Here is a 576,716-nt window from a genome sequence, read left to right as displayed (position 1 = left end):
ATTGTTTTTTCAGGTTTCTCGCTGCTTATGTTGATTCTTCTGAGTTCCTGATATTGTCAGACACCGCCAAAGATTTCTGATTCCAGCTGTGCGGCGTGCGAGCGGACTTTACTGACACCACCTTCCTAAGGCGCATTGCAGTGTTTACTACACAGCCACATTTCACAGCCTTTCTTTCGCTGGCGTTTGTCAAATAATGTTACTTCGTATTCAACACGCACATAGTTACATCATACACACATGCATACAAAGACAAAGATCACCCGTATAGCCTTTACATACTGTTGAGGCAAGTGCTGCTAGCCAGCATCTATGACGGCCGGCACGGCACACGAAGGGGTGGGTGGCCAGCACCACGTCCCGACCGCCTTTGTCTCCCGAGTGGCGATGTTTACACACCGCACTAGGTACTCATTTGATGCTGAGTCGACCTAGGGGAGACCCAGAACCGGTCCAGATAATCGACACCGGTGTTGTCCGTGAGCGGGAATCTAACTCCGGTGGCCTGGTTCGTAGCGCAGCGCGGAAACCACCACATTACCGCTCCCCACATATAGTTACATAACGCATGCATACAGCCTTACATACATACATACACACACAGACGCACCCACATTCACACGATGCACCATGACTCGACGCCAGTTACTTAACCAATCACACACCCAGGGCAGCCCCACCGAGTGTCAATACATTGGGGGGACGTTTGGCCAATTCCACTCACGAGTTGGGAGGGGCACCGCAGGGCCCGGAGAAGATCCACAACGGGGTGGTGGAGGAGGAGGAGGAGCGACACTCCCAGCACCGCCGTCTCCTGGCACCGCGCAGCTCACGGCGCTAACGGCGCGAACGGAGCCACCACCACCACCAACAACCCCATCCGTTAGGTCACCGGTGGTTGTTGTTGTTGTTGTTTTTGCATCACCACCACAACGAGCTTCGAAACTGCCAGGGACGGATGGCGGGTGAAGCTTGATTCACTGCTTTAAAAATAATAAAGACATACTCTTTGGTTCTTTAGGTAAAGTTACGTAGGTATAAAATAAAATAAATTATACCTACGTGACTTTACCGAAAGAGCCATAGAGTATGGATTCCCGCAGTCACGAAAACTTAAAATCTAAATAATAATAAAAAAATCGACAGTTGTCGATGAGAACGTTTTACTCTGAGAGTCAACATTATTCATGAACATCTTTTCTTGTGGGCCGTCTGGAGGGGAATTGAGAAAGCGCGGGCCCCTTGCAAGACTTCGTCGTCATTGTGTTGACACGTTTTTTTCGTCCTTGTTTACGACCGAGTGCTTTCTAAATATGACCCGCACCAACATCTGGCCAGGCAAACAACGAAAAATGTTCGTGGCATCGATTTCAAAAAATATATTTAAAAATTAAGCCTAAAAGTTCTCAATCGCAAGCAGATTCCGTCTTGGTTTTTGCTCAGTTGTGGTTTGGTTTCTTTGATTTACTTCGCATTTATTTATTTCGGATTTTTTGGCGGGTGGTTAATGTCTCTGCTCTCAGTACTCCAAGGCGGTCTCTGTCTGGCACGCGGAGCAGGGAAGCAAACTACCACCACCAGCACCACCAGCACCACCACCACCACCAGCACCACCACCACCACCAGCACCACCACCAGCACCACCAGCAGCACCACCAGCACCACTACCAGCACCACCACCACTACCAGCACCACCACCACCACCAGCAGCACCACCACCACCAGCACTACCACCAGCACCACCACCACCACCAGCACCACCACCACCAGCACCACTACCAGCACCACCACCACCAGCACCACCACCAGCACCACTACCACCACCAGCACCACTACCACCACCAGCACCACTACCACCACCAGCACCACCACCAGCAGCACCACCACTACCAGCACCACCAGCACCACCAGCACCACCACCAGCAGCACCACCACCAGCACCACCACCAGCACCACTACCACTACCAACACCACCACCACCAGCACCACCACCAGCACCACCACCAGCAGCACCAGCACAACCACCAGCACCACCACCACCAGCACCACCACCACCAGCACCACCACCACCAGCACCACCACCACTACCAACACCAGCATCACCACCACCACCAGCACCACCACCAGCACCACCACCACCACTACCAACACCAGCACCACCACCACCAGCACCACCACCACCACCACCAGTACCACCACCACTACCAACACCAGCACCACCACCAGCACCAGCACCACCACCACCAGCACTACCACCAGCACCACCACCACCAGCACCACCACCACTACCAACACCAGCACCACCAGCACCACCACCAGCACCACCACCAGCACCACCACCACCAGCACTACCACCACAAGCAGCAGCAGCTCACTCGTCCCAAGTCTGTTGGCAGTCGTAGTCGCCTCATCGCCAACGCTGTTAACGCGCACTAACTAACACTAACTAACACTAACTAGTACTAACTAATACTAACTTACACTAACTAATACTAACTTACACTAACTAATACTAACTAACACTAACTAGTACTAACTAATACTAACTTACACTAACTAATACTAACTAATACTAACTAGTACTAACTAACACTAACTAGGACTAACTAGTACTAACTAATACTAACTAATACTAACTAATACTAATACTGACTAACTAACACCAACTAACACTAACTAATACTAACTAGTACTAACTAACACTAACTGGTACTAACTAGTACTAACTAACACTAACTAGTACTAACTAATACTAACTTACACTAACTAATACTAACTTACACTAACTAATACTAACTAACACTAACTAGTACTAACTAATACTAACTAACACTAACTAGTACTAACTAATACTAACTTACACTAACTAATACTAACTTACACTAACTAATACTAACTAACACTAACTAGTACTAACTAATACTAACTTACACTAACTAATACTAACTAATACTAACTAGTACTAACTAACACTAACTAGGACTACCTAGTACTAACTAATACTAACTAATACTAACTAATACTAATACTGACTAACTAACACCAACTAACACTAACTAATACTAACTAGTACTAACTAACACTAACTGGTACTAACTAGTACTAACTAATACTAACTAACACTAACTAACACTAACTAATACTAACTAACTAATACTAACTAACTAATACTAACTAACCATAACTAATACGCACTAACTAATACTAACTAATACGCACTAACTAATACTAACTAATACGTTGTTAACGCACACTAACTAATACTAACTAATACTAACTAACTAATACTAACTAATACTAATACTAACTAATACTAACTAATACTAATACTAACTAATACTAACTAATACGCTGTTAACGCGCACTAACTAATGCTAACTAATACTAACTAATACTAACTAATACTAATACTAACTAACTAATACTAACTAATACTAACTAATACGCACGAGCTAATACTAACTAAAACTAACTAATACTAACTAATACTAATACTAACTAATACTAATACTAACTAACTAATACTAACTACTACTAACTACTACTAACTGATACTAACTAACTAATACTAACTAACTAATACTAACTAATACGAAGTTGCACGCGTCCAATCGCAAGTATAAGAATTCATGCGATGGGTTTGTGTCACTTCGCCTGCCACTAGAGGTGGTAACTCTCACCAAAACGTCAAGACATCAAAGCTTGATGGTGAATCATTTCATCTGCAGATGCAAGAAAAATTAAACGTCTAAAAATGAAAGCACCAGGAATTATGTTGTCACATTCAGATCCCAGGTGAGCTCTACTCCACAGCTCCACTGTCAAGCCGATTGCTGGCATGATAATCCTCGAATCACCGATTCACGCCGGTCGCTTCCTCGTTGCTCTTTTATCGTGACTACCGTGGTCATCGATCCCTGGGACTGCCATGCCGCGCTCGTTCCGACCATTCGAAGGCCTCGCTCTACGAAAGTGACCGTTCCCTGTCGCCCGTGCTGTGGCCAGCCACAACAGCTAAACACGCCCCTCTCTACGTGTTCAGCCACAACAGTTAAACACGCCGCGTATCCCCTCTCTCTGTGTGTTCAGCCACAACAGTTAAATACGCCACTTCTCCTCTCTCTCTGTGTCCAGCCACACCAGTTAAACACGCCACTTCCCCCTCTCTACGTGTCCAGCCACAACAGTTAAACACGCCACGTCTCCTCTCTCTCCGTGTCCAGCCACAACAGTTAAACACGCCACGTCTCCTCTCTCTCCGTGTCCAGCCACAACAGTTAAACACGCCACGTCTCCTCTCTGTGTGTCCAGCCACAACAGTTAAACACGCCACGTCTCCCCTCTCTCTGTGTCAGCCACAACAGTTAAACACGCCACGTCTCCTCTCTCTCCGTGGCTGGCCACAACAGTTAAACACGCCACGTCTCCCCTCTCTCTGTGTCTGCCACAACAGTTAAACACGCCACGTCTCCCCTCTCTGTGTGTTAGCCACAACAGTTAAACACGCCACGTCTCCCCTCTCTCCGTGTCCAGCCACAACAGTTAAACACGCCACGTCTCTCCTCTCTGTGTGTCCAGCCACAACAGTTAAACACGCCACGTCTCCTCTCACTCTGTGTCCAGCCACAACAGTTAAACACGCCGCGTCTCCCCCCTCTCTGTGTGCCCAGCCACAACAGTTAAACACGCCACGTCTCCTCTCTCTGTGTCCAGCCACAACAGTTAAACACGGCACGTTTCCTCTCTCTCTCTGTGTCCAGCCACAACAGTTAAACACGCCATGTCTCCTCTCTCTACGTGTCCAGCCACAACAGTTAAACACGCCACGTCTCCTCTCTGTGTCCAGCCACAACAGTTAAACACGCCACGTCTCCCCTCTCTGTGTCCAGCCACAACAGTTAAACACGCCACGTGTCCCCTATCTCTGTGTCCAGCCACAACAGTTAAACACGCCACGTGTCCCCTCTCTGTGTCTAGCCACAACAGTTAAACACGCCACGTCTCCCCTCTCTCTGTGTCCAGCCACAACAGTTAAACACGCCACGCGTCCCATCTCTGTGTCCCATCTCTGTGTTCAGCCACAACAGTTAAACACGCCACGTCTCCCCTCTCTCTCTGTGTCCAGCCACAACAGTTAAACACGCCACGTGTCCCCTCTCTCTACTCGCACTGCTCCACTTTGGCAAGATACGACAGTCTTGCTGTATAATATAACATAAAATACAAACATATCATGGTCTTATCTTCCGTGCTATCAGTAGTGATCGATGTTGCTGCCTTTAGAACCCTCTCCCATCGTCCCTTGTTCCCGAGCTCCCACAACGTCGCTCAATAGAAGACACGTGTTGGGTCTTCTCTGCGTTATTATCATTCGCGATCTTGACCTCAACGAGTGCCTCTGGGCCTGATCTCATTAACTGCGAATTAAAAACAAGCGGCAATCCTGAGTGACCAATCACGAATTCCACAATAAATTGACCAATTAACAACACATTTAAAAGAAAAATAGTGTTAGTTTTTTTTAAAGCGAGAAACGTACTTAAACGTTTATAAAACAATGTAAACAACCCCGATCTGTGGAGGATTCCTCCGCTAATGAGTGAGCCCTTTGGCAGGGCTATGAGCGAGCAGCGTCTGACGTGAGCCAGGATTCTCAAGCACTCCTGCTCTGTCTCACCAAAAGGAGAAAGGCAAAGATCCCCCGTATAGCCTTAACATACTGTTGGGGCAAGTGCTCTTCGCGAGCACCTATCAAGGCCGGGTGGGTGGCCAACACCACGCCCGGCCGCCTTTGTCTCCCGAGTGGAGATGTTTACACTCCGCACCAGGTACTCGTTTGAGGCTGAGCCGACCTAGGGGAGGCCTAGGACCGGTTCAGATTATCGTCACTGGTGTTGGTGACCGTGAACGGGAATCGAACTGGGGTGACTCGTCTTGCCGCCACCACCAGCAGCAGCAGCAGATGTGTTATTCATAATTATGTAATCCTACAGCCCCTCTGTCAATGCACTGCTGGAAACGTTGTGAGGATATTTGAGACCAGCTGCAATTAAGCGATGCGCGTCGCGACATTTCCTCTAAACTCTCCTTGTCCGCTGCTTTCGCAGCTCCACAAATGTCACGACTTTGTCATTCTTTCCTCCGGCACTGTGTCGAGAGGACGTGCGACGGAGAGCACCCGCTCACCCCACGTGAGTTTCTAACCGATACACTGGACCGATGCTTTGTCCTCGGGGCAGAACGTCTAGAGAGGTCTTGCGGTCGATGATTCAAGGAGCCAAAATCACTGCTCCTTCAGATCCATTGCAGTCTCTTCCAAAGTTCGTGATTTCCACAACCTCTAATACACGCGCACATTCGTTTAAAAGCCCCAAGAGCTGGGGACTGCATCTGTTCACTGCCGAGTATGATTCGCACATGATTATACACGCTCACTTATTAATACATCTCTTTGATGTTTTCTTACTATTTACTAGAGAGATGATAATAAATCCCTTTGCTTAATCCCAACGTCTTGTTTTACACTTTTCCAGGGCTTAATTTCAGCCGGAGCTCTCCGAGGTTGAGCTCCAGAAATGTATTCCCTGTCCAGCTCCACCCCTCCTGCTGTTGGGGTGGAGGTGATAGACGGAGTCCGAATGCTCTCCTCGTGGTCAGAGAGGGATCGGTCACGTCCAGGTCATGCATCGACCTAGGCCTTCATCCCTCCTGTCTCTTCTCGACCGGTCTAGCACAGCACACGGACGGCACTCTCAACTTGAACGTCTCACGTCGATTCTCCGTCGCGGTCACCTGGTGTAAAGACAGAGAGCGGGAGCCCCGCTGGGCTTGCAGCATTCGCCCGTGCAGCATCAGCATCTGCAGCAGGAGCAGCAGGGGCAGCAGCAGCAGGAGGAGCAGCAGGAGCAGCAGGAGCAGCCGCAGCAGGAGCAGCAGGGGCAGGAGCAGCAGGGGCAGGAGCAGCAGGGGCAGGAGCAGCAGGGGCAGGAGCAGCGGGAGGAGCAGCAGCAGCAGAAGCAGCAGCAGCAAGAGCAGCAGGAGCAGGAGGAGCAGCAGGAGCAGCAGGGGCAGCAGCAGCAGGAGCAGCAGCAGCAGCAGGAGCAGCAGAAGGTGCAGCAGGAGCAGCAGAAGGTGCAGCATGAGTAGCAGGAGGAGCAGCAGGGGCAGCAGCAGCAGGAGGAGCAGCAGGAGCAGCAGGGGCAGCAGCAGCAGGAGGAGCAGCAGGAGGAGCAGCAAGAGCAGCAGCAGCAGGAGCAGCAGGAGCAGCAGGAGCAGCAGGAGCAGCAGGGGCAGTAGGAGCAGCAGGGGCAGTAGGAGCAGCAGCGTCCTCGTTATCGCTGCGCTGTGCTGCGTGGCGGGAATGGGGGACGCTGCGCTCACGCGCGAGCCAGGAGAGGCCTCAGCTGCTCGGTCTCCAACCCCAAGCCGGAGAAGGCACCGCCGACAGGGAGTCTAACCGGTTCCATCCCCGACAGGGAGTCGAACCGGTTCAATCGCCGACAGGGAGTCGAACCGGTTCAATCGGTTTTGGGTTCACCCAGGGATCGGCAATCAAAATGACAATACGAGACGTTTTTTTTAGAATTCATTAAAAAAAGAACTCCTTCAATATTTTAAGAGCCGCAATTCTCGTCGACACGAGAGGGTGGTGCTGAGGAGCTATGAATGAAGTCACGAGGCAGTCCTTGAAGCGTCAGCGGGTGGCCTCCCCCCCCGGTCACATGTTCTTGCGCGCCGGATTGCTTGAGCACAGTGCACAACCATTAATGCGCTAAGCGCACGCGTCATCATAACGCGGCCGTGCACACATTTAGAATTGGCTGACGTTTCGGGCAATGTTGCTTCTGCACAATCACTCCGAGGGGTGTTAATCCCTGGTGCCACTGGTAACCTTCCCGTTGCTGTGGCCAGGCTACGTAACGTCGGTCTGTCCATCCTGCGACGCACTTCACTCGCAAGGGCGCAAACATCACCGACACCAATGCACGCCTCTTCACAGCTATTGGACAATCTTGTTAACACAATCATTTCATGAATGCATCTTCAGGCTGCTGTTGTCTTCATCTTCAGGCTGCTGTTGTGGGCGCTTGCAAGACGGGCTTTGCCCGTCTTGCAAGCGCCCACATTTTTCCATGCAGTCAGATCCACCCAACCAAAACGGAGGCTCCTTTAACCGACTGTCTCGCCAGCTTGTTTTCATTTGTGCTCACGCACAGCTGGCAATGTTGGCCCCCTTAAAAAAAATACAACACAAAACGTGTCACCGGCTTAACTCATCGATTTCTGTGTACTACAGTTGGTGCAGAAAGCAGCAGACGCAGCAAAGTCCTGTGAGAACAAACATGCCCACAATGCGCTCCCGTGACCTGGGCACGCGGCCAGCCGGAGCGATCACCGACCGCCCCGTCACACAGAAAGAGACGAGGAAGGGGCCGGAAAACGATCGCCGCGCGCACAGATCCATCCTGGGATCCTCGGGATGCGTCCATCTGAACAAACATTCCACCGCAGCGGACAGCGAGCCCAGCTGTGGGCAGTTACTGCGCGGATACCGCCAACGCCAATACCGCTTTGGGTGGTTGCCTCGTGGCTGCCTCTCAACTGTTAGCTTTAATTAGGTTATTGTACAATCACGTAAGGGAATGCAGCAACGTACGTGAACGCAGGCTTCTCGCTTATATACGGACATTTAAATTTCGATTTAAAGCTTTCGTGACTGCAAAGGATTCATCATAAAGTGACTTTACCGAAAGAACCAAAGAAGATGAATCCGGACATTTAATTGCAATGAGCAGGGGCTTCAGGCACTGCGAAAGTTCAAAGTTTCTGACGAGCGAACGATTCCCCCAGTGGTGAGGTTACAGATATGATAAGACCCACCACCACCACCACCACCCCCAATTTCATCACAGACAACAAGAGGAGTTCCTCTGCGCTCGACTTGTGCCACATCTACACAACTACTGGCCTGCTCACTCGCCATCGAGCCGACCTCGTGCGCTGCTTTGTCGATGTGCGCGTGGTTTGCGTTGCTGGTGCACGAAACACGTAGAGCTCACGCGCACCTGCACCTCGCTTGACACTTGCACAGCTGTTTTTATTTTTGTACTGACCGGCGTTTCACTTGCCACCGTTAAACACCTCGTTTGACAGGTTGTGCAATATTCATGTCACCTTGGTGAACGGGAGAAACGCGCGTACTCCAAAAATACCAGCGTGACTGGATGAAGGCCTACCGTGTTGGTCATGAATGTTGTTTGACCATACTTCACCACGCCGGTCACTTTGGATGGTGAAGATGGGGCGCAGCACTTGTGCATATTGCCCCTTGCCGCTGGTGTTGTATGTACAAATGTTGAACTTCTTTCGCACCGTACGTAGCCAACCCGTGCTAATCGGAGGTGCCGAGGGATAGACAACAACCTAAACAATAAATGAATTTGTCAATCTAGATCATTTAAAAGTGCGTAGCTCCAGTGGCTTCCTCATATCGGGAAGGAAGAACGTTCCAGACGGCCACAGAAGCACGCCTGAAAGCGCCGCGCGATGCGGTGAGCGCCGTCTTTGTTCGATGACGACCAGAAGCCGCTGCGATCGAGAGCCGCGGTCGTTGCGCTTGCTCGGAGTGAAGCGGCTCCATCCGGTGATGCGCAGAGGAGGACACGGAGGTGGAGGACGGAGGGAGCTTGAACCAAACATCAACTCCGAGGTAGAGCCCTCAAGAGGATGGAGGAGGGGGTGACTTGGGAAGAGTGCAGGGTGATGTCTCACGCCGGCTCACCGTGGCGCGCGTGCCGCAGGGAGGCGACCGCAGGGCAGCAGCAGCAGCTGGCCACAACCCACGCCAGCGCGGCGTCGTCGTCTTCGCGCTCTGCTGGAAAGACATTCAAAGTGACGCCATCGCCAGAGCCAACGCTCGTCTAAAGTGACAATTCGAACACTTTCAATCTCTTCGTATTTTTTTTTAGTTTTGTTTCCAAACGTTCAATCTCGCGAATGCCGCTTCCACGAGGCGCGAGCCGGTTCGCCCGACGGGGCCCCTTTAGCAAGACGCAGCACACGCCGTGTTCACATCACTCGGGTCGCTACCCGTTACGTCGCGATAATAACCACTCGCGCACACGTGAGTCGTCCCACTCACGCGATTGTGAGATGGTATTCCTCTCCGTTGTAGCCCAGATGCGGCAACGCTGCCCACAAACAACTCACACTTTGTCGCGTCAACGTTTACCGTATCAATGCGTCATTGACGATGCGTCCCACCTGTGTTGTGTTATGGATCTCACATCTCACAAACCGGCCCAGGTACGGCTCACCCCCCCCTCCCCCCACCAACCCTAACCCTATGACCCAGGCTCGCTCCGTCTCTCACCGCACCTGCGCGTGCGCTTCATCTCCGTCGCCTCTAAATTCTTCCCAGCCACCGAGACCATACGCAAGGGGAAATTGCATCCACATTGCTAAGATTCTCGGCATGCTGCCGCTGCTGCTGCTACTGCTGCTGTGGTGTAAGGGTCAGCAGCACCCCGGACGTGCAACCCAAGAGGTCCCCGGCGTGACCTCTCGGCGCGGCAGCTGCAGCAAGGGGCTGTAGTTATTGACAACTCCCCGTCCACAGTCAGTCGATCGGCAGGCCTCACGTGGTGGGGTAGAGTGTGGGCACTCCCACGTGTACGTTATGGTATGTATGCGCTGAACTTCTTTCGCACCGTACGAAGCCAACCCGTGCTCGCGCCTTGAACGTCCCCGACGTTTGACCGGTGTGGAAGAGTAGCCCACAAATACTGACAAAGCGTGGAGCCGCCTCATCCAGCAGTGGACGGAACAAGGAGCGGACACTGCACCTACTCGCGCCTAGAAGTCCCCACCGCTACTTTCCAGTGAGACGGAGCCAGCACCTGGGGGCTGCCGTCGTTAGCCGGCTTCGTGCTCCCAGCGCCTTCAGGGCTCTGCCTCAATGTCCACATGTCCCGGGGGGGGGGGGGGGGTTCAGAAGTCAGAATCAGAAGATTGATTTGTGCTGGGGGAATCCGATAAGCTACGAAGCTCTTTTCTACAGATCTCCAGTAGAGTCTCCGTCAGCTGTCTCACAACTCACGCCCCCCCCCCCCCCCCCCACCACCACAACGGTGATTTCATGAATTGTCGTGATTTCATGAATTGTCGTGATTTGTTGAATTGTCGTGATTTGATGAATTGTCGTGATTTGATGAATTGTCGTGATTTGATGAATTGTCGTGATTTGATGAATTGTCGTGATTTGATGAATTGTCGTGATTTTATTAATTGTTGTGATTTCATGAATTGTCGTGATTTCATGAATTGTCGTGATTTGATGAACTGTCGTGATTTGATGAATTGTCTTGATTTGATGAATTGTCGTGATTTGATGAATTGTCGTGATTTGATTAATTGTCGTGATTTCATGAATTGTCGTGATTTGATGAATTGTCGTGATTTGCGAGGGTCACCGTTTCATTCTTGTTTCGTCTCATTCTTCACCTCTCATCTCTATTGTTTATCTCTCTCTTGTTATCTCGTTTGTAGAGTTGTGTTCACTACATTTGTCTAACATGTCCTTATACTATATATACATTTCTTTTGCTGCAAACCACAAACAATCAAATCTCACGTGCGCGATCTGACCCTTACATCCAGGGCAATAATAACAAGTTTTTTTACTTACTCGATGGAACGTCTAATTCTTTGCATTTGAACACTTAGAGGGTTGTTGTTATTATTGTTATTGTTGTTTAATCATTGGCAGATGTGATGAGAACCAAGCAGCTCCTCGGTGACAATGAGAGAGTCTCCTAGGTGATGATGAGAGAGTCTCCTAGGTGATGAGAGAGTCTCCAAGGTGATGATGAGAGAGTCTCCTAGGTGACGATGAGAGAGTCTCCAAGGTGATGATGAGAGAGTCTCCTAGGTGATGATGAGAGTCTCCTAGGTGATGATGAGAGAGTCTCCTAGGTGACGATGAGAGAGTCTCCTAGGTGACGATGAGAGAGTCTCCTAGGTGACGATGAGAGAGTCTCGTAGGTGATGATGAGAGAGTCTCCTAGGTGACGATGAGAGAGTCTCCTAGGTGATGATGAGAGAGTCTCCTAGGTGACGATGAGATAGTCTCCTAGGTGATGATGAGAGAATCTCCAAGGTGATCATGAGACAGTCTCCTAGGTGACGATGAGAGAGTCTCCAAGGTGATGATGAGACAGTCTCCTAGGTGACGATGAGAGAGTCTCCTAGGTGACGATGAGAGAGTCTCCTAGGTGACGATGAGAGAGTCTCCTAGGTGATGATGAGAGAGTCTCCTAGGTGACGATGAGAGAGTCTCCTAGGTGACGATGAGAGAGTCTCCTAGGTGACGATGAGAGCGTCTCCTAGGTGACGATGAGAGAGTCTCCTAGGTGATGATGAGAGAGTCTCCTAGGTGATGATGAGAGTCTCCTAGGTGATGATGAGAGTCTCCTAGGTGATGATGAGAGAGTCTCCTAGGTGACGATGAGAGAGTCTCCTAGGTGATGATGAGAGAGTCTCCTAGGTGACGATGAGAGTCTCCTAGGTGATGATGAGAGTCTCCTAGGTGACGATGAGAGAGTCTCCTAGGTGATGATGAGAGTCTCCTAGGTGATGATGAGAGTCTCCTAGGTGACGATGAGAGAGTCTCCTAGGTGATGATGAGAGAGTCTCCTAGGTGATGATGAGAGTCTCCTAGGTGATGATGAGAGTCTCCTAGGTGACGATGAGAGAGTCTCCTAGGTGATGATGAGAGAGTCTCCTAGGTGATGATGAGAGAGTCTCCTAGGTGACGATGAGAGAGTCTCCTAGGTGATGATGAGAGCGTCTCCTAGGTGACGATGAGTCTCCTAGGTGATGATGAGTCTCCTAGGTGACGATGAGAGAGTCTCCTAGGTGACGATGAGTCTCCTAGGTGATGATGAGTCTCCTAGGTGATGATGAGAGAGTCTCCTAGGTGATGATGAGAGAGTCTCCTAGGTGACGATGAGAGTCTCCTAGGTGACGATGAGTCTCCTAGGTGATGATGAGTCTCCTAGGTGATGATGAGAGAGTCTCCTAGGTGATGATGAGAGAGTCTCCTAGGTGACGATGAGAGTCTCCTAGGTGATGATGAGAGTCTCCTAGGTGATGATGAGAGAGTCTCCTAGGTGACGATGAGAGAGTCTCCTAGGTGATGATGAGAGAGTCTCCTAGGTGACGATGAGAGTCTCCTAGGTGATGATGAGAGTCTCCTAGGTGACGATGAGAGAGTCTCCTAGGTGATGATGAGAGTCTCCTAGGTGATGATGAGAGTCTCCTAGGTGACGATGAGAGAGTCTCCTAGGTGATGATGAGAGAGTCTCCTAGGTGATGATGAGAGTCTCCTAGGTGATGATGAGAGTCTCCTAGGTGACGATGAGAGAGTCTCCTAGGTGATGATGAGAGAGTCTCCTAGGTGATGATGAGAGAGTCTCCTAGGTGACGATGAGAGAGTCTCCTAGGTGACGATGAGAGAGTCTCCTAGGTGATGATGAGAGAGTCTCCTAGGTGACGATGAGTCTCCTAGGTGATGATGAGTCTCCTAGGTGACGATGAGAGAGTCTCCTAGGTGACGATGAGTCTCCTAGGTGATGATGAGTCTCCTAGGTGATGATGAGAGAGTCTCCTAGGTGATGATGAGAGAGTCTCCTAGGTGACGATGAGAGTCTCCTAGGTGATGATGAGAGACTTCTAGGTGACGATGAGAGTCTCCTAGGTGATGATGAGACGTGTGGCTGAGATTGTTCGCCTCCTCCGATTTTGCGCTCCTTCCGTTCGCCGCGAGTGGCTTCGCGTCGCTGGTGGAGCTCTTCACGGGAAAGAAAAAGAACACAAACACAAACAACCGAAACAAATCGATGGCCACCTGACAAAGATGGAGAATAGAGGGACCCAAGCGTTTTGTCAGCGTGTGGTCGCATTATAATATCCTGGTAGCAACTGCTCGGCAATAAGAATAATAATAATGACGATGATGATGATGATGACGACCTGTGTTTATCGAGGAGAGCCTCGTCCAGCCTCGTGACTCTCTTTCAAGAGAGTCCTGCATTGGAATGTTTAGCTAATTCATTGTGTAAGTGGGATTATTGGACAGGCACTGCAGGTAAATGGAGTGTTGCCTGGCCGATAGCCCACGAGGTATAAGAAGGCGCAACACTCGGGGCTCTGCACAGATGGATTCAATCCACTTTCTGTACCGCCTCTTATGGTCACTTTACCATCAATCGTCATCTCACAACGTGTGTTTGTACAATGCTAAATTCACAGCGCAGGTCTTCATGGAAATCACAATCTGGATTTATTTATTTAACGTCTAAATGCAACCACGTTTTAAGATGCTGCGCACAACCTGGATCAACACACTTGTAGCTGACGTAACTTACAAGAGAGAGAGGGAGAGAGGAATGCCTTGACTAGAAAACGGCTGAAAGTAAACACTGTAAATCTCATCAATGCCATAGAGCAAACCAGTGAAACGATCTCATAAACATTTAAACGCATTCAATAGAGACAACCCATGAACACGATTCTGTTGCATTTGAGACACTCTCCAAATGAGTTAATCCCTAGGGTATTGACCACAAAGCTGCAGACATAAACACACGATGAGCACCTCCTCTTGACATGAAGTTGGCAGAGTGAACGGAGTAGTGCAGTGAATTCAGACGCCAAACGACGTCCGTGTTGTGCTGTAGTTCTATTCAACGTTCAGACGTCCTGGCAATATCTCTCAGGTGTAGTCGTGTGTTTGTTGTACAAATGGCAAATGCAACTACGGACATGGATCTACGTGTGATTTAGTTTCTTTGGTGATGTTTGTATGTGTAGCGCCGTAGATGGAACGGTACCTCGTACCGTCAGGGGAGGGGCTGCAGCGCCAGGCAAGAGGGGAGGGGCTGCTGGGGGCTCAGGATCCCCAGACAGCTAAGCCCCTTGGCGCCCCCAACGGGGGGGGGGGCTGCGGAGGTTCTGGGATCCTACGCAGGCCCACCCCTCAATGGGCAAGGGGCATAAAAGGGGACCTCCCCCAGCCGATCTGGACCAGTTGAAGACCGAAGAGCAGCAGCTCGATAGGACCCTGAGACCCCCTAGCCCCGCTGCCCTTGTCAGGGCCGGGACTCTGTGCGGCTCAGCGGTGAGACCCTGGGAACCTCTGGCCCCGACGTCCTTGTAAGGGTCCAGTGGGTCAGGGGTCGCAACTCGCACCCTGGCTAGGGCGAGTTAGAATAGCCTCCCCCTAGGCACCCATAGCCGGAGGACCCTGAGTGTAGCCCTGTGTTAGGGCACGTTAGCCCGGAGGCAGTACCTCCCTAGACAGTGGTGTAGGAGGGCCTTGAGTATAGCCCTGTGTTAGGGCACGTTAGCCCAGAGGCAGTACCCTCCCTAGACAGTAGCTGTAGTAGTACTCTGAGTGTAGTTCTGTGTTATAGGGCACGTTAGCCCAGAGGCAGTACCTCCCTAGACAGTGGTGTAGGAGGACTCTGAGTGTAGCCCTGTGTTAGGGCACGTTAGCCTGGAGGCAGTACCTCCCTAGACAGTGGTGTAGGAGGACAGTAACCCTGAGTGTTCTGGGACTGTACTGCCGAGCGAGGTGTTTTAATAAATAGTGTTGCCTCCAAGAACCGTCTCCGACGTCTCCTGAATCCACAACACTACACATGTGTATGTGCGTGTATGTGTTTATGTGTGTTGAATTTATTTCGCACCGGACACAGTCAACCGTGCTCATCGGAGGTGCGTACGGAAGGACAGCAAACTAAACACAAAAACAGCTCTAAAGAAATGAAGTTTCAATCGAAATTTAAAAGTGCACAGTTCCAGTGGCTTCCTCATACCAGAAGGAAGAGCGTTCCAGACGGTCGCAGAAGCGCATCTGAACGCACGCGACCACCGCAATTTCTTCGATGGCGAGCCAGGAGCCGCTGAGAGATTTGACGGGCGAATTGAACAATCATAGGAGACTCAAGGAGATGGTCGGTCGGTTCAAGGGTCAGATCACGGAGCCCGCACTGCTGAGATACAAAGGATTGTAATCTAAATTGTAGCCACCTGTTATTAAACCGCATTCTCAGGTCAACACAAGCTGACCGTGTCAGCCCAGTCACGGATAACTCCAGAAAAAAAAGATCATTATGACATTTCATGTGTCACTCAGCCCTGCTGCCTATTGCAGGTTTTGAGGACTTGTGAAATAATACACCACCCACAGTGCCGATAAGAAGCTGTCATCTTGCAGAGGCTGTATTTTGTTTCACCGTTAACACGGCGTGATGTTACACTGCTCTCTCTCTGAGTTCCGATTGGAAATGTCTCTGTCGCACGAGACTGAAGTCAAGTCGACATCACGCAGGACGGAAAAGCGGCGGCTCCGTTTCGACTTCAAGTGATTTGTCGCCCTCCCTCCAGGCAGCCAAATCGTTGTTGTTGTTGTTGTTTTGCAATCTAGTTTAACTTAAACTGCGTGCGTGCGTGCGACTCAGCGGATGTTCGCGGTTCGGATCCGCAGCTCTCCAATGCGTTTGCGTAACGTACCAGGGCGGCGTTCGGCACGATGTCCGACGTTTCGCTCCGCGTTCTGGGAGCTACATCAGTAACATCATTGCACCCTATAGGGCGTGTATTGAATCAGTTGTTACGTGCCACAGTTGTTATGTACCACAGTTGTGTACCACAGTTGATGTTGTGCACCACAGTTGTTGTGTACCACAGTTGTTGTTGTGCACCACAGTTGTTGTGTACCACAGTTGTGTACCACAGTTGTTGTTGTGTACCACAGTTGTTGTTATGTACCACAGTTGTTGTGTACCATGGCTGTTGTGTCACAGTTGTTGTGCACCACAGTTATTGTGCACCACAGTTGTTATGTACCACAGTTGTGTACCACAGTTGTTGATGTGTACCACAGTTGTTATGTACCACAGTTGTTGTGTACCATGGCCGTTGTGTCACAGTTGTTATGTACCACAGTTGTTGTGTGTCACAGTTGTTGTGTACCACAGTTGTTGATGTGTACTACAGTTGTGTGTCACAGTTGTTGTGTACCACAGTTGTTGATGTGTACTACAGTTGTTGTTGTTGTTTACCACAGTTGTTGTGTACCACAGTTGTTGTGTGTCACAGTTGTTGTGTACCACAGTTGTTGTGTACCACAGTTGTTGTTGTGTACCACAGTTGTTGTGTGTCACAGTTGTTGTGTACCACAGTTGTTGTGTACCACAGTTGTTGTGTACCACAGTTGTTGTGTACCACAGTAGTTGTGTACCACAGTTGTTGTTGCGTACCACAGTTGTTGTGTGTCACAGTTGTTGTGTACCACAGTTGTTGTTGTGTACCACAGTTGTTGTGTACCACAGTTGTTGTGTGTCACAGTTGTTGTGTACCACAGTTGTTGTGTACCACAGTTGTTGTGTACCACAGTTGTTGTGTGTCACAGTTGTTGTTGTGTACCACAGTTGTTGTGTACCACAGTTGTTGTGTGTCACAGTTGTTGTGTACCACAGTTGTGTACCACAGTTGTTGATGTGTACCACAGTTGTTGTGTACCACGGCTGTTGTGTACCATGGCTGTTGTGTCACAGTTGTTATGTACCACAGTTGTTGTGTGTCACAGTTGTTGTTGTGTACCACAGTTGTTGTGTGTCACAGTTGTTGTTGTGTACCACAGTTGTTGTGTACCACAGTTGTTGTGTACCACAGTTGTTGTTGTGTACCACAGTTGTTGTGTACCACAGTTGTTGTGTACCACAGTTGTTGTTTACCACAGTTGTTGTTGTGTACCACAGTTGTTGTGTACCACAGTTGTTGTGTACCACAGTTGTTGTGTACCACAGTTGTTGTGTACCGCAGTTGTTGTGTGTCACAGTTGTTGTGCACCACAGTTATTGTGCACCACAGTTGTTGTGTACCACAGTTGTTGTTGTGCACCACAGTTGTTGTGTACCACAGTTGTTGTTGTGCACCACAGTTGTTGTTGTGTACCACAGTTATTGTGTACCACAGTTGTTTTTGTGCACCACAGTTGTTGTTGTGCACCACAGTTGTTGTTGTGTACCACAGTTGTTGTGTACCACAGTAGTTGTGTACCACAGTTGTTGTGTACCACAGTTATTGTGTACCACAGTTGTTGTTGTGCACCACAGTTGTTGTTGTGCACCACAGTTGTGTACCACAGTTGTTGTTGTGTACCACAGTTGTTGTGTACCACAGTTGTTGTTGTGTACCACAGCACAGACGTTGACAGTGAAGATTGCAGAATGTCAGGGCGAGGAGAGTTGGCACAGCACATCGGGGCTACAGCACGGCGAATCAGAGCATCAGAGGGGCTCTCAGGAGTAACAACAACAACAACCACAACAACGACAACAACAACCACAACAACGACCATAACAACAACCACAACAACAACCACCACAACGACAACAGCCACAACAACAACCACCACAACGACAACAACCACAACACCCGCAACAACAACAACCACAACAACGACCACAACAACGACCACAACAAGCACAACGACCAAAACAACAACAACAGCAACAACAACCACTACTTTCCAACATTTTCGTGCATTCATCTGCCCTGTCCACACTTTGCCTTGTCGACACGGGCGGCGTGGGTCGACCCCCACCCCCCACGAGTTCTTGGCACGGGTCATCTCCCACGCTGCGATGAAGTTTTTTGTGTAACTTTACCGAAAGACCCAAAGAGTTGTTGTTGTTGTTGTCCTGCTTCGAGTTGTTCCAATCAGTGTGTGGGGGGGGGGGGGGTGTGAACCGTCGAGACTGTGGGCTGATCCCCCCCCACTCTCTCTCTCGCTCCTCACGTGCACGCCACATTTCGCAGAGCGCGCAATAACACGCACACAGTAAAATAAAAAAAATGATTTTTAAAAAAGTTATTGGCCACATTCATTGTAAAATTAATTAACGTATAAAGTGATGTTTGTGACAAGGGTTTTGGCCGAATAGACACTTTGTCAGAATGTAATTATTCATATAAACCTTATCCTATGGTAGTTATGATTGTTTGTGTATCTGTGTGTTGGCGTGGGGAGCGGTAGTGTAGTGGTTAGCGCTACGCTGCGCTACGAACCCGGCGACCCGAGTTCGATTCCCGCTCACGGCTAGCACCAGTGACGATTATCTGAACCGGTACTGGACCTCCCCTAGGTCGACTCAGCCTCAAATGAGTACCTGGTGCGGTGTGTAAACATCGCCCACTAGGGAGACAAAGGCGGCCGGGCGTGGTGCTGGCCACCCACCCCCTCGTGTGCCACCGTGCTGGCGTTCATAGGTGCTCGCTAACAGCACTTGCCCCTAGAGTATGTTAAGGCTATACGGGGGATCTTTGTGTTTGTGTGTTGGTGTTCGCTGAGCCAGTGGAGCTCCAGAGGGAGGCTCGCTGAGCGTCATGGCCCCCAGGTCCGATTGGTGCCTTCTGACTGTCACTGTGAAAGCTGCCCACGGCGATGTGCCCTCCTCTAGCGATCGACAAACCAAAGGCTTCCTCTCCCCCTTAAAAGTTTTGCAATTGCAACTTCAACTTCCATTTCACTAATTCCCTCACTGGGGCCCTCTTAGTTTGTTGAGCTCCATGTTGTGACATTTAAGCCAGCGGTTGCAGATTATGATCAGTATCATTTTTTTTTGCTTTGCTGGAACCTAGAGACACACGCGTTGCGTTTTCGGGTCTTACTTTGTGTGTTGTTGTATTTTCCGTGTTTCTAACCGATGCATAATTTCGCCCGATGTGTTTTGGCCGCTTTTTTTAGCACAGCTTGGCCGTTACCATGAACAGAATGGAAAAAAAATGTCCCTGCCAAATTCTGGGGCATTTCTACCGCGCTCGCTTGTACCTCGTGTTGTTTCCCGTTCCCCGTCGGAAGAGAGACATCGTGTCTCGGCGACCTCTATGACCTAGGAATAAAAGAGGAACTTCACCCACTCCGCCGTCTCCCCTGCAGCAGTGACTGGTGGCACATTTCGCCTTTCACCACCCAGCGAGTCCATTGCCACCACTTGCAATCACAAGTATATTCTACTGTTTGTTTTTGTTTACTGCCCAGTTTCTACTCTTTGTCTGTAGTTTGTACTGCCTCCTTTGTATTGTCCGTCTCGTTTGTTGTCTCGTCCGTACTATCTCATTTGTATCGTCCCATTTGTATCGTCTCGTTGGTATTGTCTCGATTGTATTGTCTGTCTCGTTGCATTGTCTCGTTTCGTTTGTACCGTCTCGTTTGTATTGTTTATTTTGTTTTATATTGTCTCACTTGTATTGTCTGTCTCGTATGTATTGTCTGTTTCGTTTTATATTGTCTCGTTTGTATTGTGCGTCGCATGCGTTTCGTCTCATTCATTATCTGCACCATTTCGTTTGCTCCGTCTTATCTGCGCCATCAGCCGCATTGCTAATTTTCATTCAATTTGCATTGTTCGTCAATAATAATGGAGCCATGGACGTAAGAATACATTTTACTCGCTGGATTAATATCCAATGAATCACCGCGTGCCTGTTAAATGACACCTGGAGGCCCACGGGCACGGGCAGGCCTGAGCGCGCTTGGCGTTCTCGGTGTGCGACTCCTACCCGGCGTGCACCCGTGCCTGCTGTGAGCCCCTCACTTTGCTCAGACAGTTTGAATGTGCACATCTATTTATTTAGTTATTTATTTCTCCCCTCCACCCCCCCCCCCCAATAATTGCATGAATATTCCATAATGTTATGGGCATCATGTTGTCAAGGTATGAAAGAATGGAAATTTGAAGCTCGCATAGGAATCAGTGCAGCGTCACCCCGTGTTCGAGAAGAGCCGTGGAAGGTAACATCACTTCTGAGATGTTAGCAATTTCCTCATCTCCACGACGAGATGCTCCTTCTTAAAGGCCCCGCTATAGATGTGGTGGTTATTGAATTGTTTTTGTAATATATATAAATGTATCAAATCACATGAAACCAAAAGTCGCATCCATTTACAGCCCTGCGTCAATCCGCCGCGAGAGATCCCGGCCTTCAGCACACCACGAATAATTTTAAAGGGCAGTTCTGTGTCACTTGGGCCGGATGAAAGTGGGAGCGCGAGGGTGCGGCAGTGTGGGCGGGTGGGTCACGACAGCAGCGATCCGTCGCGTGTTCAATCTCTGGGCGAATAAATGCCGGGTTCCTGGGGTCAGCCGAGAGGCGCCACCCACTAATGAGGTGGAGGCTGCCCCGCGTGGCCCTCTTCGCTAACAATCCCTAGCCACGCCACGCTGCCCAGGTTTAATAACCGGGCCATTACCAATACGTTACCACAAACATCCCTACCCCCCCACCCCCGTATAGCCTTAACAGACTGTTGGGGCAAGTGTTGTTAGCGAGTAGTACCTATGAAGGCCGGCACGGTACACTAAGTGGTGGATGGCCAGCACCACGCCCGGCTGGCCTTTGTCTCCTTAGTGGCGATGTTTACACACCTCACCAGGTACTCATTTGAGGCTGAGTCAACCTCGATGAGGAGGCCCAGAACCGGTGCAGATAATCGTCACTAGCGTCGGCCGTGAGCAGGAATCGAACTCGGGTCGCCGGGTTCGTAGCGCGGCGCGCTATCGACCACGCACGTTACCCCCCCACACACACACAAGAACGTGATGCATGGACACACAATGGCAGGGCTGCACCTTTGCCACCGTAAACCCCCGCACGCGTCCCTCCCGTTAACGAAGCAGAGGCTGTGCATGTTAGCTCCGTATGGAACTCGCCAGACTCTGATTGCGTGCGTGCCTGTGCCTCGCCGGATTGATTCCCGGCGCTCACATCCTGGGTGCGCGACACGTGGATTCAACTGCGTGCGATCATTGCGGTGCGACCAGGAGCGTCACGAGCGTGGGACAGGAGGTGGCTTACCCCCCCCCCCCCCCCGAGACATGCTCTCAACAAAAGTATAAAAAACAACAAACAAAATCTTTTTTTTTTAAACGGAGCGCCTCTAAAGCGTTAAATGTTCGAGACCGTAAGCGTCATGATGTGATTAGTTGCGACCGTGTGAGACGCATCAAATATTGGGACCCAACCGGACCGATCGCCGCACCCACTGCACTGACAGCGGCGTCACGGCGCCGCTCGGGTTGTGACCTTGGGCACGTGGCGCTCTCCACACTTGCCAAGTCGCCTGCTGCGACAGCTGACTCAAATGACGCCTTGCTCCTTCGCTCTGTGTATTGTGCTCTGCGCCTGTGAAGGACGCGCTGATTGTGTGAGTGAAAGCAGGCGGAATCCCCGGACGTCGGCAAAGCTACGGGCTGCGTGTGTGCGCGCAGTGGAGCGTGCGAGCGCGCACTGCATTCGCCGCATTTTGTACCTCTCCCAGGAATTCCACGTTTAATGCGTAAATTACCAAAGGAGGCAAACACGAAAGCCCTCTCTATGAGAGCAGACAAGCATGTGCTGGGACTAGTGCACTCGTGGTACTCAAGCAAAGAGCCATTCTCTGAGTGCGGCGGTGATAATTGACGCGGGCTGTAAGCTGCTGCAGGACACAGACGTGGCCACTCCGATTGAGCAACGATGACATTTTAGTCCCGTGCTCAAACCAAGTATGGGCAATAACCACCGCATGTTGTATGTATGTTATATTGATGTTCTACGCATGTACGTTGAACTTATTGTGCACCGTACGTAGCCAACCGTCCTAATCGGACTAAACACAAAAAGCAGTCCTACAAAAAGCTGCTTTTAAGATCCATGCAAAAATACGTTGTATGAGATCCGTACAACAATAGGTTTGTGGAATAAATGTGCTACGCTCATCAAGAGCTAAGCTCTCGGTCTCTAATGTGAATCCACTCCATCGCCGTACTCTTCGGCTCGGATTCGTCACTGCTGGCTCTTAGGTGGCCGAGTGCTTCAGGAGCCAGTGCACTGAGCCAGCACAGCTGAGACCCTGAGTTCAACAGGCTTCCGCGATCATAACGGGTTCTCAAGTCTAATAATTTAGAGAAAGTTAAATGAAAATTTGCCCGTACTGCAAAGAAGACCTTTGCAGGAGGGCGCATGAGAAAGTGAAGTTCCCCTAGCGTGGATAAGATGGCACTTAGGAATGTTCTCGTGGGTAGTTCTGCAGTATCTCCTTCAATGGGCCGTTCCACAAGACTTGCGGCACCGCTCTGCCGGGTTATTTTCAAATTGTTGCCGTGTGATTCCGTTTCCACATTTGTATAAACGTTAAAAGAGCGATTTAAAAAAATGTGGTTTCGTTTACAAGCACGTGTCTCACGTGGTCACGGGAGGGTGCGCGTGCTTAGCAGTGCTCCGCTGGGGTTCCTCTTCACAAGGTGAGGCTGCTATGCACGGAGCACACGAGTATTGAGTGACTCTTTACTACTCAACGTTTACATCTGTGAAGGGACGGGGTGGGGTGTGGGTTGGCGAGGGGTGGGGGTACACGGCCCAAAATAAGTCACCTCCCTGCGAAGGAATGTGCACAACACAAACACGGAACACCCACCCACCTGCTGTTACTCTTTTATAATTTCATCGTGAAATAGAACACGTGTGTTTCATACGATCGTAGTGGCGTGCGCCTGTGACCCGGCGCTTTGGGGGGCGAGGGTTAGTGGATCACACGTAGATTTTACGAGACTGTTAAATCCTTTGGGCTGCGAAGTGACCAGGACATGGCACCACAGCATCAGATAAAACCTGTCTGTCCAGTGACTTGAGTGTTGTATCCTCGTATGCGTGGGGTTTCTCCAGTTACTCTGGTTTCCTGCCATCTGCCCATCACTTACTTAATGGAATTGGCCAAACGTCGTAAAACAGCACTCTCCTGAAAGTGTGTTGAGACTCGGCGAGGCATTCCTGGCTAAACAAACGGCGTTCTTGCGAAGACAGTTTCCGATTTGCACAACACTCATTAGTTTAATTGACTAAACATCTCAATGCAGGACCCTCTTGAAAACGTATTGAGGTTTCCCTGGGTAAACATATTACATTAACATTTCACATCAGCTACCACTTTACTACCGCATATAATGGACACTTTAACTGCCAATTACAAACCATACGGTAAATGACATAGAGTAAGTGTTTATTACCATAATGTAAAATGTACTTATACAGCAGTGCACCTTCAGATGAGATCATATGTTTTAAAATGTGTACTTATTTAAATTCAGGTCTCCCTGCTCTCAATGTACCGTCACATTTGGGGTGGTGCATGAGCACAGTGGTGAGTGCACCTCACTATGAACCCAGCAATCTGAGTTTTATTCCCATCAACGGCTAACATCAGTGTCGAGTGATGCATGAATCGGCCCTGGGCTCAGATATCACCAACCCGGACTGACCAGTGTGGTCAAATATGATTAAAACCCCATGACTGACACAGTGTTTGTGTGTATGGGAGCGGCAGTGTAGCGGGTAGCGCGCTGCACTACGAACCCAGCCACCTACGATTCCCGCTCATGGACTACACCAGTGACGATTATTTGAACCGGTCCTGGGCTTCCCCTGAGTCGACTCATCTTCAAAATTAGTACGTGGTGTGGTTTGTAAAATCATTGCCACTAGGGAGACAAAGGCGGTTGGCAACCCACTCCCTCGTTTACCGTGTTGGCCTTGACTGGAACTTTCTAACAGCACTTGCCCCAACAGTCTGTTAAGACTATGCAGGGGATATTTTTTCTTGTGTGTGACGGGTCTTCACCCAGCAGTGGATTGACAACGGCCGGACATTGTTTTCCTTCTTCGTCTTACTCTTGCACAAATCAAAAATTCAAATAAAATTCCTTTTAAAGACAGAATTCCTCTTAAACAATTCACGTCAGTTTCACAACATTGTCAAAACGCTTGCACTGCATTGTGACATCTGTGGATACACGTGCATTTGAACTCGACACAAATCCGAATTGTGCTATGCAATATAAATACATATGTGGTGTGCGTCTTGAAATGCAATATTGGACACATCAAAAGGCAGCCGATTTTTCGCATGAATGTCCTGCATCACGTGCGGCGAAGGGGCTGGTCACGACTCTGCTGTCAGAGGCTGATTGACGGCCTTGCCCGGGAGGGGGTGAGGTGGCCTCTCTGATGTGAGGCAGCACACTGCCTCCACTTGTCTCGCTGTTCAGTCTCCCCACGTTGCAGTGGCAATGATGCAAGGGGAGTGACTTCACAGTGGTAACTAAACTAAACGTTTTATTTTACCAGGTAAGGTCCACTGAGCTGAATTTATTTTTATTTTTTAAATGTTCTCAGACAATTAATGATGAGTGTTTGTAGGCATGCATTTTTAACTTCTGTCGCACCGCACGTAGTCAACCGTGCGAATCGGAGGTGTTTATACTTCAAGTGGGAGGAAACCGGCGCAGCCAGACAAACCCCATGCTTTACGTGAGGGGGTAACACTCTATTGCCATAAAAATGGAAGCAGATGATGAATAGTCCACTTGTTGTACTACCTTCTCCCGGCTAGCCATGCTAAGGCACGGTGACGCTCACGGAAAGGGAGTTTCACGGGCATTTGTGCCATCCACCAACCCTTGTTGCATCCCCAGCGATGGATTACAGGCCACTTGCATAGCCACCACGACCGGGGGAGTGGTGGCGCACGCCTGTTTTTAACACTTTCTGAACCTCGTGTTTACAGGCCACACTCTGCTGATGAAACTCATGAAGTTGAAACCGATCCAAACGTTGGCTGCTTAAACAAATGCTTCTGAAAGGACACGGGCCCATACGGCTCTTGTTGGATTTGCATTCGTGGAGACGTTATGGGCCCATCTAAAAAAATCTTAAGAAAGTTTGCCACCGGTCCAGCTTTTGATCTGGAGAGTACAGGAGTTTGCGTCTGTGTTTGGGGGGCGTGAACGTAATTGTATCGAGATCTGGCGGTATTGTGTTGCTTTTTGCTAAAGTGCACTACACAGTTTTAATCAACCTAGGCTGCCTGAGAAATGTGTCTGGGGTTGGTTGGTGGAAAGGGTGACAATGATAATCTCAAACTTCACTTCAAGCTGTTGCCAACGCCACGAGGTGCCTGCACGACTGGGAATGGTCTACAATGCTCACGCTAATGCCTCACGACAGGCCTGGTGGGACCCAGCATATGTTTCACATTTAATCGGTTCAACAATAAATAATATTCTGTTTGGGATTTTGCCGCTGGAAAACCTCCTAGGAGCTTTGACTGTGCGCAAGTTTAACACTTAAAGTAAGCACGTTTAGAATAGTGCACATGTTACCTGTCTAGTAAATACCTCAAAGCAGTAATAATACAAATAACGTAGTAATAATGTCCTGCACACTTTTGTAATCCAGGAGTGCCTGAGTCTCAAGACGTATTCAGGAGGAACCCATATTGGGATATTTTGCCAATTCCATTCATATACGTTTGGTTGCTCATGTCCGGTGACTGGAGAACCAGGTGGAATACATGTGTATGCCAGAGATTATGAATTAATGCTCAGCCATAATTATATTCTCGAATCATTTTCTGTGCTGCCATCTCCTGGCTACGACTCAGCCCAAGTCTACGACTAAACCTGTTACATTATTTCCAGGCAGCCTCTCGTCCAAGTACTAACCAGGGTCGAGGCTGCTTAGCTACCGAGATTTAGCGAGGCCAGGCACACTCAGGATGGTCGTAATTATCATTCCTGCTATCCGCAAATAATTCTTGACATTAACATGAGTTTAGCATCTCACTGTCTGTGGTTACATTTCAATCAAATATGTAAAGCACGAGAAAAGCCATCTTAATAGAAAACTAGTGCAGGAAGGTCATGAGTTTTAAACAAGACACAAACATTGCTAAACGACTCGCCGCCGTTCATGTATACTGCAAAAAATGCAGTATTGTTCAGGAAATTCTGGTGGTTTATTTTGCATAATGCACAACGGCTGTGTGCTTCGTGCACATTCTTGTGTCTTGATTGCAGCCATATTATCAGCGCACACCATGAATAAAGTGATTACTCGTGGAGCTATCACTTCGCAGAACATGAGTTAAAATCCGTGCTCTTGCCATTCCACTGCTGAATGAGGACCTCCCCACGCCGCGCTGGTGGTGAGGGTTATTTGGCCATACTTCACCACGAGTTATGGATTAGACGAGGCTTGAAGAAAACGAGTGCCCCTACCGTGTCGTCCACGATGCCGGGTCTGCTGCCTTTGTCTGGATCTGTGCCTCCATCTGCTGGTCAGAATTAGAACCGACAATGACGATTTCCATTATCGCAAAACAAGGGTTGGTGGATGGCCTGCCAAAGTGTTGTGGGGAAGGGCCCATTGCCCGAAACGTCTAATATTGGTATTTATTTATTTTTACGGCCACGGTCTTATTGCGGAATGTGTTGAGTTGATGTTTTTTGTAGTTAATTATGGTTGTATACCACTGCAGCTTAACGCGTAAGCTTCCACGACCAATACAATTATGTATATTATCAAATAATAAAGGTGTTTGGTGTTAGATCGCGTATATATCAATGTGTCGTTAAACCCGCCACCATCCGACACAGCCAATTAGTACGATTTGCCACGTAAACAAAAGGTGCCAATGAGTGAATTCTCCTTCTTCAGCACACCGCTGTGTTGGAGAGTTTCAACTCACGACGTTTTACAATTCCCGTGACGTTTCGCTGGTGAGCAGCAGCAGCAGAATCAGCGCGGGGTGTCGACTGGTGAATGCGGCGGGTCAAGTTGTCGACTGTGCACAACTCCACCACCGCTCCAGCAGGTTCATTTCAAGCGTCTCACTCAGTGGACAGCGTTCGCCAAGAGATTGAATTTACAAATGCAAAATAGAGCGGTTTTTGTGGGTGAGATGGATGATATTGGTCTCGGAAGTCTACGTGTTAAACCAAATGTTTACAAATGGTTTGACCTTAATGCGCAACGCAAAAACACGAGTACTGTACAGCGTTCACGTTCACCCATCACTTGAGCATGCTATGATTGTGCACAGGGTCCTGGTCAATCCACTGCTGGATGAATGTGTGTCGTCGATCACGTGGGCTGTTTGACCATACTTCACCGCACGGGTTCGTGCGGGTCGCTGGCGAAAGGGATTGGTTTCAGACTCACTCGCCATGGCCCGGAATCCCCACTCTCTTCTCTATTCTGAGATCCATTCGTCAACTCGACGTTGGGAGACCACGTTGGGAGACCGTGGTGGGTTTCACGGGAATTTTTGCACACAGCGTTGGTGTACGGTGCTTTTTCAGGAATATTTTGCTGTTTTTTTCCTGGATTTTCTGTTTGCGCAGTCACATAGTCACTTTAAGATGTTTTCTTGTTCATGTTTTTGTTTGTTGCTGTTGCACCCGATTCAAGGGCGGAATGGCTCACAGGGCTATACCTAATAAATGAAACTGAAACATGACCCGCAAGGAGCAACAGTCGCATGCGACAGGCATACTGGATGCGGTGTGCCGGGCGCGGATGTATTTTCCGGGCAAGAAACCCCTAACAGACTTGGCTCAATTTAAGATTTTAATCGTATTAATTTTTGCATAGTGGTAATAAGGGCGAATTGCACTGAAGGTGATTTGTACGCAAACGACCCATAGGCTACACCCTGCTGATGAGCTGCAAATAAATAAAAACCGTTGCGTTGTGTTTTTTTGTTGTTGTTGCTGCTTAAATGAGAAAAAGTTTCGCAGCTCGACGGATCTAAGTCTCATCTCATTCTGTAATCTGCGGGCGACGCGTACTGTACCGTAACACACCTGCCGCGTTTGTTTATTATTTGGTTCAACTTTTTTAAAGTTGAATGCGGGCGGGCACCCGTAGTGACGTCGTCTCGGCTATAAGAGCCGAAGGCGCTCGCCCATCGCGCCTCTCGATCTCGCAGCGCGCTCTTGCAGTCCAAAAGCCATCCAAAGCCATCTCTCGCCAGCCTTCTCACGTTTCACCCACGACTTCGATCATCGGCCTCGTCGTCATCTTTACAGCTTCGCTGCAAAACACATGTGTCTTGGCGGCGCGTTTTAAATAGCAAAGAATGCACACGGAACGCAGCGTGATGCGCGTCCACGCTTCCACCCAATGGCGTGGCCCACGCGCTCCACGTGCCCGGGCCCTACCCGATGGTCGAGACGGCGGGTGAGGCCTTGGCGGAACGCCACGGAACCGGCGTGAGCCGCCGGTAAGGAACCACTTCCGTTTAAGTAATACACAAAAAAAGCATTTATCATTTGTCAATATTACGGGAGTTTCGATTTAAAGCTTTCGTGACTGCAAGGATTCATCTTCTTTGGTTATTTCGGTGAAGTCACGTGGAATGAGAAAATAAAACAATAAAATTATCACGACGTTTCGGCCACAACACAAGTAGCCGTCCTCAACGTCGTGAGAATTTTATTATTTTATTCTCATTCTACGTGACTTTACCGAAAAAACCAAAGAAGGTGAATCCTTGCAGTCACGAAAGCTTTAAATCGAAATTTAACCGCCTCTACGTGGAGGGATTTCATACAACCTTAAAATCTTTCAACAGACTCCGGGACAAGACAGCTCAACTAATCGAGTCTCTCACCTTTCTGAAGAGATGCCGCGATTCGAAGCTTAAAAGACGCTGTCGAGCTTGACAGGGTTCACTCAAGCGCTGTCTTCTGGACAGTTCTGTTTCTTCACCTGAGGACGGCTACTTGTGTTGTGGCCGAAACGTCGTGAGAATTTTATTGTTTTATTTTATTATTTTATTCTCATTCTACGTGACTTTGCCGAAAGAACCAATGAAGATTGCGGGAGTTGTGAAGATGCTCAAACACCAGGTAGATGCATTTTGCAAGGAATCAAGCCCGCGTTAACCACGCATATGTGTGGCAAAACATGCAGACAAACATTTTCTGATATATCGATTGTCTTTTGAACTGATTGGCCTACACCAGAGACAGCCTTGTTCTTTATGGCTTCGTGTTAGACCAGAGAACAACGGCAAACCATACAAATGAAATGCATGTATCACGAGTATTCATAGCTCGGGTTGAGCAGTTGTATCTATAGGACCCTTTGTTACCGGCAAGATGGTCCCATGGATGTTAAGTAATACACAAGATTACTAATGCAAGTGTCTATTTAGCTGTGTCTCAAGACGCAGTGGGACAATGATGGGAACAAGAATGTGGGTGCGGTGTGTAATTAACCTACGAGCAACAGCTCATTTACAGTTGTCGACCATATGGAACTAAAAGCCACAGTAGTTATTCACTTTGCTGGATGTCTCTAAAGTACTACTATGCAAGGAACCATGTGATGGACATTTCACAAAATGTTGGCGTGACATTTGAAGCTCGGTCTGTTGTAACATTTTTTTAGAAATATCCCAGTTCAAGTAAACTGGCGTACATTACTAATTATAAATATCCACCTAATTGCGTATTTTATCTAAATATAAAGCTTTACGATAGATTAATTGTATTAGTTTTGCAAAGTGTAATTTGTATGGAAGCTTTCGGGTCTTAATTTTACGCTAATCTGTTCACAACTGCTTAAGACTGGTGACCCATCGACATTACTGTTAAAATATAACCAGCGATTGTTAAAATATAACCAGCAATTTCCAGGCAGTTTGAGCCCCACAAATGTATATTATAGATACATACCATATACAATGATCGAACTCGTTTAGAATGCAAACGTCAATTTTATCCGGCAGTATCTTGAGACACTAATATATTATAAGTTGTAATCGTTTCACAAGTCTCGTATACAATTAACGTTTTGTGTTTCCTATCTGAAGTGTGTGTTTGCTGTGGGCATTGGCCAGCAGAGTGGCTGAACGAAGCTGGTGTTCATGGTCCAACAAAGATTGTGGGAGCTGCACCAGGTTGGGAACTGGCCCAGTGAACGGAGGAGGAGGTGGTGCCTGGTGTGAAGAGAGGTTGTCTCTGATGCACCTGCCCAGGTAATAAAACTCGTGTGAGGTGGTGTGTGTGTCTAGGATCCGTGTGGTGGTCAGTGTCAGTCCGTTGCTGTGCCTATGATGATGTCCTGGCTCCCTCTACTGAGTTTGTTCATGAGGATGACTGCCATATCCGTTACCCATTTCCACTGAGGCACAGATTTTCATTTAAATGCAATTGCACCTCCAGACGCTGTAAAGAACAAAATGATGCATAGCAAGCGAGTCGTTGCAGACATCCTGAACGATTGTATTGATTTGAATTTAGAAATTGTTCATGCCTTGTGCAGACTTGATCATAATAATAACAATCGTATTGAATGCACGTGTATCATTTTTTTTAATATACACTATTTAATATACTGCAGCATAACAACTTGCGAATGGTGGTGACTCAGGATTAAAGAAGTGTATTTCGTACACACTTAAACATAACCAGCAATATCCAATTGGTTTGTAATAGGCCGCACATACATATCGTACATACGGTCTACATGTCACGTTTGTCATCGAATCGTGTAAGATGTAAACGTCAATTGCACCTGACAGTCTTTTGAGACTATCATTTGAGAGGTTCTAGTCCTTGAATAAGACTTAGGCAATTGTTGTTTTGTTTCCTAGCAGGTGTGTGGTTTTGCTGTGGGCATCGGCCAGCAGAGTGGCTGAACGAAGCTGGTGTTCATGGTCCAACAAAGATTGTGGGAGCTGCACCAGGTTGGGAACTGGCCCAGTGAACAGAGGAGGAGGTGGTGCCTGGTGTGAAGAGAGGTTGTCTCTGATGCACGTGCCCAGGTAATAAAACTCGTGTGAGGTGGTGTGTGTGTAGGATCCGTGTGGTGGTCAGTGTCAGTCCGTTGCTGTGCCTATGATGATGTCCTGGCTCCCTCTACTGAGTTTGTTCATGAGGACGACTGCCATATCCGTTACCCATTTCCACTGAGGCACAGATTTTCATCTAAATGCAATTGCACCTCCAGACGCTGTAAAGAACAAAATGATGAATAGCAAGCGAGTCGATGCAGACATCCTGAACGATTGTATCAATTTGATTTTATAAATTGTTCATGCCTTGTGCAGACTTGGTGATGATATTAAGAATCGTGGTATTGAATGCACGTGCATCATTTTTTTTAATATATACTAATATACTGCAGCATAACAGCTTGCGAATGGTGGTGACTCAGGATTAAAGAAGTGTATTTCATACACACTTAAACATAACCAGAAATATCCAATTGGTTTGTAATAGGCCGCACATACATATCGTACATCCGGTCTACACGTCACGATTGTCATCGAATCGTGTAAGATGTAAACGTCAATTGCACCTGACAGTCTTTTGAGACTATCATTTGAGAGGTTCTAGTCCTTGAATAAGACTTAGGCAATTGTTGTTTTGTTTCCTAGCAGGTGTGTGTTTTTGCTGTGGGCATCGGCCAGCAGAGTGGATGGATGAAGCCTGGTATTCCTGACCCAAAGAGCAGACGAGGTTGGGATCTGGGGCGACTGCTCTGTGTGCCCAGGTACAACTCTTGAGGTTTTGTGCAGGGGTCTATGTGGTGGCCAGGGTTGAGGTCCGTAGTTGTGCTGATGATGATTACCTGGCTCCCTCTACTGATATTCATGAGGAAAACTGCCATATCCGTTACCCAATTTTACTGAGGCACAGCTGTACGTTCATGACAATATTGTAACACATGGGCTTCGAAGAATACATCTGATATATCTGTGTGAAAATAACTTTTTACAAACGATACGTAGATTTCATGCAACGTTTTTTTGGATATATATTTGCACGAGGTGTAGATAATTTCTACATTGTTGGGGCATAGTGAACTTAAACATCTCTTTTAAGGAATGTATATAATGCTTACCTTATGCTTCCTGTAAAATGTTGCAAGTTGGTATAATTTAAATACAATTATTTGCGAACAATGACCTACTTAATTTAGTTTTCTTTAATTTTATTTTTACCTACGTGACTTTCCCGAAATAACAGTATGAATCCTTGCAGTCATGAAAACTTCAAATCTAGAATTAATGACCTACTTGCACGGTTATGCTGGTAAAAATGCATCTCTGTTTTAGCCCAATTGTTTTGGCTTGACAAGGTTGGGTTGGCCAAAATGTGTTTTTTAGTTCCATGTGGTGATACGTGTGTGCAGTATTTAATTTCTTGACCAATAGTACTTTGTTGTTTACAGAATGACCAGAAGAGTTTGTCGAGGTTTAAGCAGAGAAGAAAAGAGATCATCATGGCCGTTTGCTGAAAGTCAGAACTGAAGATTGGGCTGAAAAACAAGAACTTCACTATTCTTATTAACGGCATTGCCCATGGCAATAATTAACTGTTATAATATAATCATGGAGCATAATTTAATATTTTAAAATGTATTATTGCCTCCCCTGTTACACATTTTTTTATGTAACCAATAAAACACTTGCCAAGTTGTGAACACTGCCTTATAAAACAGTCTGCCTCGGCAGCAGACCATCCCACCTGATGATGGACGCTTGTGTTGTGCCCGAAACGTCGTGATTTATTTTCTACCTACGTGACTTTACCGAAAGAACCGAAGAGTATGGATTCCTGCAGTCACGAAAGCTTCAAATAAAGACTGCTTTATAACATTAAGCAGTGCATGAAATGGGCCGGTGTACGGCTGTATATACTTCTCGGAACACCAAATGTGTATACTGGCACACTTAACATTTTAACCTAACATCACCAATATTGGGAAATGGTCGTGGGCTGCAGGATCAACGTTTCGTACCGGCACTTCTGTATTTGCATTTAAACCACTGACCAGAAAAATAAGGGCTAATGAGGCAATGGCCCTTAAAGTATTGGAAAGGCAAAGAGTAACGTTTAATAGATTTACATTTTTGTTCATTGTGAAGCGATGTTACTGATGAATGGTTGAGTGTGTAACAGTCCCTCATTTTTAAATATATTTCGATATAGCATACTGTTATGCTTGGTAAACTTGCATCGTGCCAATGTTAGAACATTTTGGCATCCACACAATGTATATAATTTTTTATCCTTCGAGTCCAAGACACTTAATGCCACATGAGTTACAAATATATGAAATGCAAGTATGGATTGAAAGTTTTAATAAAAAAAATTCGTATTCCAACTTTTGTCTTCTACAGTTGTGTAATATTTCAGAAGCGTTGACTTTGGCATATTTCTGGTTTTTCTTTGCGAATGGAGAAACCAAAGCGGTGACTGCAGGGTCGACTTAGTCCAATAGGACTCGTGTATTTGGGAGTAATGGACGAATCAACACGTGGTTTTGACGCATGTAGCGAGTGTTACCCGCACCACGTTAGCGTTGTCGACCAAAGGACGTGATTGGCTCATAACCACCACCATCCCCCGTCATTTTAACCAATCGGCCTCAAAACGTAACATTCGTCAATGTGGCCTTCAGATAGGGTGGGGGAGTTGAAAAGGCGCTACGTTTTGGGCAGTGGCCCGAATTCTCGAGTGCTGAGATGGTGAAATGTTAACTACCTCGCCTGGTATACAAGAGGTCGTGGGTTCGATCTCCACCCTGATGCCTGCTGCTGCTGTATATTTGGAATTTTCATGTCTCGCTCCCCATGCTCGCATGGAGTTTTTTCCCTCCGGGTCCTCCGTTATGCCCCTTCGTATTTAGAATCAAGTTTTTGTCTGCTGCTATAAGTTCCCACACGACGATAAGCACTTGGTTGAGCTGTCATTTGTGGCCAGCTCGCTTCTGAAAAAAAGTTGTATAGCTCAGTATGCCTTACCGGGTAGAATAAAATAATAGTTTGGTAATGCAGTAGTGTGTATATTAAATTTCTTAACACATACTCTTTGGTTCTTTCGGTAAAATCACGTAGGTAGAAATAAAATACCGAAAGAACCAAAGTATGGATTTCTGCAGTCACGAAAGCTTCAAATCAAGATCCTTAGCACATGTTGACTTAACGGGAAGCCGCTTATCGGAAAGTTGGCAAGCCGGCTGGGTTCGCACTTTGTATTTCCCACTTGGGATACGCGCGGTCTGTGCCGCCTCGCCTTCTCATTGGGCTGCCTCAACGCGGTCGAGCCAATCGGGGGACGCGCTGCTGAGGAGCGCGTGCCCACCGACCAATCGGCCGTCTGAGGAGGGCGGTCAGGGACACACCAGCCCCCCCCCCCAACGCGTGCGGTCTGGGAAATGTAATCGCTTGGAGAACGCGTGGAGGTGGCGGTGAGTGGAGAGACACGGAGACACGGGGAGAGACAGAGACAAGGGGGAGACAGACAGAGACAGAGACATGGGGAGACAGGCACTGGGAGACACAGACACGGGGAGACACGGATACAAGGGGAGACAGACGGGGAGAGACAAGGGGAGAGAGACGGAGACAAGGGGACACAGGCACCGGGAGACACGGGGAGACACGGAGAGACACGTGGAGAGAGACAGAGACAAGGGGAGACAGAGACGGAGACACGGGGAGAGACATAGACACGGGGAGACAGACAGAGACACAGAGACACGGGGAGACAGGCACCGGGAGACACAGACACGGGGAGACACGGGGAGAAACAAGGGGAGAGAGACGGAGACAAGGGGACACAGGCACTGGGAGACACGGGGAGACACGGAGAGAGACGTGGAGAGAGACAGAGACAAGGGGAGACAGAGACGGAGACACGGGGAGAGACGTAGACACGGGGACAGACGGAAGCTCTGGGTGACAACGAAGCTCGCGGCACCATACCGCCACATCACTCCTCACACCACTCCACATCACTCCTCACACCACTCCACGTCACTCCTCACACCACTCCACATCACTCCTCACACCACTCCACATCACTCCTCACACCACTCCACATCACTCCTCACACCACTCCACATCACTCCTCACACCACTCCACATCACTCCTCACACCACTCCACATCACTCCTCACACCACTCCACATCACTCCTCACACCACTCCACGTCACTCCTCACACCACTCCACGTCACTCCTCACACCACTCCACGTCACTCCTCACACCACTCCACGTCACTCCTCACACCACTCCACGTCACTCCTCACACCACTCCACATCACTCTTCACACCACTCCACATCACTCCTCACACCACTCCACATCACTCCTCACACCACTCCACATCACTCCTCACACCACTCCACATCACTCCTCACACCACTCCACATCACACAGAAACGTCTCTCGCACCGCACTACATCACCGCATCAAATCACCATCGCATCAACAACCATCACGGACACAGCCCACCACCAACATCACCACCAACATCACCAAACTCCAAAACCCACTTGCGCACACACACACGACACGACATCATCACCAGTCGTACGGAATAACGGCACTGCCTCCCATCATCACCATCACGCCGTGTCCACCCCGTTACCACCACCACCACCACGCTACTACATTACTAAGGCACATCCTGCGCTATTTGCCACACGAAAGCGACTCTTTCTCGCCTCGGGGTAATGGGCACGCAGAGAGAGGATGGGGCAAAGAGATTGGAAAATCAGCGGGTGGGAATGGAACAAAAACACGCACAAAGCAGTTTGTCGACGAAGATCCACGTGGCTCCATGTGCGGCCCTAGGCTAGTAGACTTTGTGACTCTCTGAACAGTGCAGCGCCAACAGTTGCTAACTCACGATGCTGACCTTGCACGAGGTCAGACGTGCGTGGCGATGGCGTGGCGATGTGGCGCCTCGGGTTCCAAAGCTTCCGAGGCTGTTGTTACAACATCGCTACAGGCATGCGTGCGTGGCCGATGATGATGATGTTCCGTGTGGCTGTCTGACTGACAGCCTCGTTACGACACAATCACGGCCACCTCCCCCTCGTGTTCACTGGAGCATCTGGGGTTTGGGGGCACTTATTTCACATCGGCACCGGTGAGAACGAACAAGATACGGGGAACATTCTTTTCCCCACGTGTTTTCCTTGGCGGGCGGGAAATCGTGTGACCTCCAGGCAGGTGATGGTGATTACATTTTAAGAGTGGGTCTTAACGGACGTGTGTGAGACCGCGTAGCAGAGTGAAAGGCATAAAGTTGGATAATGGTGATGAGACTGCAGGAAATGCTGTACGATTGCAGGAGGGGTCTGGCACATGGAAGGAAGAGATGGCGAGCTGTGGTGGCATTTGTTGCGATTAAATTTTTCCACCCACAGTTGCTTCAATAAATTCACTGGGACAAAGTATTTTTGTTCACATTGTGCAATACATATTGTGTACTCATATTGTGTGGTGTCTTGCTATGGGTTGCATCGTATTGTTATAGTTCATGCCAACGATCCTGTGTTAAATGTATTTGTTTTCAGCTGCGGAACGCCGTGGTAGTTGAGAGAATGTGGCGGTGAAGGGACGAGACGAAGAATTTGCCGCGACCCAACTCAGAATGGGCACACCGCAGGTATGAAACCCACTTGACAGCCAGGAATGTTTCCATGTTGCGTTGCAATTAAGCAAACAGTGTTTGCATCCATAAACCGAACTGCTTCCTGTGTGTATCCATATACTATATATATAAAATGTACACACACGCAAAGGTCCATGGGGCTGTCAAGATCAGCATCGCCCAGCTGCATTTGTCTGCGCAAAGTCTGTGCTGGTTTCAACTTTCTGGGTCTCACGAGCGGTCGGACTTGCTAAACAAATGCTGCTGGGTGACCAGATGCAGTTTGGAAGCCAGGATAAACCAATTTCCTTCTCAAAGTTGAGCCACAACCCACCGTTGTCAGTGAGACGCTGCCTGTTCTGGTGTAACGTCTGTGGGTAGGGAATGATGGTGACGCGAGGGTGGTATGTGTGCGTGTGTGTGGGCAGAATGGGAGCGGTGGTGTGGCGGTAAGCACGCTGCACTACAAACCCGGAGACCCGAGTTCGATTCCCGTTCACGGCCAACACCAGTGACGAATATCTGAACCGGACCCGGGCCTCATCTAGGTTGACTCAGCCTCAATTGCCTACCTGATGTGATGTGTAAACAATTGAGTGCCTGGTGGTGTTGCCCACCCACCTACTCTCGTGCCGTGCCAGCCTTCACAGGTGCTCAAAAGTAGCACTTACCCCAACAGTCTGTTAAAGGCTATACGGGGGATCTTTGTCTTTGTTTGCAGGATGGGAAGCCCTACGGTAGCTCTCGTAGCCTCGTGCGCCGCATCGCGTCCCATCTTCCTCTCAAGCCGTGCGTGCGAGCCAACGTGCAGGTGAGGGAGAGCTCGTTCAACACTTGGGTCCTCCAGCCACAGTCATTCATGCAAGGGCAAGCGGTTTTCAGTACAGATCCATTTGTGTCTTCATGTTTCGTTTTTTTTTAAATAGCACAACACGTGTATATATATATTAGCACCGCAATTATATATTCTTACGCACGTACACCAATTCATGAAAGTGTACAGAGAGGCAGACGAAGGGTCCGTCGTGATTTTTATGGTTCAATGTTATTGCCCCAACTCAGAAAGCCAGTATCAACATTGGTACAGCTGTGTAAATCTACCTAGGTTCATATAAGTCTGTGCACATAGGTATCCAGTGAGACTTAAGGAGTATGATGGCTAACATTAGCGATGGACGGAACACTTTTTGATGCATTTTCAGTCACCTTTTAATTTTCTGTTACCCGGTAAATAGCGCAGGTGTGGGTGTCTGCGTGGGTCTGTGCATGCAGTTGGGTGCATGGCGGTTGGGTGAAGGAGCCAGGGAGCTGACTCTTGCTGACATCGTGTGGGTCGTAGACGATGAAGGGGAATCCTTCACCAGACTCCGGTAACTCTTTCCACAATGCAGTTTTTTGAGGGCAGGACCTGATCTGGAGAAATGGTTGTGTTCGCTCTCGAGCGACACTTATTAAAGAAAGATGAATTGCAATATTTCTAAAAAAAGAATCATATTCCGATGTATTTATTGAAATATATTTGTATGCTCCTCTGCTTTTAACTTGAGAAGCAGAAATATTACAACTGTGACCGTCCATGTACACGGTCACCTTCCTCTGCAGTGACGAAATGGTACTTTAATTTCGTACGTGCTGCACGTGCCTTATGATTGGTAAACTTGTCGCAGATTATGTAAAAGTTTGCCGATTCAAATTAGGATCCCTCTTTTTTTGAGTCCCTGGCGTAAAGACGTGAGCCGCTTCAATCAGGCTCATATCCAGCAAGCGCGGGATGAAAGCAGTGTTGCCATCCTTCAAACGTTGACCGCCGCTTAGTGCCGGGTCATAATATTCACTTTGCGTTTCCCCCCCCCCTCTCCTCTCAGGACAGAGGTGCGGCCGGAAGTCTGTGATCATAGTTCACTCGGCAGCCAACTTGCCGCGGCGGCGGCAATGATGCTGGTGGGGTGTGGGGGGAAAGAGTCGGGCTCTGCGGGGGTGCGCAAGCCACGGGGCGATGGGGGCGAGCGGGGTCTGGCCACCCTGCTGGAAGCGGCTGAGCCGGGAGAATGCGACTGTGGAGTTGAGGCTGCGTCGAGCGTGGCTGCATCGAACGAGGCTGCGTCGAGCGTGGTTGCATCGAACGAGGCTGCGTCGAACGAGGCTGCGTCGAACGAAGCTGCCCCGGACCCACCAGTGCCTAGCGATGAAGCCATGCGCAAGATATCCGCACTGGAGGAGGAGCTGGCTCGGCTGCGCAAACAGATTGCCATGATCGTTGCTGTGCACGAACAGCAGGCTTCTTGTGAGTTTCAAGCGGAATTGCTCCCAGCCAGTAGTTGTATAATATCACAGAATGAAATTTTGTGATACTTTTCACGCTTTACAAATATGCTTGAGGTGAAGCAATGTGAACACAATTTTAGTGTTAATGTGTATTAGAAAATTACCATAAAGCTTGGCGAAAAAAAAACCTAGCGATTAATAGAAAAGCCAATTTTCAGCCAAGATGATGATGTCACACTGTGTGCAGCTCGCCTCTTGGTGACGTCATAACGTCTGATGTCATCTCGTTGCGTGGCTTTGAAGATGACGTTATATCTTAGGTAAATATTTCTGAAAACGTGCATTTTGTAAACGTTACAAAATCCATATTCGCAATCCATGCATGATTTGTAGTCCTAGTTTCTTGTCTGTTATGCACGTAACAAGTCATCCTCCTGAAACAGTTAAGACTCAAATCAGTCTTTTCTGGGAAAATAGTAATTAATTATTCCTATTGTCCAAGCACCGTGCCCAACTGTCGCCACCTGTCTCCCTATGCGCCACCCTCATGTCACTGGCACCCCGCAGGCTCCACCTCTCCCGATGGCCCCGCTGCACCCCCTCCGCCGCCCCCAGGCCCCCCTCCACCACCCCCGCCCCTGCCCCCCACCGGGGCCGGTGAATCCTCCCGGGTGTCGACGCTCGCCCTCATCAAGCAGCGGCGTGCGGAGAAGGGAGGAGGGGAAGGGGGAGCGGAGAAAGCGGCGACCGCGTGCGTCCCCAACATGATGGACGTGCTTAAGGGCATCGACAAAGTGAAGCTGCGCACCGTGGACAGGTGAGGCTGTGACGACGCGTACCACCGCTGTCGCGACGCGTACCACCGCTGTGACGACGCGTACCACCGCTGTCGCGACGCGTACCATCGCTGTGGCGACGCGTACCACCGCTGTGACGACACGTACCACCGCTGTGACGACACGTACCATCGCTGTGACGACACGTACCACCGCTGTGACGACGCGTACCACCGCTGTGACGACACGTACCATCGCTGTGACGACACGTACCACCGCTGTGACGACACGTACCACCGCTGTGACGACACGTACCATCGCTGTGACGACACGTACCACCGCTGTGACGACGCGTACCACCGCTGTGACGACGCGTACCACCGCTGTGACGACGCGTACCACCGCTGTGACGACACGTACCACCGCTGTGACGACACGTACCACCGCTGTCGCGATGCGTTCTATCGCTATTACCATTGAGGGGTGTCTCATCGCCTCTTTTTCTATCATGTTTGTAAAGGAAGATGAGCATATAATTAGCATGATTGAATCCTATACATATTATAACATTACTTGTACCACATTATTATACCACCGGGTATTGATGTACCCTGTATGCACAGCTGCAGTGGCGAGACGTTGCCAAACTTGGCAAAAAAATCATTTGTTACAAGCTGCACGTGCCTTACAATTGATTGGTAAACCCGCCAATTTTAATCAATGAATCATCGCACGTACCTGTATTAATGCGTAATTTGTAGGATGTTAACAGAGGTGAGAGCCGTCGTGCGACTACTGTGTGCTTGGCGTGGCTCTGGGGATGCAGGTCACCGGGAGGAACGCCAGCCAAGGGGAAGCAGGGCGAGGTGGACGAGGATGACCCCGTGGCCATGATCGCGGCTGCGCTCAAACGCAAGTTCGCGCACCGCTACAACCGGGACGCGTCGCCAGAGAAGGAGAGAACCGGGCGTGGCCGACCACTGCCGCACACTGGCCCTGAGCAGCCCAAGGTGAGAAGGGTGCACGTGTGCATGCATCTGTGCGTATGAACGCAGTGGGGAGCGGTAATGTAGTGGTTATGCACTGTACTATAAATTCGGCGACCAGCTCACGACCAACACCAGTGACGAATATCTGCCTCAAATTAGTCCTTGGTATGGTGTGTAAACATCACCACTGGGGAGACAAAGGCAGCCAGGCGTGGTGTTGACCACTCACCATCTCGTGTGCTGTGCCGGCCTTCATAGGTGCTCATGAACAGCACTTGCCCTAATAGTCATGCAACGAGTAGGCATGCAATGATTCACCACTCCCCAGCGATAAAACAAATAGTCACGGTTAAAGTGAAGATCATGTTTTTTAAAATGTTTTATATATACCATCTCGTTTGTTCTTTTGTTCTTTCCGTGAGCCTAAATTAACATTTGCATATTTTATATTTACTATTTACGGTCCTTTATCAATCCACCGCTGGATAAGAGCCTCCCCATGCTGAATCGGTCATGGAGGGTTTTCTGACCATACTGACCATACACACCTCGCTGGACCTGTTCTGATGTCACTCATCACTCATATTAGCCACGGCCGGCAATTGAAATCAAGTTTTCAGGCTCTATGCACAGAGCAATAATCACTTCGCCATCACATATTACTACTATAATAGCCCAGAAATGTGTGTAACGCGTGTGATGTCACTCCACATGCCGCACCCACTCCCCCCGTGATTAATAATAAAATAATCATGAGCGGGTGGATTTTTACATTTACGCGGAAGAAGGTCGAGTGGAAAGATATATTTTTTCTCAAAGTCGCTTGAAATATGACGTTTCTTTACAGAAAGTGACGGTCAAAAATAAATCTACACAGCAGTGCTACATCCGTACGTGATGTCACTGCCAAAGAGGCCCCCCCCCCCGTCATACTATCATAAGCAAGTGAGTGTGCTTTTCAACAAGGGGAGCTGTTTCATTCACATTTGTCAGTGCCATGCTGATCACGCTTGTTGTGTTGAAACTCCACAGTTTGGGCAGCACATGCTGAGAGCCACTGGCAAGAGGAAGTCTGTTGAGAACGGTGCCCGCCAACTCCGACACTGAGAAACCAGCGTTGGAGAAAAACAACGCCTCGCATCGATGTACCGAGTTGCTTCTGCAGGTGCTATCACATTTAATTTTGGTACGCAAAAATGACCATGTCGTGCACACAACATGTGTATTGCCTTTATTTTAATTGCTGGACGAGTCGTGCAAAAGAGTGCCTTATCTTTAAAAAAAAATCCGCCACACTGTAAATTGCCTCTTTGTGGGATCATTGCCTCTACGGTAAGCAGTGTGCATATTCAGTCCACAAAGTAGCATTTTTCAACTGCCATAATATTTACGCACACTAAAACGTTGATATTTATATTTGTAGTAACTTTGTTTAACACTAAAACGGCTAAAATAATTGCAAGCATATCAAGACACTTTTGATAATTTGCATTACATTATAGGAGCTGAATAACAGTATTCATATTTATGACCAAAGATGCACATTTCACCAACAACTCTAAAGTACTTTATCATTTCAGTTTTCCACGTATGCTTACGTAGCACATTGATTGTTGAATGACACTATTCTTGCATTCCATTTCCACGTTTTAGCTCTTTGCTTTTAACTCATGTTGCCCAGGGATTGTACGGGAACAGTATTGTTTATGACATCCCTTGCGAAGTAACCATAATGGTATACAGAGGCACCGCAAGCAGTTTAATAAAACATGGCCTTGTCTCCTGGCCCAAGTCGGCACAGGGTGGTGATACTCCTCTCCTTTCGCAGCCCTGATCCAGTGGTGTAAACTCCACATTTCTATGGCAGGGATCAGTTAATTAATTTAGCAGGGGACCAATCTCACAAACACTGGTGATGTCCTACCAAGGTCAACTATTGTTATTCAATATATTGATCCTTCAAGGGTGATGGGCTGAGTAAACTCTCAACCTGCCTCTGAAGTTTGGCATTTATTTACCGGAGGTGTGAAAGTATTACTGCTTCCATAGAATTCGTGCTGATTTTATATCTGTTCAGCACAGAATGCCTCTCTGGGTAAACTAGTTCTGAAGGGTATGTGTGCGGCAAAGTTACATTTTAACTAGCATGCATTTTCCATTGCATTTGGATTTTATTTTACATACCTCTATATAAATGTTCAACACGCTTTATCATATCAGTCAAAACCAATTTCATGGAATCGTTAATTGCCAATGTAACCTTGTATTGCCTGAAATGCAAATATTGTAGAAATACCACACCATATGAAAACATGTAATGTCTGAGCTAATATATTGTGTAAAGTACTTGCCATTCACATTTTGTTCTGCTGATCTTGCCATTTGTATTTTGAATGGTTTTGCTGCCATAATGCGTTGGTCAGCCTGTGTTGATGATAATGCCATTTACTGACCAAGGAAAGCCTTGCCGAGTCTCAAGATTCATTTTCAGGAGGATAGTGCTGCTCCAGGATGTTTGGCCAATTCCATTACAATGTGCTTGGCGTATGGGAGGATTGCCTGGAGAAAACTCACGGAAGCGAGGGAGCAGTAACACGTTAAGTTTCACACAAATAGACTCAGAATTCATTCATTTTGTGTCCATAATACCAGCTTTGTCAGATCAATGACTATTTTTTCAAGATTCAAGAATCCGTGGCCATGTTGATATGTCTTGACCACCTCGCAGCCAAAGCCTACGGTAACCTGGTATTCTCAGGAACTTTCACGTCGAGGTTTCTGCATGACATTGTTCGTGACTCCATTGCTGTGTTTTGCGAGTGCAGGTGTGGTTATCTGCAGATCGTTTTTTTTTGCCAAGTACTCTCTAATGAAGCTGTTAATGTAATGGCGTAAGAGAAATACATCAGGAATTATTGCAAAGAGTAATGATTACCCCACGTTAACAGAATGCTGTGTGGGATATGATATCACAACTTAAGTGTCCTTTTAACCCCACTTGGTGTTGCATCTTCAACCATGCGCAGTCAAAGACTTTAAATATTGTATCAGAGCTGGAAATAATACACGTAAATGTATTGAAAGCAGATACACTAACATAGTAGCGGACATCACAAGTGTAAAACAAGTTCTGAATTGTTAAAGTTTTGTGGCATTTCATGCCTTCAAAGTTCCTTTTCACTCCTCACGTGACAAAAGTCAAGCAATGATGCAAGCCTTGTGTCAGGGTTTAAATGAACACTCATACTTCGCCGGTTAATAATGAGAATCTGCGATTCATTCCAGTGACTGAGCACTTGATCAATTAAACAATGAATGTCGCTTGCTAAAGAGTTGTCGGTGTAAGTTTTGACTAATGTGTCGGCAATGTCTTGAGCTTTTAAGCGAATTAAAAAACAACTTGAATGAACCGAGTGCTGTTATTCTGTTCACTTTTGCTAAAACAAGCTGGACTGCTGGCATTTGATTGGGGTGTGTCTTGTCGTTCCGCGTGTCTTTATGGGTTGTCTTGCAAGACGTTTGGTCGGCGGGGAATAGCACAGCACAATATCCTTGAGGAGTGGTTCTCAACATTTGTTTGGCTACTGTCACCCCCCTTTGTTGAATGTTGTTTCAAATGAGTACCCCCCCCCTTCCCCAGTTTCCTGACCCAACATGGTTGTGAGAAATAAAGTATGAATAATGACCATCAATATTTTAACCAATTGTCCATTTTGTGAGGTATATCCTAAACAGCTAAGTTACTGCAAGCGAATAAAAACTAGTTTAACACGTAGGCTTTCGCGACCAATATTACTCATAATAATAAAGTGTTTTGGGTTAGATCGCGTAAGTATGTGTCGTAACCCTCCACCACCCGACCCAGCCAGTAAGGTTTGCCACGTAAACAATGCGCCAAATAGTTGCGACTTCAGCCCACCGGTGTGTTGGAGAGTAAATCCACAAAGTTTACACGCAGCATCAGCGGGACATTGTCCAAATTGTAAATGTTGTGGATTTACTCTCCAACAAACACGTGGGGCTGAAGTAGTAACTAATTGGCGCGTTGTTTACGTGACAAACCTCACTGGCTGGGTCGGGTGGTGGGGAGGGTTACAACACATTTAGACTTACGCGATCTCACCCAAAAACCTTTATTACGAATAATAAAAACTAATCCAACAGACGCTCTCCATGCGCGGCGTAGTCAGCGCTCGCCCCATTTTCTCTTGGAAACCCGCGTTGTTCACGGTCAATGAGTTCAGAAAGGTATTTTATATCGTTACAGCTTCATCATATGGATTCATATTTTATCGCGGTTATTTCATATTGGCAGGTTCACACACAACATGATTATTCACCAATGACTCTCACGCGTGACATAATTTCACACGTTTATAAATCGCCTCACGTAACATCCCCCCCCCCTCGCCGGCTGTGAGGCCGCTTGCTCTCTCGAGCCCAGAGCGCCCTCCAGCTGCGGGGAAAACTTCTGCCGGCAGTTCGCGTGAGGAGGGAAGTTCCACGGCCTGCGCCTCTACCTTGCGCGTGCGTGACGTCGCCGCGCGCGTTTCGTAAATCTCAGTCGCGTTCGGCCTCCCCATCGCTTTCCGTACCCGCGCCCTCACCCCTTTTCTTTGCACATTTCTTGCTGCCCCGAGGGCAGATTCGGAACGAGGCGTGCCGGCTTCGCGGCGGCGGTGATCTGCCCCGGGGGCGTTTGTGAGTTTCACAGGCGAGAGCGGCCCGCGGCTCCACGCTCGCCGTGTAACCCACCGCGTCTGTGGGCCGTTGTCGCTTCGTGTCGGCGTCAATTTCGACTGAAGTCGCCTCCCCGAGTTTGCTTCGTCGGCGTTGTGAAGGAGGGGAGGGGGGGGGGGCAGAATTAGCGGCGCGCGCGTAGTAATACGTTCGTCGGTCGCAAGTAGACGAGGTGCGGGAACGCGACGCGGGAAGAGGCCGGCTTGATACGCGTAGGCCGGAGGAGCACGTGGCGCCGACATGGTGAGCGATGGTCGTGGTTTTGATGTCCTCGTGAGTCGGGCAACGGTGCCCGAGTGGCTACGTACCGAGCTACGAAGCCGTGACCCCGAGTTCGATTCCCGCTCAAGGCCGACATCGGTGGCTTTCTGTCGGAGCTGGTTCCTATTGGCCTCTTCGTAAAGTCGGCTCGGCCTTAGAAGCGAGTTGGCAACCCACCGGCCTCGTGTAACGTTCACGAGGCGGTGATGATGGGTAGGTGGTTGTAATGATGATGATGAATGGTGTGGTGGTGATGATGTTAAGGTGATTGTAATGATGAGGGTGGTGATGATGTTAAGGTGGTTGTAATGATGAGGGTGGTGATTTTGAATGGTGTGGTGTTGGGAAGGTGATTGTTATGATGGTGGAATTTTAGGATGATGGGGTGGTTGTGATGTGGTGATGATGATCGTGGTGATGATCATGGGAGGGTTCGGGTGATGGATATTCCAGTCATCGTGATGTGAATGCCGCTTTGCTGATATCCCTGTCATGGTCAAATTATGTAAATAGCGATGATACGTAATGCGATGGATGACATAAACGGTGTTTTTGGTGTTCGCCTTTTGCCGTTCTCTTGTCGAAAACTGGTTGACAGGCCCTAAAGAAGGCTGGTGTAGACCAATCAGTCTCAAAGACAGGGCATGTTTTTGTTTGCATGGTCACCACAAGCATGTGTGGTTAATGCAGACATGATTCCTTGCAGAAAGGTTTCTGTTTAATATTTGAACATCTCAACACTTGTTTATTGCCAGAAAGGGTAACACCTATTCTTATACTGGTGTCGTTGGTGATGTAACGGACCATCCTTGTGATATTTAACCGCCTAATTAAAAACCTCTGATGCCTGTAAACATAGTGGCTCACCAACGCGACATCTCTCTCTGTTGCCCTGTGCGCGCAGCCTCACAGGAAAACCAAGCCGTTCATCGACAAGCACAGCGCGGTCAAGTTCCACCTGGTACACCGCAGCCAGCACGACCCCCTGCTGACGGACGAGACAGCCCCCCAGCGCGTGCTGCTACCCGCGGTCAAGGTACCCCCCCTCCCTCCCCGTACAGCCGAGTTCTAATTTGTGAAGTTAAACCGCGTGAGAACTTCAAAGAGCAGGCCAGCAGGTCCGGTGTGTGTGGGGAAATTGCAAATGTGATCAGAGTAAAAACTATATATATATTTTTATTATTAAAACATTTTTTTTACTTCCAATGTATGTAGACTTGATTGATTATTTACGCTCTCAGTTGGCATCGAGTCCGATATTCGGCAGGCGCCCAAAGATTCTTCCTCACCAGCCAATGCGATGGCACGGCAATTTGGGGGCGCTCTGTGTTTACAAATGCCTGGGCCGATTTTTAGTCCCAGTCCGTTGTCACTGCAGGGCTCCTCTCATTTGCGAGAGTGACGTGTGTATTCTTAGCTCTTTCGGTAAATTCATGTTGAAGAATATGAATTACTGCAGTCATGAAAGCTTTAAATCAAAATTTAGTGACGTGTGTGTTAGAAGGATATGTCAGTCGCCACTGATGTTACAGTGAGGGAAAAAAAGTATTTGATCCCCTGCTGATTTTGTATGTTTGGCCACTGACAAAGAAATGATCAGTCTATAATTTTAATGGTAGGTTTATTTTAAAAGTGAGAGACAGAATAACAACAAAATATTTTTCAGAAAAACGCATGTCAAAAATGTTATAAATTGATTTGCATTTTAATGAGGGAAAAAAGTATTTGACCCCCTCTCAATCAGAAAGATTTCTGGCTCCCAGGTGCCTTTTATACAGGTAACGAGCTGAAATTAGGAGCATACTCTTAAAGGGGGTGCTCCTAATCTCAGCTTGTTACCTGTATAAAAGACACCTGTCCACAGAATTAATCAATCAATCAGATTCCAAACTCTCCACCATGGCCAAGACCAAAGAGCTCTCCAAGGATGTCAGGGACAAGATTGTAGACCTACATAAGGCTGGAATGGGCTACAAGACCATTGCCAAGCAGCTTGGTGAGAAGGTGACAACAGTTGGTGCGATTATTCGCAAATGGAAGAAACACAAAAGAACTATCAATCTCCCTCAGCCTAGGGCTCCATGCAAGATCTCACCTCGTGGGGTTGCAATGATCATAAGAACGGTGAGAAATCAGCCCAGAACTACACGGGAGGATCTTGTCAATGATCTCAAGGCAGCTGGGACCATAGTCGCCAATAAAACAATTGGTAACACACTACGCCGTGAAGGACTGAAATCCTGCAGCGCCCGCAAGGTCCCCCTGCTTAAGAAAGCACATTTACATGCCCGTCTGAAGTTTGCCAATGAAGATCTGAATGATTCAGAGGACAACTGGGTGAAAGTGTTGTGGTCAGATGAGACCAAAATGGAGCTCTTTGGCATCAACTCAACTCGGCATGTTTGGAGGAGGAGGAATGCTGCCAATGACCCCAAGAACACCATCCCCACCGTCAAATATGGAGGTGGAAACATTATGCTTTGGGGGTGTTTTTCTGCTAAGGGGACAGGACAACTTCACCACATCAAAGGGGACAATGGACGGGGCCATGTACCATCAAATATTGGGTGAGAACCTCCTTCCCTTAGCCAGGGCATTGAAAATGGGTCGTGGATGGGTATTCCAGCATGACAATGACCCAAAACACACGGCCAGGGCAACAAAGGAGTGGCTCAAGAAGAAGCACATTAAGGTCCTGGAGTGACCTAGCCAGTCTCCAGACCTTAATTCTATAGAAAATCTGTGGAGGGAGCTGAAGGTTCGAGTTGCCAAACGTCAGCCTCGAAACCTTAATGACTTGGAGAAGATCTGCAAAGAGAAGTGGGACAAAATCCCTCCTGAGATGTTTGCAAACCTGGTGGCCAACTACAAGAAACGTCTGACCGCTGTGATTGCCAACAAGGGTTTTGCCACCAAGCACTAAGTCATGTTTTGCAGAGTGGTCAAATACTTATTTCCCTCATTAAAATGCAAATCAATTTATAAAATTTTAGACATGCGTTTTTTCTGGATTTTTGTTGTTGTTATTCTTTCTCTCACTGTTCAAATAAACCTACCATTAAAATTATAGACTGATCATTTCTTTGTCAGTGGCCAAACGTACAAAATCAGCAGGGGATCAAATACTTGTTTCCCTCACTGTAGCTGTTGGACAGGAATCAAACGCAGCACAGAGTTGACAGCACGGTGTGCGAACCACTGCGCCACTGCTCTCCCCTTACTCCATATTAAGTTCGAGATATTTGTTATGCTTCTAATTGGAAGTGATCTGGGTATAGCACACAACACAGGGCTGAGTCTCACTGAGTTTCCATTGAGGATTTGCAGAAATTCAAATCTAAATTGGCCACGACTATAACTGCAGTCACTAACCCCGAACTTTAAAACCTAACCCTTAACCCTAACCCCTTAAATTCAAAGAAATCTAAACAAGTGGCATCCATATTTCGCAACCTAAACCCAGTGAACGTGATCGGACAAAAATATGGTCTGTGGATATATATCTGCGTGGATAGCACCAAGCCAGCACCACCGAGACCCAGGGTTCAAATTTAGGTCTCAGCCACCGGTTATTAAACATTGTTTTCAAGTGTGAGTTGATGGTTTCAGCTTCGTCACTGATGACTGCACAAAACAGCATCGCAGAGAATTTTATTTTCACTGAATTCAGCGAAGTCAATCTTAATTTTCTCTATTTAATTCTTAAGTAATCAATTAGGTAATTTTTTTGTAAGGACATGAACACATTTATCCTTCCCATTTGTATACGTCGAAACATCGTTATTGTCATCGCCTTTTCTTAATGCGCGTGCGCAGAACAGTGACCTTGAAAAGAGAAAAGAACAACAGCGCGACTTTGGTGTCTTCTTCGACGATGACTACAACTACCTGCAGCACCTGCAGGAGGCGTCGCGGCCGGCAGAGTTGGTGTCGGCGCCGCCGAAGCGAGCGCAGGATGCAGCCATCGAGATTGTGCACATCCCGGTAAGATGCCAACATCCAGAGCCGCTTGCTCTGCAGTCCTTGGTCCATGGCGTGCATTTCGTGGTGCGTAAAGTATATTGGGCACTGCTTAGATTAATCGATTTAAAGTTGGTTTGTATGTTCACGATACATACCTCCAAATTGTGCGACTTTGAAATGTGATGGTTATATTTAGGCCAATGGTGGAAATTAGAATGTACCGTAACGGTTCATTGGAGCACAGTTTGGGTGTTGGTGGTGTGTGTATGTTGAACATATTTCGCACCGTACGTAGCCAACTGTGCAAATCGGAGGTGCGGGGAAAGGACAACAATCTAAACACAAAAACAGTTCTAAAGAAATGAGTTTTTAATCTTATTGTGAGTTGTTGCATACAACATTTTGGTCACACGTGATTGTGTTTGGGGTCTGGAGTTGAAATGAATGTTTGGGTGTTGAGTCGCTCCGCTGTGCTGCATTCCAGGCTGCGAAGGTGCAGCTGCCCTCCTCGGTGTTTGCATCGGAGTTTGAGGAGAAGACCGGCTTGCTGAATCGCGCAGCTCCCGTTCCCGGTGATGTCCCCTCTTCCCCGTGGCCGTGCTCCTGGCTCGAGCCGGCATTTGTGGTTGTCCACATTCGTCGGTGTTCTTGCTGATTAAGGTTACGTTAGGCGAATGTTGCGTTTTGGTGGAAAAGTGCTGAGGTCTACATGTTACAAACGAATCGAGGAATTGCCGAGATGCAGCGTTGCGATTCCATTTGATCAAATTATATTTTACCTTCAGCTGCTGCAGGTATCGCAAACACCCATTTATTCTACAAAACATGCACAAAAAGAAAAATGAAAAGATCGAGTCTTAACGTACAACGCGTGCATCACAAGCTAAAAAATAGATTTTAATGGGTGAATTGCTGCGTCAAGTAGGTTCCCTCCCGTCCACCCGTTGCAATGTGGGTGTGCGTGGTGGTTGCGCTTTGCAGGACCCCGTCCGGACTGGGACCCCGACGTCGTCGCGGCTCTCGACGATGACTTCAACTTTGACGACCCAGATGCGGAACTCGATGACGATTTTGTGATGCAGGCGAACGCTGAAAGAGGCGACGCAGAGGGGTGAGTGGAGATGCTCTTCCACTGCGTGTCATTCTGTACCACTTGGCACCACTGCGGTGAAGTCAGCAGCAGTAGTCCTATGGATAGACTCTCCCCTGTCATATGAATGTGGAATTTACACCACATGGCTCAGGGCTGTACACGGGAGACAAGCACTGCCTCAATGTTCATTTCAGCAAGAAATCACTTTCACCTGCTCGACTTGACCATAGCCTGAACCGTTAGCGTATTGCATAAGACAGCCGTAATGAAGAGCCCTTTTTTATTTTGAAATGTGTTTTTATTAAAATTTTTTATAAATGAATGCCCCCAAGGGGTTTACGCGAGGTGCCAATAGGTGACGATTGATTAATGGCGCTGTCACTGTGCAGAGCGGGCGATGAAGCGGCGGGGGAGTGGGAGGACGTGGACGACTCGGACGACATGAGTTACGACTCGGACGGCCCCGGCACGGACGACGGTAGCCGCGGGAAGGAGTGCCTCTTCATGGACGAGGAGACAAAGACCAGGTTCACCGACTACTCGCTCACCTCGTCGGTGATGCGCAGGAACGACCAGCTCACGCTGCTGGACGACCGCTTTGAGAAGGTGTGACTTGCACCGCGGTGCACCTCGGCGTTGCCACAGAGATCGAGTCGTGCCCACGGTTAACATGGAATTAATACAAACGAGATGGTAAAAAAAGGAAAGAACGGATCGTCACCCAGAATCGCGACATTTCATTTGGCCCCACAGGGTTGTGCAAGATATGAATCGTGACATGGCCAAGTACCGTCTCGCACAGCCAAAGCAAGGCTGCTTTTCAAACGGTCCTGAGCTATCATTTCGCACCAGTGGTGCTGCTGATCGCGACGCGACCATTTACACGTTGTCGTCCTCAGTTCTTCGCGGCATACGAGGAGGACGAGATCGGAGCACTCGACCACTGCGAGGTGGAGGGCAGCATCCCCGCGGGCAGCACTCGCCTGCAGGCCGCGCTGGACGACTTCCACGCTCGCGAGCAGGCCGAGTGAGTGAGCGAACAGCCTGTTGTTTTGGGTCGCGTCTTCCAGTAACTGGGGGTTGGGGGGTTGGGGGATCTTACTAGTCTGAGTGGCGGTGAGTTTGTTGGAGTGCTTTGGGGTTAATACTGCAGGTGTGTTAAAGTTACAAATAGTGGATGTTAAAATTCACGCACGGTCATCCATTCGCAGGAGTCGGCCATTGTGTGCTGGCGTTATAGTCACACTTTGCCAAATTTGACAAATACCTGCAAATGTACTCAATTGGGATCACGCAAAGCAACATCGTGCTGTGAAACTACTGCAGATTGAAACACCACCCCTTGGTAATAACCTTACGCTGTAAGAATGCCGCAAATGCACTGAATCAGCTTTGGTCTTCGAGTAAACAAATTCTTTTCTTTTTTGTAAATATACATTGAAAGTTACTGACAAAAGGAATAATTAAGGTGTTTGAAGAGTACTTAAGTGTGAAGCCATGTTTATAAATTAAACTAAGAGTAATGTCCATGGAGAGGGGTATATGCAAATGTTTGTGTTTTTAAATACTCCACAAAAGGTTTCACCAGGAATCAAGCGAATTTCCTATGCGTTGTGACTCCTTCATGCTGATTTGCAAAACGTGGCTCGCAGTGTGCCTGCAACTGCGTGCCAAGTATGTGTCACTTTAGTTTGGATTTTTTTCAAATTTCGAAAACCATTTTCTCCAAAGGCACCAGAGGCCGGACGCGAACCAGGAGGAGCGTCACAAGCATGGTCCGAGGAACAAGGAGCAGGGCAAAGGGGAGAGCGAGGAGGAGGACGACGACGATATGGTGGAGGTGGCAATGGAGAAGCCGGCAGAGAAGTGGGACTGCGAATCTATTATCAGTGAGGATCTCTGCACCAACATTTGACAGCCTTAACAGTCACAGTGGGGCCCCTTTAACAATCATCTCCCCACTGCGCGATGACCTGTCACAGATCTGGGTGACGATATTATCCAATCAGAATATTTTCGTCCCAAGTTTACCGTTTTGTTTCTCATACGAGTCTCTTGTTTGCCAGTCTCTTGTTTGCCATTCGCATGATTACAGAATTAGCGTAAATTACAACTTTGTTTCTCCTATGCACATGATTCTACGTGTGAGAATAGGTATTAATTGATTCGCCCTTGCCTGGTGAAACCAGTCCGAGTCAAGCGCTTCGTGAATAATCGCCAGAGTGTAAATTAATCATAAAACCTTTGATTGAAACTCTATTTGAAGTGCCTGGCGAGGCATTGGTATCTGGGTAACTTGTTTTGCTCTCTTTCAGGCACGTATTCCACCCTCTACAACCACCCAAAGCTGATTGAAGAGCCATCAAAAGTGAGTAAATTTCCTTCAGTGCTTAAACAAATATGCAGTCATGTGAATGTGTGTTGTGTCAATAAGTTGTGTGAGTTAGTGTGCACTCTACTGAAATTGTCGTGTCTCGTGACAATGATTCTGAAAATCTGTGTCTTTTGGTTTGTTTTGTAATCAATTATTTTATTGTCTGCTGAAGGGCCATTCATTTTCACTACATGTTATTGACGAATGTGAGTTTAGTTAATTGTGCGCCACTGCCAACGTAGCAGCATCACCGAATAATTTGTTTAAAACAGTGTCGCGTTTAATCAGTGTACTTTTGATGCATAAGCAATTAGGAAATAACAGTCACTACCCAGGAAAAAAATAATGTGTTACACAGTGGAATTATCAAATTAAACGAAAACCAACTGTTATCAATCTTGACTTTAAGCTTTCGTGACTGCAGGAATTCATATTCTTGGGTCTTTCAGTAAAGTGACGTAGATAGGTTCAAAGAAAATAACACAAAACTACGACGTTTCGATCGTAACACAAGCAATCGTCATCCTAGTTTTTTGTTGATTTTCTTTGAACCTATCTATGTGACTTTACCGAAAGACCCAATAATACAAATGCTATAACTCGGGTTATTTGTGCAGGCACCTGTCTGCTACCGGTTAGCTCGCCACACTTGATAAGCCGGTTTAATTTTGGGCATGTGAAGCACAGTTGTGAATCCCAAGGATCTCGTCCTTGTAGGTTCAGGTGCTCTCAGTTGGCCATTCTGAACCCTCTGAATTACCTTAACCCACCTCAATTCAAGTTGCCTTTCAAAGCCACTGTACGTGTGTACAACAAAATCCACTTCCCACTAAGTGATGATCACATCACCACTGCTTTGTGCCACGCTAAGTGCATGCACTTGAGGCCACGTGAATAGTGGAAGGCTCGCTGCTGGCAGGGGGTTATGGGTGGGACTGGCCGAGATGGCTGGCAGATGCACCACCTGGCCTCCCTACTGCGCCACCATGCTGTGTTGCATCTGTACGGCACTCTGCTCATTGTTGCGAGCGTCGCTCCACTGCACGTACGCATACAAATAAAGACAAAGATCCCCTGTATAGCCTTAACAGACTGAGGCAAGTGCTGTTAGCGAGCACCTTTGAAGGCCGTCACGGCACACCACGGGGTGGGTGGCTGGCACCCCGCCTGGCCACCTTTGTCTCCCCAGTGAATGTCTCCACACCGCACGCATCCGGTACCTAGCGGATGCCCAGGACAGGTTCAGATAAGAAACGAACCCGGGTTGCTGGGTTCCTAGCACAGCACGCTAGCCGATATGCTACTGTGCCCCACACGGACGCGTTTACCGCGAAGTTGCTGTGGATGACCAAGGCGCGTGCCGCCCCTCCCCTACCCAGCCCATGCGCGTATCGCGCAAGACGGGCCTCCCGCTGGGCGTGCTGCCCCAACGCGGCCCCACGGCGCGCCAGGTGGAGCGCATGGGCACCGTGACGGCCGCCGACCTCCCCCGCGCCGCCGCCGTTCCCCGGGCGCCGGAGGAGACCCCGGAGCAGCGGCGCGCGCGCAAGCACGCCATCAAAGAGGAGCGCAAGGTGAGCACGCCGAGTCCCCCGCCCTGCGGCCAGTCCTGGTGGCGTTTTGTTCTCTCTCACGCGCAGCGCCCAACACACACCGTGATCGGCGACTCCCTACCGCCGCCACTCGGCGTCGATCTTACGTGGATATATAGTGGGCACCGCTGAACCGGATTGGCCCAGATACGTAATGTCCTCGTGGAGAGTGTCTGCAATTCACCACCTCTCAATACAATCGAATAGCTCTACCAAATTCAACTGAATCTGTGATGTTTACTCCACATAAAGGCAAAGAAAATAACGAAGCCAGTCTCTTAAAAACTATGGACGTATGGCTGCAAGCGTGACCACGAATGACGCGCGTGTCTGTGTGCGCAGGACCGGCGTCTGGAGAAGAAGGCCAACAGAATGGCGTTCAAGGAAGAGAAGGCCCGACAGGAGAAGGTCGTGCTGAACCTGAGGCAAAACCTGCAGGGCGTGCGTCTCACGTGAGCGTGCGTCTCACGTGAGCGTGCGTCTCACGTGAGCGTGCGTCTCACGTGAGCGTGCGTCTCACGTGAGCGTGCGTCTCACGTGAGCGTGCGTCTCACGTGAGCGTGCGTCTCACGTGAGCGTGCGTCTCACGTGAGCGTGCGTCTCACGTGAACGTGCGTCTCACGTGAGCGTGCGTCTCACGTGAGCGTGCGTCTCACGTGAGCGTGCGTCTCACGTGAGCGTGCTTCTCACGTGAGCGTGCGTCTCACGTGAGCGTGCGTCTCACGTGAACGTGCGTCTCACGTGAACGTGCAGCACCGGCTGGCAGGGGAGAGACGATCCGCGGTGGACCAGCAGCACAGCCGCTGAGGCCTTCGTCTGTCGGACATTCAGAACATTAGGACGGACACACACACACACACTACACGGATTCATAATAAAGTAGGCAATATGCACCCATATCTCAAGTTAATGATGTGCACATTGTGGGGGGTTGGTGGATTTGCATTTTAAGAGTTTGAAGAAGAGGGATTATTTTTTGGAGGGCAAAAGAGATGTGTGGAGAAGAGGGAAATGAGATGACACAGTATTGGGCCTTTGAGTCTGTGCAGAGCAAACTTAAAAAAATGTGAATTAAGATACAAGGACTGAAGCTCCCCGCCTTTTCAAGCTGGGGGCTTCAGTTCCTGGAGAAGCTGCCGCTACGGGGAGCTAAATGTTGGGTACGACCCGAAAACACGGAGCGATTTATTTTTACTTGATCCAACGTGCGCACCCCTGGAGTAAGGCTAGCGACGCCGAGTTGGGCGTCATTGTCTGCTCACCAGTTGTCGCCGTGCCGATTCGAGCGAGTTGGGCGGAACAGCAAGCCTCTGCGTGGCCACCCGAGTTACAGATCGTGCGTATGGAGCGAGTGTGTACACCGCGACCTCCCCTGCATGGCTATCCGAGTTGCCAAGCGAGTGTGTGCACAGAGACGACCCGCCACTTGGCCATCTGAGTCGTGTGCGGAGTGCGCCGGGCACGCGCCACGTGGAGCTGTCGATCTTTTCCGTTGCCCACCCTTTGCGTCGACTTGATTTCAATATTAAAGGGGGGAAAAAAATCCCAACCCCATCCTTGCTTGCATCTTGATATGTTAATAGTACATTTTATTAAAACGTCTGATCAAGTATAACAGGGGCATACACGCCCAACCGTTTTACTGGGTTAAAGGGCGTTATAGAAACATGTACATCTTTGTTTCTGGTTGGCACAGACTGCATGCGGGCTTTCTTAGCGTGAATAGAGGGCTCCGATAATGTCCATCTGAACAAAATCAAGTTCTCTGTGGTGCTTAATGGGTTTTTTGAAATATGAAAGAAACATTTGTACATTTCAAACAGATTTTAGCATTGTGATGGGGGGGGGGGTTGCTTTGTGCTTGCTTTTTTTGATCGATTTTGCGCTGCGACTAATTCGGAGATGACATTTACATACAAGGCAAATATCAAACCATCGCAAGATAAGGGGGCGAGCCATTTGCAATGTCTAAGCCGGGAGGGAGATAAGTTGATGTCGGGACGGTTTGCCATAGCCAAGCTATCTGTACCCTGCGCACAATTACCGATGCACGAGAAAATAATGAAACATGTTTTTCATTTGTAGTATAAACGGCTCAATTAAACGTGCGTCGCTTATATGATTAAGCTATAAATAACGAGTGAATAATCCCGCGCAGCAAGACTCCCCACTGCTCACCTTATTGCTGAAACGTGATGGATGGATGAGAAGACATCCGCGCCTGATGTGTCTGTATTCCATCGTGTGTATATACAATATATGCATAGCTGGTTTTAACACCGACATTCTTATTACCCAGCTGAAACATGCACTTCTACTGCGTTTTGGCAGCCCTGGAAGCCAGAAGTGTAAATTCCACATTCCCATGGCCATTTGTAGTTCTCAAATTAACGCAGGCCACCAAATGACAATCGGTGGCCTTGCATGGCCATTGTGTTGTGAGCGGGAAGCAGAGGCTGGCCACGGGGTGGTATAAAACTATTTAAAAACTAACACTTTTTACGAAATTTTACCAGGGAAGGCCCACTGAGCTACACAGCTCTTTTTCAGAAGCGACCTCTAGTTATCACAAATGAGAGCTCAACGAAGCGGCTTGTGTGGAAATGTATAGCAGCGAAATACTCTTAAACGCGTGAAGTTTCAAAATGCAGAAAAACCGGAGGACCCAGAGAAAAATCCACCCCACCACGGGGAGAGAAAAGGACATGCAAACTCCAAATATACAGGCATTAGGGGCGGGATCGAACCCACGACCCTCCTGTACACCAGGCGAGGTAGTAAACATCTTGCCACCGTGAACAGATGGCGAAGAGCAGGACTTGGAAGAGAGAAATGCAAGTCTATAGGGAACTGATCGTTGGGACCAGAGCAAGGAAGGAGTGGAATAATTTGATCCAGCCTCATCATCAGTTGCCATTTGATGATTGACAGAAGAGAATTAGAGGGGAGAGGTGGGTGGCCACGAGGCTTGCGTAGTTGCGTCGGGTGACCCAGCTGGTTCCGAGATTATTTCCTTGGATCACCTTCAGACTTGGTGGGGGTGAGGGTGGACAAGATACATGAGATCCTATGACCAACGAAACACGTGGCCGTTTGGACACCGTGGGCGGTCTGTGGCACACCGCCGCCACCGTTCTCTGCGGATTTGCAACGAGGGCCACTGGGGGTGGGGGGGGGGGAGTGTCATGGCAGCACTCGGAAATCACCGACAATACGCGGGGACCCTTGTGGTGATGAAGATGGCCGGTTACGGTGATGAATATTTAATGACGCTGAAATAAAATTGCTCTAAAATTTGAAATTTGCAATGAGTATCCCCCCCCCCCTTCATTCTCATGGCCATGACGTCATTGTATAAAAAACCGCTAACTTCAGAATTGTACAACTCAGGACATCGATTGATGTGCTTTAAAAGCAAGATTTAGTTGAAACTTGGGATCATTTAAAAGGAAACACGATTGGCCTAACACCCTTTAGCCTAGAAATCAGCCTCCCCTGGGCAATTACATATTACAAATGCTATAAATGCTGATAGACTGATATTTTAAGAAAGCCGAAATGAGCAGAGGCCAGGTAGTATAGTAGAGGGAAATCGCAATTGCCTTTTTACACAAATTTTTTCGGTGCAAAATTCGGCGCGCTTTCGACTTAAGGGAAAGAGAGGAGCTTCTGCTGCCACTCCTGTCGCGGTGGATTCCAGAGGAATGCGTTTCAAAGATGTTTCCCGGCAGCCGCAGCGGTCCCCATAGGAAGGCGTCAGGGTGAGGACCGTCGCTCCCGCGATGGCACCGAGAGCAATGGGGGGAAAGCGGGGGGAGGGGGGGTGGATGAAGATGACAGGAACGTCAACTCTCACTCCCCGGGTGCCAATTAGGGCTTCTGTTTTTTGCACATTTCACATTCCAATTCCCACTCGCCATCACGGATGCAATAATCTGTGACGCACCAGAGACGAACAGAAGAGGGGGCCAGACGCGTGCACTCTTGGCAGATACCGACACAATTAGATGGCAAGTGGTCTCGCAGGCAACACGTGCACAATACTTTAAATTTATCCGCTTGTGCGTTTTTCGTTTACGACATTTTCCCCCCTTCATATTCTAACCCGATCGTTTGCCTCCACTCAGCCCCTGTCGCTTTCACGGATGGTTTTTGGGGTCAGACCAACCTTGAATTTCTTTTCTCTCTCTCTCAACACTGGGTTGCTCCCAACTCGGGTAAAAATTAAAGCTTCAATTTTTTATGAGAGCAATGTAGCTCGGGGAACAATGTTCAGGGTCAGCGATTTCACTCTTCCAGACACGAGGTCCCACGAGCGTCTCCGCGCGGTTATTGTCGATCTTTGGCACGCGACGCGCCCCGGCGCACGAGCCGTGCACGGGAAGGCGGCGCGCTGCTGCTGCCTAGCAGCAGGCAGCTGCTGCTCTTTAGGAAAGAGCGAGTGCCGTAGAACAACGTTATTATGACGAATACTACGGACGGTATTGTAAATCACTGCAGTCTGCACACACTCCTTGAGATGGAGGAGGAACGGTTAGACCAAAGCACGAACCCTCTCCTGAAATCCTCTCGTCGTGGCTAGCGGACCTCGACATTGGAATAAAGCTCCAGAACAAATTTCAATTTACAAGAATATCACTATAACTCACTCTGCTAGTTTACCAAGGAAAGCGTCACTGGGAGCCTCACGGTGCTTTTTCAGAAGGGTCCCTGCCAAGTTTTGTGCAGTCGTAAGCGGTGATGAATAAACGGTATAATCCTAATGGATTATATCTTTGCAATTTGGAAAATGTGGACCATTAACCCAGATGATGACCTGAAAACGAATTAGTATGTCACAAACATTATTTAACATTTCACATTGTTTCCCTATATCCGAGTGGGGAAGTGGGTGGGTGAGTAGTTGGATGAGTGGGGGTGAGTGGGGGGGCGAGTGTGGGGGCAAGTGTGGGGGCGAGTGTGGAGGCGAGTGGGTGGGCGAGTGGGTGGGCCAGTGGGTTGGTGTTCCTACAATTAACCAATTATCGAATAAACTCTTCGAATGGTTAAATCACTTACAAATGAGTCGCTCTTCACTAGTAACACGGAATCGGCGTTGGGCCGCGTGCCACCTTGAATGCATCGCTGCGGTACCATAGCTCTGGCGGTGGAGGGCGCCGTCCTCCACATTCACATCCACGCCCAAGTTCTTGAGCTACACACACAAAAACACGTGCGTGGCACTGCAACTCCAAACGCACACGATAGATCACGGAGCACTAACAAACGATATTAACGACAGAGCAATTTAAATACAAAGCCTCGCAATGCTGCGTTTTGCAGTTATCAGGCCTGCCGCGGCGTCTCCTCGGAGGGTGGTGGATTGAGCGAAAGCTGGCATGGCACTGGCAGCACCACCCGGCGGCGCGTGGCACCGGCTGAGAATGAAAGAAGCCACGTGACCGGGGACCGCTCCTCATGCCAAGCCGTGATTATCGAGCAAAACATAATTATGCGTGATGGGCAAACTAATGATAAATTATCCCTATGTATCTCTACATTTTCAATATATCAGTTTGCCCCCCTAATGCCCTTCAATATTAATGTAAGAATGCACACAAACGCTCAACCGGTTTCAACATTTTGGGTCTCATCAGCAAGTCAGGCTTGCTAAACATGACACGGCACGGTGCATGTGGGAGTAGTTGTGTTTAGTAATGCCAGACTTCCTTTGCCTCCCCGGTATCGATGCTTACCCACCACACTACCAGATACTCATTAAAAAGGGCACAGCACTGGCTAAGATATCACTCGTTACTGATGTTAGCCGTGGCCAGGAATTGAACTTGAGCGACCACCGCTGGGCCTCCCCGCTTCTCTCTTCCGCTGCCCAGTGGCAGGTCCCCGTGCCTACGTCCTGCTACTTACATGGAGTGTGCAGTGCCAGCCCCTTTGGCACGTCACCCACCCCCTCCTCCTCGTGTGGAAGGCAGGCAGGCGGCAGGCGGGCACCAGACGCACGCACAGACACGGAGCCCACAACCCACGTGGATGATGAATCGCTACGAGACTGGGGAGAGGACAGGGGTAGGATTGGGCCAGGACTGAGACCAAGCTCACTCTGTAACCCCACAGGATTACAGCGCAAGGTTCACGGTTCGAATCCAGCGGCCGGCCTGGTTATTACCCTGGTGAGTGCATTTGTCTTAATACATAAAGCGCACCGTCTGCTTCGCAGTGAACGTGAGAGATAACGTGGCGACATTCCCAAGTGTGCTGGAGTCATGGTTCAAATTTGCCAAAATTTGGATATTTACCAAGAAAATGTTTAGTAGTTTAGCATCATTGCCCTCGTACGATGGAAACCTGGCAGTACCCTCCTGGAAAAAAAAAAGACTCAATGAGGTTTTTCATAGGCGAACAAGCGCAATAGAAACAAATTTAATAAAATTAATATGAACATTAAATATATTTATAGACCTTTGTCAATCAACTTCTTGATGAAGGCCTCCTCCCCATGCCGGTCATGGTGGTGGTATGCTCATATTTAGTCAGGGCCGGTTAGTGCGGCTCATTAAATAATGTGGCTTAACCTTGCTCTACGTTAAATAACGTGGCTTAATTTAGCTCTGACGATAACAAAGCAATGTTATCCGTATAATTGACACGGGACAAACACTCGTTCGAGGGCACATTGTTGGTGAGTGGAGAGTCATTTGGGTGCTCACACTGCTTGCGTGCTTTGATCCGGAGGAACGGATTCGCAGCATGGGACAGAGAACCCGATACAGCGATCACAACATGTGACATCGGCATCATTTGAGCTTGCAATACCGTATCAAGGTATCCGACACAGCAGGGGTTGGTGTTGTACAGCAGGGGTTGCAGTGTTCTTGTAATTCTGTTACCTCGAGTTAATTCTGTTACCAGGGAATATTTAAAACTTTCGTGCATGATTTAACCCAAAACACACACCTATGTTACAAGGCCGTAGTCAACATTGGGGGGGACCAAATCTAGCCTCCCTCCTGGAAAGTGGAATGTATACCACAAGCAGGGAGCCATGACTTGCGCTTTTATAATAGACTACAGCGCTTTGTCAATCCACTGCTGGATGAAGGCCTCCCACACACCATGTCGGCCATGAGGGTTGATTGACCATACATCACCATACTGATATTTACGTATACATTCTGTATCATCACCACCACCCTTGTCTATCCACTGCTAGATGAAGGCCTGCCTATGCTGTCGCCTTCCGTCATGGCCTCGCGGATGCCTTATCCCGTCTTGCTCTTGTACCTCAAGTTTTTTAAAGTTTTAATTTATTAGGTATAACCCTGTGAGCCATGCGGCTCTTGAGTCGGGTGCAACCGCAACAAACAAAACATGAACAGAGAACATCTTAAAGCGACGATGCGCAACAGAAACATCCTGGGATAAACCAGCAAATCTTCCAGAAAAAAAGACCACCGTGTTACAACAACGCTGTGTGCAAAAATCCCAGTGTGATGCAAGACAAACAATAACAACCATAAGACAATTTAGATTCAAGTTATCAGTCCAACTCCGCACTTCCGCAAAGAAACATGGCTTAACCATGTTTTAGAAATCACCAATATAAAGCTATAAAATACAATGTAACAACATTAATCATAGGAACTTTGATTCAAATTTAACAATAAACGATATACATAACATGTATGAACAAACTTGCAGCCATATCTGTCAGCATGACACTCCCCGTGTATGATGTGTGAGTGAGTCAATGGTAGTGAGTGTATGACGTGTGAGTCAGCGTATGATAAAGGGGTCAGTGTATGATGTGTGAGTCAGTGGTAGTGTGAGTGAGTGTATGATGTGTGAGTGAGTCAGCGTATGATGAGTGAGTCAGTGTATGATGTGTGAGTGAGTCAGTGTATGATGTGTGAGTGAGTCAGTGTAAGATGAGTGAGTGTATCACGGCCTCCTTCCCGCCATCGCGGCCTCCTCCCCGCCATCTCGGCCTCCTCCACACCATCACGACCTCCTCCGCGCCATCTCGGCCTCCTCCACACCATCACGACCTCCTCCGCGCCATCTCGGCCTCCTCCCCGCCATCTCGGCCTCCTCCACGCCATCTTGGCGTGGAGGAGGGCGCGCGCGCACTAACCATGCAGCACGGTCGTCACCCCCTTGGGCAGGTCCTTTCCTTTGGCTGGCATTCCGTCACGATTCTCATCCTGTCCCCTGTCGCCACTTCTTAGCCATCGCACCGTCCCTGCCCAAAGTCCAATGACTCTTCTGAAGTTGATACGAGAGGCCCGGTTCGCATTTAGTCCCGGCTCTGTGTTCTCATCCTGTCTCTCAGTGTAATTACTCGGTATGCAGGAACAACTTTTTTAAAAATAATTTTTAACTAAGGGGCAGCATTGGCAGCAGCGTCCAAACAAAACAGTAGAAGACAACTTCAGAATATCTCTGCTTTTATGAATGAAATTGTCCAAAACAGAAAGTCCAAATAAACGATTATGCATCTGGCAAGCTTATTTTGTTTGTGTAAATACATAACGGACCACGGTGTCCAAGATCACTAGAGCATCCTTCCTTTATGAAGCCAAAATCGATGGATGAGCCTCTGATAAAAAAAAGAACCAAACTAAAACCATGCAAAAGATGGTATAACACCCGGACGAGGAGTGTCATTCCACCTTAAGTTTAATCGTTAATTTAACTTGGTCACGGCGCGGTGTTTTGAAAGCCATCATTCTATTACCAAGCGAATAACGCTTCTAAAGTCATAAAAAAATATCTTGAGCACAATTGCGCGAGGCGCCCGCCCGCCCTCCCGTCGCCATCCTCCCATCACAACACAGAAGCCGCTACCCCCCCCCCCCCACACACACACAACCTCACACGCCGACAATGGATTGGTGAAAATTTACATTTTAATATCAGATTTGCGGTTTTGCATACACACGCCAGTCCTATTTTTTAAGGAGCGCAGATCTCGTTAATAATTCAACAGATAACTGGCGTCCACGAGAGGAGGAGATGGAACGGGGGGGGGGGGGGAAGACTCGGGGAAGGTAATCTTCGGTAGGTAAAGGCACGGGCGGCAGGCCATCATCAGCGGCAGGTCCCCTGACAGTCCTGCAGGTGTGCTAACCATTGTGTAATGAGATTTCTTGACAGCTGAAAGGCTTTGGAGCCTCGGCCGATATTATTATTATTAGGTGTGTTTAGGTTCTATAAGCGCCGGCCCACTCAGGACAAGCCGCCGACTGCTCGGGGTTAAGAAGAGGAAGGTTTTGAAGGAGGTTGGAGGAGGCGGAGGGGAGGGCTGAGGGGGAGCTTTCATCACATTAAAAATTTAGTCCCCCGGCCGACATTTCGCCACCAAATCTGCATTTAATAACTTGTGTCTCCCTTTTGAATGTACATCACACGCGAGAAGACTGCTTACGAAGAAGGCGCCTCGTCTCTCTCCGACACTGCAGCTCCGTTGCACAAACGCGCAATCGTTTGATTATTTTTTTCTCGCTTTTCATCTCCCGGGCCCCTCTTGCAGTGTGTCGGGGGGGGGATGTGGAAGAAAACGCCGCCGAATTTTTTTTTATCTCTCCCCCCTCCTCCTCCTCTCAGGCTGGCCACGCTTCAAACGCGAGCGTCTGGCATCTTTGACTGGGGCCCACTCGAGTGTTTTTTGTAAGCCCCGACAGCCGGAAGTCCCTCGGAATCGCACTTCACCGTGGCCTCCTGCTCCGCCGTGCAACGGGGCCGTGCACGCACAAAGACAAAGAATCCCCGTATAGCCTTAACAGACTGTTGGGGCAAGTGCTGTTAGCGAGCACCTGTGAAGGTCTGTACGGCACAAGAGGGGGTGGGTGGCCAACACCACGCCCGGCCACCTTTGTCTCCCTAGTGCCGATGTTTACACACCGCACCAGGTTCTCATTTGAGGGGAGGCCCAGGACTGGTACAGATAATCGTCAAACTCGGGTCACCAGGTTCGTAGCTCAGCGCGCTAACCGTTACACTACCACTCCCCACACGCATGCACGCACACACGCTCCCTGCCCCGTTCGACTCTTTTACATGTGGGCCCCGAACCTCACTCTCGATTTCGCAGTAAATCGTCGGGAGGGTTCTGTTTTTTTTTTTTGGCAAAACGATCTTTGCTTTCATAAACCCTGAGCGAGACGCCATGAGAGAGACTACGAGATGAGGGCGACTGCACCAGCGTACCTCGTCTGAATTAAACCAAGTGGTACGACTCCTTTATAGCTTGAGTCAAGCGCATTTCAACGCGCTCATTACCAAAACGAGAGCGACGAAAAAAAAACCCAACAAAATCACAGACATTGCGTAAAATTACCTTCGTGAAGGAGAAACTCATTTGACCGAATGCCATGCAAAGTTAGAAATAATAAATAAACCACTGTAATGGAATAAATTCCGAATCATTGCAATGAAATATCACAGTCGAAACCGCACAGCACAATAGCACGCACGTCTCGCCATTAGGGCGTAATTACAAGCAAAACATATTAGCCAACATTTAGATTCCATTTGCAAGGAAGGGGTGAGGTTAATGGGCGTTGCAGGCAGCCCGCCGTCAAAAGGGGCCCCAACAACAACAACTTAATGCACCAAACCCCACTTCAAACTCTCGCGCTGGAGAATACCAACGGTTTAAAATTTCATTTCACCACAACTCGTGAATAAACATTTCTCTCCGAACGTCTTAACATCCTTCGAGCGTCACGAGCTCTTGTTGGGCTCACGTGTTGGGGGAGGGGGGTGGGACGCGTGGTCAGGAGGGTGTCGGGCTGAAGGGAAGCTCATCATCGGTTCAATCGCCGACTTAGCAGCATCAAAAGTGGCAATAACCACCATCCGGAGTCAGAGCTCTCTGGAGAGGCTCGGCGAGATGTGTCCGGGCCGTTTGCGAGAGGGCGAGCCGGAGTGCGTTTACAGGTAAACGCCCACGAAATTGCATCGCATCGCTCAGCCTGTGTGGACTGCAGCTCCGGGTCTCGGAGCTGCATTTGAGGACGGTAGAGAAGATGTACGTTAAATCGAGCGGACCACAGCCTCTCTTATCCATCGCCTGGGATGATGATGATAACGACATCCTTTGTTTACCCTGCAAAGCCTCACCAAGACTCAAGGCAATTTTTAAGGACGGTGCTGCTTTGCGTTGGGAAGTTCCATCAATGATTGAGAGATGGCGGTAACTGGAGGTGGCTTCCATCCAGCAGTGGATTGATCATGGCCGACGATAACGATTAATGAGCGTTTAGCATGGGGCAGGAAGAATCCCCACGGGTACGAGGAGGTGACACTCGTCACTCAAATCTCCTCGGCAATGTTCAGCCTCTAGCCTACAACACCTGGCAAGCCCTAGTGGCCTTCCACCCGAGCAACTAACCAAAGCTCAACCCCCGATTATCTCTCGAGATCTGACAGAGATCCGCCGCATTCACCGTGATTTAGGTCACAATTAGAGACAGAGACGCGACGTGGGAGCAGTGAGATGAGAGGCTTCCATTCATGTCAGCTCAGCAGGCCCCCTTTTATCCACGACATTTGCAGGTGTTCGTGGCAGCTTGAGGAGGAAGGAGGAGGGAGGGAAGAAACTGGGCACTCGCAAGGAACCACTCCCTCCTGCGCTCCACGTCTTCCCGACCCACGAGAACAACGTGGCAATTGAAAAGGGCACTTCCCACGAATCATCAATGAGGGCGCGCGTCAATGTATCGGCTGAAGCATCATCGACCGGCCTCGGCGCTCACGGGGGGCCTCGCTCCGCTGCAGCACCCCCAAGGAGGGCAGGCGGTAGAGAGGACGGCACCGTGGGGGCGTGGGTCGGTGCACTCACATCACCGCGGGGAGTTGCATAATTTCTCATCAGCCATGTTCAATCGTCTGCTGGATGAAGGCAACCCAAAGCCGTTGGCATCTCTCACGGTTCTGCGATGCTACCAATCCAACCTTTGTGCAGCCATTCCAGTTTTTTTGGTTTTGCATCCCATTCCTTGAAGAAGCTCGCAGCACGTGGGGAGCGAAACGTCGGACACCGTGCCGAATGACACGCACTTCAAAAACCTAAAATTGCGGCGTCTCAAAACCGCCAGCATGACGAATGATTCTCATGTATGCGTGGTGAGCATGGCCATGGGGGGAGGGGGACAGGCTATCTCGGCACCAATAACCACCACCGAAGACAAAGATCCCCCAGTACAGCCTTAACAGACTGTTGGGGCAAGGCTGGTTAGCGAGTAGACCTATTGAATGCCGGCACGGCACACAAGGAGGTGGGCGGACAGCACCATGCCCGTCCGCCTCCACAGTGGCGATGTTTACATACCACACCAGGTACACATTTGAGGCCGAGTCGACCTAGGTGATTCCCAGGACCGGTTCAGATCATGGTGACTTGTGTTGGCTGTGAGTTGGGAATAGAACTCCGGTCGCCGAGTTCATAGTGCAGCGCGATAACCGCTACTATGCTACTGCTCCCCACATAACCACCGCCACCACTGCATCGCAAACTGCATTAGCGTCCATTGACACGAGGGATACTTCAGCTCTCAGCGCCCATCGGCAAGGGTCTGCGGTGCTCGCTCGGGGCCGACAAACCGGAGCGCTGCTTCTGCAGACGACGTGGTGTCGAGATGTTAACTACCTCGCCTTGTATACAAGAGGTCTTCGGTTCAATCCCAACCCTGACAGCTGTATATTTGGAGTTTGCATCTCTCTCTCTCCCTCTCTCTCCTGGTTCTCCAGTGTTTCCCTCCACATTTTGAACCAACGTGCGTTTATAGAGTGTTTGGCTGCTATAACATTCCACATAAGCCACTTCATTGGACTATCATTTGTTGCCAGGTTGCGTCTGAAAAAGCGCTGTATAGCTCAGTGGGCCTTACCTGGTAAAATAAATATTGTTCAGTTTAGATGCGATCGCGTCTCGTGCTCGCTTGCAGCCTCTCCGAGAGGGAGAGGTTTGATTACACTCTCAGTCGTTCTCTCACTCAAGTGAAGAACGCTTTTCTGCACCTGCGCACGCTCAGGCAATTTCAAATCAGCAGCCGAGTCGTGCCTGGGGTTGCCGCCTCCGAGATACAAACAGCCTTGACGTATGTCATGGGAAGAATATCACACAATACCGAACGAGGCTACACGTAACCGACAAGAACTGGGACTATTCTCGTGTCCTTCATCCAGCAGTGGATAGGTAATGGCTGATTATTATGATGATTTCAATCACGTCTATTGATACCATCTCATCAGGCAAATAAGATGCACATCGAAACTTTTTCAGAACCGCCTCCTAAAAATGACATCACAGAACTACTTCTGAGCTCCCTTTAAATGCCACTTTTCCACACTGGGGGCGCTGCACTTAGCCTGCTGTTAGAGGTGTGCATTGCATGCCAGTGAAACGGATAAATAAGTCAAGCACTTGGAGTTATACATGTTGTATAATGCAGGAAAAGCAAATACAATGTTTTTTTTTTTGTACAGTTATTGGTAATCAGGCTGAGACCATCAACTCGCTACACTTGAGAGCCCGGTTTAATCACAGGCAGTGGCTGAAACCCAGAGTGGAACCCCGCATCTCTGCGGTGCTGGCTCTGTATCAGTCACCCCCCACTCCTCCGGAGCCACCTCCACCACTGGTTTCTTGGGTAGCATTCCAAGAAATCTAAGTACACGCGGTCACATCGTGACATTCGTAGCACAGCAAGGCTATCAAGAAATACCCAATATAGCACGGCGACGGAACAGCCGTGGTGCCGAGAGTTATCGCAGATGTAGCCGGAGGCGTTGGTAGAAATCGCTAGACTGGCATTTGAATTCCCCGAGCTGCGTATGCATGGGGGAGGTGGGGAGGTGTTTTATTGACAAGCCGATGACGGCGACTGTGACTGGTGCTATACAGGGCCGCAGTGCTAAGGGCAAGGGGTCAGTCGCGCACTTGCAGGGGACGGCAAACGAGCAACAACTTGTCAAGCATGGGACACGTGCAGGGCTGCGAGTCGACACGAGAACGGCCCGAGCCATCCTAACGATGCCCTGCGCGAGGTACGGATGTGGCGGCGGTGCCGTCATGAAGTGGGCATTTTTATGGGACGGCACCGATTCAAAACGCTCTTCTTTAGGCAGATTGCAAGTGTCGCGTTCACCTTTACAAAAGCGCTCCAACTCACGCTCGTCCGCCTCTGTACAGAAAACAACACTTTGCTGACGTCATGTGTCCGCTTGCTGAGTCGCCGTTGAACAAAGGGCCATATACCCAGTGAACATGACCAACGTTGGGCCAACGTTGGACCATCGTTGGGAGCAAAAGTCCTTGTCTACTGGCTTAGCTCGATAGGCTTTAACTCAATGGGAAATAAGAAACATCAGATTCCGAATAATCCCGATCCCGGTAAACCTTCCGTGAACACACCACATTTACCGAGGGCGGTTGTTGAAGGTGCACACTGGGATCCCTGGATAGGGGATTGATGTGAGTTTTGGTCCGGAGTCTGTGCAGGTAGCTCGCCATGGGCGGGGGGGGGGGGGGGTAATGTCAGACTAGCAGATTGACTGTAGCCTCCTCCTTGCTGTACTGCAGTTGAGGCATCCCAACTTATTCTTGGGTAAAGTCACGTAGATAGGTTCAAAGAAAATAACAAAAAACACTACGACGTTTCGACCGCTTGTGTTGCGATCGAAACGTCGTAGATTTTTGTTATTTTAATTGAACCTATCTACGTGACTTTACCGAAAGACCCAAGTATATGAATTCCTGCAGTCACGAAAGCTTTAATTCAAAATGCATCCCAACTTGTTCATAAAAAAACGATGCTGCGCTGCAATTGCCTTGTATTTGTTTGTTCACAGCAATCGCACCCCCAAAGTCTTAATAGAATAAAAACGTATTCAAAACTAATAAAACCACGTCACGGGTGTAACCTGGTGGAAGCATTCCTGAGTAGCTTTGGCTGCGTGACGATGAAGGCAAGCCAAGGCCACTCAGGCGCGCGCACACACACACAGCGCTCTCTCTGATTGCTTTTTTTTTATTCCACTCGGGTTTCATTTACTTTGACTCCCTTTATCAAGTATCTCACTTCACAGTGTCACATTGGTTATATTTAGATGACACATTGCATCTATTAAGAACTTTCTCTCTGGGACCTCCAGATGACTATATTCTCGCATCTACGGTTGACCAGTGCTGGAAAATATATTTGTTTCAGCGCTCTGAGAATAATCACTCATTGATATTACCATTTAAATATCAACCGATGATGGTATTGTTACGTTGGAAATTGCGAGACATTGTGAGTGACATTGTTACCCATGCAGAAAAGCCTCAATGAGGCTCAATATGTGTTGCAGGAGGGTCCGGCCTTTGGGATGTTTGGCCAATTCATCGATGAGTGTTGGGCTTTTTGTGGAAGGAAACTGGAGGACTTGGAGAACAGCCACCGTGTGTTGTGGATACCACGCAGTTCCCATCAAGCTCTGGGCTTCACTCACATCAAGTATCTACAAGTCTAAAACCAGCTTAGCTTCCCAGTTCTGACGGGCACAGTTATATACCTACTCCTATGTGCACTGTGTAATAATATTAGAATATGTATTTAGACTGGAGGAATCCGATGAGCTATTAAGTTATTTTTAACGGATGTCCAGTATGGGAGGGTCAGCAAGTTACAACAACAAACACAATAAAAACGATAAGCAAATCACTAAATATAAATAAATTAAAGCATAAATTAAAAATTTAATATTTGGTCCATACAAATGTCGTGCCGTTATACACGGCAACATTCATCCTGAATAAATAATAATTTCACAATGCAGGAATATAAATTATGGAGGTGATTTAGTAATAAAACAACGTTTTCATTTTGTTTTTAATGGACAAACAGAACAAATACGCAGCAGCAGCATCGCATTTGTTCCGGCCATGTGTTACGTGCGCGTTACATTTTATTTGTGTAATTTACAACACGACTTCACGGAGGCTCGGGGCTGTGAGAGATAATTAATTAGTGTCCGAAAGGCAGCAGTAGCAGCGGGAGGGCCTTGCAATCCTCGAGCCAACCGCCGCCAAAACCACCGTCCACGCTCTCACCGTTTTCTGCGCTAATGAAATGCAAAATCGCAATATTTCCTCAGAAAAATTACACGCTAATTGGCAGCGGGGAAAAAAACCGCTCCCTAAAATGTGGCGCGCTCATTAATATTTATGGTTTAATGAGAACATTATTTTCAACGCGGCCCGGATTGCCTGGGGAACTTGCTGTTAGCGAGCGGCAGCAGCGAGCAGAGCGGAGCTGGGGGCGAACGAATGAGCGAGTGGATGAATGATCGAGCGATCGAGCGAGCGGACAGAGTCCCAAGCAGACAGAGACGGCGATTCCACCACCAAAATAAATCAACCAAACGTACAAACGCGAAAACAAATTAATCGCACAAGCGCTCGAGATTCTATGTAAAACTAACTGGGCTGAATTTTTGTCCCCGCAATCAAGGAGCAAATTGTCTGCGGTGGCTGTGGCCAATTAACCTGGCGCTTGGCACCTCGCGGCTCGCGGAGTATTCGGAGTGGATGAGGCGGGAGGCCAAGAAGCGGAGAGGAAAGAGGACGAGGGCCACTCCAAGCCACTCCACAGCCGACGACGGTGGTGGTGGTGGTGGTGCCGCGCTCCCACTCAGCCCTAGTGGAGCAGTCGAGTGCATTCCATCCCGCCCCCCTTAATCACAGGAATCGTTTAAATTGTGATACAAGCATGAACATTCGCGAGTCACAAAGCTCAAGTCACAGTGCTACAGATGGTCACAATGCTACAGATAGTCACAATACTTTTGAAAGTGATACAGATGGTCACAATGCTACAGATAGTTACAATACTAGTCACAGTGATATAGATGGTCACAATGCTGTCGGTATCTTTACAGAGGGGAAAAACAAAGTTAGCCGCTTGAAAAATCCAAGTTGGCAGATGTTTTTTTTTAAAGATGGCCACCAATTATTTTCTCTTCGGAATTCAAAGAGTCGTCCAGTTTGGATGATTTAAGTGCCCATTTCTGTGTTTATGAGCATGCAGCAACCGATTTTAGCAATGTTTACAACTTCTCAGATAATTAGCATGCATCACATCAGGCCTGTGTGATTGAGGATAGGCGAGGAGGAGTGAATATCAATGCACTGCCAGGGCGCACGGGAGACATCATCACCGCTCGTGGAACTCGGCACGAGCATCAGTGTCCGCCACTGTCGTTGCTACTCGGCGTGCAGTCGCGATATGTCGCCCCCAGACCCACATACACGCCGCCGAACAAGGCCCCGTGACTACCTGAATGGACAGACTGTGGCAGCGCGGGGCGAGCCGAGCATGACGAGACGGTGTGCGGATCGCACGGGACTAGCATGGCACTGCGTGAACCATCTCGGTCTCTCTCTCTACCCACGTGTCTCCATCGCTTCGCCGTGCCCATCGCTCTCTTTACATCTCTCGCTGTCAACACCTCTGTTTTTATCTCCCTCTATCTCGGTCTCTCTCTCTCTCTCTGTAGCTCTCTCCATATCGCCCTCTCGATCTCTGTATCTGCCCGTCTCTATATATCTCCGTGTCTGCATATTTGTTTCCCCGTGGCCATCTCCCGTTTTGTTTGTCCGTCCGTCTCCCTCTGTCTACACCCATCTCTCTCTCTGTATCTCTCCCCGTGTCTCTCTGTCTCCACCCATCTCTCTCTCTGTATCTCTCCCCGTGTCTGTCTCCACCCATCTCTCTCTGTATCTCTCCTCGTGTCTCTCTGGCTCTGTCTCTCTCTCTGTATCTCTCCCCGTCTCTCTGTCTCCACCCATCTCTCTCTGTATCTCTCCCCGTGTCTCTCTGTCTCCACTCGTCTCTCTCTGTATCTCTCCCAGTGTCTCTCTGTCTCCACCCATCTCTCTCTGTATCTCTCCCCGTGTCCCTCTGTCTCCACCCATCTCTCTTTGTATCTCTCCCCGTGTCTGTCTCCACCCATCTCTCTCTGTATCTCTCCCCGTGTCTCTCTGTCTCCACTCATCTCTCTGTATCTCTCCCCGTGTCCCTCTGTCTCCACCCATCTCTCTTTGTATCTCTCCCCGTGTCTGTCTCCACCCATCTCTCTCTGTATCTCTCCCCGTGTCTCTCTGTCTCCACCCATCTCTCTATCTGTATCTCTCCCCGTGTCTCTCTGTCTCCACCCATCTCTCTCTGTATCTCTCCCCGTGTCTCTCTGTCTCCACCCATCTCTCTGTCTGTATCTCTCCCCGTGTCTCTCTGTCTCCCGTAGACAAACGCTGCGGTGTCCTCCAGTGGAGGTTGGCACACTGCACGTTGCCATCGGCCGTGTGGCTCAGCCGAATATCGCCAGGGGTAAGAGACTTGTGCATTTCCTGCGGTGCCAGGGAGGATCTGCCCCACCAGTACTTACACTGCCAGCGGCTCAAACTAATTTTCCGCCTTTTGGGGGAAATCTTCAGGAAACTGGGGGTACTCTTCTACAACAGCAGCTTCGTATATGGGGTGCCTTACCTGTCTAACAAACGCCATGACCCCGCCAACTTCGCCTGTGCTCAGGCGAAGTTGGCGGTGTACAGAACGAGAAAAAAGATGCTGGAATGTGACACTGACGGCTGCTCTGTGCTGCTTCCAGTGTTCAGAGGCCTGCTTAAGGCGCGGCTCCGGCTGGAGCACGCCACGTACCACACACACGTGTCGGTGATGTGCACGTCTACTTCGAACGCTGGGGAGCCGGAAAAGCCCTCTGTACCAGCGTGGACGGCACCCCCCTCATGTTCACCTTCTGAAGCGCTCGCTCGTCAACGTGGCCTGCGCGAATGACCACCACAACCACGTGACTTTTCTTTCGTGTTGTGCGCTGTGCTTTTTAGCGCCACAGCGCGTGGATTTGTAGCGTTTATTTTCATTTGTTTGCTGGTGACTGTGTGTTTCATATCGAAATCGCCTCGAGTGCTTTTGCTGCTGGCGGCAATAAAAGTTGTTTAAAAGTCTGTCTCCACCCATCTCTCTCTCTGTATCTCTCCCCGTGTCTCTCTGTCTCCACCCATCTCTCTCTGTATCTCTCCCCGTGTCTCTCTGTCTCCACCCATCTCTCTCTGTATCTCTCCCCGTGTCTGTCTCCACCCATCTCTCTCTGTATCTCTCTCCGTGTCTCTCTGTCTCCACCCATCTCTCTCTGGTGGAGTCGTGACCTCTACTTAATCTCTTTCACTTGGCCAGGGTCTCTCTCCCCCATCGAACTCCCGTAACCCTCCCCCCCGCCAGCCCCTTCTCAAGTGCGCCTTTCACGAATCATTTTTGGGACAAAATCAAGAGGGCTGGATGTAAATGTCTTCTTGTCTTCGAAAAACCATGGCGCTACTCGGCGTCAAGATAACAGTTTGAAGGTTCATTTACGCTTTTTTTAAGATGCATTTCGCTTTTGACTAAAAGCTTTCGTGACTGCAGGAATTAATATTCTTTGGTTCTTTCGGTAAAGTCAGGTCGATAAGTTGAAAGCAAGTAGAAAGAAAATAACCGATCTACGTGAATAATCTAAATAACCTATCTACGTGACTTCACCGAAAGACCCAAACAATATGCATTTAGCTTGCAGACAATGAGGTGAGATATACGGCAATTGTATACGTAGAGGCTTTCACGACCAATGTTACGATTCGTAGAGTGTCTGTTGTTGGGTTAGATCGTGATTTAATCTACAAGAACTGCGCTACGTGACGAATGATGGCGAGTGGCCTGGTCATCGTCATCAACCATCGTTAACCACATGGTCTATCCACTGCTTTATTAATGCCTCCCCACGCCATCGCCACCCCTCACTGTGGGCCGTGGGGCTGTTCAGGTGCAGGCATTCGGTACAGGACAATGGCAAGCAGGGCCCTCCATGGCGGGAGGGGCGCTTGTGGGGCCTGGGACCCGCCAAAGATGATGGGGTCTCTGCACCAAGGCCGAAATCGAGATACCACTGGCCACCGATGTCAGTTGTAGCCGGGGAATCGAACTCCGATGGGCAGGTTGAAGAACGCAGTGCACGGACCTACTGACTCCACAACCTCCCCGTCGCATCCACAACTCCCAACAGCGTCGTCACCTTGCACCGGGTGGGTCGGGTGAGCCGAGCGATTCCTCGGAGCCGCAGACGCAGCAGGAAGGTGGTGGTGGTGGTGGCGATGGCGTCTCCCGGACGGTGCTGGGGGCGATGCTGCGGCCACCTCCGCCGTCCATCGCTTCGCCTGTGCCCCCCCGCCCCCACCCCTTTCCCCCCTTTCCTCCCGCCCCCACCCCTTCCCCCCCTTTCCCCCCGCCCCCACCCCCTTCCCCCCGCCCCCACCCTTTCCCCCCCTTCCCCCCGCCCCCACCCCCCCTTCCCCCCCGCTCCCCCCGCCCCCTTCCCCTCCCGCCCCCCTTCCCCCCGCCCCCTTCCTTACCCCCACCCCGCCCCCTTCACCCCACCCTTCCCCCGCCCCCTTCCTCCCCCCGCCCCTTTCTTCCCCCTCCCCGCCCGTCTTTATATTTCCCACTTTTTTTACCCCCCCCACTCCCGCCCCACGATCCCCCGAAGCAGCGCCCCCCCGCTGAGCCGGAATTAATGTGCAGGCTGCTGAATTCATCGGAGCGGAAAAACAAGAAAGCGCTTCCAATCCCATAACAATCACCGCGCACGTGTGTGTGTGTGTGGGTGTGTGTGGGTGTGTGTGTGGGTGTGCGCGTGTGTATGGGTGTGTGGGTGTGTGTGGGTGTGTGTGTGGGTGTGCGCGTGTGTATGGGTGTGTGGGTGTGTGTGGGTGTGTGTGTGCGCGTGTGTGCGCGTGTGTGCGGGTGTGTGTGTGCGCGTGTGTGTGGGCGTGTGTGTGGGTGTGTGTGTGGGTGTGTGTGTGGGTGTGTGTGTGGGTGTGTGTGTGTTTTTTTTAATCTTTGTTGTGGGGAGCGGTAGTGTAGTGGTTAGCGCTACGCTGCGCTATGAACCTGGCCACCCGGGTTCGATTCCCGCTTACGGCCAACACCAGTGACGATTATCTTAACCGGTCCCGGGCCTCCCCTAGGTCGACTCAGCCTCAAATGAGTACCTAGTGCGGTGTGTAAACATCGCCACTGGGGAGACAAAGGCGGTCGGGCGTGGTGCTGGCCACCCACCCCCTCGTGTACCGTTCCGGCGTTCATAGGTGCTCGTTAACAGCTCTTGCCCCTACAGTCTGTTAAGGCTATATGGAGGATCTTTGATCTTTGTTGTGGGGGTGTGTGGCGGTGTGTGCGCGTGTGTTGGTGTGTGCGCGTGTGTGTGTGGGGAGCGGTGACGCGCTGCACAACGAACCCGGCGACCTGAGTTCGATTCCCGCTCACGGCCAACACCAGTGACGATGATCTGAATTGATTCTGGGCCACCTCTTGACCGACTCAGCCTGAAATTGGTACCTGGTGCGGTGTGTAACAACATGGCCACGCTCGTGCGCCATTCCGGCCTTAATAGGTGCTCGCTGACCACACTTGCCCCGATAGTCTGTTAAAGCTATACGGGGGATATTTGTGAACTCGTAACAAATGGGCCTCTCCCGTGACCTCCCGCCAACAGCAAACCTTCGCCACCTTTCGTTGCCCGGTCTAAACGTGTACCTCGCCTGGCACTGGGCGATGAGAGACACCCGCTGAAAGTAGCGGCGGTTGCTGCTGCCTCTGTCAATGCAGAACGCCTCGCAGAGACACTCATGCGCACACTGAGTTATAGTTTCGGAGACAATTATATGTGCCACAGTAACGCTGCTGCCGCTGTCTAATTGTGTTTTGGGTGTTCATGCAGTCATGGTCATAATAATAATCGTGCTCTGTTCCCACAAAGCCTCATTGAGCTTCAATATTTTTTTTTCAGACGGGTCTTGGCCAATTCCATTCACCAGAACTGTTGCCTCATGCCGGAATCAGAATCTTTATTTAGTAGTCCGGAGAACCCGAAAAAAACCCCACCTTGCGTACGAAGGAGCAAACACTGAAAGCTCCGCACGGATGCATTCAAGAATCCACTGTGCTGCCATGCCCTCTAGCCCTTACGCTACTTGGAATTCCCAGGTCGTCCCCGATCTAAGTAGGAACCAAGTTAAGAGCTGCTTCGACTCTCGGGGTCTAGACAGAGAGGATGAGGATCAGGGAGGTCCGTGTACGCTTGCGGCACGCACGAACCTAGTGTCATTGCCGGGGCTTGAGGCCGTGGAGTGGTCTCGCGTGACGTTTAATTTGCGGTGCATCTCCCGCCACCCCCCACCCACCCAGCACTCATTCGTGACACCTCACTGAGTTGCACGTGCTTGGTAATCCCAACTCGTTCAGGTATCGCGTTACACTCTCCACTGGCTGGGCACATCACACCCGATCGCACGCTTTGAATCGAACAAAAAAAACCGACCACATTCGCGGCGCAAAATATTTTTCACACATCCGTATCAATGGAGTGTATTGCTCAACAGAGGAGTGCGTCAGTACGCATTGTGTATGTGTAATTGTGTACGTCTGGGTGTGCATATGTGTGTGTGTGTTTGTGAGCAGTATTGTAATGGTTAGCGCGCTGCGCTACGAACCTGGCGACGCGAGTTCGATTCCCGCTCACGGCCAACACTAGTGAGGATCATTTGAACCGGTCCCGGGCCTCCCCTAGGTCGACTCAGCCTCAAATGAATACCTGGTGCGGTGTGTAAACATCGCCACTGGGGAGACAAAGGCGGTCGGGCGTGGTACTGGCCACCCACTCCCTCGTGTGCCGTCCTGGCCTAGATAGGTGCTCGCTAGCAGCACTTGCCCCAATGATCTGTTCAGGCTATATTTTGTGTGTGTTTGTGAGGAGTGCGGAGCGATAGTGCACTGGTTAGTGCGCTACGCATCGAGCCCGGCGAACATTGCTTCCCGCGCACGGCCAACGCCAATTGACCATTATCTGAACCAGTCCTCAAATGTAGTAATATTTTACGGTTAAATCGCCCGCAGTAATAACCGGGGCAGCCGCTGCATTCAGACCGTGAACCTCTGCAACAAGCGGCGAATGCGCTACCTACCGCTGGTCGTGTCACTACCGAGATGGCTACGCAGCCCAAAACACAAATGGCTCGAGTCTGGTCGACGCGTAACTGGGATATTTGTCTCAGGCTGTTAATCTTCGTTAAATAAGAAAAGAAAGACGTTAGAGTCATACTCAGGCGCGTCGTCATCGTAAAACAAACGTTTATGTTTTTCTAGTCTTTGATTAAAGTCTGCCTGGTATGTGAACACCAGCCTGAATGGGTTTAATATTCCTGCCCAGAATGCACAGCAGCACGGGGTGAGGAGTGTTTGTGGGAGTAAGTCGGCAACCGTCACTCACTCGGCTCGCTAGCGGTAAAGTCCCCCCCACGTGTACCCGTGCAATGTCACCACAGTACACAAGCACAACACACCCTGCACGTGCTGTCACTGCACGTCCAGCTGTCGAGATGACCGGCTGTCCGTGAATCAAATCCTTCCCCGCAGACATGTAGCTAGACGATAAGAGCTGCTTGTGTCTTGGTTTAATAACGAACTTTGTGTTTTGTTTGTTGTCCTTAGCACGGTTTGCTATGTACGGTGCGAAAGAAGTTCAGTATACAGTACATACGTCTGTCGGGATTTATCCTGGTCGTTGCTCAAGGAAAGATGTCCGCACCCGGCACCACCACATCCAGGAACACATATCTCTATCGATGTGGCTACTAGGAGGCACGGTCCACCTTTTGCACCAGCAACCGGGGATATATTCACTGAGAAATGAAGCCCTGGTTATAGACCTGATTATGAGACAGTGTTTATAGCGAAACAATAGTTGAGAGGCGGTACAGACAGGGAATTGAGGACACATTACCCGGGTTGTTCTGACAGTATTTTTTTAAGCGGACAGCAGAAGAAGAAGGAGAATAACAACCCACCTATATATATATTTTTTATATACTCAAACATTCTGAGAGTCGCTTTTAATGAACAGCATCTCCAAAAAGTGCTTCCGCAGCAGAGTGGAGTTTGGCCACGGCTGCCTCAGCGATACAACAGCTCACACACCGCCCAGGAACGGACCGGGAGGGGACCTGGGCTACATCTCGGAAGGCCAGCACTGCCTCCCGCCATCACCTCCGGGGCGAACCCCGAAGTGAGCACCTGTCACCCAAACCAGCATCCTTTACTCCTGGGGTTCGTTCAACGCGCAAGTCACAAGGGTGGGACCTCAACTTCCAGAGCATGGCCCCCAGAACCTCGCCCCGGCACTTTGCCCTTTAAAAAAACACAACAACAACAACAAACATTGGGTATGAGCAACGAATTGTAAGCGAGGTTTAAAGAATGAAAAATTATATCCGCTGACAGCACGGAATGTTTGTCGGGCGTGGAAATGCAGAGGCAGACAGATTCTCTTGTCTGGAGGCCAATAAAAGAGAAGAGGTGATAGCGGCATCATGGCCACAGTGTACCCGGCTGGCTGTCGATGCCCTCCGTGAATTGGCCCTCCCTCGCGCCGTGCCACAAATTGCGCGGAGCCATTCAGAGAGACGATTTGCGCAATAAAAACAGCAAAAAGGTGGAGAACGGGTTTAAAGAAAAAATATCACCACGTTTGTAAATGCACGTTTGTGAATGTGTAAATGTGTTTTTTTTTGCTCCGTAATTTATTTCTACCTCGTCTGTCTTATACCGCGTTTATATTTTTTTCATTTGTGTTTAACGTTTCTTTCTCAGCGATAGCACAACATCCAATTAAAACGTCTCATCATCATCATCATCATCATCCTCAGCCACGCTCAATCCACTGCCGGATGATGAAGGCCTCTCAAGCTATCTCCGTCTCTCATGATCCCGAGATGAAATAATAAATCTGGCACCTAAACACGAACTGATTTCATCACTCCATCCGAGAATCTCACTCAGATCCGGAAGAACGCTGGCGAACAGAGTGGAACAACGCAGAGGTCCAGAATAAACTCCTCATTCGAGACCCAAACATCGCATTTCGTGGCTTTGACGTTCATTGAAAATGCTCGTGACCGCATCAGACCATCAACAGGCCGATGCGCACATCTCCTTAATGAATTGAAAATAAAAAAAATAAATCACAGCAATGCGGCCGTGGCCATGCAACCCAAACTACGAACCCACGTTCCTTCAACGGTCGGGGAAGAAGGAGAGAGTCAAACTGCACGAACTCTAACTCCCGAAGCCCTCTCGTCGTGGCCAGCAGATCTCGACATTGAGAATATTGCCACTCGCAAGAATAAAACACGTTTCTGTCTATAAAAAATAGACGTGTAATGTATTTTCAAGGTAATAAAGGATTTTATAAATTCACCAACGGCGCTTTGACTCATGTCCACGGTAGCCTTGTGCAAAGCGTTCAGCGTAACCGTCACTCAAGTTTATTAATTTCATAGAGGTTTCACTTTACAGAGCATGCAGAATCTAAACTAAGTAAAAATTTGACACTAAGTGACACAAAATGGCAAAGTGAAATGTAATGCCATGCTGTGTGATGGAATTGTGTTGTGTGCGCGCGCGATGTTGGGGTGGTGATGTGCACACTTTTGTGAGTGCAGATTCAACATGCTGGTGAATCCACACAAGACAAAGATCCCCCGTATAGCCTTTACATACTTTTTGTGCAAGTGCCGTTAGCGAGCACTTGTGAAGACTGCCACGACACACGATGGGGTGGATGGCCAGAACCCCGTCCGGCCGCTTTTGTCTCCCTCGTGGCAATGTTAACACACCGCACTGCACCAAATACTAATTTGAGCTGAGTCGACCTTGGGGATGCCCAAGAACAGGTTCAGATCATTGTTACTGGTGTTGACCGTGAGTGGGAATCGAACTCGACTTCCCGGGTTCGTAGGGCAGCACGCGAACCGCGACACTGCCACTCGGCACACTGCAGCGCCGCGTGTGTGTGTACACACGGTGTGTGTACACGGTGTGTGTGTGTACACAAGGTGTGTTTGTGTGTACACACGGTGTGTGTGTACACAAGGTGTGTGTGTGTATGTGTGTACACACGGTGTGTGTGTGAGTACACACAGACGGTGGTGCAGAGTGTGTGTGTGTACACACGGTGTGTGTGTGTGAATCCACACGGTGTGTGTGTGAGAGTGCACACACACACCAGCCAATCTGATCGCATTCATTATGTGAGTAAAACATCGATTATTCAGACAAACAAGGCCGGCACACATTATTTACACCGCCTTAAATGTGCATGTCTATAATTACACGTAGGACCTCTGAATGAGATTAACGGATCCTTATGCATCCGTTCTCCGAGTGGAGTCGTGCAAGTCAAACACACGAAGACGATTGGACGACAACTCCCCGATGGGCGAGCTTCGTGTTGAACAACGTGACGTCACCCTGGACTCCCTTGCTAACGAGATTTACATCTCAAGGGATTTTCCAGCGGAATATATTTTAATAAATTAAAATTAATTCATAATGATACAGTTATTAAACAATGCAGGACCCTCCAGACTAATAGTCTAACGACTCAATGAGGGTATTCTGTATGAATAAATGGCGTGATCATTATCATTTTGTAAACCCAACGAACACCATTTAATATTTGGATAATTCAATTCTTAAACCATTAGATATTAATATTATATATAAAAAGTGACGGTGTGAGTTTTAGATGAGTACTAAAAGACAATGTATATGTATAATTTCACGTTTTAAAGTTTACATGTGGTAAGAGTGGAACCATTAATTACCAAGTCTTCGGATGCTCCTCGTGATTCACGACCCACAACTCGATTCAAGAATGGATTGTGTTAACGCTCCGGTGAATGCTGGTTCACTCCAGTCGCTGCAGGGGTCACGTAGAACCTTCAGCAGGCGAAACGAACAGCGTTTTATCCGTGCATTCACGATTCCGCGCGCGCATCGTAAGCTTTGGGAAAGATTCTGATTGAAATCTCAGTGCGTCATTAACGCCCCGAATTTGGAGGCCTTATCCCGTGCACCAATGGTTTAAACCATTTAAACCATCGGCACCAATGGTTTAAACCATTGGTGCCGAGACTTAAAGAGTTCCTGTTAAAATGCTGGCAGCCTGCTCAGAGAAATGTGAAGGCAGGTGACGCATTCAGCAGTCGGACTGCCAGAGGTATGCGGTCTGCGTGGGTTTGCTTCAGCTCTGATTGGCCACATAAACCTCACATAGGAAATCACGATTATGAGTAATCTCACGGTCCCTTCACTACATTTCACGGACAAAATTCCGCAGGATGTTTTCATTGCAATGGAAAATGCTAAATGTTTTGGTCGAGTGGTCGATTATCATAATTTACATAATTTAATCATAATGCCCGTTATTTATCCATATTAGCCTCAAAACATCCCAAATTGTGCTACGTATTGCATTGAGTGAGTCTCAAAACTGTTTTCGGGAGGGTCCTGCAATTGGGACGTTTAACCAATCCCACTCACGAGCTCGCGTTTGACGTCGTCGGAGGAAACTGCGGTACCCCGGATAAATCACCATGACAACGAGGGCGAGTGGGGTGTCACGCAGATGGATTCAAGAATCATTTGCTCTACTCTACCGCAGTCTCTCGGTTACCCCGCAACCCAAGCGCGATAACAGCTGGCAACCTCAGGCAGTGATCCGAATATGAACCAGGCTCAAGCATGCTCAGCTGTAGAGATCAAGCGCACGCACTCATCATGGAGATTTGGGTCTTAGCTAAGTTGGTCTTCCCTTCTCAGCGATGAGCACGGCTGGTTGCGAAAGAAGTTCTACATACGCCGTGCGGGGTCCCACGAACAGCTGTGTGGCCGCACAGGTGGGTTCACAAACGCGCTTGCGAATGAGTGCTCAGCATATTTTGTTGCTGTTTAAGTTGGCGCCAGCAAGTGATCTCTGTGTTATATTTCCGCGATGTTTATATCGATCGTCACACAAGCAACAAATTCGACCAACGAAGCGCCTCTCAACTTTAGGGGCATTCAAACGCCGCGCGATATAAATGACCATTACTCAACCGCGGGGCTGGAGGCTCCCCCACCCTCCTCCGACCCTCCTCCCTCTCAAACACCTGCACGGGGATCCGTGTTTTTGATGAATGCCCTGTTGCGGAGAACGCGCGGTATTTATTGTGAAATAGGTGATATTGCAGAAACATCTTTGCTGGTGCTGCAAATTCGTGGCCCGAAAGCGGGCAGCATCTGTAAAGGCCGTCTCGCCGGGAGCCCGCTGGACTCGTCATCGTCGTGGTCTTGCGAGTGAGCCCTTCGCTGCGATACGCTGTAAATTAAAGTATGTAATTTCACCCCCTCCCCCCACCATCTCTGTTTTGTACACGTGTGCACATACCAGTATGAAATATGTACTCCATATATATACTATTATTCACTGTTATATTGCACCTCTGTTAGGTTTAAGAATTATTCCTTCCCACCCCAGTTTTTAATTTAAAATTGGACTCCTTGCCTCGGCCAGTATGCATGTAATTGCTTTTGAACTATACACTGATATTCCACTACTAAAATGTGTTTCTTGCTGGAAGTAATGTTACATAAAAAAATGTAATGCCTTTTTTATCATTATCATCATTGGCCAAGATTAGTCTACTGCTAGATGAAGCCCTCCGCAAGCCGTTGCCACCTCTCACGATCCCGTGGTGTCGTAATCCACCCAGCACCTGCCCGCGAGATGATTGCATCGCTCCATCTCCATGCTGGATGTCCTGTTGGACGTATCCCAGCACTACTCTTCTTATATATTGCTCATTGATGTTTCACGATCATTGCGCGATATTAGTATGAATGTCACGGTTAATGATGTCAGATGTTTGGACCACTTGTCGAGATGTTTACTCTATTATTTTGTGGCCCATTGTCTGTCTTGATGGTGGAAATTCCACATTACAATGGCAGGGACTAAAATCTTCACAACTAAAGTAGTGGTCGTGCGAAGGAGTGTTTATGCTTAACGATATCGTAACAATTATAAGCGTCTTGCACTGTAAAGACTAAATATAAGAATTTGTTTTTGAATCGGAAAGGAATGTAATTTATCTCAATGAAATAACTATGGAATAAATTAGTCATTGATTAATAATTTAACATCAATTATTAAGCTCTCGGTACGCGCATAGCATTACGCGTGTAAAAATAGCATCTGTTTTTTTAAAATCCTAAATGTTGTTTGCAGCCACTGGTGGTGATACTCTTCATGACAATGTTAATCAAAGACGCAATTCTGGAATAAAATAATGATCCTGAAATCCCAAATCAGAGAACTGTGATTGGGAAGTGGAGGAGGGGGGGGGTTACTCTCTCCGTTCCTAGCAGCAGCGCTGCACTCGCTCAGCACTGCACAGATCAACAGCACACGAAGCGTGCTGTGGCTTTTCACGATTTTATTTTTTATTTTATTTCCGAAAGCCAAACATGCAAAATGTTACATCAATTGCCTGTTTTACGGCCCACAATTGTCAACTTGTGCAGTCTAGACTGAATCCATCATGCTACTACAGACATGTTAATCCTCCAATTATTATCATTAAACAGCAGGGGGGGGGGGGGGCTGGTGATTTGGGAACTATTACCAGCAGGTGACTGCCGCCGCAAAGGGGAGAGAAAACGTTAACTCTTTCCCCGCCGTACCGCTCTCCTCTCCATCTCTCTCTCTCTCTCCCTCTGGCGCATGGCGATAGAGATAGAGAGAGGAGACAGGGGAGGTGGGGCGTTGGGATGACTGTGGCAGTGTGGAGGGGAGGAGGAGGACTTCCCGGACGGTGGGAATGTGAAATGCCAGGCGCGCCGTGGGGCCCGCGAACACCGCGCGCGCTACGCGACGGGGACGCGTGGTGCGCGCGTGCGCTGCCCCCTCTCCGCCAATCGGAATCCCCGACACCCAACGAGGGCCGGGGATGTTTTTAAAAAAAAAATCATCGTCGTCCGCACGCGCGACCTTCGGTGCTGTGAGTTGGACTTGTGAACCGGAGTTGCACACAAAATAGCAACAACAACAGCAAACATCCCATTCTGGTCCGCTTTGAAAATTAATGAAGAAAATATTTTCACAGTTGTTTTTTTGTATGGCCGACGCAGACTGTTGGGGCACGTGCTGTTGATGGCACAGCAGCACACCAAGAGACGCTGTCGCGACTCAGCGCCATGCCGTAGCTGCTGTTGTCTCCGTGGTGCTTATGTTTACAAAGCGCACGAGCTATTCTCGTTTGTTTTCACGGCTGAATCAATCGAGGGGAAACTCAGGACAAGTCCGGCCATCACTCACCACGGATGTTAACCGTGGCCTTGAAACAAACTCAAGCCGACATAGTAGCACAGTGCGCTAACCACAACGCCACCGCTCCTCATACGTATACACAGCACACACACACAATCATCTTCCCCCCACCCCCATTTCGGTTTCACAGCAGATGCCATAGCGATTTTGTAAAATTGTTCTTTTGAAGCTGTCAGCCCCGCTTCGTCTCCGCTAAGCAGGCATTCCAAATCGCAGAGAGGCGGACGAGGTCTCGGCGTCGGTGACATCGCGATCCGCGGCGCGCGCCTCCTCCCCAAAGATCTTCCCCATTCGTGCCGCTGGGGCTGATGTCCCCAGCGCCGCCTCCGTCACTGACACGCAGCCCTCGACGGCGCCGCGCGGAGATCGGCGGCGCTGCGCCTCGTGTCCACATCGTGGCACTCCGAGTCGAGCTGCGTGTCGAGCAGACCCGGCTCCTCTCAGGTTGGGGTGGGTGGTAGTGGGGATGTTGTGGGGCGGAAGGGGGGGGGCTCACCCTAACAATCTTCTTCTTTCGTACGGCTGCTGATGCAGATGCAGAGCAACGATTTACAATGTCACATTCAGGTGGTCAAGAGCAGATAACCGCGCCAGGAGCATGCAGCGGAGTGTGTCGCTGCGATGTCTCCGTCTTCGTATTTGTGGATCGGGCATTGCGTCGTTCTCCGCTGTACTACGGTCTGTTCTGGATGACCACAGCCGCACCCTACCAACGAAGTACCGCCTAGGAACAGAGTGCACTCACGTGGGGAGGCCCTAGGGAGATGCGGTGGTGCAAGGCCCACCCCAGCCCCACCCTCGGTCCTGGTGTTGAGCATTGGTTTCTCTCTGCAGCTTTCGCCCTGAACTACTGGCATGCGGTCAAGAGTTGAACTCGGGGGGGGGGGGGGGGTGGGGGGTTAAATTTCGTTCTAATTCAACTGCTGGCAATGTCCGCAAGTGGCGCGTGGCGAAATCTCGCGACAAGAAACGCCCGAGCGTGGCGGAGCACGGGCGGCAGCGGCGTCCGGCGCGCGGCTCTTTAAGGAGCTGGTCCGTGGCGTCATCTGCCAAGGACCACCACCGGTCTCGTATTCAACGCATTGCATCGCGGCTCTTGAAATACTGAGGTTTTGTTAAAAATATATATACCGAATCCGAAACAAAATGTGCTAGAGCGACAGTCGCACGCGTTTCGCTGCAGGTTGGTCCCATTATTATGATTATTTATCATGATTATTTTTACTTTTTTCTTTACACCAGATTCCAAAAAAGCATCAACAGCGCTGCTTATTATTAGAATAACAAGAACAATATAGCACACTGTTATTTGTGGAGGGGGGGGTAACCCGTAGCGGGACATGTATCAATACGCAGGCCTCCTCTCATTTCCCAGAGACGTTCCCCGGGGTGAGCTCCGTGAATCGTTCACACGAATGCCGTCAGCTCCCGTGCCAGACTTCCTGGAGCCGGCCCAGCCGACCCTCTTCCTTGAAAAAACAACAACTCTCCTCCCAACCCACCCCCCCCCCCTGTAAAACGACTTAAAACCCCCACTGTAAGTGTTGTCCCCCTACATGGGGTTTCGCTTGGTTCCTCTCCGCGTGCAGCCGTCCACGACTGTGATTCTCACGACGCCAGCCGGCCACCCACACTACAGAAGCCACGGCCGGTGCAATGATAATACAGAATGTACCTGGGAAAGTCTGAGTCTCAGGATTCATTTTCGGGAGGGTTCCTGCCTCAGTGGGATGTCTGGCAAAATCAATAAATGAGTTAATGGGAGAAGAAAATGCACGCGGATATAACCCATGCGTACATTGGAATAATATTTAGAGCTCTGCATAGATGGATTAAAGAATCAATTTCTGTATTACCATCTCCTAGCCATTTCGCATCTCACGCCTACATAGCCAGGTATTCCTTGGCAGTGTCTCCTACAAACACGACAGACCAGACTCTCTACACAGCCTGATCAGCTTCCAAACTGAGATTGGGCTCATCCTGGGTGATTCGGTCATGGCTAGGTTTGTCTCCCCGCGTGGACTCACAGAGTCCTCTGTGTATGCGAGACGTGCTGAGCAGTGAGAGACAAACAACTGCCGGGCGTTGGGAGCACAGTTCGTGGCCCAGAGTCTCACGATGTTGCCAAAAACGTTGAGAACGCACGGCACCGTGCCGGTGATTTAGCCCGTGGTTGGATATGGAGACAGTGGCACGTTCAAGTGAAGAGATATCTGACAAACGTGAACATTTGTCAAATTGACAATTCTGCCCCACGTACGAAAATGTAAGGGGTATGGGACACGGGAAGTAAGGGGGGGGAGGGGCTGTTTAATATGTCGAGGCGTCATGACATCATCAGATAGGGCATGCGGTGGGATTTGGTGATTATAGAGGGGATGGCATTGCATCAGCACCAACGGTGCCCGTATTAAATTCCGTACGCAACAAGGCCCCAAGATGTGTGATCAATGTGGTGGCGTCTGGGGAGGCACCGCTGTAACACGAAAACCGGGGGGAGGGAGGGGGGTGTTTTGCGGGGAGTGGTGGTGCTGGCTAGAGATGCCCCCAGCCTTTGCTTTCCCATGGATACAGCTCCGGGATTTTTTTTCCCCTTCTGATCACAATTTCGTCGGCTGCTGCTGCTGCTACTGCCACTGCTGCTGCGGCGGCGGCTGTAAGAATGACATCACCGAGTCGGCGGCGCGGCGGGTGTGACACGAGGCCCGGACGGCGGAGGGGAGGAGGGGTACACACGAATGTTTACGTTTGTGCGGCTCACGAACGAGCCCACCATTTTTTTTATTAACGACATCGAACCTGTCTCCCCGGGTTATTCTCCGAGCGTTTAAGTTTTGTTATTAAATTACAATCCGCCGTACACGTCTGCTTTATGGCACGCTGGCTCATTAACCCCCTGAATGTCCCGTGAAATGTCATCAATGTACAGGCGCTTCCTTCCAAACATCAGTTAAGGCAAAGCGCGGCTGTCCATCCAGAGACGCCCGGGGAGGGCTGCAGGGTTCTAGCCCGGCGCCGGCGATGAGAGCTTTAACAAAAAAAAGGAGACATTATGAGTGGTAATAACAGCAGCTGGTGTCCGCTTGAGCACCAACCCCCCCCCCCCCCCCCCCACCGAGACGGCTAGAGCTGCTTCACAGACCCATCCGATCGGGCTATCTCAGAGGGATAGATTGGACGGCTATGCCTATCTGACTGGGCAGTGATGAAGGGTTATCTCATCTTGCCGTCTCTCTCTCTCTCCGGGCTAGATTGGACACGCGTCTCAGTGGGCTAAGGTTGAATGCCATGTGCCCGGGCTGTCTCAGAGGGGGTATATTGGACAGATATCTCACCGGGCTGTAGTGACCAGTATGCCTGTCTGGGCTAAAGAAAGACGACTGTCACTCTCGCCGGACAGGAATGGCACGCGCCACCGTGACCAGGTTGATCTCACTGGGATCTCTCACCGCTCTGCAGGTTATCTGACAACCGGACGGGAGTTATTCCAAATCAGGACACGGCTCAGAGAGCTGGAACGTGTGATGCCAGACGCACCGAGCCACACGCGTGGAGGACCGCACGTTGTGAAGAACGCGTTGCTTGTCGTGAGACAATTACTATCGAAGGCTTCCCACTAGCGGAGCTCTAGAGAGCCGCTCAGATGTGTTGTAAGGGGTGGGGGTGTACCCATATTTTACTCCACCACCGCAATCGGGGCCTACCTTACGATTAGCACGGTTGGCTATGTACCGTGCGAAAGAAGTTCAACATACATACACGCATTAGGGCGGGCAGAGGCGGGATGGTTTAAGAAACTCGCATCACCAATCGAACAGGCGAGCTCTGGATTTGCAAGTCCAGTGCGCTGCCGACCATTACACGGCGGCAGCATTCCACGTGATGATGCATGTGAGCGTCATATGTAAATACGTGCGACCGGCCACGTGCGTTCGTTAACCGACTCCTCTGTCGGTGTATTTACACGTCAGAATGTTTACACGCACGATGGTTCTATGAGCTCCCCCTCCCCATGCCACGCGCGCTGATGTAAGACCCCCCCCCCCTCCCCCCGTATGATTTTTCCCCAGGGGGCTAAAACCTTGAGTTTAAATGCACGCCAAAATAATGTGTATTTAATTACATTATTAGGCACTTAACTGGCAAATGAGAACATTTCTGGACATAATTGAACACTGGGGATCTAGCCAAGCAGGAATGGGAGCAGTTTCTGAAAGCCGTAAAAATATGTTACTATATATTCATGGCTCATATTTTATATAAATATATATTTTAATTAACTCATTAAAAAGTTCGAAGCGTTGTTTTTAAATGGCTGAAAAAAAATCACGTAATTCGCCAGCGACGTTAATGTACCATGATATCGTCATCAGCCATGGTCAATCCACTGTTGGATATTGGATTCCCCATGCCACCCCATCTCCCACGATTCCGTGATGTAACAAGCCACCCAGGACCTGGACACAGACTAATTTCATCGCTCCATCTCCTCGATGTAGGGGCCTCTCGGACGCGATTCAATCCTCGGCTGCCGCTCCGTTATTATTCGAGAACGTCGTCCCTTCAAGGCGTGACGCAACCTTGTCTTAACAGTTCGAATAAAAAAGTTATTCGACTGCGTGTGGTCTGTAAGTCACGTGCTCCTCTTCTTGCGGTGTTATTCCAAGCGTGCACCTCTCTCTCTCTCCGTGTTTCTTTGCGCACTGTTCAGTTTTGGTTTCATGTTTTGTTTTAATGAATGACCACGGTGTTTATGGACTATATGCAATCGCAGGTAGTGGTACTCCTTATTGCTTGAAGTGGCAGGCAAACAGGTTTTAATACCAGCACTAATACTGTCACAGAATGTATACGTTACGGGCTAGATTCCAATGTTGGAGAGTCTTCCATTATTATCACGGTTGGCTACATACGGTGCAACTATATACATCATGGCTGAGTTTTGGTGGAACTGTTTGAAAACTCACTTTACATTGAAAACGAATATTCATTAGAGCTGCTTTTTGCGCTTAGTGTGTTGTCCTTCCCACGCACCTCCCATTAGAAGGGTGGGCTACGTACGGTGTGAAAGAAGTTCAACGTACAGTAACATCAATTGCCAGCGCTCTCCCAGCGCATGCCCAGGTGCCGCTCACCCGGTCATCCAAACCGGAACAAATAATAATTTGTCGATGCTGCCGCCGAATTGGCAGCGATGAACACAGCACAAACTAACCAACAGACAACTCGACACATCCATCAATAATAATGCGGCCTCAACAGGCGCAAACAAATCTACAACGATATTGCGACGTTTCGGGCAAAGGGCCTTCAACACTGCAGATAAATCAGAGCGCAAGCCGGTGTCAGCGTGCGTCTCTGCAGCTGCGCTACGCTCCACGTGGCTGAGGGAAGAGGAATCTCCGTTCGCCTTTTGGCGTTGTTCTCTGATCTGACACTGGTGAGACTAGGCCATCGTCAGCAAGGCTTTCTCTGGTGTAGGGAAATCACTTTCAAAGACATCGATTCCTTTGCTAAATGTATCTTTTGCAAGGTGTTTGAACATCTTAACACGTCGTGTTTCATTGCCAGACAGAGTACAAACTCTTCTTATTTTTCATTCTGTGATACTGGCAACAGCAGCAACAACAACAACAAAAGGCATCCCATGATACAGGAGGAGGCTCGCGGCTGCGCTGCGGCGACGGGGAGGAAGGCCACGGGGGGCCCTGGGGTCAGCAGCGGAGCGGCCGTTCCGCCTGTCGGCCCACAAGGGCCACTGCCACTGCTGCTGCCGTCTGCGAGGCCACGCGAGTCGCCCGCACCACCGAGGCTCTTCGGCGAAGCTGATTGAACGCGACTCGCCCGCAGGCGGCTGACTCCGCCAGGGCTGCCCGCGTGAGATTGGTGAGGAGGGCCCGCCCCGCCAAGCGGCGGTGGTGGGGAGGTTCAAAGAAGCATCGCTTATTTTTATTATTATTTCATATTATTATTTCTCTCCTGACATCGGTAGCGAGGCTCGGTTGTTGCTTTTTTTTCTCGCCCCCCCCCCTCACCACAAAAATTGAAATGGAAACTCAGCGATTGATTCTAACCGCGAAGGAGGCGGCCGTGAGTGAGGGTGGGTGCCGTGTCTGAGCTGATCCCGGGCGCCGTGTTTGTTGGTCGATGCGAGCTGGGATTGCTCCCAGCTCTGGACGGCTGCTGCTGCTGATGGTGGTAGAGGGGGAGTCAGAGTTCGTGGGGGGATGGGATGGGGCTGGGGGTGAGGCGAGAGAGAGAGAGGGCGCTGGTGCCAGTTGTCGGACAGATGTTCGTGCAGCGAGGAGCGGCGATTGGCGACCGCTCCGCGCCTCAATTACGCGTGGGCTCGTGTCCGCGTACCCCGAGCGGTGATGGGCATCGGATCAGCGGCCGCCAGACAGCTCCGTTCCCATGAATTATTGAAGGAGGATATTAGGGTGATGGGGCCAGGCGAGTTTGTGTGTATTACGGGAAGGGTCGCAGCGCCGTGCCCAGGCTCTGCGTCTTTGCCGGATCGGGGCACGCCGGCGAGGTGATGGCAGAGGCCGGGGGTAAGGGGGAGAAGGGGGAGGGGGTGGCTGCTAGGACGGGGCGGTGACAGCCCGGGCTGTATCTCACCGCTGTCACGGGGCCCCCGCCAACCCATCGCCTTTTTAAACCTCCACACCCCCCAGGGAGATGAGCTGCCATTCCAGGCTTTTCTCATTTCCACACTGTCCATTTGCAGCTGTAAGCGCGCGATATTTCCACCGAGCGCCATTCATCCAATGGAAATTAGAAGGGAGCGGCGTGATGAGATGTTGAGGGTTTATCCCGGGCAGTCTATTTTATTTCCCTAAAAAAAGAAGAATAAGAAGACAATATTACATTTGACCTTTCCTGATGTGGAATCTACTCCTGCGAAACGCGGCACCGCGGCCGGGCCAGGCGCGGGGCTCCAAAAAAAAAAAACACCTCTCCACGTTGGGGCCGCAACTCTTCACGGACGTGTGACGGATCGCAGGGCCGATAAGAGTAATGTGCTCGCTAAGTAGCACGAGATTGGTTTCTGTTTTGTGAAAGAAAAAACGTCACACGTTTGAGGGATTTCCAGGATTCATATTTAACGAGACTGAAGGCTTCCGTAATATCATCACTTTGCAGTTCGCGCGCCACTGCCGTGCTGGAGAACACGAGCCGCGAGAAGCGCCACCCGGCATCACGATCACGATACTAATCACGACAATGGTAGGAATAATAATTGATGGCCCTTTTTAGTTCAGTCGAACTTATTTGCTTAACCAGGTGTGAACTCAAGACGATCCAGGGATCGTCTGCCTCATTTGGCAAGATTGGCCGGCAATGATCCACGATCGATCAATGCACCGCTGGTTGAGCGCCTGATCAGTCTCACACTTCAACAGCGCTGGGTCAGTGCAGGTGGGTGACGGCAGAGGAACCTGTGACATCGCTCACCGCTGGTGTCTAGCCGTGGCCCGGAATCGAACTCGGGTATTTGTGTTCATAACAGGGTTTGCGTTTTCCACTTGCACCACAACTCCGCGCGTCGTGTCTACAGACGACGCGCGTTACTTTGATCCTGCACATCCTTCTCCCCACTCCACCCCCACAGACTTGCGCGCCCCACAAATTATTCTCAACCGACCACCACTGAAATGTGCATCCAACCAGCTCGAGGCAGAGACCAGTGCAACGTTTATAGACCAAGTGGAGGAAGCCTCTCAACGAGGTTGCATGCAACTGAATCGCTTACATGTGGACGTCTCTGCAACCAGTTGCGAGCAGTTGTGCCGCCGCTTGCTCGCAGTCGAGACAGATTCAACTCACAAGCATCGATCTGCTTCGGCGATTTGTAGCGACGCATTTCTTCACTCGGTGCACGTTTTTTTTTTTTAAATCAGATATTTTTGTTAATTTAGACTGGAGGAATCCGATGAGCTATAACGCGCTTTTTCACCTGATGCCCAGCAGGGGCGGGGCAGCACGTTACATGATCGTGACAGTGTCCCGATCGAGCTGTGTTCTCACGAGATTCACCGTCCGCGATAAGCATTCCACAAGCATTCAATCCCGTAGCGATTCGATGAACTGTCACGATTCAGGGTCGTTATTCGATTCCGTTGCCTCGTTTGTGTTTGTGCTCACTTGTTCTGTCTGTACAGTATGAAGCAATTGGCGGGACCCCGGGGTCCCATCACTGCCCCGCGGTGGGAATAACCGCGTAGCGACACGAGCCTCGCCTTACCGGCAACAAAACTAGTGGTCAATCTATTGGCCTCGCCGAGAGCTACTCGGAGCACTAAGTTTCGTAAAAAGTTGAAAAATTACATAAACACGTTAAATTCACTGCCTGGGGGGCGGCGGGCTCGCCTTGGCAAAGAAGCTGAGGATCGACGGCTGACGGGAGGGCGTCGTCGCCGCGCGCGACTGCGGCGGACGCCCCCCGGGGCTCGCGTTTGGCCGGTGGGGTGGCGCCCATCGTGTCGATCGCCGCCTGCTGGTGGCGCGAGTCTGGGCGGGCGGCGCGTTGCTGTCGGGATCACGAATGGGCGGACTGAAGAAAAATAATAATCATTGACATTATTTCTGCGGGACCCTGGGGCCCCGCAAAATGATTAAGTTGTGCACGCTCATTGCACCGAACGTAACACCAGCACGTCAATTGCAAACATTGTCAATACTGGATTCTCAGACGCACAGTGTAATATATGCGTCGAGAACAAAATATTTCATTTTAATCGATAAATCGATGCGTTTTATACGTATGTTATACAGGCATGTTCACTTTTATGTGTCCGTATGCACGCACGCCAGCGGATAGGTAGATTACGTTTGTTGGGGTAAAGTGTGGGTACTTCCCGGCCTTCCAAGACGTCTGGCCAGTGTGAGAGAGTTGGCCAGCACATTGTGTAGACTGTAGAGAGACCCTCTTGAGCCCGCTCGAGTGGAGACTCGTCCTCGCAGCAGGGCTGTTCCTGTGCGCACACCACCACCACGACTACACGCATCACGATAACTCAGGCCTTGTCTACTCCGAGTGGATCAATATTAAGCTACCTCGACACAAGCTCATGCTTTTCCGCACCAGACCACAGCTTTTACACAAACACATTGTGGGCAATCAGCAGCAGCAGCAAGCCTTGGTGCCGTCGAACCCCGGTACACACCGCAACCACCTGACCCCCCCCCCCTCCCCCAGGGCTTGTGTCAGCCTCTCTCACCCAGGGCCTGGACCCATGCCCTCAAAGCGTGCTGGTCTTAGTTTTAGTATCCCCGGACACGAGTGCCTCCCGCGAGCCTCTCGGCCGCCACTACACAGAACTACTTTGACGGAGGTACCAAGACGGATCCAGCTCCTTCGGATTCAACTCCCAACCTTCTCGTTCCGAGCCAAGCGCTGCATCGATCTATCAAAATAATAAATAACAACGTACACCGCTTTGGCAATGTATCATTCCGCTGCTTGATCAGAATAAGAATATTTTTTATATATACTGGAGAAATCCGATGAGCTATGAAGCTCTTTTTTCACAGATGTGCAGTAGTGAATGCCTCTCCATCGCCTCCTGGTTCGTGGAGATCATTCGAGCAGAACTCTGCCCACAGTGTGAGCTGGTAAAGTGGGGGGAGGTGCAGGGTGGAGTTACTCTCAGCGATGTGGCGTCAGCCATGGTCGAGAATCAAACTCATACTGAGGTCGCCAGGTTTAAATCACGGTGCGATAACCCCTGGTGCCAGCGCTCCCCCCCAATACAGCCACATCCGTTGCCCGAGCTGCTGTGTGGAGGCTGCATTTCGTGCCTTTCTCACGGATGTCATTTCATCACGAACCACACGGGCGCACGTTCTCCACGTCTCTCCCTAGCCCTGCTTGGCGAGGCTACGGAGGCGCGTGCGTGACGGTGGCGAGAGTGATGAATGGGACGTGTGACTTCACAGAGTGCCATCTCGACGACGACGCCACCGCCGAGCAAGACGCCGCGTGCCAATCCGCGGGGAGCAAACGACCCCCCGGACCGCCAGGGTTTTGTGGCCTCTTTTTGTTGGGCAGCACGGAGCAGCAGGGGGCAGCAGAAGGCAGCGAAAGTGCCGACGATCCATTACTGCGCAGGCGTGTAATTACTCCCCCTCCCCCCGGCATGCAAAGCAGGGAAGGGCCACCCTGCGTTGGTCGGCGTGAGCGCGGGCAGAAGCGCCACCGCTGCCCGGCGTGCCACCACACAGGGCGACGATTCGCCCACCGACCGCCCCCCGTACGCGGCAGGGCCACGCGGGAGTCTCCACCCGGCCACATCCGCGGGCCCCGCGGTGGAAGCGCGCACGGTCAAAGGGTGCACACACAATGTCTGTCTGTCTGTTGAACTTATCTCGCACCGTACATAGCCAACCGTGCTAAATGTAATCAACTTGTCTGACCGCGTCTTCGAAACAAATCGAGTCACGCGCGACTCGCCTTGTTTCATTGGGGGCCTCTTCTGCGGTATTGTTTCCATGTATTCATCGCGCGCCGACATCATTAACCCCGAAATTCACTCATTCTTCTTTCGTATGAAAGAAGGGCCCTAACTAACTGATGCTGTCAGAGACAGTCGAAGACTGGTGCAGTATCAACTGGGCGAATGTAAAGTGTCATCCCGAGCGAGCCCCTCCATCGCGGGTCCCCCCACCACCATCCCCAGCCATCAGGAGGCTCAGATGCCCCCCCCCCTTCCTGCAAGCCGTGGGCCACCGCAACATCGCACCCACGACCGCCACGGCAGCTGTACAATGAACGAATCGCTAAAATGTGACTGAGACAAAGCACAACAGTAAATCACATCGTGAGCTCATGTCCACTGTGAGTCTATGAGTCTCTGTGCGACTCTATGGGCCTCTGTGTGATTATATGGGTCTCTGTGCCTATGGGTCCCTGTGCCTATGGGTCTCTGTGTGAGTTCATGGATCTCTTTGTGAGTCCGTGGATCTCTTTGTGAGTATATGGGTCTTTGTATGAGTCCATGGGTCTTTATGTGAACTCATGTTCTATAGCGTTCTTCGAGGGTAGGGGCAGCTCACACTCGCTGTCCCGCTGAAGCCAGCAGCTGGATTTACAACTTAGACATCGAATTGTAGTTACTGCTCAATTTATATCCACACCGAAACGAGAAGAGGTCGTTCGACTAGCTCATCCAGAGCGGGAATAGCGGTCTTCGAGCTATATTGAAACTAAACTATGTTTCAGTTTACCAGTTGAGACCCCCTGAGCAATATAGCTGTTTCCCAGAAGCGACCTGGCCACAAATGATAGTTCAACGAAGTGGCTTATCATCGTGTGGACAATTATTGCAGCCAAATACTCTAAACGCGTGTTGATTCTAAATGTGGAAGGAAAATCGGAGGACCGGGATTAAAATTCCACGCGACCACCACAGAGAGAGAGAGACGCAAACTCGAAAAAAACAGCAGGCGTACCAGGCGAGGGAGGTAACATCTCCTAGCCACTGCGGCGCCGTGTCGGCGAAATTTTTAACCAAGTGTTGAGCTGTGTTGCGTGAGAGGCCACACGGAGTGAGGGCCCAAGCGCAGTCACCGCGGCCACGCGCCTCTCCGCACCACGCACGCGATCGGCGGCCACGCCGATCGCCTTGGGGATTTCCACCCCTCCTCCCCCTACCGCGCGCACCTCGCCACTAATTCAGCACGTTGTGAAAGTTCATTCTGCGCTGGGATCTCGCGTCGTTCGCCGTCACCGCCGACACGCGGAACTCTTCACGAGAGACGTTCCTGGGTGTGAGGGGGTGGGGCGGGCGGGGGCTTGGTGGGGGCAGGGCGGGGGGGCAGCTTCACAGAAGTGAACCCCAGGAGCTCGCGTTGGTTACTCGCTCCACGGTGGCGGCGGTGCCTCAATGAAGCTCGCTCCACGGGGGTCGCCGCCGCCTCCCTGCCGCTGCCGACCGCGACTGGAGGAGTTCCTCTCCCGCGACTCTCCGCACGGCCGAGACCTTCCTCCGTTCCCTTCCAGCATCAAGACCTGTCCCTTTTTCTTCTTCTTCTGCACCTCCCACTCTCTCTCTCTCTTCTATCTACAAACTGCTCTTATTCGTACCTTTGGAACACTTTGCTATATTTTTTCCCAAGTTCATGCAACCTTGTTCAACCCAAGTCGCGTACAAACAAACCCTTATCCATTACGCGTTCAATAGTGCCGTTTGTTGCCGGCCGCTCGGCACCTCTCCGTCTTTTCTCCGTCTTCTTTCTTCCCTGCCTGATCGCGTTCCAGACTCCAGTCCCATCAGATTGTCTCCACGTGCACATGAATGAATAAAATAAATATACTCCTTCGTGCACGCACACACACACAGCGTCTAATTAGTGGTCTACAAGCGATGCACCAGAACGTACTTGCGATTTCATATAAAGTTAGACAAAAGTCAATTTGAGCTCGTAGAAGGTGCAAATTGTGGACGATTTCATTTCACGAAAGGCTGAATGCAATTCGTAATTCTACGGCAATTAGAAATTGCGGAACTTAACAAGAACAACCATTCCACTGTGTTTCCCCACCAAATCAATATTTGGAATTTCGCGCATGGGGTTGCAAGCAAACACGGGGCCGCCACATTTTCCTCCTGTATATAATCCACATCCACCCATCCGAGTTTGCCCTTGCCCCCTTCAGAGACCCTTCCAATTGGAACTCTGCAACAACAAGAACAACAACACTAGCTCTGCTGCACCTTCCCGTGTCAGGCAGAGTCCCCGGAAGATGATGTCACACAACTACTTCTGAGGTCACGTCACGGGCATTCTTTACGCACTCTCGAGGCGCAACGAGCAACAGTCGCCCTGCAACTGTTGCACGTTGCGTGCCAGTTTTGTTTTTGTGATTCTCCCCCCCCCCCCCCGTGCTGGAAAATGCTAAATTAAGTGAACAAAAAAAACCCAAATGTAGACCACACAGCGCGGTTCAATGAGGGACGTGGCTGAAACCTGGGCTTGAACCCAGGTTTCTCAACAGTGCTGGTTCAGCGTTTTGATCCCTAAGCTACCTGGTCAACGAAACGAGAGATTTATTAAATAGTAATTCAATATATATTTATAGAAGAAAAAAACAAGGAATGGCTGGTATTATAGGACCGCTGATGGGACCCAACAAATCGATCGATTGATTTACAATTTTCAGTTCAACAAAAATACGTAAATTACTGCTCATATCCATTGACCTAAAATGTTCGCAAATGTTCCACTGTAGTTCAACGTCGCGTCATCATCGTTACATTACCGCTTGTGCTTCGTTTCCTCAGTGGGCTTTACCTGGTAATATACATTTTTTTAAAATTGTATTTGTATATTTTATAAGATTTGCTTACCTTTCCTCTACTTTGTATTGTGTGTTGTTGTAACGTTCTGACCCCGTGCCCTCACTGTACATATGTGAAAAAAGAGCTTTATAGCTCATCGGATTCCCCCTCCCAGTGCAAATAAATATTATGTTTCTCATTAACTCCGCAATTACCGAACTCAAGACGACGAGAGTGACGCATCATGGCAAGTAGAGTTGGGGGAGGGGGGGGGGGCAGCAGGATGAGGAGTGGCCGTGCGAGTGCGATCGTGGGGGTGTCGCTGATCCCAGACGCCGCGTCTCGCTCGGTGCGTCTCGTAGCGACATCGCCGCCTTAAGCGACCGCTCGACGGAGTCGCGTGTGCGCTTGTAAGGCGACTTCGCTTATTGGAGCCCATTTATTATTCCTCTGCACAGCAGGGCGCCTTGATTTGGTTCAACATGTGTTTCCAGTGCTCAGCCTTTCCGCGTAATTGCAGTAAGCATAACAACGCCGACTTGAAGTTCACAATCTATTTTTACGCAGCCAGAAATGCTTTGAAGAAGGGACCAGTGACTGAAATGTTAGACTGTATTATACCTTTCTGTTATGAGGCAGTGTTAACGTCGAACAGGTGAGCCGTTAGATGGAAGTCACAAGACTACGTATTGCTCCGCTTGGGGAAAAAATGGCATTTGTCTGCATGTCCATTCACTCACAGACGCCTTCTCACCATAGTCACAGAAACCCCGAAAACCAATTGTTACATGCTCACCTGACGGCTCACCAACACCAACGGACCAACTCTGTAAAGTCTTGGGGCAAGTTTGAAAAATAAACGCTTGGAGGAAGACAAAAATAAGTGATGTGAAGCACAAACGACGTCTGCGCTGCACGTGGGCACGCGTCGTGCGGCTGCTGGTTTATATGGAAAGCAGCGGCTACGATGTCACGTTCGGGTGGTCAAGCCAGCAGACAACAGCGTCAGGAGCAGCGGAGTAGCAGTGCATCGCTCCGACGTCTCCTTCTTTGCGTTTGTGGATCGGTGCACTGCGTCGTTACACGTTGCACTACGGTCCGTTCTGGATGACCACAGTCGCACACTGCTACTCGAAAGTTTATTTAATTTTCCATTTGTGCATCGGATGTCCGCATCTGCCGCGGTTTGTGCAGTGGATGCGGTTTAGGGTGGACCGCGTACTCTGCGCACGTTTCTTTGAAAGCTCGCATCCACCACCAACAAGACAGAGGCTCCCTTAATAGACCGGCCGGCCAGCTTGTATTTTAATTGTGATTCTGCACCATATCCAACGCAGTCTCATTAGGTTTAATAACAGCATTACATTAATAAGTACAGCTGATTAAAGAAGTAGCACTGACATAAGGAGTCCACGGGTAACCAATCTGCTTCACTTATTATAGTAATATCAACAGGGCCAATGTGTTAAATCCACTGAACCAGCGTTCTCAGCGACTGTCCATGCGCTCGCCACTCGCTGCGACCGAGAGTGTAAAATGCCTTCGAACCCTTTCTCTTGTAAATCCATCTTCGAGATCATCATCGCCGTTTCGATTATCACCATCATCATGGTCGTGTCTCCGTCTGTCGCTGTCCCTTGCTCCTCGTCACAAGGTCGCAATTCTTCTCGCATTGCGATCCAAACCATTCCTTTACGTTGTCCAGACACTACTCACTCCCCACCGTGTGTCTCTCTCTTTAGATTAATTACGCCCGATCGTTACCACGGTCGAGACGGCATTTAACGAGCGCGACTTCCCAGCTGTAAACTGGGGCCTCAAGTTGTGTGTGTGAGTAGAGATCATCGTCTCAACGCCATGACCAGTGACTGCACAAAGCAACTCACCTTCTAAAATGACATTTTCACTTAATTCGACTACATTTCAGCTTTGAGAACTGACACGAGTCAATGTTACACGCGATGAACACTCTTTGCAGGGCATATAAGAGGCGTGCCCCCTAGTGTGGATAAATATCTCGATTCAAGTGGACTCGGAAGAACAGGACTCCCTCTTTAATCTGGAGGGATACGTTCCGGTGATGCTCGTGGATAGCACATTTTGCTGATAATGATATTGGCCGACGAAAGTCCATCTTTTGTCTCTCATCACTTTGTCTCTCATCACTTTATCTAGTAACTTTATCTCTCATCACTTTATCTCTCATCTCTTTATCTCATCACTGTATGCAGCGTCCCAGGTGCGATTCGCGGACAGCCAAAATAGCGGAGAGCAAGTTCGCCTGTAGTTCTGTGACATCATCTTCCAGGGCCAGTCTCCAACATCAGGTGGTGCACTCTGCCCGCTGTGAGAGCCCTCAGCGGATATTCATCCGCCTGGCCTCACGCGATGGAGTAAAACCTGTGGGGAGGGAGAAAAAAAGCCCCCCCCCCCCCAACAAATCTGACTAAAATTAGCAGCGCTACTTCCTGGAAGGTGGGTGGGGGCATCCGGGTGCTTGCGTCTGTCCGTAGCCCTAGGGCTGCATGGATGGCGCTGTGCCCTGTGGAATATTTTGCCCAGCGAGTGAAACGCTCAAAACTCTCCCGTCAAAACCGTAAACATTTACGTTTTTATATATTTTTTAACATTTTATTTCACTTGAAGCAACCGACTTCGTTGCCTCTGTTTGAACGTGAACATGTATAAAATACGTCGGCAAATTATAGACGTTTGTTGTGATTGTGTTGACAATGCCCGCGTGTGTGTGTGGTGCCTACGTTATGTGTGTGGTGTCTGTGGGAGCGCCGGTGTCGCAGTTAGCGCGCTGCGCTGTGAACCCGGCGACCCGAGTTCGATTCCCGCTCACGGCAAACGCCTGTGACAATTATCTGCGCTGGTCGTGGGCCTCCTCTGGGTCGACTCAGCCTCGAATAAGAACCTGTCGCAGCGTGTAAACATCAGCACTGGGGAGACAAAGGTGACTGGGAGTAGAGCTGACCAAACGCCATCCCAGTGCGCACAGTGCCAATGTAACAGGTGCCCGCGTGGCAGCCAATGCATCCACAGCGTGCAAGGGCAAACGGGCATCTGGTGCTGTGTGCGCGCGCGCGTGCGTGTGTGTGAGAGAGTGAGGTGACCTGAGTGTGTGACCTACATTTGTGAGGAGTGGGGGGGGGGTGCGTGGGAGGGAGGGGGCCGTGCCACTGTGGGATTACCGCTGGAACGGGAGCACGATGCGGACCCGAGTGTGGACGTCTCTTGTTTTTCCATTTCCGGCGCGAAGTGTGAAGACCGTATCGTCATCATCATCATCGTCATCACGATAGTGCCAATGTTTTTATTTAAATGCGTTTGCTTGGCTGTCTATTATTCTGCCCATTACTGGAAAACCACCATTACTACAAGAGTAAACAATAAACCGAAAATCGGCGGGCACAAACGTCTAACTGAGAAGCCAAATAACGTGGCGAACACAGCCTCACTGGCATCTGCGAGTCGCAAAGTGAGCGGATACCAGACCGTGCGTGACGGTGCATGTTTGAACAAGGCAAAGCGAGAGAGAGAGAGTGGGGATCGCATGCCGTCCATAGTCCATTGTGGCGAACGTAGGGAAACAGCGGGAAGAGCCGTCGAGCCGTTAGTAGAGCAGGAGGTGGGAGCGCGCTCGGGATGAGTTCACAGCGCTCGATTCTCGTCAGCAGCCAGCGCCAGATTTTCCCGCAGTCGCGCGTTTTCATCTCCGCACTTCGCGTCGGGTCAATTCCCACCGATGCGGGAAGCGATGGAAAAAAAACATCGCACGCTGTTCAGCCCGATCCCCTTGGCAACAGCGGCCCCCGCGTTCGCCCGCGAGCTTTTCTCTCGCGACGGCTGCCCTCGCGCGCGGGCCCACGCTGGGCCCACGCTCGGCCCACGCTCGGCCCACGCTCGGCACCCCTGGCACTCCCCCCCCCCCCCGCACGCCGCACCCCGAGTGGCGTGAGCGGCGTGACGCGCGAGGGACCCCCCCCCCCATCCCTCCCGCCGTGCGCGCATCGGCCCGCGCGGAAGCGCCGCGCGCCCAGCGGAGACGCCTCGCGACGCGCGGGCGTCGCTACGCGCGAGCTTTGCGCAAGGCTCACGACTCGCGTGGAGGTCGCTCGCCCTGCGCAAGGCTCACGACTCGCACAGAGGTCGCTCGCCCTGCGGATATTGGAAACGGGATCCGGGCACGGCGCGCCGCACCCGCGCGACCGCCTGCCGGCGTCCACCGTCGCGTGTTTTTTTGCAGAGTTCCTTCCGCATCGGGGGCGGGGGGAGGGGGCCGGGCTGGTTTTAATGACCGCAAGGGCACGAGCGCGACTCTCTGAGCGAATTGCGTCAAGAGTTGGGAAGCGGAGCGGGGTTTGAGTCGGTCTGGTGTCGGGATTGGAGGCCGCCTGGGAATGCCTTTGCTGTACTCCCTTCTCGCACCTCCGATCAGCACGGTTGGCTACGTACGGCGCGAAAGAAGTTCAAAATGCATACACTTCCCGGCCAACCTTGCAGCCCAAACCCACAGCACCTGGCGTTCCCAGGCAATGGTCCGTCCAAGTGCTCACCAAGCTCATATGAATATAATAACAACAATGGCAAGTTCTATCGCAAGCCGTTCGCAAGGGCGCTGATCCATCATGGCTGATGGTGATGACAGCGAACCATTCTGAACAAGGCATGGACGTGTATCCGCGGATAAATGTTTTGGGCGCGTGGTTGTCTCAGTGAGGACTCGAAGGAAATCGGGGAAAGGATCCCGGCGATGTCATTTCCAAGTCAGTGGCTCTGTGCACGCACGCCCCCGGGCACACGCGGGGAAGCGCATCGGTGAGAATAGAGAGGGGAAGTAATTTATCATCGCGCTGTAACCGCTTATTACCAAGCAGATAGACGCGGGGGGGGGGGGGGGGTAGGTGGCAGCAGTAAATATTCACGCGCACAATTCTGCCCCCATTTTAAAAAGCGGCAGACGGTGCGGAATGCGCGCGGGAATGAGCACGTGGTGGAGGTGGGGGAGGAGGTGGAGGGGACGCCACCCATCGTCGGGGCGGGATTAGCGCGGCACGCGCCGATCGGGTGGGCCCGTTTTTGTGCCGAGGCGAGGCGACTTACGGCCAGGTAAACATTTTTTGCTCACATCTCGTGAAATAAGAGCCGTCTCTATGTTTGTTGGAAAGGGTTTTTAATTTATTATTGTTATTTATTTAAGAATTTGGCAGAAAATGTCACCGGAAAATCTCTGGCTTCCACACAAGGCCAGTTGCGAAAGTGAATTTAGATGCATTTAGCCGATGGCCAAATTCGCGCAGAAAGTGGCCGCACGCATCGGATCATCATCGGTGCTTCTATGCCATCACGGCTACGTTCTCCGCTTTCACCAACCCATGTTGAACCGGCGTGGTGAAGTATGGTCACATAAACCCCACAGTCCTTTTCCAACGGTGGATTTAAAAATGGCAGTACGTGGTAAATGTAAGGATTTCCATTAGATACCTCTTAGACACACACACACACACACTCTCCACTTTGCAGTTTAACTTCTGCTGCATCACCGATCACACGCACGCACGCGCATTTGCAATGTTGAACCCAAAATGCACGCGGTCCAAAAGACAACATCATCAACGCGCAAGACATCAGAGCGCCCGTGTGCAGCGCTGCATACACACAAGGGGTGTCGTAGGAAACAACAACAACACTCAGACAGACGCATTCCGCTGTCGTTCGAGATGCAACATGCTTCAGCGGATGACACGGGGGGGGGGGGGGGGGGGCAAGCGCGGCCAGGCGGCCGTCGTGGGAGGGCCAACGAATCGATAAGGTGAGGACTGACAGCCACGGCAGGGGCGAAGAAATAACGCATCAAGTAAATAAATAAATAGCCCGAATAACAATAACAACGGAGGCGCGCGGAGCGAGGCAGAGATGCGGACGCTGCGTCTCACAATCGAGGGCAGCAGATCGAGCCGAGAGGGAGGGCGGCTTTCCCGGGGTCACACAGAAAGCCAAGGACCCAACAACAAAAACCGTTTGAGAGCGGCAGCTGCCGTCGAAGTTGCTGCTGCCGGAGCTGCCGCGGGGGCGGTCAGACGGACACGGCGCGTCGATACGCAGCTCACGCAGCCCAAGCAGCTCACGCGGCACAAGCAGCACAAGCAGCTCACGCAGCTCACTCAGCCAAAGCAGCTCACGCAGCTCAAGCAGCTCACGCAGCACAAGCAGCTCACTCAGCCAAAGCAGCTCACGCAGCTCAAGCAGCTCACGCAGCACAAGCAGCTCACGCAGCACAAGCAGCTCACGCAGCTCAAGCAGCTCACGCAGCACAAGCAGCCCAATCAGCACAAGCAGCCCAAGCAGCCCAAGCAGCTCACGCAGCTCTCGCAGCCCAAGCAGCTCACGGCACGCGCGCGCTCACTCACGGGCACCACCGCGGGGCACCGCCGCGGGGCACGGCGAGGGCACGGCGAGGGCAACGCGCTGATGAGGGCAGGGGACGCGGCCGGAGGTGGGGAGGGGGTGGTGACCGCACCGAATGCTAACTCCACTCCTGTTCAGTTCTGTCAACTTGGCACGCGGTCTCAAGCGGCCGCCGATTGAGCTTCCGGTGAACTCTTCCGTCTCCTTCGTTCGTTCGCGCGCACGCACGCCCGGCGGGATGGAGGGATGGTGGGTGATCAGCGAATGATTTAAATGTGAATGTCTCGGCTGTCGAGCCACGCGACAGCGAGTTAGGACTGGACGAGGCGAGACTCGCGTGGGTGACCCACACGCTCGCTAGGAGACGTACACACACGCTGGCGCCGGCAACCCACGCGGTTGTCTGGCACCACGAGCCCGCACCCCCCCTTTCCATCTCTCCGCGCACTCCGCTACGGTTGCTCCGGTATTGACACGAGGACACGCCGCGCCGCCAATCTCGCGCGACCTTTGCGGTTAAAAATGCCTTCGGGTGGGATTTTTGAGCCCTTTTAGAGCTCTGCTTGGCGAAAGAAGAACAAATACGATTTTCGGAATCCAATTCCGATTTTGGGGGAGAACCTGATTTCCATTTAAATCCAATTCAAATTTTTTCGTTGGGCCTCCCAGCTGCACCTCCGCTCGGAGGGATCGGGAGGGGGTGGTGGGGGGGGGAGCTCCGTGAGGACCTCCGGGCTCTGGGGCAGCGGAGGGGTCGCGGGGTGGAGCCTGCCCTGGAGGAGGAGGGAGAGCGACACGCGAAGTCGCCCACCACCCCCACCCCCCCTCCTCCGTGCAGTTTCACAACAAGGGGGCCAGGTCCGAGTGGTTCGCATCACAAAACTCGGCGGTGTTCCACACACACACACGCCGGCACTCGATTTCTCGCGGAATATTTTCTGGGGCTCCGCTCAGGACCGGCTGTTGGTACCGCCACTCGCAGCAGGCACAGCCGTACCGAGACCTATCCCGAACGTGGTGCATCGGGTGTGTAAAAGTATTTCTCTGGGTGACTTGGAGGAGGCACGTGACTGACATTCACAGGCACAGCGACAAGTCGACTGGATGCGGTGTGCCGGGCGTGGAGCTATTGTCAGGGTCACCGACTCAGACAGACCCCGCTGGAGTGAGGTCGCTGTTCGTGCGGAGGGTAGCGATGACACACGCACCGTGTATCATTCTTGGTTCGGAGATTAAAGAGAAATGAAGCAACACACACGCAGACAAATCAGTCACGAAACGCCAGAAACCTTTAAGCAGTAGCCCTTGGGTTACGACACCGTAATTACCTCTTCAGGTTGCCTCTTACATTACGGTGAAGTCTGATTTAATTAGTCTGCCATCATTGCACATTTCATTGTCTTACTGTCAATTGCTCATGATAAGGCAGGAATGGATTCAGAGCTTTTGGAATAATTTGGAGCAAGTGGGGTTCAGGGTACAACGGAATAAGTGCTCAGTCAGTGCTCGCTTGGGAATCTCAAACGTGACCTCGCTGTTAGTAATTGTGTACGTGTCCAGCACCTTCGGCAATCAACTGCTGGATGAGGCTTCCCCACGGCGCGCGGACCCTTTGACTGGACTTCACCACGCTGCTCCATGCGTGTTGGCGAAGGCGAGAAGCCCGGATGTGGGGAGCGTAGAAGGGCAGTACAACAATCGACGTCGCTGCACTCTCCTCTCCCAGCGATCACGCCCGACGCGCCACTTCGCCCCCCTTTAGCATTCACGCGCGGTGCCACGCTCAGCCGCACACCGCAGACTAACGCGGCAGGGCACAGCGACCGACCTTGCCGCAACGCCGGCAACTCAATTTTTCAACTCCGCCGCGAAATGGCAAAGACCTTTCGTGTCCCAGGTACGGGGCGGTCAGCTCAGCTGTGCCCGCCGCGGGGTGGCTCACCGTGAGATGCCGATTCGGCGCACAGGGCGTCATGTATCATGATAAAGTATAAATATTGTTCTTGTTGTTGTGCTTGTTTACCACGGAAAGCCTCACCGAGCCTCATGCTCCTTTTACAAGGAGGTCCAGCCAAGATTTCGCAGTAGGGTTGGGAGCGATGAAGTTCGCCGCTCTGCACAAACCCAACTGAGTAAGTTGCGACTAAATATTCAAGATTTGGAAAGAATCGGACCATGACGCCGGAACACAATGGCCCACTCTTGCGAATGACGTCGCAGGATCTTTACCGTCTGCTATGAGGAAGACGTGAGCGTAGTAATTTTTTTACGGTTAAATACACCCGCAGTAATAACCAGGGCGGCCAATTGATTCAAACCGCGATCGCCACGGCTCGGCTACGTTACAGCCCATTCGAAACTGTTTTGTCCAGGACAGTCCCGGTGGTTGCAGGGAGGATGTCTTAATTGCCCACTGCACTTTTGGGACACTGGGTATAAAACGTTTCATTGTGTCGCCTTTAGACGCGACATAAATCCACAGTGTACCGTATCGTTTTGACTCAATGTTTAGTGCTCGCATAGACATACTTCTTATTAGAACTTCTAACGCGCCGCACGCTATTCGCTCACTCTCCAAGGCAGAACGACTCAGAGGCGCGAGGAACCACGGACGAAGTGGAAAGGCGCCAACAAATTCCCCAAGCTCTGCCGTCCTCTACACGTTAAGGTGTTATCGCCCAATTAATGAGAATTTACATCCACAGTTTATATGCCGCAGCAGGCAGGGGAACGACGAGCGACGCCCCGCGTCTGACAAATCAATCGCAAGTCCCCGTCGTCGACACTTTCAGAGCCATGGCTGTGAACGTTAATAACTGCGAAGGGGCCAGACGCTAAGTACCAAACTCCTTCAGAGACGCTGAGTGGATGCCGCGGGTACGCACTGCAAAAAAAAACGTGTTAGCGCATCGTTGTACAGAGAAAACCCATTACACAAACATGGAAGTGCATTAGTTGAATCGGTGGTACGACAGGAAGACACGTGGTTCGTCAAGGTTAGTTAGTGCGAGTGCACGCAAGGTGCATTTAAAGTGCGAGTATATGCTGGGTTTTTTTAAATCATTTAATTCCGCTTCTTTAACCGGTGAAGCCTCACGGGGTCCCGAGGCTGTTTTTTTTTTCTTTCTAGGAGGGTGCTGGTCAGGTTTACGCAGTACGTGGCGATGTTGCCGGCGTGTAGATCCCAAACGACGAACTTGTAGGTAATGTTCCAAAACCCGAGGTGTTTGGCCAATACCTGTTACATTGTATGCGTGTTCGTTTGTTTTAGCTGTGGGAGAAAACTGGAGGAGCCTCGAGGAGACTCGCGCAGAAGAGGCGATCAAAAAACAAACACTCACGCGCGAGAAAGACGCCCGGAGTCGGGAATCAACCCCAGCCTCTTCTCGCACTGAAGCACGCGCGTGAGCCATGAACTAGCGCGCACGCCGCGAAAAGCCTGGCACGGGGTGGCCGGGCAGTTCTTCAACCTCGTGGTGCGCAGCCAATGGTTACGGAGCGGGCGGCAGTGCCCCAAGACAGCCCCGGGACAGCCCCGGGACAGCCCACCCCCCCCCCCGTCGACTGCGGAGAATTCGCGGAGTGATGAACAGTACTCGGCTGCTTTTATATCACGGCCTTTTCATTCTGAGCGGCGCCCTGAGTTCAAGCGTCGCGGCAGCAATAAGTGTCACACGCCGCACATAGAGGAGCCGATATATACGGCCTCGTCCGACTGCGGCAGCCTGGACAAGGCTCTCTCTCCCCTTAGGCTCATTGTGGGAGATTCTTCTTTTTTTTGTTTAAAGGGTGCCCGTTGTTATGGGTCGGACCGGCAGTCCCTTCCGCGAGAACGCGACACAGTCTCGACACGCGACACGCCGATCAATGGGGCGTCTGGCCTCGGCTCTCCCCTCGTGGCTCCGCCGCGTGCTGTCGGGGTACTACGGCTGCGGAGCGAGCGGGGCTTGCCATGCAGAGGTCGCCTCCTCGGTTTCATTTTCCCGAAAGAGGTTTCTTAAATCACCCCCCCACCTCTCACCACCACCACCACCACCGTCTCTCTCCACACAGCAGTAAAAATGGCTGGCTATGTACGGTGCGCAAAAAGTTCAACGTACATAGGCATACACCACACCGGTGGGGTAAAGTGTGGGTACTCCGCCTCGTGGCACATTTGGTTGTCGTGGAATAAGTTGATCGCGTTCCACTCGGGACCTCGCTCGCCTGGGATGCCCTCCCGCCAGCAGTGCTCAGGACTCGGTGAGGGGCAACGTCAAGGGCACGAGATGGGGGGGGGGGCACGAGATGGGGGGGGCACGAGATGGGGGGGGGTCTCTCCACGGCCGCGTGCGAGAGCGACACGCGCGAGGGCTGCCACGCGTGCTAGGAGAGCGCACGGGGTGACCGCTATGCCTGGCCCTTAACAGAATTAGCGATGCCACCTGGGAGAATGTGGCCCCAGCCGGTTCACGACATTGCCTTGTTGATCCGGTTTGTATGCGTGATGTTATCGCCCTTGCCCGGTACGCAGGAGGTCGTGCATTCAATCGCACACCCTCACGATGCCTGCTGTATGTTTGGAGTCCGCGTGTTCTCTCTCTCCGTATTGGTCGCGTGGATTTTCCTCCGGTTTACCCTCCTCCACATTTAGAAACAACACGCGTGTAGATTGTGTGGCTGCGACTATAAATCCCCAGATGTGACGACATGAACCACTTCGATGAGCTATTAAGGCGTGGCCAGGTCGCCTCTGAATTAGAGCTAATAGCTATACCTGCTAAATGCAATGTCAGTAGAGTGTATCACACGCGGCTGTGAATAGAAACGGGGCGACCACAACAACAACCTCGTTGTGGAAGGGATGCGAGACCAGGAAGAGCGCTGGCGTCGATACAGATGAGCACACACACACGCGTAATAACGTCGCGTGAACGTTCGGTGTAAAGACTGCGACGAGGAGCGGTCGCCCGCTTATCAACCAAGCTCCAAGCAGAGCGCGCCTCTTATCGATACGCGGGTTGATTATTGATCGACGCGGTCCACGTGAAAATTGCGCAAATCCCACATCGTGCCCCGCCCCCCTCCTCCACCTCGGCTTGCGTTCGGTGCGAGGAGGAAACTTTGGGCCCCAAATGCACAAAAGCAGCGGCGATCAAAACGTCACCGGCCCTGATACAGGGAAGCGACGGAGTGACCTGGACGAAGCCGCGATATTTCTGAGGCGTGGTTCGCTTGAGGTGAAACGCACTCAGGTCCATCACCATCCTCGATATCTCAAGGCTCTCATCCCCACCCGGAAGAATTATTTCTTCGAAATGGACTCGCTCAAAGCTCATCCCGTTGAATGATCATCTTCATCGCTCGACGGCCACTTCTCTCGAAAGCGATTCTCTCGCTGTGGAGACTCGCTGAAAGCACTCGGAGCCAGGCAACGCGAGTATGGCATTATCTAAAGATTCATCTGGGAAACGTCCACCACGGAAATGGAGCGAATTCATCGTCTCGTCCGGAGCCGCGACACCGCATTGTTAAAACACGCCGGAAGCGCAACGGGTGCCGGCGGCAGTGGCTTGGTGCGACCTCACCCAGCGGTGGATTCATCGCAGCCGCCGCGGCGGACGATGGCAAATGACGGCGCAGGAACCGAACGGATCCACCACCGACATCCGAGCGGCGGTTGAAATGAGGACACGGCTCCGACTGACGGACGCGTTGCCCAATTGCGCATTGGCTTTCGAGCGGGGACACCGCGGGCGGCGCGGAGCGACGGGGCCCGGCCATGCGTGAGGGGGCTGGGGCGCGCGATCGGCCCCCTGGGGAAGGCGGGGGGGGGGAGGCACGCGCGTCCTCGGCGCCGCCGTCACCTCCGCCGCGTGGGCCGCGTCCTGTAGCGCCGCCGACCCCGGGTCGCCCACGTGGGCCGTGATGCGCGCGGCGCGGAGCGGTTCGCGCTCCCCGCCGCTGCGTCGACGATTCGGCCACCGCAGGGTCACGCGCGTTCGTTACGCCGCTCGAGCCACGCGACTCGCCAGACCTCTCCTGCCGCGGTGCCCATCCACCAGCGATTCCATTTGTGCCCCGCAGACTTTTGCAACGCAATCACACGCTCGCATACGCAGGGTGCTTCAAACATTTTGTTTTAAACACTTCTGAGAATTTGCAACAACACCGTAAGAAACGTGCTGCCTCCGGGCTCTGGAGACCACCTGAAGAAGATTCCAAGCACGCGTTGACAATGATGGCGAACAAGTGGAGACTCCTTGACTTTTTCAAGTTTTTAACATACATTTGTTATCGTGTCACAGTTCTTTTTCCATAAAAAAACGACAGTCCCAAATAAGTGTTAACATGTTTTGAAGCATCCTGTGCAGTACTCGCACACTTCAAGTACAAAGGACAACTATCCCCCCCATCCCGTGTAGCTTTAAGAGGCTGTTGGGGAAAGTGCTTTTCGCGAGCACCGATAAATGCCGGAACGGCACACGAGGGAGTGGGTGGCCAGCACCAGGCCTGGCTGCCTTGATCTCCCTAGTGGTGATGTGTACACATCGTACCAGGTACTCATTTGAGGCTGAGTCGATCTAGGGGAGGTCCAGGACCGCTTCAGACTGCGCGTGAGCGGGAATCGATCTCGGATCGCCGGGTCCTTAGCCACACACACGTGCACTTATGATTATGTACATTAACATCCTGCCAGGGACGTACACATAATCACATATAACAAATACACAAATAGTGTTTACTCAAACGCACGCACGAATAGACTTATAAAGACACGCACGTGCTAGAACATATACACAGCATGGATAGGCAGACTGATGGATGGATATATGATTGAAAATATATATAGATTACATGATTAAATTTGCAGTATAGGAGTCAAAATCAATGTGTCCCCTGGTTCATTTTAGCAGCATGCACCTCATCTCGGTAAGCGGTCGCCATTCCACATTCCTATGTCGGGTGAGCCGATATCACAGTAGGAGCAGCAGCAGCAACATAAATAAAATATCGAATATGTTCAAGAAGAGACGTAATCAGCTACAGTTACACTGGAGGAGGCGATTACGTGCTGAGCCAGGGGCTGCGATCCACATGTTAAAGGATGGGTTAAGGTGAAAGTGATTTGAGAGCAGAGGTGCGTGGCCCCAGGATGTCTTTAATGTGACTGTGGAGGAATGTGAAGGAGAAGCGACGACCACGATGATGATGATGATGTTGGCCTGAGCTCGGACCATTGACAGTGAAGAGGGCAATGCTCAGTGTGACATTTTGGTCAATCTGCCTGGAAGGCATGGCTCATCGTCTTTGACCCTAAAACACCGGGCACAAAGATACAGATCTCCCGTATAGCCTTGAACAGACTGTCGGGGCAAGTGCTGCAGTCACTTCCAATAGGGCTCGACGCTGGCGAGGAGATGTTAACTCCCTCGCCTGGTACGTAGGAGGTTGTGGGTTCGATTCTGACCCTGAAGCCTTCTGTATATTTGGAGTTTGCATGTTTTTCTCATGGTCGTGTGGATTTTATCTGGGTTCTCCGGTTTTTCCGTCTGCATTTAGAATTAACATTCACGCGTTTGGAGTATTCGGCTGCTATACATTTCCACACGATAATAAGCCACTTCGTTGAGCTATCATTTGTGGCCAGGTCGCTTCTGACAAAAAAAAAATCTATATAACTCAATAGGGCCTTCCATACCCGGTTAAAAAAACAATAGTTTAGTTTTAGTTGAAATAGTTTGGTTTATATTCTTAGTTTTTTCGGTAAAGTCACGTTGAAGAGAAACATTGTTTTATATATATTTTGTTATTTTGTTGTTTCTCTTCAACGTGACTTTACCGAAAAAACTAAGAATATGAATTACTGCAGTCACGAAAGCTTTAAATCAAAATATAGTTTGGTTTGTTAGCGAGCACCTATGAAGGCTGCCACGGCACACGAGGGGTTGGCCAGCAGGACGCCCGGCCGCCTTTGTGTCTCTCTTTGCGATGTTTATACATCACACCAGGTACTCATTGAATACAACGGGGTGGAGGGCCAGGACACGTTCAGATAATCGTCGCTGGTGTTGGCCGTGATCCGGAATCGAACTCGTGTGACCGTGCTCAGAGCGCAGTGCGCTAACCCACTACACTACCGCTCCCCATCCTACCAGGCACACACATAACAGACAATACAGTCGATACTTCTCGCATAGGTCCGCATACAACTGTGAATGAGAATAAGAAAAAAAATATCCCATTTTTCTGCCTGCTGCAACCATCAATTTACATGAATTGCCATTCACTGAAATAGAAAGCCCAGCCTCAACTGTCTCGCCACTCCTACCCCGCAGCAGCAGCAGCGACAGGTTTTGGAAACACCGCTAAAAATAGGCGCGCTCCCTCTCGCTGATTTGGAGTGCGGCTGACCGCGCCGCTCTCCCTCTTTCCTCCGTCGCCAGACAGAGGGCAACTTGTTTCCCGGCCGCTCTCGCAGCACAAGCCACACGCAGCACAAAGCGGGCCCTCTCCGCCCCTCCTCTCTCTCTCTCTGGTCCTTTCACACCCACAAAGGCCGTCTCTTACAGCAGACTCGTGCCAGGGCCGCGTCTCGCAACCACGGGGAGTGAGGCCCCCGTGGGTGGGGAGATGGGGTCGGGGATGGGTCGGGGTCCCGGGGTCGCGGTGATGGTTGGGGGGGGGGGAGGGGGGGTTACGAATGGGCGGATTGAGAATAAAAAAACCCGCAACAACCCATAAATATATAAAATAAAATAGAAATCGATCTCTGATCAAGGGGCCTTTGTTGCCGGCAGGCAACGCCTGCAGCTCATCCCGGCAGTCGCCTCCAATTTGGCGGCGTGCCTGTCAATCAAGGCGCAGAGGCGTCAAGTGAACCGTGTGTGTATGTGTATATTGCAATACACGCGGACACGTCCGATGGAGTTTATGACATGAAATGAATTCGTATGAAGTTAACATGCGGAGGTGAGGCGGGCACGGACGCCCGGTGCCTCCGTGTGCGTGCGGGCGCGGGGCGGGCGGGGGAACGCGGGCGGATTAATCGCTCGCTCCGAACTCGCGGCGTGGCCACCTTCTCTCACCCTCCCCCCCTCCCCGTGTTGGACGTTCGCCGCCTCTGTGCTCCGTGAGCGCTCCCGCGCGCCTTCCCTCTCGCACGCGGCGAGAGAGGAGAGAGAGGAGAGAGAGAGAGGAGACAGAGAGAGAGGAGAGAGAGAGGAGAGAGAAATCTCCGCCACCGTCGCGGGCCGGGCTTGAGCGTTCGGCGAGACGTCTGATTCAATTCTGGATGTGCGCGGTTTCTTCGGAATTAGGGGCTTGAACGCATGCGACGTTTGTTTATTTGTGTTTCACATGAGCAATCTAATCGAAGGCATTGTCGTTTAACACGTGGGTTTTCACGACAAATGTTATCCATAATATATCTATTTTTGGTTTAGATACGCGATCTAACCCCCCCCCCCAACAAACTTCTGTTATTGATGAAGTAATTGTAATCCACTTGTGTCTTTGTTTCCCTGTTTATTCAAATGTTGTTGAGAAATGTTTCAGATAATACTTTTTAATTGTATTCATATTTTTGTTTTAAATAGTACCTAACGTTATATGGTAGCTCTGTTTAATTTAACCTGTATTACATTGGCTTTGGTGATATTGATTTACTTTGCAAACCAACGCATTCCTTAAATGAGACATTTAGAATCAACAGGTCCTTAGTCATCATCAGCCATGGTCAATCCACTGCTGGATGAAGGCCTTCCCAAGCCACCGCCACCTCTCCCCAATGAAACGCCTCTTGGTTATAGAATCCATCTACTTACATCTCGATATAATTTCCTGAATTTAGTTGTTTACAGCAAACCAAACTGTATAATCCCGCAAAACAAACAAACCACCCCTTACAAAAATAATCACACGTGACTCTTTTTTTTTAACCGCCGGGTGATGTTTTCGGGGTTTGAAATAAGATATGATCCTCTTTCTGTCTGGTGAGTTTGCCTTCACCCCCCGTGAATCAGGCAGGCATGGCTTGTCCATAGGGGCTTCTGTCCACAGCAGGATCACCGTTAACCCCAGCAGCAGCAGCAGCCTATAGCGCAGCCACTGTCTCGCTTTGAGCACCAAGACAAAAATCCCCCGTATGGCCAAAACAGGCCTTTAGGGCAAGTGCTGTTAGCGAGCACCTCCGAAGGCCGGAACGGCACACGAGGGGGTGGGTGACCAGCACCACGCCCGTGAACGCTTCATCGAAACTCGGGTGGCCGAGTTCGCAGCGTAGCGCGCTAAGCGTTGCGCTACCGCTCTCCACGACTTTGCACGCACACGCACGCACACACACACACGTACGTACACACACACACGCACACACGTACGCACACACACACACGTACGTACACACACACGCGCACTCACACACACGCGCACGCACACGAAAGCACACACACACGCACTCACCAACACACACACGCACTCACCAACACACACGCACACACGCACTCACCAACACGCACAGGCACTCACACACACGCAGTGGAAGCGTTGCACAATCACCCGCAAGTGAGTGCAGCCGCCGTGCATGAAGGCGGAATGCGCGAATGTTATTTTCAAACCGTACGAATCATTAATTTGCACAAACCGGAAGCTTTTGGCTCGCACTTCCAAGACCTCTGCTTTTTAATTTATTTTCATTGGCAACAGCCATTCCCATAAGATGTTGGGGGGGGGGGGGGCGGGGGGGGTGGAATCTGATGATTGATATGGGAATTTTTCGGCGCTATTTCTTTGCTTATTCACGAATCTGTTACTGGACGCGGTGCTGGCGACACGTGCGCCGGCGACACGTGTGCCGGCGACACGTGTGCTGTGGATGGGGGAGATTCTCACCCCGCGCGGCTAAATTCCCACCGTCGAGCAGCAAGAGGCCCAAACACCGCCAGTTGAGGCCCTCTGCTCCCACACGCATCACTGAGACTCGGGCGACGTAACTCGAAGCCAACATCGGCGTCGTTGCGGAGAATGTAAGTAGCAAAAAAAAACAATACTAATAATAGATTAGCAGACAAATTTAACCTTCACATGTCTGCCACTCCACGGAAATAAATAAAATGATTGTTTACACAACCCATCGATCAATCATCACGCGTAGTTAGCAGAGAACTGCTGCGCGAATCGAGTGACCTCTTGCGACAGCATTCACACCCCATCGGCCTCCACGGCATTCTGGGAGTGAAGCACTTCAGCAGCGTTCATTCGGTACTAGCAAATAATGCACCGATTTTGGCATACGGTGTCTCATCAGCAGTCAGGCGTGCTTGAATCCGCGCTGGTGAAGTGCCAGATATAATAGTCAAGGACTCTCTCGCAACATTGGTAGACCCGGAGTAGCTCTTAGCCGCATCAGAGCATCAAGAGGCCGATACGCAACATCGCGTTCATAGACAAACCACAGTCGTGCGTCTGTGACGACGCCACCAAAACTATAGACCAAGACAACATTTTACACGTACCCTCTCCTGGAGCCCTCTTGGGGTGAGCAGACCTCAACATTGACATTTAGCTCCCGAGCATATTGGCACACGCAAGACGAGAATCTGAACTTGTGTCCTGTCACTCATTCGTCATTCTTGTTTATGACACTGAACTAATTATGTACATCAATCCCTGTCAGGTGATCTCCACTCTGGGTTTACCTGTCGCTAATTGTTTGCAGCTTTTTCCAATGCGCTTAAAAAGAAAATTCGGATGGTGTAGCATCTTAGCATGTTACCCGCAAAACGTATATAGGTCAAGGTCAATGTTATAAACGATGACCGTGTCACTGCACCTGATTTCGATGCTTCGTTCCTTTTTATAGGTACGACCTCAGTGCCACGAATGAATGAAAGTTAATCTACCAATCTATGGTATCATGGCTTAGCACACTGGACGGTTCCATCTTCCGGGCTCAACATTTTAAACAACGATCGGCAGGTCCCGTGTGGCGGAGTAAAGTGTGGGGCCCTCCCGACTCTCTAGCAAGACGTCTGGGCCAGCGTGGAAGAGTAGGCCAAATACCCTCTTCTAGATGGGGACTCTCTAGAGCTCCCTCTAGTGGGATCCCATTCCGCTAGCAGTGGAGAGAGCAGGCCCTTGCGGGACTGCGCCTTTACCTCCAATGACCAATTAACGTTCCTCGGCAGGGAGAGTTAAAGAGCCCTCGCGCCTCACGGTGCGAGCCCTTCACTGAGAACGCGGAGGGTGCAGGACGAACGACGCATGCCAGACAAACTGTCTTCATTCTGCAGTCGGCACGCGCCTCCGCTAATCCATCGTCATTATTATTGCTAGTGGTTTGCTGTTGTTGTTGTTAATTCTCCACGTTTTCAATATCAACAGAACTGTTGCGGGAGACGCCGAATCGCTTAACACACAAAACACGCGTTGCGAATGTCGTCTACACACGCACCGCGGAGCGCGTTTTAAATGTTTGCAAATTCTTACTAATGCGGGTGATATTCTTGGTTCTTTTGGTAAAGTCACGTAGAAGGGAAAGAACCAAGAATATGAATCCCTGCAGTCACGAAAGCTTTAAATACAAATGTAATGCGGGTGACATTATTTGTTTACAGAATACACCAGTAATTAAAATTAATTAGCCGCAATCAACATATGCAAATTGACTTAATTTATTTACAACCACCACCACCCCCCCCCCCCCAACGATTAAGATGTAATTCCTAACAACACAGGCGCTTGTCACAAGCGCTCACATTTCGTATGGCGCAGACGCGATGAGTCTCCATCGGAATAACCCCCCCCCCCCCCCCAAAAAAAAAAACCCCGCAGTGTAGACACGTGATCTATCCTAATCATTTTAACAGTCATTTGTCAATTCTAACTTCATGCAGAGTAGCGGCTCGTTAATTATTGTTGAGGACTGATCCATTTAATCCATCTTAACCTTATCTATGGAGGCGAGACGAGCGTGCTGGTTGGGCTGCGACTGTGCGTGTGCGCTCCGCGTGCTTGCCAACGGGTCCCCGCTGCTGCTAAGAAATTTGACGTCGAGGGACCTCGGGCCGCGATCCCCGCCGCTTCGCAGCCCAGAGCCGCGGGCCCCTCCCTGCCGGAATCAAAAGATCAAAATTCGTAACTTATCCTGGAGGAGGAAGCCGATGAGCTGTCAAGCTCGTCGGCAACAGAAGTCCAGTAGGGGCGGCGGCGGAGTCAGAACGTCACACCAACAAACGATACAAAAACAACGATGGGAGTACAAAGTATAGAGAAGGTAAACAAATTACAATAAAACAACGATATTTATTTTACCAGGTAAAGCCCATCGGACTATTCTCTGGCCACAAATGGCTATCTCAACGAAGTGGCTTATCACGTGAACATCTATAGCAGCCAAATAATAATAATCTAACTAATCTCCCATCCAGCCCGTGTCCCACTGTGCAGTTGCACCGCCTGCACACTCGATAGCTAGGACTCCACCGTTCCGCTGCGTCGCAAGTTCTCAGACCGCCTCGAACTCACGAGGGTCAACAGCCTCGGCCGCTCGTGGCCGTTCGAGTTAGCCACGCGTGGGAAGGACGTTTGATACGCCGACTCTCTCCCTCTCTCTCGGTGTCATCAAGTTGAGAGCCGTGGACTCCTCTCATGCTTGCACACGCGGTGAAGATGCCAAGTCCCTGCTCGTTGATGTATGTGTCAGTTTGGATGATGGCAATACGATAGCAATGGAAATGGGAAACTGGAACCGTGCGTTTAATGTCCACACGTCCTTCAATATGACACGCAATGTATGGAGACACAGGGATTAGTTAGCGCGCCGTGGCATGAATCCCCCGATCCTGAGTTTGATTCCTGGCTATGGATAACACCGGTGCGAAGTGGTGTCTCAACCTATCCAGGATATCCACGAGATAATGACCTCCTGTAGCGTGTAAACATCCAGCTTTAGGGTGACAAAGGCGGCCGGGAGTGGTACTGACCACACCCCTCCCGCGTGCGCCGTGCCGGCCTTAGGAGGTGTTTGAGTCCAACCCACAATCCTGCAATAAGATGGCTTATTGATCATCCATCTTCGGTTGATAAATCGAGCACCACTACGGGAACTAAACAGTGGTGGCCATATGGCTAAACTGGCCCCTGCCATAGGAATGTGCAATTTCCTCCACTTGGCACAGGACCACCAATAGCGATGAGCCCACGTGAGCATGGGGGACACGGTGACTTTGACATTTTAAGAAATAATGGAATTGTTTTACCTTCTGTGTTGGTATTAGGGAGCGATCTTTATCTGTGCGTGTGTCAGCATCGCTCAAGGCAAAGTCTCCGCCAGACGCACGGAGAAACCGCGGATGAATTCCACCTCCGTCACCGCAGAAGGCCAATTACACAACACGCCGGTCACGTTTTTCCTCGTCCGCACCTCGTGGCACAGTGGTTAAGAGCAACGCGCCGTGAACCCGGCAAGATCAGATCAGGGCTAACGTCAGTGGCGAGCGATATCTGAGCCGGTTACGGGCATCCCCATCTCCACATGCACCACCAACCCCCCCCCCCACCCACTCACCTTCAACCCACACTGATCAGGATGGTGAAGTATGGTTCAAGTAAGGGGGCCTTCATCCAGCAGTGGATTGATGACGGACACTGCACCTTACGCCTTTTTGGAATTGCAATGGTATGTGGTTCGGGTTCGCTGCCCGCGAGAAGGTGGGTGGCTGTAGTGGGGGGCTGCAGTGGGTGGGTGGCTGTAGTGGGTGGGTGGCTGTAGTGGGTGGGTGGCTGTAGTGGGGGGCTGTAGTGGGTGGGTGGCTGTAGTGGGGGGCTGTAGGGGGTGGGTGGCTATAGTGGGGGGCTGTAGTGGGTGGGTGGCTGTAGTGGGGGGCTGTAGTGGGTGGGTGGCTGTAGTTGGTGGGCGGCTGTAGTGGGGGGCTGTAATGGGCGGGTGGCTGTAGTGGGTGGGTGGCTGTAGTGGGTGGGGGGCTGTAGTGGGTGGGTGGCTGTAGTGGGGGGCTGTAGTGGGTGGGTGGCTGTAGTGGGTGGGTGGCTGTAGTGGGTGGGTGGCTGTTGTGGGTGGCTGTTCTGGGTGGCTGTTGTGGGTGGGTGTATGTAGTGGGTGGCTGTAGTGGGTGGGTGGCTGTAGTGGGTGGGTGGCTGTAGTGGGTGGGTGGCTGTTGTGGGTGGGTGGCTGCAGTGGGTGGGGGGCTGTAGTGGGTGGCTGTAGTGGATGGGTGGCTGTAGTGGATGGGTGGCTGTTGTGGGTGGGTGTATGTAGTGGGTGGCTGTAGTGGGTGGTTGGCTGTAGTGGTTGGGTGGCTGTAGTGGGTGGGTGGCTGTTGTGGGTGGGTGGCTGCAGTGGGTGGGTGGCTGTAGTGGGTGGGGGGCTGTAGTGGGTGGGTGGCTGCAGTGGGTGGGTGGCTGTAGTGGGTGGGGGGCTGTAGTGGGTGGGTGGCTGTAGTGGACCGACTCTGTCGACTTCGCTGTCCGTCACTCTGTCTCGACAGCGCGAGGAATGTCTCCGCTGTGCAAAGACACCAGCGGCGGTCGTAACGAGTGAATCATCATCCGTTTCAAAGACAATGCATATCTTTGTCGAAGCATGTCTATTTTGCGAGTGTTTTGCCACGAGTACGTGTGGATAACGCAGACTATTTTCTGTTTGAACATCTCAACGCCTTTTTATTTTATTGTCAGGAAGGGTAAAAAGGTATTTTATTTTTTTCATACTTTGATACCGGTCCCATAAACAGTGAATAATAATAACAACAATGTAGCACTGCTCGGTATTCACAGCGCAGTGCGATCGCGAAGGGAGACGCCTCCTGCGTCCCACAGACGGACGCTGTCTGCCCGGCAGGGGACGATGTCGCGTTGTGAAATCCCAAGTGAGTCTCCTATTTTTGTCTTCTCCCCAATGTGGCAAATGTGGACCATGACCCCGGCACACGATGACCTGCTCGTTGCCAATCACGTCTCGGGATCTTGAACAGCCAATGACAGCGCGTCGTGCTGCGATCACGGTTGCTCCACCCGCGGCATTAACCGGGGCGGGCTGCCTGACTCGAAACGCGAACCTCTGCGACAAGCGTCGAAAGCGCAAACGCTGGGCCACGCCATCGCCCATATGGATGTACTTCACCTGCCATGGGAACTTGGAATTTTCATCGATATGAAGATAAGCGTGTCCAACAGGGGTCCAGTAATATGCACCCGTAAGCTCACGACATGCAGAGGATCGCGGAAGAATTGATTCATTTCGAAGCGTATCTGTTGTATATAATGCGGTCACGTGACTCCTGCGGCCACAGGAGGCGCTCCTTTTCACTGCAATCGCACAAAGAATCGAATCTTAACACAAAATCACGACGCTGAATCGCCACCCCTGAGGTTCAATGCCCCTCACAAAGCACGGGAATAATGCGTCTTTGATTTGTAAGCTGAACATTTCAATTGTTTTTGGCATTTTTTTTAGTTGAGAATCCTTATCCTGTGGTTTGTCGACATAGCCCAAGGCTAGCAGTGATCCTCGTCTCGCCGAAACCCTTTGCAGCCTCCATCTCCACCAGCGAGCAAGGATCATAACCAATAGCACGGGTAACCCCCTACTCTTTAGACAGCAGTACGCTCTCTGGAAATGCGCCAGTACCAAAGACAAAGATCCCCCGTGTAACCTTTAGCGGACTTGTGGGACAAGTTCTTTTCGCGAGCACCAACGAAGGCCAGCAGGGCACACGAGGTGGTGGGTGGCCAGCACCTCGCCCGCCTTTGTCTCCCTAGTGGAGATGTTTACACTCCGCACTCGGTATTAATTATAGGCTGAGTCGACCTTGAGGAGGCCCAGGACCGCTTCAATAATCGCCACCGGTGTTGGCCGTGAGCGGCAATCGGGTTCGTAGCGCAGCGCGCTAACCGCTACACCACCGTCCCACCCCCCCCCCCCCACACGGTATTATTTTCATTATTATTATCATAGAGCTTACACCGCTGGAGGATTGTGTCCGCGGCGTTTGTCCTGACGCCTCGAGGTGAACGCGGAGTGACGACAGCAGTGGCGGGCCGCGTGAATATTTTCTGCCCGAAACCACAGAAATCCTCGCGCGCGCGGTTTGCCGGCCCCCAAAGCGGAGCCGCCACGCTGCTTCGCCTTCCTTCACCCCTCTCCACGCGCCGCTCGAGACGAATCCGCGTGGGAACCATTCGGGTGGGTACCGGCGCCTGTGCGTGTGACTCACACACCGCAAGAGGAGCGGTGGTGCAGTAGTTAGCGCACTACGCTTAGACCCCCCCCACCCCCCCCTCCTCAACTCCCCACTCCGCCTCCACTCCCGGACACCGAAGGCAGATTTCCGCTCACAACCAACACCAGTGACGAATGTCTGAACCGGTGCTGGGCCTCCCCTAGGTCGACTCAGCCTAAAACGAGTACCTGGTGCTGTGTGTAAACATCGCCAGTGGGGAGACAAAGGCGGCCGGGCGTGGTACTGGCCACACCACCCCCTCGTGTGCCGTGCCGGCCTTAATAAGTTTGTCGCTAACATCACTTGCCCCAACAGTCTGTACGGCTATAGGGGGGATCTTTGTCTTTGTGACGCATATACCATACAGCTATGGCACAACAATGTGATTGTTCAATGGAGAGCATGGTCCCCACCACAAACATGTGGAATTTCCACCTCTGCATAAAGACTGCCAATAGATAGTAAGTGAACCAATGTTTATTCGAGTACATGAGCAACAGCATGCAGTGGTAGCAGCAATGTCCTGCAATTCAGGACACCCTCACCGTGTCTCAATACTCCTTCGGGAAGGTACTGCTACATTGTTTGGTCTATGAAATAGTGCTTGTAACGTGGGGGAATCAGAAGTGCCCAGACAATATTATAAACATACCAGGGGTGGGGGGGGGGGGGGTAACAGACTCTCACGTCCGCACAGATGGGTTCACGAACCCACGCGCAGTCCTGCCATCCCATGGCCACCACACAGGCACAGCGAAGGGGTCCAGAGAACCGCAATTTCCGAACGAACCTCCAAAGTGGTTGGCGGATCACCAACCACGCCTGTTTATAGTAGCGCAAGGTAACAGAGTAAACACAACATGCACGTAATTACACGTCTCACACACGCGACATCGCGTGCACACACACACACGCGTGTTTACATTACACAGCCACACCGTGCCATGTAAACGCACCACGGCAATCATCGCCCCGTACTGGCACACCCATGCCCGTTTTCAGACCCGGTTGCTGAGCCATCTTGCGCCCACGGGGCCAGCTGCTACTGGGGGGTGCCCTCTCCAATGAGACGTGGATGCGAAGCGCCGTCGTGTAGGAGGGTGGCTCTCATGAGCCACGAATTGTTCTCAGTTTGTGCCTCGAGGGCGCGACACCGTGCCAGGCTGCGCTGGTCGCATGAATTCGATCACAGCGCAGTCGACTGCGAGCCACGTGGCCCTCCAATCTGTCCTGTGCACCTCACCGCATCGCTCACCACTCAACGTGGCCCTGTCTGGCACGCTCCGGTCGTGGAGGCCACTCGACTCGTGCCGCGCTCTGGCGCGCCAGAGAGCGGTGAGTCGGTGTGGAGCGGCGCGAGGGCGGAATCCATAAGCGCAGGAGCAACTACTTTGGCATAATGCGCGCATCTACCATTACAAGGCACATCCACGTGTCCGCCCATGCGTCAGTCAGTCACAGCACTCACTTGAGGAAGTCTGATCGTACAGAGTCGAGTCGGGGCTTATTGTGACCACCCCAAGCGAGCAGGGACCTATGACACTGATGGTGAGCTATGTATGGCTTGTGACCTCTGACCTTGGCAAATACCCACACCACACAAAGTGATATTTTCACCGCTAATATCTCGTATGGTTTCAGAAATGTCTCAACTCCCTTCGCATTCCTTCGATGTTTTGTGTTGAGACTTGAGAATATAGGTGAAGAAAAGTCCACATAGATAGCCTCATCCAGAGAAGAGGCTGACGTCAGCCTGTTGTGCGGTAAGTAGCCAGGCAGGACCAAGGCAGACTGTTTGAATTTCGCACATTTGGGCCGTTTGTCAAATCCTCTCACCTTGGGGGTAAAATAAACCGCGGTGCGAGATTAAAGTTTCCGACGCCTCGCCACTAAAGTTTGCCCATAAAGCGGTCGCTTCGGTAGATTTCACTCGAATCAAATTAGCGACGTCCCGTTGCTGTTATTCGTTAAAATATTTCAGTTAAAACGCCGGGGGTTAATTAATATGTAGCGTCTCGTTTGTCTCCCGTGGAGTTTCCCTGTCGGCTGCTGCATCGTGGCGTGTCGTGCTGCTGCCGCCGCTACTGCTGCTGCTGCCGGAAGGGGTTTTTGCAGCATCGAGAGAGAGAGAGGGAGACAGAGAGAGACAGAGGGAGAGAGGGAGACAGAGGGAGACAGAGGGAGACAGAGAGAGACAGAGGGAGACAGAGGGAGATACAGAGAGACAGAGGGAGACATAGGGAGACAGAGGGAGACAGAGGGAGAGAGAGAGACAGGGAGACATAGGGAGACAGAGGGAGACAGAGGGAGACATAGGGAGACAGAGGGAGACAGAGAGAGAGACAGAGAGAGACATAGGGAGACATAGGGAGACAGAGGGAGACAGAGGGAGAGAGACAGAGGGAGACAGAAGGAGACAGAGGGAGACAGAGGGAGAGAGACAGAGAGAGACATTGGGATACATAGGGAGACAGAGGGAGAGAGACAGAGGGAGACATAGGGAGACAGAGGGAGACAGAGGGAGACAGAGGGAGAGAGACAGAGGGAGACATAGGGAGACAGAGGGAGACAGAGGGAGACAGAGGGAGAGAGACAGAGGGAGACATAGAGAGACATCGGGAGACATAGGCAGACAGAGGGGGAGAGAGAGACATAGGGAGACAGAGGGAGAGCGAGAGAGACGCCTGTAATTACGGAGGGGGGGGGGGGTGCGTTGACATGCCCCTACTTCACCCCTGATTTAAAGCGATCAAAGTGCGGCGGAGTGCACTCAGAGACAAACACGTGGAGGAGGCGCTAGGAGGAGCGGCGCGCGTCATTCGAGGAAGACAAAGGCGGTCGGGTCTTGAGCCAACTCAATTTTTAAAAAAAATATCTATCTATCCCACAAACACGCACCTACGCACATTGACAAGCCACCTTCAACAAAAGTTCGCCGAATATGACTAAAGTCGTTGGGCTCAATTGGATGCAATCGACGTTCTTGGAAAGAGAGAAAGCGAGTCGAGAAAGCGATGTTCTCCCGGATGTTTCTAAGGAGCCCGCTCCGTCAGTGCGGGGTGGGGGGCATCCTCCCGCGCCGCGGAAGTTTACTGGAAGATGCCGCTCGCCGTGCATGCAAAACATGTTGACGGATATGATCCTGCAGGGGCGAACGCGTACGTTCACGACCCTCTCGTCGCCTGATCTGAAATGTCACATCGTAGGTATCGACACCATCGGCAACATAATCGTGACGACGATCCGCCGTGAGAAATCCACTGCTGGATGAAGGCCTCCCCCGCAGGTCGTTGCATAATTATGGCCCGCGTCATCACTCTCACCCCGCCACGCGATTCAATGCCCCTTGTCGCGACGCGGGGTGGCGACGATTCAGCACGCACGGCCTCGTGAGTCTCACTAGTGGCGTCACATTCTGTGTTTTTTGCACCATTTGTATCGCGCGTGCGGCCTCGCTCGCTCCGTTAGACTCAACGCACGTCCCAACGCACGTCCCACCACACATCCCAACGTACGTCCCAACGAACATTCCAACGCACATCCCAATGCGCGTGTGAGGAGCGTAAAAATGCGTTTGAAACTCATTTTTTATTTCACCTATTTGTACAGGAGCGCCGCACTGAGTCGTATGACTCTCTTTTCCCATTCATTTCTCAGGAAGTTCCTGAATTGGGCGTTTTATTTGTAAGATGTCTTCAGCCAATTAATGATGAGTTGTGTTAATCGTAAACGTGGGAGGTAACCGGAGCTCACGGAGAGAACCGTTTCGCATTAGCGGGAAATACTCCCCGTACAGATGGAAACAGATGGCGATTAGTCCAATGTATGATTAAAGACAAAGATCCTCCCGTATAGACTTGAACAGATTGTTGGGGTAAGTGCTGTTAGCGAGCGTCTAATTGGTGCGGCGCGGCACACATAGGTGGTGGATGGACAACACAACGCCCAGCCGCCTTTGTCTCCCCAGTGCTGATGTGTGCACACCGTGCCAGCTACTTGTTTAAGGCTGAGTCGACCTAGCGGAGGGCCAGGACTGTTTCAGATATTCGACACTGAATATTGCTGAATCAAACTCGGGTGGTTGGGTTCGCAGCGCCACGCGCTAACCACGACACCGCCGCTCCACGTTTACGTTTAGAGCACACACACACACATAATCGCATTGCTTTCAAAACTAAACATGAACATTCGCCAACAAAAAAATACTGTGCGGGTATTTTCTCATTGTCAGCAATTGACCCGAGGTTAGTTGCTGAAGTAAGGAGATGATGGTGCTCAAGGAAGAGGCAAGAAATAAAAGATAAGCAAATAAAACTAACAGCGGAGAGAGAGATGGAGAGAAAGAATAAGATACAGGTGTCTGTGTGTGACACAGAGAGAGAGAGCGCGCGTTTGAAAAGGAGATAGAGTGGAAGGCGAAGGCGAGAGAGACACTGGCTTGCATTGAATTTCCATCCATCACGATCCAAAGCCAGCAGGCACAAAGCTGCACGGTTGCCGTGTGATCTGGCGAATGTGCGACGCACAGGAGGGGTGTTCTAATCTCGTGATTACAGACCCAGGCAATCAATAGCCATGCTCGCTCAAATCTCCCCCTTACCGACGGACACTCACACCGTGGCCACTCACCCCACCACGTCCACTCCCATCTCGCGCAGCAGCAGCAGCGCACATGCTGCAGGAATCCGTGCCGGGTTTAGAAATGTGTGTGTTTTTTTCCTCTGCAGGTGAGAATGATGAATTAACTGGGATCTTACGCGATCCCGAAAGCCCGACGATCGATAGTGCACGATCAGTGACAGCTGGAACGCGCGTGGCAAAGAGTGCTTTGCGATTATCGCCCGAGCGGGCACGGAAGAGCGCGCGCATTGCGCGGTGCCACGCGCGCGCATTGCGCGGTGCCACGCGCGCGCATTTGCGCGGTGCCACGCGCGCGCGTTGCCACATCCGAGAGGCAAGGCCGTTCTAACCTCAGCGGGGATGTCCCCTCTCGTCGGGTGGCAATAAAACCACACAAGCAACAAATAAGGCCGCGCGTCGAGTTGAAAAGTCATCAACATCACGCGCCAGAAATATGTATTGTTAATTAAATTTCGTTTTAAAAGTGCTTCTGTTTGTCGTCACGCGCGTGTGTGTGTTTGCGTTTAGGCGTGAGTTCAGTGGCGGTTACAGCAATTCGCGCGCAGTCTACAATCTCAACAGGACACAGGTTTGATTCCAGGTCATGGATAACACCAGAGGCAAAATTGCGTCTGAATCCGTCTTGGCAATCCCTGAGGTGGATTCAACCTTAAATTAAAATCTTCTGCTGTGTGCAAACATCGGCCCTGGGGTGACAAAGGCGGGGGTGTGATGCCGGCCACCCACCCCCTCGTGTGCGTGCCAGGCTTCATAGGTGCTCGCTAACAACCCTTGCCCCAACAGTCTGTTAAGGTTCACTGCATCGCGCGCTTTCAGAAGCGCTTTCAGCGGCCGTCTGGAACGCTCTTCCTTCCGATATATATTAAGAACCCACTGGAGCTACGCACTTTTAAATCGTCATCTAGATTTACAAACTAATTTATTTGGAACTGCTTTCTGTGTTCAACTTTTTGGTCCATCCCCCCGCACTTCCGATTAGCGAATACGGTGCGAAAGAAGTTCAACGTACAGTACGTGCAAACAGCCGTGCGTGCGGCGTAGATTGGCGGTGTTCCGCGTGTAGAGGAGCCCTGGGTGCGGTTGCGCATCCCGGGTCACGGCAAGTAATTGGCGCACCGCCGTGAAGCCCGCAATGGGCACTGGCCACCTGCACGTCGCTCGCACGACTGGAGGAGTCCACCCGCGTATGTCATCGACGAGAAAACTCAGCCGCAAAACAGAGAGAGTCACAACACACAGAGGCCATGAGCTCAAAAATAACTGCATGTTTGGCCATGTTGTCATCTTAGACTATCGACAAGGTCTCACGCATTTTAAAGAAAATATATACATGTTTAAAGTTGGTGGTCAAAAACGACAAATTGGTCACACGTGCAGTTTCTTTTAAGATGGTGGTCTGCGCAAGGCTACATGGGTTGTCAGCGAATGCCCCACTAATCCACTCACCAACTCACTCACCGCACTGCAAGTCACACTTCTCTCTCTGCTCGGCTTTGGAATCCCCTCCGATCGCCTCTCTCCCCGAGTTCTTAAAAAAATGTTGCTCAATTCGAGAAACGCGTTACGTCTTACTTCGTTGCAACTTTAACCGTGCCGACTGTCGCTGGCAAATCCTGCCTCTTGGGGCCTTTGGGCCTGTGCTCAGCCAGGCGTGCTAAGACGTCGGCAGTGAGCAGCGACACTTCTCAGCCCCTGCCTCCGAAGGGCCGCGAAGGCTTCCGACCCGGCACGCCTCGGGGCGCGCGTGCCGGGTGGACTGCATTGATGCCACGGCACGCGCTACGCACCACGTTGATTTAATCACTTCTTTGGAAGTCTTTTAAGGCACCTGGTGAGATAATTAATAATTGGTTTCATGAGGGTAATTACTTTTATTTTAACATTAATTCTCCCGGTTCTTGCAACAAAGTGGCGCTAAATTACCTCGGCAGTCAATAACGTAGGGAGCATATTTGGAGGGTGATTTTTTTCTCAACAAATTCGTGTAAAATTATCGCGACGCTTGATTTTATTAAAGCGACTGTTTGCGAATGTTCACAATAGAATCCAAGCGCGACGCTTGCGAGAAGTACAACAACAGCCGCCCAATTACCGCAATCTGGAATTGCACATTCGCGATCCGAGTTGCCGTCCGTCCGCTTCACGAGGAGTCAGGCCGGCAGGCCGCCGTTGCCCGCGAGTCCACGCGGCGCACTGCCACGCAGAGATGCCGGGCAGTGCCCTCCCTCCAGCGAGCACCCAAGCCTCAAGTTACATTTCCTTCGCCAAGTTGGCCAGAACGCTCGCGCGCAGTGGCCCAGACTTGCGAAGAGCATCACATCACCTTTCACCGACTGTCCCATCCAAAGGCGGATCGTTTACGCCCTCTGCCTTCGTGTCACGCCGCGTCCGAGAAGGCCGCGATGGGGGGCGACTTATACCAGTGAAGCCTCAAGGCTGCGTCGTTTCGACGACCAACTGGGGAGTGTGCTGGCCCGGATCGTAAACCGGACTCTAAACAGATTCGGACCAGGCCCGGACATATTTCTCAATAAGCCGAGGTCTATAATCAAAGCTGTGCAAGTACACTGTACGAAAGTTGAACACAAAACCAGGACCAGATCTCGGTAGATATCAATTCCTGCCACCCGAACCCAAATGCCATTCCTGTAACGGGACTGGTGGCAGCCCGAGTGGGCTGGTGAGTGAGTCGGTGGGTGAGTGAGCGAGTTGGCCAATGAATGAGTACATGGATGAGTGAGTTGGTGAGCAAGAGGGTGGGTGAATGTGTGAGCGATTGTGAAGGTTGCCACTGTTTTCCACAGCCTATCACAAATCTGAAATTTAGTGAGATGAAATCGACCACAATGGCCAGTGAAAGTTGGCAACCAAATTGCTGTGACGGTCCTACTGGGTCTGACTCGGCACCCAGTGGGCATAGTGAGACGCTTTGCTCGCTCCCGTTTGTGTCCACGAATTCGTGCAGTTGTCACCGTGTAGCAAGATTTATTTATATTAATAAAAAAGGATATTCTAATGTGCGGTTGTGCTAGGGTGTCGCCTTCGGAATCAGTTGTCATTAGAATCAGAATGTTTATCTACTGTATACTGGATCAATCCGATTATCTACAAAGCTATTTTTCACAAATGTCCAGTCGGGGCGGATCAGAACGTCACAACAACAACAACCAATATGAAAAAACGATAGGAGTGCAAAGTATAGGAAAGGTAAACACGTCAATTTAAGGATATACAAATAAAACTAAACTATTCATTTTTATATTACCAGGTGAAACCCACTGAGTTATTAACTCATTTTTTAGAAGCGACCTGGCCACAAATAATAGTTCAACGAACGGGCTTATCATGTGGAATACATATCAGCAAAACAATCTACATGCGTGGTGTTCATTCTAAATGTGGAGGGAAATACCAGAGGACCGGGATTTAAACAAATCCACGAGGTCACGGAATGCGTGGCAAGTGCCAAACCTTCGGTCAACTTGGGACGATTCCACTTTAGCTTGGCACAGCGTGATCATACTGCTTCCACCAGATCCTCACCCACAGACCCTCACCCACAGACCCTCACTCACAGACCCTCACTCACAGACCCTCACCCACAAACCCTCACCCACAAACCCTCACCCACAGACTCTCACTCACAGACCCTCACTCACAGACCCTCACCCACAGACCCTCACCCTGCAGACCCTCACCGACACACCCTCACCCACAAACCCTCACCCACAGACTCTCACTCACAGACCCTCTCCCACAGACCTTCACCCTACAGGCCCTCACCCACAGACTCTCAGTCACAGACCCTCACCCACAGACCTTCACCCACAGACCTTCACCCTACAGGCCCTCACCCACAGATTCTCACCCACAGACTCTCACTCACAGACCTTCACTCACAGACCCTCACCCACAGACCCTCTCCCACAGACCTTCACCCACAGACCCTCACCCACAGACCCTCTCCCACAGACCTTCACCCACAGACTCTCACCCACAGACTCTCACTCACAGACCTTCACCCTACAGACCCTCACCCACAGACCCTCTCCCACAGACCCTCACTCACAGACCTTCACCCTACAGACCCTCACCCACAGACTCTCACCCACAGACTCTCACCCACAGACCTTCACCCACAGACCCTCACCCACAGACCCTCACCCACAGACCCTCACCGACACACCCTCACCCACAAACCCTCACCCACAGACCTTCACCCACAGACCTTCACCCTACAGGCCCTCACTCCGAGCCGTGAAGGGCGGAGAAGAGGAGAAGGCGCGGGAGTGACGCTCTTCTCTGTCGCCAGTCCTGGACCAATGGTGGACATTCCACATTTCTATGGCAGGGAACAATCCACCACAAGCGTGACCACAACTGGCTTCCTACAAAGTGGGATCGATTGTATCGACCTGACATGGATGACAACAATGATGATAACGACGACGAAGGTGATGCTGCGAATGATGCCCATGCTGATTATGATAATACTGTACTGTAATCACAATGTATAGCGCACTCATTTTATTAAACACTAATTATCATCATCATCATCATACTACGATCCTCTTGGGTCTTTTTTATGCAAATGCGTTGCCAGTAATTATCACCGGCAGTACATTTGCAATGAGGAACGTGGGCGACTTGACACAACAATTGCAGGCATATAGTGGCAGCGGTCTGGCCGGCCAGCTGAGACAGATTTGTTGAAAATTGTGTTTGGTGAACGATGATTGGGCTAACGAGCATGCAACCTCGGGTAACAGTCATGTGCCCTCTGTCCATGAGCTGATTGGAAGTTGGCAACCCCAGTTGCCGAACAAGGGGAGCTGCGATCAGATTTGTTGACATTTGGGAAAATATCCCATAAATACGAACGCATATTGGCAAGTTCTGCGTATACTTTGTGCCGCACAGGGACAGCTGGCACTAGGGGTACCCTTGGCAAGCAAGACTGCAGCAAGGCATTGGAATGGTTGACAAGAGATGTGAGGTGCCGTCAGATGCCAAAGCATTTAAGCATCATAAAAGGGAAAATCCTTAAATCCTTACAGCCATTGCCATGGCAACTTCCCTACGTAGCACGGCCTTTATACTAACAGAACAATCGTGTGGATTATCACGTCTCCTACACATTATACAAACTGATATCTCAAAATACAGAAGAAGAATACAAAAAACACTTAAAAATTATAAATAAATTGTACTTCTCTTAACGTGGCTGAATGATTGTGTTAAAAACCAGCATTCGCCCCGTTCCTCGACACGTACCCGGCGTGCACAATAAACACAATGGGCCCTCCTCTGAGCCGCGTGAATCACTGAGCGAGTCCGAACTCGCGATGTTCAAAAATGCACCCTTCGCCCCCACCCCTCCCCCCTCTCTTTGGTGGCGAGCAAGGGGCTCAGCAAGTGTCCCCCCCCCCCTCGACTCAAGGGCCCTCTATCGTTTGACCCATTTGCTGTGTGCTCGAAATTCGACTGGCCGACTGTCGCAGCAACAACAACAACAAACAAAACATTCCAACGTTCGTCTTCGCGAGGCTGCTGGGGAAAGCGCTGCTCGTGAGCGCCTTAAGCATGCTGGCGAAATGCACGAGGAGGAGGAGGTCCGTGTCGTCATAAACACTCCCAACCCGCCTTTGTCTCCCCCTCCCTTACCCCAGTGATGATTTTGAAGCAGCACGCCTGGCTTAGGTCTAGATCTGAAAATTGTTGCTCTTCGCTGGCCATACAAAATCGTCACCGCATTAGTTACTCAATGACGTCTGAGTCGACCTCGACGAGGCCCAGGACCGGTTAAGATGTGTGCCACTGATGTTAGCCGGGAGCAGGAATCAAACTCACGCTCACCACCACCACCACCGTCATCACAGGCACGGCCTTCTTCTCTCCTCTCCTGGATCTCGACAGTGGGCGCTTGTAGTCCAGTGGCAGGTCCATCATTCACACCGTCACAACGGCGAGGCAGATTTACTCCTGAAATCAGACACTGAGCCGCTTGTTAAAGCCGCAGCCAAGCGGACGGGACCCTGCGAGCCTTCGGAGAGCCTCGGCTTGACGTTGAGAAAATGTTTCACTCGGGTGATGCATTGGAGTATTTTGCCAATTCCTTACTTCATGGATTTGTCCAAATGTCTCTGTGCGATCAACCTCCATGTGTGTCTGCCTATTCTATTCTGTCTCAATATGTAACTAACTCTCGGTCTGTCTCTGCATCTGAGTGCTGTGTGTGTGTCGGGAGTGTGTGTGTGTCGGGAGCGGTAGTGTAGTGGTTAACGCGCTGCGCTATCAACCCGGCGACCCGAGTTCGATTCCCGCTCACGGCCAACATTAGTGGCGATTACCTGAACTCGGTCCTGGGCCTCCCCTAGGTCGACTCAAACTCAAATGAGTACTCGGTGCGGTGTGTAAACATCTCCACTAGGGAGACAAAGGCGGTCGGGCGTGGTGCTGGCCACCCAACCCCCCCCCCCTCGTGTACCGTTCCGGCCTTCATAGGTGCTCGCTAACAGCACTTGCCCCAACAGTCTGTTCAGGCTATACGGAGGACCTTTGTCTTTGTTATGTGCGTCTCTCTCTCTTCCTCCGTGTGAATGTCGTTGACAGCCGTCGTGCATTCTCGGCTCCCCTCGTAGCGTTGCGTCCTGGGCAGCAGCTCTGATTGCCCACCCCTAAGGCCGGCCTCGATTTGAGTATTCGGGGAAATTGCAGTCTGGAGAGAGAGAAAAAAAATATCTGCACAGACAGGTCAACAGCATTCGGGCTCTACTGCCTGTAGCTACCGACACGGGGAACATCGCGAGTCATTGATAGCAAGAGGGAAAAATGACACAGCATGGAATTTGTACATTTTCAAAGATGACTTCTTTCACGTGAAGATTGCTGTTGAGAACGGGCGGCAGTGGCCGGAGCGGGGTCTCTCTCTGTCTACGTGCTCCTGCGCGAGAGGGCTGGTGCCAAATGATTGCGCTGCCTATTCACGGTCGCCCTCCAGGTCACGTGCTCATTGATTATGCTTCCTATTCATGGTGACGCGCCAGGCCCCGTTTACCGCGCTGTCTATTCTCCGGGTGAGATGGCCATTTATTGTGCCACCTATTCATGGCAAAACACTCCACGTGTGCGTGAGTAGGATGCTGCTACCTGCGTTATTTACGGGGCAGTTGCGCCGCAGCGAACACGCGAACAAAGAGAGAGTCATTGCAACGTCTGTTTTTATGTTGCTGCAGCTAATTATGCAAATATAAAAAAACAGTGTTTTAATTAGGTCATTATATAACACAAAAATTGCACACATTTTGTTATAATTGCGTTCATTATAATAAGGTTATACTATATTACCTACTTGACTCTAAAATGCAAATGCGTGAACTGTGCAACGCACCCTTGTGACAGAATAAACGACCCATGGCCTTGTTTTAGAACGGATCGCATTGCGCGTGTTGTGCCGGGATATATATAAATATATATTTGTGCAATCATTGAGTTTCTGGGACATTGCTGAATCGAACAGAGCATCGATAATCTAATAAACAAGCGGCTAAACAGACAGCCAGATAGACAGATATTAAAACACATCAGCGCTTAGCTTACATGGACGAAGCAACAACAAAAACCCCATAACACCCCGCACACCCTCATTATAACCGACCACAATTTTAAACGTTCCATTAATTTTACGGATGTTCTTAGGAGCATGCAAATGTAATTCCAACGCGGCGCTTGTGAGAGCCTTTTCATTTCACAGCGAACGTTCCCACTGCTGGGTCACGCTGCCCGCTCCGCGAGCCCCAACCACGCCGGGATGAGCAGGGAGGACATCACCGCACAGGACGCGGAATTAACCACAGCCGAGTCGAATTTTTGTTTTATTTTTTGTTTTATTCTGCCAGCCAGACTTGTGCAGAGAACCCGTGGTCTAATCCTGTTTGGGCCGACTACTATTTCTTAGTTACTGAGAAAACCTAATATTAGCCGCTGCTCTCGTTTTCCAAGAAAGCCCGCGGCTTCCAGGAACGGAGCAGTTGACGCGCGTGCCCAGCCTCGCACGCGGCCGCACCGAGCGCGGCCTCTCCCGAGGCGTCGCGACGCCGCCGGCTCCAGCGTCGCGTTCTGAGGCCCCGCCGGAGTCGGAGCGCGCGCGACTGGCCGAGACCCCCCCCCCCACCAGCCGGCTGTCGCCCCACTCTGCGCCCTCCCTCCCATTGACGGCTACGGTCACAGCAACGACGCTGGGACTCAAAGCCCGCCCCTCGATGGGCGACGACGATGACAATGATGACCCTCCGTCACCACCGCCCGTCCCACCCCCGAGCGTCCTCTATCCTCCCCCCTCCCAGACAGCCCCGCAGCGAAATCCGGCTCGGCCCGCAGGGAGCCGTCGCAGGGGGTCAGGGAGCCACCACGCGGAGCCGAGGCACGCCCCGTGGATTCAACTCCGTTGCGATGCGATTCGCAGCGAATTCGCAGCAGCAGCAGGGATCATGTTTCATTCAAATCATCGAGTGTTCGAAAAAGCCATGCTTTTTTTGCTTTCGGTGTGACCGATGTATCGATGGGGTTTGCCCGTGCCGAGGCATCTGGCTCCGTGCACCTTGGCTGCGTTTGTCCGTCGCTCGCAGAGAAGAGAGAAGCTCTGTGACTATTCAGGAGCTGTCACGGATGCTGTCCTCCAGATAAACACCCATATTTGCACGAGGGCCCCCGTCGTGTTAGATGGAGTGTTCCTGCCAATAATATTTGGTAACTCAGCAGCATAACAAACCCGATTTGCCGATGAGACCCAGTAGGTCAAAATCGGTCCAGGGTTTGCTTGCTTAAACAAATGCTGCTGCTGGATAGCATTGGTCTGGAGAGCCAATAAGGCGGATGGAAACCATTCGTGTCTTTGTTGTGTTAACGTGTATCGAGATGGAGCGGCGGTGCCCGTAGACTTTGCCTGTACTTTGTCGAGGAGGTGACTCCACTTTGGGTATAGTTTAAGGCCACGAGCGCGCCGCCGTGAGGCCCGAAGGAGTCCCATGTGGGAGACAGTGCGGCCTGCGCTGTGTTCCGCTAACCATTAGCGGCCTCACCAGGCATGGCTAATTGAGCCCAGGTGAAGCGGGAGTTTTTTTTTTTACACAGAAAATGTTCTTTTTTACTTCAATTAGTTACAGACTTTTTGTAGCTTTAATTAAAGCTGACTGGAACTGTTGCGGTTTCAGCAAACGTCGGGGGGTGGGAGAGCGGGGGGCGGGGGGGTTCGGTTGAGTTCTCTGCACCCCCCCCCCCCCCGTGTATTGAGGCAACGGCTCCTTGCCTCAACCAGTCTCAAGTCACCGGCCTGAGGTGGCCACCGGCGGTGTTTCTGGACATTGTCTGCCAGCGTGGCCCGTTGTCAATGACCCCGTTGACCCCGCTCTAGCCTCGTGGCCAATGGGCTGGAGCCAGCGGCCTAGAGCAGGGGGGTCGACAACCTGCGGCTCCTGAGCCGCACGCGGCTCTTTAAATCACTGCTTCGTGACGTCACACACCATAGGTCACACGTGTACATGTATAATAGGACAGCCGCTGTAAAAGTAGAGTAGAGGATACCTCGGAGGATTTCGCGGTTGTGCTGAGCGGCTCCATTGCGTTGTTCGTTCGTGCCGCGCGCTGTTCAGCCCCACGTCTCGTATTCACATTTTTTTTTTACCGAATTAAAAAAAAACATCTCTTCTTGTTATTTTGGTTGCCGATCCCTGGGCTAGAGCCAGTGGGCTAGAGGCCGTCAAGCCGAGGCCATCGCGCAGAGAGAACTGTGAAAGCCACAGCGTCGGCTGTCAGCGCAGATGTAAACCCGGTGGTCCTATTGGCTCGCCGGATAGCTCTTGTGTCGTACCGCGCAATGTCCGGCGTGACGTCCACATGTCGCTCCACGTGCTGGGCGCTTACCCGGGAACTGAAGTCTGACGGCGTTTCACTCGAAACGTCGTCAGACTTGGGGCTGAACAACGCGCGGCACGAACCGACAACGCATTGCGGAGCCGCTCAGCACAACCGCGAGATCCTCAGAGATATCCTTGTCTCTACTTTTACAGGGATTCTCCTATTGTATATTTACACGTGTAACCTACGATGCGCGTCCACGCATCGGTAATCACTATTGTTTGAGCTCGTACTGGGATTACGTGCGCAGGCTCGCGCGCAGCACGTAAGCGGCGCGTCTCTATTTGTGCGCACGCAACTCTCTTGACAGGTGTCCTCAGCAGTTCTGCGGTGGGAACGCGTGGCCGCGCGTGGACAAGCGCGACTTTCCGCCACGGAGAGGGGAAGGAGACGCAGATTCACACGTTACACGGCCAGCACTACACACAGCCACTCCGTGTCACCATGACATTCTGCGCTGTTGTTCTGGTTACGTACTCAACTCCTTGAGTGATGATGGGCTACGGATTTTAACTTGACGCCACCTCCCGACTGGGAGCGTTCCGACCGTGGGCCACGACTCGAGTCGGGCCTCGGCGCCCTCAGAAATGGACGAAGTCGCCTGCGGAGGGCCCAGAGAGGCCACGGAGTGGGAAACTGCAGCGAGCCGAGGAGCTCTCCCCGTGCCCGCTGTGAGTCGCGAGACACATCCACGTCTGAGCGATCAGATGTGAAACTTTACCGCACGCTCATATGTGAATACACACAGACGCTCACACAGTTGCATGCAACTGATCGCTCGGGTGTGGACTCGCCTGAAGTGCACACGCATTTCCAGCTTTCAGCTTGGGTTGTAACCTGTCATGACAAGACAATTAATTCACATGCAGTCCTCCCCCCTTGCGGTATTGTGAGATCTATTCCTTCTTCTTCTTCCCATAATGTGTCCAGGAATTGCGCACCTCAGAGGTGGCGACTCTCCTCTCGCTCCTTGCTTTCGTGACCTGTGGGAGCTGTGATGCAGCTGATGCTGCTGCTAGTTCATGGACGGACACAACAGCCGCACGGCCCCGCGGCAGCCGCTCAGGTAGCTCGGTCCGAGTTCAACCCCAGGATCGGGCCTCAGAGGCACCCTTGTCCCTAAACCGTGAGCGGCACGCTTTCACCTGGAGCTCACACCACCATAATAATAATTTACTTATTTATCCAGAAGAGCCACAATAAGTCCTATGACTCTTTTTTTGTAGGGTTCTGTCACCGCGACATTGGGTTTTTACTTTAAGATACGAGCGAGAGGAAACAGGAGCATCTGGAAAAACCCCACGCACGCGAGGGGGCAACGCGTGATCCCTGCATCGATGAAAATAGATTTTGATGAGCCCACTCGCTTTACTGCCTTCTCATGGCGAGAAATCGTTTGTTACCTCCTCGACACCCACAGGCAGTGAGTTCAGCGACTCTTGCGTTCGCGCTACGCGGCGGAAAATTACAAAGCCAGTAGAGTTTTACTTGCAAGTGTGTAACCTGACCCATCCCTGCGTTCAGCTTGTTCAAAATGTACCTCTTCTTTTTAAAGATCCCACATTCATGGCTAACCGCCAGCCGGGAGGAGGGGGCCCATCCCACACTGCCCCGAGGCCTGAGGTATGTGGAGATGAAGATCTGTGACTTGGTGCTGACCGTGGGCCAGACCCGGACTGATCCCGGGCCATACCTGGGCCGATCCCAGGCCAGACTTGGGCCAATGCTGGGCCAGACCTTGGCCGATCCCTGGCTAGCACCTCCGATCAAATTATTCTGAACGTGCTTGATCTCGTCAAAGCGTAGTTGAGAGTGACATGGTAGCGGCGACACAAACAACTGACTTGGTTCTCGCGCCTACTCTCTCAATGCCCCAACACCTGGAAGCCCATTGCTTCATACCAGTCCTTGGAACCTCTCCTCCATCTAAATAGAAATATCATGCCGAGCTGTGGATTATTTACAATAACTTCACTTGCAATTGTATTTTACATATATGTTTTGTCAGTTTATATGTTCGTACAATCGTCACCCGACACATGTTGAACGTTTCTGTGACTTTAATTGTGATTGTACTATGATCAGTCTAAAACTAATCCGCCAGAGTCAACTCACGCTCCAGGGAATGTATGATTTCACACTGAATTATGTTAGTGCGGAAGCTTTATTTATTTATTTATAATGTTATACAGTTGCGTGACTTCTGCGATCTCTGGCTTTCAAACACAAAAAAAAACAAACACTCATTAACTTTATCGGCCAAACATGCCAAAGCAAAAAAAAAGCCTTGAGACTCAGTGAGGCTTTCTTGGTTAAATAAATGACATTTTTTTTGTTAAACTACGATTCATTATTAAACACTGCACTATATCCGGAGCAATGCCGTAAGCCGGAGGAGGAGCAGAAGACAAAGTAAAAAACAACCGCAAGTTCCGCTGCGATGATGCATCGAGCGAAACAACGCATTGCGGTGCGGATGAACTTTGATTCTTGTTGTTGTTGTTTGCCTGCAGCCGAGTTGCGGTTCGCGCGGAGAGGGGACGGCGCGCCTCTCTGAGCGCGCGCCGCGTGCCAAGCACCGGGGCCGGTCACGCGCGCAGCGCACGGCGGCGACGCGCTGACGAGGCGCTCACTAAGCGCGACCGCGTTACGCGGTGACGAGGGAGCTGGTTGGTGATCAAGGAGAGAGGCAGGCGGGTGGTGGGGGAGTGGAGGATTTGTGCAATTCTCGTGCGACTGTCGTCATCCCACAGGACACGTGTCCATTGTGGAAGCCTCGCAGCTGCCGGTGCATCACCGTGTGCGGGACAATGAGGCCGGCAGAAGGCACAGACCTCCTCGGGAATGTCGCTTGAGGTGGTTATGTTTGTCCACAGCTCTGTGCCGCACGCGATTTAAGACGCCCAGCTTAAAAAAAAAACAGTCGTGTTCACCTCCACGTCAATGCAACTGGCACGTGTTACTTTCTCAGAGCTAGAAATGAGCCCTGATTCGGCCATTAACGGCAATTCAATAAGATTTCTGTCCGCGCGGTGTGTTGGCGACCGGGTTGAGACTGTCGACGAGCCGCACTCGAGAACCGGGACTTAATCACGGGCGGCTGCTGATCCCGCGATTTCAAGCCGGGACCTCAGGGCGTCGGCTCAGTGTCACCGACGCGCCGTGATCCCTCCTGAGCCGTCTGGCTGCCTCGAGAGGGATTTGTTTAGTGAAGAGGAGAGGCTATTGTAGGAGGCGGCGGTCGTGGACGCGTGAAGCGGGTTTGAGACGTGAACGCCTCGACGCCAGTTTCTGCCCGCTCACTCTGCCGTCCGGGTAGCGCTCACCTCCGGTGATGTTCCCGGCCTGAATGTTTGGGAAATTCCACATTCCTATGGTGGGCGTGAGTCCGCGACTCATCCCAAAAGACGGCTTTTTTACTAACTCCCCTAAAACGCGATGCTCGTGGTTTAGTTTATTGTCCTTCCCCCGCACCTGCGAATACCACGGTTGGCTTACGTATGGTGCGAAAGAAGTTCAACACACGTAAACATACACATACGTACAATTACATTGCCAGCTGAGGCGATGCCTTGCAACCTTTCTAAGCACAGCACGGATGAGCAAGGAGCGGTGGGGGACACCGGGTGGCGAGAAACGGCCACGGACAACGGAGACTTGAGCCGAATTATCGCAGCCTCGCGGCTCAGACCGGGGGCAGGGGTGAGGGGGGGGTATGAGAGGGGGGGGGGGCAGCCCCCGAGCCCTGTGCTGCCAGTGGCCCCACTCTGCACGCGGCCTCCCAGGGGCCTGCGTTCACAGTCGCGTCCGGCTCCAGTATCCAGCAAGCTGCCAAGCCAGGCCTTCAACTGAGCCTCCACTTCGCTCGGCACGCGAACTCACACTCCGCCGCGCACGTGTTCTCACTCAAGCCCACGAGAAGCACGCTGGTGCGCAGCTCAACGTTAGCTTTGTTTCGACGTGCAAGTGTTTTGTTACCAATATTGCCCCAAAACCGTGGACACACCGAGGGACACTACTGGTGTTGGTAAGCCGTGTGGTGATTTTAACAGAGATTGGCTCAATGGGGTTTAGCAGTTTTTGTTTGTTTTACCGGCATCAGGCGGATGGATGGACAAAATATTTCTCCAAGCGCACCAATAATCAGGCTTACCGGGATCTCCTTGGGTACTAAAAAGGACAAAAATCCGTCACCCTGCCGGTAATTCTTAGAAGAGTCCCGCGAATGAAAGGGCAGCGGGGGGAGTCCAGGCGCAACTCTCACGCACGTGGTTTTGTTGTTGCTGTTATTGCTGCTGTTGTTGTTGCTGTTGCATCAAGCGGTTAGGGCGCACCGACCTCCCCGCGCGCGATGCTATTAGCGGCGTTAGGTCCCTCGCCCTGGCTCGGCTCTTGTTTAACGCCGCAAATAAACACTGGGGGTGGGGGTAGGTGGTGGGGTGCTCACACAACAACGCGCGGCATCGTCGTGAGCCAGGCGATTGTGGAGCGAGGACAAGAAAGCGGGACGAAAAAAGCCGCACGGACACGGGCACGGGGCGGCTGAATTAAAACGGCTTCCAAGAATAACCCAGTGTGTGTAAAAGTAGGGTTCATGGAAATGTCACTTGTGTATAATATTAAATTAAATTCGGTGGTATAAACAAAGCGTGAACGTTTTTTCACCCCCCAATGCATTCCAGTACAAGTCAATGAGCACGCCTCCCTGCTAATGCTAACCACAGGCCGAGCACACTAATGTGCATTATTGCATGCAGCCACCTCGACTAAATTGAGAAATCTGCGGTCAGAGCCAGTTGCACTCTGCAACTGCTGTCGCGAGCTGCAGACTTCGCCATTGGCGCACGCGTACAAAAAAAAAACAAAGACAAAGATCCCCCGTATAGACTTAACAGACTGTAGGGGCAAGTGCTGTTAGCGAGCACCTATAAAGGCCGGCACGGCACACGAGGGGGTGGGTGGCCAACACCACGCCCGGCCGCCTTTGTCTCCCTAGTGACGATGTTTTACACGTCGCACCAGGTACTCATTTGAGGCTGAGTCGACCTAGGGGAGGCCCAGGACCGGTGCCAGATAATCGTCACTGGTGTCGGTGGCCGTGAGCGGGAATCGAACCCGGGTCGCCAGGTTCATAGCGCAGCGCGCGAACCGCTACACGATCGCGCACGGGTACACACAACAACAACCGCCATTCGCCACTAAGTGACGGTGACGTCACCACGACGCTTGTGTCAGGCTATGTGCACCTTGAGGCCACCTGAAGTGTCGAACGCCCGCTGGCAGGAGGTCACGGGGCAGATCCAGGTGCCACGGGTCGACTGACTGAGATGACTGAGATGACTGGCTGATGCACCACCTGTGCCCCCTACTGTGCCAACCTGCTGTGCTTTATCCACCCGGCGCTCCGCTCGTTGTTGCGAGCGTCGCTCCTCCGCCCTCCGTTGTTGTTGGAGGGCGACTGCCTCCAGCTGCCCAGTAGCGTCCTTCACGAGCCTCCTCCACAGAGGCCGATCTTGACACCGCTGGTACCAGTCATCGGCAAGTCCGCTCAGCTCCACTTCCTCCTGTACCACATCACTCCATCTCTTCTCTAGCCCGTGCCGCGCCCGTTTAGCCCCCTCAATCCGGCCGAACAAAAGCTGTTTCGGCATGCGGTGGCTGGGCATGCGGGCTACATGACCCAGCCAACGCAGCCTTGCCTGCCGGAGGAGCTCACCGATGGGACCGAGCCCAGATTTTTCAAGGATATGTGAGCTCCTCACACAATCCAGCCTGGTTAAACCCAGGATGGATCGAAGGCAGGCCAGCCTAAATGTTTCTAACCGGCGAAGATGTTCCATTAGGGGGTTCCACGTTTCGCAAGCGTAGAGAAGGGAGGGAATGACCGTGGCCGAGAAGACCTGAAGCTTAGTGCGGAGCGACAGACCAGGTAGCTTTCACACAGTGTTACGCAACCGATGAAAAGATATTGCCGCTCGACTGATTCGGAGTGAGACCTCTGCTGTTAAACTGGAGCCCGTCATAAGCACACTGCCCAGGTATGGGAAACTCTCCACTCTCTCCACAACTGCCCCATCACCGATTGGGAGTTGTGGGGGTGCAGTGTCCGATGGTACAAAATACCCAGGAAGGTGCTTAGTTTTGGTGGGGCTGATGGTAAGACCCCACCTCTTAGTGGCACGCTCCAGTCTCAGCAGCAGCGTCTCCAACTCCTCCTCTGAATGAGTGGCTATTACCAAATCATCGGCATACATAACGTGGTTGACCAATAGGGAGCCATCCCTTGACCGCACCCGGGCATCGATTAGCCTCCAATTATATCTGTACCATATGGAGATTCCCCCAGTACAGCTTTTGAAGGCGTCGCGAACTACGTGGTCAAAATAGATGTTAAATAATGTGGGAGCCAGAGGACATCCCTGTCGCACCCCAAGGTGTACAGGGAATGGCTCTGACTCCCGGCCACGTAGTTTTACCCAGGCCCGCTCACCATCATGAAGGTCCTTAATGATCGTGAGCAGAGGGTCAGGTACTCCAAAAGCACGAAGAACAACCCAGAGCCCAGGCCTACTGATGGTATCATAGGCCTTGACCAGGTCAATAAAGCAGAGATGTAGGTCTTGCTGGAATTCCCTATGCCTCTGCTGTAGCAGACCGACAAAAAATATGGCATCTGTGCAGGACCGCCCTTTCCTGAAACCGCATTGGGGCTCCGCAAGCCTCTCCTCAGCGTGCCTGGCAAGGCGATGTTGAATAATCCTTGCCAGGACCTTTCCCGGCACACTGAAGAGGGAGATGCCCCTGTAGTTGTTACAGTCTGTGCGGTCTCCCTTCTTAAAGAGGGGGACCACCAGGGCATCCTTCCAATTCTGCGGAACCCGTCCAGTGGTCCAGACTGTTGTTATGATGTCATATAGGACAGTCTGTGCACAAACGCCACCCTCCCTCAGTATTTCGCTTGGGAGATCATCTCTGCCCACTGCCTTTCCTGTTCTCAGACTTCGGATCGCCTTCAGTACTTCCTCAACAGATGGCACCTCAGCCAGCCACTCACAGGGGGTGACTTCTTCCAATATTTGAGGCACCGCAGCCTCAGCAGGGTCATCCTCACTTTGTGCCACGATGTTTTCCTGGCTGAGGGATTTTCCCTCCCCCAGGAGCTCACAGAAATGCTCAGCAAATCTGCAAACCTGTTCCTGGGGGTCGGAGATTGGATCACCGTTTTTTCCCCTAATGATGGTAATAGGTGTGGTGCTGCAGGTTACTTTTTTGATGGAGTTAAATAGAGATTTGTGATTGCGGGCCACTGAGGCAGACTCCATCTCCTCAGCAACCCGCGACCATCACTCATCCTTGCAGCGCCTCACGGCTCTCCGAACCTCCGAGCGAAGGCTGCGGTAAGCCTCCTCATTCTCTGATGTGGGATTCTGTAGCCGATGACAGTGGGCCTGTTGCTTTTTCTCAACCATCCTGAACACCTCCTCTGTCAGCCAGGGTCTCTGGGGAGGTCTGGACCGTGTACCCAAAGCAGCCATTGCAGCTGCATGAGTCACAGTCCTAAACCTCGCCCATTTGCCCTCGACATCAGGAGGAGTCGGGGACGATGCCAATCCCAGCCGCAAGAAATGATGAAATTCTTGCTTGCAACTTTCATCAGATAACTGAGACCAGGCCACTTTAGGTTGGAATGGGGTCCTGGGTGTACACCCACCACCGGAGTGGACGAATGGCAGGCGCATCTTACAGATGACTAGTCGATGGTCAGAGGGCAGATCAGCTCCACGGTAGGTCCTGGTGTCAAGGACATGGGCTCGCATCCGCTGGTCCATCACTATGTAGTTCAGCAGATGTTTTTTCTTGGACCCGGCATGCATCCATGATGTTGTGTGGTTGCGCCGATGCCAGAACAGCGTGTTGGTAATTACAAGCCCATGGGCTGCACAAAAATCTAACAGCCTCCTACCGTTGTTATTGAGCTGATCTGGCCCATGCCCTCCAATCACTCCAGACCAGGTACCAGCATCATGACCAACTCGGGCATTGAAGTCACCCAACATGATGACTCTATCCCGAGGTGCCACTTTAGCCAGCACCTGTGACAGGAGGTCATAGAAGGCATCTGACTCATCGGCTTTGCCTGCATCCCTCCACGGATGTTCGTCGTCGGTGGGGGCATAAGTAACCACGACCACCACTCCTCGCCTCCGGTTGATGGGAAGGCGAGCCCAAAGTAGCCTGGGGCTTACAGCTTCCCACACCTCACCGCCACGCCCCCACACCCCCTTTATTCTTTTGTTCAGAAGAAGAGCCATACCCTGTGGTTTGGCAGTCTGCTGCCCCGAGTAGAGGACTGTCCACCCCTCATGGTGGCAGGAGCCAGAACCGGTCCACCGGACCTCCTGAATGCCACAGAGATCCAGGCGGTACCAGTCCAGCTCCCGACAGAGGAGTGGCAGCCTCTCCTCCGTAGTGAGTGTTCGAACATTCCACGTGGCCATCCGTAGTGACTTTTCGTTGTTTCTGGAGGAGCCCCGAGGGTAGAGATTCAATCTCCTGGCTCCGCCAATTGGGGTTTGGCCAGGAGACGTCATAGACGCCTGTCCCCCCGGGGCCTCCGGCACAAGCTTATTAGTTACATATTTCAGTTTAACTCGTGGTTTAGTGGTAATTAATTGAAGGTGGAGGGGTTACCAGCCCCTCGCACCCGTCCAGAGCCTCCGTTTAGCCACTGTGGTGGACACAGACGCCATGAGGGGAGGAGCCAATCGGAATTTGCCCTCCCCCCACAGCACTGTCCACGACAGAGTTGCCCGTCCGGCACCGTGAGGAGGTAGGGGGTTGTTTTGCCAGACACACACACACACGCACACACACACACGTGCACGCACGTATGGTCTTTAACAGACTGGAGGGGGCAAGTACCGTGAGCGAGCGCATTTCACACACATCTATACTTACAGATAGTACACACATAAAGACACAAACACAAAGATCCCCGTATAACCTAAACCGACCTTTGAGGCAAGTGCTATTAGCGAGCACCTAGGAAGGCCGGAAAGGCACACGAGGGGGTGTGTGACCAGTACCATGCCCGGCCGCCTTTATCTCCCTAGTGGCGAAGTTTACACACCGTAGCATGCACTAATTTGAGGCTGAGCTGACCTAGGCAACGCCCAGGACCGGTTCAGAAAAGCGTCACTGGTGTTAGCCGTGAGTGGGCATTTTACTCGGGTCGCCGGTTTCGTAGCACAGCGCGCTAACCGCTGCACCACCGCTCCATCCAAGTGCAATTGGTGAGCACCTATCAAGGCCGGTGCATTCGATCCGATCCTATCGCTCCATCTCCGAGGCGGCTGTCCCCTCTCGGCTGCGATCCCTCCCCTGGCCGCCATCGCCTCGGTCCGTCGGTTCATCGTCCCATCGAGCTGTCGCGTTCTGCCCGAGCCCGATTACTTTTCATGAACCGCCACTCCGATGTCTCACGCTCGTGCGTGCGCGTGCGCTCTCCGCTCTAAGTCTTCCTCTCCCCGTCTCTCAACACGATTCGCCGCAGGCGTCGCTTCACGGTTCTCTGCGTACTTCTCAATTCCATTGTATTTGTCAATGTCCACGTTTCCAGTCCACGGGTCACAGCAGAGGCAATATTCACCAATTGAAAACATTCCCTCTTCCGCTTAACTGATACGTTGCCTTCCATCGTTCGCGGATGCTTTGCGCGTGTTTAGTTTGTTGTCCTTCCCGCGCACCTCCGATGAGCAAGTTTGACAACGTACGGTGCGAAAGAAGTTCAACATACACACAACAGGCTCAGACTCCACTGCCCACACGAAGTTCGATGAGAGGCGTTTGACTGTGAGTGGCGTGCGGCGCGCTGTGGGAGTCGGGCGGCGGTGATTAATCGCCGTGTGTGGGGAGCACATTTGCCGACGCACAGGCCACCACAGTGCAATCATCACTCATGCCACACAAACGAAAGGGTGCGTTCATAGAGCCGAGCACAGCCTGGTGCGTGTTTCACACGATGGACCATCAACATTCTCCAACGATCAGCACCAACACCAAACAATCAACACCATCAGCACTACCAAATCACAATAGCCGTCATCACCTCCAGCATCAATTCATTTGTAAGTCTATGAATCACATACGCGCACGTGAATCTATCTCTATGTAAGTATATGGGTCTCTGTGTAAATCTATGCCTCTCTATGGAGAAAGAGCATCTAAGCAGTTGGCCCTACGATGCAATAATGGAGCGGGAGGGGGGGGAGTGCTCCTGTCTCAGAAACACGACGATCAATATGATAAGATTGCTAAGACACACTTTCTTGGTCTTAGCGACAAGCCGCTCTGACAAAGATGTGAAGCGTTAGAGGCTGCTGCCTGCCACCGCAGCCTCCTTGCTTCTCCTGGAGGTTGAGCGAGGTGCCGGAGTTCACACGTCTGCCAGCGAAAGTGAGAACGCGAGCAAATTACATTCCCGTGGGCTTTTTTATTTTCTTTATTTCGTTGGTTGCTGTTGCTGCACGCGGTGATGCGCGGTGCGCTTCAATAACAAGCCCGAGTCCACGTCAAGTTGGCGTGACCCGCCCCGGGTTCAAATCAGCGCCGGTATCACTCATCTCCATTTGGGCTGTCCTGAGTTCATCATCATCATCATGATCATCATGATCATCATCATGATCACCACCATCATGATCGCCATCATCATGATCACCATCATGATCCTCATTTTCATCATCAGCCATGGTCACCACAATCTGCTTGTATTTTAGTTTGTTGTCCTTACCCCGCACCTCCGATTAGCACGGTCGGCGATGTACGATGCGAAGGAAATGTAATATACATACAGCACCACTCTCACGATCGTGAAACGGTGGTGGAAATTCCACATTCCTACGATGGGGTGGGGGAAGAAATTTCGATATTGCTTGAGCTATCGCAGACTGAAACAGTTACCCACGCAATACAATGTGAGTTTATAAACAGATCTTTTTGCGGCTTCATCTCAGGATGATCCGCACAATGTGGGAGCCGGGTACAACCAGAGACTGCGGAGCGATCAACCATCGCTTTAACGATTCCCGTGGCTGGAGCGGTACCGTCGTGTGTGCCCATGTGATACAACCGGTTCTCACTAACCCGCTCCCTTCCATACACCATGAGCGTGGGAATCGATGGCAAACGATGAATCGCTGCATCGCCGCATGCCTAAAAGGTGTACAATGGATAAGACAAACACGACGAATGAACAGATTGGGCCCTCACACGCGGTACGATTGCTGCATTGGCACAGTTTGGATGTAAAACCGAACTACAACAAAAACACAGAGCCCATTGTCAATCCCCTCCTGGGGATTGACAGTTTTGTGACCAGAAAAAAGGGGAAAAACCCTATTAGTATATTTTGGCACTGGCAAAGGAGGCCTCGTGATGTAGATGCTTAGCCCGAGCTCTCATTACTCTGATAGTGCGTTGTCTTTGAACTGTGCGCCTTTTGGCGTCATCTGGTCGAACACCGTATGAGACTAGGCTTTAAGAAAAGCTGTCTCTGGTGTGGACCAATCAGTTTCAAGGACAATGCATAAATTATGAGAGTATTGTTTTTTGTTTGCATTTGACTGCAAGTATTGTGGTTAATGTTATCATGATTCCTTGCAAAAGGTGTCAGTTTTGTTGCCAGAAAAAAGGGGAAAAACCCTATTAGTATATTTTGGTACTGGCAAAGGAGGCCTCATGATCTACACCATTGAGTTCGATGTATTTCCGAACATCACCACCTAGCCAGTGAACTGGAGCACGTACACCAAGCCCTGAAGACGAATAGATATTCAGACCACACAATCCATAAAGCTATCACCCCAACCGTTGGGAAAGAACCATCTGAGGACCCAATCAAAACCATCACCTTGCCATACATAGCAGGGGTCACCAAAAACATTTCCAAAATCATGAGCAAAACACAAGATCCAGGTTCGATTTAACACAGTACATAAAATTTGTGAACTGATCCCATCTGTGAAGGATGTGATCCCTGACATGCAATACCCCGGTGTCTCCAAACTAAGCTGTGTCTGCGGCTGTAGTTACATTGGGGAAACTAAGCGACATGTCTCGCCCGTGTTCGTGAACATAAGGCGGATCTGAAACACGGTAGGACCAATACCTCGGCCGTGGCTGATCATTGTTTTAATGTGGTGGGTTCACACGAAATTGATTTATCTAAGACGAAGGTACTTTGCAAACCCACTGGCTATCAACAAAGATTCGTTCATGAAGCCATCCCTATATACAGACATAGACACAACTTCAATAGAGAAGATGGGTACAAACTGAGAAATCACTGGAAGGACGTTATCAACCAGTTTAAGTCATAACTGGCTGTGATGTTTCAATTTTAGACCTGGCGGCCCTTAAATTGGTGGAAGCCCACCACCAACACCATCACTACCAACAACTACTATCACCTCTAGCAGCCCTTTAATTGGTGGAAGCCCACCACCAGTGCCATCGTGGCCCTCTACGAGTACCACCACTACATTAACATCAGCTGCCCCGCCCCACTCACATTAACATCAGCTGCCTCGCCCCACTACATTAACATCAGCTGCCCCGCCTCACCCACATTAACATCAGCTGCCCCGCCCTACAACATTAACATCAGCTGCCCCGCCCCACTACATTAACATCAGCTGCCCCGCCCTACCCACATCAACATCAGCTGCCCCACCACATTAACATCAGCTGCCCCGCCCCACTTACTTTAACATCAGCTGCCCCGCCCCACTTACATTAACATCAGCTGCCCCGCCCATGCTGATGACACTTTTGGGCTACGCCCATTTCAAACCTTTATAAACAGTTTGCCTTTAGAGGCTATAGTCCCCTTTTCCTGATGACGACCGCTCGTGTTGCGATCGAAACGTCGTAGTTTTTTGTAATTTTCGTTGAACCTATCTACGTGACTTTACCGAAAGACCCAAAGAATATTAACCGTACATCTCAAATCAAAACACTTCCCTCGCCCACTTTATCAGTTAATAAACACCCAAAACCAAAACATTCATACACACACACACCGGTTTACCAAACCGCGCATTAACGGCATCAACGCCCTGAACTGGATATGCAGATCGGCGTGTCCGCTTGGCGCACTCACACACACAAACGCACACACACACGCACTCACACACACACGCACTCACGTTGATGACAGCATTGGCAGCATCCTGCGTGGATAGCTCCTCCGCCTGAGCAGAGAGCCAACGTTCATGTGACCTGCACCCAGGGCTACTGGGGATACGCGGGAGGCTGTGTGTGGATATAGTAAGTGTCTGCCTCCGAACCCATCTGTTCACATTGGCACGCACGCACACACACGCACACACACACGCACTCGCACACACAAGCGCACACACACACGCACACACTACCTCGCCTGCTATGTAGAAGGTGGGTTCGATCCCGACCCTGACGCCTGCTGTCTATTTGAAGTGTGCATGTTCTCCCCGTGCTCGCGTGGAGATTTCTCCGGGTCCTTTGATTTCCCCCTCCACATTTATAACCACGCGTTTCGAGCATTTGCCTGCTAGACATTTGCACGTGACAAGCCAACTTGGTTGAGCTATCAGTTGTGGTCGGGTCGCTTCTGAGCAAGTCTACATAGCTCAGTGGGCCTTACCTGGTAAAATAAAAAAAATAGTTTACATGGTTTATAGTTCGTCGCAATGATCAAGTTTGGATTTACAATTACGGAATATTAACATACTGTTGTTGATAACTTGCATCCTTTTGTCAAGCCTCTGCTGGTTGAATGGCTGCCCAAGCCATATCGGTCACGAATGTTGTTTGACCATACTTCACCAAGCTGGTCACATGTGGGTGCGATCTAGACGGGTCACTCGCCACTGATGTTGGCCGTGGCTGGGAATGTAAATTGGGTCTCTGGGTTTACAGTGCAGTGTGCTGATCACTGCTTCCACCGCTCCACCCACATTAAATAATATAATTGTCTGAACGTGACCGTAACTAAAAACACTGCGCAACTGAGCAGATGCGTGGAAATAATGTGTTAGAAGGCTCCAGGGCAGTTAAGGGAAGGGTATAGTATGATAAATGTGCAAATGAAAGCAATTACTAGATAGTTTAGTGATGAAGAGTAGAGAGCGGTGAATTAATAGCAAGGACATCCACACGCAGAGATGGAGTGACAACATCATCTCGTGAGCGGGAGCTACGTATATATTTTAATTTGCAGGACCATGAGAGATGCCGAGGGCTTGGTGGGGGGGGGGGGGAACGTTCATCCAGCAGTGGATCGATCATGCATGTTGTCACTGTACACCAGAGGTACAGACCAGTCTTAAGTACAATGCGTTTACACCTTCGAATCTGTAACCATTCATCCTGGATATTCAAATAAATATATCTTACCCACATCACATGTAGTCTTATTACTTTACACTTGTTCATTCCAGTAAAGCCTCAAGACTATTTTTCGGGAGGGTCCTGCAAAGTGGACAATACCAGCCTCGTGTTATGGTTTGCTTTAGCTATGGGAGGAAACCGAAGAAGCCGGAGGAAACCCACGCAGAACAGGAGGAGAGAACCCTTAATAGAGCTTTGTTTTAGATCGCGTAAATAGATCGTGTAAAAAACAGGAGGAGAGAACAAATAAACTGCGAACAGAAAGGCAGACGAGTCGGGAATCGAACTAAGACGCTTCTTGCTGTGAGGCCTCGACTGGTATCGCTGTGCAATGCCGTCGCCCCTAATATTAAACGTCCCCATGCAGCATGAGGTTGATAGGAGTTGTCACTCTGCGAAGGTGTGGCTATAGTTTTGAGCTTTGCTCAAGGACGTAGCTGTATTTTTATTTAAAAAGGTGGGAGAGAGAGAGAAAACAACTCCATCAAACGCTGCACCAATCTTTTACCATCACCACGACGGTGTTTCCGCTGAGTCAGGCCACTTCACGGCTTATCTGTTTAGGGTTGCACTGGGTATGAAACGGGCTGGCTGGCTCCTTGACGGTCCCTCTCTGCAGAAGTCATTGCAGCCCTGGCAGGGTTACTCCTGAGGGCAGGTGTCCTTGAGGCCAGCACGGGACACACATTCCCATCTTGACGAATCGGTCGAAATGTGTCACCCTGGTGGCAGGCGAGGGGCCCATCGGGGGGGGGGGGGGGGTCTCGCCAGACGTTTTATTTGGCCCACTCCTCCCTTCTCTGTTTACAATCCTAGGGAGATGACAGGAGAGATAACGATCTCGAGAGATAAGAGCAGAGAGATGCAGAGGAGATAGAGACGAGTGAGATTAATTTACCTTTTAAGTTATTCAGCTTGTTATGTTTATTCGAATTTGAATTTAAGCTGATAATTTCTGCGCCCACAGAGTTTGCATGAATCCGTGGCCCCTTCGTCTGCTTGGGGCCCTGAACCTTTGCTTGGTTTGCTTGAGCTTAGCGCCACCAAATCACCGTGGCGATTCTGCCCACTGTTGATAATGGAGACATAGGTACTTTGTCTTGTTTTCAGAAATGTTTTTGTCAATTTGTGTCTCGAGGCACCGCTTGGAATTCCCGGGGAGCAGTGACTCACACCGCGCGTGAGAGAACAGCTCGGGGAAGCGGGCATCACGGAACTACTGTTCAGATCCATTCGAATGACCTTTCCTTATCCGCACACTAGGGGGCGCGTTTTTCTCCCCACACCCTTGCAAAGGGGATACATATTTACTGCGCGGCAGTCAACCCCATGTAATATATATATTTTGTTTAAATGCTCAGCGTTGCAATTTCGCCGAAGTAAGACGCACGGGCGAAAACCCGACGACTCCGGCGCAATATTTAGCAAACGACGCACGCATCACGCACGCCGCGGGGCGTACGCACGTGGAACTTCTTTTGCACCGTACGTAGCCAAACGTACTAATCGGAGGTGCGGGCGGGCGGGGGGGGAAGGACAACTAAACTAAACACAACAAATCAGTCCTTAAAAAATGAGTTTTCAATCTAGACTGATGTACAGCCCCCAACGTTGGAAGTGCGGCGAAACGATCTCGAAACGATCTCGGAAACGATCTCGAAACGATCTCGCCTGCAACGGCCACGTGCGACGCCAAGCCACGGATGTGCGTTAAGCATCGCCGCCCCCTTCGCCAGCAAGGACGAGGCGTCATCTGCCACCGTCAAAGACGAACAAACTCAGCGGGACGCGTCGCCCGAGACACGTTTGCTCGCTCTCCCTTGCACGCCGGTTTACACACCAGATCCGAATCAAAGTGAACCCGCGTGGTGTGATATTACACACATGCACACGCCTGGTGTTACGCCAAACCTGCACGGATGTGGGAAGTTGTGAAGACGGATGGCGGCGCAGCTGATTCCTCTCTGCTTGGGCGCGCGGCTCAGAGGGCCAGACGAGCGCTCGGCACACGAAGCCTCCTCCCTTCAAACATTCTCACGTCAACGTGCTCGGCGATCTGCGCAGCTGCAAGAGGAACGCCATCCTTTGTTTGTCGTTCACATTTCACCTGTAAATGTTGTTGGGTTTAGTCTCCAACGCGCCCGTGTGTTTTAAGCAGTAATTATTTGGCACGTTGTGTTTAAGTAGTAATTATTTGGCACGTTGTGTTTAAGTGACAAACATTTTGCTAATCGCCTGTGTCGTGTGGTGGCGGGTTTAACGACACATTTTGTATTTTCTACGCGATATAACCCGACAAAAAAACATTATCATCGATAGTATTGGTCGTGAAAGCATCCTACTACTACTTGTTAAATATCCTTTATTCAGCCTGAAAAGCCTCGAGGAGTCTCAAGACTCTTTTGAGGAGCGTCCTGCATCGCGGTGGTTCACCAATTCCATAAATGAGTGTTCGGTTTCACGTCGGAGTACTCGGAGAAAACTCGGGAACAACACTCAAAAGCTCTACACAGATGGATGTAATAATCCACTGCTCTACTGCCAGAGTGTGCGACTGAACGCTTGGCTGCTTTGGACGACCGGACTAAGAAGAGATCGACTCCGTGACATCCACGACACGAAGGGTTCCAACTCCACGGGCTGCCGTCGACTGGAAAGGCTCCTCGCGTGTCAAACGGCGACTGGAGCCCTCTCACAGTCACACCGCCACCCTCCTGGCTCAGGGCAAACTCGGAGTTCGCACACTAAGCAGGGCCATGGGGTCGAGCCTTCGGCGTTTCGGTGGTGACATCGCTCGCCGTCTTCACCGCCCGCCGGCTTCCTCATTCGCCGTGTTCTTCGCTCGCCATCCCGAAAGTTGCCACGGAAAGCGGCTGCCGCGCGCAGCGCCCACGCCACCCCCTCGTCAGGAGGGGTGCTGCAGGGTGGTGATGTTTGAAGCGCAATGGGAATGGGGTGGTTTGTTCCATTTGGGGTTCTTCTTCGAAATAAGCAAGAGAATGGCATTGCGAGCAGCGATGTTTGTTGTTGCCGGGAGTTGTTGTCGTTGTGTTTGTTTTGCCTAATAAGTGGGCACGGCGAGGCTGTAATCGTTGCCGTGTCACTGGGTGTAATGCGCACGTCTGTCAATGGAGCGCGATCCTGAAGTGTGCTCATGCACACAGACACACCCAAATATATACACGCACAAATGCATGCCTGCATATATACATACAGGCATAAATAAACACAATGGCACGTACACACAAACACAGACCATATTTACATGTACACATGTTATTGCATAAACACATTTAGTTTCTACACGTTGTACATTCTGTACTTTCACGCATACACGCTCGCACACACATTCCTGCACACAGGCGTGCAATTTATCAATCACCAAGTGAGAGCTCATCGGCACCGAGGTCTCTTTCGCAAGGGAGCCCTGGGCCGCAAGCAAAACAATGAGCAGGGTGGAAAAAAACCAAGCAACACTATCTAACGATGATTAAACAACAACAACAACAACACGTCAAGCAAACGTGATCAAGACCCTGCTTCTCCTCCTTCGCCTCCTTCTTCTCCACCCTCTCCCTCTCCTCCTCCCTCTCCTCTCTCTTCTCCTCCCTCTCTCTCTTTTTATTTGTCTCCTAAGAAGATGCTCGGTGTAGTCGGCACTTTGCTTCGTTCATCATTTCGGTTTTTTTATGCTTTGCTTTATCCTCTCTCTCCTCCCCCTCATCCCTCCTCTCTCTCCTCCACCCTCTCCCTCTTTCCTCCGCCATCCCCTCCATGTTCTGCTCCTCTTACCTCCATCTCCCCTCTCCATTCCCTTCTGCCCCCCTTCACTTTGATCTCCTCCATCGTCTCCCGTCCCCTCTCCTCTCTCTCCCCCCTCCATCCTCTTCAACAACAACAGCCGCCATTGGTCACTAAGTGGCGGTGACGTCACCACAGCACTTGTGCCAGGCTCGGTGCACGTTGAGGCCACGTGAATGATCGAATACTCGCTGCCGGCAAGGAGGTCACGGAACAGACTCGGGTGTTATGGTGTTGACTGACCGCAACGACTGGCAGATGCACCACCTGTGCCCCCATCCTCACCATCCTCTCTTCCCGCTCCTTCACCCTCTCCCGTTCCCTCTCCTCCCCCACCACTCCCCTCTCCTCCACCGATCCTCTCCCCTTCTCTCTCTCCCCATGCCCTCCCCCCGGCTGGCTGGCGCTCACACGGACACGCTCCGCTTGAGTCCAAGACTCCCTGCGAGAAGCCTCGTCATGGGTCGCCTCGCGGGCACGGCGAGGGAGGCTGCAGAGAACGCGGGGAGGGAAAGCGGGCCGCTGGAATTATAATCAACGTGTCAGCGCTCCTCGTATCGCTCGACAACGTTTGGGATATGTGGAAGAAATAGAAAAAAAACCTCCCACAAGGCGTGTAGCAAGGGGGATATATATTACCGTATTCTCCGGATTATACAACTCTCGGGAAAGTAATACCCACCCCACGCCTGTACGATGCAATTCAGCGATCTGCTCAAATGGCCACTGAGTGGGTGTCCGTCTGCTGGAACACAGCCCTGAGCCAGTGGCGGAGATCCCACGTTATCATGGCAGACGAAAGTCTATACTCAGAACGACCACTTCTGGATTTCCTCCAAAGTGGTACTCGTTTTATCGACCCATGAGGGATGATGGGTTGTGTCATCCCTCGACCAGGATTTAAACTCGGGCCGCTTGAGACGCTTCGGAAAGTCATAAGCACCACAAAATTGTGTGAAATGTTGATAGTTAAATCTGGTCTCACGCACGCACATGCTTAACGGATTATAAGACGCACCCCCAACTTTTGCTTTGATTTACGGGGTGGTGGGGGGGGGGCAAATCTGCATATTATTATCCGGAAGAATGAATCATCAACTGCATCAGGACGTCACCAGGCGCATTGTCCTTCCTTCACGAATGAGACATTAAAGGCACGAGTCACAGTGGTTGCGATTGTGGCCACGTAACCCAAACTGTGGCCCGCACAGTGACCCCCTTTGGCCTGCGCTCCCTCAGTGGAGGAGGGGAAGGAACAGCGAGACGACGCCGCCGCCGCCGGGAGCTCTCTTGCAGCCCCCTCCTCGTTGCGAGCAGCAGACCTCGACTTTGTCGATGGGTTCCGGATAATATTGCCATACGCACGAAATCGAACGAGGATACAAACTACATAGTCTATAGAATAATCGCTTTTTTGTAATAATCATCATGGATTTTTTTTTTTCAAATGGCATCGCGACCCCCAATCTTGACATACCAGCGTACATAGACATCACGTGGCATAGTCACCTTCGTCAATATCCCTGTCACGACTTAAACATCTCCAAACCAACAATAATGGGGGGTGTTTGTGTGATGTGTGTGTGGTGTGTGTGTGGTGTGTGTGTGGTGTGTGTGTGGTGTTTGTGTGGTACGTGTGTGGGGTGCGTGTGTGGTGTGTGTGTGGTGTGTGTGTGGTGTGTGTGTGGTGTTTGTGTTTGTGTGGTGTGTGTGTGTGGTGTTTGTGTGGTGTGTGTGTGGTGGGTGTGTGGTGTGTGTGTGGTGTGTGTGTGGTGTGTGTGTGGTGTTTGTGTGGTGTGTGTGGTGTGTGTGGTGTGTGTGTGGTGTGTGTGTGGTGTTTGTGTGGTACGTCTGTGTGGTGTGTGTGTGGTGTGTGTGTGGTGTGTGTGGTGTTTGTGTGGTGTGTGTGTGGTGTGTGTGTGTGGTGTGTGGTGTGTGTGTGGTATGTGTGTGGTGTGTGTGTGGTACGTGTGTGTGGGGTGTGTGTGTGGTGTTTGTGTGGTACATGTGTGTGGTGTGTGTAGTGTGTGTGTGGTGTGTGTGTGGTGTGTGTGTGGTGTTTGTGTGGTGTGTGTGTGGTGTGTGTGTGTGGTGTGTGGTGTGTGTGTGGTATGTGTGTGGTGTGTGTGTGGTATGTGTGTGGTGTGTGTGTGGTACGTGTGTGTGGTGTGTGTGTGGTGTTTGTGTGGTACATGTGTGTGGTGTGTGTGTGTGGTGTGTGTGTGGTACGTGTGTGTGGTGTGTGTGTGGTGTGTGTGTGGTTGTGTGCTCAAGCGTGTGTGGGTGTGTCTAAGTGACCAATAACACTTACGAACATTTGCACCAATCCCGGGCATCGCCTAGGTCAACTCAGCCTTAACGAGTGCGCCGTGTGGTGTGTAAAACATCAGCGCTGGCAAAACAAAGGCGTCCGCGTGTGGTTGCTGGCCACCCACCCACTCGTGTGCCGTGCCGGCCTTCCTAGGTGCTCGTTAACAGCACTTGCCCCAACAGCTACGGGGGATCTACAGTATGCCTCTGTGTGTGTGTGAATACACAACGTCTACACCGAAATGACCGCAGCCTCTGTGACTTGTGGCGGCTTTGGCATCGTCGAATGCAATCGCCGCATCGGTTCAGCCATGCAGCTACGAACGAGCACGCGGATGCACAAAGAGAGGGGGCGGGGGGGGGTGGTGCAAGGCGGCGTGGCGGCAGATGCCCGCTCCCCGTGAGAGCGAAGCCAGACGCTCGAGGTGCGCGACTCGGGCCGGCGTGGCTTGGGCCCCGTGTCCCTCACAGCCACACGAGACGCGCGTCATCCGTTACCGCTGACAGACCGGCGGCGCTCGGGGCCAAGAGCACGAGTGGGGGGAGTGGGGGGAGGGGGGGCAGGGATCTGGGGGAAGGGAAGGCAAAGGAGAAGAAACGATCCCCGCTTTAGTTGGAGAGGATTTTCACTGAATGCTGTTTTGTTATTGACTGTGCCTTTCTTGCAACGTTTCATTGCCACGTTGGGGTGTTCGTTCGGAAATCTCGCAGGGCGGTGCGCGTCACCGCGCGCTGCGGAATGCCCCTGTGGAAGGGAGTATCGCAGCGAGAGTTCTGAGACAATTGCAAGTGACCTCTGTGACCAGGTCGACCTTCTTAAAGAGCCCATGTCGACCCAAGTCGTTATCTGGTAAACTCCCTCACTCCGACTCTATTACCCAACCATGGTCTGCTCTGCTTTGCCACGCTCCACTATTTTGAGATCTTTGTCGTATGGCAGAGTTAAACCTAACTGTTTTCACTTTGTATTTGACAGAATGAAGTAAAAACGCCAAACACCATGTGAACAGCTGTTTTCTTTTTTTTTGTCCGGCTTTTGGTAGCCAGGCTCGGACCATCAGACTTGACAATCTGGCTTAATCATGCGCAACTGAAACCCAGGTTGGAACTCAGGCTCTCAGCCTTGGCGGCTCGGTGCTCTGACCCCCGAGCCACGTGACTACCCCCTGTGCTTTCTAAGAGGGGACGAGATGTGAGAGGAGGACAGACAGAACACAAACACACTCGAAGGTTATCAGACAGACCAATGACTTTTTATTCAGAGGCCAATGAAGACCACACAAGAGAGAGAGAGAGAGACAGATCTGTTTCATAAAAAAATACAGCACAAGAAACAGAAGATCATCGACATTGGTGCGATGCAAAAATACAACACGCGATTTGAATTTTAAATGCATCAGTACGGAGAGTACGCACACACGCAGAGCAGCACGGTTGTGGCATTAACGAGGCACGGAGTGACGCTGGGCGCTAATGAGCTGAACAGCTGTGCCACGTACAACGCATGGACCTCAGCGGTCGGACGAGTGAGACAGGAGCCAGGCGACAAGTCATCACTCGTTCGATGGCATCAGAGGGATCCCTTTAAGCTCACGATGACCAAGGAAAGAGTCACATCATATATATATCTATATATGAGACCACGGTGAGGGGAGGTACTGGGTTGCCAGATGTGTCATTGACATGGGATTGACTCGGTGCTACAGTGAGACAATTGTTCACAATTGTGTACGTGAGTAAATGTGTGTGGTGGCCGGGCGTGGTGATGGCCACCCACTCCGTCGTGTGCCGTCACGGCCTTCATAGGAGCTGCTACTCGCTAACAGCACTTGCCCCAAGTCTGTTAAGGCTGCACGGGGGATATTTGTCTTTATTCATTGGTTGACGCAGAACGTCACTATTCCATCGCTGACCTCGATTAATTTCTTAACATCAGGTGCAAGTTGCATCTGAACTTGTGCTGGACGTACCCTAGGTCAACTCAACATTAAATACAAGCACCCGATTTGGTGTGTATACTTGAGCACTGAGAAGACAAAGGCAGCCGGGCGTGGTGATGGTCACGCCACCACTTCCGTGGGCCACGGCGGCCTCAATGAGGGCTCAATAGGTTCACCAGCTCCCACAATGTCTGCGGATTCTACACCAGGATTCTACATCAGGCGTCATTCATTATGGAGTTGGTGGTGAGAGTAGGAGCTGGAGGGCGGCTGGGAGGGTATTTTTAATATACATTTATATAAGATCGTGAAAGAGAATTTGCCCTGGGGAAATCCGTAGTTTTTTAAAGTGGGCATTAGTGCAACAATATCAAACCTTCCCCCAAGTTTGTGTCTCTCGTGAGCTTTTAATGAAAGCGATGCTGGAGACGAGGGGGGGTCAGCGGGGGTCACGCTGCGTGGAGGGAGGGGACGACTCCCCGGCTCCCGTCCCGTCCGGTGCCAGACTTCATATTAAAGAAGAAACACACCGCCACCCCCAAGAGACGCTTCAATTATGCACGTGGCCGTCACTGGCCCGGCTATGGCGGACCCCCTGTGTCTGCGGCGGTCCGAGCGGGGAGAGCGCTTCGCAGGATTACCCCACCACCTCCTCCTCCTCCTCACTCCTCCTCATCATCACTCCTCCTCCACTCGCCGCGAGCGTCCGTCTCGCGCTCCCCGAGGTGTGGGGATGGAGAGCGCAACGGGAACGGAGGAGCGTCGCGGGCCTCAGCGAGCACAGATAACCACTCGTCTGCTTGTTTTTGTTGTTGTGAAGGAAGCCGCTTGGCTACATATTTCCCGCGATCTATGATGAAGTCTGTCCCTCCACTCGTCTGAGGACATTTCACGTGAAAACTACAAATCCCCCAAATCCTTGGCAGCGCAACCCATACCACGCAGCTCGTCCTAACCCTTAACCTTAACCCCATCTCTAGACAACCCGGCACAGCGCTCACCAGCACCAATGCCCTTCACCCGCTGTGGCTTCCGTGCAAGATTTGCAACGACCTCCATACAGTACCTCTAAACGCGAACGCGCGCTTAGCGTGTTTTGTTACGTCTGACTGAATGTCCACGTTCAGTCACAAAATTGGAGGCTCCATGAACAGAGCGGCTTACCAGCTTGTTTTGTGATGACCATGATGGTTGTTGTTGTACAGCAGAGTTCACTGCACACACCCCCACACGCACACGAGGCGCAGAGGCCGGCGACAATACCAGGGTGTTCCGTCTTCGTGGGTCGCCGGCCTTCGACGCCAATCTACACCGCGCAACGCATTGTATTCCGAAAAGGGCGTTTCTGTATATGCGTGGCTAGTTGTATTTTGTTCTTTTTTTTGCACGAAAACATGTTGACGTTTTCATATAAATTCTAGGAATAAAATCGCAGCGCGTGAACCCAGATTTAGCCCCGCCGAGTGCACTCGTGGGATTTTCCGCGAGGGACACGTAGAGTCGCGGTGCCTTGCTCAACCTATTGCCATCATCATCATCAGGAGCCATTGTCTATCCACTGCTAGATGAAGCCCCCGCTTCCCCTCCCCCCTCCCTCACATCGTCGCCATCCAACCCACTCCTGCACACGAACTGACCTCATCGCTCCATCTCCGCTGCGGTCGTCCTCTGGGGCCCGTTGATTTTATTGTAGAAATAAAAAAAAATGTTCGTGAAAGCCAATGCGCTTTTTGTTCGTTCACGCAATGCTCGAGATTTGCAACGAGAGAATGCACAAGCAACGATGCCTCAAGCAACCGAGCACGTGAAACATCACGACGGGACTGCGTCGGCAGCGGCGTGCGAGCACAACGACTCACTCACCCCGTTCTTCAACAAAACCACCTTATCCAAGAACGCTGTTTAATAGTACATAGGAGTACCAACGGTACCCAATATCTAGAGATTAGACTATGATGATGGACCTCATCACAAGAGAAACATCAGCGCAGGCCCTAAGACAAAAACACAAACACATTTTCTCTATTACTTGATGGTGATGGTAGACAAATTGACCGCAGTGCAGTTAAATTTCGATTTACAGCTTTCGTGACTGCAAGGATTCATCTTCTTTGGTTCTTTCGGTAAAGTCACGTAGAATGAGAATAAAATAATAAATTGATAAAATAAAATAACACAATAAGCGGCCTTCATCAGGTGATGTTGTGGCCGAAACGTCGTGAGAATATTATTGTGTTATTTTATTTTATCAATTTATTATTTTATTCTCATTCTACGTGACTTTACCGAAAGAACCAAAGAAGACGCAGTGCAGTTCTTCTGAACTGGTGGTTTGGGTAAACGTGGAAAAGCTCAGAGCGATTGCACATTCACGCACCTCTTTGCGCGTATCGTTAAATACAATCTCTGCAGAGACGTAAGAGAGATCGCCTTGTTATCATCGGTGTGTTGGAAAACAAGTCTTACAGTCTAAACTTCATACCGTGACCGGTATACTGTTCGAATGGTGACACTTTACCAGGGCGAGAACACGCGATTCGATTTCAGCCGACGTAGCACAGAGCGGTGGCGATCACCGAGCCTGCGGTGCGCATTGAAGTTCAACCCCCCGGGTTAGCGCCACCGGACTTGGCCGATGGTGAGCGCTGAATCTGGCTGCCTTCCCGCTCCTCCGTCAGGGGTCCCTCGACTCTGAAGCCATGGCGACTGCGCGGCGCGTGACTCGTTTGCAACTTCTTTACGAAGAGTCGAGAGGGAAAGAGAGGAGGGCACCAGGATATGTGACTCAGTGGAACAATGTGACCCCGTGGGATTGTCGACTGCCGCCCTCGTGTTTAAGTGAACGATTAACGGCGACGATTCGAGTGTTGGTGTGGTGTTGTGGTGGTGTTTGTGTGGTGGTGGTGGTGTGGTGGTGTGGTGGTGGTGTGGTGGTGGTGGTGTTGTGGTGGTGTTGGTGTGGTGGTGTTGGTGTGGTGGTGGTGTGGTGGTGTTGTGGTGGTGTTGGTGTGGTGGTGTTGGTGTGGTGGTGGAGTGGTGGTGGTGTTGTGGTGGTGTTGGTGTGGCCGATCGACTCTTGAGTACCTGCGAGGGTTCACGCGGACCGATCACAAACACCAGCGTCGTTCGTTCCCGTGATTGTCTGGAGGTCATTATCGACCTTTAAGCGATTCTCCTGCCAGATTTCTTTCCGGTTCACAAGACGGTCCTCAAATCATAAATAATCCATTCTCGCGAGCACGATTTGGTGCGCGCGTCATGAGCGTGAGAATTAATTTCGTGTCGCTGAATTGATTCATCGTTACGAGCCGAATAAATGAGCCATCATTCCACCCCATCCCGTGCTGCCACGGAGAGCTCTAACCCTAAAGTCGTTAATTCAGATTTTAAATTCAGGTCAGTTTATGTGTTTGGATGTGGCCGTCAGTCAGTGCCAAATCCTTGTGAATACACAAACTATTTGGCGATGCTGCGCTGGCAGTGATGCACAAGCACAGATAACAACAACAACAACAACATACAAACAACTCAACGCATTCATCAATAACACTGTGGCCTTAAAAGGGCAAAGTATATCATAGGTGACGTTTCAGGCAATGGCCCTTATTCACAGCACGCAGAGCGGCCGGTGAGTTATCGAGTACACTTGTCAATAAACGGGACTCAATTCCAGGAGCGAGCGGGTGACACCTTCCCCTGAAGGGTGGCAACTTCTCTTTCGGGGCTGTGCTTGACGCTTCAGTGCGGAAAAGACTTTCAGGAGCGTGCCTAGTGATGTAACTGCATTGACTGGCATCGCATGGAAAGGTGCGCAAATCATCACACTGGTGCGGCATCACAGGAGCTAAAAACATTGACCTGGGCAGTAAACCCCAGCAAGGTTTGCTTTTAAACAGTTACACTTCACAAATCTGGCTGTCGCCTGATGAAGCTAGTCGTAATTACTGGCGAAACGTCGTACTCAGATTGTAAATGTTGTGGCTTGGCTCTCCAACACACCGGTGGTCCTGTACTAGTGACGAATTGGCACGTTCTGTTTATGTGACAACCCCTTACTAGGTGGCCGTGTCGAGTGGTGGCGGGTTTTAACGACACAACATTTATATATTTCCACGATCTAACCCCAAAAAACCCCTCTGTTATGGATGATATTGGTCGCGACAACCTGCTACGTGTTAAACAAACCCCAAGAAGCTGGCGCGTGGACTCTCAGGATATAAGAGTCTAATGATTGGCCGCTGAAACGTCCGGAGATAACCGTTGTAGTAGCATCTTCTTTCTGATATTTTTCCTTACCTACGATTGCTTAGAGAGTACTTCACTTGTATCATGGCTTGGGCTTGAAGCATGACCGCATGGTTTCGATCGATGTGTCCATCTGCCCGTCTGTTTGGGAGGGAGCGGTGGTGCAGCGGTTAGCGTACTGTGCCACGAACCCAACCACCCGAGCTCGATTCCCGCTCACGACCAATAACAGTGGCACATATTTGAGCTGGACCTAGGACTCTCCGAGGTGGTGCTGGCCACCTACTCCCTTGTGTGCTATTCCGGCCTTAACAGATGCTCACTAACAGGAATGTCCCCAACAGTCTGTTCAAGGCCACAGAGGGGATATTTGTAATTATCTTTAAGTGGTGCTCACGATAACGCTTGGGACGTTGATCCAGGAGCAACATTTTTTTCCATGGGGGATACTGATGACTTGTGTCCTACAGCTCCGGACACACAGCCCCGCTAGGCGAGTATCATCTCTGGGAGGGGAGGGGGGATTTTGACGCCTGCCCTCGACCAAGTTCTAACTCGCACTTTCTCGCATAGCAGTTTGGGCACAAACACACGCGCACACATATAAACTAGAATTAGCATAGTTTTATTTAAACTAGTTTTATTTATATTCTTGGTTCTTTCGGTAAAGTCACGTAGAAGGGAAACAATAAAACAATAAAATATAAAACAATAAAATTCTCACGACGTTTCGACTGCAACACAAGCAATCATCATCTTGTGTTGCAGTCGAAACGTCGTGAGAATTTTATTGTTTTATTTTTTATTATTTTATTGTTTGCCTTCTACGTGACTTTACCGAAAGAACCAAGAATATGAATCCCTGCAGTCACGAAAGCTTTAAATCAAAATGTAGTTTTATTTAAACTACTATTATTTTAGCAGGTAAGGCCCACTGAGCTCTATAGCTCTTTTTCAGAAGTGACCTGGACACAAAGGATAGCTCATCAAAGTGGCTTATCACGTGGAAATGTATAGCAGCCAAATACTCCGAACGCGTGATGTTGATTCCAAATGTGGAGGGAAAAGCCGGAGGGCCTGGAGAAAAAAAACACACGCGACCACGTGGAGAGAGACACGCAAACTCCAAATATACAGGCATCAGTGTCGGAATCGAACCCACGACCTCCTGCACGCCAGGCGAGGGAGTTAACATCTCGCCACCGCGGCGACCCACACAGAGACGTTCACTCCGGCGCATCTCTCGTCAGCCTCCTCCGTCGTAGCGAGCGCGTCCATCGCCACAAGCGAAGCGAGGACACGGGGCGCACGTGGAGAGAGCGAGACGCTGGCACAGAGAGCCCCAATGCAGGCTACTCGGTGGCGATCGGCTTCACAGGAGCGTCTGCGGCTTTGGCGAAACCCGGGGTGGGGGGACCACCAGGCAAGGTGGTGAGGTCACGTCTCGAGACCAAACCCAAAAAAAGGGGCGCTCTCGTATTTTGGTAAACAATCCGGTCTCAGAGAGAGAGAGAGAAAGCTTAAAAAATTAGGTCAGTCGACCTCGCTTTGTTCCCACCGTTGTATTTACGCGATTATTTATTTATATCTCCCCTCCCCCCGCCGAAAACACACACCAAATACAACATAATTAATAAATACATTTAAACGGGCGACTATTATTTTTATTTTCCGTTTAAACGGCCGGCCGGCCCCCGTTGAGTCGGCGTGCCTGCACACACGCACACACACGCACGCACACACGCGCACACACACGCGCACACACACACGCAAACACACACACACACGCACACACACACACGCGCACACACACACGCACACACGCGCGCGCGCACACGCGCGCGCACACACACACAACAAAAACACTGCGCAGGGAGGAAGATAAAATGGCAGGAAGATGCAATGGCAGGAAAGGGGAAAGACGTGGCACCCGGGAGAAGACTTCGCTGCCGCGATGCAAAGGGCCCCCTTGGTGCCTCGGTGCACAGAGAGCTACTCTCGTAAAAAAAGCAAAAATCGGGCACCCGCTCCCTGCGAGCACCCTCATTAAGAGGCCTGGCCGGGGTCCGGCGGATCTTCCAGCGCCGCCTCGCTTTAAAAATAACAACAATACTGCTACTACTAACAATAATACTACTAACAATAATACTACTAGCAATAATACTACTACTAACAATAATAATGCTACTAACAATAATACTACTGCTAACACTACTACTACTAACAATAATACTACTACTAACAATAATACTACTGCTAATACTACTACTACTAACAATAATACTACTAACAATAATACTACTAACACTAATACTAGTAACAATAATACTACTACTAACACTATTACTACTAACACTAATACTACCACTACTACATATAGCGCGCAGCTCGGCGTAAGTACTACTCTCCGCGGAGTGGATTAGGGCTCCTTGCAGCTGGCGAAACTCTCAACGTCCCTAACACCCCCCCCTGCCCACCCAAACACACCAAATACAAAGATCCCCCATATAGCTTCAACAGACTGTTTGGGGCAAGTGCTGTTAGCGCGCACCTATGGAGGAGTGGGTGGTGTGATCAGCACTACGCCCGCCCGCTCGCCGTTGTCTGCTTAAAGGTGCTAATTTATTTCGGGTTGAGTAGACCTAGGGGGGAGGCCCATGACAGGGTTCAGATATTCGCCACTGTCATTGGTCAAAACCAGCACACTCAAACACACGTCGCCAGACCGTGCCGTGAGGTTCACTGATGTGTTGTTCACTGATGTGCCGTTCACTGATGTGCCGTTCACTGATGTGCTGTTCACTGCTGTGGTGTTCACTGATGTGTTGTTCACTGATGTGTTGTTCACTGATGTGCCGTTCACTGATGTGCCGTTCACTGATGTGTTGTTCACTGATGTGCTGTTCACTGATGTGCTGTTCACTGATGTGTTGTTCACTGATGTGTTGTTCACTGCTGTGCTGTTCACTGATGTGCTGTTCACTGATGTGTTGTTCACTGATGTGTTGTTCACTGCTGTGCTGTTCACTGATGTGCTGTTCACTGCTGTGCTGTTCACTGATGTGTTGTTCACTGATGTGCCGTTCACTGATGTGTTGTTCACTGCTGTGCTGTTCACTGATGTGCTGTTCACTGATGTGTTGTTCACTGATGTGTTGTTCACTGCTGTGCTGTTCACTGATGTGCTGTTCACTGCTGTGCTGTTCACTGATGTGTTGTTCACTGATGTGTTGTTCACTGATGTGTTGTTCACTGATGTGCTGTTCACTGATGTGTTGTTCACTGATGTGTTGTTCACTGATGTGCTGTTCACTGATGTGCTGTTCACTGATGTGTTGTTCACTGATGTGTTGTTCACTGATGTGTTGTTCACTGATGTGTTGTTCACTGATGTGTTGTTCACTGATGTGTTGTTCACTGATGTGCTGTTCACTGATGTGTTGTTCACTGCTGTGTTGTTCACTGATGTGTTGTTCACTGATGTGTTGTTCACTGATGTGCTGTTCACTGATGTGTTGTTCACTGATGTGTTGGTCACTGATGTGTTGTTCACTGATGTGCTGTTCACTGCTGTGCTGTTCACTGATGTGTTGTTCACTGATGTGCCGTTCACTGATGTGTTGTTCACTGCTGTGCTGTTCACTGATGTGCTGTTCACTGATGTGTTGTTCACTGATGTGTTGTTCACTGCTGTGCTGTTCACTGATGTGCTGTTCACTGCTGTGCTGTTCACTGATGTGTTGTTCACTGATGTGTTGTTCACTGATGTGTTGTTCACTGATGTGCTGTTCACTGATGTGTTGTTCACTGATGTGTTGTTCACTGATGTGCTGTTCACTGATGTGCTGTTCACTGATGTGTTGTTCACTGATGTGTTGTTCACTGATGTGTTGTTCACTGATGTGTTGTTCACTGATGTGTTGTTCACTGATGTGTTGTTCACTGATGTGCTGTTCACTGATGTGTTGTTCACTGCTGTGTTGTTCACTGATGTGTTGTTCACTGATGTGTTGTTCACTGATGTGCTGTTCACTGATGTGTTGTTCACTGATGTGTTGGTCACTGATGTGTTGTTCACTGCTGTGCTGTTCACTGATGTGCTGTTCACTGATGTGTTGTTCACTGATGTGCTGTTCACTGATGTGTTGTTCACTGATGTGTTGTTCACTGATGTGCTGTTCACTGATGTGCTGTTCACTGATGTGCTGTTCACTGATGTGCTGTTCACTGCTGTGTTGTTCACTGATGTGTTGTTCATGATGTGTTGTTCACTGATGTGTTGTTCACTGATGTGTTGTTCACTGATGTGTTGTTCACTGATGTGTTGTTCACTGATGTGTTGTTCACTGATGTGCTGTTCACTGATGTGTTGTTCACTGATGTGTTGTTCACTGATGTGTTGTTCACTGATGTGTTGTTCACTGATGTGCTGTTCACTGTTGTGTTGTTCTAAACATCAACTTATTGGCGAGGTGAACAGCTTGCTTCGCCTTCGCACCTAAACTACGGTAATAGCCCCGATCATTGCCATCGTCAACCGGCTTTAGACAAACATCATGGCAACAGAACTTCAGTTTCATGGATTCCCCAAGAAAATGTCGATTATTCGTATCTCAATTCCTGCTTGGGGGGTTCACTCTGCCCATAATCTATCCGTTGGTTGTCAACAGTGGTTGTCCTATGGAAATACTTGGTCCCGCCATTTGAACGCGGAATATCCAAAACTGGTTCAGGGCCGTGAACAGATGAGTACCACCTAAACAAAAAAAAAATAACTCATTTGAGTATGGAAATAATTGACTTTTGCCTGGAACTTCTCTACCGATTGATTCACCCAAGCACCGCAACATCTGCTTGCGGGCTGTGTGCCACGGACATGAGCGAACACGTGCGCCCGTGAGCCCGCACGGTGACCACATTGAAACGTCGCGTGCACGCGGCTCACGGGCAGACGTCCCACCGAGCGGGGGGTGCGCGCGTGCGGCGAGACGCAGCTGCCTGCCTCTCTGCTGCAGGGACGCCACCGCCTGCTCCGCTCCACTCCGCCGTGGTGTGAGGGTGACCCCGGTGACATCAAACACTGCACAGGGTGGCCCAAATGTCTCGTGAGCAAGCGTTTAAAAAAAAAAGTTTACTTAATATATAAAAATATTTAAATAAAAGGTTTTTATTCAAAACAGAAATGGACATGCAACGGGGAAACAAATGTTCGGGGTCAATTAATTGGGGGTCACGAGACATCTGGAAGCACGCCGTACAGTACTTGGTGGCGATGCTGCTGCTGTGTTGGCAGTGATGCAACAAGAACGATCCACACACCCATCAGCACCACTGTAACCTTGAGGAGAAATACAATCAGTAGCAACATTCATGGCAATTGTGCTCCTTTAGAGCACGCAAGTTGAGGACGGAGAGAAGAGAGTTAGAGACTGCGCTTAACACCATGGGGCCTGGTGAGAATAAAAATAAAAAAATCTTCCAATGACCAGTTTAAAATTTGTTCCTTGAATAGTTGACTAAAAGTAGCGTTTGAGTGACAGACAACCCCGTCAATAATCAAAAGTACTGCTCCTAAATAAATATATACATATATTTTTTTTAATTAATAGTCAAATGAGAATGTTGCTTGGCACAATGCATTGTGGGAAGGTTAGTTTGGGTCACGATGTTAGGGTCACTGGGCACGTGACGATCGAGGCGCTGAATCGATCATTTCGCGTTGAGCTTTTGCCGTCTCATCCCAACAGTCCGAAGGTAACACGCGCAGGCACGGAAATGTCACGGATAACCTTTTGAAGATGAGACTTGGGTGAAAAAATACAAACATTTGGCGAAAGCAGACGTAAAACAGTCGCTCTAGGACCGACGAAGTTGAATACAATTGGCACACCGAGCAAACACATTCCACGTGGAAACAAAACGTGTGCAGTATAGGTTAAATACAGACATGAATGAGCAAACACAGCAATAAATACTCTTTGTATATAGGCTGCAATAAAACATAAATAAATCTGCGTACTATATATGCAAAATATAAATAGAGTATAATAAAATAGATGCCTGCATACAATTTGCATACGTTGCGAGCCATAGATTCTCACACGCGTGATGCAATGGACGCATCACGAGCACAACAATTAATTGGAATCAATCATCGCGTCGTTCACACGACGACGAAGACTACGACACGATTCATGGAGGGTCGCCAAACCTCCGACGAGAGAATGAGCCGCTCAAACAGCCGCACAGGGCCTCTCCGTCTCCCACTTGAACAGGGCCGCGTGGCACGGGGCGCATGGCACAAGCGTGGCGACATCGTCTCTTGAACGTGCATTGTACAAGCCGGCAATCGGCCCCGTCAACATTGGAAGCCCTTGGCTCTGCTGACAACGGCGATCGTACCGGACATGCATTCCGCTTGTGACGGTGGTGGTGGTGGTGGTGACCGCTCTGTGTGTGCTCTGCCATTGACCTCGACCACGACAAATAAGTCCGTGAGTTTACGAAAAAAAGTAACCGCGAAGGGGCTCAGGGCGAGCGTTCTCCGCGCTTCGCGTTGCGACGGGCATGTTGACCGCAACACCAAAGCGGGGATCCGTCTGCCCACATTGGCTCAATGAATGAGAGGCTCGCGTGCACTATTAAACCGGTCGATTACGACAAAACAATACAAATTACAAACACACGGCGTTATTGTGGAGAAATGACGCCTCAAGTTGCTTCAGAGTTCGGCTCTGTCTGACCCACTCGGGAGATGGGTGAGAGTTCGCGAGCTGGACCAAAGTCTGCACAAACCTCTTCACAAAATCGATTTGAGTGGAGCGATAATTTTCCTTAAAATGTATTACCAACCGCAAAAGTTTCACAAGCGGGGTGAATGAAAGGACCTTAACTGTTGCGAGTGTACCGTTTCGTGTAAACTCAACCATTTTTGTAGAAGCAAGGTGGCAGCTAACCCACAATTAGGGCCCAATTCACGTCCTGGCAAAATGGCCGAAACACATCGCCTTGACGATTTAGCTCATTAACCTTTTACACGTGAATGGAAAATAAACCAATTTAGTGAAACCTATTTGGATAAACCATTCACGTACAATTTAAATAAAATATTTAATTTCCAATTAAATTCCAAAACAGGAAAGTAGTTTGTCATTTTAAAATAATATATTGGTCAAAATGAATGAGCTAACCGATGTATTTTCTTGTCTTTGTGAGTGAGTCACATTTTCACAAACACGAGCAATAGTTGCCAGCATGGGAATTGGTATCTATACTTTTGTGAATGTCACAAACATACACAGACACACACCCACTGCACGCACATGTTTCTCGTCAATTCAAATATTGTTGACAAAGATAGCCATTCCGAAGACTTGGGGTACTTAGTGCTCATTTAAATTGTATTCTAATGGTTGTCTGGTATTTTCGTTTCAGGTGTTAGGGGGTTGGTTACCAGCCCCTGCCGCCAGAACTGAGCCGGGTGATGTGAGCACCGAGAGGATAGCCGACTGACGACTGCTACACAACACGCCACAGTTGTTACTGTCGAGCGCCATGGGAAGGTACGGGTTGTTTTGTCAGACACAAATCAAACACGAAGACACGAGCAATCACACAAACACGACATAAGTGGCTTAACATTATGTAATACAAAGTGCGATTATGCCTAACGTGTGCCAGTGACGGTACACTCCTTGTTTGACTTTGTCGGCTGCTATTCACAATGCTCCCCGGAGTTTGCAATGTCTGTGCCTAACCTCGTGCTTGTTTTAATTTAATTAAGACGCACATCCTCACACCGTCAACCCCGGGACAGCCCAGGGAAGTGAGTGCGGACCCCCCCCCCACCCCGGCTCGCTCTGCAGCTCGTGTCAAGGTCGGGTGCTTGAACCTAGGCACGCTGGCGCACAGCCAAGCCACACACACAGCCACACACACAGCCACACACACAGCCACACACACAGCCACACACACAGCCACACACACAGCCACACACACAGCCACACACACAGCCACACACACAGCCACACAAAGATAGCCTTAACAGACTGTAGGGGCAAGTGCTGTTAGCGACCACCTATGAAGGCCGGAACGGTACATGAGGGGGTGGGTGGCCAGCACCACGCCCGACCGCCTTTGTCTCCCAAGTGGCAATGTTTACACACCGCACCAGGTACTCATTTGAGGCTGAGTCGACCTAGGGGAGGCCCGGGACCGGTTCAAATAATCGTCACTGGTGGTGTTGGCCGTGAGCGAGAATCGAACCCGGGTAGCCAGGTTCATAGCGCAGCGCGCTAACCGCTACACTATCGCTCCCCATAGCCACACACACACAACCACACAACCACACACACACAGGCACACACACAGACACACACAACCACACACACACAGACACACACAAACCATGCACACACACAGCCACAGCCACACACACACCATGCACACACACCATGCACATACACAGACACACATAACCACACACAGCCACCATGCACACAGACACACAGACACACAGCCACACACACACCATGCACAGACACGCACACACACACCATGCACACACACCATGCACACAGACACACAGCCACACACACAGCCACACACGCAGCCACACACAGCCACCATGCACACAGCCACACACACACACCATGCACACACACACACACCATGCACACAGACACCATGCACATACACCATGCACACATACACACACAGCCACACACACACACCATGCACACACAGCCACACACAGCCACACACAGCCACACACACACACACCATGCACACAGCCACACACACAGCCACACACAGCCACCATGCACACAGACACACAGCCACACACACACACCATGCACACACACACACAGCCACACACAGCCACCATGCACACAGACACCATGCACACAGACACACACAGCCACACACACACACACACAGCCACACACACACCATGCACACGTGTGTGAGTACTGTACCCGCAACCACACACGCAAAGAGATTTCGTGACCACCCCTTACAAAGACAAAGATCACCCGTTTAGCCTTTAGCAGACTGTAGGGGCAAGTGCTGTTAGCGTGTAGCACCTATGAAGGCCGGCACGGCACACGAGGGGATGGGTGGCCAGAACCACGTACGGCCACCTTTGTCTCCCCAGTGGCGATGTTTACACACCGCACCAGGTACTCATTTGAGGCCCAGGACCGGTTCAAATAATCGTCACTTGTTTGGCTGTGAGCGGGAATTGAACTCGGGTAACCAGGTTCGTAGCGAAGTGCGTTAAGCACTACGCTACCGCTCCCCCCATACATACAGAACCACAAACACATGCGCACACCCAACCACACAAAGATTCACATGCCAACACACCCGCACGAAAAGACGTCGCCACACACAGACTCACAAGCACAGGCATGTGTTCAAACAACCACAAGTACACACACGCACACATACACACGTGCACAACCCCACGCACACATACAAACCAAATGCACACTTGGATGCACATAAAACACAACAAACAAATGCACACACGTGCCTCACACATTCCAACACACGTGCACACGCATACACACATCCATGCGCGCGGATGCATCATCACCACGCACGTGCAAAGCGTCTCTCTCACGCACACGGACAGGCACACAAAACCACTTGCACAACAGGCACACACAACCACGTGCACACGGGCACACAACCACGTGCACACATGCACACAACCACGTGCACACATGCACACAACCACGTGCACACGGGCACACACAGCCACGTGTACACGGGCACACACAACCACGTGCACACAGGCACACACAACCACGTGAACACAGGCACACACAACCACGTGAACACAGGCACACACAACCACGTGAACACAGGCAAACGCAACCACGTGCACACAGGCACACACAACCACGTGCACACGGACACACAACCACGTGCACACAGGCACACACAACCACGTGCACACGGGCACACACAGCCACGTGCACATAGGCACATGCCCGTATAAGACCACTGGCACCACCACAACAGCACCCTCGCACTCGCACGAAGTGATAGACTGTGAGTTAAATATATTTGAGTGGTAACTGGAGACGTGAAGGGGCATTGCGAATTATATAATAGGATCCGTAACAGCATTCCTGGGTTCATGAGGCAGGGATATCAAGGCAGCGCATCTCGTAGGTAACGCTCATCTCCACGTGCCGAAAAGTATTTGTCCCAACAAAGATGTAGTCAAAGGTCCCCGTGTAGCCCACGCAATGTGTTGGGGCAAGTGCGGTTTATCGAGCACCCATAAGGCGCCGGCACGGCACACAACTGTGTGGTGTGGCCAGACCGCGCACGGTTGCCTTCATCTCCCCACTTCTGATCTTTACACACAGCGCACCAGCGGCAGTGCTCGTTTGAGGCCATCGACTGACAACAATCCCCCTACGCCTGCCGCAATCATCTGGCGCAGCAACCAGCTCGACTCAAGACGCAGACAGTCGTCGCTCTACGCCAACATGCGCCGTACGAAGAAGAAGTGATAGATGAAGTTTAGGGAGGTCCTGGGCAGTCGCGGTCGGCGTAACCCGAGCGAGGTCACCGGGTTCGTAGCGCAGTCGCATCAACCCCGGCGTGCGCGCAAGATCACGACGCGTGCGGACTCTGCTGGCTCTCTCCCTCCCGCCCGGCTCCCTCCCGCCCGGCTCCCTCCCGCGCGGCTCCCTCCCGCCCGGCTCCCTCCCGCCCGGCTCCCCCCCGCCCGGCTCCCTACCGCCCGGCTCCCGCCACCCGGCAGCTTCGTGCGGGAACGACGCTGGTGGAAGGCGCGCGCAGACACGCGACGCGCGGATTCCGCCCGTGCGGCACGCACCGCACTGCTGGACCGCTGCCAGGTTCCCGTGGCAACCAGACGCAGACACAACTACACCCAATCCTCCAGCACCCCCCCCCCCCAAACTCCCTCCGCAACAGCCGCCAGCTCTAACCCCCCACTGCTCAGCATGATGGGACAACTCTCAGCAAGCTTTGCAACAGCCGCATCCATCCCCGTCCCGTGCTGCAAGTGATGCCTGCCGCCCGGCGTGGCGCGCGCGTGGCATGAGCGAGGCGCGTGGTGTGTGGGTGAGGTGGGTGATGTGGGTGAGGCGTGTGGGGTGTGGGTGAGGTGGGTGGTAAGGGTGAGGTGGGTGGTGAGGGTGGGGGCATGAATCACGGAGCCCACGGTGCTCACGGCACCGTAGACGAACGTGACGGGCGTGCGCGCTTATCACGTCCGAGGCAAGTGTAATGCGCCGTGCTTACTTTTTAGTCATTGCCGGGGGTCCGCGGGGGGGGGGCGTGGTACGCGACGGCTGCTGTAGAGGCGCAAATCATCTCTGGCGGACAACCCAAGCAAAACCCAGCGGCATTTATACAAACACTGTCAAGGATTATGGCAGCAAAATCCACTTTTCTGCGAAAGTCTGAAACTTTACACCGAATGATTCCGCGTAAATCCTTTTTAGTCAATCCACCGCTGGATGAAGGATTCCACAAGTAGTGGTGGTGGTGTTGTTGGTCATGGGAGATGTTCGACCATACTTCACCACGCTGGTCAGCGCAGGTTGGTGAAGTTGGCACCGGGGAGATCGAGTCACTGGCCATTGATGTTGGCCCTGGCGGGCTATCGAACTCAGGCCTCTGACTTCATTGTGCAGTGCGCTAACCACAATACCAGCACTCTAATATGCCTTCGAAAGTAATTTATCATAATGCAATTTTGTTTTGTGTGGAAATTGCTTTTATTCTTCTTGTGATTTAGTCTAATAACAATGTTTTTTTATCTGCACAGCGCTTTTAATGGCATCATTTGCACGAAATAGTGCTATAGAAAAAAACTATTTGATTGATTAATTGATATCCATATTCTGTATATATACATAATTCAATATATAGCCGTACTATTAGGGTGTATATGTATACAAGCAACAGCATAACCAGCACGAGTAGAAATAGGTCAGCAAACATTAGGCGACGTCCCTTCTTTAGAATGTCTAAAAGAGGCGAAACGCAGCACATTGCAGAGTGGAATACAGGTGCTGCAACCCAGGGAACTCTCCTCAGGCCACAGTAAACCAGAAGCATCATCCTGCACACGTGCATGACGTGCACCTCAGCAATTATACTTCCCCTCTGGGCGAGTTTGAAAGGCGGCTCGCGATCGGCCAATCACACAGCTCCATTTACTCGATTTTGCCATGTCCTCTTTGACGGAGTGGCAGTGGATGCTGATGATTCCGTACAAGTCTGAAACCATTCAAGACTGACGCGTTCTGTCACTGCCAGAGCCATTTGAAGAGTTACACCTCCGGCTCTTTATAGATCGGGCAGTTGTGTGTATACTCTTTGGTTCTTTCGGGAAAGTCACGTAGGTGAAAATAATAATAATAATTAAATCACGACGTTTCGGGCGCAACACAAACGCCTGTCATAAGGTGGGACCACCACAGCTAGAAACAACTGCTGGAATGGGCAAGGAAATAACCAAAGAGTATGGATCCTTGCAGTCACGCAAACTTCAAATCCAGTTGTGTGTAGCCTGGTGGTCAAGGTCAAGAGGTCATCTTCAGCCGATACCGCTGGTGCCCCTGGACCTCCCCATCGCTCAATCACTTCCCCCCAGGCTTGTGAGCTATTGCAGATTTAATTCTGCATGGTGCCTGTGCGGTGTACATATTTGCAACCTCAGATTATATATTATGAACCCACGACGACTGCTATGTAGTTCTCTTTTCTTTCCTTTCTGAACCGAGTGCTCTTCGGCTCGACGTCCGACGTTTCACTCCACGCGCTGAGAGCTTCTTCCTCGTTAATTTCCCGAAGCCCCCGGCGCGTGGAACGAAACGTCGGACACCGTGCCGCCGAACAACACATAGGTACAGCCCGAATAAATACGACAGTGCTATCGCGTCATCAAAAAAAAACTTGGCTGGTTTTTTGCTTTACTCTCAACTCTCAGCCTGCGCATATTTTTTTCCTCTCTCTCTCTCCAGCTGAAGGGGATTCTCATCAGCTGCAAGAGGATGTTGGCTGCTTTAAAAGCGATGGAATCGACTTCGCTCGCAGCTGCCGGAAAGGCGGTTCCACCGCACAAAGCGGGCTCTGTTGTGATCGGCGCGGCGCTAAGGGATTGGCCGAGGGCACACCTGTACGATAATCCCCAGGTGTCTCGGCTTACCAACGTCGGCCACTCGCTCTTGGTATTCACAGGTGCCCCTGCGACCGAACATAAAACAATATATACATATAGAAGCTCGAGTGAAAAGGGACGCAGAGCCGAGTGGAGAGCGCAGAGCCAGCGCCAGCCGTGGTCAGCGAACCACATTCAGGAATCTCCAGCATCTCGTGCTCGGCGTGTGACTCAATGCTGCGGTCTCCAGGACCACTGGCTAGCGGGCTAACCAGTGGCCCATCCCTGGGCCATTGAGGCCGCTAGCCAGTGGCCCATCCCTGGGCCACTGAGGCTGCTAGCCAGTGGCCCTGGGCTGTTTCCGGCACGGCCTTGGGTCTCGGTTTCAACATTCGGTGGGCTCGGCTCTCATGCTCTGCCACTCCCCCCCTTCCCCCTTGCTGCTACTGTCCTCAGCTGCAGTGAATCAAATTACAATAACCTGCAGCTTTTACTTGTTTTGTACTTGTGAACCCAGGAAAGCCACACTGAGTCGTAGGACGCTTTTTCATGAGGGCCCTGCATTGAGTTGTTTTTTTAGATGTTTTCAGGCAATTAATAATGAGTTGTGTTTAGACTACAAGTAGAAATGAAACCGCCGCACCCAGACACCACCCATGCATTGCGCGAGGGGGTAACACGCTATTCCCATACAGATGGAAGCAGATTACGAATAATCCATTTGCTCTACCGCTTTCTCCTGGCCAGCCCGGGTACGCACCCCTTCGACGCCCCGCGCGAAATGAAGTTTCCCAACATATGTGCGTGGTCCGCAGGACAAATGTAAACGTGAACCTGCCCTCCGTCGTCACTAGAAATGGGCACCCGCACTGCAGACCTCTTTCGCCGCTCAAGCTCCGGCTGAAGACTGCCATCGTCGCCTGCGCCGCCTGTCACCACATCCACCCATTGCCTCGCGCCCTTAGTGCCATCGCCACGGTGCGCAACTCCATGCAGTCATCTTAACCCCCCCCTATTCCTTTCCCCCATGACCTCAGCCTTCACCTTCGTAAACAGAAACCCTATTATGCAATATCGCATAAAACGCACGTCTTTCTCATACACAGCGTCTTGAGGTCCGCTTGCATTTGGACACTTTATCAAGACAAATGTGCGTTCTACTGGAATGCTTTACGATCGGAAAATGTAGTCGGCTGTTTCGGGCACTGGCCATTCTTCAGGGCAGTCTGCTACTTGTTTAGTGGTCTGCAGGAGTTTGATATTGTCGCCTGCGCGGAGTATTCAAGAATGAAATACAACTCCGGCGTAGGGTGACGCGGGTTTGTGCTGCACGACTCCCCGATGTGTTGTCGAGTTGTGCCGCGCGTTGCTCGGGACCATGTCCGACGTTTCGCTCCACGTGCCGGGAGCTTCGTAAACAAGTGGACATCATTTCATTGAAGCAGGAACTGAATTGTTGCCTAGGGGCTTCTTCAGAGCAACACGGCAACGTCCGGTGCCAGCGACGGAATAACGAGATGCGTGCTTTTTCCGCTATCGCACGCCGAAACTAATTTATCATCATCATCACCAACAGCACCACCATCGCCGTAGTTGTCACGGTTTGCCCAACCACCTCGCAGCTCAACCAGGACACGTGCCGGGGAAGATCCTGCGGACCAAGTTCTCACGTGGGAACCAAAACCCTTCCACCACTTCCCTCGCTTCAGCAACGAATTGCTAACTGCGGCTCAAGCAGTGAATCATTTAATCAAATCACATGCATTTATATCCAGGTGGAGAATCAATGAGGGGGGGGGGGTCTTGTTTGCGAGAGATTCACGTGACAACTGCAGCCACTAGAGGCCGCTACATCAACAACAACGTGGAATAATCAATTCCTGAATTGCGAACCCGAATTTGTCGGATCACGAGCGGGCGAACTATTGCAGGTCGAACAGATGGATGACCTTTATGTAGCCTTATGAACCTGTATTGAACCTTGATTTCAACCCACGTGAGCATCCCGTCCATTGAGACTTGAGTGCTTCTTTTTCAGGCGGGGGGAGGGGTCACTAAAGCAAGGTAGACGGCATCGAAACGTTGCACATCATCAAATTAAGCGTAGCCATGCAAAAAATGAAATAAACGCAATTTTTACAATTTCAAAACCAGTAAGTTTTTTGTTGTTATATATCTTTACTAGTACAATAAATGGGACGCCTTGTTTATGTATTTACATGTTCACTCAAAACGACGCATGGGGCAAAATCAAGTGAGGTGGACGCGTGCGTGGTGCGGCGTGCGGACACTCCGGTGGTCGTGCCAGTTGCCTCGAGCCGAGCCAAGGGAGGACATCTCGCAGGCAGCAGCGGCGGCGGCGGCGGTAGCCACCGCCACAATCACTCCGCTTCATTATCGGGCCTCCTCCAGACTCGGGAAGGGCGCGGTGGGGTGGGCGGCAGTGGCGGTGTGGGGGTAGGGAGAGCAATCCGGTCAAGGCTCAACTGTCAAAAGGTCAATTCGTCAGCCTTAACCCCTTTTTCTTCCACAAATCGGCCCAACACAATGGCTGCCACAGCCGTGACCCTCTAGGGCTCGGGTCAAACGGAATTATCAACGTGGGAAAAAAAAATATAGGTCCCGGCAGTCTTTTTTTTCTCCCTTTCTCTTCTTCTGCCGTCTCGCCTCTTTAGGAGCTAATTCTCCGCCGGGAGGCGAGGAGGGCCGTGCTGTAATGGTGCCTCTCCCTCGCTCCCATTTGTTTAGAAAATAAACCGCTGCCCTAATATCCGGAATGGGAAAGTTTTGTGTGTGTGTGTGCAGTTATGGTGAGGAACACTTTCGAGCATGCGAGCGTTAAGAGCGATCGATGCTGGAACTGTGTTCAAAGTGGGGGGGGGACAGGCGCAGGGTTTTTGTCTTCGCGAGCGATGCTCAATGAGCGCTCGACGGGGCTGCGATCGGTCGAAATGAGCTCGGCTGTCGCGTGCAAAATAACGAATCGGTTTCATTGCCTCATTATGTAACCCGATGGCCGGTCTGTAGATTACCGCTCTTTTTTGTCAACGCAAACCCCAGTTTTACGATTTCGCAAGACCCAGCCTTCACCAAACTCATTACCTATCGGGGTACAGTGCATATACCATTGGCGGAGTGGGGCTCTCCTGCCGCAGCGAGGGCGCGAGCTCGTCGTGGAGCCGCGGCTAACAACCTCCTCCTCCTCGCCACTCCTCGGCACAGCAACGGCAACGCGGCCGCGTCCCCGCGGTCTTCGGCGGTCAAATCCACTCTGGTCAACAACAACAACAACACCGCTCGAAGAGGAAGGAAAACGGGGAGAGGGAGACGGGGAGGGAGGGAGACGGGGAGGGAGGGAGACGGGGAGGGAGACGGGGAGGGAGACGGGGAGGGAGACGGGGAGGGAGACGGGGAGGGAGGGAGACGGGGAGGGAGGAAGAAGGGGAAGGAGGGAGACGGGGAGGGAGGGAGACGGGGAGGAAGAAGGGGAAGGAGAGAGACGGGGAGGGAGGAAGACGGGGAGGGAGGGGGACGGGGAGGGAGGGAGACGGGGAGGGAGGGAGGGAGGTGGACGGGGAGCGAGGGAGACCGGGCTGACTCTGCTGATGAGACTCAAAAAGTCAAAATCGATCAAGAGTTTTCTTCATACCATTGGTCTTGAAGACTCGATAGTTGATGGCCTATCACAAATGATACACATGGATTAGACAATAGACACTGTATAAATATCAGCCACGATCTAACCACGACTGGATGAAAGCAACTCGAGCCACCGCGATCCTGTGACGTGACGACCTATCTAGCAACAAGTGAGCTTCCTTCATCACTCCATCTCCGCAATGGACATCCTCTCCACCTCTGCAGCACATTCACCCCTTTGGCTGCCACTCCATCGTTTGCCTTGCCCAGACGTAATCCCTTTCAGCGAGGTGTCCTGCCCATGCCCACTTATTTCGACTGGTCATACATATATACACAATACACGACAAGGTCACTATAAAGACACCTTAGGAGCGAGACCAGCTGTGCTCATATTCACAATAGTGTGCTTGTATCAGAAGTTGCCCGTTGCCCCAGCCCCTCCCCGCCAGTGCAATGTAAACATGTGTTTGCTTGTATCAGGACAATGCTTTGATGAGGTGTACCTCTATCCAGCTAATTACAATAATCTTGACTTGAAGCTTTCGTGACTGCAGGAATCCATACTCTTTGGTTCTTTCGGTAAAGTCACGTGGGTTTTTTATTATTTTATTTTGTACCTAAGTTATTTTACTCGGTGGGTAGGTGGGCTGGGTGGGGGGGTGATGTGTGTACCCACGGCAGCACGGTGGGTAGGTGGGATGGGTGGGGGGTGATGTGTGTACCCACGACAGCTCGGTGGGTAGGTGGGCTGGGTGGGGGGGTGATGTGTGTACCCACGAAAGCTCGGTGGGTAGGTGGGCTGGGTGGGGGGGTGATGTGTGTACCCACGACAGCTCGGTGGGTAGGTGGGCTGGGTGGGGGGGTGATGTGTGTACCCACGGCAGCTCGGTGGGCTGGGTGGGGGGATGTGTGTACCCACGACAGTGGTGAAAGGCGGCGCGGTCTCTGCGAGGAGTCAACAATGCGGGCGGCAGCGGCTCGGGCACAGGACGGCAGAAAAATCGCCGCGTTCGTGCGCGCGGCGATGTGACCCTGACGGCTTTGGGTTCTTCAAATGTCGCCCCCCCCCTCCCCTTTATTTTCACTTCTTCGTCCTCTTTGGCTCCCACAAAGCCAGAGTCGAGGTTTAAAATGGATCGGCGGATTTTGTTTGTTTGTTTTGTTATACCTAGAAAAAAACGTTTTCTGGGACTATAAAGTTATCAATCGCGCGACACGATTTATAATTGCCGCGCCGGACGTTTCACAGCATTTGTGTTCTCTCGCGATCAGCGGTCTCGTTCAAACGGATCGACTGGCACTTTCCATGGGAATGTGGAATTTACGTAAACGGCTCGGGATTATCGATGGCGACGAGCACCGCAAAATTTGCTCGTTTGAACGGACACTTTGCCCCCGCTGATTTTATTAGAGAAAGCATCACGAGTGTGTTTAGTTCGGTGTTATACAGAGGGATCCCGAACGTGAGATTGGTTTCGGGTCATCAACTGAGGTGTCCAGAATAAAGCAGTTGAGCAGTGGATTATTGAATCTATCTGTGCGGAGCTTTGATTGTGATTCCCTCACACCCTCACATGCACGGCTCATTCTCCAGGTAATCCAGTCGACTCCCGCGTAAAGCCAATCGCTCGTTCACGTGTCTGGCCAAACAGCCGCAGTGCAGGACCCTCGGTCTAAAAATAATAATTTGTCGTGAGACCCGGTGAGTATTTTTCTGAATAAAGAAATGGATCTGTTATTAAAACGTTTTCAAAAGGGTCGGGACAGCAGCGATAATTTTTTCCACTAAATGGTGACAATTCCCACCCGCGCCGCCGCTACATTCTTTACGTCTCTCGTTCCTTTAGTTTCATTAAGCTGCGCGATTTAACATCTCGTGCTCGCTAATCGCTGTTGGCACCTCTACGTGTAGTCGACAGCGCGGTGGAAGAGACGATAAATGGGGGGAGGGGGGGGTGGACCCGGGGGGGGGGGGCGAGTTGCGATTTTTCCGATCGGCTCCGTGCGAGCGGAACGGCGGGGCGCGGCGACCCGCGCGGGCACTCGCTCCGCTCTCTGCTCCGCCAGCCTCACGGGAGCGAGGTGAGAGGAAGAGCGAGAGAGAGATAGAGGCAGGGAGAGAGAGAGAGAGACACACAGCGAGAGAGCGATGACATCACCGGCTAGGCAGGCGTTGATGCGTCGAGCGGGTGATGTCATCGCGGCAGTGTCGATGCTGCGGTGAGCGCTCCGCGGGGCGGGCTGCGAGCGAGCGGCCGAGCGATTTCGCCCCCTTCACTCGCGCCGCTGTTTCGTGGTGCGCTCTTATTTTTTGTTTGGCCTAAATAACATTTGTTTTACTGGGGTAAAAAAAAAAGATAGCATTGAAAACAAATATTTATTTTGTGCGTAGTAGTGGCGTGTGTGTATATATATACATCCGATGCTATCTTTATCACTCACGGAAAATTGGCAAACGTTTTTGTTTTCTGACAGAGAGATATGATTTTCACACGAAGAATTGCATTTAGAGGTCTGTGAGCAAATGTCTGGATGAATGCACTTGGAAGGGCAGCTGGGAACGTGCGCATCTAACAAGTTTGAGCACACCCGCTCCCCATAGTCCCTTGATGGGTTCTGATTTTGTACGTTTGCCCACTTACAAATAAATTATCAGTCTATAATTTTAGTGGTAGGTTTATTTGAACAGTGAGAGACAGAATAACAACAACAAAATCCAGAAAAACGCATGTCAAAAATGTTATAAATTGATTTGCATTTTAATGAGGGAAATAAGTATTTGACCCCCTCTCAATCAGAAAGCTTTCTGGCTCCCAGGTGTCTTATATACAGGTAACGAGCTGAGATTAGGAGCACACTCTTAAAGGGATGGCTCCTAATCTCAGCTTGTTACCTGTATAAAAGACACCTGTCCACAGAAGCAATCAATCAATCAGATTCCAAACTCTCCACCATGGCCAAGACCAAAGAGCTCTCCAAGGATGTCAGGGAAAAGATTCTATACCTACACAAGGCTGGAATGGGCTACAAGACCATTGCCAAGCAGCTTGGTGAGAAGGTGACAACAGTTGGTGCGATTATTCGCAAATGGAAGAAACACAAAAGAACTGTCAATCTCCCTCGGCCTGGGGCTCCATGCAAGATCTCACCTCGTGGAGTTGCAATGATCATGAGAACGGTGAGGAATCAGCCCAGAACTACACGGGAGGATCTTCTCAATGATCTCAAGGCAGCTGGGACCATAGTCACCAAGAAAACAATTGGTAACACACTACGCCGTGAAGGACTGAAATCCTGCACCGCCCGCAAGGTCCCCCTGCTCAAGAAAGCACATATATATGCCCGTCTGAAGTTTGCCAATGAACATCTGAATGATTCAGGGGACAACTGGGTGAAAGTGTTGTGGTCAGATGAGACCAAAATGGAGCTCTTTGGCATCAACTCAACTCGCGGTGTTTGGAGGAGGAGGAATGCTGCCGATGACCCCAAGAACACCATCCCCACCGTTAAACATGGAGGTGGAAACATTATGCTTTGGGGGTGTTTTTCTGCTAAGGGGACAGGACAACTTCACCGCATCAAAGGGACGATGGACGGCGCCATGTACCGTCAAATCTTGGGTGAGAACCTCCTTCCCTCAGCCAGGGCATTGAAAATGGGTCGTGGATGGGTATTCCAGCATGACAATGACCCAAAACACACGGCCAAGGCAACAAAGGAGTGGCTCAAAAAGAAGCACATTAAGGTCCTGGAGTGACCTAGCCAGTCTCCAGACCTTAATCCCATAGAAAATCTGTGGAGGGAGCTGAAGGTTCGAGTTGCCAAACGTCAGCCTCGAAACCTTAATGACTTGGAGAAGATCTGCAAAGAGGAGTGGGACAAAATCCCTCCTGAGATGTGTGCAAACCTGGTGGCCAACTACAAGAAACGTCTGACCTCTGTGATTGCCAACAAGGGTTTTGCCACCAAGTACTAAGTCATGTTTGGCAGAGGGGTCAAATACTTATTTCCCTCATTAAAATGCAAATCAATTTATAACATTTTTGACATGCGTTTTTCTGTTTTTTTGTTGTTGTTATTCTGTCTCTCACTGTTCAAATAAACCTATCATTAAAATTATAGACTGATAATTTCTTTGTCAGTGGGCAAACGTACAAAATCAGCAGGGGATCAAATACTTTTTTCCCTCACTGTAAGCCTTTGTGACAAGTGGGGACATTCAGACTACAATCTCCTTAGTGCGGTCCAAATATTTCACTGATACAAATAAAATATTTATCTGTTCTTCCGTTTTTGCCATGTAGAATTATTGTTAATTATTGAACTGATTATGCGCGCGCTTTATCCTGTGATTACATTTTCATTGTGATGTCATAATCGCGTCACGAGATGACGAAGCTTCCATTCACAACTTCAGCAGCTCGCAGTGCAAAACCACGTGCCAGCTACTTCAGCAGTTGATGTTTCTGAACTGCTGCTCGGGTCCCTTCTTATCGAATAACTTATCCACACTTGTATTATGCCCCCAAAATAATGTCCATTGCATACTCTTTGGTTCTTTCTGTAAAGTCACGTAGATAGAAAATAATTAGATTACGACGTTTCGATCGCAAACGTCGTGATCTAATCATTTTCTATCATCGTGACTTTACCGAAAGAACCCAAGAGTATGGATTCCTGCAGTCACGAAAGCTTCAAATCAAGAATGTTAATTGCACATCAAAGCAACATGTTTAGGCCTCAAGGCTGCAGTGAATAAAATTAGGTGAAACAATGCAATGTAATGTGCACTCAGTAAGGATCAGGATTCACTTCAGAATCCAGTTGACTCACCGGTCGCTGTGACCCAGATTTAAACCCAAGATCTCAGCGCTGTCGACTCAGAGCTCTGGCCCAGGCCACTCAAGTCGCCTGGTTGTCGTGAGCTTTCTGAAATTGTCACCAGAAAAAATAAAAAGCCCGAAAACGCAAATTGCGTAGGCAATCGGCCGACATTGATTGTGCGCAGGGATTTCTAGGTGGTCGTTGAATGCGGACTCGTCGTGAAGAAAGTTCCGCTCACTTGGAACGCCACGGAAACTTTCGTGTCCCACACAGCAGGAGCAGCAGGAGCAGCAGCAGCAGCAGACAGTAGCAGCAGTAGCAGGAGCAGCAGCAGCAGAACACCGCATGTCGGCACTCGTTGCTGCGTGGTGGGAGGCAGCCATGAAGGCGCAGCCCTGCAACTCCGTGCTTGGTGAGAGAGGGGTGAGGAGGCGTGGGTGGGTCAAGTGAATGGAACCCGTGGGTCGTGGCCGGAACCAACGACCCCATCCCAACGCTGCTGCTGCTGGTGGTGGTGGCTAAGGTAAAGGCGCAGCCCTGCAATTGCTCGCTCGCGCCGCTGCTGGTGGAAGAGAGCCCCCGCCAAGCACGGGGGGAGCGCTCGAGGGTAAACCTTCTATCGTGGCTCTATTGTCGCCCACGCTTCCACGGTGGCCACGACGGCTTGGAAGAGTCAAGAGAACTCGCACTTTACCCTACCACGCGCGACTTGCCGATCGTCTAACTGTGGCGTGCCGATTTGTACTGCTGGGTGGACAGAGGCGGCGGTGGGGGGGTGGGTTAGTTTAAAAAAATCGCTCCGTCGTTTCAACTGCTGCGCCGGGACATGGATTAAACCCGGCGACCTCTGGACCGGAAGTCCAGTGCGCTGCTAACCATTACACCGCACCTCCTAATGGGCACGATTGGCTCCACGCGGTGTGAAAGAAGTTCACCGTGCCCACACCACCGTGGCGGCTGCCTCGTTGCCCTTCTCCCACGCGGTGAATATCCCACGCGCGCGTACAAAAAAACACCGCGCGGCCTCGCGAGGACACGAGGCCGCCGGCGTGCCGGGAGTATCGGGCCGATACACGATCGAGACTCAGCGCACTGCCAACCATCGCTCCGACAAAGCGGCAACAACGCCGTAGGGCGAGGACGCGGGCGAGAAATGCATTATAACCGCCGCAATAATAGCGCGTGGGTCGTTATTAATGAGAGTGCAATTACACCCGAAAAGAGATGCAAATGCTGCACACGCAGCTGTAGTCGGGGCCCAGCACCCCGTGGGGACTGGGGGGGGAGGGGTCACCTCGGCTGGCCCCAAACACCCCAAATTGGCCAATGATAAATGGGGGAGCCCTGAAGTCTGCAGAGAGCTATGGGATAAATGCGAGCCTAAATGTGTAACCATTCAAAATATATTAGTGCCATTACACTGTGCCAGAAATTATCAACCTGTGTACAATGTGCTGAGTGTACCTTGGGTGTTTTTCTTTATCCGTCCAGCATTTGTCAACGTGTCTGTGTTGTATACGTGTGTGTGTGCGCGTGAGTGCGTGTGTTAATTAATCATCTGTACAATCTGTATATCTGATTAATCGCATGTCAGGTTTTGACTCGTGGCACTTTTGTCAAGGTGGTGCCCTCTAAATTAACAAATGAGGGCTTCCTACGCCACCAAACACACGAAGAGGTGTTCTCATTATACGCTGCTCTTGTTACCGAGTAATTCCTGTCCGGTTGGTAATAGCGTGCAGAATGTTCAAGCAATTTATGTCAAATGGCCGTGAAAAACTTCACCGTGTCATCCGAGACTCTACAGCGGCTTGTGCGCCTTCGAGAACGGCCATGGCAAAGTGTGACCCTAGAAGATGCATCGATCGACGCTCTCACCGAGACGTCACTGGCTCGTGGTTGCCAGACGGATGCCCATCGCATCGTCGTCGTCAAGTGTGAAGTGACCCCGAGCCAAACCCCCGCACGGGCGCGATGTGGCGTGCGATCTCTCGTGTCCACGTCAGTGAACACGGACACGTTTGCCTGATTGAGATGTAGAAGTTGAGATTGTGGATTCTGGTTTTTTCCCCCCCCCACCCCCCCCCACCACTGCTCAAAGCGAAACTGCCTCCCTGCTGCGAGAAGCAGTCGGCACTCATCTCCACGCGCAGTCCTTGGTCGGGCGGTGGAAATTCCACATTCCTCTAGCAAGGGCGCCAGGATCTCCACGTTGATAACCGCGGTTGACTTCCCGCAAAGCGGCGCTCAAGTTACCGCGCGGGCTTTCGCGCTCGTGCTGCGGAGTTGTCCGCCGTGGGTTCGGGCATCACGCCGAACGACACGCGAGGAGGGTGGGGGTGGAGTTGGGGGGGGGGGGGAGATGAACTTGCGACCTCGCGACACGCGAGTCGTGCGTGCCACACAGCCTCGACCTCGCTCCGTCCGCATATCTCGAGTTCGCATTTGTTAATTTCGGTAGTTTAGATTGCTGGTCAGAACAGGCACTGTTCAGCGTCTTTATCCCTGCGTCCTTCCTCTCATTTTCTCTTAAGCTCGCTGTAACGGCACCAATGGGGGGGGGGGGGTGCGCTCGACAAAGGGGGGCCTTTCTTTCCCCGGGGGGCCCACCACTCGAGGCGGGGGCACCGTCGCCGCTTCCTCGCGGGTGGTCCAAATTAGGGCGAACGACGTCTCGCCCTCCCCCCCTCTCTGCGCGCCGGAGAATTTCAGCAGAGGCGTCGGCACCTTTGCAGTGGGGGGGGGGGGGGGGGGGGTCGGGGAGGCGGGATCCCTGTCGGGTAGCCAGAGGGCGGGACCCCTGTCGGTAGCCAGGGGGGACCCCTGTCAGGTAGCGAGGGGGGGGGGGGACCCCTGTCGGTAGCCAGGTTCGCTTGACGCGCAACGCCGGTCCGTGGCCAGAGCCGTGAGAGAAGAGGAAACGACTCATCGGCCTTGTGTTGTGGAGCTGTAAGAAAAACAGGCACTGCAGTTGTGTTTTTTTCTCTCTCCTCCTCCTCCTCCTCCTCCCACCACACCACCCCCTACCCCCTCCATGTTAAATGTGGTTTGAAAAATAAACCAGCTGTGAACCACGAAATGCTAAATGAAGGGGGCAGGATGGGGCAGGCGAGGCACATGCTGAGTCGGCGGCCTTCCAAAACAGCTATTTTTCTCTGGAGGGGCTCCTATTTAGTTCGCACTCACAGAGGGGGGGAGGGGGCACTCACAGCGAGAGGAAATAAATATATTAGTGCACGAGCGAGCGAACGAGTGGGGGGGGGGGGGGGAGAATAAGTATATAAGTAATAAATAAACAAATCGGGCCGGGGCGTCCGAGGGGGGCCCCCTCGATTGTCGCCGAGATGCGCGGCTGGCCGTGAACAGCTCTGCTTGGGACGCGCGGAGCCCTCCAGCATCCACCCCACCCCCCCAACCCCCTTGACGCCCCTCGTGCGTCTTTTCCGAGAGCCTCCTACACCGCCGCCTCCGCGTCTCTCGACTCGGGAGGGCCCACGGCAGAGGTCGTAAACAAGTTCGCGATTGCAGGGCAAAAGCACGCACACTGACGCACGCTGACACACGCGCGCGCGCGCAAATGAGCACAATACCCAGAGGTTCTTTAGCTAAATAGGAAATGCAATTCCTTTTGTACAAGATGGATGGGGGCACCTTGCCGCTGAGGCTGGACACAAGACCGACCGGCGGAGCGGAAATGGCGCTGCCCAAAATAAACCCAAGGAACGGTCGCCCCCCACCCCCACGCACCCACCACCACACAGCTCCCCGCCCCGACGCCACGGCCGTGTGCCACTCTTCGCCCTCCCGCAGTCTGCTGGCACAACCCTCGTCCACACAGCGCTGGGTGCGGCGGCGGCGGTGGTGGTGGTGGCAGTGCGCCTATAATCCACAGCTGTGGCAAGTTCTGTTAGCGAGCACCTATTTTACACGGTTGGCACGGCACCACATAGAGGTGATATGGCCAGCACCATGGCTGGCTGGCCGCCCGTGTCTTCCCACTGCTTGTTTTGACAACGGCATCCAGCGAGGAGAGGGCTCACATCACCGATATCCGTATGGCATAAAACGGAACTCAGATCGTTGATTTTGCAACGCATTGCGTAAGCTGCAGGGATACACGCCACTCCCCCGCAAGTGTGCGCACACGCGTGCAACACGCACATTGGTGTCCGCTGCCAGCGTAAAGACAAACAGGGGGCAATTGAACAATGCGGGCTGACACCGGAGAACAACTTTGAGTGATTGTTGAGACAGTTTGCGCTGGGCCGCTGTTTTGGCCGTCACTCGTTAATTTCTTCTGGCACGCATCGATATACGATGGGGCAAGTAACGGTTTCAGCGTCTGGGATTCGAGCAAAACGAGGGACAGCAGAGTTTGTTCGGCGACAGAAATAACGTAAAACGGTGTTTTGTTGTTTCTAAACAAACGATCTCTCTTCCGCAACAAGGGGATCTGTGAGGCTTTCATGGACCAATGCACGAAAAACTACAAATGTGGCGTGAGACTGCCTTGTGTTGTTTTTTTTGGATGCTGCTCACTCTGGGGATGTATCCAATTTATTTTTATTTGGGCTGCACATTGGCCATGCAAATGAAGGTTTTCACATATTCAGACGAGGGACATGGTACTCAGCAATCCGATTAATGGACTTACCATCAAACCAGCAACTGCGGCTTTGCTATTAAAACACTCAGAACATTCCAACCCAAGAAACAACAACAATACACATTCCTCCTGCATGAATTTAGACACAGAAGTCGGAGAAATGTTGCATCCTTTTTTGAGAGAACGAAATTTTATTTTGTCCGACAGGTGGACACACTAAGAGCAGGGCTGAGCAGGTATGAACCGCTTACAAAGTGATACGCAAGGCCACCATCCATAATCCAGCATCAAGTCCTCCCCCACCCCGTACGGCACTTGAAAACAAAACACAGACTTCACAAAAGCGGAACAATTCTCGAAGTCTCTGTGGCTGACAAGGCCACACGCGAGCATAAAGACATGAAGGCCAAGCATGACTGGGTCTCCAAGACAGCCGTTCACATAGCACACTTTCCGTACGGCGCGCTCACGTGTCCTTGCTTTTAATACCCGCGGTGACACATACTCCCGCGCGGTGTGCTTAGAAGCCCAGAAAAGGGGCAGAGGAATTGCTCCGGGCGTTTGCACGGGAGGCTTCTGGCTACGATAAGCCCTCGCACAGTAAGACGTTGGCTTTTGTTTTGCTTTCTTAGATGACCTCTCAATCACCGCTGCGGAGAAGCTGCACGCAGCTGTGAGCCGCGGGAAGGGACGCGCGTTGAAGCCGAGCTGCCGAGGACACGGCTCGCAAAAAGACCTCGCAGCTGAGGTGGACAGGTGGCTTGGTAGGTCAGAGTGCTGATCCGGCACCGCTGAGTTCCTGGTTTTGAATCTGGGGTTTCCATCGCCCGTTATTAAACTGGGTTCTCAAGGACAGTGAAGTCACCGTGTCAGCGCGGTCACCGGCACTGACATTTTTAAAATGTAAGGTAGTTAAAAATCTCATGGTAGAGTGTACAAGACGGTGTGACCCCTACTAGATAAAAGATGATTTGGCCACCTGATCGATTTCTTTTCTGGGAGTAGTCCAATGGAACGTCTCTAATCCAGCGTCACACGGCCCTGGAATATTTATGAAAAGCTTCTTCATCCCATGATACGATGCTGAATGCACAAATTGAAACAAATCGGCAACATGCCATTCCCACAATGAATGTATCGAATCATAATGAAATAATTGATTGTCTGTGTATAGGGTGAAAGTATTTAATTCACCTGAACACCGCAGCCACAGGAGGCGCTAAACGTACCAGAGTGACAAAACAATAATCAGTTCTCGAGTAGAATGAATCAATTTTTTTGTTTGTATGTTCACCACAAGTATGTGAGGTTAATGCAGACATGATTCCTTGCAAAGGTTTCAGTTTGGTGTTTTAACATCTTAACAGAACTGTTTTCTTATTAGAAAGGGGAAACCCCTATTGTCATTATTTAATACTGGCAAAGGAGGTCTCATGATAGAATGAATCAAATTCGTGGCAATTCATCAAACGGTTAGATGTTCAGTTGCATTGCAGTCCATCAAACATCACGATTCACCACGAATCATGCCAAAGCGTCTCACACCACAAGCAGCGCGAGTCGCTGCGGGCCCCACTGACACGCACGTGGCTCTCTCGGGCAAGAGGCAATCAAATAAATGGGCCTCAGCGGCTATAAACGTCCAAAGCATCTCCTCCGAACCCCGCGCACTCGGCGGGCCCTCCGGTCGGACGCCCGCTGAGCGTAGAGACAAAACTGTGGCTTGTTCCACCTTTTTCCCGAAGAAGTTTTTTTTTGGGGTCCTCGCTTATGCTCGCTCCACGGCGCCCGCTCCACTCCGCGGAACGCCCCGGCCACCTGCGACGCCGCCGACGCCGCACGCCTTCAGGATATTCCGCCTGACCTCGCCCCGACCCTGCCAACGTTGCCGCCCTTGTTCCATAACGCCGGCGAAAATTAATCTCGGGGCTAAAAGGGCACTCTGTTCTACGCGCCCAAGCCGGTCACGTTGACTTCTTCCGCACACCAACACTGTCGCAGTGTTTTATACCCACGCGCGCACGTGTGTTACGCCCTGCACGTGGCTACCGACCGAGCCCATGTCGTGCAGTACAGTATGTATGTTGAACTTCTTTCGCGCCGTACGTAGCCAACTTTGCTAACCGGAGGTGCGGGGGAAGGACAACAAACTATATTTTATTATTTTATTGTTTCCCTTCAACGTGACTTTACCGAAAGAACCAAGAATATGAATCACTGCAGTCACGAAAGCTTAAAATCAAAACAAAAAAGCGCTCCTAAAGAAATTAATTTCCAATGTCATTCTGAGCGCTGGTGGTATGCACCCCTGCGGTGGTAATCGCAGGGGTTGCGCTGCGTGGGTCTCCGACAGGCGCTGGGAGCTTCTCATTCGGCTCCCTAAGAAGCTCCCGGCGTGTGGGGCGAAACTTTGGGGCATCAATTCTGAACGGCACGCGGCGCGGACCAAAACACGCCGATGTTATAATTTAATGCACAAAGAAAACGAATGGAAGCATTTGTAAAAACAACAACAACAAGACGTGTTCACCTCCACGAGTTTCCTGGCTCCCCCTGATAAACTACGAATTGGGCACGATGTCACGTGTGCTTCTGACAGTGTCTTTGTTGCTGGTTATTGGGGAAAACGCCCCCCGATTCGGTGACCGCATCTGTTCGGACTTCACCTCTCCAAGACAAAATGTGCCTCTCTCAGCTCGCAACAGCAGTGGGCCGACACCCACCCAGGTGAGCGGCCAAAAGCCAGTGGTGTAAATTCCACATTCCCATTGCAGGGAGCCAGTCTCTTCACATGGCAACCACCTGGTACAACAAAGGCACTCATTTATCCATAATAGAGGTTTTCTTTGGGTTACAATTTGTACTAAAATTGTAAATGTTGTGGCTTTACTCTCCAACACACTGTTGTGCCGAAATAGTAACTAAATGGCAGGTTTTGTTTACGTGACAGACCTTACTAACTGGCTGTGTGGGGTGATGGCGGGTTAAGGACACTTATATTGAAGCGATCTAACCCCAAAAAACCCTATTATGGATAAATATTGGTGGTGAAAGCCGATTACCTGTTCAAGCACCCATTTGATGACCCTGCAAGGATGATGGGCCGAATTTACCCCTGACCACGATCCGAACTCAGAAACCTTCGGATAGCCATTCACGTGCTTTAAACCTCCGGAACACCCACATAGATGCACAATCATACGAAAGCAACTCCAATTGTGTCTTGGAGTTTCCTTTTATTCACATTGAGACCATTGATTTATGATTAATGTTGTTTGAAGATCATTGTGGTGACGAGTGGTGGTGTGGATGATGATGACCCGTGACTTTAGGTAATTTTGGCGATGATCGCGATCGTGGTAAGATGACGTTAATTTCAGTGTCGTCACCAAAGCGACTCCCAGCACCTGAGCGTTTTCCAGACTCCGCGACGATTCTTCGGGCACACCTGTGCTGTCTCCGTGTCTCTGCAACGTCAGCAGCAGCAATACAACTCTCAAAACACAGCACCTGCAACACATTCATCTCACAAAGCCACAGCAGGCATTTACTGCACCCTCAATATTTTACCATCATCATTATTAGTAAATTACGGATATTATTACGATCGTATTACTCATCCTAACTTATAGATAAATTATGTGTAACACCACACATTCATCAACTCTGAATAAATTAAACCCAATTTATGCACCGCATATCATGCTGGATTTAGGCCACTGGTCTTATCGCTGTAATTTATACGCCCGTTAGATTGTACTTTCATCCAATTACCATTACGTATGAAATCTTGCCGGACAAGTTTTGATTCATGACATTTTGATATCATCATTGCGGTAAGCAAATCTTCTCAATATTCAACAAAATCCCCGCGATTTGAGACGACTTCCAAATTGCGCTGCTAGATTACAGCGGTTCGGCGTGCAGCTTTGATCCAACGCGTTTCGTGAACATCGCCATGGTGCCGTCAAATGAAATTGCCTCCACAAATCACCAACAGCGCTCACTCCTCCTCGTTCCTACCCCAAGTTGCTCTGCATTTGGTGGCGAGCTCCACTGCGCCTCGAACCGCTCATGGAGGGGATGGATAAATGCATCCACGCACGCAAGCGTATGTGACTGTGCGTCAATTTAGCCCATGACCCCGTCACCCAGGTTGCGCCCAGTCTTGTCAGACCTAAGCAGATTTTAGCCTTGATAACGCCTTGGATGGGTGCTCAAAAGGCTGTAAGAGGCTGCGTTGTGGGTCGCAGAGGGCACTGCAGAAAAAAAAACATTTGTTGTTCTGCACTTCCTCTGCCACCTTTACTAAACCCGCAATGACCAGCGTGGTGAAGTATGGTCAATTATACCTCATGGCACGCAGGACATGGGGAGGCCCTCATCCAGCAGTGCATTGGCATAACGGAGCGGCACGCGTACCCGTACATGTTCGGGAACTTGAGTTGGCAAACTTAGCGTATGAGTAGGTAAGTGAAGGTCAATAGGTCGTCATTGCCGGTAGGTGATTCCAACACACCCATCCCATCGCAACTCGAAACAAGCTGGAAAGCCAGTCTCTTAAAGCAGCCTCCGTTTGGTGAATGCAAGAGATAAGCCGGCAATTGAATGGACTTTGCTCGTACTGAACGAATGCTTCTGAAATTATGCTTTTCCAGAAGACCGTGAAGCCAGTGGGTTGGGTACAACAACAACAATTGCGTGGAAACATATATGAATGAGGCATATTGTCTGCGTATCTATTTTAGTATTTATATTCTCGACGACGACGCTCGTCATTATTTTGCGTTTCCATTTTTTTGTCTGGAGATTTAACCGGGCGTAGAAATGTGCACGTGGAACAACGCAAATGACAACGAAAGCACGCGTTCCTCGCTGGGCACGTGCGCGCACCCACACGTACACAACTGATGCTCACGCCGCGATCGCACACGTACACAATGCACCGTTATTACAACAACAACAACAACAACCTTCTAGGAGATATGTCATTGCCAAGTTTTGCTAAAGATTGGCAATGCCCAAAGTCCATGCAAGACGGTTGCTGCATCATTTTCTCATTTGAAAGATTTAGCTGCCACATCTGGAACAACTCTGATTGCCGCTTACCCGTGTGGACAGCAACTGGGAGGGATGACGGCCAATCAGATCAAAGACGGAGATCACATGAATACCAGAGGTTACGTGCTCTGTGAACCAATCACTGCTCATGAAACATTATAATTGTCTCTAAAGTCGGGTGTTTTGGGTCAGACAGAATTCTGCCACTGTTGTGCTAAGTTGTCACAATTGCCGATGGGTCAATGCATTGCGTGTAGAGATTGCCTGCAATAATTGCCCTAACGGTGTGTATCAAGACGCAATATTGCATCGCTGTGAGTCGAGGGAGTGTGCCGCAAGGCGCACCTGTTCTCGGACAGGGCCACTCAGTTCCGTTGCCATACCAAGTTGCCATAGTTGCTAATGGAACATGCGTTGCCAGTGATGTCTGCAGGCAACAATTGCACTAAAATTGCCCGCAGTGTGTTATGGCATTAACTGCCAGAAGGGACAGGGAAAGCATCAGCAGTGACCATTCAGTGCAGAGCAGCACCATCTGACCTCGCTTGTACCTCCATGGGGTGTCTGCGCACGAAGCCACGAGGTGTCTAAAGCAAATCGAGCTCTGGCTCTGAGTTGACAACGCAGAAGCGTTTCGCCCCCCCCTCCCGTCTCTCCCTCCGCTCAACCATCCCCTGATTCCTCACCACAATAAATCCAGCTTAAGGCTGGAATATTAGACGTTGCACAAGCAGATTCTTTTTTTTCTTATTGGTGGCAAAACTGTCACGTGAAGTTCACCGAGGCCAGTCGAGGTGAACTCCTGGTAACAGACATAATGTTTAAATCGAGCAGCTGCATACGATGTTTCTGTGATTGTGTATTCTCTCTCTCTCTCGCTCAAGCTTAAGCTCGCATTAAAAAAGAAGCAAACTTGCAAATGTGCGACCTGCCAAGGTTAGATAGGGAAGGTTAGTAAGAGACGAGCGCGAGGGGGGCGGTTATTAAACATCCTTTTGAATGATTGCGCTTTGGCTTGGGAGGAACCGGCAAGAATGTCAGAACGGACGATCAAGGCGCAGCCATTCCGACACCGCTGGCCGTCATCAGATTACACGGCTGGTGCCGCGACTAAGAAAGTCGAAGACGAGGAAAATGTTTTAACTTCAAAAAGAAAAAAGACAAAAAAGGAGAGAACACACAAGCAGCGCTCAGCTGGCCAGCAAATTCATTCTCTTCATTTCTTCTTCTTTTTTTACCATTATGCAAATATTTAAAAAAAGGTTTTTTTTTCTCTCTCCCGACACCGTTTTAACTTTCATGTTGTTGTGTAAATAAAACGGCCCGTAGTCTCAGCGTGAGACGCGATGGAGGGGGCATCCAGAGTCAAGGTCATTGGCGGCTTTGAGCAGGGCACACGTGCGTGTTGTGTGTACGCGTTGTGTGTACGCGTTGTGAGTGTGTACGCGTTGTGAGTGTGTACGCGTTGTGTGTACGCGTTGTGAGTGTGTACGCGTTGTGAGTGTGTACGTGTTCTGTGTACGCGTGGTGAGTGTGTACGTGTTGTGTGTACGCGTTGTGAGTGTGTACGTGTTGTGTGTATGCGTTGTGTGTACGTGTTGTGTGTACGCGTGGTGAGTGTGTACGTGTTGTGAGTGTGTACGCGTTGTTGTGTGCACGTGTTGTGTGTACGCGTTGTTGTGTGCACGCGTTGTGAGTGTGTACGCGTTGTTGTGTGCACGTGTTGTGTGTACGCGTTGTTGTGTGCACGCGTTGTGCGTGTGTAGCTGGGAGGAGCGACATGAGACGCTTGGGTAGTAATCATTGTCACCAGAAGGGACGGCTCCTTTACCTTCTCCGGCGCGGGGGGACGCGTCTCAACCCCGGCAGTCCCCGAGCCAACGGAGGACGTAACTGAATTACACATTCTCTTGCTTGCGATCTTTGCTTATTAAAAAAACACGCTCTCCCGATTCGAGCGTATAATTCTTGGCGGTCGTGACAGCCAACAGCCCTGAGGTGTTTCTAAATTAAAGTATTACTGTATGATGAATGAACGGATGTATCCAATATCCATCAAAACAGCCCATTCCACCAACACGCGAGCGTGCCACGTCGCCAAGTATTTACATCGCCATTCATTGCGCGGTAACTGCGCTGCGCCGTTGACCACAGACGCGACCCCCGCCCCCCAACTCCCATCCACGGGCAATGTGACACGGGGAGCGACGGCGCAGACTCAGCCCGATCACCCCGGAGGCTCCCGCGAGGCACGTGCCTCACGTCCCGCCGCTGCCACGGCTAAAAACGACGCCAACAAAAAAAGGCGCCGTCTATTCGAGGGGGGCCGGGGGGGGCCGGGGGGGGCCGGGGGGGCGGGAGGTCGGCCGGTGGGTCGAGAGGCACCCGCAGGGGGAGGGGAGTAGTGCAGCCCAGGAGCCCAGCCACCCCCAGCACACACGGGGAATATCTCGCAGAGAAATCCGCCAACGACTTCTTTGCGGCCGTGTCGGCTCCCTCGACGGGGGGGCGGGGGGGGGGGGTCGTTGTGTAGACTCTGCAAAGGGGGTGGGGGTTGCGGGTGCGGGCAGACAGCAGCGCGGCCCGCAGGGGGCCCCACAGAGAGAAGACGCCACCGGAGCTCCAAAAACAAAATCACGGCTGCGCAATGCCAGCGTCGTTATGATTATGTTTTTTTTTTAAGCACCGCATGCAAAAAAGTAAATGGGACAGGCCTTTCTCTAGCCACTGCTGGATGAAAGCCTCCCCGTGCCGCGTCAGTCACGGGGGATGTTCGATCAGACTTCACCACGCCGGTCACTGCGCTTGCTGACGGGGTGGGAGCCCCAGAACTTGCCAGGATATCACTCCTCGTCGACGTCGGCCGTGGCCGGGAATCCAACCGAGACGGCGCGGGGTTTATAGCGCAGTTCACTCAGCACCCCTCGGGCACCGCACCGCCACGCGGCGTCGTAAGAGGCAACCGTGCTGGACAGGACGCCACAGGTTCTTCTCTCTCCTCTCTCCCCGCTCTGCCCGTGCTTGAAACGCTCGCCGAGAATCACAGGTGCCCGTTCTAGGGCGGCATTAATAACGATGACGTGCTGGTGGGGGGACACACAATCTCGACTCCACCCTCTCTCCATCCACACCCCTCCCCCCGCAAAAAATAAAAAAAACACAATCAGTCATTCCCCTGTGGGTTCTTTACACAGCAGCGCCGATTTCAGGTGCAGTGTGTGTGTGTGTTTTACTGCTCTAGAACGCGTCTGCTACCTCCCATCGCCACCTCGATTACGAAAATGGCAACTCCCCCCCCTTTGCCTCCCCCACCTCCTTGGCTTTGCGACTGCCGGCAAGGAAGACCATAAGCGGGCCCGGCCGCCGTTGTCTGGCGTGCGACGCGAGCGCTGACAGCCGTCTGCGGTGCACGGACGGAGCCGCCTCCGTCAGCGTCGTCAGCCCAACAAAAATCTCGCCGCCTGCGACCAGATCGGGCGGGCACGAACGCGCCCGCCGGATCTCGTCAGATCGCGGAAGCTGAGCGCGGTTCAGCCCCGGGGTAGTGCTCGGATGAGCCGACCACCGCCACCACCGCCACCACCGCCGCCGCCGCACGTGTAGGACCATGAACACTGGACAAGCACGGTGAAGTATGGTGATGGTGGAGTATGGTCAAATATTGTTTACAGCCTGGCAAGGTGTGCGGACGCCCTCATCCAGCGGCGGGTTGACGGAAAGCGGCCGTGGTAGACGCGGATTGCGAGAAGAGAGGCTGTCTCACGATACCGGCTGTTGTAGGCTTGGCGGCAGGGGGCAGTGGTAGCAACACCCCTTCCTTGTCGTGCCGTACTTCTATGCTCCCACACCCACGCTCCCCGCCTTCGCCATCCCGCACTGACCGCCATGGTTGCTGTCCGGTGAAAAAAATAAAACGCCACACGACCTCCAACGCTGCCGAGAGGCCCTCATCCAGCAGTGGACCGACCAAGGGAGGCTCGTGTGTGGACGGTGTCGGTCACGCACGCCGCCCGTGCTGTGCGGAGTCTTGGAGGTGCCCTTGGAGCTCGTTTTCGTTTCTCGGCAGTCCATTTTGGATCTCTCTCCTCACCATGCTGCATTAAATCGTGAATGTTATCCCTGAAGCCGCAGACGCTTTATACCACGGAGCGCGGGGACCCCCCCCCACCCCCATCTATTGTACTTTACTAATCCACTGGCGATTACACTGATACTTATTGCAAATTAACTCTCGCTCAAGTATCTTACAAAGCGATCGACCGGCAATTAGGCTCGCAACTAAGGAGTGGAAAGGAAATGAGAAATTGGTCAGAGGTTAGAGGTTGGACGGGAAAAACGTGGACAGAGTTCTGTTAACTTAGATCTCAGCTTAACAGCGTGGGTTAAAATTTATATTTCAACTGTATTCGGCTCGTGACTTCATAACAGGCCTTTGCTCAAGTAACCCTCCGTCAACGCACTATTTTCCCAGCTCGTAATTATCACCAAGTACCCCATTATGCCTGTACGTATGTATGTTGAACTTCTTTCGCACCGTACGTAGCCAACCGCGCTAATCTAAACACAACAAGCAGTTCTAAAGACATTCGTTTTCAATCGAGATTATTTAAAAGTGCATCGCTCCAGTGGCTTCCTAATATCGGAGGCAAGAGCGTTCCAGACGGCCCTGAGGACGCCTGAACGCAAATAAAAGGCACCTGAGACCAGACGAGGCTCGTGATGCCAGGCTGTTGCTGGTGCTATCATGGTGCGTGCTGTTGTTGATGCTGCTGTTAGAGAAACTATCGGGACCACAGCAAGCCGTTTGCACAGTCGCAATCGGCGAGTAACAACAGCTGTACTCGCGGGGGCATTTAACGTTCGCCGTGTTGTCACGTTTTTTTCCCCCTGCGAATCCGCTGTTTTGTCGTCGTGCTCTACAGAGGAGGATGCGGTTGACTTAAGCAGCGACTGGTGATGAATCCACGCAGCGCCCTCGCACCCGAATAAAGTTGACCTGCGGAGGTTCTGATACTACGCGCCACTGACGTTAGCCATGGCCAGGATTTGAAATGGAATGCGAAAACGACTGCGGAGACAAAGATCCCCCGTATGGCCTTCAACAGACTGTTGGGGAAAGTGCTGCTCGCGAGCACTAATTAATGACGGCACGGCAAACGAGGGGGTGGGTAGCCAGCAACACGTCCGGCCGCCTTTGTCTCCCAAGTTCTGATGTTTGCACATCGAACTATGTACTCATTTATGGCCCAGTCAACCTAGGGGAGAGCCAGGACCGGTTTAAAATATTCGTCACCGATGTTGGCTGTGAGTGGGAGTCGAACTAGTGTTGCAGGGGTTGTAAGTACGATACGCTCACCACTACACCACCACTCCCCCACCACACACACAATAATAAACACATACGTAAACGCCATATACTCATTCTCACAGCCACACCCACACGATGCAAATTAGATTAGTTGTAAGTAACCTTTTATGTAAAGTACGTTGCCTGAACATAAAATGTGAAAATTAGAAATGTTGAAAAATGTAAGGAAAGTGCAAGACTGCTCCGTAGGTATCGGCACTGCACAGTTGGCACGAGTTTATGCAGTACCTGCTCATTTATTTAAAACATTTCACAGCTAATGATAATTTAAGTGACATTTCTTGAATGCATACGAATTAATTTCCCTAGTCCGGCGCGCCCGCATTAACATGGGTGGCACGTATGATGAGCAGAGGCCCCGGCATTCTAAACACACACACACACGAACAAATTCACAAGGTAAACGAGCCTGTAATAAAAAATCCATTTCGGCGAATTACCACTGTGCTAAACAGAGGGCCGCTTATGAGAAGGCAGCTGAAAGAGGCGATTGTGTTACAACAAATTCTTGGAAAAAGGCAGGCGGTATGTAGCAAATGTTAATTAATTGTGTTTGTAACTCCTCCATGCACCTACTCACGCGTGTTGGGCCTGGGATAAATAACTTTTTTTGGAAGGACTCTGCGCCACTTATAAAAGACAAATTATACAGATGGTACAGTGAACAATTAGGTTAGCTTTAGAATGCTGGCATAAAGGGAGGGGGGGGGGTGTGGAAGGACTTTGTAAAGGAGGAGGCGGGTGGGGGGGGGTCTGGGCTCAGGTCAACATTCTTTTTGTAAAGCCCGGCCTTCCGCTCAAAGAGGGGGATCAGTGGACAGGTCACGTGGGTGTCTGCCTGGCTCACCAGATTCGCACCATTTGTTGTGGATGAAACAGCCACGCGCAAACGCGGCAAGAGTGGCGGCACCGAGTTGATGCAGCTGGCCCCAATTTCCAAAAGCAGCTCCACGAGCGAGAGTTTCTAAAGTCGTAAAGAGAGGGCTCTTTTGCGTAGCGCAAAGAGAAGAAGAAGAAGAAGAAAAAAAATTCAGCTAATTTTCAAGTGAAGATTGCTCGGTGCATAAAGCTCTGCGGGTTGTCGAGTCTGTTTTTATATTCAGAGGAGCGGAGTCTCATTCAGAGACGGCCAGAAAAAAAGGGACCCTGCTGAGGCCCACACCAAGTGCATGTCACCATCCGTGCCCACCGCAGGGCGGCCCGCTGCAGAGGCCTTCATTAACACGAGGAGCCGAAAGATGTGGGGCCACTCACCGGATTAGGAATCCATCTACTTGTCTGTGCGAGGCTTTTACGGCGACCCCATCGTGCGTACGTGTGGCGGGGTTTCCTCCGGGCACTTTGGTTTCCTCCGACAATAAAAAAAAAATTCACCACAGGAACTGGTCAAATATCCCAAAGCAGGACCATCGTGAAAAAGAGTTGAGACTCGGCGAGGTTTATGCACCTACCGAATATGCTCTGCCTATATATCGCTAATGGTGTTTCATGATCACGTATCATCAGGGGTGCCACGGTGGCGAGATAATAACTACCTCGCCTGGTATGCAGGAGTTCGTGGGTTCGATCCTTACTCTGAGGATGCTGTTAATTTTGACTTTGCATCTTCTCCCCGTGGTCGCGTGGATTTTTCTCCGGGTCCTCCGGTTTTCCCCTTCACATTGAGAAGCACGCGCTTAAGATGATTTGACTGCGATACATTTCCACACGATGATAAGTCACTTCGTTGAGCTATCATTTGTGGCCTGGTCGCGTATGAAAAATAGCTATATAGCTCAATGGACCTGAGCTGGTAAAATAAAAATAGTTTAGCCGTTTATAGTTATCCACCGCTGGATGAAGGACTCGCCAAGCCACCGTCACCTCTCATATACAGTATACTGTATAGCATGTCCAGCGTGCGTGCAATTAAGTTTAAAGTTGTCCCTGCAAACGCTCGCCGTTTATTTTTCCATCAGCCGCAACTAGAAAATATAATTTGCATCATCGCCCCCCCAACCACCCGCGCGTCTCTCAAAGCAAGTCGGGGCACGCGCGCGTTGCCAGCGTGCAATCACGGACGAGAGAGCGCGCGTCCGAGTTGTTAATTCCAGCCACATCTGAATTTCGCACATAAACCCCAATCCGTGGCACCGCCACACTCGCTCCTCCTCTCCCACCGCCACCACCATCATCACCGCCACCACCACCATCACTGCCACCACCATCACCGCCACCACCACCATCACCGCCACCACCACCATCACCGCCACCATCACCGCCACCGCCACCATCACCATCACCGCCACCACCACCATCACCGCCACCACCACCATCACCGCCACCACCACCATCACCGCCACCGCCACCATCACCGCCACCGCCACCATCACCATCACCGCCACCACCACCACCATCACCGCCACCACCACCGCCACCATCACCGCCACCATCACCACCAACGCCACCATCACCGCCACCACCACCATCACCACCACCATCACCGCCACCACCACCACCATCACCGCCACCACCACCGCCACCATCACCGCCACCATCACCACCACCGCCACCATCACCGCCACCACCACCATCACCACCACCATCACCGCCACCATCACCACCACCATCGCCACCACCATCACCGCCACCAACACCATCACCACCACCATCACCACCATCACCGCCACCATCACCACCACCATCACCGCCACCATCACCACCACCACCATCACCGCCACCATCACCACCACCATCACCACCACCATCACCGCCACCACCACCACCACCACCATCACCGCCACCATCACCGCCACCACCGCCCTCGCGAGCCGGCGAGCGCGGCGCCGAACTCGTCTCCGACACCGCGCAATCCCCACCCACTCCCGAGCTGTCACTCCTCCGTGTTCACGCCACTTTCATTTGCAGTGTCTCTCCGCTATCTGCAGCAGCAGCAGCAACGACGACGACAACAACAAAAACCCCTTCACTGAAAATAGCCGCGCCGAGGAAGCGTCGCGTGCGGGAAAGACGCGGGGCACGGCGCTGGGCAGCGCCCCAATTCCCAGGCAGCAGCTCTCGTGCGTGCGCGCGAGCCACGCCAGATGTCCCCCTGCCTTGTCAGGAAAATATATTACCACGTTCTTATTATTGCTGTTGTCGTCGTTGTTGTTGTTGTTATCGCTTTGGCCTGCCAACAGATCTCCCTGAAACGCGCCCCGATCGTGTCTGAATCTCGGGGAGCTAAGCTAAGCGAGGTTGAACTCTGGTGAGTAACCTGGATGGGTGAGCGAGTGATTGAGTGCCAACTCGGCTGGCCAGGAGTTGTGGGCGTGCGGCTGCGAGGTTGAACTCTGGTGAGTAACCTGGATGGATGGGTGGGTGAGTGTCAACTCGGCTGGCCAGGAGTTGTGGGCGTGCGGCTGCGAGGTTGCGCCAGTGGATGGCGGCCCTGACCGTTAACCCCCCCACCCCCAGTGCCGGATTAAGCTAGTGCGGGGCCTGTAGTATATGTTGTTCTAAAGGGGCCCTAAATAAAAAAAAACACGTAAATATTAAAACACAACATTTTTACTTGCATAGTAAAGTAATTGCATATTTTCACTTGCTACACAGCCAGATATTAGGACAAATCGTTAACCTTAAACACCCAGTCGTTCATAAAAGTTGAAGGCGGTCTAGTACTATAGTAATAGAGCAAGTGCAGAATCACTGAACCGGAATTGATAGCTTGAAAGCATTTAGCGCGGGGCCCTAGAAAGTGCGTGGCCCGTAGCTGCTGCTACACATGTAGCTGCTGCTACACATGTAGCTGCTGCTACGTGTAGCTGCTACACGTGTTGTAGCTGCTACACGTGTTGTAGCTGCTACACGTGTTGTAGCTGCTACACGTGTTGTAGCTGCTACACGTGTTGTAGCTGCTACACGTGTTGTAGCTGCTACACGTGTTGTAGCTGCTACACGTGTTGTAGCTGCTACACGTGTTGTAGCTACTACACGTGTTGTAGCTACTACACGTGTTGTAGCTACTACACGTGTTGTAGCTACTACACGTGTTGTAGCTACTACACGTGTAGATACTTTTGCTACTGGGATCATCCGGCACTGCCCCCCACGCCCGCACCACGCGCGGGTTTCTCTGCGTCCTTGGGTCTCCTCCCACACGCAACATGAAACAACATCGTCGCGGTTGTTATTATTTACACATGCCCGGTACACTGTTTACACAGACAACATCCTCTTCAAGGGGCTGTTTAAACTGTCGGGTTTCCTGTCACGAGCGGAGCACCTATGAGGTTTGCTTACGTGCGCAAAGTCCTCGTGTGACCTACACATCCTCAGGGCAGGCAGGTGCTGTTAGCGAGCACCTGTTGAGGCCCGGATGGCACACGTGAGAAAATGGGTAACACAACAACTGATGAGGCAACACCGTCCCTCCACGTGTCCACCCCTCCACACACAGAAACAAATATATCTGAGTATGTATTACACCATCGGCGACACGTCCTTCATGGAGTGCGCGATTCGTTTGATTTCGTGTTTTCGCTCGCTCTCTCGCTCTCTCCTCGTTTTGTTTCTCTTGCTTCCTGCAGTTTCGCCAGGTCTCTCATTGACATGCTAATTTCTTTATCCCCCCCCCCTCTCTCTCTGCCCCCTCTCTGTTTAAGGCCTCGACACAGAGGCGTTGTTTCTCTGTGTGCCTATGTATGTGTCTCTCTCTATGTGTCTCTGTGTTATCTCTCTCTGCTTATGTGTCTGTCTATGTGTCTCCGGTTCTGTGTTTTATCTCTCTCTTAAAAATTAGCAATCTTTGGAAGAACGTAATCAACCAGGTAGGGTGTTGACTGTTATGTTCGCCGACTATCTGTGTTGTATTGCATTATATTTCTAAGCTTACTAGGTTTGTTTTCATTTGTACCCGATGATGATTGCTTGCGTTGCAATGGAAACGTCGTATGGTATTATTTAATTGATTATGTTCTCTTTCTACGTGACTTTACCAAAAGAACCAAAGAGTAATTCCTGCAGTGACGAAAGCGCCAAATCTACTTCGACACGAGCTGGTTTGATATTCAGTGTCTCGTCGGCAGAGTCAGTGGGCTGCCACTATACACAAGGTCACTCTCTGTGAGACGTGATCGGCACCACACACAGCGGGCATGTTCTCCCCAGAACTGGTGTGTTGGTACAGTGTCACAAGGTACGCATCTTCTGGGTTGAGTTGATCCAGTCTGTGGAGAACAATTGTCACCTCTGATTGGTTGGCATGGGTGGTGCAGTCGGTCACACTCGTGCCTCAATGCAAGAAGGGCCTGGGTTCTATTCCTGACTCGGGTGCCTCTCTGTGTGTGAAGTTTGTGTGTGTGTGTGTGTCTCCCCGTGCTCTGCGTCGACTTCCTCCGGGTTCTGCAGTTTCATCCCGTAGCAAGTAAAAAAACACAAAAGTGACTGGTGCTGGTCAAACACCCACAACGCTGAAACATGGACAGTACCTGCAAATAACTCCATTGGGTTGATTCAGCAGTGGCAAAGTCGCCACCTCCCCCCACTACTACAAATAACTTGGCAGGACCCTCCTGAACAAGCGTCCTGAGACTCAGTAAGGCGAACGAGCATCGGTATAATATTATTATTATTATTAATACATGCAATGCTGTCTCGTTATAGATTGTGCTCTGGCAACTGGGACTGCAACGCAGTGCACATCACCCCACCGCTCCTCATATTATACACAAACATATGTACACACACACAAACATCAATTATTCACGTACACGCCACACACACGCACAGCGAAGACAAAGATCCCCCGTATAGCCTTAACAGACTTTTGGGACAGGTTCTCTTAAATATGACCAATGAAGGTGATATGGGTGGTCAGCACCACGCCCGGCCGCCTTTGTGTCCCTCGTGGCGATGTTTATGCACCGCACCAGGTACTCATCTGAGGCCGAGTCGACCTAGGGGAGGCACAGGACTGATTCAGATAATCGTCACTAGTCTTCAGCGTGAACTGGAATTGAACTCGGGTCGCTGAATGTGGAGCGTCGCACGCTAACCACACCTCCTGGTGCGCCGTGCCGGTCTTCACAGGTGCCCCCTAACAGCACTTGCCCCAAAAGCCTTTAGCAGGCTATACGGGGGACCTTTCTCTTTGTGTGTCTCTGGGCCTGCATATGTTACGGATATGGTCAAAGTGTCTCCATGCTGCAACGATCAATAGGCTGCAAGCATCCCCTCATTTCCATTGCCGTCACTGCGCCTGTGTAAACTCCACGTTATCACGACAGGGCAGAGTTTATCCTCAATTCCAGTCGATATATAATCTGCAGGCCTTTCAATCCACCGCCGAATGAAGGCCTCCCCGTGCGGGTCGAGGGGTTTGTTTGACCATACTTCACCACGCTGGTCAGTGCAGGTTTGGTAAAAGGGGGTGTCACACAGGACCCGTTCAGACATCACGGTGGCCGGGATAAGATCTGCGATCGGCGGCAGCACGCTGCGCCAACCACGGCGCCACTGCCCAACTGCCCCAACTAGCCTGGCCCCTGGAGAGAGCCCTACATTTCGTACTCCAGAGTCCAGCCACAAGCCTAACACGCACGCTTAATTGGTCACTTAACGGTCACTTAATTGGTCACGGCCGACGCGTTGCGGCTCATGGCCGTGAGTAGCGGCAGCCGATCAGAAGCGAGCGTCCCTGGGGGGGGGGTGGGGTGGGGGGATCCCCCAGCGCCACGGCACCATCGCTTGCTGTTCCCATCAACGCGAAAAAGGAGTGATCACTATAAATCAAATTTCGCATGACATAATAAATAATGACATCAATTACACATTCTTTCATTGCTGCTGCTGCTGCGTTATTTACCAAAGCAACAATTCCCACGGCAGAGGTCACCACGTGTGTGTGTCTCTCTCTCTCTTGGGCGAGGCGGTGTTTACGTTCACCAGACAAACTCTGGACCGCGTTGGGGCAGTGGGGACACATTGTTGCTTGGAGGCTGAGTGACAAATACGATTGCCACTGAGCGGGTTTCATCATCGTCGTCAACATCACCATGTTCATCACGAGTCAGGGTCTATCCACTGCCGGTACTGCGACGCCGCAATCCCTCGCGCTCCCACACGCGAGACAATCTCATCGCTCTCTCTCTCTCTCTATCCAGGTGTCACCTGAACCAACAATCAAGCCTGCTTGCCTTCCAGGATCTGATGAGATCGGGGCGCATTCGCAGCGATAATGATTTGGAACAAAGCGATGCATTTAGCAAACTTAGCCTACGAGAGGTATGCAACTGATGAAGTCCCCTCGGCCTGTGCGTTCGCCTAGGTGTATCTCACCCAGGTGTATTGTATCTCACCCAGGTGTATCTCACCCAGGTGTATCTCACCCAGGTGTAGTGTATCTCACCCAGGTGTGGTGTATCTCACCCAGGTGTATCTCACCCAGGTGTAGTGTATCTCACCCAAATGTATCTCATCCAGGTGTAGTGTATCTCACCCAGGTGTATCTCACCCAGGTGTATCTCACCCAGGTGTAGTGTATCTCATCCAGGTGTATCTCACCCAAGTATATCTCGCGCGCGCTCTCTCTCGTTCGCTAGAGAGCTCTGCGACGCATCTCCATGCCCTGCCCCCCCCCCCCCCCCCCGCCGCGTTAAATGAAGGAAAGCGATGTGGACGGAGCGGTTTGCCCCACTGCACCTGGGCCTGTGCGGTTATTGATCAGTGTTGATAAGCAATTGTGTGCAGTTTGCCCGACACGATTCATTCCACTCAACACCTTTCACCGTTCACTGTCATTCTGGGCGGGTGTGCACGCAGGGACGCCGGCGATGGAGTGGGCGGCCAAAGAAAGGGGACACGTGCACAGGTGAAGGTGACACGTGCACAGGCGAAGGGGACACGTGCACAGGCGAAGGGAACACGTGCACAGGCGAAGGGGACACGTGCACAGGCGAAGGGGACACGTGCACAGGCGAAGGGGACACGTGCACAGGCGAAGGGGACACGTGCACAGGCGAAGGGGACACGTGCACAGGTGAAGGTGACACGTGCACAGGCGAAGGGGACACGTGCACAGGTGAAGGTGACACGTGCACAGGTGAAGGTGACACGTGCACAGGTGAAGGGGACACGTACACAGGTGAAGGTGACACGTGCACAGGTGAAGGGGACACGTGCACAGGTGCTCGGTGGGTCGTCACGTTGCAGGACTGCGAGAGACTTCGACGGCGTTGGAACGCCTTCATGCAGCAGTGGATTGATCATGGTGGCTGAAGATGCGAGTTCACACACGCAAGCGGCTACGTCGTCACGCCACACGTGCCAGGTTATGTGCACATTGAGGTGACTGCCAAAAACCTCCTTCCCTCAGCCAGAGCATTGAAAATGGGTCGTGGATGGGTATTCCAGCATGGCAATGACCCAAAACACACGGCCAAGGCAACAAAGGAATGGCTCAAGAAGAAGCACATGAAGGTCTTGGAGTGGCCTAGCCAGCCTCCAGACCTTAATCCCATAGAAAATCTGTGGAGGGAGCTGAAGGTTCGAGTTGTCAAACGTCAGCCTCGAAACCTTAATGACTTGGAGAAGATCTGCAAAGAAGAGTGGGACAAAATCCCTCCTGAGATGTGTGCAAACCTGGTGGCCAACTACAAGAAACGTCTGACCTCCGTGATTTCCAACAAGGGTTTTGCCACCAAGTACTCAGTCATGTTTTGCAGAGGGGTCAAATACTTATTTCCCTCATTAGAATGCAAATAAATTTATAACATTTTTGACATGCGTTTTCCTGGATTTTGTTGTTGTTATTCTGTCTCTCACTGTTCAAATAAACCTACCATTAAAATTATAGACTGATCATTTCTTTGTCAGTGGGCAAACGTACAAAATCAGCAGGGGATCAAATACTTTTTCACTCACTGTATATGCATTTTCGATGAAACTGATTGGTCCACACCAGAAACAGCTTTCTTTAGATCATGGCACCTCCTTTGCCAGTTCCAAAATATGAGAATAGGTTTTCCCCTTTTTTCTGGCAACAAAATAGGTGTTGACATGTTAAAACACCAAACTGAAACCTTTTACAAGGAATCATGTCTGCATTAACCACAATGCTTGTGGTCAGAATGCAAACAAAAAACACACTGATAATATATGCATTGTCCCTGAAACTGATTGGTCGACACCAGAGACAGCTTTCTTTAGAGCCTAGCCTCAAACAGTGTTAGACCTGAGGACGCCAAAAGGCGAACAGCACAACGACAATGCCACTATCAGGACATTGAGAGCTCAGGGTGAGCAGCTACATCATTTCTCTTTGCAGATCGTCCTCTTACGTGTTACTCGCACGTGCGAGCGTTGAGAAAACCAAAAGTCTAAAAGTCAGCAGATGAGAAAGCCGTGAGTACACATTACACTGTGCTGCTGCTGCTGCGATGTAATGGCGAGCAGCGCACTGGACTTGCATTCCAGAGGTCACCGGTTCGATCCCAGCCTCCTCCACCACCGCCTCTGACCACCCAGCAGTGTCCACCGCAATTAAGTCGATCGGCAGGCCTCCAGTGTGGAAGAGGAGGCCAAAGTACCCTTTGGAGGGGCTCCCTCTTGTCCTGTCTCTTGGTGTTGCTCGTGGTGACGCCCGGTCGGCATGGGCCCTATGGTGGAGTGATATCTGCCAGCAGTGGTGTGAGCGGGCAAGTGCAGGGCAGCACCTTTACTTCGTCACAGTATGGCATTGTGGTGCAATGACTCCTATGGAATTTAGATTCCCCGTATGGGCTTAAAAAACTGTTGTGGAAAGTGCTGTTTGCGAGCCACCTATGAAGGCCGGCACGGCAGAGTGGCGATGTTGACACATCGTCACTGGTGTTGTCCGTGAGCGGGAATCGAACGCTCCGCGTACACACACACAAGGACGGATTCACGCTAACACACACACCCTGCAGCAGCCGAACCGAGTTCAACTGCTTGTTCACGCGGGCGTCCGTAATGCGAGGGGAAACACGGGCGCACAAACAGCCCGCTTGATCCCGGTGCCAAACTCTTAATTCCGTTACGGAGGCAGTTGGCCGGCCCTGCTGACACACTTTCCATCCATCGCAGCAAAAAATGTTTTTTTAAAGAAAATTCCTTGGGGGCTGCCAGCGAGCTAGCGGAGTTGCAGCAGTGATGGACGCGTGCCAGCCCGGTCCAGCCCAGATGCCAGCCAGCCCCTCCCCGTTACTCCAGCGAAATACATGGCACGCGGAGTCAGCCCATGCGATGGAATTGCGGCATTGAGTTTTTCTTTAATCCGGCACCTCAGTCGTTGGCTACCTCGCTATCAGTCGCACGTCTCTTGTTAACCGCGAAGTCCCTCCCTTTATATGTGAAGATACGGGGGGGGGGGGGGACTCCATTGATGATATCTGCGATGATGTATGTTGAGTATGTATGTTGAGCTTTTTTTGCACCAAAATAACTAATCCGCGCAGTTATCTACGGGTAAATGTGGATCATAGGATGAACTTGATGCCAATAATTGTGCTGTGAGAACCCCCCCCACCGCCCCCAGAAGAAAATAAACTCCCACCATGGGAATGTTGAATTCCCGGCACCGATTCAGCCGTGGAGGCGAGCACCACCACACTGCTCGTTTGCCGAGGGAGAGGCTGCGACTTTGATGTTTGTGGGTGGCAGAGATGACCACACCGACGCCGCCTTTCTCCACCCCGCGCTCCCCTCCTCCGTATGAGTCAACGAATTCTCAAAATTCATAGTCACGGTTTGAATCAACGATAAATTATTTACCTTGTGTTCTTTGTATCGTCTCGACTATCTTGTCAGCCTGATATGCCTAGTCCCGTTAATTCTGTCTCGTTCATTCCGTCAGTCTTAAGCTAGAATATCATTTGCACAATCCATAGTTTTTTTTACACTCGGAAGTCAAAGCACGTAGCATGAGCATAATAATATATTTTGTATCGATTAATCGGTGAATGCCTTTTGCCGTTACAATGGTGCATGCTCTACCCATGCACGGACCGATGCCCCCAAAGGAACGACACTGCTGTGCGTGTGTGTGTATCCACCTGTCGATTAATAATATATGTTTGGGTTGAGCCACGTAGATCCACGTACGGATCGAGCCAAATGTATGTCGTGATACCCTCCGCCACCCGATAAAGCCAAATTAAATTGTCACGTGATATACAGGCGTTTAACAATGCGCCCGTTATGATTGTTTCAGCTCAGCGGTCCGGCTAAGGTCGCATCTCGCAACCGCACAGAGCAATGGGACCACACTTGAAACTGCACCAAGCATCATCCAGAAGAAGCCCAAGAAGACAGAACAAAGTGTGCAGGAAGTCGGAATATCGATCGATCTTTGGCACCGCTCCTTTTACGCGGCTTACGCACGGCCGATCGAGCCGTTCACCGGAGCATCGATCAGCTAACCTATCTGATGAGTCCACCGATACATCATCCACCCACCGGATCGATGAATACCGACGGTCTCTCCATTACCGCGTCCGGCTCCCGCTCCGGGACTGCCGTCTGCGGCTCACCAATATTTCTCCGCAGGTGAACGTTTCCTTTCCAACCTTCGCACGGCTATTGCGTGAGCCCTGGGTGTTTACGTATCGATAGGCCTCGCGCGGGATCCATGGCCACAGAAGAAGAAGAAGAAAACAAAAACTCGTCAATAGCTTTCGATCGCGTTTGGCATTTTAAGGGAAATGAACGCAAAAGGCAAATATCGGAACGCTCCTTCCAAGAGTCCGCTTCAACTGTGCGACTCAATCTTCCGAAGGTCTGGCGGCGGGGGGGGGGATCATCCACGTGTGGGTTTATTAACAACTCTCGTGTTGCCGTGTAATTATAAACGGGATGCCCCTGTGGTGTAACGCTTATCTCACTGGACGTTCGATCCAGAACTCGCCTGTTCTATTCAATCTTCCGGCATGGCAGTTACAAAACAGGGACAATGGGTAGGTTTTTTTGTTAATCCACCCACTCCACCGCACCCTCCACCCGCCTCTGTCCACCCAGCAGTACAACATGTGTTCAGCACAGTCGGTGTGTTGGGGTAAAGTGTGGGTGCTCCCACCACTCCCAAGACACCTGGCCAGTGTGCAAGAGGAGGCCGAAGTACACATTTGGGAGCGGCTCCCAAGAGCTCTCTCATGTTGCCTTGCCCGGTCTCTCGGTCTTCTTCTCGACACCGCCCCCCAACCCACAGGACGCGCTTTACAATCTCTGGCCCTCACTGCACCTCGCGTGACCACGACACTCGTCTTGTCAGTTGCGTCGTGCGGTCCACCATGGTGGGGCCCTGGTGGGGCCCTGGTAGGGCCCTGCTGCAAGCAATGAAATGGGGACCCCTCTGCTCGCCTGCCTCTACTGCAGCCCGGCGTCTGGGCCCCTCCCGATGCAGTTGCACCGCCTGCGCTCCCAAGTCCTCCCCCACTTCCTCCACCTCGTCCCCGTTGCGCTCACTCCTCACCCTCTTCAGTCGCCTTCTCCTCACCCTTGCTTCGAGGAACTCGCGAAAAAAACATTTCTAGAAAACTCTTCCAGGCGGTTTATGTATTTATTTTAAAAACCCTGATAATAGAGCAGAGAACACGCACGCCATGAAGGAAATTGAACACAATTGTGATGCTACATGAAAAAAGCAACCTCACAACTCCACTTGTAAACAGCGTGCGCTGAGGATGCTGGGAGCGCTCCTGTCACAGAGGGACCGCCCGCTCGGTCTGGGCCGCAACGTTTCCTGGACGCACCGTCGGATACAAAACCCACGGCGGCACAGACTCTCGTCCGGTACGAACGGTGGCCGTGCCGCCGAAAAGCACCGGATGCATCAAGTTAAATAACGTCAATAGCGATCGGGATGACATTTATGTAAATACAATGATAATAATCGCCCTCGCCGCTGTGGACAATGTTGGTGCGGGGCGAGTGAGGGGTGAGCTGTGTGCGGGGCGTAATGTTTAACTGAAAACCCAACCGCTACTCGCTCGTGGGTGGTCCTGGGTAATGAAAAAAAAGTCCCCGTGTTGACCAGACGCAGCAATAACAACGCCTCGGTCATTTATTAACCCACGTTTTATTGAAGAACACTACACGGCGTGTTATACTTCACCCCGCTGTCCCCCCTCTACCAATGGGATGAATGATCAGGATTCATACGATGACCGCACAGGTTTTGCGGATTGTGCGGTCCAGTTGTAGCCCGGCCTCCCATGATGAGCCACGAATGATACGCGAAGTCATGACCTCAGGCACTCCATTGACACGTAATCTGTCTCCTAAAATCTGACAGGTGGCCTGGCCGACTCTGACCGGCAGTGCGGTTGGCACAGACCGTAGAACTTCTCTATGCGTTGTATTATTGCTCCCACAGTGAGACATCTGTTCACGCTAACTGCACGTAACAAGGAGCCATCGACGGCAAAGTAGAAAGACGAAACCGAGCGTGCGTTGCATGTCAAGATGACGTTCCGATTCTTGTACACAGCCTTGCCCAGAGTCACCAACTCGACATTACCGACGTCATCGTGGCAGGCAAAGCATTCTGGGATCCCTGTTAATGTTGTTTGGGAGCTGCCGTAGTGCATTGCTTAGCGCAGTGAACTGGGGTTCATCGGTTTAATTCCATCTCGCGATGCGGCAGTTCAAGCAACGGGCAGGTTTCTCACATCCATGCCTCTGTCCACCCAGCAGTGTCAATCGGTATTACACCACCGTTAGTCGATAACCGTGACTACAATGATTTTAATCCGTCAATTGTTAGTGGCCTGCACCACACCCGATTGTTTTTTGGCTATGGAATTGCCTTGAGAGAGAAAATATTCGAATTTGGTTGTTTGTGTTGTTATTGCGAGATTTAAAAAAAAAAAATCATAATGAGAATCATTATTGCCATATGCTGTCCTCGTTTTTTTCCCTCATTGTGTCCACCCCGCATGCAGGGTGGCTACAATGAGAGCAGGGCAGTGCGTGGGGCGGGACTAGGGTAAGTCCTTCCCCAGGTATAACTCGGTCTGTATAGGATTACACCACAGACTTTAATGCCTTGAGCCTATCCCGGGATTATGAACAGATGGAGTTTCATCGCAGACTTTTATAAACACCACTTATCCACCCGCCACTGCCTCGGTGAAATGGGTGCACACAGTCGGCATGTGACGATGCGATGATTCGCCGATTCATATATTAGTTCTTCGAGCTCACAATGTGCCGAATCGCATGTGTAACGACACGCGTGTGGAACGACACGCGTGTGTGTGCGATCTGTGCGTAAGTGTCCGGTTGGGTGGCTCAGCGGCAGGGAGAGGCAGCTCGCAACTGGAAGTTCACGAATTCAAACCCTGGTTGGGGGTTGAATCAGCCCATCATCTGTCTGGGTTGGATAAAATAGGTATCACTCTGTAGGGAAGCCAATATTGTCTGGTTGTCCTACAGGTAGCCTCGCCTCCGCTATAGGATTGAGGAATTTCCACCACTGACTCGGGGCTGTAATGGGAGGTGAGTGCTGCCTCGATGCTCATTTGAGCAGAAAATTACTCAGATTTTTTTTTTAAATGGGATCACGTGACCTCTCCAGCCACTAGAGGCAACTATATTCACATCAACGGAACGATACAGAGATGGCTCTTAACTCGGATCATGGCCCTGAATTGTGACAATTAATATAAACGCGAGGGGACGAAATGTTAAACCTACAATGCAGTTACCCAGCTGTTGGTCACCTGTGTCAGGCAATTAATCATAACCCCCCAATGCTCCCTTGCACCGGGGCCCATTCCAGTCACCAGGGCCCATCCCGCGCCCTGCCTCGTGGCCCCACACCTCGGCTATCCGGCCCGTACGCAGACTCCGGGGTACCACACTCGTCAGCCACACCTCTGGCTGCGTGTGTGCAGGTTATTCGTGCTGAGCGCCTCTCACGCAGGCAACGTTAAGAGCATCCATGGGTGGGGGTTTAGGGAGGAGAGGGAGATTCTTTGTGAAACGTCTCGGGGACATCTCTGGGCCGTGCGTAGCCGCAGGGCTGCTGGATGCGGGCTACACGGCACGATAATTCGGCTGTAATCTAAGCCACCACCCCCCCCCCCCCGGGGCACACCACATACAGTGGGAGGAGATGTTCGGCTAAAGTGACTCTCAGCCAGTGGCCTCAGCTATCGAGTGCGTCGGCGGTGCAACTGCATCGGGGCCCACGGGACGGAAGGGCCTAAGGTCCGGACTTGAAAGATGGGGGGAAGGCAGACGGGGGGTGGGGAAGCTATTTAATTCCCCTACCGATCCCCATCACCAAGTGTGACTCCGGACTGACCTCTGTTGGGTACCACCTTGAGGAAGTTGATTGGACACCAGTCTTTTTTTTTGGTTTGTTTTCCAAATCGTTCACGCATAGTCCTGAGTCATGTGCCAAGTCCACATTTCTATGGCGGGGTGGCGCGTCTCTTTAACAGGACGACCACCACTGACTTCTCCACGCTGGTCACTCATCGACCCCCCCCTCCCCCCCCAGAGGCCGAGTCAACTCCCCCCAACCCCAGACCCGGGTGTGAACTCGCAACCTTCCCACTGCGAGCCACTTTATCACCGGCAGAGCCACCACGGCCGAGTAATCATTAACGACGCGACAACGCTGTTATGCGACAGCCACCGCGTGGTTTAAAAAAAAATGACGTCGTTTGTTGCAAAAAAAAAATGTTGGCCGTGTTTGTGAAAGGAGATAATTTACGAGACAGATTAGGAGAATCAGACGTCTGTTAAACTGTAATCTGCTCGCGGAGTTAGGGTCTGGGAATGGCTTCGCAATGCACAGGAGTCGCCACCGTGTCCGTGGGACTTATAGGCCGCCCGAGTGCGGTAAACACCGGGTGCACGTGGAGTGACCCCCAGCTTGCGCGTGGGCGCTCACGTCACAATAGCCCCCCACCCCCACGTGCTGTGTTGGCTCCATCGCTGTACATTTCACCCTTCTGGTGTTTCGTTTTTTTTTTAAACCGACCGTGGATAATTCCGAGTTCGATTCTCGCTCACTGCCAACACCGATGACCATCATCTGAATCTGTCCTGGGACCTCCTCTAGGTCGACTCAGCACTAAACGAGTACCTGGTGCGGTGTGTAAACATCGTCACGAGGGAGACAAAGGCGGCCGGGCGTGGTTTTTGGCCAGGCACCCCCTCGTGGCGTCGTCCCGGCCTTCATAGGTGCTTCTCGCTAACAGCACTTACCCCAACAGCCTCTTAAGGCTATACGGGAGATCTTTGTCTTTCTATTCGTAGGGGAGGGGGACGTGGGGGTGGGAACAGAAGCTAATTGGTCAAAAGTGCGAGGAGGATGAGCGGCAACTTGCGGGGGGCACTCAGTGGTAGTGGTCCACAGTGGTCGTGGTCACCCAGTAGTCACTCAGTGGTAGTGGTCCCCAGTGGTAGTGGTCCACAGTGGTCGTGGTCACCCAGTGGTAGTGGTCACCCAGTAGTCACCCAGTAGTCACCCAGTGGTCACCCAGTGGTAGTGGTCCACAGTGGTAGTGGTCACCCAGTGGTCACCCAGTGGTCATGGTCACCCAGTAGTCACCCAGTGGTAGTGGTCACCCAGTAGTCACCCAGTAGTCACCCAGTCGTAGTGGTCACCCAGTGGTCACCCAGTGGTCACCCAGTGGTCGTGGTCACCCAGTGGTCACCCACTGGTCGTGGTCACCCAGTGGTCATGGTCACCCAGTAGTCACCCAGTGGTAGTGGTCACCCAGTAGTCACCCAGTAGTCACCCAGTCGTAGTGGTCACCCAGTGGTCACCCAGTGGTCACCCAGTGGTCGTGGTCACCCAGTGGTCATGGTCACCCAGTAGTCACCCAGTGGTAGTGGTCACCCAGTAGTCACCCAGTGGTCACCCAGTGGTCATGGTCACCCAGTAGTCACCCAGTGGTCACCCAGTGGTCGTGGTCACCCAGTAGTCACCCAGTAGTCACCCAGTGGTCATGGTCACCCAGTAGTCACCCAGTAGTCACCCAGTGGTCGTGGTCACCCAGTGGTCACCCAGTGGTCGTGGTCACCCAGTGGTCACCCAGTGGTAGTGGTCACCCAGTAGTCACCCAGTGGTCACCCAGTGGTCACCCAGTGGTCGTGGTCACCCAGTAGTCACCCAGTAGTCACCCAGTGGTCATGGTCACCCAGTAGTCACCCAGTAGTCACCCAGTGGTCGTGGTCACCCAGTGGTCACCCAGTGGTCGTGGTCACCCAGTGGTCACCCAGTGGTAGTGGTCACCCAGTAGTCACCCAGTGGTCACCCAGTGGTCACCCAGTGGTAGTGGTCACCCAGTGTTCGCCCTACAGTAACGCACAGAGCAGAGGCGCGCGCCATGACCTTCAGCGCAAGCGCGCGTTCCCACGGGGGTCGGGGAGCGACGCGTGGATCACCGCGCCGTCATCGTTGCGATTCGCTCTCGCACGAAACGTTCGCCGAGTCTCAGAGCCCCTTTTGCGGAAGGGTTCTGCCAGGTTTTTACATCGTGGGGGGTGGAGGGGGACGATGCTGCCGCCGCTGCTACTGTATGATCTCAATCGAGTCATTTTGCAGGTAATTTCAGTACGGGGGTGTTTGGGACAATGCCGGTTACATTGTGTGTGGTTTATTTAGCTATGGAAGGAAACTGAAACAAAAACATTGTAGAACAGGGAGGGGGGGTCATAAGAACTCCACAAAGGCGTCCAGGCCTGGGAATCTAACCCAGGTGCCTCTTGTTGTGAGTGAGACGTGTTTCACCACTGAACAACCTCACGCATTGACGTGTCCGATTCGTCCACGTGGTATATAGATGGCATCACGTGCACCTCTTCAGCCACTAGAGGCAGCTATAATCAGGAACATGTTAAAACTAGCCGAGTGATCCTTGCGTCGAATCGTGACCGCGAATCGTGACAATCCCCACACATTCCCACTCGGCGACTCAAGCGGCGGACTGCGGAGATCCCCCAGGACGCGAACAGCAACACAACCGGGCTCGGACTATCAACACGACCACAGGGAGCTTGAGAGGCGAGGGGAAGGGGAAGAAAGAGACACACACACGCACACAGAGACACACACAGACACGCACAGACACGCACACAGACACACACACAGACACGCACGCGCGCAACAGTTACGGTGACGAGAAAGAGCAGGGAGAGAGATGAGACGACAAGAATGGATATCTTCTCATTCAAAAAATCAAAAGTTTGCAAGGGCCGCCGCATTCTTTGCAGCCTCATCTTCCTGCGGCTCTTTCGCCGAAATGGTTCGCGCCTCTCCGTCGCGGCAGGAGCGGTGATGACAGCGGTTGTGGTGGCAGCAGCAGTGGTGGCGGCGGTGGTGGCGGTGGCGGCAGCAGCAGTGGTGGCGGTGGTGGTGGCGGCGGTGGTGGTGGCAGCAGCAGTGGTGGCGGCGGTGGTGGCGGTGGCGGCGGTGGCGGCGGTGGTGGCAGCAGCAGTGGTGGCGGTGGTGGTGGCGGTGGTGGCGGTGGTGGTGGCGGCGGTGGTGGTGGCAGCAGCAGTGGTGGCGGCGGTGGTGGCGGTGGCGGCGGTGGCGGCGGTGGTGGCAGCAGCAGTGGTGGCGGTGGTGGTGGCGGTGGCGGCGGTGGTGGCAGCAGCAGTGGTGGCGGTGGTGGTGGCGGTGGTGGTGGTGGCGGTGGCGGCGGTGGTGGTGGCGGTGGTAGCGGTGGTGGCGGCGGTGGTGGTGGCGGCAGCGCCGCTCGTGTCTCGCTCGAGGGCGGGCGAGCGGCGCAGACAGCGGCGCTCTCGTCTCGAGCCGGCGGCGTGCGAGACAGCCAGGTAAACAAAGCGGCGAGCGAGAGAGAGATCTCAGCACAGCATGTCACCATAAATCCAAATCTATTTTGTTTGGGTCATTTTTCCTAGAAATGCGGTGCGCGCGCGCGTACACACGCACGCGCGGTCGTCAGCCGACGTACGAAATCCTTCACAAAACACGGTTATTTCCTTGTCCAAAGAGTCTAAAGTTGTTTTTTTCTCTCTCTCTCTCTTTTCTCCCGCAGGCTTGTCGCCAAAGTGCCACTGGGAAAGGAAGGCAGGAGGCGCAGCCCAGCATGATCAGGCCACTTTAAAAGACACGGGGACATAGCCAGCAAAGCAGCAAATGCCACCTCAATGTCGTGCGAGCCAGCCACCCCACACAGAGCCAGGCCGAGAGAGAGAGAGCGCAGTGCCCAGCATCAGAATGTCTATTTTAGACGGCAGGATGAATCCGATGAGCTATGAAGCTCTTTTTTCCACAGACGTTCAGTATGGGCAGGTCAGCAAGGGCGGTGGGGTGGGAAGTAACTGTAAGGAGAACAGAAAAAAAACTGTGCCGAGCGTGGAACGAGCGCGGAAAAACAGAAAGCACCTCGCCGTGGCGGGCCGAGGAGCCCTGCGACCCAGCCCACAGGCAGCGCCAGTCACAACATCTCGGCAGCTGCCGCCGCCGGGGGGAGGGGTGGGGGAGCCCTGCGAGGAGGGGTCATGGCCAGGCATTGTTGCTTGCAATGGAGGAACCGGGGCGATGGGCCGGGTCGGTTGAGAGAGGGGGGGGGAGAGATGGGGGGTGAGAGAGGGAGGGGGTTGAGCGGGAGGGGGTTGATGGGGAGGGGGTTGAGGGGGAGGGGGTTGATGGGGAGGGGGTTGAGAGGAAGGGGGTGAGAGGGGGTTGAGGGGGGGGGGCAGGCGAGACGGTTGCGGAACGCAGCTAAAGGTTAAATGGTAACCGCATTTAGACCCCCCCCCCGAGTTTTTTTATTCTTCTCAAGCCTAGAAAGCAGACGAGCAGAGAGCTGGGGTGCCACGCTACGCAAAATGTCTGTCTCGAAATTCAACGCGAGGACGCGTTTCGCGGCTGTGTGCGTGCACGTGTGGCTACCCCCCCGCCTGCCCGCCCGCCCCCCCCGCCCGCCTCCTGCTTCTTCCATTTCAAAGCGGGCAAAGCTCCGCAGAACGAGTCCCGGGATTAATTCGCAGGGGCACGAGCCCGAGATGTCTGCCTCAGATGGTGGCGGTGGTGGTCGTCGTGACAAAGGCGGCGCGCTCACGCCCGCGCGCAGCGGCTCGGGACGCGCCGCGCCCGTGGCCGGTAGGGGGGGGCTCGGTGCTGGGGAAGGGCACGGAGTTGGGGTGGGGAGGGAGGGGGGGCGCAGTGATGGGGGCAGCTCGAGGGTGGTGGTGGTGGGGGGCTCGTTGCCAGTCGGGCTGCAGGAGCAGCAGCCGCAGCAGCTGTCCGCGCCGCTCTCGGCTGGAAACAGTGCAGCCAATGAGATCGCTGCCAGCCCGGGGCCCAGCGACCAATCGGTGACGAGCTGTGGAGGGGGGCTTCTGTAACTCCACGGGCGCCCCCCCCCCCACCGCCTCCCTCCCCCTCCCCCAACCTCCCGCAATCTCCACGGTCTCAGACTCGTCCCCTCAATCCTCGTTCTCTTCCCACTTACATCCCCCCCTCCTCCTCCTCCCGCCCCTCGCTTCCAGCTCCCTCCTCTCCCCTCCCCTCTCTCGCTGGCAGACCGACAAGGGGACACAAAACGGGGGGGGGGTGGGTGGATGGGGGGGCCTTTGCAGTGGTTGTGAATAATAATAATAATGATGATGATAAGCCATAGGGGCTTATGCACTTTCGCGTTTTTTACGTGCAAATGACGGGGCTATGCTGCATGACCCAAGCCTGTAATCATCGCGTTTGTGGGAAAGCCAGTGTGCAGGGTGAACATGCAGTTCTCTCCTATACGTCCCCCCCCCACCCCGTCCCGTCTTGTCCACAAACCCCCTTAACTTGTGAAATGGTAAAATTAACACGCTCACAGAGCCATCCACTCCACTCGCACGCGCGTTGTGTCTCTGTGTGTGTACGCTGTACAAAGATCAAAGATCCCCCGTGTAGCCTTAGACTGTAGGGGCAAGTGCTGTTAGCGAGCACCTGTGAAGGCCGGAACGGTACACGAGGGGGTGGGTGGCCAGCACCACGCCCGACCGCCTTTGTCTCCCCAGTGGCGATGTTTACACACCGCACCGGGTACTCATTTTAGGCTGAGTCGACCTAGGGTTGGCCCAGGACCGGTTCAGATAATCGTCACTGGTGTTGGCCGTGAGCGGGAATCGAACGCGGGTCGCCAGGTTCATAGCGCAGCGTAGTGCTAACCGCTACACCACCGCTTCCCGCTGTACACACGCGCATACACAACGCACGTGCAACTATTGACACTAGATAAAGATCACCCGGATAGCCGTTAGAGAGTAGCACCGATGAAGGCCGGTACGCAACACGAGGGGGGTGGGTGGCCAGCACCACGCCCGGCCACCTTTGTATCCCCAGTGGCGATGTATGCACATCGCAGGAGGTACTACTCATTTGAGGCCGAGCCGACTTAGGAGGAGCCCAGGCCCGATTCAAATATTCGCCTCCGTTATTGGTCGCGAACGGGAATCGAACTCTGGGATAGCCAGGTTAGCAGCTCAGTGCGCCAGCCACTGCGCCACCGCTCCCCGCTATGCGCGCAACACACATGTACAACACGCAACTCGATTAACACACACACACACATGTACAACACGCAACTCGATTAACACACACACATGTACAACACGCAACTCGATTAACACACACACACACATGTACAACACGCAACTCGATTAACACACACACACGTACAGCACGCAACTCGATTAACACACACACACGTGTACAACACGCAACTCGATTAACACACACGCAACCTTGTGTACACATACATGCGCGCACACAGAGGAGGGCTTCTTGAAATAACTTTTACTATTCGCCTCGCGGACTTTTAACGGCGCACAAAAAAGCAAACACAAAGGGCACGAGATTAACCCCCCCCTACCCCCCATGTGATGCCTTGTTCCATGGCAGCGGTGTCACAGTGGAATGTCAGCTGGGGCCCTCGCCACGCCAGCCAACCACCACGCGGCCCGACCTCCCGGCGCGCCACCTGGAGACAACGGGGGCGGAACTTTCCTCAATCCCAAACCCCCGCCTCCCTCTACTCGGCGGTGCAAACACACGCACTGTACACCGTCCGTCGCGGATGGTGAAGTGTTGTTACTGACACTTCGTTTCAAGACGCCTTGGCCAACGTGGCATGGAAGAAGAGCGTTGGCTCTCGAGAGCCCCCCCCCCCACTGTGGTTGGCGGGGGCTCCGTTCCGCCAGCATTGCCGCGAGCGTGCAATTGCAGCGCTGCGCCTTCACCTTAGCCACCACCACCAGCAGCAGCGTTGAGTTGGGGGGGGGGGGGGTCGTTGGTTACGGCCAGGACCCACGGGTTCCATTCACTTGACCCACTCACGCCTCCTCACCTCTCTCTCACCAACGTTCTCACCGCAGCGCGCAGTCTAAAGCAGCTACAGCAGCAGCAGCATTTAGAACGGCTCATTATGTGCACGTCAATTAATACCACGGAACCGTGAGAATGTGAATGAGGCGCAGTACTTTGTAAATGATTTAGCGCATTGTCCGGTTAATTTTGAATCGTTAATGCGCGCGGCGAGCTACATCTCGCCCGTTCGAGCGGTGAACCCCACCACCGCGACACTCGTCAATAACACCGTGGCCTTAAAATGAGACGTACATACCAGGCGACGTTCCGGGCAATGGCCCTTCATACTACGACTACGAGGTGATCGTTTGAGTGGCGGCGGTGTCGTCGTGCGCCACTGAGATCAAAGACCAGGAGTGGACGCTCGCAGAGCTTCCCGTTCGGGTCCGGGTCCACTGCTCTGCCCGGGCGAGCGGCGGGGGTCACGGTTCTCGTGCCCATTGGCGGCTCCGAGGCCGTGGCGGAGATCAGTCATTGGAGAGGGACCACTCAGGCTGGCCACAACGTGTTACCTAATTTAGCCTTCGGAAGTATGATGGGCCTCATGATTGGGAGTTAAGCGCCCTCGAATGCAGCAACCACGTGGTCAGATAATCTTTATTACATTGTCTTTGAATAATCATTGTGATAGCAACTTTCATTCGGAGTCTCAAGATGCCTTTTCAAGAGGGTCTCGCCTTGGGACGATTGGTCACTTCTATTATTCTATTTGTGGTGGGGGCAAAAAACCTACACGCATGAGCGCGTAGCACCCAAAGCCCGCCACAGATGGATTCAAGAATCCGTTACTGGACTGCCTTTCTGGTCACACCGCATCCACAACCCACAGCACCGAGTATTCCCAAACGGGCTGTAGTCCAAATGCTTACACCAGGCCCATGGCTACTTAGCTTCTGAGGTTTTACACGTTCAGGGCGATTTGGTAATAGGCTGTATAACACTTGCGATGGTGTTCGCAGTGCCCAGGAGGTGCGAGACACTGAACATCTCACACCGAGCAAGCGACGTCCTTCATAAGCACTCTGTCACACAGTGAGCACCCGCTCCCAATTACATCTGCCAGGTTAAGTAAAGGGCACTGACGTTAATTCATTAATTTATCTATAAAAAGTGAAGCCTTTCTTAATGCACAGGCTTATCAGCTTGTATTCGATGAGGACGTCAGCCGAGTATTTCACCAAAGGGATCCACCTTCGCAAATTCCAAGTGCCAGCACTGGAATAGGAATTATTGAGTCGCACTTCTCGGTGCTGGGTTAATGCCTCGTCCGGCCTGTCTACAGAGTAACACGTGTCGCTTGATACAAATCACGCCCGAGGTAGGTTAATTAATCGGCTGTTTACGAGACAGAAGTCTTCACCTCATCAATCAACTTTGATTCACTCGTAATTAAGTCGGGCCCGTGCGCTGTTTATTGTTTAGCGATGCTTAGCAGATCATTCCCCCGCTCGGCACGTGTTGTTGTTGTTGTTGTTCGGAGGAGAGAGCGAGTCGAGCGGAGCGGATCCGTGATCGCTCTCTCTCGTCCCACGCTGCCAGACATCCGCCGCTTCGCTCCGTAACGAATTCTGCTTTGGAACTCGGGGCCCTTGGATAAACACGCGACGCGGCACCCACAGACAGAACCTGCTCGGCCACATTCAACCCTGCAGTGGAACGTCGCGTCACATCATACACACACGAGTGTGTGTGTGTCCTTGCATTCACAAACACGTGTGTGTGTGTCCTTGCATTCACACACACGTGTATATCCCTGGATTCGACATATATCCTTGTCTGTTTACACATTAGTACAATAGTCACCCCCTACACCTGTTTAATGTTTCAGTAGGTTAATCGTAATTGTATACGATGGCCAGTCTAAAAATAAAATGCCCCAGCCGGCTTAGGCTACAGGGAATGTATTGATCCGTGTTTGGGTTGGGCTACGTGGTTGGAGTTTTATGCCAAAATTCACGTCATTAACCCTCCACTACCCCGACAAGATCGTTACGCTTACGAATACGTGATTTAAATTGTATTGTTCAAAATGTATTAATTAAATTGTATATTATGTTTGTAAGCGTTATCATCGTGTCGGGGTGGTGGAAGGTTAACGTCAAACATTTTTTTCATAAAACTCCCACCACGTGGCCCGACCCAAACACAAACACGGACTATTACAATAGGTGTTACCCTCTCTGGCAATAATAACACAGTTGTGGTAAGATGTTAAAACACCAAACAGAAACCTTTTGCAAGCAATAATGCCTGCATCAACCACATACATGCTCGTAGTATATGTTAGACCAACACTGTTTGAGACTAGGCTCTAAAGAAAGCCATCTCTGGTGTGGACCAATCCGTTTCAAAGAATGCATTATCATATACGACCAGAGTATGTTGTTGTTTGCATGTTCACCACAAGTATATGTGGTTGATGCAGACATGATTCCTTGCAAAGGTTTCTGTTTGGTGCTTTAACAGCTTCACACAACTGTTTTATTGCCAGAAAAAAGGGGAAAACTTATTCCTATATTTTGATACTGGCAAGGGAGGTCCCATGATGTAGTTACTCACACGGATGGACCATCGCGTTGTCTAGACAACACACGTTTTAAAGGCATGTATTATTTAACATAGATTTATGTTCCTGAAATATTTCCATGTCCCACGTTCACACGGTTGTTTCTACTTGAATTGATATCTGCTTCTTTTTTGCCGTGCTTTAGTTAAATGTACAGCACTGCTTTTGTCGTTTTGGTGAACCCGGTCACTCTTTCAAATGAGACTCATCCTGGTCTCTTGAGTTCTCCCCACTCACCCCGGCTAAACAAATAAACTTGAACTTCATCCGCACTGCGCTCAGCTCCCACGGCGCAACACCAAGCACTTCGCTTGCTCCGTCCGTCCTTCCTTCCTTCCTCGCACAGCTTTGACGTTGCAGCTTCCTACGATCGTCGTTTCTTCCCGAGTCCCTGTAACTTCTCAATTCACGGGACGCGGTTGACCCTCGTCTGCGTGTTCTGCCTTCCGTGTCCTCACTTGCCGCCTTCGGAACTCCCTCCCATCGTCTGTTTTCCTCCCGACTTCATAGAACTTCGCTCCATTCAAGACACGTGGTGGTGATCACCCGAGAACACCACCATCGCTGCTCTACGTTGCTGGTCACTTTGCGTCATGGCGACATGTTAACTATCTCGCCTGGTGTACAGGAGGTCGTGGGTTTGATCCCGACCCTGACGCTTGGTGTATAACTGGAGTTTGCATCTCTCTCTCGCTCCCCCCGTGGTGGCGTGATATTTTCTCTGGGTCCTCCGGTTTTCCCCTCCACATTTCGAAACATGCGTTTAGGGACTGCTATACATGTCCACACCAAAAGCCACTTGGGTGAGCTAACATTTGTGGCTAGGTCGTTCATGAAAACGATCTGCAGAGCTCAGTGGGCCTTACCTGGTAAAATAACAAAAATGGTAAATAATATTCATAATAAAAGTTTTTGGGTTAGATCGAGTTATTTATAAATGTGTCGTAACCTTCCACCACCCGACACGGCCAAACAGTAAAAAAAGTGTCACGCGAATTGCCCGATGATGCTGGATGTAATTACCAGCGAAACGTCGTACTCAAATTTTAAATGTTGTTGATTCACTCTTCAACACACCGGTGGGCTAAAGTAGTGAACTATTTGTCCTTTGTAAACGTGACGCTTTTTTACTGTTTGGCCGTGTCGGGTGGTGGAGGGTTACGACACATTTATAAATAACGCGATCTAACCCAAAAGACTTTACTATGAATAATATTGGTCGCGAAAGCCTACGTGGTAAACTGGTAAATAATAGTTTCGTCATAGGCCTTTGGGCCTGTGGCTAAACAACCGCAATTAAAACAAAACGATGTTCATCTTGGATCTAAAACCCCACTTGGCCGATGTTATTATTCAGTGTGCGCGTGCGCGCCTGTTAGCCGGACTATCAACCGGCAGTCCGCTTCCGACACATTCTGCGGTAATGTTAAAAACCGCCGCTGTTTAAATTAAAACAAAAAATAATTCCACACCAGCTGACAAATTAAAACGCTGAAAAATGATTGCAATTTTTGGCGCAGAGATATACGAGTTTAATTTAAACCCGGTCACACACACGGAAAATCAAAACAAATATATATTTTGCGTTCGCATTGTTGATTGCAAGCGCAGCTTGTGTCTGACAATTCTCATTTTTAAATTAAAACAGTTGTGCTTGGGAATCACAATTAAGGAGAAATGTCACTCCAACAGAAAATTCATATTTAAGATGTTGCCGAGTTCAATCCCATCAAACCGTCAGCTGCTCCTTCATCAGTCTACGCCTCTCAGTAAAAAAATGAGATGACGCTTCGTTCTTCATAAACATAGACCTCGCTTCTCAAAAGCCGCGTTGGCTGCTCCGTCACGAGCTTAGCTTACGAGCTGTAGGTAAACAGAGGTGCCAGCTCAAGTCGACATTAAACTCGCGCTGAAGTTATTTTATCGCTGCGCGCACCTCAAAGCGCGAGGCTCCCAGGCGAAGTTAATTCGCTCACAGCCAAGGTAATCCGCAACTCCCGTGGGTGGCACAACTGCTGATGAACAGGCAATCGAGTGTATCGGGACACAACCCCTGACTGCTAAAAAAGTGAGCTTTAGAGAGTTCTCTAGGCACGGTCATATTGTGTAGGTGTAACGTACACCGCAAGGGTGGAGAGCTCACGAGACAGACGAGTGGCGACACACGCACATGACACCTACCACAGCCGCCAAACAAACATATTTAGTTGAATGGGCCCTGAAATTCGAAAACGTCTCGAGAATTAAGTTTCGGTTGGGAGTGGCATTCCTGCTTAACCCTCATTGTCCCACGGAGTGGTCACACTGGCCACACCTGGCTACATGACCACAATGATTGCCTACCAGGCCACATCGATTACCCACCAGGCCACACCTGGCTTTCTAGGCCACCCCGATTACCTACCAACATCCTTCTGGGGTCAGTCAAATGAGCATCACTTTGCGTTAAGTTAAGTGCTCGTTTTATGGATATACTCTGCCCTGCCACAGGAATGCGGAATTCCCACCGCTCGCAGAGGACCACCAGAGGAGATGAGCACCGGCCGGTCGCCGACTCTGGCTCGGACCTTTGTCGGTTTTTTCCGCACCGGTTTTTAGAACCAGTGCGATCGTCGTTGATCGGCTGTCCACACGCTCTCCCGTGAGCAATCTCAAACGGCGTTCCTGGCAGCAGCAGCAGCAGCAACAAAAACAGCCACAGCGCACGGCTGCTGAAATATTAAAACTCCAAACGAGCGGACACCACGAACACCGCACAGCACCGAGTCAACCTTGGCATTAGCGTTTTTGCGCTAAATTATGAAACACAGGCTGCCAAGTCCAACACGCGCGCAACAAGCACACTCCAGGGGTCAAACAACGGACGGTGTTGTCCTACCGGTCTCCCTCAGAAGCGTTTATGACGTAAAGTGCTGCTCATTTGTCAATCAACTCACTGTGCGATGGAAACGTCGGTTCTTTTGGCCATACTTCACCACGCGAACCACTGCGGGTTGGTGAAGGCCATGGCAACCCTAGACCAGGTTGGGGATGCGACTCCCCACCAAGTTGCGATGTTAGCCCAGGCCGGGAATTGAACTCGGGTGATTGGGTTCACGGGCGCGGTGAGCGCGGTAACCACCGTGTCACCGCTGCCCCTTCTTCAGAAGTGTTGAAATGCTCGTCAAGTTTAGTTTCGGTGTTTTTGTTGTTGTGGCAAATCGATGTAACAAAAATATATTCGGGTGCAACATTTTATAAAAACCGCGCATCCTGGATGCACAGCATGAAGGAAGCAGAGTCATTGATAAGCACGCTGCAGAAGCGAAATGAGGCCAACTTACAGGCCAAGCTCAACAAGAGTTGAACAAATTCATGTTAGACGTTTACCCTCACCCACCCACCCACCCACGTCGTTGCTTAACGACAGCTTCGCGTGCTCGGAGCGAGCTCACAACGATTTATCGCGGCGGCTCGCACTGAAAATGGGAAATCTCTAAAGTTGTGAAGTCTTCCACCTCGCCCGGCACCTCCAAGGCGCTCGCACGAAATCGGCCCTCAGCTGGCGAGCGGCCTGATAATGGGGGTCCCGTGACACGCAAGGGGGCGGCTGGGCCACGGACCCCACCGACCTCACCGTCTTTACAGTCATCACCGACCTCACCTTCCTCTCCTCACCAACCCCAACGACCCCACCCGTCGCTTCCAGCATCCCTCCATGGCCAAGCCTCGAAGTCAATTTCCCAAACCGTGGTCGTTCCACCACGGCCCCTCCACCGTGACCCGGCTCTGGGTGTGCCGCACGGAAGCGCAGAGGAGGTTTGCGATGGAAACAAAAATGGGTGAAGGCGCAGCCCTGCAACTGCCGCTGCACTCCTCTGCTGGGCTACTCTTCCACGTTGACCAGCCGTGTTGCGAGAGGTGGGCGCACCCCCACTTGACCCCACCACGCACACGTGACCTGCGGATCGACTAACTGTGGTGTAGAAGACGTTTGTACTGCTGCTGGGTGGATAGTTGCGGTGCGGCCGTGGGGGTGAGCGATTTGAGAAACTTGCACCATTTGTTAACAACTGGCGCGTCCCCGGGGGGGAGGGGTGGCATTGAATCAGTGCCCTCTTGGATTGAACATCCAGCACCGCCGAGCAATGTATGTGTGCTGAACCTCTTTCGCACCGTACGTAGCCAACCGTCCTTACATCGGAGGTGCGGGGGAGGGGGAAGTCCAACAAACTAAAACACAAAAGGCAGCTCCTCGCAGCACGGGCGCAGCAGCTCGCACGCCACCATCGTGTCTACACCGGGACCATTTAGACTGCGAGTCCGGGTGTTGAGGAACAACTGCGAACTCACTGCACGGTACCGCGAGCGTTCCTCCTCCTGCTGCTGCTGCTCCTGCTGCTGCTGCTCCTGCTGCTGCTCCTGCTGATCCTGCTGCTGCTCCTCCTGCTGCTGCTCCTCCTGCTGCTGCTCCTGCTGCTGTTCCTCCTACTGCTGCTCCTCCTGCTGCTGCTCCTGCTGCTGCTCCTCCTGCTGCTGCTCCTCCTGATCCTGCTCCTCCTCCTGCTGCTGCTCCTGCTGCTGCTGCTCCTGCTGCTGCTCCTCCTGCTGCTCCTCCTGCTCTTGCTGCTCCTGCTGCTGCTCCTGCTCATGCTGCTGCTCCTGCTGCTGCTCTTGCTGCTGCTCCTGCTGCTGCTGCTCCTCCTGCTGCTCCTGCTGCTCCTGCTGCTCCTCCTGCTGCTCCTCCTGCTGATGCTGCTTTGTTGCTGCTATGCTCGCGAGCCGCAGCCTGCAGGGAGCAGCACCGCTCCCAGGCGCGACGCGTGGGGGTGCCCCCCCCTCGCCCCCCTTCTACTGGGGGCTGTGCGGGGGTGCAGCAGCAGCAGCAGGAGGAGGAGGGGGCCGTGTCATTGGCTTGAGCCCTCCTCGCCTCCGACCCGCGAGCGGCTGCTGACTCTCCACAGGGACGATGCCGACGACGACGAACCAGACCGAGGTGGTGGTGGTGATGACGAGTCGTCGCGTTGCGGTGTTGATGAGAACGATTGATTTGTAAGTCGCCTTGGAAGTTTCGAATGGGGACCGATCATCCTGCTTCAAGGCTGTTTTTTTGTTGTTGCAACCGTTGAAAAATAAACAATCGAAACGGTACGGTGGGGGGGGGGGAGACAAATCTACATTCTGATCGCTTAGGAAGCCAAGTGTCTGCTTGAACACTCAATGGGTGGCGGTGGTAGAGTGGGGAAGACGCCCGCGGACCGGGTTCTCAAGTCCAGCGAGTTGATGATGGTCGACCCATCACCGCACACAACAGCCGTACAATTAAATAAAATGCTGTTGCTTGAATTACATCCACGCGAATTAAAATCGTCAATTTGACCGACAAGCGACGAACACCTCGTAGCGGTGGATGAAGGGGATAGCGAGGCCAGCGAGGCCGACTGAAGTCACGCGAGGCACGAGTGGGGGGGGGGGGGGTGCGGGGGGGGGGGGCGTTACGTCGCCCTCCGGGGCCTTCGTCTCCGACGCAAGGTGACGCGACAACGCCCTCCGTGAGAGTTTCCAACGGAAACGTCTCCCCCCCCCCCACCTGCCCCATGGCAAATAGCGGTCACAACACATCGATGAAATTATTAATTAAACTGAATCATGTATGGCCCTTTGTCAGGTCCGCTGCCGGATGATGGCATACCACCACGTGCCGAACTAGGGATGAGTTCGACCGTGCGTCACCAAGCCGGGCGGCGCGTGGCTCGGTGCAGGGGCAACCGAGAACCGGCGCAGACATCACTCGCCACTGACGGTCGCCACGTCCGCGAATCAAATGCAAGTCGGCCGGCTCGCGCGACAAGCCACCCACCACCGTGGCACACAACCCAGCCGGGATGTCATCGGAAACACGTGGACAGAAAGAGGCCCCGAGGCAGAGAGAGGAGCACGCGGTTGGATCCGACACGGGGAGCAGCGCAGAGCGGCGTGTCGCGGCTTAACCGGTGTAGTCAAGGCGTGCACGGCAGCGTGGGCGAGGCGAGGTAAACCCGGGCTCGCAACCCGTGAAGGCCTCGCCACGCAGCGGCGAGTCTCGCCAAATGTTACTCTCAGGGCGTCATCCTCCTGCCGCCACCACCGCCTCCGCATACCTGGGCGTTCAAGGACAGCTGATGGGAGCCGGCGCGTCACTAATAACGGCACGCGATGGCGTGTTGCGAGAATTGCTCATTGCTCACTGTGACCGCGACCCCCTGGCCCGCGGCCACAGCGCAACAGGTAGCGTGACGGCAGCGGTTTGGCAGCGCGTTCACGTGTTTATGTATCGAACATGTTTCTCCCGTGAACTATATAACACTCGCCCTGCGTTGGATAGCGTGGCCTGCAATTACCGTGATAAATGGAGCCGAACTGGACGCCACGTGTATGGGACCGTCTCTATCGCTCTCGCTCGCTCCCTCCTCAAGTCCTCTACTCAAAGGAAGGTCCGTGGCTCAAGTTCCCGAGTCCTCCAGAGCTCCCAGAGTCCCACCCGTCAGCAGGCTCCACACTTGGGTTCTTGAGCGATGAATAGTGAAGGACGGTTCAGGTGGCTCCGTCTCGCTTTTCCCAAGCGTGTGATTATCAGTGACACCATCGCACAGTTGCAGTTTGACATCACGCCCACAAAATAATCCCTGCCCTTAACTTCTCTGCAGCTCCTTGCCGTGCCACACAACGACACCGCGGCACTTGCTACGTGCCACGTGGTTAAGAGAATAAAAACAAAACAAAGCACGGGCGAGTTTCATATGAAACGGGTTCAACAAACCGATGGTTTCACGCGAAAATTCCTCCGCCGCAACGAGGAGACAGCCAAATCACCGCACCGACGGCTCTGCCACTTTTCCACAACGGAGTCACGAAGCCAGTTGCGCTCCAGGCGTCGGCGGGGCTTCAACACAACAAAGGTCACCCGTATAGCCCGTAACAGACCGTTGGGGCAAGTGCTGCTAGCGAGCACCTATGAAGGCCGGAACGGTACACGATGGGGTGGGTGGCCAGCACCAAACCCGGCGGCCTTTGCCTCCCCGAGTGTCGATGTATTACACATCGCACCAGGTACTCGTTTGGGGCAGAGTCGACCTAGGGGAGGCCCAGAACCGATTCAAATATTCTCCACTTAAAGGAATAGACTGGGGTCGGCGGGTTAGCAGCGCAGTGCGGTAACCACTGCGCCACCGCTCCCACATTACCCACGGTACCCTGACATTATGCTAATCAACGAATTTTTAAAGCGGCGGCAATTCGCGTTATTTGATATTTTTCTCCAGCGTAGGGGACGGGGCCAGCCCCAGCGTCCACAGCCACCCCCTCCCCCCTCCCCCCCTCCACTTCTCCAGCCAACTCCCCCCCCCCCCCGTAAGCCGAGCCGAGCCGCCCCACAGACCTCAGTGGTCACGGCCGGCGTGGGGCCACGGGGCGGTGCCCGGCAGAGGCGGCTGCGCTGCTGTCGCACGCGAGCCCCACGGGTGCGTTTTTTTTTTCAGCACACGCGGACACAAGGACGCTCCAGTGCCCTCTCTCCTTATTCACTTTCTCTCGTCTCTCTCCGGCAAACCCCAGCGCCCGAGACTCTCCAACAACGAGCGAGCACTCGCAAGAAATACGAGATGAACATCTAAGAAAAGGGGGTCCACACAGCAGCAGAGGCAGTGGGTAGAGAGCAATGCCCCGGGGCCATCGTTTATTTGGCCACTGGGAACTACTGTGGCCCAATTCTGGTCGAGGCACAGCGCCAGGGCCCGGGTCTGCGTGCCTGACGACCCACGAGGCTCCGTGGGTTCAGCCCCTTCCACTCCACTCCACGCCATCGATGCGCTTTCCTCCTCTCTACCGCCCGTGTCTGGAGTCGAGAAATTATCCTTGAAATTGTTCGGTTTTGACAGCTTTTAACGCGGGCTGGGGTTAAGCAAACATTGTTCCCAAACTCCCTTCCTTGTTGCCCACCCCTTGGTGCAGATTTACACGATTACCGATATTTTTCCATGTATAACGCAAATCAAGCTGCCACACTGCACGCACCTGATAGGTTGTTAACCACGCACAGCTGCACAGAGGGTAAACATGAGGACTTGGATTTTGAGAGCCCGGTTTAGAGGACCTTAAATTAGAATCCGTCGCTTTAGTCATTTCCCACCGTGTTGTTTTTGACGCAAGTAGCGGCACGGACGTTTGTGGACCGCGCGACTTCTTGGCGTGCGCTTCGCGCTTCCACACCCGTCATGACCGGTTCAGGGGTCGGCCCCGCACTAGAGGGGCATGGCATAGGTGGCTGGAATCGCGCAATCCGCACGCCAAAGATGTTAACCGCAGCAACATCGCTGCTCGCTGCCATCGTTCGCCGGCAGCGTTTCAGATATTCATCGGATGTGTTGCCCGAGTCTCTGGGCGTCTATGTGGGGAGCTCACGAACAGCACTTGCCCCTACAGTCTGTTAAGGCTATATGGGAGGTGGTGGTGTCTTTGTCTATTTGGGGAGCAGCAGAGTAGCGGTTAGCACGCTGTCCTATGAATCCACCGGTTCGTGGTGCCATCATTCACCGACGGCGTCTTGGATATTCACCAGGCTACTCCTGACCCTATCCACTGGCTCGCTCACCAATCTCGACATGAACGCGCACACACGCACACACGCATGCACACACGCACACACGCACACTGCTTGCCAACGACTCCCCCACATCACAAAAGAAGAATGCGAATCAACGAATCTTCAAAGTAAACGTCGGGTGCCGACGTTTACTTTGGGACCAGTTCAGCTGAGGATCAGTGTCACAGAAACATGGACTCACGAGTCCAGGTCAGTCGGACCTGTTCGCCAGCCCAGTTCTCGGTGGACAGGTGGGATTCGTGGCTCCACAGAGATCGCCCCGAGAGAGCCACACGGGGGGGGGGGGGGGGGGGGCTTTGGAAGGAGGAGGCTCCAGTTAGCACTGCAAAGGAGGTTGGACCGACCGAGGAGGGCACAACAAAGCCGTCGCCGCTTTATTCGCGAGCCCAGTCCGATGGTCTCTGTGGACCTGTTTGTACCACCACGGTTGATAATGATGGAGAGGTCCCTCTTAAGCGGTGCCAGGATGTGGGCACCCCACACATGATCACATTTCATTGATGCCCAAGTAGCAGACCCCCCCCCCCCCCACCCACAACGCCCACAAAGACAAAGATCCCCCGTGTAGTCTTTAACAGACTACTGGGACAAGTGTTCTTTGCGAGAACCTATGAAGGCCGCCACGGCACACCAGGGATTGAGTGACCAGCACCACGCCCGGCCGCCTGTCTCCCTTGTGGCAATATTTACACACAGCTCCAGGAACTCATTTGAGGCCGAGTCGGCCTAGAGGAAGCCCACGACCGGTTCAGATAATTGTCACTGGTATTGGCCATGAGCAGGAATCAATCTCAGGCGCTAACCACGACACCACCACGCACACACACACACACGAACACATCACAACCCCCGTACCTCCCACTTCGTCCTTTCAAATCGTGGCAATGCCACCTCCTCCTTCGTAGCAGCCCTGACAAGATGCGCAATGTTGATTCATCTGTAACAAAACAAAATCTGCAACCAATTTGCATCGTTTAGCAGATTTTTTTTCCGTGAGCACTCTCACTTCAGTGCTTCAAGCATTCATAATTATAGCAATTAATCCACTGTGTTGTTCATGCCAGTCCATTGCGGGAAGCACAAAAAATTGGTTTAGAATTTTACACGGATACACTGACTATAACGTAATCGCAGGGTTTTTTAAATACATATTTTTTTTACAATTTCACTTATTCTTTTTGGAATGGAATGCCGGGAGTAACCCTATAAAGCAAAAGCATCCACACTGTCAAGGCCTGGCAACATAATTTCCATATCACTTGGGTGGACCCTTTACTCGAGAGAGAGAGAGAGAAAAACCCAACACACAATTCCCTTGGCGCTTTGAGAAGACAGTGGCGGTCCCTCCGTAGCTGCGGCCCCTCGCGCCAGGCGCTCGCAACAACCCGGGGGCTCCGGGATCTCGGGCGCCTTCAACCCCGTCTGTGCTGCTCAGCGGGGGTCAAAGGTGAAGCGACACTCCTGCCTCGCTCGTAGGTTCACAGCCCGTGTGCGCATTCCAACCACCTCGTCGCCGTGAACCATGCGCCTGATAAACCGCGTGCGACTTGGGGGGCAGTCTACAGTCGTCAGCCTGGCGGGGGGAGCATGGCCGCTGCGGGGATGGGAATGTGGAATTTCCACCACTGGCTCATTGCCACCGATAGCGCAAATGAGCAACACCCCGACGTTCAAAATCACAATACAGTGAGGGAAAAAAGTATTTGATCCCCTGCTGATTTTGTACGTTTGCCCACAGACAAATAAATGATCGGTCTATAATTTTAATGGTAGGTTTATTTGAACAGTGAGAGACAGAATAACAACAAAAAATCCAGAAAAACGCATGTCAAAAACGTTATAAATTGATTTGCATTTTAATAAGGGAATGCTCCTAATCTCAGGTTGTCACCTATATAAAAGACACTTGTCCACAGAATCAATCAATCAGATTCCAAACTCTCCACCATGGCCAAGACCAAAGAGCTCTCCAAGGATGTCAGGGACAAGATTGTAGACCTACACAAGGCTGGAATGGGCTACAAGACCATTGCCAAGCAGCTTGGTGAGAAGGTGACAACAGTTGGTGCGATTATTTGCAAATGGAAGAAACACAAAATAACTGTCAATCTCCCTCGGCCTGGGGCTCCATGCAAGATCTCACCTCGTGGAGATGCAATGATCATGAGAACGGCGAGGAATCAGCCCAGAACTACACGGGAGGATCTTGTCAATAATCTCAAGGTAGCTGGGACCAGTTAACAATTAAACAATTGGTTACACACTACGCCGTGAATAACTGAAATCCTGCAGCGCCCGCAAGGTCCCCCTGCTCAAGAAAGCACGTATACATGCCCGTCTGAAGTTTGCCAATGAACATCTGAATGATTCAGAGGACAACTGGGTGAAAGTGTTGTGGTCAGATGAGACCAAAATGGAGCTCTTTGGCATCAACTCAACTCGCCGTGTTTGGAGGAGGAGGAATGCTGCCTATGACCCCAAGAACACCATCCCCACCGTCAAACATGGAGGTGGAAACATGCTTTGGGGGTGTTTTTCTGCTAAGGGGACAGGACAACTTCACCGCATCAAAGGGACGATGGACAGGGCCATGTACCGTCAAATCTTGGGTGAGAACCTCCTTCCCTCAGCCAGGGCATTGAAAATTGGTCGTGGATGGGTATTCCAGGATGACAATGACCCAAAACACACGGCCAAGGCAAAAAAGGAGTGGCTCAAGAAGAAGCACATTAAGGTCCTGGAGTGGCCTAGCCAGTCTCCAGACCTTAATCCCATAGAAAATCTGTGGAGGGAGCTGAAGGTTCGAGTTGCCAAACGTCAGCCTCGGAACCTTAATGACTTGGAGAAGATCTGCAAAGAGAAGTGGGACAAAATCCCTCCTGAGATGTGTGCAAACCTGGTGGCCAACTACAAGAAACGTCTGACCTCTGTAATTGCCAACAAGGGTTTTGCCACCAAGTACTAAGCCATGTTTTGCAGAGGGGTCAAATACTTATTTCCCTCATTAAAATGCAAATCAATTTATAACAATTTTGACATGCGTTTTTCTGGATTTTTTTCGTTGTTATTCTGTCTCTCACTGTTCAAATAAACCTACCATTAAAATTATAGACTGATAATTTCTTTGTCAGTGGGCAAACGTACAAAATCAGCAGGGGATCAAATACTTTTTTCCCTCACTGTATGTAGTTATACTGGGAGGAATCAAAGCTCATTTTTCACACATGTCCAGTAGTTTTTGTTGATGAAACCCGATTCAAGAGCTTCTTAGCTCCAAGGGTACTTCAAAATAAACTGAACTGAAGAGTTTCACAGATGTCCAGCTCAGTTCAGCGCAGCGTGACGACCCTCTCCTGTTCTCTGCCTCTCGACAGTCCTCGTTGCAGACGACCTCGTCGTCGACCTCGTCGTCGACCTCGTCGTCGACCTCGTCGTCGACCTCGTCGTCGACCTCGTCGTCGACCTCGTCGTCGACCTCGTCGTCTGATGAAGTCTCTCTGTGCCGCAACCCATTTAGCCCGAGCACAGCGCAGGGTAAATGTGCAGCCCTGCAAATCGCTGACGCACGCCACTGCTGCCAGAGGGGGTTGAACCGATGCTGTCGTGTTTCACGCTTCCCCCACCACTCCCCCCTTTTGCTGGAGGCACCGGCAACACCACAGCGGTGGATGGCCGGAGGGGCAAAAGATGCTGGGTTCGAGTGGAGGTATCGACTCCCCACTTGCAATACTGGGGCGGGGGGGGGGGGGGTGGCATCGAGACTTTCATTTCGCGTTACTACGAACTCCCAACTTTTCATTGTGAAAAATCTATCGCACTGTGAAGCTGTAATGACTTATAGAGAGCACGTGGGTGAAATTCAGTCGCTCGGTCGAGAGCCACCGTAGGCGAGGAGAGGGGGGGGGGGGGGGTTAAACAAAGCGTTCTCTCTTGCGTAGCCCGAGACGGGGATTGAACCGCGTGTTCGCCGTGTTAAAGGACGGAGCCGCCACACGCTGAGCCTAGGCACGTGGGACCTTTGGGAGGCACGGCCACTGCTGCCGCGAGTGCCACATCTCATCCTCCTTCTTCTGCCAGAGCAGATGGTTGTCCCATCGCCTCTCCGCGCACATCACCACCAGCGCAGGACGATCTCCCTCGGGAGTATCAGTACCAATAGCGATGGCAAATATATAGCCGATACCGGTCCACATATGGCTAATCTTCTTGTTTCGTGTGGCCGATGATGTCGATTCAGAGCAACAGCTACAATTTCACAGTCAGGTGGTCAAGCCAGACAGCCGCGTCAGAAGCAGCGGAGTGCATCGCCGTCACGTCTCCTTCGTATTTGAGGATCGGACATCGTGCCGTATGGTCTGTTGTGGATGACCACAGTCGCACACACGGCTAATAAAAGTGGATTACGTGATCTCCTCCTCCCGTACGGCGGGTGGCAGACGTAAGCCTCTGGTTGCTAGAGTGGTGACGCGCACTTTGCAAATGGATGTCTGGGCTCTTTAGCCATTCGCCCACGCTGGCTGCGAGCTGGTGAATGGCTCCGGTGCTGCCGTTCGATTCTCTTGAAGGGCAAGGCAGCGGCTGGCTCTGTCCGCTCCACTGTCCTGCTCCGCTGTCCCGCTCCGCAGGTGGAACTGTTGTTACACGGTCCAAGTAATCAACGGAAAACAAATCCACGACTTTTAGTGGCGATTCAGAGGGGTTGGCACAACTCAGGTGTTGCCGTCTTACGGTGGGGGCTACCAACGAGAGGGCATCCGTGGTCTCGGTCCTGCCGACCTCGTGTAGGAGGGGAGCGGCGGCAGCGGCGGTGGCGTCCGCGCACCGCCTCTCCCGCGCGGTGGAACGCGTCGGCAGCCCCATCGATTGCAGCGGGAAGAAACAATTAAAGAATAAAAAGTCTGAGCTGGTACAGAGAAAGCGAGGCCCATACGGTATTTGGCGCCAGCGTCCATGGAGGATTGCGCGGGCCTCGAGCGAAAATGAGAGCTCACCGTGCGCGGGGCTTTGCCGGCGACGCGACGGCGAGGTGACATCGGGAATACCGCGGCGTTCCTAATAAAGTCGCGGAGAGTTTCCCCAACACGAGTTTGTCGGGGGAACAAAGACGGCGTCGTTTACATAAATTTACACCTTCTCGGAAATTCACCGGGGTTGGGGCGCATTGCTGCGGCACTTTAGACGGACGGAGGTGGCGATTCTACGTGACGGAAGGCAGCCTAACAATTCGGGCATAGTTGACGCATAGCGGTTGTACAGAGAGTGACGTCGCAGGATCGTGAAGAGGTCGCAGGGGCGACTAGGGGAGGCCTTCGTCCAGCAGTGGATCGACCACGGCCAATGACAATTATGAACTTTGTGCCCACGGGTACCCACGTGCCGATTTCGGGTCAGAACAAAGACTTTTTTTTACGGCTTGTGGTACAGCTGCAGGTGGGGTCAATGTCACCGCGGTACACCCACGGGTCACGCGCTCGGAACCACCACCAAACAAAATGTGTTGGTTAATTGGCCATGCACGACACTTAGAGAAACAAAACAAAAAACATAGCATCCAAGCAAACACCGATGGTACTGGAAAAAGTATCTGTAGGGTCAGATCTGATCGGTTCGGGTCACGGGGTCGAGTCGGTCCGTGGGTCAGAGAGCTGCACCCGTGGTTCGACTCTCCTGGGCGCCCCTAGACAGTGGAAGCGATCTAAGCGCACGAAGAGCGTGCGAGTTCGGAGGGGGTGCGAACCGAGCGCCAGCGATCGCCTGTGGCCTACAGATCCGGTTCGAACCGTGCCCGCGATAGCCATGCACAACGCGCCTCCCTCGGTGCCCGAGCCATCGCTCGCGTGTCTGTGCGTGTCGCTCACCGGCTGCGCCTCTCTCTCTGCGCGTTACTTCTCCCAACGATCTGCGCATTTTAAAATTGTTGTTGCCATCGACGCTGCTGACCCAGGAGCGGACGCGCAAATGCCGTTTATTCAAATGAGGGCAACCAGTCCCCTGCGATCGCGTTCAGTTTTTCCAAAGCCGAGTAGAAAGGATGCTTACATGCTTATCCGACACCATGGGGGGGGGGGGGGGGGGACATCAGTGGCTCCCGACGCGACGGTCCCGGTTCGTCAGCAGCTCCTCTGATTAAGCACCGTGGGGCTGAGCGCCGCGCCGCCCGCGAATCGCGAACGCGCAAAATCCATCGCTCGCTTTTGAATCCCGCTGTTTACAAACATTCTTCATTTTCACTGAAATCCCGAGAACGCCATGAGAATACGTTACGAAATCCTGAACCGTCAGCCAAAGAAAACCGATATATTTAAAAAAATGCACCACAAATTTGTTTAATTTTCTTCCTTCATCCGCACAATTTGCACATTCTCATTCAGGAAATTAATCGAGATGACATTTTTTATTCAGAAGAGTTCAGAGGTTTTAAACGGCCAATTCAGGAAACTGGGGGACAATGGCAAAGTGCCAGCCTCGCCAGCCAATGTACGGCCGTGGCATCTGAAAGACGCAATCAGGCCTAGAAACCAGCAGCAGCAGCAGCAGCAGGATCAGCAGACGCAACGCACATTTAGTGGAAGCAGAATAGCGGCGTAAACAAAACAACTAATTCCGAGTGCATCTCGCAAGCGACAGCAACGCATTGCGCGAAAAAAAAAAACCGTGGATTATTCTACGCAGCTTGTCCAGCGATGCCGCTCCACCGTCGCGGTTGCTGTGACATCGTCAAGAGCGTCTCTCCCCGGCCCGCTTGGTCACGCCAGCGGCCTTTGAGCAACCGCTGCAAAAAAAAATAACCACGCCAGCTCTATTCGCGAAATATTTGTCATTTTCAATAATTTTTAATCGTGCCATATTTTAGGCGGATCGGATTTTTTTTAATAACCGCTGTTTAAATTTTCATAAACCTCTCCCATCGCATTGGCGTCCTGCGTGCCACCCCTCCCGTGTAATTACACGGATTAAGCAGCTGTCGGGTTCCTACCGATGTCTGTCGCCGCGCTACAATAACGCACGCGGCCGCTTCGAGCAAATTACGGCAAAGCCCCGGCTCTGACGAGGAGTCTCTTCTATGCGTGCCATCCTCGCAGCTGCCATCGCGACCCGCGAAATCAATCGGCGCTCGAACTCTGATCAGACTCGATTATTTCCTACGCGTGTTCAGCGATTTATTGGACGCTGCCAAAAAGAGGCGGCGGTGTAACGGTCAGCGCATCGAGAAGTTGCGATCCAGAGGCCACCGGTTCGATTCCGCCTCCAGGTCGCGGCAGCTGAAACAATGAGGGCGGATTCCTTAAAGCGCCAACGCTCTCCGCCCTGCAGTATCAAATGGGGTCACCAGAGTTGGTCGATGGGCAAGTCCACGTGGGTGGGGTAAAGTGTGGACGGCTCCCAACTCTTAAATCCCATCTGGTAAGCATGGAACAGTTAGGCCCATCTTCCACTGGATGGGGATCCCTCGCGTGGAGGCGCTTCCTCCAGCAGCGGCGTGAGCGAGCATTTGCAGGGCTGCGCCTTTATCTTCGTTTATTCAGCTATTAACGCCGTGTGCTGTGCCATGGTGTATATACTCTACACATCCCTACACTGTAGCCCGGGTCTCCGTCGACAGAGAGACCCCCGCTGGTGCTAGGGAGAGACCCGCTTTGCTAAAGGTTACAAACAAATGCGTCGGGTTTTTTTCTTCGCAGCACGATATTTTTCCTCTGGCGTCATTTTACGCAACATACACAATGCGTATCACGAGCAGCATCTGACTCGGCACGTCTTTCCAAGAAATTCTCTCGCTCTCTCGCTCTCTGTCCACAAAGCGGCATTCTCACCGCAGCACAATGCAGCGAACAGCCGACAAAAAAAAATTCATAGTAGATGGGTTTTTTGCAATGCGCATCTACAGATAACAAAATCAATATGGAGTTTCCATTCAAGAGAGCGAGTGGGGATGATGCCCGTCTCTCGCCTATAGCCCTGAGCCATTGGTGGAAATTCCACATTCCCGTGGCGGGGTTGGAGTCCATCCGCAGGACAATTACTTGACTTTCCACCAAATGGGTGCTTGTAATTTACCCTAAAAGGAGCGTGCTCACAAGAGTGCACCCTCTCTGCAAGGAAGCCTCGCCGAGTCTCACATCTCTTAGTTTTGTGCGGGTTCTGGCATGGAGAAGCTCGGCCAATTCCATCGATGAGTGCTTGGGGGCATGTGGGAAGAATCAGAGAGATCCCGGAGAAAACACACACACACACGGGGGGGGGGGGGGGGGTGACACTCTAAGCCCCGCACAGATGAATTACAGGATGAGTGAACCCCTCCAACCAGGAGTTCAGCTCACGCGAGTTAAATTGCAATGCACGTGGCTCCAACTCCTGCATGGCATTGCGCATCCGACCATGGACAACGTTTGCAGCGGCAGTCTTAAGAATAACAGTGATTCTTTTGGAATTGCTCCCCAAGTCAAAGGAGCGTTGGACAATGCTCACAGCAATTATTGATCCCAAGGCAAAAAAACCACAGTTACACATTACTGTGGTAGGGAACAGTCTATCCACGATAACCACTGTGGGCCTCTCACGAGGTAGTACAAGATACTTATTTTATTGACGTAAATAAAATAATGTACCCCAACCGACATATGTCACTCGACTTTTACGACTTAGTGATTTCTGTTTGCGCGACATTTTAGATTTCCCACGTGACGCAGTTGTGTTTTTTTATCCCATTTCTATTTGCTCCATTGCTGTACTCCATGTTATTCGCTTTGCCTTTGTGTCCTCTTAGCTAGCCAGGGCCACAGTCTTGAAAAGGACAGCGCCCTATCCTGGCTTGTGCAGACTGTTTGGCAAAGACTATGAAAGGTCGGACAGGAGACACGCAGAAGACGAGAAGACTCGGTTAAACTAAATATACTCGCACACTTGAAAGTGCATCGAAGGACTCATCTCAACACTCCACGCGGCCACGACCCAAACCCCACAAAGCAACGCCTCACAAACAACGGAGCAATTTCCGCCACCGCCTAATTTGAAATCTCCGCAACACCGATGGCGTATTCAGGGGCGTCCACACGCAGCGCGGACTCCAATCGTCAAACAGGAAGAGTTGCTTTTCACCCAACGCGCCCAATTTAAAAGAATGCTAGAGCAAGCTGCGGAGGAGTCGTAGCGGTGGTCTCGGGAAACCGCTTGGCAATCCAGCGGAGCCCCGCAATCCGTGGACGCCGTCTGAACGACGCTCGCAGCGCGACAGCGGCGAGCGGCTCTCCGCCGTGTAGGCGTCGGCGCTTCGTCCTCCGTTACCGCTAATGGTTCGGGTTGCGTGAATACGCTCCGCACAGTCTTCGGGCGGTTAAATCAATGTATTATTAACTGGCTGCGAAATAATACAAAATGTATTAATAAAGCTTCAGTGGAATACCAAAACAGTAACGCGGCTGAATAATTAATGCGACCCTAAAATAAGTGCGGCTCGCTCCATTGTGAATATTCACAGCTGCCCGTCGCGCATTCATATGCAAATATCCCGTATATATTACTAGCGTGTATATATAAGGCACACGACATACAAAGACGAGCATCATCCATATAGCCTCAACAGACTGTTGGGGCGAGTGCTGTTAGGGAGCACCTGTGAAGTCCGGCATGGCGCGCGAGGTGCTGGGTGGCCAGAACCACGCACGACCACCTTTGTTTCCCCAATACTGATGTGTGCACACCGCGCTAGATTCACGTTTTAGGCAGAGATGACCCTGGGGAGGCCCATGACCTGTTTATATATTTTTCCCTGATTATAGCTGGGTGGCTAGAAATGTGGTTGACAAACGGCTGGGTGGCTAGGTGGCTGGTTAATTGGCTCAGCTCGTTGTGTTGCTCAGTGGTCAAGTGGATGGCTGTTTGGCTCTTCAGCTGGGCGGCCGAGTGGATGGCTATTCTGCGTGGCTTGTGTGTGGCCGGCTGGCTATTGCGTGGCTGAGTGAATGATTAACCGTGTGGCTGGGTGAATCGGTGTGTGGCTGGTTAGATGGCTGGTTTGCGCGCTGAGCACTGGAGTAGCAGGTTTGGTTGGGTAACTGTTGGGCGGGTGTCTGGTTTATCAAGAGTCTGTGGCTGGGTGGTTACTCGGGCGGCCGAGTAAGATGGCTAGCCAGTTAGATATCTGATTGATTGGTTGCCTAGCTGATTGGATAACTAAATGACTGTTTGGTTGGGTAGCTGGCGGTTTGACTAAGTAAGCGCCTGTCTGACTGGGTAGGTGTCTGGCCGAATAGATAGCTGGCTGGGTAGATGTCTATCGGGCTGGCTGGATGGCTGCATGGGTAATTGAGTGGCTTTGTTAGTCGAGAATGTTTATGGGTGCTACGGGCAAACTGCCAAACCCAGCAGGGAAGTGGGCCAGGTTTCACCCACAACCACAAACGACCATCCGCTCCAAGCGCGCCGCACACAGCAACACGGGTGCCCAGGGCACTGGGTTAACCCTTCGAGTGCAACGCCCCGTGGTCCCAGGCACAGGGAACGCGGGACCCCGAGATCCGCAACTTCACGTGGACACAAAATGAGAGTTCGTCAGCGTTTGTTCGTAGACACGCGCGACGATTCGGGCCAGCATGCCACGTGGTGTGATGTGGCCAGTACCACGGCAGGCTCGCTAGTGCCGATGTTGACACACTCCTTGAGGCTCGGTGGACTTAAGAGAGGGCCCAGGACCCATGCAGCTATCCCTTGTAGTTGGTTGCTGGGTTTGTTACACAGCGCGCTAACCACTGCACCACTACTCTCCATACATAACGAGCACCACGGTCCGATGGGCAGCCAGGAGATTCTGTCACCCACAATGCCACCCACCCTCCACGAAGTTTACCTCCTGCACACAGCAACAGCAGCAACTAACGAGCAAACCCATCAACCCTCCAGGGCCGCGTCCATCTTCCTCCTCGCTACCTCCTCTGTGGCTTTCTCCACCGCGACGTCCCAGCAGCTCCCTCCTCCACTCTACGGTCTCTGGCCTCCTTCTTGCTCCCAGGATCCACCGCTCCACCATTGGTTGGCGCTCCTTTCACCCCCCCCCCCCATCCTATGGAACTCTCGCCCCAGGCAACTCCGCCTGCCGCCCCCCCCCCCCCCTCTCTCCCAAGTCTCTCCTCAGCGGCTTCCCCTTCACCCCGTTGCCGTCGCACGCCCCCCGCCCCCCGCACCGCTTCCTTTCTCTCCCTCCCTCGCTCTGTAACTCCACACTCCGAGACGTGCCTTACATTAATGGCGCGGTGAATGAAAGCAGCTGCTGCTGCTGTTGTTGTTGTTGAACTCCTCCGAGACAGAAATCGAACCCAGACGCCAGGAGGTGTCGCGAGTGAAGTAACGAGCGGCCTCGCGCCGGCCCTCGGCCACGGAGGGCGAGGATGAACCTCGAGAAGGAGGAGGAGGAGTTGGAGGAGTAAGCCTTGCAATGGGCTCCGTAACAAAACAACGAAAAATCTGTTGCATAACCCGACAGATAAGGAGCAGGAGGCTTTCGCGAGGTCACGCCCGAAAAAACACAAAAAAATAACAGATAAAAACAAAAGCTGGATAACAGCGGCGGCGCAACGTGGGTGGGTGGAGGAGCCCCCGGTGGAGCCAGAGGAGTTGTCTCGGTGCTGCCCTCGTTTCACGCGAAAACTAAAACACGGAAACTTAGTTTTATTTTATTTTGCCAGGTAAGGCGCACTGAGCTATGTAGCTCTTTTATCAGAAGCGACGTGGACATCACAATTGAGAGCTCAACAAAGTGGCTTATCACGTGGAAATGTATAGCAGCCAAATACTCTAAATGCACGTCGAGTCTAAAATGTATGAGGGAACAAGCGGAGGACCCGGAGCAAAATCCACGCCACCACGGGGAGAGCGAGAGATGCAAACTCCAACTACGCAACAGGCGTCAGGGTCGGGATAGAACCCACGGCCTCCTGTATACCCGGCGAGGTAGTTAACATCTCCTGAGAGTGCACGGAGCCGGCACGCGCGACTCGAACCAGCGCTGCCGGCATCCCCGGATCCAGAGCGCGGCTCTCCAGCGCCCGTGGTCGTTCCTGCGTTTGCGAGTGGAGCGAGTTGAGGATGGTCTCAGGCCGGTCACCAGTGACCCTTCGAGATGAACGCAAATCTATTTATTTATTTATATTTGCCGAGTAACATAATATCGCTAAATTCTAGCTCTGCGACTTTAAAGTTCCAGCATTACCGACACTCGACACGCGCGCCCTTTGGCGTTCGTGTCCGTGCCGTGCAGCTGACAGGCAGTGTCAGGTAGTAAAGGCGCAGCCCTGCAATGTCTCGCTCGCACCGCTGCTGTCGGAAGGCCCTCCCCGCTCAAGGGGGCTCTAGATAGCTCTAGAGAGCCCCCTTTGCCCAGCGGGTTGGGAGAATTGGGAGCATCCGCACACTTCACCCTAGCACACGTGACCTGACGGTCAACCAAACCTGCCGTGAACCCATTCACACCGCTGCACGGTGGAGAGAAGCGATGGAGAGAAGCGATGGAGTGCGCGTGGGGAGGCGTTTAAGAAACGCGCACCATCGTTTCAAATGCCGCGCCGGATCGTCGAGTCTCTGGATTGCACGTCCGGTGCGCTGACCGTCGACGCAGCACACGGCAGCCTCTCGCCAGTGTCATGGACGACAGAGTCCCAAAGAGCGTGGCGCTCGGTGGGCAGCGAGCGGGCGATCGTGCGCTTGCTTGATCAGAATCAGAGTCTTTACAGAGACCGGAGTGCGAATCCGATGATCCGTGAAACTCTTTAACACAGATGTCCAGTAAGCGGCGGGTCAGAAAGTTCCAACAACAAACAAAACAAAAACCCAGCTTCGCCGCAACGAGCATCAAACACGCACCCACAAGCAGCGGCGTGCTATACTCCACGCGGCACCCAGCACAAAGCCTACATTGCAGGCATCTTTAGTTATCATCGCACAGCAATTTCACCCCCTCCCCCGCCCCCAGGTGATTGTTTTTCGCACTCTCTCTCGCTGGGTAGTTCAATCCGAACAATCAACAAGCACGTGTCGGCTTTAGGACTAATGTGTCCAGAGAGAGAGCGCGCGCGAGAGATGTACAAAGCAGGGAAGGGATGCGGAGTAAAGTTACCGCAGCCTTGAGTGGGTCAAGACGAACGAACACAGCCGTGCTTTGCTTGGCTCTCCAGTGGGCGGTGGTCGACCCCGGGGTCAGAAAACGCATCACGCCTATGAACGGGCTTTGGCGATGGGCGCAGCTGTGGCTCTGCCACGTTCCTCTCCGCGTATCACGCCTAGGAGTGCGTCAGAGGAAATCCAACCCCACCTTTGATGGCGATCGTTTTGAAACAAAACAAAAAGACGGGGGGGGGGGGAGGGGGGGTAACTTCTGAAATATGAAAATTCCTCGGCGAGTAACGCCTCGCCGACACAGGGACGGAGAGGCGAGGCGTGAAGAAAACATATCGCGCGATTCAATATCGAGAGGATTTCCAGAGAGCGGTTCGGGCAAGGCCTTGGCCCCCGCGACACGCGACTCCTCGAGCTCGACAGAGAGACAGAGAGAGAGAGACAAACAAATAGAGACAGAGAGAGACAGAGAGAGAGACAGAGACAGAGAGAGACAGAGAGAGAGACAGAGAGAGACAGACAGAGAGAGACAGACAGAAAGAGAGACAGACAGAGACAGACACAGAGAGAGACAGAGAGACAAACAGAGAGACAAACAGAGAGAGAGACAGACAGAGAGACAGACAGAGACGGCGCAGGTTGCTTGGCTCTCGTTACTTCTCGTGGACGACTTCTGCCGAATTGCACGAGACTCTTGGAAGGATTTGGCAATTTCATGTATGAAGCCTCGAGGAAACTTATTTTTTTCGTTACATATAAAACGCTTTTTTTTAATTCCCCATCACACCCCACACCCAAGACCCCAATTATGTTGCAATTGCGATACCACTGTCACGTGACGCGATTACGACTTTCATAAACCTCCAGCTCGCAGTGCGTCACGCGTGTGTCTGCGGACGACCCCGGAAGGTGCCGTTACAAACCTACTTCTGAATGTATCTCAACAGGCCTCTTCAGCCATGTTGAGGGCACGCAATTTAATGCTCTGCAAAGTGGTTGCAAACTGAAATGTTTCCGTCTCAGGGTTAGAATGTAACCGAAGTATGTGAATAACCACCTTGAAATAACTTGCTTTGTATCGGCCGTCGTGGTTGCGCCGAGACCAACCAGGCTCCTCACGTGCCAAGCGCACCACTGCATCTCCTCAATGGACGTTCCACCATTCATTGTTTTTCTCGACCATCAAACATCCCCTCCCATGCAGGTGTCGTCTCTTGCCCAAGCCCTCTTCTCAACAGCCACTAATTCAGTGGACAACAGCCACCGTTGCGAACTATCGCATCATCCCATGCATGATGATCTGGCCAGAATACACATTTTGTCATCACCATCATCATCACGATGATTAATAAATGATGTCCATTAACAGTCATCATCATTATCATCGTTGTTGTCGTCTTCACCATCGTCGTGCATAACCAGACACCCAAGTGCAGCACGGCACAAATGCACGCGCCTCCCTCCCCCACTATTAACCTCGTTTAGAAAAAAAACTCTAAAATGTCTTTAATATCAGAATTTTATGAAATTATAATTGCCGGCCATTACCACGAGGTCCTTTCACGCGGCGCTCATGCATTTTTCTCAATAGATACATTTACATTTCTCAATAGATACAGCTCAATAGATACGTTTACCAGTCCAAGCAATTCATTAGACCGATTCTGATTCTCATTCATGAGGCACATTATCTCCATATCTATGACCCTGCAGTTCTAGGAAAGTGGGGGCGGGGGGGGGATGCAGGAAATTGAAAACACAAGTGGAGCGATTACATAAGCGTGTAATCGCTCGCTAAACAATCACCTTCTCTACAATCGCGTCGCTAAATCATACGATTTTTTTTTTTACCTTATAATTTGTTCAAGAACGCAACGCACGATTGACGACGTGGCAAGGGTGGAGTGGCGAGGAATTCAGGAGGCTGGGTAGCGCCGAGGGATCTTGCCGTGTCGCAGCACCGAGCGGCACTGCCCATGAGGGCCTGGGCTCGAGTCTGGGTTTCTGGCGGTAGTGATCGAACCGGGCTGTCCCCAGGGCAGCGAGTTTATGTCCTCAGCCTGGTCACCAATGGCTGGACCAACCCCCCCCCCCCACCACCACCATTACATTTGGATTATAGCACCACATTCCACCTCTGACATTTAAATATTTCGTTTGACATGAACACGCTTGGAAGGCTACAACCCCAAGGCGTGCCTCGAGTGCGGATAAAGAGGCCCGTGACCTGGGAAGTTGTTCCGAGACGTTATTTTCCGGTGCTCTTCTCTGCACACAAGGTGGTGCACTGCTCGCTGCGAGAGTTCCGAGGCTAAACCTCTTCGACACGTGTGCCAATTGTCAACCGCATCCCTACCAGTTTACGTCTGAACCAGCAATAAGTAGAGCGAGCCGATTCCATGGCTGGGTAACCCAGGTTAACACTTTGTGAGATGCTGCCAAGTGAATGGAATGCCACGCGACACTTGTACGCGAAGTCTGCGTTGGATAAAGAACAATCATATCAAGCCAGTCCATCAATTTGGGGGGGGGGGGGTGAATGACGCAGACACGTGTCCACACAAACACACGATGGTACGCACGCATTAGGCTCACAAGTATACCCGTGCATTTGTAGTATCGTGTGAGTGCACTAATTATCACCACCAGCCATGCTCAATCCACTGCTGGACGAAGCCCCCCCCCCACCCCAAAGCGCTATCCTGCGATGCAACGATCAGTATAACACAATTGTGTACAGACATATTTCTTGTTACGAACTGCGTTGTCCCAATTCAAACCATGCAAACGGGGTGGGCGGGGGGGGCATGGCGAGTCGTGCTCCTCGACGTTTTGTTGCAGGAAGTCGTCTCGCATTACCCCCCCTCCCCACCTTGACGGACGCACGCAAAGCTTTGCCGGGCAAAGCAGTAGGCCTGGAGCGCCCATGTGGTCGTTTAAAAACAACAACAACACCAAAATTAGGACATTAGAGCTTCCGCGTGTTCGGCTTGGCCGTTGTTAGCGCCAAGGCCGATCATGTGAGTGCGTGCAGACACGTCCCTCGTTGTCACGTTTGCTTCATAGCGGATGATGGAGGAGGGCTGCGACGTTGCCCTGCATTAAAACTAACACGGTCTTAATAAAACACATTGCGCAAAACCATAAATGAGACTGTCAGAATTAATAATAAAGGCGCACTAAATTATTTACCAATGTTGCCCGCACAAGAATTGCGTTTGGTTTTGCTGTTCGCCGTCATCCGCAGATTGAATAATTTCGCCTCGCTGGGAAGTAACGACGACTCACGGCCGCGTAGGAATCCATCTGAACGTAAAAAAAAACACTCGTTAAAAAAAAGGGCTGCTAGCTTAAAAGAATACACATGCTACAATTCCTCCAATGCATCCGTTACGCTACGTACCCGGTACTGATATCAGATCGCGTTTGCACGGGGACTCTCACGCGCACCCGAATGTGTGAACGCGAAGTGTGCTCGTTGCCGACGCAAACCCGGCGCGATGGCTCGCAACATTGCCGCCAGCTGACACCAAAGAGCGGCTGGGCAAGTCTGGCGCACGCCATCGTACAACCATCTTCACTATCACACACTCCAACACCCCTATAGATCCAACACACTCCAACACCGCCATAGCTCCAACACCCCCATAGCTCCAACACACCCCAACACCCCCATAGCTCCAACACCCCCATAGCTCCAACACACTCCAACACCCCCATAGCTCCAACACCCCCATAGCTCCAACACACTCCAACACCCCCATAGCTCCAACACCCCCATAGCTCCAACACACTCCAACACCCCCATAGCTCCAACACCCCCATCGCTCCCACACCCCCATAGCTCCAACACACTCCAACACCCCCATAGCTCCAACACCCCCATAGCTCCAACACGCCCATAGCTCCAACACCCCCATAGCTCCAACACACTCCAACACCCCCATAGCTCCAACACACTCCAACACCCCCATAGCTCCAACAACCCCATAGCTCCAACACCCCCATAGCTCCAACACCCCCATAGCTCCAACACCCCCATAGCTCCAACACCCCCATAGCTCCAACACACCCCAACACCCCCATAGCTCCAACACCCCTATAGCTCCAACACACTCCAACACCCCCATAGCTCCAACACACCCCAACACCCCCATAGCTCCAACACCCCCATCGCTCCCACACCCCCATAGCTCCAACACACTCCAACACCCCCATAGCTCCAACACCCCCATAGCTCCAACACACTCCAACACCCCCATAGCTCCAACACCCCCATAGCTCCAACACACTCCAACACCCCCATAGCTCCAACACCCCCATAGCTCCAACACACTCCAACACCCCCATAGCTCCAACACCCCCATAGCTCCAACACACTCCAACACCCCCATAGCTCCAACACCCCCATCGCTCCCACACCCCCATAGCTCCAACACACTCCAACACCCCCATAGCTCCAACACCCCCATAGCTCCAACACCCCCATAGCTCCAACACCCCCATAGCTCCAACACCCCAATAGCTCCAACACCCCCATAGCTCCAACACACTCCAACACCCCCATAGCTCCAACACACTCCAACACCCCCATAGCTCCAACACCCCCATAGCTCCAACACCCCCATAGCTCCAACACCCCCATAGCTCCAACACCCCCATAGCTCCAACACCCCCATAGCTCCAACACACTCCAACACCCCCATAGCTCCAACACCCCCATAGCTCCAACACCCCCATAGCTCCAACACCCCCATAGCTCCAACACACCCCAACACCCCCATAGCTCCAACACCCCTATAGCTCCAACACACTCCAACACCCCCATAGCTCCAACACCCCCATAGCTCCAACACTCTCCAACACCCCCATAGCTCCAACACCCCCATAGCTCCAACACACTCCAACACCCCCATAGCTCCAACACACTCCAACACCCCCATAGCTCCAACACCCCTATAGCTCCAACACACTCCAACACCCCCATAGCTCCAACACCCCCATAGCTCCACCACTCTCCAACACCCCCATAGCTCCAACACCCCCATAGCTCCAACACACTCCAACACCCCCATAGCTCCAACACACTCCAACACCCCCATAGCTCCAACACACTCCAACACCCCCATAGCTCCAACACACTCCAACACCCCAGTAGCTCCAACATCCCCATAGCTCCAACACCCCCATAGCTCCAACACCCCCATAGCTCCAACACCCCCATAGCTCCAACACCCCCATAGCTCCAACACACTCCAACACCCCCATAGCTCCAACACCCCCATAGCTCCAACACCCCCATAGCTCCAACACCCCCATAGCTCCAACACACCCCAACACCCCCATAGCTCCAACACCCCTATAGCTCCAACACACTCCAACACCCCCATAGCTCCAACACCCCCATAGCTCCAACACTCTCCAACACCCCCATAGCTCCAACACCCCCATAGCTCCAACACACTCCAACACCCCCATAGCTCCAACACACTCCAACACCCCCATAGCTCCAACACCCCTATAGCTCCAACACACTCCAACACCCCCATAGCTCCAACACCCCCATAGCTCCACCACTCTCCAACACCCCCATAGCTCCAACACCCCCATAGCTCCAACACACTCCAACACCCCCATAGCTCCAACACACTCCAACACCCCCATAGCTCCAACACACTCCAACACCCCCATAGCTCCAACACACTCCAACACCCCAGTAGCTCCAACATCCCCATAGCTCCAATACACTCCAACACCCCCATAGCTCCAATACACTCCAACACCCCTATAGCTCCAACACCCCCATAGCTCCAACACACTCCAACACCCCCATAGCTCCAACACACCCCAACACCTCCATAAGCCAACACCCCACCAACAACCCTCCCATTGCCCCAAGATCCCCCAGCAACACCCCCATAGCCCCAACACTCTCCAACAACCCTCACACCAAAAACCCCCAACAACACCCCCATAGCCTAAATTCCCTCCCCACAAAACCCCCATAGCCCCAATACACCCCAACAACACCCCCATAGCCCCAATACCCCCCCCAACAACCCTCCCATAGCCCCAATAACCCCCCCCAACAACACCCCCATAGCCCCAATACCCCCCCAACAACCCTCCCATAGCCCCAATACCCCTCCCCCCAACAACACCCCCATAGCCCCACTCCCCAACAACCCTCCCATAGCCCCAATACCCCCCCCCAACAACCCTCCCATAGCCCCAATACCCCTCAATAACACCCCCCTAGCCCCACTCCCCAACAACCCTCCCATAGCCCCAACACTCCCCAACAACACCCCCATAGACCCAATACCCCCCCAACAACCCTCCCATAGCCCCAACACTCCCCAACAACACCCCCATAGCCCCACTCCCCAACAACCCTCCCATAGCCCCAATACCCCCCCCCCCCAACAACACCCCCATAGCCCCAATACCCCCCCCCAACAACCCTCCCATAGCCCCAATACCCCCCCAACAGCACCCCCATAGCCCCAATACCCCCCCAACAACCCTCCCATAGTCCCAACACTCCCCAACAACACCCCCATAGCCCTAATACCTCCCTAACAACGACTCCATAGCCCCCAACAACACCACACAGCCCCCCGACAGCATCCAAAGACACCTCCCACAATCCCCCGATGTCGTATTGGCGACCCAGATCCCCCTCCTGCTCTCTGGAGCTCTCAGCTGGTGAAACAAACCAACGTCGACTGGACGAGAGACACGCAACGCCTCTAGCCACCGTGCGCCGTGACCCCGACCCCACAGCTCCCCTCGCGTTCACACAACACCGACGCGCTCCCTCGCCGCCGCACGAACAGCACCCAGCGGCGTGGCTGTCGAGGAGTTTGCAGGCGGCTGCACCGCGCCAGAGAGGTGCAGGCGGCCCGGGCATCCCCCAAGCCCATTGGATTCCCTGGCACGGGGGGGGGTGGTGGTGGTGGTGGGTGCGTGCCAGCCACCACGCCACGCGCCAACCCCACCCGACACCGAGCCGGGCTCAAGCGCAGAGAGCCACCCTCCTGCACTGCGCTGCTGCTGTCCCTGCCGGGGGGGGTAACGAGCGATCGCCGCCAGCTGTGGGGCTGTGGCGCCGTCTCCTCGACGCCGGAGGCACGCGGCAGGGGCTGGGTGGCGAGCGGGCCGAGCTCACGATTCATTCGCGCTGCTCCAGCGTGATCACCGCACGGGAAGAGGAGGCAGCGGCTACAGCAGCCATCGGCACCTCGATCGAGGGGATGAACGATCGAAGGGGATGAACAATCGAGAAGGGCAACCGATCGTGGTGGGGGGAGGAGGGGCGATCGAGGGGATGAACGATCGAGGGGATTAACGATCAAGGGAATGAACAATCGAGAAGGGCGACCGATGGGGGCGGGGGGGGGGCGGACGATCGAGGCAGGCCCGATACAAGGGCGTTTAAACTTCCCCGTCGTCGTCGACCCAATTTCACCATCTCGCTCCGCGGACGCCGCTCCAGTTTCTGCCCCGAGACGGCAACAATTCACGACGCCGACGCCGCGGAATGAATGGAAGCAGCAGCAACAGCCGCCTCATCACGCCTAGCAGGGGAACACACAAAGAGCGTGCGGGACGCCGCTCGCTTCTAACGCGCTCGCCTGCAAACCGGCGGGCACAGAATTGGCAAAGGCAGCGCCACGCTTTGTGGGGGTTGCAGGGGTTCAGCGCGGCAGGAGCCGAGCCCTGACAATTCCAACCCCCCCCCCTCCACGACCCGCGACCGACAGCAGCCCCGGCGCGCAGGCCCCGTGCATCCCCGTCGCTTCCAAACGCGCGAGGAGTGAGCGCCCAGCGGCTGCGGTGGAGATTCCGCACGGGGCGCCGGGTCCCTCTCCTCCGAGCCGGGGCGTCCGGGTTCGCGTGAGCCCATTAATTACCGAGGGCCCCCTATCAACCGCGTGCCCGTCAGAGGAGGGCACGCGGAACGACACACACTCTTTTTGCGGGTAGTGGGGCTTGGCGGGCTTTACTCAACAAGTGGGAAGCCAAACTTAAACAAGAAGAGTATGAAAGCCGAGTCGGAATGAGTAGCGGCGCGATGCGCTGTCGTCTGCCGTGAAATTCTGCCCCGGCTCTCGCCCAGTGCGTACGAGAAGATGCTGCGGCGTCCCATTGTTTAATTGTAAATATTTATTTTAAAAAAATATCAACAATTTATTGCCTATCTTGATTTGAAGCTTTCGTGACTGCAGGAATCCATACTCTTTGGTTCTTTCGGTAAAGTCACGTAGCTAGAAAATAAAATAAATCACGACGTTTCGGGCGCAACGCAAGCGTCCACCTGATGATAGACGCTTGTGTTGCGCCCGAAACGTCGTGATTTATTTTATTTTATACCTACGTGACTTTACCGAAAGAACCCAAGAGTGTAACTTATTGCCTCTAAGATTTAGCAGGGGGTGGTCGAGTCTTGAGCAGCGGGGGCTGGCACCCCCCCCCCCATTCCCCCCGTGGTTGTGCCGCCTGTGTTGTGTAGCGCGCTGGAGCGTCGTGGCGGTACCAACTGTGCCACTGGATCATTACGGAGATCGGCCGTGCCGCGTGCGGCGCGTTTTCATTGACAAGCCCGCCGCTTACCTGTTAATGCGACTCCTTATCGCTTCTCACTACCCACATCCGAGGCGATTAAGCCAGCCCTGCCCGCTCCCGTCCCAGACGGCCCAAGCTTTGTTTGCGTCACGTTGGCACGACTCGTGGAGGGAGAGGTGGTAATCTCTGTGGAGCCCGCACTGCCAAGGCACGCAGAGTCCTCCGTGGTGGAACAGCGTGTGAATGCGCGACTCTGTGGAGGAGGCTACACGCGCGCTGGGTGGGTGGGCAGGGTGACAGCTCGACGGGCCGGTTCTGGGCCCGTGCACCACAACAAGGCCACTAGCATTGCCAAAAGTCAGCAAGACGCTCATCGAATCTTACAGAAAATAATGATCGTGGGCAATACAATAATTCACAAAGTAATGATGTTAGTGGTCACCATCATCAGCCATGATCGATCCACTGCTGGATGAACCCCCCCCGCCCCCTCAAATCCGTAGCCATCTCCGATGGTCACGGCAAATAGTGACATATTTCAAATTCACTGTTATTTGGCCCACTAGATCATACGAAAAACAAGCAAAAAATCTGGATGAACTGGAATTGGCAAATAACCCATGGCCAACTCTTCCCAACTGCCGCCCGTCTTCGAGCGTGATGGGAAACAGCACCCGTGACACTAAACAATAATGTGAACGGCTTCAACCCAGGTCACCCGCAATGCACCCAGGCGAGACCTCTCAAGCAGAGTCGCATTGCGCTCGGGTCGGTACGTGGACGGAAGAGCGCCTTGGGATGTCCCCGAGGATCTCTCCAGGAGGTAACCAGGAGTGCAGGGTGCTGAGCACCAGCCCTTGTGACAGAGTGCGGGGTGGTTTTCTCGGGGTTTGCTAGTTTCCTCGCCGATGGAGTCCAACTTCTCGTTCAAAAGTAATTTGCCAAACATCGCAATAGCGCCCTTGTGCAATAAATAGATTCAAGTTCATATTTAGTGAGGCAGAAGACTGGAACAACACAACCATCAAGCTCGACGACAAGCGAGCTGACGGGGATTGGAACCAAACCCATCAGCAATCATGACCACCCAGGTCCTCACCTCCCTCCCCAATCGCTCTACACCACCAGGTCCTCCCCTCCCTCACCAATCGCTCTCTACACCACCAGGTGCTCACCATATTCCTCACCAATCGCTCTCTACACCACCAGGTGCTCACCACATTAATCACCAATCGCTCTCTACACCACCAGGGGCCCACCACCCTCACCAATCGCTTTACACCACCAGGTACTCACCTCCCTCACCAATCGCTCTCTACACCACCAGGTGCTCACCACATTCCTCACCAATCGCTCTCTACACCACCAGGAGCTCACCAAATCCCTCACCAATCGCTCTCTACACCACCAGGTGCTCACCAAATCCCTCACCAATCGCTCTCTACACCACTAGGTGCTCACCACATTAATCACCAATCGCTCTCTACACCACCAGGTGCTCACCACATTAATCACCAATCGCTCTCTACACCACCAGGTGCTCACCACATTAATCACCAATCGCTTGCGGCCTTCGCACTGGACGGCGCACGCCGGAGTGGTGCCACGGGGGGGGGGGGGGGAGGGGGGGGCGCGGGGTCCCAGAGACCGGGCAAGGAGCGCCGCGTGCCGCACGCCCGCGCCCACAAAGTGCCCCCCCCCCCGTATTCCTCGGAGATGAGTGCCTCCGCGCGCCGATTTGAGCAGCTGGAGGCGGCGGATTTGCGATGGACGCGCCCGCACAGGGGGAGTGCCGCTGAGAGAAGGGCACGGTGCGATTTGATCGTCAGTGGGGGAGCTCCTCAATCTGCACGAGAATCGACGCGAAGCGAGGGGGGGGGGGCGGCCGTGTGGTCCGGGCTTTGTCTCTGACAAAGACTGCACACCCGAGACGGGGGCGTCCCGCGTTCTCCGTCATTTACGTGCCCATTCATCCATCGGTAGAAAGCCCAGCCGGGTCTCGATAATGTTCTGGGAGGTTCCTGAATCTGTCAGATGTTTTGACCAGTCCCTTTAAAAATAAGACACTCCTTTGCACCGAGTGAAGAAATTGAAAAGGCGTATGACATCGTGGGAACGTGAGAGGTGGTGGTGGCTTGCGCAGGCTTTCATCTAGCAGTGGAGTGACCATGGCCGACGATCGTAATTAAGGTACGCGTCGATGCCGTCTCAACGCTTCCCGGGAAAGTGACGTTAAGACGCAGAACTTTAATGAACCAAAAAAATTCGGGATTTTACAAAAGCGCCGCTAAGCGTTTGCGAAATGCCCCACGCCATCGTCGCACAGTGGTGATGGGCGTAGGGGACAGCGAATGACGGGGGCCAACACAAATGAGTGATAACACCCGACAGGGAAAATAATCCTCGCCGAAAAAGCACCACGGCAATGCTGCCGCTGCTGCCGCGTGCTTTAGTCCAGAGTTCGCCGTCTCTTAGAATGACGTTTGCGTTCGTGACAGAAAAATCCTACACGGAATAAAAAATAAAACAACCTCACAACATTTCGGAAATGATTTATCAATATTATCAATCGATGTTTTATCAATGCTATTCATCAATGATGTGATTACGGTGCAAGCCGTGCGTGCTCTCCAGGGTAAATAACTTACGTTATTGGTATTTATGTATTATGGGTAAACAAAGGTATCTACATAAAAATTGTTTATGTATCATCGATATATACGGAGGCTTATGCACAATTGTCCCAGAATGCAAAGTAATACAAGACTGACAACATCGTAATTACTAGAAAGTTGATTTAAGACTAGCGAGCCCTTCACCAGTTAAGCAATTCAATGACATGGGACTGGACGATGATTTTAGAGCAGTGGGCGTTTGGTTCCTGATCACGGCTAACACCGGCGGTGAGTGGGCAACCCCCCCCCCCCCTCCTCCTTCAGCCAACTAGCATGGACCGGTGTGGTGAAGTATGGTCAAACAATCCCCATGGCTGAGGCCTCGGTCCATTCATTCAAAAAACCTGCCTAACATTTGTATTCAAATTAACAAATCAATCCACAATATCGCATTTAAATATGTTTTGGCTGCTGATGAACCTCATCCCAACTAATAATGAACGTGTCCCAGGAATAAATGCCGTATTTAATACGTTAAGTTATAACGGATGATGAGTGTAGTTGCGACGTGGTGGTTCGACGAACAGAGTTCGATTCCCGACCACGTGGAACTCACCAGCGGCAACTGAGAGCTGAACCGGTGCCGTGCAAGCACCTCCCCCCCCAACCACGACTTCATTCAGACAGTAATAACCAGCATGGTGAAGTGTGGTTACAAAAAAAACGTGACTGACAGGGGGTGGGGGGGGCTTCATCCAACAGCCGATAGACAAAGGGGTCTAAGTAATCTATCATCGTGATTAATGGGAGGTGTATAATACGGACTTTAATATATGTCCACCACGCGTAGTGCCAAGCAACCCACGACATTGTGCATGGGTAGACTTCTGGTTTCACCTCTTCCATTAGCCACCAATATTGAGTTGTGCTGTCACATGCTATGAGAAATGGTAGTCCTGGTGTGCAGCAATCCATAGCAAGTCATGTTGAGAAATGGCACAATTGGTTGACCAATCCACAAAGTTGGTGGAACAGATTGAATTGCTGTTCGCTCGGTGTTTCAGTCTCCAAAACGCGGAGAGAGGAGAAGGAAAAAAAAAACCCAAACCCACAAACCTCCAACAACGCCTTCGCTCCATTCGAATGTTGAGCATCGGCGAGAGGGGAGGAGGGTCACACGTGGTCCGTGGAAGCGTGCTGGACGTTCTAACAAGGGAAGCCAAGGGAAACACGGGGGCAGCCTAACATTCATTATGAAAATCTCCGCGCGCATGGGCCCGCGTGCGATCGACTTTTTTAAAATGAAACGTTAAAACAAAAAAAGTTCTCAGGGCAGCTCCACGAGGGCACGCGGGGACAGGGAGGCACCGCCTCATTCCGGAGCGTTCTCTCCAGAATGGGGGAATTGAAGGGCACCGCGGTGGCTTGGAGATGTTAACTACCTCGCCTGGTATACCGGAGGTCGTAGGTTTGATCCAGACCCCTGCCGCCTGTATATTTGGAGTTCGCCACCCGGGTTTGATTCCCTGCCACGGTTTGCACTCCAAATATATCCCTGTCGTCGTGTGGATTTTTCTTCAGGTCCTCCGGTTTTTTTCTCCATCCACATTTAGAATCAACGTGCATTTAAGGCATTTGGCTGTTATACATGTCCTCATGATGAGCCACGTCGGTGAGCTATCAATTATGGCCAGGTCGCTTCTGAAAAATAACTATAGCTCAGCGAGCCTTACCTGGTAAAAATTAAAATTGTTTAGATGTTTTCTTCTGATCGCACTCCATTGCATCAGATTCAAATCGCACAAAATTGCTAACCACCGCGCTGTCGCCACCCGGGTTTGATTCCCTGCCACGGTCCTGCATCGAGAGGTTCAGCCAATCCTATTGACGATACGTTTGGCTTCGTCGGGAAAGGACACCGTTGAGCCTGGAGAAAACTTAGGCGACATGCACACACGAGAGTGGCAGCACCCAGCACGACCGTCTAGTGCACACCACGCACCCACCCGTACATGTGGGAAGCCAAGCAGATTGGAGCCTGGTTAGCGTGAGATGCGAGACTGCCTGGCTTTTGCCACGAGCTCGTCAGGAGAGGGCAGTACAGCGGCGAATTCTTAAATCTATCCGTGACGAGCAATTATTTATCAAATCGTGCCCGCAAGAAACCAAACACTCGGGAATGGAATTGGCCAAACATTCCAATGCAAGATCCTCCTCAAGAACATAGTCTCGAGATTCTTAAATAACTATAAAAGGCTTAATGCAGTCTAGGTCTCGAAGCCGCAATTGGAAGAGAACTGATCGTAGGTTATTCGAGTTCGTAGCGGCCAGCAAGTGTTTGTGGCCCATCCTACAGAAAATATGAGCGATTCAACCCTGTGTTTGTCTCTCACGAGTGTGTGTGGGGGGGGGGCAATCTAATCCCCCCACGATCCTCTGGACCACGTTTAAACGAAGAGAACAAACACTGCGAGTCCATCTAGAATTCACAGAATTTTGCTTCGACGCGAAATCTTTCCCTCAACGAAGACCACCCATCGCGCGTTAGCTAAAGATTCAGGGAAAGATTTGAATGTCCGGCTATTTTAAAAAAAATTGTTTGAAACCCCCCTCCTCCCTCATCCCCAAAAAAACTACACGCACTTCAAATGAAAAGGATTGCATGCAGGAATTTAAATGCGTCGGGTTTAGAGAAAGAGACTGCAGAAAAGTAACGCAAACACAGCCTTCTTCAAACGCGCCTAATCCCTGCCCCAGCGAGAGAGCGCGCGAGGGAAGAGAGGGATGGGGAATAGAAATCTACCCCAGAGCTCTTCAAACGAATCCCACCTGGAGGGCAGCACGTCGGAGCGGCCCTCTTTGATTTGGAACCGATTTCTGAAAATGTCGGTCCCCGCGTAGCAGCAACCTCCGAACGTACGGCAGGGAGCCGCGAGAGCATTGAGACGGGGGCATTTTTTTCGGGGTTCCGGCAACAACAAATAAACAGCCCCCATGGTCAAATTTACAAACTCGTTGCTTCTGTGTGTAAAACTGGGACCAATTAGATGAGAGGGAGCGCTCTTGCCAACACACCCATCTGCTAATCCAGCAGTATACAACAAAAAACCTTATTCTGCCGATGACACACTAAATGCTGAAACCGGACAAGGATTGCTCGGATTAAGCCAATGCTGCTGAAAAGGTGCGGCCGATGGGATGTGTAAAAAAAACAAAACGCCACGTTTTTTTACGTCGAGAGATAAATGTGATAAGGAGAGACGTTACACGTCTGCCGATTTGTTTCGTTAATCATTTTCTCCAGCGACGCTCAGTGATTATGGTGTCACATTGTCGGCAGCTGCTAGGCTTTTATGACAATTTGACCAAACAAATAAACCGCGTGCCACAATTGCACTGTGAAGGTTGGGCAGGAACGCCGCCAAACGAAGACGCAGCCATGTCTGCGTACCAATAACATTGGTCGAGTCGGTCTGAAAATGAATCTCAACGCCAACTCAAAGGGAAACTCAAACTAGTGTCGAGCTCGTGTCAACCCTTCGAATGTTTTAGTTATAAATCCAACGCTGGATGACGTTTGCCCACTCCAACGTGAGGCATGGGAGTTGTTTGACCATACTTCACCACAGATTTGTAGAAGAGGGCACGGGACCTGTTCAGAGATTGCACGCCACTCGTGCTAGCCATGCCTGGGAATCAAACTCAGGTGGCCAGGTTCATCGCACAGTGCCCTAGTCACTGCACCAACGCTCCTCCTCCACTCCCATCTCCAGCAGCACCCAACACCAAATCATTTACTGGTGGTCGCCGAACTCCTTCTTGCTCCACACCTGGGAGCTGCCGTTGAGAACAACGCCCCGAACATGTGGCCTCATCGATCACCACTTGGACCCAGCGGTAGATGATGGACCTCGCAGCGCACCCACGGGGAGCACGAGATGGGAAATCTGGTGGTTTCATCGACAGCTGGAGAGCACCGACGACGCTGAATGATTAGGAGACGTAACGATTCCCCCTCCCCCCCCTCCGCGCGCAAGAGAGAGAGAGGGAGAGGAGTCTGTGGAATTCTCACGACTCGCAATCGGTGCTTCGTGGACTCGCTATTTTCCTTCTCGCGCCGCTACTTTCGGGTGCGTTATAACCCGATGGTGCCACGTGCGTAAAATCCGTAGCGGCGTTATCAGAAATAAAATGGTGAATTGTCGCTTGTGTTTTGTTGCTGTTGTTACCCCATCACGGCTCTGGGCGCGTATCGCATTGCGGAGCGTGAGAATCGATTCAACCGACGTGGCTAATGTGGCTTGCCGAGCCCGGTACCGTCACTGTAACTGCTACCCCCACCCCCAGCCTCCATCACCCCCCCCCCCCCCACCGCCACTCACTCGAAACTACGCGGTATGAACACATGAACGAAGGAGCGAATGAATCGGTCACCCATCTGCGCCCGAGCGGACGCCACCGAACCCTTTGCGACATCAACTTCACGGGGCACGAAGCCTCTGCGCACAGCCGTGCCTCGGTGCAGACGAAGCCCTTCCAGCACGCTCTGCCACGCTACCTAGACTTGTGTACATGTCACACGTGCGAATTGCATGCCCGTAGTGCCAAAGCAACCACGGACTGGCATCTCCACGAACGTGGATTGATGGATTTTTACAATCGCCATCTGTTCCCTCTCAATGGGTCTGCTGTGATAAACTGCAGTCGGAGGCAAGGAAATTTGAGTGCAAATGATTTTGATCGTCGTTATAAATCATCTCGTCTGAAACGTTGCATTTATTTCACGTTGCCTAATTTTTTTTTTGCACCACCGTCAATAGTTGTGATTTGTGACAATTTGAAGAGTTATGACAATCATTGGGGTGGAGAGGTCTTCATCCAGCAGCGGCTTGACACAAGCGGTTTGCATTCGTTATTATCATTGTCAAATTTATGACAATTTTTCCACTTAATTGTCTTGCAGTAGAATCGCTTGGTATCCTTGAGTTTGCGTCGGTAGCACAGGTCTCTCATGAGAGAGAGAGAGGTGTAATTTAAATGAGCTCTCGCACAGATTAAAATAAAGGATGTGACTGACTCGGTAGCAGTTGCTATCCCCCCCCCCTCCAAAATTTATATTCTATGCCACCTAAATTAAATATCCATCACGGACTCCCCATGGATAGTTGCTTCTACCACTCTCAATTCAAAATCGATCCAACACACCTGCTCATAGTCATCGCGAATTAGCGCCTGACGAGCGCTTTCATTTCATTTACGTAAAGTGAACGCAGTGCAAACCTCCTCGCTCACTGCCGCCGTGAGAGAGGAGCACATCACCCGCATCATTAAATACCTCCACTGGCCCCCCCAATCCAGTCCCGGCTCAACGACGAGATTGACCCAATCATCGTCAAGCTCCTCCATGGACTGCCCACCCTTGCATAGCTCTCCGCTAACCTCACTACTCCCCCTCCACGCACTCCGTTGCCTCTCCCCACTCATCTCCCTACTACTACTACTCACCTGCACGTTCCCTCTTCTCCACCAGATCATCTCCCAAAACCCCGTTCGACCGTGGCTTGTTCGCTGGGAGCTCATCCCCTTCCCCGGCCGTCCGTGCTGTCCTTGTCCCTTGTTCCAGTTAAAACCCGAGACGTTTCCGTTTCCCTTTGTTCCCGTGACGATCTCCCATGTGTCTACGCCAGTGGAAGTTATTAACCGTCACTGCAGCCTTGCACCCCCTTGGGTTCTCAATAATAAAAACATGGACACTGTTAATACACACTTAGAGTTTGATGAAACAAAGTAGTTGTAACTTACATGCCCGCGCTTAACTTGTGTTCCGATTATTTTCCTTAACAAATCTGCCCATGTCTCGCACCCACGGAAAGGGCATCTCGCACCCAAGGGGTGCGCGCGTGCACCCCAAGTTAAGAATACACTGATCTATGGAATGCCTCGAGTAGGCGGAGAGGTTTACAACTCCCTTGCTTGTCGCCGGTTCCATGCGACACCCATGTTGCGCTTTTGGCAGCGCGACTCGAGGACGCAGTTACAGTTAGACAGCCACATTAGCGCACGCGATGTCGTACTGCATCGGCCGCTTTGCGTCATTAGACCGCAATTATGCTTCGTGTCGAATCCGTTATCCTTCTCCCCGCGCCTCCAATCGACACGGTCGCCTGCGTGCCGTAAGCGAACAGAAGTTCGCCATACACACGCGGCACCCCTCCAAGCGGGACCTGGCTTTACCGCCTAATTCCGTGGCCTCTTCGCCAACTCGAGAGAACGTCGCCTCGTTGTTGCGACAGTTGCAGCCAAGGAACAGAAAGCGCGTTCGAGAAAAATCAACCATCCGACGAGGAAATGGCACGGACGGAATGAGTTCCATGTGCAGGTGCTCGAAGCATCATCATCATGATTACACTTTGCATGATCCTGAGATATTGTGACAAGTTTGGGGATGCCCCTCATCCAGCAGTGGATTGACCAGAGCCGATGATGTGGCTATGAACCTTGTTGGTATACGGGACGCGGTATTAGTCAAGCAGAGTCAACCACGTGTTGGCCGAAGAAAACCCATCCTTCGATTAATAATCGATTGTCGCGGTTCGCGCGTCTCGTCTCGCGTGTACAGAATCATTGGTTTCGAATCGTTCAGTTCGTACATCATCAGCCACTAGTGACCGCTAAATTTAGTCGAACGTCAACAATAAACAGAGACACTGATTCTTGTAGTTTCAACAACACGCAAACACGTGCACTCCGCGTACGAACAGCTCAGCGCTAAGCATTGTTATGCAAAACCAGAAGTTCCTGTAGCACTGCATTGTCGTGACCTCGTCTTAAGTCGCCATCGAACAATAGGAGCAATTGTGACTGACAGGCAGCAGGGAGACGAGCCGACTGTGGACAGAGTCGTCATTATTAGGACTCATCAGCACATTCACATGTTTCTGTTCTGATGGGGTTTCTTGTTGTTTACGAACAATAACAACTTCACGAAGTATTTCATTGTCATGCCGGCACTCAAGGTGGCCAGTTCACGGGCTCACACGGTGGTTCCCTCTGTTCGACAAAGCGTTGTCGTATGGATAGTCGATCATTCACGTACACATTGTACCGACGTCCTTCCGCAAAACCAGCCCCTACTCGGGAACATGGTTGATATGAACGCGTCCTGTCTATCGCGTCTAGTTAACACGTTTAGGACACAGCATAAGAGTATTCGGTCAAATTAAGCCACAGGTGACAGATTGTCCAATCAGAAACGCCGACAACAATCACGACACCGCAACAAACAGCACGACGCGTTAGCTACAGGCCACGACAGCGGCGGCATTTCGACTTCGTGAAGTGAACGAAAAGGCGCATATTGAACTCACCAGTGTTTGGTGAGACGATGGTAGCGATGATGCACATGAACGGTATAAACACACACACACACGCAGGGTGGCTACAGGGTAGGCATAATGGGGAAAAGCACACACACACACCTCGCCGTGATCCTCATGAAATCTCAACTTCGTTGTGCGGCCGGAACACGTGGCCAAACAAAGCGCTAGGCGTACGTAACAATCTTATTGTTCGAAAGGAATATGCGGCATCACGGCGGCCGACTCGACGTTTAGAAAAGCTAGGAGGCAGCATTATTAGTATTATTACACGCGTCGGATATTGTGAACAAGCGAGTTTTATATTGGACACCCGACCAGACCTCATGGGACATCTGGGTAATTCGGCGGGAGCGAGCAGGTGATGGTGGCGAGCACACAATACATGTTCGTTAAGCTTATCGCGCCATACGCAATAATACAACAAGTAGTAATACTTGTCATTCGTTTACGATTCCAAAACAACAATAATGTAATTGGTCACTTATTTGAGATTTAAAACGTGCGCAAGGCACGCCGCTCCCACGCAGTACGTAGCAACTCACATTCGTCACTGTCCTCACCTACAGTATATATACACACAGTGATAGGCGACGTTTCGTGCAATTACCTTCTCCATGGCGCACGAATTACGGATTTACTCTGGCGTGCGGTATATGCGTCATTTGCACGTTATGCTTCACTGGTGTCACAACAAGCAACAGCATTGCCATCGCCACAGCTCGGGGTAAGTACAGCGCCCTGCTAAGCTGTGTGAGTAGCTGTGCTTTGGATAATAGCATCGACTCAAAAGACAGCGAACCCGTTCCACAATAGGATAGCAGCAGCATAATCATCATCATCATCAGCAGCAGGATTTCATCAACATCACACCTAACATCGCACATCACGACCATCTCTCGGAAAATTAGCGCCTCCATGTCCTTAATCTTTCGTACCAATTTATCAATAAGAGCGACACTAGAAGTTACGGCTCGTAAACAGCAAGCGCAGACGCCCTCTCATTGTGACGCATCTCAATAACCCCGAACAAGTGCGCATACTCCGCACAACCTCCACCTCCTCCACCTCGTCCACCTCGTCGTCTTCTCCAAATAGCCATCAATTCGACTGTAACGCAAAACAAACTCCCGCATTGCTCGTACGCCACCCGCACGTCGTCCTTGCCCGCCTCTGCAGAACAATAACCCCTCGCGCGAAGCGCAACTCGGCGGGAAAGGCGGAGGAGGATCGTTGCCCGCAAACTTCCCTTCGCAGTGACTCCTCAGGCGGAGAGACACTCTGCAATGTCGCCCACAGCCGCTAAACTTGAACTTTCCGCCGTCTCAACAGTTGCCGAACTCTCTCGAAACGCAGCACGCACAACAGGGCCACACAAAACTCGACTCATCCCGCGAACCAAAAGGTAAATGACGACGACGATGCAAACACTCGCAACAAAAGCACCACCATCAACATCAACAACATCAACAACAACAACATGACAGCGCTCGACTGCTACTCACCGACACCCGCGCCCAGGACAAAGAGAGGGAGCGGTCGAGAACACCGCGGCGAGTGGCGCGCGTCACTCGCCGCACGCCTCGCCAAATCGTTACGCGATCTGGTGCCGAGCCCCGCACGGACAACCCCAAGTTCACTCGAAGAAAGCCACAAAGGGAGGGGAGGGTGGGGGATGGGCGAGGGGGGGGGAGATTGCTCACTCGGCCCTGCGGCTCGCCCACCACGCGACTCGCAGCAACATCGCCCGAGCGAGAGTTGGCGGTGCCTCGCTCGGCAAACTCACGCGCGCACTTTGCACAAAAGGAGAGACGTGGCCGATACGGGGCAACAGCGAGAGTCTCTCACTCTCTCACTCTCTCACTCATCCCCCGTATAGCCTTAACAGACTGCTGGGGCAAGTGCTGTTAGCGAGCACCTATAAAGGCCGGAACGGTACACGAGGGGGTGGGTGGCCAGCACCACGCCCGACCGCCTTAGTCTCCCCAGTGGCAATGTTTTTATCCACCGCACCAGGTACTCATTTTAGGCTAGGTCGACCTAGGGGAGGCTCAGGACCGGTTCAGATAATCGTCACTGGTGTTGGCCGTGAGCGGGAATCGAACGCGGGTCGCCAGGTTCATAGCGCAGCGCGCTAACTGCTACACTACCGCTCCCCACTCTCACACTCACTCACACTCACTCTCACACTCACTCTCTCTCACTCACATTCTCACACTCTCACTTACTCATCTCACACTCTCTCTCACCCTCTCACTCTCTCTCACCCTCTCACTCACTCACTCTCACACTCACTCACTCACTCTCACACTCACTCACTCTCACACTCTCTCACTTTCTCACCCTCTCACTCTCACTCACTCTCACACTCTCACTCACTCACACACTCAATCACTCTTTCACTCTCTCTCACTCACACTCTCACACTCACTCTCTCACACTCACTCTCTCACTCTCACTCACTCACATTCTCACACACTCACTCTCACTTTCTCACACTCTCACACTCACTCACTCTCTCACTCACTCACTCACTCTCACACTCTCACTCACACTCTCACTCTCACTCACTCTCACACTCACTCTCACACTCACTCTCACTCTCACTCACTCTTTCACTCTCTCACTCACTCTCACACTCACTCACACTCTCTCTCACTCTTTCACTCACTCTCACTCACTCACTCTCACACTCTCTCTCACTTTCTCACCCTCACACTCACTCTCTCTCTCTCACTCACTCTTTCACACTCTCACACTCACTCACTCACTCTTACACTCTTACACTCTCACTCACTCACTCTCTCACTCTCTCACACTATCTCACACTCTCTCACTCTCCACACTATCTCACACTCTCCACACTCTCCACACTCTCACACACTCTCACTCTCTCTCACGGGGCGTGAGTGGACGGACGGGGGGGAGTGGTGGGGGGTGGACGGGGGGGGGGGTGGATGAAGGGGGTGGACGTGGAGGGGGGGTGGTGGAGGGGGGGTGGACGGGGGGGGGTGGACGAGGGGGGTAGAATGGGGGGTGTCCGTGGGGTAAGGCGCGGCCACGTGAACGCGCGGCCCCCACCGCGTACAGCAGCGCGCACCAACATCCGGAACTGGGTCCGGAATTACTTTGGCACCCCCATTTCCATCTGCCCTAATTGTGTTCTCATCGTAGCCGATATTCCTATTACCCTGTTCATAGGATTTCAACAACATGTGGTGCATATTCTTGGTTCTTTCGGTAAAGTCACGTAGAAGGGAAACAATAACATAATAAAAATATAAAGCAATAAAATTCTCACGACGTTTCGATTGCAACACAAGCAATCATCATCAGGTGTCAAAACCACAGCAAGAATTTTTTTTTTAAAGTGGTGCAATAAAATAGGAATATTATTGATCGGTAGGCGTTCGTGTGTACTCTAGTGGTAGTTCCTTACGCCGAAGATGCCTACCCCAAGCCAGTGTTAGCAGCGTTCTGGAAACTTGGCGAGTGCGAAAGTGACCCTTGATGTGGATTCTACGAATTGCGAATGAGCTGTGTGCGTGGCTTGTAGCTTTGTGTTCCTCCATGCAGGGGTTACACAAACTCCACTCCATTCTCCAGGGCTGAACAAACAAATGACGTCGATACGCGCTGCACGCGCCCGATGATTTCTGCACGCGCCCCCACATGAAGTGGAGCGCGTTAATTTGTTTAGAGTCGTCGCTCTCCTATCTTACAGCACGCGGAACAGGTCCACACACAGTGCCTGTCTTTCATTACATTACAATCGGCGCTCGCTGTATCGCGTGACAGTTGTTTACCAATCACCGGGCGCGTGCGGCGTGCAGCGTGCAACGACTTAGTTTGTGTGTTGAGAAGATGTCATTGATGTTTATGAGACCTCCTTTGCCAGTAGCAAGATATAGTAATAGGTTTTTACCCTTTTATCTGGCACCAAAACTGACACCTTTGTACAAGGTATCATGTTTGCAATAACCACAACACAAGCAGTCAAAATGCAAACAAAAAGAGACAACTCTGATGATAATAATATTCACTGTCCTTGAATTTGATTGGTCCACACCCGAGACGGCTTTTCTTAGATACCTTTAGTCTCCACTGGTGTTGGACCAGATGACGCCAAAATGCGTACAACTCAAAAACAGCGCACTATCAGAGTATTGAGAGCTCGGGCTAAGCATTTACATTATGATACCTCCTTTGCCAGTGCTACTGGAGGTCTCATAATGTAAATGCTTACCCCGAGCTCTCAATACTCTGATAGTGCGCTGTTTTTGAGTTGTACGCCTTTTGGCGCCATCTGGTCCAACACCAGTGGAGACTAGGCTCTAAGAAAATCCGTCGCGGATGTGGACCAATCAATTTCAAGGACAATGCATATTATTATCAGAGTTGTCTCTTTTTGTTTGCATTTTGACTGCTTGTGTTGTGGTTATTGCAAACATGATCCCTTGTATAAAGGTGTCAGTTTTGGTGCCAGATAAAAGGGTAAAAACCTATTACTATACTCTTTGGTTGACTTTACCGAATAGAACCAAAGAGTATGGATCCTTGCAGTCACGAAAGCTTCAAATCTAGAACCTATTACTATGTCATTGATGCTGCAGCTGCGTTGGCAGTGGTGCACCAATAACAACAACGAAAACAACTCAACGCATTCAACAACAACAGCAACCTTCTCCATCATAGGGAAACTATATAATAGGCGACATTTCAAACAATGGCCCTTCGTGCGCTACGAAGGTCCATTGCCCGAAACGTCGCATATGATATGTGTTGCTTTTTTGTTTGTACACGTACGCGTGTGTGCTTTGATAACGCCACCCAACAGGGGTTTCCACGACTCCACTCCTCGCAAACCATCGCGCATCGCACGTCCATGCTCCGCACCAGGTATCACTCCGTTTGAATGAAGTCGGTGCTCGCCGCACGCGCCTGATGATTGGTAGAGACGCCTCACGTGCGTGACTCAGAAAGAGCCACGATGCGAGTTGATTGACATCGAGCGTGTGTGCACGTGTGTGCACGTGTGTGCACGTGTGTGCACGTGTGTGCACGTGTGTGCACGTGTGTGCACGTGTGTGCACGTGTGTGCACGTGTGTGCACGTGTGTGCACGTGTGTGCACGTGTGTGCACGTGTGTGCACGCGTGTGCACGTGTGTGCACGCGTGTGCACGTGTGTGCACGCGTGTGCACGCCTGTGCACGCGTGTGCACGTGTGTGCACGTGTGTGGGGAGTGGTAGCCGCAGTGGTTAGCGCACTGTTCTATGAACCCGGCGACCAGAGTTCGAGTCTCGGTAACGAGCGATATCGGTGACGAATATCTGAACCCGTCCTGGGCCTCCCCTAGGTCGACTCAGCCTTAAATTAGTACCTTGTGCGATGTGTAAAAATCTCCACTAGCGAGACAGAGGCGACCGGGCGTGGTGCTCGCCACCCAACAGCAACGTGTGTGCCTTGCCGGCGTTCATTGGTGCTCGCGAACAGCACTTGCCCCAAAAGTCTGTAAAGGCTATTCGGGGATCTTTGTCTTTGTGTATGTTCAGTGTTGCACCCAAGCGACTCTCGCGAGATTGTTCTGTGCTGTGCACCGGGTGTTCAATTCGCTTTCCCGTACTTTCCTGATTATTAGACGCACTTTATTACTCTGCGCTTTAAAGAAATAAGTTGCGGGTGCGTCTTATAATCCGGGAGGTGTATGTGTGCGTGCGTGTGACCCAGGTTTGTATTACCGTATTGACACGGGGAACACTTTCGGGGTGCGTCTTTCTTTCCGGAGCGCCTTATTGTAATCCGGAGAATACAGTAATTAAAAAAACCGTGCTCAGATGAAACCTGCAGTCTTAATTATTCAGTCAATTAGCAACGCAACGTCGACTCGCACGAGTCTCTTGTTGCGCAACTCTGTTAAACTGCTCCCTTGACACGTGTGGTGTGCCCTCGCCTGCGTGTCAGCAATAAGAACAAACTCGCAATCTCGACAGTCAAGAGAGCCCCGCGCGCACGCGCACTCACGCACGCGCACACGGGGACACGCGCACGCGCGCGTTTCAACTCCAACACCCGCGCGGCGCGCGATTAACTTCGCTTTGCGAAAGTAGTTTACGTCCAGCTCTCTGGTGTGTGTTTGAGGGTTGTTCGTTAGGCACAATGTCCGCAGCACGTCCAGCGGAACGTCGGACATCGTGCTGTGCGGCGAGTTTGGATATACCGATGTTTGGTGATCTGTGCGGCGAGTTTGAATATACCGATGTTTGGTGATCTGTGTGGCGAGTTGGGTATACTGATGTTTGGTGATCTGTGTGGCGAGTTGTGTATACTGATGTTTGGTGAGCTGTGTGGCAAGTTTAGTCGTGATTGGTGTAAGGGTTATGTGGTTTATTTCGTGAAAACATAGGAAGTGTCTTTGAACATTCGCTTGGCATAGCAATGAATGTACCGTTCAATCTGAGACATCCCATGCGTGCCGTCCCTTCATCTGAGTTGTGGCGCTTCAGTTTCCTTCCACGTGAAGCCAAACACTTGTCAACGGAAATGGCCAAATGTTCAAATACAGAACCCCCCCCCCCCCCCCCCCCGAAACACGGCGTCTCGAGATTCACCGAGGCTCTTCTGCAAAGCAACACGTCAGCACTGTGAGTACTTATGGTCACTATCACCTTGATATTACTCACTCTGAGGGCCGATGGCCGATGGTCAAGAATAGCCATGGGGTGGATGGCCGATGAACGGAACGCGTCCTGGAGCCCTCCCGATGATAAGAAGGCGCGAAGCGATCAGATCGGGAGACGCAGTGGTTCAAATGAGCCGGTTTCCAGGAGCATTGGGGATTATTCCATTGCAGATTCGCGGCGGCTTGGCGGAGGCCTTCATCCAGCAGTGGATTGATCGTGGCTGATGACGACGATGATGCGGAGGATGGGGAGGTTGTTGGTGCAGGCTCGTGAGCTCGCGAGGAATGTCAGGGCACGCGGGAGGGCCTGGGGAGACGAGGCGAGGCAGAGTGCGGCGAGGCTGACCGCAGAGCGACCGCGTTGCACTGTGCAAGGCGGCAGCAGGGGCGTCTCCTCCCACCGAGTATAATTGACGAGGGTGGCTGTGTCAGTTTTCTCGGTCACACTACAATTACATCGAACATGGAGTCCAATTGAGGGAGATCATCTTACGTATCGGGCTTTCCGGAACCACCGTCCTGGCGACCCACCCGCGATGCACAATTCCGCGTTCGCCAATCTTATCGTTCAACGGTGATATAATGTATTCGGTACATGCTGTCAGCGCCTGATGATTGGTAAACATGAGCCCCGCCGGGCATAGCAAGTGCTGATTCAAATTACGATCGGGGTCTTGTGTGCGTGCGTGCGCGTGTAGACGCTTGCGAACAGCACTCGTCTCAATACGCCTGTCAAGGCTATACGGGGGATCTTTGTATTGTGTGTCCGTGTGTGTCCTTTGTGACGTAGGGAGTGCTGATTTAAATTAAGATAGAGACGTGTGAGTGTGTGTGTGCGCGTGTTTGTGTGTACACGTGTGTGTGTGTGTGTGTTGCAGTGGTTAGCGCGCTGTGCTACGAACCTGGCGAACCGAGTTCGATTCCCGCTCAACACCAGTGGCGATTATCTGAACCAGTCTTGGGCCTCCTCTAGGTCGACTCAGCCTCAAATAAGTACTTGGTGCGGTGCGTCAACATCGCCACTCGGGAGATAAAGGCGGCCGGGCGTGGTTCTAGCCACCCACCCCCTCGTGTACCGGTCCAGCCTTCGTATGTGCTCACTAAAAGCACTTGTCCGAATAGCCTGTTTAAGGCTATACGGGGGATCTTTATCTGCGCGCAGCACGTGACGTGCAGAGCGCTCCGAATTCCACTCTGCGGTACCCACGTCACGTGGGACGTGTTCGGCAATTATGAATGTCATTTGTTGTTGATGGAGATTGGTGGACGTGTTGGCGTAGAGCCACCGAGGGCTGAAGCTTCTCTCTACACGCACACGCTCAAGTGGGGTTCGTGTCTGTATGTCTGTACAAGGTGAGCATCGCACATCAAATCACGCTTCTCTCGACAATGTAACGCTCTCTCAAGAGTGGAATTGGCCAAACATCCCAATGCAAGACAATCGTCAAAATGAGCCTTGAGACTCCGTGAAGATTTTCCGGGATACTAATAACAGTGTTATCGTCACTGCCATTATGACATGTGGACAATGTAAAATTAATATCGATTCAAATGTGCTTAACCGCACTATCGTGGTTACATTGATCAGCAGAGAGGAGTGCAGCAAAGTTCATTGTTGCACAAAACAAAGCTCAAATGTCCATGCTGCCCGCCTTCTCCAAACATCAGTGTCCAGACGCGACGAGGCATGGCCACATATATAACGCGCACCACGCAGGACGTGCGGAGGACGTTATCCAGTCGCAGAATGAAATAAATGAAGGCGCTGCGAATGCACCCTGCCCCAGCTGCCACACAAACCGTGATGTTGAACAGCCTGCGCGTAGCGAGTGGAGAGCTGGGTTGGTGTGTGGATAACATTGGCTCAAGGCAGATAGTCCCTTGGATGTGGATAACGTCAGACCTGACTCCCACATGGGGTGGGAGGCTCGTGCCCGTGCAGGATTGGCCTCTCTCTGGCTGGCTTTGCCCGGGTCCTGTGCGCTCTCAGGCGAGTGGCGTGCAACCGCGGAGTGCATCGTCAGCGGATATTTGCATTCATTATCTCGCGTTTCAAGGGATGCTGCTGTTGCCGTGGTGCAACGGTCCAGAGGTTGTCAGTTCGTTTGCTCTCCTTGTGCGGAAGTTCAAACAATGGTGCCCAGTCTCTTCACTTCCCCCGGGCTGCCTCTGCCCACCCAGCAGTGGAAATGGGCGTAGCACAGTCAATCCATTGGCAGGCGTATGGTGGGGGTGACGTGCGGGCTACTCCCATTTCTTCCCAGATGTCCAGCCAGCGTGGGAGAGTAGGCCGAAGTACACTTTAAAGGGCCTGCTCGCTTGAGCTCCTCTAGACCAACAGTGGCGTGAGGTGTGAGGTTTTACATTGGTGCTAGACCAAAGATACATCTCTATTTGGGTGGCTTTTTCTGCGTGAAGCAAACAGCTCCGTGCGTTTAATGCCTTTATTTGTCCACACTTTAGGCAAAATTACCAAGCATGTATTCCCCTTAAATCCTTAATGAGCCAGCACTCTTGCCATTCGCGGTCATCAATCAATCAAGCCCCTTAGTTAAAGCCTTGCGAGGTCCCGTTGAGATGCATTAGCTCTTCCTCAAGCGTGGCTCTGGCTTGGCCACGTGGGACGAAGCCTTGGCTATTTTGACAGGTCATCTCATTGTTATTTTGCAAGTGTTATTTTGACCGCTGCCGCGAACGCATCACACGACCACCGCCATCGTTAACACGATCTCGCCAAGGTGAAATTATGCAATTCTGATAACGGTCCGCGCAACGAGCGTTCTCTACAGCAAACTAAGTGGCTTCTACGAAACATAAAAGCGACTAGAACTGCATTGGCAGTGATGTATACGCACAAATTATTTAAAAAAATACCACGAATACTCTCTTAGAAAAATACACACGGGACCCAGGTGTCAGGAAATTGGCATTAAAGTGCAGTGTTAATGATGAATGTATTCAGTTTCAGCATAGGTGCATTTGCGTCCGAGAGTACGTTTCACCTAGGAAATGGAGCAATGGAATCAGTTCGTGTGCAGGTGCTGGGTGGATTGTTGCATTGCTGATCGGTAAGAGATGGCAACAGCTTGGGGAGAGGTCTTCATCCAGCAGTGAATTGATCGTGGCTGATGATAATTGACTCACACGCAGTAAGAGGCGTGCATCTCAAGGGTTGAAATGTGTTGGTGCCTGTGGTGATGTTTTACACCCCACAGTCCAAATAAAATCCGCATTGCATCATTACAATAATACAAATGTCTGATTTATAACGCTCAAAAAATCGTGCAGCGAGTTGCTAAGACAAGTTGGGCCACAACGTTCTAAGGATGATTATCTCAGGTGGACCTCTCAATCAGCTGATTCCCACTCAGCTTGCCTTCGCCGTCTTCTTATTTCGGAGTCAGACCTGCCGAAGATTCGCCAGTGGCTACGGCCAATCAGGAGCTGCGAGCCGCGCGACGTTGGCATCGTGACGTCATCACTTTTCCTTTTGCAAAACTCCACGGAGGGGGGGGGGGCATGGCAGAGCTAAAGTTGTGGTGGGCATCACAATGGCTCGGAAATTACAAACTCTTCAAGACGAGTGGTACATTATAGTCCGGTTCTACGAGACCTAAAAGGGCCACACATCAGCATTGATGTTATAATGATCATCGTTGCAAGTTGTATTCTTACCATTCTCTTCTCTGATTTGCTCCATCTCTCTATGTCTGTATCTGCTCTACCTGTGCCCCTCTCTCCTCTGTGTAAGCTTTCCTATATCCCATTCCCACCACTCTCTTCATCTTTCACAATAGTCTAATTGCCACTCTGCTACTCCACAGCACCATAATTCTCTTCCTATTTAGGCCAGCATGCATGCCAAGACCCTGGCACCCTGCACACGCGATCGCTGGCTACAACCTGGCACATATAAGCCCAGGTCATGTCATGACATTTGTTTTTGTCTTCATTGCGCAAAAGCAGGCACCCGGCCTAGTTTAAATGGACCTGTGCCAACATGTGAATGGCTCCCAAGGGCTCTCATTTGGTTATAAATAAAAAGTTGGTGTGTTTGTGAAATTACTTATGCATTTATGTATTCATCCATCACTTGGATTTTCAGGCTGATCGAGAGCAAGGTGGTGCACAGCTTACTGGGAGTCCTGAATAAAAAAAATATCAATTTATAGAGCTGATAGCACAACTGGAATAGCATTTCGACAAACAAGTATATATATTTTTTTAAGGTTCGAGATAGTTACAGTTTCAGTAGTATGCCAATGTAGTGACCATGGTATAATTTATGACTATTTACATAATCTACACCCCTTTACATATCCTTGACTGGATGAAGGTCTCTTCATGGTTTGTTGACACTGGTTGTTTGACCATACTTCATCACCCCGGTCAGTTGGGGTTGGTGCAGGAGGGGACCCAGGACGAGTTAAGGTATCACTCGCCACTGATGTCAGCTATGGCTGGAATTTAAACTCGGAACGCAGGGTTCATGGTACAATGCGTGAGCCATTCACTGCTCCACTCGCAATGATTACTAAATTACCTTAAGGTGCTGGGATTTATAACGTTTAAACAAATAAAACCTTACAACTGCTGCATGTACATGTGTGATGCAAGCTAAACGCCATAGCCCTATTTCTGTACATTTAGGCCAAGGAGGCGCTGGCTATTTTAGAGCTGGAAATGATGACGAAACTCAACCGTCATCACCCACCACTGATGACGCCACTCCATTTGGCAGAGCAGGTCGCTTTCCTTCCATCTGGCATGTCAAGCGTACGATGAAAAGTGTGAGCCAGAAACCTCCTTTTCCAAATGGCCGAATGTGATATCCCAGTTCCCAAGTATGTCATATTTCATGAATAGCGACTCTCGGTGCTAACATTCGTTGAAACTAAAGGTCAGTGTCTGTCCACTTAAAGGACAATGTAGCAGCACTCGTGTTCAATGTTGGCAACGAGATGGTGGAAATTACACATTACCACGGTGGAAGCCAGACCATCTAAATGCCAACCGGTTAAAATGTACTCATTTAATAAATCGTAGATGGCTCACAACATTTCCAATTGCCAGACAAATGCATTTACCGCAACAGAAGGCAAGAGATATCTGGAACCGACACAAAGGCACTTACACAAGTAGCTTGAACAGACTTCATTATTTATTCCAATATTTATTCACTTTACACAAAAAACGAGCGTACAGGCATGTCCAGAATATAGCACAACATAGGACTAATATTTAGGACACCCTTTCAGGGGGTAGAGACAAACATTATGCTTCAACCTTTTAACAAGGGGTGGGCAAACCTTGAGTTTTCGACCAGAGGTAGGGGGGCTCCCACTGTTTGAGGCCACAGACAGTACATTGATATTTTTTTTTTGTTAAAGTTAGGCAACTGCTTCCAGAACCATGAGACCACTTTACTTTCTGAATACAACTCCCGAAAAAGGCTATATAGGTGCAAGGACACTCACTCTCCCGTGTGGCTACGCAAGCACGTGCCGCCACCGTGATGATGGCCTGCTGGATGTGCTGTGTGCGCGCACGTGCCGTCACACGTAAGGCTGTAAACCAGGTTGTGGGACGACATCACAGCATATGACCGCGTGCACATGTGAGTGCTCAAAAAAGGCGACGCGATGCTAGAACTTGCCACGGACGGCATACGTAATATTCAAAGTAAGCTTCGGCACAACTTAGGCAACCGAGGCCTGAGACGCAAGAGAGATAGACAGACACCCGAATATAAATTCGCATGCAAAGGGTTGGTTTTTTTTAGAACCTACATCACACCACTGCCTATAGTAATTATTACAACTTGCGTCGTTACAAAAAAAATCCATCCATCGAACCAGAGACGTGCATTCGTCTTTGAGGACCGGATACAATCTACCACATTCAAAAAGTGGGTGGCAGGGCGAGTTGAGGCAAAACGTGGATCTGGAACGTGCCTGACCAGGACTCTGACCCAGTGTGACGGGGAGGCGAGCAGGCCAAGGCTACTTTAATAATTGCATAGCGCCCTGTCTACGTATTCAATGGTGAGAGGGGGTAGAAAGCCCCACTTTTGGACCAACCTAAAGCAGAACTCGTAACGTCATCTCGCCAAGCTAAGGGGCGCTCATATGCAAACATGCAGTTAAGAAAAAATAATGAACCCTCATAGACATGCGAGCAAAGTGAGGTCCAGCCGTTTTTTTTATTCGCTCAGAAATAAATTATCTACAAACGGAGCAGTCAGCCGACTGAGTTTGTGCATCGCAGGAACACACACACAACAACGAAAACCGAAATTGAAATTTTTTTGTAAAAAAATGTTTGTACAAGAGTGCTCGTCTAAGAAAGTACAATACAGTGTTAACATATTGCACAAAGTTGCGACTATAATGGTGAAGCGAGGAGCGCACACACACACACAATGGACTCGGCGCATTAAATACAGCGACACACGGACGGGAGACACCGATCATACAAAGCCGCGTTTTGTACAGTGGCGTTAAATCGTCATATTACAGTCCTTTACAAAACAAAACGACAAGTAATATAAAAACAAAAATCAGTACACGTTAAATAATCATTTCAGTAGGCAAAAATAGGAATTACATGTCTGTTGTAAGCTACTCCGTCCATTGATGGGGAGGCGACTGAAAATTTGCCATTTGATTCAGGGCATTTGACGGTTTCCCGTAACACGCAATTAAAAATCGCACACGCGGAGTAAGAAAACGATTTGTATCGATTAAAAACAAACCAAGTGACTACCACGGTCAGGAATGGCCAAAGCACTCGACTGTTGAGAGTTGTAAAGGCATCGTGTCTAGCCCTTACAGAATATGAAATACCAGAGTTATAGAGTTCTTTTTTAGATCATGGATTTTTGTAAAACTACCATAGTCACAAACGGCCAATGGTATAACATCCTTACAAAAAAGCCTACCACCCACCACTCCACCAGCTCTAACACGGTTATTTATACCTAGCCCAAAGACGACTACAAAAAAGCTAGTTAGTCGATGGGACAAACATCGACCTCTAAAAACAGTCCGCGATTTCTCAAAAGGTCCTGTTCATACGGCGAATGTGGTTGAGGTTTGGTCCTGAAATAGTTTAACTATATAGACGGCGCCTTGCTGGGATCTTGACTTATTATTATTATTATTCACTTGTAAAAACGGTCCCAGCGTTGGCTCCATCTAATGGCTCCTGAGAGTTAATGTTTCGGGGAAAAGGGGGGGGGCAGAAAGGGGGTTACTCATCAAGGGTCTGCAAATGGGGTGCTGAGCGGGGATGGATGGGATGGGAGGCTGGTGTATGCTTTGGGGGGTGGGGCAGTCCCTTCTCTGGAGGAGGAGGGCGAGTGAGAGGGGGGGAAGGAGACCTGGAGAGCGAAGGGGTTGAGGGTGTGGGGCGGGGGTAAGGGGTGACCCTGGGGAAGCTGCCGGCTCCTGGGAGAACCCACTGCCGCAACTCCCCAGCAGGCGGGACCCTGGCTGGCCAGCAGTAAGGCGAGAACACAGTTCTAGCGAGAGACGGGCATCGCTGCGAGGCATGGGCACAGAGCGCCTCCTCCTCCTCCACGCCGTACTCGAGTCCACGTGCAGTGCGGGGAGAGGCGCGCACTGCGCCAGCCTCATCCTCCTGCTCCAACCTCGCCCGCTCTGCTCCTCCAACTTATCATCTTCTACTCCACTATGTCACCAACCACCACCACCAATCTCCTCTGCTGGCTGCGCGCCTTGCTCGCTAGGGGTATGTTCACAGAGCTACCTTGCTTGCAGCTTGGCTCTCCATAGCTTCTGCTGCTGCTGGTGCTGCTGCTGGTACTGCTGATGATAAGAGCTGCTGCTGCTGATCCTTCCCCCACCCCCTTTCAGCAGGTGAACACGAGGTTGGCGATGCTCGATTCCATCCACTCCCCGGAGATCATCTCGCTCACCTCGGGCGTGCAGTAGTCTGGGAACTCGAAGTGGGAGCCCCCCCCGGAGCTGCCCGTGCTCAGCGCGTCCGCCTCGCGGTCGAGCGCGCCCAGGCTGCCCAGGATGAGATCCACGCTGGACGGGGAGGCGGGCGACGAGCCCAGCTCCAGCTCCAGGTCGAACATGTCGTCCTCGTCGCTGGAGCAAGACGAAGACGACACCGTGGAGGTGGACAAGGACCTCGACGACGACGACGACGTGGTGGATAAAGGCGGGGAGGTGACCCTCTTGATGATGGCTGAACTCAAGTTGCTGCTGCTGCCGCCGACGGTGGCGGCGGCAGCAGCAGCGGCGGGACCCTCTGGGACTCCACACTCCTCGTAGAAGCTGAGGCGATCCACAGCCTCGCCGGGGATGCTGAGGGTCGGGCTCGAGGGCACGGCGGCGCCGGCGGCGGCGTGAGACGAGGCGGAGGAGGCGGAGGCGCTCGCCTTGCCCCGCTCGCCCGCCGCGCCCTTGGGGCTCCGCTTGGCCACCCTCACTCTGCCTCCCGCCGCCTCCTTCAGCAGCGAGGAGCCCATCTTTGGCTGCTGCTGCTGCGCCTTCACCTTGCCGCTGCTCTTCTTGCTGCTGGAGCTCCTGCCCGCGGGGGTGCCCTTGGGGCTGCCCTGCTGCTGCTGCTGCTGGGCGAGCTTGGCTTTCTTGCGCGGCCGGTACTTGTAGTCCGGGTAGTCGGCCATGTGCTTGAGGCGCAAGCGCTCCGCCTCTCGGATGAAGGGCACCTTCTCGCTCTCCTTCAGCTGCTTCCAGCGGCGGCCCAGCCGCTTGGAGATCTCCGCGTTGTGCATGTCGGGCGACTGCTCCATGATCTTGCGCCGCTCGATCTGCGACCACACCATGAAGGCGTTCATTGGCCGCTTGATGTGCCCGCTCGCCGTCTTGCACCACCCGGGGCCCGGCGCGCCGCTCTCCGTCCCGAGGACCCCCACCAGCGGCCCCGGGGCCACGGAGCCGGGGTCCGAGCCCTCGGCTTCGGAGTCGGAGCGCGAAGCCGCCGCATGGTCGGGGCGATCCATGATGCTCCGGCCGCCCGCCTGCTGCACCATGGCCGTCCTGCGAGTTCCACGCTCCTCTCGCTCGTTATGTCGCCCCTGCGTTGTGACTCGCCGAGCGTCCCCCCCACCCCCTGCGTGGGTTGTGGCTGCCCGAGCGAGTTGCTGGAGATTTTCTAGTTGGGGGGGAGGGGTGGAGCCGGGCCGGACCGGTGTGGCCGGAGGTCGATGCTCGCGCGCGGAGGGCCGCCACTAGGGCAGTCCGGAGTGCGAGGCCGCGCTCCGCGGTTTGAATCCGCCTCCCTCCGGCCGCTCCCTTATATAGCGGCGGGCACCGCTCGACGTCGCGGCCACGGCCAATGGCAGCGAGGGGAGCGCGCGTGGACACGCCTGGCGCGGGCTCTGATTGGTTGTTGCTAAGGGAGCACGCGCCACGCCTACTTTGTTTTTTGAGGGGGGGGGGGCGGCGCGGTTAAAAAGGGGGGGGGGGGGGAGTGGCCGACCCAGAGACAGACAATCCAGCAGTGGAGTGGAGTACATCATATACACATCATATACACATCATAGGCGCGCGCGTGTGTGTATAGACGAACACACAACCGCCACTCGCCACGAATTAATGATGCCGTCACCATGAAGACTGTGCCAGGCTAGGTGCACTTTGTGTGTACGTACACGGCCAGGCAACAACACACGCACACTATGCATGCAAGACCATTACGTAGCACAGCCCAACACACGCACACTATGCATGCAAGACCATTACGTAGCACAGCCGTGAGAGATGACGACACCTCGAGGGATGCCTTCATCCAGCAGTAGATTGATCATGGTTTTGCTGATGATGCTGACACTATGGATACAGCACAAAGAAATATAAGTACACACAAGTAGCTCATGCACACACCACTTACCAACACAAACCTCGACACACTTCATTCACACACTTCGCTATACACACACACCGTACACTCAACTATACACACATCTCGTCCACACGGCACACACTGCACATATCACACCATGCACGGCGCTCCATACATCTCACTACATACACAATCCACACACACTCGCACTAAAGATCCCACACACCGCGTGTGCACGTGTAGCTTAGACACCCACACCAAACCTCTCGCCTACAGCCCATATGCACCTACAACATCCCTGTAGAACACAGCCGACACATCACACACATAGCCACACCATAGTCCTACGAAGCATCCTATACACATATACATGCCCCCTTTTCTCTCTCGCACACACACCAACAACAACAAAAAACCATTCCACACACAACACACACTTCACACCCACCGCAAATATATCCCGTACACACTCCCGAACACACACCCTTCACGCCACGCTTCACGACAACCACGCTCATCACAATTCACACCCCCACACACCCCCTTCAGCGCCCCCATCCATCCCCCCTCGTCTCCCCTTCACACCGGCCACATGCGGCAAGCCCCTAAGCTCCGCTAAACTAATACTCGAATCGCTGACTGAGAACGAGCGGGCTGATAAGAGCACGGTTGTTGTTGTTGTTGCTGCTGCTGCTGTGCGTACGGAGTTGCTGCTTACAGCACCTGTGGAACACGCCCGGTTACGAAGCACCGCACCAAATTAATGATTGCTCTGAATTCGGCAGAACGAGCGCCCGCCATCTCCCGCTTTAATAGCGATTAGCTTAATTGGCATTTAAATGAAGACTCGTTATCTACAGCACACCTTAATAACGCGCTGTAATCCACCTAAGTAAACCATTACATCCGTGGCGTTAATTTTCAACAACCCACAGCCTCGTACGCCAACGCACGCACGCGTGTGTGTGAATGTGTGTGTGGGTGTGTGTGTGAGTGTGTTTGTGAGTGTGTGTGAGTGTGTGAGAGTGTGAGAGTGTGAGTGTGTGAATGTGTGTGTGAGTGTGTGAGAGTGTGTGAGTGAGTGTGAGAGTGTGTGAATGTGTGTGAGAGTGTTGTGTGAGTGTGTGTGAATGTGTGAGTGTGTGTGTGAATGTGTGTGTGAGTGTGTGTGTGAATGTGTGTGTGAGAGTGTGTGTGAATGTGTGTGAGTGTGAATGTGTGTGTGTGTGAGTGTGTGTGTGTGAGTGTTAATGTGAGTGGGTGTGTGTGTGTGAATATGTGTGTGGGTGTGTGAGTGTGTGTGAGTGTGACGATTATCTGAACCGGTCACGGGCCTCCCCTAGGTCGACTCAGCCTCAAATGAGTACCTGGTGCGGTGTGTAAACATTGCAACTAGGGAGACAAAGGCGGTCGGGCGTGGTGCTGGCCACCCTCCCCCTCGTGTACCGTTCCGGCCTTCATAGGTGCTCGCCAACAGCACTTGCCCCTACAGTTTGTTAAGGCTATATGGGGGGTCTTTATCTTTGTGTGAGTGTGAGAGTGTGTGAGCGTGTTTGAGTGTGTGAGTGGAGAGTTTCCCACACCTGGGCAGTGTGCTTATGACCGGCTCCAGTTTAACAGCAGAGGTCTCACTCCGAATCAGTCGAGCAGCAATATCTTTTCATCGGTTGCGTAACGCTGTGTGGAAGCTACCTGGTCTGTCGCTCCGCACTAAGCTTCAGGTCTTCTCGGCCACGGTCATTCCCTCCCTTCTCTACGCTTGCGAAACGTGGACCCCCCTAATGGACCATCTTCGCCGGTTAGAAACATTTAGGCTGGCCTGCCTACGATCCATCCTGGGTTTAACCAGGCTGGATTGTGTGAGGAGCTTACAAATCCTTGATAGATCTGGGCAAGGTCCCATCGGTGAGCTCCTCCGGCGGGGAAGGCTGCGTTGGCTGGGTCATGTAGCCCGCATGCCCAGCCACCGCATGCCGAAACAGCTTTTGTTCGGCCGGATTGAGGGGGCTAAACGGGCGCGGCACGGGCTAGATAAGAGATGGAGTGATGTGGTACAGGAGGACGTGGAGCTGAGTGGACTTGCCGGTGACTGGTACCAGCGGTGTCAAGATCGGCCTCTGTGGAGGAGGCTCGTGAAGGACGCTTCTGGGCAGTTGGAGGCAGTCGCCCTCCAACAACAACGGAGGGCGGAGGAGCGACGCTCACAACAACGAGCGGAGCGCCGGGTGGCTAAAGCACAGCAGGTGGTGCATCAGCCAGTCATCTCAGTCATCTTAGTCAGCCGACCCGTGGCACTTGGGTCTGCCCCGTGACCTCCTGCCAGCGGGCGTTCGACACTTCACGTGGCCTCAAAGTGCACATAGCCTGGCACAAGCGTCGTGGTGACGTCACCGCCACTTAGTGGCGAATGGCGGTTGTTGTTGAGTGTGTGAGTGTGTGAGAGTGTGTGTGAGTGTGTATGAGTGTGAGAGTGTGTGTGTGAGTGTGTGTGTGAGAGTGTGAGTGTGAGAGTGTGTGTGTGGGGAGCGGTAGTGTAGCGGTCAGCGTGCTGCGCTATGAACCTGGCGACCCGGGTTCGATTCCCGCTCACGGCCAACACCAGTGACGATTATCTGAACCGGTCCCGGGCCTCCCCTAGGTCGACTCAGCCTCAAATGAGTACCTGGTGCGGTGTGTAAACATCGCCACTAGGGAGACAAAGGCGGCCGGGCGTGGTGTTGGCCACCCACCCCCTCGTGTATCGTGCCGGCCTTCATAGGTGCTCGCTAACAGCACTTGCCCCTACAGTCTGTTAAGGCTATATGAGGGATCTTTTTTTTGTGTGAGTGTGTGTGTGAGTGAGTGTGTGAGTGAGAGTGTGTGTGAGTGAGAGTGTGTGTGAGTGTGTGTGAGTGTGTGAGTGTGTGTGTGAGTGTGTGAGAGTGTGTGAGAGTGTGTGTGAGTGAGAATGTGTGTGAGTGTGTGTGAGTGAGTGTGAGTGAGTGTGTGAGTGTGTGTGTGAGTGTGTGAGAGTGTGTGTGAGAATGTGTGTGAGTGTGTGAGTGAGTGTGTGTGAGTGAGTGTGAGTGAGTGTGTGAGAGTGTGTGTGAGTGAGAATGTGTGTGAGTGTGTGAGTGAGTGTGAGTGAGTGTGAGTGAGTGAGTGTGTGAGTAACGCCGTCTGAATAATCGCGCAGCAGAGACTTTGGCCAAGGGAGCTCTCGAGCCACCGATTGGTCCGGCATCATCCAAATGTGGCGGTCGTGGGGACACGGCACCGCGAGCTCCGAGTGACACTGGCTGCTGCCGGGCACGGATGTCGAAAGGGGTGGGGGGCCCTGGCGTGCGTTTCATCAGCGGGTGGGACCACAGCGCCCGTCCGCCTCACCCACCCACCCCCCACTCCCTTACCCCACCACCAACACCACCGCTGGGCTCGTCCCCCGTCAACCTCCTCGCTCACCGCGCGATGCGTGGGAGGCTCCCGAGGCGGCGCCGTGGACTGTGCACAGAGCCGCGTGATGGTGGTGGTGGTGGCCTCTGTGCGATTCTGGAAAGCGTCTGGTTCAGAGAGAGCGAGAGAGAGAGAGCTCTGTCGCCTATAAATAGAAATCGCTCGCACAGACTGCTGCTGCCTCGGCTCTATCAATAACAACAAAACCACGACACTAAAAAAAGGCCAGTGTCTGCGATTCGTTCTATATATAAAATTATTTTTTCTTTAATTAGACTCAACGACAGACTCAGGTGCGGTGTCTCGTAACTGGATGTCTTGTCCTTTCCTTGTGTGGTGTGGCATGGAGTAGCATTGACCCGCAACCCTGACTCTGAGTTAGATTCCCATACCTGTCCGGATTCTGTATCCATCCCACACGAGTCTGGGATTGGATCCATATGCCGTGTATACACATTTATATTTTAAACGCCGCAAAAAGCTATCGGCTGGAACTAGTGCAGCGTTTGTACACGTCCAAATGAGCATCATACTGCATAGGATTCAATACTGTTTTGTGGAATGTAATATGACTATTTTATCCGAAGGCACGCGAAGGCTACAAAACGACTTTAAAGAACGCCCGGAGTGAGGGTTAGGCATGCATTATGAAATGTACTCATCGTTCACGTGAATTCTAAACACACACACAAATCGCTGTCGTTAAGAACCCTATAAAAGTAACTCATTGACACTTGGATGATGAGGGTCCTCTGGTAAACGCATGCATGTGGAGGGTTCAGACATAATGACACATTGCCGATGTCTGGAGTCTGGATATTTGAGACTGTCATCGTAGCAAACAATAACATCGGTCTTGACCGCTGACTTTGAGTCAAGCGCCATGAGTCAAGCCTCAGTTCCGCTGAGTTTACAGTGGGCCCACTTAGTGTGAAGTGTCAAGTTCGTCCACGGCAGAAGCGCAGGACCGCATTATCAACATCCTGTTTGGTTAGACATGGTCACGACTGAGGTTGCAGTAATCCATCGACGATTGAAATCAAATCTTCACACTCAGGATTAGGCACGAAGCAAAGCAACCCCCTGGAGGTTTGATTAAATGGACTGTTTCTCATTTTATTTTGGCTCATTTGTAATTGCTTTTCGTTCCATCAGCGTATATGGAAACTTGGCATATAATTTACTGAAATAGTAGATTCCTATGTCCACAGTTTGCAGCATGAATCGTGAGTGCAATAGCCGATTTTAATTCAATTGCATCACGATATGCTACTCATGATATACGCATCACATTGTTTCCGTATGAATCGATTATTTGCAGCTCGTATATGTGCCGCGTGACTGCTTCGTGAAACCCGGCAACAGCTAGACATTCCGCAAGCACTACAATGTCAAATAAATTATTGAATTGAATTGTAAACACACATCTGGACAATTCATCATATGCCCAGAGGGGGAGAATCATTATCACACCAGCTATGGCCATGAGCAAGTCTCCGAGACCCCGAGACTCCGATGTCAGTGACTGTGTTGTATTAAACAGCTTAGGCAAACCGATTTCCCCATGGTTCTCTTATAAATGACAAATTCAACTGAAATTCCACTGAGAGTGTTTTATGTAACCAACGAAAAGGAGTCGAGCAGTGACTGCATTTGGCTTATGGGGTAAAGGTGCAGCTATGCAATTGCTCGCTCACGCCACTGCTGACGGAAGGCCCTCCACTAGAGGGAGCGTTAGGGAGCCCCTCTACAGGGTATTTGGCCTACGCTTCCACTCTAGTTTGACCACTTTGAAGAAGCGGGAGGACCCACGCCTTTCGCCAACCCACGTGGCCAGTGCCGGATTATCCTCGTAGCAAAAGTAGCTACATATGTTGCTATGGGCCGCGCACTTTCAGGGGCCCCGCGCTAAATGCTTCCAAGCTATCAATTCCGGTTCAGTTATTCTGCACTTGCTCTATTACTATAGTACTATACTGCCTACAACTTTTATGAACGACTGGGTGTTTAAGGTTAGCGATTTGTCGTATTATCTTGCGAAATTGCAAATGAAAACATACCATTAATTTACTATGCAAGAAAAACATTTATGTGTTTTAAGATGTGTTTAATTATTATTATTATTTAGGGCCCCTTCATAACATATGCTACAGGCTAACTGTGATGCATCTATTTATACTGCTCGGTGGACAGAGCCGAGAAACTTGCCCTTTGTGAACAACTGGCGTGCCGGGAGGTCGAATCGGCGACCTCTGGGTTGCGAGTCCAGTGTGCTGGCCGCAGCATCCCCTATCTCAAGGGTCCGCAACCAAAATAACAAGAGACATTTGTTTTCGAATTTGGTAACAAAAAAAAAATCGATATTTCAAGATTCGCAATGCACGTGAATACGAGACGATGGTGCTTAGTAAGTAATGTCACCAAGCAGCTCTTAAAGAGCTGCATGCGGCTCCCCAGCCGCAAGTCGCCTACACCTGCCCGAGCTTATATGACGGTGTTTCAGTCAGTTAACAGACTTAAAATGCATCTCACTCCGCCGGTCAGTGACATCTCAGTAGCACTGCAAAGTGGATGGGACGTGACCGTTGATAGTCATGTCCAGATTTAGCTTTGCTCAAAATCTGATTGCAGCCATTGAATTTATTTGTAAATGTTGCGATGAACCACACGGCTGTCACCACGTATGTGTCCATTCCACTTGACTTCACACCCACAGGGGCCAAGACAACATTGGGGCACCACTCGCTGATCTTTCAATGTGCACCTGTGCAAGGATGTAACCATCTTTGGTTTCATGAAACTGATCCTCTGCCAGAGACAGCTATAAAATGTGTGTGGGGGGGGGGGGGGGGGGGTTGCACGTAAGTACCAGGTTCATATTCCACTCACTATGCCATAAAAAACTATCATTTTACAGAAAAAAATAACTTTATTGATAAAGTGTGGGTACTCCGACTACCTCGCAAGCGTGGAAGAGGAGGCCAAAATCGTTTTAAAAGGGGCTCTCTAGGGCTTCCTCTAGCGGGGGCCCTTCCGCCAGCGGGGGCCCTTCCGCCAGCAGTGGCGTGACCAAGGAATTGCAGGGCTTCGCCTTTACCCTCTACACGTTACTGTACTTATCGAAACACCGTCGCATATGCACAGCAAATGTATCCCGCGTGCGTTCACCGGCGACTTTGCGCGAAAGCGTTCGTGGTTTTTTTTGGAGTGTCCGTCGTGTTGCCCCTTCCACGTTGACGCAGCACGCTCCACGGGTGCGGAGCTCTCAGTCTGAACGAACCCCTCGCATCTGGGTGCTTGGCAGAGTGCGGCGAGGCGCGCGCGCGCGTGGACGCAGCTTGTCGGCGTGACGTCACCGGTCACGCACCCTGAAACACGAGCGGCGCCAATGATACAATAGGTCCCACGCTAAATCTTGACTTAAAGCTTTCGTGACTGCAGGAATTCATATTCGTACGTGACTTTACCGAAAGACCCAAAGAAAATGAGTCCCACGCTATTTCGACGTCGCTTTAATTATGACTTTTGTTTACTTTCGCCCAATGCTTTCCATGTGTACGCTAGTAAAAGCGCCGATTGTTGCCAAATCAACATCGCCCGCCTGCATCTACATCAATTCGCAGGCATTTGCACGCACATGCTTGTTTTTACTTCGGTGTATTCTCACGTCTCGATATTATTTCTTTCTGTACATCTGTCTATCCGTCTGCGCCTGTTTGCTAACGAGGCATGCTTGTTGTTCGAGGATTAGGTAGCAGGCATTAAGATTTTAAGGCCCTAAAGAGTTGCAAGTGAAATATTACAAACGAACAATCCCGCTCTCATAACGGGCCCCGCGCATATCACCCAAGGGGGCTTCACAATGGCTGAGGCATCGCGAAGGATTTCCTGAGATTTGGCAACACCTCCCCTTTGCTTGGCAAGTTCCTCACAAGGTTTGCCAGACAAACAGGGTTTACATTAAAGTTGGTTAAAACTGTTTTAACATTTCTATTTATATTCTTACGATTGCGTACCCATGAAAGCCTCATCGAGTCTCATGACGCTTTTTCAGGAGGGTTCCTGCCAAGATATCGCAACAACTGTTATGTAGATTCTAATAGCATAATTTGCGGGTATTTTTTATATTTGGCAAAGTTTGGACCTTGACGCCGGCACCCAATGGCCTCCTCTTGTAAACGACGTCACGGGATCATTAACGGTCCACTCTGAAGCAGACGGCGCGTAGTATGCATTGTCTCGTTAATTAACACACCGCAGTATTAACCAGGGTGGCCGCCGCATTCGAACCGTGAACCTCTTCAACAAGTGGCGAGCGCGCGACAACGACTACCATCAGGTGGGCCGGTGTGACCGCCGAAATCTGAGCGCAACGTCCCTGCATTGTTCAGAGAACGTCATGGGGGTCTACGGAAGAAAACGTTCACAAGCAGATCGGGAGGGCAGCGTTCGCTACATCACTGGGCCCCATCTTGCTCCAAACACTTCGATGCCCTCCCGCGTCGCCGGGTGTTCCTCTCTGGTCCATGGTTCCCTGCGCTTAGGGTTGTTCCCCACGAATGGAAGGTGGTGTTTACCAGACCCGTGAGCTTCGCTTATCTTGTTTCCTCGTTTGATAAGTTTCTCTTTGAAGGCATTTACCCTGTACTATTTACGAGGATTAAGACGTTCAAAGGTCCAGATACAATTTAATAATTAAACGCCAAATGGTCCCACCGATGGTATCATCTTTCCAGTCTCTTGTGAATACTGAACTTTATTTCCAAAGGAATGACTGCATTGTAAACTTTATTTGAACTGGAGAAATAAGCGCAATGCATATACACGGCCAAACTATTACCAACCTCCGATTTGCTCATGACATGGTCATTGCAAAATATGTACCAAACATCACTACATTTCAGTTGTCAGAATAAAACAGTTCCGCTGGTACAGACGTGAATGTCGCAGTTAAAGCAGCTTGCAAATCCAGCCCGCCGAATCTGGCCCAGTCATTTTCAGAGTCACTGTATTATGTTGAGCGAAGCATGGATTTTTGTCAATCAGAGAATCTGCCCGAAAGATAGTACCGTCCCCATCGGTCCATAATCAATGCCCTGAGCTGCACACCCACTCGCGCCAGCACTCCCTATGAAGTCGGGCACATGTCGCTAATTAGCTATGGATTTTACCATGTTGTGTAGGGGTGTTTTCTCATTGATCCCATCCAATTTACTGCGAGCAGCCTACATAGACGTGCCACTCTAGTTTGGGGTTACAATGCAGGACATCCGCATACGAGATGAGGACTTGTCCATGCCTAGTCAGCTATAGATTGGTTGATGTTGCATGATGTGCAGCTCTAATGACAGCAAATGTTCCCTGTCCTATACGCAATGGGCAGGAACTGCGAGATCTAAAGCCACTTCTGGGATTACAATTTTAAAATACACAAATAATGCGTGTAAACAAATCACCTCGAATGTGCCCATCTCATCAGAGCTCGCAAGCGAAGCAGGAATTTAGCCTGGCTAACATTCACACGGGAGACTGCTTGGGAATACCAGCTGTTGTCGGCTTGGTCTGCGAGGTGGATAGCAGATGGCAGTGCAGCGATGGGTTGAATCTCACCACGTGGCGTTTTGAGGGTAAGCCCCTGATGTGAATTTTGACCAGGTGGATGCTCCGTTTCTTTTTCTCTCACGTGCCACACGTTCAAACACAGAGTTTGTCAAACATCTCAATGCAGGACATCCCTGAAAATGTCTCGAGACTTATTGCGACGCCTCTCCTTGGTAAATAAAGGGCATTGTTATAATTACTACTACAGTAATTGTATTATTGCAATGCCTGCATGAGTTGGCTCTGGGCAAGCGGCTTATAAGGCCAGTAATCACGACTACCATCACAATCACCATCAGTGGTGTTTAGCAGAGGATCATCGTTTGGTGAATTCAGTGCTGATCACATTGCCTTGCCTTTAAAGTAAATAAAACAAGTTTTGAGTATGAATACAGCATATGGACGTGCTAGTTATTAACGAGGTACAATTCACCTGCCTCACAATTCAATGAATTGTCACAATTTATGGTGAGAATGCAATCCAAGAACGGTCGTCAGTTTGTCTCATTGCTTATGTCTCGTCCGTGTGGTCTACCTTATCCGTCTCGTTTTGTATAATTTTATCCATTTTCCTTAACTTTACATTTTCACATAACTTGCATTTCGTAAGATGCATTGTAAATATCAGATTCTTACCAGCCCAAATTGTAAATGCAAGAAGTGATTTAAAATGATGAATCAATCGTTCCGTGTCTCGTACTTAAGCCCCAATGCAGAGCTACGTTGACGCACTGTGTGTATGGATTTGACACGCTGCGATTGTGCCTCAGTGTCGCGTATGAACCGAACATGCCAACTCGGCTTCAGAGCGGCCAATTCTCCCACAGCATATTAACCGCGTTTAAGTGCGCTGCGTGCACATAATCACGTACACAAGTCCACGTGTCGGGATGCGTGGCGCGCGCCCGCGCGCGCGTGTGTGCGCAAGGCTCAGGAGCTGTCTGTCCACGTGTGATATTGTTATTGCAGTCTCTGAAAATGAAAGAGCTTTTTGTCTTACGAGGGATATACTTTACAAATAACACCGTAATTACACGCACGCTTCTCGTCGCTGCCGGGGACATGCGCGAGACTCGTGACGACGCGCGGAGGCACACGGGAGTCGCGTGTTGCCCGGAGTCTTGCGGCGGTGGTGGCGACGACGCGGGGAGGGACGCCGGGACACGGAGAGTCCCGGCGTGTTTGCAGGGCTCCTGCATTAAGTGGAATCGTGCAGTCACCATGGCACTAAGGCCCAAGGCCTCATCGCACACAATCCACGTGGATGTAAGAATGAGATTGCACCACACAGTCACGCAGGGAGTGGGGGGGGGGGGTGAGCAGTCATGCTGGGGGTCATGACATTTATTTGAAAGTGACTAGATATATATGTATTGCAGAGCAGCGAGCACTCACAAACTATAATCAGGAGTTTTCGCAAAATGGAATTGTTGAATGAGGCTGGTGGTGGCGATGGCGATATGGTGTAACAGCATGCAGAGAGAGAACGCGATCCGAAGGAGATTAACTCACTCTCAGTAGGTTTTATTTTGGCACAGGTAAAACCCACTTGACAATAAGTGCTAATTTTCGATGGGGACTTGGTTACGCCATATACACATAGTTACGTCATAGACATCTGGTTATGTCACAGACACCTGGTTAATACAGCAAAAACAAGAACACTGAGGGCAGCGTTGTGCTGTACATGGAGCCGTTTGACATGTTGCAATACAACAATCGCATCACTTACAAAAAATGCACGAATAATAATTATAATAACATCGATATTTCATTTCATTTGACATTCCACGTGTCTTTCTTTTTGAGTTTTGAATTCTGATGTAAATGTTATAATTTCCACGCTCTCATCGCGGCCTGCGGTCGTGCTGCTGCCATGCATGCATACGGTTTTTCTTCCCGGTGTCAACTTTATAATAACACTGCCAAAGAAGTTTCGTTGGGCCAAGTGTATGGTAACCCAGCTTGTGGAAGACATCCCCATTTACTTGTTGGCTTAGTCCAAACCTCGGTTTGAATATCGCAGAAGTGTTTATAGAAGCAGAATAGTTGAGTGCTAGAGTGGTTTACATCTAAGAAGACATTAGACGATGTCGTATAACACATTGATGAGATGTAGAGAAATAATATCAGGTATTCGTGTGAGCTAGTTTCTGATGGATAGACATGTGACATTTACAAGGTATTTGAAAGCAGACGTTTGCTATTGAAAGGTGACCCAAAACAGTGTGAATATAATGGCAATGATGGTCATTGTGATATTGTTAGTGGTGATGATAAGAAAGATAATGGTCAAGATAGTGATAATGATGATATCGGTAGTAGTGATGACGATGGTGGTGGTAATGATGGTGGTGGCAGTGTTGTTAACGCTCATTAATGGTGATGGTGCTGATCGTGATGATTATGGTATTGACAGCAATGATGAAAGCGGTGGAGGAGATGAATATGACGGTGTTAATGAAACTGCTGATGTTGGCAGTGTTGATAACGAAGGTAACATTCATGTTGGGCTGGTGGTGAAGACAGCCGTGGTGGTGGCGATTATGACGATGATCACGGTGGACACAATAATGGCAGTAATCGCGCTGATGGCGACAACAATGACGATGATTGCTGTGGCGTTGGTGAGCCTAGATAACCCTCATCACATACACGTGGCACAGTGTGCTCGGCAATTAAAGTTGGTCGCTTTGGCGCCAGCCCAGGTGCCGTTGGCCATACCAAAGAGTGGCCCGGCTGGCTGGCAACTGCAGCCACCACACTTCCCTACACCTGCCCCTGCTGGGAATGAAGATTAATTTTATTTTACTTTAATTGAAACACATGAGCGGCTTCGTTTCCGCGAGGACCCTTTCTCTCCGCTCTCTGCTCACCGCACCTGTAGGCAGTGCGGTCTGGGAGGGCGCCTTGAATCACGCGAACACACCTGTGGGCATTCACGCGGAGCGTGCGGAGCGTTATTTTATGTTGCACAAAGAAACCGGGGCGAGCACAATAAATTCACGATTACCGTCCTTCCCAAAACACGTGTAATTCTACACGAGGTCGACTGAAAAGAAAAGCGAGCCGAGCAACGGCGCTGGCTTCAGGCTGGAAGCTGCCTGCCTCCCCACCCACCCGCAGCGAGGCATTAATGATGCCGCACGTCAGTGATTAGCGCTGCGGGTGCCTACGTACGGTGAGTGGTGGTGGGGGGGACACGCGCGGACACTTCTGGAGAGTTGCGAACGCGCGCGGCGCCTCTCCCTCTGTCGCTGCTGCTGCTGCCCGCTCGTTGAGACGAGTCGCGTGGTTCTCAACGCTTCGCGCGCAGTTCTTGTTGAGCTGGTGGTGTGGATAAGGCCGAGGCGAGGGGTATTGTACACGCAATGCTGGCACATCTTTGCGTGTGTTTTTACAAAAAAAATATTTATGCACGTTTTTTGTTGTTCTTCTTGTCGTTGTTAAAAGAGCTCGGTGTGGTCACTGCTATTTTGATCTGTAGATTAATGTGATTAATTACTGTGATTGTGTTGTGAGAGTAAGGTGAGTTGTTGGTGTGGTGAGAGTAAGGTGAGTTGTTGGTGTGGTGAGAGTAAGGTGAGTTGTTGGTGTGGTGAGAGTAAGGTGAGTTGTTGGTGTGGTGAGAGTAAGGTGAGTTGCTGGTGTGGTGAGAGTAAGGTGAGTTGTTGGTGTGGTGAGAGTAAGGTGAGTTGTTGGTGTGGTGAGTAAGGTGAGTTGTTGGTGTGGTGAGAGTAAAGCGAGTTGTTGGTGTGGTGAGTAAGGCGAGTTGTTGGTGTGGTGAGAGTAAAGTGAGTTGTTGGTGTGGTGAGAGTAAAGCGAGTTGTTGGTGTGGTGAGAGTAAGGTGAGTTGCTGGTGTGGTGAGAGTAAGGTGAGTTGTTGGTGTTGTGAGAGTAAGGTGAGTTGTTGGTGTGGTGAGAGTAAGGTGAGCTTCTGGTGTGGTGAGAGTAAGGTGAGTTGTTGGTGTGGTGAGAGTAAGGTGAGTTACTGGTGTGGTGAGAGTAAGGTGAGTTGTTGGTGTGGTGAGAGTAAGGTGAGTTGTTGGTGTTGTGAGAGTAAGGTGAGTTGTTGGTGTGGTGAGAGTAAGGTGAGCTTCTGGTGTGGTGAGAGTAAGGTGAGTTGCTGGTGTGGTGAGAGTAAGGTGAGTTACTGGTATGGTGAGAGAAAGGTGAGTTGCTGGTGTGGTGAGAGTAAGGTGAGTTGTTGGTGTGGTGAGAGTAAGGTCAGTTGTTGGTGTGGTGAGAGTAAGGCGAGTTACTGGTGTGGTGAGAGTAAGGTGAGTTGTTGGTGTGGTGAGAGTAAAGTGAGTTGTTGGTGTGGTGAGAGTAAAGCGAGTTGTTGGTGTGGTGAGTGTAAGGTGAGTTGCTGGTGTGGTGAGATTAAGGGGATGGGTGGCTAGCACCACGCCCGGCCGCCTTTGTCTCCCCAGTGGCGATGTTTACACATCACACCGGGCTGGCTCGACCTGATAATCTTCACCGATGTTGGGAATCCAGCTCGGGTCATAGCCGGGTTCGTAGCGCAGCCGTGGCGCTGAGCGTCGCCTGCTGAATGGGAGCCACACGCCGCGTGGAGGGGCTGGCGGTGCTCGCGCCAAGCAACGCAGTCCCCTGTGGCTGGGTGGGTCGGGTTACAGGTGACACCCGGGGAAGCAGAGTTCTACTCTGCACTCGAGTTAGACCCCAGCCAGCTGCGACTGCTTGCTCGCTGGCATCTGACTCGGCACCGAGACGACTATTTGCCCCGCAGCACATGCGCATTTAGAAGGTTCCAATCAACGTTCGTGTCAACGTGCGTGGGAAAATGAAACGGTGGCACCGGACTTCCGTCAACAACATTCGCTCGAGTTTTCCAGTAAACACGCCTCAATGTTACGCGTCAGAGATCTGCGTCAGTCACCGTGGGTGCAGCGTAAACAGCGATCCCGTGGCTGTCGAGACTCAGCGAGGGCCGTGGGGAACTGAGCGCCTCCGGCCCTGTAGGATAACGTTGCCCGTGGCCACGTCAAACCGCACAGGACCAGGCGTAAGAGCGATCAAGCCTCGAAGTGACAAACCAACTGGAACGCTGTACACGATTCTGGACTTTAAATACAGGGGCATGCACGAGGTCGTGGTTCACTCCATGGCAAGTTGAGGTAAGCAACTTCCTTGTTGGGAACAGCATGTGCAGAGAACGTGTCTTAGACGTAAGCAGGAAAGGGAGGTTGTTGATTCATGCAGAACGGAAAGTTTGGAGACTGACATTGGAGTGGTCATCAAGATCTGGGAAGACCTAAAGCCAGTTGACGACGATGACGACTATGCAATAGCAGTGGTCCTGGGAAGACATGTCGAGTGTGCAACAAGGAAGAGACACAAAAGCCAGATAGATGGTGCTTCTGAAGAGACTCGAGCGGGCTGACCTTGGAGATCACGTGTCATATCCGTGCAACAGTTGTGGGGCCTGGCCCAGGGAAGGAAGCCGCGGGCAAGGGTGACACGCACGAGCGTCAACAGCGTTGACCGCGACGATGACCTCTTGACCTCGAATTTCTAGCGACCAAAACAAATCGACGAGCGGGAGCCAAAGGAACATCGCGCGCACGGCAGCAGCGGCGGCGCACGAAGCGTAGACACGCGGGCACTGTATTGGCGTTCGCCAGGGACGCGCCCGTCACGAACGGAGCGCGTAGCAACGCAAGACGGCGTCATTCGTCGCGTGAAGTTTTAGTCCGTTGCGGGGGTGTATTTAATGGCTCGGAAGGCCGCAAACGCTCATGAATAAATCTGACTGCCCGGGCGCCCCCGCCGAGAGAGACCGTCGCCATTTGCCGTCGGCGGTGACAGAAACGGGAGAACGCGGACGGACCCGTTGCCCGCGCCCCTGCAAAGATCCGTAATGGGCTACGCGGGCGTGAGGAGGGAGGGGTACAAGTTGCCACTTATGCTCGGGATGATTTTTTAAAGTAATGAGCCATCAAATGTGTGGCGCCGTGAAGCATCGTTAGGGTGATGTACGATCGGCATGCTCCTTCGGGAACCGGCGTCGCGGTGAGCAGCGCGGCGTGAGCCACTCTCTGGCAGGAGAGCGCGCGTGCCAAGCGGAGTCGACGTAACCTTGTTACGGAATTGAAGGAGGATAAGCTTATCGTTCAACGTGAACGATTTCCAATCCACGCGATTGTTCCCGTGTATGTAGATGAGCGGGCAAAGTGCGGCTACTCCTAAAACGTTCTTCATTGGTGCCGTAACTGCATAGTGAACCGAGTGTGATATAACTATTGGATTGGACGTGATGTGTAATGGGATTGAAAAAATAGGACCCTTCAATTACCTCTCCTGATGGAGGACAATTTTGACTTTTCTCCCAATTTTCTACGCCGATGTACAATCGATGCCATTCCACGACCGGCACAAAGCGTCCCTTGCAAACTCTCGCATCACGCCGGGTTAGACAACGGACCATGGAGCTGATATCGCGGAAATTATTCTGACATCCCTTCAAAGTGACCTCTGAACCAATGCAAGTTCCATTACAAGTTTGCTTGAACTGACTCAATGATGCTGATATTCGGCACTCCCAGAAGGCCATGGGGCCAGGCCAGGTTGTGTAAAATCACTTTTTTTACATGGCTAAACAAGTATATGAAAGGCCTACATTGTTTATCTATGTTGGTTCTTTCCACAACGACGCCAATGGTTATTTAATGTATTATCCACACACCGGGTGTGCTGCACTCGTCTGCATGCCCTGCTGTAGATTTGACGTGATTATATTGTGAAGCTGGGGGCCGAGGGGTGGAATTAAAGTATATAATGTTTGCGTCCGAGCAGATCATTTTTTTGGCTATCAACGGACGGGCTTAATGAAGTGCTGGGAGAAACGATCACGGTTCTTCAGCTGGTGAAGAGTCATCGCCGTGAGACGGCCACGTGACCCCTGGCCTCTGGACGAGACCCCAGGCCAGTGTGGAGGGACAGGGGAGCGCTTTGATGAAAATAAATATCGCGGCAAAGTGTGCCTGCAATCCTCAGCTGCCAGCGAGTGCCATCATTCCTGAGAACCTCCTCGCGCCTCCGAATGAAAATTGTGGTCCAGCTTTAGGAAATAAAAATGAAATGAAAACAAATCTTTATTTCGGTAGCACGGGGCTACTGTGGGCGCATTTAAATAACTGTACATCAGTTAACCACTCACCACGGAGCTGTTGTTTTGATTGAAAATGTGCCTCCAGGCTAACTGTGTATCTGGCACACACGCGGTGCTAAAAAAAACAATACAATCTGAGATGTCTGACCATCACCTTTAAACACACGTGGTGATGTATGCTCGGGTAAGAACACAACAACAAAGACCTCCGCAGTCATCTGAATATCATTTCAAGATAAACGCGTGCGGGCACGCCACGTAAGAACAGAACAACAATGGCGGTAATTATTATAAACCCATGCGTGCCGCAGCAGAGAAATAGGTTACGCCACAAACGCTATTGTTGGCAGAATGTTTTTTTTTATTATTCGGTGCTCGAGTTTTACGTTTGTGTTTGCAGCCACGGGCGCGCGCGCAGTGTCGCGCGCGCTCTTTTATAATCAACGCCGCCTGTGAAAACAACGGCTGATTGGCGACCCAGCGCCTCGCACAAGGGCCGCTGAATATATGCACGGGAACGAGGTGCGACAGGGGCGACATTTGATTGGGAAAATGCAGCCAGTGTTGCCGCGGACTAACCGTGCATTAGAGCGAGCCCACCTTGATTTCTGCGTGATTGTCAGAACCGGGCACCGTTAATCTAGAAAACTATTTGACAAAAACAAAAAAATCACACAGAATGGTACCGGCGGCTCTCGTGCGCACTTTGCATGCAAAGTTTAACTCGTCGCGCGATATGCGTCATTAAATGGCTATTGTCTTCACATCACTGTAAATAATGTGCATCCCGTTTTAATGAGACACTAACAGTCGCGTGAGAAACCACAGTGCAGTCACACACACCCACACAGACACACGCACACACGCACACAGTCACACACAGACACACGCACACAGTCACACACACAGACACACGCACACAGTCACACACACCCACACAGACACACGCACACAAAAACAGACACACGTACACAGTCACACACACCCACACAGACGCAAACAGTCACACACACCCACACATTCAGTTTCAGTTTATTTCAGCTTATTTATTTTGGTATAGCCCTGTGAGCCATTCGGCTCTTGAATCGGGTGCAACCACAACAAACAAAACAAAAACACGAACAAGAAAAACATATTAAAGTGACTATGTGACTGTGCAAACAGAAAATCCATGAAAAAACAGCAAAATATTCCTGAAAAAAGCACCGTACACCAACGCTGTGTGCAAAAAATCCCAGTGGGATGCAAGTCAAACAACAACAACAACCACAAGAAAACTTAGATTAAGGCCATCAGTCTAACTCCGTACTACAACAAAACAAACATGTCCAAACAAAAAAAACGTTTTCGAAATCACCAAAAAAATAAAGCCCTAATTGAAACGTAACAGTGATCACAGGGACTGTGACCGAATTTTTACAATAAACTACATAAATAACATGTAACACCAAATCCTAGAGCCATAGCTGGCTGCATGAGTTACTCCACAACAACAGAAGCATCAGTCGGAGTATCAATTTTTTCAATGCACCTTTAAGAACAACACTCTAAATCAAAATACAGATAATACTTTACAGTGTCATCCGGAGCGAAACATTTTATTTTATTTTACGCCAATGAATAGCAGTGGCAGCTAGGGGTGTACAACTCCTCTAGAGCAGTTGTGAGAGAAGATCTCATTGGTAGCGATTCAAGTTGCAGTTTATTGGGAATAGCATTCCAGACCCTGGGGGCATCAATAGCAAAGACCCTTCCTCCAGTTTTTGTACGGCAATAGGGAATGTGAAGCTGGTAAATGAGCGAAGACCTGAGGTCAAATTTGTCCTTTGAAACAGAGAGGAGATCCAGCAGGTAGTCTGCGGATTTTTTTGTAAGTACATCGTGAATAAATAAGATCTGGTGCACAAGCCGTCGAACATTAAGAGATGTTAAGTTTGTCCCAATGTAGAGATCACAGTGGTGAGTCCTATATGGGCAGTTCAATGTAAATCTTAAGGCCGAGTGAATCTTAAGGCCGAGTGATCTTAAGGCACAGTCACACAGTCACACACACCCACACACAGACACACTCACAGAGTAACACACACAGACACATGCAGTCACACACAGTCACACACACCCACACAGACACAGTCACACACACACATGCACACAGTCACACACACACACACATGCACACAGTCACACACAGTCACACACACCCAACAACAACAACAACCGCCATTCGCCACTAAGTGGCGGTGACGTCACCACGACGCTTGTGCCAGGCTATGTGCACCCTGAGGCCACACACACCCACACAGACACACACCCACACACACAGCACCCCCCGGGGGGGGGAGGGGGGGCAGCGTCTCCCAGTCAGCTGCTTGCAGACGCCGCTCAGCCCCGGGGCCACGCAACGCGACGATTCGTCGATGACGACCCGACCTCGTGCTCACGACGCCCGCGCGGAATTGCGCGATTGCTTCGTTGAGATGTTCGCATGCCACTCTGCAAGACACGGAGCTTATCTTGACACGCCAGAAACACAACCAATGAGGTGACGCGAAGGGCGAGAGAAAAAAAATTGACGTTGTTGAATCTGACCGCGATCCTAAATCGGTGAAGGGATACGTTGTTACGTGCCTGCTACAAAGCTTGTTTGTAGCAACTACAGCGCAAGCTTCTTTTTTTAAATACCCCCTCCTGCACCCTCTGCCCGATCAGCAGTACACGTGTTCACCACAGTTAGTCGATCGGCTGGTCACGTGTGGTGAGGTAAAGTGTGAGTACCCCCCTCACCCCATGTCGTACTACACATTTAGTCCACGTGGAAGAGGAGGCCAAAAACACCCTCTAAAGAGCTCCCTTGTAGTGGAGGCCATTCTCAACACCACCACCACCAGCAAGCAGCAGCAGCAAGCCGCATTAGCAGCATCATCAGCAAGCAGCAGTAAGCAGCAGCATCAGCAAGCAGCAGCATCAGCAGCAAGCCGCATTAGCAGCATCAGCAGCAAGCAGCAGCATCAGCAGCATCAGCAGTAAGCAGCAGCAGCATCAGCAAGCAGCAGCATCAGCAAGCAGCAGCATCAGCAGCAAGCCGCATTAGCAGCATCAGCAGCAAGCGCGCCGTGGGATTGGGGTTGTGCGTATTTCCAGATGGCAGCGCGCGGCTCCTCTAAGTTTGCAGCCGATGGCGCCAACCGGACTGCAACACAATGAGAACGAATGGCCGATGTCATCTCTTTTTATTGCCCAAACGTACTTGGGAGAACAAAAAAATATATTGTTAAATGTTTTTGGGGATTGTCCAACGTAAAAGATGTATTTTGTAAGTTGTCCATACATACACTTACAATGGATTCTCATCTTGGTGAATCATCCTCTCCATCCAGTGTTTCGTGAAATGCGCGAAATTATATTTCCATCAGCAGCAATAGGCAAAATGTACTCTCTTACTGATGACTGTTTATTGGGGGTGGGGGTAGGAGCGGTGCAATTGATGAGAGGACTGCCCTCTGAAATCACTGATCCCAGTTCGCCTCCCAGCCGTAGTCACCCATCAGTGGCGAGCGATGTCTGATGCGGTCATGGCCACCCCCTCATGAGTCCGCATGGAGCAGCGTGATTGAAGTATGACTGACACGGAGTGGGCAGGCCGTCGTCCAGCAGCAGTGATTGACGAAGGGGCTGTAACTGCTGGGAGTAGATCCAATGTGGCACCGCCATGCTCTCGCTCTGCCCGCTGGGGAAACGGGCGAGGCGTGCCCACAGCGCGCATCCCGACTCTGTGACTCGACGAGATTTTTTTCGCTCGCATCATTGGCCCGCTAATGTCGTCCCTCACCCCCCCCTCCCCCCCCCCCAATAGTTTAACTCTAATTCATTACGGGACCTTATCTCTACCGCTGCCAGCGGTGTCCGATTAACGAATGAAGTAAAAATAATGAATAGCGAGAGATGCACAATGCGCGTGATCGGTATTCTCGTTTGCTGGCGTGCGTTCTCCACAGCTGCCGTCTCGACAGCCCCGCGGAGACGACGCCGGCCGCGAACCGCCCCTCCCCCCCCCCACTCGGGAACTTCGCACCCCACTCCGGCGCTTCGGTGCGATGCCAGACTCACCGAAAATGAAGCCGCTTCAAACCTCGCGGAGCTGCGAAAGCAAACTACCGTTATGTGTGTTACGCGCGACAAAGATCCCCCGTGTAGCCTGTAACAGGCTGTAGGGGCAAGTGCTGTTAGAGAGCAGCACCTGTGAAGGCCGGCACGGCACACGAGGGGGTGCGTGGCCAGAACCACGCCCGGCCGCCTTTGTCTCCCGAGTGGCGATGTTTACACACCGCACCAGGTACTCGTTTGAGGCCGAGTCGACCTAGGTGAGGCCCAGCACCGGTACAGATCATAATAATGACATTTACAACGCGCCAGATTTTGCACACAAGCCAACGACTTGGAGGCGCTGGTGTTGGACGTTGAGCGGGAATCGAACGAGGGTCACCAAGCTCAGTAGCGCAGTGCGCTTCCCAATGCGCCACACACGTACAAAAAAAAATAGAAACCCCAGCATAGGCCTGAGCAAGGGTAAGGAAGTGGGCTGCGCGAGCAGGAAGCGTAGAGCACTCCAGGACGACTACACAACCTGCACAACCCTGGGCCGTGCCGCCCATCGCACTCAATTCGCTCGCGTGAGACCAGCCGACGCGGCGATCGCGTCCTCAAAAGTGGGGCGAATCGTAATCCTCAAGGTCACGACGCTTGTGTTAAGCACGTTCATATCGCGTCGTACGTTTTAAAAAAAAAAAAAAAGCCCGTTGTATGTAACGATGTTTCAGGCGATGGCCCTCCTTCAGCACAGCAGACGGAAAGTGCAAACCGCAGCACGTCCAATGGGCCCTCACCCAAATAAGGCTGCGATTTGAGTGCACGCGGCGTCGGCACGTGACCGCACTTCGAGTCGTTGCAGGAATGGGAGAATGCGAACCCATCTGGAGAGAGTGCGCGCACACGGTGAGAGGGTTTAACGTTAGGACAGGGAGCGAGGGATCGAATTTTACAGGCCAGACGGGGAACTGAGACTTAATGGTGGAAATGTGATTGAAGACTCTTTTGTAGAGAGAGAGAGACATCAGTCACAGGCAGAAGCGATGCGGAGAGTCTCGAGTCTGGACTTGAAAGTGGAAGGGCCTCCGCAGTGTAGGTGCCCAGAGATGAGGGATTCCAGACTGGTGGAGCAGCAGAGAAGAAGGAGCGACCTCCAATGATAACCGAGGGCTTCGGCAGAAGCTCTTGCTTGCTGGAGCTGAGAGCACATGAAGAGTAGAGTGAGATGAGAGTGGAGAGGTAGGAGAGTGCGTGGAGGGGAGTAGTGAGACAAGACAGAGTAGTTGGCAGGGGCAAGTCCATGGAGGAGTTTGAAGGCAGGGAGAACTATCTCGGTGTTCGACTCGGGATTGGACGGGCGCTGTAGAGGGGGCGGATTGAGGTGTTTATTTTGGAGCCAGGGCCCTGTGCTGCTGCTGCTGCTGCCGTGAGCCAGGCTGAGTGCTGCCGTCCGCGTGGTGCAGTCACAGCCCCTTGCGCTGCGTCCTCCTGGCAGGGCTGGCCACTGACTGATTTGACGCGCTATCAGCTCACCCATAATCTCACCAGTTATTGATGTAATTATCCGACTGCATAACAGATGTTCTGACATCGTAGCCACTGCTGGGCATTAATTGCATCATTTTTTTTACGTTGTGATTTCCATCCCCCCACCCAACCCCCCCCCCCCTTAAACAGAATCCATTAATACGAACATCAATCATTGTGCCAGGTTATTGGTTCGGCAGAGCAAGGGGCCGATAACAATTTCAAATGGATATTGCTCTGTGTTGTTAGGCATTGCACGCCGATGCTGGATGCGTGCGCGTGTACGTGTGCGTGTGCGTGTGCGTGTACGTGTGCGTGTGCGTGCGTGTACGTGTGCGTGCGTGTGCATGTACGTGCGCGTGTGCGTGCGTTCCCGCCACTCGAGCCTTAAACAGAACGCGAGGCGAGCGTGGACGAAATGAAACCTTTCACAAACTAAAACGTTGACGCGCATCAGAGGGACGTCCCGAGGAGGCGTACGCCGGCTTGGCCGTGACCACGATCCCAAGTTCGCTCCGAGAGGGATGCCAGCGACTCGGGCACCGGTTGAAACGAGGCGGCGACGCGCGCGGGTTCATCAGCGGGATTAGCGAGAGGCGCCTAATTCGTGCCTCGAGTTGACAAATGGAGCATTCATTTCTAATTTGGCGACGCTGGCCGTCGAGGCAGTTGACGCGCTGACTGCTCAATCTTTTGCCTGCGGCCGCCCGACCATTCCTCGAGGCAGTTACCGAAGCAGGTCGGCTTCTGTGAAGTGGACCGTGATAGTCCCCCATCGTCCGTGACGACATTGACGAGAGAAGGCGATGCCAGTGGCGGTTTCTTAACCCCTGACTCTCTGTTGTAAAACTACACGTAACTAATTTACGAAGCAGAATAATGTAGACAACTGTGATTATGTGCATATTATCAGCCGGACATCCTTTGCAAAGTATATCAAAATGAGTAGGCACCCGGGTCAAACGAGCCGTGTTTGAACCCGAGACACACAGTGCCCCGCGACGCAGAGCCACGGATAAAAGCTCCGATTCTGTTCACGAGAAGCTGCCTGGCCGGTCACGGTCGCACGCTCCGTGGCCTCGTTCTCGCTGGGGGAAAACAAAAAAACTAAAACAGAGAGAGGCTTCTGGTCTCGGGGGGGGGGGGGCTCTCCACCCGGTTCTTAACTCCTCAGGGAGCGCTATCCACGCCCGCGGTGCTCGCCGCTGGGATTTGACGCGGGATTTTCTTTCGGAAGGAAGGCAAAGAGTTAAGCCCGGACGCGCCGCTAACCTCCACGTGTCGGCCGCGTCGCTGTGATGAATGGGCCGAGCAATGACCATCGCCGGATTACCTGCGTATGCAAATGAGTCGCAATTAGGGCTCGTTATACGCATGAGGGGCCCGTGCTCTAATTAATATTTGATGGGGGGAGGGGGCTCCTGGGGGCCGGCGCCCGCGCGTCTGTGCGAGGCAGAACGAGCCGCCGGCGCTCGCCCGGCTCCCACACGCACCGCTGCCGACGACGATGACGACGATAACGACGACAACGATGACGACAACGATGACGATTATGACGACGACGATTATGACGACAACGATGACAACGATGACGACTATGACGACCATGACGAGGATGACGACGCACGCTCCGCCAAAGTGTTTGATCGCACTCCGTGATGCGCGCTAACGAGACGCTCATCACTCTGCGCGTCGCCGGTAATTTTCCCACAGAATGTCCTCACTTGCCCACCCACCCACAAACCTACCCACCCACCGACCCACAAACCCACCCACCCACCCACCAACCCACCCACCTACCCACCCACAAACAAACGCCCCCACCCATGCCTGCCTTCCTGGGAAACACAATTCAGGTGGGCCCAGGTTGCTCAGTCTCCCCTCTGGTGCACACATGTTCCGTATGAAGCAAAGGGTTGGAATCTAACCGCGCAGTTCGAAAGGAAAATTGTTGGCACTTGAAGGCGGGCGATGCTATGAGATTCGTGGCAAGGCAGGATAAGCAATGCGGAAGTCAGGCGAGTGTTGCGGGTACAATTCGGGATAAACGGCTGCACTGGGTGCAACGTCGCGTGTGGCGGCACGGACGAGGGCCAGTTGCCGAGACGGACATTGGAGTGGTCTCCACGAGTCCCGAGACCCCAGGAGGAGACCTAAGACCAGATGATGGGACTCAAAATGACAATCTGTATTTAGACTGGAAGAATTCGATGAGCTATACAGCTCCTTTACACAGATGTCCAGTAGATGCCAGGTCAGATCTTGAAGGATACGTGTCTGAAATATTAATGGGCTGTAAATATCGGGATGTATAATAGAGATTTTAGGGGATGTAATATCGCTTTCATTCAGTTTAGCAACTTAACAACTGTGAAAGGATGTCAATGTAGACATAATTATTCTGTAGAGGCATCTGAAACATCCACCCTCCGTTTCTGATCCACGCACGCACGCACACTTGACCTCGGATTGCTGATTAATCACAAAGTACAATGGAATCGGAGTGAATTGCAGCATCTCAAGCGTTTAAATAGTTATTTTAATGATTTTCTTCATGTTTTTAACGGTTTAATGACACGGGATATCTTAATTGTGTGGTTTTGCATTAAATATGACTGTGTTTATAAGCCAATAACTCATAATTAGGCATGCGTTGTGAGGAATGGCAGGTCATTAGGAAAGCCAATATGATATTTATCACGTCGTCTCTGGCTTGTGGGTACAAACCGAGGCATCATTGATTTCACACGGCCCGAGTAAACAATTTCTCCCTCTTTCGCAATTAATATTAAACACTTGTTTAAATATTACGGAGTTACAGCATGGGACGATTGCACCGCGCGGTGTGACGCACCCAGCCGAACACGTTCGTTGCAGCGATCGTGATTCACACCGAATGTCTCGACCCTTCTGTCCAAGGAGAGATGTCGCCAAGGAGATGTACGGAGGCGACGTCGCTCCAGCCGGAGGGGCGTCGCTCGGATCTCTCCTTGCCCGGAGCTGCTTGGATGTTGCGATGTCACCGTGCGGAAAACTCATGACACGTGCCATGATTCTAATCTACAAAACGGAGGATAATCATTTAAAAATAAAAAAATAAATCACACGAATGTGTTAGGCACAAGGATAACTCTGTCGAGTCAGAGCCACGTGACTGTTGGGCAATACTCGTTTCCACTGATGGCCCTCATTCGGTGATGGAAATTCCACCTTCCTACGGCAAGCTTCAGTCTCTCCACAGGACAACCGCTGATGACGTTCTGCCAATTGGTGCCCATGGCACTGGCCCAGAGGGATGATTAGATTGATCGAGCCCTCGCGGGGATTTGAACTTATGGCCTTAACACTGAGTCAGTCTTGGCACATCACCACCGAACCGGACAACCGTTAATAAATCTCATATCACGATCACACATAGAAGCGCTTCTGTTATTGACTTTGCATGGCTCTTGGATAAAGAGTCCTAGGGTCTGATTGATCTGCAAACAGCAATATCTGAAGGACTACTGCCAATCATATCTGGCAACCCAGGCGTAGATTTGCCTATCAAGTTTTACTCAGCTGATGAGACCCAGCAGGGTGAAGCGGCTCCAGGTTTCGCCTGCAGAATCGGACGCCGCCGGTTAACATCCACGCACAACAACCCACGAGCTATTAGTGTACAACAGAAGTGTGCGGTTGTTTATCTAACTACCCGTAATGGCCCACAACAGTGCATAATTACATACACATATCGTAACATTAATGAGCTCTATGACAGCATTAACAATAATCACTGCCGTGGCTCGTCACCGGGCTTGGCACGCGGCGGTGGCAGAGCGGCCGCGAGCTCAGCGAGGGGGCCCGGAGCAGAAGTCATTCCTGCGTGTGGCCACGCACGTTACACGCCGGACACGCCACATCACATCACAGTTGCGTGAAACAATAAGCGGATGCACCAATTACAATGACGTCATCGCCGCAATTAGAATTATGCTTTTTTATATGAATGTAAAAGGCTGCGAGCTCGAGTTGATAAATGGCTCACCCTCATGTTAGTGTATGAAGCTGGGAGCCCATGCTGTTACTTGCTTCGCCTTCTTGAGGCCGGGCACCACCGCCACCACCGCAGGTGGGAGAGCTCCCCGTGCCAGGATCGGTGCTCTCCGCCGGGGTCCATCGCTCTGCCAATCGCTGCATCTCCCAGCACCGAGTCGGCCCCTACTTTCAGAATCGAACGTCGCGCGTTTCGAAGTCTTTGGGACGCTGTAAATTTCCACATGATGAGAAGCCACTCGGTTGGGCTATCATTTGTGATGGCCAGGTCGCTCCTGAAAAAGAGCTACATAGCTCAGTGGGCCTTACCTGGTAAAATAAAACATTTAAGTTTTAGTTTCTAGGTCTGCCACAATACGAGAGGGGAGAAACTACATAAAGGTGAATGCACAAACTCGGACATTTAACATCCCCCCCCCCCCGGGGAAGACGCGAGGCTTTCCCCAGGACAGCGGCTCTGCCTCGTCAACAAGATGACGATGATCCTGGAGGGAATAAAAAAAAAACCCCGTGGAGGGTGGAGGACCCCCCCCCCCCCGGCCACTGCATTCCATTTCGCTCGTTACCGCCACCGCAGCAGCGGCGCCTCTCGGACAACCTTCCTGCGGCTCTGCAGTTCATTTACAGGCGATAAACTCCACCTGTCTGGGAGATAAGGGCACGGCGCACGCACGCACGCACGCTTTTAAATCAGCGGCACACAGCTCAATGTGGTTACCCCACTGGAAAAGGGAAGTAAGCAAGCTGGCAGGCCAGTCCATTAAGGGAGCCTCGATTTTGTTGGGGGGGGGGGGTTCTCCTCCGATGCCCCCAATGTCTGGAACTCTCAACCCCCGCCCCCCAGCCGACCGTGCTGTCGACTCCCAGCCCCTGTTCAAGTCCAGGCTCAAGACGTTCCATATTTCCTCTGACTCCGTTGTCGCACGGCACTGGGTATTAATATTTTAAGGCTGAGTTGACTTGGAGGATGCCCATAACAGGTTATGAGTCAGCACTTGCTCCTGACGTTATCTTTGGCTGGGAGTCGAACTCAGGCAACCGGTATTGTGGCGCAGAAGGAAAACCACTCCAGCACCGCTCCCCACATGCACCACACACACACACACGTGGGATGGATACAAAACAAGTCAGAGTGATTTCCTGCTCAAGTGAGCGCTGATGTATCGGTGCCCATCTCCCTTCACAGCCCCTGAGCCAGCGGTTGAAATTGCATATTCCTAGAGCGGAGGCGAGCCTATCCATAGAACAACCGCTGTTGATTTCCCCCCCAACGTGGTAATCACTTTATCGACCGAGATGGCATGATGGGCCGAGTCAACTCCCAGCTGGGATTTGAACTTCGCGTCTTTCCGATTGCGAGCCGATTTGGTCGTGTTCATGTTTCCGTCTCCTGCGCCAAAGGTTAGCGCGCAAACTTAAATACATTAATTTAAATTATCTTTAAATCAATAACACAGAATCGGAATTCTATCGTACAGATTTCTTCAAGACCACACGTGCACACACACGCACACACACGTGCACACACACGTGGACACGCGCGCGCACCGTTATCGAAAAAGTCGCAGATGATCAAGACCACGAAGGGGGGAAAAAATGATTGCGCAGACACTGGGGCAAGAGCATCTGAGCTGGATCTTGTCAAAATGCGCTGCAGATGTTCAAGCAGCGGTAAAGGAAGAGGCCAGACAGCTTCAAGACGCCGCGCGCACAGCACGCGCGGCGCCCTGCCTCCATCTGCCTTGTGAGATAAATCCTGAGAGACTTGGAGGGTCTGTCTCTGGGACCGCTGGCGATCAAGACTCCGCGAAGATCATGGTCTCATGGTCTCATCCCCCCCCCCCCCACACCCCGGTCACATAAAGAATGCAATTTAGAACAGGCGGCACTATATTTAACAGACATTAATGACAGTGTGTCTGGGACGCGGAGCCCAAGCTCAGCGTGGTTCGAAAGCCAGGGGAAAGAGGTGAGGCCTTAAGGAGGTGGTACTTTTAAAAAAAGAGGATGGGGCTTTTAAAAAAGGGGTGGGGCCTTTAAGTGTGGCTTTAAAATAAGTGCAGACTGAACGCTGCTGCAAATGCACAGCAGCAGTGGGACGGTGACGCCGATGACGACGCCGATGACGACAATGACGGTGATGATGATAACGATGACGCCGATGACGACAATGACGACGATGATGACGACGATGATGCCGATGACGATGGCCGCGTTCCAGACGGCGGGAGCTGCCACGGGGAAACGACGCCCGGCAGTGACCATGATCTCCTGCGCCTCGGTGTAGCGACGAGGAGGAAGAGTAGGGTTTGAGTCGTGAGGCTGCTGCTGCTGCTGCTGCGAGTTCCGCCGTGAGATGTGGTGCAGGGCGACCGGAGAGCAGAGAGAGACGCGGTGGGCGGCCGAGCGTAGAGGCGCGGTGGTGGCAAACGCAGGAGGCGACCTTGTAGCCTGGCGATGGTGGCGGAGGGAACGGAGGGAGCGGAGGGAACCTCTCCAGTTGATTCTATTCTCCATCGTGAGCACCTTGCCGGAGGGCCCGCTCTTACCCTCTTTTCTCCTCCTGTCCTCTCCCCTCCTCTTTTCTTGTCTCCAGCTCAGCTCTCCCCCGATGCTCCTACATCAAGGCGAGGGTGGGACGGCAGAAAGCGTCTTACGTGCGAGTTCACCCTCGTGTTTCTGTATTTTGCCGGTTCCGTTGTTCCTGAAGAGCTGGAATAAAACATTTGAAAAGGAGCGAGACCGAGAGACGTACCTCAAAGCCCCACCTTTAACGAGCACCCGCGTCTGCCGTTTTCACCGTCGCGCTCAGCGATACCGATCGCGGCACGCAATTCGGTTTGCGTCCGAGTCCAAGCACTTTCGGCGGCTCATCGCAAAGCCCATCGACCATGGGCCAGAATTTAACCGATAATTCTGAAGGCAAAAGCGGCGTTTTACACAGCAGACGCACACAACAAGAAGTCCCAGCATGCTCTGCATGCCAAGGTGACAGACCGTGCGCAAAAACGCATGCGGGGACGGTGCCGTCATCTTACATTGCAAAGAATGCTGGGACATCCCGTCGGGCTTTGCCGGTCGAAAACGCCTCAGTTTGTGCGAACTGTGATCACTGTGATCGGGGATAGACAAAGCGACGCGGAGAGCTCGGTGACAATGGACGCGCGCGGTCAGTCGCTCGACGCGCCGCCACGCGATCCTTCTGCACGCGCTGAGACTCGGCGCGCTTGGGAAACCTCGCTTGGCAACGCAGCCGCGAATCAACTTGCCTGAACGATGTGTGCGGTGACGGCGACGATGTGTGTCGCGTAGGGGAACAGCAATCATTTACTGCGTCGCCCGAGGTTTTGATATCCAGTCCGTAGTTTTGGGAGAAGTGTGGGGAGAATGTGGGAGATAGGAACGGGGCGTGAGTTCAGTAGACACAGTGGGTTCAGTGGGACTGAAAGAGATTTCTGCGCATACAAAGCAACCAAATAACTTCTGCTGAACTTCAGCTTTGCATACCGGCGAGTTTGATATTATAACGTAATCCCATCCCAAGACATCTGGCCGATGTATAAGGGGGCTCTCTAAACCTCTGTTTAGTGGAGACCCTTACGGCAGCAGTGACACGAGGAAACAATTGCAGGGGCTGTGCCTTTACCCTAACGGAAGAAAACACGTAGCTGTGACCAAGCCTTCCGCGAGTGCAGCAACATTTGAGTTAATCAGCAGTGAGGGCACTAAACAAGATTAGGGACTCACGTGCTCCCATTGCAGCCTTCCAGTTGAGAGGTTTTTGATTAGAAAACATAGAGAGTACGTATATACAGGTATTAGAATACCTCTTTTTGAGTTCACCGATTTTGTGAGGGTTGTTTGATGTAATCAATGCAATGCATCACGTGACTGTGTTGGCTTCGAGGCTTCATGGGGCGGTCGGTGTTTAAAGTAAAACACATTTTATATTTAACGTGAATTAAACATGGGGAACCTGACAGGTACATTAGCCTTGACATACATTATATATATGTGTAAAAACACATAATACTATCGGAGAAATTACAACTTAGGTCCCTGGTTCGTACATCTTCCGGACGCAAAATTAGATTTGTATTCATGAAATGCAATTCATGATGTAAATCTTGTTGTGTTTTGTACGGGTGTCATTAGGATCCGATGTGATTTCCTCGGAGCTCCATTCATCCGAGAGCTGTCGCCCCCCCCACACCACAGGCCCACCAACGGGCAAGATCTCAATATTCAACACGAGCCGCCCGTTAACTCCGCAAGACACCTGCCGATCCGTACGCGGATCCGCTATTAATGTAAGCGGCACACCAGCGAAGCCCGCCTATTACTCTGGCACTGTGGTTCATTTTTTTTTTTGGCCACAAATTAACCACAATACCTTGCTGATCTCGCCAAGCAACATAAACCATCACGCTTTTGGCTAGCCATCGAACGAAGACGGTCACTGCATCGCACGGCCGCACGGAACGCTCTCCTTTCCAATATTAGGAAGCCACTGGAGCTATGCACTTTTCAATCTAGACTGAAATACGAATTTCTTGAGAACTGCTTTTGGTGTTGAGTTTATTGTCCTTCCCCCGCACCTTCGATAAGCGCAGTTGGCTACGTACGGTGCGAAAGAAGTTCAACACACATACACACGTACTTACATCTCGCATTGATCGCATTCACGGCACACGTGGGCCACCTCGCCGGAATTGCCGTTAAAGGATATCGGGCGGCCACGTTCGACCAAACGAGAAATATGCCACGCGGCTGTGGCGCTCGTTAAGCTTCAGGTGGCGTTCGATACGAAGCACTCCGGGCGTAATGCAGTCGGGGGGACCAGTTCCTTATTTGGATTCCTCCGCTATTATTTGGCAGCTCGGTATCGGCGTGCCGCGGCCCATCGACGCGCAACTCAATCGGGTCAGGCAGGGGTCAGCTCCCGGTGCCGCCCGCCCCCAACCGGAGCATCCCGACGGTCAATGCCCACCCAATCAGGAACGTGCAAATTAGGGATCAATTAGCTCGGTGTGGGAGGCCTGGGACGATCCAAGGAAGACGGGAGGCCATTCCTCCTTCCCTCCGACGAATGGCCTCTCCTCCCTCCGCCACGTCCGGCGATCGATGAAACTGTGGGCTCCGGGATTGCCGTGAAGCCGCCGCGATTGAGCGTATGAGCGACCGGCGGCAGAGCCATCGGGAGCATCCGTCTTAGTTTGCGCAAGGCAATGCGGACGAAACGCACGTTAATTAATCATTGCTAAAAACAGGCGATATGTTTGAATATAAGTAGGACAAGCTCATATGCTGGACGCAATGTACATCATGACGCAGGCGACGGAGCACTGTGGTGTAATACACATTATATTTGAGTAATTTCAAACAATGTGACGTGGACATATATATATTTTTTTTATCGATACGCTCGTTTGTCTGTTGCAATTTCACGGAACTCATTTAAAATCGAAATCAATTCATGAACAACAAACAAAAAAATTCGTGCAATAAATCTGACAGTTTTGCGAACTGAACAACAAAAAAAAGACAAATTTGTGGACGAGTGCAATTACATTTTTAAATGTTTCATCTCTCACGAACATTCGCCTGGGCGTGCTGGAGCGTGCGGCTCGGGCGCAAGTACCCCGCGTCCGTCTTCGCTCCGGGACGGTAGCCGTGGGCGGGCAGAGCGATGAATTCGCCTCCGCGAATCTCCAAGCGAGCGAGCGTCGCCTCCGCGCGATGGCCCGGCACGCGCAAACGCACGCACGGGCACCGAGTCACTGGGCACACCGTGCCCGCCCGCCCGCCCCCGCTGACGAAGCAGGCACCGCCGCACGCGACCACCAGAATGCGCAAACCTGCGCCCGCTGGCACCGACGGCGCATGCGCATACTTTTCGGTGCCCGCATAAGACAACCTACTTCCCTGGCACGCGCGTGCGCACGCGTTCCTTGGGGCCGCGCGTGCGGCGGTTCGCGCCAGCCGCCGTGTCAGCTGACGTGAAGCGGGGGGGTCACCGCCGGCCGTTCAGACGCCTTCCCGCGTCGCCGCTCAAACCACCACAATTCTCTCCCTCGCGCTCCCTCTCCCCCTCTCTCTCCCTCTCGCGCGCTGGCTCGCTCGCTCGCTCGCTGCGTGCGCGCGCACGCACACGCACACGCAGACACAAAGGGATGGCTGCAGCCAGCGGGCGCTGCGGAACGACGCGCACGCCACTCCGCTTGCTCCGACGTTGCGCCGGAGGATTCTGTGCCGCCGCCGCCGCCGCCGCCGCCGTCTCCTGCGCGCGTCGTTGTGCCACCGGCCCCCGCCCCCCGGCCCCCGCCCCCCCCCCCCCCCCACCCTGGCTCCTCGCGGGCACCGCACGGCGGCATGAAGGAAGAGGCGGAACGAGACGACCGATACCAAGGAAGACAAAAAAAAAAGACGCCGGAACGGCTGGGCTGCGCGGGCATCGCCGGGGCGGGCGCAGCGCGACGCCGTACGTGCCACGCAGGGACGTGCCCCTGCCCGCGTGCGCGCAGACGCCGGCTTTTGGCAGCGATCGTCGCGACGAGCTCCCCACGTCCTCCCCGCACGGCGTCGGCAAAATCCCAGCAGAAGCGGCGGGCGGCCGTCGGAACGAGGCCAACCAACACGCGGTAGGTGAACGGCCTCACCCAGCCAACACGCACACACACGCAGGAGGAGCCGCCATCGTCAGCACGCCGGCTGGCAGCGAGGACGGCTCGTGCGTTAGCAGCGGGCGTACGTGGCGCGAGAGCGGGCACCGCTTCGACAAGTGCCGCGGGGCGACGGTAGCAAATAATCATCACCCCCCCCCCCCGGCCGCCTCCCCTAATGGAAGGCTGCAAAGCGCTTCACTCCGCGGTATGATTGAACGGCCCTCTACGTGGAGGGAGCCGCGCACCATCCGTTCCTGTTAGGGCAGTCGAGAGACCGGGGAGGTGATTCCGTAATAACGTGGCCCACCGCTTTTTAACGTCCTCGCAAAATCGCGCGCGCCGAGCCCGGCCGAGCGGCTCGCTCTCACCTCGTGGAAAAAAACGTTCCGTCGCTTTATCGCTAACGCGCCGATGAACAACACCGACACACACCGACACACACGCACACACCGACACACACACACCGACACACACACACCGACACACACACACACCGACACACACACACGCACCGACACACACACACCGACACACACACACCGACACACACACACACCGACACACACACACACACCGACACACACACACCGACACACACACACACCGACACACACACACACCGACACACACACACACACCGACACACACACACCGACACACACACACACCGACACACACACGCACACCGACACACACACACACACCGACACACACGCACGCGCGCGGCGGCGGCACGGCGTCCGGATTAGGCCGTCGTGCCGGTTATTAATAGCTCCGCCGGTTTCCCGGCGGTAACATTTGCGGGTGCCCGCCCGCACGTGCGTGCCTGCGCATGCACGTGCGCATCGCGCGCGCGTCGGTCTTGCCGCGGATTGGTCGAGCGCCGCGAGCGTCTCGAGGGGTGGGACCCGGGAGGGAAGGAAGAGAGGGAGAGGCAGCCAGACAAATCGGGGGGGGGGGGGGGGGTTCTACCAACCCCTGCCCTTGGCCACGACTCGCGCAGGGCCCCGACCCGCGGCTCCTCGCTCCGGAGCCTCACGACGGCGGGGCGCGGCGCTCGACGACGGAAAGTCACCGAGTGAGTGCCGAGTCGGAGGCTTCTTTACTCTTCCGATGACAGTCCCCGGCGCGGAGGAGTAGCGCCATGGCGACGTAACGTACGGCCCTGCCGATCTTCCGCTCGGCGGCATTAATATTACAACGCCCGCTCCGAATCGTCGCCCGGCACCTTCGCAGAATCGGGCTCCTGCGTGAAACCGTTCGTCGGCGACGGCTCCGGGTGTTTTTTAATATTGCGTAGCGCTCCGCCGATAGGTTTTCATTCCTTTCTCGAAAGGATCTTGCGCTCGCGTAGTCGATGCGGCAGCATGCACGCGCGTGTATCCTGTGTCCTGTATCCTGTATCCTGTGCGCGCGGTCGACATTACGAACGGCGGAGTGCAGCGTGATGCGCAGCGTCGCTTAAACCACAGACGCGATATCGACGCGCCGGTGCCATTATCGAGACAATGCGCCGGCACTGACGCGACGTTCTCGGCACGCGGGCGCGTCGCCGCGGTTCCGCCCGGGGGGGCCGGAGAGCAACGGCGGTGGCGGCGATGCGACGGCGTCGTGAATCAACCGCAGCAGCGCGGCGCACCGCGGCGCCCGCTCTGATTACGGCACCGCCGCGAACGCAAACAAAAGCCGGGGCGGCGGTTACCCCCACGCAATCGGCAAAAGCTGGCGAAACGCGGGAGAGGCGCGTGCGTGGCGTCTGCAACACACGCACGGCGGCGAGTGACGCAGGCGGAAAGGGCCATCGAGTCGCACCGCGGTCACCGCCGTCACCGCCGTCACCGCCGTCACCGCGACCGCTAGTTTCCCAGCTCGGCGTGGGATGCGAGGGCTTTCGCCTGCTGCACAGATAAGGCAGAGCGAACGCGTAGGAGCCACGCGCAACAACAACAAAAAAATCCCCGTTTAAAAAAAAAAAGCAACAAGAGTAGCAATTATAATAATAGTAATAATAAAAGCCTCGGCGAGTACCAGGGATTGCTTTTCAGGAGGGTCCTGCCACATTGGGTAGTTTGGCAAATGTCGTTGATGAGAGTTTGGTGGTTTCACGTGGGAAAAACCCGGAAAAGTCGGGGAAATCTGGCCACGCATGCGAGGGGGATAACTCTCAAAGATCCGCACAGAAAGATTTGAGAAGCCATCGTTGTACTACCATCTCCTAAATACCTCGCAGACCTATAACACCTGTTATTTTCCCAGACGGTCTCACATCTATACCAGAATCACACACTTGCTTTGCTTCTGAGTTCTAAGGAGATCAGGCACACTCGGCGTGATTGCCCCAAAAAGGAAAATATGCAAAGCATATATATATATTTTAAAATATTAAATTAATGTATTTATATTTCAGGGAATGAAAATGCTCCAGCTCAGGCCTTGCATCGCTCCTCCTATTAGCCTGACCACGTGGCCCAGGGGCAATCAGAAGGCCGCGAGTTCACATCGTGGAAGGGACGAGGGAACTCATCATCTCTTAGGGTTCGAAAAAATTAGCAACACTTTGTAGGGATTTGACCTATGAATGTTGAATTTCCACCGCTGGCTCAGGGCTGTAAAAAAGGATATGAGCACCAATGCCTCAATCCTCATTTAAGCAGGACATCACTTTGACCCGACTTGTGTTAACCACGCAGACTTTTGTGATCATCTCAACTGCAGAATTACCTAGTAACATGAAAATAAAAGGGCTCTTTGTACAACATTAACGCCACAGTGTTGTTTGTATACGAGCACCGTGGTGGAGAACAAACTGTAAAGGTGGAGCCCTGAAATGTGTCGCTCGTGCCACTGCTGACAGAAGGGCCCTCTGCACTCGAGAGAGCTCGAGAGAGAGTCCCCGAGAGAGTACTTTCGGGCAAACGTTTCAAAATCTGGGCAGGCGTCTTAGAAAATAAAAGAAACGGGAGTACCCCGCACTTAACCCCTTCGCGGGCGACCTGCCGACTTGACGAACCGCGGGCGTGTGCCCACCAACACGGCCCCGTGGACGGGGGCGGCGAGTGAAGAACCCTGCACCGTTGTTGCAACTTCACGGGAGGGCACGGGGAGAATGTGCGCTACTCGCGCAGATCGATGACGGCTTGACCGCCGCTACCGTCTCGTGAAAGAAACCGTCCAGAGTACAGAGCAAGCACTGCGGGCGGATCGCTCATCTCTCCGGGGGATGGAGGGGGAAAGAAAAAAGCCACCGTCACATTTTGACTGATCCATTCCCGCCGATGCCGTCCCCAAAGTTCCGTGCATCGGTACGGTCGCGGGCAATGAGGCGCCGCAATTCACGTGCGATGGCGTGTGTGCGCGCATGCGTGCGTGGCTCAGCACGGCGAGAGTAGAAGGCGGGAGTCATCGCGAGCTGCGCTCCCAACGCACCACCTCAACCACAAACTGTCCCTTCTCGACTGTGCTCAACCACCACCAACACTTCGGGACACAACAACACATTCACTCAACCACTCACACACATACACAACAACGACAAAGATCCCCCATATAGCTTTGACAGACTGTTGGGGCAAGTGCTGTTAGCGAGCACCTACGAAGGCTGGCACGGCACACGAGGGGATGGGTGGCCAGCATCACGCCCGGCCGCCTTTATCTTCCGAGTGAAGATGCTTACACACCGCATCAGGTACTCGTTTGAGGCCGAGTCGACCTAGGGGAGGCCCAAGACCAGTTCAAATAATCGTCACTTGTGTTGGCCGTGAGCGGGATTTGAACTCGGGTTGCCGAGTTTGTACAGCACACACCCACTCACCACACTGCAGGTCACAACAAATATCTCTGCTTGTTCCCTGCACTACTACCCGTGGGAATTCCCTCGTCCCATCATCGTCTCTTTTGCCAGGTTCTTAAGTATACTATGAAATTATTTCGCACCATTCGTAGCCAAACGTGCTAATCAGAGGTGAGTTTACAATTTAGATTTAAGAGTGCATAATAACCTCGTTCAATTCAAGAAGCGGATGATTAGCTCTCATCTTTTTTCAGCTTCAATCGCGCCGTCCTGTTGTTGGACGCTTGACATTTGGGGCCTGTGTTCGTCAACCGGGATGAATAAAAAATAAAATAAAAATAAACACTCATCCCTGAAGTGCAATGCTGCACGGCGCAGACACGAAACAACGACCGTGCGGTTCACTGAACATCACGGGAGGCCTCTGCCCAGACGCTGCTGCCATCACCATCCCCTCCCGCTTCACAAAGTCCCAGCATGCAATGGGAGCCCGAATGTGACAGCGCCAATTTCTTCCCCCCCCCCCAAAAAAAGCATCACCAACCGAGACCAAATTCCGCTTTGCGCAAACAACCGAACACTCGCGAAATTAATTGTCTGTGACGCGCGTCCGATTTCATAACCCTCACTTGCGGGCAGGATGACAGCCGGTTCTCGCAGCCATCTTCCGGGCAAGTGGCACCGCATCCCCCGTGCAAACGAGCGCTGCTAGTCGCTCCTCTCACAAACGATGACCTTTGCTTTGGACTGTTGAGGCTGACCATTGCAAACGCACACGCACATGCACGCAGGCACGCTCAAACGCGCGCGCCCGCACGAGAACCGACACGGCAGCCACGCCAGTGGGCCGTGCGCGGACGCCCGCTGGGGACGGCGGTGGCGTGGAAGCGCTGCGCTCACAGCCCAGGCCACCTCGTCGCGCGTCGCCCCGCACACATCGGAGTAATTGGACGTGCCGCGATCGGGTTACGGCGAGAGGGCCGCGGAGGGCGGGCGAGCGGGCGGGCGCGCTCGCAGGGGACGGCGGGCTGTCGTCTGCTGCTCTCGTTAAGCGAGGCCACTCCTCTCCTCGCCCACCCGCCCCCACAATTACCTCGTGCGGTCCCAGTAAATATAACGGCCGGGGACGGTTTCGCAACAGGGTCGTTGTTTTGATTTACTGCGCGATTGCGTGGACAAGGGCAGCGGTGCCTGCTGTGAAAACTTGTGATGCATCGCCCGCCTGACAGAGTCGGGGCTCCGCGGCCGTGAAGGTGAAAGGAGAGGGTCGGGTTTAGAGCCGCTCTCGTTTGCGCGACGCCTCACTTTTGGCGTTGCTGAGAAGAGGAGTACCGCTCGAAGAGGGAGAGAGACTCGGGATCGCGTGCAGCGGCCGCTTCGCGGTAGCAATGATCATGGGAAGTTCCTATGGCGTCCGCGTATCGGCGGTCATCTTGCCGCGGCAGCTCAGAGGGTGACTCCGTGCACACCAACGACGCGCGAACGGCAGGTCGAGCGCCGTCGCCTCGACCGCCACGCGGCGGGCGAACCGAGCTGGAACGTAAAACGACCCCGAGACGGTCCGCAAAAACCAGAGGGATTGTGGGGTGACAATTAGCACGGAAGTTGAAAGGGCCACGGGGACAGTTTCTTCGCGGTGTGTCCCACGACGGTTGGCCCACGACGCTCGTCCCAACAGCCATGGAAACATCTCGCGCTATTATGAGCAACGGGAAACCCACACCCAGGATCCATCGGCTTGTGAAATGCATTCGGTTGCCGAGGAAGCTCCCGGCACGCGGAGGGAAACGTCGGACATCGTGCCGGACTACGACAACAATGCGCGGAGCGCCCCGAACACGAGCGGTGGCGATCTATGCGGCACAGCACAACCACGACGACGCACGTAGGCGGTAAACGCTCCTCACGCAGCGTCCTCCTACAGCAGCGTCACGGATTGCCACTGCCGCGCCAGGATTGGCGAATGACTTTTGGAGGACTCTCGGAGGACTCCTGGAGGACTCGCGCAGGACTCGTCCCGCGCGCCACACCGGTCTGAGCGCGTCTCTCCCGGCGCTCCGCTCTCCTTAGCGTGGAGCCGCCTCCTCTAAAGTGATTCTCACAAAGCCCAGAGGGGCTCCGGTTGTGGTGTCCTTACGGCAAGCGGTGCGCTCCGCCGCCACCACCACCGCCGCCGTTGTTAAATATAACCGCATCGGACGAGGCAAGGTCAAGGCTCTCCCCGACGTCACCGCCGCCCGCCCCGCTCAACGGCAGCGCAGATGGGATAACGCGACCGGAGCTCGTTCATCCCTCGGGCTTCAATAATAAAATTGCTCGCTGGAAAAACCAGGTTCCTGGGTCGACCAGGACTTGATATGTTTACACGGTTGCTGGGCACAGGGCCCAGAAGCCCAAAACGTCAAGTGGTCAGCAATGACCGGCACTATCAAAGTTTGTAATAGGTAATAAGAATTGTGATGATCATAAGAGCTTTGGAAAAGAGACAATGGGTGGGAGGGAAGAAGCAGAGAGTGTAAAGCGTTGTATGTACAATGTGTGTTTGTATGTTGTGACCTGCGGGCGTGTGGTGGTTAAACACGCTGTGGCAGAGACGAAACAGGCCGCGCGTCTGGTAGACCGCGTCCTCGACACGGATGGAGCGGACGCAGGGCGTGCGTGTGCACACCACCACACCGCTACTTGAAGTTTGCCACCAACAGGTCGAGCCGGGCGTGAGATTCAACTGCTGCGGTTTATGATCTGCCGATGCCGCACGAGCGGAATGATCGCGATGAGAACCGCCAACAAGCTCTTCAATTATTAGATTTTCAGTCGTGCTATTTTTACGTCGTCAGTGTGAAACAAACAAGAAAACTAAAAAAATGTTGCAAACCCTGTGACTCACTGCGCAAGTCATCGGCGGCTGTGCCAGTGGCCGCAGAGAGCGGCGGTCAGGCACGTCCGTGGGAGTCGCCCAGATAGCCGTAATCAAAAGGCTGCGCTTTAGCCTCAGGCCCTTTGAGGCACACTGTCCTTCCTCCACTATGCATCCAGCGATAAAATGTCGGTAAGAATATACATATATATAAGTCACGAGATGCAGGCCGGGCAGTCGGGCGAGACTGACGCTAGCTTGCTCTGCGAGCTGTCCGTCTCATCACCATCAGCCACGGTTCAATCCACTGCTGGTCGAAGGCCTCCCACCAAAGCTGTCGCGCCATCTCAGCCGCTACAAAAACCAAAACGGAAACCAGCGCAGTCAGCACGCGCCACAGCTGACACCGAACCCACACACAGTGCCCAAGCGGAGTGCCCCAATCGGCAAACGGGGCCCAGGATTCATCACAAAAGGAAGGGTGCGTCAAGCATCAGCTCAATTCACATCCTAACAGACACAACGAGCTACCTGACACGAAAATCCGATTACATTCTCGTCACTATCTTGTCTGCATCTCCCTTCTCTCATCTCAATCTGCATCTCTGTTTTTGTCTACATTTTTCTTATCTCAATACGCCGAAATCTTCCATAACCTCACTCGGATTATACATTTAAAGAGGGGTGGGGTCTTGCAAAAAAAGGGGTCTGCTTAGAGCCCACCCCCCCACCTCACCCACCCTCACGCCTCCCCCCGTCTCCCCGCTGTCTGCCTCGAGACCACCGTCGCTAGTTCATCGCAGATCGCTCATCAGTCGCCGGTGCGCGTACGCGGTAGGAATGTGTTCGCTTGTCGAGCCGAGAGGGCCGGTGTGGGGGGGCGAGCGAGAGGGGGGGGCGTTGCTTTGGCAAATCCGCGTCTATCCGCGTGGCGACAGCAGAACGGCTCCACCACCGTGCGCGGCGACGTGGGCTGGAGGGTGGCAAAGAGGGCACCGGAGCCAGCCAGTCCTAGGCAGAGGCCGTCTGGAATGCTCTCCCTTCCGATATCGGGAAGCCGCTGGAGCGATGGACTTTTAAATCATCTCGACTGAAAACTCGTTTCTTCAGAACCGCTTTTTGTCTTTAGTTTGTTGTCCTTCCACCGCCCCCCCCCCCTCGATAAGCAAGGTTGGCTACGTACGGTGGGAAAGAAGTTCAACATACCACCACTGACCCTGAGCAATTGGTGGAAATTCCATACTTATATGATGGTGATAAGTCTATTCATACGGCAACCACAGGTGACTTTCTTCACCAAGTGGTGTGCATTTTATTGACCCACAGAGATGATGGGCTGAGAGACTCAACAGCACAGACAGCAAGAGCCTGGGAGTGAGTTCGACACATTGTTGATAGCAGCAGAGGAAATCCGAAGTGTGTAAGGAATGCGGTACTTCACCGCATTCCCATCGGCGCCCTATCAGGCTCACTTTGCAGCCCAATATTCAGGTATGAATTATTGATAATCATTCAGTGGAATGAGCTTGTTTTTTGCAACGGAGCCATTGTGCCGAGGCTGCAACACGTATTTTCCATTTGGCCTGCACTTTACACGCAACAACAACCGCCATTTGCCACTAAGTGGCGGTGACGTCACCACGACGCTTGTGCCAGGCTATGTGCACGTTGAGGACACGTGAAGTGTCGAACGCCCGCTGGCAGGAGGTCACGGGGCAGACCCAAGTGCCACGGGTCGACTGACTAAGATGACCGAGATGACTGGCTGATGCACCACCTGTGCCCCCTACTATGCCAACTTGCTGTGCTTTAGCCACCCGGCACTCAGCTCATTGTTGTGAGCGTCGCTCCTCCCCTCTCTGTTGTTGTTGGAGGGCGACTGCCTCCAACTGCCCAGTAGCGTCCTTCACGAGCCTCCTCCACAGAGGCCGATATTGACACCGCTGGTACCAGTCATCGGCAAGTCCACTCAGCTCCACATCCTCCTGTACCACATCACTCCATCTCTTCTCTAGCCCATGCCGCGCCAGTTTAGCTCCCTCGATCCGGCCGAACAAAAGTTGTTTGGGCATGCAGTGATTGGGCATGCGGGCTACATGAACCAGCGAACGCAGCCTTGCCTGCCGGAGGAGCTCACCGATGGGACTTTGTCCAGCTCTTTCAAGGATTTGTAAGCTCCTCACACAATCCAGCCTGGTTAAACCCAGGATGGATCGTAGGCAGGCCAGCCTAAATGTTTCTAACCGGCGAAGATGTTCCATTAGGGGGGTCCACTTTGCACGTGCACACACACGCACACAGCGACGTGTACTCGCACACACGCTCGCACACATGATGCACCGCGTGAGTGATGAGAGTCACGTTCTCTCCCTCCAGACGGGCGAAGCGCTACCGAAATGAGCGCCGGGATATCCGATTCTTTATTTCGCTCCTGCAGTTCAGCAAATTCGCCGCGCTTCACCAATTGACGATCATTCAATGCGCTGATAACGTCAACCTTGGCGTCGTCGCAGTCGCCGAAACTCGCAGCCGGTAAACGGCACTCACGCCGCGGTTGCCCGTTGTCGCCACGGGGTCGCGAGTTCGCCCGAGACGGCCGACGTGGCCCAAACGCGGCGCGGCAACCCCCGGGGGAATGCGCGTAATTGAGGTCACGGGCAACGAGCGGTGCGTGGGGAGACGGCGTGCCGAGGGGCCGTGCCCCGCTTTTGCCGCTTCGCACGGAATGAAACGTCGGGCGCACCATCGCACACGCGGAGGGAGCGCCGAGGCTCCGGGTAGGGCGAGTGAAACGTCGCGGCGTGGACCGCGTGCGTGCGTGCGTGTGTGGGTGCACCGCGTGCGTGCGTGCTTTCGACGATTTTAGATGGGGCGGTGCCACGTGCTCCGAGCGCCGGCGTGAACCGGGGGCAGGGCAGCTGGGAGGGGTGAGGCGTACAGTAGATGTAGGTGTCGTGACTATTTTACGAAATTCTGGGCACAAGTATACAGCAACAAACAGCACCATCGAAGGTGGAGCGGATACGAGTCGATGCCCGTGGGCACCCTCGCGAACTCTTGTCTGGAGCGGGCACGGAGCGGGGCGCGAGGCGCGCGTTGGCGAGGGCTCCGTTTCACCCCATGTGTTGCACAAACATTGCGCTTCGTGGTGATGTCGATCTGGGCCGTACGCAGGGCTTCGTTTCGGCCGGAAACGGTCCGGAACGCTGCTCCGGGCATTATTCTTGGCACCCAGCCGCATCCGTCGCGCCTCGACACTGGTGGCGGTGTGTGGCTAAGAGGGCACGGTAGCGTAGGATTTGTTACGCGGACAGGCGTACCTTGCATCGTAGTGGGAGTGCCTTACGCCGTTTAATCCGTATTCCAAGCCAGCCTACAGCACCGTTCCAGAAAAGAGCGAGCGAGACACTGAAGTCCAGCGTGCATGGCTACTGTAGGGCGACGCTGTTGGGAATGGTTCTCGTTCTGAGCGGAGGAGAGCTGAGAGGGCGAGGAGGAGAGCAAAGTGGTGGTGCTTAGTGGCACTCACGGTGGTGTTTTAGTCTGCTCCCAATCACCGAAGCCGCGTCTCTGTGTGTAATTATAAAACGTGCACACGTACACCCGCATGTGTACACGTGTACACACACGCCCGCCGACATGTGCACACAAGTGTTTGTTCTACCCCAATTATCGTGCCACAACACGGCGTCCGTGTCGAGGGCGTGCGCATACGAAATCCGAGCGCGGCCGTGGCTCCAATTAAACGCGACGTTACCCCCCACCCCCGCCACTCCCCCCGCTCCGTCGTCCCAAAGTCAAGTGCCGGGCGCTCGCCCACTGCGTGACTGCCGCTGGCTGCCGCGACCGCTCGGCCAGCCACCGGAGTCCACATCCACGAGAGCACGCACACCGCCCCCCACCTCGCCCAGCCACCCCCAACCTCCCACCCTTTCCTCAGCCACCCAGCCACACACCCCACCAGTGCCACAAATGAGCAGTGATAATGAGCACTTCAGGTAAGCAAAGCGGGGGGTATGGGGCGGAGGGGGCGCGTGGGGGAGGGGACGGGGGCGAGAGGTGATTAGTGGGGAGACGCGGCGCGGGAAGAGTGCCGCGCTGGGAGGAACCGCGAGTGAAGAGCGCGAGTGGGGTGGCTCAGTGGGGTGGCTCAGTGGGGTGGCTCAGTGGGGTGGCTCCATGGTGTGGGGTGGCTCAGTGGGGTGGCTCAGTGGGGTGGCTCAGTGGGGTGGCTCCATAGTGTGGGGTGGCTCCATAGTGTGGGGTGGCTCAGTGGGGTGGCTCAGTGGGGTGGCTCAGTGGGTTGGCTCAGTGGGGTGGCTCAGTGGGGTGCCTCCATGGTGTGGGGTGGCTCAGTGGGTTGGCTCCATGGTGTGGGGTGGTTCAGTGGGTTGGCTCAGTGGGTTGGCTCAGTGGGTTGGCTCAGTGGGTTGCCTCCTTGGTGTGGGTTGGCTCAGTGGGTTGGCTCAGTGGGTTGGCTCAGTGGGTTGGCTCAGTGGGGTGCCTCCATGGTGTGGGGTGGCTCAGTGGGTTGGCTCCATGGTGTGGGGTGGCTCAGTGGGTTGGCTCAGTGGGTTGGCTCAGTGGGTTGCCTCCTTGGTGTGGGTTGGCTCAGTCAGTTGGCTCAGTCGTTTGGCTCAGTGGGTTGGCTCAGTGGGGTGCCTCCATGGTGTGGGGTGGCTCAGTGGAGAGCGCTTGCCCACACCATCGACGTATTCCGTACAACAAAACCCACGCGGTTCGTCACTCGCGACGCCTCGCAACGGTGACACGAAATCAAATCGGCTAAAGTTATGGGCAATGCTCCTTATTCACAATAATGAGAGCAGAACGGTTTGACTTATCGTTAGGTATTGTGAAATATTAAATACAGTACGTAAATCTGAATGATTTCTCTCTGCTCCGAAGAAGTAGGCCGGACGTTTGAACATGTGAAATGTTCTTAAGCTGCTTAAGCTGCAGTGTTAACGACGAATTTGGAGAGGTTGTTATTTTATTTTAACTTGCACCTTGTGATCCCCACAGTGGTCTTAACTCACTGCCAGCATTCCATCAGACCCTCCAAACACAAAACTCTGACGACGCGTGCATGCGTGCGTACGAACCACTACTCAGAGCCCATCCTGCCCGATGGGCAGCGCCCACGGACACGTGAGCAGAGGCCAAGCACCGTCCACCAGCACCACCACCACTAGCCTCGGCGTCACACAAACCAACAATATCATCTCTTGCTTTAAAACATTCACCTTTGCTCCTCGATGCGGCCCAGGTCGTACGGATTCCTGCAAAGGTAAAGTTCACCCCTTGGTTTCCATTGCTTCGGCTGGGTTGCACTGCAATTCAAGAATCCATCATTTGATGTCTCGTGTTTATTTTCTTAAAACCGTTTCCCAGTTCCATTGTTTCACACGCGTGATATTATTCTGCACATGTTTGTCTGCTTCATTGGCCTGGCAATCGCAGATACACGAGAAAAGATAAAGCTGCAGCCATGCAATCGTCTCTGCCAGAAAGAGCTCTCGCTCTCTAAAAAGCCCCTCCATGTGGAATTTGGCCTACTTCTCCGAGATATTATTCACATATAATGTGCATGATCGCTGCACTTAATTTGCATATTACGTACAATTTTCATAAAGGAACCGACGCAAGCATTGCCAGTGGAATCGACTTTAACCGATGCCGCGTCCCAAGCCCCCATTTCCACCGTGGACAATCGGAGTACGGGCCCCGGGGAAGGCAGAGGTCCCCCCCACGTGAGAGAGAGACGGAGAGAGGGAGAGCGAGCGAGAGGGGGAGCGACAGAGACAGAGAGAGGGAGAGCGAGGGAGAGCGAGAGGGGGAGCGACAGAGAGGGAGAGACAGAGGGAGAGCGAGAGAGAGTGAAAGACAGAGGGAGAGTGAGAGAGAGGTCGCAGCACCACCACCACCGTCCTCCTTCTCGCACCTTGCACAGTGGATCTGATTGATCTGATTTAATCCGAGGTGGCGCAGGCTGGGTCCGCGTGCGTGCCGTCCGTCATGTCGCTACAAGCGCGGCTGACAGCTTGATTAGTGCGAGACGCGCGCTGCCCCAGGTGCAGCGGTGCGGGGCCCGTGGGGGCCCGTGGGGGCCCGTGGGGGGCCGTGGGGGCCCGTACGACGCCGCCGCCGCCTCACTAATGAGCGAGGAGCCAAGCAAACGCCTGCGACCAAAATAACCCCGGAACGTTCCCGATCGCCCGCCCGTGCAAGCCAAGCAGGGTTTGGGGGCCTGGTTATCGCTTGGATGGGTTGCCGCCCTCCTCCTCCTCCACCCGCCCCGCAGGGCTGGCCACGGCGTTAGGAGAACGATTCGTTGTTGGTAGAGCCGCCTTCCCGTAAGCCGAGGCATCTCGGAGAGCGCCGCGAGGCGTCACCTCTCATCTCAACACATTCAAAAGGGCACCCCCAATGGCAGCTGTCCCTGTGGGCACAATGTGACTCGGCACCTGGCCTGCAAATGGGCATCGTCTGACAGCTGGGGCAATAATCCCAACCGAGTAATTTGTGGGTAATGTTTTCTTTATTCGACAAAGCAGGCGCCTCCTGAAAAAGAGACTCGGCAAGGTTTTCTTTCGTAAACTATTGGCTTTTAAAAAAAAAAACCTTCGTGTGATCCGTGCCCTCGAAGTGAAAACGCCGTAATGTGTTGAACAATTAAATTAAATGCGGCGGTTGTCTTCAAGAAGGGCTGGCCCCCTGGGGTTGGTCGGTAGCTCAGGGAAGTTGCAACGGCCGCGTCGGAGCACTAAGACCATCGCCAACGAGACACAGGGGTCCGTGTGGAAATTCCTTCCTCTCTCGACGTCATGTCGCCAGCGACATTGCAACACAGTTGGAATAAAGCAAAAAAAAACCCAGATAAATAAAATTAAAGATGGAGGGAGTCTCCACTTCCACGGGCAATTTCAGTGCTGGTCTGGGCGCGACAATGGAAATGCACAATTTCCAGTGCCCGTTTGTAAGTGTGTATGAATATGTTGAACTTATTTCGCACCGCACGGAGCCAAGCGTGGTCATCGGAGGTTTCGGCACCGAGGCGGTGGCTGCGGGATGGAATCGTTCGCGGAAAACAAAATCCGTCGTCTGGACTGATCGCGGCCAAAGCTTCTTTTCTTTATATCTTTGAGCACAAACGGCAGATGAAAACTCAGACGGTACAGTGTAGACGGGTGGTCGGCTCCTATTGCCATGGCGATGTCTCCACCTGTGCGTTAAGAATTAATAAGTGCAGGCCGAGTGGTGTGCGGAGCAGCTGCATTCGTTAAGATTCGCGCCACCCCAGCTCCCGCTCGGGCGACATCGCGCGCGGAATTCAACGGATCCCGTCTGACGGCCGATACCCATTATCATTGCTCCGAGTGCAACTTTCCAAATCTAGGGTGTGAAGTGTCACACCTTTGGTGTGATCAGTCACACATTCCACCACCAGCTCCCCCCCCCCCCCCACTGCTGCCCCCCTCCCCGTCTGCCTCGCCTGGAGGTCTGGGAGTCCCCAGAGGTCACGCTTCAGAAGGGGGCCGCGACGGCGAGTTGGGGAGTTGTGAGAGAGAGAGAGAGTATGGATCGCCTCTGCCACTTCCATCGCCGTCTCTGTACTGAGCCTGCCACTGACACCCGCCTCCCTCCCTCCCTGCGCCCACGGCCGTATCCCCACTCGGCTAGCCAGGTGTTGGGCCCAGCGGTTGATGGGGTGGGGGGGCGGCGGACGGAGGGGGTGCAACCTCGGCGTACTTTCTAATTGAGTGGAACACCCGGCCCATCGACTGTCCCTTTATCTTTAGGAAGCAGACGGCCGGGGCGTGCCCCGACCCTCGGGGCTTGGCTACAGCTGCGGCCGCGATTCCCGAGCCCAGTGCCCGCGCTCCGAGCGGGCACTGGGCTCGGGAAACGCGTCGGGGGCGTCCTTGTCAATCGGCCTACGAAGGTTCCCCGCCGCGCCGTAATGAGCGTGACCGAGGAAGAGGGCAGAAGGCGAGGAGGAGGAGGAGAGGTGAAGGTCAGCGAGAGGGGCCAGTACTCGTGACTAGTTGAATTGAGTCAGGTGGTTGGACTCATGCGAGTCTTCGGCTGGCTCGGTGGTCAAGGTTAGGGGTTGGGGGTAGCTCACCAGCGGTAGGCTGGCGAGCTTGACCACAAAGCCGCCTGCCCCTTCTCCCCAACTCGTCGTCGCCTTTTTCAGCGTTTTGTGAACTTTTCCGCCCCCCTTTGCCGGTGCCCAAACGGTGGGCCCCCCGGGCCGCCCCGGGGCAGCAGGGCGGGGGTGGGCCCGGCGCTGACGGGCCGCTCGTAAACGATGGCCATTTCGTGTTAATCATCAAAAATAATGTCCCCTTCACCCCAGCGCGTTTTATATTCAATGGCTATTCCATTTGGCCATTACAAATTGTGCAAAGGGACAAGATTCGCGGCCTCCTGCCCTGCGCCGCTGCATACCTTGCAAAAGGACTATAAGAGGTGGAGTTTTACAGCGGGCAGAATTTACCGTACTCTAGAGATGTACAGCAGATGGGAGTACAGTACAGATTAAACGAGGTGGACATGAATAGTTCTGGGCCTGTTGCCAATACATAATTAAGAGTCGTACCAGGCCAAGAATATACACTGTACTGCATGTTACTCACTGAAAGCAACTGCTAGCGCAGCATATTTTTTTATTATTTTATTGTTTCCCTTCTACGTGACTTTACCAAAAGAACCAAGAATATGAATCCCTGCAGTCACGATTGTTACGTAAATGCAATGGTCGTGTACCGCTGTGGTATTCTGCGTTCATGGACCGAGTCTTTAGTCAACCGAAATTGGCACATTTAAATGCATACATATCAGTAGGCTATTACTTTATCAACAGATATTATTAATGCAGTTTCCAGGTTCACGAGAGACGGACAAATATGTGCCGAACCTTCTTGGAAAATTGCTGTATCACTAGAGTTTAAAAATAATCTGCAAATTCACAAGTTGGCGAACGGCACAGCCTTGTGTATGGGTCCGGTGGGGGGTCTCTCCATGGATGCGGTTACACTTGGGGCATCAGATCACAAGTCTGCTGTGAACCGAGATGACTTGCGCCCGACTCTCTCCTACCCACACTACCACCACCAATGACGACAGCTGCCATTCGCCACCGAGCAACGGTGGCGTCTCACACCCGGGGGGCTTGTACCAGGCTAGGTGCACTCCTGGGGACAAGTGAAGTGTCCAAGGCTCGTTGGCAGATCATGGGGCAGAGCCAGCCGTTGTGGGTTAACCTACAGAGATGGCTGGCAGATGCCCCACCTGTGCTGCACACTGTGCCACCTCGCTGAAGTTTTAGCTGCCCGGCACTCCGTTGTTTGGCCTAATCGGCTAAAGAGTCAAGGTCTAAATTTTGATTTAAAGCTTTCGTGACTACAGGGATTCATATTCTTGGTTCTTTCGGTACAGTCACATAGACTTTACCGAAAAAACTGTTATAATTCAGTAGGTTCACGTGACATTGACTTCTCCAAGACAGGTTCTTTGCAAGCTATCTGGCTACCATGAGAGATTCGTTCATGAAGCTATCCACATATACAAACACAGAGACAATTTCAACCGAGAAGATGGATTCTGGCTTAGCAATCATTGGAAGGATTTGATAAACCATTTCGGGTCTTAATTGATTGATCACGCTTAAGGTGGCTTTCAGACCGCATCCATTATTTTTCGTCTCCCCCCTCCTCTTTTCCGAACATAGATGGACTCGTCCATATGAACAAACTGTCAAATCGCTCTCCGTGGTGCTAACGTTAAAAAACCGCCACTTTTTCAAATTGTCTTGTAGTGGTTTTCACATCTGATGATGATTGCTTGCGTTGCAGTCGAAACGTCGTGAGAATTTTATTGTTTCATATTTTTATTATTTTATTGTTTCCCTTCTACGTGACTTTACCGAAAGAACCAAGAATATGAGGCAAGGTCTGTTCGTGAGCATCCCAATCTCAGTGAAGCCCATCACTCCTCCGAGTTGTATTCCTGTGTATCACTTTGGGAGGTGAACAGTGGTTCTCCTACGGATGGACTGGACCCTGGTATCGGAAGGTGGAATTTCTGACAATGGCTCAGGGCTGCCAATGTAGATGAGCGTCCACACGAATCCTCAGCAGAGTAAGGATTGTTTGTAACTTATTTTCTTAGGACACAGCATACATTGAAACAATCATCACCTCATACTCTGTGGTTCTTTGGGTAAAGTCACGTAGATAGAAAATTAAAGCCAGCACGCTGCCACATCATGCAGCTCCCTCCTGGTCTTACAATTAAAGGAGTTAATGATCAATTGATGGTGAAAATGCCTCGCTAAAGCATTTGTACATCAAACACCATTAGCCGGAAGACAGATCTTCACATGCTCGTGTGACAACCGCTGAGAAGCGTAAGCGAGAGATGGCCTGAGCAACAAGTGGGGCCAGTAAATAGGATTTCTGTCAGTATAACATGTCTGTCCATAACTATCAATTGCCGGTTTCATATCTCCATCTGAGGGATGCGGCTGGGAGACTCAGGGGGCCCATGCCTCGTTGGAGACACTGAACCAGCGCGTGCCGTCAAGGGTTCAAATCCAGGCTTTTCCGCCACCTGTAAATTAAACCTGGGGTAAGCAAACCACTGCTATTATATATGTTTGTGGGGAGACATATACGGGCAAGGAGGGGTATATACTGTCCGGTTATATTTATCTCGTAATTAAAAAAAACAGATCGAGTGGAGTGAGTTAGTGGTCCTGGCCGGCTGCCGATAGCAACACGAAAAACCAACCGTGTTCAACTTGAGGTTGTCACTCAACTTTCTTTTTTACAGCGCTGAGAATGAAAATATTGTTCGGTTTGATTGACATGCGATGAAAACTCTTTGCAGGGTATACACAATGCGTGCCCCTAGGGTGTGGACACAGTGGCCCGCTGACGTGGCTTCAGACGAAGTTGCATAACATCGTCCTCTGGGGCTTTTCTCTGCCACGGGGTGGTACACTGCTCACTACAAGCGATTAGAATGAACAAATCTTCATCGCATGACATGAAGCCAATAGGACAACTGAACCGCTGCTCATTGGCAGGGCGAGCGGCTCGCCATGGTAACGTTGTGGAGTTCATATCCCGCTTGCCCGTTGACTTGGCCAATCATCGCTCGGGGATCGATAAAGCCGCGTACCACTTGGTGGTTATTCTATGGATAGACCCGCCCCCACCACAGGAATGTGGAATTTCAACCACTGGCTCAGGCTTATGAGAGAGGAAACGAACACCACCTTGATTTCTCGTTAAAACAACAAATCACTTTGGCTTTCTTGATATCTGCGAGAGAGAGAGAGAGGGAGAGAGAGCTGCACACAGCAAATGTGTCTTGTCTACAAGAGAGGCCCGGGTGTTTTATGGAATACGTTCACAGCGGCGGCGAGCAGCGCGCGTCTTGTTTATGAAGACAGGATCTTAATTTTATTGAGTATCTCCTTTGAGGTGAGCTCCATTAAGCGGTGTACATCCCGCTCACGCCGAGCGATGTATGTCTACGGCGCTCTTTGATCAATGCAGAAACGAGGGTAATCGACTCGAATTGTTTTCTCCATAACGCTGCCCGTAAATTTGAATTCCAACACTTTTAGACTTCGACGCGAGGGTATAAATTTCACGTTAAACAAGCGCAATGTGCCGCGTCCACTCGTGAAGGCGGCAAGCGCAGCATGGCACGTTGTGCACCCCGTGTTAGTTGACGTCACTGCGTGATCACTAAACAGTCGACAAGTCGCAGCCCTCGCCTTGGAGATGATGTTAAAAGTGTTGCATTGTTACTAACGCGGTGGTAGCGCTCGCGCCTCGCAGCAAGAAGCACCTGGGTTCGACTCCCAACTCGGGCGCCTGTCCGCGTGCAGTCCGCGTGTTCTCCCCGTGTCCAGCGTGGGCTTCGTCTGGGTTTGCCGCTTTCCTCTCCGCAGCTGAACAATCGCACAGCGTCACCGGTATTGGCCAAACGTCCCAAAGCTGAATAAATTACCTTCAAATTACTCAATTGGGATTACACACAGCAGCGGCAGCAGCAGCAACATCGGCCTCCGACTGGGAAACCTTAACAGGACCCTCCTGAAGACGAGTGTCAGAGACTCAAAAAGGCTTTCCTGAGTAACGTTTAATGAACGCGAACGGCGGTCACAGAAACGCGCTTGGAGGTGGCCGGGTGGCTCACAGGTCGGAGCACTGAGCCAGCACCGATGATAAATCCTTGGTTCGAATCCAGTATTCACCCATCTATGATTAAACTGGCTTCTCAAGTGCCGTGGTCTTCATCCAGTCACCGATGCTCGCACGAAAACATTGAATTGGCCAAAATTCAAGCTCTCAAATTTAGTTTTCACATTGACTGCCTTGCAATGAACATCTCTTCAGTAGGGCCCATGGGATAGTAACACTACCTCCGAGCGCAGATAGGTCATTTGCAGGGATCTCAGCAGTAGTCCTGTGATATCACCTTCCACAGGCCATTTCTTAGTGCGGGGTAATTCACTGCCCTTTGAGAGTTTCAAATACATTTTCCGGCACTTGACATCGACAACTGATGGGTTAATTGGAATCGAATTGGGGGGTGGGGGAGAGAAAAAAATAAAGCGGTGACCTTGTGGGCAAATGAGGGCCCCGCCCCCCCAACTCAAGCGACTTATTTGTGTAGAGGTCGAGAATTTCATTTATAATGGCACATTCCTGCTTGCTTAAACGTCGCATTCCCGCTACAGGTAGTGGTTGTGTTTGAAGCGGTTAGAGAATGTCTCATCCCTCTAATGAGCCTCGGGGGTAGTTCTACGGTATCCGCGCCGCCCGTAAAATGCCAGAAATTCGCGCGAGGTTGATCCTAACGATGGCATGAAATGTACCGTCACCAACGAACGAGCGTATTTTTTGTTCCCCACGGAGATGACAACAAAACCATGTAGGTTTTTTTTTTTCCCCGGTCGCGCTGCACGGCCCTTCGATGTGTTCAAGGGTTTGCGCCTACCGCGAGTTTTGGTCGGCGCGATGTCCGACGTTTCGCTCGACGAGCTTCTGCAAGGAAGGCGACAAAGTGAGCTGCGCAAATTCCCCTTTCTGAAGAAGCCCCCCCAGAGCGTGGAGCGAAACGTGGGCACGTCCACGCCGAACGACGACACGCAACGTAGACATATACTGTACATATACCTGTAAGTAAATAGGGGAGTTATTTCATCAAATCAAGCCAAAGGTTATCCAAGCTCAAACGAGAGTTGGCTCTCACCGTTTATCTCCCCTGGCGGCCCGGAGCCGGTGGTGGAAAAGCCGCATTCCTGTGGAGGAAGCCGAAAACCGCAGAGCCACGATGGTCCTTCTGTCGATCCACTGCTGGATGGGGGCCTCCCCGTGCCGTGCGGCCCACGGGGGTCATTGGAACCCGCTTCACCGTACCGTGGAGGTGGGAAGCATAGACGTGGGAGCACAGAAGTACTGCACAGCAATGGGTTTTGCTCCACCACCCTGTTTGTGCGCGGTGGTCATGCATCCAAGCGGTGGTGACGCATTCAACCCCACTTAGCTTCCGAGAGAAGATGAGATTGGGCGCATTCCAGGTGATCTCATCATAGGTGGCGCTCCGATGATAAAACGGAGGACTGTCCCCCTATGTCGATGAATCAATGTCAATGACAGAGGACAGCAATCTGTGTTAACACGTGCAGGCACTGCGAGGAGGGCCCACAGGTTGTGGATTTGAAGACGTTTGCCGATTGGCGCCACGTTGCAAGTTCAACACAGTTTGTTGGAAAGGGTGAAAACGTGTGATTTTAAAAATTGGTCCTGATCGCTTGAGATATGATTTAAAGGGGTCATGTTCATCACATGCGCTAAATGTGAGACTTGCTCACATCATCTTATTTTCTTTCAGCTGTTTTGAGCTGGTGGTCTAGACAAGGATGAGAGCATTGAACATGCCACGTGGTGGCCACATGACATGCATGCAAGAGCACGATGGGAGTCCTGCTGTGTGTGAGCAACAGCAGGCGCAGCAGCACAACAGGCCCAGTAACACCGTCCCACAATGGAGTCACCACGCGCGCAGGCCAAGTGCAGTAATTGTCCAGCTGATTATAATCGAGATTTAAATTGGGCCAAATATGTAAGCTGTGGTCAGGAATCAATTTCGGGTATCTAAAGTTCGTAGGTCACTGCGCTAACCACTGCACTAGCGTTCCACTCCCAGCTGCGCCAGCCCACAATGACCCGCTCGCTAAAGTGTGTCCAAAGCGGCAAGTGGAAGCCTTCATCCAGCAGTGGATTGACAAGGTAGAGTAATGTATACGTGATGGTCTGGTGGCCTAGCCACACAGTACCAAAAAGACAAAAGCCACTTCAGATTTGTGCCCATCGGGTCAAGGCTGATCGCCAGAGTGCAACTCATTGTAATTAAAGATGTCACATTCATTGGGAAATCTTCCAAGACACTCCCATCGAGTTGACTCGATTGACTCCGTTTCGGAGCAAGTGCCTGCAGGCACATTTTGAAAAAAAGATTCATGGCAAAAACTAGAAAGAAAAATCACGCAAACCCCCCAATATTTTTTTTGCGTCTCACAAAGAAACCTCCGACATGATTTACTTTGAGCTAAAGAATATTATTGTAGGCTTTATTCTTATCCTCAAAGTTGCAACAATTTGACAAGTGAAAGGTCCCTCCTCGGGGTGAGAGTTGCATATTACAAAAGGCAGCTCCTCTAACAAGACACTCTGCAACTAAGATTAATGGCTATGTGCTCAGAGGTGACATATTACCGCGCTCCGAATTGGCTCATGCATGCAGACAAGTTTGAAACATTGGAAAGGTCAGACGGCATGCTCAAATGCACCTCCTCGTGTGCATTCATCAACGCAGCACTTAACCCTTCAGCCCACCAAATTATTTCATTTTGTCGGGCACATGATTCCCCCACCCCACGTGTGTTTTGGACAATTAGACCGAATGACCGAATTAAAGAGCGCACCTTTTTATTTTTAGCGGTGACCGTGCGATGCGCGTGGCCGTCACGTGGCGCGGCATTCGCGACGTCCGCGCGGAAAGCGGCTGCCGCTGCCGCCCGGCGGGGAGCGGCGGCGCAGCGGTCGGCGCGCTTGCGCGAGGAGCACGGCCACCCGAGTTCGAGTCACGCTCGCGGCCGACGTCGGTGACGATTACCCGAAGCGGCCCCGGGCCTCTCCTGGTTTGACCCGGCCTCAAGCGAGTGACTTTCGCGGTGCGTAAACATCGCCGCTGGGGAGGCAAAAGGCGGCCGGCCGTGGCGTTGGCCGCTCAGCCCCCTCGTGCGCCATGCCTGGCCCTTCAGCACTCACCCCAAAAGCCTGTAAAGGCTGTACGGGGGATCTTTGCCTTTGCGGCCGTCAAGCATCGCAGCCTGCGCGACGTCTCCCGTACCTCCGATTTCTTCCCCCGCACCTCCGATTAGCACGGTTGGCTACGTACGGTGCGAAATAAGTTTAACGTGCGCACGTGCGTGCGTACATACAAAGTGGTTGCCGCTGGAGCCTGGCACAGGGCGCCGCAAACTCTCTCGTCTCCCGACGGGGCGGCCGACGGGCAGCGCGGGCTTGTCTGCCGCGATGCACGGCTCAGACACGTGGCCAGTGACAAAACGCACCAGGCAAACGTGGAAAAGTGCGCAAAAAAAAGAGCGTGGGCAGACGCATCCTTGGGATTGCACGGAGAGACAGAAAGAAGAACGTAAAGATAGATAAATAACGTGCATGTGTGCGCGGGGGGGGGGGTATGACATCATCAACACCGTTAATAAAACTAAGCCGACTTGGGGCTTGGGGCAGGAGGCATCGCGAGAAGGGACGGTGGCCGTGGCCAAGACTGATAATGGAGCGGCAGCCGCAGAACGGAACGCGCCCGGGCAGGTCGCCCACCGTGGAGGTGGAGCGACGAGCTCGGTTTGCGGCGCTGGTTGCTCGCTGGATTATTAATTATTGCAACGCGGGGATCGTGAGAGGTGGCGACGGCTTTGGAAGGCCTTCGTCCAGCAGTGGATTGACCATGGCCGATGGTGGTGCCATAAAGGGTGTGGGTTGCCCGCCGGGGTCTGTGCGTGTCACTCGCAGTGCGTATCAGCAGGCCGAGACATCCGCTGTAAGCAGAGCAGCCGTGCTCAGGGCTGAGGCGGAGGAACGCACCTGTGGCTGAAAGGGTTTAGCATTTGTATTCAAGGTGGACAGGCAAGGAATAGAATGCGCGGCTCTCTGCGGAAAACCATCTCGACGCCCAGGTCACTCCGTGTTGTTGATTTACGTTGCCTCTGGCAAGGGACGATATTACTGAAGTCAGAGCAAATTGCATCCGGCCTGGTGGCTTCAGCGGTTTGGGGGTTGACTCGGCCAATCAACCCTCCCTCTGGGGTCAATAAAACGAGTACCCTTTTGTGGGGAAGTCATTTGGTCGGCTTATGGAGAGATTTGTCCCTACCATTCCCTACCATAGGAACTTGGAGTTTCCACCTCTGGCTCAGAGCTACCGTCTCAACGCTCATTTGAGCAAGAAACCATATGCGACTTGTATTTACCGTAGCACGGAGCCTGGCAATAAAAACAAAAATACTTCTCGAACTGTGCAATGTCACGGTGGCACAACGGTCTCCCGGCTGGTGCTTTATTGAAACTCTACACCGGTGCCATGCAGTGGGCCTCCGCTACAACCCTCGCGTGCATCCACGTGGAGCCACTGACAGACACCGTAGCCCACGAGGTAACGAGCCATAGGTCTCCCTAATAGCGGGGCTAAGCTCACCTTTCTTGGAAACTGCTGCTATGCGGAATCTGAAATGGAACGGCGTGGGATTTTCGTGAAATTCGCCGCTGGGCACATTAATCACCGGTAATGGTGGCTACGCGTGGCAGCGATGGTCAATTGTAGATAGGCAGAATCCTCGCCTCCGCAGGGGACCCGTTTGGGAAGAAGCAAAGCCCATTTGTTTTATGTTCCAAAAAGATATATAAGCCGTCACGTTTTTAAGTTTTCCCTGATTTTCGCACACACACGCTCACATCGGACATCGAGGTGGGGGGAGGGTCACGGGGGCAGCGGCATTGGCCGTGTTTATTGCTGTGGGAGGAAGAGGAGGGTTGCACGGTCACGGGTTGTTGTTTTGTTGTTGCCGGGTGCCTCAAAGGCGCCGAATGCGATACCCGGGCCGGGCAGCCGCAGATTGGAGCCCAGGCTAAAGCAGCAGCTGACGAAATCCATGCCAGGCTGTTGTACAAGAGCACTGGCATACGTGCCAGAGGGTGCATTCTCAGACCGTTGCGTACGTTTTTAAAAGTTTCCTGCCTGCATTTGCTGGAAAACAGCGCGATATCGAGCATACTTGTGGTCTGGCACACAATTGCAAAATTTCTGAAAATCAATGCGCTTTTTACATATTTCTTGGAAGAAGCCCGTTGATCCTTACACGATGCGGGGCCGTGTTTTCGCAAGTGGGCAGTGAATTGCAGCAAAAGGGGGTAGCTGGCACACGGCCGAGGCCACCGCATGTACCCAGCAAAAGTGAAGCTTTGCAAATTTAACCCGGGCCAGGGGTTTGTTTCTACCTTGAGGCCCCACCGAATGTCACGGTCTGGAAGGGAACAAAAAAAAACCCCATCCAAAGTCACTACAGATTAGACGGTGTGTTTTGTGACGACGCTGCCGCAGTTATCACACTTGGTTTCCAAGGTCGCCGGTTCAATCTCCCGGCACGGCAGTTCAAACAACGGTGCCGGTTTCTTAAATCCTCCCCCCGCCCATCCCCGCTCCGACTCTGTCCGCTGAGCAGCAGCAGGAACGCATTCACCGCCGTTCCTCGATGGGCAGGTCGCGCGTGCGGTGGGGTAAAGTGTGGGTTGCTTCCACCCCTTACGAGATGTAAGAGTCGGCCAAATACACTCCAGAGTCCGGAGGGAGCCGACTCTCTTCGAGCTCCCGCTAGCGGAGCACCCTTCCGCCGGCAGCGGCTTAAGCAGGCAACTGCAGTGCTGCGCCTTTACCTTTGTATATTGGCGCAAACCACCCCCCCCCCCCGCCGCCAACAACACGGGCGGGGCAGCGCCCACGTGATCCTCCGGGCGGTGTTCACGCTGTGTCCTTGCGCTGATGAGGTTTTTCTCACCGAGGTGGAGCGGCAATTTCACACAATCGCTCTGACCCACGGCGGGCTGCCAGACGCTCCGAGGTCGGGGGAAGAGAGAAGCTCGGCGCAGCTAACAACAAAGCACGGCGGCGACGATACACACTCGACCGCTGTGGACGTTGCCTTTAAAGGGTTTGCTGACGCAGCACTATCACAGTTGTTAATTGGAATGCCAGTGTTTTAAATAGCGAGTTGAAGGGAATTAGACAGAGTAAATGAGCGGATGGTTAATTTTAATCGTGAGATTTTTTTAAATTTTTATTTCCAAGCAGATTAAATGCTGGCTAACTGTTTTTCTGTAATAATCTTCATCAGCAGCAACCACGTTGAATCCACTGCTGGATGAAGGCCTTCCAAAGCCGCTGCCACCTCTCACGATCCTGCGTTGCTGGAATCCACCGAGCGCCTGCATGTGATGCCGATTTCACCGCTCCATCTCCACGCTGGAATTTTCTCTCTGACGCGTTCCACTCCCCGGCTTGCGACTGCACCACACAATTGGCCCATCGCCCCTTCCAATGTTAACGTCCATGTGTACTTAACAATATAATCACCACTGGCCATGAACTATCCACTGCTGGATGAACTTGACACAACTCATGAATACTAAAATAAAGCTACACTTTCTCATTGCAAGCATTTTCAACGGACATCTGTCAAACATTGTTTTGTGATTGTGCAGTGCGAGAGAAAGAGACGACAGCGTGGCTGGCCATGTGTTGACCGTTAAAACAGTGCTCACACTGTGCAGCGCGTGTGTGTATATGCGCGCACACACTTGCCCCTCTGTTAAACGTTCCCAATGTTTATCCCGGAATCTCAGAAAACTCCCGCTCACCATCTGCATATCGTGCCCCTAATGTGGTGCGTGAAAGGGGCGTAATTATCTAATTAATTTGGACCACAGATTCGGGGAAAGCCGGGGCACATCGGCGGGGAGTTCTGCATTCTCAGCTGCCCCTCTCCTCTCTCTCTCTCCTCGCCTCTCGCGGACAAAACTTCTTCTCCGCGTCGTCGCTCGGACCGCCCGTGCGGCAAGCAGCGAGTAAAACGCTGCGAGCCGATGTCAAGTGGCAAGCTAAGGCCCCCCCCCCCACCCGCCTTGCGTAGCTAACAGAGACAAGCGCTGTTAGCTAGCGAACAACGATCGCGCATTATAAGACGTGCTTCCACACCGCCAGCCCCCCACCCCACCTCTCTCTATACTTGAACCCAAAAGTTGCACTGTCCCGAGTTCGAAACCCGCCGTATACGATCAATAATCAGTGGTGAAAATTTGAACCGGCCCTTGGCCTCCCCTGAGTCGACGCAGCCTTAAATGAGTGCTTTGTGCGGTATGTGTAAACAGCAGGGAGACGAGAGGTGACCAGGCACGGTGCTGGCCACCCACCCCCTCGAGTGCGGTGCATCTCTTCGTCGGTGCTCGCTCACAATATTTTCAGCCTGTTCATGACCTGGATTTACAAAAACTATTCTCATCAGGATAATTCGCTATTTTAGGCCGGGATGACGCACGAGAAGGCAGTGTGACAGGCACCATGCCCAGCCACCTTCGTCTCCCCAGCGCTGCTGTTTACACGCCAGCGGAGGGCCAGGAACTGGTTCTGATATTGCCCACTGCTGCCTGAGAATTCAACTCAGGCGGTCGGGTTCGTCGCGCATTGTGCTACCCGATACACCACCGGCGCAAAACACTAACGGCAGCAGCAGCCAGCATTCGCCACTAAGTGGCTGCGACGTCGCCACGGCGCTCGTGCCAGGCTGGGTGCGCTTTGAGGCGCTGCACGCCCCCCCCCCCGTTGCTCAGCTCGCCCACGGACGCAGTCTTGCCCAAAGTGCGTCTCATTTCAAAGTCGGCATCGTCATTAGAGGCACGCAGCGACCACGCGCCGGACACTGGCTCCATGAACCCCGGGAGCCACCACCAGCGCGCCTTGATCCGTCTCTGTGAGCCTCGAGCGTTCACGCTGAAGCGTCAGATTACCCAACATGCCGTACACTGTTCGACCGCACAGCATTAATAACAGTCCTCTCTTTATAGCCTCGTTGAGTCTCACTAATATTTCCGGAGGGTACTGCAGTCGTGGGCAATGTTACCGCTCTGTTTGCAATTCCAGTTGAGTGCCTGCAGGTAATCCCTCTCAGCATTGGGATATTTTGGCCAACACCAATTCCATTGCACGTTTTGTTTGTTGTTGTAGCTACAGGAGGAAATCAGAGAACCTGGAGGAAACCCGCGCAGAACAGGAGGCGAACATACAAACTCCACACAGAAAGGCACCTCAGTCGGGACTCGAACCCAGGCCCCTTGTTGCCGTGAGGCACGAGTGGTACCGCTGCACTGCCACCCTGCTGCTTGCACTGTGAGTTCGTGCTCCTCAAACACAAGGTGAGTGTGCTTCAAGGTTGCGCTGCCTAGCAGCAAGCCACAGCAGGATTACATCATCCGGTGTCTGTGTGCATGGGGCCACTGCTGCACATGTTAGCTCACTCATGTGTATATTATGCTTTTTTAAAGTATTTACTTAAGGCCCCTTCAGTGGCATGACCAGGAATTACCAAAGAGAGGGGGAGTACAAAGCAGAGTGACTCTATTTCTGAATAGACCAATCACGCGGCGGCGTTATTTCTGAATTCGCCAATCACGCGGCGCCATCGACACGCAACCGCTCCTGTCCCCGGTGTCGGCAACAGCAGCAATCGCAGCCCATTCACGCGTCATCAGCGAAGGAGCACTCGTGGCATCAGCTATATTCAGTATCAACAAAACCCATGGGCAGTGCAAGGGTTAAGGCGCAGCCCTGCAATTACTCGCTCAGGCCACTGCTGGCGGAAAGCCCTCCACTCGAGGCAGCTATAGAGAGCCCTTATAGAGGGCGCCTGGCCATCTCTCCCACACTGGGCAGGCATTTTGGATAGAGGTGGGAGGTCACGCATGTTAACAACTTTCTATAAGTAGCCTTGGCACCGTTCTCATAGCTCAAGGCTATCAGGAAGGAAGTCTCCGCTGTCAATCACAGACAGTCTGTGATAGTTTAAGTCACGGTGGTGAGAAGATAAAATCCTTCGCCTGGTATACAGGAGGTCGTGGGTTCGATCCCGACCCCGACACCTGCTGTATATTTGGAGTTGGCATGTCTCTCTCCTCGTGGTCGTGTTGATTTTTATCCAGATGCTTGGGTTTTTCCCTCTACATTTTTTTACAGCAGGCACGCAATGGCCCACTCTTTTCGGACGACGCCCGGGGATCTTTATCGACCACGATGAAGCGGTTAGCCGCGTGTTCTATTTTGCATTCACCCGGGAGCTCGAACCGCAAACCTCTGCAACGAGCGGCACTACCGCTGGCCCAGGTCACCCATCCTCCCGCGGAGGTCACGCATTTGTCCGTTCATTCACGGTCAATCACCGCGAATCGTGGGCAGGCAGCCCGCGGGCGTCCGCTATGCATCTCGTCAATTGTTTCCACTTTCCTCCGTATTGTGCCAATACGCTTGAGCAGCAGCACACATCTTGCTGGCACCAGTCTCTCGTGTCGTCGTCTAGCCACGATTCACGGCGCTTCATCCTAACAACTCGAAGAACTTCCCAATCGACTGCAGTTGTCCACGGTTGGGCACGGTCTCCCCATCAACAAACAACCCAGGCGCCTCGTCCGTCGCTGCTGCTCCCTGGGTCTCTCCATCTCTCTCTCTCTCTCCACAGCCTCCGCACATTCTTTCAGAGTGTGCACAGAGCGGGCCAAGTGGCCAGGAGGCTGAGCAAACAACGGCGCTGATAAGTGCTGGGCTTTTTGCAACCAGGCGCCTCGTGAAGAGCGCTTCACTTTATCCTCGCTGCTGACCGAGGCTCAACAAGTAAACGGGTTCCAGGGCGGTAAGAGGCAGCTGCCGTTGGCCACAGCCACGCTGGGGATAGCCGCTCGCTTTTGTTTAATCACCGTCCCGCATGATTTATGGTTGCCGATAAATTCACTTGATAACGCAAACTTAACGAGCGCTTCGCAATCTGCGCCAATTCTTTTGAACAAATGCCCCGGACTGGTCCTCGTATTTTATAGCATCGGAACGCTGCGTGTATTAAAAAAAAACGTGATTAATTTTGCGCAGCAATATTTACTGTAAAGAAATTACCCACTAATGGGAGAAATACATTTAGATATATACACATACATAGGGAAGTTTCTTCTGAGAATGTACACAACTCCAGCAGAGAAATATTTTAATTTAAAACATTACACAGCAAAGGCTGTCATAAATCATAATCGGCCCACCAGCTTGAGAAAGTACCTGTCACACACCAGATACTCATTCAGGGCCGAGTGAACTCAGAGGTGGCCCAGGACAGGGTCAGACATGTAGAATAGCAGCAACAACAACCACTACGTGCTTGTGACAGGCTAGGTGCTGTTTCAGGCCACGTTAAGGAGTGAAATACCCACTTGCATATCTAATGGACAAGTTCCAGATATTGCAACTTACCCGGGAACATTTCTGCATACATATCTGCATATATAAGAAAAACAAAATAAATCAGTTGAACCCGTAGGCTCAGCTTAAATAGATCACTCACAGATACTCTCAGTGCAGCAATGAACGAAGTCCTCCCCATGACGTGTCGGTCGCGGGGGTTTTTTTAACCATACTTCACCACTTTGGCCAGCACAGCAGCTCGGTGAAGGGGTGGGAGGGCAGCAGTGGGTTTTGACATCGCTCACCACTGATGTGAGCTGTGGCCAGGAATCGAACTTGGGCCCAACCGGGTTCGTAGCGTAGCACGCCGAGGGTTGTACCGCCGTACACACGTACAGGACATAACGTGAGACGGTACTGTATTCAAAACTAAAAACCCAACGTTGTTCCAAGAATCTGGAATGTCACTTAAGGAGGACTCAATGCATTCTCACGGCGACACCTGCATCACGCTCGTCGCCTTCCGCTGCAACAGCGGTGAACACCACGCGATCACCGCTTTGCCAAGGCCTCGCTGGGCGCCGGCATGGAGAAGCTGGAAATCCACTTCTGCGGGGCGGATCTCGTGCACATAAACGTTATTGCTCCCCCATGCTCAGCATCGGCAGGCAAGGAAGAGGCCTCTCCTCGCAAACCGTCTTCCGGAATTTTGTTATTTCATTACTTTGCGCCGTGCATCGAGCCTGTGTCAAATCCATGGAAACATTCATTATTTTTCTGGCCGAGCCGGCGATGGGCAACGCATGTCTGGGGATATTTGGGCTCATAAAGAATTCCATTATTCTGAAGATGTTGTACGGTCCGCACGGTGTGTAAATACACCTCTGTATTCATTAAAACCCACTCCTCTTTGCTGGCGGTGCGCACCCATTTGATGCCTTTCGGAATACACGTCAAAAAACAAAACCCATGAATAATTCCCGGACCCTTTGGGCCATCGAGAACGCGGCCTTTTTCTGGGAATGTTTCAATGGCGACGATCATTGAAAGTTGTGCTGCGGCAAAGGCTCGGGGATGACGGTTGGCTCGGGCGGAGGTAAAGAAGGTGAGGTCGATCGTTAGCAGCGGCCACTTCACGTCACGCTGCGGCGCGGGTAATTATTTTTAACGCAGTCAATAAAAAATGCAAATCGGCCATCTGCGACACTCGGGTCGGGCGAAGCAAAAATCTGGATTAAGAACGGTCATCAAACGAGGCTTTGCGTTTGCTCACGTCAACAGACTAACAGATGCGTACCGTTCGGACCGCTCGCGTGCGCTCCGTGACTTAACAAAGACCCTGGGCAAATTTCCATCATCGGCCAGGGGCTTCCCAAATGACCCGCGATGGTCCACTTTCCACACCGATCAGCCTTCTCCGCTCAAATACAAACCAAGTCAATTACACACTCGGCGCGCCTGATGATCGGCAACGTCGCCCCACGCGGTGTGCGGAGAGCGCTGGCTCATACGCAGATCGTCGTTTTTAATTGGAATCGGCACTGTGCGCGTCACGTGGGACACGCACGCACAAGATCTGCATTTTAATCTGCATCGGCGCCGTGTCATTTGGGGAAAAGACAAAAGGTCTCGCGTATCGCCTGCATTGCCTGTCGAGGCAAATATTGTTCTCAAGAATCTCTTCAAGGCAAAATGCCGCCCGTGAGGGCGCGGTGTGGCAAGGACCACGCTGGGGCATGCTCAGGTGCTACCAGGTGCTCACTGAATGCCGACCTGACCCGGAGGACAGGCTCGGGACCAGTCGTCGAGCCGTGGACGAGAACACACTTCCGGTCGCTGGGCTATTAGCGCAGTGCACTAACCACTGCGCCACCACTCCCCGTAAGGGACACACACACAAAGACTAAACCTCTTTCTTCATTAGAATCAGTGCTCTCGACGTCACGTGGGACACGCTGCATGCATCAGGTGCATGCAGCGCATTTCACGACCGAGGAATACTGAAGGGGAGAGAGCGGTAGCCATGGAGTGGTGCGCCGAGGTGCGTGGAGTGGCGCTGGGAGACGCCGCCACAAACCACTGGCAGTGGCCTTGGCAGAAAGAATGTGCACGCGTGTGTGTGTACGTGTGTGTACGTGTGCGTGTGTACGTGTGTGTGTACGTGTGCGTGTACGTGTGTGTGTACGTGTGTGTGTACGTGCATGTGTACGTGTGTGCGTGTGTGTGTACGTGTGTGAGTACGTGTGTGTGTACGTACGTGTGTGAGTACGTGTGTGTGTACGTGTGTGTACGTGTGTGTGTGCGTGTGTGTGCGCGTGTGCGTGTACGTATGCGTGTGCGTGTGGGTGTGCGTGTACGTGTGCGTGTACGTGTGTGTGTACGTGTGCGTGTGTGTGTACGTGTGCGTGTGCGTGTACGTGTGTGTGTACGTGTGTGTGTGCGTGGGGAGCGGCAGAGCAGTGGTTAGCGCACTGCGCCACGGGCCCTAGAAAACCCGAGTTTCGATTCCTGCCGACGGCCAACATCAGTGATGAATATCTGAACTGATCCTGGGCGTCTCCTAGGTTGACTCAGCCTTAAATGAGTACCCGGTGCGGTTTGAAAACGTCAGCATTTGGGAGACAAAGGCGGCTGGGCGCGATGCTGGAAACACACCCTCTTCCGTGTTCCGTGCCGGCCTTAATAGGTGCTCACTCACAGCACTGGTCCCCAGAGCTTGTTGAAGGCTATACGGGGGAATCTTTTTCCTTTTTGTCCTTTTTCGTTTGCGCGAGCGCTGCTGTGGGCGCACGGGGCCCGGGGATCGCTGGGCCGGTGAAGCGCCCAGCCAGGCTGCTGGCCACCTGCTCACGCGACGGCGACTCATCGGCGGCGTTCATTATTACCCCGAGAGAGCCGGTAACCGGAGCCGGGGACCTGGGCCCTCACTCGCAATGGGGAGCTCCGTCCCCCCTACCCACCTTCTCAGTCACCACCTCTTGTTTCTCCTCCCCTTTTAAAATAAATAAATGAACTACGACGGCCACTTTGATCTTTGCGCCATTCTTAGAAGCTGGTCGTGTGGCTCAGCAGCGAAGCCTGACTCTGCCTCCGCTTGCAGCGGTGGGGGGCACAAGAGCTGGAGTGGGGGGGGGCACAGTGACAGTGATGCCAAAGGGACATTTAAACTATAAAACTATTTTTATTTTAGCAGGTAAGGCCAACCAAGCCACACCACTCTTTTTAAGAAGCGACCTGGCCACAAATGATAGCCCAACGAAGTGGCTTATCGCGTGGAAATTTATAGCAGCCAAAAACTCGCGTGATCTTGATTGTAAATGTGGAGGGAAAAAGCGGAGGACCCGGAGAAAAATCCACACGACCACGGGGAGAGAGACACGCAAACTCCAAATATACAGCAGCAGCAGGCGTCAGGGTTGGGATGGAACCCACGGCCTCCTGTGTACCAGGTGAGGTCGTTGAGATCTCCTAGCCACCGCGGTACCCTTTCTCGTAGTGGTGCACGGCGCACCCAGCGGCTCCCTGCCACCGACCCAGCCTCGAGGCTCACCACTGAGGCATCGTCATCATCACGATTATTATTTGTTTTTATATTATAAAGACACGCATTGCCAATATAAAGAATCGCATTGCCAACAGAGCCGACGTGAGCATCACAAGCTCGGCACAAGCAGCAGGATCATTGCACCGCCGTGGTGAGTGGCCGGGCGTTCAGTTCCAGTAAAGGCAGCCTCTGGTCTCCAGCACGCACAGGAAAACGATCATTTATAAGAAATAGTGTTTGACGTCATATAAACGCAGGGGGAGGTTGAAATTTGCATAACCAAATCGTGAAATCCAACCGGTTTCTAGTCGCGGGTGCACTTGTAACCCCATGCAGCCTGCGCGCATTTCTCCTCCGTCAAACCACGAGGCTGACCGTGAGGTCTGAACGAAATGATTCGTGTTACTCTCTAAACCACGTGACGCCTTTAGGCGGAGCAGTGGACGTGTCCTCCTCCCCCGCGGCGGTGGCGAGGCTGACGGACCGGTAGCTGCAGATCTGCTCCCAGTGACGCCGAGAGGCCAAGGGAGGCCGGGGCACTTCCCCGGTCACGGCGACACCGGGGCGGTGACCCGGGGTCACGGCCGACGCGTGAACCCCCCGGCCAGAATGGCCAGGTCCACTCGGTGTGAGCGTAGAGCCACCGCCATCGCCACCACGACGAGGACGGTCACGTACAATCACACGAACTGCACATGGCAATGTCTCATTGCCTTCAATCGTCACTACCATCCGTCGTTGTCATCATCGTCAGCAGCAGCCATGTGCTATCCACTGCTGGACGAAGGCCTCCCCCCCCCCCCCCCCGTCATCACCCACGGTCTTGCAATGCAAAAGTGGAAGTCAAAAAAAATTGGTTGCTGCATTGCGTGGAGTCAGCAAATGTACACACCGGCCCTTGTCATAGAAATGTGGAATTTCCGCAACTGACAGAGGGTCACCGACAGAGACGCTCACTTACGTGGTGAATCACCGACTTGAACAGCAGCACCCCCGAACTATACAGTTCGACCCCATAAAAACACGCGCCTGCTGCATAGTTCTATCTGATTGGGGGTAAATGAAGAGAAACAATGTACGCCGGCTTCAGTGAACTCTACATGAGAGCATAATTAAGCCCGTAACTAATGTGTTGCCACAGCTCATTAGTGACTCACTTAATTGCACCCAGGTGTGTGGCGGCGCGAGCCCGTTGCCGTTCCAATCAGGGGGTGAGCGCTCGCTGCCGCCACCGCCGCCACAACTCGGCGGCGTTCGGGAGCGGCGCGGTGGACAGCGCCCCCCCCCCCCCGCTCGCGCCCCACGGCCCCCGCTCGTGCCCCACGCCCTCCCCGCCTGCTGCTCGCGACTTCGACCGCAGCCGCTGGCGGGGCCTCGCGGGGACGCCGCCCGGGGAGCCGCGGGGGCCGGAGAGACCAAGCCATGCCCCCACCCCGCGCGCCCCGGCGGTGAGAGCCGCGCTGGCACCGGAGAGAGCCGTCGCCGTTGAAGCGGCCAAGCGCGGCAACGAGTGGCCGTGACACCGCCGGGTCAACGTGTCCGCGAGACGCGGAGACGCGGAGCCAAATCCCCGGCCGCGTTCGCGTTAGGGATTTGGTCTCGTCTCACGGCTGCGTGAGAATCGGCCACGAAACCCACCCACCCCCCCCCCCCCCACGCGCGCCCAGAGACAGACCGCGGCATTTGAACGGGCACGGGGAACTCCACCGACAGATTATTTACCGACAGGATCCATTACCGGCACAGGTGCTGCCCTCGCGTTACAGCTCCGCATCCTGGATACGCGAACGAGAACTCCCAATCCAACATTCCCTTTTAAGGCGAGAGCACGACAAGCAATCCATTGCTGCAGCTTCAAATAAAAACATCGGACCTGCCAGATTTACGGGCAATTGTGTGTCAAGCTCAAGGAATAATGTGCCCACGACAATAGCCATGAAAGGAGGGGACATGACAGATGTTTTCAGAACAGAAGTTATCTGTTCCCTGGCCATGTCACAAGAGCAGCCCTGCCAGAAAAAACACCAGCCCAGAGAACATGTTGTAAGTGCAGGGAGTACGCCGACACACGCCAACACAAGTCAACGCACGCCAACACACGCCTATATTTAGAGAGAAATATAATTGAGAACATCTTATTTCTTGGGATGAATAACATGTTTATGGGAAATATGCACGTATGACATTATAGGGCACCGATTTTTTTTTTATTTTGCACAATATTTTTCAGAGTTATAGTTCATCTGGATGAAAGTGTGTCTGCACTTACCCACATCTATAACAAGTTTTGCATTGATTATACAGCACCCAAGATCTGTGCAGTAACGATACCAATAATACTGACATTTACTTATCCAGGTAAGACACCACTTTTCCAGTTTCCAGACTTTTTTTTTCACAGGAGGGTCATGTATCGCAATGTTTTATCAATGCCACAAAACTTTTCCAGTGAACCCCGAATGATGTTTAACCTCAGTGGATGTTACCCGGAGCTCAAACGAGCCCTGCCGCTCAGTGACAGCGGTTCACAAAGCCCCTCACTTCATCGATGTTGCCAGCAGCCTCGCTCTCAGTGTGAACTCTGACCCCACAGCGTCTGCATGTATGTTGAACTTCTTTCGCACCGTACGTAGGCAACCGTCAACAAATTGGAGGTGCGGGGGAAGGGCAAACAACAAAAAAGCAGTTCTAAAGAAATGAGTTTTCAATCTAAATTATTTTAAAGTGCATTGCTCCAGTGGCTTCCTAATATCGGAAGACCATTCCAGACGGCCGCAGAAGCGCGTCTGAAGGCACACGACACAGTGCCCGTCGTTGTTCGATGGTCAACCAGAAGCCGCTGCTGCGAGGATGACGGAAGCTCGTGCGATGGTTTATGCTTCTTGACGGGATCAGCAAGGTATTGTGGTTCACTTTGTGTGTGCAAGGAGTGCGACCTTATTTTGAGACTCCAAAAAGCATTCCACTCGTGAAGTGTTTGTCTCGATGCAGATCGATGAGAACGGCAGGGAGGAAGATTCCGGACATGCAATGAGAGAATAGACCTGGCAAAGGTGCAGCCCTGCAATATCTTTGCTCAAACCACTGCCAGCAGAAGGGAGGCAAAGAGCTCCTCTGGAGGGTATTTGGCATCCTCTTCCACACCGGTCAATCGTCTTGAGAGAGGTGGAAGCAACCCCACTTTACCCCACCGATCAACGAGGTGCGGTGAAGGCGTTTACACTGCCGGGAGATCTGATCGCACCGGCAAGTCCAGTGCACTGGCCGTTAGACTAACGGCGGGACAGCAGCACGACAAATATAAAATTTGACTCAGGTCACCCATTGCATCCTCGATGGGCTCTCGCCCCCGCGAAAATATTCCAGTTGTGCTCTCGGCGTCGCGTGGCGAGCTTGAGAAATATCCATTTTGGAGCTCTCGCAGTGAGCAGTTGATCACCCTGTGGGCAGAGGCTCAATAGCCAGCGATGTTGTCACTTCACTCGAGTTTTTTTGGGATTATCCAAATTCAGGACACCCATCGCTTCAATAGTCCATGGCTATTTGTGGGATGTTAACGAAACCAACAAATTGCGATTCTCAGAGCTGGGAAGGACACTAATTGAATGTCACTTACACGGGTGGAGTCACTTGGGAAGAGTCTCAGGCCATCACCCACCACGCACGTGAAAACCCAGGGTTCGAGCCCAGGTTCTCAGCGGCGCTGGCTCAGTGCTAGCACCGAGGATCCCCTGTACAGTTTTCGCTTCATTTAACATTTCACTTTTTGCTCGACTTTATTTTATCTGTTTTTTTATCTTTCATCATTTTGGTGACGCAGGTAATTCTAGCAAATTACACTATCCTGGTTCTCACCTGGTGAAACAAATTAACTTGATTTTCAAAATCCTTTTTTAGAACATCGGCAGCATTTGCAAAGCCGGGGCTCAAAAAAGACTCTTGATGCTTTAATTTGCGACTTGACAAATCCGATGTGATTATCGAGGTCTTTTCCCATGTATTTTTGAGCTGTGGGGCAAAGTGTCCGCGAATTAAGTGGCTGTGCCCACTGCCTACGGCGTGCGGTTCGTGAACACGGCCGACCAAAAACGAGAACAAAAAGGGAAGAGTGTGCGGAGGAAGAAGCGTGGAGAGACGCACGCTTGGAATTTAAAGCGCGAGACGGAAACGAGGATGTGTGTGAAAAAATCTTCAAGGCTCATCAGATTCCTGCAGTATCAATAAAGATTCTGATTCTGACTGAAGAACACCGCGGGCAAACGACGTTCATTCCAACTGTTCAGAAGAGTAAGCGGGGCCCAGGCAGGACACGTCACCTGAAGGGACGATGGCCGCTGATCGAGAATAACGACGGAGTGGCAGGACACGTCGTCCGAGGAGAGGCTCCCCGTAGAGACGGAGCAGTGACATCAGCTCGGATGCGCGGGCGCTGGGTGGATTGTTACATCACAGGGTCGTGAGAGATGGCGACAGCTTGGGGAGGCCTTCATCATCCAGCAGTGGATACATCTTGGCTGATCATGATGGTGGTGGTGAACAAATGCATGACATGCAGGCACGATGCAAACTGGTTTTCTCGATTCTCTGCAAGGTCTTTCATTTGGCCGGCAGTTTATTTATTTATTAACGTCGTGATTTCTGCCATTTATTTACGTATTATTTATTACTTGGAACGTGAACTCTCTCGTCCTCGGTTCCTCCGGCTTTACAAGAGGGCATTTTTGTTCCACAGTCGGGACGGGGGTCTGGGACAGGGAAGCGAATTGGAACTCAATGGAAGCGCACAAACCTACAGGAAATGTGTTCATTAGCACGCACAATCGCAAGGCCACGCTGCCAAGAGAAATGTATTACTTTTTTTAAAAGACACGCATTCAACACGCGGTGGATTCATAGTATAAAGGGCTGCGTGGAAAAGCATTGCTCTATTTTGCACACGAAAATAGTGTGTGCATTTGTGATGCTTATTCAAGTGCAGTCAATGGCACTTTACCTTCAAGGCCTCATATCAGATCTGCAAAGAAAGGTCTCTGTGCCCAGGAGTCCTGGATATTTGTTTCCCTGGATGTCAGACAAGAGACCGAACACTTCTTCGGAGTAATTTTCCTGCATCCTCGTTAATTGTTTGGCGGACATAAGCGCGCCATTTATTTATTTATTTTGCAATGATTTGTAGCGCGGAGGTACTTGGCATTGACATTCCAATCTGCACGAATGACATGCCCATTTAAATGCGTGGGTAGAATGAATGTGATAATAATTTATAATAAAACACACACACGAGGAGCTGGGCACAACACAACCCGAATAATATTCCCATTTTAAATGTGTGTGCCCCTGCTATCAGGCGCAAATGTAAAGGGCCGCGGTTGAAAAAGAACCCCGCATTCCCAACAAATATTTCGCTTCACTCCTTGCTCGCACACGCACGCACGCACACGCACGCACACACGCTCCTAATTAATGCAGCCGGAGCCATTGACTGCCCGCCGTACAAACCTGCATGAAGTAATGTCCCACTGGGTGTATTGATTGAGGTCATACAGGCATACTTAAGGAGCGAGGCTGCGGGGTGGATTGTAAAAAAAAAAAAGGCGCATACACCAGGAGCCGAACACAAAAATTCGGCTCGGCACAATGACAGCTCCCTCTGATCTACGGCAATGGCCCACACTATGCATAGCACAAAAAAATTACCTCTGGGATGAAGGGAAATGCGCTGCATGTAAGGGACAATGCTTTGCGCAGGCTGCGCGATACGTGTACGGGATTTATTTATGTACGTTTAGAATATTCTGGCGAGACGCCCGCCCGCCCGCCCGCCCGCCCGCCCGGGCAGCATCTCTCGGTCACGGCGATTTCCGTGTCAGCGCGCGGTCACGGATTGGAACGGACGGGCGGGAAAGAATATTCAAGATTTATTGGATTAAAAAAAAGCGAGACTTTGCGTTGTCAATAACGCATGCCAGGACGGACGACTCGTTCAGCGTGCGGGCGACCGTGGGGCGGATGCCGCCCCCCGACGGTGGCGGCTGCCCCCCCCCCCACCGTTCCCGGTTAAACCGCCGTGAAGGTGACTGCGAGCGCCGTCACGCGCCGTTCGGTAGCGGCAACCCAGCGGCGGCGGCGGCGGCGTCCACGCGCGAGAAGAAAAATAATAATTCCTTACCGCATCGCCCTTCACACACCGGAGTTATTCTTTTTCATTGCTCGGCTAAAACACTTTTCAGTTCAAAATAAACCGGAAGAACTTCCGCATTCTGGACCGTTGTCAATTCGCTGCGAAGTAAAGGGATACCCATTGAATTTTGTCCGTGGGGGTTGCAGGACCGTATTTTCACCATGTTGGGCCACGCGGATCAGCGAAAGAAGAGCCCAGGACCTGTGCCGATATCACTCACCATGGCCCAAAATGCAAGCTCAGGACACCACGTTCATGGCGAAGTGCAAAAACCACTGCCGACAGTAAATTAACAAATAAAGCCACGCAGTCATCCATTTAAGCACCGAGATTAAAAAATACCCATGTAATTAATCGACTACCGGTTCCTCCTTCCTGACCACCATTTCGCGGTAACGACGACGCGGCGGTGACGACGGCGCGGCAGCTCTGGCGGCGCGTGCGCGGGCGGCGGGGGTCACCTCCGGTGTAAAGCGCCGCAATTAAACCCTCGCCATCTGTTCGTCGGCACCTCGCTAATTGACGTTAAGACAATTAGCTCCTGCAGCGCCGGCTCTGGAGTGGCTGCCGAGTGCTCGCACTCTGCCCCCCACCCCCACCCCCCGTCAAAGCGCCGAGTGAGCACAGCCGAGATCTTTCGCTTCTGGATCTCAGGCCCCCCGCGCTCGACGCGAGAGAGTGGAGGAGTTCACGGACTCGGCGAATTCACGGCGTCGAGCGCTCCCCATCGTTCGTTCAAAGAGTTCCACCGGCCCGTCCTCGGGCGACGAGTTCCATTTTGAGCCGAATTCAACGGAGCCCACGTCGGAGGGCTCAGCAGCGCTTTTGGACGCTCGTCGGTACGTCGGCGCGAAGCCGCCCCACGCGGGAGCACTCACCGTGCCCGCGGTCGTGGCGGGAGAGGCCGCCCGAGGAGGCGCCGCAATGAGCTCCACCTCGAGCCGCCGCTTCCGTAGCGAAGCGTTCCACGGAACGCAGGGTGTGGAGCGAGCGTGGCGGATGCGGCGGGCCGAGTCCTCGGCCACGGCTTATACCGGCGACATCCTGGGTGCTCTCGACCCCTTCGGCGATGCTCGCTCAACAGCCCGGTGAAGTATGGCCAAACGAGGCCTTACTACACCCGCAATTATAACCGGGGTGGCCCTCTGGATTTAAACCGCGAACGCGCGACCGTCCAGCCGCGTCACCGCCCCTGAGAGTTGCACCATAATAAATTGCCGGGCGTACGCCCGACGCTCCGTGTCGTGCGTACGCTTATCGTTTCGTGACAATATAATGACACGGAATCAGCAGCCAGGAAATGTGCATCCCACGCCTCCCGTCATTTTTTGACGATAACAAACGTCGGCGGTTTGCGCGGTCGGCGGGAACGCCGCGCCCGCAGAATGTCGCGATGAGGGATGCCGCGACATCTCCGTGGCGACGAGGCCCGGCGGTAGCACGTCCGTGGCTTAAATCCAGCGGGCCACCCTGGTCATAATTACGGGTGTAATAAGGCCTTCACTGACCATACTTCACCACGTTGGTGAGTGCGGATTGGTGAAGGGATCAAGGGCACCCGGGTACACGCAGCTGCCGTGGCATCGCCGTCGTCGCGCGACGCGCCGGACTCCGCCGCGCACGTCCAACGCACCGCTTTCACTTAACCCCGCTCTTTAACCCCCCCGACACTCACGCGAACCACTAATTGATGAAATTCCCCGTGACAAGAGAATGCGGGGGGGGGGGGAGGCTGGTGGGGGGCAAAGCGCCTGCGTTGCCGCGCAGGGTGACGTGTAAATTCCCGGCCGCGCTCAAGCGCGCGAGCACGTGAGCACGCGAGCACGCGAGCACGCACGTCCGCTACGCCGCGATGAGAGGCGTCGTGCCGCCTCTCGCTCCACAACGCCGGGGGGGACGCGAGAGCGGCACGCGACGGACACGGCGCAGAAGTTACGTTCCAATTAAGCGCGCCAGATATTCGCAATTTAACATTAGCCAGAACTCGCAACGAAATCACGTGCCCCGTCTGCTTGGGCGTACTGTTCCATTGATTGTACGTCTACCGCGGTTCTTATCAAATTTAATTATTTTTAGTTTGGAACACAATGTCCTCAAAAAGCAAAGTAAGTGCCGTAAATCGGCTCTGATGGGATTGTTAATATTGTAGTGTCTGGGGTTGGTGAAAGGCAGGGGAAATATAAATCTACTGCGCAGTTTTTTGCAGTTGTGGCTGTGTAGCTCTCCGATGCGTTTCCCGTCTGTAACCGCGTCTTGTTCGGCACGATGTCCGACGTTTTGCTCGACGTGCTAGAAGCTTGTTCAGGAAATGAAGAACCTTACGTGCCGGAAATGCTCCTTCAGTACTTCAATTCCTGAAGAAACTCCTAGGACATGGAGGGAAACGTCGGACAACATGCCGAACAACACGCGGTACAACCCAAAAAAAAACACATCGGAGGGAACATATTAAATGATCATAACACGCCTAAGAGCTGCTCACAGTTCGATAAGTAAATAAACACAGGTGAACGCGGTTCAGGGTGAACCGGGTGCTTTGGAGATCCGATGCCAAGATGCTGAGGGCCTCATCCAACTCCCACAGGGTTCGTGGTTTGAGCGGATTAGCGCTCACGACAACAGGATTCTCACGCGCCACAAGTGCGCTGAGCTCATCGCGCACGGCCCACGTCGCGAACAACCTTGATGTTCCCAACGCACGCCACCGCATTCGCTTTCCTCTCCTGGGCCACCTCAATTATTCCCATTTCGGCGGCCAAATGCCGCACCTCCGATGAGCACGGCTGGCTACGTGCGGTGCGGAAAGAAGTTGAGCGTACGTACGCAGGCACACGCGCACACGCACTGTAATGGCCATGCGGGTTACCTTCCTGCAGAATTGAGATGAATCGCAGTCGAGGTGGATTTAAAAGGGCTCTCGTAATGGGACACCACGGCGCTTTAAAAACAGCTGTTAGAAGAGCTCGTTACAACCCACGTCACACGACGCGAGAGTCTCACGGTGGCTGGGAAATTGTCGAGCACAACACGCAAGCTACAAAGCGGCTGCTATGTGCAACTTTAAATTACTTGGGGGGGCAGCGGGGGGGGGGGGGCGCAGTGAAGGGAGAGGGCGGTCCACCACTCAGTGACCTGACAGCAATTCTGTTGCACAAGCCAAACTAGGCCGCGGACTAATCTTCTGCCACCAATTACGGGATTTATCCAGTCTGCTGAACGGCGCTTCGTTTACGTCTCTCGGCAAAGGCTGCTTTGGCCGCCAGTTACTGCCAATGCCGAATGTGACTTGGGGATTCCGACCAGCGCGCCGGTGCACCCAAGCGCTCGTGAGCGCAGCAGCGGCTGTGGTAAGAGTTGCCGCGTGGACGAGCACAAACGCTCTCCTCCCAGTCCGTTTTGCAACTCGTTCCCGAGTTGACCGTTCTCATCCCACTTTGTCCCTTGCCCTTCCTGGTCTCCGTCTCTTCTTTCCCGTCTCCCCTGTCCTCCTGCTCGCTCTCCTACTGTTCCCCAGGTCATGACGAAGGCCACCTTATTGTGACGCTTCTACCGGTTGCTAGTTTGGCGTCTACCCGCTCCTGTTGTTGCCGCTGTTGTTGATGATTAAGTAAAATAAAAAGTCGACCACTGCTTTCTCACCGTCGGCGATGGCCACGCAGGGCATTGCGAGGACAGCACAGAGGGAAGCGTGGGTTCAGACCGCTGCAATCGCAATGGTCGCTCCACCACAGAAGTAGATGTCATAGAACTACTTCCGAGACCTATTTAAGGAACATTATTATTCATTATTCGCAACCTAAAAAGGTGCACCATTGCACAATTTCCCTGCTATGTCCATCGCAAGGCAGACAAACCAACCATCCTTATTTTCAGAGATGGCAAATCGAGCGAGAATCCCAACACAGCAAGACAAGTTCTTTGTGCGGTCACCGACGACGGATATGACACCATCAGCTCCCTGGACCTGAAAATCCGGCGGGGTTTAATCACGAGCGGCTGAGAGCCAATCTCAAGCCCAGAATCCCAGTGCTTGCCAGCTCCGTGTGTGCTCTGAGTCTTGATCCGCCCCGGTTGCCCCGTTTTCCACCGTTAAGTGTACGTCACTTCTGAAGGCTCCGTGGGCTGCGGGCTGTGTCTACAGGTAGCGAGCGCTACGCCACCCCTGAGCGATGCCACTCGGCAAACGCGGCCGAGGTGCTTCACGCTCGGTAAGGCATTCAATTAACCTTCGATTAAAAATAAAACTCCGGTATGAATGTCTAAGTTCTTTTTAAAACAAACAAATAGGCACATTAAGGCTACGATGCAAAATGAAATTGGAACGAGGGTGCCTTTCTCAGCTGCTGGTGGGCATTAGAATCCCATTCCCTCGCCGTAATCACCACTCCGCGCGCGGAGAAGGCGAGATATTCGCATTACGAGCCGCAATTTGGAGGCAATTACAATTATAATTGTCATAAAATATGCAACACGTCGATTAAACATTGAAGGGATATTAAGTAAAATACAGGCGACAAATAAAGGCGACCGCCCGTCCCGCGACGTCGTTACAATAACGACGTCGCTAACGGCGCGAGAGCGACGCCCGGGGACGAGAGCCACGGTGGAGCCACGGCGACACTCCCGCTCCGGCGAGTCGCCCGGGCGCTGGCGCTCGCCGCCTCCCATTTACAGCCCCGAGCCAGTCGCAGGAATTACAATATTGCTACGGCTGCGGGGGATTGGGGGGGAGGGGAGGCCCGAGTCTATCCGCGGGACGACCACCAGCATTGAGAGCTCGCAAAGCTTCCGACCGCGAGCCGCCCGCTCTGCCGCCGGGCCGCCCCGGAATTTACGCAACGTGACGTCGGACCGATTTGGCCGTAAAATGTCTCACGATCGACCAGTAAAAAAAAAAAGGACAAAATATTGGGGGTGCTGCTACGCCGCGTCCATCGCTTTATTGACGAAGATTGATTCTTGAGCTCGCGACACGTGTACCAAGCCTGCGCACGTAAGGATCAATCATTTTCGATTTGTATACCTCGTATATAATGGGTTCACATAACCCCCACTGCCCACGGAGAACGCTCCTTCGCATCCAATAAATGACAGGCGCCGAGGGCGGCGTTTGATCCACGCGCCGATGACGAGGAAGACAGCGAAGGTGGCGGAGGGAACGGACGGTGAGCGCGGCGACGAGGTGACCGACGACGACGCTGCCGCTGGCGACAATAAAGTTTTGACACTCCCCTCCATGATTGACATCACTGCTCAATTTCAGCAGCTTGAGGAGCTGGCCTTCTCGCTTCACCGTGCCGCAACACCACCTCGGAATCGAAGATGCGTCGACGGTTTTGTAATAGCCCGTCAGGTCAAAGCCCCTCGGGTCAAAGTGCTCAAACGATCGTGCGCCAGCGTTCATCCCCAGGGTTCGAACAAAGCCAGCGGTGGAAATTCCACGGTCCTACGGCCCATGGCACGGGCCAGTCACTCTATTAAACCACAGCAATGACGCAATAGGCTTGGACTTGTGCTCCAACGGAGAGAGCTTACGTGGCGCTGGGCCTGTTGGGAAGTTGGCTCAACAACACGCTCACCTTGTACTAATCACGGCGCTACGATACGCTCACACTCGCTGGGCAACTGTTGCCCAGCGAGTGTGAGCGTAACGAAAATAAATTATTAAATTTGGAAGCTGGGTTAACCGCAAGCGTGGAAAACAACGTCACGCACTTCCTGCCCCGAGACCACCGGCGCTCGATGCGGGTCTCGTGTTTCCAGATGACACACGCGGGTTAGAGCGAGCACGCCAACACGCGCGTAACTCGCGCGAGTTATCCGCGTTCAGAAACTCACTGCGAGGTGTGTGCCCTTTTAAGTCGCGTGTCGCCCCGCGCTGAATTATTTTGGCCAATTAGTTTAACGGGGGAAGAAATGGCGAGGATGCCACAGCAAAGCGAGCGGGGGAAAAGGTAATTAACACCGCGAAAACAAGCCCGGCCATTATGGATCCCTTCAGGAAGCTGCGCTGAAACTCCATTAATAATTTAGGAATCGTGTGAACGTGCGGGGGCGGGCACCGAGAAATACATTTGGTGACCCGGTGCCAATTCCCACGTCGAGCGAGGTACGGAGAAGAGGTTGCGCACCTGTCCGTGCCTCACGATTGAGAACGCCGTCCAGGACAACTCGGCAGGCAAGAGGCGATCTCAAAACGGTCAATGCCACCTGCGAGGGTCTGGCGGGTAACGACGTTCGCAGCAAGCGGAGCCGTGTCCTTGCCCGCAGTCCGTCTGTACGGCGGCACGGGCGGCGCGTCACCATCCTGCAAGACCAAGCGTCTCCCTGCTCATCCGTGCCGTGGGTCTCGGGCAAACCGAAGTAAGCAAATGAATAAATAAACTACGAGGAGACTGCGCCGCTGGTGGTGCAAGACAGACACTGGCCGTGGCTAGCGCTACGGAACAACAGAAACGTACATAAAACTATCGGTAACCGTGCAAGGACTTGTCTCACCAAGTCATTTTGTTTTTTTATTCCATCAGCTTATGGACCATCTGGACCAGTGTTATCTAGCAACATTTGTTTAAGCAAATGAGTAATTTGTTTAAGCAGCCGAACGCTGGGCTGGTTTCAACATTTTGAGTCTCATCAGAAGAATGTGGCCGGCCTGTTTTAAGAAACCGCAAAGCCTGCACAAGGCAGCACATCGATACTCCCACGCGCGTCTTCTCGGTTGTGCTGCTGCGGTGGCGAGAAGTTCACTACCTCGACCGGTATGCAGGCGGGTTGTGGGTTCGATCCCAACCGTGATGCCTGTATATTTGGAGTTTGCGTGTTCTCCGTGTGGTCGAGTGGATTTTTCTCCAGGTTCTCCGGTTTTTCCCATCACATTTAGACTCAACATCACGAGTATGTGGCTGCTATAAATGTCCACATGATAAGTATTTTAGAATACTACCTGTGGTCAGGTGGTATTCTAAAAAAGAGCGAAAGAGCTCAGTGGGCCTTACCTGGTAAAATAAACAATAGTTTAGTCTCGCGTGGCCCTCTGACGTCCGACGTTTCATTCCACACGCTGGGAGCTTGTTCAGGAGCCGAATCCATCTTTACACATCGATCCGAACACCCGGTACAAGCCAAAACGACACGGCTCAACATTGTACCAAAATCATTACAAAAAGTGATTACTTTATCATATGGGTAGCAAATGTTTTGGCCCATGGCCCTCAATGTGTTTCTATTATAATGATGAAGTTAGTGCTCTTGACGTGTGTAAGCTTGGGGAGCTTGTGAGCAAAACATGCTCAGGTTAGCCTCGGTAGCTGTGAAGCATTTTAAATGTTTCATTAGCCAACAGCAATGATTCATTGGTGTCGAGGTTGACTTACGAGCCATGGACATTACGCCAACAAACTTGTTGTGATTAATAACGCTAATACTATTGAGTAAGCAGGGCCATTTATTTTATCGCCGGTTCATTGAAAAAAAAAATATCTCCTGGGAATTGCAGCCGCAGTGGTGCCACAGCCGAGCACCGTCAATGGCAACGAGCAGTCAGTCACCGCTGCGCAGAAAAAGCTGCGGATAAGCACACCTCGCATAAGCACAGCTCTGACGTAAGCAACACGTTCTTGCATTACACTGGTGGAGGGAAGGCGAGGGCGACTTCACACAAAAGCACAGCTGCCCTTTTTCCAGTGGCGTGTGCTCATATCTAGAGTTTACTGGACAAATTCGTTCAAACTTCCTTAGATGTAATAAAGTCGTCGCCACACATGCCCCCGTGTCCCATGCGTCTGCATGCCCACGTGGTAGTAATACACAGCTGAGGCATTGCTTTCATTACGAAATTACAGAGAGGATTTATCACCGCGCTACAGCATTGCGACTCAACCGTTATAAGGCTACGAGTGTGTTTATATTTATGCCCTCGCGTCCACGAGCCCGTGTATCCCTGGGCCCACGTCTTCACGCATCTGTGTGCTCCTGTGCCCCTTCTTGTGCTCTTGTATGCCCCTTGTGCCCACGCGCCCGCGTGCCCCTCGCGTCGTGGCGATGGCGCGCGGTGGCAGCGGAATCAGCGTGGGGACGGCTCGCCGTGACTCATGCCGCCGCCGCCGCGAGCGACGATTAGCTTCTTGCGTTGCTCTGCAACAAGCGTCGCCGCGTGGGCCCGTGTCCGTGGGCTCACGGAAATAACAATAATTATAATCGTCGTTTCTCATATTTTTAACGTGACCTGCCAAACTGTGATAGCGTTGCATTTCATTAGTGTGCGTATGTGTAAGCGTGTGAACGTATGTGTTCATGGGGGAAGTGGTAGTGTAGCGGTTAGCACGCCGCGCCACGAAGCCGGCGACCCGAGTTCGATTGTCGCTCACGGCCAACACCAGTGACGAATATCTCACCCATCTGAGGAGGATGATGATGCTTGTTGATTGAAAAAAAAGCGGTGAAAACAAATTTGAATACAAAAAATAGGAGCGCACCTGATACAAACAGGGATTCACTTGAACCACCGCAGTGAATAAATTAGCACGGGGACTGTGTTTAAATTGTAGCGTGAGATATCACCGCGATGGTGATGATGATGTCAGGGAGGGCATTTCAGACGCCTGCACTGAGCAACAGAAGACGCTGCCTCGTGCACTTACTCATGTCCTGGGCACTATACAACACGCATTATCATAAAATATTTTATTATGTGAACGTAAAACAGGAGATCCAAAATAAGCATATCATTAAGTCCGCACAACACATTTCAGTGTCTCGTCTTGGAAAGCCTTTCGCCTGCCCCCTCGTAAACTCCACAAATTACCTGGGCCAGCGCGGACCCTGGTGCGTTTCTCGCCGCTATCGATTTAAGCAACAATGCAACCGAATTTTCCGTCTCCGTTGCGGTTCCCATAAAGAGGCAGCGCCCGTTTGCCGATTTATGGACTTGGCGAGAGAAAAAATTTTCATCTCGCTCCGCACGAAGCAAGGGGGGGGGGGGGGAGGCCCGCACGTTCACGAACGAGCTGGCGGCGGCTCGGCCGGGCGACGGCTCGGCCGGACGCCGGGGGGCCGTGCGGCGCGGGGGAACGGAGGCGGCGCGTGGTGGGGTCCCCTCGCGCGCTATCAATCACCGGCACGAGGCCTTGAGCTCGCCGGGACCCCACGCGGCGGCAGAGAGACGGCAGAGTCTTCCAGCATGTTACTAATTGCCCCGTCAGGACACTAAAGAACCTCGGTGAGAATCTCACACCGGAGCGGTCGGGGAAAAAAAGGCCACAAATGTGTATTGTGCGACCGAACGACGTAACTACGGGAGCGGTTGTGACCGTGCGCGAGTGACTACTTACCGCACGCTGTCGGTACTTGTCGGTACTTGCGAGCGAGCCGTCTGCCCTCTTCACGCCTCAAAAACTATAGCTCCGCTACGTCCCACTGACCATGCCAAAACAAACGTACAGGGAAACGTCACGTATCCGACCGTCGCATTGCCGCCCTAATTAATTAATTACCTGCCCACACCGAGTGGCAGGGGATGGTTGTATTATATATAATTTTAAATTATAATAGGAACGTGTTCCTAAGCCCACGCGCGTCCGCTCACTTCTAAAGCACAGGCCGGCATTTCCCCGCGTCTGGTAACCTATCCGTGTTCTGAAGAAGCGCCCGCTGCTCGAAACGTCGCCCATTGTAAATGTACTTTATTTTTAAGGCCACAGTGTTATTGACGAACGTGTTCAAGTGTTCGCTATCTGTGTGTGGTAAATCATTGTCTATTCTATACACGCTCCACGAATCTGACCTTTCCGCTTTTCCGCCTATACCTTGGTCCCCAGCTCAGACACAAACCTACGTTTGTGCTCTCATGCACTGCCCGTCACATGCTACATTAGCACAGTTGGCTACATACGGTGCGAAAGAAGTTCAACATACATACACACGTACAGCCCTACTTGTGCACAGATGTGTGGTCTGGAAATACTTTTGGGGCGAGTTCTGTGCACAACAAGCACCCATAAAGGTGGCGGGGGAGCGGAGGCACAGCGGTTAGCATGGCGCGTGATAAACTCGGTGACCCGAGTTCGATTCCCAGACACGGCGAACATCAGTGGCGAACGAAATTAGAACCCATCCTGCCCTCCACATTCCTCTTCACCACACCGCACCGTCCGGCGTGGAGAAGTATGGTCAGAGCCTCCCCCGCCCCTCCCATGAAAGGCGTGGCTTGAGGAGGCCTTCATCCAATGGGGTGGACTGAGAGTGGCTGTATAAATGAGTATAAATGAGTAACTAAGAGTTAATTGTGGCGGGGGAGGAGTGGGGGATGGTGCCACACCCGGCCAACCTCGTCCCTCCTGTTGGTGGTGATGCAATTCACCATAGCGTGGTTATCTTAGGCTGAGTTAACCTGGGTGAGACCCAGGACAGGGTCAGACATAAAATATTGATAGCCACTGATGTGCATGGACAGCAGCTCAAGCACAAAGCTACCGACTCTGATTACATTATTATCCCCAGTGCACGCGCACACTCACAAATACACGTACACACACCGCACCCGCGCACTCGGACAGACGCAAAGAGACGCACACACGTACACGCACTCGCTCACAGGCAAGTATATGCTCAGATACTCATGCATTCACACAGACACACACTCAAAATACAAACATCCCCTGGATGGCCTTTAAAAGAATCGTAGCAGGGGCTGTGAGTGAGCCACCTGTAAAGGCCCTTCATTGCACACGATGCGGTCGATTGGCTAGTACCACACCCAGCCACCTTTGTCTCCCTAGTGCTAATATTTATGCACATAGCCAGGTAATAATATGAGGCTGAGTCCACCTAGGGGAGGCCAAGGACTGGTTTCAGACATACATCAACTCCAAGATTGCGGTGTTCATTCATTTACAAATGCGATTATCCTTGGTGCACAATACATCCACCATTATCCATGCTCTATGTGGTCAGAATTGGCCTATTCTATCTGTGATAGCATGGATAATCAATTATCAGGTCATCTCATCGCGTATCCGGCATGTAACCCACTGGGTTATCAATGCTAATAAAATAGCAATCGGAAACGATTTTTTTTTATCGACAGCACAACTTCTGTAGCGTACTCGTCATTACCATCGTCAGCAGGCGTGGTCGATCCACTGCTGGATGAAGGCTTCTCAAAGCCACGGCAACTCTCTCTTGGTAATGCGGCAAGCGGATTCGCGAACGCGTCTGCGCGGCGCTTCGAGTGATATCCCCCGCCATATGTTTAGAGTTTCTCCTGGCATAGAAATGTTCTACCCTTCGTAAGAATCCAACGCAGAGACCCTCTCAGAAACGCGCCTCGAGGCTCTCCGAAGGTTTTAATGGACAAATCATTGCAAATGTTCCATTGTTATGAGTAATTCTATTCACTAATTTTTTAGGGTGTTAACAATTACAAGTGTGGAATAGCAATGAATGAATCACAGGCCGACTGTGTAAAATTAAAGGTGTAAATGGCACACGGATTACCATTTAAAAACCAACCACAATTGATTCCAAGACCTTCTCATGAAAGGGAATATATCCTAATTCTTATTACGGAAAATAAATCAAACAAATAAATAAATCAGACAATGTGCGTTCTTCCAATATTTGTCCCTAAAATAATATTTGTACCCAACCCCATGTGCCGAATAGATGCTGCTGAAATGATGCACTCCCAGAAGGCCGTGTGGCTAATGGGCTTTGTACAAAACACATTCATAGTTTTTTTCTTTCCACGTGCAGGGCCATATTCTCTGCGTATTAATTTTGTGCATGTATTACGCCGACGGAGCCATGAGTTTATTACTTCACGAGAGGAATCGAAGATTATTCGACACATCGTTGGGCTGCGATGGAACACGCAGGGATATCTAGAACTGCTTCGTAGGTTTTCACAGCTGCTACATTTTGTTCTGTTTTTTGGTTTCAGTCCCGAAAAGGCTCCCAGCACCTGGAGCGCGAACGTCGGACACCATGGTGAACAGCACTCGGCACAACCCCCAAACGCCTCGGAGAGCCACGGAAAGTTGCACTCAGCTGGTAAATGATTCCCCTTTTTGCGTGATAACGTTGACAGCACAGACACAACACGACGACACATGCACCCAAACACGCGCTGGGCGACACGACATGCCATTGTCTGTCATTTGGGGGACGGATGACCACGGACACACAAATCTCGCCAGCTGCCACTGTGGTCAGTCAGAGCATTCGACTCACAATCGCAACGCTGCCAGGTCAAATTCTGGAAGGTGTTGGACACAGCCCATGATCCCTCGGAAGGTGTATAAACTTAGTACCACTTTTTGGGAACCCTATTATGCATATGCCCTGTACTGTATCTAACATATAGGGGGTGGCCAAACGGTGGCTCGTGAGCCACGTGCAGTTCCCGGACAGTTCAAGCATGGCTCGACAGAGACACAACCATTCTTTTTACTTTTCAACACGACGTTATTTGAAACTGAAAATTTTTCTGCGGGCGCCCACGGAAGCAGTGGCCCCGGGGTGCTCCCGCAGATTTTTTTTATTTATTCAAAACTCCACAGCCAAGCGGCACGAGCTGACCCTGCCACGTGACCAGCGTGTGCATATTGCGTCTCGTATGAAGATATTGGTATGTGGTTCGTGATGTCAGGAGGTTTGGCGGGACTGGTCATATGGTGGAGACCGGTGCCGGTGTCCACTCACCGAACACCGGCTCGGCACCGCAAGAGGAGACGAACGCCGCCCCAGCGCTCGTTTAACCGCGGGGCCACTTTTGGCCAGAGTCACATCGCAACGAAACACGCTGACACGCGTGACCTCGGCGACCTGTTCCACCGCTCTGGTGACAGAGGTACAAGCAGCATCTTTGCAGCAACACCAACAACAGAAAAGGGAAATTCTCGAGGAAGACGAGTCGCGCCCCTTGACACAGACGACACACGGACAGCCAGGCATCCAAACTGCTCAGCGCTCACAGTTTGCTGAAACAGATCCAGAGAAGCGTCACTCCGCGTACGTTTCCGCGGCTGTGCCCTGCGGCTCACCGGTGCGTGGCTCGGAGCGACGCCCTCCTCCCCTTTCCGCCCCGAGTGTCGGGGAGCTTTCGTCTTTTTCTCCCCGGCGGCGCGCTGCCAGCGAAACGTCGGGAGAGACGACGTCAGAGCCGAAAACGACGCGCCCGTACGAAAACCCGACGACGCATCGACGCGCCGGAAAAAAAACGTCGAACCACCGCAGCCCCCCCCGCCGCCGGCTCAGCAGCCCCGCAGCCCTCTCCCACCTCGACCCCACCTGCCGCCCGTGAGCAAGTCAAGCGCCGCGCGCCAATCGATGCGAGACCAGCGGCCAGCATTTAATTACTCGGGGCCACACCCGGCCCGCAAGCCCCCAAATCGATCCGCATTTAAGCCCAATTAGGCAAGCACCCTCTTTCATTAACTCCGCAGACCTCGCAAGCCCCAGGAACCTTTTGGCACGTGTTTGTGAAGTAGGCGGCAAGGGAGGAGACGGGGTGAGGGAGGAGAGGAGGAGGGGGTTGGCTGCAGTGTCGGGGGGGGGGAGATTGGGGAGAAGCGGTGTGGGGGTAAGGAGCGAACCGGCTTGTAATTCACACCCGAGACAGGTCTCTCACAACATGCGCTGGAATTCTCGGCCGGAACGTGTGCGCGCGGCAAGAGAAAACCCGGTTATATAAAGACTGTAAACAAACGCGACTCCTGTGGCCGTGGATGTGATTAACGCGAGCGCCGTGCGCCTCTCCATTTGAAGGCCTTTTGCCCGAGCCAAAAAACGATTTCTCGATTTTTCGCTCGAGTTACCGATTTCTAAATGTTCACTCACCGTGCAGATTTTTTTTTTTTAAACGTAAGGGACAAGCGCGTTGGCGGCCAGTGCCAGCGCGACCGCCCACGGCGGGCACCCACGGGCACCCACAGGCACCCACGGGCCACTTCTGATGCTGCCCAGTGCCACCAAATTGTTGCGGTCTCGTGCAAAATGAACATCGCAGATCTCGGGAGCTCACCTGCACTGCTAGGCCGTTATGTACCGGCACCGTTGTTTACACTTCAAATGTGAAAATTTCCACCAGTCAAAATAAACGCAGAGGCTAGGCTCGTCTCCCTTATAAACGTTCACCAGTCGCGCTCTGCCCTTTGCCTAAGTAAATAAAGTCCAATCGTGAGGCGAGGGCTGTGCGAACGGTGATCTCCTAAGGTAGAAGGAGGTCGCTCCTTGTCTGGACTTCCCTCCCCATGTTCACGTGCAGCCTCAAGAGCCTTCAGCCTCTCCTCCCCCTCCGGTCGACTCTCTCCCAGTGAAGTGCCTTCATTTACACCTTTACCTTATCATCGTATCATTTCCCTCTAGAGCTTCCAGCAAGCCACCCTCTCCAATAAAATCCATTCTCTTTAAATTATTTCGAATGCATGCCATGCGGTCACATGTAACCGATTTTTTTTTTATATACACACATGTACGTATGCTTCAGGCTTTTTTCAATCCACTGCTGGATGGTGATGGCCTGCTCATATGATTCCGGCCATGGTTGTTGCTTGACCGTACTTCACCGCGCTGGGCAATGTGGGTTTCTGAAGAGAGGGCGCGTCCCAGGGCCGGTTGGGATATGACTCGCAACCGATGTCCGCCGAGGACGGGAATCGAACCCGGATAGCCGGGTTTCGTGACACGGCGCACTATCCGCTGCACCCCGTTAGCTCGCCGTCACGTGCGGCTCAAATCCAGCAAAGGTCACCGAGCTGCTTATGAGCCAACTCCACCCGGACACTGCACGCACAGCAGAGTACGTCCGAACCGCCCGTGCGGCACCGCCTCCTGTCGGCAGCGAGAGCTCCGCCGGTGCCGCTGCGCCAGCTTCATCGCACGCACGTGTGGCCGGGTCGGGTGGCGCCGTCTGCAAGGCCCCCACCCCCCACCCCGCCATGCCCGCTGACCGGCTGCCACCCTGGTGCGGGCTCGCGTGCTGCTGTGGCCGGGCGAGACCCGCGGGCTCCGCTAATTCAGCCCTTCGACGACGTTTGCCAAACTACCGCGAGGCACTCTTGGTTCTCGCCGCCGCTGTGGTTCTAGCGAAGGCTCTGGTCCGAGCGGGTCGCAAATTTAAAGCGGCGCTCACCGCCGGTCGAGAGCGGGCGCCGTGGAACGTCTCCGCTCGGCGAAACTCGTTCCGCCGTCGCGCGTGCGTGCCACGTCAAGGAGCGCCACTCTCGTGGCCGCTGTCGTCTGAGCCGTCGCAATTATCCACCATTATCACACGCCAGCGCCTTCGCGAGAGTGGTTACAATTATCATTTTGGCTTTAAAACATCGCCGCAAACGGCCACCACGTTCGGTGCCGCCGCCGCCGCCACCGCCGGCAACTTGAACCCGCCTCGCCGTCGGCTCTCGAGCGCACAGCGCTCGTGGCTTGCATTGTCGGTCGGCTTTTGATTTTTTTTTCTTTCAAAAAGCAATGGGGCCATGAAAGCATGTATTTTTGTGTAATACATTCAGCCGGCATGCATGCATTTTCTTAATAATAGGTGGACTCTCAGCAGGCTGGCTTTTCCCCCGTGTGAAGAACACTTTGATCTATGGCCAAATCCATTCGGGTTATGTAAGTAACCAGCTGTCGGGGCGGCCTCCCCCACGTGAATTAATGATGGCGATAGCGCTGTGGAACCGCGGTGCATTGCAACGAAGCCATTTCAACGCGGGGAGACGATCCCGGAGTGTCGGCACTCGTAGCCCGGCCAAGTGGCTTCGGGGACGGAGCGCAACGACGAGGAACGAAGGGGTGGGCGCGCACGACTCTAAATACACATCGGGCATTAGCAGCGCGGCGCGCTCGAGGCACCGTGGGCCATTCATGCTGCTCATTTTGTTTTACCCCCCCCCCCCACCTGGAAATATTCGTGCGGGAGCGACAGCGCGGACTCCGTTCGGCTCCAACCACGGTGCGAGTTTCCCACGCTCTATAAAGCAATGCGGCGCCTCGCCAGTCGGCTACGACGTTGGCTAATCGAGAGCTTCGGCGGGGTCGTCGCTGGCGGCCGACGTGCGCTCACGTGTCCACAAACAACGCGGAGGGAGAGAGAGGAGCAGACTGCAGCCTCGCGCAGGTTTGGTGCGGTACGAGACGGGCTGTACCACTGCAAAGTGTGTCACCAGACGGGATGTACCACCACGTGTCTCGTGGGCGGGGGGGGGGCGAGCAGGGTCGCGAAACGAATCTTGCTCTAAATCGTGCGGCAATTTATACTTTTATCATTATTATTGGGGTTTTTTTTGTATGTATACATAACGTTTTGTGATACGCGCGCCGTTAACTCACCGCTATCTCCTCGTTTAATAATGATGATGATGATGATTTTGATTGAAAGCTTTCGTGACTGCAGGGATTCATATTCTTGGTTCTTTAGGTAAAGTCACGGAGAAGGGAAACAATAAAAAAACAATATTGTTTCCCTTCTACGTGACTTTACGGAAAGAACCAAGAATGTGAATAATAATGATGATGATGTTGTTACGACGGAACGGCGTCAGCTCGCGCAGAGGCCGCCCCTCGCTGCAGCTGTCAGGGGTCTCACCCGACACACTCCACCACCATGAGGCTGCCCAAGTCGCGATCCTCCCCTCCCCTTCCCCCCTGTCCCTTAGCAAACCTCCTGTCCCATTACCTCCCTGTCCCATTACCTCCCTGTCCCTTAGCAAACCTCCTGTCCCATTACCTCCCTGTCCCATTACCTCCCTGTCCCTTAGCAAACCTCCTGTCCCCTTACCTCCCTGTCCCCTTACCTCCCTGTCCCATAGCAAACCTCCTGTCCCTTAGCAAACCTCCTGTCCCATTACCTCCCTGTCCCATTACCTCCCTGTCCCTTAGCAAACCTCCTGTCCCATTACCTCCCTGTCCCCTTACCTCCCTGTCCCATAGCAAACCTCCTGTCCCCTTACCTCCCTGTCCCCTTACCTCCCTGTCCCCTTAGCAAACCTCCTGTCCCATTACCTCCCTGTCCCCTTAGCAAACCTCCTGTCCCCTTACCTCCCTGTCCCATTACCTCCCTGTCCCTTAGCAAACCTCCTGTCCCCTTACCTCCCTGTCCCATTACCTCCCTGTCCCATAGCAAACCTCCTGTCCCTTAGCAAACCTCCTGTCCCATTACCTCCCTGTCCCCTTACCTCCCTGTCCCCTTACCTCCCTGTCCCTTAGCAAACCTCCTGTCCCATTACCTCCCTGTCCCCTTACCTCCCTGTCCCATAGCAAACCTCCTGTCCCCTTACCTCCCTGTCCCCTTACCGCCACCTCCCCCTTACCTCCCCCTCTCCTGTCCCCTCCCCCTTCCCTGTCCCCCTTCCTCGCTGTTCCCTCCCCCTCCCCTCCTGTCCCCTTTCCTCCCCCTCCCCTCCCCCTCCCTCTCTCCTCCCCTCCCCGTCGCGTCTGCGCCACGCCGATGTCACCAAACACTCCGGCGTGTACAGTGCAATGCATCATAACATGTGTGTGTTAGACATTAACATGTGTTAGACATTAACATGAGTGTGTTAGACATTAACATGTGTTAGACATTAACATGAGTGTGTTAGACATTAACATGTGTTAGACATTAACATGAGCGTGTTAGACATTAACATGAGCGTGTTAGACATTAACATGTGTGTTAGACATGAACATGTGTGTTAGACATGAACATGTGTGTTAGACATTAACATGTGTGTGTTAGACATTAACATGAGTTAGACAATAACATGTGTTAGACATTAACATGTGTGTGTTAGACATTAACATGTGTGTGTTAGACATTAACATGAGTGTGTTAGACATTAACATGTGTGTGTTAGACATTAACATGTGTGTGTTAGACATTAACACGTGTGTGTTAGACATTCACATGAATGTGTTAGACATTAACATGAATGTGTTAGACATTAACACGTGTGTTAGACATTAACATGAATGTTAAACATGAATGTGTTAGACATTAACATGTGTTAGACATTAACATGAACGTGTTAGACATTAACATGTTAGACATTAACATGTGTGTTAGAAATTAACATGAGTGTTAGACATTAACATGAATGTGTTAGACATTAACATGAATGTGTTAGACATTAACATGAGCGTGTCAGACATTAACATGTGTTAAACATTAACATGAATGTGTTAGACATTGACATGAATGTGTTAGACATTAACAGGAGCGTGTTAGACATTAACATGAGTGTGTTAGACATTAACATGAGCGTGTTAGACATTAACATGAATGTGTTAGACATTAACATGTGTGTTAGACATTAACATGCGTGTTAGACATTAACATGAGTGTGTTAGACATTAACACGAGCGTGTTAGACATTAACATGAACGTGTTAGACATTAACATGAGCGTGTTAGACATTAACATGTGTGTTAGACAATAACATGAACGTGTTAGACATTAACATGAACGTGTTAGACATTAACATGAACGTGTTAGACATTAACATGTGTGTTAGACATTAACATGTGTGTTAGACATTAACATGAGCGTGTTAGACATTAACATGAGCGTGTTAGACATTAACATGAGTGTGTTAGACATTAACATGTGCGTGTTAGACATTAACATAAGCGTGTTAGACAAGAAAATATACTGGGATTTTTGCACACAGCGTTGGTGTACGGTGCTTTTTCAGGAATATTTTGCTGTTTTTTCCTGGATTTTCTGTTTGCACAGTCACAAAGTCACTTTAAGATGTTTTCTTGTTCATGTTTTTGTGTTTGTTGTGGTTGCACCCGATTCAAGAGCCGAATGGCTCACAGGGCTATACCAAATAAATAAATGAAAAATAAATAAATGACACCGTTTCAAAACCTCCTTGGGGCATTGTCACTCGGCCCATCATCGTCCCCGCCCACGCCGCGGGTGGATAAAACGAGTGCCAGCGAACAGCGGTCGTCCTACGGTGGGGACCGAGGCTCCCCGTCCCCCTCCATCGCCACGTGGAATTTGCGTCTCGCACGGCTCACGGCTGTGAGCGGGGGTAGAGAGGGCGCTGCTCATTTGAGCAGCGAATCAGTTCTGGACTTTGTTTTGTTTCACAGGTGGGAAGTGTTGGGTTGGGTGGGTGGTGGTGGTGGAATCTCCAACATCGTTATTTTTACATGCGAGAGGAAACGCCGCGAGTGAATAAGTAAACAAGACGCGAGATAGAGACAGAGAGAGCGCATAGGAGACGAGGCATTTCCAGCAGGCTCATCACACGAGACGTTTACGCAACCCCATCGCGCTTCCCCCGCATCCCACTTCCACGTATTCGCGATTATTTAATTTCGACACTTCAAATGAATGAATGTGTGTAAAGAGTCTGATACTCATTCAATGCATTCCTACTTGGCACTGAATAATAAGATCCCTCTTGTATTTCATCATCAACATCTGCCTAGACCAAGCCCACTGCTGGATTAAGGCCCGTTTTGTATTTTGATGCCATATCAACAAAAAGGTCACGATAGTTAATAGGGTGCAGAATTGATCAACTGGGGGGGTCATGCGACCGTGGGAATCATTTGGGAGTTTGTGGGAGGGGCAAGTAGCCAATGGGACCCATGAACATTAATAATGTAGGGGGCAAATGGCTTACCTCACATTCACAATATGTATTATAGATCGGTGTTATTGATATAGATCTCTGTTATTCCACAGCAGGTGAGAGCCACCGAGAGACTCAATAGATTCAGTGGGCCTCATCCCAAGGTAGAGTCTCGGGGAGGGAGCAGTCGACCCCGTGCCCCCTCCCCCGCCCCGTGACTGGGTCGCTTTTAGCCGAGTCCACTCACCACTCGCGTCTGCCGGCACTGTGGCGAGAACTTGTTTAGATTTGGGGGTGGGGGGTGGGGTAGGAGCACGGCACAGCCGACGCTAAACAAACTTTGGAACGCAAAACGGAACGAGTATCAGAATCTTAATTTGACATTTTCTTTCGTGAGACCGGAGGAGTCCGATGAGCTGCATCTGCCTGTGGTGCGGCCTTGGCGAGCTCCCAGCCCCCCCCACCCCCACCCAGATGCGCATCAGAAAAAAACCATGCGGGATTGCGGCTGGCTCTACATCCCGCAGCAGCAAGTTTCCGCTTGACCATCGATGTCTGTGGAGCCGGCGGCTCGCGCTCGCACACTCGCAAGGCTGCCAGTTTAAAATCCTGGTTGTGGGGTCGACTCGGCCAATCATCTTTCCGGGGTCGATAAAATTGGCACCGCCGTGTTGGGGAAATGAACAGCGGTCGTTTCTATGGAGAAAGTCACCCCCGCCATAGAAATGGGGAATTTCCATCGCTGGCTCAGGGCTGTAAAGAGACGCGCACCAATGCCTCATTTAAGTAGCAATCACTTTAATTGATTTTGAACGTAAGAAATTTAGAAAGGAGGGGGCAAATAGTTCAGCAGCGAGGTGGGGAGGGAGGTCCCCCTCGTGCCCCCTGCTAGGGGCTGCTGTCGACTGTGCAGGATTCCGTGCAGGCGCTCACCAACCACATCGCGAGGAGCCGAGCGGAACCTCCAACCCACTCGCCGTCCACATGACGGGGACGAATCTGTCGCCTTTTAAAGTTCCTCCCCACGCGATTTCCCGGACGCTCGGCTGGAAAGAAACGAAAGAGTCTCGCGGCAGCGGCGCGACACGACCGACGTCGTCCCATTGACGGGAGCGGAACGATAATCGATGCAAGTCAAGTGCCCCCCGCGCGCGATTAAGAACGGGGTCGGAGTGAATAGCGGCCCCTCGCTCGGGAGTCGATGCGCGCCCGTCTCGGGCCGACGGAGGGTGGCCCCTTTTCAAATTCCGGTGAGCGCGGAGGCTCGCTCCCGTTTGAAGTTCCGTAAAAGTGGGAAGCGTGTCGTTACGGAGCGATTTGCTGCTCCGCACCGCCCCGGTGCTCTGCGACTGGAGCGTTCACGGCACCTGTGTTCGGATAAGCACCGCTCAAGCCATTAGCCTGCGATTACCAAATCCCTTGCGCTCGCTCTGCGGCCGGTGGCTCAGCGGAAGGGCGAGTGGCTCGCAATCGGAAAGTTGCGTGTTCAAATCCCGCTTGGGGTTGACTTGCCCATCATCCTTCCAGGGTCGTATAAAGTAGTACCACTTTGTAGCAAGATCAGTGGTTGACTTATGGATAAACTTTCCCCCACCATAGGAATGTGGAATTAGATACAACTGGCTCAGGCCTGTAAACAGGAGATGCACACCGACTGCATGCTCGTTTTAGCAGTAGATCTTTTTGACTTTTTGGACATGCACATTTGAATGGATATTCTTAACAAACCCAGCTGTCGAGTAGTTTTGCTCTTTCACTAATACCATCAGCCAACTTGACTTCATCACCAGTACTTTCTGTTCTGTGTGTGGGATCGAAGAAAGAACGAAGGGTCTAAGTGCTGCTCAGCTCAGCACAACGAGGTCATTGGCGCTCATCTCCTGTTTACAACCCTGCAGAGCCAGTGGTGGAAATTCCACGTTCCTATTGCAAGGGCGAGTCTCTCCATAGGACAACGACTGTTAGCTTGCACACCAAGCGGTACTAATTTTATCGACCCCAGGAGCAATGTTTTTATCCCCACACCCCAAGCCGGTTAAGGAAAGAAAAATGATAGCTATCGTGGTGGCTGAAACTCCAGCTTGGTGCCAAGGTCTCCGCTCGAGTTGAGAAGCTTGTGGCATCCTCATCATCGTCAGCCCTGATTTACTCACTGCCGGATGAAGGCCTCCCAATACGGGTCTCGTTGTGCCACAATCCATCTCATTCCCGCACACGATCTCGTCACTCGATCTCGGTGTGTTTTGTCCTCTGGCTGCCGTTCCATCACCGGGCTAATCCATCAGATATCGTTCCTTCTTGCGGTGTGTCCTGCCAACGCCTACTTTCTCTAACGGTGGTCAATACGATATATCTCTCTCATTTACATGTGTCCTCCAATCCACGTGTTCCTCTTTCTGTCACTCGGTGTAATCCCCAACATGCATCTGTCCCTTGTTCTTTGTGCATTTGGTCATTGTTTTCGCCACTGTGTCCATGTTTATAATTGACACATCACAGAAGGTCGTAGTGCGCACTGATTGCAAATTCCTCTATTCCCGATCAAATTCTACATTTCAAAAACATGCCAACCTGCACTCTTACCAATTTTTTTTTATATCACTTTTGATCCTGGTCTGCCATGAATAATTTGTTTCGGTATACTCCGATGTGTTTTGCAGTTGTGTCCCTCCAAAGAGTATTTTCTCATGCATCATGATGTTAGTTTGCTTCATCGTTGGAAAAACTCGCTGGCCTCCTTTGTAAAGTCCTCTAATCGATTCCCATGGTTCGTATATCCATCGGATCGGAGATGGTAAATACGCTCCCCATTTATCTTTACCCTATCATTTCTCCAAACCAGTTCTCAGAAGACATCTTATAATGTCGCTGGACCTATTTACTAAATGTTTACGCAGAAATGAAATACTGCCATCGCGAAATGATGCCGCAATAATTTCGTTTTTCCATTCAAGAAGGAAAGCAAAGCAAATTTGAAAAATTACAGACCCATTAGTCTCTCATCAGGAATATATAAATTGTTCACGAAGATCAAAGGGAATCGAATATTGGGCATTTTAAAAGCCAAACAACCACATGAGCCAGATGGATTTAGAAGGTTTTTTTTGTTACTATAGACCACGTGCATAGTATTACTCAGATTCCAAAATGAGTATCAAATACCACTGTTGCCTTGCTTCATGAACGTAGCACAAGGCATATGATTCAGTAGCAATGCCGTCATTAAAGCTCTCACAAAACGGAGGCATTTATAAAAAAAAATTAGTTATAAAAATAATCAAAACCAGTAATCGAGATGCCACAACTCAGCCAGGGTTCCACTGGCAGGCATGCGGAGGGACACCGTGAATCCCGCCTACACGTGGCGACGTGGGCGGCCGCTATTAAACACCGATCGTGAGCATGAATTGTGCCGACACAGGGCACCCGTCTTGTTTGCATGAACCACCCTGCATGCGCCCAATCGCAGACCTCAGACGCCAAGCAGCTTTTGAGCCTGGGTATATAAAAAGGCATTGCCATATTATTATAACAATATGAAATAAAGCATTTCAGACATTCTCAATCCACCAACGGATGAAAGCCATCTCACACCATGTCAGTCACGGGGTTTTGATTATACTTTACCACGCCGGTTATTGTGGATCGGTGAAGGGGGTGGGGGGAGAGAGGGCAGAACCGGTTATGATATCACTTGACGCTGATGTTAGCTGTGACCAGGACTTGAACTGGGATTGCAGGGTCCATAGCGCAGGGCCCTAACCACTGTTGCACTGCTCCACCCTTATCAACGTTGCCGCCATTAAAATATAAAATCCAAAGGGGCGTTCCACTCGAGAGTGGGAAAGCATACAGCGGCCAAGACTACAACAGAGTTGGATGATGAATGCTAATGACCCGAGGAGCAGATGGGAGATCCCGGAGACAAATTAACACGAGCGACGAACACAGCGACCGTTACTCACGACGCAGCAGCGGCAGCGCGCGCCGAGTGCCTCGGTGTGGCCGGGCCCGCCGGCGTGCACACGCGCAGAGTCGGGAGTGAGATCATACTCCCTGGCCGCGATCAACCCACTGGTGAAGGCCTCCCCAAAGCGAACGCGACGTGGTTAAGACGTGTCACTGCGTGTCGGGCCTAGGAGCGTGCGTAAGTTGGCGCTCCTGGACGCCGTTGCAATCGAGATGTTCCGTCTCGAGGGGTCAGTCAGGTGGAATGTCTTAATATAAATATAGAAAATAAAGATAATTTACCAAAATCAGGTGTACCAAAAAACTGCTCAGCTTATGATTTCAGACCGATTTTTTATTTTAATGTCCCACTTTTTCAGGACAATTCATAGAATGAGTAACAAGTTTGGTTGGTATCCCCATGTCCAGGAAAGCACAATTCTGTAACGAGTGTGCATGCGTGTCTGTATTCAACGTTACCTTCTCTTAAAACATCGACATCATCAGCCATGATCAATCCACTGCAGGGTGAAGGCCTCCCGATACCATCGTCATCCCTCACGGTCCTGCAATCCATAATCCGTGTTGATCCTGCACAACCCATATACATCGTGTACACGAACTGAACTCATCGCTCCACCTTCGCAGCTGCCCTGCTCTCTGGCGCGTTCTCTCCTTCGGGTGCCATTCCACCACCAGTCTTGGTCCATCAGCTGTTGTTCCCGATGTGTCCTGCCCCAAGGCCGTTTACTTTCATTAACAGAAACAATAATATATCCGATTTGTGTTTATCTGGATAAAGTTAATCAATAAATATCGGGTGTGCATTCTGCAATTATAAACATCTTCACTGGGAATTTATTTAACTACCATTCCATTGATTTAACTTTTTTTATGGCCGCAAATGATTAGTACGGATGCAAGTGGTGTAGTAGTACGCATGTAACAATGAACAGGTTAAAATTGATTCTTAGACTCGTGATACACAAGCATCATTCCTTGTAATTTATCCAAATTATATGCAAACAGTTATATGAATTTTACATGTTTACCAGCCAGCCAGGTGGCTTAGCGGCAGAGCGAGCTGCTCGCCATCGGAAGGTTGCGAGTTCACATCCCGTTACCAGTCGTTGTCTTATGGGTGTACTCGCCCACCCACCACAGGAATGTGGAATTTCCACCACCTGGGATTTCAGAGGGGCTGCTGGAGGCCAGGAGCTCACCAGATGCTCCTTAACAAATCTGGAAGCCCCCCTTCTGATGGGCTAAAGAACAGCCACAGGGGGGGCTTGGGCAGGTCATGTTGACACCGCAACGGACGAGTCCGGTCTAAGACTACTGTCGGAGTGGCAGCCAAAGGAGGGAACACACCCGAGAAGACATCTGCTGCGGAGACATTGAACCGACGGAATAAGCTCGTGTGCGGGTGCTGAACGCTTTTTTGCATCGCGGATCCGTGAGAGATGACAGCGGCTTGGGGAGGCCTGCATCCAGCAGCGGATTGATCGTAGCTGACGATGATGATGACGACGATAGGCTGAAAGATGTGCAATAACTTGCAACATTCTTCCATCATATATCCGCATCGCTCGGTAAATGTAAAATATCCCCACACCCCGCGAGTAATGGATGTCGTACGAAGGAGCGTGGCTTGACGCGGCCGAGAGGCACATTAGGGCTCCAGCAGATTGAGCAAAATGGCATGTTTGCCGACTTTGTGGCGAGACGGGAAATGCTACACGCGATGAAGGATAACTTGTCGGTGAATAAACACTCACTCTCGCATATCAGGATGTGGCGAGTGGTGTGACGCTTAGGGGATTGGTGAGTTATTGCTGCTTTCTGGGCAGGCTCTTGAGCCACGGGTTCCCAGAGCCACTGGTCTACCCACCAACTGCACCGAGTGAACGAACCAGCTGCTTGCAACAGGCTGCCCTTTGGAAATAGCTTGCCAGAGGAGTGGTGGTGCAGTGATGAGCGTATACCCCTCTGAAGCTGGTGACCTGAGTTTGATTCCCAGCCACGGCTAACATCGTTGGTGGGTGAAGCACTCGTCCGTAGCGTTTTCTGTTTGTAACCATGTGGCGTTCGACACGTTGTCCAACGTTTCCCTCCACGAGCCAGGAGCTTCTTCAGAGACTGAATGGAAGAAGCTCCCGTACGTGGAAACAACAAAACAATAATACAACAGTTACAGAGCAACACCGCCAAAACCTATGCAGCAGCGGCATTGGGGAGTGACGTTTGAATCGATCCTCAGCCCCCTCCGCGCACCAACTCATAGCTGACCAGCACGGCGAAGTACGGTCAAATAACCCCCACGATCCACACGGCATGGGGAGGCCCTCATCCAGCAGCGGACTGACACAAGAGACGTACATTATACATATACTCTATATAGATTCCACCTAGACAAGCAAAGCAACTTTCATTATTCGGCCAGATGCACACAAAGGTCACCTTACAGGTTGGGTCACTTATCTTGCCGCTGGTGGTTTTCGTAATGACGATATCACAAAATAAACAGTGCGCGCCACCAAACGGCGACGCTCATTTGTTAGCGTGACAAACGGCCGCGCGGTTCAGAGACTAGTCATTGCGCCATGACTTTGCCGCTAAATATTGTGACCGATGGGGCTGGGATAAGGCACCTTCCTTGAAGGGGCTCGATGGCGCCCAATTCATGGCGGTGACAAACATCGATGCACACCAGAGGTTAGCGGGGAAACTCGCCGCTGACAGATCAACGGCGCGCGACTCCCCGGGTTCAGTCGTAAAACAACAAAGGCACACACCCTGGCACGATGGTTAATGACCGCTCCCCACCCCACTACACCCCCCGTTTTTGTATCCTGAACATTTTGTCGTCAATTTGTTGTTTTTGGCGTCATCTGGTCGAACACCAGTGGAGACTAGGCTCTAAGAAAAGCCGTCTCGGGTGTGGACCAATCAAATTCAAGGACAGTGCATATTATTATCAGAGTTGTCTCTTTTGTTTGCATTTTGTCTGCTTGTGTTGTGGTTATTGCAAACATGATGCCTTGAATAAAGGTGTCAGTTTTTGTGCTAATTAAAAGGGTAAAACCTATTACTATACCAATTTGTTGTTTCTTTGGGAACTACTCGACTGGCGTGAATTCTTTATGCGCAGCATTCCGAGGATGGGCCAGTGTCTCTCGAGTGACAATGCAACGGGCACGTTGCGAAGTTGCCGATGACATGGCACGGCTGGGACACGAGACCCGTGGGGAAGAGCAACGCTCGGAGCGTGGAGCGGCGCGTCCAGGCAATGCGGTTGCTTCGTTTCATGGCGCCGTTGACGATTCTGGTTTATTTTTGTGAACTCGCACTGTGTTGTGCACAATTTCGTCCGTGGGATGTCTCCTCCTCGTACTTATCAAGGCCCTTCCCACGCGACGTCAGTCATGGTGGTCGTTTGACCATACTTCACCATGCATGGGTTTTAGAACGGGTTTAGATGTTTCTTGGCCATGATTGTAAACACACGTTAACCAGCTCATGGACGTGCAAACCACTGCCACCGCTTTACCACTCTGAACTTGATTTATGTATATTGAGATGTATGGAAAAAACGGTGCACAGCATCTGAGATGCATCATGGATTTTATTTTTCCTAAATGGGCATACGATACTGTACAGTACTGCGCATTTAAAATTCCACAATAATTACACCCCCCCCCCCCATCCTTTATTTAAACAACACAGCTGACCATACCAGCTGGCCATAACTAATCGAGTCTTTATGGCGATTTGAATTGTTTTGATGTAAAAATCATCAGACAATATGTTACACGTTTATGTTTGCAATGTATTATTGTGCATACTGTCGTGCAGCAGCAGATGGCTTCTAATTGGGCGCGTCCGCTTGGCCCATAGAGAAACCACTACCTCCGCGATTGGCCCGTCACGGATATGGGATCGGTGTCCTCCCCCCGCACCTCCGATTCGCACAGTTGGCGACGTACGGTGCGAAAGAAGTTCAACATACATATACATACGATGGGTGGTAAAGTGGTGTGGAGTATGACCAACAGGCAGACGCGTAATGACGCGTCGATTCACCGGTTAACATCGATTTCTCACATCAAACCGCGCTTGGTTGAGAATCAATTGCTGTGTTCGTCAGTAATTGCAACGCATGTGGTATATGCAACGCACGTGGTATATGCAAAGCACGTGGTATATGCAAAGCTAATGGTCGCTTTGTTACATTGTGATCAGGTGGGACGGCGGTGGAGCGATCGCAAGGTCGCGAGAACACATCATGGCTGGTGGTTCACATCGGCCCATCATCATCAGCATCCCTCCACGGTACGTAAAACGACTACCACTTCGTGGGAAAGTCAACAGGGGTTGTCAAATAGAGAAACATGCCCCGGCCACCACAATAATGTGGAGTTTCACCACTGGCCCAGGCCTCTGGTGAAACAGGACGATCATCAACTCCATGGCTTTTGTATGGTTACAGTTAGACGGCGGAGCAAACCAAACACAACGAAAATTACGCAATATAAATCACTACACGCAATGGAGACAATTCAACGAATCTCTGCGTGGTAAAGTGTGGGGGTTGGGGTGTGAATCATTCCAGGCCGCGTGACAATGCTGCCACTGTCGGGCGTGATGCGAGCGAGGCCGGGCAAACGAGGCCCCGCTCGAACCGAATGGCCGGCTGATAGGCCCCAGAGTGCGCGCAATCAAAAACACAACTCCTGTTCCATTTAAACCGTCAGAGGCCGCGGGTAAGGGAGAGAGGGGGGCGGAGGGCTGAGTGGAGCGCTCGACTTGGCTGGCTCACACGGATGAAGAGGGCAAGAGACGCGGGGACCCTGCTTCGCCGTCCGTGGGTTCCATGAATCTGCAACTCACGACCCGCTGCGTCGTGAACCGGTTTTGATAAAAACCCCAAGACTCGCCTCTTAAACGGAGGTCGCGATGCATGGACATTGCGCACCCGTTGCCAACCTGCCCGTGAGAGGTGTGTTTGTGTACTTGTAAATGTACTTACCTCCTATGGCGCGCCAGTGCATCGCACGGAGACAACGCTTGCGTCACGAGACACACACCGGGCCCTCCACAGTCAGATTGCAAGACGCCTGGCCAGCGTGGAAGAGTAGGCCAAATAACCCTCGAGAAGGGGCCCTTGAGTTCACGCTTCGTGGAGTCTCTTCCGCCTGAAGTGGCAACTAATTGCGGGGCTTCACCTTTAACAGTGCCGAGGATGATGAACATTGCCGCCGCACCACCCGTAGAAGGCGTGCACCGGTTATATATGGCGCCGAGTCGCACCACGTGGCCGAGTCACGCGTCGCACCACGTGGCCGAGCCACGTGCAATGCGCCCGGTCTCATCAGAGCTCGCAGGCTCAGCAGGCTATGCGCCTGGATAGCGCTGTGACGGGTGACAGCGCAGTACGTGAATTTCTGCAGTTCGATGTCCACATGTCTATGCTCCCCTCCTTCACGAAGTATGACCGGTGTGGTGAAGTATGGTTAAATGAACTCGATGACCTTTATCGCGTGGGGAATGCCAGCATCCAGCAGTGGACGTACTTGTACATCGCACCACATGGTGAAATCAATGATGCTCCCTTAATGCAGAGGATTACCCGTTATATACATGTACAATTATCGCAGATGATTCAGGCTATTAAATATTTTTTGTTACGAAGTGTTTGTGTGTTGATAGAATGACTGATTGATTTGTGTTCTGCAGAGTGGCATATCAATTATGAATCAATTACTATACATATTTAAATACTTCATTGTGACGTGTATTTGTGCCCATCTGCTAAATTGTGTAATTAACGTGGAAATTGGGAAGCAGAAGTTTAACTAGATTCATAATAAATAATATTTTTTTCATGTTAAATTATGGTACTTTCAACGGAGTGGATACACGTGTGTATGTATGTACCTTGGGTAGAGCGGTGGCGCAGCGGTTAGCACACTGCGTTACTTTGCGGCCCACCCGAGTTGTATACCCGGCTGCGGACCAACATCTTTGACGATTCTCAAAAAACAGTAGTGGGGCCTCCTCTAGGTCAACTCGGGCGAAAACGAGCACCTGGTGCTATGTGTAAAAATCAAGGAGACAAAGGCTGCCAGGCGTGGTGCTAACCACACCGCTTCCTCGTGTGCCGTGGCGGTCTTCATAGGTGCTCGCTAACCGCACTTGCCCCAGCAGCCTGTTAAAGGTTACATGGGGGGGGGGGGGGGGGTTGCCTTTGGAGACGTTACAAGCAACGAGCATTGTGGACGGCTGATTTGGCCGTGAGACAATATTGTATCTTATCGTGGCTTAAAATATGTCAGATCTCTCCGCTCCTCGCACAATCGAATGCACACCTATTGATCATAATCCCCAAACACATTAATCGTGGCACCCGCGGGCTCAGACCAATAAATCCTGGGCCTGGAGGCGCGAATCGCGGTTCCTAGAGAGACGTCGTCAGCCCGTGCACCGAGCCCGTTTGATGGGGATCAGAGCGCCGAGACGCTTTACCAAGAAATTCGGGAGCGCGTTCAAAGACGCCCTCGTGTTTATTCCTGGAGGCCAGGAAACTTTCCCTGCCCCACCACCACCACGACCCGCGTGAAAATCGCTCCCCGCCATGTCGAGTCAGCAGTGCTGCTGTGAAAAATCCGCATCCAAGGATTTGGAAAATCTGCATTTTGTGAGTATCGCTTTGATGGCGATTGCTGAACGTCTGAATCACCCTCGTTTTACTGCCAGTGATTTTCTGAGGATTTGCAGGACTATTACTGCGTTTGATTTGTCCGAATATACAGCCTGTTTGCAAAAAACGCAACCGATGTAAACCCTACGAACGCAGCACCCAACGTTTCTGGTAACCTCACATACGCGACATACGTGTCGAGATGAATGGTTCAGAAGCACAAGAATGCGGCAGAGCCCCCTTTTAATAAACACAACGGCAAAGCATGCACGAAAAACAATCTATTAGGCGAAATTAAATTGTGCAAGTTACACGCCAGAAATGTACGCACCGTAATAAAGTAAATTTTGAATATCGCACTCTGTGAAAATTAATGGTACGGCAACTGTGAGGCAGTTAATTTATTGGAAATGGCATTAGCGTCCGGCGCACAGCCAACCGCGTTGCGCGGTGCCGCGCGGTATTTTTTTTTGTTTCTATTCAGCGGCGCTGAAATTGATTCGGCAGCACGCGCGCGCGCGCCCACCCCCCACGCGCGCCCCCCCCCCTCGCGCGCGCGCCCTCCTCCCCCCACGCGCGCGCGCGCGCCCCCCTCACGCACGCGCGTCCCGGAGGCGCCCGCCCGCATCTGCCGCTGGCGCAGCGCCGCTGCCCCCCGCGCCCATGATCACGAGAAAGGCGCGCGAGAGAGCGGCAGTGGCGGCGGCGCGAAGGTGGCTCGGCGCTAGTCAAGGATCCGCGCGTGCGTGCGCGCGTACGCGCGCCTACGTGCGCGTGTGGGGGAGCGGTGGCGCAACGGTTAGCGCGTCACTGCGCTACGAAGCCGGGCGGCCTGAGTTCGATTCGTGGCCAATAACAGTGACGAATATCAGAACCGGTCCTGGGCCTCTCTTAGGTTAACTCGGCCTTAAACGAGTACCTGGTGCTGGTGAGTAAGCATCAGCACCAGGGAGACAATCGCGGCGTGGTACCGGCTACGCCAACCCATTCGTGCTCACTAACAGCACGAGTCCGTGAGCCTCAGTGGGGGGGGGGGGGGTCGTCGAGTTCGCGGCCGCACGCGCACCACCTAATGCCGAGTGCGGGCACCCCGTCAGGTTCACATTCCCACTCGACCCTTCCTTCGCGCAATGCGGCGTGCCGACGGGAGAAGCAGTGGGCGACATTAAAAAGAAAACTCAACTGGAACTCGCTCTCGCCTGCCGCGGATGCGCGTGGGCAGGCAGGTCCGCGTGCCGCCACCGTGTCTCGCGTCCAGCGATGCGAGCGCGGGTTATGTTTTGTCACTCCGCACACTTTCCACGCAGTCGGCGGACTGACCCGCGCGCCGTGAATGCGGTGGCCCCAAGCGCAACAAATCCAATCTCGCGCGCGCACAACTGTCCCGCTCTCTGTCGCGACCCTGACATTTATCGACACTCTCTCGCTGCAGTGCAGTGTACACTCAGTGGGGGTGCGGCACGGCCAAACAGCCAGTGCGCAACCCGGCCGACCGGCCGGCAGGACAGACAGACGAGGCTTTTTGTTTTTATTTTATTTAAGCAGCCGTCCATGTACCCGTAACCTCTCCCGTCCTCCCAGCTTCCCCGTCCCTGCGCAGCCCCCCACTCACCCCACTCCCCGCGTCTACTCCACCTCCACCCCCCGTTTCCCATTGTTGCCCGCAGCACCAGTGGCTCGGAGCGGAGCGATAAACAGCGCCCATTGAAATTCAATGAGCAGTACACGAGGCGGTTCCATATTGCCACTCGGGGACATAAAGCCACAGACTAGCTCAGTCAAGCGTGCCCAGCCGGCCTTTTAACATTTTCTTTTATGTTTTTTTTAGGTTTTTTTTTTTTGTGGCAGTGTGCAAGTGTCTGTGTGTGTGCAATGTGTGTGTACACGGGCTGCTGGAGGAATCGTATAGTTCGTATCGAGAGATGAGAGACTAAGACCATCTCCCTCCTCGCTGGCAGACTCTGGTCAGCAGCAGTGGCAGCGGCTCCTCTACCAGTCACACTTGTATATATTATGGTGGTGGTCGTGGTGATAAGGATGTAACAACTGAATAAGGATGTAACAACGCATTGCTTCATCGGTTAATGTCGATTCTTAAGCTCGAGACACATGCATCAAATCATGTGTGTAGGTATCAATGTGTATACATTGATATATGTTGTTTGTGGGATAGAGTGATGTCGCAGTGATTAGCGTACTGCAACTACGACCCCAGCCACCTGAGTTTAATTCCCAGCCATGGCTAACATCGTTGGCGAGTGATCGCTGGGTCCCGGCACCTCCGCCAGCCCGCACTGACCAGTGTGGTGAAGTATGGTCAAACAACGCCTGCGAAGGAATTGGCATGGGGAGGGCTTCATCCATCAATGGTTTGGCATACCTGCAAACTCACGCGGGGTTGATGTTACACCTGCATCACAATGCTACAGATACATTTGATCCCTGAATCAAACCGCAACCCTCAATCGCCAAGGAAGGGACTGTATAAATCACGGTTAGAAAATATGCCAGGTCGCAGAAATTACATTAAGTTGTACATATTGAAGTTTGGTGATTGACGTTCATTTATACATTCATTAAAACTAAATTAAGACTTCGTTTGGTTCAAAAACTAAACTAAAAATATTTTTACCAGGTAAGGCTCGCTGAGCTTTATAGCTCTTTTTCAGAAGCAATCTGGCCACGAATGATAGCCAAATGATCCTTATGGCGGTACCCCGGGGTACCAAATAATACAAAATGAGCCGAGGCAATTAAATATTTTATTTCTGGGACACTTTTTGTTTCCAGGGGTGTTACATAACTCCGCGACTGGGGTACCAATCAATCCGAAATCAGTGCCACACTTCGCGATGTTGAAACGCAGACGAAGACGATTGCGCTGAAACCCTGAACGCTCGCAAGCACCGTAGTGGTGGTGCATCGCAGTGTACAGCTCGTCGAGATGAGTCGATTGCCGCATCGCCGACCATCAACAGACTAAAGATGACTGCATCATGGACATTATGCGAGAGCGGGGGTACGATGGTACCCCGGGGTACCGCCATCAGGTTCAAATACTCAAAACGCGTATTTCTAAATGTGGAGGGAAACCCCGGAGGAATCAGAGAAAACCCCACGCGACCACCACGGGGAGAGAGAACGCAAACTCCAAACATGCAGGCATCAGGGTCGGGATCGACCCCACGACCAGCTGCATACCAGGCGAGGGAGTTAACATCTCGCCACCATGGCACCCAAAATATGTCATTGGGTGTCAGATTGTGAGTAGTGTTGAGGTGATGTTCGTTCCAACACGACCCCTCCACCACCATGACCCATCGCCTTCCCGAGCCTCGACGCCCATCGATGCCGTCGGGCACTAGGATTGCTCGACGCGCGATCGCACGGATCCGGCACGCGGACTTTAGAGCTCCACGAGCGGTGATTCGACGAGGACGACGAGGACGCCGCTTCCTCTTCCTGACACGGCGGCCGTCGACCCAGCGGAACCCCCTTGGGGGTGAGCGAGCAACCCGAGTAGCGCGCGCGGCGAGGGGCACCGCTCGCTACGCGTCCCGCACAGAGGCCGTCGCGACATCGACCCTTTCCCGCCCGCCAATCCTGCAGCTCGCAGGGGTTTATAAAGTTTTCCACGCTTCGCCAGCGACGCAATGAAAACCCCAAGGAGAAGGGGGGGGGGGGGCACGGGTGACAAAGTGTGCGGGGTTTGAAACACGACCGCCAGCTGAAAAATGAGAAAGACCACAATCTCGCCGCTCCTTCTCGCCGCTCGGCCGTTTGTCTGCGTTACTGTAACGATCTGATTTGGGGGCGAGGGAGGGGTTCCTCTCCCCCCCCCCCCCCTCCTCTCTCTCTTTCTCCCTCTGCCTTCCAGTAACAAATCAATCCAGGGACACTGTCACACGAGGTCGCAGCAGGAAATGTAATTCACAGGCTCCGCGCCGCCGTGCGTTATGAGCTTGACCCAAGAAAATTTAAGGCTGCGCACGGACGGGGTCGCGCGCCGCGGCAGCTGCCCACGGAAGGCCGGAGGAGCCGGCGCCGATGGATGTTTCTGCTGAGGGTTAGGCCCCACTGAGCTCTATAGATGTTTTTCAGAAGCGACCTGGCCACAAACGATAGCTCAGCGTAGTGGATTATCGCGTGCACATTTATAGCAATGCTCTAAACGCGCGATGTTGATTCTAAGCGTGGAGGGAAAAAACCGGAAGACCCGGAGAAAAATCCACGCGAGCACGTGGAGAACGTGCAAGCTCCAAATATGCAGCAAGCGTCAGGGTCCAGATCGAATCCACGACCTCCTGTATACCAGGCGAGGTAATTAACATCTCACCACCGTGGTGTCATTTGTCATAGGACTGCATCGCCCTGGGTGGTCCACTGCTTGCTGCGAAAGTTCCGAACGTGCGTGACATGAGGCCGACACGAAGTCCGACAGCGCAGTTGGGAACAAAAATAATAGGGCGGGGAAATAAGAAGTGTGTTACTGTTCACGAGGCGTGCAATGATTCATTGATTCATTAAATGAAATAACTTATTATTCTCGGGATACATCTATCAAAGCATTCACGTGAGAATCAATTATTTACAATGTATGCAGATCGTATGGAAATGCTACATTTAGGGTAATGGTGCAAATGAGATTGCGCAAACAACGACAAACGAATGAAACGGACAATGTGGAAAAAACAAACAAACAACAACAACTCACAGTTCCTGAGCGCAGGCCTAGAGGCCTAAAAGGTCGAGCGGCCAGCAACAGACAGCACGATGACAGTTGTCGTGGGGGGTGCCGGACGTGAGCAAGGTTGTGAGAGCTTGGGGAGAGGGGGGAGAGACGACGGGGAGGGAATTCCAAGTAGAGAAGTGCCAGGGAGGAAGCATATGGAGGAGCGTTGTGGACTGGAGTGCGGTGGTGTTGGTGGTGAAGTGTTATGGCTTGAAGCGCGGTGGTGGTGGTGAAGCGTTGTGGCCTAAAGCGCTTGGTGGTGGTGAAGCGTTGTGGTCTGAGGCGTGGTGGTGGTGGTGAAGCGTTGTGGCCTGAAGCGTGGTGGTGGTGAAGCGTTGTGGCCTTAAGCGTGGTGGTGGTGAAGCGTTGTGGCCTGAAGCGTGGTGGTGGTGAAGCGTTGTGGCCTGCAGCGCGGTAGTGGTGGTGAAGGGTTGTGGCTAGAAGCGTGGTGGTGGTGAAGCGTTGTGGCCTTAAGCGTGGTGGTGGTGAAGCGTTGTGGCCTGAAGCGTGGTGGTGGTGGTGAAGAGTTGTGGCCTGAAGCGTGGTGGTGGTGGTGGTGGTGGTGAAGAGTTGTGGCCTGCAGCGCGGTGGTGGTGGTGAAGTGTTGTGGCCTAGAGCGCGGTGGTGGTGGCGAAGCGTTGTGGCCTGAAGCGTGGTGATGGCGGTGGTGAAGCGTTGTGGCCTGAAGCGCTTGGTGGTGGTGGTGAAGCGTTGTTGCCTGCAGTGCGGGGATGATGGTGGTGGTGGTCACAGTGTGCAGGGTGAGATGAAACGGTTGGTGGCTGGTGCAGACCGAGTCCTCAACGTGGAATGAGAAATGAACGAGTACAGTTCAGGGCAACAGTCACCGTGGTAGTAGCGATAGAAGAGTGATCAGCAGGCAACTGATCGCCGGTGACTTACCGCTGGTCACCCTGCTTTTAGCAGTTGACAGAAAATAGAAACAAGAAGTAAAGAAAAGGCGAAATAATGTATTCTTGAGTTGAACCGCAAGCCCCAGGAATGATGACTGTTCCTTGAGTCACGCTGGGGTGGAGAGGTGCGTTGTTAAATGCCACCACTCCCTCCGTCTCTACTCTCGCTCTTGCTGTTTCTGGCCTCTCTGCGTGAGAATCGTTTGGGACCTCCGTTTCGCAACTGAGAGTTAAAACACACACATGCACACACACACGCACCCACCCACACGTGCATCGATGGAAGATCAGCTCCAAGCCATCGACTCTTCTCTCACGGACGAGCAGTGATTGACATTCGGCGCAGACATTTATTGGTAATTGGTAATCAGTAAATGGATTCAATCGGGACTTGATGAACTCTTAGTTGGTTAATAGAGTCACGAATTTATGGTGATAATATATAAAGATAGCCAAATGGAGCTCTAAAGAGAGTATTTAGTCTACTCTTCCACACTCATCAGACATCTTGGTGTATGTACCCACACTTTACCCTTCCACAAGCATCCTGCCGATCATCTGTGGTGAACCCGTTCATACTGCTGGGTGGACAGAGGTGGTGGGTAGATTTCAGACACATATTTTTATTTATTCATCTTGGAGGAATCCGATGAGCTATGGAGCTCTTTTTCACAGTCGCCCAGTAACTTTTCACAGATGTTCAGGAATTTAATCACAGATGTTCAGGAATTTAATCAACGTGCCCCGCTGTCTCAGCTGCCGCGCTGCTCGGAGGCTTGAAGCGGTCCGCGCCGACCGTTGGCACCACGGCAGCGTCCAAAACTCCCTCGCGTGGAACGCAAATCCGTGACGATTACCGTGGGGGAGAGGAGCCAAGCGACTCGGGGCTGGCTCGTTGGGGGAAAAGTTCGCCGATGGGTCACGGCGATAGGGCAGGGCCTAGCGACGGCAATGGAATGCTACCGCTTCATTTCTGCCGGTCGGTCTCTGACCGAAGGCGACCCGGTTACTCGACATTCCCCTTGCTGTGCTGCGGCGCTCACATGGCAGTGAAGTGAATGCGCAACGCGAGTTCCTCGGATTTAAACCGATGCTAAACCGTGGGCCCCCCTCTCCCTGGTGGCTTCCTCCCCGTGCGTGTGGCATTTCCTGCGGATCGTGGGAGCCGTGGTGCCCCTCTGCAGGGCCTTGTTATTATATCGGCCGCAAACATCACGATGGCTCGCATCGCGTACGTTAACATTTATTGGTTTTCCTCGGCTATTACAAAAAAATATATATAAAACGCGTACTACTCATTTGGTGCGGCGCACTGACTGACCCAACGCACGAACAAAAGCTCCGCTTGTCAAACCGAATTTTAGTGGCTTTGAAAAACGGCAGACCCAGGCAAAGGGCTTAAAGAATTCCACTGAACCCAGACAGGATCGGAGCTTCTGTGAAGTCCGCGCAGGCGGAACACAAGAAAGATGAATTGACATTCGAAACAACGGCAACTGTTAATCTCATCACGCCGCACAAGTTCAAAATAGTTTCCTACGCCCCCCCCCCCCCCAAGCACCACGCGCTGAAGGGGGCTGCAGAGTGGAAGCTGGAGCACGACAGCAGCAGCAGCAGGAACGGCGAGGCGCTGTGCGACGTCGGCACCGTGTCGTGTAAGGAATCTCAGAGCAAGAATCACTCTCGAGTGCGACCGATCTCGCTAGAGCTCGGAAGCCGAGTAGAGTTTAGCCAGGCGCGTGCTTCAAAGGGAGACTGCTTGGGATTAGCAAGTGTTGGAGGCGTGGGCTGTACAGCAATGGATTCTTGAATCTATCTGTGCGTAGCCTTGAGTGTTGTTTCCTCGCGTGTGCTGGTTTTCTCCGGGAGCTCCAGTTTTCTCCCAGATGAAGACGCACGCTCATTAAACGGCCTGCTACCAAACATCTCAATGCAGAGCCGACCTGCTGAGCGAGGGACTGGAGACTCATCTGTGGAAAAGAGCTTCTCGTCGGATTTCTCCAGGATAAATCAAAATTCTTATTTATGCCTCGGCAAGGCTTTTTCGGTTATATCATTAATTTCCACTGATTGTCACGATCGCTGTGTCATCGGCAGAGATGAGATGGTTAATATTCACTCCGTTCGTGTTTATTACAGAAAAAAGTTATTCTGCTTGAGAGACAGTGGAGAAAATTCCACGCTTCACACCCAGAGAAAGAACCACCACTCTTGTCAGGTAAAAACAATAAGAGCTCCTGGGCGAGGTAGAATAAATGTGGACCTCGTTAAAGAAGCGGGACCAGATGTTGCAAACAAATTAGAAGGACCCTATTTAGAAAATGTTTACACAGAAAATGAAATGCGCAGACTGATGCCTCAATCATTCTTCTATTCAAAAAGGCAGCCAAAGCTGATTTGAAAAATTACACGCCATTAGCCTCCGACCGTCGCAGATCGAAATTGTTCACAAAGATTATAGGCAACCCAATGATGTATAATTTAGAGGCCAACCAAACACACGCACAAGCTGGATTTAACAAAGGATAAAAGGCCTTTCTGCTATGGACCACGTAATACTATCAATCAGATTCTAGAAAAACACATACCACATGCCATAATGCCCTGCTTGTGTACGAACACATTTGATTCTGTGGAATTTGACGTACTCAATCCAGCCTTTTGTATACCGAGGCTTAATAAGGTACGTAGAAAAATTGCATACTGTAAACATAAACATTTATATACTGAGATTATATGAACAGAGGAACAAAATGAAGCAGTCAGACAAGGAGATACGCTGTCATTAAGGATACTCACAGCAACATTGGAACATGTTTTCCAAAAATGATATATAAAATAGAGGCATTTACGATGACGGAATATTTACAAATTCTTCTCTCAGATGTTTGCGATTAAATCTGATGTATATTACATCCCTTTTTGCCAGGTAAAGTTTTCTCAATAACCCACACTGCATAGTGTGTCAAAATAAGTAATAAACATGAAATTCAACAAAGAATATGAACGAGACATTGCAAATGAGAAGAAACAAATAAAGTGGGGCGTGGAGAGTTGTTATCTCCCTCGCCTGATATGCAGGAGGTTGAGGATTCGATCCCGGACCCTGACGATGACTGCTGTATATTTGGAGTCCACGGACTCTCTCTCTCTCTCTGCGTGGTGGACGCGTGGATTTTCCTCCAATTTTGCCCTCATTCACGCTTAGAAACAACACGCGTGTAGATTGTGTGGCTGCGATTATAAATCCTCACCTGTAACGACATCAACCACTTCGCTGAGCTATCACGTGTGGCCAGGTCGCCTCTGGAAAAGAGCTCATAGCGCAGTGGGCTGTAAAATAAAACAAAGAGTTGAGTTGAATTCTCTGGGAGGGTGAATTCTTCAAATGTTGATTATGAAAACGATTAATCTCTCACTCCCCTGCAATGCACGGTTACAGTGAGGGAAACAAGTATTTGATCCCCTGCTGATTTTGTACGTTTGCCCACTGACAAAGAAATGATCAGTCTATAATTTTAATGGTAGGTTTATTTGAACAGTGAGAGACAGAATAACATCAAAAAAATCCAGAAAAACGCATGTCAAAAATGTTATGAATTGATTTGCATTTTAATGAGGGAAATAAGTATGTTACCCCTCTGCAAAACATGACTTAGTACTTAGTGGCAAAACCCTTGTTGGCAATTACAGAGGTCAGACGTTTCTTGTAGTTGGCCACCAGGTTTGCACACATTTCAGGAGGGATTTTGTCCCACGCCTCTTTGCAGATCTTGTCCAAGTCATTAAGGTTTCTAGGCTGACGTTTGGCAACTCGAACCTTCAGCTCCCTCCACAGATTTTGCATGGGATTAAGGTCTGGAGACTGGCTAGGCCACTCCAGGACCTTAATGTTGCTCTTCTTGAGCCACTCCGTTGTTGCCTTGGCCGTGTGTTTTGGGTCATTGTCATGCTGGAATACCTATCCACGACCCATTTTCAATGCCCTGGCTGAGGGAAGGAGGTTCTCACCCAAGATTTGACGGTACATGGCCCCGTCCATCGTCCCTTTGATGCGGTGAAGTTGTCCTGTGTCAGCAGAAAAACACGCCCAAGCATAATGTTTCCACCTCCATGTTTGACGGTGGAGATGGTGTTCTTGGGGTCATAGGCAGCATTCCTCCTCCTCCAAACACGGCGAGTTGAGTTGATGCCAAAGAGCTCCATTTTGGTCTCATCTGACCACAACACTTTCACCCAGTTGTCCTCTGAATCATTCAGATGTTCATTGGCAAACTTCAGACGGGCATGTATATGTGCTTTCTTGAGCAGGGGACCTTGCGGGCGCTGCAGGATTTCAGTCCTTCACGGCGTAGTGTGTTACCAATTGTTTTCTTGGTGACTATGGTCCCAGCTGCCTTGAGACCAATGACAATATCCTCCCGTGTAGTTCTGGGCTGATTCTTCACCATTCTCATGATCATTGCAACTCCAATGGAGCCAGGCCGATGGAGATTGACAGTTCTTTTGTGCTTCTTCCATTTGCGAATAATCGCACCAACTGTTGTCACCTTCTCACCAAGCTGCTTGGAAATGATCTTGTAACCCATTCCAGCCTTGTGTAGGTCTACAATCTTGTCCCTGACATCCTTGGAAAGCTCTTTGGTCTTGGCCATGGTGGAGAGTTTGGAATCTGATTTATTGATTGCTTCTGTGGACAGATGTCTTTTATACAGGTAACTAGCTGATATTAAGGAGCACTCCCTTTAAGAGTGTGCTCCTAAGCTCAGCTCGTTACCTGTATAAAAGACATCTTTCTGATTGAGAGGGGGTCAAATACTTATTTCCCTCATTAAAATGCAAATCAATTTATATTATTTTTGACATGCGTTTTTTTGGATTTTGTTGTTGTTATTGTCTCTCACTGTTCAAATAAACCTACTATTAAAATTATAGACTGATCATTTCTTTGTCAGTGGGCAAACGTACAAAATCAGCAAGGGATCAAATAATTATTTCCCTCACTGTACATGCCACCACAAGCACCAGCGCACGCGATAGTGTAGCTTTGTGGCTTTGACGGACACACACACACACAGCTAAAGCACAGCTGCTTGCAGACATTCACACTTCTGAAACACATCCATCGCAAGGCATCGCTTCCACAGCACCCACACCTCTGTCGCTGTGTTTGCATGCAGATTGATCAAGATCACAAAGAACATATGTCTCGATGTGCAATGCCCACAGAAACACTTGTGTAACATGAACATGGGCGCTCAATGCCATTTATGCTACCATTGTCCCTCACTTGGGCCGACTCAATTCAATAAGAAAACAAACTATTTGTGGGCCACCCCTTCAAAGTCAAATACCATGCAACACACTTTAGAGAAAACAAATATTGCGCACTCAGCCTCTGCTCTGCATAAGCGGGAGAGATCTGTGCTTCCAGGTTTATTTGACGCGAACTTGACCTAGCAAAGGTCAGGACTCTGCCGCGTTGTAATGATCCGCAAATCGTCCTTCGGTCGGCTGCCGTGGCGGTCGCAAACGATTGTAAAGTTTCTCAAATACCCTCCCCGCCTCTGACCACCCAGGAGCATTAATCGGTTCACGACAATTGGTCGATCAGCAGGTCGCGTGCGGCGGGGTAAAGTGTGGGTGCTCCCTGGCCTCTTTCAAGACCGTCTGGCCAGCGTGGAAGAGTAGGCCAAGGTAGCCTCTAGAGTTCCCTCCAGTGGAGGCCGTTTCTCCAGCAGTGGCGCGAGCGAGGCAATTGCAAGGGCTGCGCCTTTACCAACGATACAACACACACACACACACCCAGCTGCGCTGTTTTATGGAGAGGAATGGCACTACCAGCATCCGGCAGAATGAATGAAGTCCGCTTAAAATAATTATTATCAATTCGAATGAGCCTGCAGCACCGTTAAATGTGTGGCTTTTCGTGTTGTTTTTTTAGTGCCCCCATATGGATGATTATTCCACAGGGGATGCAACAACAACAAATGTAGACAACTCAAAGTACAACGACGACTATGATGATGATGAGAACAATAATCGAACGGGAACCAATAAATACCGATAAACAAAACAAGCCCAGCCGGCAGACCGCCAAGCGGAGCCTGCAACTGCAGCGGGCGCGTGCTCGAAATGAAAGCCGCGGTAAATGAGGGGCGCACGGGCGGACTCGCGAGTCTTCCCCTCGTCTCCAGCGCACGCGAAGCTCATCAATCACCGGCGGCGAGCGAGGTGAGATCACAGGCAGAGAGGCTTGCAGAGCGAGCGGGAACCCAAAAATGCCCCGCACACTTACGCATCCATTTATGGGGTCTGCCCCCCATTGATGGCTCTCCCTGGAGGCCCGGGCAAACCTCTTAGCTCTAATCAAACGGCAGTCCACTGTCACTCTCTCTCTCCGTCTTCAAGTCACATTTTAGTTTATTTATTTATTTGTTCATAAACACCCCGCCCCCACCTGCCTACCTACCCCCCAGCCCCGACCTCCAACGTGACCCAATGGAGAGTGTTTCACCATCTCATTAATTGGCCCAGCCGATGTTGTTCTCTCTCCGCGCAGTAAACAAACCGAGAGCCGTGAGTGGCCGGGTGCGCAGGGCGGTCGTGCCGTGATGCGCACCTTGCGCTGCAATCCAAGCGGGGCCGAGTTCGACTCCCGGTCACGCACAGCATTGGTGGGCATGCTGTATCCGGGCCTCCCGCAGGTTGACCCAGCTTCAAATTAGTACTTGGGGTATTGTGAGTGAACATTCATAGCAGCACCGGCAAGGAGGCTGGACACGTGCGGCTGGACAGGTTGTCAGCCACACCACGCCATTGTGTGCCGCGCCGATCGTAATCGTTTCTTGCTGATTGCATCTGTGGCCACAGGGCATGCGCACAAGTGACGTGTGTGCTGTACTGTTGTGCCAAGCAATGGCACGTGTCTTAGAGTGCATCGTGGAACCGTGAGAAATAGCCGAGGCTTCGGGAGGCTTTCATCCAGCAGGCTTTCATCCAGCAGTGGATTGATATTGGCTGGCGATTGCGATACACTTCTAGAAGTTAACGTTGGATAAGTTGGGGGGGGGGGGGTGGGCGCCAAGATGTGGGGATTCCATTCTGCTGCTGTTTCACGCTTGAATTCAGACATCAAGGCAGTGGCACACATCACAGCAGCTGTTCTTACGAGGATCCAAATCAAATACATTTGACAGCGAGCCGCGCGGAGGTCGCCGTCTGAGAAGTGTCCGTCCGCACCTTAGAGACGCCGCGCGTTTTAATTTCGTGCCTTCCAACCGCCAATGATTTTACGTAACACTTGCACAATCCCCGCATCATTTTGAAATATCGATGCAAACGGACGTCAGTTTCTAATTGGTCGCGTATTAAAATCACCTTTAAAACCGATGCCCCTTTTATGTAATTCCCAAGTCAAAGAAAGGTCAAACCACGGCAGTCTATCAAAGCCGCTTGTCAAAATACGATCTAACACCGCAACTCGGCAACACCATTTTTTCCCCTCTTCTTTTTTTATTTATTTCCTTCTCTGGAAATGGATCTTGCTCCGAATTCCCAGCTGGCTCCGCGGCGCTTTATTGGCTTTTGAGTGTCATCTCGAGCGGGCGGAGGTGCGGGGGAGCGGGGCCCCATCTTCAGGAAGCCCCCTCGTGGGAGCACGGAGCGGGGACGCGCGAGGCGGCCCCAACCACAAAGGCGGCGATCTCTCTTCGTGCGCGGGGCCACCACCCCCAGACTGACGGTCGTCCCCCACCCCCCGCCGCCGCCGCCCCTCCACCGACGGACGCACCCCAGAGAGCACCCCCTGCCACCCTCGCCCACACCCCACTCGCGCCCTTCACCGTTCCTCCTCTGCGCCACCTCGGCTGCCGTTTTGCACCTCCCCTGTCTTCTTCCCCCCCCTCTCTCTCTGTAAGCCCCCCCCCCCCCACCGCATCGCTCATCTCATCCGTGAGCTCTCCCTCGTCGTCGTTATTTACCAGAGTTCGAGTTTGTCGAGGGCTTATCGGCTCGCGAGGAGCCGCCTCGTTTCTCGATCCACTTCGCTGTCATTTGTTCACGTGCGCGGTGACGCTCGAGACGCGGCATCTGCGGCGCATCGCCTCGCCAGATCGCGCGCTCTGGTCACGGTTACGGACTAATACGCCCCAGGTAATTAATATTACAAACGAGTGTAATTATGATTACGACACCGCTCGGGTTGTGCCAATGTCACTCTGGTTAATTCACATACAGTTTCTTCTTTTGCAGTGGGGTGATATATGTGTGTGTGTGTGTGAGAGAGAGAGAAAATAATTGAACGGATACGGCCCTGGCTAAGCTTGGATATAAAACAAAAACAAAGCAGGCTCGTTAGAGGCATGCATTAATCCGTGCTCTCTATTGCAGTAAAGATCGCGCATGTATCGCGTATTCGCCTCTACGCGTGGTACTTCCCAGTGCTGTACAACTCGTTCGACCGTGAGCACATGACGAGTCACGATCGTACCGCTCTGCAATCTCCTGCGCTCGCTGCGAAGGTGCGAGCCCCGGCGTGCACCGCCAGAGTTGATGCCCCATTCGTTCACCTCCGGCCTCCCCGAGTCTGCAGGAGATCGCATCTGGGGGGGGGGGGTCTCTCGTCTGGTTCATTAACAAAGAAGTTCGGCCCTCCTCACTACACGGGGCGCGCATACGGAGCGCAAGGGAGAGGTTGTCAAAGTTGTGCGACAGGGCTCCAGTGGCACGTCCGTGACGCGCGAGGAGCCCCCTGCCTCGTTGCATTGGGCAACTCGGGGGCTATGCAGGTTAATTACGATGATGCGGCGGTGGTTGTTGGTGGTGTTGGTGGTTGTGGTGTACAAGTAGGCACAAATCACCGCTCTAAACGAGCCAGAGCCTGGTTTTCCTTTCAGCTGTTGTGCTTTATCCTTAACGAGGGCTATTCCGTCCATCACGGCGATCTCGATAGGGAGGACGAGGATTTGGCCGAAGCTTTGTCGTTAAGGTAATCGAGATGAAGGCGCAGCCCTGCAATTTCCCTTGCGCGTGTGACCGCTGGCAGAAGGGCTTCCACCACAACACGGAGTGCAGCGAGAGAGAGAGAAAGTGGGACTCCCTGCAAAGGGTTTTGTGGCCTCTTTCACGCTGACCAGACTTCCCGGAAGAGGTGGTAGTACCCACACTTTACCCCACCACCACACGCCACCTGCCGAGCATAGACCACCTGTGAACACGTTGACACTGCTGGGTGGACAGAGGCGGTGGGGGAAGATTTAAGAAACTTGCTCCCGCTGTTGCATCACCCAATGCAAACCGTTGCAAGAAGTGGTGATCTGTACAACACGCATGCCATTTTTTTTGGAACAACTCCAATTTTCTAAATGTATTTAATAATACCTGTTTTACTCATTTAAACTTAAGGGCTTTTTTCGCATCGCTGTGCCGTATCAGTCCCGTCGCGTTTGACGTTTCACTCGCTGTCATTTACGACCCTCGGTCACCCCTCGAAAGAGAAAATCTTTGGTCCCAATGGGCTCTCTCAGTCATCACTATCAACGTTATCAGCCAGGATCAATCCACTGCTGGACCGCCAGAAGGCCCTCCTCAAGCCGTCGCCATCTATCACGATCCTGCCACGTGACGATCCGCCGAGCGCCAGCACGAGGAGTGAATTCCTCGCTCCATCTCACATGGCGGACGTACCCTCGGACGAGCAAGGGGCTCCCTTCTGGGCGGCAAGGAAGAGCACTCCGTCTGCTCGTGGGGGGCTCGAAGACGAGCGGTGGGGGGCTCGGAGACGAGACGAGCGGTGGGGGGTGGGGGGGTGTCTCCAGGGACCGGGACGGTGGTGGTGGTGGTGATGTTGGTGGTGATGGTGGTGGGGGTGATGGTGGTGTTGGTGATGGTGGTGGGGGTGATGGTGGTGGGGGGATGGTGGTGTTGGTGATGGTGGTGGTGATGGTGGTGTTGGTGGTGGTGGTGATGGTGGTGGTGATGGTGGTGGGGGTGATGGTGATGATGGTGATGGTGGTGATGGTGGTGGTGATGTTGGTGGTGGTGTTGGTGGTGGTGGTGGTGATGGTGGTGTTGGTGGTGGTGGTGGTGATGGTGGTGGTGATGGTGGTCGTGGTGATGGTGGTGATGTTGGTGGTGATGGTGGTGGGGGTGATGGTGGTGTTGGTGATGGTGGTGGGGGTGATGGTGGTGTTGGTGATGGTGGTGGTGATGGTGGTGGTGGTGTTGGTGGTGGTGGTGATGGTGGTGATGGTGGTGGGGGTGATGGTGGTGGTGGTGGTGGTGGTGATGGGGGTGATGGTGGTGGTGGTGATGGTGGTGGTGGTGATGGTGGTGATGGTGGTGGTGGTGATGGTGGTGGTGGTGATGGTGGTGGGGGTGATGGTGGTGGGGGTGATGGTGGTGGTGGTGATGGTGGTGGTGATGGTGGTGGTGGTGGTGATGGTGGTGTTGGTGGTGGTGTTGGTGGTGTTGGTGGTGGTGGTGGTGATGGTGGTGGTGATGTTGGTGGTGGTGGTGATGGTGGTGGTGATGGTGGTGATGGTGGTGTTGGTGGTGATTGTGGTGATGGTGGTGGTGATGGTGGTGGTGGTGATGGTGGTGGTGATGGTGGTGGTGGTGATGGTGGTGGTTGTGATGGTGGTGATGGTGGTGTTGGTGGTGGTGATGATGGTGGTGGTGATGGTGGTGATGATGATGGTGGTGATGGTGGTGGTGATGGTGGCGGTGGGGGTGATGGTGGTGGTGATGGTGGTCGTGGTGTTTGCCGTTTGGCTGCCGGTTACGGAGCTTCCCGGCACAGCGCTGAGGACGACCAAGCGATGGCTTCGCTCGCCGCTAATCTGGCGTCATTAGAGCGGCTTTACGTAACAAGCAATCAATTTTTAATGAAGTCCATTTAAGCCCATTGCTACAATGGGCTTACATGTGAAAAAGGGCTGATGCAATTATTGTACAATTACAGACAAAACGTGCAGGATGTGTGTGTACTGTACTGCTGAATGCAATTTTCATTTTAAGTACTCTTACGCGCGTCTACGTAAACATGGCATGGACGTCGCGATTGCGCTGATTGCGCCGCTGGGCACAATCTCCCCACGTGCTGCTCGCAGTGCTGCCGCGATCGCACACCGCGCACTGTGCTCCCACAGACTGCCCGGCGACGTCAACAAACATAGTGGCGGTTCAAGCGGCCTCTCGTTTCATTCGTCTTCTCGATGACACGGGAAGGCACGGGGGTCCTGTGGAATATGCCCACCGGTTACTCAAGTGACCAATCACGAAAAAGAGATTTTTCTGAAAAATGTCGGTTTAAAAAAAATATATATTCATATGGAAGGTTATTAAGATGTTTATGTATTAAAAAAAAAACCTCTGGGGAAAATGTGGACATTCGTGGGTTAAGCAGAACTGCACGAGACAACAGAATGTTCGGGGGGTTCCCCCCCCCCCCCGAACTAAATAGTTCAACTCTCATCATTGAGTCCGTCACACTCACGTGTGCGCCTTGTGTGTTTACAACGGGTACGGCCACACTTAGTCGATCGGCAGATCGCGTGGGGTGGTGGCGTAAAGTGTGGCTGCTCCCACCTCTTTCAAGATGTCCCGTCAGCGTGGGAGAGTCGTCCGAACATGCCCTAGACAGAGAGGCTCTCTAGACCGTCCTCTTAGTGGAGGCCCATTTCACCAGCAGTGGAGCGAGCAAGCAATTGCTCCCTCCCTCCCTCCTGCCTTCGTTATCCGAGTTTGCCGATGGGTCACGCCACAGACACAAATTGGTGCCACAATGAGTGAAATGTGCCCATTACCGCATGATGGCGAAGCACAATTCTGGCACACACACACACACACTCTGCTGTCGCAACAATTTATACAATTTTTGAAGTGACAACCCGGATATGCTGCCAAGATAGAAAACCGCGCACGTCACGGACGCGGCACACGAGAAACTCAGAAATGATGAAGGGCAGTCAGTCTGAAACCCCCGGCTGAGAACACAACTTATTTGACGCAATTTTCTCTCTCATATATTTTTTTTTCTCGTGCGAGGTTGTTGTGGTCGTGTCAGTGCCATTTTGGGAAAATGACCACGTCCTGTGTTCGCCTACATCATCCATAATTGCATCGTTGATACACAGGCTGCGTTTTGGAAGTAATCATATATACAGGCAGGAAGGATATTTGAAAAGACATTAAAAAAGGCAATTAGAGACGAACAGGAGCTCACGTTTAAGGGTTTGATCAACGCTGGTGCAATCAGCTTCTTTGTATCCGGTGGACATTTCCCGCTGAATTGAAAATTACATTTTTATTCTCACGTCGTGAATCCTCTAAAAGACAGATTCAAAGTGCCTCCGCTGTCAAACAAACATCGTGCGACTCTGAGCCTCTGGTGAAAATTCCACATTCCTATGGCGGGGGGGGGGGCAGTTCATCGATACAAAAACACCGTTCGAAGTCACGCATCGGTGACTTATGTTTTTTTTTTCTCTCCTGGGAGCAGAGATTAATCGCTCACTGAATTTTTTTTTGGTACAAAAATTTCCGGCAGGCGGCGTGTGGTATACTGGACGTGGTGTGCCTGGGGTGGAAATACGTTTTCATGGGTTAACGTCCCTGGAGAGCCACAGCGACGGTGCGCTGGTGCTGCGTTCCTCTCCCTGACGTGAAGCATTTCCGCTCGTGACCTCGTGAACGCCGAGCTCTCTTGCGACCGTTCCGGCCAGCCGCCTGATTATTCAAATGGGTCCCGTCAAGAGTCCAAAAGCGCCGGGCCAGAGCCCCGACACATTTTGCGCGCGCGCAGTTTCTTGTGAAGCCGCGTGAGAGAGAAAGAGCGCCGGACAATAACTCATGGAGAAAATGAAATTTGTCCCCTTGCAAGATAAATGAAAAGGGTGTCAATGTTTAGATATCTGTGCCTGCATGCGTTAGTGATGGCAGGAAGTTGAGGGTGTGTGGCATTAAACCCATTACGACCGCAATATCGCGTGACCTGTCGTGAGGACATTCATATATATATAAAACCCAAAACACTGTGTTTACTTTTTATTACGGCTGCCTTCTGGGCATGTCCGTGAATTATGATTTTTTTTATTTATTTTGTGTTCTGTCTCAAGAGTTCACATGATGATGTATGCTGCACGCTGGTAATAGAATACCTATTGAATTTTATCGCACATTACAGAAACACAACCCCACCGTGCCCAAACAAAAAAATCCGCAATCTTAATCCATTTTACGCTTGGTCACAAAAAAACAAAAGAAAAAAATTCACCCCCCCCCCCCCACCACTCTGACACGATCTCAGCTTTCACAGCCAGCTGCTCGGAATCCCAGCATGTGCAGCTTCGGGTAAGTTACAGGGAGCGCTCCGAGCCCGGCTCTCTACACGTGGATGCGTTGAGACCGCCGCCGTGGCCTCCTGCTGCTGCTGTCCGTGCCGCACGCTCACCCGAGGTGCTGCCCGCGTGCTGCTTGGGCCAAGCGGGCGGTGCGCCGCGATTCTCCTCTGTCAAGAAGCGCCCGGCTCGTGGGGCTAGAGGTCAGACATGGTGCCTAACATCTATTAGCTAACTATTCACTCACTGTGTGGTATTTTACCAGGTAAGGCCCACTGAGCTATGTAGCTCTTTTTCATACGCGACCTGGCCACTAATGATAGCTCAACGAAGTGGCCTATCATGTGGAAATGTATAGCATCCAAATGATGCTAAATGTGGAGCGAAAAACCGGAGAACCTGGAGAAAAATCCACGCGACCATGGGGAGAACGTGCATACTCCAAATATACAGCAGGCGTCAGGCGAGGCAGTTAACATATCGCCACATCACGCGGGTACGACTCGTAATTTTGTGTCAAGAGCCGCTGATGAAAGGCCCACAGTGCGACAGTGGAAAGAAAGTGGGGAAACCACACATTTGGTGGTCAGCTGCGGCAGAGCCTGATATGAAATCCGAGCCACACCTGAAACTATGTTCACGCAACGCGTTCGCCGATGAGGCTCCTCTGTTCCTACGCACGGCGCCATGCACTGCTTTTTGTCAGCTCAACGTTTCCCACAGCCGGGCGACTCGGACAGGAACCGGCTTCGACGTCCGTGGTATTTATAAAGCGCGGAAAATGCACGTTGAGGACGATCAATAGGGATGATCTATCGTGGCCTGGCGATGGATTTTGTTTGTTTGTGCGAGGCCCGGCGCCTCCGCGCAGCAGCGCTGCCGAGTCCGCGCCGAGCGCCCACCAAATAAAGACGGACGGCGGGAGCCGTCAGCCGGCCGCGTATCACGGTGCGGTTAATAACAATTGCCGGCGCGCTCCGTTGCAATTACGGCGGGGGTCCCTGTGATTTATGGGCCCGGCGGAGAGCAGGGGACGTCATTACTGGCCGCGCATCTATCAACGTCAAGGATACCCCCACCCCTCCTCACTCCAGCCTTGGCCCAGAGCCCCACCCCCCCCCTCACACAGTCACCGTCTGCCCGCTACCGGCTCCCTTCCGCGGGACGACCTACGGCTGTGGCAGGGAAGAGAGTCCCAACTGGCAGTGGGATTTATTTTTTAACCCCAAGCGGTGTGAAGGCTGCTCTTGCCTCTGAATGACTTTTCCAAGACGAGCCGCACGGTGCTCACCACGTGGTGCTCACCACGTGGTGAGCACCACGCGATGCTCACCGCCCGGTGAGCGCCGCGCGGTGAACGCCGCGTGTGTGGCGTCAGCACCCACGTCCCACCACGCGCGCCTCGGAGAAAACGCAGGTTAAGGTCACTCGACGGGTTTCAGATGAGCGGCATGAGATTATCACTCCATTTACACCAATGCATTCCCCTTGCTTTGCTGCATCCTAAAAGTGCTTCCAATGTAGTTGAATGCGTTCATTTTGTTGAACCAAGTGGGGAACTCAAGAAACGCAGGGGTTAGTCTCATTGACAACAGTTACCTGGGGCATTGTCTCCCAGTAAGGGGCGATGATTACTGCCGTGTGTGTAATCCCAATCAAGTAATGAAGGTCAATCCCAAATTTGTCAAAAATGGGACTTGATGTACATATGTATGTTGAACTTCTTTCGCACCGTACGTAGCCAACCATTCTAATCATAGATGTGGGAGCAGGGCAACACCAGCACCTAATGGCCTTACTCTTGCAAACGACGTCAGGGGATCTTAACGTCTAATATGATGCCAGACGGCACGTCGTTCAGGTATGGTTAATACTACCACACCACCGCAGTATTAACCATGGCGGCCGCTCGAAGCGAACCGTGAATCTCTACACCAAGCGGCGAACGCACGACTGCTAGGCCGTGTCGCTTTGCTGGTGAAGGAGATATTTTTTATTACACCCCACCAAATTTCCCAGATTCCTTTCACATCACATAACGACACATATTTGACCAAAAGAGTTAGGTGGAAATCTCGTAACTTTATCACTGAACGTTCGTTTAAAATAGAATCTGCTTAATTGATTAAACGTTACTAAAGTTAGCCTCACGAGTAAAATAACCCCGCCAGAAGAGAATACACCACGCGTCCTGGGGGCCTGCACTGAGCTTGCTACCAACCAAGGCAACAAAATGTCACAATTCTGGCAAATCGTCTGATGAAGCTGGTTGTCATCACCAGCGAAACGTCGTACTCAAACTGTAAATGTTGTGGGTTTACTCTTCAACACACAGGTGTGCTGAATTAGTAACTAATTAGCACGTTTTGTTTACGTGACAAACCTTACTAATTGGCCGTATCAGATGGAGGTGGGTTAGCGACACATTGATAATCACGCGGTCTCACCCAAAATCAACCTTCAGTGAGGTAGCAAAACCTTAGTAAGACACATTTATCTATCTGTCCAAGATGACAGAATCGTTTGATGATTGGCCAGACATTGAATACCGAAGTTGGCCCACTTCAGGTGCTACGGACCAATGCCTCACCACACCTCACCAAGAGAAAATAATACCACACCTCGCCAAAATATACTCAAGCGCCGATCAATAACCACATCCAAGCCATGAGCTACATTTGTAAATGATTTTCTGGGACTTATTGAAGTTGCGTAGATGTAATCATTGGCGGTCTCATGAAGTTAGCACACTCATCCATCTCATTTATCAGCGCGGCTGATAAGTCACGTGTGTGATTTTGTAAAAAAAAAAAAAAAATCTTTTTTTTGTTTGTGTTCGCGTAATAACCCCGTTTCTATTAATACTTTTCATGAAGAGCCGCATTGACGTAGAAATTAACACAAATAGATTCTAGCGTGGTTTGTAATGGGTCTGTCCGTTCTGTCTCGCTTGCAGGCGCAGAGTAAATTACACAAACAACACAGGGCGCGGCGTAATAAAAAGGAACTTCCATTGATACTAAATTATTTATTGAAAGAACAGAATAACTACAGCGGCTGATGAATCACTGTCGCAGGACCACAAAGTGATGCATTTGCTTTTCTTAATAACCGAGCACGAGTCGTCAATTGTGGGCACATCTCATTACCGCGTGTGGAAGGGTAAAGGCGCAGTAATGCAAATGCTCGCTCTACGCCACTGCTGGAGAAAGGGCCTCCAGTGGAGGGAGCTAAAGAGAGCCCCCTGCAGAGGGGGCTTCGGTCGATCCTGGCACGCCGGCGAGGACGTCTGTGGAGAAGTGGGAGTACCCACACTTTACCCTACCACACGCGGACCTGCCCCATCGACCAATCGTGGTGCTGGGCGGATGGGAAGGATTTGCGGAACTTTCCCCATTGCTTCAACTGCTGCCACGCCGGGAGTTCGGTACGAACTGGCGACCTCCGCATTGCAGGTCCAGCGCGGTCACCATAACACCATGGTGGCGTCCTCTGTGTGTCCTGGTGTTTTACAATCCATACAACTCTCGTTCCGCCAATTCCCTCCTTTCAGATGCGCCGCTTCTGGGGCCGTCTGGAACGCTCTTCCTTCCGATATTAGGAAGCCCCAAGAGTGATGCACTTTTCAATCTAGATTGAAAACTAATTTCTCTAGAACTGCTTGTTGTGTTTAGTTTGTTGTACTTCCCAATGAACACGGTTGGCTACATACGGTGCGAAAGAAGTTCCACATACGTACATACAGTGGTTACTTTGAGAGAGGCGTCACTTTTGAAGCTGCTGAATTCTAGACAGAGTGTTTATCGTGTCCAGGCAGCCACGATTAATTGTAAAATGCAAAATAATCCCCAATTCAGATGCTTCTGCTAATCTTGCCAATGGAATTTCTATAACTGTTTAGATGCACTAATTGTCGACCGTAATTGCCATTTAGATATATTATAATAGAATGTAATTGCCACCAGATGAAATGTGGTTTTCTACGGCGATTATACGAGAATGTGTGGAGCCAACACCTACTAAATTCAGTCTGTAAATATTAAGCGTATTTTTATGGGAATTGTGTGCGCCGTATAAAATAACAAAATTAATATCAATTTACAGCCCTTGATCAATCCACTGCTGGATGAGGGCTATCCCACGCCATGTCGGTCGCGAAGGTTATTTGACCATACTTCACCACGGTGGTCAGTGGGAGGTGGAAGGTGCTGGGTGTCCAGAACCGGTTCAGATATCACTCGTCACTGACGTTCATCGTGTCCGGATAGCAAACTCAGGTGGCCGGGTTCATCGCGCAGTGTGCCAAGCATCGCAGCACCCACCGCCCTTACCAAGACCACAGGACACACACAGGCACACGCAAAGTACAGCATAAACATAGACGCAACGTAAATACACAGCATGTGTAAATATACACACCATGTACAGCTGGGTTGGGACAGACATTGCCGGATATAAACAGCCACACTTGGCATGCAGCCGGCAGCTGTATAATTTTTAGCAAAGCTCGAAACGCCATTGTGCGAAACTCATTGCAGGGCTGCATTTAAATTCAGCTTGCGAATTAAAAGCCTATTTAATGGACTGGTTAATCCCACTTGCAATTTATGCGTTTATACCTTGAGCTCTTACGTCCAAACCTCCCACCCCCCCCCCCCCGTCTTTACGTTGAGCAGATGTCAGACAGTGGAGCATTAACCCTGCCGTGTGGGCACGCCACGTGTGTCGCTGTGATTAATGCCCTCGGCCGCGAGCACGAACAAATAACAGTGCAGCGTGCAACGCGCTCTCGTGCTCACCGCTGCCGCCCGTGCCAAGTTAAGTTCGCAAACAAAACAAAGACTGAGACTCCCCCCTCCCTCCCTCCGTATAGGCTTAACAGACTGTAGGGGCAAGTGCTGCTCTGAGCGAGCACCTATGAAGGCTGGCACAGCACAAGAGGGGGTGGGTGGCCAGCATCACACCCGGTCGCCTTGGTCTCCCCCGCGTGCTGATGTTTTACACACCGCGCCAGGTACTCATTTAAGGCTGAGTTGACCTAAGGGAGGCCCAGTACCGGTCCAGATATTTGTCATCGAACCGAAACTTTGAACGAAAAGAAAATGCCGCTCGACTGATTCGGAGTGAGACTTCTGCTGCCAAACTGGAAGTAGTCAATAGGCGCAGTGCCCAGCTACGGGAACTCCTCCACTCTCTCCACAACTGGCCCCATCGCTCATGGCGAGTTGAGTGTCGAGTCAGTCGAGTATTTGCCGATGCGTACACACGCACGGCGCATGGTATATCGAAGTTCGCCACTAACCCCGTCGTGGGAAATCGGAGGTGCAAACACCGAGCTGATGAGCTCGTTAGGCCGATGAGTTGAGTCGGCTCCCCGTGGACGAGAGGAGGGCAGCCACGTGGCCGTGAGCTGCCGGCAGCGGAGCGCCGCTCGCCACGCTTCTCAGACGACACACCTTGAACAAAAACAGCCGTGTTTGTTTTTGTTATTCCAAGAGGGTGAAGACACAGAGGAGGTGGCGATCGAGGGGAAATATCGCGGCGGTGACAGCGAGCGAGCCTGGCCGATTCGCGAGGTTCGACTCCAGGTTGCTACCCACCGTGATGAGAGCGGCTTCTCAAGCGCGAGTTGTTGGGTCTCAGTCTCGCCACCAATGACTGCACGACAAACGCTTTGCGTCAAAAGAAATGCAATTGGTTGTCATATCCCAGCTCTGATAACCAAAACGTTGCATCTCCTGACACGTGGTGCGACACACCAGAGCGGCGTCCCAAGCGCCAGTGACGAGGCCGACTCAAAAGACTTCAGAAGTACTCCTGTGATGTCACAGGAGTGCTTCTGTGACGTCACCTCGCGAGCCTTTCACTGCCACAGGGTGGTGCGCTGCTCGCTGCGAGGGCTCTGTAAGGTTCTGTGTTAATCTCAGAACAAGGAAACAAACGGAATATATTTCGGTGGGTAAACAAAAAAAACCCGTAAGCACAACCATCAGCAGCGCGCACCAGCGCAGCATGTTCAACGCGACGGGATCAGCACCGGCGCGTGTTTAGCGCACTTTGATTCGCGACCGCGACAACCGGACGCGCGATGTCCTCCTGCCGCTCGGCAAATTTCTCCGGAGAATCGGCGCGGGGGAGGAAAGGTCCAAAGGCCCCGAGAGGCGTTTACAAAAGTAGGCCATGATACGCTCACATCACGCCTCGAATACCACGCCAGCACGTTCAAGATCTGATAACCAAAGACGCCTTAAACAAAAAAAAACTGTCAACATTTATGTCACTACCTACCTGAGAAGTGAATTTCCAAAAGTATCTAATTAGGGTCTCGCCCGGTGAAACAGGAAACAATTATATGTACACCTCAATTAATTATAAATCTGCACGAACCTATGTTCCATGTACACGCTGCAGACAAGCAGTGCAGGACACGTGCTTGCGAGTATCGCCGTCCGTGCACAAACACACAGACGCAAGTGCGCAGCGGCAGACACAATACGCCTTTGAACGGCACCGCCGATACGATGGATATAGCATCGTCTCGCAGGGCGGTAGCTATTTCGGCTGAGCAGATGCGGCTGAATTAAACATTTCCCATTAATGAATTCTGAGCGGGCGCGCTCGAGTCGAGTGACGACGAACACTCGCGTATTTCACAATTTAAGTTCGCTCAGCGTCAGTTCCGAACGGCTCCCCGTGCCCAACGCGGCGCTTAATTTAATCCGGCCGCCGCCGCTGCGCCGAGACACAGGAGCGATCCCTCATTACAGGTTAAACTCATTAAGGCTCCCGGGCTCCTGCGCCACGGATGATTGCGAGAGAGAGGCTCGCGACTGCGCGAGCGAGCGAGCGTCCGATAGCAATCCTTCCCCGATCCGACGCCGACTGCTCACCCAGTTTAATGTATTTACATCCATCTCGGCGGACGGTATCAAGTCTGGAGCGACGAGGAGAGAGTGAGTGGGGGGGGGGCGAGGCGCTTCCGTGGAGCACACGTGGGCCGAGCGCCGTGGCCAATCCATCACTGTCACGCTATCACATCTGCCGAGCCAATCCCATTGGCTTCACCGTTATCTAGTGCATACATTAATTAACGGGGCTCTTACCCACCAACGCACTTGACGCGGTCGTTTGCATAATTACCGAAGCCCTGCTGACGGTTTTCAGGAGGACGATTTTTCCCCTTCCTCCCTCCCTCCCTCTCTCAATTTTTTTTTTAATCCAGGTCTCAGAAGATCAATTAATCAGTAATATGTAAATGCGTTAATATCTGACACGTCATTTCTCTTGGCACGCGGAGCAAAGCAAAATCTAAATTATTCGCTCTGCACAGTGGCGCGACCGGGTCACGGCTGCACGCTTCCAACACGCGGAAGCAAAACATTTTTTAGATAAATATTTTTACTTTTAGCTTCGTCTGTATGTTGAACTTCTTTCGCACCGTACGTTACTCATTTATATATCCTCGCACAGATGCCACCGAAGCAGTCTCCGTTCGCTGGCGCGGTGCCAACACCATGATAGGCATCCACCTCCACCCCGCGTGGCTGACGGGTGGAACGAGAGGCTCGGCAGCGGCAGGCGGCGAGTTCACATCGAGGGCTTCCTTCGGCCCATCAGTTCTCCGGGGTCGGAAAAATGGTACCACTTTGTGGGGAAGTCACCATTGGATTGTCCTATGGATATACTCGCCCCTGTCGTAGGAATGTAAAATATTCCATCACTAGCTCAAATCACTTTGTTTGTCGTAAACCCGTCAGAGGCAAGAGCTGGTCTAAGAGTTCACTCAGCAGACGGAACACGGTCTCCCCGCTCGTGACAGGATCGCCACGTTGCCCGTACCCTGGAGGGTTTCACCGTCATCCTGCGCAGCGGTGACCCAGCGCTCCGGTCGGAGGTGGCAGCAAGCGCCTCCTCACCTTTTCTAGTTTCAGACACCACGTGCGGGTGGATTAATTGCTGATTGTAACGAGATAATGGCGACGGTGATGGTAATGATGATGATGATGGTGCACCAATGCAGGGCCCCCGACAGATTGCTTCTCCTGGGAAGCTGCGCGTGTTGGAGACAGCACTGATGACGGAGCCACTGCCAGCGCATTCAAGTTTCTCAGTTGCTCTCCATGTGAGTACGTGGGTCTCTGTGTGAATCTACACGTCTCCGTGTGTGTCTATGGATCTGCGTGTGACGACACGCTGCTGACGGAGCCACTGCCAGCGCAATCGGGTGTCTCACTGAATCAATCCGCGCCCGTTATCACCCGCGACTGGGAAAAAAAAACCCCACGGCCTAGTTCGTTTCCTCTTGGACAACGAAGCCAGGAGCCAAAGAATGACGTCGTTCGCGATGCGTTTCTCACGAATGAGTGTTAGTGGGGGGGGGGGGGGGCGGGGGCTCCTCAACCCGGACGTTGTGCGCCGACACGACTCAGAAGGGGACGCTGTCGCCTCCCGCGCCGCCGTCTCACGCTTCCCACCGGATAGGTCTGCTGCGGGAGGCCTGACATGACGAATGACCGAACAAGGTGACATCTGTCCTGATATCGTGCCAGTAGGAAGGCTCGACGTGACGGTGATTAACTCGCGAGGAAGTAAACACTCACTCGTTAGCACGGGCGGGAGAGGCGTCCGCGCGTCCCGCGCTGACACCGGAGCGCGCTCGACAGCCGAACGACCACGACGCAACGGCAGGCCATCAGGTGGCTCATTAAGCAGCGCCAAGTCGTTTCAAAATCGCCAAATCGCCGGCCGCGGCTCGCCGGCGCAACGAGGCGTTTGGGCGCGTACGGGCACGTGTGGGTAACTCCCACCTCTTCTAAGACGCCGGGCCAACGTGGAAGAATAGGCCAAAATACCCTCTAGAGGGGGCATGCCTAGAGCTTCCTCAGCAGTGATGTGTGAGCGAGCAATTGCAGGACTGCGCCTGTATCCCCCTTTGTACAGAGTGTGTACGGTAAAGTGGGGGCCAATACCGCAATTGCTTTAAGCACTCGCAGCCAGGCAAGTAAGCGTTTGCTTTCGGATACGTCTTGGACTGATCAAGTCAACCATGGAAGTGTCACCTCTGCTCATACGACGAAGCACATCTCCGCGTGTGGACCTGGGCCAGCGGTGGACATGAAGACATCCGAAACACACTCCTTCACTCGTGCAACCTGTGCGAAAAACGTTACCCATGAAAACGTAATGGAACGGATCGTCCAACAAAACATTCGAATTAGAGACCAAAAGAAAAGGAATCGATTCTTACGGTTGAATAGCAGCCACGAATCACCACGACCGACCGAATCGTGGAGGAGGGGTCAGAGGTTAATCGCCTCGAGCCGAGAAGCCGAATAGAAAATCAGCGAGGGGTGAGGGGTGGGAAAATAAATAAACACTTTTTTTATTTTATTGTACCGGGTAAGGCACACTGAGCTCGATAGCTCTTTTTCAAAGCGACCTCGCCACAAATTATAACTCAACAAAATGGCTTTTCATCGTGTGGACATTAATAGAAACCAAATGCACTAAACGGACGTTGATTCTAAAATGTGGAGGGAAAAACCGGAGGACCCGGATAAAAAAGCCACGTGGCCACGGGCAGAACATGCAACCTCCAAATATACAACAGGCATTGTCAGGGTCGTGCTCATACCTCCTGTACAGTGAGGGAAACAAGTATTTGATCCCCTGCTGATTTTGTACGTCTGCCCACTGACAAAGAAATGATCAGTCTATAATTTTAATGGTAGGTATATTTGAACAGTGAGAGACAGAATAACAACAACAAAAATCCATAAAAACGCATGTCAAAAATGTTATAAATTTATTTGCATTTTAATGACGGAAATAAGTACTTGACCCCTCTGCAAAACATGACTAGTACTTAGTGGCAAAACCCTTGTTGGCAATCACAGAGGTCAGACGTTTCTTGTAGTTGGCCACCAGGTTTGCACACATCTCAGGAGGGATTTTGTCCCACTCCTCTTTGCGGATCTTCTCCAAGTCATTAAGGTTTCGAGGCTGACGTTTGGCAACTCGAACCTTCAGCTCCCTCCACATATTTTCTTTGGGATTAAGGTCTGGAGACTGGCTAGGCCACTCCAGGACCTTAATGTGCTTCTTCTTGAGCCACTCCTTTGTTGCCTTGGCCGTGTGTTTTGGTCATTGTCATGCTGGAATACCCATCCACGACCCATTTTCAATGCCCTGGCTGAGGGAAGGAGGTTCTCACCCAAGATTTGACGGTACATAGCTCCGTCCATCGTCCCTTTGATGCGGTGAAGTTGTCCTGTCCCCTTAGCAGAAAAACACCGCCAAAGCATAATGTTTCCACCTCCATGTTTGACGGTGGGGATGGTGTTCTTGGGGTCATAGGCAGCACTCCTCCTCATCCAAACACGGCAAGTTGAGTTGATGCCAAAGAGCTCCATTTTGGTCTCATCTGACCACAACACTTTCACCCAGTTGTCCTCTGAATCATTCAGATGTTCATTGGCAAACTTCAGACGGGCATGTATATGTGCTTTCTTCAGCAGAGGGACCTTGTGGGCGCTGCAGGATTTCAGTCCTTCACGGCGTAGTGTGTTATTAATTGTTTTCTTGGTGACTATGGCCCCAGCTGCCTTGAGATCATTTACAAGATCCTCCCGTGTAATTCTGGGCTGGTTCCTCACCGTTATCATGATCATTGCAACTCCACGAGGTGAGATCTTGCATGGAGCCCCAGGCCGAGGGAGATTGACAGTTCTTTTGTGTTTCTTCCATTTGCGAATAATCGCACCAACTGTTATCACCTTCTCACCAAGGTGCTTGACAATGGTCTTGTAGCCCATTCCAGCCTTGTGTAGGTCTATAATCTTGTCCCTGATATCCTTGGAGAGCTCTTTGGTCTTGGCCATGGTGGAGAGTTTGGAATCTGATTGATTGATTGCTTCTGTGGACAGGTGTCTTTTATACAGATAACAAGCTGAGATTAGGAGCACTCCCTTTAAGAGTGTGCTCCTAATCTCAGCTCGTTACCTATCTAAAAGACACCTGGGAGCCAGAAATCTTTCTGTTTGAGAGGGGGTCAAATACTTATTTCCCTCATTAAAATGCAAATCAATTTATAACATTTCTGACATGCGTTTTTCTGGATTTTGTTGTTGTTATTCTGTCTCTCACTGTTCAAATAAACCTACCATTAAAAGTATAGACTGATTATTTCTTTGTCAGTGGGCAAACGTACAAAATCAGCAGGGGATCAAATACTTGTTTCCCTCACTGTATACCAGGCGAGGTAGGTGACATCTCGGCCACGGTGGCACAGGGACAGAAGCTCGGCCAATTTGCTCATCATCTAAGCCCCCTTTGAGATCGTCCCGTCACGATTGACTCCTGGAACTTTCCCCCATACCCCCCCCCCCCCCTCCACTGTGCGGGCAGCCTTCGAGGGCTTGGGGGGCGAGATGTGCTGTCACCTGACCCAGGAATTCCGGGTTCCTGTGTCGAGTACGGCCAGTGCAGTTATTACAATTATTGATAGCGATTACACGTAATGACCACTCGAACCGCAGCCTGGAGTCGAGCTGGGTGGAGTAATGGTTAGAGCGCTCGCAGTCACAAAGGTTGAGAGCTCAAATTAGGATCTAGGGCGGAGTCACCTCTTCATATTTCACAGGTTGATACAATCAGAAGTAGGCGGTGATCCACCCTTGCCCCCATCGCTATTCGATGAAGCATCACGATTTATTTAAACTCTTATTTTTTTTAATGGCGATTATAGTAGCGCCTCCAGTGGCTGCAGAGTTCATGAAACAATAGCGACATTCATGACTCAACGGTGATTCTTATTTGCACAACAAGGATTTAAATACATCGATTAATCGATCCGTGCCTATCCTGTCTTAAACAAACTGCCCCTCACCCAACCAGCACATGCCAATGTTGAATTTTAACCCACAAGGGGCCACCGATGGAGATGACCACTGCCCCGCCGTGCATTCGAGACGCAGAGGCTGCGCGGCTTTGACTCGGCTTGCCGCCAGCCCATCGCCGTGCTCACAGCAGTCTCGCCGACACGAGAATAATGCCCATAAAGCGTTCAATGCACCGCTTGGAACTGCTGACGGACACCACGGCGCGGCGCGAGAAAGAGAAATGAACCCCGATCGGCAGATGGCCACGCCGCTTTGCCCGTGAGCCACGCGCACGCCCCGGTCCGCTGGGAGGGCTCGTGACGTCTGCCGGCCCCGTCTGGGCAAGGGACGAGACCGGCGGCTGCCCTTGCTCTGCTCGCTCGCCTCTGCTGCTCCGTCGTCTCGCGTACTCCGCGGAGAAGCACCAAATGTCAGCGGCCGGACACGCGGCAGTCCCCGGCCGGGAGCGAAAACCCCCAAACGCACGCCAGCATTTCACGGAACTCGATAAGATATGTATGTATGTTGAACTTCTTTCGCCCTGCACGTAGACAACCGTGCTAATCTGAGGTGTGGGAAATAATAATAATAATAATGCCACACTTGGGCCGTGGGACGTGAAATGCGGCCATGGGAAGGCACCGAGCGACGTGTGTGTTAGCGTTATCAGCTGGCGTGGTCGCACGTCGAAGTGTCTCCGTTGTCTGGCGACAGTTGGGCGGTGCTCATCTCTAAAAGCAGCAACATTTGTCCAACGACGGAGATTCCACATTCCAACGACAGTGCCAGTCCGTCTGTAGCACAAGCACCGTTTACTTTAAACACAGCCCTATGCATTTTATCCACCCTGGGCGGATGACGGGCTGCTGATTGATGTCCCAACTGGGTAAACACGCGCGTACAAGCACCCTGTGGAGATCTCGATGAAGAGACAGACTCGCGTAGTACGCTGCACGGTGAGATGCACACGAAGACACGTGGGCAGACACGGACACCGAGACGCCGCACGGAGATTTACAGATCTGGGGATAGACGTGTAGAACAGGTCCCGAGACGGATTGATACATAATCATTAGTCATTAGTAATGAGCGTGTCAAGTTGCCAGTCGCGGGAGGCGGGTGATAGGTGCGTTGAACATCGCATGCGCACGTGAGATATAATGTCCACGCACCGATGTCTTTCCAAATCACTGCCCACGTCTCATCCGCACCACCCCCACCCCGCACCCCACACACCCAAACCCCTCCCACGCACCCCCCATCACCCGGACCCTCGCAAAGCACCTACAGCCGCCGAAATGTCTCTACACGTCCACAAGACGAATGTTGCCGCTCCTCCTTGTTTTGTTGGCCTCCTGGATATAATAATAGTCCGGCCCCCTCCTCCTCCTCCTCGTCCTCCTCGTCGTCGTCGCCGCACCGCTCCATCACCTCGGCTCCACAGGGAAGGAGTCGGGGTCCAGCCATGCACCCCCCCCCCCTGCATGCCCCCCCCCGGAATAATCCGGTGTCAGGAACAAAAGGAGATCGGTGCGGCTCGCGCTCTCCGTTCAAACGCTGAGACGCGGACGGGGGTCGGGGCAGGTGGTGATGGTCCGCGCCCTCTCCGACGGGAGTCGTTTGGAAGCGAGGGACTCGGGAGAGGGCGCGATGGGAGGGAGGGAGGGAGTGGGGCAGCTGCCTCGACAAACGGAACGACGCCTTCCAGAACGTCGCTCCGACGCGGCCCTCTGTGCGGTTAAAATCCGCGGCAGAGTTTGCCAAAGTCAAAGTGTCCCGTTGTGTCCACATGAGCGTGGGCCCGCTGTTCATTTGCATGTACGTGTGCATGTGTGTTGAACTTCTTTCGCGCCGTACGTAGCCAACCGCACTTATTTCAGTTGCGGGCCCTGAGACAATTGTGGAAATTCCACGTCTGTTTGGAAGGGTCCCGTTCTCTCAAGAGCGCAGTGACGGTACACTGCTCTGTGAGTGTTAAAATAGCATACGTTCACTTCACTACATAACAGCTCGAACTATCACTCGGTTACATAACACGCTGTAGTATAAGTGTATATTAAAGATTGTGTTACATCACTACAAATGGTAGGTTACGGTGCGACGTGTCATTACTTAAAGCCCTAAAAAATAAAATAGAAAAACCACTCGAAACCAAATCTAAAATCATCTGCGTAGGGAAAGCATAGTGATACAGTTATACTTAACAAGAGAAAATGACACTTAATCAGTACTCAACCTGGTTAGATAATGTTATTTAAATCAATGCGCGTTATGTAAGGTAACGCATAGCTTTCTCCATGAAACCATGATTTCTGGCTGGGGCGAGTGCTGTTAGCGAGCACCTATTAATACCGGAACCGTTCACGAGGGGGTATATGGACAGCACCATGCCCGACCGCCTTTGTCTCCCAGGCATCTGAAACCACCACATCAGACACAGGTACTAATTAAAGTTTAAGTTTTCTACCGACGGTAGCCGTGGGTTGGGAATCGCACTCAACTCGTGCACTGTTGTGCCACTGCTCCCCGTGAAAGAGCTCACCACGCACGGACACGCGGCGAAAGTGGCGAACGTGGAGACATCTCTCCCGCTCGTAGCACCACACGACAACAGAGAGAGAGGGAGAGAAAGCTCAACACCCGCTCTTAAATCGGTATTCCTGGCGGTTCCTGGGGTTCGTGCGCCTCCTCCCTCCCGTCTGTCTGTCTCACGCCACCTTCAATCACCTGCTTTAGCGGAGCCTTTAATTGCAGAGGTAACAATTGTTGCGAAAGCCCGAGGCCTGTGGGAAAACCGCATTAACATTCGGTGACCTGGCCTGCGCGCCGAGCACTCGCAAGTGGTGGTGCGGGAGGTGGTGGTGAGGCCAGCAGCTGACTCTGGCAATGACTTCTCTGTTACTGACTGACTCAGGAGTGGTTGTGAGATCATGCCCGGGCCATTGATTCAACACCCGGAAGTTACTAACTTGAGGCTTTCAAATGCTTATTGAAACGTGGGAATTTGTGATGAACTCGATTTGAATTCAGTACAAAATGATGATGGAATATCTTATACGTCGCTTATTTTAATATGAAAAGGGCCCATCTTTCACATGGTAATGATGGCATTTAACGGTTTTTTTCTTCTTCATAAAATCCCCAAGAGATTTAATCCTAGACAAAAAGAAAAACAATACATAGATGTACGGTATCTCATTATGGCGTACAAGATCGTAGAGCTGCGTCGACGCACTGGCAATAGGTACCCTTTCATTAAAGAGCACGTCCGTGGCTGTCAGTGCAGTTTACATTTTGGGGTCACGCTCTGCCAAACAGTGAAAAAGCACCACACCAGACATCGCTGTACTTTGCCCAAAGAGCTTCGATGTTGACTAAGCCGGCTCGCTCTTCGCTCGCTCGCTCGCACGTATGCCCAGCCTCTGCCGGCGCCGTTCTCAAGCCCGCGAGCCACGAGGACACGCAATTAGCACTTACAAATCTTACTCGACGAGTCCTGACCTTGAGCAATCCTGACGCGTGCCAAGAAAGAACCGCGGCTCAAACCGTTCTCTATCGAGGGCGCATTTCTTCCCGCGTGGCATTCAAATCCACTCCCAACTTTGCCACTGACAGACGAGGAACGGGGGGGGGGGGGGTGTGGCGATGTTTCTATAACCACGAGCGTTTCCTCTACTCTACTCTGTTGGCGACGATCCGTACCACGGCGCGTGGCGATATCCGCTCAGACGGGAGCTGGAGCTGCCCTCCTCCCCAAGCGCCACGCCAGCTAAGAGGTTCCTGAAGGCCCAGGGCCGAATCCCACGTATGGACCGCTTTATTCTGGACCGCCCTGCCAACATTATCGACTCGTTGCTCATCATCAGTCAAGAGCATCTTCCACCCGCCCCCCCCCCCCCCCAGTCCCAGCAACAATGAAAATTAGGGTGGGAGAACAGCTGGCACCTTTCTCCAAATCGTTGTGTGTTTTTTTTGCTACAGGAATGCACTTTTTTTCGGGAACTGCGTGTCGACTTGAATAGTGCTGCAGGGTCCAGCAGAGAGCAGTAAGCAGCGGCGAGGCACTGGCAGTGGTGACCTCTTAACCTTCACTTTCTTCTATCGCGTCAATCGCATCTAAACACGCTGCGTTCCTACAACTCCTGTAGACCACGAGACAAAGTCATGGGAAGGTCATGCGCTGTTGGTTATGTGCCTGATGCCTCGACTGGCAATTGCAAAGTTGTGAATTCAAATAATGGTCATGGTTTCAACTCAGCCCATCATCACTTTGGGTGGTAATACAGGTACCACTTTTGTGAAAATACTGGTCCATATCATAGAGATGTTGAATTTCCACCACTGGCTCAAGGCTACCAAAATAAATTACCATCATTTGGGGATGGTGGGCACAATTCGACATTAAATGTACAATGTAGGCATGTAATAATTCAAAAGATTATCTTTTGATAAATGGGCCCCTTCAATTACAGCAGGTTCCCAAGTACTCCTGGAACACGAGTGTGCTCACGTCTATAAATATCTGCGCCCGACACTTTTTTTTTGCGTTCGATACCCTAGACACCTATCAACATATTCCATATTTCATAATTACGTCGTATTATTTATGACAGGTGCAGTAGGTCTTTTTGTTTCATTTGCATACTTCACTGGAGAATTGCCCCATTGTACGTACACCTTCCTCTCCAATTATATTTTAATCCTCTGTCCTGTCCAGGGAGGTTAGGCACTAACGCTCTAATGCTCTTAGCATTAGTCATCAGCTGTCCCATCACTCACACCCGCACGCCGTACAATATAAACCCAAGACCAACACTACACACCTCCCCGGCAATTCGATTAATTGCTGCGATTCAATTGGAACGTCCATCATATTAAATAAATACATAGCGCTGTGGTTAATGTAACGGCCTCTAGTGACTGCAAGAGCTACACGTTACGATTACCTGCATTGGGTGCAGGCGATCCGGTGGCTCAGGGGCTAAAGAGCATTGACATCCTGGGTAGAAATCCTCATAACTTCCGTTAAATTCTCTGATATCTGCTTCAGTGGGCGATTCTCTAACACATTCGGGGGGCAACTATGTGAGTGTTGCAAATGTTGGGAGCAAGATGGAAACATATAAAGGAGTGGTTGATGGTGAACGTATCAAGGTGGAGCCCTGCGATAACGTCTGCTAGAGGGAGCTTTAAAGAGCCCCTCTGTCTCGCCGTCTCTGCCACACTGATCGGGCGTTTTGGAAGGGGAAGCATTACCCACACTTTACCCCACCACACGTGACCTGCTGAACGTCTGACTGTGGTGAACCACATTTTAAACATGCTGGGTGGACAACGGGGCCGGGGATTTGAGAAGCCCACGCCACCGTCTCATTTCCACTGCGGCGCCGAGAAGTTGAATCGAGGCGGCAACCTCCTCTCGCCGAGGAGAGCGGCGCGAGGAGCGAGGCGCGAGGAGCGAGGCGAGCCAGCGAGGTGCCTGCGAGCGCTCCCCCTCGACGAAAACAAACAAACAAATACGACGAAAACAAACACGGGAGGCAGGGACGCTTCTACCGCTGCGCGAGCCCCAGATTCAGTGGAGCTCACCGGAACGCACTGCGGTGGCGCGGAGTTGCAGTGGGTTTTTGTTGTTGTTGTTTTTATTTTTGTTGTTTTTTGTTGTTGTTTTTATTGTATTGTTGTTGATGTTTTTTTAATCCTGTAGATCAAAAAGAGACCACAATCGGAAACGGCAGCTCGAAAGGATTCTCAGATAGACAAACAAATATCACGATGACAAGACAAAGATTCCCCGTGTAACCTTAACGGATTGTAGGGGCAAGGGTGCTGTTAGGCCGGCACGGCGCACGAGGGGGTGGGTGGTCAGCACCACGCTCGGCCGCCTTTGTTTGCCTAGCGGCGATATTTACACAACGCACCAGGTACTCGTTTGAGGCTGAGTCGACCTACGGGAGGCCCAGCACAGCTTCAGATATCCGTCACTGTTGTTGGCCGTTAGCGGGAGCCGAACATAGGTCGCTGTGTTCGTAGCGCAGCGCGCTAACCGCTGCACCACCGCTCCCCCACAATAAATACACACACGCGTTCGGGATAGGTTTCGGATATGAAAATATATATTTTTTCGGATCATTTACATGATGCTATATATATGTGTGTGTGTCTTGGACTCACAATAATGGCATCACTCACTTCCCTAAGTTCCCTTCTCGGAATAATCTTAAACAAAATATTTTTGGATCGTCCCAAATTTTGGATCCAAACCTGATTTTTGGATTTTGAAGATGAATGCGAAAAATTTGGGGCACATCCGTTACTCACACGTTAAAAGCGGGTACATATTTTACTTTCAAAGAATGTATTCATCGTTCGTTATTCTCAACACCAAGGTTGAGAAGCCTTATTTTAAAAAAATCTTGAATAAGGCTTCTCAACCGAGCAATACAATCTTCTCTCGTTATTTATCAAAGTGTATTTGTATATTACACAATATTGAATTGCTCCGAGTCGGAATTGAAAATAGTCACTGATGCAGCGACAACATTAACGAAAGTGCGCGTGTATGTGCGACGATGTTTGTTTAAGTGGGGAGTGGTAAGGGTAACGGTTAGCGCTCCGCTGCGCTATGAACCTGGCCACCCGAGTTCCAATCCCGCTCACGGCCAACACCAGTGACGATTATCTGAACCGGTCCTGGGCCTCACCTAGGCCGTCTCAGCCTCAAATGAGTACCTGGAGCGGTGTGTGAACATCACTACTAGGGAGACAAAGGCGGCCGGGCGTGGTGCTGGCCACCCACCTCCACGTGTGCCGTGCCGGCCTTCATAGGTGCTCGCTAGCAGCACTTGCCCCTACAGTCTATTAAAGGCTATACGGGTGATCTTTGTGTTTGTTTGTGGTGTATGTGCAAGGGATGTTGCCACCCGCGGTGACAGGATGAGCGGCGCTCTGGACTCGAGAACAAAATAAACACGGCAAGTTGCTCAAATTCCCCGCAGCTCTGTCGATCCACCTGTACGAGCACACCACCGTCAGTCGATCGTCGGTTACGGCCATCTCTTTCCAAATTGGTCACGCCACCGTGGAAGAGTAGGCCAACATGCCCTCTAAGAGAGACGGGAGGGGGGGGTTGTCTCTAGAGCTCTCTCGAGCGGGAGGCCCTTCCACCAGCAGTGGCGCGAGCAGAGCGACCGCAGGGGCCGCGCCTCGCGTCCCTGCTCCCTCCCCGTCCCTGCTCCCTCCTCGTGTCCCTGCTCCCTCCCCGTGTCCCTGCTCCCTCCCCGTGTTCCTGCTCCCTCCCCGTGTGTGTGGGGGGGGGGGGGGGGGGCGCTGAGCCCTGCTTGTTTTACCGAGATTGCGCAATCTGGCCTGGATCAATGCTATCTCCACACAAATAAGCAAGGAGATGGATGAGTGCTGTTTTGTTGTTGTTGTCGGTAAAACAGCAGGGCCTGTTGGCAGGGTGGTGGCCGAGTGGGCCAGTGTCACGGTGACGGAATGTTAACTCCCTCGCCTGGTATACAGGAGGTTGGGGGTTCGATACCGACCCTGACGCCTGCTGTATATTTGGAGTTTGCGTGTCTCTCTCTCCCCATGGTCGCGTGGATTTTTCTCCGAGCCCTCTGGTTTTTCCCTCCACATTGAGAATCGACAAGCGTTTAGAGTATTTGGCCGCTATAAATGTCCACGTAATGAGCCACTTCTTTGACCTATCATTTGTGATGGCCTGGTCGCTTCTGAAATATAACTATATAGCTCAGTGGGGCCTTACCTGGCCAAAAAACAAAGTGTAATAGTTTAGTGTCCATGTCGAGGGCCCTGGCGCTGCGTGGTGCTACCACGCGAGCGGCAGACAAAGCTTCGGGTTGTTCTGCGAGACAGCGCCGGCTCTGTGCTGCGACGAACAAGAAGCGTTTGTGCGCCAGCTGCTCAATCAATGGGAATTCTGTGCGCGCTTCAGATGCTGCTCGTTACCAATTAGTCGCGCACCTCTCCCAATTACAAATTCACAATCCCCGCTCTGCGATCCCAGCGGCTCTGGATCCCCGTGCGCGTGCGTGCGGTCGTGTGATCGGTGCTCGTGGCAACTCCGTGCGGATGGTCGAGTTGGCAGGGATCGTCCGCGATCTGAAGTCTGACTGAGCGAGACACCTGATAGGCCTCCGGCCTCATTCATTGCTCGAGAAACTGTTTCTCGAGGCCGGGGGTCACGTGACATCGCGTTGCGTGATCAAGAAAGTCTCCCACTGCATCACGCGCACTGCAAAATCTTGCACATGTTATAAGGCCGACGGCAATGCAGCAACCACGAGTATGAGAGTAGGAGATGCAATCGACTGTTGTCCCTGGACGTGCTGTGTGGATTTGGAAGAGCGGCTACAGAAATCCACGTATAAAAACCGGCACAAGTATAAAATGTTTATAATCAGCATATGACCTGCTCTGACACGTGGATCAGACACAGGAGGGGCATTGACAGATAAACTGAGACAAAAGCTGAAAAGTGCGCAGAGAATCACGGAGAGCGGCGTGCTCGGAATGACTCCGAGATACAGAAGGAGGAAACACACGGACCAGAGAATATATAAAAGTTAGAGACAACATATTGTTTGTTATGGATAGTCAGAGACAACATATTGATTGTTATGGAAAGTTAGAGGCTACATATTGATTGTTATGGAAAGCGACCACGGCTCATCCTGGCGATGATGATGATGATGTTGTGGAAACAACAGTCGTCAAACCTATGAATAGAGTGACCCTGTCACAAGAATGTGGAATTTCCATACGCTGGAATGCCCAGGCGGGTTTGAGAGGAAGGAGTGTCGCTGTGACATGATGGCTGTGGGTCTCGCCGGACACTCGCTCCACCGTGGCTGGGCTCGACCAGTGGCGACGGAGGGGGCGAAGGTGAGAGGGAGATTCGTGACGACGACGCCTTCACCTCGTCTGCCTCCTCCACATCGGGGCAGGGGGGGGGGGGGGTCCGGCCACTGACTGCCCTTTGCACCGAAAACAAAATCCACCCGGCGGCCCCACAGCGCTGTACCCGCGCGCGGCTGCCTGCAGCAACGCGACGCACGCACTGGAGCCGGCATGCCACTTTCACGCCCGGCATTTAGACAACAATAAAGGGGGCAGGCATTGCACTCGGATCAAAAGCACGGCCGAGGAATGACTCTCGGTGTCGGGTGACCTGGCACCACGAGCGTGCCGCTACGACGCCGCAATGCCGAGAGGTCCGAGGCAGCTTTCGACTCTCGTGTTGATTTACTCTCGGCTTGCCTCGGATTAGACGCCAGGGATTTGACGCATTGCTGCGACACCACGGAGGGTCATCTGCTGCAGACACCTCTACCTGTCACGGTGGCACCGCTCTTATCGCGGTGGGGGGGGGGGGGCTAGCCGACGGTGCGCAGGGAGCTGGCGACGCGCCGCTGCGCGCTCCACCATCCACAATCATCGTCATTTGCATTAATCCCTAATTGGTGCGCGCCGTTCACTCGTGAAATACGATGATCGCTACGCGTGAACCCACGCGTAGTGGTGCGAACTAGCGCCATGCACTACCGCGCGGCGAGGCGTAGAGGCTGCATCCACCCCCCCCCCCCCGTGAGCGAGCACTCCCAGCGACGTCTCCTGTGAGCGAGCACTCCCAGCGACGTCTCCCGTGAGCGAGCACTCCCAGTGACGTCTCCCGTGAGCGAGCACTCCCAGTGACGTCTCCTGTGAGCGAGCACTCCCAGCGAAGTCCCCCGTGAGCGAGCACTCCCAGTGACGTCTCCCTGTGAGCGAGCACTCCCAGCGACGTCTCCCAGTGAGCGAGCACTCCCAGTGACGTCTCCTGTGAGCGAGCACTCCCAGCGACGTCTCCCTGTGAGCGAGCACTCCCAGTGACGTCTCCCTGTGAGCGAGCACTCCCAGCGACGTCTCCCAGTGAGCGAGCACTCCCAGTGACGTCTCCTGTGAGCGAGCACTCCCAGTGACGTCTCCTTGTGAGCGAGCACTCCCAGTGACGTCCCCCGTGAGCGAGCACTCCCAGCGACGTCTCCCTGTGAGCGAGCACTCCCAGCGACGTCTCCCGTGAGCGAGAACTCCCAGTGACGTCTCCTGTGAGCGAGCACTCCCAGCGACGTCTCCTGTGAGCGAGCACTCCCAGCGACGTCTCTCTGTGAGCGAGCACTCCCAGTGACGTCTCCCTGTGAGCGAGCACTCCCAGCGACGTCTCCCGTGAGCGAGAACTCCCAGTGACGTCTCCTGTGAGCGAGCACTCCCAGCGACGTCTCCTGTGAGCGAGCACTCCCAGCGACGTCTCCCTGCAAGGGAGCACTCCCAGCGACGTCTCCCTGTGAGCGAGCACTCCCAGCGACGTCTCCCTGTGAGCGAGCACTCCCAGCGACGTCTCCCAGTGAGCGAGCACTCCCAGCGAAGTCCCCCGTGAGCGAGCACTCCCAGTGACGTCTCCTGTGAGCGAGCACTCCCAGCGACGTCTCCCGTGAGCGAGCACTCCCAGTGACGTCTCCTGTGAGCGAGCACTCCCACCGAAGTCCCCCTTGAGCGAGCACTCCCAGCGACGTCTCCCGTGTAAGCACGTTGAGTCGGGTGCCGAGCAGGGCCTGCGGTATCGACGCTGTCGTGAAGACGGCTCCAGTCGCCTCCCAACCATACACGAGCGTGCCACCTTCGTACCTCGTGTACTGTAGATGATTAACATCGCGTTTTATTCCAGGGTGCTTCACAGAAATTCCAAAATTGTACCTAAGGTGATGTTAGAAGGTGATGCAGTCATGGTCACAGTTGGGAGAACAGGCGGAAGAGCTGAAGAAAGAGGTTTTTTGTTGTTGGAGACCTGGTTGTCGCCTGATGAAGGTAGTTGTAATTACTGGCAAAACGTCGTACTCTGATTGTAGATGCTGTGGCTTGACTCTCTAACATACCGGTGTGCTGTACTAGTGACGAATTGGCCACGTTTATATATTTACGCGATATAACCCCCAAAAAAACGTTATTATGGATGATATTAGTCGCGAAAGCCTTCGTGTTAACAGCTTAAGAAAGGATTGGGGTTTAGGTAGTGATTGGATTTAGGGTAGTGATTGAGATCAGGGTAGTTATATGGTAGGGGTAGTGATAGTGGTTGGGGTAGTGATAGCGGTCGGGGTAGTTTTAGCGGTAGGGGTAATTATATGGGTATTTATAGCGGTAGGGGCAGTCATAGGGGTAGTGATAGGGGTCGGGGTAGTTATACCGGTAGGAGTAGTGATAGTGATTGGTGTAGTGATAGGGGTTGGGGTAGTGATAGGGGTTGGGGTAGTGATAGCGGTTGGGGTAGTGATAGTGGTTGGGGTAGTGATTTGGGTAGTGCTTGGGGTAGTGCTAGGGGTAGTGCTAGGGGTAGCGATAGGGGTAGTGATCAGGGTAGGCCTGGTGGTAGCTGGAAGGTGGCGGCCTTCCATGCAAGGTGATTCACAGCCCTCACTCAATCTACCGCTCGATGAAGGCCCACCTCACTGTGTCGGTCATGGAGGGTTGTTGTACTGCACTGACTAGTGAGGGTTGGTGAAGGGGCATGCGGAGGGAGGCAGGACCAGGAATCAAACTCGGGTTACCGGGTTCACAGCGGAGTGCCCTAATCACTGCACCACCACTCATGCAGGGCAAGTCGTGGGAATGTCAGGAAATATCAGGGAATGTCAGACTTAAATAGATATGGCGAGTGGGCAAGTAATTACTCTTATCGGGAGGCATCCAATGAGCCAGCAATTCATTGATTAAAATTAACTCTTACGCTAAGGATACACGAATCGGATTGTACGTGAACTCAACGATTATTAACATCGTTTGCTGAGTTCACAAGTCTCTTGCATCAAAGCTCTTGTTTTTTCAGCACGGGAAGCAGAGGAATAGTGCTGGAATGTTGGTCCCCCAAGTGAGAACCAGCTGCCCTCTGCCACTTGAACTGGGTTCAAAGGGCAGAGGGCAACACTCTTGAGACATTGGCACACGGCCTCTTGTAGCAGAGGTCACTGGTGGAGAGAAGTGTGTAAGCCAGACAGAGGCCAGGGGATTGTTCTATAGTGTGGATCAGGTTTTGCTTACGAGTGAAATTTACCCCATGTTGTACCACAAAATAGAACTGTTCTTAGCCAAACTAACTATTTTTTTATATTTTACCAGGTAAGGCCCACCGAGCTGTATAGCTTCTTTATCAGAAGCGACCTGGCCACAAGTGATAGCTAAACAAAGTGGCGTATCATCGTTCATAAATGTATATACCGCATTCACAATGCAGAAAATATTACCTGCAAATTGAGATGGGACGTATCAACATCCCCCCCCCCCCTACTGCGAATACTTTGCAGGATCCTCCAGAAAAGAGAGTATTGAGACTAAGTGGGACTTTCTGGGGTAAACGAGACTCGTAATAATACTAATTAGAATAAATAACGGGGCATTGGTTTTTAACAGTCTCACTTTAGAATCCTATAAATATCACAACTGTCGCCCTGTGGCTAAACGCTCTCGGGGCACGATTGGCACCAGCGAGAGTTCTCGACACCACCGCGGCTCTCGCCACGTGGACAGCTCCCGGCACGCAACGAGGTGCGGGCCGGACCCCGCAAGGCACAAAGCAGCGAGCGAGTGCTCAAACGACCGCCCGCACGGTTGCAGCTCGCGATACGAACATTCTAACTTGCACGGCTTCTGCGAGTGTTTGCAGACTCTTACCTAGCGCCTTTTGACGCCTCTAAGGCACTTACAGCGTACAGGAAGAGTGTAAAGGTGCGGCCCTTAAATTCCTTTCTCACGCCACTGCTGGCGGAAGGGTGTCCCCTAGCACGAGATCTACGGAGCCCATCTAGACGCTAGTGGAAACGTCTTGGAAGAGGTGGAATACCCACAGTTTACCCCACCCCACTCGACCTGCTGACTCACTGTGGTGTACCGGCAACCTCTGGATTGCAAGTTCAGTGTGCTAACCATTGTGCCGTGGCAGCATCTCAGAGGATTAGGGCATCCCGTTCACATTGTATGCATGCTGTGTCCACATTAAGAGTAATAAGCATTCTTCCGGCTACAGATAAAATAACGCTATGGTCACACTGCAGATGAGCCTCATACATCATATCCGAATTGCAGCGAGTTTCCCATTAATCTTGTCGTCGTCAATTAATTTCCGTAACGCACAGCTAATTGAGAACGGTAGAATGCCCGTGCCGTCGTTATCAATTCACCGCACTAAAAACAAACCTCGGCTATTGATTTTGTGACTCGTGTGAAATCACAACGTTGTTTGTACGCGGCTGCAACTACCGCATCATGAAATGCCTCCCATCGCACGGCGCAAATTCCTCCGTGCGTCAACATTAGAGCGCGATTTCATTTCAATTAAACTCCGCCGCTGAGCTGGTGAATCTGGCCCAGGGAAGCCTCTAGCCCTGTATCTGGGGGCAGGAGCGCAGAAAATGCCAAGGGTTGCTATTTGAGAGCCAAGTCCCGTGGAAATTATTACAGTGAAAAAAAAGGGCCCACAAAAAAGCGAAATATAGTTGCGGCCACAACTGTCGTGAAATGTTTAAAATTGTTTATATTTTGAGCAAGTCGCGTTGCATTCGGGCGCATGAATAATTATGTATATATATACATCTCGCTATTCTCATTGTTATGGTTGTATGTCTCTTGTTTATAGTGACAGTGGCTATTTTGTACAGCATCGTGCGATGCAGTAAGCTTTTATATGCACTCACGATCCAACATTTGACCTGCATTGTGTCGTACACGCACGGTGACACAACCATGAATTTGCCAGCAGCATGTGAAGCAACACAGTAGGACTAACGAGCAAGGGCAGACACACCACAAGCACACGCCCTTGTGGTGCATCATCGTTCTCTCAGCGCACGAGCGAGACTCGAGCGATGTCATTCCCCCCCTCATCTTCTCATTCCCTGGTAAGACGGCGCGCGACTCTCCTCCGTCTCAGCATCAAAGCTTCGCTCCATCCTCGGCTCTCCTGCGACCACCGATCCGTGGGAATGAAAGGCGCTTCGCGATAACCAGCGCTCTTCTCCGAGCCACTGGGCCGCTTGCTTGGCGCAGCAGAGGCTCCACATGTCCCTGTCGCTCTCCGTGTTACTCAGCCGCCCGTGAAAGGGCGCGTCACGGCCCGGCCCGGCCTCGAGTCTCTGTTTTTTTTTTACAGCCGTGGGTTTTTTGTGTGCATCTTCTCTCCTCCCCCTCCCCCTTCCCTTGCCACGCTCTTAGCCCGAGAGAGGGTGTGACCATTTGAAGGGCAGTGGCCGTGGCACTTGGGTCTGTTTGCGCCACTGAGCAGTAAATGAGTTGGGATATTTAATCATCTAAAGCCATTTGATAAAGGGTCGTTTAGTGCAAGGGTGTCGCGTGCGTCGTGAATACTCCACACATTGTGTTGCACCCCCTCTCCCTCTCATCTGCAGCGACGCGCGAGTCGAGCCGGAGCTGGCGCGCACTGCCCCCCACCCCGCCACTCTCTCTCTCTCTCCAACTCGACTTTAAACAACAAACGAGCGCGATGGCTCGCTGCCTTCATCCAGATCTGCATGCGACCCGGACGCGAATCCGCTCGCTTAGGACCTTACAAGGGCATGCGGTGGAAACACAACGGGGTGGGGGACAGCACCAAACGTCGTCCGCACGCGGCGCCGGCAGCTCTGCCCGAAGGACGTTTCGCTCCAATGCCGAGCGAGGGCCAAGCCGGTTGGCGGAACGGGGATCTCCAAAGCGCTGGACGACACCCAAGGGGGAAATTTTCATAAGGACACCTTCCCAGGGTGAGGCCTTTGTGGGCAGATTCGAAAGTCAAAAGAGCTCTCCTGCTCAAATGAGCGTTCCGGCGGCTGCTCATCTCCTGTTTACTGCCCTGAGCCAGTGGTAGGAATTCCACATTCCGAGAACAGTTGGTGAGCCTAACAGTAGTTTTCACGAGATCAATAATTCATATTTGTTGATTAAGGGATACATGGTTATTTAATTTGCAAACGTGCGTTATTATTAATATTACCACATTCCTAACAAGTTTGCCTCCATGCCTGCTGATATTGATTCCTGCTGCTATTACTCTTTGTTACGAATGAAAGCGCGCTAAAAAAACACATTCTGAAAAGCAAATAAAGGAACCCTAATTACGGGGTTTTACAAATACATTACCGTAGTGTATTTGCTTAAGAACTTATCCCTTGAGACGATGATGATGATGTGAGACTACGCTATCTCGTAGGCACGCTGGCAGTAGTTGAGGCCCCGTGCTTATTTAACCTCTCTTGAGTAAACGTGGCCTAGGGGCCATGCATATTTGAGATCCAAAAAGAACGATACAAGGACACGGCACCTCTCTTGACTACATCTGCAACAACACAAAAACGAGGCCTGCATCAGAGCGCACGGTGCTGTTTTTTGTTACTTGCTACGAGCCGCTATGATAACAACTCTCACTGTGATTGTTTATTGGGCAAAATCCACCCCACGGAGATCAAAGGAGAGAGAAAAATGCCCTTGACAAGGCTTACGAGACCCAGTGGCTCATCATCCAACCCTTTTCTCCTGCCACGGAGCGTAAAGATATGTGTTGCACGCACAAACGAAGAATGCGCACGACACTGGCCCTGTGCAAGGCGCTCCGTTAAACGTCGGCGAGTGAGCAGAAAGGCACCCCCAGCCACTCTCTCTCTCTGCTCGAGACCAGCTCGTGCCGCACAGAGCTGTATTTAAGAATGGAGCGATGGCTCGCGATCATAATACGCACTGTATGTGTGAGAAACTTGGAAGTCGCGCGTGAGACCAACTTGTTCATTATAGGGCGAGAGGGATGCAACAGACGTACTGGCTGAGCATAGCCAATGGCTCTGCGCTATCAGCAGACAGAGCAGATCCCTTTGATTCATGCTGTGTGCGGCGCGCGCATCTGCCCCAGCTCAAAGATTCCTCTGTGGGTGTGTAGTATGGTTGTGTAGCGTGTGTGTAGTGTGGCTAGTGTGTGTATAGTGTGTGTGTAGTGTGTGTGTGTAATGTGTGTGGCCTGTGTGTGTAGTGTGGCTAGTGTGTGTAGTGTGTGTATAGTGTGTGTGTAGTGTGTATAGTGTGTGTATAGTGTGTGTGCAGTGTGTGTAGTGTGTGTATAGTGTGTGTGTGTAGTGTGTGTGCAGTGTGGCTATGTAGTGTGTGTAGTGTGTGTGTGTAGTGTGTGTGTGTATAGTGTGTGTGTAGTGTGTGTATAGTGTGTGTGTGTATAGTGTGCGTGTGTATAGTGTGTGCATATAGTGTGTATATAGTGTGTATACAGTGTGTGTGTGTAGTGTGTGTGTGGTGTGTGTGTAGTGTGTGTGTAGTGTATGTGTATTTTGTGCAGTGTGTGCAGTGTGTATGCAGTGTGTGAAGTGTGTGTAGTGTGTGTGTAGTGTGTGTGTAGTGTGTGTGTGCAGTGTGTGCAGTGTGTGTGTAGTGTGTGTAGTGTGTGCAGTGTGTGTAGTGTGTGTGTAGTGTGTGCAGTGTGTGTAGTGTGTGTGTAGTGTGTGCAGTGTGGGTGCAGTGAGTGTAGTGTGTGTAGTGTGTGCAGTGTGTGTAGTGTGTGTGCAGCATGTGTGCAGTGTGTGTAGTGTGTGTGTAGTGTGTGTAGTGTGTGTAGTTTGTGTGTAGTGTGTGTGTAGTGTGTGCAGTGTGTGTAGTGTGTGTGTAGTGTGTGTAATGTGTGTAGTGTATGTAGTGTGTGCAGTATGTGTGTAGTGTGTGTGTAGTGTGTGTAGTGTGTGTGTAGTGTGTGCAGTGTGTGTGTAGTGTGTGCAGTGTGTGTGTAGTGTGTGTGTAGTGTGTGCAGTGTGTGTGTAGTGTGTGCAGCATGTGTGCAGTGTGTGTAGTGTGTGTGTAGTGTGTTGAGTGTTTGTGTAGTGTGTGCAGTGTGTGTAGTGTGTGCAGTGTGTGTGTAGTGTGAGTGTAGTGTGTGTGTAGTGTGTGCAGTGTGTGTGTAGTGTGTGCAGTGTGTGTCCAGTGTGTGTAGTGTGTGTGTAGTGTGTATAGTGTGTGTGTAGTGTGTGCAGTGTGTGTAGTGTGTGTGTAGTGTGTGCAGTGTGTGTGTAGTGTGTGCAGTGTGAGTGTAGTGTGTGCAGTATGTGTGTAGTGTGTGCAGTGTGTGTGGGGAGGGGTAGTGCAGCGGCTCGCGCACTGCGCCCAAACCTGGCGACCCGAGTTCGATTCCCGCTCACACCCAACACCAGCGACACAAATCTGAACCAGTCCCGGGCCTCCCCTCTGTCGACGCGGCGCCAAATGAGTACCTCGTGCGCTGTGTAAACATCGCTACAAGTGAGACGAAGGCGGCCGGGTGTGGTGTATGTATGTTGTATGTATGATGTATGTAGAACTTCTTTCGCACCGTACGTAGCCAACCGTGCAAATCGGAGGTGCTGTCCAACCACCCCCTGGTTGTACCGTGTCAGCCTTCATAGGTGGTCGCTAACAGCACTTGCCCCGACAGTATATTCAGGCTATACGGGGGAGCTTTGTCTTCGTAGTGGGTGCATACAAGCGTGCATAGGGAGCCATGCTTGCAGGCAGTGCTATGGTTCACGCACCACGCTCTGAACCCGGTGACCCGGGCTAGATTACTGGGCATGGACAGCATCACCACTAAGTGCAATACTCACTGCACGCGGTCGTGTCGTCTCGTAGGTAGTGTGTATATATATAAAACACACACACAGACTTCCCGTCTGTTATACTCATGTCACCATATTTCACCACGCCCGTCGGTGCCGTTGGGCAACGAAGGAGGGGATCCTTCCTAGGACTGGTTTGTGTCACTCGTCGCTCGCGTCACCGGTGGCCGGAGCTCTCGCTGAGGTCACCGGCTTCGTAGCGCAGTTGGAATGGAATTCCTGACGGTTCATTAGTTACGCAGCGCCAAGTGGCATCGTAGCCTGCTCTGGGACTACCCTAAGTCAACTCTTAAATGAGTACTGGGTAGAGTGTGTAAGCATCAGAACTAGATTTTAAAAAAAAACAGGGAGTCAGGTGTGGTGTTGGTCCCTCCATCCACTTGAATGTTGTCCTGGCTTTAATAGGTGCTCGCTAACAGAACTGGCTCGATGCAGCTTCACGGGGCGGATGTGACACGCAACATCGCAGGGCCAAACCTGAGCCGTTGTATTCAGGCGCGTCTCTCGGTGTGAACTGTGCCCGCGCGTGCGAATGTTAGTGTGCTCGGGTTGGGCAAAATTATTAATATCCACGACTCCCATCTCGGAGCTGTCTCCCGTACAACCATAGATTTAAACACACACCCGCGCAGATACACACGTGAACACACACACACACATGAACACACACACGCAGATACACACATGAACACACACACGGAGAAAACACATGAACACACACACACGCGCTTGCACGCTTGCTGTAAGCAAACGCCTAAACTGGTCAGCACGGAGCACGTGGGGGAGGTGCATGTAGCACCATGCCCCGCCTGGTTGCCTTCATGCGAGGTCAACCTAGGGGATGCCCAGAACCGGTTAAGATGACACTCACCCCACTGAGGTTGGTCGTGAGCGGGAATCGAACATAGGCCTATAGCTTCGCGGCGCGGTGCAGTACCGACTGCACAACGTACGCGCGCACACACACACAAGGCGCGCTCACAGACACGCACAGGCACACACACACACGTCTAAACGCGTGCTCTGTGCTGCTGCTGCAGTGGCTGTCAGCATGTTATGGCTGGAGGTCCTTTAGATAATGGACTGACAGAGCAATCTCTCGTCGGTGACATTCACAAAAGTCAAAGTGTCTGCCTGCTCAAACGAGCAACGGGTGGCGCTCATCTCTGCGGTGCGGCCCCGGAGCCAGTGGAGGGGGATTGGTGATTGGTGGAGGGAGAGACGGTGGAAGGGAGATTGGTGGAGGGAGAGACGTTGGAAGGGAGATTGGTGGAGGGAGAGACGGTGGAAGGTGATTGGGGAATGGTGGAGGGAGAGACGTTTGGGGGGGGGGGGTTGGTGATTGGTGGAGGGAGAGACGGTGGAAGGGAGATTGGTGGAGGGAGAGACGGTGGAAGGGGATTGGGGAATGGTGGAGGGAGAGACGTTTGGGGGGGTTGGTGATTGGTGGAGGGAGAGACGTTTGAGGGGGGTTGGTGATTGGTGGAGGGAGAGACGGTGGAAGGGAGATTGGTGGAGGGAGAGACGTTGGAAGGGGATTGGGGAATGGTGGAGGGAGAGACGGTGGAGGGGGATTGGGGAATGGTGGAGGGAGAGACGTTTGGGGGGGTTGGTGATTGGTGGAGGGAGAGACGGTGGAAGGAAGATTGGTGGAGAGAGAGACGTTGGAAGGGGATTGGGGAATGGTGGAGGGAGAGACGGTGGAAGGGGATTGAAAAATGGTGGAGAGAGAGACGTTGGAGGGGGGTTGGTGATTGGTGGAGGGAGAGACGTTGGAGGGGGGTTGGTGATTGGTGGAGGGAGAGACGTTGGAGGGGGTTTGTGATTGGTGGAGGGAGAGACGTTGGAAGGGGATTGGGGATTGGTGGAGGGAGATACGGTGGAGGGGGGTTGGTGATTGGTGGAGGGAGAGACGTCGGAGGGGGGTTGGTGATTGGTGGAGAGAGAGACGTTGGAGGGGGATTGGGGATTGGTGGAGGGAGAGACGGTGGAGGGGGGTTGGTGATTGGTGGAGGGAGAGACGGTGGAGGGGGGTTGGTGATTGGTGGAACCACCACTCTGGACTCCCCCACAAAGCGGTATTCAGTGTATCGAGCCCAGACAGATGATTGTAAGTTGAATCCCACCCCCCAACCAGGATTTGAACTTGTGACCTTCCAGGTTGCGAGTTGAATCTTCTACCAACAGCGCCCCCTCTGGCTGTATCGCCAAAGCCACATAGAACGTGTGTATGATTTTACTCTTTGGTTCTATTCGGTAAAGTCATGTAGGTAAAAAATAAAACAACAAAAATCACGACGTTTCGGCTACAACACAAGCGGCCTTCATCAGGTGAAGGGACCAGACTGTCTCGAAGACTGCGCTGGAGTGAAAAAAAAGATGAATGCCGCTTGTGTTGTGGCCGAAACGTCGTGATTTTTTTTTATTTTTTTTACCTACGTGACTTTACCGAATAGAACCAAAGAGTATGGATCCTTGCAGTCACGAAAGCTTCAAATCTAGAAGTGTGTATGATTGTTTTCATATATTTGTACGTCACTGTCACGGGTAATTTTAAACGTTTACACGCGGGCAACGATGTCGACAACTCGGCGCAGAGGCCTTGCACGCGGTGCCGCGTGGGTTCGAGCGTCCAATCAGAGCAGAGCGCGCAGTGCCGCTAGAAATGAAATCCGCCGGAGACTGCCGTGAGGATGCAGGAATTCTCAGCACAGCATCTAAGAAGACACAGGCGCGCGATGCGCTTGCACAACCCACATCGCTGTTGCTCGGCTACTCAAATGCATCTTGATGAAGGAAGCAAGTTTTCAAAATATATATGTTTTAAATCTCTTGGTCTCTCGCTTCATTTGTATGGATAAACAAGGACGGTCCATTTATAGATACCTAACTGATTAGCTGCTTAAGAACCTCACATTTTCTTTTCAATATTTGGCTGAATATGACGGCTTTCGTATTGTACCGAGATCATTAAACGTGTTGATAAGTATTTTGAGATTTGCGGGAGACATGCAGATAATTTGAATGACAACGGCCGTTTCCTCTATAATCTCCCCATGTTAATTTAGTGGGGCATCTAGAAATGGATCACTGTATATTCATGTACTATATCAGTCAGATCTTTTATTTTTCGACCAGTTGAGGGCCCACCAAGAGAGAAGGGCTCCACTGTCATTTCTGGTACGAGAAGATTGTAACTGTCTATACGCCTGAACAAGTTGGTGAAGAATGCGTTTAGAGCTTTGATTTAAAAAAAAATGTGTCCACACGTGCTTTGTGAACCAATCTTTCGCTGCCCGCATCGCGTCGCGAGACATTGCAGACTCGAGCACCACACGTGTCACAACAAACTCAACACATTCGTCAATAACATTGCCAGAGAAAAAAAATAGGTAACAGGCAACGTTTCGGACAACGATCCTTCTTCATAACATGTGATTAGCCCGGTTGGCTACGTACGATGCGAAAGCATTTCAAAATACATACATGTGACTCTCGTCACAGAATGGCTGTCGAAGAGATTTTACACGGGAGTTTAAATGGCCCATTTATCCTCCACGCAGTAGGGGGCGAACTTTTCCATTCACTCGCTTAAGAGATTGTAACTCAATGAATGTGTATTTGTTACACGGAAAGTCCCATTTAGCCTGCAGTTGCCCAGCTCGTTTGCAAGGGACCGTGGTGCACCACAGATTTTTTTTTTATTTGTAACAAAAAAATTTCGATTGAAACTACTAATTTCTTTAGAACTTCCTTTTGTGTTTAGTTTGTTGTCCTTTCCACACACCTCCGATGAGCACGATTGGCCACGTACGATGCGAACGAAGTTCAACAAACAAACATACATACAGAAGGATTTTCCCCGAGTTGAAACGTAGCAAAATAAAGTGTGGAACCAAAATTAATTACATATTTTGCGTAGTCATTAATGGCCATGCTGAGACCATCAACTCACTGAAGTCAGTTTAAACCGGAACGAACCAAGCATTAAAGCTTCGCTACTTCAGTGATCTCACCCCTGAGCCAGCTAGCCACATGAGAAACGTTCAAAACATAAACAATACTGTGGCATCCCCAACAGCATGGGATCCAAGACAAACGACAACAACCCATGGATCCACTTCCCAGTCTCTCTCCCACGCTCTCTCAAAAACAAACTCCTTCACCCTCTTAAATAAATGAAGCTCTTTGTTTGGACACCTAGCCAGGCACCAGACCACAGAGACACTTACAAAATCAATTCATCTGTGTTTGTATGTCTGCCAATCAATTCTAATCAATACATGGTTCTATCCATCCATCTGCCTTCACAGATCAGTGTTGTTCATGAGCAGTTGTTAACATGTGGCATTTCCTCCACGTGGTTTATTACCCGTGTACGTTTGTGTTTAGTAACTGTTCGTCAGGCTGATTCAAGCTCGTTACACCACGAGCAGTGGAAATGTTTCTGTGGGTGTGACGCCGCCGAGATGTGTTTTTATTTAGAGTGAACTCGCGTCCAAGTCGCAGGGTTCGCAAACTCGATCGACCAAGTGGGTAGCGTTCATCTCCACTGCCAGCCCAGAAGGCAGTGCCAGACATTCCATATTCCTTACAGCAGCTCGTTTCTCCCCAGCACCATCACCTATTTTATCAACCACGCAGAATGATGGGCTAAGCCGACCTTACCCGGAATTTGAGCTCGTGACCCTGACGATCGCGAGTTAATCGTTTTGCCCACAGTGTGACCGAACCGAACAAGGCGTGGACTGACCGAGCCACGGGCTGTAATTCAACCCCGGAGAACAAACTCCGTGGGTTGGGTCACACGCGTCGACATGAGCACGGCATGACCGCGGGAGTTCCTGCAAGCGAACGGGTAGAGGCTACAGGCCGCAAAGTCGGGTCGCAGTGATTTCAATAAATACTCTCGGTAGGAATGTTGAAATAAAATTTCAATACGAACGTGAGCCGAGTTTATTTGGGCGGTGGCGAGGGGGCAATCCCCCCCCCTCCCCTCCACCAACCGGATCCACGAAGCTCGCCCCAACGACTCTCCACGTCACGAGTTGCTTTGCGACGCAGACAGTCAACGGGACAACGTTTCGCAGATGATCATTCTAATAATAAAATTATCGTTGAACTTTCATTGTTTGCCTTTCCTGTACTTTGCACTACTATCGTGTGTTTTTTTTTTTACTGTCTGTTGTTGTAACGTTCTTACCCGCCCTACTGGACATCTGTGAAAAGAGAGCTTCATAGCTCATCGGATTCCTGCTGCAGTACAAATAAATATTCTTATTCTTCATTGCTATTGTTGTTTCATATTTGCGTTACATTTGTAAATGAGAATGCAGACATGAGCTGCCACTGCACGTGTACTGTGTATGTGCACACTCACACATCACCAACTGATGAAAGCGTACCACTGAGAGAGCCAGACTAACACCTTTAGCATTCCTGGATTTCAATTCTTATTGCCCGAGGCTCAGAGAGCTAGACATAGGCACCTTGAGGATTCATGGGCTTAAGCGATATTGCCTGAAGCTAAAAGATCAAACTAAGGCACATTTAGGAATCTTTGGATAAAATGGTTTTGTTTAAGACTCACACAACCAATATTGAGTGGCACAGCCGTATAAAACAACCGCATACCATTTTTTTTACACTTAATCTTAACCCAGGAAAGCCTCACTATGTCTCAAGATGCAACCAAGAAACGCGGTATGAATTAACGTACAGTTTTCCATTCATATTTTATACACATGGAGAGCCAAAGGCTCATTCTCTACAAGTAGAATATCGCACGTTCATGTCTGTCTATAAGCCACTTCATGAGAGAAGCGTCTAATAGAATAAAACAAATGTTGCAGTAATATGTCACACGGTCAAACATTTTAAAACGTACAAAGTTACACATGTGCAATGCGTTGCGCAGTTTCCGTAGACCCCAGAGGCGCAGGGAACCAGAGTGTCAGTGGGAAGACAGCCAGAACCGGCGCTTGCAACGTTTGCCCAAGCTCTGTGGCTCTACATTTGAACGTTTGGCCAACTCCCTTTAAATGTGGCAGGAAACCGGAGCACCCGGAGCAACCCCACGCAAGCGAGGAGGCTGTGCTCCGTCCAGAAGGAACACGTTGATGTGCCACGCTCTCTCTCTCTCTGTGTGCCGCCTCCTCCTGGCGAGCAAAGCCGTTGCCTCGACGCCCGCGGGAAGGGCGTTTCGCGAAATTTGTGCGATCCACGAACCCTCACAGTGTAAATAAGCAGAACCCCGTTGTCTGTCTCTCCACGTATAAACACACACGCGGGCATTCGTGGAACACGTGGCACGCACCACGTGTGGGGTGGAGGTGACCCTTCCCGCACGGGAAGGGAGAGCCCGGGCAGTCCTTTGCGGTGCACGTTATTTTTTCCTGTCGCTGCCGCCTCCCGCACTCCTCCACCTTGCCCCCCCCCACCCCTGCCACCGTGCCACTGTCTCTGCACATCGTCACCAGACGCGGTCACATTTAGACAGCCCTTTTTAAAGCCTCAAAACAACAACTCTCTCGCGCTTAAAGGGGGGGGGGGGGGGCAGCGCTTGTGTAATGTGTTGGTCAATGGGTCACTCTTCATGGCAGAACGACAGAGAGGCCAGAGAGACAGAGTCAACGCGAGGCTGAGGCTCCACTACAGCACCACACACACACACACGCGCGCTGTGGGGCCCTAATGGAAATGCCATCGTGAGGATGTCTCCACGCGAAGAGCTGTATATTTCCAAATCAGCAGTTGCCCATTGGTCGATATTGAGTGACAGACAGACCCCTTCAAAAGTCAATAATGTTAACTATAAACTACTTTGTATTAACAGTAAAGTCATCAAACACTTCTGACACATTGCATGCTGGGTTTAGCCTATGCATAGCCACACGGTAAGTTATGCATTTGCATTGTGACCCCACTTCTTTAGGGATACCCCCCCCCCCCCCCGAGTATGGTGGAGTGTACATTTACACTCCTCTCATCTGTAGTGATGTACAGGGGCGATACCTCATTTTCTGCTTTTACCTTCAGCAATGAGCCCTGTCATCCGCGCGGAAATCTGTGAATAGTGAGCATTTCCCGATGATCACATCGAGGTGGTCTCCTCCGTGCATGCGTGCGGAGAACGGGAAGGCATGCCTAAGCCGTCTTCATGACTCCTCTTATCCGCGAATAGGCACAGACGATGGGTTGATTCGAAAACACACTGAAAGCACGACTTTCTGGAAAAAATATATTCATGAGATGGCAAAATGTAAAGAGCGGACAATAGGAGGACAGATAAAAGGATTCATTTCTCTGTCCGCGTGTCAAGGGTCAACGTTGCGGTAATGGGATCACGATCAGTGGACGAATACATAAAACAACGCAACCCTTTAGCCACTGAAAGCAGTAAAAGCTAAGTAACAAATACAACTTCAAGATTTGTTTTTACCTAACTACCACAAGGTTCCTCCATGGGTAGAGCACCCTCTACTCGGTGCAGGGCCCTACGGAGGAGTCCTGAACAACTCAATCTGACACTGCTGGTGTCCACAGTGAAAGATCACACACACACACACTGCCCATCCACAACAGGGCACAATAACTCTCTGCTGACACTCTACACGGCTAGTTCCGTTGTTTTCAATTCTCTCCCTATCCATGTGGTTCGTATTTTTTTCTGAAGTCAACATATCAGCTTGGTCAGATTTACGGCACAAATATCCCAAGGGATGCTGAAATGTGCGCAGGGCAACTGAAAGAGTTTGGGACACTGTGACACAGCGAAGTGGCTAACCCTGGCGAGTGCCACGGACGGATGATACAAAGTACGTCTCCAAAGAAGAAATAATAAGTTGTTTACTTAAGTTTTCAAAAACACCAAGATAGCTGTACAGAATGTTGGGGCAAGCGTCTGTTATCAGGTTCGTGTTAAGGCCCGAACGGCAAACGAAGAGGCGTTGTGGCCGGGCTCCACGGCTGACCACCTTTGTCTCCCCAGTGCTGATGTTTGCTCGCCAGCTTCAGCACTCATTTAAAGGCGAGTTGGCTGCGGGGCAGCCGATGACGGAATGATCAGATTCCACGTGCCACTGGTGTTCAGCATGGCCGTAAATTTGCCACAAGTCACGTGGTTCATAGCGCAGAGCGCACACCGCTACAAAGACAAAGATCCCCCTCATAACCTTGACAGATTTGTTTTGGGGCAAGTGCTGTTAGCGAGCACATATTAAGGCCGGGACGGTACACGAGGGGGTGGGTGGCCAGCACCATGCCCAACCGCCTTTGTCTCCCGAGTAGCGATGTTTACACACAGCACCAGGTACTCATTTGAGGCAGAGCCGACCGAGGGAGGCTGAGGACGGGTACACAAAATCGTCCCTGGTGTTGGCCATGAGCAGCAATAGAACTGGGGTCGCCGGGTTCGTAGCGCAGCGTTTAATCGCTGCGCCACCGCTCCCTTACGAACACGCATAAATCATGCAACTCTCTGTGCTTGTGTTTACATTACTGCCTTTCGTACGTGTTTACAAGTGAGCATAAACGGGCCACAAATTCAGATGGCATCAAAGTAACAAGTGCACGTACCAGTGCAAATAAAGACACAAAAACAAACGCTGTACGCCATGCCCTGCCGTGCTCACTCGCTCCCGATGACTCTCAAATCCCGAGGCGCGGAGAGCTCCAATCCCAAGCACTTGGAGCAGCCTGGTAAAGTGAGAGAATGAAACTGACCACATTCATCATTGACGTTGCCCTACAACAGAACAATAATGTGTTTAGTTTTTCTTAACAAATGCTATAGGGTGGGATGGGGGCACACTGCACCATGGACGCAATGACATGGGTTTTATTCCAGGCCAAGGTCAACATCAGTAGCGAGGTGATACATAAAGCTAAACGAGTTTTCATTTTACCAGGGATGGTCCACTGAGCTGTATAGCTTCTTTTTTCAGAAGCGGCCTGGCCAGAAATGATAGTTCAACGAAGTGGCTTATCACGTGGACATTTATAGCGGCCAAATACTCTAAACGCTTGTCGATTCTCAAGGTGGAGGGAAAACCCGGAGGGCTCGGGGAAAAATCCACGCGATCATGGGGAGAGAGACACGCAAACTCCAAATATACAGCAGCAGGCGTCAGGGTCGGGATCGAACCCGCGACCTTCTGTGTACCAGGCGAGGTAGTTAACATCTCCCAGCCATATTCTTAGCTCTTTCGGTAAAGTCACGTTGAAGGGAAACAATAAATTAATAAAATATATATAAAACAATAAAAAATTCTCACGACGTTTCGACCATAACACAAACAGTCGTCATCAGGTGTGTCGGTTTGCATTGTTTTTTATATATTTTATTATTTTATTGTTTCCCTTCAACGTGACTTTACCTAAAGAGCTAAGAATATGAATTACTGCAGTCACGAAAGCTTTAAATCAAAATTTAAATCTCCTAGCCACCGAGAAATATCCTTCACCAACCTGCATTGACCATTGTGGTAAAGTACGGTCAAACAACAATCATGACGCGGAATTGCGAGACATCCAACTAGCAGTGGACTGACAAACGGTTGGAAACGATCTCAATATTGCTCTACATCGGAGAGGGGATGTGCGCAAAGCCACTTGTGAAACTGACAAGGAAAGCTATTACGGTGGACTGACGACGGACAATGAGTGCCACCTGTGCATCATCTGCATGTTCTTGCCAACGAGGAACGAAGCAGTAATTCGAGAAGCCGTTCTGAGTCGTGAACTCCTCTTCCGCGTTTGACACTTGCAACTCCTTCACAGTTCCGCGGCATCAACTGCAGGATGTTGTTTTTATTATTATTATCATCATCATGATCATCATCATGATTATGATCATCATCGTCAAAATCGTAACGGTCTTTAATTATTGAGGATAGCTCCGAGTCTAAATCGTCTCCTTCAGGAGGGTCCTGCATTGGGATGGCCCATGCCATCAACATTTGTTTTTTTAGCAGAGAGGATGGTGGAAAGCAGTGCCCGTACAACACCCACACATACGGGAAGTTAAAACACTCACAATTCCACACAGATGGATTCACATTAATTGCTATACTGCCATCTCCTGGCCAACTCGCAGCCCACGCCAACGCCATCTGGCAGTCCCTGCCTTGTGGGAGGACATCACAAAGCCACTAACAGGTCGAAGGGGACAGCATTCAAAATGTCTACAAGCAACTGATAAACCTACTTGCTGTACTGCTATCTCCTGGCCTCCTTGCAGCCCAGCAGGTTTGAGAGTGTCACAGCAGATGTTCCGTCAACCTCCCATGTATGCAGTTGAATTGCTTGCTATCCTCTTCGCTACGTCTACATTACTTGGCTGCTGGATATTATGTAACGTAACAGTAGACATTATGGCAAATCGACATTGTACATTAGAATCAGGAGTTTATTTCCTTGTGAAGTCCACGTGGCCAAGTCGCTCTTTTTCAAGGGCGATTCGGCCGCAGACAACACCAGGGCCACGATAATAATAGCGACTCAATCAATCATCGTTTATGGGGCTACCTCGCCTGGTATACAGGAGGTCGAGGGTTCGATTCCGACCCTGACGCCGAGTGTACATTCGGAGTTTTTACGCCTCTTTCCCCGTGGTCTCACAGTGTTCTCCGGGTGCTCCGGTTTTCCTTCTCCACATTTGGAATCAACATCGCCACGCGTTAAGAGTATTTGGCGACTGCTATAAATGTCCACGTGATGATGATGAGGATGATGATGATAAGCCACTTCGTTGAGCTACCATCCACGTGTGGCCAGGCCCGCTTCTGAAAGAAGAGAGCTTCAGAGCTCAATGTGCCTTACGGGTTCAAGTAAACATAAAAAAAACATTGCTTAGTTTCCACTTTTATGGGGCGTGCCAAAACGTTAACAACAAAACAAGTGATGGAGTGAGTCAGTGAGGCGAGGTGATTGATCCGCGCCAAGGAGGCCTTGGCGGACGGGAACTGTGGGCAGGGGTTGGAGTTCTGTGGTTGTTGGTTGTTGATGCAGTGGGGGGGAAGACAAATGGCTTGTCTGTTAGGGCCACCGGTTATCTGTTCCCACCCAGCTCAGTGCCTGAGATAATTTCCTTGTTTACGTTTGCTCGCACTCGGCGCAATCCTTTACACACACACACGCAGACAGCTCACAAACATAACAAAGATCCTTCGCATATCTGCTAATAGACTGTTGGGCCAACTGCTGTTTGCGAGCCCCTATTAAGGATGGGACAGCACATGTCGGGGTTGTATTGGTCGGAACCACGCTCGGCTGCTTTTGTTTCCCCCCGAGCTGATGTTCTCACACCGTACTGGGTCGTCATTTCAGGCTGAGTGAACCCACGGGAGGCCCAGTTCATATATCACTCGCCACTGATGTAATCGGTGGTTGGGAATCGAGCTGCTGGGTTCATCGCGTCGTGTGCTAACCACTGCACCACCGTTTCAAAGCGTCAGCCCATTATATATATGTCCTGTTGTCAGGACAGAGTTACGTAGCGCAGTGGAATTCACACTGCGCTTTGAACCCGGCTGCCTGAGTTCGACTCCCGGATATAGCAAACGTCACTGGTGGCCAGTGACGTCTAAACTAGTCAACCCCCACCGCATTCAGAAACGGAAACCGACTGACCAGCATTGGTGAAGTATGGTCAAATGTTCAAAGGCGTGGGAAGACACTCATCCAGCAGCGGATTGACGATGGGCTGTAGGTGTACAATGTATGTTGCGATTCGTTATACACGATGGCATTCACTGCGATGGACAAACTCGCCGCACACATGGCATGGGGCAATGTCATTCACTCCATTGTGTTTCATTTCCACCCACTCCCACTGGGCTAATTTTAGAATACAAACAATGCACAGTGGATTGGCAAGAGCGGCCCTTTACACTGTTTTTTTCTGATAAACTAATTTGGGCCAGTTTTTACAGACGCAGTATGTAATGTAATATTTACATTAAATAAAATCAAACCCAGCCGATGCGTTAATCTAAACACAAGCTCTGCTTTTGTTGAACGAGAAGAGTTCCAAACGATTCCGTGATAGCCGACGAAACAAAAGAGAAAACAGTGATAGTGTGCGTGCGTGTGACTGCACTCTCATCGGAATCATTGCCATCGGAATCATTGCCATCGGAATCATTGCCATCGGAATCATTGCCATCGGAATCATTGCCATCGGAATCATTGGGTGTGGCGGCAGTGCAGCGGTTAGCGAGCTGCGCGACGAACCTGGTCACCCAAGTTCGATTCCCGCTCACGGCCAACACCAGTGACAATTATCTGAACCAGTCATGGGCCTCGCCTAGGTCGACTCAGCCTCAAATGAGTACCCGGTGCGGTGTGTAAACATCGCCACTGGGTAGACAAAGGTGGCCGGGCGTGGTGCTGGCCACCCACCCCCTCGTGTACCGTTCTGGCCTTCACAGGTGCGCTAGCAGCACTTGCCCCAACAGTCTGTTAAGGCTACACGGGGGTCTTTGTCTTTGCACTGTCATCAGAATCGTTATCCATTACGACAGCGGCGAAAGCATTGCGATGTCTATAATCGATGTAAACTCAGTCCACACAGCAGCAGGCGCAGGGCGGGGAGCGCTCTTGAAGGAGAGGTTGTGGAAACAAAAACGTCGACACAGCGACGCTTTAAACACATCGAGTGGTCGAAATGTCGATGATTGTTTTTGTCTCGATGTCCATTGCCTCGCTTCAAGTTTCAAGTTCATTTAGTTGTACAAGCAGGTAATGGCTCGAGAGAGCAGGATGAGTCTCATTTGCAAGGCTAACCCGGTGGCACGAGACGGCCAGAGTGGCAGCTGCGTGCTGCGAAAGTGCAGTCCCAATCAAGTCATCGGCGGGGCCCTGACGCACACAATGGCCTACTCTTGCGAATGACGCACGGGGCTCTTGAACGTTCCCCGTGAAGCGGACGGCTCAAATTGCGGCGCGTATCCCAGCCTGGAGACCACCCCACACAGATGATTTCATCGGCGAAATCGGTAGCTTTGCCGTCAACGATTTCGCTCGAAAAATGTTTTATTATACATTTTCACTTAGGCTACGTAGTAAGTGAACATTTACAGTGAAACGAAAGCAATTGCTGTCGAGGTTACCTTCTTCTACCTTACACCCGCAGTGTTAATCAGGGCGGCCGGTGGATTCGAACCTCTGAATGACGCGCCAACGGCGCTCCCACTGCCCTACCGTCTCCTGAAGGTGCAAAGCTGAAACGTCGCCGCGTGATCCTTTACCCGCCTCTTGCCACTCGGGGTCACCGTGTGATTGCAGCGTGTCTTCACGTTTCAATGTTGTGGTGAATATAGCGGCCTCTAGTGTTTGGAGGAGCAATGTAAGCCTATCACGCAATACGTACGTACATGCAAGTACATAAATACGGCCAACATTGATTCTACACACGCACACGTCGATGTGTCACGAGCTTAATAATCGATATTCATCTTTTAATCAATGCATCTTTACGCCCCTACTTAAACCTGAGCGCTTTAAAGGTGTGTGGGGGTGTGGGGGGGGGGGCACAGGGACGGTATCACGTTGAGCGCTGGACTTGTCATCCAGAGGCCTCCCGTTCCATTCCATCTCCGGGCGCGGCAGCTGAACGAGTGGAGGCGAGTTTCCTAAATCTCCCCCAGCGCCTGTGTCCGCCCAGCACCGGGGTGGGCTACCCAACATAACAAGAAGAGACATTTTCTTTTCTTTTTTCGAATTCGGTAATAAACTGAATATTTCAAAGGGCCCGCGATGCGTGCGAGTCACGTGACGAAGCGGTCGAGAGAGAGAGATTCGCGTGCGCCCCGGAGCGACAGCCTGCCGACCCCTGGCCCAGCGGCGTGGACGGGTTCGCTGCAGGTCGTCTAATGATCAGCGGGTCGCGCGAGTGGGGGGTGCAGTGTGGGTACTGCCAGTATTCCAAGATGACGTCTGACCAGCGTGTAGAAGTCTGCCAAAGCACCCTCCAGAGCGGCGCTCTTCATTGCAAGAGCCCGGGGGCCACTGGCGGCCCCTGGTGGCCTTTAGTGCGACCTTTGACATGCGGCCCCCGACAATACAAAAACGTGAAAACACCCCACCGTGCTGTCACACCCCGATGGTTTTCAATGCGTGGCAGCCCTCACACCGATGATGTATTATCGGCGAAAATCGACCACCCCTCCCCATTTGAAAATGAGTGAAGAACACTGGGCTAGGGCGGTCTCTCTGTATCTCCTTTTGGCGGAGGCCATTCCACAGGCAGTGGCGTGAGCGGGCAATTGCAGGGCCAGCACCTGAACTAATTATTTATTTAAAACCAGCGGAGTGAGAGAACATTGGAGCGAGGGATGTGGAAGGCGGTTTTAAAGGCTTGCCAGATGCTTTGGGGCAGATAGCTCGGCCATGTGGCAATGCGGTGGCTGCTGAGCTGCACGGTGGGGCTGGAGCCGCTCCCAGCGCAGGGAAGGATGTGGTGGGTTTCTCTGGGCAGCAGCGCTCGCTTGTCATGCCCTGCACCCCGCAGCTGCTGCGGCTGCTTCTGCGGCTGCTCCCGTCGCTGCTGGGAACCACTTTTGTGACGCTCACAAAAACAAAGTATTATATGTTGAACTTATTTCGCACCGTACGCAGCTAACCGAGCTCATCGCACTGCAGTGAAGATCGTCTTAGTCGAGATGACGCGGGGGCCGTGGCGGGGTTCTCGCGCCGAAGGTCCGATTATATTTCGTCCGTTTTAATCCGAGCTGTTGATCGCGTACAAGGTGCAGCTCTGCAAAATCAATCACCATCAAGTCGTGACATGAGAAAGCTTCATTTCGGAACTCTCCCAGATAGCATTGCATCACCCTGTGACCGAGATTGGCTCTGGAAAATAACATTACAATTGGCATTTGTATCCATCATGGAGGCAACAATACCTTTTAATGACCATCGATATATATTGCCAATTGAACTGAAAAACAAATTCTCAAAGCCAAAATAATCCAAATTAAGTACGATCGCGTTTTTCTTGTGCGCAATCTGTGGTGGCCAGGCTGAGACCAGCAATTCACTGCAGCTCTGAGCAGCCGGTTTAATGACGGGTGGCTGAAATCCAGATTCGAAGCCCACCTATCTCAGCTGCGCGTGGGTTCAGGGCCTTGACCCTTGAGCCACCCCTCCGCAGGAGGCCACCTGAAGGCCCCTCTATGTATTTATTTGTTTCTGTACCGTTCCCCGCGACCACCGCGAGGTCAACGTGCAGCGGACAGGGTCGTGCATCGATTAAGGAAGATCTGGCTCGGATTAGATAAAGCCGGAACGTCTGCCAGATTTTTTTTCTGGGGTGGAGACGGCCGCGAGAAAACCAAAACCATCATGGAAAATTATTATTTTTTCCACTGGAAATAATCGAGGCCAGCTCCTTACGAGCCAAGCGAGACACGATCCGAGACCCTGGGTTTCTGCTCCCCATTGCTCCGCTCAGCTCTCTCACAAACAAACTTTTCTGCCAAGATGGTTGGTCAAGCGGAGTAATGTAATACTTCTGTTAGCACTCGAGGAAGGAGAACACAGCACATGAGGAAATGAAGCTGGCTTCACGTGTTTACAATTAAGTTCGTCGCGGAGAGGCGCCCCGTTTCATAACAACATTTGGGGGCCTTGTAATGTTTTGTTTTAATAAATGCCCTTCAAAATAAAACACTTTAATGCTCCATAGCCGAACCAAACCGAATTACCATACACTGAATTACTCGTAAGTAACAACACGCTGCTTATGTTAGGCAATTTAGAGTAAAAAAAAAATTTCCGTCGTTCACTGTAGATTATATACTGAAATTTAAAGAACAATTCTGAAGTCCACAAAAAAAATATATATTTTAGTTGCAAATGCTTTCAGGTATAAAATAATGTACAGCTCTTCATCAATCCACTACTGGATGAAGGTTTCCGCCTTCCGCGTCGGTCGTGGGCTCGGTTTTAACAGAGTTCACCACTCTGGCCACAATCGGTTGGTGACGTGGAAGACCCAGCACCGGCTCAAATTTCACTCGCCATTGATTTTAGCCACGGTTGGAAATCAATTTTCAAGTAGATTTTCTTTGAGCGGGTGAGAACTCCAGAGACTAGGATGAGTCTCATTTGCAAGAGTGACCCGAGTTCTCACGAACATGACGAAAGGGAAACAAAGTCAAGTGCAGCGACAACGAAAACAGAAATCAGAATATTATAATAATAATAAAAACAAGCGCGTCACATGAGAGATTGAAAACGCTGCACAAACACCAATCAATGCCAAATAATGAACTCCCTGCAGCGCCAGACGGCTCGGGCAGATTATCCCTAAACTGATCATCGTACAATTACACATTAAGTCACAGAAATATTCAACAGACACGGGGTGACCATTGCACTCGCATATAAACAGACAATGATATATGATGTCAAATGCAATTGCTTGCTGGTAAAGTTGTCGCAAAGAATCGACAGCTTAGCATCAATATTGTGATTTTATTTTATGTGAAACAGGAATCAATGCCATTTTGAAGCGATGGCATTCCCAGTCTTTGGAGCTTCGACACAGAATGAGCGAGAAACAGAGGAATGTATTCTCCTCGGTACGGTGCCACTTCAGTGTCCGTGGGGCTTCTAAGATCTCGGGGGCTTTGGTCCGGAATAAACATTTCGGATAAGGTAGTAGATGAGTTATATGTGTATCCATTCATGATGAACTTGGCCCAATGAATCTCCCTGCGAGTTGAAGGAGGGAGGTGATAACCGGTCTGGGAGTAAAGTTCACAGTGATGAGCAGAGCGGTTAACTTGTAAGATCGGTCGTAAGGCAGAATGAAAGGTAAGATTGATCATATCCAGGGTGGTTGTAGGGGTTAATTTCTATACGATGTCAGCATAGTCTCGGAGAGACATAGAGGCAGTAGCTATCAAATATTTCCACGTAGAAGATGAGAAACAGGATTTGCTTCTATACCCAAAGTCCCCATTTTAATTCTTATATATGCTTTTAATTCAGATTTTTTTTTTTACGTGAGGTTTGAGGTTGACGTGAGAATTCAGCCAGAACCGTTTCCAATTGCTGTCCTGTAGAGAGCGGTTATGGACAAAGAGCTGAAGCTAAGTTGGGGCTCGTAAGGTAACGCATTGCATCTTGGTTACAGTCACGTGAGGTCTCAGAACTATCAAGTCTTAAGGATTATAAAGTCGTCTTGTAAACCAAACTCTGTCCGTGGGGTTCCTAATGCAGTGCTCGAACAACGCCACCGTCATTGCTCATCCTTTCAGGTATAGATTTGAAACAAATATACGCTTATAATTGTATATGAACCGAATATATAAATGGGGGTATTCTTAGCATGTCTCTGCGAGGCACGGATTTCTAAAAAGTAAACCCGGCATTATTTTGTACACGCACACACTGATGGGAACAAGGAGAATTGTATACGAAGCTAATGGATCTTCACTCGGAGCAGTTTGTGAGGTCTGTCCTTGCTCAACAACGAGAGGTCAGGAAGGGCGTCCGACTGAAACGCAACGATGGCCAAAGCACGGCTGAAGAGGGCACCCATTGCTTTTGCCACACGCTCTGTGCTCAACAGGAATGCACGCAGCTCATGTTTCTATCCTAGCCACCTAAACGAAAACTAAACTATTTTTTTTTATTTTACCAGGTAAGGCACACCGAGCTATATCCTATCTCTTTTTCAAAGCGACCTGCCTATCACAAATGATAGCTCAACGAAGTGGCTTATTATCACGTGGGAATTTATAACAGCCAAATAATGTTAAGGTGGAGGGAAAAAGCCAGAGGAAGCTAAGCTGGTTTAGGTCTGTTTCGTCCCTAGATGGGAACACCAAGTGCCTACGGCTCGGCCTGGGAGATGGCCATGAGGTGGCAGTGCACCAATGGATTATTGAATCTATCTGTGCGGCGTTTTCAGTGTTAACCCTTGCACGTATTGATTTTCTGCAGTTTCCTGCCACAAGCCAAACACTCATTATTAGAAATAGCCAAACATTCCAATGCAAGACCCTCCTTACAAATATTCTGAAATTGCAGCCAGACTATTTGGCACATAAATAACATCATTAGTATCAGTGCTATTGCCAGTCAAGTATTTGTTTGTGAATGATAGAATAAGTTAAAGTGTTTGGTCATTTGCACGACCAATTAAGGAGTGGTCATCTTCATCTGCGGCTCTGAGCCAGCGGTGAAAATTCCACATTACCATTGCAGGGGAGTAAATCTCTCCCAGTAAATCTCTCCCAGTACAGTACATTGCTACGAGGCTTAAGGGCCTCTAGTGGTCAGCCCTGGCCAGCAGCAGCCGCCTCGCAGTTCACCAAGACTCTGCTGAGCTCAACAAATGCGGTCCAGGAAAAGGCCCAATCTGGAATTAAACATCTCACAGGGGTTAGCCCCATCAGCCCCGGGTGACCACGGCTGGGTGATCTTTGAACCCACAGAGGAGTGCACTTCCTTTGCGGCTCTGTGCCGCCAACATTAAGGGGGTTAATTTTCGTCTCCGACTTCGCACAGAGAGGCCTTTGGCAGCCTTGCCTTGTTCGTCCTGACTGGCATTGGTGTAGCGAGCTCATGGTTTCAGTCCAGTCACTAATGACTGCACACACACACACACAATCCCGTCATTAAATTTGGTTCTGCATTTAATTTGGCTAAATTCCAGCGGTTTTGACTGTCATTTAACGAACAAAACTCCAATAGGCAGAGTGAGTGGGGAAGTGCTGTCCTCAATGTTTGAATCAGAGGTCATTTGAAGGGATTTCTGTGATCACCGCTACAATGGGCCTTTCTCCAACGCGGACATCCGAGAGGATTCTTCGCCTCGTGACGCACCGCCAAAAGCACAATCTCGATAAAATTGTGGGAAAAATGCGACAAAAAAACGAGGTTAATTTCTTCCACGCTTTCCCACAGAGAAGCCCTTGGCAGTCTTGGCCGGTTGGCCCACGAACCGCCGACTTTTCATCCAGCGACGTTATCTGCCTGTTGCATAACGACCACGTGAAAACACAACTGGAAATAAATGGCTTCTGCGCGGTAATGCACAATGTGTGCGCGTCGATTGGGACCGGTGGTAGCGGGGGTTTAGAATGGACTTTGGAACATTTTTCTTCCAAATCTCAGTCAATGACCCAATGGACTTGTGGTCAGAGTGTTCATCTAAAGGTCGATATTTAAGGTGGGGGGAGGGGGGGTGAAAGCGAATGAGCAGGGTTTGATGTAATTTAATCTTTAGCCCTTCATCAGGATGGCAGAAGCATTAAGGAACCATGATTTTTTTTGTGAATGAGGTCTCATTCCTGCCCGCCTGCTTTTGGAAGACGAACTGTTTAAATATGACGTAAGCGTGTTGCTTGTTTTGTCAGGTTTTCACACCTTCCTGCAACTCCAATTTCACATCAATTTCACGGACGCTGCTGCTGTCCACCCTTCTAATTTATCATCGTTTTATCCTTTCATTCTTCCTCCATCACTTCAATTCAAATAAAGGTGATGTTAAAACAAAACATTTGAGCTGCAACTAAACCAACTTGAAAAATGAAAATCAAATCGGGTGTAAACATATCAGATCCTGGATTGAATATAAAAACATTCTAAACCAGCTAAAGGATATGCTACATTCTAAACACCATGCAGGATCTTAACAATTTCAAATATGTACAGAAAGTGGGTCAGCTGAATAATCAATACGTTGCCTCAATAGTAAAACTACTCCGAGTGCCGCTTTCCGTTAGTTTACGAACTGAATCTACGAGGAAAGCCTCACCGAGTCTCAAGATCATTGCAGGAAGGCCATGCAGATTTTCTGAAGAGCGACGATTGTTGTGTTTCCCAATCGAAGTGAATCGGAAAAATTTGGACCGTGATGCCACCACGCATTGCTTACTCTTTCTCGAGTGAGGGCTCGGCACGTATTCCTAACGTCGACTGTTAAGCAGACTACAAAGAAAATAGTTTTTATATTTACCAGGTAAGGCGCACTGAGCTATAGAGCTCTTTTAAGAGTGGCCTGGCCATCACAAATGATAGCTCCACGAAGTGGCTTATCACTTGGAAATTTATAGCGGCCAAATACTCTAAATGCGCGTTGGTTCGAAATGTGGAGGGAAAAAACCGGAGGACCGGGAGAAAAACCACGTGACCACGAGGAGAGAGATGTAAACTCCAAATATACAGCAAGCGTCAGCGTCGGGATCAAACCCACGACCACCTGCATACCAGGCGAGGGAGATAACATCTCGCCACCGTAGCTAACTCCGATTAGCACGGTTGGCTACGTACGGTGCGGAAAAAGTTCAATATAGGTACAACCTCGTTGTACCTCTGCTCACAGTGAGGCTTTCAGCTTCCATCTGGGGTTCTGCCACAAAAGCGAAAGGTGCCAATTGTGAGATCAGAGCCATTCATTGCGGCGCATGAACACGACTGTCACATGGAACCGAGTCCTCACCTGGAAGATTCTCGTGCTCACGGAAGCATCACGCTGCACGTGACTCCACGGGGTGAATACATTCTTAGCAACAAAACATCTTGGTCTGCCCAGAGCGACGATTCACCAGGGTCTTCAGATCTGCGGCTCCGAACGAGCTCGCAAATCGTTCGTCATTTAATTTCCTCAGACGTCATTTTTTCTGTTTGCAAAATGAAATGTCGTCAAACGGAACAAGAGATCGCGTGGATTTATGCAGGTCTTTATCATAACAAACAAAAGGCCTGGAAATTAAGAACGCGATTGGCTTATTAATGGAAAAGCACTGAACGGACCAATTTCGTTAATAGCTTTCACGTGCAAGTGATAAGGACCCAAACAATGGGTTGTTGTGACTTGTTTCCTATAGAGCACATGGTAGCACTTACCCCCAGTATGCCTATAGATTAGCTTCGGAACCACAGCTGGCTTCAAACACATGCGATCCCCTATAGCTGAAGCGTGTTGCGCCGCTCGTTGCACGGTGGCGAACGCAGGGGCTGCGCGGACCACGAGTTCACCTCCTCGTAGTGAGAAACGTCGCGACTCCGCACGAGTTACCAGCCCAGCAGCGCTGGGTGCATATAATCGATTTGCGGATTCACATTGACTTTCAAACTCATCATATACGCATCGGATTGCGCGCGTAAAGAATCGATTTTGCAATTAGTGAATACGACACCGAATTGCTTTCGTATCGTCGCACGCAATGCCATGCGGTCTCTGCAGACGTGCAGGAGCTCGATGCACTGCGGTGTTGCGGGATCATGAGGGACGGGGGGGGGGGGAGACTTTCATCCAGCTGTGGATGGGCCGTGGCTGGTGCTGATGATGATGATGATCATGACGATGATATGGCACTGTAGGTTTATTAAATCTCACCCGAAGGAGGGCAGCAACTATGTTAGCACGTGCTCAGGATTATAAGATGTAATTGTTGGTCTCTTTCATTCGAGATTGAAAGTTGTGGTGCCATCTTACAAACCGGTCGCTGTGCGTTTGTCATCAGATTCGTGTTCATCCCTTGACGGGTCTGGGGTTCATCGTTCTCTCCGTAGCAGTTCGTCATCTGGAGAATTCGGTCGTAGTTATTGGTAAAATAAACACGTCAAAAGGAATACAATCTGAAGCTGGTAAATATTTTGTGGTTGTGTCCAGAATTTTTGCTCCCTCCATGTACCGCGGAGTAAGTTATACATTTACTACGAAAACTGAAATTCAATGTTTCAAAAGATCGTGGGAATGTAACGTCTGCACCACATGGCTTCGACATCACCAGCGCCCAGACAGCAGCCCTATAACACCGGCTACTCTTTCAGCAGACTCTCAAATTGCCTCCAGCGAGCGTATCCGCACAAAGTGCTATTTTTCACAGACTCCAAAAAAATTATATATAAAAAATTATATATGTAAAAAATGGAAATTATTAACCTCTGAAAATAACAGCCCTGCGAATCGCTCGCCCCTCAACGCGGAGGAACCGCGAGCGGCCGTGGCAGGAGACGGAGAAGGCGGCGGTGACAGGCGCGGTGAGGGCAAAAGCGGCTCAGGTTCACGTGGGCCCGCCAGTCGACACGCGATGCGCAGATTCGGGGGGCTTCGTGCGAGCGGGGGCAGGGGGCGGTGACGTCACCACCACGGACGATGCCTCCCGCCTGGGCGACTCGTGGCGTCACGGGGCGCGTTGATCTCACGCGGCATGCACACAAAGTCAAAGATGCCTCGTGTAGCCTTGAACAGACTGTTGGGGCAAGTGATGTTAGCGAGCACGTATTAAGGCCGGAACGGTCCACGAGGGGGTGGGTGGCCAGCACCACGCCAGACCGCCTTTGTCTCCCCAGTGGCGATATTTACACACCGCATCGGGTACTAATTTGAGGCTGAGTCGACCTAGGGGAGGCCCAGGACCGGTTCAGATAATCGTCACTAGTGTTGGCCGTTAGCGGGAATCGAACCCGGGTTGCCGGGTTCATAGCGCAGCGCGCGGGAATCGAACCCGGGTTGCCGGGTTCATAGCGCAGCGCGCCAATCACTACACTACCGCTCCTCCCACACACACGCAGGCACACAGGCAAACACTCAAACACGCACACGCGCGCGCATTATACATCGCGTAAAAAGAAACATCACTGCGATGTGGAAATCGGTGTTTATAACTTTGGCGTTTATAGCGCCCAAACATCAAGCGTGGAGCGAACATCAAGAGAGGAATTGCTGTGTGGGGTTTTTGTTTTGCGGCCGGCTGTCTCAGATGTTCGCCCCCTCCAAATGGCAGCAAGAAAGTTGCAGCAAGAATATTATTTTTCAAGGATAAAAGCGCAGCCCAACAAGTGCTCGTTCGCGCCACTGCTGGAGGAACGGGCCTCCACTCCTGTGAGCTCTCCAGAGCCCCGCTAGAAAGCATTTGGCCTACTCTTCCATGTTGGCCGGCCTGCCCATTGACTAACCATGAGTGAGCAAAGATGGGGCAAGATTCACAGCTAAGAAAATAACCTTGTGTATGTTTCTGAACAACATTACTACGCTCAATGTTTATACGCATAAAATATATTCTGTTTACATGCCACACCAGCATACACAATACTGCATTAGCATGTTCGTGACAAGGTGTAATGTGCCTGCTGTGTGTTCTAAATGTTGTTACTCATGTGGTAGTTCAAGTGTCCAAGGAAATACAAACATTCATTTTAAGCCTATTTCTCACAATGGCATGTGCTTCAAATGTGTTATCAAATAATTTATAGACTTGATGTTTCTGGCACACACCATATTCCTACCAGCACTGCAGTCGAGTGTAGCTCATTTATTATTAATGCTTAAGTCTGTAGTCAGGCCCTAACCATAGGAATGTGGAATTTTCACCATTGGCTCAGGGTCCCCAACAGAGATGAGCACCACTGGTTCGTGCTCATAACGAGTGTCTGGCTTCGTGTGGGAGGAGGAACCCCACCACGCACACGGAGGGGCTGACACTTAAAACTCTGCACAGACAGATTGAACCCTTTCGCTGTGCTCCTATCTTATGCCCACCTCAGCCCAAGCCTACGTCACGTGGTGTTCCCGGCAGCCTCCCATGCAAGTCCTCTACCGCAGGCTCGACCACTACTGATGAGATAATGCGAGTTCATTACTATTTGTCGTAGGCAACAACTCACCGTGATGTCTGGATCATTATCTTCAAGTAAAAGTGATTTCCTACTCAACTGAGCACAGAGGCTGTGCTCATCTTCAATTTACAGCTTCAGCCAGCGGTTGAAATTCCACCTTCCTATGGCGGGGTTGGGGCCACCCATATGACAACCACTGTTGACTTCCCCACGAAGTGATCCTCATTGCATTCAGGTGACAGCTACCGTGTGTAGCCCGTGTCGCAGCTTGCACCACCAACACCACCACCGACGCTTTGGCTCCTACAGTCGCCGCGCTGTGGTAATAGCCAAAGCTATTACCACTATAAGTGGTAATTTACACACAAGCCCCATTGGTGAAATGAAATACAAAAGTACTCTAAGTGATTGGGGCCTGATTGATATCTTGTCAAAATGATTATGACAGCATCCTTTCAAATTAAAGGTCCCCGGCTGTAACTGCTCTCGCCCCTTGGGACTCTTAATTTCACGGAACGGTGTCCTTACCATGCCGGCAAGGTGGCGGGGGGTCAATCCTTTAAATGCGCCGATTTTATCAGAGATTGCAAAATGCTGGCGCCCACCAAGGCGCTTACAAATAATTGGTTTCGTTGCTGCCGTCATCCCGCGTGACGCTGCCGTGAGGAGGCGCGGTGCGCCCCGATAAGATCCTCGGAGCGCTGTCCACCCGTCGACGGCGAGAATCACGGACGTGAGGAGAGTCGACCCCCGCGCGTGCGCCTCCTCCTCCACCCCAGCGCCTCCCTTGGGACCGGCGAACGCGCCCCTCCTTCTTCCCAGGGGAGGGGGGTGAGGGGTAATCGCGGCAGGGTTCCAAGGGGTAAAGGCGCAGCCCTGCAATGACTTACGCGCGCCATTGCTAGCGGAAGTGCCTCCACGGGGAGTACTCGAGAGCGCCTCCAGGGGTTTTTTTGGCCTCGCAACAATTTCCCGGGTTCAATTTGCCGACTGCGTGCAGTTTGAATGTTCTCCGCCTGCTCTGCATGGCCTTCTTTAGACTTATCTGATTTCCTCCCATAAGTCATCCAATGTGACTGGTATGGGCCAAACATCCAACCACTGGAAAGTTACCTGCTAATTACTCATTGTCATTAAATATGGCAACATCACTTCGAAAACTTGGCAGTACTCTCTTGGTCTCCCTGGTAAATACGTGCAATACTAAATCATCTCTTATACTCTGGCCAGATGTCTTGGAAGAGGTAGGTGATCGAATCGAACCGGCGACCTCTGGAAGACAAGTACACTGCACTAACCATTACACCACAGCGTCATAAAGATCCTCTATTTACGAGTCTACTCGGATCATTTACGGGAGGATCCCTGCCACGGGATGTTCGGCTAATTCCATCAATGAATCTTGAGGCTCGTAAATGCTCTCCTAGATACATGAAATGGCATCATCATTATCATTGATAGCTTTGACGTGGACAGACGCATGCTTACCACTTATTTCCACGCGCGCGACTCGGGGTAGGAGGATCGTCGCTGGGACGTGAGCGGGACCACGATCACGACTGAGCGACACCAAATAATAAAAAAAACACGTCCTGGCAGTGAGCGGTGAATATAAGATACTATTCACGTTTCTGTTTGAAATGTGCGTCGCTCATTGTTTCAGGCGCTAAAGAGTGCCCGTGAATCTGTGTGGTCGTGTTTACATGACTGCTATGCAGCTATCAATGCTGCAGCAGCAGCAGCTGTCAGGCTTTCACACAGAGGGCTCATTCACACTCACAGCTGCCCAATTCCACCAAGCGTTTTCCCTGCACTCAGCGGTCCGCAGCGCAAGCATAACACGGCCCTGCGACTACCGCATCTATTAGCCAAACGCACCCCCCCATGTGTGACTTGTTAATCCACGACAGTATTTACAGATGGTAAAGGTCAAATGTGCAGTACTGCAAAGGCTCGCTTACGCCGCTGCTGCTGCCCGAAGGGCCTCCACGAGAGGGAGCTCAAGATGTTATTTGGCCTACTCTTCCACACGCACCTGAATTTACCCACACTCCACTGCGCTGCATGCAACATGCCGACCAGTATGGAACATTCGAAGCAGCGTACCATGCTGTCTAAGCAAGAAATAATTCAGTGAGTGCTGATTTACGGATCAGAAATCCGGACACCAGTAAAGGGAAATGAATCTGAAATGTAAACAAAAACACGTGGAGAGATGCATGCTGGGAATTTCCATGCGAGACGCAGAATTCCACAGACAAGAGAACTCAGTCTCAAGTCAGAGACGTTACAATGAACGTATACAAACAAAATGTTAAGCGAGTTTGGGCAGGACGCATCATAGCCACGGAGGGTGACGGGCGATAGACGAGAGCCTGGCGAGAGAGCAACCACGGGAGAGGAAGCGGCATCGAGGACGTCGGCCACCACGGGGGGGGGGGGGGGGGGGGGGCATGGTTCCCGTGCAGGCGGAGCGGCTGGGCGCGTGGCCCTGCAGGTCGGCGCGAGACGCGGACGCTCCAGAGAGGCGCCGCCCAGAAGCAGCTCGTGAGGATGACGACGATGAAACGTCATTCAATCGAATGAAAATGTATTTATATCGCACTATTCGTGCAAAAAAACACAATACATAGTGCTTTACGCGCGTGAACAATAATAATTAAATTCTAAATTTTGATTTAAAGCTTTCGTGACTGCAGCAATTCATATTCTTAGCTCTTTCGGTAAAGTCACGTTGAAGGGAAGCAATAAAATAATAAATTATATATATCATTATTTTATTAATAAAATAATAAAAACATTTAATATTTATATATACTATATATAATATATTTATTATATTATCATATATTATATATTATTTTATTAATAAAAATAATAAAAACTATATTATATATTCATATATATTATATATAATATATATAGTTTTTATTATTATATATAATATATATAATATTTTTTATTCTTTTATTGTTTCCCTTCAACGTGACTTTACCGAAAGAGCTAAGAAAATTAAATTCTAGGCAAAATAAAATAAAATCACGTTGTAACACGTTTCTAGCGAAGGCATAATAAAAATAACGCAAGAGAATCATAATTAAAAGCATGTTTGTAAAAAAGTTAGTTTTTAGATCCATTTAAAATGGTGCGCAATAATTCTGAAGCCCTCAGATCCCCTGGCAGGCTGTTCCACACGCGACTTGCGTGACACAAAGGAACAAAACAAGACCCCGCCAATCAATCGACGCGTTGACTCAGATGCTGCAAAGGTCAGCCAGGTGGAACATCCTTGATCAGCTCATTTCGTTCTCACCGTTTAATTGTAAACACGTGCAGCGATATAGCCACGCGGTCATTCAGACACACACTCGTGCAGGTTACTGTCAACCTAAGCCCACTTAGATTGCCTTCTGTGTTATCACTTTGTTGGCTTCGATCCCGACCCTGACGCATGTATGTTTGAGGTTTGCGTGTTCTCCCTGTGGTCGTGTGCATTTTTCTCTGGGTCGTCCGGTTTTTATCTCCACATTTAGGATCAACGTGCGCTTATCATATTTGGCTGTGATACATTTCCACATGATGAGTCACTTCATTGAGCAATCATTTGTGGCCAGATCGCTTCTGAAAAAATATATAGAGCTCAGTGGGGCTTATATTGTCAAATTAAAATATTTAAATAGTTAAACAGGGTACGGGTAAACACGGTCGGGGCTACTGACAGAGAACAAGTACCACGGAGATGGAGCAATACGTTCAGCTCACGTCCAGAAGCGAGACCAATTGCGACGACGTGGGGAGAATTTCAGCCAGCAGTGGATGGACCATGGCTAATGACGATAAGGATATACTGAACATGCAGCGGGGAAGAAATGAGATTTCGTGTCTCAAGGAGATAACGCAGCGACGAACCCGTCCGCGTGTATATATATATGCATACACATACAGTGAGGAAAAAAGTGTTTGATCCCCTGCTGATTTTGTACGTTTGCCCACTGACAAATAAATTAACAGTCTATAATTTTAATGGTAGGTTTGTTTGAACAGTAAGAGGCAGAATAACAACAACAAAAATCCAGAAAAATGCATGTCAAAAATTTTATGAATTGATTTGCATTTTAATGAGGGAAATAAATATTTGACCCCTCTGCAAAACATGACTTAGTACTTGGTGGCAAAACCCTTGTTGGCAATCACAGAGGTCAGACGTTTCTTGTAGTTGGCCACCAGGTTTGCACACATCTCAGGAGGGATTTTGTCCCACTCCTCTTTGCAGATCTTCTCCAAGTCATTAAGGTTTCGAGGCTGACGTTTGGCAACTCGAATCTTCAGCTCCCTCCACAGATTGTCTATGAGATTAAGGTCTGGAAACTGGCTTGGCCACTCCAGGACCTTCTTGACCCACTCCTTTGTTGCCTTGGCCGTGTGCTTTGGGTCATTGTCATGCTGGAATACCCATCCACGACCCATTTTCAATGCCCTGGCTGAGGGAAGGAGGTTCTCACCCAAGATTTGATGGTACATGGCCCCGTTCATCGTCCCTTTGATGCGGTGAAGTTGCCCTGTCCTCTTAGCAGAAAAACACCCCCAAAGCATAATGGTTCCACGTCCATGTTTGACGGTGGGGATGGTGTTCTTGGGGTCATAGGCAGTATTCCCCCTCCTCCAAACACAGCGAGTTGAGTTGATGCCAAAGAGCTCCATTTTGGTCTCATCTGACCACAACACTTTCACCCAGTTGTCTTCTGAATCATTCAGATGTTCATTGGCAAACTTCAGACAGGCATGTATATGTGCTTTCTTGAGCAGGGGGACCTTGCGGGCGCTGCAGGATTTCAGTCCTTCACGGCGTAGTGTGTTACCAATTGTTTTCTTGGTGACTATGGTCTGCCTTGAGATCATTGACAAGATCCTCCCGTGTAGCACTGGGCTGATTCCTCACCGTTGTCATGATCATTGCAATTCCACGAGGTGAGATCTTGCATGGAGCCCCAGGCCGAGGGAGATTGACAGTTGTTTTGTGTTTCTTCCATTTGCGAATAATCGCACCAACTGTTGTCACCTTCTCACCAAGCTGCTTGGCAATGGTCTTGTAGCCCATTCCAGCCTTGTGTAGGTCTACAATCTTGTCGCTGACATCCTTGGAGAGCTCTTTGGTTTTGGCCATGGTGGAGAGTTTGGAATCTGATTGATTGCTTCTGTGGATAGGTATCTTTTATACAGGTAACAAGCTGAGATTAGGAGCACTCCCTTTAAGAGTGTGCTCATAATCTCAGCTCGTTACCTAAATAAAAGACACCTGGGAGCCAGAAATCTTTTTGATTGAGAGGGGGTCAAATACTTTTTTTCCTCATTAAAATGCAAATCAATTGATAACATTTTTGACATGCGTTTTTCTGGATTTTGTTGTTGTTATTCTGTCTCTCATTGTTCAAATAAACTTACCATTCAAATTATAGACTGATCATTTCTTTGTCAGTGGGCAAACGTACAGAATCAGCAGAGGATCAAATACTTTTTTCCCTCACTGTATATACACATGCACAATACGGGCCGTGCGCATTCCTTCGGTGTTCTCCCAACGTTTATAGGAGCGTTGCCAGGTGTAATTTATTGCCCTTTTTAAAATCCCAGCCGTAAAAATGCTGAAGCTGCGGCAAAGCGGGCGCTGGTGAATGTTATTTACAGGGCTCGCCTTCACGCTCTCCATTGTATTCACTCGCATGGAAGGAGTCAAAGGTGAGCGGGTGAGCGCTGGCCAGGCCTCCCCTCATTCTCCTCTTGCTGCGGCCCCAAGGCCTTCCGCCAGAATCGCAGGGGGGAGACCTGGGGCCGTCTTTGCCCCGTTCCCACTCGTCTCTGGCCGACCTTACACTCTCATTCCTCCAACACGAGCTGCACATTGATGAGGGAAGAGGACGCGTCGTGGGAGGGCAGCACACGTGGTCGACAAGGGTTGGCGCGTGGCGGTGTCCCACCCGGACACAAACACAAACACACGTGGTTCCGGGTTTGTCATCTCGTCAACAAACATCGTCGTTTCGTAAAAATGAAGGAAAAATGTCGTCGTTAATGTCCATCAACCCTTTAGCAGCGATGCCTCACAAGCCATGGCGTCTCATGATCTCGCTATTGTGGGGGCTGTCGAGTGGCACCCGAGTGCCCACGTGTGCGTAAGCACACGTGGTGCAAGTGCGTCGGTCATGGAAGAGGGGTGGGTTGACCATATTTCACCACGCTGGTCTCTCACCACTCGCTGAGTAACTGACTGATGTGGGTGACCCCATTCAGTGCTTCAGCTGCTCAGGCCTGCAAAGCACTCAAGCCTAGCCACTCCATTCAAGAAGTATGTTCTTGCATAAGCCAAGACACAAATCTTGCACGGCACATCTGTTCATATTTTCTGTGTAAAAGCAAGTTCTCAGTTTCTCCAGCCTCACTGGATTTAACGTCTTCTTAACAGGAGATTGGTTGGCTGTTGTGAAAGTGATGGCTGCACGCCTTACATGTAGGATGGTGACAAATGGAGGGAGATGTATGGATGGAGATGCACGGAGACACGCAGAGAGGCTACGGCGTAATAAAATATTATCTGCGTTTTATCTGTAAAGTCTCTCACTGTTGTTTGAGTGGGGTATCTGTAAACGGCTCGCCCCAATATGCTGGCGCCAAAATACATTCAGTCACGGCAAATGGGGAAAGCAGGAGAATAGGACACACAGCAGAGTCGTCTCCACGGTATAATCCCTTGTCCGTTTCATGTTAATCTACACGACGCTTTGAAATACAACACAGGAAATGGAAGCTGTCTCTCAAGGAGGGGACAAGCTCTTGATGATTAAAGCCTCCGCCTTCGCCGATCCTTATCGTACATTTCCAATCAGAGATAAGGCATTTTTGCAATTACCCCGTTGCAAACATCAACAACTGTGATGCAAATGTGCGCAGGGGTGAGAGGCTTTTGCCTGCATCGCGCGTGGAGAAGTTTGTGCTGGCATCAGCGATACAAAGGTGGACGTGCTTGCGCTCACACCGGCTTTCTACTTTAACCCATGACTGCACAAGCCAACACTAATTCTGGAGGGCCCATAAAGATTCCCATTAGATTTAACGGCGAGCCTTCCCGGTGATTTGACCGTAGAAACACGGCAATCACGGGGTACTTAGAGACCTTCAGCTTGACTGTGTGCACGCGTGCGTGCGTCTCTGCGCACTCTTGGCTTGCCCCGTGCTGCCCGAACCGGTTCCCGAGTCTCTTCCCCCTGAGTGCGACTCAGCCTAGGAATGAGTATTGCACCTGCTGTGGTGTGTCAACATCACCACTCGGGAGACAAAGGGTGATGGGAACATCACCCGCCCGTTCGCCGTGCCGGCCTTCATCGACGTTCGCTAACAGCACTTGCCCAAACAGTCGATACAAGGCTATAAGGGGGATCTTTGTATTATGCTTTATTTGTGTCTGTGTGTGTCTTTGAGATTGTTTTTAGAATACGCTGTCCCAGGGAATCTCGTTAAATCTATCGCAGGGCATGTGCAGTGTTGCTTTCTCCTTGTTCGGCCCTTGTCAATCCACTGCTGGATGAACGCCTCCCCGTGCTGTGTTATGGGAATCATGGTTGTCGGACCATACTTCACCACGCTCGTCAGTGCGGGTTCGTGAAGACGAGGTTCAGGATCGGTTCCAATATCAGTCGTCACCGAGATTAGCCGCGACCGAGAATGAAACCCAGAGGTCACCGGGTTCGTAGCGTAGCGCAGCGCATTAACCACTGCACCACCGCTCCTCCCAAAACTTGCCATCTATCCTCTACAGTTTACACTGCACAACGGTTTCACGATTCCCGGTTTTCCCAACGACTGAATGCTGAACGATACTTTACAGAAGGGATGCCCCACTCAGGGGAATATCGCTGGGCATGAACACGCGAGATAATCTATTTGATTCAACCTAAACAACTTGGCCTTTTAAAATATGCCACGTGCCGTTGGGGGCCGTCCATAAATGACGTCACGCGATTTGGGCGATTTTTTGACCCCCCCCCCCTCGTCACACGGCGTCACAAAAAGCCAGACTCCCCCTCAAATATGACGTCACAAAGCTCTGCCCCCCCCCTCAAAACCATATTTCCATAGCATGCTTCAAATCGCTTTAAACTATTGTCATTGTAGTGCATATTTAATGTGGCGCTGCACTCTGATGTTGTAGGAGTGTTGTTACAACAATTCTATATTCATTTAAAGTTGCGCATTTTTATGTGACGTCACATTTCTCAAACCCCACCCCCCCTCGTCACACATCGTCACAAATGTCTGACCCCCCCCCCCCCAGGTGCGTGACGTAATTTATGGACGGCCCCTTACCACGTGGTGTATTTGCAGGGCCTCCATTCAATCCAGCAACTGTTTTGAGCTTCTGGTCGCCTGTAACGCCTCTTGTGGCTGCAGGGGTCACATGATCTATTTACCTTCAACGTGATTGGTGCGTGTATTATGGGAGAAATTTAAGGGTCTATTGCATCAATTGATGCAACGTTAGATGCAGAATCGCAAGTGTGGTATCCAAATTGCGTTTTAAAATTACAAGTTACAATTAATGTACATCCGAATCCGGTAACTGAGGGCATGTTTAACTGAAAAGAATAGCGGTTAATTCATCAATGTATCTTGCTATAAATGAGCGTGGCTATCTTGTGGAATATTAGCGGTAGAGACAGAATACCAGGCGTTATCTTTTTTAAACAGCAACCAGAGCAGCATTGCGTTGAAGCTAATAAAATAAATACGCTCAATTATTTGATTTTCCACTTCGCCGGTTTATATAAAAAATAATTCATCAACCAAAACAGACGACGTGAGATCACGTGTAAAGGCGATTGTTGGTGCCAGAAAATACATCTGAATAGTGTCCAGATATTTCTCAGCCCAATGTTGGATGAACGAGTGCCCACAGCATGTCAATCTGGGGGGTTGTTTGACCATACTTCACACTATTCAGCGAGTGGTGGCGATTCGGATGCCGAGGAGCGCTTCACATCCCGCTGGCCACTGATGTTGGTGCGTTCGATGCCCGAACTTCAGGCAGTTTTAAAATTCCGGTAAAACGTTGACCGTGTGCGCGAGACAACCGCGCACATGTCCACGAGTGCCACGTGGAGACCCCATCGACGACGTCACCTGCTCAGAGCTCCAGCCCAGCCTCACACTGACGAGCTGCTGCTGCTGCAGGCGTCGTGCGCCAGGTGAGGGCTCGCCGAGGCATCTTGCCTCCAATGGGAAGGGAGACATGAGCGGGTCACGCCGTCAGTGACTAAGATGACAGAAGCGGTAATTTGCATGTTGCATTATCGGTTAAGATGATAGGAGGCATTTGAATTAACAACTTAATTAAGCTTATTGATTCACTAATGCACAATGTAAATCCACGATCAGTGGAAATGCAATAACGCACTTTAAAAAAGATAAATATGGATTGGCATCAAAGCCTAAGGAAAGAAAAAAAAATCCCCGAGTCATTCGCCACCGCGGTACAAACAACGGCGCCGCATTTCACTGAACGTTTAATTTGCCAGAGCGGCTCGACGCAATAAAATAAAAGTCATCTTCCTCTCCTTTTGGACGCAGCCGGTGACTATTTTAATAGAAACAAGCGCGTTAGTATCGCATTTCTACCGAACCACACCACCACCCCCCCCTTCAAAAAAACACTACACACACAGCAGGGGGTGGGGGGGGCGAAACAAATCCCTCCGCAGCTCGCAGCCGCAATCAAGAGACATGCTGCCCGCGATATTCATGAGTTCTCGTTTCGAATGCGATGCGGGCTCTCCCCCATACATCAAGACGGGCGGTCTGGCAAATTGCCAAGCGCGCCCGTCTGACCCCGCCGCGCGCGCCGCCACGCGCACGTTGGCGGCGCGTCACGCGCCACTCCCCGCTGCACAGCCCCGCGGACACCGCTACGGCCACCGCGTGGGAGAGGGCCCCCGTACACCAACTGCGGGATAATTATTCGCAGCAACAAAAAAAAATGAGTGTAAATTGTCAACAAATTGCATTGTCACAAAAGAGGTCTTTTGCCGGGCGGTCCACAGTCGACGCTGCTCCTCTTCCCCGTCGTCCCTCCGCGTTTTTGTCTTCACGAGCGTTTAGTGAGAATGTTTAATGAGAAAGACAAAGGCGAGAGAGATGCAGCCCTTCGCGCATGCCAGACACCGATTTTCGGAATTGGAAGAAAAAAATATCTCAATGCAATGTTGAATTCATTTTACAATTGATTTAATATATGCACACTATGCTGTTCCGTTCCCACCGTGTTTCGATGCAAATGTCCCGCTATGGACACGGTTTCACAAATCAAAGCTGCATGGGTTTGGGTTTGGCTTTTTAATCCATGAAAATGAAAACATCTCTCAATCTCCAAGCACTTGCAAACTCCTGCAAAAAAAAGTGCCAGCTCACTTGCTGCATTCGTTTTTAAACCCACTTCTTGGAATTCATGCACAGGATGGAAACACTTCCTTGATGCAATGCTTGTGGGATTCGAATGTTTGCAGGTCATTAAACACACATGGATACAACAACTGGAACGCACAAAAAAGCATGGAGAGATGAATGCTTGGAATTACATTGAGACAGCGACAGAACACCACGTGGATTAAAGAACACAGGCCCGTCAAAGGCATTATCTTGACTTTAGAAAAGAGAATCGGGCTTGGGCAGGTCACGTTGTGGCTAAAAGGTGACGTAATGCGCCCAAGAGGATAAGCACTGTGGAGATGGAGCGATGAAAGAAGCTTGTTTGGAGGTGCTAAGTAGATTCGTGCGTTGCAGGTCCACGAGATATGGTGACAGCATGGGGAGGCCTTCATCCAGCAGTGGACTGACCAAGGATGAGAATAACGATGATGATAATGCACGTGAGGACAATTGGAGGTCCGGTACCAAGAATCCTCATTGCTTTCCGAGAGCTTTAGCACCAGATGTTTCACTGCCGTGTGGCGCAACACTCACATCATTAGCTTAAAGACGTGTGCATAATGTACAATTAATAATGATACCCATGCTGCTTAAACAAATTGTAAACCCCTTTGTCAATCAGCTGGTAGACAGTGACCTTCCCACACCGTATTGGTCATGGGCTATTTTTGACCATACTTCATTAAACTGGTCAGTGCAGGTTGGTGAAGGGGAGCCCTAGGACCAGTTCAGATACCACTCCCAACTGATGCTAGCCGTGCTTAGATATCCGTGTTCGTTTGGTTTTACACTGGGTTTAAAAACCCCGAGGTTTGCAAAGCCTTCACTCATAATGGGCCCCTATGTCCCAGCAACCCTCACTGCCACCATCCCTCCTTTGCTCTGGCCTTTCTAACAAGAGGTGTTACTAGAACGTGGTACTGAGATGTTGCTCAGAAGATGCATCGTGGAGGCCAATATCGGTGTTGTCATGGTGGGTATGCATCAGTCAGCAGCAGGAGGGCTGGCTCAAATGTCGATTGATACAAACTTACTTTACTGTGAAGTTGTTGTTTTTTTATATCACAGAAGCACAAATATATGGTCAAATGCAGTTTGTGGTTCTGTTACCTTGCTAAATTCCACTCGGTGCGTTTGGCTTCAAAGTTTTCAATGCAACCGGAGGCCCATGTTGGATCAATAAATGCAGCTTCGCAGAGCTCGGCCAGCACGGACAAATGAGATGCCCTCCAGGGTCTTAGATGCAGCGTGGAATATTTTGTTGCGATAAAATGTGGTACTCTCATTACAGTTTGCGTGGAGAAAAAAATACACCATGATGAATAATTAAAAAAATATTTTGGATGAGCACCCCACAGCAAGCACACGGTTTACAAGAAGCGCTACACTTCACACGCCGACGCTGCCACAGTGGCGGTATCACGGTCAGCGCACTGCACTTACGATCTAGAGGTTCGCCGGTTCGATTCCATCTCCCGGCGCGGCAGCCGAAACAAGACGGCGCGGGTTTCTCAAATCCCTCCGTCACCGCCTCTATCCGCCACCCAGCGGTACCTCCCGGACTCACCACGGGGAAGTCGATGGGCAGGACGGTCGCGTGCGGTGGGAAGAGTAGGCGCAAGGCCCTTAAAAGGGGGAGCCCTCTCAAGCTCCCTCGAGTGGAGACCCCTTCTGACAGCAGTGTTGTGAGCGAGACATTGCGGCGCTGCGCCTTGACCACCTTTTGACCCCGTACAAACTGCTTGCTGTGCGTGCATCGAGAGAAGCCGTAGTGTCATGCACGTAGACTGGATCCCACCCCCTCGCCACCATGAATTTCTACTCACTAATCAGCGATTTCATCTTTTGACATTATGTTTAATCAGGAGGGCAAAAGATAACCGTTGACTGCAGATGCGATTTCACTGCACTGACGCCGCTGGGGCGTCGCGCGCATAAAAGATTTACGAGCTCAACCCCCGAGGCCACGCGAGGCCTCGGCGGCGCGGGGATGGCCCCAGGAGGCCAGCGGCGCTCCGGAGCGATGAGCGCGGGGTTGCCGTGATAACAGCAGCTCCTCCTCGGCAGTGGCCCGCACGGGCCCACCTGGGGCCGGCAACACCCTCCACCCCTCCTCCAACCCACCTCCTCTCTCCATCATTGGGACAGCCCCCTTCCTTAAACAACTTCTTCAGGACGACAATACGTCAACAAGCACGGTGCCGGTTTGGCTTTCTTACGCCAATGTTGCTCGATACAATCGGCGTCAACGCGACCAAGCTGACTGAGCGGCAGAGCATCGGCTCGCAGCTGGAGGGTTGACACTGCCCATTGAACCCTCCGGGGCTCGGTAACACGAGTGCCGCTTTTGTGAGAAAGTTTATCGCTGGTTGTCCTAAGGATAGACTCGCCTCCGCCATAGCGATGTGGAATTTCCACCACTGGCTCAAGGGGCTGTTAAACACGAGATAGACAAAGCACGAGCGCGATCTCATTTGAGCGTGACATCTCGCCGACTTGGTTATGGACGTGGTCGTGGTGGCATTGCAGAGACGAGCCAGCGAACGTCTCGTGCCTGTCCGCGTACATAAAGACGACTGTGTAAGTTCATCAAAACGCAAACGTGTGCGGGTGTCGTGGTCGCGATTTATATTTGGCAATGACTGGCGACGGCAGCGGATGAGGAGGAGAACGAGAGCAGGCGAGGGGGCATCGGAGGAACCGAGCGGCGGGACTCACGCCTCTGGCCTCTCGTCCGTGAAATCGCGGCGAAGACAAACGGAGCTTGGGCACACACAGACACATCAGCCTCTTCCGACCACCGCTCACACAGCAGCCCATCAAGTAATTACCGTGCCATTATCCCACCGTGACCCTTAACCCCTATCTTAATTCTAATCCTAATTCAACAGTTTTTTTTTTAACCAGAAATTACTCTTTGATGACATTGTTATAGCGTGTTAATTAAAAGGCTATAAACGTGGTAACAGTTCTGCGCCTTGCTCAGGAAAAAGATGGGGGGGGGGGGGGTTAAGCTCGCCAGCCGAGGGGAGCCACGCGCGGCCGATGTCAAGTCCATACCGCCACACCCCAATCGCTCCATTGGTCCTTCCCCTGATGAGCACGGTTGGCTACCTACGTAGGGTGCGAAAGAAGTTCAACATACAAACACATACATACAGCCCCGCGGTGCTACGCACGGTCCCCGCACGACGGAAAGTCCACGGGCAGAATTTAATTTGCGTTCTCTTCCGTACGGCTGCTGATGTACATGCGGAGCAACGATTTACAATGTCACATTCAGGTGGTCAAGAGCAGATAACCGCGTCAGGAGCAGCAGCGGAGTGTGTCGCTGCGATGTCTCCGTCTTCGTATTTGTGGATCGTGGCAGTGCGTCGTTATACGCTATACGATCTTGCTCTGCATGACCACAGTCGCACACCGCTGTGGAGTTTTTAATTGGAGATGGAGCTTGCAGGAGTTACGCTGGGGTTGTGCCATCGCTGGACCTGCGAGGGATGGCAACGGCGGCATGGGAAGGCGTTCATCCACCAGTGGGCATTGGGATGAAGCAGGATGTAGATGCGAATCTAAATTGTGCTGTAAAAAAATGGACGTCTCGATACACTTAAAAGTTATTCTCCTGGCCACCAATATTAAGAAACCGGCTGTAAAAACACCGTTCCACCACACGCTGAATTAATGATTATAATACATGGTTAAGATTCCTAGTGAGAGACCGCCGCTGCTTGTAGACTTGGTGCGCCGCTTCAAATGCCCGTGGCTGCACTCATTATTAAAAAGTTTCAGCGAGCTGCCTGAAGTCCGCCAGACAGTTCATCACCTGTCCCAGACCGGCTGATGAATAAAATCGCCGATGTCTACGGGGCGGCTGCTCATTATCGCAAGGTAGCGGTAATGGGTTAACGAGGAATGAGGAGGGCCCATCACCTGTCCATAGAGGCCACTTGGATGTAGAAGCCCATCAGTTGCCTATTGCTCATTATACCAGGGCCTTAGCCGCACTGGCTTAGCTGCGGAGTAAATGATTCGTCATTAAAACGTGAACCTGTAACCCCGTCAAATGTCCATCCCAAAGTAGTCGCTCGCGTCGTGTTTGTTCCTCGCTGGAGGAGGCGGCGCGACGAGCTGAGGCCCGCGCCCGTCCCAGCATACAAATGCACCGCGGGCGCGGCCGGGCGGCGATTTACGCGATTCTTCACCGCGATTCTTCACCGCGATTCTTCATCGCGATCTGTCACCTCGCCGCCTATCCCTTCAGCCGACCTCTGGGAGGGTACCCATCGGTACGGGCTGCTGGCGGCGGGACAGACTCGGAGACGCGCGCACACAGACGGATGGGCCGTGATTGAGAATCCCAACCGGTACGGTGTGTGTGTGGGGGGGGGGGGGGCCCATCGTGCATCACACACAGAGCCGGCTCGCTCCTCCCCCCTCGACTCCTCCTAATGGCGTTTTGAGGAGCCCCAGCGATGATGGTTGTTTGGGTTAGGTGGTCGTTTCAATCACTCGTTAATGGACGCCATGCTTGGCAGATCTGACCTTGACCTCTCGTCCATACGTACCCTTCAGGGCTACGCTCGCTCAAGAAGGGGGGGGGGGGGTGGTTAGATTTGGTGTGGGGGGGGGTCACCAGGGGGAGGGGGTAGGAGGATGGTGGGGATGATGTACGGGAGGGGGCCGCTCCCACTGCTGACCAAATGAAGTGAAACCACATGGCAAGGCTCTGGGCACCCATGTGAGCATCCGTGGATACAATTACAGATTTTAAAATCAACACCGCAACAACACCACCTTTTGTTGCTCAGCGATGTGGATTTATGCTTTAGTCGCATTAAATTATTCTTCACGCCACGTAATACCGCACGGAGCGTTCCCCGCAGCCCCACCACCTTCCCCCCGCCTTGCAATCCGTATCGAAGCGAGCCGCTGAAATGCGATCCTCTCCAAAGCAAAGCTGCGCCAGACTTGCGCGTCTCCGTGCAGCGCGTGACTGGAAAATCGCAACGCGGAGTTGGCGGCAGCGTCTTCGTCGTCTTCGTCTTCTTCGTCTTCGCGTTCACCGTCGCCAGCGGGAGGTTAAAAGATTTCGAGCCGAGCTCAAATGGACCTCGTTAGAGGGCGGCTGGGCTCCTGGTCACCTCCAGGGCGACGTTCGTGTCGCTGCAAGTGACCAGGATTTACATCAGCAGGAGAAGATTAATTTTCCTTCAAAAGCATTTTACATCGCCGATGTCCGAGAGCGCTCGGCGCATATTAAACCGCTCATTTATAACCTTTATCGCAACTCGATCAATCCGCCTCTCGCCAAGCTCCGAATCACAATCTACCCTCCTGACGCCGTCCAAATCCTGACAACGCAGCCTAAGAAATTAGACCCTTTCCAATCTCTCAAGTCCATCGATGTTAAACCAGAGCTCGCCGCGTGCTGGTATCGCACCAGTCTTTACTGGGTCTTCTATCCGATGACCTCCATACATCACTGACACTGCTGCCTCTGGGAGGGCTTCTCATGCTGCTGCTGCTGCGTCTGCTGCAGCTGCGTCTGCTACTGCTGCTGCCAGAGGGAGGAGGAGGAGGAGATGCGTGCGGTGACATCCGCACACACCTGCGGTAGGGTCGGGCAGCGTCGAGAGGAGCAGCCCGGTCGGGCAGCACAGGGAGGGGCAGCTCCAGAAGGGGCAGCACCGAGAGGGGGGCAGCGCTGGGGAGTGCGGCTGAGACAGGCGACACTAACCCAACCATCCATCACCCGCTCCTGATGGACACAGCCTGAAAGGCCCATTTTTGTTGCATTAAATGCCGCTGTGGAGACAAACGGGTTTTGTAAGGCAGACTCAGTGGCGCACGCTTGCAATGCGGGGGATGTAGGGGCAAGAGTTCGTGGATATTTTCTTTACTGCAAGACCGATTGGTGCTGCGAGGTGGTCCATCGCAAAGCAGAGCACAACACATTTTTTTGAGAAGAAATACAAATGAGACGGTCAAAAAGAGACCAAGAAAGCAAGTGGTGAGTTGAATGACGAGCTCGCATCATGACTATTCATCAAATCACGGGTGGACGGAGAGCGGTGAATTATTAATGCAGACTAGTGATGCGCCGATCCGTCCGGCCGCGTGGCTAAGCGGCAGAGCGAGCGGCTCGCAATCGGGAAGGTCGCGAGGTTGGATTCCGGTAGCGGGTTGACTGAGCCCATCATCTCTCCTGGGGTAAATTAAAATGAGTACCACTTTGCGGGGCGAGTCAACAGTGGTTGTCCTATGGATTGGCACACACGGACGTGGAATATCTACCACTGGCTTAGGGTTGTAAACGGGAAATGAGCACCGCCTCAAGGCTCATTCAAATCAGGAAGTCGCTTGGGCTTTTGACCATTTATGTAGGGGGAGGGAGCATTGTCGGCTGAGTTGTGCTCGCTGGGTGTGTGTGTGTGTGTACGTGCGTGTGTGCACGTTGCACGTTTGTCGCGTCCCACTCGGTAACTGCTCAGTTTGAGTCGCCATCGTTTAAGGGGGCAGCTTCCGCACGCACGTGGTCTGCCCTCTGAGTCGGACAGCGCAAGGCCACTTTAAAGTTTCTGACAAATTCCCGAGACTGTCCAAGCGATGAATCGGAAAAAACGCAGTGACGAGATGAGTTTGTGCGCACGAGCTGGCTGGATTATTATCTCTCAGGATGCTGAGAGGCCGTCGTGACTTGGGGAGGCCTTCATCCAGCAGTGGATTGACCATAGCCGATGAAGATGATGAATAGGAAAAAGTGACCATGAAATTAAAAAAATGTATCCTAATATATGGTGATTATTACCCATAAATCCCTAACTTGCTTATTAAATATAAAGATTTGACATTTACCGGGATCGCCACCTTGCAGACAAAGCAGAGCGCATTTTCTTGGGCGAGTGTGGCCATGCAAGAATCACCAAAGCGTCATATTAACGCGATATATAAAAAAAAAAACACTATTACAAAATTATCATAACCATCTGATCTCGTGATGAAACTGACAAGTATTCCCCTGCGAGTACGGGCGACTTGCTATCAACGCTGATTAAAAATGGCACCGGCTTTTAATGTGATGTATTCATTATAGAACAGCGTCTCGTGGCAGGATTTCACCTCGTGTTCTCTTAATGATCAAAATACAATTCAGAGCAACTCCTCTGCATGCACAATTAGCGCAGAAATATCGAGAAACCAAGGGGGTTTGCTCAAAGCGTCTGCCGTTGCATCATTTTCACATTAAGCGGGACATTTTATTGTTAATGCCCGGCATTAGCCATTAAAATGTCAAACGCGAGTGACATTAAGGTATCAAGACATTACCCGTACCTGCTGCACACGGATTAGGTGGCGTGTCAAGGCGAGCTGTAATAATAATTCTCCACAAAACGAAACATTAAAACAATGAAAAACAAACTCCAACGGGACACCCACCCTGCACATTAACATGTAATCGATTTCTTGGTTCTTTCGGTAAAGTCTACGTGACTTTCTACGTGACTTTACCGCAAGAACCAATAATATGAATCCCTGCAGTCACGAAAGCTTTCAATCAAAAATGTAATCGATTGTTAGAATTCAACTGCCTGTTTGAAAGAGAGACAGCAATAATTACAAAAGCGACTTTTTTTGTTTAAACCAAAATGATAAATACTACGAATGAAAACACATAGAGCGGTGATAGTAATGAACCTGTTATCGGGTTAGTCTATTTGCTAATGGTCCATGAAAATAACTTGAGCGGAGTTCGGCTGAGAGATACCGTGCGTCGTACTCAACATTCACATTTTAGAAGTGTCATTAATCACTTGTTCCCATTATGTGTGTCTGTCCATGCTAAATGATGCTTATCGCCGAGGGGGTGGAAGGGTTAACCAGCGATGGGAGGCACACAGCATGCCTTCATAATTCCGAAAAAATGAAACTCCCTCCCCCCCCCCCTCATCATGACGCGCTCCATTTTTTGCTGTTGTTGTTTTCCCAAATTATATTCAAATTGTGTCAGCGGCATCATATGACTCGCGCCTTTTAATGCTCTACAAACATTGTTTGTCGCACGCCGATAGAAACAAAATGTGTAAATATCAGCGCTGAGACCATCAACTAACTCTGCTTGAGACCCAGGTGCATGTGCCATGAAGAAGGGCCATTGCCCAAAACGTTGGCCATTGTATATTGAGTTATTTTAAAGGCCGTGTTTATCCACAAATGTTTTGAGATGTTTGGTTAAATCACGGATGGCCCCAACTCGGATTCAGAGCTCTGAGCTAATCGGCCCCAGTGGATGATGGGCCGAGTCAACCCTCAATAAAAATTCATATCAGAAGCGTTTCATAGGGAGCCAAATGCGATAACCACATCTTGTCAATAAATTAAGTATCACATCGTGGAGAGTCAACAGTGGTGAGACTTTTTGTTTTAATAGAGCCGTCATTTGTCCATCATAGGAATGTGGAATGTCCATCACTGGCTCAGGGCTGTAAACGAGAGACGAGCATTGGCACGACGCTCATTTTAGCAGCAAAAAATCACGTCCTTGACGTTTTACGCGTTTCTACATTCCAGCCGACAAAAAAACCTGTCAACTCGTTAACGCGTCTCCACACCTAACGGTTAAGCACACAACCATCTGAAGTTGTGAAGTTACGATCAGACTCTTAGGGTTACCAGCAGCGCGAAAAGAATCCATTACGGGATTCTATGCATGTCCAGGAGGGACTTTGCGAGCAGACATACATCATCTGTAAATCAAGATCGCTCAAGCAAGTCCAATTCCACTGTAGCTCATTGCATCTGAGGGCTTCCTCCTTCATGACATGCTTCATTGCCACCCCGAAAAGGCAAGGGTCATGAAACACCCCCTTTGAACCCCGGTTCAAACTTATACGAATACCACGCACGGATTGTGCACCGAGGTCGAAACGTGATGCGTCGACGGATAAATTCTCAATTTCAAGTCGGGTGGAGAGGCGCGCACCTCTGCAAAATTTCCCCACCGAGCAACCCCAGCTGACGAGTCGTCGTGGGAGTCGTCGGAGTCTCGTGGATTTGTTTGTTTTCGTCGTCACTATCGCGGTATGTTCGAGTAAAACGGTGACAACGACTTCGTTGTTGAATCGCAAGCTGCTGGGCTCTGATTCGAATTGAATGATCTCGGTGGTGATCGCTCATTGCTCCCGTGGCTTGAGCCACCTAGGTGAGAAGAGAGAGCGAGTTGACCATGAGGAGTGCTCTGGTGAGACTGCCGGCTCGCGACTGCTGTACTCCTTAACACCACCACCACCACCACAAACTCGCCACATTCATCAATAACACCGTGGCCTTAAGACCATCACGATACAATAGGCCCAAGTCTGGGGCAATGTCTCGTCTTCGCAGCACACCTGCGCTTGTACCCCACTGCCAATGCAGATCATTTCTATTTTGTTGTACTCCATCACTGCAGTGGCGCCTCTCACGGGTCAGTTTTTGCTTTCGTCATTACCAACTCAAGAAAACGCATGTTGGACAGGCCGGGACATCCAGCGGAGTAAATAGTTACACACCTACCAAGATAAGAGCCCGGCTCGCTCGGCTACCGCTGCTCGGGCCGCGTGTTCCCTTGAGCAGCCGTTAACCGCTCGCGCTATCAGCACGGGCGGTAGACAGCGTCGTGCTGGGGGGGGGGGGGCGGGGTGGGTAGCGTTGTGCCGTTACCGACCGCAACGAAAACCCCGATAAGGGTTTGCCAGCCGCGGTGGTCGCCGTCGCCACAGCAGCAGCAGTAGAGCAACAGGAGCGGCAGAGTCTTTGGGAGAGATGATGATGATGTAACGAACACGGCTGCTGCTGCCTCCATCCGTGGGAGTCGCGTCGCCCCGTCAACACGCGCAGCTTCAGTCGCTAGCGACACGAGCCCGGAATGCTGTGGGGAGGACGGCGGAATGGAGACATGATGGGGGCGAGGGGGGTGACGCAGTGTGGGGTGCAGGGGGTCACGGTTTCTAATTTGCTCTCTGACGCGACGGTTATTTAAGACACTCGCAGACAACCGCTTGTTTTTATTCATCACCCCCCCCCCCCCCCCCCCGACTCAACCGGGTTTGCTTCTACAGCGAAACAGGCACCGCACACGAGCTCGCTGCTGCCTCGTCTGCGGGAGGGGGACGGGGGGGGAGCCAGGCGCTCGGGGCATACCGGGGGAGAGGGCACGCGCCAGGGCCGGCGCTAGGGGGCCGCTAGGATGAGCCCTGCACCACCAAATGCCGCTTTGGCACCACCCCAAGTTTGACCTCCATATTGGTGTATCACTGTCACAGTGGGCCCCCCCCCACACACACCTGGACTACTGCCCCCCCCCCCCCAATTACGAGGAGTTGCAGCCGGGCCTGGCGTGCACCCTGAAGCCCACGGCCACAATCAGCCGGCTATGACGTGGCTCAGAATCCGCGTGGTCATGAGCGACAAATACCGGGACCAAAGCCGGAGAGTGCTCGAAGAAGCGTGGAGAGACGCAGGCTCGGAATGACAAAGAGACACAAAGAGAGGAACTGCGTGTATGAAAGAACACACGCAGGTGAATGACATCATCCAACTTATGAAGGATAGTTATGGAGCGTGGACAGGACACACCATGCCTAGGATACATTATGGACGATGGTCAAGAATAATTACGGAATGGCAGCCAAGGAGTGGAACGCGCACGGTTTGGCTACGTACGGTGTGAAAGAGGTTCAACATTCACCGAGGAGGTGGAGTGATGGGTTCAGCTCCTGTGCAGGTGCGGTGTGGGGGGTTGTTGCATTGGAGTATCGTGAGAGATGATTGTGGCAGGGTGGGGAGCCCTTCATCCAGTAATGCATTGATCATGGCTGATGATGATGAAGCAGGGTTGAGTTTGGTTCGTGCTTGGATGAGAGACTGCCTGGGAATACCAATCGGTGTAGCCTTTGGGTGTGAGACGACACCAATACTGAGATGGATGGAATCCATCTGTGCAGATGTTTGTTATGCCCTTGCGTTTTCTCCAGGTTCTCCAGCTTCCTCCCACATGAAGCCACACACTGGTAATCTGGAGCCGGTCAAACATCCCGATGCAAGACTATCCCTAGAAAGAGTCTTGAGACTCGGCGAGGCTATCATTGACGAAGGGCATTCAGATTAACATTACAGAAGCTACAAAATGCAACAGCGCTCGACTATACTCCACCTCTGCGCGCGCCCTAGACGAGTGAGAGGACATTAAGGTTAAATTAATTGGGTTCGGATTCCCCTGTATTGTAACGGTACTCTGGCCTTCAGACGGGAATAGCTGAATATGCCCTCTCTCGAAGCATCAATGGTGCAGGGGCCACGAGACCGACCTCGGTTGTGATCACGACTTTCAGGGTCGATGAAGTAAAAGCCGTCGCACGCTCTCCAGCGGAACCCAATCAGCCGCTGAATAACGTAGACCGAGCACTTTTCAGGAACGTGATCATGATGCATATTGTCGCCTAGACGATTCACCCACGTGTTGTCGCTACTCCATTTTCGCCTGCGGGGTGCACGCGAGCGGAGGAGGAGGAGGAATTGAAACTCTGAACTCGCCTCTTGGAGTGAGGGGCCGTCATCTCGATCATCATATCTCACCGTCACAATAATTGTGCCCATTATCCATAATAAAACAATTTTGGGGTTAGATCGCGTAAATATATAAATGTGTCGTTAAAACCCGCCACCACCCGATACAGCCAACTGGTAAGGGTTGTCACGTAAACAGAACGTGACAATTCGTCACTAGTACAGCACTACACCGGTGTGTTGGAGAGCCAAGCCACAACATTTGCAAACTGAGTACGACGTTTCGCCAGTAATTACAACCAGCTTCATCAGGCGACAGCCAGATTTGTGGAGAAGTCCTCCTGTTTCGTTCCTTATAGAGAGGCGTAGATGTGGTGACCACGCAGCTGCGCTCTTGCGCCACGTGGGGGGGGGGGGGGGGGGTTACTGAGTCAACGTACATGATGCATGCGCATTATGCGAGCCCTTTCATCTTGTCCTTCTTGTTCATTGTGTGGATTAACATGGCCCTGCCAACGGCGATCTGACGTGCCCATTACCCCCATCACCCTCAAAAGGACGCCATCGCACCACGAGTTCACGTCTCCCACCTTGCGAGGGTGTGCCCAGGCTTCGCAGCGTGTGCGTGGCGCTCGGGCACGAACACGGTGCGCGCTGGGGATTCACGCGTTTCACGGCCTCGCAAAGAGCGACGATCTGGGGGGGGGGGGGGTTGGGATGGGTGCGGGCGCGCGGAACACGGCGATTTGGGAGAGCCGGGGCGGACACCGGCGTAGGTGCAGACGCGATTTTCATCCTCGCAAATCCATCTCCTTGGCTTCCGTTAACCTTCACGCGAAGTCGCCATCCGTCCACTTCACACGCGGGTCCACGGCGCATTCATTCTGCCGCGAGCCGGGAGAGCCGCGCGCTACACTTCTCATTGCTGGTGTGGATGTAACAATCAACATGTCGCGCGACGAGCCCTCCTCTTACCCCACGCAGCGCGAACGGATCACCGTGGTCGCGCGAGTCGTCAGCTCGAGCCTCGGCTGCACGTTCATCTAATCACATCAGCGCACGCGCTGGCTGCCCTGCCTGCTGGTTGAGACGCTCTCAGCCCCGCTGTCGAGCAGGGAAAGTATCGTCGCTACACGATCCCCATCGGCCGCGCGGCCCTTCTGAGAGTGCCGTCTGATCGCCAGCAACGCCGCTTCACTGCGAGCGCAGCTCAGGGCCGGTGTCGACGTTCGTCGTCTCGGGGCTCGGCGGGACGCACGCGCGGTCCGACTCGCCGGCCACTCGCGCGCGAGCTCTCGGGACCGAGACGATCTCTGCGCGAAATCAATCAGTCGCGATGCAACTGCTGAAGCCCATCATCATCATTATTATTAATACTACTGCACCGTACAAACGCCTGCAACGCCGCGCTCGACACAAGACTGACGCGATCGCCAAAAGTCACGCGCGGGTGCTATGCGCGCGACTGCTGAATGTAAACAATCATCACGCACGGAGTATAAATCATCATGGTACTCATGCAAACTAACCCTCCAGCCTCGTTTCGAAGTCGTGCAACAGTAGGGCTGAGTAGAAATTGTGGTTGAGGGGTCGACTCGGTCGATCATCCCTGCAGGGTTAGTAACACGAGTACCGAAGTGAGGGGGGGGGCGGTGCTTGTGCGATGGAAAAACTCGGCCCCACCACAGGAATGTAGAATTTCCACCAACGGCACGGAGCTGAAAACCGGAGGCGAGCGCCTGAGTGCGGCCTCCATGTTCAATTGAGCGCAGAATGACCGCGACTTTGAAGTTGCGTTGCGTAATAAGTCCTCTGCGATGTTTGCAGACATTCTATATTTGCTTGAAGTAACAACAACAAGATGTAAGTGCAATTCGATGAAAATAGCATCCATTAGTCCGTGCGCGAGCCTCGTGAATCCGGCAAATTCAGGGGCTCTGCTGAGCTTCCCTCTCCTCTGCCATGGCAACAGAGACGACCAAACGGGGTTTGGGAAGGGGGCTCCAGTTTCCCCCCCCCCCTCTCTTGCCCCCCAGCTCTGTCGAGACTGTCCAAAGACAGACGTCGCACGGCGCGCCGATCCCAGGACAACCGACGCCTCCTCCCCCTCCTCTTCGTCCGCCCGCGCACACCGCACATTAAACACGTCAACAATCGGGTAATTTGTTGCATTACGAATTTCATCAGATGTGATTTAGTCTGATGAGCCCAAGGGTGCTTGGGGGCAAGGGGCAGCCGACAAGGAACGTGGGGCTGGGAATTGAGATTTATCATCGCCATCATCGTCATCATCCACAGCAGCAGCAGCAGCAATGGCCCATCCACTGCTGGATGAGGGTCTCCCCGTGCCGTCGCTATTTCTCCCGGGTCCTGCGATACCACGATCCGTCTAGCTCCAGCGCGCAAGGCTGATTTCACTACTCCATCTCCGCTGTGGTCGTAGCACTTTGCCGCGTATCTCTGTTTTTATGTCACCGGCGGGATCTAAAGGCAACTGCGTCTCAAGATGCTGAGCGCAAAGACTCAAATTGTGCGCGAGTTTCACTGGGACACACACAAACGTATTGCGTTATACGCACGTTGAACTTATTTCGCACCGTACGTAGCCAACCGTGCTAGAGAGAGGCGAAGGTAACCAAGTGTGGACAGATTTAGAGTCTGAACTTGAACAAGGGGCAGACAGTCGGCATCACAGATGGCCGTGGGGGGGGGGGGCGATTCTAGACTGTGAACAGCAGCAGAGAAGTAGCGACATGCCTTTTGAGCAGAGCCTCAAGGTTTTTTTGTTGTTGCGAGGCAGCGTTGTTAGTGGTAGTGGAGAGTACATGAAGGGAGAGTGGAGCGAGATGAGAAGGGAGACGACAAGGATGGGGGGGGGGCTTGATTTGTATGCGTCACCTCCGTGTGTTTGCACACTCTCACAGTTAGCGCATATCTGTATCGCGTGCCTATGTGCGGTGTGCCCATGGGAGGCTGTCCTTTATGTTAGCGTGGCTCGCTGCCGGTATAGAGGCGTTCCGCTGCCGCCTTACCCCCGTGGAAAGTAATGAAAAATAAATGAAAGCGTGCGTAATGGTGTCTGTGTCAGTGAAGACTAAATAATGTACACCCGCTCGCACCGTCACCACGCGTGAACGCGCGCATACATATGCACACACGGTAAACACGTGCGCGCGCGCGCGCACACGCGCAAACATCACACGCTCGTCCTAATGCTCGAGACATATATAGGGCAACCGCTGTTTGTGAGCACCTGTTCACCATCACAAAGGAAGCGATCGTCCCGTAGCCTTGTGTTTGTTGGGGCAAAGTGCTGTCGGTGAGCTCCTGATAAGAGAGAATGGTGCATTGCAGGGCGGTGCGACCAGAACCTCGCCCGGGCGCCTTTGTCTTCCAGTGCTGACGTTTACACGTCGCATCGGGGACTCATTTCGAGGCTAATTGGACCTAGGGGAGGCCCAGGATCGCTTCAGATTTTTGTCATTGATGTTGGCCGTGAGCGGGAATGGAACTCGGGTCGCCGGATTCGTAGCGCATCGCGCTAACCACTGCGCTACCGCATACACACACACACACGGATACGTGCACACAACGCGCACACAAATACACAAACACAAAACTGATGTGCTGTACTCAAACATGGTCACAGTTAACTGTAAAATCATAAGACGTCTCTAAATGAGAAATCTATAGTCCATATGGCAAGGTGAGATGGAGCCATGGAACCCAGATGGTGCCCATTCTTCACGGCGCGCTCCCGTCACAGTTTGCGAGACACCGGGAGCGCCGGGGTGCAATTCTGAGCCACTCATGCAACGCGGCCTCGCAATGCAAACAAAGACAAAGACCCCCCCCCCGCCCGGCATAGCGGCAGCAACACCGTTGGGGCAAGTGCTGCTGGCGACCGCCTATGAGGGCCGGAACGACGCACAAAGGGGCCTGTGTGGTCTCTAAGCGGCACGCCGGTGCGGCCTGAGTCCCCGCAACGCTCTGACGTTCACACGCCGCGTATCCGAGGCGGAATATGAGAGGCACAGGGCCGGTTTAGACATTCCCCACTGCTGTTGGCCACGAGCGCGAATAGAACTCGGGTCACGGGGTTTGTAGCCCAGTGCGCTAACCACTGCACCACCGCTCACACCACACACAACAAACTGCACACAGGGCACCGGGAAAATCATCAGATACACAATGGACATATTTTCACGGTGATTTTAAAATACATGCAAGGCTGTATTCTTGAAATATGCCTCACTAACCGGGCAACTTGACTCCACTTCCCAGCTAAGGATAACGCCAGTAGCGAGTGATAACTTGGTTCAACAACCCGTACTGGCCAGGGTGGTGAAGTATGGTCAAACAACCCCGGTGACCGACAAACACACCCAAAGGATGCCTTCATCCTGAAGTGGATTGGAATAAAAATACCGTGTTTTGTTAGTCTCCCTCGGTCGGTATGATTTCCGACACTTCTGATGGTTGTATGTATACGTTCTCTGAAGGTGATAGGAGCCTTGAGAATCACGGACACTCCGAGTAATGATGCTAACAGTGGACACACTTTCACGTGTTTCATTCAAAGTGAAAGTCACGTCGCAGTTCCCAGTGAAGTTCCGATCACCTCCATCTGCAGCCAACTTCCTCATTCATATGCCTCCATTGGATACCCGCTGCGACCTGTTCACTAACTGGTACAAATTTTATCCACTCTGGAAAAATGATGGGCTGAGTCGACCCCCGACTGGGAATTGAAACCTTGAGAAATTGTAAATCAAGGGCTCGAACCACTGTGCCATTTGGTTTCATTACAAATCGCATTTAGAACATTACAGACTTTGCACGCGTTAATATTCAAATAAAAATACAACGGAAATCTGGTCGATTGTGGACCACAGAGCAAACAGGAAACATTGACAGGTGAAGCATCTTGATTGGCTCCCTTCAGCAACAACGGTTAAACATTCCTCTCACTACAATCAATCCGTAACATAGGGGTGTGTGTGTGGTGTGCGTGTGTATTGTGGGGAGCGGTAGTGTAGCGGTAGTGTAGCGGTAGTGTAGCGGTAGTGTAGCGGTAGTGTAGCGGTAGTGTAGCGGTAGTGTAGCGGTAGTGTAGCGGTAGTGTAGCGGTAGTGTAGCGGTAGTGTAGCGGTAGTGTAGCGGTTAGCGCGCTGTGCTGCGCTACGAACCCGGCCACTCGAGTTCGACTCCCGCTCACGGCTAACACCAGTGACGATTATCAGAACCAGCCCTGGGATTCCCCCTAGGTCGACACAGCCTCAAATGAGTACCTAATGCGGTGTTTAAAACATCACCACGAGGGAGATCAAGTTGGTAGGGCGTGGTGCTGGCCACCCAACCCCTCGTGTGCCGTGCCGGCCTTCACAGGTGGAACTCGCCAACAGCACTTGCACCACCGGTCTGTGAAGGTTATGACGGGGGGGGGGGGTCTTTATCTTTTGTGTGTGTATTGCTACTGCTATTCCCAGCTTGCTCCCCACTTGGTCTTCTGCACACAAATGTTTGAATCAATCACTCACACCGGAATTGGAAACACCACTCACGCACTAGGGAGAAATTGGCGATTCACTGCTCTGAACAACTGTGCGTAATACAATCAACAAATACTGCATTGCTTTGAAATTGTCAAGACTTATTACGATCTAGGCAGATGTCAAAAATATTACATATGTTTGTGCGTGTGTTTTTAAGACGACTGCTGAACGTGGGCCCACAGGGGCCCAAATTGCCACGGGGCCATTAAGCGAGAGCAGCGGTGTAGTTGGGCCACGCTGGAAGAGCGGGAGACTGCGGAGAGGGAGCTCCAAACTGGGGGTCAGCGGGAGGAAAGAAGCCACGGCTCCAACTCGAACATTTTTTATTTAGCTCGCTGTTTATTTATATTTATGATGTCCGTTGCATTCCACCATTAAACCAATCGATCGATCAAGAAGAGGACACTTAACCATACGATGTCGCATCAACAACAAAAACCTCAGGGATGGATATAAAGCCCTCATTTACCAGCTTGGCAGTGATGACAGCTAAGAAATATCATTAGCGCCAACCAGTCCCCCGAACAAACAATCGCTCTGGCGCGGGGGCACACGAGACACTGCGAATAATCCATCACGCGACACACACACACACACAGCTGTTCCGTCATGCCGCCTCCACACAGCAACTCAATCACGGCCGGCAGGCACAGCCGCGTGCCCCGGCCACGCTCGGCGCGACACCGTCACGGCGAGGTGCGGTTCGGAGTTCTGTTCAGTTGCGTGGGGTCCGCACCAAATATCTTACCGAGTGGTACACCACCGCCTGAGATGGGTGGCACTTGAGTTGTATACTCTCTTTGGTTCTTTCGATAAAGTCACGTAGGTATCAAATAAAAACAAATATTTTCGGTAAATTTCATGTTATTTTATACCCACGTGACTTTGCCGAAAGAACCAAAGAGTATGGATTCCTGCAGTCACGAAAGCTTCAAATCACTCCAGTTGTACCCAAACCCCCCTTTTGAATCGCTACTAGAAGTAAATCGTGTAATAACCTCGTTTTATAAGTGTGTGTGTGTCAGTGTGTTATCGCAACGTCCACTTTTAATAGCCGTATAAACAAACCGCTAAGTGTACTGAGGTCCCCAACGGCCCATGGACTCTTTGGCAAGGAGTACCAGAGGGTAGGGGCATGGCGGGACGAGAGAGGGGCCTCGATTCCACGGTGCCTCGTTTCATCGGTGCAGCCTCGACGCGGGCATTGTCTCACCTCAAACAGTGTGATGAAGCTTCTTGGCAAAATTCTGAAGAGAAAAATTATCCTTCATAAAGCATTCATCACGAATGGGCACGGCTTCACTTCTCACTAGGTATTTATCGAAGAAGCCACAAGCCTGGCTTCAAATGGGGATTATCCGCGTAAGGCACTAACTACCACCAGGATACAAAGTACGCCTATCCATAGCAACCCCATATTATTGTATTCTGTATTTCTGCACGCAATTGCAGTATCAGGAGGATACATTACAGCGAGATGGATGTGGCATGCCACAAGAATTCCCGGAACAGTGGTCCAGACTGAACGTGGTTAACACCGCAAGTAGGACGTTTATCTGCAAGTGGCGGCTAAATGGGCTCTGGTCGTGCATGGCGAGACTCCTCGCGCAGCGAGACTCCCCAAGGCGGCCGAGCCTTAAGTGGCGACAGCGACGCAGCAACCGGGTGGCGATGCCCTGGGTAACGACAGCGGCAGATGAGCCTCCTCTAAGTGGATTTGTAATGATGAGCATCAGTTCATTGATCAAAATCAATGCCTAAGCTCACAATACAGGCACCGAGTCGTCATCATCCTCATACTACCCTTGCTATACTGAGAGATGTTTGTTGTCATGATAATATAAGTGCTTTGAAATGCAGCCATAACAGAATATAACATCTCACAGTGCAGTTTAGTAGCGTTTTTGATGCCTAGGGGACTCCCAATAGGCAGCTTGTCCCTGCCTTTATCATGTATGTATCTAGACATTTTTTTCGCACCATACATTAGCTATCCGTGCTAATCGGAGGTGAGAAAGATGTGTGTGTGTGTTCGTACTTCTGCTCGTTTCCGATAGGCAGTCGAGGAACCGGCGCGCGTGCTGCACACCAGGAGCCTCCCGGTGATTCCCCGGATGGGGTGGCGAGAGATGGAACGGCGATCGAGGTGCCGGCCGAGTGCCGTGTGCGGGGTCGTGCGACCGAGGATTCTAGGGAGCTTTTCTTGGCTTTGCTGGGATTGCGGGGAGGGAGAAGGACAGACAGGCCTTACTGCGCACCAACTGCTTACACGTGTGACCACCAATTTGTCTCCACACCGTTTGGCCCTCCCTGTAATGCTGGAGTTATGGCCCAGAAAAAAATCAATTAACCTTCGGGAGCAATAAATAAATACAAATCTACCGATTCCACGGCCTGCCAAGAGCTCGGAGTCTTTCACTTTTGGCTGTGGATCTTTAATTCAACGCAGTGTCCCGAAAAGTCCTGTCCATGGCGTAAATAGCAGGTGGAAAAAAGGCCCAGGCACGTAACATTGCAACATCTAAGCCTGAAAATGAAACAAGTGAGGCAGATTTCGATCAACTCTAACTGCCAGGTTTCTCGACTGCCCTGTGATCTTCTCTCACTACATCAGAGGGAAAATAGCGGCCTTTTCCTGTGGTCCTGCGAAGGCTTATGGGCTATTTTGCAGTGTCTAGCACAACCTCCTAATCACCCTTCAGCTATTTATCTGTTTCACGCAGTTGGCAGCTTCCCGATGAAGCTAACAGCTAACTCGCGGTGGCCATATATTATTATGTTGCTATTATGTTATTTCGATTGATGTTATTGTTACGCCACTTGCTTTCCCAGGAGAGCCTCACCAGGAGGTTCATGCCAGATATGAAATGAACAGTGGTCATTGAGCGGTGCTGGAGACCTCCTTCGCCAACCTTCGATGACCATCATGATGAAGAAAGTTCAATTTATAAATTACAGCCGTTTGTAAATCTATACCGTGTGTAACATGCGGGTTGTTTTGGACCATACTTTCCCCTGGCACTGCTGTTAGCCATAACTGAGAACAGAAACTCGGGTTACGGGGTTCAAAGCGCGATGCTTCTCATCAACCGTTCCACTGCTCCCCCAAACACACACGCCGTGCCTGTGTGTATTTATTTACGCGTGCGAGCCGTAAGTGTAACGGCACCCGCTATTTGTGTCTATTTACCGGTTATAATTCACCATCGCGCTCGAGCGGACGTTTCCCAACTCATTAACGGTGGGGATGAGCGGCGGAACCGTGCGGCCGAGGACCCCGTTGATGGACCGTGCGTTCTCAACAAAATGGCCTCTCTGGCACGCTACAAGCACCATAATTTCATGTTCAACTTATTTCCGAGGAACGCTTTGAAGGGGGTAATAGGCCATAGAGACCATTAGCTAACGCAGCGCTTAGTTTTGAAATGGCCCTTCGGAGGCCGCGGGCCCAATGCCGTCTACGGAGACGACCTTGGGCTCAGTGGGTGCATCATTCTGGCCGTCAGAGCAATTGCAGTGGCACCCTCCGTTTTACACGGGCAACAAATCTTCCATCCCCTGGGTTGGTTAACCAGAGGGCAGGCCTGGTCATTTTTCGAGCATTTTATTTGGATCCCTGAATTATTAATGGACTGGCAGCAACTAGCGGCGAGGTATTTATATCCTTAAGGGTGTTTTATTACCAATGTGGAATAACATTATCGCGCACTGCAAAGCGTAATGTTTATTTTAATAAGCCGGGCCAAATGAAACACTGACGCGGGGAGTTCAGAGCCTAAATGAGCACCCGAAAACAAGGTGGCAGTGCTAATAGTCTGTCATTAATACGTAATTTGCATTCGCACGCATAACTGGTAAATAATGTATTTTTACGTATTTTAAAAAACTATGTAATGAATGCATTTTCGGTGCTCTTACACGGCTAAGTAGGGTTTCAATTTGCATGACAAGAAAGGCGACGGGAACGAGCGCTCTAATTACGACGTTCACAACGGGCAAGCTCACGAGAAATACTGTGAAAATAAAATAAAAAGTGTGCATTAATATTATCGTCATCATAAACCCGACAAGATGCAGACGGGATAACGGTGTTCAACAAAAAGAGGCTCACGTTTCAGTCTTTGGCTTCTAAAGTCGTTTAGAGAAATACTCTCAAGGGGTTAGCATACACACGCTTGCTGCTTTAATCAACGGTTAATGATTGATAAAGTGAAATGTTACTAAGGGCCCGATCCTATGGTCGGGCCCGCGTGAATCGCACATTTCAACAATGCTAAACTCGGTCCTATGAGTTGGATTTGTTTAACACATCGCGCGTGAGCACGCACACACACACACACTTACATACGTGTGAAGGATCGTGTACACACGCGTGCGGAGAGCTGAGATTGAACCCACGGTGTGGATATTCAGCCTCTTGCACGATCGGCGCGCCAGAGCAAAAAGGGCCTGGGTTAGATTCTCAACTCATGTAAAATAACTTGACACGACGCCCCTGCAGCAGCAGCAGCACCGAGGCCATGCGTGCGGGGCGCTTGCATCGTTGCCGCAATGCATCATCGCACGTGGTCGTTAATTGGTCGACGTGAAAATCCGGATCGAGGGGGTACATGGGGTCAATGGAATTGGAGTTAATGGGCGCCGGTGTGGAGAGCACGAAAAGCCAAATCCAGATTAATTGTTCGTCCGGTCACGCACGTATCGTGCAGTCGACTCGGGAGTGGACAACAGATGGCCGGGATGGGCCACAGTCACGTATTTGTGGCCAGCTCTCCACCGAGCGGAATGCAATTCGTGTGTGAGATAATACCGCATCAACTTAACGGTGGAGTTCAGTGGCAATTCCGAGAAAAACGATGAAAAATGAAATCTGAGGATTAGCATCAACCATGCAGCGTAGGGCGGTCGCGCGGCCCAGCGGTAGCGCGTTCGCCGCTCGCCGGAGAGTTCGCTGGTTCGAAATTTATCGGCCGCCCTGATTAATACTGCTGTCTGTTAATGATAATCACAATGGCCGTTAAAGATCATGTGACGTCATTCGCAGGAGAAGGCCAGCGTGCGCGGCGTCATGGTCCCACTTTTTTCACGTTTGAAAGATTGGCCAAAAAAATACAAAATTGCAATCTACGCAGCAACCCTCCGAAAAAGGAGCATTGAGGATGAGTCAAGCTTCGCTGGGTACACAAGTGTTTTCACACTTCGCTGGGTACACAAGTGTGTTCACACTTCGCTGGGTACACAAGTGTGTTCACACTTCGTTGGGTACACAAGTGTTTTCACACTTCGCTGGGTACACAAGTGTTTTCACACTTCGCTGGGTACACAAGTGTTTTCACACTTCGCTGGGTACACAAGTGTTTTCACACTTCGCTGGGTACACAAGTGTTTTCACACTTCGCTGGGTACACAAGTGTTTTCACACTTCGCTGAGTACACAAGTGTTTTCACACTTCGCTGGGTACACAAGTGTTTTCACACTTCGCTGGGTACACAAGTGTTTTCACACTTCGCTGGGTACACAAGTGTCTTCACACTTCGCTGGGTACACAAATGTTTTCACACTTCTCTGGGTACACAAGTGTTTTCACACTTCGCTGGGTACACAAGTGTTTTCACACTTCGCTGGGTACACAAGTGTTTTCACACTTCGCTGGGTACACAAGTGTTTTCACACTTCGCTGGGTACACAAGTGTTTTTACACGTCGCTGGGTACACAAGTGTTTTCACACTTCGCTGAGTACACAAGTGTTTTCACACTTCGCTGGGTACACAAGTGTTTTCACACTTCGCTGGGTACACAAGTGTTTTCACACTTCGCTGGGTACACAAGTGTTTTCACACTTCGCTGGGTACACAAATGTTTTCACACGTCGCTGGGTACACAAGTGTTTTCACACTTCGCTGGGTACACAAGTGTTTTCACACTTCGCTGGGTACACAAGTGTGTTCACACTTCGCTGGGTACACAAGTGTGTTCACACTTCGCTGGGTACACAAGTGTTTTCACACTTCGCTGGGTACACAAGTGTTTTCACACTTCGCTGGGTACACAAGTGTGTTAACACTTCGCTGGGTACACAAGTATTTTCACACTTCGCTGGGTACACAAGTGTTTTCACACTTCGCTGGGTACACAAGTGTGTTCACACTTCGCTGGGTACACAAGTGTTTTCACACTTCGCTGGGTACACAAGTGTTTTCACACTTTGCTGGGTACACAAGTGTGTTCACACTTCGCTGGGTACACAAGTGTGTTCACACTTCGCTGGGTACACAAGTGTGTTCACACTTCGCTGGGTACACAAGTGTTTTCACACTTCACTGGGTACACAAGTGTTTTCACACTTCGCTGGGTACACAAGTGTGTTCACACTTCGCTGGGTACACAAGTGTTTTCACACTTCGCTGGGTACACAAAGTGTTTTCACACTTCGCTGGGTACACAAGTGTTTTCACACTTCGCTGGGTACACAAGCGTTTTCACACTTCGCTGGGTACACAAGTGTTTTCACACTTCGCTGGGTACACAAGTGTTTTCACACTTCGCTGGGTACACAAGTGTTTTCACACTTCGCTGGGTACACAAGTATTTTCACACTTCGCTGGGTACACAAGTGTGTTCACACTTCGCTGGGTACACAAGTGTGTTCACACTTCGCTGGGTACACAAGTGTGTTCACACCTCGCTGGGTACACAAGTTTTTTCACACTTCACTGGGTACACAAGTTGTTCACACTTCTCTGGGTACACAAGTGTTTTCACATTTCGCTGGGTACACAAGTGTTTTCACACTTCGCTGGGTACACAAGTGTTTTCACACTTCGCTGGGTACACAAGTGTGTTCACACTTCACTGGGTACACAAGTGTTTTCACACTTCACTGGGTACACAAGTGAGTTCACACTTCGCTGGGTACACAAGTGTTTTCACACTTCGCTGGGTACACAAGTGTGTTCACACTTCACTGGGTACACAAGTGTTTTCACACTTCACTGGGTACATAAGTGTTTTCACACTTCGCTGGGTACACAAGTGTTTTCACACTTCGCTGGGTACACAAGTTGTTCACACTTCTCTGGGTACACAAGTGTTTTCACACTTCGCTGGGTACACAAGTGTTTTCACACTTCGCTGGGTACACAAGTGTTTTCACACTTCGCTGGGTACGCAAGTGTTTTCACACTTCGCTGGGTACACAAGTGTGTTCACACTTCACTGGGTACACAAGTGTTTTCACACTTCACTGGGTACACAAGTGTTTTCACACTTCGCTGGGTACACAAGTGTTTTCACACTTCGCTGGGTAAACAAGTGTTTTCACACTTCGCTGGGTACACAAGTGTTTTCACACTTCGCTGGGTACACAAGTGTGTTCACACTTCGCTGGGTACACAAGTGTGTTCATACCTCGCTGGGTACACAAGTGTTTTCACACTTCGCTGGGTACACAAGTGTGTTCACACTTCGCTGGGTACACAAGTGCTTTCACACTTCGCTGGGTACACAAGTGTGTTCACACTTCGCTGGGTACACAAGTGTGTTCACACCTCGCTGGGTACACAAGTGTTTTCACACTTCGCTGGGTACACAAGTGTGTTCACACTTCGCTGGGTACACAAGTGTTTTCACACTTCGCTGGGTACACAAGTGTTTTTACACTTCGCTGGGTACACAAGTGTTTTCACACTTCGCTGGGTACACAAGTGTTTTCACACTTCGCTGGGTACACAAGTGTTTTCACACTTCGCTGGGTACACAAGTGTTTTCACACTTCGCTGGGTACACAAGTGTTTTCACACTTCGCTGGGTACACAAGTGTGTTCACACTTCGCTGGGTACACAAGTGTGTTCACACTTCGCTGGGTACACAAGTGTGTTCACACTTCGCTGGGTACACAAGTGTTTTCACACTTCGCTGGGTACACAAGTGTGTTCACACTTCGCTGGGTACACAAGTGTTTTCACACTTCGCTGGGTACACAAGTGTGTTCACACTTCGCTGGGTACACAAGTGTTTTCACACTTCGCTGGGTACACAAGTGTTTTCACACTTCGCTGGGTACACAAGTGTTTTCACACTTCGCTGGGTACACAAGTGTGTTCACACTTCGCTGGGTACACAAGTGTTTTCACACTTCGCTGGGTATACAAGTGTGTTCACACTTCGCTGGGTACACAAGTGTTTCCACACTTCGCTGGGTACACAAGTGTGTTCACACTTCGCTGGGTACACAAGTGTTTTCACACTTCGCTGGGTACACAAGTGTGTTCACACTTCGCTGGGTACACAAGTGTTTTCACACTTCGCTGGGTACACAAGTGTTTTCACACTTCGCTGGGTACACAAGTGTGTTCACACTTCGCTGGGTACACAAGTGTGTTCACACTTCGCTGGGTACACAAGTGTGTTCACACTTCGCTGGGTACACAAGTGTTTTCACACTTCGCTGGGTACACAAGTGTTTTCACACTTCGCTGGGTACACAAGTGTGTTCACACTTCGCTGGGTACACAAGTGTTTCCACACTTCGCTGGGTACACAAGTGTGTTCACACTTCGCTGGGTACACAAGTGTTTTCACACTTCGCTGGGTACACAAGTGTGTTCACACTTCGCTGGGTACACAAGTGTTTTCACACTTCGCTGGGTACACAAGTGTTTTCACACTTCGCTGGGTACACAAGTGTGTTCACACTTCGCTGGGTACACAAGTGTGTTCACACTTCGCTGGGTACACAAGTGTGTTCACACTTCGCTGGGTACACAAGTGTTTTCACACTTCGCTGGGTACACAAGTGTTTTCACACTTCGCTGGGTACACAAGTGTTTTCACACTTCGCTGGGTACACAAGTATTTTCACAGTTCGCTGGGTACACAAGTGTTTTCACACTTCGCTGGGTACACAAGTGTTTTCACACTTCGCTGGGTACACAAGTATTTTCACAGTTCGCTGGGTACACAAGTGTTTTCACACTTCGCTGGGTACACAAGTGTGTTCACACTTCGCTGGGTACACAAGTGTGTTCACACTTCGACTGGATTGCTGCTGGCTCCTCTCCACCCCAACAGCAGCTCTGTTGTGATTGGCTGCTGCGGGCTAATGCCACCCCAACTAGCTGGGTAACTGGCTGATCGGACATTTCCATTTAACAAATATACATTGCATTTCATTGAAATCATCTAAGAAGATGTAGAATAGCGAGCGCGCACTGCAGAGGTGGGAGTGATGAATGCAGAGGATTGACCACGGTTCACTTTACGTCGCTCGAACTTTTTAAATTTGTGCTCCTATGAACGTCATTCTGTCTCCGGAATATTATTTATATCATGGAAACATACATGTGAAACAAATATAAACCTCCCAATATCGATTTTCTTGCCATTTTATGACCTAAATAAAAACAGTTCATCTTCTTTGGTTCTTTCGGTAAAGTCACGTAGAATGAGAATAAAATAATAAATTGATAAAATAAAATAACACAGACAGTCTCGTCCCTTCACCTGATGAAGGCCGCTTGTGGTGTGGCCGAAACGTCGTGAGAATTTTATTGTGTTATTTTATTTGATCAATTTATTATTTTATTCTCATTCTACTTGACTTTACCGAAAGAACCAAAGAAGATGAATCCTTGCAGTCACGAAAGCTTAAAATCGAAAAAAACAGTTTACTTTATGTGCTCCGAGTACAGGAGTGTGAGGAGTGTGTGAAAGGGACAGTCGTCTCAATTTGGTTCTCTCCGGGTAACAATAAAATAAAATAAATGCCTGCTGGCACCTTGCCCGTTTCCAGTATATTTATTTGCTTCTGCGATTATGTATTTAAAAGAACAGATTCACAGGCAACAGAGTCGTCTGCGAACTGCGGTGTTGTCTGCATTTCCTGGACGTGATTGCTGCACCCAGTGCCGCTCAGAATGTCACCCTCCTTGGGCACCTTTCCTCCCATCACGGGACCTCCTTTGCCTATACCAAAATATGAGAATAGGTTTTCCCCTTTTTTTCTGTCAACAAAACAGGTGTTAAGATTTTAAAACACCAAACTGAAACCTTTTACAAGGAATTATGTAAACATTAAGCACAATACAAAAGGCGCCTTTTGGCGTCCTCTGGTCTAACACCGTTTTGAGACGAGACTCAAAAGAAAGCTGTCTCTGGTGTGGACCAATCAGTTTCAAAGACAATGCCAATATATTATCAGAGCATATTTTTTGTTTGTATTCTGACCACAACTATTGTGGTTAATGCAACATGATTCCTTGTAAAAGGTTTCAGTTTGGTGTGTTAACATCTATATTCTCACGAAACGTCGTGAGAAAATTATTGTGTTATTTTATTTTATCAATTTATTATTTTATTCTCATTCTACGTGACTTTACCGAAAGAACCAAAGAAGATGAATCCTTGCAGTCACGAAAGCTTTAAATCGAAATCTTTATACCTGTTTTGTTGCCAGAAAAAGGGGGAAAGCATATTCTCACCTTCCCTTCCACATTACACCAATAGTGTTCAATCAATTTTCTGATTGCGTCCCCGTAAACAAAAATAAGTGTTGCATGAGGATGCCTAAAGATGCCGTTCTTGATTCGAATAAACTCCTGTAAAAGAGCTTTATAGCTCATCGGATTCCTCCAATATAAATACATGTTCTTCTTCTTGTATTTGGCGGCAGTTATGTTTTTGCAAAATGTGGGTTTTAAAGCCAGTGGGCGGTCGGCACCTTTATGCCCCTAAGTGGCCGCGTCGCGTCGGCTCTAATTATTGAATGTTTAAAATCACTCAATTTCATACCTCTTCAGGACACTGTGCAGGTCAACCATATTTGTAATGGTGTCATTCAATTAAGGTCTCTTACAAATGCATACACGACACACACACACACACGCTCGTGCACGCGTGCATCTATCATGACTTCACATTATGACAAAGGTAAGACCGTCTTTTAAACAGGTAGGAGGATCCCGTATTGCTTTTATTGGCCGATGCACTTTGCGTTGTCTTGGTATCTCTTGCAAACAGAGAATATTCAGGGGACTTTGACATTTAAACAGCACGAGCGTATTCACACAGGAACGCGCTAGCAATGCCATGCCTGGTGCTACGTTGGTGTCGAGTCTTCTGTTGCAAAACACTCCTCAGTTGCTGGGGAACTGCGTGGTGTGTATTTCCAGGAAAACATTTGTATTATCCGTTTATTCATTTGTGGTCAAATATTAAGAGGATAATAATCGGTGCGCTGAAAATGTTTCTGTTCATATGCAATATTGCATAGAGGGATTTTTCATTCCGCGTTATTTGATGAAAACACAATTTACCCGCGAGTTTTGATAAACAAAAAAAACAATTGACCGCCCTTTGACAAACCACTACTGGACCATGACTTTCCCACGATAGGATTGACGACACGCAAGCCGCTGGGGGTTTGTGAAAGGTAAATGGAAGCGATCCGGGGACCAGTTCAGATGTCGCTTTGACACTCGTGGTCTTTTGGGGATATTTTTTAAAAATGTTTTTACCAGGAAAGGCCCACGGAGCTATGCAGCTCTTTTTTCAAAAGCCACCTGGCCACAAATGATAGCTCAACGAAGTGGCTTATCACGTGGACATTTATTACAGCCAAATATTCAAGCACATATTTATAAATGTGTGTGTGGGGGCCGGGGGGGGGAACCGGAGTACCTGGAGAAAAATCAATGCGCCCACGGGGAGGGAGACACGCAGCCTCTAAAAATATACAGCAGGCGTCAGGTTGGAATAAAACCCATGACCTACTGTATACCAGGCGAGGGCGTTAACATCTCGCCACCATAGCACAAACGCAAACTCACACGGCCGACCGTCTTGCCGTGAGCGAGGAGGAGTCTCAAGTCTGCAGCGCAGCGGACGCGTCGATCAAGACGAGGAGCGGAGTGAAACCCGGACGCTGGCAGCCTTCCGCGGCGGGTTCCCTTATTGAGTCACGCACTTTGTTTGCTAAGTGAGTTAGCGCGGCGCGCTCATATGAGTCCAATCCATCATGCTCACGAGCTGATCAAATCACACACCTGCAAGCACTTTCGCACAATGCCGCCCCGCGAACGCATTGAGCGCGCCGTGGGATAACGAGAGGGAGCAGTAATTGGCCGGGCAAGTTTTCAATTAAAACAAAGGTCCGGCCCCGTAATATTGCACGGGGCCTCGCTGCCAATTACCGGACCACTTCACAACCTTCAATGCGGCCGGTGATTAAGTTTTTTTTGGGTAGATTGAATAAACATTTAATCAGCACGTTGGCCTTGCGGCGCACTTCGTAACGAAGCATCATCACTCGCCTCACTGCACAGACAATTCCACAACACGATTGATTTACGCTGCTCCGCGGCTTAACGAGGAGAGCGACACGGTGAGGAACAGCGCGACAAAAAACAATAACTGGGCCACCCTCCGAGGAGACGGAGTGATGGATTTAGCTCGTGGTGCAGGCGCTGGGTGGATCATATCGTAGCATCGTGAGAGGTGGTGACGGCTCAGGGAGGCTTCAATATAGCAGTGGATTGAGCATGGCTGATGATAAGGAAACAAGACAGGCCTTAACAGACTGATGTTGTATAGGGTGGTTGTGACCCCTAATTAATTGACCCCTAAAAATGTTGTTCCCTTTGCATATTCACGTATGGTTTAAATAAACCTTACTGTTAAAATCGAAAGACCCAATATGAATACTTACTGTTAAAGTTTTCGAGAATTGAATGGGGGGGGGGGGGGTCACAAGATATCTGGATATCTGGACCAACATGTACATCACAGTCGGTGTAAGATTGAAACAAAACTCGCGATAAACGGTTAAAAAGGCCGATATAGAGAGTGGCAACGGAAAGCCGGCGGGCCGTGCCAGGAAAATCCACGACGCGCGTCAGCCGCGCGTGCCACCGCGACCGCGCCGCGAAATTCGCCCCCATCTCAATATCAAGAGGCGCTGCCCCCATCTAAATATAACGCGGCGCTGCCCACACCCACGCCGCGTCATTAGCCCCGCGCTCGCTCTCTCGGGCTGCCCGCGGGGATGAACAGCCGCTCGCAAAATAACTCGCAGACAAACGTCGCATTATCGAAGCTGCGCTCCAGGGGGTCAAAGGGAGTTATGTGCTTTGTAATATAGCGGCTCGCCGAGCGCCGTTTGTTACGGGGTGGGGGGCGGAATGAAGTTCTCTTAAAAGCGGGCGAACGTACATAAAGTTTAAAATGTGCGCCAAAGCACAACGGAGCCCTTTGTGCTGGCGCGCACAATTTGCCGGTTGTCTGCGGCGCTTCGTAAAGCCGGGGGCAGAGCGCCGGGCGCAGGGCGCGCAGACGGAGAGCCCCGAACCAGCGCCGTTCATGCCGGGGTCAGGCGGCTAACGGCGAGGGCGAATTCCTAATTGTTTTTTTTTCCTCTCTCTCTGTGTCCGCCGGACCCACTTCATAAATCTCTGACGATGCAACCTAAATGAGAGGAGGTGGGGGGGGGAGGCAATGGCTGTGTAATTACCACAATTGAACGGTGATATACGGCGGACCATCGATTGCTCAACCGCGCGCCTTTACAACGGTGGCGGTCGAAAGGGCCTCGCGCTAACCAGCACGGCCTCGAAACATCGCCGATCGCTCCGCACAGCCGACGGCGCAACATTGACGCGACCACGGGGGGGGGGGTCTCTGCGACGGCGGCATCGTCGCCATCCGACCAAAAAAAAACTGTAATAATTGGTCGTTCACTTTGTACGCAAGCGCCAACGAATCTCGACCGGCGTGGTAAAATTAAAATGTCAATCAGATACCGCTAAAATAGATTCCCATCTTACTCGGAGGTAAGTTTTAAATATGTTGTGGTATTTTTGTCGCTCCCGCCCCCTCACCCACGAAATCAGGCGGATGTACGAATGTAACGCGTTCACATGTTCAACTAATCTTATATATACGTATAAAACTAATTTTAATACCGATTAGAAGAATCTGTAATGTTTCGTTGTGGTTAAACGTGATAGCTCTACAATAACCTTTAAAATGCACCGTATATAATTTCAATCTTGTTATATCCCAACATTTACTATATGTCGGAAATTAACATACGTGAAGTATAATTGTCAATTAAAACCGAGGCATTTCATGGGGAGGTACCAATGTAAGACATACTGCACATCTTCTAGACATCGCATCATTGATTAAAATTGAATCTTAAGCTTATGATTCGTTCGTCGATGTTGCCTATAACAATTAACTATTTTCTGTTTCTAAGAGTTCACGAACTTGATTCACTTAAGCCATGCAGTCACTCTAGCCACAAATGGCAAATAAAGAATAAATGATTATGTGCGAGTCTGCGAGCCTCTGCGCAAATCTTTGGGTCTCTGTGTGAGTCTATTGAGCTCTGTGAGAGTCCATCTGTCGCTGTGTGAGCCTATGGGTCTCTATCTGAGTCTGTAGTTCTCTGTGTGAGTCTCTGGGTCTCTGTATGAGTCCATGAGTCTCTGTGTGAGTCTACGGGTCTCTGAATCTAATCCCAAATTATAGCAAATTCATTGACCCACAAGGACAGCCAATTGATGCATAACTCAGTGTCATAGACAAGACAAGTATTTTTTTAAGTATGCGAAAGGGTGGATCTGTGGTTAGAAGAATCAACCCACAATCAGGAGGTTTCGAGTTCAAATCGACATCGGATGTCGACTCAGCCTATCATCCCTCTGGGGTAGATAAATGGGAACCACTTTAGGAGAAGTTAACAGTGGTCATCATGTGGATGAACCGAGCCCCTGGCCATGAGAATGAGAAATTTCCGCCAATGGCCCAGGGTGACCGAAGGAGAGGAACAAGAGGGAACTGACTGTGACTTTCAGTTCGAGCGATCGCGTTTAATTAAAACACAGCGTTACTGGGGCTACGTTGCGGACTTAGGTTTAAACATTTGAATCGGCGACTGGAATGAGCGTGGAGCGGCCCGGCTCTGTGCTTGCGGAGACAGCAGAAGAGTGGCCGGGCTGAAACGCCGAGGCAGCGCCAAGTGGATGTCTCTGCGCGACGTGCTAGAATTCCCACCCCGAAGCTGCGGATGAGAGTCTCTAACGTGATTAGGGAATCTTCCGCGCAGGTCGTTGATGACGCCGGAGTGGGATTTCTGCCACCGCACCACTGCGGATTAATCCGCCGTCACGCGCCGCGATGGAATACATAGCGCGGTGTCGTCTCTCAGAGCAGCCATCCACCCGCTCGCCTCTACGCGACGTCCCGCGCCCTCTCGCGCCCTCGCGGAGTTCATTGTCACCCGCTGCGGCGCAGAGCTCTTCCGGCGCCGAGAATTATTACAGATGAGGCCCTATCGGGGAGGTCAGGGACGCTAGACCGAGGTGCCTTGTGCACGCGTTGAGAACGAATGAAAATGCACTTTGAGTGGCTATGCAGACTCATACACTCGCATATAGACCCATAGACTCGTATAAAACCCATTGCCATAGAGCCACAGACTCACAGAGAGCCACAGACTCCCACAGAGAGTCATTAGACGCATGCGGAGACCTATAGACTCACACAGGAACACCATGGACAAGAAGGGCTACAGAGGTGTCACCGATGCACGGTAGACGGAGCAGAGGGAGGCCGAGGTTACGATGGGACGATGCGGTGGGGCTCGATAAGAGAATAGTGGAGGTGAGTAGAGAATAGGCACACAATAAAAGTGCTAGGAGAGAGACACGATCCGTGTAGCTGATCCCACGCAGTGCTGGGACTCGTGACCCTCACCGTGCTACCGTCTCTACTCCACTCCGAGCGCACATTTCTCTGAGGATATTTCCCATCGCAAACGCTCATGCAGTCTCAGGAGGCCAGGGGCTTGCGCGGGACGACAGGGCGACAGGGCAGCTGTCCTGCACCACCGTGCACGAGGGTTCACTTCTTGTCGTGAGCATCACCGAGTTCAATGGCTTGCCGAGACGAAGCGTCGGCTGTTATGACGACGAGGTCGTTTATAATAAAACACGACAACGGATTTTAATTTCAAACAAGTTCGTCAATACCTTTAACGTTCGAGACATTTCTCTACTTCCCTGCAGTGGCGTCAACAGCCAAGGTCCCTCGTGTAGCCCGAGTGCGCTCCATGGGCGCATCACGTTGTGGAGGACTTTCACATTCACACGGTTGGCAACGTGCGGTGCGAAAGCAGTTCAAGGTGCGTACATTCACGAAGCACTGCACTCGTTTTTGACCATCGCCATCAACCCCCGGATCTCCCAAGGTCTGAGTGAGCCTGCCTGTGGCAATAATCCCAGTTGCTCCAACTTCTCTACACATATCCTCCCACCCTGGCAAAACACAAGAATGCACCGCTATCCCATGAGCACGCAAAACCGATGACACTTTAAACAGCACTGCACTTGCCGGCATTCAGTCTCCACTGAGTATTTTCCTTTTTAGCTGACAGGGCTCCCATCGTTTATAGGGAGCGCTCTTGCCGATAATATCTGGATAAGCCAGCAGTAATTGTATCGCAAGCCTGACGCTGCTGATGAGACCTACAAGGTTGAAACCACTCCAGAGTATGGTAGCTCAAACAATGTGAAGGCCAGGAGGCTGATGGACGTGAAGAGACATTTCGTTTTTGTAAAGATGCAGGACAAATGAAGATTATCTGTAACGCTGGGCTACTAATAATCTATTTAGCTCTGATTACATTTTTCATTATCACGTGGCAATTAACAAAGTGAAAGATATAATAATATTAATAAAATACCCAAATGGACTCCTGCTTGTAATACTTAATACGTGCCATTATAAAACGCGATGATAATTAACTGCAATCTGAATAACAGGACAAAACAAGTGTAATTACCATGCAGCAGGACGACTGCGCGTTAATAGCACGTCAGTACACCCTGCGGCCCCTGCCCTTTACAGGGATAATTTCAGAGACCAATGAAATTATTTGTATTTAACCACGCAGACCAATCATAAGCACGTCGAGTATTTGTATTCACTGAGTATGTAAACAGTTTATTCATGATAGCGGCTCACTCATTACGCGATCGGGGGATCACGTGGGACGGTGGCACGGTGGGACTCAGCTGCGCGGGGGTGGCTGGGGAGAGTATGGCTGGGGATGCTGACACGCTGACCCCTGACCCCCCCCCCCACAAGAATCTATGCTGCTCAGGGAGGTATGAGCAGCCCATGAGCCAAGGGGGTTGGCGTCGGTACCACCTGCGTTGGAACATGCTGCTGGGCTGAATCCACCATGGGCAGTGTTCACCATGGGCAAGTTTCACCATGGGCAGTGATTATGATGATGGGACGTGTTCACCATAGGCAGTGTTCACCATGGGCAGTGATTATCGTGGGCAGTGTTCACCCTGAGCAGTGTTCACTATGGGCAGTGTTCACCATGGGCAGTGTTTATCACGGGCAGTGATTTTCATGGGCAGTGTATATCGTGGGCAGTGTTCACCATGGGCAGAAGGCTCAGTGTACATACTGTACTGTCGGTTGTTTACACACTTCCGATTGATCATGTTCTGTAGACATTCCACATTACTTTAATTGTTTCGATTCAAAATACTATTCTCTTTAATGATATTGTTCTTATAAAAGACTACCAATGGGACCTTGCAATCACACACATTTGAAATGTGGAGAATAAACACTGAGGGAACACAATCCTTGGAATTTGCCACCCTAGGTGGTGGTACCAATGAGACTTTGCCAGGCCAATGGCTCCGATTGCTTGACACGGGGCACGCAGATTTTGTAGCTCTTGAGAGCTTCCCTCATGGCTGGGCGTGGAAGGGACAAGTGAATGCCGTTTTGTAGGGAAGGGTTTGGTGTGGTGGTAGGGACGGTGTTTATGCGTTTGAGTTCGTCACTCCACGTAAAAGTGGATCACCCCCATGACTTATTTATGAGAAGTCCACTCCGCAGAGACTCCGTTTCCTGACGGGTTAAAAACAGGTAAAGGTGCAGCCCTGCAATTGCTGGCTCACGCCACAGCTGGTGGAAGGGCCTCCACTAGATCCCCTAGAGGGGGTTTGACCTATTCTTCTACGCTGGCCAGGCATTTTGGAAGAAGTGAGAGTACCCACACTTTACCCCACCATACGCAAGCGGCTGATCGACTTATTTGGGGTGTATACATTTCTGCTGCTGGGTGGACAGAGGCTTGTTGTGAGCCACTGATGGAAATGCCACATTCCTGCATTTGAGACACACGTGCGTGCCTACACACATACATACACACACGTGCGTGCCTACACACACACATGCACACACACACGTGCGTGCCTACACACACATACACACACACACGTCCTGCACACACAGAGTCCTGCCTTTCGCGCTGCTGTGTGGTATTTGAATCATCTGCAGGATAACGGGCATTATCTCCTGGAGGGGATAAAACTAATACATTCTTATTGTTTGGCATATCGCCTTAATAACGCTAAACCTGAGACCATTCATTATACAGTGCGGATGCCCTCATGTGCATTAGCTTTGCGCAGCCCATTCATTTCCTGTAAATGACATTCCAGTAACCTTTCCTTCTCCGCGCGCTCCTGATTGCATGTCCAGCCCGTGTGAAGGCGCGTCAACTTAAACAATGCACACGGCGTCCTGTACGAGAAGAATCATCATCATCACAATGATGACCGCGACACCCTAATGATGTCTTCTGCGGCTCGACTGGCAGCGGGTGCTGTCGCGGGGCTGACTCCACTGACGATCCCACACGGACGGAGCTCCGTCCGCTCCGTCCGCTCTGTCTGCACCGCGGTGAAGTGCTCCGCTCCCATTAGAAGGCAAATACGGCATTAGTCATAATAATACATGAATCGACTGATTTTCCAAAGAAAGCCTCACTGAGTCTATCTTTCAGGAGGGCCTGCATCGGGATGATTTGTCAATTCCACTCATAAGCTTTTGGCTTCATGTCGGGGGAAACCAGAGAATGTGGTGAAAACTCAGCACTTATAAGACACTCACAACTCCACACAGACAGAACCATTACTCCAATGTAGTGCAGTCATCTTTCCGGCATCTCGCAGCCCAAATCGACAACACCTATTTATTATGTTGATTCCAGACTTCTGATTAGCACGATCGGCTACGTACGGTGTGGAAGAAGTTCAACATATATAAATACTGGCAGTCTCCCATCCAAGTGCAGCCCTAACCAGGCTCCACTCTGCTGAGCTTATGAGATCTCGTGATATCAGGGTCACCTCACCATCGGTTAACAGAGCGCTGTGCTGTTTTTGAAAATCTTTTAATGATGTAGTCAAGGCCTCTTTTTTTCTGCGTATGATGAAATATTGAAATATATAATTATACCACCTACAGGGTCTGTGCGTAAATAAACGCTTTCCGCTGCTTTGTGTTTAAAAAAAAAGTCTTCTCTTGTAAACAGCTGCTGGACCCAGGTCACGGGCACGGCGGCTCAGAGAGAATAGGAGAATATTAATCTCGCTAAATCATCAGTTCGGAGAAAAAGCCTCGCGGAGTGAGCCCCGAGGGTGTTGGTTTAAGTCCTGAAAGGATTTTTTTTTCGATCAAAATATGGTACCCATCACCATCACGATTAAAAACACAAGGTATGGGAACTCTGAAGAATAATTAAAAAAAAATCCACGTGACCCACGGGCAATCTCTTGAGTCGTGATTTATGCGCCGTCTATCCATTGCCATCGAGCTCGGCACCACGCTCAAGGACCCCTCACGCCACGCAGACCTTCCCTCGCGGGGCCGAGGAGCCCAGGCACCTGTGCGTCCTGGAATTCGAACGTCAGGGCAACGTCGACAGCGTCACGGCAGTGGCCATGCGCACTCGAGTCTTCGGGTTGCGCCGCGCGTTTGCTCGTCACGACGTCCGACGTTTCGCTCCCTGTGCCGGCAGCTCTCTTGAGGAATTGGACGGAGGCCGCTCTTTGCTCTCCATCGGTTATTGTGTGTGTTCCACGTGGGCCGGCAACGGCAAGCGGCAGCAGCAGCAGCAGTGTCCGGCAGGGCTCTACGATCGAGCTGCTCCATTCGGTTCCCAAAGAAGCTCCCAGCGCGCAGGGCAAAACGTCGGACGTCATGCAGAACAACGACAACAAGAACACGCGGTACGGACCCACTCTAAAGAGTTCATCGGAGGGCTCCACGGAAGAAAAGAAACCGCGAACGCCCGCGCAGCAGCTTCGACAGCTTCAGCCGCCACAGCAATCCTCGCGACACGCGAAGAGATAGCGACAACAAAACGCCGCACCGAGAAAATGAAAACCTTCAGCGTGTAGATGCTTCATCTCTTTCTAAAACATTTGGTCATTTTCATTTTTGTAGCTTCCTTTCCAGGTATTTCCTGACGAACAGAGGAGGCGTAAAGCCGGACACGCGGGGGGAGCTGCCCCCACCCAGCCGTCTCACGGGCACGCTCCACTCCCCACGACGTGACAACCAGAGGACAACGCCGCGGTGGCGAGGTGTTAACTACCTCGCCCGGTAGACAGGAGGTCGTGGGTTCGATCCAGACCCCGGCCGCCTGCTGCTGTGGATTTTTCTCCGGGACCTCCGGGTTTTCCCTCCACATTTAGAATCAACATCACGCGTTCAGATTGTTTGACAGCTGAGTCATTTGCACACAATGATGAGACACTTCGTTGAGCTATCATTTGAACACCAGGTCGCTTCTAAAAAAGAGCTATGAAGGTCAATGGGCCTTACCTGGTAAAATGAAAAAATATATTTTAGGTTTTAGTGTTCAAACGAGCAGCGATGCAGCGCCTCGTCTCCTGCTTACAGCCCTGCAGTACCAGTGGTGGAATTTCCACGTTCCTAAGGCGGGGACGAGTACCTCCACACGGCAATCACTGTTGACGTTTCCTCCGTCCCAGAGGGACGATGGGCTGAGTAACGTGAATTCAAACGCTTCGCGATCGACAGCCTCGAGCCAATCACCGGCAGTGCGCCCGATCTCGTCACACGCCGAAAGCTAAGCGGGGTTGAGCCTGGACAGCGCTTGGATGGGCGAACACCGTCCAGCGGGGATACATTGTCAGCAGAGAGTAAGTGCAGAAAAATCTGCTTGTTGTATTGTACTAGGCTCCAATGTCTCCGCTCCCTGCCTTCACAAACTCGTCCTGACTAGTACCGTGAAGGGTGGCCAAACGACGTCCACGGCCAACGGGGTGCGTGGGGCGGCTTCATCCAGCAGTGGATCAGCAAAGAGCTGGACGCGTTGCGGGAGGCTGTGGCGGACGTGACACTGAGTGTCCAGACACCTGCGCTCCAAAGGTGTTAGGAAGTCACTGGAGCCACGCACTTTTAAATCCAGATTGCAAACTCATTTCTTTAGAACGCATGTTTGTGTTTATCATTTGTTGTATTCACCCCCCCCCCCCCCGCACCTCCGATTAGGGCGGTTGGCCACGTACGGTGCTAAAGAAGTTCAACGATAAACACAAAACGTCTGTCGTCATCTTGCGACTCCTGCTTTCGCCGCTGCGCGTGCCGAGTCTCCAAATGTGCGAGGCGAGGTCCACCGACGCGCAACGAGAGACCGGCGCGGGTATTTATCGGCGTGATTCGGGAGAGAAAGTGGGCCGAGGTGAAAACGGCACGGCGGCCGTGTCCGCGCTCGCTCGAAGACCACCGCACCCCCCGCCCCCCACCCACCCAGGTTGGAATTGCTCGGCTGGAAAGAGACGAGAAGAATAAACAAGACGAAGCCTCGGGACACGGAGACGAAGAAATGGAATGGTGCTGCGACGGCTCTAGCAAGGGCCGTAATTTCCGGCATGGGAACATCACGGCGGCAATCGATGAAGGTAAACCAACTCCTTGGAGAGGACATGCAGCTTGGTATCCCAGCCGGGCCACGTCTTCTCCCCTATTCTGCCCAAGTCGTCGCATTTCACGAGCGCGGCTCGCTCAGAATTACTACGCGCCGTCTGGCAGCCTCAGCCAGGGGGCAGGAGGAAAGTAAAACTTTGAGGTGTAACAATTCACTCCACGACGATCCAATGAATTGGCGTGATTCACGGTGGCGATTTTGATTTTTTCAATTGATATATATATATATATATGTTTTTGCATTGTATTGAATACGGCGACCAACAGTGACTGCAGTGGGCACGTAATCTCATTGTATACAACGGGCACAAATAATTAAACAGTCAAATTTGAAATAGCAGACCTTTGTTCAACCCCTGCCAGATGACAGCCTCCCCAAGCAATGCCGGTCACGTGGGTCGTTCGAGCATACCTCACCACGCTGGTCAGTGGCGATTGGTGAAAGAGTGGCCCAGGATCAGATGATACATCACTCGCCACCGATGCCATCCGTGTCTGGAAATCAAAGTCAGTTTGTTAGGTTTAGAGTGCGGTGCATTCCCGCTCCACTCCAAGCTACGTTTTCACCATCGTCATCAGCAGCGGCCATGCTCTGTCCACTGCTGGATGAAGGTCTCGTGAGGACCCCACCCCGCACACAACTGCAAGGCAGCTTGCTCCTGCACGCGAGCCGTTTTCACCACTCCATCTTTACAACATCGACAACATGAGCTTCAACACACGCATCCTCACACTACTAATTATAATCGATGTTAATCGATGAGTCGATGCATCGTTAAACCCCGAATAGGAACAACTGTGTCCCCATTTCACTCTTACATAAAAGTCGCTCCCGCCAAGCTCCCTTCAACGCGCTCGTAAATAAACTTTAATGGCTAAATTATCGCCACTCAAGACATACATCTGAAACTTTCAGCTGAAATTACCAAGCAGCCGTTAAATCAGAAGCGCATTCATCAATTGTGGTCAATTATGGCAAAAATGCATAAATCTTTTGCGCGTGCACCACTGGGGTGGGGCGTTCATTGCGACAGGGCCACATTTAAGCAAAGGTATAACCTTTTAAAAATTTATCACAGACCAGTGCACTGAGTGGTAGCAAATCCAGCACTTAATTCCGGGGTGGCATACTCTGAAACGAGGCATTAATCGCGGCACTAAGTACCTCCGCCCTATCGGTGCTCTTCTTGTTGTTGACACACGACTCGTGTTGAAGCACTTCTCCGGGTTCCAAGGTGAGTGAACATCGCCAATAAGGAGGATGCTGCCACAGTGGTCTCGTGCTCAGAGCACCGGGTTCGCTAGTTCCATTCCATCTCCCAACGGCATAAGTTGAGACGAGGGAGCTAGTTTCTTAAATCACCCCAACCCCCACCATCGCCTCATTCCAGCCAGGAAGATAAACAAACGGGTTCATCGCAGCTCGTCAGACCTGCAAACCCCGTGCGATGGGGTAAAGTGTGCGTACTCCCACCTCCTCCAAGACATCTGAGCAGCGTGGAAGAGAAGACCAATACCCTTTTAGAGGGGTCCTCTAAAGCTATCTCTAATGGGGGCCGTTCCCCAGCAGTGGGCGTGAGAGGGCACTTGCAGGGATGCCGCTTTACCTTTTATTGCTAGCAACATCCATCACCGAAGATGCGTTATTCCGCTGATCGGAAGAGGCACTGTCACCCCTAAAGGTTGTCCCACGGTATTCATTACCCTGCCATCCAGCCCCAGTCACGAATCTGTTGCTGGGCGCAGAAGCTGCCAGGCGGAGACACCGCACGCTAATGTCACTGATCGCAGAGAGACAGTCGGCTGATCGCATCTCATCGCAGAAACAATGCACCTGATTTCACATTGACGTGCCATCGACATTAACCGCTGAAGCAGCTCCTTGCTTAATTACCATTGGAAAGGTTTGTCTGGCAAAAATGCTGACGTGTTAATTTTCCCGTACCCAAGCGCAAAGTCCTTGGTCCAGTTTAATGTAGCAATGTGCTGCACATATTAAATTATCTTTTGCAAAACGTTAAAAAAGGAATTGACCCGACATTCGCAGGTAGAACCATCCTGAATAGGATCTTGAGACTCGTTGAAGCGTTATTGAACACATTACATTCCTGGTGCTTATTTGCACGGTCTGTGACAACCGTGGCAATATTTAGTGTTACGGAATATGTTTCCCTATTCGTGGAAGGATGAAGGCAGTGACACAGAGAGAGAGATTAAACATTATTCGAGTTTAATCTCCTCAGGCCATGACCTAAATTGTCCACAGTAATATTTAGCATCACTATAATTATTGCTGCACCTCTCACTGAAAACAGGGGTCTTATGAGGCAGGGTTCAACGCTTCGTAATCATCATCGTCATCATCATCAGCCATGGTCAATCCACTGCTGGATGAAGACCTCGTCAAGCTGCCGCGGTCTCTCGCCGTGTGCCCCGCGCCCCGCCAGCACACTCAGCGGTGGCAAAGGGAGACATTTCACCCCGAACCTCGCACGACAGAGAGGGCCCCGCAGCGGCCCTGGGTGGCCTCGGAACGAGGGGTGCCTCCTCCCGAGTGTCATTTTTTTGCCCCGGGCCTCCACGAGCGCTTCCGGGCGGCCCTGCCGCACGCGCGCGCTCTCGCCCCGTGCCGGGGCATCGACCGTGTCCCGGATCGTTCGTCAGAGCGGCCTCGCACGGTCCGTCTGGAATCCCCCCCGCCCCACCAGGCCACGGACTCCTCTTCCTTTTCAGCGCCCATGCTGGGATGTTTCTGATGCCCCCTTCGAGGTCAATGGGACGCGCCTCGCCCGCCGTACAATTTGCGCGATTCTTTTGGTTGACCGTCATCAGCTCGGCGTCGCCGCAATCTGGCGTGGACGTGACGCGCGTTCACGTTGTACGCGCGCACGCCCACAAGAAGTACACACACCCATAGGTGAACACATACACACGTGTACTGTACTACGTACGCATATTACGCATATATTTATCAGCATCCGGGGGGGGGGGGGGGGTGAGTAAACAAGAATGAGTGAAAAAAGCCCCAAAAATAATAAAATTAAGGGCTTTGCTTAGACTCCGGCACTAATTCAAATTTAATGTATTACTGTACACTCGGCGTTGCACCAGATTTGCATTAACAGTGGGGACGTCTGGAAGCGCTCATTTGGCTTTAGCCAAAATCTGGCACGGCGCTCATTTGAATAAAACGGTTTAAATGGAAGGGGGGGGGGGGGGGGGGGATAAATAAATAAATAACTCATCAATTGTGTACCTTGTGAAGAATAGATTTAATTTACAGCCCGGTAATTATTCTTCTCCTTTTTTTCACGCCCTCAAAGCTTCCAGATGCGGCCACAAGGAAAGCAATGTTTAATTAAACGGAGTAATCGTATTCTGCCACGCTACGTTCCACGCGATTTTCTGCAACGGCAGGGAGAGAGAGAAATAAAACCGAACACGGGAAGCTCCGGCGTAGCCTGCAAAATAGCTTTCCCAATGCCACGTGCTCTGGCCTGAAGCACACATTTGCATATTTCAGCGTCGCCGGAGAAAGATAGAGAGAGAAAAAAATCCTCCCAGTCAAAGTGATTTCCTGCTCAAATGAGCATTGAGGCATCGGTGCTCATCTCCTGTTTACAGCCCTGCTGCCCAGCCAGTGGGTAGAAATTCCACATTCCTATGGAGGGGGGAAAATCTATTCTTTGGACGAAAACAATTCTGGCTCCCCCCCCCCCTGCGCAATTATCGACCACCCAGGAGAGATGACGGGACTGAGTCTACCGCCGTTCAGGATTTTGAACTCTAAACTTTACAATCGTCGCGAGAGGCTCGCTCTACTTGACCGGATATAATTGAGCCCAGGAAATCGGTGAGGTTTGTAACCCGTGAGCTCTGCTACTGACATAGAACAGCGCCAATATAACAGCGACACTGATAATCAGCCAGGTGGCTCAGCAATCGAGTGAAAGAGGCACGCACGTTCAAATCCTGCTTGGCGGTTCACCCAGCGCATCATCTCTCCCGGGGTCGATACATTCAGTGCCGTGTTGTCGGGAGCATTTACACAGAGCTTGCCCTATGGACAGACTCGCTCCCACCACAGGAATGTGAAATTTCCACCACTGGCTCAGCGCCGTAAACAGGAGGCGGTAAGCAGCGCCTCACTGCTCGCTCGAGCAGGCAACCACGGTGTTGTTGGTGTCTGTTTCAGGTTGTTCATTCAGGGGGCGAACTCGCAAGCCGCGGGCCCCGACACCCGCAGCCCGAGTCGGCTTTGACACCCAAACGAGCGCGGCGTACGGATCTGATCGTATTTGAGTGCGGTTCTGGCGCTTGCGTCCGCTGCATGCAAGGCTGGCTGCCCACGCGTGCCTGTTTATGCGATTGATGAGCCCACACGATGTCAAAAAAACTGCAGAGGTTTTTATTTCGATTTAAAGCTTTCGTGACTGCAATGATTCATCTTCTTTGGTTCTTTCGGTAAAGTCACGTGGCCGAAACGTCGTGAGAATATTATTGTTATTTTATTTTATCAATTTATTATTTTATTCTCATTCTACGTGACTTTACCGAAAGAACCAAAGAAGATGCAGAGGTTTTTGTTTGTTACTCCCGACAAGAAGACGCTTTGAATTTTTTGTTGTTGAATCGAGCTTTCTACGGTCGCGTACGCGCGCACACACGCGCTCACTGTGTGATGCTGAAGTCACAAGTCGTGTCGCACTCAGCGCAGGGCCACGTGCATCGCACAAGCAAAGATGTGCGCACACGATTCGTTGATAACGAGCGCTATCTACAGAGTGTGCGTATATTTTTTGTAAGAACAAAATGAAACCTCGTTTAAAATGAAGCACCTCTTTTTATATTTATATTGGGCGCAATTGTTACCAAAGGCCACATCAGACATGAGTACATCGACTCGGCATAACCATTGGTTCACTGCAGCTCCAATCCTCACTCCGACAAGGCGTGTGGTGACGTTGGGAGATTTCTGTGTGGTGCTCGGCATTTGAAGGCCTGAAGACCGGAATCGATGACCTCGCCGGCGCGGTGTCCACGGAGGCAGCTCCATATCTGCGGTAATGCAAATGATGAGCATTGCGGATCCTATTTTCCGCGATGTTTGCCGTAAATTCACTCCTTTTCATCTGCCAAAGCCAACCACGGGTAATAGGAAGAACAGCGCCGTGGATAATTATCTCGAACGTGCGACATGATCCTATGATACCTCCTACTAAATGCAATAAAACTCCAGTTGTCCACAGCCCTATTACCCACGATTAATATTATAATATGAATAATATGAATCTTGGGTTGTGGATAACTTGAGTTGTATTGCATTTAGTAGAAAGGTTCACAGGATCGTGACACACGTTCGAGAGGGCGAACCGCATAGGGCCTTCGGCCTAATCTTCCACGTGAACCAGCAGTCTTGGAAGACGTGGGCGGACCCACACTTTACCTCACCGATCGATTAACTGCAGCGAACCCATCTATGCATGTATGTACTGTAAGTTGAACTTCTTTTGCACCGTACAGAGCCAACCGTGCTAATCGGAGATGCTGGATGAACAGGCGGTGTGGACGGGGGGGGGGGGGAATTCAGAAACTTGCTTCGAAATGTTTGGTGGCGCGCCAGGAGATGGAACCGAGGAACGCTCTGGACTGCAATCACGGTGAGCTGACCACCACCGCTGAGGCACGGCAGCTCCTTTGTCTACACAGCGAAATGAAAACTCTCCGTAACGACGATATCAGACACGCCACACAGCTGCCTCAGCTAAACACGTGCAATTCATAATCACCGGGTTCACACGGAATGTTACGCTGCACTGCAATCAATTTCCTTGCCAAGCTGACCTTAAAGAAGAAGTTAATTAAATGCCTGTTCTATGTAAATGTGGTTCTGATGATGTTAGAGGACACTTGCGCTGCTGGGAATTGAAGGGCGGAAATGTTCCAATGGGCACATTTTGCAGTTCAATTGTTCACACTCAGAGTCGCTAAAGTGGAGAAGAGTCCGCTGTGGAAGAAGGGAGACGGAAAATAAATGAACCCGGCGAGCCGAGTTCGATTCCTACTCACGGCCACCAACACCGCTGACGATTATCTGAAGCGGCTCTGGGCATTCCCTCGGTCGACTCAGCTTCAAATCAGTACCTGGTGCGTAAACATCGTCACTCGGGAGGCAAAGGCGGCCGGGCGAGGTGCTGGCCATCCACCCCCTCGTGTGCTATGCCGGCCTTCGTATGTGCTTGCTTACAGCACTTGCCCCAACAGTCTGTTGAGGCTACACGGGGGATCTTTGTCTTCGTTTTCACGTGCGAGAAGGAGAGGCTGAGAAGAGTCGAGTAAAGACTCCCCATCCGTCCTCTTGTCTATGATCTCATAACATAAATGTATACATTATAGCACACAGTGTACTTTTTTCATAGAGCATCTAGAGCTGAAGTTGCATTTATACTGCTCTTATAAATTCAAATTGCATTTATTACTCATTACATTAAAACCAGATATTTTCAATCCACAAACTGCCAGTGATTCCAACACTTGAATGCACTTGATTGGAGTCCATTTATCTTTAATTATATTACCCATACAAGCAAAGTTTTGAGTGTAATGTTGACATTTCAGGGAAATTAGCACACGTGCCACTGATGTGTATTACTCTGCAATAGTAACAATTACGTACATGTGGAACATGCATATGCGCAGAAAATCTCACCTGAAATAATGCTGGCTGTTGTAACTTGATATTCTGGCAAGTATTATTACTTGAGCCGCATACAATCATACCGTCGTGAACAAGTGTGTATCACAATACACACAGCGACAACAACAACACATCCTCAGCATAGGCAACACCAACAACAGCAGCAGCCAAATACACAAACACACCGGGTGTGCTCAGAGCTTTCAGAGGCAGTCATCAGAAACACCCCGTAAGGGAAGACTACAAAACAAGTCGCAATGTTTGGGATTATTTCGAATTACTGCTGCCTAACCAGCCAGCTTATCCATCACGCGCGCGGCCATCACTCGGCGTGTTTTGCTCACTCCACTGTGGGAAGTCTAAACGATGTCTATCAGTCGCTCAACAATTCCCCTGCCACGTGCACGCGCAGCCTGGATCGCGCACAGCCCCCTATGCGCGCGAACAAGCTCCCGATTACAACGGGAGCCGCCGTGTTCATCGAGACCCCCCGCGAGTGCCGACAGTAACGAGGCCCATCCGTGATGACCTCACCCCTCTACACGCCAGCAGTAACCACGGGGCCGCAACCGAGAGAGTCGGTCATTAATCTGCCCGACTCAAGTCATTGAGGCATTGGTGATCATCTCCCGTTTACAAGCCCTGAACCCATGGTGGAAATTCCTCATTGCCATGGCAGAGGCGAGTTGATGTGCCTTGGACAACCGCCGTTGACTCCATGCTCATTTGATCGGCTCCCGAATGGGCGGTGGCCAGGCGGAATGTGAACTCATGGTTTTCAACTCGCGAGCCGTTCGCTCGACCGCTGAGCCACCAGGCCGGACCACGTGGTCCTTGCCACACCTTCAAGTGCCGCCTTCATGTGGAGCATGGCACGTGACGGAGACCTATCAGTGCATCATTTATTTTTTGATGAAAAGTTCTTCATCAACCCTCCTCACCCCAACCAGAATAATAGCGCAGACCTGTAAAATTAATAATTCTGAATGCTGCAAATGGAAACTACAAAAATCACAGAAACTTATTCCAGCGGTAATAACTTAAGCCAACCGTAGCTCATTCGTGGAATAAAAAAAAACTGGGAATTAATGTTTTTTTTATATGACTCAAAGCCGAGTAATGTACGATTTGACCTTCTATGCTTCGCGCCCTGACTGATTGGCGAGTGTTTTGTTGGAGCCGGTCCCACTGCGAGTGTTCTGAGGCATGGCTCCGCTCATTGCACCAGACGTGCATTATTAACCAACGATTGAAAGGGGCTTTTGCTGAGCACAGAGAAGTCACCGGCGTAAAGAACTCTTCAATAGCTTCGTTGCTTCGCCCCACGAGGCCGAAAATTCCCCCCGTGGCCGTTGTATTTTGTCCATATCAGCCCTTTAAGATCCTACACTGTATCTCCTGTGGTCTACAATTAATTTCCCTCAAGGTTCCGAACTGCAGCGTTGTTTTGGGTATTCTTCAGATAATACAAATTCGCAAATTTCTATTCACAGGATTGAACTGTACTCTGCTTTATAGGAAATTTATACGGGCGCAGATATGAGATATGATTGTGTTAAATCGCCCTGCTGTTCAAATTGAATTCTCTTTAACTTGAAAATTAGCATTCAGTGAGTGGCAGCGCCCTGATTCTACAAGATACGAAAGTTAACCCGGTGATTCCAAATTATTGAACGGGCCAGCAGTTCAAGACTATGGCAACATCAACAGCTGCTTACACTTTAACCACAACTTTCAAACTTTGCCTTATTAATGACTGCTGCCGAGCAAAGGGCACCCGGCCAGCGCAACTCGTGTGCGACGGCGGCGACATCGTGCCAGCGGCATACGCCCTGGGCCGCAGGTCCTAGGTTCCCGGCAGAAGCAGATCGTGGTCCACAGACGCCGACTCTACAAGTGGCCAACGTGTCTTAGAAGGTACGGGGTCGCGGGTAATGCCTGCGCCTGGAAACATAAAACATCGCCGAGGAAGAGCCGCGGGCAGTGCGCTGACCCCCCCTTCCCCCCGTGGCTGTCCGATCTCTCGCGCTCCCTTACTCGTGCCGCCAGTAGCGCAGGGCAGGGCAGCACCGAGGCGTTTTCCAGGAGTGATGGGTCTTACCTCCACGGGGTCAATTAAAGCTCGCGAACGGGAGCAGGACAAGGTCGCTCGCTCGCACGCGGGCGGGGTCACACGGACAGGAGGCTGCAGGGGGGCGCGTGCGGACCGCGGGCTGCGGAGGAGTGATGCTGACCACGGCAATAATTGATCGCCTTGAGAGTGACCAATGGGAAATGTATTATTATTACTATTTCAATAAGGAAGTGATAGTGCAGACGTAAGGTAAGCGATAGACTTTTTAGTTTCAGCAATTCAACACTTGACTATCAAACGCATGGTAAATTGATATCTCATTCTATTTTATTTGTACATTTCTAATTACTTCATGGTTGCGCTTATTTAGATTTTTTTCGATTTTGGTAATCACACAGTTCACCCTGGCAATGAGCCTCACCTCCCCTGTTCACCCTGGCAATGAGCCTCGCCTCTCCTGTTCACCCTGGCAATGAGCCTCGCCTCCCCTGTTCACCCTGGCAATGAGCCTGGCCTCTCCTGTTCACCCTGGCAATGAGCCTCGCCTCCCCTGTTCACCCTGGCAATGAGCCTCGCCTCTCCTGTTCACCCTGGCAATGAGCCTGGCCTCTCCTGTTCACCCTGGCAATGAGCCTGGCCTCTCCTGTTCACCCTGGCAATGAGCCTGGCTTCCCCTGTTCACCCTGGCAATGAGCCTGGCCTCCCCTGTTCACCCTGGCAATGAGCCTCGCCTCTCCTGTTCACCCTGGCAATGAGCCTGGCCTCCCCTGTTCACCCTGGCAATGAGCCTGGCTTCCCCTGTTCACCCTGGCAATGAGCCTGGCCTCCCCTGTTCACCCTGGCAATGAGCCTGGCTTCCCCTGTTCACCCTGGCAATGAGCCTCGCCTCCCCTGTTCACCCTGGCAATGAGCCTCGCCTCCCCTGTTCACCCTGGCAATGAGCCTGGCCTCTCCTGTTCACCGTGGCAATGAGCCTCGCCTCCCCAGTTCTCAGCGGGTTCGATAACATCTACTTGAACTTGAAACTTGGGATGCCTATGTCAGGTTGCAATTGGAAATCGTAGTAAAAAGAAAAGAAAATATTGGACAAGATGAAATATATTACCTCCGACATAATTTTACGATACTAAACGTTACATAACATTTTACGTTCTATTTAAACGTAATATTACTGAATTGCTGTTTACGTTATCACTTCAGCTATTGTCTGTCTTAAAAAATGAATTTGATGTTGTATACTGTTGTGTTTGACCTTACACCACGCATGGTGTGTATTGCATTCATTACCTAGACCCCCTTGCAAAGGCGCGCTGTGTTAACCACTAAGGGCTCTCCGCTGGTGTCAAATAATAATTTGTATTTAGATTATCAACTCAAAAATACCAGTAATTTCCAGCCGCTTTGTAAATCCATTGCTGGATGAAGGCCTCCCCCGATCGCGGTAGTTTACTTGACCATACTTCACCACGCTGGTCAATGCAGGCTGGTGAAAGATGCCCCGTGCAATATAGCGCAGCGGCTTATCGGGGGTTTCCTGCTGAAATGAATAACATCCATCCGTTTAACAAAAAATATATTTTCGTTAAATCTATTTTTAAACACGGGAACTGGGCACAACCGGGTTTAATGAATAAACTTCCACCGCCGTTACAGATTCCGCATGCTTCCTGGGTTCCTGTCTCCTGGCTAAAGTGTCCCTGGGCACGACCGTGAAGCCAACGGGATTGACCCCCCCCCCCCACGTCACCCGCCCCCCCCCCGTCTTGTCCGAATGACGTTGGAATGGATGCACGGCACATTAAAAATGAGCGCCATCGCAAGTCGCCTGCCTCCCAGTGACGGCGTGAGCGGTCTGCTGTCCGCGCTGGACAGGACGTGATAATTAGGCCCCCGGGTCCAATGTAAACAGTTATTTTTCTCCCCGAGCCGTGAAAAAAAAAGCGACAAATCAAATCACCCGGTGCGATGCAATTATTAATTTATTAACTAATTAGGCACACGAAATTAAATCAATGAACCTGTTAGACGCATCAACTGTCCATGTGGAAATAAATAATAATCGTCATGCGTCGGCTTAATCATCGCGTTCACTTCCTGGTCACGAGCGACGAGTGTAGAACACATCGCTGGAAAGCGCGCAAGGAAGACCTTCATCATGACGACGTGACGGGTTAGGGAACGGACCTAACGCCGGTTCGTGACATCGTCTTGAAGGAAGAAGGCAAGCGGGCTTGGGCAGGGCCGACGGTCGCTGGTCGAGGCCGAGGATGGAGCGGCAGCCAAGGGCGGGGACGCTTCTGGGGAGGACGCCTACCGGGGAGACGGAGCGACTGATGGTGCTGCGTGGATTATCTCGAATTGCAGGACCACGAGAGGTGTGGGCAGACCGTTCATCCAGCAGGCGATTGAGCACACGGTGCACACGCTGCTTCTGTGCGTAAACACGGAAGGGGCTGGTGAGATGTCTCAAAACTCCAGCCGGGTTCGCTCGTTCGGTGCCCTTAAAACATTTCCTGAAGACTCTTTCATCTCAACTGGCCTCGTGTTTTATTTATAAGACAACATTATTATGATACACTGCGTATTTATGGTAAACATATAGAGGGCTCGGTTCGCATTTTTGGCAATTGTTACTTCCGGTTCAATTTTGGAATAAACACAGCAAGTAGCGTCGACTTGCCAGAGCGCGGAGCGTTTTGGGAAAACGCGGCCCAAGATATATACAGCGGACACCTTTGTCTCCGCAGTTTTGATGTTTACACACCGCACCAGCTATCAATTAAAGACTGGGTCAAATTCTCATAGCAATTACGCCTGATGTTAGCTATGGCGGTGAATTAAACTCAAGTCATAGGGTTCATAGCCCATTGAGCCAACTGCTTCACCCACATGTAAAGACAAAGGGTCCCGTATTGCCTTTACCAGACTTTACCAAACTCTTAAGGCCGACACCGCACACGAGGGGGTGGGTGGCCAGAACCACACCGGGCTGCATTTGCCTCCCGAGCGTTGATGTGCACACAACCCACCAGGTACGCGTTCAAGGCTGAGTTGACCTAGGGGAGGCCCAGCACCGCTTCAAATATTCGCCACTGTTATCGGTCGTGAGCAGGAATCGAACTCAGGTGTCCGGGTTGATAGCGCAGTGCGTTAAACCACTGCGCCACTGCTCCCCATACACACCCGTACACACATGCGCGCAGACGCGCGTCCTCTAAGTAAAACTCCATTCGGGGGGATCAGCAAGCGAGCAGTGACACATTGATCTACGATTGCGGGGAGTTGCCCGTGCGCTCTGCATGACTTGGCCCTCCAAGGACTTGCCCTAAACTGCACCTGGGACGTACGCTCAGGAGCACGGGGGTTGTATTGTTCATTGCCTGTTGCCTATTGTTAAAGACAGGGTGCGGTGACGTGGCTCAGGTGGTAGCCGAAGTGATGCAGAGGTCCGCGGTTCGACTCGAGTGGCCACCCTGGTCATTACCGGAGGTGTATTCGTCGTAAAATAATACGCGCCGTTCCGCTTCACAAAGGACATTACACGACAACAGGCCCACGAGCTCACACAGACACCCATTGACTAACATCGACTGCCGTAGACTCACAGAGACCCATAAGCTCGGACAGTGACTCACAGACTCACAAACGTAGAACTCAGAGAGTCATCCAGTTCCATTTTGTGGTGGAGTCAGCAGCGGTTGTCCTATGGAGAGGCTCGCTCCTGCTGGCTCCCGCCGCAGGAGCGAGCAGGAAGTCACTCTGGCTTTTTGAATACGGAACAATAGAGGCCGAACTCAGAACAAGGCGATGTCTTCCAGCTAAACCGGGCAATAGCTTACGCCACCATTGGCCCTCGTCTGTGTAAACAACTGCTCATCGCAAAGCCAGACGTATTGACCTGCACCGATTATGGTTAATTAATCCACGTGATGTTCTCGATGATCACAAAACAATGAGTCATCAGCAAATACCTACGCGGGGCCAGGGAGCCATAATGAACCCCGCGCTACAGCTGCCCTGCACCCACGTGTTAATCCGGCATGTGCCAAGCATTAATGAGACATTAGCCACGACTCGTAAGCAAAAATCAATTAATAATGAGCGTGAAGTTCAGAAAGCTATAACGGTATGATAGATTGTATATATATTTATTTTATCTTTGTCAATATACCGATGTTGCCGTGGTGTAAATGGCACGTTGGGCTCGCAGTCCAGAGGTAGCCGGGTGGATTTGATCTCCGGGTGCGGCAGTTGGAAGGCTGGAGCACGTTTCTTGAGTTTCCCGTCTTCTGTCTACCCAGTAAGTCGATAGGCAGGTAGCATGTCTTGGGGTAAAGTGTGGGTAACTCCCGCCTCCTCCAAGACTGTTGGGCCAGTACCCCTCTCGAGAGCACCCTCTAGTGGAAGCCCCTTCGTCAGCAGTGGCGTGAGCGAGCAACTTGCGGCGCTGCGCCTTTACATGTGACTGTGTTGCCAGCAGTGGACTGAGTCGATGACGGTGTGGACACGGAGCCACCGAGAGTGAACAGATCGCGAACGGGAAACGCCGCCCCGTCAAGTGCAGAAGTGAACGCTTACCGCGGACACATCTCAGTCGCTACAGATTGTCTTTGTCTTGGGGTGGTGCTCTCTCAGCCACTGCGGAGTGGGATGCTACATCCCCGGCGCTGTGCAACAGCAGTGTCCTGTCGAAGGCGCCGGCGTGGGCAGAGGATACGACTCGTTCACGAGGTCTGCGGGTGGTGACCCAAGAGATCGGAGCGCTGAGCTGACGCCGCTAAGATCCGCGGGATTCAAATCGAGGTGGCCATCGAGAGTTAAATGGGTTCCTCAAGTGTGGCGAGTTGATGGACTCAGCCCGGTTGCCAATGACTGCACAAAAACATAGAATTCGTTTTAGTTCGACACTTAATTTGGCTAAATTCCTGCTCTGACTGTCATGTGACGAACCTCATTCTCATATGCAGAGCGGGTGTGAGAGTGCTGCCCTGTACTGCGTGTGGACCAGAGGTCCCTTGAAGGCATCTCAGACGTAGCTCTGTGATATCCACCCGCGTGGGCCGTTCTCTCACACAAGGGCTCGCACTGCTGTGCACTGAGAGAGAGAGAGATCCGACTTAACTCATCACGTGACGCCACGACGACATCACAATCGGGATAGAATTGGGGGAAACTACACGAAATTAACAACACATTTCACTAACGCCATTAAACGTGTGAGCCCTTCCTGCGCTGCCCACCAGCGGCAGACAGGACACCGCGTGTAGCCCGCAACTCTGGGCATGTCACTCCGTCCGTGGCTCTGCTCAACTTCAACTCGTTGACCCCCACGGAATCACCATAAGATAATGGCCCCGATTTCCTCACGCGCAGCAGATACCACGGCAAATATTGGATCCCGTTTCACATTTCAAATGTTGTGTTTGGCGTAAGTGCACGCGAGCAGGCCAACGCTTAGAGGCGCAACAATGCCAGTGGGGGCTCGCGTATGAAAATGCAATCTCAGCAAGGCAGTAATCGGACCACCGTACCGCAGAATAACAACTACACGCCGAGACGCTCAGACAAAATGCGGCTGGGCTTTGGGGTCCGCTTCAATGGGAGGCCAGACGGACCAGCGGGCGTCATCCGGCGCCCAGAGAGTCACGTGGAGAGACGATCAAGTTACGTGGAGCGAACAGCAAGTCACGTGGAGGGACGAGAAAGTCACGTGGATGGGCGAGCAAGTCACGTGGAGACTCGAGCAAGTCACGTGGAGACTCGAGCAAGTCACGTGGAGAGACGAGCAAGTCACGTGGAGAGACGAGCAAGTCACGTGGAGAGATGAGCAAGTCACGTGGAGGGACGAGAAAGTCACGTGGAGACTCGAGCAAGTCACGTGGAGAGACGAGCAAGTCACGTGGAGAGTCGAGCAAGTCACGTGGAGAGATGAGCAAGTTACGTGGAGCGACGAGTAAGTCACGTGGAGATATGTGCAAATCTCGTGGAGATACGAGCAAGTCACGTGGAGATATGTGCAAATCTCGTGGAGAGACGAGCAAGTCACGTGGAGATATGTGCAAATCTCGTGGAGAGACGAGCAAGTCACGTGGAGATATGTGCAAATCTCGTGGAGAGACGAGCAAGTCACGTGGAGAGACGAGCAAGTCACGTGGAGAGACAATGACTCAGGGGTTCGAGGCACCGAGCTGGCACTGCTCACAACCTCGGACCGAGTCCAGGGGTCAGCCAGCCGTGAGAAAACGGCTTCTCAAGTGCAGCAAGTTTATGGTTTCAACCCGGTTGGCAATGACCGCAACAACAACAAAACAACAACGCGTGACATGCAACTTGGCTCATTTCCACTCTGAGAATCCAAATGTAGCCCTCCAATGTGTTTTCGGGTTGTACCGCATGTTCATCGCCAAGGTGTCCAAGGTTTTGCTCTCTCCTCTGAAGCCCTCTCGGTGTGGCTGAGAAGACCTCCACGTTGGCATTTAGCTCCTGAACACATTTCATCCGCAAGCTTGGAAACTGTGTCACAGCCAATGGATACATCGTTTATTTAAACCACTGCATTTTGTCAGAAAAATCATCCTTCAGCAAACATGAGTTATACAGCATAACAATGATCTTAAATTAATTTTTTCTTGATATAAAATTGTATACGTTTTAATGAATTGTGAAAGCAGCCTGCATGAATCTAAGCATGTGTGATTGAGTGGGATCAATGTTTGCCAACCATCATGTAAGACGCTATATTTTGTTGGCGCGATATTGATCGAACAACAAAGCATTCCACAAACAATTAATGACAGCGAGACATCGTTACTCACGTGCCATTTACATTTCAGCAGCAGAATGTTCTTCTTTCACATTGCCATGCAGTCACATTTTAAATAACCATGGCAAGACTCATAGGCAAATGTATATTTGTCCAGAGCAATTCCGAGTCAATGTTTAGATAAAAACAGATAAATACATTACATCAGTTGTTAGCTTTGGCAAAGGCTCAATAAAAGCTACAACGTAAATACAAGTCAACGGGATTCGAATTCATGTAGAGTCTAGCGTGACCCCATCTCAACATGAAATGCGTGCGAATGCTTAAAGTGTGGGGGGGGGGGGGGGGGGTGAGACTTCGATAGGGTTTAAATTGAAGTGGGAAAGTTAGAGTATGGTGCTCAGGGAGAGATATAACGTCATTGATGACTATGACATTTGGGCAGGAGGAAATGAACAACCATGCATATTTGTGATTAAAGAGGCTCCCGTTATAATGGCCAGCCACCAGTCTCCAGGCTCCGAACAAATGGAGAGCTTCTCAACACGGCTTGTGGCCTGGAGTCGAAATCCAGCTCAGTGCTTTGATCCCCCATCTGGCCTTTCTCCATCAGCCTCAATTTATACACAACCCCTGGCCAAACAGCAGCTTCCTAAGTATCCCTGGTTGATGACATACTCAGGGAAAGAAACTTGGGCTAGCAGGAAGTGATGATAACACAGAGAATGTCAGCATCATTGGGAAGCACAAGCAACTGATAACAGCGCTTTGCCAGTTTACTATTGCGTGCATGCCTCTCCACTCAAGCGTGGGCTTTGTTGACCATACTTCATCACTCTGATCAGTGCGAGTTGGCGAATCTTGGATGGCGGGGGCCAGGAATGGTCCGATGTCACTCGCCACTGATGTTAGCCGCGGTCGGGAATCAAACTCTTTTGTTTGGCGAGCAGCGCGCTAACCACTGCGCCACCGCTCCGACCGAAGGAATTGGGGAAACTGCATTTGAAATTCCGCCTCAATTAAGAGGGTTATGACCTAAAACACAGACCAGAAGATAAACGTGCATCGACTAAGTACGTGAATTCACAGGTGAAAGTGGCCGTGTGGGAAGTGGGTGCTCTCGCGACCCTGACACGTCCTCGCTGTGAACTCAGACCCTGGGACATCATTGGTCTGTGCACTTTGACGTACCCCACCCCTTGCCAGGGCTACAGACCGAGCCATACCATGAGCCATCATCTATCCACTGCTGGCAATTTCATGTGCCCTATACTGGATACACCGATGACTGCGGTGGCAGCGCATGACACAAAGAACAGCACGAATAATGTAATCCGTAATTGGTTTCTTTTGGAATAGGTCGTCGTGTAAAACTATGTGTCGTAAACCCTCCGCCACCCGATGCAGCTGATTCATAAAAGTGTCAGGCGCGAATCAAAGGTGCCACGTGTATTACCGTCTCAGCAGCACCGGTGTTGCATCTCAGATCTCGAGATGTAACCTCACGTTAACAACCTGCACATGCTGGATGAATAATCTCCAGCGAAACGTCAGTGCCCCATTTAAATGTTGTGAGGTTGCTCGCCAACACACTGGGGGAGCGGGGCTACCGAAGGAGTAAGAATAAACATTGGCGCGTTTGATTCACGTGACAACTTCATTCATTGGGTGTGTCGGCGCAGCTGCTGCTTCATATAAAATATGAAATACTACTCATACTACACTCAGGATAAGCCCCCGTACTCCCGGTAGTAAAGCCCTGCTTTTGATAAACACAGAATCGTGGGCGCGTCGGGGGCCGTGCTGTCAACCTGCTGGCCTGAGTTGTGATTCCGAGCCACGGCTGACATCAGCGGTGAGCGATCTTTGAAGCTGGCCACGAGATTCCACGGGTCGTCGTGCCGTGCAGACCGGCGTCGTGAAACATGGTCAGAAACCCCCGTCACCTGCCTGGCATCGGCAAAACATTCATGCAGCATCTGACTCGCTGGCAAGAGTCTGTAAATTTAAATATATGGCACAAGTGTGTGCGTGTGTGTGTGTCTGCACATGCAATAAATTAGCAACCAGGAACAATAACATGCCACTTTAGATTGAGCGAAGAGAAAACAGGCGGGAAGTAAATCACCCGCACGGCTCAGGCGGGGAGCGTGCGGCTGTCCTCGCCCTGTTTATCTGCAGAGCGCTGCGGGTGAAGTCACAACTCCGCATGGGTATTTTTTTTTCTGTTGAAACAAAACCCACAGAACCAAACCACAGAACCAAACCACCTCTTCGAGCTTCTACGTACAACGCCCCCCCCCCAAAAAAAAAACACCCCACAAGACGACGAGCTGCTGGGGCGTAGCGAGTTGTTGACTTTGACTGCGAGTCAGGAAACGGGGGCCCGAGAGAGCCCCCCCCCCCACACCACAGCACCCCCCGTGGGCCCGTGACGAGGAGGAGCGTGACACGCGCGGCGCGCCGCCTGGCGGGCAGCGAAGCCGCTGCTGTTGCTGCCGCTGCTGCTGCCGCTGCTACTCGGATTTGCATTTCACAGCAAGCCCCCAGTGCCTCGCGAGGAGCAGCGACGTTGCCTCACTCCCCACAACCACGAAGATCCTTGCCCGCCCCACCCCGCGTAACCTTGACAGACTGTTGGGGCGATGAAGTCCGGCACGGCCAGCACCACGCCCGGTTGTATTTGTCTTCCCAGCGCTGATGTTTACACACCGCTCCAGGTGCTATTTTAAGGCTGAGTCGACCTAGCGGAGGCCCAGTAGCGGTTCATATATTTTGTCACTAATGATGGCCGTGAGCGGGAAGGAACCACTCACTCGCGCGCAGGCACACGCTCGCACACACGCGCGCACACACGCGCGCGCACACACGCCAGAGAGATAACATTATTCACAAAGATGCCTTTTCTGCGTTGGTTACATCTCTAGAGCCAGACAGGGGGCTCAGCAAGGTCACGCGAGTCAGCAAACCCAACAGCAAAAAACACCCAGGCAGCAGACAGCGCGGCTGATGGGGCCACTTGATTGGAGAACATCGGGGCCGTTCTTTGAGTGACCTTGACAGATAGAAGTTAACACAGGCACGTTCACAAGAACGTGAATAATCTTTGCCGTTTGCCTCGAGTTACATACTGCCCGTCATTATAATCACACGCGTACACTCGGCGTGCATCTCAGAGACAAATAATGATCGAGCGCACACGAAGATGCATGCATCCCCTAGCGTGCCGCGTGAATCTGTCGATTCACCGACTTCAGAGTGGATTTTATTTATTTGGTGTTATTTGCGGGCACAAGTTAAACCCGTTGGGTAATGAATGCCCATTTTTCTTTCGTTATGAAAGACCTGGTTACACAATAGAGAACTGGCTACGGCAAAAAAATAACCCATGAACGAAAACCATCCTAATACAACGGTTACACGGTCAAGTTGGGCATGCAATGTCGCGCATCACACCATGGGGCAGAACGCAACACGGCTGGCAGAACGCAACACGGCTGGCAGAACGCAACACGGCTGGCAGAACGCATCTCGTACACAAAGTATCGGGCGCAAAACAGCAAAGCGAAGTCAATTAGTTTCAATACTTTGTTGATATTAAAATATTTCACGGCCGAAAAACCTGTGGGATGGGACGTCGCTGCGTCACGGCTGCCCAGGTGTCAAGTGACACGAGCACAGTTAACACGGACTGACACGTTCTACAGGTATACAAACATGATGAAATTTAAAAATTATATTAGGTGAGCATGCCTGTGATTGTGCATTGTATAATTTAGCGTTGAACTTGCACAGAGAGCGTTCCTGCCTGGCAGTTCACGAGCATTGACTCAAACAACCATGACTCTGCTGATGAGAGAGAGAGAGTTTTGCTTGTACTGAATCAATTCTGCTTAAATTCTGCACTCCCATCATGCATTTCTTTATTAGTCTGTGGACAAACAGACGCGTGAAGGAGGCGTTGCCTGTTTATCCATTTTGTGATTTATATTCTCCACGACGGCGCCGATGATTATGTTGTGTTCTGCATGTCTAGGCCACTGCATCTGCAGTTTGGGCACACGCGCGCGCCCGTAATGAGCGCGCGCAGACTCGCCGCTCTGCCCTTGGCCACATCTACATCACAGCGGTTTTATTTAACTCGTGTAGCCGACGCGGGCAATTGAATATCATTAATTCATGCGCGCGGCGTCGAAAGGGACGGGATCCGTGAGAAATGTAACGAACACCGGCGATAGACGCGACGTTGACTCAACACGAATGCGAGCGGTGGCACGCGCGCGCGCACGCACGCGGTGACCCTGAGTGACCCCGCGACCTCCCCCCCCCCCCATCCGTGCGCGCGTTTGCCAACTCGCGCTTCGCCCGGGATTTGGCGCGCGAGACTTCGAGACGAGGCTGGTATCCATGCAGACGCAGGCCACGGGGCCGCTCGCGCGCCCACACGAACACAACTGACGAAGGTCCCCCGTGTGATGTGCGCGCGCTGTTGGGGCAAGTGCTGTTAGCTAGCGGCGCCTATGGAGGCCGGCAAGGCACGGGTGGCCAACACCACGGCCGTACCGCCTTTGTCTCCCTAATGCTGTTTACTTTACATCGTAGTAGGTAATCCTTTAAGGCTTAGTTGATCTAGGGGAGGTCCAGGACTTGTTCATATACTCGCCCCTGTTATTGGCCGTGAGCAGGAATCGAACTCGCGTCACCAACTTTGTAGCGCTCCAACACACACGCACACACGCACACACACGCACACACACGTGCTCCTTTACGTATGCGCGAGCGCACACACACACACGAACATACACAATCGCGCTCCACACTCACACCTGAGGCACAGCGAGAGACATCATAAAAATGACATTCACAGAAAAGCGAAACGCTACGCTTGGTTGTATTCCTATTCCTTTTATCAAGCGCGGGGAGCGAGCGAGCGAGCGAGGGTGCAGCGTGGTGGGCCGTCCAATGGCTGAGAAGCGAGCAGCAGACTCCAATGTCCATCGACGTCGGCTCCGCTCGTGCCTGTCACGAGTGCGGCGAGCGACACGGAGAAGCGGCCAAATGGGAATGCCGACTCAGTACTTGGCATGAATGATTCGACGATTCAAATATTTGTTTTTATTTTATTATGTATGTATTTTGAACTTCTTTCACACCGTACGTAGTCAACCGTGATAATCTGAGGTGCGGTAATCGCAGGTAAGGTCGATTGAGCTATATAGTACTTTTTCAGAAGCCGCCTGGCCACATATGATAGCTCAATGAATTGGATAGTCGTCATGTGGAAATTTATAGCAGCCAAATACTCCGAACGCACGTTCATTCCAAATGTGGAGGGAAAACCTGCAGGAGCCGGAGAAAAATCCACGCGACCACGGGGAAAACATGAAAACTCCAAAATACAACAGGTGTCAGGGTCGGGATCAAACCCACGACCCCCTGTATACCGGGCGAGGGAGTTGACATCTCGGCACCGCGGCGCCCCTGCGTCGGTGGCCTGACAGCGAAGCCTCACAGAGAGCAGCAGCTCGAGCAAAGCTTGTGCTGACACGCTAAATAAGTAAAACATACAACACGCTGAGGGCCCATATTAAATAAAAGATAGCGGAATGAAAGTGCCCATGTAGGTGAGTTTTGTTAATTTACATCGCACCAACATCACTCAAATCCTCTCTGGAAATGGCATTCACGTTAAGGTCCCAGCAGCAGCAGCACGCTACGGGTCGCACAGACATCAACAGCCCCACGGAATCTGGGCTGGGGTCAATCCCGCCGCGTGATGAAGTCGCGACGAGACATATCGCTCCGAAATATGTTTTCCGAACGAGTCGCTGGGACGTGGCCGCTCAGCACCAAACCGAGCATTTGTAATTAAGCTTTAAGATGATCTCCATAGGAGCCTCCAAGCTCTCAAGCAAAATGTCCCCCGTTAAGAAGAGGCGCAGACGCGCTGAAGCACAGAGACGCGCGCACGCGATCAGCCGCTCGTCAATCCAGCGCTGGACAAAGGGCTCCCCCCAATGCCATATCCGTCAGCGGGGTTGTTCGAACATACTTGACCGCTCTGGTCGCTGTGGGTTTCTGAGCCGTAAGGCGCAGTCGGCTCAGCGTGCGTCTCCATCTACACACGGTGACGGCGATCTTTCTTGATTATAATTTGCGGAGCGCGTTCCCGGCCCAGCAAAACAACTTTTGCTGGCGCTGACGCGCGCGCACGGTGCCCTCCACGTCCCCCCGCTGCCCGGCCAGGGCCCCCCCCCCGCGGTTGCCACCACACGGCCACCGCCACCCCGTCGAACCGCGGCGCTCGTTCTGCGGCGAGCCGCGGGCTTACGAGCCCGGCGGCCGAGGCGCTCGCAATTACTGCCATCATCGACTTATCGATCGCAGGCCTCTATCTGCCCATCCGTCCACTTGTGCGGGCACGCACGCTCGCACGCGCGTCCCGTCGTCCACTAATGTGAGTGTCTCGCTCTCTCTCTCACTCGGATGTTTCTACAAACACACCTGGTCAATATTAATTTATACGCCTGTTTATTTTTAATCTAAATGTTTATTTACAGGCGGGTCCCAAGTGTCGGCCGCACGCAAGTTTCCCTTCATCATCACGGCCGCACACGGTTACATATTTACACACACACGTATGAATATATAGTTATCACGCTTCTTGAGTACAGGGCCTGAGACCCAAAACGCCAAGCGGCTGGCAACAAACAGCACTGTTAAATAAGAAATAATAAAATAACATAATAGCGTACGACGTTTCGGTTGCAACACAAGCAGCCATCATCAGGTACAGAAGAGCTAAATTTACGAGAGAGAGGAAACACACAACCCCAGATGTATATACAGACACCCAAGTAGGGGGGAACTAACAAAGATACAACAGGGGACACAGAGAGAGACGCATACCAAACAAACAGGGTTTAGCAAAATTTGGAAACCATATAAAGCAACACAGACGGTCAGTCAAAACACAATTAAGGCATAGTCTGGTTGATTACGCTATTTCAAAGATTGCTAAATTGCAAGTTAAGTATGAAATTTAAAATACAGACCGCGCACACACACATACAAGTAGAGCGAACCAGCACAGACACGCACACAGTGAAGTCGCCTTAAATAGGCAGAGAAGGTAAGGCTGAGAGACAATGGGACAAATTAGCATGAGGTATGCATGGAGCAAAGGGGGCGCGGCAGCACACACTCGGAAACACCAAGGCCACACACAGGCAGAGACAGCACAGAGACACAAATCCAAGCCAAGACACAAAGGCAGATACACAAGCAGAGACAACACAAAGACACAGACCTCATACCTCCCCGTAGAGGTGGTTCAGACTTGATTCGAAGCTTTCGTGACTGCAGGAATTACTCTTTGGTTTTTACGGGGAGGTATGAGGTCTGTGTCTTTGTGTTGTCTGTGTTTGTGTATCTGCCTTTGTGTCTTGGCTTGGATTTGTGTCTCTGTGCTGTCTCTGCCTGTGTGTGGGCCTTAGTGTTTCCGTGTGTGTGCTGCCGCGCCCCCTTTGCTCCATGCATACCTCATGCTAATTTGTCCCATTGCCTCTCAGCCTTACCTTCGCTCTACTTGGATGTCTATGTGTGTGTGTGTGCGGTCTGTATTTTAAATTTCATACTTAGCTTGCAATTTAGCAATCTTTGAAATAGCGTAATCAACCAGACTATGCGTTAATTGTGTTTTGACCGACCGTCTGTGTTGCTTTATATGGTTTCCAAATTTTGCTAAACCCTGTTTGTTTGGTATGCGTCTCTCTCTGTGTCCCCTGTTGTATCTTTGTTAGTTCCCCCCTACTTGGGTGTCTGTATATACATCTGGGGTTATGTGTTTCCTCTCTCTCGTAAATTTAGCTATTCTGTACCTGATGATGGCTGCTTGTGTTGCAACCGAAACGTCGTACGCTATTATGTTATTTTATTATTTATACGTGACTTTACCGAAAAAAAACAAAGAGTAATTCCTGCAGTCACGAAAGCTTCGAATCAAGTCAGCACTGTTAAAGTCGCAGTGGATAGGGGCGAACACGTTTGTTGAATCGAGCGAAGGTTATTCCGGGGACATGGGAAATAGACGATTGGGAGGGAAAGTAGTGCAGTGCACGGGAAGGGCAGTGCAAGGGAAAGGTGAGTGAGGGATACGTGAGTGAAGTTCACGGGATGAGTCACCGTGGCAGTAGCGATAGAAGAGTAACGAGGAGGGGGGCATGAGTGCTGGGGTTCTCACCGCTGAGATGCAAAACACGAGGACACAGCCATGCGTGTAACTGCGTTGTCTTGAGTGGTGTATTATCAGCAGCAGCATTATCATCATCATTAATAATCTTAACAGATTTACACATTTCCCAGGTGAGTGGTTCACCAGGCGGGTGGTTCAGCAGGCGAGTGGTTCACCAGGCGAGTGGTTCACCAGGGGGATGGTTCACCAGATGAGTGGTTCACCAGGCAAGTGGTTCACCAGGCGGGTAGTTCACTAGACGAGTGGTTCACCAGGCGAGTGGTTCACCAGGCGAGTGGTTCACCAGGGGGGTGGTTCACCAGGCGAGTGGTTCACCAGGGGGGTGGTTCGCCAGGAGAGTGGTTCACCAGGCGGGTAGTTCACTAGACGAGTGGTTCACCAGGAGGGTGGCTCATCAGGGGGGGTGGTTCACCAGGCGAGTGGTTCAATATGGGGGTGGTTCACCAGGGGGGTGGTTCACCAGGAGGGTGGTTCACCAAGCGGGTGGTTCACCAGGAGGGTGGTTCACCAGGGGGGTGGTTAACCAGGAGGGTGGTTTACCAAGGGGGTTGTTCACTAGGAGGGTGGTTCATCAGGGGGGTGGTTCACTATTGGGGTGGTTTACCAAGGGGGGTGGTTCACCAGGAGGGTGGTTCACCCGGGGGGTGGTTTACCAGGGGGGTGGTTCACTATGGGGGTGGTTCACTATGGGGGTGGTTCACCAGGGGGGGTGGTTCACCAGGGGGGTGGTTCACCAGGGGGGTGGTTCACAAGGGGGGTGGTTCACCAGGGGGGGTGGTTCACCAGGGGGGTGGTTCACAAGGGGGGTGGTTCACTAGGAGGGTGGTTCACCAGGGGGGTGATTCACCAGGGGGGTGGTTCACCAGGGGGGTGATTCACCAGGGGGGTGATTCACCAGGAGGGTGGTTCACCAGGAGGGTGGTTCACCAGGGGGGTGATTCACCAGGGAGGTGGTTCACCAGGGGGGTGATTCACCAGGGGGGTGATTCACCAGGAGGGTGATTCACCAGGAGGGTGGTTCACCAGGGGGGTGATTCACCAGGGGGGTGGTTCACCAGGGGGGTGATTCACCAGGGGGGTGATTCACCAGGGGGGCGATTCACCAGGGGGGTGGTTCACAAGGGGGGTGGTTCACAAGGGGGGTGGTTCACCAGGGGGGTGATTCACCAGGGGGGTGGTTCACCAGGGGGTTGGTTCACCAGGGGGGTGATTCACCAGGGGAGTGGTTCACCAGGGGGGTGGTTCACTATGGGGGTGGTTCACCAGGGGGGGTGATTCACCAGGGGGGTGGTTCACAAGGGGGGTGGTTCACCAGGGGGGTGATTCACCAGGGGGGTGGTTCACCAGGGGGGTGGTTCACTATGGGGGTGGTTCACCAGGGGGGTGATTCACCAGGGGGGTGGTTCACTATGGGGGTGGTTCACCAGGAGGGTGGTTCACCAGGGGGGTGGTTCACTATGGGGGTGATTCACCAGGGAGGTGGTTCACCATGGGGGTGGTTCACCAGGAGGGTGGTTCAGTGAGGGTGAGTGTTTCATAAGGGTGAGTGTTTCGTGAGGGTGAGTGTTTCATAAGGGTGAGTGTTTCGTGAGGGTGAGTGTTTCATAAGGGTGAGTGTTTCGTGGGGGCGAGCGTTTTGCGAGCCGTGCCTGCGTACAAAGGATATAAAGCGTGCTGTTTATTTTTATACAGCACATAACACACACTCCTGCTGTTGCATCAGCGACCGTAGGCAGACTGATTTATTAAATATATACATTTTTATTCCCTGCTGAGAGGAAATAAAAAAAAATCCTGACATTGTCGGTACGCGCGAGTCCGGGTACTCCGGGTTTTCCATCAACGTGCGTTTAGAGTATTTGGCTGCTATACATTGTCACGTGGTAAGCCACTTCGTTGAGCGATCATATGTGGTGGCCAGGTCGCGTCTGAAAAAGAGCTACATAGCCTATTGGGCCTTACCTGGTATAATAAAACAAAAAGTTCAGTTTATAAAGAAAACAAGATGCAATTAGTGAGCACATATTAAGGGGTTGTCGAGGCTGATGAGACGGTGGCATGGTCCACATTACGCCTGGCTATTTATTTGTAATAACCACTACCAGTTTCAGTAAATGACTGTGGACAGGAATCCATCCAAACGTGTCACCGTTGATGATCAAAAATGTACACAAAGAGAGCTTTGATGTCTATTGAAGGAGAGAATTCCACGCGCTAGCAGCGCTTTCCCCAACACTCTCTGGAGCGTAACAGGGGGGGTTTCTGTGTCCTATCGGTGTGTGATCGGGCAAAAGCTGTAATCCCACACTTGCCACGTTTGGGTGACTTTAAATGTTTAATACAGTTGTACATGATCTTTAAAACAATAAGTGACGCTATTCGATGGGTTGGTTTATTCTGTTTGCTGCACACGTTTCTCACAGTCACAACGGCGCTCTGGCCATTGCGTTTAACGCCCCCAATTTATCCTCCTCGTCCTGCTGAGCTTCGCCAAAATCCATTCATCATGTCTACGGCTTCTGCTGGAGTAATCCCAAGCAATCTCTCCAGGATATTCTACAGCAACTTGCATGCCCCTGCAACAGACTCATCGAAAACCCACCGCACGGCATGGGATGCCATTAAACATCTCCCCCTTAATTGCACGCTCATTTGTTCAACTTTCTCTTTCGAGATGCCGATTCTCATTAATGCGCATTTAAAGCTGCGTATTAAATTAGATTATACCTTTTTTTCTCTCCAAACAGCAGTAAACAGCTGGCCAGCAAAGTGTTATCCAGGAACTCCGCGAATTATCAAGAAAGATCGCGGTCTCGTGTGTGGATGGAGACACACGCTGAGCCGACTGAGCCTTACGGCCCAGCAACCCACAGTGACCAGAGCGGTGAAGTATGCTCGAACAACAACCCCGGTGACGGATATGGCATGGGGGGGGGGGCCTTTGTCTATCAGTGTATTGGCGAGCAGCGTGTGTCTCTGTGCGCCAGTGCGCCTGCAGCCTCCCCTTAGCAAGGTTATTTTGCCTTGAGAGCTCTAAAGCTCCTTGGGGGAACGCGGGTTTTAGACGCCCGCTTGACTGCCAGGGAGCGTAGCGCCACTGGGCCCTACCTGTCGCTCCAAGGCGCGATGCACGGTGGTCGAGACTCACGTTGGAGTGCCGGCTAAAGGAGGAGATTGCGTCTCGGACCCGGGCAGCTGTGTACACTGGGTTACATTTCTGTGTTACAATGTACACTCCGCAAAGCAGTTCCGTCTTCATTTCTACGTATAAAAGCATAACGCGTGTGCGCGCACAAAGACACATACACAAAGATCCCCCGTATAGCCTTAACAGACTGTAGGGGCAAATGCTATGAGCGAGCACCTATAAAGGCCGGAACGGCACACGAGGGGGTGGGTGGCCAACACCACGCCCGGCCGCCTTTGTCTCCCTAGCGGCGATGTTTACACACCGCACCAGGTACTCATTTGAGGCTAAGTCGACCTAGGGGAGGCCCAGGACCGGCTCAGATCATCGTCACTGGTGTTGGCCGTGAGCGGGAATCGAACGCGGGTCGCCAGGTTCGTAGCGCAGCGTAGCGCTAACCGCTACACTACCGCTCCCCATAACACACACGCCCGTACGTACGTGCACGGTGCCCGCGCGGAGCCTCTCACGCAACGCTCATGCCTGCTGAATATGGAACCCTTGATGTATATTTTCCATTTTGCCCGAGGCGGTTCCATGAAATTGGAACAGGAATTACCGCAGACTCCAAATGACCAATTGTTGTGCGGTGGAAGAAGCTCACTGTGTCACCCATCAAGGCAATAATCTCGTGTCCAATCCGATCACATGACGGAGGGAGAACCCGGCGCACAGCTCTCGACGCAGACGGGCTGACAGCGCGATCGGCGGCGAGTGTCTCGTGAGTTACAGATCCCATGACGGACTCACAGGCACGGGTCATTGTCTGTCAACGTCATGTCCACAAGAACCGCTCGCCCGCGGGATTTGGAGAAAATAAAACAAAGGCCTCCTTGAGACGTCATTTAGCGGCGTAGAGGAGCACGCTCGAGCAAGGAATGTTAAATATCAAATCATCTTTCAACGTTTGACATTAAAAGGCAACGTGAATTTTGGAATAAAATGTAACGTCATTTCTCTTACCGCGCATAGTGCGCGTACGTGCGCTTGGCGCGCAGTCGTGAGGTTGCAAGTTCAATCCGCAAGCGGAGAATTGGCCCAGACCTTTTGTTTCTTTGAGGTTGTGAACATAAGCGCCATTCTGTACGATATCGACATTGGCTGTCTGTGCTACGAAGAAGAGTCAATGAGCCAGAGGAGAAATTTGTCCCACCTAAGGTCTGCATCTTTAGCAGTGGCCATGTATTTGTATGGCTAATAAGAGTGTATTACTTTATAACCCACTCATATTTAAATCGTTAACCCATTATTCACTGTTATTGGCCGCACCAAAAAATTGGAACCACAAAATGTGTCACCTCCAGTGGTACCCAAAAGTGAAATATCTGGCCTGGGCCCATGGACTGCACGGCCATTTCCCGAAGAGCCACAGTTTTTTTTTGTTCGTGCAATGTGATTTACAAATGTGTGAGTTTCTGTTAATTGTGCCACCAACAACGTATCACCCCGCAAAAAAAGCATCATCTCATGCTTAGTTTGGCTCTTGCAATATGAATGTGGAAATCTCCATCTTTCACTCGGGGGGCCACTGATGAAGATGAGCACCTCCCAAACACTGAGCGTGGAGACTCTTTCTGTTTACTCGACTCAGTCGGTGAGCCAATTGGGGCAGCCCATCCATCACGCGCCCTCCAGGGGCCGGCAGAAGCCCCCGTGATGGCTGCCGTCCCGGAGATTCGAGCGCGTGCGTACACACCGCGTACATACACACAGCGCGTGTACGCACCACACACAGCGCGTGTACACACCACACCCCGCGCCTACACACAGCGCGTGTACGCACCACACACAGCGCGTGTACACCCCGCGCCTACACACAGCGCGTGTACGCACCACACACAGCGCGTGTACACACCACACACAGCGCGAACGTACACACAACATCACGCGCCTACACACGGCTCGTATGTACACAGAGCGCATGTACACACCACACACAGCGCATGTACACACCACACAGCGCGTATACACCCCGCGCCTACACACGGCGCGTGTACACATCACACAGGGCGTATACATCACAGAGGGCGTGTACAGCCCGCGAACATACACACCGCGCGTGTGTACACACCGCGCGTGTCTACACACCGTGCCGCAAGCGGGTGTGTACACAGAGCGCGTGTGTACAGACCGCAACACGCGTGTACACACAGAGCGTGTACACACCGCACCGCCCCTATACACACCGCGCCGTGAGCGCGCGTGTACACACCGCGAGCACACGCGTGTGCGTGGCGCCTTTCGGAGTGAGCGGCGGAGCTCTTGACAGCTGTTCTGGCGAGTCAAGCGCTCGGCACAGGTGGCGAGCGATAGAGACACCCTGAGATTACTATTCACGACTCTGCTCCAATAGGAAGCCGCTTCATCATCACTAGCAGCCGCAGCAGCCATGATCAATCCACTCCTCGATGAAGTCTTCCCTAAGCCGTCACCATCTCTCACGGTACCAAGTTGTAGAGAGCCACCAGGCGTGTTACATCCCTTGGCCACTGTCCCCCCCCCTGCCCCAGTCCCACTCTGTGACATTTATTTTTTTAAAAATATGACCGATAAAAATGTCTGTGTGTCCAAAAACACGTGCTAACGTGGACGCATCGTTTGCGTTGTGTTCAATAAATGCATTTTCGATGCATCAAATTACATTTTCAAAGTTGAATTTCTAAAGTAGTGCTTTCAAAGTGAAGTAAAAAATTGCCGTGCATTTTATTCCAGACTGCCCATTGATGATGATTGCCCGTCACCATGATGCGATACCCAGCGATGTTGTTAATGCGCTGCAGCTCAAAGCGCAAATTCCAAAAGGAGACGGAGATTTACAGCGTTAGTGTGGACCCGGTAATCAGGTGTATTTCATCACGGGGAGTGGTCCACACGTCGCTGTGCGCGTGTGTGCTCACGTGCCAGTCCTGGCAGTAATACTTGAATTTAAATTCAAATTGCGAAGAAACTTTGTCAGCCTGCTAAGATAATATTGGCTTAGAAGTGCAGCTTAATATGTTTGATCTGGGACGAAGAACCGAGCCCGATTTAATATGTTCCAGATAGCGTGTTCGCCGAATCATGTTTCATTACGATTCCATCGCTATCCGAAAGAACTGAAGACGCGCAGCCACTCCGCGGCAGAATAATTGAAAAGGTCGCACGGCGGAGGTGGCGGCGGCCGCGCCGACACGGGGAGCGTCACCGTGTCGTCTGCGCAAGGACACGCTGGGGGTCAGGGCGAGTGGCGGCGCGACCTTGCGCAACGCGGGGTCACCGCGGGTGCCGCGTCGCGCTCGCCAGCGACGACGTCGCCCGCACCCCGCGGGTCCCCAGTCACGAGCGCGTGGACGGCCGCGCCCTCCGCTCTCTCGTGGTGTCGGTGGCCTGACTCGTAACCACGGCCGCGCGTTCGGCTCTGACGAGCCGGTGGCTTGGGCAAGGCCGAGAACATCGTGCTCGCAACGTGGTGGTCAACACGACATGCACGCGAGGCGTTATGGGAGTCGTGCCCCCCTACTGATTGTGAGCAGCACACTCTTTCACGTTGTTACGTCCATTTGTTTCCAGCCTGCACGCATTTCCGAGTGCGATGGGGTATCTTCGGAGACTGCGTAACATACGAATTGCTGCTGCTTCTGATGCTGACGCAAACGGTTACTGCTGCAGTAGCGATTGTGTCAGTGGCTGCATTGTGGCGTGGCAAGCGGTCATCAATTTTGACACAAGAACGACCCGGGGCAAAGGTCAAGGGGTGCGGTTCCATTCGCCGGGCAGTTGCAATGCCGCACTTTAAGATTTTCATTTTTTTCTTAAAAAAAAACCACAGGCCGGTCTCTAAAGGCGACGCAAGCGACCTTCAAGAGGTTTGTTCGGCAATTCATCAGAGGGCACCCAAGAGGAATGACGACTTCAAATTGGGGACCCTGCGGATTGATCCGAGAGACAGGAGAACGGCGTTCGGGAGGGGGGCAGATCGCGTCGAGGAATCGCAAAGCACCGTGGGGACGCCTCTGGGAGGCACTCGCGCTCGAGTGCCTTCTGCGATCGCGGCCGACGCGTGACGGAGCCGACCCCCGCGCTCTGCGCGCAAGGACGCCGACTCCTCGCCATTGTCCACGAAAAAATTCCCGAGGTTAAAATTGTGCTGTGCTTTTAAAGTTCACATGGGCCAGTAGACGTCGTTCGAAATGGATGACGGCCGATGGGTAAGGATAATGACACTAAACAAATGCCGCAAGGCGTCGCAGCGTGCGACCACCAGCGGAGATGGAGCAATGAAATCGGCTTCGTGTGCAGGGGCTCCGTGGATCGTTACGTCGCAGAATCCTGGGACGTGGCGGCTTCGGAAGGCCTTCATCCAGCTGTGGATTTACCGTGGCGAATTATGATTTATTTATTTGTGTTTATGTAATAATGTCGTTGTTTTATCACCGGGTTCCACGAGGTCAATCTATTGTGGACAGTCTTCCTGTTGATGTCCTTCTGTCATGTTAATTCGAATGTCCATTGTCATAAGTATATATTTTTGCACAATGTTTGCACTGTAAAAGCTAAGCAGATTTCGAGCCTGAATAGTGCTTGGACAGGTAACCAGTGTGCTGCTGCTGCTGCTACGGAGACGAGGTTGTGAGCAACGGGCAGACCAGCAACACCAATTGTGGTACCTTCACCAAACTGCAATGACCAGTACGGTGAAATGCAATTATATAACCCCCCCTCCCCCACTGACCCACAAGGCATATGGAAAGGCCCTGATCCAGCAGTGGATTGACAGAAGGGGTTTTACATTGTGCTTGTATTTACAATGAGAAGGTCAATTTTCACCATCATTCATTTCACATTTGTTTGCTAAAGTTCCCATTCAATTATGCTTTCATGTACCAGAACCAGCCCGTTTTTTGCCACATCACCAAGGCAGTCGGCATCATTCTCCCAGTTTCATCCGTCGATTTAATCTCACGCACGCGTGCGAGCGTGCGTGTGTCCCGTGCGTCTTGGGAACAAAATCGGCATGTGCGGCACAATGCGCATAATGCAGACTCCCGTGGGGTTTATAAAACACTGCAATAACTTGAATTGGCAGGTGGAGAAAATATATAGCGATTTTATTTCTCTATTAATCTGAATGTGGAAAGACAACACATTTTAGAGGGGCACTTAATCCACCGATGGCTGCGATACCTCACTGGCCATGAGCCGAAGGAGCATCGGTGTGTCCACGTGGGGTTGGTGGCTCCTGGCTCGTGTCCACGTGGGGTTGGTGGCTCCTGGCTCGTGTCCACGTGGGGTTGGTGGCTCCTGGCTCGTGTCCACGTGGGGTTGGTGGCTCCTGGCTCGTGTCCACGTGGGGTTGGTGGCTCCTGGCTCGTGTCTACGTGGGGTTGGTGGGTCCTGGCTCGTGTCCACGTGGGGTTGGAGCCTCCTGCCTCGTGTCCACGTGGGGTTGGAGGCTCCTGGCTCGTGTCCACGTGGGGTTGGAGGCTCCTGGCTCGTGTCCACGTGGGGTTGGAGGCTCCTGGCTCGTGTCCACGTGGGGTTGGAGGCTCCTGGCTCGTGTCCACGTGGGGTTGGAGGCTCCTGGCTCGTGTCCACGTGGGGTTTGTGGCTCCAGGCTCGTGTCCACGTGGGGTTGGTGGCTCCAGGCACGTGTCCACGTGGGGTTGGTGGCTCCAGGCTCGTGTCCACGTGGGGTTCGTGGCTCCTGGCTCGTGTCCACGTGGGGTTGGTGGCTCCAGGTTCGTGTCCACGTAGGGTTGGTGGATCCAGGCTCGTGTCCACGTGGGGTTGGTGGCTCCTGGCTCGTGTCCACGTGGGGTTGGTGGCTCCTGGCTCGTGTCCACGTGGGGTTGGTGGCTCCTGGCTCGTGTCCACGTGGGGTTGGTGGCTCCTGGCTCGTGTCCACGTGGGGTTGGTGGCTCCTGGCTCGTGTCCACGTGGGGTTGGTGGCTCCAGGCACGTGTCCACGTGGGGTTGGTGGCTCCAGGCTCGTGTCCACGTGGAGTTGGTGGCTCCAGGCACGTGTCCACGTGGGGTTGGTGGCTCCAGGCTCGTGTCCACGTGGAGTTGGTGGCTCCAGGCTCGTGTCCACGTGGGGTTGGTGGCTCCAGGCACGTGTCCACGTGGGGTTGGTGGCTCCAGGCTCGTGTCCACGTGGGGTTGGTGGCTCCTGGCACGTGTCCACGTAGGGTTGGAGGCTCCAGGCACGTGTCCACGTGGGGTTGGTGGCTCCAGGTTTGTGTCCACGTGGGGTTGGTGGCTCCTGGCTCGTATCCACGTGGGGTTGGTGGCTCCAGGCACGTGTCCACGTGGGGTTGGTGGCTCCTGGCTCGTGTCCACGTGGGGTTGGTGGCTCCTGGCTCGTGTCCACGTGGGGTTGGAGGCTCCAGGCTCGTGTCCAACAGACTGGCTGAGTTTTTATTCGACCCGCACACACAGCCAATCCCACGCTCATGGAATTCCTGGTTTTACATATTCTATATCCTTGTCTGTTTACATATGACTGCAATAATCACCATGAATATTCTTTGATATTTCTGTAACTTTATTTTACTCTGAATGCTTTTTCAAAAGTTAATGTGTTGTAACCAAGTTTGATTCCTGTAAATGTATTTCATTTAATATTGTGCACTATTTTCAATTCCTTCTGGAATGCAGTTGTTTTTGCTCTCATTTCTCTTTGGTTGTTTTTGCTCTGATCTCGCATTGGCGTCAATCGGCAAGAATAAACGACACAACGTGACCAGTGTCGCATTGCTCTTTTGATTCCGTTACTGTGGAACTGTCCATATTGACTGAACCCTTTTTGGAAAAATGTAACATTGTGTGAGCCGGTGTTCTGTTATTTGTACAATCAACAAAGTGCAACATGCTACGAACATTATGGAGGTTATGAGGTCACATCCCAGCTTTGGGGTTGGTTCACTCTTCCATCCCTTTGGGGTCAATAAAATAAAGTACCACAATGTGGCAAGTAAAGATAGGTTGTCCTATAGAGTGATCGGTTCCTACCATAGAAATTTGGAATTTCCACCATTGGCTCAGAGCCACCAAAAGAGACGACCACTCCCTTCATCCTCAAACACACACTCTGAGTGAGAAGACACTGACATTTTAAAACTGATAATATAATAAAGAATTAGAACCAGAAGTATATTTCCCGAGCAAAGCCCAAAGAGCTAAGAAGCTCTTTTTCAAGGGCGACTCAGCCAGCAAACAACATGAAAGCATTCCACAATTACAGAATTTTGAAACAAACGTTATAATAATAAGAACAATAATAATCCACATGTGTATAGCGCCGTGCGACTGTCGGAGACGCTCACGAGAACAACCGATGCGGCACTGTCAGATGACAAAAACGAGGGGACCGATATCACGGCACGTCGTGGTTCCAAGTATTTGAGAGTGATGTGGAGGACACGCAGCGACGCGCCACTACTCGAGACTCAGCGAGCCGCCAGCGTTGACCTCCAACGACGACGTCCCCCGACAGCCCACGCCGCTTCCCCGGTGACCGCACCCCCCCCCCCCTCCCCTCAACGCCTCCTCTATCCCCACTCCATCTTTAACCGATTTCGTTAGATTTAGCCCTGAATTATGGTCTCAATCAGATTTTTACTCAAGCCGGTCGATCGATCAATCAAGGCGCCCGCGTGCACTTTGCTCGCTACGCGGTGCCTTGGGCCGCGGCGATCGGCGCTCCTCTGTGACGCGAGGATTGCGCAATCCCCCCCCCCCAGCTCCCCCCCCCCTTCACGGTCCTGAGAGCAACGAAGACCAAGTGCCCACTACACAAAGACAAAGATCCCCCGCGTAGTTTGCACAGGCTACCCGGGACAAGTGCTGTTAGCGAGCACCTATGGAAGCCAACATAGCACACGAGGGTGCATGCACCAAGGCAGGCAGCCTTTCTCTCCCCAGTGCTCATGTTCACACACTGCATTGGCTACTCATATGAGACTGAGTCCACCTATGCGTGGCCCAATCCTGCTTCAGATGTTCGCCACTGATGTCACCCACGAGGGGGAAACGACCTCTGGTCGTCGGGTTCTTGGAGCAGTGCGCTAACCGCTCTGCCACCGCTCCCTACATACATCTCACACGCGCACACGGGGGGTACGTCCGCTGATGACCTACGCAGCGGTGTGACTTTTTTTTCCAACAAGAAAACGTCGTCTAGACTTGACGGCAATTTTATTCCAGCAATCAAGTGGTGAGATGAAGCATCCAATCAGAACTCGGAGTGAGCAGCGCATCACCCTATGCTTAGAGAATGGGCTGCAAAAGGAGTTTCCACAGAACTGCTTTTGAGATCCCTTCAAGTGAACTTTGTTATCCGCACGATATAAGGAGGGCACCTTCCAACTCACACTGCGACAGATACACGGTCGCTGCATGACAATTAAAATAATATTTATTTTTTTAATACTCAAACTTGAGCAGCCCTACCCCTATACCGTGCAGACAAATCTGGCACAGTCGACAGACAACAAGAAGCAAAAACTGTTGTGAACACTTTGTCCAGCCAAAGATGCAACTCAACAGCCAAGACTAAATGTGTGCTCGGCCACAAACAACTATTGATGGGCAAAATATGGATTTGAACAGCAACGCATAACAAGCACCATCATTAAAGGAAACGCAGGGAACGCAAACGATTTATTCATTGTGCGAGGCGCTCCCTCTGTGCAGCTGTGGATCAGCCCCGACATCGCCAACGAGACTTTCGTGATGAAATCCCCAAAGTTTCCTTGCGCCGCCCGAACGGCGTGCAGCTCTGAGCACGCGTGGCCAGCCAAGGGAACCCCACCGGGCGCTCCGAGCGCGGGGGGGTAAGGGAAGAACGGCGGCCGTGAACGGTAATTGAGCAGCAATAATAGAGGGTTTTTTTTTTGGAGGGCGGGAGTTAGATCGCGTAAATATGTAAATGTGTCGTTAAACCTCCCACCACCAGTCAATTAGTAAGGTTTGTCACGTAAACAGAACGTGGCCAATTCGTCACTAGCGCAGCACTGCACCGGTGTGTTAGAGAGTAAATCCACTGCATTTGCAATTGAGCAGCGCGAGGAATTAATCCGCGCGTTCATTTATCCACGCGGAAAGCTGCCTCGCACCCCACCGGTTCCTCGTTCGAGGCTGCGTCAACCTAGGAGACGCCCTGGACCGGCACGGATAATCGTCACCGGTGGTTTGGCCGTGAGCACGTGCTCACCGCATACGACGTGGCCTTAATTTTTTTATTTTATTTTGACGTCGTTTTATTTTAATTCTTTTGTAATCAACCACCGGGGAGGGGGGGGGGCCGTGCACGAGTTTCGTTCGCGTTACCGCACGGCCGCAGCGGCTCCCACGTCACGAGGGGGCGGGGGTGGGGGGCTGGCCCCCACCTCGCCCGCTGCCCCCCCCCTCCCCGCCCCCTCGCTAACACGCGGCGCGCTCGATACCCGCTGGCTATTGATCACGGATGGACACGCTCGCGCTTGTTCTGCCCCTGACGTCGATATCGCATTACCGCACGCCGCCACGGTGGCATCGGCCTTTTCCAGAAAGGCGACCGAGCGAGATCACCCCCCCCCTCACCCCCCCCCCAAATAAATAAATAATGTTGCGTCCGATGTTTCGGTGTCGTCAGCAGTAAATAACCAAACGACACCGGAGCGTCGTCAAGTCTAAACAAACTTTATTAAAGTGCATCGCTACTACATCAAGGGGCGATCGATTTGACGGGGGTGGGGGGAGGGGGGGTTCCTCCGTTCTCTAAAATTGCTTCCATAAAGAAAAAAAAATCAATCTTAGGTCGGCAAAGGCAGAAAAATATTACGGCCAAAAGCTTTTGTTTCATTACCGTGGAGTACAACCGCGACGCGCTGCTGCAGGAGTGCTGAGTGTGGGGGTTGAGAACGTGGACGCTCGTGGGCGAACTTGTACCAGCTGGGAGGGAAGTCGCTCCATTTGTTACGTAAAGGAAGCGGCGCGGGACCCCGCCACCCAGACCGGCACTCCGACGCATCGAGCGCCGCTGCTTCCCATTTCCGCAGCCATCATTTAGCACGAGTCGACGACGACACGCGTCTCGAGGCGCAACCTTCCCGCACGTGTGCCCGGCGCGTCTGTGTCTGTGTGCGTGTGTGTCTGTGTGCGTGTGTGTCTGTGTGCGTGTGTGTCTGTGTGCGTGTGTGTCTGTGTGCGTGTGTGTCTGTGTGTGTCTGTGTGCGTGTGCGTCTGTGTGCGTGTGTGTCTGTGTGCTCGTTTGTCTGTGTGTGTCTGTGTGCGTGTGTGTCTGTGTGCGTGTGTGTCTGTGTGCTCGTGTGTCTGTGTGTGTCTGTGTGCGTGTGCGTCTGTGTGCGTGTGTGTCTGTGTGCTCGTGTGTCTGTGTGTGTCTGTGTGCGCGTGTGTCTGTGTGCGCGTGTGTCTGTGTGCGCGTGTGTCTGTGTGTGTCTGTGTGCGCGTGTGTCTGTGTGTGTCTGTGTGTGTGTGCGTGTGTGTGTGTGTCTATGTGCGTGTGTGTGTGTCTGTGTGCGTGTGTGTCTGTGTGTGTGTGTGTCTGTGTGCGTGTGTGTCTGTGTGCGTGTGTGTCTGTGTGCGTGTGTGTCTGTGTGCGTGTGTGTCTGTGTGCGCGTGTGTCTGTGTGTGTCTGTGTGCGCAACTCGGACGTTCAACCCCACCGCCCTCCCCCCCACCGGGCTCCCGGTTCCCCGTGGGCGTCACCGCGTGCCGCACGTGCACCCGACGGCCTCGCCTCTGGCTCGTGCCGCGCGTGGCACCGTGGGGGCGGCGCCGCGTGACTGGCGTGGCACGGCGTCACCGCTCAGAGGGGGTCGATGACCCTTCTGAGCCCCCCACATTCCCTCCTCCTCTTAGGTGGCCCTGGAGACTATTGCCAGTGGAGACCTCAAAACTGCCCTTGGTGGCGGGGTAGCCTTCAGACGGGAGAGATGGTGCCAGCCAGCCGCCCGGCCGGCCGGCCTTGTGAGCACACACGACGAGGCGCCATCGGTCTCCATCCGTACACCTGGGCGAGGCGAACGCGCCGTCGGCACCGATGCAGCGAAGGAGGTGGGGGGGGGGTGATGCCCCCCACTCCCCCCGCACTCCCCCCGCTCGTGAGCGCTTCTTCAGCATCAATGACAGTCCCGACGCCTCCCCACCTCATTCCCACACGCGCCACCAGCGCTGCTCCTCCGCCCCCGCGCACGCGCGCACACTCCATCGACGGTTCCACAAAACGCTTCGCAGCCGGTGCGCAGGGTCCGCGGCTCCTTATTACCGTCATTAAGTGGACAATTTTCCCACGATGTATGCACACGTGCGGTCAGGGCGCTACCCCCCCGCCCCTAGCGCCCACACCGCGCCCCTCTCGCCCCCTGCATCTCCTCGTGCCGTCACCACCTCAGCCGCTCGCTCAGCGCCGCCGCCGTCCCGCACTGCACGCAGTCTCGCGCCGCTCAAACCCACCGCGCCTCGTGGGCATCGCCCCACACAGCGCCGCCGCTCGTCTCGTCCCCTCCTTCCTTTTCGTTTGCATCTTCCTCAACCCTCTCCGCAGTCCGTTCCCCTTCGCGCCCCGCCGACCCTCGCTCGCGCGCGTCCCTCCGTTCTCTCGTAGGTGATACCGGGAAGAATAAGAAGCAGGATCACAATCTTTATTTATCATGGGGAAAATCCGATGAGCTATGAAGCTCTGTTTTTTTAAGACGTCCAGTAAGGGGTGGGTCAGAAAGTTACGACAACAAACAGTACAAAAAATGAAGGCAGTGGGCGGCAGTGTTTACACACCGCACCCCTACCACTTCCATTTTCGGCTCTCTGATTTTTTACATTAACAGATTCAATGTCTCACTAACACAGCTACCTCGCGCGCCATCCTCGAGGCTGCTGCTTCACGATCTGCCGTTGACATGCTCATCTCTCACATTAACACGCTCATCTCTCACATTAACATGCTCATCTCTCACATTAACATGCTCATCTCTCACATTAACACGCTCATCTCTCACATTAACACGCTCATCTCTCACATTAACATGCTGATCTTTCACATTAACATGATCATCTCTCACATTAACATGATCATCTCTCACATTAACATGCTCATCTCTCACATTAACACGCTCATCTCTCACATTAACACGCTCATCTCTCACATTAACATGCTGATCTTTCACATTAACATGATCATCTCTCACATTAACATGATCATCTCTCACATTAACATGCTCATCTCTCACATTAACATGCTCATCTCTCACATTAACATAGCCACCTTGGCATGCTAATTTTTGCCTGGCAGCCCTTTGATTGGTGGAAAGCCCACCACCGCCGCCACGGTCGCTGCCTGCCACTTGCATTGGCATTGGCTGCTGACATTGGGGCTACGCCCATTTCAAACCTCTAAAAGCAGTTGTCATTAGAAGCTAACCCCCCTTTTCCTGATGACAACCGCTTGTGTTGCGATCAAAACGTCGTAGTTTTTTTGTTATGTAGTTATTTTCTTGCAGGAATGTTTTATTTTCTACGTGACTTTACCGAAGGAACCAAAGAGTAATATGAATTCCTGCAGTCACAAAAGCTTTAAGCCAATATTTAATTTGAGTACATTTCTGAGTTTACTCTCCAACACACCGGTGTGCTGTACTAGTAACGAATTGGCACGTTTAGTTTACTTGACAAACCTCACTACTTGGCTGTGTCGGGTGGTGGCGGGTTTAACGACACATTTATATTCACGTGACCTAACCCAAAAACATCGATTATGGGTAAATAAAATATATTGTAACATAGAGTCGCCCAATTTGGCACGAAAGTGTAATGCTTTATAGGGCCATACAGTCGATTTGCTCCTGAATTCACTTTTGAATCTCGTCGCGTTCTCTCTGCCAGTCTCTTTTTTGTCCATCCCCCCACCCTCGTTCTCCTCCTCCTCCTCCTCCTCCTCGTATTTCTCCCCCTCCTTATTCCTCTTCCATCACTCATTAGACCGCAGCTTGGGGGGGGGGGGGGGGGGGGCTACGATGATGGAGCTTCGTACACGCCGGAATGTCGGCATTGCGTTTCAGCGTGTTGTTCAAGCATACGTAATGATGTGAAGTGGGGGAAAAAACACACACGAGCATTTTAAGAGCACTATTATGAGAATGCAAATATGCCAACAAATAGTCTAAGGATCGCATTTAATGAAAATTGGGTGAGTGGGCACAACTGCACGGTAGCGCTTGTCGCGTAATTAAATGTTAAATCTGAAACCCATTTCAGCGTATGGAGCGAGTCAAAACACTTCGATTTTCTGCAAAGCTTTGTTAATTAAAAATGTGAACGTGGATACGAGGCTTTTTTCCACAAATGGGCACTTCCAGCGCGCTCTGCTTTGAACATCAGCAGCACACGGATGTTTGTTACAAAGGGCGGCACTCAAAAAAACGTGACAAAGCCATTCCTTGATTGCCACTCTCACGAGCACAAGGGCTTGGTATGCAAATAGGATTTAGATCAAAACGATGCCGAACCGTCCCATGCAACAACCGTGTCACGCCAGCAGAATAAAGGGCATTTGCGTTGCTCTTGGCTGCCACTTTTATTTGTCCGCCGTGTCAGTCGTCACTTGTAGTGATATTATTAAAGATACAAAAACCCAACCCCTTCTCTCATGCATTTTTCAGCAATAGCTTCCACATGACAAGCTGTCCTCCAGGCACAGGCCCAATCACAATGCCCTCCACCCACAACCCTACCCTCACCAGCCAATGGGGAAAAAAACCATCAAAGACGGCCTAATCTCAATCCCAGAGAACACTGCAACGCCGTGTGTGTGGCTTGGCTGTGTGGCTTGACAATGGCTTCGACAATTTGATGCACGGGGCCGTTCCACCGCTACGCCACGGTTACCGATCCGGTGAACTTCACTCACTGCTTCCTTCACCCGTCACGTTAAGGACACCGTCTACGAGTTTGGCCGTGCTGTCCCAATCCCGTGTTTGACAACCGCACACCCACTGACCTACTCACTCACTCATCCACTCACTCACCCACCCACCTACTCACTCGCTCGCTCACTTACCCACGAACTCATCCATTCAATCAATTGCTCACCCACCCACTCATCCACTCACTCACTCGCACACCCAATCACCCACTCCCCCACTCACTCACTCGCTCGCACACCCACTCACCCACTCACTCACTCGTACACCCACTCACCCACTCACTCACACACCCACTCACCCACTCACTCACTCGCAAGCCCACTCACTCGCACACCCATTCCCTTACTCGCACACCCACTCACTGACTCACACACCCACTCACTCCCTCTCCCACTTACTCACCACACTGGAGGTCAAAGTACTTGACCTTTCCTCCCACTGCCCCACTCTGCAATATCTTTCCTATCGTCTCTTTTTCCCGAGTCGTATAAGCTCGTTCAATTCAAGAAACACGTTCACTGCCATCGATTACAACATTAACAGTGCTGTTTGTTGCTGGCGGCTTATTGTTTGAGCCTTTTGGTCAGTGTTCAGCAACTGTGATTTTAATTAAATGCCATAAGACATGTGGTACTGCGGAATGGAGGATGGCGATGGCGTGGGTAGGCCCTTATCCAGCAGTAGAAAGATCTTGGATGATGATGACATAATTTTATATTGATTCCAACACACACGAAACTCAAGTGCATGTATCACGAGCCTTGGAAATCAATGTGAATCAATGAATCGATGCATCGTTACACTCCGCATTTTCTGAGTAAGTATAAAATTGATTTTCTTTACGTGCCAACTGACATGGCACGTGGGAATACCGCGCTGTGAACAGAATGTTGAGGTATGCCTGATGCCTAATGGACAATTAAAAACTCTCCAGCAGTGTGCGACTGTAGTCATCCAGAACAGGCCGTACAGCGTATAACGACGGAATGCCCGATCCACAAATACGAAGGAGACATCACAGCGATACACTCCACTACTCCTGAAGCGGTCGTCTGGCTTGGCCACCTGCATGTGACATTGTAGCTATTTACATCAACAGCCACATGGAAGAAGAAGCATCTTGAGATGCAGTCATTTTTGTTTTGTAGTCGAAAGTACATTTCTTTCCCCACTAATCTCCTATATTTTCACCCTCAGCGGGGGGGGGGAGATTCCACAATTTATTAACCCCGGAGGCATGAAGAGACTCGGTTGATCCCTCACTACAACAATCCGGCCACTTCACCAGAGAATCGAGGTGGGCCACGATAAAAATCCTCTTTAAGGGGAAATTTATTTTAATATTTCAGAGTCTGCATCTCTGCATATTGCACATTATGCAAAAACAAAACTTTTACTCAAAATGTTCCAACAGCAACGCAATTAAAACTAAATTAACCGAGCCAACGCAAGTTCAGGAAAATGTAATATATTTAAATTATAATATTGATGTGTACATTGTGTCTGTGCAGTCATCAGATTTCTCCAGTGGCGCGGTTGTTCTGCTCTAAGCTTATTTGACTGTCCTTGTACAAACTGTGTTGATTATTCACTTCTGTTGTGTCGCTGACCCAGGTCGCCCTTGGAAATGAGACTCTATCCTGGTGCCTTGAGCTCTCACACCTGATCAAACAACACAACCCAAACTATACTCATCCTCAGGCTGATGTCGTCGTGCCATTCTCAACTAAACTAAAACTAAACTATTTTTTTTATCTTACCAGGTAAGGCGCACTGAGCTTTTTAGCTGTTTTTCAGAAGCGACCTGTCCATCACAAATGATAGCCCAAGGAAAGTGGCTTATCGTGTGGACATTATAGGCAGCAGCGTGGTGAGAGTGTAAATGTGGAGGGATAAACCGGAGACCCCCAAAATCCCCGCGACCACGCGGAGAGAGAACGGCGTTCACGCGGACCTCGTGCGTCACGGCCACGTGTCTACGCAACACAGACAACGATCCCCCGTGTAGCCTTAACAGACTATAAGGGGCAAGTGCTGTTAGCGAGCACCTATGAAGGCCGGCACGGCACACGAGGGTGCGGGAGGCCAACACCATGCTGCCTTTGTCTCCCTAGTGACGATGTTTACACATCGCACCAGGTACTCATTTGATGCTGAGTCTACCTGAGGGAAGCCCAGGACCGGTTCAGAGAGTCTTCACTGTTGTTGGCCGTGAGCGGGAATCGAACCCGGGTCGCCAGGTTCATAGCGCAGCGCGCTAGCCGCTACACTACGCACGCGCGCGCACACAGACGCACACGCATGCACGCGCACACACAGACGCACACGCATGCACGCGCACACATAGACGCACACGCATGCACATGCCCACACGCGTACGTGCACACGCGCGAGAATGTCGATGAGAGACGAATGTTCTTGGTCCTCGCTGTATTGAACCGGTTGTGAATGTCACCGGTGATAAACGGGACAGGTATTAATTCGCAGTAAAAATAAACATGTGCGTAGTTATTGTTTCACGCGAGCCCCTCGCGCACACGCTGCCTTTAAAGTTCTCACCTTCAACAAGCGAGGCGTGATTATTTGTTTACCGAAACATGACGATTAAAAAACGGACTCTGCGAATGTCATCAATCAGCATCGAGTTGGATTGTTTTTTTTTTAAATACAATACCCGATTACATTTTGCAAATTATTGCAATGGTTAGCTGTAATCAATAGTTGAGGTGGCTTATTCAAGAGAAGGCCACTGTTTAAATCTTCTGTGAACAAGGCTGAGAGTTCTGATTTGTAGAAAATTAATACCTCTCTGCAATCGCCTCTTCAGATACATTTCATAAAGTAATTGGGGTGTCACGGTGGCGAGATGTTCACTACCTCGACTGGTATGCAGGAGGTCGTGGGTTCCATCCCGACTCTGACGCCTGCTGCTGCTGATGGATATTTTGAGTTTGCAAGTTTACGCGATCTCTGGGTCCTCCGGTTTTTCCCTTCACTTCGTTGAACTACAATTTGTGACCAGGTCGTTTCTGAAAAAGAGCTGCATAGTTCAGCGTTCCTTAACTTGTAATATAAAATACAAAGTTCAGTTTAAAAGGAAAACAATATGCTATTAGTGAGCACCTACTAATGGTTTTGTAAGGCTGGTGAAACGGCGGTAATAGCCACACTACGCCTGGCTATTTACGTGGAATGACCACTACCAGTTTCAGTAAATGACTGTGGACAGGAATACATCCAAACACTTCACCGTTGATGATCAAAAATGTACACAAAGATAGCTTTGATGTCTATTGAAGGAGAGAATTCCACGAGGTTCGTTTCACATCTCTGTTTCTTTGCTGGGATACGACTGACAGCTGGTATGCCTTCTACACGTCTCCGCAAGGTTCCCTTCCTGGTCGGACGGGGTTGACTCCACCCATCATCCCTACAGGGTCTATACAATCAGCACCGATGTGTCGGGAAGTCGACAGTGGTTGCCCTCTGCAGACACTCGTGGCACCATAGGAATGTGGAGTTTCCGCCACCGGCTCTGGCCTGTAAACCGGAGATAAGCGCCGCCTCGAGGCTCATTTGAGCAGCGGTCACTTTGGCAGAAAGCCTTCGTCTGAAGCCGCCTGCCACTCGTGGCTTACTGGCCTATGAATTGACCATTATTTGATTCTCGATTAGCTTTGTGAAACGTTTAATTTTACTCGTGTATACATATTTAAGTGTATACGTGTGTGCGTGTGATAAGAGATCATTATCGTCACCATCTCCGTTAGAGGCTGCGGGGTTTTGTTTTTAGTCAAATCAGTTTGGCCACCTCAATCGCTTAATTTTTCCTTCGCTAAACAAATGTTTATTTTAAAGTTCGTCTAATCTAATATTCATTGCACTATTTTTATATCAATCACTGCCCCACATGCAAGCCGTGCTATGGATTACGCATCGCCTGCCAATTCTATCGACTTACAACGCAACATCAAGAAACACCGTTCGCGAAGGCTAGGAAATATGAGGCTTGGCGTGAACATTTGTCATGCGTTGCACACACAACAACCATCCGTCATTCAGTTTGCCGGCATTTTTAAAGAGATATTTTTTTTTAAACTAAGTTTTCGCGATTTTAAAAATAAATGCGTGCAATTCGGTGATTCTGTAGCGTACGGCCTGTTTAACTTTTAAAACCGAGTCCTTTAATGAGCACATTCTGTATCCGCCCTGAGGCACAGATGGGTCATTGGCGAACCAGCGATTACAGCAGCAGAGGCGTATTTACGAGCAGCGCCGAGGAGCGAACTCCCTCCTCGCTGCTGCTGTTGTTGCTGCTGCTGCTACTGGGCCGCGAGCCCAGCGCTGAGACCGCCCTGTACACACGCGCGCTGCATCTCGCCTCTGCCTTGCGGCGTTGTCAGTTCGCATCCGGTCCCTGGTACGATGAATTGATGACCCCTGATGCTCTGCGACAATGACATTAAGCAATCTTCTTCTTCTTCTTTCGTACGGGTGATGTAGATGCGGAGCAACAACTCCCATCGCACATGCAGGTGGTATTTATCTGCGACGCGTCTATGTATTCGGCTATCGCACTGTGACCTAATCCGAAAGCAACATATGAGAGGTGACGTTTAGGGGCAATGTCCCTTCTGCCCGAAGCAATGCCTACACTCCAAATGTCCTCTCAGGGCCACGGCGTCATTGACAAACGCGTTGAGTTTCTGTTATTTGTGCTCTTGGGCCACTGCCAACAACGCGGCAGCACAAGGAAATGATTTTAATTGATCAAATTATTCTATATATGTAATCATTCAACTCGTATCGTCGCGCACAGTGGTCCGCTCACTCTCGTAGAGAGAGAACGACTCAGTGGAGCGACGACGAAGAACCGCAGACGAGCAGCTGCAAGGAAGCACGAGGTGAGCCGGTGCCAACGATTACCAAAGCTCTGCAGTCCTTTATATATCAAGATGTCATCGGTCAATTCATAAATAGTTTTTTTTCTACATGTGTGAAAAAATCAGAGCATCCCACAAACAACTCACACATGCGAGGGGGAAACACTCTATCCCATACAGAAGGAACGGGTAGGGAATTTATGCTGCTGAAATACATAAATAAATAATAGGTTAACGAGCTCGCTAAGTCCTGCTCAAGGAAAACACCCAGAGTAGATTTTAACAGGCAGGCACCGTGCGCGCGCGTATTAGCGCTACGCACGCCGACATGGGAGAAAATAAGCGCAATTCATGAATCTTTGCAGATTGCTCCTTGCTGGCCCTTGTTGAGTCCTTGAAAACAACCCCTCGAAAATTATCGTAATGGGCGTTTTGTAAACAGTGCGCTACGTCTGCTAACACAGCAACAAAAAAAACAACAACCCCACGCTTCCTAATGGACACATGGCGCATATTATACACACCCACAAGTGTCGCGCATATATTACACAAAGCAAACTATTAATGATCTGTTCATTGCCGCGAGGAAATATATGATAATTTTTCATTTGATTCCTGTGTCTGCACTGCGTGCGTGCATGAGCGCGTAAATATGTACGTGCGTGGAGTATCTGGTGCAGTGTCTAAACATAGGCACGAGTGAGACAAAGGCGGCCGATCGAGGTGATGTTCACACCAACCCCTCGTGTGCCTTGCCGATGCCGTCATAGGCACCCGCTAACGCCACTCGCCCCAACACTCAATCTAAAAGGGCTACGCGGGGGTCTTTCTATTCCTGTGCGTGCAATATGGACACGTTTGAATATGTTATTTCGACCGCAAGCACTATTTCTGGATTAATAAAATGATGTGATCTCCTGGTTACAGAACAGAGGCCATACACTTGTGACCCTGAAAATGTAAGGACGTATTTTTTTTTTACTTGAGAAAGGCAATTACGATATGGTGATGCGATTAGGCATAATTTAAACTCACGAGCAGTTGGATATCAGGTTTAGACCAACCAATGCCATTCTCAAGTGCCCCCGGCATGAATTAAACTCTGACGGCCTGGCCTTATTGTGCAGCCAAGGCTAATTCACTCAACTCGTGGAGAAAAAAAATATATAAAAAATAAAATAAGAGAGAGAAGAGCCGTCATAAGGAGAAGTCGACGCACGGAAACCGTGGCAGCACAGCGCACTGAGGCCACCACACTCCGCGTGGCATCTAAACTAAAAACGATGTATTTTGTATTTTACCAGTTAAGGCCCACTGAGCTATACTATAGCTCTTTTTCAAAAAGCGACCTGCTGATCACAAATGACACCTCAACGAAGTGGCTTATCATCACGTGGAAATTTATAGCAGCCAAATAATGTAAACGCGTGATGTTGATTCTAAATATGGAGGGGGAAAACCGGAGGACCCAGAGGAAAATCCACGCGACCACGGGGAGAGAGACACGCAAACTCCAAATATACAGCAGGCGTCATGGTCGGTATCGAACCCACGACCTCCTGCATACCAGGGGAGGGAGTCAACATCTCATAGCCACCATGGCATCTGGTTGGCCCTGGCCAAACGCTGCGCTCTCGCACCCTCACTAACGACTTCATAAAACGGCTCGCCACGGATACGTCGCATAATTCCGCCCGCCGATTAATCAACACATTTAAAATTGGTTTTATCGCACGTCTGCTCCTGAAAAGCCCATTCCCCCGATGGCGGGAGGCCACAGGGGGATAGTGAGTGGAGACGGAGGTGGGGTGGGGGGGGCTGAAACCTTTAGGGTTGGTGAGTAGAGAGTATTTGGGGGGGGGGCTTGAGAATGAGTCGGTGGGGGGGGGGGGGCGGTTGGTCCCTAGCGCTCGGTGTGCACGTGCAGGAGCGGACGTTTTTTTTATATTCCCATCGCTGCTGCGTAAAAACGGCATCGTTAAACTCGGATTGTGGGGAGAGAAGAGAAAAAAATAATGAAATGAAAGTCCCCGTGCGTCTTTCTGGGTCTTCATGATGCTTGACAGTTAATTATGCGGCCGTTTATTTCTTCTTTCTACTGGCACCGGGCTTTTTTTTTTGCGGCGCAGGTCGGAAACTCAGAAGCGGCCAATTAAATTCTGCAAGGAAGAATTTGTAAGCCGGCGGAGCAACAGTCCCGCGCCACAAATTATTCTCGTTGCATGCAAATGCGCTTCCAATGATAAGAAGATGCGCGCCTTCATCGGGAGGGAGCACAACAAACAAACAACCACGCACACAGTCGGGCGCAGGGATCAAATGTTTGCGTTCGAGCGGAACGTCCCCGCCTGCCGAGTCGCATGAATTTATCGCGTGCCCGTCGGGCGAGGGGTTGGGGAGCTCCTCGGTCCAGCAACGTCGCGAGTCACGGCGTGGCTGCCCCCCCCACCCCCCCCCCCCCACTGCTGCGGAGCCTCAGAGCTCGGAGGAAGTAGCCACCCCCTGTGAGCGGCAGGCTCATCTGCCGTCTGCCAAGGAGAGGTGAACACCGGAGACCTGGAGACAGGGGCAAAGCACCAGATCATTCCTGTCAGTAAACAAATGTTAGTGCTAAACGGCGATTCCACTTGTACAGTACGCTCACACGTGCGTGTACACACATGGACGTTTGTAGTCCACGTGTGCACACACACGCCTGTAACACACGTGGCACTGCTCAAGCCTCTGCTGCAGTCTATGCGTGGCATTTTTTGGAACGTCATCAATGAACCACGAGGTCCTTTGTAAACCTGGGTCCCATCTGCCGACTTTTCGTGGAAGACGTATTCCTACTGATTCCATCGCCAAATTGGCTGATACTTGGCAACGACACCGTCTGCTCAAGCAAAATCATAAGAGAGCTTCTTTGTAAATGGAGTTCCGCGCGGCCACATGAACACACCCTGTGTAGAGATACAAAGAGGGCCGTGTGCCCGACAGCCCGTGTTAAGTTCTGTATATTATTTCTGGCATCGCATCCACATTACTGGCAAGACAGGATTATCCATCACATCAGATACGCCATTCAATAGGACCCGGCTCTCCCCGAAGCCATGGCACAAAGGCTTCAAGGCCTCCCCCCAACTCCCCCCATTGCTGGAGTCGCCCAGGGCCAGAAGGAGATCCTCAGCACGCCCTCCCTTAGCTCAAGCCCTAATCCATGCGCCCAACATGCCCTGCCCTCACGCTATCTCGAGCCCTCGCTCGCTGTGACCTTGACCCTGCCCCCGGCATGCCTGAGCCCGCCTTGCCACGAGGTTTGCATGTACACCCTCTATAATTATACAATACAAAAACTCATTGCAGTTACACGCACCCTTCCTCTTAGCCTGAGCTGTCTTAACACAAACCCTATCCACAATTCTAGGTCTTAAAGCCCTGACCTAGCCAGGCTAGGTATGGTGGCACCAGCCGCATTGGCTAGACCGTGATGACCTTCCGACTTTAATCTGACCTTGAGTGAACGTCCACGGCTTCCCAGTTTCTGGATGAGAGGCATACGCGCTGAGTGTGAGATTGTCAACACACGCACAGCAGTGCACTATTTTGCAGCTGTATTTAAGATAACTCTGTTTAAGGGTTTAATTTATAATTATTTGTGTTGTGGCCGAAACGTCGTGAGAATTTTATTGTTTTATTTTATTATTTTATTCTCATTCTACGTGATTTTTACCGAAAGAACCAAAGAAGATTTATAATTATTCTTTATCAGCCATGGTCAATCAACTGCTGGATGAAGGTCTCCTCCCCTCTCACTGGTCCCGCAATGGAATAATCCACCCGGCACCTGATGCCCACCATCAGCTGGTTCCACCTCTCGCACGCGTTTCATTCCCTGACTGCCACTCCGTTACGAGTCTGGGCCATCGTCCATCGTGCCCTACAGCCGTGTGATGCGTCCTGCCCAAGCCCAAGTCATAAATCACTTTCTTCTTCTCCAGCTTTGTGTGATTTCAATTCTTTAGAACTGATTTTTGTGTTCCGTTTGCACAGTTGGCTACGTACGGTGTGAAAGAAGTTCAACACACCTACGCACACGTGTTGTACAATATATCAACACACAAGTCATTATTGGAAAGCAACAGGATTTATTCTCCCTCTTGGAGAGAGAGAGAGAGAGAGAAGAAAATCTAGTTTGTGATTCTCTTTGCCCGACACGTGCATATGCACGTGACACACTGGCTCTACAATTCGGCTTTGTTCAACGCACGTGCCACTAAATATTTCAGGCACTTCGGTTTTACACATCACATCAATCAAGCGACGCGGCAGCAAGCGAGCCGCTCCGCGCGGCTCTCGCTCGCAGTGCGGGCGGGACGGCGGTTCGTCACCGACGTTTGCACGAAACCAAAACACATCTGCTGACATATTACGGAATTGCCAAGTGCGCTGCTCAATGTATTAAACAACGTTCCTCTAAAAAAAGGAAATGTTTAACGAAACCCGACGGGAGCTCCGGAGGCATATGGTGGCTTCCGCTTCCTCCGTTGCCGCCGCCGTCGCCTGATGGCACGGCGAGGACATTCAAGGAGCGTGGTGCTCGTCTTGCGGGGTCTCTCGAGGGGGCCGTGCGAGTTAGGAGCGAGAGCTTCGGGGAGAGGGGCGAATTAAAAAAAAGGGAACTTCAAGCCGAACAAAAATATACAGTCGTCACAGTTGAAGTCGATGTATGCCATGATCGTCTTTAAAACGCCGCAAACATTTTTTTACAACGGGGTGACAGTGTCAAAGCGTTGAACGCCACGCGGTTACAATGGTAAATGCTTGTAGCTGTGCATAAAGTGTAGATGTGCATGGCGCGACTTTGTGTGTGGATGGCACGGTGGATTTTAATTTGGCAAGGCTCGCGGTATGGAACACGAGCCACGTGCTCGCGCGGCCTTTCCAGACGCGTGCGATCACGGTGCCTTTCAAATTCGGGAACTGTTTAAATTTTAATGCCGCTCCACCGCCGGCGTGAACGCTCTACGGTTCACGGAAATTACGCGGAATTTTTTTTTTTTACAATTTTATTTCACGGCGTCGCCGAATAATTTCGGTCGCGAAAATAATAAGGGGAATAACTAAAATCAAAAGATATCGGGGGGAGCCGCTTGACCCGAGCGTGCGGATGGGAGCCGTTTCACCCAAATAAAGCGATGTAATTGGTAGGTTTTTTTTTGTCTGCACAGCTGATAAAACTCTTAATCTCTCGCTGCGACACTGCTAATGGTGTAAGCGTGACCTTTACCAAATGACTGGGAATTACAGGTTTCTCTCGCTCTCCCTCTCTTCCTCTCTCACCAGACCCGACGTTTGCTACGCAGAGAGAGTATTTTGCCAAGTTTGTTTGCAGAAGTATAAATTAGGTCACGGTGAGTGGGTCGGCGCGTCATTAATGTCACTGATGCCACCACAACTCGGCATTGCTCCGTTCCTTCCTTCCGCTAGATCTTCTGCAAGCGTCGCACCGTTGACACCCAAGCTCTAAGGTTTACTTTTATTGCTCTCATTATTATTATTATTATTTTTTTCAAATCTATTTCCTGCGCTGCGGACGTCATTCGTGAGACGAAGAACCCATTCGAATCTCTCGCAGAGCGGCGCGACCCTTCCTGTTAGAGAACGGCGCACGGAAGCGGATATCACGGAGTTACATCTGAGCTCCCTGCAAGTGACTCCCTGAGGGTTCGAGGGCTTCTTCTCAGGCATCAACCTCCGCGCGCCGCTCCAATTCCCCTCTCGGTGACCCCTGACCTCCTCCACCCGGCGCTCGTGTCCCACCCATCGCAATCTCGTTTTGTGCTAACGACGTCTGCAATGTGTTTATTCAGAACTTCCAAGTTGCTTACCCCCTATCCTTCTGCACAATTCCTACCACACACACCGACATCATTTACCCAGCCGATTATACAACAACAAAAAACTCACGCTCGAGAATCACCACGTGTCTTGCGGCATTTCTCAATTAATGTTGTCAACTATTGAAATAGAAACGAGATGGCCCTACTTTGTGCAATTACTCTCCGCAGTGGTTTGCGTAGGGGGACCACAAATTGGTATACTCTATCACATCGCAGAATCGCTGGAGATCGTAACGACGTCGGGAAGACTTCATCGAGCAGCGATCACGGATGAAGGCCGACATAGCACACACGGGGGTGGGTGGCAAGCACCCACCATGGCCGGCCGACTTTGTCTCCCGAGTGGCGGTGTTTACGCACCGCAACTAAGTACTCATTTGAGGCTGAGTCGACCTAGGGAGGCCTAGGGAACGGTTCAAATATTCGCCACTGGATCGTGAGCAGGAATCGAATTCGGGTCGCCGGGTTTGTAGCGTAGCGTGCTAACCACCGCGCCACCGCTCCCCCCCCACACACACACACACATGTTCAGGCTGCGAGGGAGAGGAAAAAAATCGTGAAATTTGCCAGATCTGGGAAAATGTTATTTGAGGACAACAAAAATAAAAGCTTGCACACGCGAGAGGGGGGAAACGTGCCGGATTTGATTATGCAGAGTGCCACGCAGCGTGAGAGACATGTGGCACCCACCTCGAGGGGTATTAATCACTGGGCACGGTGCCAGCGCGAGAGCGATGGCAGCGCGTTAAAAGTGACTGCAGCCTTGCATCCCAGCCAACGACACAATGCACTCGCATTCCACGTAGCAGGCCAAGGCTCTAAGCTTTTGCAGCATTAGACAGGATTTTTTTTAGGTAGTTAGGGAGGAGGGTGTAATTGTTCGGCCACCACCACCACGATGACGCTGTACGTTGCCATCCACACTTGTGCTCAATTATTTACTCAAACGAGCGCGCGAGCGTTTTCACGCGTGCGGGAGAACGCTCTGGGCACGCGCGCGATGGGGCAAGGCCACCGCATATCCACATAATCACGTGAGAACACTCGACTAATGTACTTTTAAAATTCCGTGGGGACCATCGCACATCTTCCTTCTTTTTTGTTTATTACTCACAATTGCAGCATGATAAAAAAGTGTAAATATATACAAAACAGAAGGTGGCTGGGCGGCTCACGGAGCCACTAATGCTGGGTCCCAGCCACCGCCGATCGTGCCCCGTTCTCAAGTAGCCCAGTCTCCAATGCACAAAAGCCATCGGATGGCATTTGGGATTTATCAACGAATATTACAGAAATTAAAATGTTTCCGGTGAACAATCAACTCCACCACGCGAGCCAGCACGGCTCGGTAAGGGGGAGGCACACGGTGCCACCCGGCTCAGCCGTCGCTCACCGCGGATGTTAGCCCTGGTTAGGACTCGAACTCGGGTCCAAATTTCACGCCGCAGAGCGCCAACCACCACTGCGCCACACCGCTCTTCCACAGTTTAGACAAATAACAAATATATTCACCCACAAAAAAACAGCCACAGTGGACTGTTCATTTTATCTTTTGCTCTCAGTAAGATAACACATTAAGAGAGCTGCGCCGAGCCGTGTGAGTAAAAGCACGGAATGATTTCCGTCGCGGTAAATTTCGTAGACGCCCACCAGTCGGTATTCGTAGTAGCGGGGGCCCCTCTCCACGTACTTTGATCAAGGTCACCACAAATGAGACGGCTGGGACGAGCGGTCGAGCCTCGAGAACATCCATCCCCTGTGGCCGGGTCTTCGTTGGTTGCCTTCCCTTTGGGGAAGATTAAAAAAAACTTCAGCCACAAACATCGAGACAGAGACAGCGTGTGGCGGCAGCTCGATTTGCTGAGCTTTTCATCTCCAGCCTCATAGCAAGGCCGCTGCGTCGAGATAACGCTTGCACCTAAGACCAGACACTACACAAGAAACAAACAGCTGCTTGTAGATACAAACATTGACTGTGTGTGTCTCCCACGCGCGCTGGTCCCTCGGCAGCCCGCGGCCGAGTTTCACGAGAAGAGAGTAAGACAAAATGCGCTCTCCTCTTAACAGGTCTGTCTGCAGGAGTTACAATACCGGCTGGGACACGTGGATCAGAAGTACGGGCATGAGCGAAGAAGCGTGGAGGATGATCGTGACCCCCCCCCCCCCCCCCTCAACGACCACAGACGGACGGACAAGACAGGCGAACAGACCCATGTACAGGCAGACACAGACAAACGAGCAGATAAACGGACAGCGCTGATGAATTAGTGCTTTCAACCTTTAGTTGGAACGCGTTCAAAAAGCAGCGTGTAAAGTCGCGGTTCGGAGCGCTGCAGTGACGCTCGATTAGCGAGCGGGGCAGTCGTGAAGGTGGCGTCAGCGCAGCACGAGCCGAGAGCCGCCTCCAAGTGGCTCAGCGGCCACGGAGCCTCGGGCTGACGCGGGGCGGCTCAGGCGAGACACAACCTGGGTGGTGCGCTGTGCAACAAGAACATGAATGTCACTTGCATCTTCCTTCAACTCGTTTTCAAGATACTCTTTCCGAAGCTGTGCAGTGCAGCGAGTTGCTCACGCGCGTGTAACACTGCAAACGCTTGCCTCGACACATCGTCATTAGTCATGGTCAATCCACTGCTGGATAAACGCCTCCCCGAGCCTCCACCGCTGATCATCATCACCATCAGGCATGGCAAATCCACTGCTGGGTGAAGGTCTCCCCAAGCCATCTCTTACGACCCTGCGATGAAGGATTTATTGGGAAATGTTGTTGTCCTGCTACCATGGCACGAGAGAGAAAATGCCACCGTTGGAAATATGAGCACGGAAAAGTAACGAGTTACGGGACCTCTTGACGCTCGTGCCGGTTCGAGAGAGCTTTTGTCTCTCCAGTCGGATTCAAGGCGAGCCAATGGCTTGAGTATAATGATAGGACATTTGGAAACTTAATTTGTAAAATATATTTTACGCCGATCGTTTAAATGGATAACGCGGAGAGCGTGGCGGCGTGCGTCCCGTTGACAAGAGGCCCTTAAAAGGCATCGTCGGCGACGCGCAAACGCGCTCACCACTCAATCTGCGCGGAAATTAACGCCGTGAAGGATGGATTCCCTTCTCTTGTAGAGACGACCTAAAGCGAATTACGGCCCCAATCACGCCGAATTCGTTTACCTGCTTAAACGAGGCCGTCACTTTGTACGCCGCAATCGACAATGGTCGCGATGGGGGGGGGGGGGGGGGGGGCGGGCAGGGATGAGACGCAGAAGCCACGAATTATCCGCGTTCCACCGAGCGCCGAACCCGGGGTGGGGACGGGGTGCCCCCGCAGTTGGGCGCTAGCTCACAGACCCCGTGGCGGAGCCTTGGTCCCACGCGGCGGAACCGCAGCGGAGACTTCGCGCGGCGCGCGGGGTAATTGAGCGCGGAATTCGGAATCCGTGCTTGTCGGGATAAGCAGCGGCAGGAGAAGGAGTGTAACACCCGCACCCTGGGGAGAGGGGAGATAAAGGGCCGCCAACGCGACGCAAAGCACGACCCACCCAAACCGCCCGCCACGGAACAACGCGACGAGCGATCCTGATGAATTGCTACAATTTGGTTTTGCAATGCAATGTATTACCCCGAATGTAACGTTTTCATTTTCCCCAAGGCCTTTGTCGACACGTCGCTGCATGAAGGACTCCCCCACGGGGGCGTGTCGGTTACAGGGGGTTTGTCTGACCATACTTCACCACGCTGGTCTGTACGGAATAGTGAATGTGGGGGATGGCGGGGAGGAGAGATTTTTTTTATTTGCCACTGATGTTGGCTGTGGCCAAGAGCCAGTCTCAGATGTACAGGTTCATAGCGCAGTAAACTCACCTCTGCATCCTCCACTCCCACCAAGCCATTTCTCATGAATGCTCGGAAATCCAAACAAAATTAAAGTAATCCTCTCATGTCCGCAATTCGATACAAATGAGCAGCAGCGGCAGCAGATAAAGATGCAGGTGGAATCCTGATTTTCTGCGTACGTTCAAAACGTGGAAGTGTGTCATTGTGGGCGACTTCCGTCTTGTCTGGATCTGATGTCTGGGGTGGCGAGTTGGTTGGGGTGGTAGCTAGTGGAGGGGCGGGGGGGGGGGAGAGGGGGGCAATGGGGGGGGGAGGGGGTGGGGCATTTTGTCGGGAGGAAATGAGAGGGGGGTGTTGCGCCAGGGAGGGTCGCAGCCCGGTTTCCTGCGCTGTTTTCACATCGCGCCACGTGCCGACGTGAACGTCAACGCGCCGCGTGCCTCCTGCCAACACGCGTGCTGTTGGCAAAGTTTCGGTTTCGGTTCGTGTACAGAATACTCTGCTGAGCCTGGAACATCAAACGACCACGAGGTGGTTCTCAGGCATATACACGCGTGCGTTCACTCGACCGCTTTGTTGATACTGGTGAAGTAGATGGGCTTTGGACTGCATTCATCTCGCTACGTTGACGATGGGTGAGAATCACCAACGAGCGTCGCCCACGTGGGACCTCCACTGCGGAGACGGAGCGACGGGATCGGCTTGCGCGAAGGTGCTGGCGTTGGATTGTTGCATTGTGGGATGGCAGCGAATGGGGTGGCCTTCATCCAGCAGTAGATGAATCACGGTTGATCATGATGAAAGCTCACAGAGCAAGGGGTATACAGGGGAACAAATTTCTGCAGCAACACTACCCTGAAATCAATTCCCAAGGGCTGCACTCGTGCCTCACAGCAACAAGGGCCTGGGTTAGATTCCCCCCTTGGGTGCTTTTCTGTGTGGGACGTTGTAAGTTCTCCCCGCTGCTCTGCAGGGATTTCCTCCAGCTTCGCATTTTTCCTCCCACAGCGAAAATACCGCACAATGTAACCGCTATTGACCAAATATCCCACTGCTGAGAAATTACCTCCATATCTCTCAACAGGAGTTGCGCAAAGGCACACCTATAACGCCCTGGAATGGTACCACTTGGGAGGAACCTCCTGAACACTGAAACTCTGAGACGTTCCTGAGTAAATAAACATAGCCATAGTCGTAATAATAATCTCTCCTGGTGGACCTAGGAAAGTCCTGGAATTTCTACATTCCTATGGCGGGGGGCATTCTCTCCATACAATACGGAAACGACCACCTCTGACGATTTTAGCCCCGGTGCGCAGCCCACCCCCTAAATCTGCATCCCACGCGAAACGCGACCCTGGGGGGGCACGGCGGCGGTGGCGCCTGGCGAACTTCACCCCGGCGCAACTTCACCCTGGCGCGTCTCCCATCGGCGTCGTCGTCGTCGACGCCGTCCCAGAAGCTGTGCGACGCATCGCAGCGGCCAATTCCGCTCGCTCGCTCTCGCGCGTCCGCCGGGCGCGCTGGACGACGACGCCGCCGCCGCCGCCGCCGCTGCGACGCCAAATTATTCTGGGGCGCATCTTGAGCGCTGGAATGGAAACGAAGCCGGCCCCACAATTTGGACTTTCAACATCACGAGAAGCAAAGGCAAACGTTGCGACCACGAGGACGGAGACCCCGTTACGCGATGGGCCTTGCTCTCGCTATCGGCGCCTGCAGGAGCTCCGCCTCGGAGAGATGTGTGTGTGTGTGTGTCTGTAGGTTAGGTTGAACTTCCTTAGCACCGTACGTAGCCGACCGAGCTAATGGGAGGTGCGGGTAAGGACGACAAACAATGAGATGAAGCGTTCACGAGGTTCTCGGTGCCGCCCAGCTCGCGTCTTACGAAGAAAAGCGTCGACGTGCCTCTACACGTCGTGGACAGCTGCGCAACATTTGAATGCACGATGGGCTTTTTTTCTAAACAGAGTAATTGATTTATGCAACAATACAAAAACATAAACAAAGCACGTGTTGTGTTTTCTGAGCGACGCCCGTTTATCGCAACGACTGCTTTGCGAGGCTGCACCTTTTCCCATCAGGGTGTCTGAGTAGGATTATTTTCCCATTCAGTGCAAGTCTTTAATTGGCACCACGGTTTAGTTGAAATACTTTAACTTTTTCAATTATCGACCGATTTCTCTTGCTAAAGGGTGTCTCTACCCAAGCGAGTGAAGTAATAATATTACTCTGAATGGTCCAACCAATACCAGAAAATGGCAAGCACACCACAGGATTCTTGAATGTGTGCAGAGTTTAGAACGTTATCCCGTCCCACATGAAGCGAAATGTTCATTGATTGAATTTGTCAAACATCCCAATTAGGAACCCTGCTGAAAAAGTATCTTGAGACTCACCGAGGCTTTCCCGGTGTAAAATAAAGGTGACCATGACTGTGATTATTATACATGAATACACGTCTCAATGCCGTATCCTATTATAGGTGGGCATATGTGGAGCGTGTAACACCACAACCGCACGACAAATAAAGGATTATGCGGCACTGCCAAAGCAACCTGGCCAAAAGGAGATTTTGGGAGAGGTCAAGGCACACTTGAGCTGTGGTTACCGCTCGACCACACGCGTTCTATTTTCAGAACAAGCCACAGGGAATCATTACACCGACCTTTAAAGACATTTTCCAGACCGACCCAAGCTCGCAGATGCCTTCAAATTTCCCAAAACAACTGTCCCGTGCATTACAACGAATGAGGAATAAACATTTACGGTATGATTCATCGTTGTTTTATTTTGGGTTAGACCTTGTAAAAATGTGTATCGTTGAACCCTCCACCACCGCACGTAGCCAATCAAACGTGCCAAACGCGTGACTGCTTCAGCCCCTACCGGTGTTGCTGATGGAGAGTAATATAACGACGTTTACATGGGTGCGATGTTTCGCTGTGGATTGCAACCAGCATCATCAGGCTGTTAACATGCCGGTCTGATGCTCGCCACGCTGCATTGGCTTCACGTTGTAGAAGGAATACATTGAGGTCGCACTCATTACGCACAAAGTGCTTGCCGTAAATGAACCACAATACCTCGCTGGTCTCGTCAAGGAGCATACATCATCACGCAAACTGCGGTCATCCTCGCAGCAGAATCGCTTTCAGATGCGCTTTTACGCTCTTCCTTCCGATATTAGGACGCCACTGGAGCTATGCACTTTTAAATATAAATTGAAAACGAATTTCTTGAGAACTCTTTTTGTTGTGTTTAGTTTGTTGTCCTTCCCCCCACGCCTCCGATTAGCGCGGTTGGCTACGTACGGTGTGAAACTGGTGCAACATCAATATAGCAGGAGATCAGGTCTATGTCGAGTGGAGGAGGCTTCATGGCACAAACGACCTCACCCAAACAAACCAATTATGAATCATAACTTTGGTCGGTGAAAGCCGACGCGTCAAATGTACGCTACGACTTCCGCATCTTGTGTTTCAATTGCGATATTTGAGCAAAATAGCGAAATAATAACGTGCGTCATTTTTAACGAATCTGCGCATTAAAATGTACTCGAGCAACCCGCATGTTTGTGCGCGCGAGGAGCTTACAAATCTGCATGCATATGTATTTAAACACCCCGAGGCAAGATCCCGCCATCTGCATAAAACACACACAGAGCGCGGGAGGCTGTGATTGAGGGGCTGGCCTAAATTGAAGCCTTGAAGCCACTCAATGCGAGCCTCCACCTAGCACAGCCAATGCCCCGGAGGCATCAATCATGTGTGTTAAAAAAGAGGCCCAACAAACCCCACCCTGCAGCCATCCATCACGTAATTACAGAGAGCCTCAAGATGCCCCAGGGGCATACACGAGCAGACACGGTGAGTAAAATGAAGCGTTACCTCTGTGGTATATCACCGTTATCATCGCGGCAGAGAGAATCTCCGTGGGCCCCGGCGTTGCCAGCCCTGATTGGGGTGTCGAGTCATTTATTTGGGTCTCCGTGGCCTCGGAGCGAGTGGCCCCGTGAGCCAAGCGGCGTGGCCGGTACCACGATGGGTGGCAAATGGTACTCGTGTCCGGCAAGGGCAGTGTTCACCGCTGTTAGAAAGCTTAGCGAATGTCTGTTTATAGACACAAGGTTCAATGCATTCTCATATTCTGTAGAAGTTTTATATCACATTCAGTTTTTTTTATATATACAAAACAATGTCCTTTCAAAAACATAAGGTTCCCTCATATTATACATTCTATCACGCATACAGACACCACGGTGGGCTCGCTGTCACGAAAAGTTGTGGTCTGGTGCTGAAATACTTTAAGAGAATCGCTGTTGGCATTCGCCACCCTGCTCAGTACCGAGGGGCCGTTCATGCGCCGACGGCTCAAGGGCCGAAACGCGTCTGGGAAGGTGGCACCGCTCCACGAGTACTGGCAGCGGTAGCGGTGGTGGTAACAGTGGTGGTGGTGGCGGTGGTGGCGGTAGCGGTGGTGGTAACAGTGCTGGTGGTGGCGGTGGTGGCGGTAGCGGTGGTGGTAACAGTGCTGGTGGTGGCGGTGGAGGTGGTAGTGGTGGTGGTATCAGTGTTGGTGGCGGTAGTGGTGGCGGTGGTGGTGGTGGCGGTGGTGGCGGTGGTGGCGGTAGCGGTGGTGGTAACAGTGCTGGTGGTGGCGGTGGAGGTGGTAGTGGTGGTGGTAGCAGTGGTGGTGGCGGTAGTGGTGGCGGTGGTGGTGGCGGTGGTGGTGGCGGTGCTGGCGGTGGTGGCGGTAGTGGTGGTGGCGGTGGTGGCGGTGGTGGCGGTGGCGGCGGTAGTGGTGGCGGTAGTGGTGGTGGTAGCGGCGCGTGAAGGCGGTGCCCGCCACAGGAGGCGTGGCGAGGACCTATATTTAATGTGGCTGATCAAACGTCGCGGCGCGCGACGTGATTATCGCGCTCTATATTTAAATATCTTTGGGGAAATGTCACGCACGCGCACGCCGCGCCGACCTCAGGCGACACGGACGCGTTTCTAGCACTTTGAACGCGGGCTTCTGATTGTGCGAATTAAACCCCGAAAAAAATAAGAAAAACCCGCGGTGGAAAATGATACGCCATCGCGTCAACATTCGCACGCTTGCAGATATCATCGCTTTTGCTTCAAGAGGCCGCGTTAATGCTGTAAACTCACCGCAGTCAACACTGGGGCAGCAGCAGGAGGAGGAGGGGTGGTTTAAAAGGCCCCATTTAATTTCGGGTTTTTTTGTTTCCCTCTTCCCCCGCCATCTCTCCTCTTCGTTCTGTGTTACATCTGACAGCTGAAAATCAAAACATCACCGAACAATTCGTGATCAAATGCACAATAGACGCGCCACGACTCGGCTGGCGCGCAGTCGACGTCTCTGCTGCGAGTCCCCGGGGCGCTGCGAGCCAAATGGCACCGAATGAGAGGTTTTGCGCCGAGATCGGTGCGAGAGCGAAATCGCAGCCGCCGTGACCCACCCGTCACGACGACGATTCCCGTCGTCGTCCAATTTGCCTCGCCGCCACACCCAGGTGCGTCGAGGGTGATGTGCCGAGCGACAGGCACGGAGGGGATGGCGTGGGGGTGGGGGCAGACGTCAGCCCCTTCCCCACTTTTTTTTTGCGCGCTCGCGTTCCGTCCAACGATACGTTCGGGACATCTACGTGGTCGAATGGAGCGTCAACGCTGGCGGAACAAAACCAGTCGTCGGTTGACTCGGATGAGGCCACAGTGTGCACTCCAACTCGTGTCTCAGTGGCGATGTTGCCCACTCGTTTGGGAGCTAAACTGGGGTGGCACGGGAGCTTCTGTGACAATCAATTTGGTACGGTCGTCGTCATCGTCATCAGCAGCCGTGGTCAGTCCACTGCTGGATGAAGGCTTCTCCGAGATGCTACCACCTCTCACAATCCCGTGACGTGACAACAAAACCCTCCGGCTCCTCCACACCCAACTCATCTTATCGCTCCATTTCCTCGGCGGGCGTCATCTCGGATGCGTTTCACGCTGTAAAGAAAAAAATTTGAGAAACATTAAAAAGCAGATTTTGTCTTCGGCGACTAGGATTATGTCTAATCACTTAATTCAAATGATACTTTTTCTCCCTCTCTGCCCCGCTCACTCTCTACCCCTCTCCGCTGCCCAATAGTTCTGATCGTTGACGTAGCCTGCGCCGACACGGTGCTTACGAGGCCACCGACGCCGGACACAGCCGAGAGCTCCGTCACCCACGAGCATCGTGGGCTTCGTCTCGGCGCCGGGGTAAATCTCGCGCTCTCTGCAGACACGACGCGAGATCAATACGGATAATTAACGCTGCCGCCGGCGAATCACGCACACTTACTGGATCATCGCTCTCGGCCAACTGTTGTCTCAACCACAGCTGCGTAATTCACGACGCAGCCATCCATGTTTTCTATCCCCCCCCCTCCTCCCAATTTTTGCATGAGTTTCCTCCGGGCTCCCATAGATTTTTTTTAAAACGCCTAAATAAAAAGAGCGATGCATTTATATCTTTCCACTTTCTCTTCCCTCCAAAGTAATCTCATTTCGTGCCTTCCGTTTCAGCTACAGAGGCCTCCTGTTAAGTAGACCGGTCAACCTCCGTCTACTGGGTGGTCGCTCCTTCTCCTCTGCTGGAACTCCCACCCAGTTCCTGTTCGCATCACTGAATCGATCCCTCGATCAGTTCGAGACTTCTCCTGACCGACTCCTTACCATCGTCGTCATCATCATCGGCCTTAGCCAATCCACTGCTGGATGAAGGCCTCCCCAAGCCACAGCCAAGAATCTCCGCCATGGAAATTTTAAATTAACAATGACTGCCTCCCTCTCCATAAGTGTGTCCGATGTTCCATTCTTACTGAACCACAGGCTAAGGCCTCTCCCCATACTCACCAACATCATCCTCCCCACCCATCTGGACATTCACTTCTGTCCACAACTTCAGTGCAGGGTGTTGAGAAGTTGTTGAATGAAATGTAATCAACATCGTCAATATTTATTGAATCTATGTCAGAGTTCCATTGAGACCAACCGACTGTCTATTTTCCAAGGGAGACCGGGGCTCAGGGTAATTATAGTAACCATTGTTTTTCTGTCCACATTTAGATCATCGATATAATGAAATTGTATTGGGTTTAACTGACATTAAATGTCTTTTTAGTAGACTCCACACATGTGATAATATTCCATCCCAGCCTTTACCAATCGCGCACACACGGAAGAAGAGCCGGCATAAATCCAGAGCTGCAATTCAAACTTCAAGTCCACTTAAAGTGCGCGCGTCTGGTCCCGTTAAATACCCCTCTCTGACCGTGCTATTACTGACGAGAAATTCGACGCTGTCGGGATCATTCAGACACATCACTAGAGATGCAGATTGCTCATAAAATTAAACGACACTTAAGACAGCATCCCATTTTATTTGTCTTTAACTGTCAACACTTCACACGTGGCAATATATTTATCGCGGTGACGGCGTCTCGCTTCGGGGCGCGCTGTACGTTTCGTTCAAAGATCAACTCGGAAAGCGCCTGTGCAGGGCCCCGACGAAACGGCGCGAGGCCCATTGGCTCCTCCGATTTACTCCGAGGAATGAACGGGGAGGGCGGCGTGGGGTGAGGTGGGGGCGAGAGGGGCGGGGAGCTTGGGGGACCGAGGCATCGGCCCAAAGCAACGAGCCAGGGGAACCGGCAAATTCCCTAAAAATCACAAATCTTCCAGGGGATTCGTTTTTCTCAAGACGGCCATCATTGGTGGCGCTCCCGAGTGGAGGGAGCCGCTCGCTCCCGAGCGAGGGAGAGACGGCCCCGTCAGGGCAGCTCTCAGCCCCCGTGAGGAGCACCGCAGCGCTCACGCCCGTGACCCAGCTCGTCTAGAGGCGAGGGTTGGTGGATCACGCAGATTTAACAACCTAAACCTGCCAAACGCGCCGAGCTGCGGGCAAGTGCGTGTGTGTCCAGGGGAGCGAATGCCCATCCCGAGCTATGCCGGGCTCACGCTGAGTGCTTTACATTCCCCGATGAGGGTTGCCTGGTAACCGTGAGAATAAAACTTCATGGCCCCGAGACGGAGTTGCGTTGGCTGTGGGGTGCGGAGCGTCTCTCTGGAAGTGTATGGATCACGCACGTGTTTAGGAGTGGTTAGGTTTACATGTAAGTCTATGGGTCTCTGTGTAAGCCTATGGATCACGAAAGTGCATAGGAGTGTATGAGTCTCTAAGGAGGTCTAGAGATTTATGTAAATATTTTAAGAACGTAAGTGCATTCGAGCCTAAGGACCTCTATGCAAGTCCGTGAGTCTCTATGCAAGTCTACAGGTCTCTCCGCAGGTATATCGGTCTCTAAGCAAGTCTTTGGGTCTCTATGTTAACCACAGTGGCTGCAACTAGAGAAGAGGCGAGGAGTAGAAGCCCACTGAGAGGGAGACTGCGGGCAGACGAAACCACGGCACTTCCTGACCGCCTTTCACACCCAAGTAAAATTAAGGATCTCATTAAAACTCCAAGGCCACGAGGGAGAAATGAGGATACAAAAAAATCTGCCCCCCCCCCCCCGCCGCCGGGGAGAGCGCGGTGGTGCGGGGTGGGGGTGGAGCTGATTAGCAGCCCCCCCCCCCCCCCCCATTTGATGCGCAATGCCACGTGCGCTCAGCGCGGCGACATTTCGCGGTGGCCTTCCGTGCCCTGTCGGCATCGCGATTGTGCTTCACGAGGAATAATGCAATGTAAAGGCTGCGCAGTGGCACATTGCACGAGCGTTTAAACGCGTAACCGTTCTCGCACGTGCGCAATTAACCTGCAAAGCTTCTCGCTTTTATAACGGCGACTAATTTTCGTCGTTTCGCCGTACAACCGCCGACGGAATTAAATTACTCTACGATTCTCCGGTTCCCCGTGATTTAGTGACCGCCCAAGGCTTAGTAACCAATCCAATGCGCGCTAATACAAATTGACAGAACCACGGTGAACAAATGGTGAGCGGGCACTTTTTCACATTAACAAGTACGCATCGATAGCACGCGCGTGCGCGCGCATACATTTGCGCGTGCGTGTGCACGTGTGGAGCAGCAGTCGGTCAACCCATGCCACCTGGGTCTGTTCCGTGACCTGCTGTCAGCGAGCCTTTGACACTTCGTGTGGACCTAAACGGTGCTCCTACACTGGCGCTAACAGCACTTGTACCAACAACCAGTGTTTTGTGTGTATGTAGTGTGTGTATATATATAATGCATGTGTGTGTATCTAATACATGTGTATATCTAATGCATGTGCGTGTATGTAATGCATGTGTGTGTGTAATGCATGTGTGTGTATGCCTCATAGGCGTCTGTAGACTGCACTACTATACCAATGACGTGGGTTCAACTCCTGCAGCAGGCTCAAGGCTGCCAATGAAAATGAGCACGGCAATTTTAAGTATGGAGACAAGACAAAGATCCCCCATTCATCCCGAGAGAGTCGAGGGGCAAGCGCTGATTGTGAGCACCTACTGTATCAAGGCCAGCTTGGCACATGGGGAGTGATGCGTACTGCACCGAATCCTTGCTACGTGTGTCTCTCCCCGGTGCCGAGGTTTAAACATTACACTCGCCACTTAATTGTCCCCGAGTCTACCTTTACACATCCTGGGGAGATGACGCAGGAACCGATGGAGACGCGAGATATAGTTGCAGTGAGATCAGAGGAGCGGAGACAAAAAAAAACAATGGAGATGCGGTGAGAAGAGATGAGAGGGATTAATTGTCTGCTTCATGTTAATTAGCTCGTCACGTCTGTTGGGATTTGAGTTGATGGGGGAGCTCCCTGGAGCTGCTTGGGGCGCTGAGCTTTGGTGCCGAGTTTGTGAGCAGCCCCACCACTGGCCCCAGACAACGTGGGGAGTTGTACGTACGTGTGTGTGTGTGCTGAATGTATGTTTTGTGTATGTTGAACTTCTTTCGCACCGTACGTAACCAAACGTGCTAATCAGAGGTGCGGCGGAAGGACAACAAACTAAACACAAAAAAAACAGTAATAAATGAATTAGTTTTCCAAAAAAACCTATCATAACCTTTGCTCGATGCAATAAACTTTAACAGTGCTGTTTGTTGATGGCCACTTGACGTTTTGGATCTCTGGACCTGAACTCAAGAACCGTGGTAAATATGTATCTATTTTCGACAGATATTTATATATATAATTATACACGTGTGCGTGTGTATGTGTGACCGAGTGTGGCCGACATCGTGGGGACCTGCCCGACCCGGCCAACGGCGGCGGACCGCACGCGCCTTGAGAAGCGAAGGAAGCCGCCGGGAGCCGCGGCGGCCGCTGCTGGAGCGCTACGCGCGGCCGAAACGGTGGCGGACACGACGCGGCTAATTGTCTCCCCCAGCGAAACCGCCGCCCCACGCCCCCTCCTCTTGACGAGCGCCTGCGCCGGGGCAGATTGATCCGCGCCACGAAACCGCCCTCGTGCAGGAGGAACCCCACGCGCTCGCGAGCGCCGAGCGTCGAGCGAGCGCCGCGATCGATGTCGGCCGACGCGTTCCTTCTCCCCCCCACCCCACCCTCCTTGGTCTTCTTTGCGACAGTGGGCAGCTGAAGCGACGGTGGGCAGCTGAAGCGACGGTGGGCAGCTGATCGGCAGCGTACAACGCGGAGGTTGGCCAGCCAGCCGGCGGATGGCTCCTGGCGTAGCCTCATGGTGAATATTTAAAATGTTGCCGGCGAACGATCAATATACATCGCGGGCGAGCTCGCATTCACAGTGCGCTCAGAAAGTCACGAACCGCCTCGGCGCTCACGTTACTTTTTCAGAATCGGATTATTCATTGAGCACTGGAGGAGGAATCCGATGAGCTCTCTTCCCAGCGGTGTCCAGCAGGGGCGGGTCAGCGGGTTACGAGGTGGGGCCGGCCCAACGGCAGCTGCGCTGTGCTGCGCAGGGCGACTCAGCGCCGGCCTGGGGGGTGGGGGGGGCGCGGTGATTGCCGCTGCGTTATCCCAACTCAGTCGCCAGCCACGAGGTTTTCCACACTCGGCCAATTCGGAGCGCGACCGACGACATCGCCAAAGCTTCGTACTGCCACTCACCGAGGAGCGCCGACGGAATCGACGATCGGAAGCGCGACCTGGAGGGGGGAGGGGGGGCGTCTGTCGGTGGGAGCTGGCACGACGATCGCGCCGTCAGGGCGGGGGGGACGATGATGGAAGCGGCCTCTGCTGATTGGCAGCTAAGGGGCCTCTAATGGGGGGCGGGGGGGGACAGCCCAGGGTGGGGATTTAATGGCCGCGGGGCAGAACGCGCGCGTGCGGAGGGATAGCGAAGCGTCCTCCCTCCATCAGTCAATCAATCTCGAGGCTGCGGGGCCGTGTTACGCGCCACTGCGAAACCACAGATTGCTTCCCCGATGCATTTAGGCCACACGCCGTATAATTTCATCAAATTGTCACAGATGGATTTCCCCTCCCCCCTCATCCCCACCAAACAACCATTCAGAGCGATGACACTGAAGAAGCTTCGGCAAGAATAAAGGCATTGTGCATCAATATTGTGCCTTTATACTTCCACATGCAGCTGCTGCTGCTGCTGCTACTGCATGTATTCAATGTGTTGTTGCATGTATACTTGGTGAAGGCCAAGACGACCTGTCCCGGAGGTTCGGCAGGAGAGCGAGCGGTTCGCAATTGGAAGGTTGCGAGTTCACATCCCGGGTTTGAGGACCACTCAAATTGATGACCGCTCTGTGGGGGGAAGTCGGCAGTTCTTAAAGAGACTCATCCTCCCCCCCCCCCCCCGTCATAGGAATGTGTAATTTCCACAGCTGGATCAGGCCTATCAACAGGAGATGAACACTGCCTCAATGCTCAAAGAGCATTGAGGCAGTCTTCTTTGGTTCTTTCGGTAAAGTCACGTAGAATGAGAATAAAATAATAAATTGATTAAATAAAATAACACAATAAAATTCTCACGACGTTTCGGCCACAACACAAGCGGCCTTCATCAGGTGAAGGGACGAGACTGTCTGGAGGACAGCGCTGGAGCGAACACAGCCAAGCTCAGACCGCGACCTTTAAGCTGTGTGAGAAGAAACAGAGCACATTGACAAAGGAATTAGCATAGAATTTAGCATTAAAATAGCTAAGTGATTAGCTTGTGACTGGTCACAGAAATGGCTATGTTAAAGTCAAAGCATACACATCCACAGAGGCACCCCTTGACAAAGGAATTAGCATAGAATTTAGCATTGAAATAGCTGAGTGATTAGCTTGTGACTGGTCACAGAAATGGCTATGTTAAAGTCAAAGCATACACATTCACAGAGGCACCTAGTACAAATCAAACAGGATAATTTAGCATTGAAATAACTGAGGGATTAGCTTGTGACTGGTCATAGAAATAGTTCTGTTAAAGTCAAAGCCTACACATCCACAGAGGCACCTAGTATAAATCAAACAGGATAATTTAGCATTGAAATAACTGAAGGATTAGCTTGTGACTGGTCACAGAAATGGCTATGTTAAAGTCAAAGCATACACATCCACAGAGGCACCCCTTGACAAAGGAATTAGCATAGAATTTAACATTGAAATAGCTGAGTGATTAGCTTGTGACTGGTCACAGAAATGGCTATGTTAAAGTCAAAGCATACACATTCACAGAGGCACCTAGTACAAATCAAACAGGAGAATTTAGCATTGAAATAGCTGAGTGATTAGCTTGTGACTGGTCACAGAAATGGCTATGTTAAAGTCAAAGCCTACACATCCACAGAGGCACCTAGTATAAATCAAACAGGATAATTTAGCATTGAAATAACTGAAGGATTAGCTTGTGACTGGTCATAGAAATAGCTATGTTAAAGTCAAAGCCTACACATCTACAGAGGCACCTAGTACGTGGACGCCAATGGGGCTGCAACAACTCGACTATCATATAGTAAACCGATGTGAAAAAGCCTAAGTCTAAATTACATGAATATAATAAATGTACTCAATATATTCTACAATAAGCTGAGCTATTAACAGTAACTGGGTATACACTACACTATATAATGAATACTATATAGTAAACCAATAAAAAGCTAAAATATTAATTACCTCAATGTTATCAATAAACTCTATATATTCTCCAATCAGCTAAGCCACCAACAATAAGTCGTTATATATCACAATGCTATATGGCGAAAAAATGGGTGGATTCTTACCCTCAACTTTAGCACCACGGATAGCTACGAGCCCCGTTCAGACGGACGAGTTCATCCATGGTCGGAACGGAGGAGGGGGAGAGAGACAGCTGCGAGGCGCTGTTATACTCCATGTTGTAAACCATACCATTAACCGTGGTGTGAGAGGTATTAAGAGTCAGTGCTAAATTCTCCTGTTTGATTTGTGGATGTGTATGCTTTGACTTTAACAAAGCCATTTCTGTGACCAGTCACAAGCTAATCACTCAGCTATTTCAATGCTAAATTCTATGCAAATTCCTTTGTCAAGGCGGTCTGTTTCTTCTCACACAACTTAAAGGTCGCGGTCTGAGCTTGGCTGTTTTCGCTCCAGCGCTGTCCTCCAGACAGTCTCGTCCCTACACCTGATGAAGGCCGCTTGTGTTGTGGCCGAAACGTCGTGAGAATTTTATTGTTATTTTATTTTATCAATTTATTATTTTATTCTCATTCAACGTGACTTTACCGAAAGAACCAAGGAAGATGAATCCTTGCAGTCACAAAAGCTTTAAATCGAAGTTTAAGCATTGAGGCAGTGTTCATCTCCTTGTTTTTTCAGAGCCCGATAAGATCAGTGTCCTCATCAAGCGAGACGAAGGGTCAGAAATAAATACATGGTAAAGGCAGACAGGCTCGAGCGTACTTATATTAAAAAAAGCATCAAACATCACAACAGCAACCATCATAACAGTATACATTCTAAGAGCAAGAGAATGCAGAAGTCATCATTTAAACACCGTAGCAATATCATAACAAATGACAATTGATATTTTATCCGGAGGTCCCAATGTCCCGGACAGAACCTCTTCCCAGAAGCTTGAGCAGTGTGAAAGAGTAGGCCAAGATACTGTCCAGAGGGGCTATCTGGAGCTTACTTGTCTGGAAGCCCTTCCACCAGCAGTGGTGTGGAAAAGTAATTTCAGGGCTGCACCTTAGCCTTGTCTCTTTAACCATAAACAGAAAACATTGTCGTACTGTAACCTAATCCCAAGCTCTCAAGCGAGCCACTCGTTTTGAATGTCATCAATATTATAATCACACATAGTTAATCCACTGCTGGATGAAGGCCTACTCAAGCGGCCGCTAGCTCTCCCGATGCTACAACGTCATCCTCATCCTCGGTCCGGCACTCGTGCCAATTTAGTCGCTCCGTCTCCCAGGCGGACGCTCCTCTCGAACGCTCTCCATTCCTTGCCTAATATTTACCAAATTTAAAATTAAATATCGACCTTAAACCAACCTCCTGTGTAATTGCGTGGTGTAAAAATCAGCTGATAAGCATTGCTCGAAACACAGACTCATGAAAAAAACATCGCGTGCACACACAGAGGGAGGGAGAGAGAGAGAGAGAGCATCTTTGGGGATATCTATTGACCCGAGCGCTGCCCTCACGTATGCTCAAACAATTCGGCGGCCGATCTGTCTGCCGTGGATAAACACCGCGGCGGCATTACAGCGCCCGGGGTTTACACAATCGCAGAGCCTCCCAAAAAAACTATTTTACGGGATTAAGGAGCTCAGGGGCGTGAGCGGAAAAATTAATGGACAGGTGGGTACACACTCGCCTTGCGTGTGGACGAGTGGGTGCCACGACTGTGGGCAGACACTCCACCGGAGGCATCGCCACCGCAGTCCCAGCGGAGAGAGCCAAGCGGCTCTTCACCATGAACGTTGCGAGTTCACAGCCTGGTTGGCAAAGTTGACTCGGCCCATCATTACTCGGGGTGGGGGTCGTTACAATTGATGCCACTTTGTGGGGAAGTCAAAAGTGGTCGTATTATGGAGAGACTCACCCCTGCCAGAGGAATGTGTAAACAGGAGATGCCGTCTCCATGTCCATTCAAGCAGGAAACGACTTTGATCATCTTCACCACGAGGTGGATTCTCGGTTCGACGTCCAAGCTGCTGCTCTCTATACGGCCGCGTGAGACGCTATGGAAATTTCAGCACGAAGGATGCAGACCCAGTCATAATGATGCTGTATTATTATTATTATCGTTGTTGTCGTCGTCCTTAACAGTGCTGCAAAATGTCACGGATTCTCACGACAAGGACTCAGCAGAAGATGTTTCGGCGATTCACAAGGGTTTGGTTTCAAGTGCGAACAACCCGGAGTGTCTGTAGAAATCTCGGGAACAAGAGGGGAGACGCATCAAACTCCACACACACTCAACAATGCATTACTGTACTCGCATCGCTTGGGCCCCCTGGCAGTTAAGGGTTAAAACCCAACCCATTATTCTTCTGAGACTTGTCAAATTAGTACTACTATTGTAAGATGTCAGCGCGTTTGAAGTCAATGTGGCTTAACCAGGTGAGATCTCCAGGTACCTCGATGAGTCTCGTTTGCTTGCAGCAAGAGTGACCTGGGTCAGCAAAAATGACGAAATCAAAACAAATTTTAAAAAGTACAGCAGTGAAGCAAACAGATGTCAGAGCAAAAACCCGTGCGATGGCTACAGCGTGGAGAGGCCTTCATCTAGCAGCGAACTGATCATGGTGGGTGGTATTGAACGGCAACATCATTGCAAACACAGAAGTCCACTGTGCAATAATAATTCTGAGGCCTGC

General features: G+C 51.6%; 6 protein-coding genes, 6 long non-coding RNA genes and 3 other non-coding genes across 41 annotated transcripts; 7 read left to right on the top strand and 8 right to left on the bottom strand.

Moving 5' to 3' along the window:
- Positions 1-30,999: 30,999 nt before the first annotated feature.
- Positions 31,000-31,087, top strand: LOC116958730 (small nucleolar RNA SNORD100). Its single transcript, XR_004405462.1, has one exon. It is a non-coding gene; the product is annotated as a small nucleolar RNA SNORD100 (small nucleolar RNA).
- Positions 31,088-31,786: 699 nt separating this feature from the next.
- Positions 31,787-31,874, top strand: LOC116958738 (small nucleolar RNA SNORD100). The gene has a single exon (XR_004405463.1). It is a non-coding gene; the product is annotated as a small nucleolar RNA SNORD100 (small nucleolar RNA).
- Positions 31,875-32,511: 637 nt separating this feature from the next.
- On the top strand, positions 32,512-32,596 carry LOC116958722 (small nucleolar RNA SNORD100). The gene has a single exon (XR_004405460.1). It is a non-coding gene; the product is annotated as a small nucleolar RNA SNORD100 (small nucleolar RNA).
- Positions 32,597-35,048: 2,452 nt separating this feature from the next.
- Positions 35,049-44,787, top strand: LOC116951202 (mitochondrial fission regulator 1-like). The gene is made up of 8 exons (XM_032969687.2): positions 35,049-35,154; positions 37,272-37,363; positions 38,070-38,159; positions 38,621-38,718; positions 39,214-39,632; positions 40,181-40,430; positions 41,216-41,399; positions 42,411-44,787. The coding sequence occupies exons 2-8, from the start codon at positions 37,349-37,351 to the stop codon at positions 42,483-42,485; spliced, it is 1,131 nt and encodes a 376-aa protein (XP_032825578.2). The 5' UTR covers positions 35,049-35,154; positions 37,272-37,348; the 3' UTR covers positions 42,486-44,787.
- A 1,254-nt stretch (positions 44,788-46,041) lies between these two features.
- LTV1 (LTV1 ribosome biogenesis factor) lies at positions 46,042-56,955 on the top strand. The gene is made up of 11 exons (XM_032969677.2): positions 46,042-46,361; positions 47,284-47,415; positions 50,196-50,363; positions 50,827-50,914; positions 51,324-51,453; positions 51,825-52,041; positions 52,335-52,462; positions 53,167-53,324; positions 53,751-53,803; positions 55,189-55,383; positions 55,744-56,955. Exons 1-11 carry the CDS (start codon positions 46,359-46,361, stop codon positions 55,855-55,857), a joined length of 1,386 nt encoding a protein of 461 aa, XP_032825568.2. The 5' UTR covers positions 46,042-46,358; the 3' UTR covers positions 55,858-56,955.
- Positions 56,956-57,241: 286 nt separating this feature from the next.
- On the bottom strand, positions 57,242-61,507 carry LOC142930158 (uncharacterized). Its single transcript, XR_012946194.1, has 2 exons — positions 61,309-61,507; positions 57,242-60,595 (listed from the first exon to the last, which is right to left on the bottom strand). It is a non-coding gene; the product is annotated as an uncharacterized LOC142930158 (long non-coding RNA).
- Positions 61,411-74,410, top strand: LOC116951188 (uncharacterized). Of its 5 annotated transcripts, XR_012946170.1 has the most exons (4): positions 61,411-61,571; positions 72,685-72,772; positions 73,690-73,772; positions 74,053-74,410. XR_012946170.1 is itself a non-coding variant. In XM_076072241.1 (3 exons), exons 2-3 carry the CDS (start codon positions 72,762-72,764, stop codon positions 74,119-74,121), a joined length of 1,080 nt encoding a protein of 359 aa, XP_075928356.1. In that variant the 5' UTR covers positions 61,413-61,571; positions 72,685-72,761; the 3' UTR covers positions 74,122-74,410. The 5 variants fall into 5 exon arrangements, 3 of the variants coding, with proteins under 3 accessions (XP_075928356.1, XP_075928351.1, XP_075928348.1); XM_076072241.1 differs by having other exon boundaries at positions 61,413-61,571; positions 72,685-73,772; XM_076072236.1 differs by having other exon boundaries at positions 61,413-61,571; positions 69,308-73,772.
- A 90,250-nt stretch (positions 74,411-164,660) lies between these two features.
- On the bottom strand, positions 164,661-174,551 carry LOC142930148 (uncharacterized). The gene has a single exon (XM_076072213.1). It carries the CDS (start codon positions 168,152-168,154, stop codon positions 166,514-166,516), a length of 1,641 nt encoding a protein of 546 aa, XP_075928328.1. The 5' UTR covers positions 168,155-174,551; the 3' UTR covers positions 164,661-166,513.
- A 15,735-nt stretch (positions 174,552-190,286) lies between these two features.
- On the bottom strand, positions 190,287-268,571 carry LOC116951184 (uncharacterized). The gene is made up of 2 exons (XR_004404138.2): positions 267,256-268,571; positions 190,287-193,594 (listed from the first exon to the last, which is right to left on the bottom strand). It is a non-coding gene; the product is annotated as an uncharacterized LOC116951184 (long non-coding RNA).
- A 9,003-nt stretch (positions 268,572-277,574) lies between these two features.
- On the bottom strand, positions 277,575-281,688 carry LOC116951175 (transcription factor SOX-12-like). The gene has a single exon (XM_032969650.2). The coding sequence runs from the start codon at positions 281,454-281,456 to the stop codon at positions 280,305-280,307; it is 1,152 nt and encodes a 383-aa protein (XP_032825541.2). The 5' UTR covers positions 281,457-281,688; the 3' UTR covers positions 277,575-280,304.
- Positions 281,689-299,461: 17,773 nt separating this feature from the next.
- On the bottom strand, positions 299,462-382,751 carry LOC116951146 (uncharacterized). Of its 11 annotated transcripts, none has more exons than XR_012946088.1 (6): positions 382,263-382,352; positions 377,714-377,824; positions 363,050-363,134; positions 311,354-311,414; positions 308,077-310,701; positions 306,568-307,109 (listed from the first exon to the last, which is right to left on the bottom strand). It is a non-coding gene; the product is annotated as an uncharacterized LOC116951146 (long non-coding RNA). The 11 variants fall into 11 exon arrangements; XR_012946084.1 differs by lacking the exons at positions 377,714-377,824; positions 382,263-382,352 and adding exons at positions 366,761-366,844; positions 369,616-369,728; XR_012946081.1 differs by lacking the exons at positions 363,050-363,134; positions 377,714-377,824; positions 382,263-382,352 and adding exons at positions 299,462-300,929; positions 313,655-314,030 and having other exon boundaries at positions 306,904-307,109.
- On the top strand, positions 314,014-429,983 carry LOC116951124 (uncharacterized). Of its 12 annotated transcripts, XR_012946069.1 has the most exons (7): positions 314,033-314,725; positions 341,785-341,972; positions 365,659-365,768; positions 380,385-381,220; positions 381,476-381,565; positions 391,719-391,797; positions 395,524-399,348. XR_012946069.1 is itself a non-coding variant. In XM_076072142.1 (5 exons), exons 1-5 carry the CDS (start codon positions 314,258-314,260, stop codon positions 429,713-429,715), a joined length of 1,314 nt encoding a protein of 437 aa, XP_075928257.1. In that variant the 5' UTR covers positions 314,014-314,257; the 3' UTR covers positions 429,716-429,983. The 12 variants fall into 12 exon arrangements, 6 of the variants coding, with proteins under 6 accessions (XP_075928257.1, XP_075928287.1, XP_075928281.1 ...); XR_012946066.1 differs by lacking the exon at positions 395,524-399,348 and having other exon boundaries at positions 391,719-394,508; XR_012946067.1 differs by lacking the exons at positions 391,719-391,797; positions 395,524-399,348 and adding an exon at positions 381,988-382,920.
- On the bottom strand, positions 384,572-411,035 carry LOC116951168 (uncharacterized). 2 transcript variants are annotated; one of them, XR_012946112.1, is made up of 4 exons: positions 409,810-411,034; positions 392,834-392,912; positions 389,569-389,802; positions 384,572-388,753 (listed from the first exon to the last, which is right to left on the bottom strand). It is a non-coding gene; the product is annotated as an uncharacterized LOC116951168 (long non-coding RNA). The 2 variants fall into 2 exon arrangements; XR_004404123.2 differs by lacking the exons at positions 384,572-388,753; positions 389,569-389,802; positions 392,834-392,912 and adding exons at positions 405,917-408,375; positions 408,520-408,577 and having other exon boundaries at positions 409,810-411,035.
- Positions 429,984-482,872: 52,889 nt separating the features above from the next.
- Positions 482,873-496,357, bottom strand: LOC142930098 (uncharacterized). Its single transcript, XR_012946062.1, has 3 exons — positions 495,472-496,357; positions 485,682-485,855; positions 482,873-484,890 (listed from the first exon to the last, which is right to left on the bottom strand). It is a non-coding gene; the product is annotated as an uncharacterized LOC142930098 (long non-coding RNA).
- A 51,445-nt stretch (positions 496,358-547,802) lies between these two features.
- On the bottom strand, positions 547,803-560,334 carry LOC116951112 (uncharacterized). Its single transcript, XR_004404120.2, has 3 exons — positions 559,394-560,334; positions 558,806-558,901; positions 547,803-553,789 (listed from the first exon to the last, which is right to left on the bottom strand). It is a non-coding gene; the product is annotated as an uncharacterized LOC116951112 (long non-coding RNA).
- Positions 560,335-576,716: the final 16,382 nt, after the last annotated feature.

This window comes from Petromyzon marinus, chromosome 3, assembly GCF_048934315.1.
Source record: "Petromyzon marinus isolate PM22_M1 ecotype Great Lakes invasive population chromosome 3, UKy_Petmar_22M1.pri1.0, whole genome shotgun sequence".
Taxonomy (NCBI): Eukaryota; Metazoa; Chordata; class Hyperoartia; order Petromyzontiformes; family Petromyzontidae; genus Petromyzon; species Petromyzon marinus.
This window is presented reverse-complemented; position numbering and strand designations above follow the sequence as displayed.

Coding starts and splice junctions, on each gene's coding strand:
- LTV1 (XM_032969677.2), top strand. Junction 50,364..50,826: donor TCGAGATTGTGCACATCCCG/GTAAGATGCCAA, acceptor GCTGCATTCCAG/GCTGCGAAGGTGCAGCTGCC. Junction 50,915..51,323: donor TCGCGCAGCTCCCGTTCCCG/GTGATGTCCCCT, acceptor TGCGCTTTGCAG/GACCCCGTCCGGACTGGGAC.
- LOC116951175 (XM_032969650.2), bottom strand. CDS start 281,456: ATGGTGCAGCAGGCGGGCGGCCGGAGCATCATGGATCGCCCCGACCAT.
- LOC116951188 (XM_076072236.1), top strand. CDS start 72,570: ATGCACTGCCAGGGCGCACGGGAGACATCATCACCGCTCGTGGAACTC. Junction 73,773..74,052: donor TCAGCCGAATATCGCCAGGG/GTAAGAGACTTG, acceptor TGCTGCTTCCAG/TGTTCAGAGGCCTGCTTAAG.
- LOC116951202 (XM_032969687.2), top strand. Junction 38,160..38,620: donor GCGTGCGAGCCAACGTGCAG/GTGAGGGAGAGC, acceptor CTGTGCATGCAG/TTGGGTGCATGGCGGTTGGG. Junction 38,719..39,213: donor GAATCCTTCACCAGACTCCG/GTAACTCTTTCC, acceptor CTCTCCTCTCAG/GACAGAGGTGCGGCCGGAAG.
- LOC116951124 (XM_076072142.1), top strand. CDS start 314,258: ATGGCTGCAGCCAGCGGGCGCTGCGGAACGACGCGCACGCCACTCCGC. Junction 314,726..341,784: donor ACGAGGCCAACCAACACGCG/GTAGGTGAACGG, acceptor TTGTTGTTGTAG/CTACAGGAGGAAATCAGAGA. Junction 365,769..381,475: donor CGGAAAGTTGCACTCAGCTG/GTAAATGATTCC, acceptor CATTGTGATCAG/GTGGGACGGCGGTGGAGCGA.
- LOC142930148 (XM_076072213.1), bottom strand. CDS start 168,154: ATGAACAACACATCAGTGAACAACACAGCAGTGAACAGCACATCAGTG.